General features: G+C 47.4%; 1 protein-coding gene across 1 annotated transcript; it reads right to left on the bottom strand.

Moving 5' to 3' along the window:
• Positions 1-19,131: 19,131 nt before the first annotated feature.
• LOC147663181 (solute carrier family 15 member 4-like) lies at positions 19,132-335,850 on the bottom strand. Its single transcript, XM_086950612.1, has 8 exons — positions 334,094-335,850; positions 250,253-250,548; positions 223,486-223,657; positions 222,255-222,329; positions 172,674-172,848; positions 97,512-97,667; positions 36,049-36,207; positions 19,132-21,311 (listed from the first exon to the last, which is right to left on the bottom strand). The coding sequence occupies exons 1-8, from the start codon at positions 334,688-334,690 to the stop codon at positions 21,163-21,165; spliced, it is 1,779 nt and encodes a 592-aa protein (XP_086806738.1). The 5' UTR covers positions 334,691-335,850; the 3' UTR covers positions 19,132-21,162.
• Between the last annotated feature and the right edge of the window lie 123,509 nt (positions 335,851-459,359).

Raw genomic sequence — 459,359 nt, forward strand, 5'->3', positions numbered from 1 at the left:
CCACATCTTCAACAAAGCCAGCACCACCATCGCACCCCATCTCCGGAAAGCCATCAACGTCTCCTTTGAGACAGCGACCTTCCAGGAGAGCTGGAAGCAAGCAGAGATCAACGCCTTACTCAAGAAACCCAAGGAGGACCCCAAGGACCTCAAGAAATTCCGGTCTATCTCCCTGCTCCCGTTCCCGGCGAAGGTAATTGAGAAGACCGTCAACAAACATCTGACTTGCTACCTCGAGGAGAACAACATCCTGGATTCATCCCAGTGCGGGTTCCGCAGCAACCACAGCACCAAAACTGCCCTCATCGCCGCCACCAATGACATCAGAGCCCTGCTAGACAACCGAGAAACCGCAGCCCTCATCCTCCTGGACCGGTCTGCTGCTTTCGACATGGTCTGCCACCGCACCCTACGCGCATGCCTCCACGACGCTGGGATCCAAGAGAAGGCCCTGGACTGGACAACCTCCTTCCTCTCCGGCAGAACCCAGAGCGTCTGCCTCCCCCCTTTCCGCTCCGAAGCCACCGAGATAATCTACGGCGTACCACAGGGCTCATCCCTCAGCCCTACACTGTTCAACATCTACATGGCACCTCTCACCCACGTCGCCCGACTGCACGACCTCAACATCATCTTCTACGCTGAGGACACCCAGCTGATCCTCTCCCTTACCAAGGATCCCCACGCAGCCAAAACCAACCTCCACAAAGGAATAAAAGCAGTTGCTGAGTGGATGATTAACAGCCGACTGAAGCTAAACTCAGACAAGACGGAAGTCCTCATCATCGGATCCACCCCCTCGGCCTGGGACAACTCCAGGTGGCCGACCGCACTGGGATCAGCTCAAAACCCATGGGCCATGCACGCAACCTAGGATTCATCCTCGACTCCACCCTCTCCTTAACTAAACAGGTCAACACCGTCTCATCATCCTGCTTCAACACCTTTGGCATGCTCCGCAAAATCTACAAGCGGATCCCCACCGAAACGAGAAGAACAGTCACCCAGGCCCTTGTCAGCAGCAGGCTGGACTATGTTAACGCCCTCTACGCAGGAGCCTCGGACAAACTCCTGGAATGACTTCAACGCATCCAGAATGCCTCTGCATGCCTGATCCTCGACATCCCTCGCTGCAGCCACATTACACCTCACCTGAGAGACCTGCACTGGCTCCCCGTCAACAAGAGGATAACCTTCAAGCTCCTTACCCACGCACACAAGGCACTACACAACACCGGACCAGCGTACCTCAACAGACTCAGCTTCTACAACTCTACCCGCCAGATTTGCTCCCCTGACCTCGCCCTCGCCACAGTCCCCCGCATCCGTAGAGCGACCTTTGATAGCAGATCGTTCTCCCACCTCGCCGCCAAGACCTGAAACACCCTCCCCATCCCCCTACGGCAGACCCAAGACCTGCTGACCTTCTGAAGACTTCTCAAGACCTGGCTCTTCGAGCAGTAGCAGCATTGCCCCCCCCCCCCCCCCCTGAGCCTTGAGACCCTCAGGCATAAGTAGTGTGCTTTACAGATTGATTGATTGATTTTATGCACAAATGTGTTTGCACACAAAATAGAATTTAGTGGCTCAGTCATTGCGCATAAGCACAAAATGTTCCAAAATAATTACAAAGAAACATGCTGCCATAGAAAAGGGACTTTACAAGACAAAGCACAATGGCCATAGTACCCAACACAACAATCGCAACAACCTCTAGCTGAAAACAGAGTTTGTAGCTAATGGTAGACAATACATCAGCCTAGCTTGTATCACACAAGCAATTTATACATTTTATGTTTCAAAAATTTGAAATAATTGTTCAGAAAGTTACAGGAATACATCTTATAAGTTTCATGCAATGCTGCTTCATTATATGGTGCATTAGAAAGGTAATATAGAGCAGTCTTTGTGCCTGATGCACAAAACTGGCTTCTTGCAGCACATTAATTCCACTGAACAGCGACAAGCTACTCCCTTTGCAGAGGGAGCCTCTTGCACCACAGAGGGCACTTGTCACAAAAAAGCATGTCTCCCACCCCACTATTAATGAGGCAGGAATGAGATTGTTACTATGTTAAAACTGGCAAATGCTTGGATGGAGGCCTGGGGGACACAGCACAACTATGGCCCAGCATTCCAGTTCACAGAGTGTCTAAATGACAACCTGGAACCCCTAAGGAGACAGGGTTCACCATGCAAGGATGTGGCTTTCTGTGACTGTGAGCTCGGCGACAGCATGCAGTGAGTCTGTGGAACGCTGTCTGCCACCATCTCACAAAGACTTCAGACATCACAAGCAATTTTGACAACTTACACACTGCCAAGTTTGCCTGCAGGTAGTTGCCACTCATGTGATGTCATACTTTGCGCCCAGAAACTAGCCACAAATAATGTATGCATTACATTAAGAATCACAAGGTGGGAGGTAAAGCTAATTATGCTGTCCCAGATGCTGCTTTTCCTGGACAGCAGTCTAAGGTGCACCCAATTGCGCTGACCGCTCCCACAATCACAAAGGCCTGGGATGGAGGCCTGCTTCATATCCATCCCTGCAGTTACAAATCACAAAATGATGCCATCCTCCCTGTAGAATGTCACGAGGGGCCAGTCTCTCACAGATCACACAGACATTTATAAGTCTTGGGCTCAATGCCCCCCTCCCCCTTGAAGGGTTGCCCAGGGGCCTGCATTACGCCTCTGACATGGGGTACCTTTTGCTGGGCCTCTGTCTGCCAGTGATTTAACCTGAACAGTGTTGCATTTCTGTGCATTTCCCGAGTGCTTAAATGTTTCCTATTTCAATGGCACATTGCACGCATTCTGTCAGGCATGCACTGGCATGCCTTAAGGGCTGAGGGGGCCCCCTCCAAAACATAGAACCATGGGGGCCACCCCGCACCGCGGGGGCTGCCGGGGCCTCCGTTACGCCCCTGGTGTGCTCATCACTGAAAGCACTGGTGAGTCGCTGAAGAGGTGTGCGTATCACTGAAAGCACCGGTGAGCCGCTGAAGAGGTGTGTGTATCACTGAAAGCACTGGTGAGCCGCTGAAGAGGTGTGCGTATCACTGAAAGCACTGGCGAGCCACTGAAGAGGTGTGCGTATCACTGAAAGCACCGGTGAGCCGCTGAAGAGGTGTGCGTATCATTGAAAGCACTGGTGAGCCACTGAAGAGGTGTGCGTATCACTGAAAGCACCGGTGATCCGCTGAAGAGGTGTGCGTATCACTGAAAGCAGTGGCGAGCCACTGAAGAGGTGTGCGTATCACTGAAAGCACTGGTGAGCAGCTGAATCAGTGTGCGAAACAACCAAAAGCAAAGGCAACACGCTGAAGAAACTCCTCAAAATTAGGGATCCACCCCAAATAATGGTTTGCTTATCACCGAAGACTTTGCAGAAAGGGTGAGCTGACCTTTGTGGCAAACCTCAGAACCTGTGTGTATCACCGAAGAGGGAAGGAGGCTTCCGGGACACGCATAAAAGGCAGGGTTTGCCAGAGAAGGCTTCTCAGAGATGCAAGGAGCCGTTTGGCCGTCCACCAAGAGATTGTCCCCGATGGAGTCGCTACTCCTAGAAACACGCTGAGGTACAAGCTCATGAAGGTGCGTGTCACCAAATGAAGGGGGACTCCCACAAACCAGTCAGCTAGTCCCCTCAAGTCACACTGGCAGAGCTCAGGTGAAGGCCCTGTGTAGATATCGTAGATGTAGGCAGCATTATTGCCAACAAAAGGCACGGTTTGCTTGTAGAGGACAGCTGAATGTAAGGGGACACCATGAAGAAGTCCAGCCTTAGCTCCCTAGGAAAGAGAACTCCCCGGAGGGAATAGGGTGCGTTGTTCAAGGAGTGAAGGCAGGCAGCAAAATAGTTCAAAGAGTACCTCGGCCTTGTGGGCCACAAGGCAATAGACAAGAACAGCTTGACCGGACGAGGTGGAGGCAAACAGAAGGGAAGATACCAGTCCTGCTCCCTTACGCAGACCAGTCGTCGCCAGTGTTGTAAAGAGGAGACATCATGCAGGTAAGTTCCAGTATTTATTTGATCTCCTCTGTACACCATACAACTCAGCTCCAGCCTCTCACAGCTCTCCAATGCTCTACTTTGAGCTAATCTACACATACTCCAAGTCCCAACATTCAAAGGCACACTCTGGTCTAACAGTAGGGAAATACCAACAGTGGGGAAGGAAGGGGAGGGGAAGGGAGCAAGGGACTCGATGTGTGTGTTAGTTACCTTTTGACTCCCTCCTTCCATTGGTCAACTGCCAGCACTGCTTTAGATGACCTCCATGCATATAACTCCCATATGAACAGATCCTGTGCTTCTTTTTATTCACGGATACCAAAGGGGATGATGGATGGAGCGTTTGAGCCAATCAAACACTCACCCCCAGTCAACTGATCTGGGTTTAATCCATCACCGTTCTTTAGCTCACTCAGCCACCCCAGTTCAGACATGGCCATATGCAAATCAGTCTGACCCTGTGCCTCATAGGAACAGTCCAGCCCGAACTGCCAAGCCTTGTCTTCCCTGGACCGGAAACAAGCATCCTGGGACCGGTTTCGGATTCATAATCCTCATCAGCCAGGCTATCTTGAATCCAGTGGCCAAGTGAGCAAGGGACTCACGTCTGAGCTTACCCTGCCAATTTAGGGCGAACAAAGCGATACAAAAGGGGATGCTGGACGGAGCGTTTGAGCCAATCAAACACTTACCCCCAGTCAACTGATCTGGGTTTAATCCATCACCATTCTTTAGCTCACTCAGCCACCCCAGTTCAGACAAGGCCATGTGCAAATCAGTCTGACCCTGTGCCCTGAGCATACCCAGGCTCAGACGTGAGTCCCTTGCTCACTTGGCCACTGGATTCAAGATAGCCTGGCTGATGAGGATTATGAATCCGAAACCGGTCCCAGGATGCTCATTTCCGGTCCAGGGAAGACATGGCTTGGCAGTTTGTGCTGGACTGTTCCCATGAGGCACAGGGTCAGACTGATTTCTGAACTGGGGTGGCTGAGTGAGCTAACGAATGGTGATGGATTAAACACAGATCAGTTGCCTGGGGGTGAGTATTTGATTTGCTCAAACGCTCCGTCCATCATCCCCTTTTTTATCTTTTTATTCACCAGCATTCCAGGGAGCTGCCAGGGTCTGGAACCTGCAGCTCAAAGGCCGTCTCATCTTTCTGAGGCGAACTGTGTGTTCCTTCTAACTGCTTTCCATGGACTTTCCATGAAATCTGTGTTTTGTTGGTTGTTTCACACTTGGGTCATGCTGATGCACAGAGGTTGTGGGTTATTCTATATGCATGTCATGACTTAGCTCATTCTTCGCTTCATGCATACATTCCCTTTATGTAACACTGTCTGATGAAACAGCCCTGAGGAAGTCGCAGCCACTTGCCATGGGCAACGAAAGAGTTGTTGGCTAAAAAGAGGCTAAAAAAAGAACTATACAAGAACATATGAGAATAAACCTAACAAATACAAAGAAGGACAAGAATTGTTGATATCTGGTACTTATGTAATACCCTTACCTTGCACACACATTTCAACGGGATGGGCAGACGGCAACAATCGTTCTTTGCTCCAGGAACATATTCTATTTTGAAATTATCACCTTGTAAACCATTTTCAGATAAATAGAGTAGCTTTCCCTATACGGTTCGTGGAGAATATGGGGATCCCTTGTTTGTGATCAGTCCTTAAGGCAAAGGCAAACCCCTTGGAACTTACAATTATTAATTGGCCAATATTAGGCTCGTTGATTCAACTCTGCATCCTTCAATTTTATTTTAGGCACAGGCTACAATGCTTTCCTCATTAACAGTTTGAGATCAGGTGTCAGCTAGGCCTTTGTTACTGGCATCGGTAGTTAAAGTCTTGAATCTGTTGTGAAAATGACCTATATCAGGGGCATTAATGATTGCCTCTTTAATTTTATTAAAGGTTCCTTGATATTCCTTTCCCCATTCAAAGGAATTCCCTTTTTAAGTAATACCTGTAAGGGGTGCACATGGTGTACACATTTTTTGATGTACTTGGACATATTTTCTACAAGGCCCAGGAATTACTTTAGTTCCTCTTTACATGTAGGGAATGGCGCCAATTAGGAGTCCTCTAAATTGTATTTGGGTTTAATCCCTTCATAGACGCAATGCCTCAAGTATAGCATTACAATGACTTCACAACGATTTAAAAAATTTCTGTGCTTAGGGTGAAACTTGCATCTTTTACTTTGCAAAATACTTCTTTCAAAGTGTAGCTGTGTTCTGCTTCAGAACTTTCTTAGGTAAAAATGTCATCTTGAATACATGGGCACCTTACCTAAGGTAGTTCAATCTTTTAAGGTATTATACCTCACCAACATTCCAACTAAGAATAGGATTAGTGTTATATCGTCCTGGCTAATAATCAGGCGACATTAAATTATAACACTTACAGGCAAGGTTTCCCTGGAATGTCATCTCATAAATCAAAGTATACAGGGAACAATAATCTGCTAAAACATTAAAGGTTATGGCATCTAAACTTATAACACATGTAGGGTATGAAACTTTTGATACTATGCTAATTGTATTGCAATGAAAAACGCATTTCTTCTACATCCTCCCATTTAAGAATGCGCCCATTGTAGTTTCAAAGTTCTCTATATACTTTGACTAAGTGCCCTTTCTAGTTCCCTTCCTACAGATCTTGGCTCGTGCTGGACATTTAGGGTTGTTTGACAAGTGATCACTATTGCCTCATCTGAAACATTTAATGTTTCACAATTACCTTTTTGCCTAAGCATTTGGGTTACAATAACTTCACATACTCTGTCGGAGTCTGAAGTATTATTTACACTGGTGTGTACTTTCTGATGCTTCGAGTCACTCATTTCTGTAATAGAAAAAAATGGTGCGTCGTAGCGATACTTACAGCTTCTGGTAATACTTGTTCTTGATTTTTAGCATTGTTGGTCATCTTACCAACTGGACCCTTATGGTGAGTCTAATAATGAACCAAATTCACGTGGCGGATAAACCTCTATGTACTGCAATGTAATTCACAACTTTCTCGTTCTCCCCTTGAATCTTGGAGAACAATGTATGTCTTTCTAGTGCAACAATACTCTTTTCACTAAACTGTTCTTTCATGTCTTTCTTTGTCATTTGATAAACATCTGATTGCCCATCACCATGAGTTTAGCCCCACCTACACTAACATCAGTTTCTTGATTAGGCAAATCAAATATTAGCTCCCATGTATTCCAATATCATGCAAAAAATATGTTGTTTTCTTAAGGAAGAAACTCTCTCCCCTTCAATGCGATTAAATAGGATTGAACACGTCACTTCTCTTCCATAGCAGAAACGGTTCCCCAATATCATTATGAAATGATGGGGTTCTGACATGCTAGATGTAGACATAGTGGTAAATATATACAGTTGCAACACCAGAAATAAAGAATGGGCAATATATGGTCTAAAACAGTTACTTTAGATTCAGCACGAACTTTGAGTAAGATAGTGAAATGCCACAGAACAGTCTCAGTAGATCATTGGAAACGTTCTCCAGATGTGGCGGGAACAGAAGGGACACTGTTCGCAGCAGTTCTGCTTCTCCAGAGCTTCCTTACAACGATGTAGGCTGTCTGAGTACAGAACCAAAAACTGCCCAAATTACCGGAACAACGCCAGAAAACATAAGACAAATGCAGCTCAAAAACTTCCTGTGGGCTCACCACAACCTGGAAAAGGGAGGACCAAGAAGACTCTTCTCCTCACTGGATTAAAGACAGTGACAACTTTGCTGCTCTGACCCACTTCATGGAAAACAGGGACAAAAAGTGCCTGCACCAAGCCAGCTCCCAACATTGACTGAAAGAAGACACTGTTGAAAAGCTCCGATCATTGCGAGTTTGAGGAGCTTAATCTATAGCGGGTAATGTTGCGGCAGAGCCGATGGTCCCATCAGCTAATCTGGATGACTGGCACCACTTCCTCAGCAGTGTCACGTTATGTTGATTTCTATAGCGAACTAATCACCGAGAGGGTATCTAGAGGCCTAGGCAAGGTGTGTAGGAGTGTGGTCCCAAGGTGCTAATATGAAGAGACCGGTCTTGGGCTTCTTGTGGAACTTAAGAAGTGAGGAGCAGGCTCTGATGTGTCGTCTTGGGCACTGCTATGTCCTGCTGCTCTCACACTTAGAAGCCAAGGTCCATTCGCCATATATGATCGTCGTAGCAGGACATAGAGGAGATGTGCCTCTCATCAAATGCACGGGAACACGCTGACAAGATCTGTTGTCCTGTGATGGTTTTGTTTATAAAGGATTTCGCAAAAACCACAGTTGATGGACAGAATGCAGAACAATGTCTTACATTCACTCCAGTACAGAGATCTGGGCCTAAATCCATCGTTTCTTTGCACTCCACACCACCCTGGGTTAGACACTGGCCATATGCAAATCAGTCTGACCCTGTGCCTCATGTGAACAGTCCAGCCCGAACTGCCATGCCTACTGTCGAAATTTAGTTTGTAACTGAACATTATCTGCGCCATCTTGCCTCTTCCCCAACCTCGCACGTAAAAGCGCACAGTAGCCATTTTAAGCACCATGGCCTCTCTCTGCCCATTGCCGATCATCAGAGCGTCTCTCTGGCATCGCAAGCATCCCCCCGCGCACTGACCACCCCCGCTCTCTCATGCTCGGGTCATAAAACCTCTCCTCCTGAGCGACTTTGCCTCGGAACCACATCCCGTGTCCGACCAACACCTCCCTCCATCCTTTTCATGATCACACTTCCTTTTGATAACCCCTTCCTCTGTGCCAGATTGTCCGAGCCGATCCCAGGCCATCACCTAGCCCTGCGAATGCAGTTTATTGCCCCCTACTGTAAAAACTCACCCCTCTTCAAAGGAACTACGATTGATCAAAGCCCCCACCCCATGAGATCCGATCAGTCGCACACATTCCAGGAACCAACGGAATGTCCAGCTGCGTGATAGCCATCACCTACTGAGATTGGGGTGGGGACCTCTACTATAGATATGTGTGGGAACGGGCCTGAAGCGGGGATTCCGGGGATGTCTTCCCGTACATCAAAGTATTAACAAGAATGTGTTATGTGCAATAAAACGATAAACCTGTGTATAAGAGGCCAGGCCTCAGAGATGCAGTTAGAGCACCTCGAGACGATACCTTGTTGTCTGATCTGATGTGTTCTGCTCCGACGGAATAAACCCCTGTTTCCTGCCTTCCAGTCTCCAGCGCCTGCCTCTTTGTTTGATAATTATCGAGTGGTATGAGAGGCGACTAACGCCGGGCAATACTTAAAGGTTATCGATTGAAAGTGCCCCTTTTACAATTGGCGTTCCAAGCGTGGGGCCCATCAGCGACACGTGGATCCAGTGGGAGAGGTCCTGACGACAGAGTAAACGACTGCAACGATCGGGAAGAGCTCCTGCCCGATAGACCCTCGTCTGGCAGACGATCATCCGAACTTCACCGGTTCCGAGCAGACCTCTCTCGAGTGATCTACGGTCCTGACTGGGAACCATCAGGAGTGCCGCAGCAATAACGGAGAATAGAGGACAATCGGGCGCTGGAAGCGGAAGACGAGAAACTGTCCATGCGGTCCGGGTAAGGTCGTCTAACACGACGAATTGCGAAACGATTGTTTGATTGTCTAAAAATACTAGTATTGTTCATTGGTTGCTTTTTGAGACATTCTCTGCCAGCAAACGGGGAAGAATAGAAATATTCTCTCTCCCTTTGCAGATAGTGAAAGGTAGGTTACGCGGACCTTTGTCCACCCTTTGTAATCTGTCGTGCCTATTTTTCTCCCCACTGATTGATTGTCCGAACATTGATTGTTTGACTTTAGTTCTTTTTTTGAGATATTCCCTGTTTGCAAATAACGTAGAATAGAAATATTCTGTCTAGTCTTTGCAAGTAGTAAAGGATAGGTAGTGCGGACTTTTGTCCACCCTTTGTAATCTGTCATGCCTATCTTCTCCCCACTGATTGGTAGTTGGTTCAGCCCGGACCGCTTATTAGAGGTGAACCATCCAGCTCCACTGGAAGGCACCCCTAATAAGGACATGTTCACTAAATACGGAATAGTCGCCATAGCCTATAGTATGCTATGGCATAAATATACCAAGAAGGATCAGGAAAGTCAGTGGCCACTGATAGGATCCTTTGATGACAATAAAATAGAGGTACTAGAAACAGCCCTTCATAACAATAAGACAACCTGATAGTATCGGCAAAGAAGCAGTTTAACGGAAAAAGAGAGTTGAAGTAAGAGCAGAGAAAGAGTTACGAAAAGCAGCTCACCTTGCCGCCAAAAAGTTAGAGGAAGAGATAAAGGAGAGAGAGGAAGCTAAACAGAAGCAAGAGTCCGAAACATCGGGCCAGTGTCCCGTTAGAACACCCTCCTACTCTACCCTGAGTTACCTTCAAAACAACGAGCGAACGATGATTTATTACTAGGTCCCCCAATCATCTATATGCCCCCTACATATGCTCCCTCCCAACCTTCAGTACAACACCCGCAAACCCCAAATGCAAGCGAGAATAGTACTAGGACCTCGGTCCTCACGGCCTCCGCGCCGGCCGAGCTCCTTGTACTGAAAACAGCACTAGCAGTAACATTAGGTAACCCTGAGACTAGAAGGAAAGATACCACAAGAATGAACCGGTTGAGCAAAAGTGAACGAGCAGGGATTGATAATATAGTGAGAACACTGGTGGAACGGAAGGAGAGCGAAGAATATGTAACAGATATGTACAATTCATATGCCGATAGCCACAGACGACATTTTGTTGTGCGATTTTGCTACCACACCCTCAATGTCTATGAGGACAAGTACCAAGATAAGGGTCCTGAGAGTCTAGCGGCATTATATAGTAAAGTCGATATTGGAGACGAAGGCGAGTGCGATGTGACGGACCTCTTCACGTGCACGCTTGAAGTCTTCCGCCACCTCATTGAACAAAGGCTAGAAGCTAAGACTACAACTCCTGTAGCGACTGAACCCCGAGCAGAAAAAACTGACACAATCATGCCTATAAAGGAGGCCGCTCCCAACTGGGTTCCCCCACGAGGACAGGGAACACATGATGACATTAATCACCAAGATGCGAAGCGAAGGGTAGTTTATAACTGGGTCTACCAACCATGGGATCGACAAGACATCCTGACTTTCCGAAAATCCTTACCCGATTTACGAAAGAACCCCACTGCCTTTTATACTGAACTAGGTACAGCCTTGGGTTCGACGATTATGACCCTAGCGGACATCGATTTGTTTTTCGGGCTATGTCTGCCAGCTGATGTGTGGAAGCAAATCCGGAAAGTCGACCACCTTGAGCTGTTCGGACATACCTGGGGACAACTCGATGGCATAGATAGGCAGCGAGAGCCCAGACAGAAACCCTTAAAAGCCATTTTAGAACTCCCGGACAAGATCGTCCAAAAGTTGAAAACCCTGATCCCAGAAAAGAAGGTGGACTGGTCGATAGTAACGGCCCGCCGCCAGAAACCCCAGGAAGACGTATCAGAATACTTCTCCCGGTTCAAGACGGTATTTTCCGATTACAGTGGCCAGGACATGACCACTGCAACCGGACATCATCTGTTTGTCCAGAATTATGTCAAAGGTCTGTCGCAGGAAGTCTCACAGAAACTACAGACTAGTGAGAGTAGTTGGGCGGCCTCCAAACCTGCGGCTATCCTTCAGATGGCCCAGTACTAGGAGCATCAAAAGAACGAGAACGATAGGGCGTCTGAGAGAAAGAAAAAGGACCTGAAGGAAAGGGTGATGATCGCACAGTTGCAAGGGGTGACTATAGGAAAGAACCTTACCAAGGTAGTTATCAATCAAATGCTCCTAGAAATCCACCCCCTAGAGACCGTACATCTGCACTCTACGCTGGACGTAAAGACTTAGATGAGAACCAGTGTGCGTTTTGTAAAGGGTTCGGTCATTGGAAGTCCCAGTGTCCGGTCCTGCTAGAAATGAACACAGAAAGGGAAGCAAGAGATGTAGCGGGCGGGCCAAGAAATAGAGGACAGGGACGAGGCTACACGAACGACACCAACAACGACAGGCCAGGCAGACCGAACACATTTGACCGTCCCCGACAGAACCAGTACGAACAGTCTGACTGCGAAAACACCCATAACTTTGCATAGGACCGCCACGGGCAAGGGAGGGATCCAGTTGAGCTCTATGTTGACCAGGAAGGTCCTTACGTCACTGCTAAGGTCCTGGGCACGAAGTCTCCTTTTTTGGTAGACACTGGAGCGACACGTAGTGCGTTATCTAAACGACTGATTCCAAGGGCACCCTTGTCTGGCTCACACGTAACATCAATAGGTTTTGATGGAACGCCCTCCATTAATCCCTTGTCCACACCGATTTCCTTTGACTTAGAGAAGAACACCACTGACACAACATTTCTGCTCTCCTCCAACACCCCCGACGCCATCATGGGACTTGACTTATTGAAACATTTCCGAGCTACTATTAGGTGTTCACCGGATGGAGTTCGAGTCATTCTGTACGACAACCCGAATCTGCTCAGACTTTGTCCCACACGACGCATGTTTTCTATGACTGATGCTGACCTGTCCCTACTCGACACTCTACCTCCGTACCTATGGGCCAAAACTGATTCCGACGTAGGAGGCATGATGATTGACCCTGTACATATAACTGTTCGACAGGACACAGTGCTCCCAAAACTTCCACAGTATCGGATATCACCCGAGGGCGAGAAGGCATTGGTAAAGATTATCCAGTCCCTAGTGGATGCAGGAGTGGTAGAGGAAGTAGTTAGTAATGTTTACAAGAGCCCTATCCTACCTATTGTAAAGAAGCAGGGTGAGGGAGATGAGAAAGCATACCGCTTCATCATTGACCTATGAGAGGTTAACAAAGTAGTTGTACCTCATTACCCCGTAGTTTCAGACATCACCACCATTCTGACCTTGATTTCGTCCACTGCCACCACCTTCACTGTAATTGACCTCAAGAACACATTCTTTTCCATCCCCATCCACCCAGACAGCCGCTACCTCTTCGGCTTCACCTTAAATGCCCGTTCATATAGATTTTGTAGAGCTCCCCAAGGCTACACTGAAAGTCCCAGCATCTATAGCCAGGCCTCAAGAGAGAGCTGGATGCAGTCCAGTTACCGGATGGAGTGGTGTTGATACAGTACGTTGATGATATCCTTTTGGCGGCCGACACCACTCCACTTGCAGTCACAGCCACCATCCAACTTCTACACTTCCTCGCGGAAATTGGCCACAAGGTCTCCAAGAAGAAGTTACAATTCTGCCAACCCCAAGTGACATACCTAGGCCACCTCGTGTCCAAAGACGGGAGGAAGCTTACGCCTGACCGAATTCAGACCATTCTAGAAACCCCTGTCCCTAAGACTCAGAAGCAAGTCCGCTCTCTGGTAGGCCTCACCTCCTTCTGCCGACAATGGTTGCCAAATGTCAGCCTTATTGTAAAACCACTACTTTCCCTGCTGGCTAAAGATGTCCCCTTCCCACTCCCTTGGATCCTCGAATGCCAATATTCCTTCAAAAAATTACGAGATGCCCTTTGCTCAGCACCAGTCCTAGGAACCCCAGATTACTCCAAGCCCTTCTCCCTCTTCACTCACGAAAGGGAGGGGTGCGCTTTGTCTGTTTTGACTCAGTCCATCGGCCCCAAGCAACGCCCTTGTGCCTACTACTCTGCCACTCTTGACCCCGTAGCCAGAGCTTTGCCTGCCTGCCTTCGAGCTGTAGCTGCCGCTGCTGTCTCTATCCGACAAAGTGAGGGAATCGTGCTCTCGAACTCCCTTACCGTGTTAGTGCCCCATGCGGTTGACACCCTTCTGAACCAGACTAAGAAGCAGCATCTGACTAGTGCACGACTGACTGGGTACGAACTGACTCTGCTTGCACCCCACATCACACTGAAAAGATGCACCACTCTGAATCCAGCCACTCTGTTACCCCTACCTGAAAATGACCCCAATGTGTCCCCTATACATGACTGTGTGACCCTCACGGACGAACAGACTAGGAGTAGAGTTGACCTCCGAGACACCGCCTTCCCAGACCCTGACGGAGAGCTATGGGTAGACGGCTCTTGCATCAAACTCCCCGACGGCACCACCTCAGCTGCTTATGCAGTTACCACAGCCAGAACTGTAGTTGAGACAGCCCGCATCACACAGCGATCCGCACAGGCGGCGGAACTGATTGCCCTCACACGAGCGTGTATTCTAGCAGCAGGGACGACTGCAAATATATACACGGACAGCCAGTATGCCTTCGGGGTGGTTCATTATTTTGGGCTCTTATGGAAGGAGAGGGGATTCCTGACCTCACACGGCACACCCTTCCTACATAGAGATCTAGTCTCCGCTCTGACTGAAGCAGTCCTCCTCCCCAAACAGCTTGCTGTAATCAAATGCCAGGCACACAAAAAGGTGACGGACATCATTGGGCATGGGAATGCACTGGCTGACATCACTGCCCGGACCACAGCCGAGAATAGGACGACGACACACATGTACGTGACCAGGTCACAAGCAGAAAAATGGAAGGACGCTAGGGAAACTATTAGGGACATTCAAATGGCCAGCTCACCACACAAATTGACTGAATGGGCACGGGTGGGAATGAAAGACGATGAAGGCTGCTGGCAGACAAAAGACACGAACAAATGGTTGCTACCCAACTCGTACCTGATCCCCATACTGACCATGGCACACTCCCCCGCACACATAGGATCTGCCCCCATGGCCGAACTTGTTTCCAAAGTTTGGCACAATGACAAGATCACAGACTCAGCTAAGCGTCTGGTCCAACAATGTCTGATATGCCTGCAACACAACCCTGGGAAAGGAACTGTCATACCCCGGGAGGGTTTCGGGTCCCCAATCATCCCTTTGAAGTCCTACAGATGGACTACATCCAGTTAGAAAGGTGCCAAGGTCTAAAATATGTACTTGTGGTTGTGTGCGCATTTAGCAAGTGGGTAGAAGCCTATCCAACCCGAGACAATACTGCCATTGCCACTGCGAAAGTACTAATGAAGGAATTCTTCCCTCGCTATGGCCTTTGTCGAATTTTGTGGAGTGACAATGGCCCCCACTTCGTAGCTGAAGTTATCCAACTCATCTTGAAGGGGTTGGGTGTAAAACAAAAGTTTCATGCGGTATTCCACCCCCAATCTGCAGGCTTGGTTGAACGACACAATGCCACACTGAAACTCAAACTAGCGAAGATAGTGGCTACCACAGGACTGAACTGGCCAGACGCTCTCCCTCTGGCATTGCTATCAATGCGTTCCACCCCCACCAAGCACCACTTGACCCCCTACGAGGTCGTCTTCGGCCAACCTATGAGCGTTTGGTCCACACCAAAGCCGACATCCATTCACGACGTCCCGGACGTCCTAATGTCTGACTATCTGTATAATTTGACCAAAACGCTGTCTGTTATCCATCAACAGGTGCTACAGGCCATCCCCGATGCTTCCAGGGGCCCCGGACACGTCATTCAACCAGGGGATTTCGTTTTGATCCGGAACTTCCAGCGTGCAAAGAGTCTGGAACCCCAGTTTACGGGCCCCTGGCAAGTCTTGATCACCACCCGAACAGCTCTTTGAGTGGAGGAGAAGCGGAACTGGCTCCATGCGCACCATTGTAAGACAATATCCTCGGCTCGGACAACAACTGAAGACTTCGCCACCCAAGAAGAGCTCTTGAACAAAGACCGACCATCCTGAGCTGTTATCCTGATACAGAGACACTCGAATTGGCAAAGTTTCCCGATCCCACTGTGCCATCCAGAGAAGGGTATAACCTGCGACGAAAGGAGGGAGCTTCGGCTAAGCAGACCACTGACTAAGTTAAAAATCGCAGAACGGGAGCCTAAAACTACTAAGGCTACCAGGAGAGAGAAGTTTGTGGTTCTGCCCGCTACCGAGTCCCTTGAAGATGATGGAAGCGCCCGATGCGAAGATGATGGAAGTAACCGGACGTCCGAAGATCCACTACAAAGACCCAAAGACGGACAAAATGCACAGCTCAAAGACTATTGCCCTTTTCATCGCCCTTCTCTTTTGCCTTCTCCTCATGGCCACCTTCTGGATTGTAGAAGAAAACGCACCCGCTCATAAGACATTGTTAACCACTGCACAGCCTACCACTATGAAAGAACATTACCTGATCTCACTTTCACCTCAGCTCCAAGAAAGGCGTAAGGAGTTCTGGAATAACTCCTTCGTGCAGTTTCTGCACCAACACAACCTTGCCGAATGCTACGAATTGCTGGATCTGTGGGTTGTTGCCACATGCCACTGGACATTACATCCCTTTCATCCCTTCGCCTTTCTCCGTTCATGGTTCTTGCCTTGCTTGGTTGATCCTCTTGCAAGAAAGCTAAAAAGATAATGCCACTTCCAGCAAAACTGTATCACACTTCTATCATGGGTTCTGGCTGAACAAAACTGGAAGAACTTTTGCTCCCTTTTGCCCTTTGACATCCAACGCCTCTTTTCACATGGCCATCCCTGCCAAAGAATGAGTTGAAATGCAGGTGTTCAACAATCCAGCCAGACCCACCTTCTCCTACCTCCGGAAACGAACAGCCGCCACCCTGACAGTGGCCCTGTCTGTTGTCAACGTCTCGGGTCTTGTGTACATCGAAGGCCTTGGAACGCAGCTGGTGGGTCACAGTTCTTGCCACATCACCAGAACTTTGGACTCAGCTGATCCACCCTCCTTTGTCACCTCCCCGAACATGTACTTCGTCTGCGGTACCAAGGCCTACACCTGGCTTCTAAAAGGCTGGGAGGGTACGTGCTACATCGCTTTCATCCTTCCCCCGACATATGTGGCTCCAGCAAAACACCACCGTCAAAAACGAGCAAGAGACGTTGAGCAAGCCGACTCCACCGGAGCACAGTTCCTGGATGCAGTGAAGGGACTTGTTCCACTTTGGGGTCAGATGGCGAACAGCCGTGCCATCCGACATTTGACCCAGGCAGTTGAAACAACAATGAACATCAAACGCTGGCATCCTCACGAACAATACAGCCGAGCTTCAGGCGGTCCGCCTGGTGGCTCTTCAGAACCGCCTTGTTCTAGATGTGGATCTAGCGGATCGTGGAGGAGCATGCCGCATCATCGGATCCAGCTGCTGCACCTACGTACCGGATAACTCACCCTCAGTCTACAAAGCAATTGAACACCTCCACAGACTTTCCTCCGAGGTTCACCAGGAACAAGAAGGATGGTCGCTTGGGAGCTGGTTCTGGAGTACTGTAAAGGACTGGGGGTGGAGGGTGTTTACATTCATACTAATACCAATCGTGATACTATGTGGATGCTGCCTGGGTATTCAATGCTTGCCACCTATGTGTTCACTTTTCGCAAATTGTATGTGCCCTAAGACTCTGGACTTTGAAGCCGAACGCATGAAAGCCTTGTGTGAGGTAGAGATACGTAATATAATGGGGATAGATCCAAACTGACAAGTTGGCGAGATATGTTAAAAGGGAGGACTATCGAAATTTAGTTTGTAACTGAACATTATCTGCGCCATCTTGCCTCTTCCCCAACCTCGCACGTAAAAGCGCACAGCAGCCATTTTAAGCACCATGGCCTCTCTCTGGCCATTGCCGATCATCAGAGCGTCTCTCTGGCATCGCAAGCATCCCCCCGCGCACTGACCACCACCGCTCTCTCATGCTCGGGTCATAAAACCTCTCCTCCTGCGCACTTTGCCTCGGAACCACATCCCGTGTCCGACCGACACCTCCCTCCATCCTTTTCATGATCACACTTCCTTTTGATAACCCCTTCCTCTGTGCCCGATTGTCCGAGCCGATCCCAGGCCATCACCTAGCCCTGCGGATGCAGTTTATTGACCCCTACTGTAAAAACTCACCCCTCTTCAAAGGAACTACGATTGATCAAAGCCCCCACCCCATGAGATCCGATCAGTCGCACACATTCCAGGAACCAACGGAATGTCCAGCTGCGTGATAGCCATCACCTACTGAGATTGTGGTGGGGACCTCTACTATAGATATGTGTGGGAACGGGCCTGAAGCGGGGATTCCGGGGATGTCTTCCCGTACATCAAAGTAATAACAAGAATGTGTTTTGTGCAATAAAACGATACACCTGTGTATAAGAGGCCAGGCCTCAGAGATGCAGTTAGAGCACCTCGAGACGATACCTTGTTGTCTGATCTGATGTGTTCTGCTCCGACTGAATAAACCCCTGTTTCCTGCCTTCCAGCCTCCAGCGCCTGCCTCTTTGTTTGATAATTATCGAGTGGTATGAGAGGCGACTAACGCCGGGCAGTACTTAAAGGTTATCGATTGAAAGTGCCCCTTTTACACTTCCCTGGACCGGAAACAAGCTTCCGAGGACCGGTTTCTGGCATTCCAGCCGTCTTCAGCCCGGCTTGCTTGAATCCAGTGGTGTGGAGAGCATGGGACTATGGCAATATAAAGGATTTTGCTCGGCAAAAACATCGCCAATGAGGTAGTACCACAAAAAAGCGTGAGAATGTGAGTTACAGGTGCAGGAAAGGCAAGGTATCGCCTCCTCACAACTACATCAGACATGATTTGCTAATTTTCCTTCACAGTTACCGGCCAGTGAAATGGTTCAGGCAGGGAAAAATATCAAGGGTGGAAGCACACAGCTGTACCCTGTGCAGAATCACATCCACGTCGCCAAATCTGAAGACAATCACAGAGAGGCAGATGGAATAAAGGAAGGATTTATTGTCGAAATTGTAGTGCGTCCAATCTCTGCTCAGAAATCCGCAACTGCCACTCACCAACTCTCCTCAGACCAACGCAAACAATCTACACCGCTGTTTGGCACAGAACACACCAAGTGAAAGGAAGGGGGGGACAAGGGAAAGTAATGTGCCCTGTAGATAATACATTACATACGTCTGATTCCCAAAAACGTTTCTCATGATTGATTTGAGTTTGAAAACTCACAAGTAAGAACCCAGTCAAAATAAAGACGCTAGTCGCAGAAAAATCTGTGTGTCTCTAGCCCGAAATTTGAAATAAATCGCAGAAAAGAGCGATTATTACAGTTTGACAATTTTTATTTCAAAATAAGTTTTCTATCCATCAGAAAGCTTGAAAATACTTTTACAGGGATAAGGGTTAAATTCTCCAAGTGAATAAATACAATCTAAGAGATGAAAGTCACGTCTTTCTTCTGAAACTCACAAACCCCAAACTCTTAGTCTACAGCCAAACCAGTAACTGAAGGCACTTTAATTCAGGAACAAATATGCATTTGATACATTAGGATATATTTTTATCCGCTTAATGAAGCAGAAGAAACAAACAGTTAAAAACACAAGACAGCAAAAGTAAGGTCAGTAAAATTGACTTCAGAGACAAATTAGTTTACAATACAACTCTTCATTTTTTTTACATAATTGTACATAATGTGTCACAGTAAGGGGCTACATCTTGCAGACTAACTTAGGAAAAAAAATATCAAAATACCCCAAAACCCTTGATAAGGAAAATGGTGAAGGAGAAGATCCAAGTGTGCTCCAGTATTCTTCCCGCCCTGGACTGAACCAATGGGAAGGCTTACTGACCAATGTTGAACAATCTATTACTGGTCAATGGTCCAACTTGGGCAGAAAGAGCCGGTCCCACCTTCCCTGCCTGTATCTTCGGTCCCACCCCCTGCCTGTATCATCGGTCCCACCCCCTTCTCTGTATCATCGTCCCCTCCCCCCTCTCTGTATCATCAGTCCCACCCCTCTTGCCTGTTTCATAGGTCCCACCTCTCCTGCCTGTATTATCAGTCCCACCCCCCCTGCCTGTAGCATCGGTCCCACCCCCCCTGCCTGTATCATCCTTCCCCTACTGAACGAGATATAAGGAGTGAGAAGAACTTGGCTTGAATGCCTAGTCCTAGGGATTCAAAAAACATGACTTGCGGACTCATTTTGAGTCCCAGAGCACCGGTATAGCTACATCATTTCACCCCACCAGGCGTGACGCACACTACAAAAGGGGTGGACAAACAAGAATCACTGAATACTGGTAACGGTGTCATTGTTTAGGATAAAACCTATATGAACTTAATTGGTGAAAGACCATTATCTCCGGACATAGTAACAGCAAAGATCTACGTCTTCAAAGCATGGCTGATGCAGCATATCCTAACAAGCATTGGTAAGTGAACAGGTATTTCAGCCCTAGATAAGAGCCAAAAATACTGAGTTGATTTGGTGGGAACGATGGAGACCTCAACATTACACGACAATATACAAAAAGCCCTGACGAGAGAATCACAAACTATGGCAACAAAGTAGAACAGTGATCATATTTAAAATGGTGCTTATGAGAACATCGGTGTGGTTCCAGAAGCTGTGGAATCCCCTCTACCGCTTTTCTCAAGCGGTCTCTAGCCTAATTCAACCATTCAACCGCCTGGAGCACACCTCGTAATGGAACTGCAGTCTATACATACCAGTAATAGATGCTTGGGGCAGGAATATGCGCCTCTTGGAAAGCACAAGTTGGGGTAACGGAAGACTGATTCTCACCCAGAATGGGTTCTTTTTCATCACACACAAAAAACACAGAGAGACTATGATTATCTTGAATTCTATAGAATATTAAAATATAGTACATATGTATCAAACCATCGCGTGGTTCTAAAACTATAACCTGTCACATGTTGTTAACTTGTTGAAAAGAAAATTCAGAATGGTGAAGCAATTTCATACCATAAACACAGAGTAAAGGCAGAACACTTCCATGGTACGCCAGGTGGAGGGAACTATAATGCCCAGCGAATGACCTTCAGGAGGAAATAGTGCAAAATTGTCTTGAACCTTTAAACAAGTCGGGCACTTAGCCGGTAACAAATCAGCATAAAGGAAGGTAGCTCGGATAACAGGTGCAGAATGTGCTAAAATCCACAGGTTGAGGTCAAGAAAATATTTGAATATCTTCTGTTGATTCAGGAATCCACAGCCAGACTTTACGTCACTAATGGGCTGGGAGTCCCTATGCGGCTGACGCACTAGTCCGTATTTCATCTGCGCACCATCAATCGTTATTGCATAGATGAGCTCAGGAGCGGTTCTTGGGGTCAGGTCCTTCCATTGGTGGCTTGTCGGCCTGCCCTAGACCTCTGGCGCTCAAACCGCACTGACACTATGAGGAACAGCAGCAACGTCGCACCCTGGATTCCCGCCAGCAGGAAGAAGTATTTGTTCAAAAAGCAGCGGTTGATGTTTCCTGAAGAGAAATCAAAAGAAAGGTATGATATCAAAACCAGGTGTAGATCCAGGTCAACACAGCCCTACAGAGTTATAGTCTTTGCAACTAGGCTATAGAACTGAACCTCTTCACCTGAGACTTACCCTCAGTGTTACGTGAAGGGCCTCACCCACTTATATGCTTTAGACTAGTGGTTCCCAAACTTTTTCGACCCGCGGCTCCCTTCACCCATTGCCCCTGGCTCCCCACTGTTTATTTTTGGAGGGTGCGGGAGATGTAAGCCCAGCCTAGGGAGTACCTGCATTTTTCTCCTTGAAAATAATTGGGATGAAGCTGAAGAAGGTATTATAATCATACACGCAGGGTGTTTCTTATTACTAAGGCAGCTTCTTTAATAAAATATTCCTAGTTACACTTCTTTGCCCATGCCTTTTTAGAGTACCCTCTAAAACTTTTACATCTCACTTACAGTGCTAAATAGCACCCATATGCATGTAGACCCTATTGCCAAAGTGTTCCTGCACTTAAAGAATATTTGCATGCACTTCCATTTCTACCCATGTCATACATTCCAACACACCTGTCTCAGCAGGGTGACTAACGATTTAATAAACCACATACAGCTTTATTTTTGCTGTCTCCTCCCAAAATTCCCTCCAAATCAATGCACGTAAAATAAATTCTACTGATTTTTTATTTTTTAAACGTCCCTCTTTCTTGCTTCCAAATGTTGGTATTAGGCTGTATATGGTGTTCTACTTCCCTGTGCTCAAGGACAGTCCAGGCCTGTCTGGAAATGTATGTGTACTGAAAGAAATGTGCACTGGAAGTACCTTTGATTAAAGCACAAATGTCAATACTTAATAATACTTAGGGAATTTAATAGACAAGACAACTGTACTTTCCTGATCACTTGCATTGGTGTAAAATGCATTTGAAGAAAAACGAAACTATTAACAAGTCTAACAAAATAAATCAGGCATCTTCCGCTTACTTTGGGAGTGTCGGAACGTGGGGATCAAGTGAAATATGGAAGGCATCTCCCTGGACATGCCATCAAATAAGCTTTGTTTACAGCTAAATTTATAGCTTTAGGCATGTCACTTACAAATCATCAACATCATGCATTTAAGTCTAATTAGTTTAACTGAAGCGAACAGACTCTTCAACATTAAATGCATTAAAGTGCTTGGTGCTCGGCTACCGCAGATAGTTTTGACATCTCCCCAGGGAGCCACGGCGCACAGTTTGGGAATGACTGCTTTAGACTCAGCCCTATGTGAAGGGCCTCGCCCAGTTACATATTTTAGAGTCTAGCCTAAATGAAGGGCCTCGCCCAGTTACATACTTTAGAGTCTAGCCTACATGAAGGGCCTCGCCTAGTTACATACTTTAGAGTCTAGCCTACATGAAGGGCCTCGCCTAGTTACATACTTTAGACTCAGCCCCACGTGAAGGGCCTCCCCCAGTTACATATTTTAGACACCTTCTCTATGTGAAGGGCCTCATCCATTTACAAACTTTAGACTCTACCCTACGTGAAGGGCCTCACCCAGTTACATACTTTAAACTCTACCCTACGTGAAGGGCCTCACCCAGTTACATACTTTAGACTCGAGCCAACGTGAAGGGCCTCACCCAGTAACATACTTTAGACTCTAGCCAATGTGAAGGGCCTCACCCAGTTACATACTTTAGACTCTAGCCTACGTGAAGGGCCTCACCCAGTTACATACTTTAGACTCTAGCCTACGTGAAGGGCCTCACCCAGTTACATACTTTAGACTCTAGCCAACGTGAAGGGCCTCACCCAGTTACATACTTTAGACTCTAGCCTACGTGAAGGGCCTCACCCAGTTACATACTTTAGACTCTAGCCTACGTGAAGGGCCTCACCAAGTTACATACATTGGACACTACCCTATGTGAAGGGCCTCACCCAGTTACATACATTGGACACTACCCTATGTGAAGGGCCTCGCCCAGTTACATACATTGGACACTACCCTATGTGAAGAGCCTCACCCAGTTACATACTTTAGACTCGAGCCAACGTGAAGGGCCTCACCCAGTAACATACTTTAGACACCTTCTCTATGTGAAGGGCCTCACCCAGTTACATACATTGGACACTACCCTATGTGAAGGGCCTCACCCAGTTACATACATTCTACACTACCCTATGTGAAGGGCCTCACCCAGTGACATACTTTAGACTCGAGCCAACGTGAAGGGCCTCCCCCAGTTACATACTTTAGACACCTTCTCTATGTGAAGGGCCTCACCCATTTACAAACTTTAGACTCTACCCTACGTGAAGGGCCTCACCCAGTTACATACTTTAAACTCTACCCTACGTGAAGGGCCTCACCCAGTTACATACTTTAGACTCTAGCCTACGTGAAGGGCCTCACCCAGTTACATACATTGGACACTACCCTATGTGAAGGGCCTCACCCAGTTACATACATTGGACCCTACCCTATGTGAAGGGCCTCGCCCAGTTACATACATTGGACACTACCCTATGTGAAGGGCCTCACCCAGTTACATACTTTAGACTCGAGCCAACGTGAAGGGCCTCACCCAGTTACATACATTGGACTCTACCCTACGTGAAGGGCCTCACCCAGTTACATACTTTAGACTCTAGCCAACGTGAAGGGCCTCACCCAGTTACATACTTTAGACTCTAGTCTACGTGAAGGCCCTCACCCAGTTACATACTTTAGACTCTAGCCCTACGTGAAGGGCATCACCCAGTTACATACTTTAGACTCTACCCTATGTGAAGGGCCTCACCCAGTTACATACATTGGACACTACCCTATGTGAAGGGCCTCACCCAGTTACATACATTGGACATTGCCCTACGTGAAGGGCCTCACCCAGTTACATACATTGGACACTACCCTATGTGAAGGGCCTCACCCAGTTACATACATTGGACACTACCCTACGTGAAGGGCCTCACCCAGTGACATACTTTAGACTCTAGCCCTACGTGAAGGGCCTCACCCAGTTACATACTTTAGACTCTAGCCCTACGTGAAGGGCCTCACCCAGTTACATACTTTAGACTCTACCCTACGTGAAGGGCCTCACCCAGTTACATACTTTAGACTCTAGCCCTACGTGAAGGCCCTCACCCAGTTACATACTTTAGACTCTAGCCCTACGTGAAGGGCATCACCCAGTTACATACTTTAGACTCTACCCTACGTGAAGGGCCTCACCCAGTTACATACTTTAGACTCTAGCCCTACGTGAAGGGCCTCACCCAGTTACATACTTTAGACTCTAGCCTACGTAAAGGGCCTCACCCAGTTACATACTTTAAACTCTACCCTATGTGAAGGGCCTCACCCAGTTACATACTTTAGACTCTACCCTACGTGAAGGGCCTCACCTAGTTACATACTTTAGACTCTAGCCCTACGTGAAGGCCCTCACCCAGTTACATACTTTAGACTCTAGCCCTACGTGAAGGGCCTCACCCAGTTACATACTTTAGACTCTAGCCTACGTAAAGGGCCTCACCCAGTTACATACTTTAGACTCTAGCCCTGCGTGAAGGGCCTCACCCAGTTACATACTTTAAACTCTACCCTATGTGAAGGGCCTCACCCAGTTACATACTTTAGACTCTACCCTATGTGAAGGGCCTCACCCAGTTACGTACTTTAGACTCTAGCTCTATGTGAAGGGCCTCGCCCAGTTACATACTTTAGACTCTACCCTACGTGAAGGGCCTCACCTAGTTACATACTTTAGACTCTACCCTACGTGAAGAGCCTCACCCAGTTACATTCTTTAGACTCTATCCTACGTGATTGGCCTCACCCAGTTACATACTTTAGACTCAAGCCCTATGTGAAGGGCCTCACCCAGTTACATACTTTAAACTCTACCCTACGTGAAGGGCCTCACCCAGTTACATATTTTAGACTCTACCCTACGTGAAGAGCCTCACCCAGTTACATTCTTTAGACTCTATCTTACGTGATTGGCCTCACCCAGTTACATACTTTAGACTCAAGCCCTATGTGAAGGGCCTCACCCAGTTACATACTTTAAACTCTACCCTATGTGAAGGGCCTCACCCAGTTACATACTTTAGACACCTTCTCTATGTGAAGGGCCTCACCCAGTTACATACATTGGACACTACCCTATGTGAAGGGCCTCACCCAGTTACGTACTTTAGACTCTAGCTCTATGTGAAGGGCCTCGCCCAGTTACATACTTTAGACTCTACCCTAGGTGAAGGGCCCCACCTAGTTACATACTTTAGACTCTACCCTACGTGAAGAGCCTCACCCAGTTACATTCTTTAGACTCTATCTTACGTGATTGGCCTCACCCAGTTACATACTTTAGACTCAAGCCCTATGTGAAGGGCCTCACCCAGTTACATACTTTAGACTCTAGCCCTACGTGAAGGGCCTCGCCCAGTTACATACTTCAGACTCTAGCCCTACGTGAAGGGCCTCACCCAGTTACATACTTTAGACTCAAGCCCTACGTGAAGAGCCTCACCCAGTTACATTCTTTAGACTCTATCCTACGTGATTGGCCTCACCCAGTTACATACTTTAGACTCAAGCCCTATGTGAAGGGCCTCACCCAGTTACATACTTTAAACTCTAGCCCTATGTGAAGCGCCTCACCCAGTTACATACTTTAGACTGTAGCCGGACATAGCCTTGCCTACTGCACCCATGCAGACAATGGAAGGAGTATGTACTGGTGTGCTCTGTGTAGTAGACAACAGACTGCTAGTTCTATTTAACACCTACCGCTTTAACACCATCAATTAACAATTTACTTCAAGTAAAACAAACCCTATTGGGGATACAGGTTAACGGCATTTGAGAGCAGCCTGCCTTCCATACTCCAAAAGATAACTTAGTGTAAGTCAGACCATCCTTCCCAAGGTTGTTTCAAGTAAGGGCTCCCAAGATGTTCCCAGATTACACATTACGAAAGTGGCCCTGAAGATGGAAGGTTAAGCGTCCATTAGTAAATGTGCTCTAAGTGTCGTTACAATGTCACGAACAATAGCACATGGCCCGCTTCCAGCCGCCATGGCCAGCAGCGCACTTCAGCGTATTATTAGCGGAGGCAGGGAAAGCGATCCATCAGAAGCACTTCTTGCGAGCGGTGCAGACTCCGCGCACGCAGGCTGTGCATGCAGCGGCCTTCATTAGGCAAAGTTAGGGGCAACTGTATTAAATTATATTAAAAGCAATTGAATAGAACTCCTCTTATCCCAGCATTTAAAACAGTGTACATTTGAAATACCATTCACTACATGGATGGGAATTATTTAAAAAGCACTAATTTCCCATTACTGGGTGTCATGATAATTATATGAAAATGTTACTTTTGTCTTGCAGGAACAGCGGAATCATTTCAAGTGCTGCATTAAAATTTAAAGTTCGAACACCTATGTTGAAAAACAACACAGTCAACTTCAGGAGCCTGCATTAAAAAAGGCGGACAGAATCCTCTGAGCGCTCCCTGCCGGCCGAGCACATGCACTGGTTGCATCCGTCTCCGCCAAAGAAATCACAATGCAGCCCTGCTGGTCTCATAACAGAGACACACAGACGGCTGCTTTACATACCCTGAGATGCCATTACGAGACTACGGGCCTTGGTGGACAGGTTACTCCGTCACAACGATGACAGATATTCAGTCAGTTCAAATATAAATCCCATAGGATATAATGGGATTTATTTCTCGTCGGACAGGACATCCGTCACCATAGCGATGAGTAACCCGCCCGCCAAGATCTAAATCAGGGCCTATGTGTTTGAAGCATTGATGTTTGTCAAGTCCGTTACTGCAGCTAAATGGTTCATCCAATAATAAACTTTAAACACTATCATAAGCACCGCCTCTCAAGCAATATACGCCAATCAGTTCGAAATGTCAGGACGTCACAAGTCTGGGCGGAGGAGGACGTAAGGCCACTTCATGAACTCCTCCTATGTTCAGTTTCCTGGTAAGTGACTGGAAAGGTCTTGGTGCCAGTCAAATGTTTCAATTGAGGCGATAGCCGGATTGTGACCACTCTGCATCATGTATCACAATCAGTTTATTTTGTGAGGGAATAGTTATTTCACCAATCCTGCTTGTGAAATGAGTAGCCGTAGGAAAGTGGCCTTGGAGGGACCATTTTGTCAGAGATTCCCCTTAGGGTCCTTGGCTCACCGCTGGTAGCCAAGTCAGAGCAGCAAGGCAAGTCCCTGAGATAACCTCAGGAGGCGCTCCACGCTACACACCACCACAGTTTCAGCAAAAAGGGTGGCTGAAGATTGCCTTCTTTGGTGCAGTCCCCACCAGTCCTGGGGTGATCACCCAATAGGAGTGATGGACCTGGGTGTCCTCGAAGCTAGCTCTGCGGGGTCTTGGGTCTTAGCTTTACTTGTGCCTTCTGTGTTTTGGTGAGGTGGGAGGCGTGGTCTACACCAGGGAAATTTAAATAACTATTTTTCACTGTGTTAGTATGTTCAATGCATTCTAAGCAGGGAATTAGCCCAAAAGCACTAAATGGAAGCACACATCCAAATCCTCATGTTTTCCAAAGAATCTTGAAGTAATCAGAAAGAAGCTGGAACTGTAGATTCTTAAGTTACTTTATTTAAGTTGAGATGTTAAGAAATAAGTAATAATGACAACCCCATCAGGAGCAGCTGTCCTGCTGCTCAGCCCTCACCCAACTGACATTCACAAACCACTCGCATTCCACCCATCCAACATTCCACATCTCATGCATTCAAACTGAGCAGCAGGAAGATACAAGATACAACAAATATCTTGTATGTATGTATGTTAAATATAAAGAGACCAAACTGTACCAGGGAACACCCCCCCCCCCCCCCCCCCGAAGCTATGCCCTACTCCCAAGGGTAGGTGAACACTCTGAGGGCTTCCCTGAATTCTTCTCTTGCTCTGGAGCAAAATATAAGCAGCTGTATATGAAAAAGAGACAGAGCATTCAGACTAAATTAATGGCCCAAATATAAAATACACTTTCACATTTGGCAAGCACTTATTTCTTCAGGAGAACACCCAGAACCGCCTCGTCTAGCTCCAGGAATAATGGCTCTAAAGCAATAGATTAGAGGGGCAGCTCATATCGATGCGAGCGGATCATTCATTACCATTCAGGCTAACCTGATAAAAAGCCTGCAGGGATTCACGCTCAGCGGCTGAAATAATAAGATATTGAAGTATTCACAGAGCGCGCGGCATCTGCTTAGCTTTGATTGGCAGCTGTGGACTATGCAGGACGAGCTCTGCAAATGAATGACGCTCGGAGCAGTGGACAGGCGCTATCCTGGGGCGCTATCCTGGGGCGCTCTCTGCAGTTGGGAGAGTTGTAGGATTAAACCACCACCTCCTAAACAACAAACTCCTAAACCACGAATGCTGAACCACGAATAATTCTAAACCACTACATTTTTTAACTACGACTTCCTGAACCACGAAAATATACAACTTGCTAATTACCAGATGATACCACTCAGTGCTTTCCTGTACTATTTACAAAGCACACCTGTCCAGTCACTCGGCGCAACTACACGTAGACGTGCTTCAGTGAGTCGACTTCGTCAACTGTAAAGAAATGTCTAGCCCTGGCCAATGAACTCCGCTCTCGGAGTTTGCGGAGATTTGTTAACTACGCATTCCATGAAAAACACAAAGTCCGCTCCTCCACGTACGGAGCCGGCTTCTAAACTGCACACACAAATGCTTTGATAATATTTTACATGCTAAAAAGCATATAACCAATTCACAAAAGTGAACTTTGAAATTGAAATATCAGGCAATGAGAGAGGTGATGATTTAGGGGTCCCTCCTAACCTTGACTCGTGAGGGACATCTAGCAACGACTAGCGGAACTGCAGCTTGATGTCATAATTTCAATGCTTTTGCATTTGACTCCGCCTCCTCATCTTCCTCGCCAGCAGTGACCCTCTGCTGGCTGACCAGGGTGGGCAAGGAGAGGCACGACGGAGGTCACAGCGGAACTTGGATGAAGTCTGAAGGGAGGTGGCAGTCACCAAGCGGTTTTCTGTTTTAGATTTCGCTTTTCCCACGACACCTTCCCCAACCATGGGGCTGAGACGTTTATGTCAATGCCATCAAAGCAAAACAAGCGTCTGAAAACCCTGGACAAGAGGCTGCGAGTGTGGACAGGAGGTGCTGGACGCAAAGGGGGTGAAGGGTCACAGAGGGGAGGCGGTGGGCACAGATGGGAGGAGGCGGTTGCAGAAGGGAGGAGGCGGTTCCTGAGGGGAGGAGGTGAGTGCAGAGGAGAGGAGGCAGGCGCAGAGGAAAGGAGCCGAGGGGAGGAGGTGGGCGCAGAGGAGAGGAGAAGAGGCGGCAGGCGCAGAGAGGAGGCGGCAGGCGCAGAGGAGTGGAGGAGGCGGGCCCAGAGGAGAGGAGAGGCGGGCCCAGAGGAGAGGAGGCGGGCCCAGAGGAGAGGAGGAGGCGGGCCCAGAGGAGAGGAGGAGGCGGGCGCAGAGGAGAGGAGGTGGTGGGCGCAGAGGAGAGGACGTGGCGGGCGCAGAGGAGAGGAGGCGGCGGGTCAAGAGAGGAGGCGGTGGGTCCAGAGGGGAGGCGGCGGGTCCAGAGGGGAGGCGGCGGGTCCAGAGGGGAGGCGGCGGGCCCAGAGGGGAGAAGGCGGGCCCAGAGGGGAGCAGAGGGGAGGTGGCGGGCGCAGAGGGGAGGCGGTGGTCGCAGGTGGGAGGGGGCGGGTGCAGATGGGAGGCGATGGGTGCACGGGGGCAGTGGGTGCACAGGGGCAGTGGGCGCACGGGGGAGGTGGTGGGCTCACGGGGGAGGTGGTGGGCTCACGGGGGAGGTGGTGGGCTCACGGGTGAGGCAGTGGGAGCAGAGGGGAGGCGGCGGTCGCAGGTGGGAGGCGGCGGTCGCAGGTGGGAGGCGGCGAGTGCAGGTGGGAGGCGATGGGCTCACGGGGGAGGTGGTGAGTGCACAGGGAAGGTGGCAGGTGAAAAGGGGAGGAGTCAGGCTCAGAGGGGAGGCGGCAGGTGCAGAGGGGAGGCGGCAGGCGCAGAGGGGAGGCGGCAGGCGCAGAGGGGAGGCGGCAGGCGCAGGGGTGGCTGCGGGCGCAGAGGGGAGGCTGCGGGCGCAGAGGGGAGGCGGCGGACGCAGAGGGGAGGAGGCGGGGGCAGAGGGGAGGCGGCGGAGGCGGACGCAGAGGGGAGGAGGTTGACCCAGAGGGGAAGAGGTGGACGCAGAGGGGAGGAGGTGGACGCAGAGGGGAGGCCCTGGGCTGAAAGGGGAAGCGGGGGTGCAGAGGGGAGGCCCTGGGCCTACAGGGGAGGCAGCAGCCACATAGGTGGGAGGTGGTGGGTGCAGATCGGAGATGGTGGGCACATAAGGGAGGTAGCGGGTGCATAGGGGAGGCCCTTGGCGTAGAGGAGAGGCAGTGGGCACAGAGAGAGAGCAGCGGGTGCGCAGGGGAGGCCCTGGGAGCAGAAGAGAGGCCCTACATGCAGGATGAAGGACATGGGTACACAGGGGAGGACCTGGGAGCAGAAGAGATGCCCTACGTGCAGGACGAAGGGTGTGGGTGCACAGGGGAGGCCCTGGGAGCAGGAGAGAGGCCTTACGTGCAGGGCGAAGGGCGTGGGTGCACAGAGGAGGCCCTGGGAGCAGAAGAGAGGACCTACATGCACGAAGGGTGTGGGTGCACAGGGGTAGCTGTGGGTGCACAGAGGATACAGTAGGTTTAGAGGGGAGGCAATGGGTATTATGGGGAGGGTGTGAGTGGCGGCAGCAGGCACACAGGCGAGGGAGCCATAATTTCCTATGGGGGCAGACACACATTATGCGGGTCCTTACCGTAACTAGTTCTCAACAGCTACAAACTTATCTACCAGAGGGTGGATACTCCATGTATCTGAACCAGTCCATGGCAGATTTTAGAAAAAGAAAAAGCATCTCTACTCCTCAGCTGCACAGGCACACTCCATGTTGGGTTTCTCTGGAGCTCCTTCCTCAGCACCAGAATTCCTGACTCCATTTCATTTAACCCGCAGAGCCTGCAGTGAGCAGAGTGTTCAATGTTTGAATGATCACACAACAGGGGCCACTGGCTAGCATTGTAAAGCCACTGACATCAGATGCCTTCTCAGTCTTGGCTCCTGGCCATGGTGCAGGCCCGCACCCTTCGGAGGCTGGCGCACAGCCCACGCCCTCATTACTCCATCCTTTCTCCTCACACCCTCAGAATTGTGCAGTTTCCTCACATCTCAAGGACCTACAATTTCCAAGCACAACTATTTAGAGGAATAGGATCATTTTAATAGCGATTAATGCCCTCATACGTGAGGTCTCTTGACATCCACCTAGCTCTGCCACGTGCCCAGTGATATAAAGTGGTCCACCTGTGCCATCATGTCCACTGGCATGAAGTAGTCCAGTTCAGCCGCCGTGTCCACTGGCATGAAATAGTTCCGTTTGTATGTGTCCACTGATATAAAGCAGTTCAGTTCTGAAACCGTGCCCCCTGGCATTAAGTAGCCCAGCACCGCCTTGTGCCCAGTTATATAAAGTAGTCCAGCTCTGCAGCGTGACTGTTGGACCTGGTCCTTTCTGCAGGGTCACCCCCAAACATTTTGTCTTCGTCTTACCCTTTTTGTTGAATTTGTTAGCTTTAGGACTCCGGGCACTTTGCCACTGCTAACCAATGCTAAAGTGCATGTGCTCTCTGCTTAAAACATGGTAACATTGGCTTATCCACAATTGGAATATTGAATTTATTTACAAGTCCCTAGTAAAGTGCACTACATGGGCCCAGGGTCTGCAAATTAAATGCTACTAGTGGGCCTGCAGCGCTGTTTGTGCCACCCTCCAGAGTAGCTCTTTCAACCTGGCAAAGGCCTGCCACTGTAAAGCCTGTGTGTGCAGTTTTAAACCACCATTTCGGCCTGGCAAGTTAGCCCACTTGCCAGACCCAAACCTTCCTACTAATACCGATAAGTCATCCCTAAAGTAGGCCCTAGACCACCCCAAGGGCAGGGGGCAGTGTATTTAAAAAGTGGGACATGTACTTTTAAGTTTTACATGTCCAGATCGTGAACAACTCTAACATTCGTTTTTCACTATGGCATGGCCTATTTTTCCCATAGGTTAACAATGGGATTAGCTTATTACATCTTCTAAATTTAATTTCCAATTGGGACAAACTGGATAGTTCGGGTCTGGTGTTCCTAGACTCACAACTTAAAAACCAACTTATGGTAAAGTCGGATTTTAAATTGCTAGTCTGAAAATTCCACTTTTAGCAAGTTAGCATTTTCTATCTTTAATTATTCTGTGCCTCTGCCTGTCTCTAAATACACGTCTGGGGTGGGTAACAGCTGGGCTTTGTGCATGCCCGCTAGAAGTCCCACATAAAGGGAACGGAGGTGTGCCTCGTCCTGAAGGAGCACCAGCTCCGAAACATGTCGACGCACACCAGAGGTACTGTCCATAATCACGACAGTTAACTACCTCAACCTGCACTTCTTTTACCAGTACCAGCCCGAGGTTGAATAAAAAATTTTCTCTGACACCTACGAGCCAGGTACTTTTTAACCTTCACCACATCCCACCACTCACATTTTTATAAAATACCCAACCACTTCCACCACACGCACCACACATAGTCTCAACTAAAGGTGCTCCCGCGTAGTCGTAGGTCGCAGCACGCCACATCCCGTTAGAGGGGTGCGAAGGCCCCAATGATGAAGCATGACACCAAGGGGCCTGTTGGTGTGTGAGGGGTATTTTACAAAACACTGAATGTCCCCGCATCTGTGGTCGACATTCCCCTTGTCCACAGTGAGTAGGATTCTTTTTGTTTATGTAACAGTGCCCGTGGAGTAGGAATCCTAACTCTCCACTCTACCTCCCTTCTGTTGTTAATTTTGGCATCCAAATTGTGCCAGCCTCAAATCTGAGGGTACCGGCTTGGTAAACACAAACGTGGAGCACTGTGAGAACCAGTACATTGTTGGTCAAGAATACGGGCCTTCTTCTGCCTCGATCACTCTGAGCATGACCAAAGTGTGTTTGTGGGGTGGGAGGAGGGCACACGGTCATGTGTCCGTTCTGCTTTGGAGCCGTGGATAGGAGCACAGGCTTGGGAGGAGGATCGCATACATGTTGGTGATTTTACTTGAGAAAAGTGCTTCCTGAAAGTATAGTTTGCTGATCGGTTCAAGGTGCATTCTGGTCCACTGCGCGTTGTAATAGAGTAGATGCATCTGTAGGAAAGGGCATGGATACAGAGTGGGCAGCAGGATGGTGAAGCACAAGGGCAATTTAGGATAACTGGCCAGGCGAGCAGAAGTGTGAGGGGTGCCAGGTGAGGGAAGACTGCACACCGGGGGTAGGTAGAGAAAAGGTCTGCACGCGGGAGACGACTTTATATTGGGAGCAGACACAACTGAACAAGAGGGGCTTGTGGAGTTGGCTGTCCTGCAAGGGAGGAGATTACAGGAGAACATGGACATGGAAATCAACTTCTTCACTCACTAGGAAACAATGACTAGTTAGTTGTTCAATGCTGACTGAAGTTCATGAACCTCTATTGAACAGGTCACTGTGTCTCCCCCTCACAGACTGAAGCAGGAAGCCACACCTACTCAGTAAGATCAAGGCCCAATGATGGCCTTCACTGAAGCCAAGCTCCAGACCAATCACCGATGGACTCGACAAACATGGCCAAGCTACCTTTGCTCTTAAAGGGCCAGCAAAGATGGACACTCAGACCAAATAAACCACATGAGCCATTGAAGCTGGTCTAAGAGCCTTCAGTTGATTCTTCACTGAAAATCAAACAAAGCTTTGAATTGTCACAGCTTGTCTAAATAACACGCACGTTTTGAATCTGTGCTTGGGAAGTGGCAAGCATGTTACAAGAATGTTACACAATTGTTAATAAAAAGATTGCTAAAATATAAAAAGATAGGCCAGTGACAGGAGCAAACAATGAGAGGGAAGGGTGAGGCAGAGTGAGAAGGAGCAGCATGAAGCAAGTGGAGCATTAGGTGCAGTTGAAAGCTACTCACAAGAGAACGCGCTGGCCCAAAATAAGACTGTGAGGGGTACAAGTGAAAGGTCTTATGTAAAGGAGGGTGTGCTTAGAACTGTGGGAATGATTGTGGAAAGGGCTGGGCGCCACTTGGGACATATCCTAGTACATCAAAGAAGCGCGCGGAGCTGCAGGTACCATCACCAGCAGCTCCGTTCATCTGCCTTTAGGAGCAGGTGCGACGCTGAAGAACACTCAGGAAGTATTCGACTCTGGAAGAGTTCCTCATCATTAGAATAAAAGAGCATGAAACGTTATGCATCGTATATGAGGAATGAGGCGTTGGTTGATGTAAACTCATGGAGGCCAAAACGTTAGGGGTCCCCAGGGAGTTGGGTCACTGTTGTAAAGAGGGCGACCTTGCATGGTGGGGGTGAAGGACAGAGTCAATGCTGTCACTCATCTACTCAAGAATGCAGAGTGGCTTGAGTGCTTTTGAAGAGTGAGAGCAGCGCTTGTGCACTCAAACCTGGTACCTCCCTCTCTCTGTAGGATCAGTTGAGACTGAAGCCCCCAGTGCAGAAAAGGATCTGAAAACCGGTGGTCTATGGAATACTGCCACATGGAGGGGAGTGAAGGACGTCCACTTACTACAGATTACTTACATTTCAAGAGAGGGAGCAAGTGTGCTGCAATCTACACAATTTAGGGAGCACTGCAACTATTTAATCCAGTAGCCAGCAGCAGAAAGTCTTATAACAGGCTGCTCACAGTAAAAAGTCACAATGACAAGCGCATCACTTTTGGTGAACGGTCTAGAACTCCACGAGCGGAGCAAGGCACAGAATGAGCACAGTGCCTGACACGTGCCCTTTACAGGAAAACATAGGAGTTCGACCACAATAATGAAATGAGTCGGATAGCTCGTGACCAGTGCACAAATAGACTTTAGACCCTACAGACGCCACCAGTGGCTTAAAGATGGTCGCCATGGACGACCACGATGTAACCTGGTCTGTGACCATAAAGCTTGCAAAGATCCTTGCCGGTTCAGATCTTTTTTGAGGGGCATGGGGTAGTTTTATACAGCGCAAGCTTGACCCGAAGGTATCTGGTATCAGAGCGCTGTACATGAGCACCAGTTGTGTTACATAAGGACACATTGCATCGTTGCCAAGACTCGAACCCGGTTCCCCAGATTTGAGGTCGGCCATCCTAGCCATTACGCCACATCCTATCCCACATTACAGATCATTAACGTTGACATTACACTCAACACTTTTGCATGGAAGAGAGGTCAGAAGCATTTGCAAGCCCTGCCCGCTTCCTCTCTGGCATCCAAAGGTAGGCAAGGGTGAGGAGAATGACGTGGTATGATCAGTCGAAGCCTGTATCTAGCCATCATTCACTGGTAAGCTAAATCCAAGGAGAGATGTCCTCCAGACTTCCTTTAGGTAAAGATATCCCCCATAAGAGCAGGCCAAGAGGAACTAGTGGTGGAAAAGATGCATACTGTGGTATACTGAACAATGTTTTAAGTGATATTTGGCTCACAAATAACAGTTTAGAAAGTGAAAGTAAAGTAAATAGAAAGGGAAAGGCAAAATCAATAACATTTTGTGAAAGAAAGGTGAAATGAGTTCTGTTGGGTAGTAATTGAAGCCACGATTCAATCCACTGCTGCTACTCACTCACCAGAGTCCTCATGGCTACTCATCCATCCGATGGCGTTGATGGACACCAGCGCCAGGAGCCCAGAGCCCACGAAGGAGCCGACACCAGAAAAGAAGAAGAAGAGGCCCATGATGGCGCTCTGCATGCACTTGGGAGCTGCTGAATAGGCAAACTCAAGACCTGGAGAAGGAGAAAAGAAAAGAGAAACACAGGTCAGATGGGAATGCACCATCAGGGTCTCTCAACAACACAGGAACATTATGGAATGGATTGCTGTGAGGTGAGTACAGAGCTGAGCTGTAGAACACTGGAAAACCTACCCACAAACCAATCACTCCTGACTCCTGATGTATAAATCATGTTGTAGTGACTAACAATGCAGCCCTTGCGATATATAGCAGGACAGGAACGTATCTCCTCATACACATCCTGGGGCTACTGTGATGCCCGGCGAGACTTTGCAAAATGCACCCTAATGATCCAGTACAAGAAAAGCCAAACCGTAAATGAATAGATTGATGGAGAGCGTCTCTAAACATTAATGATGGAAACAATCTCAATGACATTGAATTACTACCATTAAAATACCTCAAACGTGATTGCGACGATTACTACTAAGATCCTTAAACCATCATCATAAAATGAAATAAAATCAAAAAGAAATGGAACGAACCAAGATAAAAGCTAAGCCTATCCTACATCTTGAACATAAACATAATGCTTATTGTCAATATTAAAACAAAGCCTTAGCTTTACCACAGCTGTGAGTTTAAGGCTAGAGCTCACCTTAATACAAGTATCTCTAGACTAAGACGAATACTATCCTATGCCGCTCCTCCTTACTGACCCTAAAACTAACCACAGCTGTGAGCCTATAGCTCACCTTAAAACGAGTATCTCTAGACTGAGACGAATACTATCCTATGCCGCTGCCTCCTTACTGACCCCAAAACTAACCCCAGCTGTGAGTTTAAGGCTAGAGCTCACCTTAAAACGAGTATCGCTAGACTGAGATGAATACTATCCTAAGCCACTCCTCCTTACTGACCCCAAAACTAACCCCAGCTGTGAGTTTAAGGCTAGAGCTCACTTTAAAACGAGTATCGCTAGACTGATACGAACACTATCCTAAGCCACTCCTCCTTACTGACCCCAAAACTAACCCCAGCTGTGAGTTTAAGGCTAGAGCTCACTTTAAAACGAGTATCGCTAGACCGAGACGAATACTATCCTAAGCCACTCCTCCTTACTGACCCCAAAACTAACCACAGCTGTGAGGCTAGAGCTCACCTTAAAACGAGTATCGCTAGACTGATACGAACACTATCCTAAGCCGCTCCTCCTTACTGACCCTAAAACTAACCACAGCTGTGAGTTGAAGGCTAGAGCTCACCTTAAAACGAGGATCGCTAGACTGAGACGAATTGTATCCTAAGCCGCTCCTCCTTACTGACCCTAAAACTAACCACAGCTGTGAGTTGAAGGCTATAGCTCACCTTAAAACGAGGATCGCTAGACTGAGACGAATTGTATCCTAAGCCGCTCCTCCTTACTGACCCTAAAACTAACCACAGCTGTGAGTTGAAGGCTAGAACTCACCTTAAAACGAGGATCGCTAGACTGAGACGAATTGTATCCTAAGCCACTCCTCCTTACTGACCCCAAAACTAACCCCAGCTGTGAGTTTAAGGCTAGAGCTCACCTTAAAACGGGTATCGCTAGACCGAGACGAATACTATCCTAAGCCACTCCTCCTTACTGACCCCAAAACTAACCCCAGCTGTGAGTTTAAGGCTAGAGCTCACTTTAAAACTTGTATCGCTAGACCGAGACGAATACTATCCTAAGCCACTCCTCCTTACTGACCCCAAAACTAACCACAGCTGTGAGGCTAGAGCTCACTTTAAAACGAGTATCGCTAGACAGACGAATACTATCCTAAGCCACAGCCTCCTTACTAACCCTAAAACTAACCACAGCTGTGAGTTTAAGGATAGAGCTCACCTTAAAACGAGTATCGCTAGACTGAGACGAATTGTATCCTAAGCCGCTCCTCCTTACTGACCCCAAAACTAACCACAGCTGTGAGTTGAAGGCTAGAGCTCACCTTAAAACGAGTATCGCTAGACTGAGACGAATTGTATCCTAAGCCGCTCCTCCTTACTGACCCCAAAACTAACCACAGCTGTGAGTTGAAGGCTAGAGCTCACCTTAAAACGAGGATCGCTAGACTGAGACGAATTGTATCCTAAGCCGCTCCTCCTTACTGACCCTAAAACTAACCACAGCTGTGAGTTGAAGGCTATAGCTCACCTTAAAACGAGGATCGCTAGACTGAGACGAATTGTATCCTAAGCCGCTCCTCCTTACTGACCCTAAAACTAACCACAGCTGTGAGTTGAAGGCTATAGCTCACCTTAAAACGAGGATCGCTAGACAGACGAATTGTATCCTAAGCCGCTCCTCCTTACTGACCCTAAAACTAACCACAGCTGTGAGTTGAAGGCTAGAGCTCACCTTAAAACGAGGATCGCTAGACTGAGACGAATTGTATCCTAAGCCGCTCCTCCTTACTGACCCTAAAACTAACCACAGCTGTGAGTTGAAGGCTATAGCTCACCTTAAAACGAGGATCGCTAGACTGAGACGAATTGTATCCTAAGCCGCTCCTCCTTACTGACCCTAAAACTAACCACAGCTGTGAGTTGAAGGCTAGAGCTCACCTTAAAACGAGGATCGCTAGACTGAGACGAATTGTATCCTAAGCCGCTCCTCCTTACTGACCCTAAAACTAACCCTATTGATAAAGGAAACAGTTTACATGTCAGAAGTTTAATTAAGGTGCATTCAAAGGCACAAAATATACAAAAGGTCAAGAAAATCATGTAGGAAGAGCCATTCTAAATGAACATTTCAAAATGTAAGTATATTAACTGTACGTATTCAGCCACAGGAATCTATTGCACATAAATAAGACTTCCATTAGTTTAGGGCTTATCCTGTATCCCTGCACATCCCTTTCAACAATAACTGCTACAACCCCATTCGACCAGAACGTTGTCTTTGGGTCTGGCCTTGGAGCAGCTTCAGCTGTCTCAGCAGACTATTGAATCTTTTTAAAGTCTATGTATAGAGGAGCTTCTGGTCAGCGGGCTTCCTCCACTGGTCTGCTCAACCCTCAATCAGCTTACGTCACGGGGGAATGAGTATGCCCACTTGACCTATTGGGTGGGTCCCCTCACTTTAGAATACTGCAGAAAGGCCTGTGTACTGTTCACATCCACTGAAAAGCACTTCCTTTCTCTTCATTGACAAAGCTGCAGGAGTGCTTATTTCATATTTTATATTAACTTTAAACAGTGGTTATGTATTTGGCCTGTACACTGGGTACTCCATTAATTGGTGATTTATCAGTTTCTTTAAGTGACATTGTAACGCTGTCGCGGTCTTCAATTTGAATGCTTGGTTATGTGATGATTTGTTCGTCTTCTTCATAATAATAAAATTACTGGCACAAATGAAATAATTTCTTTAAAATATTACTGGTAAAACGGCTCCATCAGTCAATGATGGTTCCTTGCATTTTGTTTATTGCAAGCATGAGACTGCCACTTTTAGGTGGCTGCATGGCTTCTATTTTTATTTTGCTGTATAAGCCAGAAATACAAACTGAAATAACCATCACACAAGTTTCAAAATGCTGTACCCTTTAGCTTTGCTAATGCTTGTTTTAACAGTTTTATCCTGAAGCTTATGAAGAGGCTAACCACAATCGGACCGGCCATTCTGGCCGCTGGGCAAATCCTAGGAGGCGAGAGTTGCTCCCCACCCGTCAGAGGGTAGGAGCAGCCTGCCTTTAAATCATTTAAACTCTGCATGTCCTGAGACGCTGAAACAATTAAAGAAACTCCCAGACTATAGTCTCATGGCTCGCTGCAGGTCTATAACGAAGGTGAGGGCCTTTAATAACGGGTATAGCCTGAAGCAGAAGGGCTTTAAGGCTAGTAGAACATTCCTGCCACTAAGGGTAGAAGGCTCTTGTAATGGGGGAACAATAATACAAACACTGGATTGTTGGAGCAGAAGGCTTATATTAGACCAGTATATCTTATCAGCTTATATCAGACGCTCGAAGCCCGGAGCCTCCCACGGTCTTCAATGGAACACTCAACATTCCAATGTTATAACGCAGCTTCTAAGATTGTTCCATTAATGGTTCTAATCCCATTAGATAAAAAAACATAGTTCACAACGGGATAATGGAACAGGCCAAGAGAAGGCTGCTTCTGGGGGATAGTAGCAGCGTCGGTTTAAATCATTTACACTTTCGGAGTCTATTAAACGTAGAATAATTTAAGGGCAGGATTCAACCATCAGACCTCGTGGTTGATAAGGTTCAGCTCTCTAATGGGAGTTCCCCATTAGGCAAAGGAACTTGGGCAGGACCTTTAGGGGCACACGCCTGATGCACGAAGGAAAATGGGAGAAATATTAAAGGCAAGAGAGAGATCTAGATGAGGAAGGAGGGGAAATTGGTAGAGATAATCAGAACATTTTTAAAGACCGTAACAATGTGCTTAAAAGGGGTAAATCCATTTAAAAGTTAAATTTTTAATATAAAGTAATACCCCCTGCTGAGTGCTATACCGGTAATTAAAGGCCCTGAACACAAATTATAGGGCTGAGACGCAGACGAGGGGCCATAACAAGGGTGAAGGCCTTTAACAACCGGCATAGACTGTGCATCCGCTGATGGTGAAATGTTCTAAATGGAAAAGGGAGAAACAGGAAGACAAACATTGGAATGTTGGACCTCCGGCGTTCTACCGGCTATTATAAGCCCAGAGCTACTCTACGGTCTTCAATGGAGCTCTCAACATTCCAATGTTCTAATATAGCTCTACAGCCCACCATTCTGGTCATTAAAGGCCCACTCTCGGATTGTGATTTAACAAGGGAGCAGGCCTTTAATGGCCGGTGTAGCCCACTACGGCTGGCTATAAACCTATTAGAACATTCTGTCCCATGAGTTACTCATCCGACATACTCTGGCAAAATGGCAGACCATCCACATTTATTGCAGTCCTTTCCCAGGCAAGGACTTTGCTTGAACGAGGCAACATGGAACGAGAACCCACAACAATAGCAGGGATTTCCACTTTTTTTTCTCCAAGCAGAAATAGGTTTATTTGGCAAGGTTTTGGTCCCTTTGACCACTAAAAGATTATCTTCAGTTTTTTAAGTCCGCTCCTTGACAGATAGTTTGCAATCCTGAATGTTGTTCGCAATGTCCACTGCTTCTTCAAGAAAAAGATTTTTTCACTATAGTAACCTCTCTTGAATTTTCTTATTAAAGCACCTGGTAAGTAACTAATCTCTAATAAGTTGGTCAGTAAACACTCCAAATTCACATTTGGCCGCTAACGCACACAAAGAAGCAACATGCATGTCTACTGATTCTGTTGGATGGAGCCCTCTTGAAACAAATGTCTGCCTCCTTACCACCAAATTAGGTGCTGAAACGTCTCTCCAGTCTCTTGACTGCCTCAATGTACCCATCTAGTTCTTACTCTTCATCTTCAGGTACAAAGAGGGGCAAATGGTCAAAAATCTCTTGGCCATGCAGAGTGCTCCAATAGCCATTTCTTTCTTTCAGGGTTGACATTTTAAGCCATCAACAACCCCAAGAAAAGCACTGAACACCCTGAACCACTCCTTCCAAGCCATGGGCGGTTCACCAGGTGATGGTAAGTATGGAGGAGGCAGAAGGATTGCTTGCACGCTGGTATTTAATGTAGTTTTAACAAAAAATTGTGTTGTACCAATAACAGGGTGACTTTTGTAACGAAATTCACCAGTTTAAAACTCTTGTGAAATGAGCAAACTGAGCAATAATGAGAAAATAGCCATCTGCAGGAAATATACGATTTACAGAAATATTAAGGTGCCAAGTACTGCACGTAACCTCCTTCCTTTGGTGTTAGCGCAAACAACTAGGTGCCTGTCCCTCACATCAACACAAAGTCAGGCAAACGAAATGGCCAATTGTAGCCAAAGCATGCGTAGGCATGCATGAGGACTTCACGCACTTCCCTCCAGGAAACCGATGTTGGCCGAATGGCGGTTGAAGAGGCCCAAAGAATGCCAAATACGGTGAGTACCCATAACAATGCGATTCTCTTAGGAGGAGCCAAAACACTGAGGGCAGCACCTTCCACAAGTCAAATGCTTCCAATGGAGGTATGAACGCACTCGAGGCAGCGCGCCTCACTGCTCCTCACACATGCAGCGAGCCTGGATTCACCACGGCTCCCTACGTCCAACCCTCGCCGCCAGTGTGGTAAGCAGCTACAGCGGACATCGTTGGAGTTGTACAAACTCAAGTTTATTCAATACCCGGATACAAAGGAAAACCACCAAGCGTCCTCCAGGCTCCAGGACCATTGCCTTCTCCCCGTCACGCTCCAAACCACCTCCCCATTCTACATGCCACTGCGGAACTCTCAGAAGCACAAGCCCACTTGATGGCATGGACAGAAGAGCATGCCATGGCATGCAATCAAATGAAACTAAGCTAGGCATGTCATCACATGTAATCAAATGAAGCTAAGCTAGGCATACCATCACATATAATCAAATGAAGCTAATCTAGGCATGTCATCACATGTAATCAAATGAAGCTAAGTTAGGCATGTCATCACATGTAATCAAATGAAACTAATCTAGGCATGCTATCACATGTAATCAAATGAAGCTAATCTAGGCATGCTATCACATGTAATCAAATGAAGCTAATCCAGGCATGTCATCACATGTAATCAAATGAAGCAATGCTAGGCACGTCATCACATGTAATCAAATGAAGCTATGCTAGGCATGCCATCACCTGTAATCAAATGAAGATATGCTAGGCATGCCATCACCTGTAATCAAATGAAGCGAAGCTAGGCATGTCATTATCACATGTAATCAAATGAAACTAGGCTAGAACTGGTTCAACTAGGTTATATGCAAAGCCCACATTAGAATACCAGCCGCATCTCTTTCTTCTTACACCGACAGACAACAGGTAAGTTTAAGCCAATAAAATATACAGCAGCACTCATCTAAACTTGTGTTGCCTAACTTCCTGTTTAAGGCAGAAAATGCTGAGCACGTATTTCTTCCATCTGCTCGCGGATGAGAGACCAGTCGCACTTCAATTACATTCATTTTCGCCATCTTCTTCAAGCAGTGGAAAAGCACAGGAGACATGGGCGAGTTGAAAGAATGAAGCCAGCTATCAAGCAACAGTGCTCCTGGGTACTGAGGCAAAGTTTGAAATATTGGAATAGTTAATTGATTCCCTTTCAGTACTGCTTCTTCTTGCACCTATGGCTTGTAGGAGAATAGATTTCAGAAGTGTGCACCATCTGGCCACAATTTCGCCAACATTTCCTTGGGGTGAATATGCAGGCCCCAAGAAAGCGTCAGGCGACCGCCCCTGCAATGTAGACTAGTATGAAGAGGCTGCTTTGGGTTCAGAGCTCTGCCCTTGACGTCACCAAAATCTTCAACCCTGTGAGAGGGGACATTCAACAGCAAGAGACGCACCGCAGTCTGAGGGCGCCCCCGCCACAAGAGATGCAACGCAGTCTGAGAGTGCCCCCGACACAAAGAGAAGCACCGCAGTCTGTGCGCCCCCGACAGAAAGACGCACCGCAATCTGAGAGTGCCCCAGACAGAGACGCACCGCAGTCTGAGCGCCCTTCGAAACACTGCGCAATGGAACCTTCGACAGCAAGAGAAGCACTGCAGTCTGAGAGTGCCCCCGACACAAAGAGAAGCACCACAGTCTGTGCGCCCCCGACAGAAAGACGCACCGCAATCTGAGAGTGCCCCAGAGACGCACCGCAGTCTGAGCGCCCTTCGAAACACTGCGCAATGGAACCTTCGACAGCAAGAGAAGCACCGCAGTCTGAGAGTGCCCCCGACACAAAGAGAAGTACCGCAGTCTGTGCGCCCCCTACAGAAAGACGCACCGCAATCTGAGAGTGCCCCAGACAGAGACGCACCGCAGTCTGAGCGCCCTTCGAAACACTGCGCAATGGAACCTTCGACAGCAAGAGAAGCACCGCAGTCTGAGAGTGCCCCCGACACAAAGAGAAGCACCACAGTCTGTGCGCCCCCGACAGAAAGACGCACCGCAATCTGAGAGTGCCCCAGACAGAGACGCACCGCAGTCTGAGCGCCCTTCGAAACACTGCGCAATGGAACCTTTGACAGCAAAAGAGGCACCGCAGTCTGAGAGTGCCCCCGACACAAAGAGATGCAACGCAGTGTGTGCGCCCCCGACAGAAAGACGCACCGCAATCTTAGAGTGCCCCAGACAGAAAGACGCACCGCAGTCTGAGCGCCCTCCGAAACACTGCGCAATGGGACATTCGACAGCAAGAGAAGCACCCCAGTCAGAGAGTGCCTCCAACACAAAGAGATGCAACACAGTCTGAGAGTGCCCCCGACAGAAAGAGACGCACCGCAGTCTGAGAGTGCCCCAGACACAAAGAGATGCAACGCAGTCTGAGAGTGGCCACAACAGAAAGAGACGCACCGCAGTCTAAGTGCCCCCGACAGAAAGACGCACCGCAGTCTGAGAGTGCCCCAGACAGAAAGAGATGCACCGCAGTCTGAGAGTGCTCCCGACAGAAAGAGATCCAACGCAGTCTGAGAGTGGCCCCACCGGAAAGAGACACACCGCAGTCTGAAAGTGCCCCAGACAGAAAGAGATGCATCGCAGTCTGAGAGGGCCCCTGACAGAAAGAGACCCACCGCAGTCTGAGAGTGCTCCCGACAGAAAGAGATCCAACGCAATCTGAGATTGGCCCTGACAGAAAGAGACGCACCGCAGTACGAGTGCCCCCGACAGAAAGAGACGCACAGCAGTCTGAGCACCCCGGACAGAAAGAGACGCACTGCAGTCTCAGCGCCCCCGACAGAAAGACGCACTGCAGTCTGAGGGAGCCTCAGACAGAAAGACGCACCGCAGTCTGAGCGCACTTCAAAACACTGCGCAATGGAACCTTCGACAGCAAGAGAAGCACCGCAGTCTGAGAGTGCCCCCGGCACAAAAAGATGCAACGCAGTCTGATAGTGCCCCCGACAGAAAGACGCACCGCAGTCTGAGTGCCCCCGACAGAAAGAGACGCACCGCAGTCTGAGTTCTTTCCCAATCGCTGCGTGATGGGACATTCAACAGCAAGTGAAGCACCGTAGTCTGAGCGTGCTCCCGACACAAAAAGATGCAACGCAGTCTTAGAGTGCCCCTGACAGAAAGACGCACCGCAGTCTGAGTGCCCCCGACAGAAAGAGACGCACCGCAGTCTGAGTGCTTTCCCAATCGCTGCGTGATGGGACATTCAACAGCAAGTGAAGCAGCGCAGTCTGAGCGTGCCCCCAACACAAAGAAATGCAACGCAGTCTGAGAGTGCCCCCGACAGAAAGAGACGCACCGCAGTCTGAGAGTGCCCCAGACAGAAAGAGACGCACCACAGTCTGAGAGAGCCCCCAACAGAAATTGACGCACTGCAGTCTGAGTGCCCTCTGAAACACTGTGTGATGGGACATTCGACAGCAAGAGACGCATCGCAGTCTGAGAGTGCCCACCGACAGAAAGACGCACTGCAGTCTGCGTGCTCTCCCAAACTCTGCGTGATGGGACATTCAACAGCAAGAGACGCACCGCAGTCTGAGGGTGCTCAGCCAAACACTGAGCAAGGGGACATTCGACAGCAAATGATGCCCCAAAGTCTGAGAGAGCCCCCAACAGAAAGAGAAGCACCGCATCTAGTAAGCAATCCAAGAAGGTTGTATATAAAAAAAAAATTTATTTAAGAGAGCACAGTCCAAGCAACTGCTCCGGTAGAAATCCTCATAACTTCTGTTGTATGGAACATGGAACATCATGAACCATAGCAACAGATTAAAGAATGGCTTTCATGTTATAAACAGGTATGAAAACTAAGCATTAAAGAAACATGCAGAAACAAAGAATATAACACATCTCACCCCTGTAAAATGAACAAGGCAAGAATAAAAAGGACAACAACAAAGAAATAAGTTACACATAATCCATAAATCTAACAGGGAAGTTGATGACTCTACTGCTAGTCTTAATTCTGGAAGCTACAGTGTTGTTATCTGTAGAATTGTGAGAAAAAGAAGAACCTTCCAAAACAGGTTGAGCATTCGCATTATTATCAGAGTGACCAGAGAAATTGGTTGCAGAGAAATTGGTTCTTAAAGAGTACATCTCCCTTCCATTAGAAGATGGAACACAACTTAAACCATTTTGACATTTTACCACACGTCTCACATTCCACACTTTTCCATCGTTAGACACAATACTATTAAGATGGACCTTGACTACTTTGCGAGCTGGACCATATTTGGAAGAACCTTTAGCAACATATCCAGGCTTACGTATCCTTCCAAGATCGCTTATGACAAAAGTAGGTACTTCAACATTTGGAATCATAATACACTGTCATTTTATCTTGATGTTGTTTGACTCTAAAGGAAGTGCTGTGACACTTGGCAAAAACAGAACCACTCAATTTTTTCTTAATCCACCAAAGACACAACTTAGATGCTGGTTCTTTACCTCTCAAAAGATGGAACGGACTAAACTCAGTAACAGAATGAGGAGTGATCTTATACATCCACAGACTTTCCCTTAAAGCCTCCGTCCACTCACTGCCAAATTTTCTTGCCCCCTCTTTACACTCCTTAACACCTTCAGCGCTGGGCGAATTCCGCTGCGGTGCTGAAGGATCTAAAGAACCAATGGAACTATGACGGAACGGTTCCGTCATAAGCGCAGGCCAACCGACGCTCATGATGGAACCGTTCCGTCATGAGCATGGAAGGGGTTAAGTACACGATTACATCTTTCTACTTGACCATTACCTTGTGGTTCGTACAGGGGAGTGGTAATGTGTTTGACACCACACAAATGTAGAAAATCCTCCATTTCATGGGACTTCAACTGTACTCTGTTATCTGTTATAAGGACCTCAGGACTCCCCTCACGTTCTAACACTTCCCTAAGGAACTCTATAATAATCTGAGATATAGCATGTGGGATAAACCTAACCTCAGGCCATTTTGAATGATAATCAATTAACACCAAGGCGAAACGGGCATCTTATGGCAAACTGTAAAATGGACCAGAAATGTCAAAGGCCAATTTCTGCCAGGGATTTTTCGGCCAAGCAACTGGTATCAAAGGAGCAGGATGAGCTTTCAATATTTTACCACTAGTGATGCATCTAGAACAATCTCTGACAACTCTATCTACCATCTTGTCCATGCTGGGCCACCAGAAACTGAATCCAACTAATCGCTTCATAGATGGCATCCCAAGATGACTCTCATGGGCAAGTTTAAGAATTTCTTCTTGCATAGACACAGGAGGAACACATTTACCACCTTTAAAGATGATATCACTTTCAATCTCTAAATCATTGGACACCTGCTGATATGATCTCATCTCAGAAGGGACAAGACTGACTCTAGGCCAACCCTCAAATATGTACTGTTTCGACAGATTCCAGTTATTATCTCCTACAGTACACCTCTTCCAGGCGTCTTCAGTTATGGCAGAAAATTCCTTGGCCACAAAATCTCCTAAAGATGCAACAACTTCACCTTCATCACTCACAATGGCTTTTTCTTCAGAAGAACAAGGCAACTGGGACAGAAAGTCAGCAGTAACAATACTTCTACCCGGAACATAACTCTACAGAGAAGTTATACTCTTGTAGCTTCGACATGAGCCTGCCAACGCGTGCAGTAGCATTACGACCTCCACAAGGTGATAATATTGATACCAAAGGTTTGTGGTCCGTTCTCAGCAGGAATCGGTTTCCCCACAGAAAGTTTAGAAAATGATCAATTCCCTACACCCCAAAAGTTCTTTCTCAATGACGGAGTACTTTCTTTCCGTTTCATTAAGAGCGTGGGAGGCAAACGCTACACAGCATTCATCTTTACCACTTTTTTGAGATAACACCCCTCCAAGGCCATACTCACTGGCATCAACAGTAACAACGCAGAGTTTGTTTACACAGAAAGGTTTCAAGGTGGGCGCTTGTACAATTTCATCTTTGAATAACTGGAAAGCAGATTGTTGCCTTTCCCCCCAATGGAACTTCATCTTTTGCCTAGTGAGCACTCTAAGAGGTTCCATTTTGGTGGCAAATCCCTTAATAAACTTACTGTAGTATTCACATAGACCGGTAAAAGACAGTAGTTTATCTTTGTTGTCTCGAGGTGGAGCTTTTACTATGGCCTCAACTAATGATTTTTTTGGAACGACCATCTCCAGAGAGAGGGTGACCCAAGTATTCAACTGAACTGTGAAACATCTTTCAATTATTATCCTTTAGAGTCAGGCCATGTGACTAAGCGTTTGCAGACCTCCATTACATGTTCTCTGTGTGACTCATGATTGGGAGAAAACACAAGTATGTCATCCTGAAAACACTTAACGTACCCATCTAGATCTCTGAAAATGTGATGCATAGCTCGCTGAAAAACCGACACCGCAGAGGCTAGCCCAAAAGGCATACTTTAATATTGGAAAAGCCCTTCCAGCGTGAGAAATGATGTGAATTTTTTAGAGGAATCTGGCAACACAATCTGATGATACGCCGAAAAACATTCGCCCCCTCCAACATACACACAACCTCGTTTATCCTAGGTAGGGGATGGAAATCTGCAATTAAATTTGCATTTAAGGCTCCCAAGTCCACACACAACCTCAAGCTTTTGTCAGCCTTGAAAGCTAAAACAATGGGCGAAACCCACTCATGTCATCCTTAATGAGACTTTGTAGGAGAAGTTTGAGATCCCCTCTGACATTAAATGCCACATTTCTTAATTTTTGTCTAACAGGTACAGCACATTCTTTCAACTTTATTTTATGGCAAAAATTATTCAGTTTTCCCAAGTTCTTTGAAAAAAACATTGAGAAATGAGTCAATAATACAGTCAATAACATCACTTGAATCAACAATTCTCTTAATGACATCAACTTCTTGAAGACTATCAGTGATGACCATTACAGGATCACAGTTCCTAGGATTAAGAATAATTCCTAGGCTCCACTGACCCCTCCAACCAAGAAAATTCACACCTTTTATAGCCACATATAATTCCACAAACGCAACACGTCCTTTGAAATTCATATCAACTCCAACTTAACCTTCCAAATCAATGACAGAACCATCAAAAGCCTTAGCAATAATATCAGGTTGTTTTGGATCTTGAAGATCTACAATGCCCTTGAAAGTATCAATTAAATAATCCTTCGTAAATATTGTCCAAGGTGACCCTGAGTCTGCCATGAGATCCAGAGTTACACCCAGACCCTGAACAGAACACTTAGATGGTTTTAAAGAAATGCCAGAATTTTCTTACTCCAACAATCAGTAATGTAAACAATATTACCCCTTTCACACAACGCTTCATCACATTCCTCATTATTCAAAAAGGAAACCCTTCCTTTGTTAGTGTTTCCTGTGGCATATTTCTTGCAAACACTGGCAAAATGCCCACGCCTTCCACACTTCTTACACTCTCTAGGGCCTACTTCGTGGGTGCGGTGAGTGCGCTTGTGGCCCCGGGCGACTCTCAATGTGCTCAGGGGGATTTGATTGCCTTTCGTCTTGCCTATGCAGACTATTGTCACTTAGACTCTCAGCGGGACTCCGGCTGTGTTTGCAATGACTCCTCTGCCATTGACTCGGCGCAGCGCATTCCGGCTGCCCACCCTACCACCCACCCTGGGCCAGCATTACGGAGATCACCTTCAATTATCCCGCTAAATGGGACGCAGGCCCTCCTTTTGGCCGACAGCACTTCCTCCAAGCCTGAAAACAAAATGGCCTGCCTTATGTAACCGAGAGAGCTTCCTCCTAGGGGCACGACTGTAGAAACACCACAAGACGTTATGCAATTTCCGTGAAGGTATTTCTCTCTACCTATTGTCCCAATTTTAGTCATTGGTTGCCATAAGTATATTTATTCCCTGTGGTTTCAATGTTTTGCCTGACCCTAAAATGGCGGCACAGTTAAGTCAATTTGATTTGTCTGCAGTGCTTGACTTTAAAATGGCAGGACATATTTTTTTTACCTTCCTCAGTATATGTTTTTTTGGGGGGGCTTTAAAACAGTGTGGTTTTGTTTGTAGCATTGTCACTTTAATTTAATTGATCCATCTCATTAGCGGACGTCCTGGAACTGACTCAGACCCTCGGACTTTAAACCTTTTTTTGTGTTCTTTTTGGACACTATGGTGGGCCTTCAGCTAGCTCCTTTCAACTAATGTGTGATCTTTTGCGCTCCATCACCTATTCCACTGAGAGCCTGCGGAGTGTCGCTGCATTCTTCCTCTGTCTTACTTTCCTATTTGAGCTGCCTCCTCACAAGGTGCCCTGCTTAAAATGGAGATAAGACACGATCCTAACTGTAAAAACGCCTTCATCGTCAACCACCTAGCCAACCTCACCAAGAAAGCACCCAAAAATTTCAAACATCGATTCCTAAAGGCTAGCCCAGAAACTCTAGTTTCAGACCCCTATTTCTGTAGTAACAAAGTGAACGACCTTGTATTCCATACTAAGAAACGAGCTTGCTGGTGCAAAGAGCTCTACTCTAAGCTGCGAATTTCAGGTTCTAAAAAAACTCCTCATGGTCTCAAGTTGACAACGTCTCCCTAGCCCTTCCTCAAAGCCACCTTCACTATCACCCTCTTCAATAATGGGATCATTCTAATACGAGCCTCCAATGACAACCTTGGTAAGTTAGCCTTGATCTACCCCACCCTTAAGAAACTGGTACACAGCAACTCCACTGACCTCTGTACAACCACCACCTCTCCGTTGGGATTATTAGCTAGTTCCCCTCCTCTCTATCAATCGCGAGTCCCTCTCCCTCTCTGAATCCCTCCACCTCGGGCAACTTCAGAACCTCCTCGCCCTCGGTTGATCGTCATCAACCCTCCAGATCACCCCTTCAGCTATCTGACGATCTTGTGGTCTCACTAGCCCCGGCGATTGTCAGCCCAAGTCTGGTTGACCCTCATGATGGGTTGATTACGCAAACCATTTTATCTCAACGATTAACCATTGAGACCTTTCCCTCCTCCCCTTTAACTTTGCCCCCAACCAGGCCGGTTTCTGGGCAATGGTCCCCTTTGGGTTCTTTTCAAGTCATCCCTCTGATCAATGACCTCCCCATCGGCGATGGTTCATACCTCACTTTCAAATTGTCCGCTAGTACCCTCTGTCCAACTACCTAGCTATGAACCTCCCTCCACCATAGTGGACCCCACAATTCTTCTCCATGGCTCGCGGTCACCTTCAGTCTCTCCTGCACTCTCTTCCACCTTCGACCATTACTCAATCTTGGCAGCATGCTTTGATGATATATCTCTACAACTGTTAAATCTCACAGCTGAATTACATGACCCGAAGGCCCTCCCAAAAGATCTTCTCACCATGCTCAGTTGTAATAATTGGCCCAGAGTCTCTACAGGACTTAGCAAGAACAGTGGGCAGTTTTTAGCCCCTTCCATCTTGAAATCTATTCCCTCTCCAAACTCGTCACCCTGCCCCAGATACCTTAAGCCCTGCCTAGCGGCTACTGATCCTCAAGACCATCTCTCTTCCTGCTCCCCTTGGTCCAATGCTAACTTGGCCCCTCCGAGGGAAATACACTCCATCCTTCCCAACCCAAACAGAGATCCTTCCTGCAATCTGAGATGCAGCATTCCTGATAACCTCACTAGGGTGAATATCACCCAGACTTCTTCCCCTCGAATCAGCTTCGCCTCAAGTGTGTACTATTAAATTGCGGATCAGCCAGTAAACACGCCTCTGATATCTCTGACCTCATCCAACACAACAATTTAGATATTATCCTCCTCACCGAAACCTGGCTAAATCCCACTTCTACTCCTATTTTAGACCTCCTTGTACAGCCCACTCACGATATAGTCAGGCTTGACAGAAATCTGAAATTGGGTGGTGGTCTAGCCTGTATTTATAGGAATACTCTCTCGATCTCTTAGGTGGAGTCCTCTCCCCCCCTCCTCCTGCGAATATCTGTGTCTAAGCATCTCAAATAAGAACCAATCTCTAAACTACACATCTTTTACCACCCACCGGGAGATAATCCCCCTTTCATTGAATCCTAATGGATATCATCTCTAGCAATGTTGACTCAGCATTATCACAAATCTTCCTAGGAAACTTCAACCTGCATTGGTCCAAACACAATGACCCAGCGGTATCCTGCCTCAAATAATTTCTAAATGATCATGATCTATCACAGCACTGTGATCAACCGACACACACAAAAGGGGAAATCCTTGATCTCATCATCTCCAAGGAACAGACCATCTCCTTAAAATCCATAACTCCTTGTGACTGGTCGAACCATCACAGCATCCTTTTCTATATTAACAGGGAGGCGATATTGAGGCAGGCTCAACCGCTTAAATCAAAGATTCTGAAAAGAGATCTCAGATCAAAAAACCATGACAAACTAGCTGCTCATTGTAAATCCGTCCTTTCCTCCCAAGCTGACCTGGTTGAAGTTCAATCTCTCACTGACCATTACAATTCGAGCATCGCCAAGATCATGGACGACTGTTTCATTCAAGCTTAAAAATACCTCATCAAAAATTTCCAAACCGTGGTACAACGAAACGAAAACCTACATTCCGAATGTCGCAATCTTAGAGCAGCTGAACGATCCTGGGGTTCCAATCCTTCCTCGGATCAACTAAAACGTCTGAGAGATGCCAGAGGCCTCTACAACAAACAGATCAAGAAAGCTATGGCTGACTACTTTAGATTACAACTAGATCAAGCAGCAAATCGCCCCATGAAATTCTTTGAACTGGTCAAACAGCAATCTGTTAGCGCGCCAAGCCTCTCTGATTCGAATGGGAGGAATTTGACACTTTCTTCATGGAGAAATCACGACTCATCTCCATTGACCTCGCCTCTAAGGAGGCCCTATTCCCCCCTTCTGTAGCTGCCTTGCCCTCCGACTTCCCTGAAAAGCGTATCCCGGCCGACGTTGACGCTAAGAACAATGCTTCATGGGGCTCCTTCTCCACTTTTAGTGAAAAAGACATTGAAAAAATTCTCCAGACCATCAACCCGTCTTACCACTTTGGGGACCCGCTGCCTCCGGCCATCTTCAAAGAGATCAAGAGCACTCTCATCCCCACCTGGACCAAGATTGTAAACGCCTCCATATCTCAAGGCTTGGTCCCCGACTGCCTAAAAGCAGCCGAGGTTTCACCTATTCTAAAAAAAAACTCAATTCTGACAAATCGGATCTCAATAACTTCTGTTGTACATCCAACAACTCCACCCTAGCGAAGCTTCTCCAAAAATGTGTCCAATCCCAGCTTTGTGCTCACATTGAAAATTACCAACTCTTACACAATCATCAATACGGTTTTCGGAGGGGTCCCAGCACTGAATCGGCCCTCATACACATTTTTGATGACATCTTGAAAATGCTTGACAAAAAGAATCCTGCCTCTTGACCCTCCTTGACCTCTCCTCTGCATTCGATATGGTCAATCAGGACATTCTTCTATTCATCCTACAAAACAGAATGGGTTTCTCGGATCTGGTGCTCCACTGGTTCTCATCCTTCCGTCTCCACAGATCTCAAAGATTCAAGATAAACCACTCTCTCTCCCAGCCCTCCACAGTTCTTATGGGGGTCCCCCAAGGATCCGCCCTTTCTCCTATCTTCTTCAACCTTTCTTGGAACCTCTTACTACCCTACTTAACTCTATGAATATTCTCTTCCACATGTATGCGGACGACACACAACTATCTGAAAATGTCATCCCCGGACAACATCATCTCACCAAATTCTATCCTCACGTCGACCCAAAATTGGTTAACGGAGAACCATCTCCTGCTCAACGCTTCCAAAACTGAATTCCTGCTCATCTCCCCACCAAACCACACCCCCAAGATCGATCTCTGGCTACATCACCTCATGACTCAACTGCACTCAGATCATCATAGATTCAGCCAAATCGCTTGAAATCGCAGTGGACAAGCACCAGAGTATCAGCAACGTTTGTAAGGGAGCAAACCACCTGATGAGGACACTCCGAATGATCAAACCATTCTTGCCACAAAAGGATTTCAAGCAGGTGGTACAAGCTCTTGTCTTACCAAGGTTAGACTATGGCAGTGCAACTCTCTGTGGCCTTCTTAAATACGCCTTGGCTCCACTTAGGGCCTCGCTGAACTCTGCAGCAAGACTGGATACAGGCTCCAAACGAAATGAGCACATATCCACAGTCCTTAAATCTCTCAACTGGCTACCTTTTGACGCACAAATCCAGCTAAAGATTGCAAACCTGACGCACAAAGCCCTTCACTACAATAGCCCCACTTATCTTGCGCAAAAACTTGAATTATCCTGTGGGGTGAGGGCATCTAGAAGCGCCTCTACTCTCCCACTGAAACCTATCATCCTTAGCAAAAAGAGAACTTGTCACCAAGCCTTCTTTGGTGCTGCCCCTAAAATATGAATCTCTCTTCCTCCGGATGTACGCAGACTCGCCACGACAACGGCTTTCAAACTGGAAGCCAAAAGATTCTTAATGAGCAAATTCCTACTATAAGGGGTTGTGGCACTCATAAGGTGGCTGTCTCTTGGTTCCTAGCTCCATGGCACAACTAACAGTCACGGACCATATCGTCTGCTTAATATTGTACCTTTTATGTGTTCCATTGCTTACTGTTTATCATTGTTTTTTCCCCACAATTGCTGTGTTTATTTCCTTGTCCTCTCCCCCAACGTACTGTAAAGCGCTCTGATATCCTTCGGGTTCTTGTTCGCGCTATATACCACTTTATAAATAAATAAATAAAAGAAGGTTGTATATAAAAAAAGAGCTTTATTTAAGAGAGCACAGTACAAGCAACTGCTCCGGTAGAAATCCTCATAACTTCTGTTGTATGGAACATCATGAACCACAGAAACAGATTACAGAATGGCTTTCAAGCATAAACAGGTATGAAAACTAAGCATTAAAGAAACAAAGAATATAACACCGAAGTATGAGAGTGCTCCCGACAGAAAGAGACGTACCGCAGTCAGAGTGCCCCAGACAGAAAGAGAAAACCGCAGTCTGAGTGCTCTCCCAAACGCTGCGCGGTGCGACATTTGACAGCAAGAGAAGCACCGAAGTCTGAGAGTGCCCACGACAGAAAGACGCACTGTATCTGAGAATGCCCCCGACAGAAAGAGACTCGCCGCAGTCTGAGAGTGCCCTCCCCAACACTGAGCGATGGAACATTCAAGAGAAAGAGACGTACCGGAGTCTGAGAGTGCTCCCGACAGAAAGAGACGCACCGCAGTCTGAGAGTGCCCCCGACAGAAAGAGACACACCGCAGTATGAGAGTGGCCTCACAAACAATGACTGATGGGACATTCGACAGAAAGAGACGCAACACGGTCTGAGAGTGCCCTCCCAAATAGTGAGCAATGGGACCTTCAAGCGAAAGAGACGCACTGCGGTCTGAGAGTGCCCTACCAAACACTGAGCGATGGCACATTCGACCTAAAGAGAGAGTGGTCTCCCAAACTCAGAGCGATGGGACATTCAAAAGAACGATGCACGCAGTCTGACGGTGCCCTCACAAATGCTGAGTGATGGGAAATTTGATAGAGAGAGACGCACCTTAGTCTAAGAGTGCTCTACCAAACACTGAGCGATGGGAGATTCGACAGAAAGAGACGCACCGCATTCTGAGAGTGCCCTTCGAAACACTTAGCACTAGGACGTTCAAAAGAAAGAGACACAGCGCAGTCTGACAGTTTCCTCCCAAACATTGAGCGATGGGACATTCAAAAGAAAGACGCACCACAATCAGAGAGAGCCCCCAACATAAAGAGAAGCATTGCAGTATGAGAGCGCCCCCAACAGCAAGAGACGCACCGCAGTCTGTGCACTCCCCGACAGGAAGAGATGCACTGCAGTCTGAGAGTGCCTCCCCCCAAACACTGAGCAATGGGATATTCGACAGCAAGATATGTACCGCAGTCTGAGAGTTCTCTCCCAAATACGGACTGATGGGACATTTGACAGAAAGAGACGCACCGCAGTCTGAGAGTTCCCTTCGAAACACTGAGCGATGCGACATTCAACAGAAAGAGACGCACCACAGTCTGAGAGTGCCCCCCCAAACACTGAGCAATGGGACATTCGACAGAAAGAGACGCGCCGCAGTCTGAGAGTGCCCTCCGAAACACTGAGCAATGGACATTCGACAGAAAGAGACGCGCCGCAGTCTGAGAGTTCCCTCCCAAACCCTGAGCAATGGGACATTAGACAGCAAGAGCTGTACCACAGTTGGAGAGTTCCCTCCCAAACACAGAGTGCCCTCTTAAACACTGAAAGAAGGGACATTCAACAGAAAGAGACACAATGCAGTCTGATGAGAAAAACAGCACGGAGAGAGGGATCCTGCTGGATCTCATACACTCTCAAAGCCCTTTCTGATGGGACATTGGACACCAAGAGATGCACTGCAGTTTGAAAAATCCCTCCCAAACACTGAGCGATGGGACATTCGACAGAAAGAGAAACGCACCGCAGTCTGAGAGTTCCCTCCCAAACACTGAGCGATGGGACATTCGACAGAAAGAGAGACGCACCGCAGTCTGAGAGTTCCTTCCAAACACTGAGCGAAGGGACATTCAACAGAAAGACGCACTGCATTCAGAGTTCCCTCCCAAACACTGAGCGATGAGACATCGACAGAAAGACGCACCGCAGTCAGAGTTCCCTCCCAAACACTGAGCGATGGGACATTCGACAGAAAGAGACGCACCGCAGTCTGAGAGTCCCCTCCCAAACACTGAGCGATGGGACATTCGACAGAAAGTGACGCACCGCAGTCTGAGAGTCCCCTCCCAAACACTGAGCGATGGGACATTCAACAGAAAGACGCACCGCAGTCAGAGTTCCCTCCCAAACACTGAGCGATGGGACATTCGACAGAAAGAGATGCACCGCAGTCAGAGTTCCCTCCCAAACACTGAACGATGGAACATTCGACAGAAAGAGACGCACCGCAGTCAGAGTTCCCTCCCAAACACTGAGCGATGGGACATTCGACAGAAACAGATGCAAAGCAGTCTGAGAGTGCCCCCCTGCCCCCCAACACTGAGAGATGGACATTCAACAGAAAGAGACGCACCGCAGTCTGAGAGTTCCCCTCAAACACTGAGCGATGGGACATTCGACAGAAAGACGCACCGCAGTCTGAGAGATCCCCTCAAACACTGAGCGATGGGACATTCGACAGAAAGACGCACCGCAGCCTGAGAGTTCCCCTCAAACACTGAGCGATGGGACATTCGACAGAAAGACGCGCCGCAGTCTGAGAATGCCCCCCAAACACTGAGCAATGGGACATTTGACAGAAAGAGACGCACCACAGTTTGAGAGTGCCCTCCCAAACACTGAGTGATGGGACATGCAACAGCAAGAGATGTACCACAGTCTTGAGAGTTCCCTCCAAAACACTGAGCGAAGGGACATTTGACAGAAAGAGACGCACTGCAGTCTGAGAGTTCCCTCCCAAACACTGAGCGATGGGATAATCGACAGAAAGAGACGCACTGCAGTGTGAGAGTCCCCTCCCAAACACTGAGCGATGGGACAATCGACAGAAAGAGCTATACCACAGTCTGAGAGTTCCCTTTCAAACACTGAGCGAAGAGACAATCAACAGAAAGAGACGCACCGCAGTGTGAGCAGTTCCCTCCGAAAGACTGAGCGATGGGACATTCGACAGAAAGAGACGCACTGCAGTCTGAGAGAGCCCCCCCAAACACTGAGCGATGGGACATTCGACAGAAAGAGACGCACCGCAGTCTGAGAGTACCCCCAAACACTGAGCGATGCGACATTCAACAGCAAGAGACGCACCGCAGTCTGAGAGTACCCCCCAAACACTGAGCGATGGGACATTCAACAGCAAGAGACGCACCACAGTCTGAGAGTGCCTCCGAAACATTGAGCGATGGGACATTCAACAGAAAGAGACGCGCGGCAGTCTGAGAGTGCCCCCCAAACACTGAGCGATGGGAAATTCAACAGAAAGAGACGCACCACAGTCTGAGAGTTCCTTTTGAAACACTGAGCGAAGCGACATTCAACAGCAAGAGACGCACCGCAGTCTGAGAGTACCCCCCAAACACTGAGCGATGCGACATTCAACAGCAAGAGACGCACCGCAGTCTGAGAGTACCCCCCAAACACTGAGCGATGCGACATTCAACAGCAAGAGACGCACCGCAGTCTAAGAGTACCCCCCAAATACTGAGGGATGCGACATTCAACAGCAAGAGACGCACCGCAGTCTGAGAGTACCCCCCAAACACTGAGCGATGCGTCATTCAACAGCAAGAGATGCACCGCAGTCTGAGAGTACCCCCCAAACACTGAGCGATGCGACATTCAACAGCAAGAGACGCACCGCAGTCTGAGAGTACCCCCCAAACACTGAGCGATGCGACATTCAACAGCAAGAGACGCACCGCAGTCTGAGAGTACCCCCCAAACACTGAGCGATGCGACATTCAACAGCAAGAGATGCACCGCAGTCTGATAGTACCCCCCAAACACTGTGCAATGGGACATTCAGCAGAAAGAGATGCACTGCAGTCTGAGAGTACCCCCCAAACACTGAGCGATGAGACATTCAACAGCAAGAGACACACCGCAGTCTGAGAGTTCCCCCTTAAACACTGAGCGATGGGACATTCAACAGAAAGAGACGCGCCGCAGTCTGAGAGTTCCCCCTCAAACACTGAGCAATGGGACATTCAACAGAAAGAGACGCGCCGCAGTCTGAGAATGCCCCCCAAACACTGAGCGATGGGACATTCAACAGCAAGAGATGCACCGCAGTCTGAGAGTACCCCCCAAACACTGAGCGATGGGACATTTCATAGAAAGAGACGCACCGCAGTCTGATAGTACCCCCCAAACGCTGTGCAATGGGACATTCAACAGAAAGACGCACTGCAGTCTGAGAGTACCCCCCAAACACTGAGCGATGAGACATTCAACAGCAAGAGACACACCACAGTCTGAGAGTTCCCCCTTAAACACTGAGCGATGGGACATTCAACAGAAAGAGACGCGCCGCAGTCTGAGAGTGCCCTCCCAAACACTGAGCGATGGGACATTCGACAAAAAGAGACGCACCGCAGTCTGAGGGCGCTCTCCCAAACACTGAGCAATGGGACATTCGACAGAAAGACGCACCGCAGTCTGAGAGTGCCCCCCGTAAACACTGAGCGATGGGACATTCAACAGCAAGAGACGCACCGCAGTCAGAGAGTGCCCCCCAAACACTGAGCGATGGGACATTCAACAGAAAGAGACGCGCCGCAGTCTGAGAGTTCCCCCTCAAACACTGAGCAATGGGACATTCAACAGAAAGAGACGCACCGCAGTCTGAGAATGCCCCCCAAACACTGAGCGATGGGACATTCAACAGAAAGAAACGCACCGCAGTTCGAGAGTGTCCCCCCAAACACTGAGCGAGGGGACATGCGACAGAAAGAGACGCGCCGCAGTCTGATAGTTCCCCCTTAAACACTGAGCGATGGGACATTCAACAGAAAGAGACGCGCTGCAGTCTGAGAGATCCCCCTCAAACACTGAGCAATGGGACATTCAACAGAAAGAGACGCGCCGCAGTCTGAGAGTACCCCCCAAACACTGAGCGATGCGACATTCAACAGCAAGAGACGCACCGCAGTCTGAGAGTACCCCCCAAACACTGAGCGATGCGACATTCAAAAGCAAGACACACCGCAGTCTGAGAGTACCCCCCAAACACTGAGCGATGCGACATTCAACAGCAAGAGACGCACCGCAGTCTGAGAGTACCCCCCAAACACTGAGCGATGCGACATTCAACAGCAAGAGATGCACCGCAGTCTGAGAATGCCCCCCAAACACTAAGCGATGGGACATTCAACAGAAAGAGACGAGCGGCAGTCTGAGAGTGCCCCCCAAACACTGAGCGATGGGAAATTCAACAGAAAGAGACGCACCACAGTCTGAGAGTTCCTTTTGAAACACTGAGCGAAGCGACATTCAACAGCAAGAGACGCACCGCAGTCTGAGAGTACCCCCCAAACACTGAGCGATGCGACATTCAAAAGCAAGACGCACCGCAGTCTGAGAGTACCCCCCAAACACTGAGCGATGCGACATTCAACAGCAAGAGACGCACCGCAGTCTGAGAGTACCCCCCAAACACTGAGCGATGCGACATTCAACAGCAAGAGATGCACCGCAGTCTGAGAGTACCCCCAAACACTGAGAGATGTGACATTCAACAGCAAGAGATGCACCGCAGTCTGAGAGTACCCCCCAAACACTGAGCGATGGGACATTTCACAGAAAGAGACGCACCGCAGTCTGATAGTACCCCCCAAACACTGTGCAATGGGACATTCAACAGAAAGAGATGCACTGCAGTCTGAGAGTACCCCCCAAACACTGAGCGATGAGACATTCAACAGCAAGAGACACACCGCAGTCTGAGAGTTCCCCCTTAAACACTGAGCGATGGGACATTCAACAGAAAGAGACGCGCCGCAGTCTGAGAGTTCCCCCTCAAACACTGAGCAATGGGACATTCAACAGAAAGACGCGCCGCAGTCTGAGAATGCCCCCCAAACACTGAGCGATGGGACATTCAACAGCAAGAGATGCACCGCAGTCTGAGAGTACCCCCCAAACACTGAGCGATGGGACATTTCATAGAAAGAGACGCACCGCAGTCTGATAGTACCCCCCAAAACTGTGCAATGAGACATTCAACAGAAAGAGACGCACTGCAGTCTGAGAGTACCCCCCAAACACTGAGCGATGGGACATTCAACAGAAAGAGACGCGCCGCAGTCTGAGAGTGCCCTCCCAAACACTGAGCGATGGGACATTCGACAAAAAGAGACGCACCGCAGTCTGAGGGCGCTCTCCCAAACACTGAGCAATGGGACATTCGACAGAAAGACGCACCGCAGTCTGAGAGTGCCCCCCGTAAACACTGAGCGATGGGACATTCAGCAGCAAGAGACGCACCGCAGTCAGAGAGTGCCCCCCAAACACTGAGCGATGGGACATTCAACAGAAAGAGACGCGCCGCAGTTCGAGAGTTCCCCCTCAAACACTGAGCAATGGGACATTCGACAGAAAGAGACGCACCGCAGTCTGAGAATGCCCCCCAAACACTGAGCGATGGGACATTCAACAGAAAGAGATGCACCGCAGTTCGAGAGTGTCCCCCCAAACACTGAGCGAGAGGACATGCGACAGAAAGAGACGCGCCGCAGTCTGAGAGTTCCCCCTTAAACACTGAGCGATGGGACATTCAACAGAAAGAGACGCGCCGCAGTCTGAGAGTTCCCCCTCAAACACTGAGCAATGGGACATTCGACAGAAAGACGCGCCGCAGTCTGAGAGTTCCCCCTCAAACACTGAGCAATGGGACATTCAACAGAAAGAGACGCGCCGCAGTCTGAGAATGCCCCCCAAACACTAAGCGATGGGACATTCAACAGAAAGAGACGCGCCGCAGTCTGAGAGTGCCCTCCCAAACACTGAGCGATGGGACATTCGACAGAAAGAGACGCACCGCAGTCTGAGGGCGCTCTCCCAAACACTGAGCAATGGGACATTCGACAGAAAGAGACGCACCGCAGTCTGAGAGTGCCCCCCGTAAACACTGAGCGATGGGACATTCAACAGCAAGAGACGCACCGCAGTCAGAGAGTGCCCCCCAAACACTGAGCGATGGGACATTCAACAGAAAGAGACGCGCCGCAGTCTGAGAGTGGCCCCCGTAAACACTGAGCGATGGGACATTCAACAGAAAGAGACGCACCGCAGTTCGAGAGTGTCCCCCCAAACACTGAGCGAGGGGACATTCGACAGAAAGAGACGCACCGCAGTCAGAGAGTGCCCCCCAAACACTGAGCGATGGGACATTCAACAGAAAGAGACGCACCACAGTCTGAGAGTTCCCCCTCAAACACTGAGCAATGGGACATTCGACAGAAAGAGACGCACTGCAGTCTGAGAGTTCCCCCTCAAACACTGAGCGATGGGACATTCAACAGCAAGAGACGCACCGCAGTCTGAGAGTTCCCCCTCAAACACTGAGCAATGGGACATTCGACAGAAAGAGACGCGCCACAGTCTGAGAGTTCCCCCTCAAACACTGAGCAATGGGACATTCAACAGAAAGAGACGGGCCGCAGTCTGAGAGTTCCCCCTCAAACACTGAGCAATGGGACATTCAACAGCAAGAGACGCACCGCAGTCTGAGAGTTCAATTCGAAACACTGAGCAAAGGGACATTCGACAGAAAGAGACGCGCCGCAGTCTGAGAGTGCCCTTCGAAACACTGAGCGATGTGACATTCAACAGAAAGAGACGCACGGCAGTCTGAGAGTACCCCCCAAACACTGAGTGATGGGACATTCAACAGCAAGAGACACACCGCAGTCTGAGAGTACCCCCCAAACACTGAGCGATGCGACAATCAACAGCAAGAGGCGCACCGCAGTCTGAGAGTACCCCCCAAACACTGAGCGATGCGACAATCAACAGCAAGAGGCGCACCGCAGTCTGAGAGTACCCCCCAAACACTGAGCAATGCGACATTCAACAGCACGAGACGCACCGCAGTCTGAGAGTTCCCTTCGAAACACTGAGCGACGCGACATTCAACAGAAAGAGACGCACCGCAGTCAGAGAGTGCCCCCCAAACACTGAGCAATGGGACATTCAAAAGCAAGAGACGCACCGCAGTCAGAGAGTGCCCCCCAAACACTGAGCGATGGGACATTCAACAGAAAGAGACGCGCCGCAGTCTGAGAGTTCCCCCTCAAACACTGAGCAATGGGACATTCGACAGAAAGAGACGCACCGCAGTCTGAGAATGCCCCCCAAACACTGAGCGAGGGGACATTCGACAGAAAGAGACGCACCGCAGTCTGAGAGTTTCCCCTCAAACACTGAGCAATGGGACATTCGACAGAAAGAGACGCGCCGCAGTCTGAGAGTTCCCCCTCAAACACTGAGCAATGAGACATTCAACAGAAAGAGACGCGCCGCAGTCTGAGAATGCCCCCCAAACACTGAGCGATGGGACATTCGACAGAAAGAGACGCACCGCAGTCTGAGAGTGCCCCCCAAACACTGAGCGATGGGACATTCAACCGAAAGAGACGCGCCGCAGTCTGAGAGTTCCTCCTCAAACACTGAGCAATGGGACATTCAACAAAAAGAGACGCGCTGCAGTCTGAGAGTGCCCCCCAAACACTGAGCGATGGGACATTCAACAGAAAGACGCACCGCAGTCTGAGAGTGCCCTCCTAAACACTGTGCGATGGGACATTCGACAGAAAGAGACGCGCCGCAGTCTGAGAGTGCCCCCCAAACACTGAGCGATGGGACATTCAACAGAAAGACGTGCCGCAGTCTGAGAGTTCCCCCTCAAACACTGAGCGATGGGACATTTAACAGAAAGAGACGCACCGCATTCCGAGAGTGCCCACCGAAACACTGAGCAATGGACATTCGACAGAAAGAGAAGCGCTGCAGTCTGAGAGTTCCCCCTCAAACACTGTGCGATGGACATTCGACAGAAAGAGACGCGCCGCAGTCTGAGAGTGCCCCCCAAACACTGAGCGATGGGACATTCAACAGAAAGAGACGCGCCGCAGTCTGAGAGTGCCCCCCAAACACTGAGCGATGGGACATTCAACAGAAAGAGACGCACCGCAGTCTGAGAGTACCCCCCAAACTCTGAGCGATGTGACATTCAACAGCAAGAGATGCACCGCAGTCTGAGAGTACCCCCCAAACACTGAGGGATGCGACATTCAACAGCAAGAGACGCACCGCAGTCTGAGAGTGGCCTCCCAAACACTGAGCGATGGGACATTCAACAGCAAGAGACGCACCACAGTCTGAGAGTGGCCTCACAAACACTGAGCGATGGGACATTTGACAGAAAGAGACGCACCGCAGTCTGAGAGTACCCCCCAAACACAGAGCGATGGGATATTTGACAGAAAGAGACGCACCGCAGTCTGAGAGTACCCCCCAAACACTGAGCGATGCGGCATTCAACAGAAAGAGACGCACCGCAGTCTGAGAGTTCACTTCGAAACACTGAGCGATGCGACATTCAACAGCAAGAGACCCACCGCAGTCTGAGAGTACCCACAAACACTGAGCGATGGGACATTCGACAGAAAGAGACGCACCGCAGTCTGGGAGTTCCCCCTCAAACACTGAGCGATGGGACATTCGACAGAAAGAGAAGCGCCACAGTCTGAGATTTCCCCCTCAAACACTGAGCAATGGGACATTCAACAGAAAGAGACGCGCTGCAGTCTGAGAGTGCCCCCCAAACACTGAGCGATGGGACATTCAACAGAAAGACGCACCGCAGTCTGAGAGTGCCCTCCTAAACACTGTGCGATGGGACATTCGACAGAAAGAGACGCGCCGCAGTCTGAGAGTGCCCCCCAAACACTGAGCGATGGGACATTCAACAGAAAGAGACGCACCGCAGTCTGAGAGTGCCCTCCGAAACACTGAGCAATGGACATTCGACAGAAAGAGACGTGCCGCAGTCTGAGAGTTCCCTTAAAACACTGAGCGATGGGACATTCGAAAGAAAGAGACGCACCGCAGTCTGATAGTACCCCCCAAACACTGAGAGATGGAACATTCGACAGAAAGAGATTTACCGCAGTCTGAGAGTGCCCCCCAAACACAGAGCGATGGGGCATTCAACAGCAAGAGACGCACCGCAGTCTGAGAGTGGCCTCCCAAACACTGAGCGATGGGACATTCAACAGCAAGAGACGCACCACAGTCTGAGAGTGGCCTCACAAACACTGAGCGATGGGACATTCAACAGCAAGAGACGCACCGCAGTCTGAGAGTGGCCTCACAAACACTGAGCTATGGGACATTTGACAGAAAGAGACGCACCGCAGTCTGAGAGCGCCCACCGAAACACTGAGCAATGGACATTCGACAGAAAGAGACGTGCCGCAGTCTGAGAGTTCTCTCCAAACACTGAGCGATGGGACATTCGACAGAAAGAGATGCGCCGCAGTCTGAGAGTTCCCCCTCAAACACTGAGCAATGGGACATTCGACAGAAAGAGACGCGCCGCAGTCTGAGAGTTCCCCCTCAAACACTGAGTGATGGGACATTCAACAGAAAGAGACACACCGCAGTCTGAGAGTGCCCCCCAAACACTGAGCGATGCGACATTCAACAGAAAGAGACGCACGGCAGTCTGAAAGTACCCCCCAAACACTGAGCGATGGGACATTCGACAGAAACAGATGCAAAGCAGTCTAAGAGTGCCCCCCCCAAACACTGAGCGATGGTACATTCGACAGAAAGACGCGCAGCAGTCAGAGTGCCCCCCAAACACTGAGCGATGGGACATTCAACAGAAAGAGACGCGCCGCAGTCTGAGAGTACCCCCCAAACACTGAGCGATGCGAAATTCAACAGCAAGAGACGCACCGCAGTCTGAGAGTTCCCCCTCAAACACTGAGCGATGGGACATTCGACAGAAAGAGACGCGCCGCAGTCTGAGAGTTCCCCCTCAAACACTGAGCAATGGGACATTCGACAGAAAGACGCGCAGCAGTCTGAGAGTGCCCCCCAAACACTGAGCGATGGGACATTCAACAGAAAGAGACGCACCGCAGTCTGAGAGTGACCTCCCAAACACTGAGCGATGGGACATTCGACAGAAAGAGACGCGCCGCAGTCTGAGAGTTCCCCCTCAAACACTGAGCGATGGGACATTCGACAGAAAGAGAAGCGCCACAGTCTGAGATTTCCCCCTCAAACACTGAGCGATGCGACATTCAACAGAAAGAGACGCACGGCAGTCTGAAAGTACCCCCCAAACACTGAGCGATGTGACATTCAACAGCAAGAGACGCACCGCAGTCTGAGAGTACCCCCCAAACACTGAGGGATGCGACATTAAACAGCAAGAGACGCACCGCAGTCTGAGAGTGCCCACCGAAACACTGAGCAATCGACATTCGACAGAAAGAGACGCGCCGCAGTCTGAGAGTTCAGTCCAAACACTGAGCGATGGGACATTCGACAGAAAGAGACGCACCGCAGTCTGAGAGTACCCCCCAAACACTGAGCGATGGGACATTCGACAGAAAGAGTCGCGCCGCAGTCTGAGAGTTCCCCCTCAAACACTGAGCGATGGGACATTCGACAGAAAGAGACGCGCCGCAGTCTGAGAGTTCCCCCTAAACACTGAGCAATGGGACATTCGACAGAAAGAGACGCACCGCAGTCTGAGAGTGCCCCCCCAAACACTGAGCGATGGGACATTCGACAGAAAGAGACGCACCGCAGTCTGAGAGTGCCCCCCAAACACTGAGCGATGGGACATTAAACCGAAAGAGATGCACGCAGTCTGAGAGTTCCGTCCAAACACTGAGCAATGGGACATTCGACAGAAAGAGGCGCACCGCAGTCTGAGAGTTCCCCCCAAACACTGAGCGATGGGGCATTCGACAGAAAGAGACGCACCGCAGTCTGAGAGTATCCCCCAAACACTGAGCGATGTGACATTCGACAGAAAGAGGCGCACCGCAGTCTGAGAGTTCCCCCTCAAACACTGAGGGATGGGACATTCGACAGAAAGAGACGCACACCTGGGCCACCGTGACTTTGTAAGGTTCTTCTCTTCGTAATATACCTCGGTGAAATGTCAGTGTCCACCTCACGCTTTACACTCTGTTGACAGCTGGACACCCTTGGAATGACAATACGGCACAAGCGGTCACAAGCGCAGCATGCAAATAAACATGCATTTCTCTTTTCTTGACTGGCTCCCCCTTTGGTAACTATTTTACCTTTGTAACAAAAAGAGGGAACAGGAAGGCGGACAATATTTACCGGGGTCCAATGTACATGTCCTAAAACACGGAGGTCAACAAAAAGGTGTACAGAGTTCCCCACGGAAGGTGGACTTAAATAGCTAAAGCAATCCTCTCTCTCTGTGAGCAAGTAAGAAGGGCATGTGATGATCCCTTGACGGAATTAAGGATGCCTCAAACAATGCAAAGGTTGGACGACTGTTGCCATCCCACCCGATGATCGTATCGTGTCATCATTGGCTTCCTGCTCCCACGGCAGGCTGGCGGTGCAATGCCTGTCGGGTAGCACAGGGTGCTACACTTTTGCGGAGTTCTTTTATTCCTTAGCCAATGGGTGCATGTGTGTGAAGGGCCAAAAACAAAAATAAGGTGTAGTAGTGAGCGTGAGTGAAGTTAAAAAAGGTCAGTAAAGTCCATTTAAGAAACCTTTAATAACATGGCTCACTGCCTTATTAAAATGGGTGAAAATGAGGGGTACTGAGGCGCAACAGTTAGGGATGATATGGCCTCATTCAACCCTCAAATGTGGTGTGGTCGACATGTTTCATGCCACTACGGCAATTCATCAGGACCTAAAAGCTCATCAACTTATTCCGACTCCCCCAAAAAATTGAGAGAATCGAATATACGACCTGGGGTGTGTCGTGAGATCAAATCCTACTTTGATTCCCCCCTAAAAGGAAACAAAGGAGAAATAGGTACAGTCAATACTATGTCTGTGTGGTTTCTAGGTATACATGTAGCTATACCATGCAAGCAGAGTTATGGTTAGGTTTTCATAACCCCTGGGAAGTGATGGTGCTCGTTTAAGAAGAGGATTGCTTAAGGGGTGAGGGGAGGGAAGAAAGGGCAAAATCATGCTGCAAGTATCGCATGCCGTTAAATGTAGAGTATGTCTCATTTTTATACATATATGGCACACGGCACCACGCTAAATTACACGTGTGTGTCATGCAGTAGATCACGCGTGTATGAATTAACACACGATCAAATGTCGGCAGAACCACCACCGAGGGATTACAAAAAATATATATATACTGGAAAGCTCAGAATTCTAAGCGGACATCCGTACTGGGAGATTGGAGTTGGAAATCGTACTAGACACCCCCATTAGCCAAGGGCAGTAAGTGAAGGCGAGCATATAAGCGCATTCTTACCCGCGATCACTGTTTGGGGGCACCCTCGTACTGTCCTCGTGGGGCCAGAGAAGGTGGAAGACACCTGTGGGGAATAGAGATCACTCCCGGTTAGGGTTAAAGTTAAATATCAGATAATGCTGAAGGGTGCGATCGTCGGAGAAGCCGTAGTAACCACGCACGGCAAGCGGCTGCCGACGGACACAGTTCATCGCAGTCGGCAGCCGAAGCCCGTGTAGGTGATCGCCGCTGGGTAGCGCATCTTACCTGAGTGATCTGGCATATGGGCCCGTAGACACCTACCCCACCAACGGCGAAGTGCACGCAGGACAGCCGGTCAATTGGGTATGTGACCGAGCAGGTTAAATCACTGGGTTCCGCTCGCGTCGCGGTGGGCGTGTTCGCGAGGCGTTGCTAGGCAACGCCACGCTACGTGGTGTAGACAGAGACGACTACCACCGTTCACGGGTGTATCTTTTGACGGGCGCCATCTTAGAAAGGGGTTGGAGGACAATATTGCAATGGGAGGGGGTATTGAGTAATACTCAAGTGAGAGATGGACCAGTCAAGGATTATCTGGCTAGCATATTCCACGGCACCGCATAGTTCAAGCCGTGTTCATCAGCACGCAAGCGATGTATCCATCTCTGCTCCATTCTAAAGAGTGCCGGTTGATTAATTGCAGGATGGCATTCAAGAATGGTCCATTGTAAATTTTCTGCCACATGTTCTAGTTCTTTACAATTATCATACAGTCTTGTGTGCGTCTTTTTGCATCTGATGTTGCTATTGTGTTCCATGATGCGTTGTTTCACAGGGCGCATTGTCATCCCTATATAGATCAACTTGCAGGGGCATATTAGTACATAGATACATCTGGAGCTGTTGCAATTTGTGTGCTTGTTTATGGTCCAGGTAAAATCCCTTGGTAGTTCTACAGTTTTACCCTGAATGGTTTGAGGGCAGACGACGCAAGATCCACAACAGTAATGACCCGTCACTGGTGGTAGGTCCCATAAGGTATTAATTGGGCGAGTGCTTGACTTCTTGGGGCGGGTATGGATTAATGAGTCCTTAAGGTTCGCTGTCCTCTTGAAAGCAAACCGCGGGCGAGGTAATTCCATGCCTGCTGTATTTAGGATCCCCCAATGTGAGTTTACAGTTTTCTTTATGAACGGGGAATTCCTAGTGTAAGATGTTACACATGTGATTAGGTCGTCTTTTTCTTTGGTATGAGCCTCCAGTAACAAGTCTCTGTTGTTATTGAGGGCCCGTTTGACTGACGTCTTCAGAAGTCGAGTAGGGTATCCCCGGTCCAGGAGCTTGTGCTGCAGGATGCTGGCTTCTTGTCTGAAGTCTGAGACAGAGCTACAGTTTCTGCGGAGTCTCAGGAACTGTCCGAATGGCAGATTGTCCCTTAGTGATCTCGTGTGATGGCTGTTATACATAAGTAGACTGTTCCTGTCAGTCTCCTTTTTGAACAGGGTTGTGGTGATCGTTGTAGGCTCTAGCCGGATGGTCAGGTCTAAGAAGGGTATAGCTACCTCCGAGATTGTACCCGTGAATTTAAGAAAGGGATCTTGCTGGTTGATCCATGTGCAAAAGGCTTCGCAGCTCGTGCGATCACCTTTGCAGAAAATCAAGATATCATCGATGTATCGACGCCAGAGTGTAAGGTTATCTCGAAAGGGATTCTGTTCTGGAGGGTAGATGTGAGTCTTTTCGAAGGAGGCCATATAGATACAGGCCAGACTGGGTGCAAAAGTCGAACCCATCGAGGTACCCCGAATCTGGTGATAGAGTTGTGCTTCGTATCGAAAGAAGTTTTCAGTCGGCGCTATGTGGGCTAGCTCCATGATGAAGGCTATTGGGGTGGGGGAGGTCCATTCTTCCTGTCGTAGCATAGAGTCCACCGCTTCTAGGGTTGCTTGTTGCGGGATGTTGGTATACAACGCCTCTACGTCTAGGGTCAGGAGTAGATCAACGTCTTCTCTCCCATCAACATCATTGATCAGACGGAGAACGTCTCTGGTGTCTTGTAAATATGATGGAATCTGCTTGACCAAGGGTTGAAAGAAGGCATCGCAAAACTGGGAAAGTGGCTCCAGGAGTGACCCGATACCAGAGACTATAGGTCTCCCTGGGACAGGGGTCGTCCCCTTGTGAATCTTTGGGAGGGTATAGAAATAAGAAGTAACTGGGTCCGTGGTGGTCAGGAACTCAGCTTCCTTCTTACTGATCCACTCGTTGGTTTCTGCTTCAATGATGAGGCTCGTAATGGTTGCAGTAAGCCGTTTTGGAGGATCATCCATGAGGGGTCTATAGTGTTTGGTGTTCGACAATTGTCGTTTACACTCACGGTCGTAGTCTTCAAAGTTTTGTAAAACAGTTGCTCCCCCTTTGTCTGCCTGTTTGATGACAATCGAATTGTCCTTTCCCAGATCACAGGATGCTTGTTTTTCTGCGGATGTTAAATTGTGGAAGGGTTTGACGTTAGGTTTCTTCCATAGGCTCATCAAGACTGCCCGTTCAAAGGTTAGGACTTCTGGTGGGACCATCCCATCAGTTGGTGTAAAGGTGGACGGTTTTCTCAAACCAGTGTCTAGACTGGTGGGCTCCGGTTGGTTGTCGAAGTAAGCTCGGAGTCTTATCTTCCTAAAGAGTTGTTTAATCTCAATCATCTCCTGGAAACTGTCAGGGGTCGGGGTAGGGACAAGCCCCAGGCCCTTTTCCAGGAGACTCTTTTCCGTTGGTGAGAGGATTTTATTGGAGAGGTTGACAATCAGGCTCTTCTCCCCCTGGATGTTGTGCTCCTGGTCTCCATTGTTGTTGACGATGGCGGCTGGTCTTGCCATTGTACTCCTTTCTGCCCGCCTCGCTTTCGCCCTCTTCCTCTGCCCCAACCTCTGCCTTGAAAAGGTGGCGGATTGAGGGGGTAAAATTGCGGGGGGCCTTGTGGGAAGAATGGGTACTGCCATGGTGGTGTCATATGAGACGTCATATGTGGTGGGCCATGGAACACGGGGCCTTGTTGGTAGCCTTGTTGCCACATACGCGGTGGTACTCGTTGATTCCTTGCAGAGTAGCCACCACTGGAATCGCTGCTTGTCGAGCCGCGCCTGGTGTTATTGTCTGAGTCGTCATCAGATGAGTAATTGTTCTTTTTCCCTTTGAAGCCGTCTTTCAGATAAGGGTAGACTTTCTCTTTCTCAAACTTGGCGATGTCTTTTTCAAGTTTGGCTGTTTTTTGTTTAAGTAGATACTCGTGGTGGTCAGACATCTCTTGGTTGATTTCGGCTAACTTAGTGGTGAAAGCCGTCTTGTTACTCTTCGAGATGGCACTCTTCATGGTGGCCTCTAGTGCTGTGATCTTCTCTAACAACGCATCAGATAGGCGCTTTGCTGTCTGAGAGATCAGAAATAACAAATCCTTTGTACACTTCCAGGATACCTGGCACCAATCCACTTTGAATCGATTGTCCTCCAAAAAGAGTCTCGGGATTATGTTGACGAACATAACAGTTCGCCTATCACCACAACCCTGTTCAAAAAGGAGACTGACAGGAACAGTCTACTTATGTATAACAGCCATCACATGAGATCACTAAGGGACAATCTGCCATTCGGACAGTTCCTGAGACTCCGCAGAAACTGTAGCTCTGTCTCAGACTTCAGACAAGAAGCCAGCATCCTGCAGCACAAGCTCCTGGACCGGGGATACCCTACTCGACTTCTGAAGACGTCAGTCAAACGGGCCCTCAATAACAACAGAGACTTGTTACTGGAGGCTCATACCAAAGAAAAAGACGACCTAATCACATGTGTAACATCTTACACTAGGAATTCCCCGTTCATAAAGAAAACTGTAAACTCACATTGGGGGATCCTAAATACAGCAGGCATGGAATTACCTCGCCCGCGGTTTGCTTTCAAGAGGACAGCGAACCTTAAGGACTCATTAATCCATACCCGCCCCAAGAAGTCAAGCACTCGCCCAATTAATACCTTATGGGACCTACCACCGGTGACGGGTCATTACCGTTGTGGATCTTGCGTCGTCTGCCCTCAAACCATTCAGGGTAAAACTGTAGAACTACCAAGGGATTTTACCTGGACCATAAACAAGCACACAAATTGCAACAGCTCCAGATGTATCTATGTACTAATATGCCCCTGCAAGTTGATCTATATAGGGATGACAATGCGCCCTGTGAAACAACGCATCATGGAACACAATAGCAACATCAGATGCAAAAAGACGCACACAAGACTGTATGATCATTGTAAAGAACTAGAACATGTGGCAGAAAATGTACAATGGACCATTCTTGAATGCCATCCTGCAATTAATCAACCGGCACTCTTTAGAATGGAGCAGAGATGGATACATCGCTTGCGTGCTGATGAACACGGCTTGAACGATGCGGTGCCGTGGAATATGCTAGCCAGATAATCCTTGACTGGTCCATCTCTCACTTGAGTATTACTCAATACCCCCTCCCATTGCAATATTGTCCTCCAACCCCTTTCTAAGATGGCGCCCGTCAAAAGATACACCCGTGAACGGTGGTAGTCGTCTCTGTCTACACCACGTAGCGTGGCGTTGCCTAGCAACGCCTCGCGAACACGCCCACCGCGGCGCGAGCGGGACCCAGTGATTTAACCTGCTCGGTCACATACCCAATTGACCGGCTGTCCTGCGAGCACTTCGCCGTTGGTGGGGTAGGTGTCTAGGGGCCCATATGCCAGATCACTCAGGTAAGATGCGCTACCCTGCGGCGATCACCTACACGGGCTTCGGCTGCCGACTGCGATGAACTGTGTCCGTCGGCAGCCGCTTGCCGTGCGTGGTTACTACGGCTTCTCCGACGATCGCACCCTTCAGCATTATTTGATATTTAACTTTAACCCTAACCGGGAGTGATCTCTCTTCCCCACAGGTGTCTTCCACCTTCTCTGGCCCCACGAGGACAGTACGAGGGTGCCCGCAAACAGTGATCGCAGGTAAGAATGCGCTTATATGCTCGCCTTCACTTACTGCCCTTGGCTAATGGGGGTGTCTAGTACGATTTCCAACTCCAATCTCCCAGTACGGATGTCAGCTTAGAATTCTGAGCTTTCCAGTATATATATATATTTTTTGTAATCCCTCGGTGGTGGTTCTGCCGACATTTGATCGTGTGTTAATTCATACACGCGTGATCTACTGCATGACACACACGTGTAATTTAGCGTGCTGCCGTGTGCCATATATGTATAAAAATGAGACATACTCTACATTTAACGGCATGCGATACTTGCAGCATGATTTTGCCCTTTCTTCCCTCCCCTCACCCCTTAAGCAATCCTCTTCTTAAACGAGCACCATCACTTCCCAGGGGTTATGAAAACCTAACCATAACTCTGCTTGCATGGTATAGCTACATGTATACCTAGAAACCACACAGACATAGTATTGACTGTACCTATTTCTCCTTTGTTTCCTTTTAGGGGGGAATCAACGTAGGATTTGATCTCACGACACACCCCAGGTCGTATATTCGATTCTCTCAATTTTTTGGGGGAGTCGGAATAAGTTGATGAGCTTTTAGGTCCTGATGAATTGCCCTAGTGGCATGAAACATGTCGACCACACCACATTTGAGGGTTGAATGAGGCCATATCATCCCTAACTGTTGCGCCTCAGTACCCCTCATTTTCACCCATTTTAATAAGGCAGTGAGCCATGTTATTAAAGGTTTCTTAAATGGACTTTACTGACCTTTTTTAACTTCACTCACGCTCACTACTACACCTTATTTTTGTTTTTGGCCCTCACACACATGCACCCATTGGCTAAGGAATAAAAGAACTCCGCAAAAGTGTAGCACCCTGTGCTACCCGACAGGCATTGCACCGCCAGCCTGCCTTGGGAGCAGGAAGCCAATGATGACACGATACGATCATCGGGTGGGATGGCAACAGTCGTCCAACCTTTGCATTGTGTGAGGCATCCTTAATTCCGTCAAGGGATCATCACATGCCCTTCTTACTTGCTCACAGAGAGAGAGGATTGCTTTAGCTATTTAAGTCCACCTTCTGTGGGGAACTCTGTACACCTTTTTGTTGACCTAACTATTTTACTTCACAAAATAGCCCATTTCCTATTTTAGCGCCCTTACTTAATTGTGGTTCACGCTGATCAAGGCATAGTTGTAAGAAAACTGCAGCAAGACTACCATTCAGTGTCGAAGCACAGTGCCTAGAGTGCCTAGATGAAAGATGTTAGCACTCACCAGGTACTCAGAGTTCATAATGCTTGTGCCCTGGATACGAAGTCACTCAGTGGCCAGCTCCTTCCTATACTCAGTCTGAACAGACCATGCGTGCACCACAGAAGGGAGCATTGGACGGCTTAGGGCAGGGGCCAAACTTCTACCCAGGACCTCTCAGGGACATATTAAGGATTTTTAGGCCCCAAACCAAACAGATTTTGGGAGCCGCAGGTCAGTGAGGGCACAGACTGTGGTGTGCTTTGGAGTTGCAAGCTTTCTGTTAGGGGCAATGAGATCCCGGAATAAGATGTCCCTGCTGTAATTGCATAACAACCATTTTAAATAGGTTTCTGAAATGATATATTCTTTTTTGCATTTTTTAAATACTTCATCATTGAGACATTTCTTAAGCATTTATTTGCTATGGAATTTCATTGGTCGAGTCTTTAAATTACACTAATATTTGGATGACTCTTTATATTGTGTTTTACTCAATTTGACCAATGTGAATAATTGTTGTGTATGTAATATATGCACGATGGGGACTTTTGTAAGAGATATGTATATCACTGTCTATATGTTTTAACTGAATGCTTTTATGGCTTTTGGTAACCGAATAAAGTATTTTGACTGTTCTACTATTAATTGATTTCGAAAAAACGATTGACGTGGTGGACTGGTCATTTGTGTTCCAGGTCCTGAGCAGGACGTGTCTGGATACCCGCTTCTGTGGATATGTCAATCTTCTTTATTGGAACCATCGGACGAGTACAAATTAACGGAGTGGTCTCCAACGCATTTCTAATTCGCAGGGGTATGAGACAGGGTTGGCCCCGCCACCCCTTTCTCTTTGCTCTCATTACAGAGTCGCTGGCAAGACTTCCCTGCTGCGATGCCGCGGTGCAGGGCTGGAGGTGAGACACTGGTCACGAGAACCGCATCCCTTTATATGCGGACGACATCCGCTTATTCCTGTCCGACCCCCCGGCGACAGGCCCAAACTACCTCCGTATCCTTCAGCTCTACGAGATGGTGTCCGGCCTACGGGTCAGTACTGGTTCTGCCCCATTCTTCCTGGGAATGGACCGAATGGCAGACGCCCATTCCTGTGCGGCACTTCAACGTTCGCTACCTGGGAACCCAGGCTGCTCTCCTCCCCGGGATAGAGTGGAGCCTTCATTTCACAGCGCTGGTCCAACGGGTGAAGGCCAACCTGAAAAGGTAGGAGGGAATATATGACGATATCCCACATTCTTTTATCCCGCATACCAGCAGCCAGCAATTTTTACTACTAAAGTACCATTACTCCGCAAGCCATAATTCCTCAAACTTTTACAACGCATATGACTTTATTACGCATGCCATTACAACGCAAATGCATGTGTGGTGAAGTCATATACTTTGTAAAAGTACTTTATAAAAAAAAAAAAATATATATATATATATATATATATATATATATATATATATATATATATATATATATATATATACACACATATATATCTATACTACTATTATAAAGAGAGAACTTGCACCTTTTGGCAAGGTAAACACGGGATCTACAGCGCCAATCTACACACCCAATGCATTGTTGTAATCCTCAGGGTGTGCAGATGGACATAGGCGACAGAAAATTAAAAAAAAACGTAAATTAAAAAATTAACATTTCAAAACAAAGTAGTTCCCTAAAACTAGCGCCGGCCGCGACGTAGTGCTGACCTCGACCTACACGTGATGACGACAGGCGGGGGAGGAGCGGTGACATGCGGCGAGGAGTGCCGTGGAGTCTGGAGTGGGCCGCTCAGGCAAGGCAAAGAGCGTTATATAAATATAATATGCCTGTGATTTGCGCGTCATTTCAAAAACTCTCCCCTGTGTCCTTCAACAAACATTTAACCTTTCCCTCTGAGTGAAAGCCCGGGTTTTGTGTTTGCACAGCAGCGCTCTGGACTCATTGTCACATATGAAGTGCGAGAAGCGTGTTCTGGTTGGATTCCCAGTGAATAGTTGTCTGTGGGCGGGTGGGCGCTGAGCGAGGTGCAGGGATCTTGTGGCCCGGACCCTCTCCGCTTAACTCTGTGCTTCTAGGGCCCTCTGCTGGAATAACGCAAGTGCCAGTATTCCATAGCAGCGGTGCAGAGGTGGTGTAACTAGCAGCAGTGCTGAAGTGTGTTTTATGGCCGTGGTGCTCGTGTAATTTACTGTAGCGAGTTTTCTGTATTTCTATCAGTGGCGCTTTGTGTTTCTGAATTGCAGCAGTGGTTTTTAGTAGACTTTGTCTGTCCTGTGGCAGTTTTACATACTTGGAATAGTCGTGTTTGCACCAGTGATGCTCGCACGTTGTATTTAGTTGCTGCTTTGTTGTTCTGCAGATGATTCTCTGGTGGTGTTCACTGCTACTTTCTGTACTTGACGTCAGCTCTCGAGCATTTCACACGGCACTCCCTGATCCTCTGCTGGAGTGGGTGGCCCGTACTGAGGTGGATTAAACGCAGGTAGGGGCTCTACGGGGTTAGAGTAAGGTGTAGGGGGTCTAAAGAAGGGCTGACGAATGTCAGCATCTGCTCTGTGCAGAAGGTGAGGGGCGCAGGACAGGGTCAGCCTGTTTCATGGTCTCGTGGGCTGATTCCCCGGATATTAGCACAAACATTGCCTGCAATTAACAAAGGTGCATGCACACGCCTATATCGTGCAAGAGGCCCTTACAGTGCGTTTTAAGTACAAAACGAGCCTGCTTTGCAAATGCCGGGCACTTTTTCAGCTATCTGGACTGCTATTAGGGGCACTTTTATTTCTGCCCCAGTACGACCCTGGGGTTGAGGCTACCGATGGGTTCAGCAGGCTACCGAGGATGTACTGTATCTGCCGCCGCCGCTCTTACCTCCGCACAGACACTGCGGAGAGAACAGGGCGCCCAAAATCACACAGCACGGCTCTGCGCTGGGAATATTCGGGGGGAGCAAAACAATGTTTTCTAGAAATAAAACTGAACCAATGACAGGGGGAGACAAGGGAGAGAGGCCCGGAGTCAGGTAGCAAACAGGCACCAACCCAAGGTGATGTGCCAGGATTCAATGTTTCTTGTAGGTCTGCTCATAAGAAAATAAACATATCCACAGTACATTTTGCACTTGACAGTTTTCCCATATCATCTGAACGAAATCAATTCAGCCATGTCTTCGAAACAACCTAAAATCATAAAACCTTAATTTCAAAAACTTGAATTGCACGGGAAGTGTATAAAAAAACATTTCAACTTTTTTTTATTTGCGCTAGGTAACATGTTCTTTAATTTATTAGTGCGTTTTCAGTTTGACTGGAAATGCACCAAATCTTCTATCTATACTACTATTATAAAGAGAGAACTTGCACCTTTTGGCAAGGTAAACACGGGATCCACAGCGCCAATCCACATACCCAATACATTGTTGTAATCCTCAGGGTGTACAGATGGACATAGGCTGCATTAAAAAAAACGTAATTTAAAAAATTAAACTTTAAAAACAAAGTAGTCCCCTAAAAGTAGCGCCGGCTGCGACGTAGCGCTGGCCGCGACCTAGCGATGCCGGCAACGTGCGTGATGACGACAGGCAGGGAGGAGCGGTGACGAGCAGCGAGGAGTGGCGGTGAAGTCCAGAGCGCGGGGAAGAGCGCGGCTCAGGTAAGGCAAAGGCGAGGCGGGCGGGAGGCGGTCTGGGCAATGTTGGGGAGGGCGGGGTAAGGCAAAGGCGAGGCGGGCGGGAGGCGGTCTGGGCAATGTTGGGGCGGGCGGGGGTCGGGCGGGAGTGTACCCAAGCCTGAAATGTTGCCCCCAGCCCCCTTCTGCCCCGGGCAACGCTGCCGCAATCCGGAAATGCTGACCCCAGCCCCCTTCTGCCCCAGGCAACGCTGGGGCGGGCTGCTAGTATATATATATACATATATATTTTTCATTAAAATGAAACATTTCTTTTAGATATATGTATATCTATATTAATATTACATATATATATATATATTCACTGAAAAAACCATAGGTTTCACACCAGTTATAGTTAGGAATTAGCATTTTAAAAAACCTATGAAATTCACTGAAAAAACCATAGGTTTCACACCAGTTATAGTTCGGAATTAGCATTTAAAAAACCTATTAAATTCACTGAAAAAAACATAGGTTTCACACCTGTTATAATTAGCTCGACATTTTATTGACATAAAACCATTGAAATTCCCACGTTATAGTTAGTTGGACTCACTATTTAATTTGCGCGCCTGCAATGCACTGCTGATGATGTCACATATTACATCACGCATGACATGGTCAGTGACATCACTGATGACATCACTGATGACACCATCCAGTGAATGTGTGTCTTTCTGAAAAATAAATTTGTTTTGTATATGTATATGTAAAGGTCGATGGAAGAATAAATGTTTAAATAAGTGTCTAAATGGATGTTTTTAAAAAAAATTGATTGGTTAACTGGCTTATTAACCTCTTCGATGCTAATGACAAGGGTAACTCGTCATGACCTTTCCATTCATTTCAATGGAAAATGAATGTAAAATATTAATGGTGCCTTAGCAGCGAAGGGGTTAAGTGTATCTTAGTGAATACATATATTAGCGAGTAATGTTTAAATATTTAAATATATGTATCAGTGTTTCACTTTGTGTATAAGTGGCTGCATGGGTTGGTGAGTAGCTACACGTGTGTGTATATGGGTTATTAGATTTTTTTTTAGTATCGGTATGAGTGCCTGTATGGTTTGGTGGGGGTGTTACTTAGCACATAGATGCATCAATGACTGACTCACTGTATGTGTTTTGAAGACGGCATATGTGCAGGACTGTATTGGTGGATGACTGTGTATATGTGTGTATATGTGTGTGTTAGTGAGTGAATGACTGTCTCACTAGTGTCTTTATCAGTAACAACATATGTTTTAATCTAGTATATGTGAGTATTGATGTATATAAATGAGTATATGTGAGAGAGAGATTGTAAGAGTTCCTGTTTAAATAAGTATGTGTTTCTATAAGTGATTGTTTAAGAGAGTAAGTATGTGTAAGTTTCCTTAGAAGTAAGGTGGTAGTGTGTGTATAGTTGTATATGCAAATAAATGGATGTTCAATAGTTTATTTGCATGTGTGAGTATGTGTGTGAGTAACTTTTGGATGACTGTCAGTGTGTAACAGGATGTATAGGTGTATCACTACATATGATGAGTGAGTATATGTATGAGTGACTATATGGAACTGTTGGTGAATGAGTGGATGTGTATATAGATGGTGGAATTACTGAATTGGTTGTTGTAACTGGTATGGGTATCTCCATTTTTTTGAAAATGTTAGTTTCTATTTTTGAATATGTGTTTCAAGGGTTACATTACACTGAAAGCAGGTCTGTCAGTCTGTCACAAGGATGGTGTCATCAGTGATGTCATGAGTGATGTCACTGACCATGTCATGAGTGATGTAATATGTGACATCAGCAGTGCATTTTTTTTTCTTTTTTTTTTCTTGTGCCCCACCACCCCCCCGTGTCCTCCAAACCCCCCCCCCCCCTCCCCTGGGAAACCCCTGTACTCACTAACCGGAAGTTTCCGGAAGTAAGTGCCCCTAGCTCTTCCCTGTCCCCCCCTCATGTGCCTCTTACCCGTATACGATAGCTCGCCTTTCAAATATTAATGCATGTTTTTGTAAATGTATGTTTATTTGTGAGTATTTATATATTTTGTGTTTCTTTTTAAAAAATTTTTTTTATTGTTTCCCTTTCTTTTTTTTTTCGATTTCCTTGTCTCTCATTTTATCTTCCCTCATTAGTAGAAAGAGGTATTAATAGGTTGAAGAGTTAGAAGAGTTAGACATAATTTACAAATTTACTTCTTCTCTACTCAGCTCTACTCAGCTCGCCCCCCCTCTCTTTCCTGCTTCCTAAAGACAGTAAAGTTCATCTGCAGCCTGCACTGATCTAATGCTGTACATTTTATTGCCCAACATTATCTTGAGGGATGCGGGGAAACCCATCTGTACGGTAGCACCTATTTTACGAAAGGCATCCATTCTTCGGCCTAGCTCCCACTGTTTATCTAGGGTGAACCTGGACAGATCTGAGCGAATCTGAAAGTTAAAGCCTTTGAATGTTAGTGATTTTTGCTTAAGCGCTAAGTTTAGGATATGCTCCTTCAAGGAGTAAGTATGAAAATTTACGAGAATTTTTCTGGGTTTAGCCAGCTGTGGAATACGCCTGAAAGGGTCTCTGTGGATGCGTTGAATATCTGTTGCTAATTCTTCATTAGGATGCGTGAGATTTAGAGATTCTTTTAGTAAGGTGATTATATAACTCTTGATGTCCGTGCCTTCACTGCCTTCAGGAACATTCAAGATGCGTATATTGCTACGCCTTGCATTGTTTTCTAAAACCTCCATTCTCTCCGATAAGGCCTGGTCTTCCTTTTTTAATCTCAAGATGTCCTCCTGGGTGCCCTCGGCCCTCATTGATATTCTCACCGACAGGCTACCTACTCTTTCATCAAGAGACTCGCAGAAGCTCCTTATTTCCCTCTGATTAGAGGCTGACTCAGCAAAACCTTGCTTTATCTCCGCAGATAGTGCTGCAAACATCTGTTGTAGCGAGGCTACGGAGATAAGTGCTGAGTTAGGACCTAAGGCGCCATTTACTTCTTGACCAGGGGCAAGATTGTCACTCCCAGAGTTAGAGGCAGGTTTAGCGATCAAAAGGGGTTCAGAAAATATCCCAGCTTCGAAGTTGTCTTCTATATTGACTGTATTGTCCGATATGGTTATACTGAGAGGATTACTGCAGCTGTCTTCTGAAACTGAGGGTAACATTGCTTCCTCTACTCTCAGCGCTGAGTCTTCTATGACTGAGTCCGCTAGATCTTTGGACAGAACTCCTCCTCCCTCCAAAATCGTTTTTTCTGCAGGCTGTGATGTGTAAGTGGAGTCCAGAGCTGCCGGTTGAACCTGGTTGTCTAAAGTGTTAACCGGTGCTATCGCTAAAGCCGAGCCTTGACCGTTTGTAGTCATGTTTCCAGACCCTGGATTAAGCTCAGTAGTGAAGCTACCCCTCTGCTGGTGTTCTTTACCAATTTTCAGGACTTGAGGAATTACCTTGAAGTATGAGCGCAGAGACGGGGTGATCTTAGGGATGGAAGTGGAGAGAGGTTTCGCCTTACCGCACTTTCTGCCCCTTTTTGCTTTGGAGAGGTAAGATGAAGTTTCCTGGTCTGAATATGATTTTGCTACGTTTTGAGGGCTCTTTTTAGACTCAGAAAACTCCTTTTCAGCCTCTTCCTCTGTGACTTGCAGCGCGTCTTTAACCCTCCTTTTAAGCGATGTACTAACTCCCTCCAAACCCTTGGCTGCGCTCTTACCTTTTGGTTTCCTAACCGTCTCTGCAGTGTACATGTGTACCAGGGGTAGGTTAGTGATTGCTGGTTCTCGATCGCTTCTGCTGATTTTTACCTCTTTAGCGTAGTTATCGTTACCGCTAGCTGTTTCCTCGTCTTCGCGTATGCCTCCTGTGAGCTGCTGAGAGGGAAAAACGACTGGAAAAGTAGACGGTAGTGTGCTAGCGCCGACCACTACCTTATTGCCGTAGCTAGTACTGCTCAAATGGGAGTCCCTGCGGAGGCTTCGAATCCGCCTGGTTCTACGGAGCTCCAGGGCGGCTTGCTCCCAGCGTAGCAGCTCAGGTGTGGGCTTCCTACGGTAAGGGCGTTCACCGCTGCTGCTGCAGCTGACCGCAGTCTTGCTGTTCGTCTCCCCGGATCCGTGGTGTACGCCCTCCTGGGCTCCGCGGCTCGCGTCTTCCACTAAGCACATCGGGCTACGGTTTTCGGTTAAATGGTCGTGTTCTCTCGGTTCTCGATTCCGCGTCAGGAACTAATCAGTAGGCACATTTAAGTGCGCATAGTATCTTGATCAAGAGTCGCTCATCCTAAGCAAGTTGAACATGATGATTTGGCACTCGAGAGCAGGAGACGGAGCGGAGCACTACAGCGGTCAGCCGACTGCCGCCATGTTTCCCGACTGGCTTGTTTCAATGGTCAGTAAAATGTCCAGCTAACTATAACTGGTGTGAAACCTATGGTTTTTTCAGTGAATTTAATAGGTTTTTTAAATGCTAATTCCGAACTATAACTGGTGTGAAACCTATGGTTTTTTCAGTGAATTCCGTAGGTTTTTTAAATGCTAATTCCTAACTATAACTGGTGTGAAACCTATGTTTTTTTCAGTGAATTTCAAAGGTTTTTTAATAGCAAATTTCTATAGCTATGAAATGTAATATTTTTTAAGATGAATCCTATATTGTATATTTATATAATACTATTTTTGTTAATGTTTTTTTTTTTTTGCCCCGGGGCGCGCACCGATGCGCTTACCGGTAAGCGCAGTTTTGCCGCGCCCTGGTTCGCGTACCGGTGAGCGCCCCGTTAGCGCTATTGCTGCGAACGAAAACATCGTGACGTATCGCGTAGCCGCGTGATGCGTGTTATGACGCACGGCGTAAGCGCACCCGGAAGTGCCGGAGCACATACGATCGCGCTACGTAAGCGCCCCAGGGCGCGCCCTAACGCGCTTACGTTACGCGCCCCCGGGCGCATAGCGTAAGCCCGGGGGCGCTTAGGTAGCGCGATCGTATGTGCTCCGGCACTTCCGGGTGCGCTTACGACGTGCGTCATAACACGCATCACGCGGCTACTCGATACGTCACAATGTTTTCGTTCGCAGCAATAGCGCTAACGGGGCGCTCACCGGTACGCGAACCAGGGCGCGGCAAAACTGCGCTTACCGGTAAGCGCATCGGTGCGCGCCCCGGGGCAAAAAAAAAAAAACATTAACAAAAATAGTATTATATAAATATACAATATAGGATTCATTTTAAAAAATATTAATGAAAATAACACTTTTCATTGGTTCAGAACACTTTTGGTTTCCAAATGATGACAGCCACCACCTTTTTTCCTTATTCTGACTTTGTCCTTTGACTGAGGAAGACCTGTTTGGAGATCTGTGACTAATATTTTGAACTTTAAAATGGCTACAGTAGCAGCAGCTGGAGCATCTGCACCACCACCACCACCACCACAAGGACCACCACAACATCACATTGGTGGTCAAGAAGAAGATGAGGAGGAGGAGGAGGAGAGAAGGCAGACAAGGCATTTCCTGCCTGAAGACAAAGCCCCATATAAACCTAAGGAGCACTTTATATGGGAGTTTTTTGAAATCCCAAGGGGTGCAAAGAAGGTAAACGCTGCAAAGGTGACCTGTCTCATCTGTGGCGCTGTACTATCCAGGGGGAATCCTGCAAAAAAATATTCATTTGGAAATCATACAATGATTCGGCACATGCAATGATTGCACCCCAATAACTATTCTGCAGCAGAGGTGAGAGAACTGTGCAGAAACCTTCCACAATCGTCTGCCAGCACCTCAACAACCAAAGAACCCACTCCATCGGGTCCGGAAGCAAGTCAGATGGTTCCAAATGAACAAACTAAGTTTGGTGGTTTCAAAATCGTATGCATTTATTGTGGCAAAAGCATTACTTATGGTGAGAAGAGTATTACCCTCATCAACATTGCTGGTGATAACCACAAGTGCCCGAAGAAACCCTAATTTTTTTCCTGTTTTTTTTTGCTCCAGTTGAGCCGTTTATAATTCCCTGTATTTTGTTTCTCCCCATAAAAAATACAAAAAAAATATAAAACTTTTCAGAAAAGCCAAACAAAGTAAAAAATGTTCAAAAAAACAATAAAAAAAATATAAAACAACAAAAAAACTACCTCCAATTTATAAAAAAAAACTACATTTTTAAAAAACTCTGTCATTCTTTTTTCTCTACGGTACGCTCCTTATTACGCTCCGCGGTGCGCGTACCGGGCGCTCCCACACGCAAATCGAAAAAAATATATATTTTTTTTTGCCCCGCCGGGCCCTTTTCTGGCCCCCACATCAAACCTAGGGGGTCGGGGGTCTACACTGCCCCCTTCTGGTCATTTCCCCTCTATGTTTTTGCCACCTCTTGTGTCTCGATCCTACAGAGACAAAAGATGGCGGCCGCACCGGACTGTTTGGAATGTTTAGAGACACCCGAGAGCCAATCAGCTTTCTGCACGCGAAAACTCGCGTAGCGCGCTGGTTCGCGCCCCGCTGCGCGTACCGGGGCGCGCTTACAGATATATATATTTTTTTTAACCTAAATTACTCAAAATCCACTGGAGCCCATATCTTGAGACATAGCAAAGGCACATCGGGCTACCAGTCCCTACAATTTTGCCAAGTTTGGTGGAAATCCATTCAGCCGTTCGGGCTAAAAGTGAGGTTGACCGCCCTATGGAAATTAACATGGGGAAAACACGTTTTGGGACCCCCCTTTTTTCTCGGCCCCCGCTTGACGAATCCCCCCCAAACTTTCAGGGAAAGCCTGGAGAGCCGCGAGGCAAATTTGAGGTAATTTTCATGTAGATTCCTCAACCGGTGCGAAAGTTATTCGCAATAGAATGTTGCGATTTTCCTATTGAAAATAATCCTAACTATAACTACCTACTGGCGACCGCCAGTAGGTAATATATATACACACACATATATATATATATATATATATATATATATTTTCATATATCAAAAACACAAGGTGCCTGGTATGGAAGAACCTCTGGACAGGTGAGTATTTTGCCATCAATCTTTAATGCAGGGTACAGCAGTGGTGGAGCCTCGCAACCAAATGAAATATGTCCATGTTTCCGGTTTCCTTTCCTGACGCGTTTCGTGGGCGGACCACTTCTTCAGAGGAATTGGATTCAATAGGCAAGGGTGTGGCGGTTTATGAGCACAGAAGTCCCGCCTCAGTGGGCGTGGCCACAACAGTTGCATGCTGGTAAACGAAGTACAAGACATTCGAAAACTTCAAAGTTCATTCTTGCTCCAGTGAGCTAGCCTGTCCCTGCTCAAAGTGTTCAGTAGTGAGAACCCCAGTGGGTTATGGTGAAAGGTCCCAAACACCGCTGCCTCAAATGTCTGCAGAAAATCGGCACCTGTCCTCATAAGCAGCGGCGTCCTTTGGCGTCGCTGCAGAAATGCCGAGAACGGCACCAGGGTAACTCCCGCGGCTCAGGCGATGCCGCTCAATATCAAAAACACAAGGTGCCTGGTATGGAAGAACCTCTGGACAGGTGAGTATTTTGCCATCAATCTTTAATGCAGGGTACAGCAGTGGTGGAGCCTCGCAACCAAAGGAAATGTGTCCATGTTTCCTGTTTCCTTTCCTGACGCGTTTCGTGGGCGGACCACTTCTTCAGAGGAATTGGATTCAATAGGCAAGGGTGTGGCGGTTTATGAGCACAGAAGTCCCGCCTCAGTGGGCGTGGCCACAACAGTGGCATGCTGGTAAACGAAGTACAAGACATTCGAAAACTTCAAAGTTCATTCTTGCTCCAGTGAGCTAGCCTGTCCCTGCTCAAAGTGTTCAGTAGTGAGAACCCCAGTGGGTTATGGTGAAAGGTCCCAAACACCGCTGCCTCAAATGTCTGCAGAAAATCGGCACCTGTCCTCATAAGCAGCGGCGTCCTTTGGCGTCGCTGCAGAAATGCCGAGAACGGCACCAGGGTAACTCCCGCGGCTCAGGCGATGCCGCTCAATATCAAAAACACAAGGTGCCTGGTATGGAAGAACCTCTGGACAGGTGAGTATTTTGCCATCAATCTTTAATGCAGGGTACAGCAGTGGTGGAGCCTCGCAACCAAAGGAAATGTGTCCATGTTTCCTGTTTCCTTTCCTGACGCGTTTCGTGGGCGGACCACTTCTTCAGAGGAATTGGATTCAATAGGCAAGGGTGTGGCGGTTTATGAGCACAGAAGTCCCGCCTCAGTGGGCGTGGCCACAACAATGGCATGCTGGTAAACGAAGTACAAGACATTCGAAAACTTCAAAGTTCATTCTTGCTCCAGTGAGCTAGCCTGTCCCTGCTCAAAGTGTTCAGTAGTGAGAACCCCAGTGGGTTATGGTGAAAGGTCCCAAACACCGCTGCCTTAAATGTCTGCAGAAAATCGGCACCTGTCCTCATAAGCAGCGGCGTCCTTTGGCGTCGCTGCAGAAATGCCGAGAACGGCACCAGGGCAACTCCCGCGGCTCAGGCGATGCCGCTCAATATCAAAAACACAAGGTGCCTGGTATGGAAGAACCTCTGGACAGGTGAGTATTTTGCCATCAATCTTTAATGCAGGGTACAGCAGTGGTGGAGCCTCGCAACCAAAGGAAATGTGTCCATGTTTCCTGTTTCCTTTCCTGACGCGTTTCGTGGGCGGACCACTTCTTCAGAGGAATTGGATTCAATAGGCAAGGGTGTGGCGGTTTATGAGCACAGAAGTCCCGCCTCAGTGGGCGTGGCCACAACAGTGGCATGCTGGTAAACGAAGTACAAGACATTCGAAAACTTCAAAGTTCATTCTTGCTCCAGTGAGCTAGCCTGTCCCTGCTCAAAGTGTTCAGTAGTGAGAACCCCAGTGGGTTATGGTGAAAGGTCCCAAACACCGCTGCCTTAAATGTCTGCAGAAAATCGGCACCTGTCCTCATAAGCAGCGGCGTCCTTTGGCGTCGCTGAAGAAATGCCGAGAACGGCACCAGGGCAACTCCCGCGGCTCAGGCGATGCCGCTCAATATCAAAAACACAAGGTGCCTGGTATGGAAGAACCTCTGGACAGGTGAGTATTTTGCCATCAATCTTTAATGCAGGGTACAGCAGTGGTGGAGCCTCGCAACCAAAGGAAATGTGTCCATGTTTCCTGTTTCCTTTCCTGACGCGTTTCGTGGGCGGACCACTTCTTCAGAGGAATTGGATTCAATAGGCAAGGGTGTGGCGGTTTATGAGCACAGAAGTCCCGCCTCAGTGGGCGTGGCCACAACAGTGGCATGCTGGTAAACGAAGTACAAGACATTCGAAAACTTCAAAGTTCATTCTTGCTCCAGTGAGCTAGCCTGTCCCTGCTCAAAGTGTTCAGTAGTGAGAACCCCAGTGGGTTATGGTGAAAGGTCCCAAACACCGCTGCCTCAAATTTCTGCAGAAAATCGGCACCTGTCCTCATAAGCAGCGGCGTCCATTGGCGTCGCTGCAGAAATGGCGAGAACGGCACCAGGGTAACTGGGGTTCTCACTACTGTACACTTTGAGCAGGGACAGGCTAGCTCACTGGAGCAAGAATGAACTTTGAAGTTTTCGAATGTCTTGTACTTCGTTTACCAGCATGCCACTGTTGTGGCCACGCCCACTGAGGCGGGACTTCTGTGCTCATAAACCGCCACACCCTTGCCTATTGAATCCAATTCCTCTGAAGAAGTGGTCCGCCCACGAAACGCGTCAGGAAAGGAAACAGGAAACATGGACACATTTCCTTTGGTTGCGAGGCTCCACCACTGCTGTACCCTGCATTAAAGATTGATGGCAAAATACTCACCTGTCCAGAGGTTCTTCCATACCAGGCACCTTGTGTTTTTGATATTGAGCGGCATCGCCTGAGCCGCGGGAGTTACCCTGGTGCCGTTCTCGGCATTTCTGCAGCGACGCCAAAGGACGCCGCTGCTTATGAGGACAGGTGCCGATTTTCTGCAGACATTTGAGGCAGCGGTGTTTGGGACCTTTCACCATAACCCACTGGGGTTCTCACTACTGTACACTTTGAGCAGGGACAGGCTAGCTCACTGGAGCAAGAATGAACTTTGAAGTTTTCGAATGTCTTGTACTTCGTTTACCAGCATGCCACTGTTGTGGCCACGCCCACTGAGGCGGGACTTCTGTGCTCATAAACCGCCACACCCTTGCCTATTGAATCCAATTCCTCTGAAGAAGTGGTCCGCCCACGAAACGCGTCAGGAAAGGAAACAGGAAACATGGACACATTTCCTTTGGTTGCGAGGCTCCGCCACTGCTGTACCCTGCATTAAAGATTGATGGCAAAATACTCACCTGTCCAGAGGTTCTTCCATACCAGGCACCTTGTGTTTTTGATATTTTCATATATATATTTTTTTTTTTTAATTAATAATTACCCTTTACACCCTAAAAACTAATCCCACCCTAGTCCCTTTAAATACCCCAGCACCCTTAAACACTAACCCATCCTGACCATAAAAATATCCCTGTACCCCAAAACCCAAACCTAGCCCTGTTTCCTAGTAATACCCCTGTACCCCAATACCCAAACCTAGCCCTGTTCCTAAAAATACCCCTGTACCCCAAAACCCAAACCTACCCCTGAACCCTAAAATACCCTTGTAACCCAAAACCCAAACCTACCCCTGAACCCTAAAAATACCCCTGTACCCCAAAACCTATCCCTGAACCCTAAAATACCCCTGTACCCCAAAACCCAAACCTATCCCTAAACCTACCCTGAACCCTAAATAAAACCCCTACACCCCAAAACTTAAACGTACACCCTTAACCCTAATATACCCAAGCTCGCTCTACCCAAGCTCGCTCTAGGCAGAGTTGGAGCTGATTTTCAAACTCTGGGGGCTACTTTTAGTTTTGAGTCCGGCTTTCGGCTTCCTTCAAGATGATGTCCTGGGACGTCACAGCAGAGGTATGTATCAGCCAATGCGACTCACCTTAAAACTGCTACAGGGCGATGAAAGGTCTTCCAGGAAGTTCAGCGAACACTTCTGTAAAGTGAACGCTCGCCACACAAATCAACATTTAATTAGAAAATGAAGACAACACTACTTATTTATTCACCCTGCTTTCTAGGCAGTAAGTGATTTCTAATGATGTGAAAACGGTGACACCTTTAAATAAGGCTGGGATGCAAATTGTCTCGATTCATTTTGCAATCCCATTTTAGATGAACTTTAATTATCTCCGTTCTGCGCCTCGTGTTGACACAAACCAGCGCCTTGAAATGAATCTAATCTGAATTCAAAGAGGCGCAGATGTTCGACTGCGGCGTCAAGGCTGTCGGGTGGGGCACGCTGATAGCAGGGTTCCACATGAACACCCCCCAATTTATTAAAGATGGAAGGTAACGAGGAGGGTGGGAGCCTGGGGCACAGTGGATCCAACCGAAGAATCTACAAACTGAACAAGAAGTGAACCTGCCTCTGGGAAAGAGGTTCATCACCCCCCCCTCACCCCACACACACCGCCTGCACGGGGGGTAGAGGAGGGGCATGACGTCAGAGCACAGCAGGAGGCAAGAACCTATGGGGCAAACATCTCTGCTCTGGTGGGGGTTACACTAGTGAAGTGAACTCTGGTGGGGGTTACACCAGTGAAGTGAACTCTGGTGGGGGTTACACCAGTGAAGTGAACTCTGGTGGGGGTTACACCAGTGAAGTGAACTCTGGTGGGGGTTACACTAGTGAAGTGAACTCTGGTGGGGGTTACACTAGTGAAGTGAACTCTGGTGGGGTTACACTAGCGAAGTGAACTCTGGTGGGGTTGCACTAGCGAAGGTAACACTGCTGGGGTTACACTAGTGAAGTGAACTCTGGTGGGGGTTACACTAGTGAATTAAACTCTGGTGGGGGTTACACTAGCAAAGTGAATGCTGGTGGGGGCTACACTAGCGAAGTGAACACTGGAGGGGTTACACTAGCGAAGTGAACACTGCTTGAGTTAGATGACTGCTGTGCGGAGGCATGGGCATTGACACTAGTGAACTGAACACTGCTGGGGTTACACTAGTGAAGTGAACTCTGGTGGGGGTTACACTAGCGAAGTGAACACTGCTTGAGTTAGACGACTGCTGTGCGGAGGCATGGGCATTGACACTAGTGAACTGAACACTGCTGGGATTACACTAGTGAAGTGAACTCTGGTGGGGGTTACACTAGCGAAGTGAACACTGCTTGAGTTAGACGACTGCTGTGCGGAGGCATGGGCATTGACACTAGTGAACTGAACACTGCTGGGGTTACACTAGTGGAGTGAACATTGTGCTTACACTAGTGCGGTGCAGAGACCCTGTGCACGAGTTAGATGACTGCGGTGCACAGGCATGGACACTGACACTAGGGAGGTGGACACTGCTGGGGTTGCACAGGTGAGGTACAGAGACCCTGTGCACGAGTTGGATGACTGTGGTGCAAAGACAAAGACACTGACACTAGTGAGGTGGACACTGCTCGGGTTACACTAATGAGGTACAGAGACCCTGTGCAAGAGTTAGACGACTGTGGTGCAGAGGCATGGACACTGACACTAGTGAACTGAATACTGCTGGGGTTACACTAGTAAGGTGCGGATAACCCTGTGCACAAGTCAAATGACTGCGGTGCAAAGGTGTGGACACTGCCCCCAGTGAAGTGAACACAGTCAGGGTGCTACACTAGTGAGGTGCAGAGACCCTGTGCACGAGTTAGAAGACTGCGGTGCACAGGAATGGAGACGGACACTAGTGAACTGAACACTGCTTGGGTTACACTAGTAAGGTGCAGAGACCCTGTGCACAAGATATACTACTGAGGAGCAGAGGCGTGAACTCTGCCCGCCAGTGAAGTAAACACAGTGAAGGTGTTACACTAGTGAGGTACAGAGACCCAGAGTATGAGTTAGACGACTGCGGTGCAGAGGCGTGAAAACTGACACTAGTGAGTTGGACACTGCTGGGGTTACACTAGTGAGGTACAGAGACCCTGTGCATGAGTTAGACGACTGCGGTGCACAGGAATGGAGACGGACACTAGTGAACTGAACACTGCTTGGGTTACACTAGTAAGGTGCAGAGACCCTGTGCACAAGATATACTACTGAGGAGCAGAGGCGTGAACTCTGCCCGCCAGTGAAGTAAACACAGTGAAGGTGTTACACTAGTGAGGTACAGAGACCCAGAGTATGAGTTAGACGACTGCGGTGCAGAGGCGTGAAAACTGACACTAGTGAGTTGGACACTGCTGGGGTTACACTAGTGAGGTACAGAGACCCTGTGCATGAGTTAGACGACTGCGGTGCAAAGGCGTGGACACTGACACTAGTGAGTTGGACACTGCTGGGGTTACACTAGTGAGGTACAGAGACCCTGTGCATGAGTTAGACGACTGTGGTGCAAAGGCGTGGACACTGACACTAGTGAACTGAATACTGCTGGGGTTACACTAGTAAGGTGCGGATAACCCTGTGCACAAGTCAAATGACTGCGGTGCAAAGGTGTGGACACTGCCCCCAGTGAAGTGAACACAGTCAGGGTGCTACACTAGTGAGGTGCAGAGACCCTGTGCACGAGTTAGAAGACTGCGGTGCACAGGAATGGAGACGGACACTAGTGAACTGAACACTGCTTGGGTTACACTAGTAAGGTGCAGAGACCCTGTGCACAAGATATACTACTGAGGAGCAGAGGCGTGAACTCTGCCCGCCAGTGAAGTAAACACAGTGAAGGTGTTACACTAGTGAGGTACAGAGACCCAGAGTATGAGTTAGACGACTGCGGTCAGAGGCGTGAAAACTGACACTAGTGAGTTGGACACTGCTGGGGTTACACTAGTGAGGTACAGAGACCCTGTGCATGAGTTAGACGACTGCGGTGCAAAGGCGTTGACACTGACACTAGTGAGGTGGACACTGCTGGGGTTACACTAGTGAGGTACAGAGACCCTGTGCAGCAGTTCATCGACTGTGGTGCAAAGGCGTTGACACTGACACTAGTGAGGTGGACACTGCTGGGGTTACACTAGTGAGGTACAGAGACCCTGTGCAGCAGTTCATCGACTGTGGTGCAAAGGCGTGGACACTGACACTAGTGAGGTGGACACTGCTGGGGTTACACTAGTGAGGTACAGAGACCCTGTGCATGAGTTAGACGACTGCGGTGCAAAGGCGTGGACACTGACACTAGTGAGGTGGACACTGCTGGGGTTACACTAGTGAGGTACAGAGACCCTGTGCAGCAGTTCATCGACTGTGGTGCAAAGGCGTGGACACTGACACTAGTGAGGTGGACACTGCTGGGGTTACACTAGTGAGGTACAGAGACCCTGTGCATGAGTTAGACGACTGCGGTGCAAAGGCGTGGACACTGACACTAGTGAAGCAAACAAGATGCCCACATGTCAGACGAGCTCTTCTGAGGGCCGCACTTCTGAGTTCTAGGGAATGACCAGCTGAAGTCTTTCACTTCCGGTAGCCAATGTGGGTGCTGGAAAGATGCTCCACGTCGGCCGTCTTTGAGCAGAGCCAGCACCCTCATTGGGGGGGTTAGGGGGAGGGGCGCAGACACCCTCATTGGGGGGAGGGGGAGGGGCGCCGACACCCCCATGTGCATGGATGGGTGAGCACAACGCTGCACTCCGTAAAACACGCCACCATGCTTCTGCAATGAGCATCACCGCACTGAGCCTGTCACCAGAGCACGGGGTTGGCAAACACAGAGCTGGAAGGGGTCTCAAACGCCCCCTCAGCGAGGACTTATACCCAGGACGTTCCTGCTCCAAGACTTGTCATCGCATTTCATGGAGATGTAAACTCGCCAGTGCCCTGTACCTCCCACCTTCTATTTTAGCACAAGGTTCACGAGCCATGCGTTCATATACTCATACAACATTCACGCATTCATTGAAGAGCAGGGAAATGAACTTTCTACTTTCAGGGCGTCCATCCGGGCGCTTCCACAGCCGGTGCTGCCCACACCCGTCACTCTCCAGGGCTCACCAGATATACATGCTCTACTCCATAAGAAATCACTTATGGGAAGACAATCCAAGGTTCTGTGCCCACGGGCTCCCACCCTGTGTGGGCTCTCATAGCGCCACATGACTGGCCCCTCAAAGAGCCCTGCGGTGGCACTTTCTGCTGCTGTTATTGACCCCAGAGATGGCACAAATGAAGACAGGCTGCAATGGGCAAAGCAGACACCGAAGGCTCTCCAGACCCATATGAATGCCCACCGACGATAGAGACGGGACACCGGACCACAGGTGGCACTGGGCAAAGCAGGGTCCAGAGGCTCTCCACTGGTAACAAATCCAGCCGGTCGATGCCCACTGATGGTAAATGATGAAGACGAACACCGAGTGACACATGGCACTGGGCAAAGCAGGGTCCAGAGGCTCTCCACTGATCGATGCAAACTGATGGTAAATGATGAAGACGGACACCGAGTGACACATGGCACTGGGCAAAGCTGGGTTAGAGGCTCTCCACTGGTAAAGAGCCTGCGTCAGATACGGGAGAGAAGGAGAGTGCACCAGGGCGTTTCCAATCAACAGAGGAGTGCGCCAGGGATGCGTCATCGGCCCGTTTCTTTTTTCAATTTACACCAATGGGGTAGAAGCGCCCCGGACGGATTCTACACTAGACGTCCCAAAAACTAATAACGTTCGCACACCAATCCTCCTGTATGCGGACGATGCAGTGCTAAATACCCCTAAGGGCCTGGCCCTACAAAAGTTATTAAACATTTATTTAACCAATATGCAAAAACTAGGGCTGAAAACTAATGAGTCAAAATCCTTAATTTTAACCCCTGGAAGGAAGAAGGAAGAACAGTAAGGTCCCCAGTTTATATATTTCCGGGAAAAAATTAGCTCACACCGATACCTTTTCTTACCTAGGTGTAATATTCGCTATGCAGTTATCATGGTCCTGTATGCGTGCCACTAGGAGGTTATCATTAGAGATAAGTATCACTGCTCTCCATTCCTTTATTAAAAAACTGGGGGCGAAGCCTATCGATAGGGTAAAAAAGGTTTACGCAGCAAAATCAGTGTCGGTAGCAACTTACTGGGCAGGTATATGGGGTCATACTAATCCATCGCCCCTCCAAGTGATAGAAGACACCTTCGGGAAAAAGCTAATGGGCCTTCCCTTAAGCTGTTCCATCTTTAATACACACACAGAATTGGCGGTCCCATATCTGTCTGATACAATCTCTGTGGCACCAATAATTTTGTGGCACTCCATCTGGAGAAGGGAGTCTATTCAGACTACCCAAAACCTAATTGAAGACTGTTTATCCATGGAAAATGTACATAGAATTCCATGGATTTCATATATCAAATCTACGTTTTCCACTTTAGGTTTGGAGAACCTATTTACTAACCCCATGAATTGCATGAGCTCCTCAAGGCGGAAGATAAAAGCCTGTTTTCTTAAACAAAGAGCAGATGCCAGATTAGAAACAAACTGTACAAAGGTATGCAGAAAACTGGAAAAAGCATGGAGGAAAAATCACTCCGAGGAAGGCTGGAAAGAATATCACATTGCCTTGTCCTCCTATCATAAAAACATCAGACTGGCCTGGAAAAATTGCCTTGCTTCGCAGTTGACAGAAGCAGGCAATTCCTCTAAGGAATAATATAAGATCCTACAAACCTTCGTGAAACCTACTGCCTGTGAAAGCCCAGATGACTTTTCCCAGTCCCTCTGTAATGACATCTCTGTAATGACATCTCCCTATTTTTTGAAAATAAAATAGAGGCTATTTATAATAAAATTACCAAAACCACTAATCTGAAGGACAACAGTGCTACCCCCCCCCCAAAGCCTTTCTATTGGCAATAATGATACATTAACCGACTTTCCTGAGGCCAGCCAGGGAGATATCATCTCCCTAATGAACCACATCAAAACAGGGTCCCCTCTGAACTTCCTTCCGGCCAAAATGGCTGCATCTCTAAGCAGCCTACTCTGCCCTATGGTTCAAACAATTGTGAACCTCTCCCTTAACCCCTTCGATGCTGGTGACAAAGCCAGCTCGTCATGGGCGTTACCTGCGCTGCACGCATGACGAGCTGGCTTTGTCACGTAACGCTCGATTTTCGAATTTTCAGCGCGCAGCGGGAAAACCCACTAGCGCGCATGCGGTTAAGGAGGGTCAGGTACCCAAAGACTGGAAAAGAGCGATAGTAAATCCAATCCGGAAAAACTCGGCCATGCCATGGACAGACTTACCCAACCTCAGCCCCATCTCTCTTCTGCCTTATTTGAGTAAACATAAGAACACCCACCTGTCTAAATACATCGAGGTAACGGAAGGTCTTGACCACACCCAATCTGGGTTTAGACCCAACTACAGCACCGAATCAGCGATCCTCTCAGTGTCAGATAACATCAAGATGGCACAGGACAGAGGGAGCTCTATGATTCTGGTGCTGTTGGACTTGTCCGCTGCCTTCGACACGGTGTCACATGGTATCTTACGGGATGGTCTGCAGAAGGTGGGGATAGGAGGTTCGGCGCTGTCCTGGCTCGAGAGCTTTCTCTCCGGCCGCTCACAAAGCGCCAGTTTAGGTTCCTATCGCTCGACATCGAGGGAGCTCACCAAGGGGGTTCCACAGGGCTCATGTCTAAGCCCAACATTATTTAATGTGTATGTGGCCCCACTTGCTGACATTATGAGAACATATGGATTTACGCCAGTGTCGTACGCTGACGACACTCAGCTCTTGTTTCCATTCCACACCCTCACCCCAGCAACTAAACACTCCTTTGCTGAGGGTATGAGAGCGGTATCCAGCTGGATGGCCTCCAACTACCTACAATGCAATGTGGGCAAGACCGAGGTCATGCTTTTTGGAGAGGCCCCCCCTCCTAATGTCACCAGACTGCTGGCCTTTGGATTTGGGACCTGTTCCCATCCCCAAACAGACAGTAAAGAACTTGGGCATACGGATGGACCAGGGACTCCTACTGAAGGAGCATGTGAACCAGGTGACTGGCTCATGCTTCCGGACAATTGGACTTCTGAAGCGTGTGTTTCCATTCCTGCCAGACATCCATAGAAAAACCCTTGTCCAGGCCCTCCTAGTCAGTAGGCTGGATTATTGTAACGGCCTACTGATATCTGCCAATGAAGACGTGCTAAGCAGATTACAAGTGGCTCAGAACACCGCAGCACAACTGGTCCTAAATGTCCCACCTAGAACACCCTCCCGTCTGCTTCTGGAAAAACTTCACTGGCTGCCTATCCTTCAGCGGACGAGGTTAAAAATTTGCTGTACTATACACAAATGTCTCTACGGCTTAGGGCCACAATATCTGACTGAAAAATTCAAGTTTTACAAACCTGAGCGCTCTTTGCGCTCTAGCAACCAATCCTTGTTAAAAATTCCATCTATCAAAAGAGCAAGACAAGGTGGCCGAGCACTCTCGTACATAGGCCCCACCCAATGGAACAAACTTCCCCTCAATTTGAGACAAAACCCGAATCATTTAACCTTTAGGAAGACATTAAAAACACATCTGTTTCTGACAGCATAACCCTTTCCCGCACCTCTCAAAGCACTGCTCTGGACATATACTGACGAGCCAAGCGCGGAGATACCCCTACGGGGGTCGAGTCTTGTGCTATACAAGCATATAAATAAATAAATACATAAATTGGTAAAACTGTACCTCGAAGGTCTGAAGCCCCAGGAAGGGATAAAGTCATACCGATTTACTGTGTCAAATGTGCGTCATAGATTCTTTCTAATTAGATTCAGACTGAATCTTACACTGTGCATGTTGACACACCCTGCAAGTATCTATTCTATAAACGACTGTCCCTGTACAGTTCCTATGCACAATAAATTACATCTTTTTTTCTTCTGCAAATTTTTAAGGGACCTCGTAAAAGATGTATTCTCCCCCCCCCCCTGATGTGCAAATTTCGTTTCAAACAATGTCGTGTAGCAATGTTCTTTTTACAATCCCTGCCTAACCCCTTGGTTTGCTTATCAGTGGTGTCTTTTTTAAGTCAATCGTGGATCAGGCAGCAGAAGAACACCACTGAATGTATTTTTAAATAGTTCCTAATTATCATTGCTTTTACTTTGTTACTTATACTTCCATACTGATATGTATAGCATTCTCTTTTTGTACTGATTGATGATTTTTAAATAGTATTCATCTGTACTTTTATGATCTTATATTCTAAGTATCGAATAAAGTATTTGACTGACTGGTAAAGCGTCCAACCCCATCGATGCCCACCGAGGATAGAGACTGGGCACCGGGCCACAGATGGCACTGGTCTGGGTTAGCAATGAAACCATACGAAGCACAACACAGCAGGTGAAGTTAAAAGAGCCTTACCTGCTATACTTGCAAACACCTCACTGAAGCCGATCAGGACATACTGGGGAATCTGCCACCAGATGGACAAATTGGCAGCAAAATAAGTCGAATTTCCAATGGTCTGATTCAGATGATCCACTTTGACGATGTCGAGTCTTTTGCTTTCCAGAATTCCTAATTGGTGAGAGAAGGTATCAAGGTGACATATACTGCACACAACTCTGACACAGTGTGATTCTGCTTCGACAGTAGACATATACTGCACACAACTCTGACACAGTATGATTCTGCTTCAACAGTAGACATATACTGCACACAACTCTGACACAGTGTGATTCTGCTTCGACAGTAGACAAATACTGCACACAACTCTGACACAGTATGATTCTGCTTCGACAGTAGACATATACTGCACACAACTCTGACACAGTATGATTCTGCTTCGACAGTAGACATATACTGCACACAACTCTGACACAGTATGATTCTGCTTCGACAGTAGACATATGCTGCACACAACTCTGACAGTATGATTCTGCTTCGACAGTAGACATATACTGCACACAACTGACAGTATGATTCTGCTTCGACAGTAGACATATACTGCACACAACTGATAGTATGATTCTGCTTCAACAGTAGACATATACTGCACACAACTGACAGTATGATTCTGCTTCGACAGTAGACATATACTGCACACAACTGACAGTATGATTCTGCTTCGACAGTAGACATATACTGCACACAACTGACAGTATGATTCTGCTTCGACAGTAGACATATACTGCACACAACTGACAGTATGATTCTGCTTCGACGGTAGACATATACTGCACACAACTGACACAGTATGATTCTGCTTCGACAGTAGACATATACTGCACACAACTGACAGTATGATTCTGCTTTGACAGTAGACATATACTGCACACAACTGACAGTATGATTCTGCTTCGACAGTAGACATATACTGTACACAACTGACAGTATGATTCTGCTTCGACAGTAGACATATACTGCACACAACTGACAGTATGATTCTGCTTTGACAGTAGACATATACTGCACACAACTGACAGTATGATTCTGCTTCGACAGTAGACATATACTGCACACAACTGACAGTATGATTCTGCTTCGACAGTAGACATATACTGTACACAACTGACAGTATGATTCTGCTTCGACAGTAGACATGTACTGCACACAACTGACAGTATGATTCTGCTTCGACAGTAGACATATACTGCACACAACTGACACAGTATGATTCTGCTTCGACGGTAGACATATACTGCACACAACTGACACAGTATGATTCTGCTTAGACAGTATTCCTGAACAGGTACGTAGAATTATTTACAAAGCACAGACTGAATGAAAAGCAAAGGAGCATGGTCCATGCATGGAGGGACAGAAAACAAACCAAGATCATGAGCATTCTGGGTATGCATACAGTGGGATATACGCAGCACAGAGGGATATGTGGCCACTGCAAGGCCTGCAAAGCTAGTGTCATTGTGGAAGAGGTAGAAATCCCTGGAAGAGAGGAACGTAAAAGCATCAAACAATTCCTGACATCTAACACTAATTATGTTATCTATGTGTTAGAATGTCCTTGCAAAAAGAGGTATGTCGGCAGTACCACTTGTATGGTTAAACAAGCATTTGCAATGCAATAGGTCTCGCATTATTTAAGTTTGAGCTATTAGCATTGTAAATGGCAATTGTTTTTTGCTTTCTGCTATAGTTTTTTTTTACATAAAAAGCTACATTTAAAATATGTTTTATTAAAGTTATTTATGCAGTATCTAAATTTTGTTTGCATAAAAGAGTACAATAATATCTTAGTAAAAAAGTCAAATATTTTAATGGTAATTCACCAAATGTTCATTTATGTGTTGGTTTTGAAAATAGCTAAATTAATAGCTTTGTCATTTACAATGCCAATAGTTATAACTTTTGCAAATGTGACACCTATAGCATTTGTAATGCAACATTTGTATTTACGTGACTTAGATGTATTGATATTATAAATAACAATGGCTTTTATTTTTTTTTAATACTTAATAAAAGTGATTGTAATTTATAATGGCAATAGCTTAAACTTTTGTAAATAACTTTTGTGAAGATTATGTTCAGTGTATTTTATTGTAACGAAATCCAAGAACAGAAGTGAAATATTAACATCTTTTTGTGACATTTGTAATAAAGCTTGAAACATTGAGAGAACATATTTGTGCTGTGGTGGTGCTGAGTGATGCTGTGGTGGTGCTGAGTGATGCTGTGGTGATGCTGAGTGATGCTGTGTTGGTGCTGAGTGTTGCTATGGTGGTGCTGTTGTGGTGCTGTGGTGGTGCTGTTGTGGTGCTGAGTGATGCTGTGGTGGTGCTGAGTGGTACTGTGGTGGTGCTGAGTGGTACTGTGGTGGTTCTGAGTGATAATGTGGTGGTGCTGAGTGACTGTACTCACTGTCACTCTGCACTCACTGTCACTCTGCACTCACTGTCACTCTGCACGCACTCTGCACACACTCTGCACTCACTGTCACTCTGCACACACTCTGCACTCACTGTCACTCTGCACTCACTGTCACTCTGCACTCACTCTGCACTCACTGTCACTCTGCACTCACTGTCACTCTGCACTCACTGTCACTCTGCACTCACTGTCACTCTGCACTCACTGTCACTCTGCACTCACTGTCACTCTGCACTCACTGTCACTCTGCACTCACTGTCACTCTGCACTCACTGTCACTCTGCACTCACTGTCACTCTGCACTCACTGTCACTCTGCACTCACTGTCACTCTGCACGCACTCTGCACTCACTGTCACTCTGCACTCACTGTCACTCTGCACTCACTGTCACTCTGCACTCACTGTCACTCTGCACTCACTGTCACTCTGCACTCACACTCACTCTGCACTCACCCTGCACTCACTGTCACTCTGCACGCACTCTGCACTCACTGTCACTCTGCACGCACTCTGCACTCACTGCTTCTGCACGCACTCTGCACTCACTGTCACTCTGCACTCACTGTCACTCTGCACTCACTGTCACTCTGCACTCACCGTCACTCTGCACTCACCGTCACTCTGCACTCACCGTCACTCTGCACTCACCGTCACTCTGCACTCACCGTCACTCTGCACTCACCGTCACTCTGCACTCACCGTCACTCTGCACTCACCGTCACTCTGCACTCACCGTCACTCTGCACTCACCGTCACTCTGCACTCACCGTCACTCTGCACTCACCGTCACTCTGCACTCACCGTCACTCTGCACTCACCGTCACTCTGCACTCACCGTCACTCTGCACTCACCGTCACTCTGCACTCACCGTCACTCTGCACTCACCGTCACTCTGCACTCACTGTCACTCTGCCGTCACTCTGCACTCACCGTCACTCTGCACTCACCGTCACTCTGCACTCACCGTCACTCTGCACTCACCGTCACTCTGCACTCACCGTCACTCTGCACTCACTGTCACTCTGCACTCACTCTGCACTCACTGTCACTCTGCACTCACTGTCACTCTGCACTCACTCTGCACTCACTGTCACTCTGCACTCACTGTCACTCTGCACTCACTGTCACTCTGCACTCACTGTCACTCTGCACTCACTGTCACTCTGCACTCACTGTCACTCTGCACTCACTGTCACTCTGCACTCACTGTCACTCTGCACTCACTCTGCACTCACTGTCACTCTGCACGCACTCTGCACTCACTGTCACTCTGCACGCACTCTGCACTCACTGCTTCTGCACGCACTCTGCACTCACTGTCACTCTGCACTCACTGTCACTCTGCACTCACTGTCACTCTGCACTCACTGTCACTCTGCACTCACTGTCACTCTGCACTCACTGTCACTCTGCACTCACTGTCACTCTGCACTCACTGTCACTCTGCACTCACTGTCACTGCACTCACTGTCACTCTGCACTCACTCTGCACTCACCCTGCACTCACTGTCACTCTGCACTCACTGTCACTCTGCACTCACTGTCACTCTGCACTCACTGTCACTCTGCACTCACTCTGCACTCACTGTCACTCTGCACTCACTGTCACTCTGCACTCACTCTGCACTCACTGTCACTCTGCACTCACTGTCACTCTGCACTCACTGTCACTCTGCACTCACTGTCACTCTGCACTCACTGTCACTCTGCACTCACTGTCACTCTGCACTCACTGTCACTCTGCACTCACTGTCACTCTGCACTCACTCTGCACTCACTGTCACTCTGCACGCACTCTGCACTCACTGTCACTCTGCACTCACTGTCACTCTGCACTCACTGTCACTCTGCACTCACTGTCACTCTGCACTCACTCTGCACTCACTGTCACTCTGCACGCACTCTGCACTCACTGTCACTCTGCACGCACTCTGCACCCACTGCTTCTGCACGCACTCTGCACTCACTGTCACTCTGCACTCACTGTCACTCTGCACTCACTGTCACTCTGCACTCACTGTCACTCTGCACTCACTGTCACTCTGCACTCACTGTCACTCTGCACGCACTGTGCACTCACTGTCACTGCACTCACTGTCACTCAGCACTCACTGTCACTCTGCACTCGCTGTCACTCTGCACTCGCTGTCACTCTGCACTCGCTGTCACTCTGCACTCGCTGTCACTCTGCACTCGCTGTCACTCTGCACTCGCTGTCACTCTGCACTCGCTGTCACTCTGCACTCGCTGTCACTCTGCACGCACTCTGCACTCACTGTCACTCTGCACTCGCTGTCACTCTGCACGCACTCTGCACTCACTGTCACTCTGCACTCACTGTCACTCTGCACTCACTGTCACTCTGCACTCACTGTCACTCTGCACTCACTGTCACTCTGCACTCACTGTCACTGCACTCACTGTCACTCTGCACTCACTCTGCACTCACCCTGCACTCACTGTCACTCTGCACTCACTGTCACTCTGCACTCACTGTCACTCTGCACTCACTGTCACTGCACTCACTGTCACTCTGCACTCACTCTGCACTCACCCTGCACTCACTGTCACTCTGCACTCACTGTCACTCTGCACGCACTCTGCACTCACTGTTTCTGCACGCACTCTGCACTCACTGTCACTCAGCACTCACTGTCACTCTGCACTCACTGTCACTCTGCACTCACTGTCACTCTGCACTCACTGTCACTCTGCACTCACTGTCACTCTGCACTCACTGTCACTGCACTCACTGTCACTCTGCACTCACTCTGCACTCACCCTGCACTCACTGTCACTCTGCACTCACTGTCACTCTGCACTCACTGTCACTCTGCACTCACTGTCACTCTGCACTCACTCTGCACTCACCCTGCACTCACTGTCACTCTGCACTCACTGTCACTCTGCACTCACTGTCACTCTGCACTCACTGTCACTGCACTCACTGTCACTCTGCACTCACTGTCACTCTGCACTCACTCTGCACTCACCCTGCACTCACTGTCACTCTGCACTCACTGTCACTCTGCACTCACTGTCACTCTGCACGCACTCTGCACTCACTGTTTCTGCACGCACTCTGCACTCACTAAACTCTGCACTCACTGTCACTCAGCACTCACTGTCACTCTGCACTCACTGTCACTCTGCACTCACTGTCACTCTGCACTCACTGTCACTCTGCACTCACTTGTATCTGTCTGTCTTTGCTTTATTTTTTTATATCTGTACATGTCTGAATTAGCTCATATGTGCGTGAGTGCTTGTGCGGTCATATATGTAACAGTAATGAATGTAACTGCATGAACGTGTGGGTTTGTGCTTGTGTGTGTGCGCGTATTGGGGTAACTGTGCATGGTGTGGATTGCATGTTAGCATGTAACCAACTGATTTTGGCCTCAGAAGTTCACATGCCCACAATTACAGATTTCACTCACTGGATCAGGCTGAAATCCTGAGCCAACTGAAACGCCCACACAGTAAGCTGTAACACAAAGACAAAAGGCCCACGGGCATTTGAAGTTCCACATGTTTTCAGGAGTCAGCAGCCAATTTAAAACACATTTATGCAAATACGCAAAGAAAACTTCCAATCCTGCATCTGAACTTCAGTAGCACGAACAGGAAGGAGAAGCCAGACAGGACCTGTAGTGTTTAAGAAAGAAAAGTCTGAAAGTAACGGGGGGGAGTGGGTGGGGTGCAAATGAATGCTGAAATAAACAATAGAGGAAAATCAGGAAATGTACTTGCTGCTCCAGAATTGAATGCAGTCATCTGTAAATGAAAAGCAATATTAAACACTATTGCATACTGGATCATCGGCAATGCATTGTGATTGGCTAGAATGTCAATTTATACGTATCTGAGGCTTTCGACACACAACAAATCAAGTGTAACACCTGCCTCGATTTTGAGGAAAGTTACTGTGTATGAAAAACTGACCTTTGCAAAAAAGCTAATCCTGAAATGATACCACTGACTGACTGCACTGGACTCTACGGAAGAACTGACAGTGGTAACATAACGTTTTATAAAACTTAAAACTCTACGGAAGAACTGACAGTGGTAACATAACGTTTTATAAAACTTGAGAATTCACCTCGCAAACACCAAACTGCCCATCCCCCTGCTGAAGCCGCCGGCCTCTCCTTAGAACAAGCATGGCGCGTGCTGCAGTCCGCCGCCGGCCTGTACCAGGAAGTCAGGCAGGCCGGGCGGGACAGCCGGAAACAGGAAGTAGGAGGGCGGGAGCCAACCCCGCCTCCCACGGAAGAGCCGCGATTGTTTTGAGCACCGGAGCAGGCAGGAGCCTACCCTGCGCCCCGGTGCCGAAGAAGGAAGGAAGAGTCCTGCTGCCGGTGAGAGCCGAGGAAGCCGGTGAGTGGGGCTTTGCCTTGTTGGGGGGGGGAGGGGGGGGAGGGGGGGCATGTGTGTGCGCGCTCGCGCCCGTGCGGCGGCGGGCTGTGTATGTGTGTGAGCGTGCATGTGTGTGTGTGTCTGTGTCTTGGAGTCTGTGTGTATGCGTGTGTGTGACGGGGGGGTTGCCTGTCTGGGTGCCTGCGTGTCTGTGTAAGTGTAAATGCGTGTGCGTGTGTGTGGAGCCGGGAGGAGAGGGGCTGGTGTGTGTGGAGGGGTCTCTGTGTATGCGTGTAGGTGACGGGGGTGTATCTGTGTATGCGTGTGTATGTGCGCATGCGTGAGTGCTGTGTATGCGTGTGGCTGTGATGTGCGCATGCGTGAATGTTGGTGCACGTGCACGCAGCTTAATCCAGCCAAGGATAAGCTTGTCACAGTTTCTTGTCCCTCATTCCCCCGTGTCAGACAGCTTTAAGTCTCCAGCCTGGACGCATCCTTCGGATGCGATGTCCAGGCGAGACCTAACCAGCCTGGACGCATCCTTCGGATGCGATGTCCAGGCGAGACCTAAAAACGAATACAAGAACACCTAAGAGCAATCACACATGTGGACAGCAGATATCCGATTGCAAGACATTTCTCCGAGTACCACCAATCCAATAACTCGCTCCTTAAATACTTTGCAGTGGAACAAGTCAATGTAGGGAGAAGAGGTGGAAATCGGGAATTGGCCCTCAGGAAGAAGGAATCCAGGTGGATAATGGAGCTGGAGACTAAATTCCCTGGAGTGCACAATTTAGATGAGGAACTCGCAACCCATTTGCATGAAAATTAATGAAATTGAAAAAAAAAAGACGTCCTGTATATCTAGTTGGTCATTTGTGATTTATGAAGCATGAAATATCGTATTGTACAATATGCATATAGACACCCCATACCCCCTTCCCCCTGACTATATTGTTGTAGTCTGTTTAAGTTCACAAACGTAACAACATTTTAAATGTATGTTTATATGTCTTTTATAGGAGAAAGGAAAGGGAGAAGTCACTTCTGTCACTGTTGATTGTCGATCCTACCGAGACACAAGATGGCGGCCGCTCCAGACTGTTTGGAATGTTTACAGACAACCGAGAGCCAATCAGCTTTCCGCGCGCGAACTCGCATAGCGCGCTGGTTAGCGCCCCGGTGCATGTACCGGGGCGCGCTTATAGAAATATATATTTTTTTTTAACCTAAATTACTCAAAATTCACTGGAGCACATATCTTGAGACATAGCAAAGGCACATCGGGCTACCAGTCCCTACAATTTTGCCAAGTTTGGTGGAAATCCATTCAGCCGTTCGGGCTAAAAGTGAGGTCGACCGCCCTATGGAAATGAACATGGGGAAAACACGTTTTGGGACCCCCCTTTTATCTCGGCCCCCGCTTGACAAATCCCCCCCAAACTTTCTGGGAAGGACCGGGGCGCCGCAAGGCAAATTTGAGGAAATTTTCAGGCAGAATCCTCCACCGGCGCCAAAGTTATCCACAATAGAATGTTGAGATTTTGTATTGAAAATAATCCTAACTATAACTACCTACTGGCGACACTGCCAGTAGGTAATATATATATATATATATATATATATATATATATATATATATATATATATATATATATATATATATATATATATATATATATATATATATACACAGCACAGAGGGATATATACATCACAGAGGGATACATACATCACAGAGGAATATATGTACAGCACAGAGGAATATATGTACAGCACAGAGGGATATGCACAGCACAGAGGGATACGTACAGCACAGAGGGATCTGTACAGCACAGAGGGGTATATACAGCACAGAGGGGTATATACAGCACAGAGGGGTATATACAGCACAGAGGGGTATATACAGCACAGAGGGATACATATACAGCACAGAGGGATATCTAGAGCACAGAGGGACGCGCACATCACAGAGGGATACGCACAGCACAGAGGGATACGCACAGCACAGAGGGATACGAACAGCACAGAGGGATACGTACAGCACAGAGGGATACGTACAGCACAGAGGGATACGTACAGCACAGAGGGATACGTACAGCACAGAGGGATACGTACAGCACAGAGGGATACGTACAGAACAGAGGGATACGCACAGCACAGAGGGATACGCACAGCACAGAGGGATACGCACAGCACAGAGAGATACGCACAGCACAGAGGGATACGTACAGCACAGAGGGATATCTAGAGCACAGATGGATACATACATCACAGAGGAATATATGTACAGCACAGAGGGATACGTACAGCACAGAGGGATATGCACAGCAAAGAGGGATATGCACAGCACAGAGGGATATGCACAGCACAGAGGGATACGCACAGCACAGAGGGATACGCACAGCACAGAGGGATACGCACAGCACAGAGGGATACGCACAGCACAGAGGGATACGCACAGCACAGAGGGATACGCACAGCACAGAGGGATACGCACAGCACAGAGGGATACGCACAGCACAGAGGGATGCGCACAGCACAGAGGGATACGCACAGCACAGAGGGATACGCACAGCACAGAGGGATACGCACAGCACAGAGGGATACGCACAGCACAGAGGGATACGCACAGCACAGAGGGATACGCACAGCACAGAGGGATACGCACAGCACAGAGGGATGCGCACAGCACAGAGGGATACGCACAGCACAGAGGGATACGCACAGCACAGAGGGATACGCACAGCACAGAGGGATACGCACAGCACAGAGGGATACGCACAGCACAGAGGGATACGCACAGCACAGAGGGATACGCACAGCACAGAGGGATACGTACAGCACAGAGGGATACGTACAGCACAGAGGGATATGCACAGCACAGAGGGATATGCACAGCACAGAGGGATACATACAGCACAGAGGGATCTGTACAGCACAGAGGGGTATATACAGCACAGAGGGATACATATACAGCACAGAGGGATATCTAGAGCACAGAGGGACGCGCACAGCACAGAGGGATACGCACAGCACAGAGGGATACGCACAGCACAGAGGGATACGTACAGCACAGAGGGATACGTACAGCACAGAGGGATACGTACAGCACAGAGGGATACGTACAGCACAGAGGGATATGTACAGCACAGAGGGATACGTACAGCACAGAGGGATATGTACAGCACAGAGGGATATGTACAGCACAGAGGGATACGCACAGCACAGAGGGATACGCACAGCACAGAGGGATATCTAGAGCACAGATGGATACATACATCACAGAGGGATATCTAGAGCACAGATGGATACATACATCACAGAGGAATATATGTACAGCACAGAGGGATACGTACAGCACAGAGGGATATGCACAGCAAAGAGGGATATGCACAGCAAAGAGGGATATGCACAGCACATAGGGATATGCACAGCACAGAGGGATATGCACAGCACAGAGGGATATGCACAGCACAGAGGGATATGCACAGCACAGAGGGATATGCACAGCACAGAGGGATACGCACAGCACAGAGGGATACGCACAGCACAGAGGGATACGTACAGCACAGAGGGATACGTACAGCAGAGAGGGATACGTACAGCACAGAGGGATACGTACAGCACAGAGGGATACGTACAGCACAGAGGGATACGTACAGCACAGAGGGATACGTACAGCACAGAGGGGTATATACAGCACAGAGGGATATATACAGCACAGAGGGATATATACAGCACAGAGGGATATATACCGCACATATGGATATATACAGCACAGAGGGATAAGTACAGCACAGAGGGGTATATATACAGCACAGAGGGGTATATATACAGTATAGAGGGGTATATATACAGCACAGAGGGGTATATATACAGCACAGAGGGGTATATATACAGCACAGAAGGGTATATATACAGCACAGAGGGGTGTATATATACAGCACAGAGGGGTATATACAGCACAAAGGGGTATATACAGCACAGAGGGATATATATATATATCCTAATGTTAGACGGAGTGGAACTCTTCTCTAAGGTTAGACAGAGTAAAACTCTTCTCTAAGGTTAGACAGAGTGGAACTCTTCTCTAAGGTTAGACAGAGTGGAACTCTTCTCTAAGGTTAGACAGAGTGGAACTCTTCTCTAAGGTTAGACAGAGTGGAACTCTTCTCTAAGGTTAGACAGAGTGGAACTCTTCTCTAAGGTTAGACAGAGTGGAACTCTTCTCTAAGGTTAGACAGAGTAAAACTCTTCTCTAAGGTTAGACAGAGTAAAACTCTTCTCTAAGGTTAGACAGAGTAAAACTCTTCTCTAAGGTTAGACAGAGTAAAACTCTTCTCTAAGGTTAGACAGAGTAAAACTCTTCTCTAAGGTTAGACAGAGTAAAACTCTTCTCTAAGGTTAGACAGAGTGGAACTCTTCTCTAAGGTTAGACAGAGTGGAACTCTTCTCTAAGGTTAGACAGAGTGGAACTCTTCTCTAAGGTTAGACAGAGTGGAACTCTTCTCTAAGGTTAGACAGAGTGGAACTCTTCTCTAAGGTTAGACAGAGTGGAACTCTTCTCTAAGGTTAGACAGAGTGGTACTCTTCTCTAAGTTAAGACAGAGTGGAACTCTTCTCCAATGTTAGACTGAGTGGAACTCCTCTCTAAGGTTAGACGGAGTGGAACTCTTCTCTAAGGTTAGACGGAGTGGAACTCTTCTCTAAGGTTAGACGGAGTGGAACTCTTCTCTAAGGTTAGACGGAGTGGAACTCCTCTCTAAGGTTAGACGGAGTGGAAATCTTCTCTAAGGTTAGACAGAGTAAAATTCTTCTATAAGGTTAGACGGAGTGAAACTCTTCTCTGTTAGCCAGAGAGGAACTCTTTCCTAATGTTGGCCATAGTGAAGGTCACGTCTGCAAAATCCTCACTGGACATGATGAAAAAGGTGCCTCTCCTCCACATATTGTTGGAGTCGACTTGTGTGTTCCCTCTCAGTGAATTTGCTAGAGACAAGTTCACTCGATCTAGGCTGGTAGTTTGCCAGGCTCTGTGGGGTGCTGACGGGTTTTTATTTTGAGAGGGTGGTAGACAATGTGTTTGAGAAGGAAGGGATGGCAAGCTTGCGCCTTGAGACCCTCACGGGTGAGTAGACGCACCATACACAATTCCTGCTTGATTGATGAGAAGACACTTATCTCAACAAAGTCGTAGGGGATACATTGTTTGATGGAGGCAACTGAGCATATTCTCACGGGCAAGCTAGACTTGTCTTCTTTAATGCCAGGTTTACACACCTCTTCTGCCTCCAAACCCTTGAAAGAAATTAATTAGTGAAAAATAGGAACAGCTGAAATGGTACAGTGGTGGTCTAAACGGAGTCTGTAACCTTGGATATTTGAGAATGCAAGAACTCTCTGCAGTCTGGTCGCGATAAACAGAAGTTGTTCTTTGGGGTATCTGGATGAGCTAGTTCTTCAGAGATGCTGAACACCCACCCTGGAGGCCTCTTTTACCGAGATTTGAAATCTTGACCCCTTTTGGCTTTACACAGGTTTGAGGTAACCACTTGCGAGATCGGGCTTGTCAGAGACTTACGCAAAGTCCACTCCAGGACACGGCGTCAGAGACTTACGCATAGTCCACTTCAGGACACAGAGTCAGAGACTTACGCAAAGTCCACTCCAGGACACGGCGTCGGAGACCTAGGCAACGTCCACTCCAGGACACGGCGTCAGAGACTTACACGAAGTCCACTCAAGGACATGGCGTCAGAGACTTACGCAAAGTCTAATCCAGGACACGGCGTCAGAGACTTACGCAAAGTCCACTCCAGGACACGGTGTCAGAGACTTACACAAAGTCCACTCCTGGACACGGCGTCAGAGACTTACACAAAGTCCACTCTTGGACACGTTGTCAGGGACTTAAGCAAAGTCTACTCCAGGACTCAGCATCAGAGACTTACGCAAAGTCCACTCTAGGACACGGCGTCCGAGACTTACACAAAGTCCACTCCAGGACACGGCGTCGGAGGCTTAGGCAAAGTCCACTCCAGGACACGGCATCGGAGGCTTACGCAAAGTCCACTCCAGGACACAGCATCAGAGACTTACGCAAAGTCCACTCCAGTACACGGCATCAGAGACCTAGGCAACGTTCACTCCAGGACACGGCATCAGAGACTTACACGAAGTCCACTCCAGGACACGGCGTCAGAGACTTACGCAAAGTTCACTCCAGGACACGGCGTCAGAGACTTATGCAAAGTCTACTCCAGGACACGGAGTCATAGACTTACGCAAAGTCCACTCCAGGACACGGCGTCAGAGACCTAGGCAACGTCCACTCCAGGACACGGTGTCAGAGACTTAAGCAAAGTCCACTCCAGGACATGGTGTCGGGGACTTACGCAAAGTCCACTCCAGGACACGGCGTCGGAGGCTTACGCAAAGTCCACTCCAGGACACGGCATAGGAGGCATACGCAAAGTCCACTCCAGGACACGGCATCAGAGACTTACGCAAAGTCCACTCTAGGACACAGCGTCAGAGACCTACGCAAAGTCCACTCTAGGACACAGCGTCAGAGACTTACGCAAAGTCCACTCTAGGACACAGCGTCAGATACTTACACAAAGTCCACTCCAGGACACGGCGTCGGAGACTTACGCCATGTCCACTCTAGGACACGGCGTCCGAGACTTACACAAAGTCCACTCCAGGACACGGCGTCGGAGACTTACGCCATGTCTACTCTAGGACACGGCGTCCGAGACTTACACAAAGTCCACTCCAGGACACGGCGTCGGAGACTTACGCCATGTCCACTCCAGGACACGGCGTCGGAGGCTTACGCAAAGTCCACTCCAGGACACTGTGTCAGAGACTTACACAAAGTCCACTCCAGGACACGGCGTCAGGAACTTATGCAAAGTCCACTCCAGGACAAGGCGTCAGAGACCTAGGCAACGTCCACTCCAGGACACGGCATCAGACACTTACGCAAAGTCTACACCAGGACACTGCGTCAGAGACTTACGCAAAGTCCACTCTAGGACACAGCGTCAGAGACTTACGCAAAGTCCACTCTAGGACACAGCGTCAGAGACCTACGCAAAGTCCACTCCAGGACACGGCGTCAGAGACTTACACAATGTCCACTCCAGGACATGGCATCAGAGACTTACCCAAAGTCCACTCCAGGACACGGCGTCAGAGAATTATGCAAAGTCCACTCCAGGACACTGTGTCAGAGACTTACACAAAGTCTACTCCAGGACACGGCGTCAGAGACTTACACAAAGCCCACTCCAGGACACGGCGTCAGAGAATTACGCAAAGTCCACTCCAGGACACTGTGTCAGAGACTTACGCAAAGTCCACTCCAGGACACGGCGTCAGAGACTTACGCAAAGTCCACTCCAGGACAAGGTGTTAGAGACTTACGCAAAGTCTACTCTTGGACACTTTGTAAGAGACTTAAGCACAGTCCACTCCAGGACACGGCGTCAGAGACTGAAGCAAAGTGCACTCCAGGACACAGCGTCAGAGACTTACGCAAAGTCCACTCTAGGACACAGCGTCAGAGACCTACGCAAAGTCCACTCCAGGACACGGCGTCAGAGACTTACACAATGTCCACTCCAGGACATGGCATCAGAGACTTACCCAAAGTCCACTCCAGGACACGGCGTCAGAGAATTATGCAAAGTCCACTCCAGGACACTGTGTCAGAGACTTACACAAAGTCTACTCCAGGACACGGCGTCAGAGACTTACACAAAGCCCACTCCAGGACACGGCGTCAGAGAATTACGCAAAGTCCACTCCAGGACACTGTGTCAGAGACTTACACAAAGTCCACTCCAGGACACGGCGTCAGAGACTTACGCAAAGTCCACTCCAGGACAAGGTGTTAGAGACTTACGCAAAGTCTACTCTTGGACACTTTGTAAGAGACTTAAGCACAGTCCACTCCAGGACACGGCGTCAGAGACTTAAGCAATGTCCACTCCAGGACACGGCGTCAGACTTATGCGAAGTCCACTCCAGGACACGGCGTCAGAGACTGAAGCAAAGTGCACTCCAGGACACGGCGTCAGAGAATTAAGCAAAGTTCACTCCAGGACACGTGTTGGAGACTTACGCAAAGTCCACTCCAGGACACGGCGTCAGAGACTTACGCAAAGTCCACTCCAGGACACGGCGTCAGAGACTTACGCAAAGTCCACTCCAGGACACTGCGTCAGAGACTTACGGGAAGTCCACTCCAGGACACTACGCAAAGTCCACTCCAGGACACGGCGTCAGAGACTTACGCAAAGTCCACTCCAGGACACGGCGTCCGAGACTTACACGAAGTCCACTCCAGGACACGGTGTCGGAGGCTTACACAAAGTCCACTCCAGGACACGGCGTCAGAGACTTATGCAAAGTCCACTCCAGGACACGGAGTCAGAGACTTACGCAAAGTCCACTCCAGGATACAGCATCGGGGACTTCCGCAAAGTCCACTCCAGGACACGGTGTCGGAGACTTACACAAAGTCCACTCCAGGACACGGTGTCGGAGACTTACACAAAGTCCACTCTTGGACACGGCGTCGGAGACTTACACAAAGTCCACTCTTGGACACGTTGTCAGAGACTTATGCAAAGTCCACTCCAGGACGCGTCTGGATCACTTTACCTTAACTGGCTCTTTACGGAACCCTTTATTCTTGGCTTTGATGCCCAGCATAGGTTGGCTTGTTTTGGCAAGAGGCTAAATTAGCATTACATGTATTTATAAAGCGCATGGTCTCCCAAGTTTGGTGTTTCTTGACACTGATATAACATGTTTATTGCCTCCCAGGTCGCAAAGCATGTCGAGAGCGGTTGATGTGTTACACTTAAGGTTGTCGAGCCGTGTTCTGCGTCTGACCTCAGCAGCATTTTACGATGACATACTAAGGAAGAAGTGATGGCGCAGGTGGCACAGTCCACAGTGAAGGATGTCTTGAGACCCGCGGTGCCCCCTCACAGCCTCACAGGGGTAGCCCTGCTACAATACCAGGTTTCTGTCAAGATAGAGGCTTTTGAGAATCCGCTGCCGGCTCTGAAACGATGCATTTCGGAAGCCACAGAAGCATTAGTGAATGGATTAAGGTAGGCTTTCCTGAAACAATTTTTTTAAATTACAGTAAAGGAAAAACTGCATTAGTGTTTGATTTGACAGGATAAGGTTACGTAGTGCCACGTGGCAATGTTCCAGGGTGGGGTATGGGTAGGACAGAGACCTTCTCTGGCACCCTCTCGTTGCCAAGGAGCAGAGAGGCATGAAATGTTAGGGGAGGAGGCACCGAAGAGAGCTGCTGTGACAATCAAAGAGTGGAGCACCGACCGGCAAAATCATACACAACAAAGTAAACGAATTCACGCCTTCACACTGTTCGAACCTAACGCTGAAGTACATTTAATTTAGCATTACAGGCATCGAACTTTAACCCAAATTGTGTCTCTAAACAAGCTTGCATTTTGCAACCAATAATTTCCTGAGAAACCCTTTTCCAAACCACATACTTTTGTAAAAGGACAAAGCATTTATCGGAATGCTTCAGGCACAGTGAAAATGTCGCAGTTTAACCTCTTGCAACAGCGCGCCCATACACACGGAGGGGGGGCGTCCATTATCTCCGTGGGGTCCTGGCTACAAAGAGGGTGCCTGCTTTGAGGCACATCGGTGACCTTTGGTTTGCACACTGAGGGGCCCTTCTTGCAGGGAGAGGGGATCGGTGCTGTACCTGTGGGGTCAGGAGGGTAAAGAACACCTTGAGGAGGGGCCGATCTTGTTGGCCCTCGAGTGGTGACAACTCCTCCTGCCTGGTTCTTGATGCCTCTGGAGTGATCACAACTCTTCCTGCCTGGTTCTTGATGCCTATGGAGAGGTGTGGTCACAGCTCTTCCTGCCTGGTTCTTGATGCCTATGGAGAGGTGTGGTCACAGCTCTTCCTGCCTGGTTCTTAATGCCCCTGGAGTGGTGTGGTCACAACTCCTCCTGCCTGGTTCTTGATGCCTCTGGAGTGATCCCAACTCTTCCTGCCTGGTTCTTGATGTCTCTGGGGAGGTGTGGTCACAACTCTTCCTGCCTGGTTCTTGATGCCTCTGGAGAGGTCAGAACTCTTCCTGCCTGGTTCTTGCTGCCTCTGGAGAGGTCACAACTCTTCCTGCCTGGTTCTTGATGCCTATGGTGAGGTGTGGTCACAGCTCTCCCTGCCTGGTTCTTGATGCCTCTGGAGTGATCACAACTCTTCCTGCCTGGTTCTTGATGCTTCTGGAGTGGTGTGGTCACAGCTCTTCCTGCCTGGTTCTTGATGCCTCTTAAGTGATCACAACTCTTCCTGCCTGGTTCTTGATGCCTCTGGAGAGGTCACAGCTCTTCTCTTCCTGCCTGGTTCTTAATGCCCCTGGAGTGGTGTGGTCACAGCTCTTCCTGCCTGGTTCTTAATGCCCCTGGAGTGGTGTGGTCACAGCTCTCCCTGCCTGGTTCTTGGTGCCTCTGGAGTGATCACAACTCTCTTCTTGATGCCTCTGGAGTGATCACAACTCTTCCTGCCTGGTTCTTGATGCCTCTGGAGAGGTCACAACTCTCCCTGCCTGGTTCTTGATGCCTATGGAGAGGTGTGGTCACAGCTCTCCCTGCCTGGTTCTTGATGCCTCTGGAGTGATCACAACTCTTCCTGCCTGGTTCTTGATACTTCTGGAGTGGTGTGGTCACAGCTCTTCCTGCCTGGTTCTTGATGCCTCTGGAGAGGCCACAGCTCTTCTCTTCCTGCCTGGTTCTTAATGCCCCTGGAGTGGTGTGGTCACAGCTCTTCCTGCCTGGTTCTTAATGCCCCCGGAGTGGTGTGGTCACAGCTCTTCCTGCCTGGTTCTTAATGCCCCTGGAGTGGTGTGGTCACAGCTCTTACTGCCTGGTTCTTGATGCCTCTGGAGTGATCACAACTCTTCCTGCCTGGTTCTTGATGCCTCTGGAGTGATCACAACTCTTCCTGCCTGGTTCTTGATGCCTCTGGAGAGGTCAGAACTCTTCCTGTCTGGTTCTTGATGCCTCTGGAGAGGTCACAACTCTTCCTGCCTGGTTCTTGATGCCTATGGAGAGGTGTGGTCACAACTCTTCCTGCCTGGTTCTTTATGCCTATGGAGAGGTGTGGTCACAACTCTTCCTGCCTGGTTCTTGATGCCTATGGAGAGGTGTGGTCACAACCCTTCCTGCCTGGTTCTATATGCTTATGGAGTAGCGTAGTCTCAACTTTTCATGCCGGGTTCTTGATTTCTCTGAAGAGGTGTGGTCCCAACTCTTCCTGCCTGGTTCTTGACGCCTCTAGAGAGGTGTGGTCACAACTCTTCCTGCCTGGTTCTTGACGCCTCTAGAGAGGTGTAGTCACAACTCTTCCTGCCTGGTTCTTGACGCCTCTAGAGAGGTGTGGTCACAACTCTTCCTGCGATATCAAAAAGAGAGGTAGGGAGAGTAGTAGGACACTCTTATTCCCCGGTCAATAGTCAATAAACAAAAGAAGAGTGTCAATGAGACAAAGAACCACAGAAATGGAGCTCAAAGAACAACCATACTAGGATGTTTAGGAAAGCCCTCACTCACCACCTAGTGATGACATGCTTCATCATTGGGCTCCACCAAAGAGACCGAGTGTCTCTTTGGTGTGCTGCAACGCCAGGATTACTGCGGAGCTGGTAGGTGGGTAAAGGGCGTGTTGAGTGAAAATGAAAATTAGTGAGTGTTGAGGGTATTTTTTAAAAAATTGTCAGTAGTGTATCTGAAGCAATTTTTATTAGAGATCACTAAAGACAACAAGTATAAGTGAGGATCCAGTCCACTTTTAATTGAATGGTGGGATCCTAGAGAGTAGTAGTCTACTACTCTCTAGGATCCCACCATTCAATTAAAAGTGGACTGGATCCTCACTTATACTTGTTGTCTTTAGTGATCTCTAATAAAAATTGCTTCAGATACACTACTGACAATTTTTTAAAAAATACCCTCAACACTCACTAATTTTCATTTTCACTCAACACGCCCTTTACCCACCTACCAGCTCCGCAGTAATCCTGGCGTTGCAGCACACCAAAGAGACACTCGGTCTCTTTGGTGGAGCCCAATGATGAAGCATGTCATCACTAGGTGGTGAGTGAGGGCTTTCCTAAACATCCTAGTATGGTTGTTCTTTGAGCTCCATTTCTGTGGTTCTTTGTCTCATTCACAACTCTTCCTGCCTGGTTCTTGACGCCTCTAGAGAGGTGTAGTCACAACTCTTCCTGCCTGGCTCTTGACGCCTCTAGAGAGGCGTGGTCACAACTCTTCCTGCCTGGCTCTTGATGTCTCTGGAGAGGTGTGGTCACAGCTCTCCCTGCCTGGTTCTTGACGCCCCTGGAGTGGTGTGGTCACAGCTCTCCCTGCCTGGTTCTTGACGCCTCTAGAGAGGTGTGGTCACAACTCTTCCTGCCTGGGTCTGGATTCCTCTGGAGTGGTGTGGTCACAGCTGTTCCTGCATGGTTTTTGATGCCTTTGAAGAGGTGCAGTCACAACTCTTCAGGCTACGCAAAGCCTGGCCACTTGGTTTGGGATGCTCAGACCTACGCCTGAGGCACAGCCTGGCCACCTTACTTCTAGAACCAAGGGGGTGATAGAGTATGCAAGTTTTAATTTAGATTCCCACACAGACAACTGCTGTACATTCTTACATGGACAGTGAGTGACCACTTAAAGATTGAACATAAGTCAAAATGGGGTATCATGAATTGAATATGCCAGTAATATCTGTCATATTGTCCAAAGTGAAAAAGGAGAAGACAATACGCTCAAATTCTTCAACCCACCTTACAAACGTATCTATGCAAAGATAGCTATAATATTTACAAAAGAAGGAGAAGAAAAAGCTAATCTGAAAAACTTTAAAGAAAATAATGGAAACTTCCTACCAGCGATCAAGGCTAACACAGGAAATAGGACTTGGTTTTGAGTCCTCTTGGCCATCCGTTGCTTTCCCCAAGATAGGACAAATACGAACGAAAGACCACTATTAAAGAAATGGCCCCAAATATCATTTAACATATGAGTTTGATCATTAAGTTTATCGATCAGTCTCTCGTGTACTTCTATCAAGGACATTGAGTCCATCCAGTTCTTAGATGCGAGCTTCATTGTCCGATTCAAAAGTCTGAGAAGACATCATTTTGGCACTGCAACAGCTGAGTCGATCCATTTTTAGGTCTCGCCTGTCGATGCGCATGCGCATCGAGCTTGCGAGACTATGGGGGCTTAAACAGTCTTTAACTAACTTGCAAGGAATCGTGGCGATTCCTTGCAGTGCCCGTGAAATTCAAGCTCAATGCGCATGCGCATTGAGCTTGAAAGCGCGTGCACATGCCCCCAGCCGCCTGCCTTGCATGTATTTTCGGCGCACTCCTCCCACACCCCCGCTCCGCCCCTCCCCTGCCTGCCGTGTCGCATTTCGTCACTTCCCTCAGCCGCACTCCAGGCCCCTGCTGCTTTCACACCCTCTCCGCCCCCTCCCCTGCCCGCCGTGTCGCATTTCTCCTCCCCCCTCCCCTTCTCTGCCTTCCCTCCGTCTTGTCTCTTTTGGCCCCCTCCTCCTCCTACTCTCCTCCCCCCTCCTCCTCCTACTCTCCTCCCCACTCTCTCTCTCCCAGCACAACCTTGCCGTCAGGTTTGGACCCCCAGAGCGTTTACTTTTTAAAGTAAGTCGCAGATTAGAGCGTTACTTGTTTTTAAAGGAATTTGACGACTGGCTGGCCCTGTGTTGGAATGCTGGCAAGGAGAGATGTGCAATTCTTACCACCCATTCTGTTTCTTTGGCTGGTGGGACAATGAATGCTTCAACAAAGAGAAGTGTTTCTTCAATAATTTCATGTCTCTGCTTTCCTCTTCTCGTCTATCATGGAGTTTGCCCTGAAAATCGCCCCTGAGAAAAAAATTTCTGATCTTATCCGCCGTAAGTGTTGCTTTTACTGCCCCGTAATGTCGTGGATGAGAAAATCCTTTTGTTTAATAACGCAAACTCCTTTTTGGGCAATATTGCTTAATCCCGGGCTCAGCTTGCTTAGCAAGGCATCGCTGATCTAGCGGTCGGGGTCTGTCTCTTGAGAGCGCCCCCGCCGCTCCCCTAATGACATTACTTCTAGTAGGGTTTGTTTAAAGAAACCACGGAGCGGGCCCTACCTGCCGCCTACTCCCCTCTGAAAGATTCCACTCCGATGCCAACCTCGCATTGTTTAAACTGCTAATTGTTTCCCGCTCTGAAATTTTCAATACACAGCTGCCGCTCCTGACTGTGGCGCATTAACGCGCGCGATAACACAAGAAGTTAAGTTGCTTAATTGTATTTCGTGATAAGCTACTTACATTTTACTGTAGTATATTCAAGGCTTCAAACGGACGTTAATGACGGAGGGCTGTTCACTTTATCCGTCACGTAAATTGCATCTCACTTCATTTATTACTACAAGCTGCACGCGCAGGCACTGGGGAGGGGGGTGGTGGGGTGGTTCCCTGACAGTCAGCAGGAAGTAGTGGTATTTTATAAAAGCTTTCAATCCTGGCCTGCTCTGGCAAACTACTGCGCCTTCCTCGCTGTGCGCCTGCGACTTGCTACGTCATTGCAGGCTTTACTGCGGGTTTGGGGGTGGGGCAGAAGCCGGCGCGGTTCCAGAGGTGTGTGTGTGTGAGAGGGGTACTGGATAAAAACAGCCACAAATACACCGGATTTGATTGATTTGGGCACACAAATCTCTGCAGAGCCCACAGCTTCATTGCTCTATTTTATGGGTGCATTTCCTGAGGCCTATTAGGAGAGAAAACTTCAGAAATCTTACCTTTCATTGGCCATTGGGTATATACATCTCTCCGGCAACACTGCAATCTGTCCCATGCTTGTTTCAATTTTGATTGACTTTCTTGGTAGGTGCACACAGATTGCAAAGGCACGGTAGTGGAAGAAAATGTAGTCCAAAGTTTGACGGCATTCTTGCACACCACACCCACCACCACCACACCCACCAACACTACATCCACCACCACATCCACTACAACCACCACCCCATCCACCACTACCACCACCACCCCATCCACCACTACCACCACCACCGCATCCACCACCACCGCCGCATCCACCACCACCACATCCACCGCATCCACCACCACATCCACCACCACATCCACCATCACATCCACCATCACATCCACCACCACATCCACCACCACATCCACCACCACATCCACCATGACATCCACCATGACATCCACCGCCACATCCACCACCACATCCACCACCACATCCACCACCACCACCACCACCACCACCACCAACGCATCCACCACCACCACCAACGCATCCACCGCATCCACCACCACATCCACCACTTCCACCACCACCACATCCACCTCCACTGCATCCACCACCACCACATCCACCACCACATCCACCACCACATCCACCACCACATCCACCACCACATCCACCACCGCATCCACCACCGCATCCACCACCGCATCCACCACCGCATCCACCACCGCATCCACCACCACCGCATCCACCACCACCACCACATCCACCACATCCACCATCACATCCGCCACTTCCACCACCACCACATCCACCACCACCACATCCACCACCACCACATCCACCACTGCATCCACCACCACCACATCCACCACCACATCCACCACCACATCCACCACCTCATCCACCACCTCATCCACCACCTCATCCACCACCTCATCCACCACCTCATCCACCACCTCATCCACCACCTCATCCACCACCACCACCACCACATCCACCACCACCATATCCCCCAGATCCACCACCACCACATCTACATGTGTGTGGCTCTGTCTGTGTAGGTGCAAATGCAATGTTCTTGGATTGTCGTCACAATAAAATACACTGAACATAATCTTCACAAAAGTTATTTACAAACGTTTAAGCTATTGCCATTATAAATTACAATAACTTTTATTTAAGTATTAATTATTTACAAAATTAAAAGCCATTGTTATTTGTAATATAAATACATCTAAGTCACGTAAATACAACACACATTGCATTACAAATGCTATAGGTGTCACATTTGCAAAAGTTAAAAGTATTGACATTGTAATTGACAAAGCTATTAATTTTGCTACTTTCAAAACCAACACATAAATAAAAAAAGTGTCATTTACAATACCAATAGCTCAAACTTTCCTAATGCGAGACCTATTGCATTTCCAATGCTTGTTTATGATTATTCATCCCTGCAATCTTGAGCGCGTCTTGTAGCCTTGCAAGCACTGGTGAAGGGATAATGGACACATCACACATTAAAAAAAATGTTTTTGCAATAGTGCCTCAAATGAGACATCAGTAGATTTGTATGTTGGAAGAGTGCCAGTGAATGTGATATTTGTCACCCTCTGCATGTCAGCGCCGCCAGCTTTAAGACAGGACATTTTAGCCCATGAAGCATGTAATTGGTCGAGTACTAGCCCTGTAGGACCTTAAAGAAGGTAAATTTAGAACAGGCTTTGTTAAGACCTTCGTCAAGAGTCTCCGTAAGATCGGACTATTCTTCTTCGGTGCATGTTTTTGGGAATCTCGCTTGCCACCTACGCCTAAGGAAGCGTTCCATATCACCAAACAGACAGAAAGGTGGCATCATATGGCTGGGTCCTGAGCTGGTAGGCGTCTCAATTGCAAATATTTCCTAAACTAGCTTTTGTGCACATTGTGAGAAGTTAGCCTGGCATATGATGTCCACTAGTTCTAGTGGGCACCTTGCACCAGTCTAATCGACCCTTTTGATGGTGGTTGTAAAGTCAACCTTATAGACAAGCTATCCTAGTGGTAGCATGGACCAGCAGTTTTAGGCTAAAACCTCAGAGCATGTAAAGCAAGCTGTTTTACCAATTATAATCCCTTGAATACCAAATGAAAGGACACCACACAAGGTATATATCAAATATATATGTATTTATTACTTACCCAACCCCTCTGAACTCGTTATGAGGTCAGAGATCGAAATACATTACAAGTTACTCATTAAGCATACTATAAGTTGCACAAATACAGTTCTGCCCTAGGGGCCTCACAAACCATATACTAAGCAAGTGGTATAAGAACCACTTCAGGAATAGGGAATAGGCCTAGGGAATCGCTGGACAACCAAAGGTTAGGAAGTAGGAGACCCACGGGAGACGCGTTCAGTGTCTAAACACAATCGCGGGTTACCATTGACTTATAATGGAGAACGTAGAAGTTACAAAGTTACTGAAAAAGGACACTTCCAGACGGACTACGGTTAAACCCCTTTAAGCTAGGACACTTCGAGAGTCAACACCCACGGGAGCACCGAAGTACTCGTGTTAATTCACCCAGGGAAGCCGGGTGCATAGGTGTCTTTTCATGTCGCGTTTCATCTATGTTTTCTATGGAGTTCTGCAAAGAAGTGCTGCAGGCGACCAGAGGAAAAGTGTCCGGGTGGATCAGAGATGAGAAGAACCTGAAAGCAGAGGGGACAGAGTCTGGGTCTCTAGCTAGTGACCAGGAAGGAACTAGGCGAAGTAGAGTTGATTCAGGTGAAGAGGTGAAGCTTGTCTCTGCAGCCACGATGACCAGGAGGCGTCGACGACGACCAGGAGCTGGATTCGAGCTGTCCCACAAAGGATCTAGGTGACTGCGGTGTCGGTATCCCGACTGGACCCAACAAGTCTTGGTAAACGCAACCCACGCAGGAAGTGAAGATTGGCTTCGAGTCAGACCAGCAAGGTCTGGGGAGCTTTTCCTTTGGAGGGAAGCTGGAGCAAGCCTGGAGCAACGAGGAAAGCAGTTTAGTTTCAAAGGTTCGTCTTCAAAGGGCTCACTAGCCAACGGGCTAGCAATCGGGAAGACGCGTCGAGCTGAAATGCAGGAGCAGGCCCCACGCCGCACTCGTAATGTAATGTAATGTATTACTTGTAAAGCGCACTGTTGCCAGCCGGCGTCCTGGCGCTGTATACCGCTGGGGAACCCGTCCTGGCTTTCCCTGTGGGACGGTCCCTACTGGGAGTCCCCAAGGTGGAGCCTGGCATCCCCGGCGTTGATGGGGCTGTTGTGGAGATTAGGCAAGCTAATGCCCAGAGTTGCCGAGTGGGACCCCTGGTTAGAGTAGCGGTACAAAAGGGGGTGGTGATGGACTGAGCATCTGAATCAATCCAACACTCACACCCAGTCAAAAGATCTGGGTTTAATCCATCACCGTTCTTTAGCCCACTCTGCCACCCCAGTTCAGACATGGCTATATGCAAACCAGTCAGACCCTGTGCCTCATGGGAACAGTCCAGCCCGAACTGCCAAGCCATGTCTTCCCTGGACCGGAAACAAGCTTCCGAGGACCGGTTTCTGGCATTCCAGCCGTCTTCAGCCCGGCTTGCTTGAATCCAGTGGCAAAGTGAGCAAGGGACTCACATCTGAGCATACCCTGCCACACTTATGGTGGCCAAAAGCTGTACAAAAGGGGGTGGTGATGGTCGGAGCATCTGAATCAATCAACACTCACACCCAGTCAAAAGATCTGGGTTTAATCCATCACCGTTCTTTAGCCCACTCTGCCACCCCAGTTCAGACATGGCGAAATGCAAATCAGTCTGACCCTGTGCCTCATGGGAACGGTCCAGCCCAAACTGCCAAGCCATGTGTTTCCTGGACCGGAAACAAGTTTCCGAGGACCGGTTTCTAGCATTCCAGCCGTCTTCAGCCCGGCTTGCTTGAATCCAGTGGCAAAGTGAGCAAGGGACTCACATCTGAGCATACCCTGCCACACTTATGGTGGCCAAAAGCTGTACAAAAGGGGGTGGTGATGGACGGAGCATCTGAATCAATCACACACTCACACCCAGTCAAAAGATCTGGGTTTAATCCATCACCGTTCTTTTGCCCTCTCTGCCACCCCGGTTCAGACCACCCCCTTTTGTACCCCCCCCACCCCCCCACCCCCCCCCCCCCGGTTAGAGTAGGCACCGAGGCGAGAATTATCGAGTCCGCTGACCTTGGTCCACGACCCTGCCGCGTCGGGAGTTGAACCCTGGTCCCGGGCCGATTTCTGCTTCCGGGTCTGCTGCCTCTAACCAGTGAGCCACACCACACCCTCCACACTCCACACGTGGAGTGGGGAGGGTTGAGCTTTGGTGCAAATGGTGCTCGGGTCTGGGGCTTCTCAAACCCCAATGCACAACTTTGAGGGTGCCTCGGTAGTTGCACTGTTAGCACAATGCAGGATGTCCAGGGTGTCCGGTCCCACGTCTCTCGTGTCTGCCACGGTCCAGCTTTGCTGTGGATCGGAGTCGGAGAAGTCTGGGAGTCCAGTTCCTGAGTAGCTGAGTCTTCGGGTTCCGGCAGGAGCGTCGACAAAGCAAACCGGCAAGTTACTGGTGGTGCCTGTTTGCACAGGGTGGTCACTCCTTGACCACAAGGGAGATGTCTTCAGTCTTGTAGTCGATATAGAACGTCAAAGGTCCAAGAGTTCATATCAAAGTTTCTTCCAGGATTAATCTAAAGTCTCTAGACTCAGCTCCTATCTTTATACTGATTTTAGGGTCTGGATTACCTGCTAGGTCCCTCCCATGGTTGCACCCCTTTCCCTTTGTCCAGTTTCGCGCCAGAGCGGGGCTGGAGTGCCCCAGCGACTGGTTTGAACGGGGCTATGCATGGAGCACCTTGTGTGCCCCAGGCAGTGTCTGGAAAAGCTGAAAAGCTGAGAACAAAAGTATAACAATGGACCCTTCCTACTAACAGCACCTGACTTCCTTTCTCCCCAACCTAATATATTCCCCTCAAATTGCAATATGGGGTTGTGTGCACACTGTCTAGCACCCACCGTTACTTTGCCTATTCCCTAAGGAATCAAAGGATAGATAAACAACCGCAAAGGTGCACCACAGAAAGAAAAAATATTTCAATTGACATTATTATTGATGATTTGCAGAGAGATGATGTTTTTCTTCAAAGAATCTTTATTTTCAATTGTTAAGCACCGTACAGCCTGTCTGGAAAAGCATCTTTCCATTCAACTCATCCTGCTCCAATACACTACAGGCTGTCTGGGGAGGTGCTAGCACCTCCCTCAACAGGAAACCTATTGTCCAAGCCTTCCTTGCTGGAGTTTCCCCCAGCTGCAGGAGGTCAGACACGTGTCTGTGGCAGCAGCATCCATTTTGTGATGCTGAGGCTTTGTTTAACTTTAACCGGGTAAAGCAGTAACTACATGTTTTCCCCCTCTAGAAGGGTGACATGCTACCCCCACCATCAGAATTGGCGGGGGTGGGTGGGTAGTATTCCAAAGTGTTTGACACCTTAATCGACATGATTTGATAAAGCCAAACCAAAGTTAGCATTAACCGCGAGGATTATAATGCACTTAAGAGTATATGGTATGGCTATATCATAGAACAGCTATAAGGACATGGTTCCAAAAGCTGCAGAAGGGCTCAGCTCATGCTAGGACACCCTCTCACATAAAAGCATGCACTCTGCCTTCAGGATTGTCAAGGCCTGCCATAGGAGTGACTTATAGGTATATATGTGTCTATATATAAGGGTAGATATAGGTACACTATATCTAAGCAAGGGGTGATTACACCACCTTGCCCAAGCTGAGTGAGCAGCCTGTGGTGTCAGTTTGGATGGCCAGCCTTGGATGCACCTATGCCCTGGGTACCTATGGTACACTATACAGGGGCTCACAAAGGTGACTCAATTCCCAATCTGGTATGTACCTAAAGTACATGGTATCAATTTAGAGAGAGAACAGATGGGCTGTGGGTCGGATTAGCAGGCCCACAGCCACACTAAAGTGGAAAATCCGGAGTATCACAGCAAAAAGTGGGGGTGACCATAGGAAGCAGACCCTACTCTCCTACACACATATAGCTCTGTAGAGAGTTCTGTGAAGGATTTAAGAGCACCAGTTGCCATTATGTGCTCAATGGTCTGGATCCAGTTGTCCAGCTTGTCCGGTCATATAATGGCCTACACTCCATTGTTAATGCTGCATTACTCCCGACAGGGGCTCCTGGATGAAGTAAACCCCTCCTCTGCAGGGCTTGTACAGTAGCGTTGGATGCCATAGGCACGGCATCGCTCTTGGTTCACTTTATTTTATACCCCGCAAAATGGGGAACTTATTGATGAGGTCCATCAGGGGCTTCTAAAGTGAAATCTGGATTACTGGTTGCTGGAGCAGAATAGGTCCATAGTTTAAGTTGAAAGGTCATCTCTCTCAGGTTTAGGATTCCGGGAAATGAACGTCCTGCAGAAATGTGGCCAAATGACTCCTTCTCTGAGCTTCTTTTGCTTACAACACTGGAAATATCCTCCTCTGAGGCATTATCTGCAGGACAATGTAGGTTTCAACTGCAGAAAACTTGTTGAAAAACTGCATCAGTTCAGACACCGAGGTCCTCACTTCCCACATGAAGTGCCGGTGGGGGCAGTTCACGCTTCTTGGTGCTAAGTGATGGAAAGACTATCACTGATGCTGCTCTGAGTCATCTCAGCTGAGGCACAGAAGTTCTCTCATCAAGTACAAGATGTATTTCAGGCACCAGGAGATCTTGTGACTTAGACACCATTACTTGGATATTCTAGAAGAGGTGAATTCCTGTCACAATTTACATTTGCCAAACTAATGATTGAATATCAGGCACCTCTTTGACCTAGTAATAAATCCTACCTCAAAATAAAGAGTGAGGGCAGCTTTGTCAGAATTCAAGCCTTGTGGTTTCTAGAAGTTTACCAGAAAGTAAGATTCACCTCATTCTGTGCATGATGGTGTTAGCAGCACTGCATGAACTTCAAGTCACCTCCATATACTCTGGGTGTCGCTGCACGGGTTCGACATCACCCATCATTCTGTTATGTTTGATAAGATATTTAGGGATCCAATGAAAACACCCTTGATTGGTTTAAAAGATGTTACACTTAACGAGTATTGATGACACCACATTTGTCCTCCAGAAGCTTGCATTGTGAAGGACGGCAGTCAAGACTGTCTCGGAGCAGTCAACATCTGAGTACCTTTTTGTATTCCCTCACATGGGTACCTCAATAAATTCCGATTGAAGTAGTGCAATCTTTGAAGAAAACGTGATCCACAAAACGAAGCTGGACTAGAAGGCGGCTTTCACTGAAGCTGAAACAGGCAGTTCATACCTCTCGAGATTGGCGTAGCTGGAGTCTGCTGGTATCCGAACATAGGGGTCACAACATCGCTATCACAGGGGCTACTCGACAATGGTCATCATTCTATCGCTCAAACCACTCTTTCTCCATGGTATGGGACTGAAACCTATCCCTGTCTATATTATCTTGGTGAGATTTCTTCTTTTGGCTACTCCTACCATCTGTAAACCACCTGCACCCAATAGTTTTCCTTTTCCGAACTTGTTTACGCAAATCCAGTCACGAATGCCAGACGGACTACAATTTGCCAAAGTATGAGCTATTCACTCTTGATGCTCCAGTTCTCAAAAATGTAGTTCCTTACTCAAAAGCACTCATCTCTTGGCCCCACTTCCATATGCTCCAGACCTCCACCAATGGTACAAGCCACAACTCAGCTTTCTCTCCATCAGGATGAAACCTCAGAGTTATTCTTAGTCACTCATTGAGTACGGCCTCATTAAACACAGTCGATGCCAGCTCAGCTTAGTGCAAGTGGGAAAGCACACTCCTCTCTCCCATTCCACACTCTCAATCCATTAGACATCTTTGGTACTATCCAGACTGGACTACTGAAACCGCTCACTAAAGGTCCCTCAATCAATACCCCTTCTTTCCATTTGGAAAAGTTATTAATTTCCCTGCTCGAACTTTACTCATCCTTCCTAAACTCAAATCTAACACATCCTTGATGGTTGTCAGCTAAAAAACACAAGGCACTCTACAAACTACAGAATTTATATTTAAAGCACCCAACCCAAATTTTCTTCATTTCTGGACACACTCCATCCTCCTACAAATCATCGAACAGCTAATCTGAATATTCCAGTCTCCTACACCCAATTCCAAAAGAGTATGATCCACACTCAGTGAGTTTAAAGTTGCCATGAAGATACACATCATGCGACCAAAGATCCTGACAACTAATTCAATTATTGAATTTAGTTTGAATAAAAGTCATCTCACAATGTGTGTAAAGTTTCGTAATCTTCTACCTCCTCATCACAGCACCACATCTATAATGCATTCCGGTTTAAGCGGCGCTAAGATGCATGAGTGTTCGTCTTGCTCCTTCCGAGGCTGGGTGGTACCTCAGTCAAGAGCCGACAACTCTTCCTGGCTTGTTCTACATCTCTGCTGTCACAGACAATGCTTTGGAAGACTCTCAGTCTCCGGAGACAGCAGGAAGCATCTGAAGGCCGCCTTCGATCCATATTGAGTTGCTTCCAGAGTGTTAGTGTCTTGATGTGCTACTACAGAAGCTGTGCTTTATTATACACCAAACTACAAGTGGCCCTTCGTGATAGTCATGAGACGTGGCTAAGTTGGGGGCCTTCATTCTCTTTGAGGTGTGTAGTATGGGTTGAGGTGGTCCAGGGGTCAAAGGCAGATGGCAAGGGTTGTAGCGGCCGGCTTGGGACGTGGACGGCTGGTTAAGGAGAATAGACAAGTTAGAAGAGGATCCGCCATTGCTTTGTTGGCCAACTTCCCTCTCTTATACTGTAGACTCTTCGGGCAGCTCATCCAGCATTTCTGTGCATTAAGTAAGGATGAGTTAAGGGAGGTTGTAGAGTCCACGATCACGTGAATGAAGGTTATGCCTCGGAGCATAGATTGTACCGCTGCATGTCCCTCCAGGTGGGCCGTCGCACGGTCCCACCTCACCCCGTTGTTCAGTCTCATGCATGATTTTATGGGACAGTTCACCAGAGAGATGGAAAAGGGACTATGATGCACGTGTCAGTGGAGCTTAAGAGGTGTCATTACCATCTTCACACACATCCTGGATCTTCAGGCTGTTTGGGTGCTGAGGGGGTATTAACTAGTAGGGTGACCCCTAAGGTCCAGAGGTCCTGGGAGATCTCAGAAGAGCTGTGATTGAGGTGCGGCGCTAAAGATACATGGGGGGGGGGGATCAGCAGCTCATAGTTACATGCAGAGATGTTGCTGGTGGGTAGATCTGGAGCCTGGGAAGGAAGCTGCTGCCCACCCTCCCCTGGGATGTCTTTGGTGACTGATAGGATGGATTGATGGGGGAGGGGCACAATACCATTGTGGCATGGCAATCCTCCCACTTGGAAAGCTGATGGGCATGTCTGTCGACCCTAGTTTCGTATGGGTGGGCTTGAGTGTTCTGGCTTCAGGTCTCCTCCTTCCTCTCTGTTGTCGAGACTGCGAGAAGGGTTTGATAATAGGGTCAGAGAGCATCAGACCCCCTTAGTGGTCCTTCGTAAGGTGTCGGGGGGGGGGGGCTTTAAAGGCCCACACAGTCCTTTTCCATGCAAAGAATATATTAAAACACATTATGCAGTTGCATCTAGTAAACTCCATAATGAAAGCAGATTAATTTTCCACTTGGGCAGGTTTAAATACTGCAGCAGAGAATTCCCAATAAAGTGCACGGTGCATACATAGCAGATGTTCATTAGAGCCAATCAGAGAGGCTCTCGCAACAATTTACCGCATACGTGCAATCGTTTAAACTCAGAAGTAACCGGCCATTTACTTACTGACCGTGAGTGCTTGCATTAATCACAGGCAAGTTTAAATGGAAATTTATACAGCTCCTCATACATAATGCATTTTTTACTTCACCTATTAAAGCTTAAGCACCAGTTGTTTCATTTTCCATAGTGACCTGCGTTATTAAATATGTTTATTTTTAAGAAGGCAGGCCTTGAAATCAAGCCAGAATGGATCTGAACTCACTTAAAAGGAGCCAGTCAGAAAACAAATAGGGTTATTGCGTCCATATACAACCAGGGGCGACCCCAGATTTCCTCCTTTGAAAGATGATGAAATGAGTGCACTGCAGGAGAAAAGGTGAAGAGTTTCTGTATGTTTAAAACTTGTATTCAGCTCTAGCATCCCCCTAAAGCCAGAAATTCACAGAGGTTGGCCCTGACTGCCCAAAACACTCTACCTAACCTAGACAACGTGCAGCTTCCAGTGGAAGTAGGGGAGGCAGGAATCAGCAAACATGAAATAGAGGTAGCAAATAAAGAACTTTCATTCCAGTCAAAGGTGGGTATAAAATCAACACAAATATTATAAGAAATAGAAACTAAATGCCAGATAAAACATCAGCAGTAAAAGTGAGAGGCATCATAATAAATACAATAAAAACCCGTTTTAGGGGTAAGTGTGTGAAGCAAATTAGGCCCATTCAAGTTTAAGTTGAAAACATATTCCGAAAGTCTTCAAATGTCTTAAAGGGTCATTTTCTTCGGATTTGGATCAATGGACTGTCAGGGCTTAGGGCTGGACATCCTTACAATGAGTGGGCAGCTGCGCCATCATGTTAGCTTTAACTGTCTCGCTAGACTTCCTTTTCCCAAAAAATACTAGTATCACAGACACACATAAAGGGACTTTTGATCAGTTTGTCCTTCATCCACTGAGCTGCTAAACCTGCTGATCGGATCTTGCATCCGCCCCCCCACAGCATATAGCACAGGGCAGTGGGTCAGCCAACTTCACCCATTGGCTCCCTTTACAGGAAGTGAGGGCATGGGTCAGCACACTTCACCCAATGGCTCCCTTTACAGGAAGTGAGGGCATGGGTCAGCACACTTCACCCATTGGCTCACTTCACAGGAAGTGAGGGCATGGGTCTGCGCACTTCACCCATTGGCTTCCTTTACAGGAAGTGAGGGCATGGGTCAGCACACTTCACCCATTGGCTCCCTTTACAGGAAGTGAGGGCATGGGTCTGCGCACTTCACCCATTGGCTTCCTTTACAGGAAGTGAGGGCATGGGTCAGCACACTTCACCCATTGGCTCACTTCACAGGAAGTGAGGGCATGGGTCAGCACACTTCACCCAATGGCTCCCTTCACAGGAAGTGAGGGCATGGGTCAGCCCACTTTACCCATTGGCTCACTTCACAGGAAGTGACAGCACACCGCCTGCACATATTGTTCCTTTCCCGCCAGAGCTAAACTTGGCGCCAAGGGTGCTTTTTTCACTCTAGTTGTGTTTTGTATGAACTTTAAACAGCGGGTGCTCATGTTGCCAGCATGTCAGGCACCCAGGTAGATAGTGAAGTTGTCCGTGGCAGTAATTTGTGACACTTTTACATGTCTAAGATTCTTCTTTTAGCCACAAATCCGTGAGTATGTAACACAGGGTTATCAGACTTCTCATTACAACGAATAATGAGTGCCTACTCTTCTGGGTAATACCTGTGCTATTTCATTACAGCATGCCAATATCCATTTTGAAGTTGCTCCGGGATATTTTGAAATGCGCTTCATTATGCGAATTTCAGCCCCTATCCTTTGGTGCTTCCAATATATATTTTGCGTCCGGATGAAGACCCTGCTTTATATTTCGAAACTCAGGGGTCGAAACATTGAAAAATAACATATGTGGACTGGGTTTTTGAGAATTTAACAGTGGATATCAACACTCGTCTTATGGGCGTTGAACTTCACACATTCTATTGTCCTGATCAACCACATATATATATTTTTGTAGCAGGGCATTAATTCACACCGACACCAGGGCATTGATTCACACCAACACCAGGGCACTGATTCACACCAACACCAAAGCACTGATTCACACCAACACCAAAGCACTGATTCACACCGACACCAAGGCATTGATTCACACCAACACCAGGGCATTGATTGACACCAACACCAGGGCATTGATTGACACCAACACCAGGGCATTGATTCACACCGACACCAGGGCATTGATTCACACCGACACCAGGGCATTGATTCATACCAACACATGGGCATTGATTTTTACCGACACCAGGGCATTGGTTCATACCGACACCAGGGCATTGATTCACACCGACACCAGGGCATTGATTCACACCGACATCAGGGCATTGATTCACACCGACACCAGGGCATTGATTCACACCGACACCATTTTGAAGTTGCTCTGGGATATTTTGAAATGCGCTTCATTATGCGAATTTCAGCCCCTATCCTTTGGTGCTTCCAATATATATTTTGCGTCCGGATGAAGACCCTGCTTTATATTTCGAAACTCAGGGGTCGAAACATTGAAAAATAACATATGTGGACTGGGTTTTTGAGAATTTAACAGTGGATATCAACACTCGTCTTATGGGCGTTGAACTTCACACATTCTATTGTCCTGATCAACCACATATATATATTTTTGTAGCAGGGCAATAATTCACACCGACACCAGGGCATTGATTCACACCAACACCAGGGCACTGATTCACACCAACACCAAAGCACTGATTCACACCAACACCAAAGCACTGATTCACACCGACACCAGGGCATTGATTCACACCAACACCAGGGCATTGATTCACACCAACACCAGGGCATTGATTCACACCAACACCAGGGCATTGATTCACACCGACACCAGGGCATTGATTCACACCGACACCAGGGCATTGATTCACACCAACACATTGATTCATACCGACACCAGGGCGTTGATTCATACCAACACCAGGGCATTGATTCACACCGACACCAGGGCATTAATTCACACCGACACCAGGGCATTGATTCACACCAACACCAGGGCATTGATTCACACCAACACCAGGGCATTGATTCACACCAACACCAGGGCACTGATTCACACCAACACCAAAGCACTGAATCACACCGACACCAGGGCATTGATTCACACCAACACCAGGGCATTGATTCACACCAACACCAGGGCATTGATTCACACCGACACCAGGGCATTGATTCACACCAACACCAGGGCATTGATTCACACCAACACCAGGGCATTGATTCACACCGAAACCAGGGCATTGATTAACACCAAAACCAGGGCATTGATTCACACCGACACCAGGGCATTGATTCACACCGACACCAGGGCATTGATTCACACCGACACCAGGGCATTGATTCATACCGACACCAGGGCATTGATTCATACCAACACATGGGCATTGATTTTTACCGACACCAGGGCATTGGTTCATACCGACACCAGGGCATTGATTCACACCGACACCAGGGCATTGATTCACACCGACATCAGGGCATTGATTCACACCGACACCAGGGCATTGATTCATACCGACACCAGGGCATTGATTCATACCAACACATGGGCATTGATTTTTACCGACACCAGGGCATTGGTTCAGACCGACACCAGGGCATTGATTCACACCAACACCAGGGCATTGATTCTCTGGACCTTCTGTAGACATTGACTTTGAAACACCAGCCATAGTAACGTGGTGTCACCTGGTCTAGGAAAGGATTAGAATTCCCTTTGGTGTTTTAATCATACACTCCTATCGTGAAATCCTCATACACTCATATTCCAAACATTCCAAAGCCCAACAGGTCTATAGTTGTATTGCCAAAAATACTCAAGTGGTGGAAAAATATATCCTATTTATTGGAAAAAAAGGAGTTTAAAAATTGTCTCATACAAGCATTAAATCATAAGTTAAAACATTGTTCCATGCATAAAAAGCAGTTTCATGACTATAGATTTTTCATTGTGCAATACATGATTATATCAAAATGAAGATATAAAAATAACAAACAGGTTCCAATACAAGTGTGGCCTCAATATTTAACGCAATATAATAAAATATGCTGTAGATCACACAAACATAAAAATTGGAAACCGAGAGGAGTGACGAAAAAAAGAGACCGCATTTATGACAGTACACTTCTTTGTAGTTTGTGAACTAATCCATAGACAAAATCAAAAAACAGGCAAATGATTAGTACAAACTTCCTTAGCAATTATGCCAGCATGTTGAATGGATTTAGTTTATCCAGTGGGTCGATGCGTTTCGGCGGTGTTATATGAATAGTAACCACCATTTTCAAGACAGAATTTCTATGTCCCTCTTTGGAACCCTTGTCAATATAACCAATGAGACTCTTAGTGTTGTCCTAATAAAATGTGGAATCCTTATGGGCAAGTGAATCCTTCGCTGGGCCTTATGGATCTATTTCCACAATGAAAGGGTACAATTATGTTTGTTTGTTTTATGTTGTTGATTAAATTAGGCATATCCACACCATCACCAACTGCAAGTGTGTTCCCAATCACTCGTATATCAGGACAGTCGGTCTCCTACAAGCCCAATTTCACTCAACTCCCGTGCAAATGCCGGAGTCCGTATGCCTTGCTTTGTATTCCGTCACCTGGTCTAGAACAGGCCTTCATGGTGTCAGATTACCCGAAGTAGGACTTTTTGCATTGTGCAATCCTGTATGCAGGAAATGATCTTCAGTGTTTCTGAATATCCATGAAAATCCCCTGATGGATAACGTTACGTTCTAAAAACTGATACCACTTCTTTAGCTAGTAGTGAGTACAATTACAATGCATGAAGATCAAAGAAACAGCTCAGATTGTATGTGCATCCCTTGTTCTTCAGGATTAATGTAAGGTATTTTCTTGCACCTCTTGTCTTCAAAATAAGAAACAATAAAGTTGGTATTGCAACTCTAGTTGGTATTAAAAAAAAAAAAAAAGGGCAATGTCTGGGAGGTGAATGCGTAAATATTGCTCCATGGTATTCATGCTGACTCGCTGGACAGACTGCTTCAAATTTAAAGGCCACCTAGAACACAACGAGCCGTGTCTTTGGCCTCACCTTCCCTCCCTCACACGGGCAGCCTTGGGATGAAGTAGGCAATTACGAAGCAGAATGAAAAGTACCTTATGAGACTAGTTAAGCGTCCAGCACTATAAAATGACAGCCTGCGAATGAGAGCCATCATTTATTTAAAGCCATAATGCTATATCAATATGCTCATAATGGCGAGCTAAATGAAGCAATGGCTTCTGTGAAGCGTCGATTGTACGTGAAGCCACCACTCGCAACACGCGCATCCATCACAGGGAATTACCACTAAAGCGGTCAAAGGGAACATCAAATTCCTGCCAAACGAATGCAAAAATACTATGCTAATAACCACCAAACATTAGGGAAGGAAACATTCACAGTGAAAAGAAAGTCTAACTCAGCACAATTTTAACATGATTGTTTCACTAAGGCGTGCAAAGAATAACAAAACCACAATTCATAAAAACAATACAGCACATAAGCTGCATCATTAAAACCATAACTCTCAAAAACAATACATCAAACAGGTAGTGCAAATGCGTAGAGCTCTATTGGGACTAACGCACACGTATGTTGTGACAACAATCACTCTGGTTACAACCAACGTCCCGCTTCATGCGCTTCCTGTTGTAGGAAGGTTGATATCTGACTATATGGTTACCCCAACTTTTTGCCTAGTGTTTAGCTGGTTTTTGACTTAGTTGGCCTGGGATCCTGTTATTTAGGGCCACAGGCTATCTGCTCTCTCTGTAAAATGGACTCCATGTACTTTAGGTACATACCTAATTGGAATTGGGTCACCTTTGTGAGCCCCTGTATAGGGTACTTTAGTTACCCAGGGCATAGGTGCATCCAAGGCCTACCAGGGGCTGCAGCATGTATTATGCCACCCCTGGCCATCCAAACTGACACCACTGGCTGATCACTCTGGGGAAAGGTGGTGTAATCACTCCTTGCTTAGATATAGAATGCATATATCTACCCTTATATATAGACACATATATACCTATAAGTCACTCCTATGGCAGGCCTTAACAATCCTGGAGGCAGAGTGCCTGGTTTAATGTGAGAGGGTGCTCTAGCATGAGCTGAGCCCTTCTGCAGCTTTCGGAACCATCTCCTTATAGCTGTTCTATGATATAACCATACCATATACTCTTAAGCGCATTATAATCCTCGCGGTTATTGCTAACTTTGGTTTGGCTTTATCTAAACATGTCGTGTTAGGTGTCAAACACTTTGGAATACTACCCCCTCGCCAGTTCTGGCGATGGGGGTAGCATTCCACCATTCTAGAGGGAGAAGACATGTAGTTACTGCTTTACCCGGTTAAAGTTAAACAGAGCCTCAGCATCACAAAATGGATGCTGCTGCCACAGACACAAGTATGACCTCCTGCAGCTGGGGGAAACTCCATCAAGGGAGGCTTGGACAATAGGTTTCCTGTCGAGGGAGGTGCTGGCACCTCCTCAGACAGCCTGTAGTGTATTGGGGCAGGGTGGGTTGAATGGAAAATTGCTTTTCCAGACACTGCCTGGGGCACACAAGATGCTCCATGCATACTTCGGTTCAAACCAGTTGCTAGGGCACTCCCGCCCCACTCTGGCGCGAAACTGGACAAAGGGAAAGGGATGTAACCACCTCCTTCCCAGGTTCCACCCATAGGAGGGAACTAGCAGGTAATCCAGCCCCTTGGATTAGTGTAAAGGTAGGAGCTGTGTCTAGAGACATTGGATTGTCCTGGAACAAAACTCTGAAACAAAACTCTTGGACCTTCGATGTTCTATTCTGACTAGAAGACTAAAGACATCTCCCTTGTGGTCAAGGAGTGATCACCCTGTGCAAACAGGCACCACCAGTAACTTGCCGGTCTGCTTTGTCGAGGCTCCCGCCGGAACCCGAAGACTCAGCGACGCAGGACCTGGACTTCCAAACTTCTCTGACTCCGACCCACACCCACATCCTGCATTATGCTAATTGTGCAGCTTCTGAGGTACCCTCGAAGTTGTGCATTGGGGTTTGAGAAGCCCCAGACCCGAGCACCATTTGCACCGACGCACAGCCCTCCACACTACACAAGTGACGCGTGGGGTCCGTGTTTGCATTTCAGCTCGACGCGTCTTCCCGGTTGCTAGCCCATTGGCTAGTTAGCCCTCCGAAGACTCCATCTTGAATTTACACCGCTGGCCTGGTTGCTCCAGGCTTGCTCCAGCTTCCCTGCAAAGGAGAAGCCCCTCAGACCTTGCTGGTCTGATCTGAAGCCTAACTTCCCTTCCTGCGTGGATTGCATTTGCCAAGGGTCCAATCCGGATTCCGACACCGCAGTCGACAAGATCCTTCGTGGGACAGCTCGAATCCAGCTCCTGGTCGTCGTCGACGCCTCCTGGTCCTCGTGGCTGCAGAGACAAGCTTCACCTCTTCACCTGAATCAACTCTACTTCGCCTGGTTCCTTCCTGGTCACTGGCTAGTGACCCAGACACTGTCCCCTCTGCTTTCAGGTTCTTCACATCTTCGATTCACCCTTGGATCCAACTGGACACTTCTCTCCTGGTCGCCTGCAGCACTTCTTTGCAGCTCTCCTAAGGAAACAGCGACAAAACCAGACTGGAAAAGACACCTATGCACTCGGCTTCCCTGGGTGAGGTAACTCGAGTACTCCGGTGCTCCCGTGGGTGTTGACTCTCGAAGTGTCCTAGTTTAAAAGGGTTTTACCGTAGTCCATCCGGAGTGTCCTAAATCAACTACTTTGTAACTTTTACGTTCCCATTCTAACTCTATGGTAACTTGCAAGTGTGTTTAGACACTGCACACGTATCCCGTGGGCCTCCTACTTCCAATCCCTTGGTTGTTCAGTGTAGCCCCAGCGATTCCCTAGGCTCTAGGCCTATTCATTATTTCTGAAGTGGTCCTTATACCACTTTTAGTATATGGTTCATGAGGCCCCTAGGGCAGAATTGTATTTGTGCAACTTATAGTATGCTTATTAAGTATCTTGTACTGTATCTCGAACTCTGACCTCATAAAGGAGTCAGAGGGGTGGTGTTAGTAATAAATACATAAATATTTGATATATACCTTGTGTGGTGTCCTTTCATCTGGTATTCAAGGGATTATATATGGTAAAACAGCTAGCTTCACATGCTCTCCGAAGTTTTAGCCTAAGACTGCTTTGTCCATGCTATCAACTAGGATAGCTGGTCTATAAGGTTGACTTTACAACCACCATCATAAGGGTCGTTTAGACTGGTGCAAGGTGCCCACTAGAATAGTGGACACTATATGCCAGGCTAACTTCTCACACCTGTGTACCCACAGCACTATTCCAAAAAGAGGTACTTTTCATTCGACTACAAGACAAGCGGGTCCACTACAGATAACTAGAACCATTAACACTGGCTTCCAGCACTAGAGGCATCTTTAGCTGAGCCCATTCCCGTTATAAAAATGAAAGTATTATTTCATTCCTAACTGCAGATTAATCACAAAGCTGAAGCCTGCTGGAAGGGGATGCTTGAAAAGTCTGGTTATGGCACCTGCAATTAAAGCAGTTATTTAAGTCCTCTAGGGCTGTTGTCAAAACCAGCAGGGTGAATTCAACTGTTTGGGCATGCTCCCACACTGCAGTCTCAACAGGTGATGTAACAATAAACTCAGATCATTGCTGGAAACACCAGTGTTGGAAACAACCTCGATTATGCTCCCTGTGGCACCTGAGGTGATGCATCTCAAACAATCGGATACAGAAAAATGGTAAATCCAATCCCGAGACATGCGAGAAACAGGATAGCAGATGAACCCTTAGGTGACAGCAGTCAGTCAACAAATGTTGGTCAGTTTTGTTGTTTCGTTCCAACTCGGGAGATCCTAGTTCTTGCTGATCCTTAGACAGAGACGAGGACAATAATGAGTCCGAAAAGACTTCTGTCCACCTTCTCTTCCCACTTGGAAATGAGAGAAACATTCCCTCCATCTCTGATACATGTGGCTCTCTCATTCAATGATATTACCTTGGTTCAATCATTCTGTGATATTAGTTTTGTTCAGTCCAGGGACAGTGACAATAGTTTGGCTCAATAAATCAGTGATATTAGTGTGGTTCAATCATTCGGAGACTTTAGTTTCATTCAGTGACATTAGTTTTGTTCAATCATGCGGGGATATTGGTGTGGTTCAATCATTCGGAGACGTTAGTTTCATTCAGTGACATTAGTTTTGTTCAATCATTCGGGGATATTGGTGTGGTTCAATCATTATGTGATATTGGTCAGCTTCAATCATTCAGTGATATTAGTGTTCTTTAATCATTTGGTGATGTTAGTTTGGTTCAATCGTTCAGTTAAATTAGCTTAATTTAACCATTTAGTGATATTAGCATAGTTCAATGATTAAGTGATATTAGCTTGGTTAATGATTTGGTGATATTTTTAGTTTCATTCATTCAGTGACATTAGTTTTGTTCAAACATTTAGTGGGTATTCGTTTTCTTCAGTCATCCACTAACATTAGTTTGGTTCAATGATTCGGTGATATTAGTGAGGTTCAATTTTTCGGAAATGTTAGTTTTGTTCAGTCATTTAGTGACATTCGTTTTGTTAAATCATTCGGTGGAATTAGCTTGGTTTCATCATTCAGGGATATTAGGTTCATTCATTCAGTGACTTTCGTTATGTTCAATCATTCGGTGATATTGGTGTGGTTCAATCATTTGGTGATATTAGTTTAATTCATTTGGTGGTATTCGTTTTCTTCAGTCATTCACTGACATTAGTTTGGTTTAATGAATTGGTGATATTAGTGAGGCTCAATCTTTCGGAAATGTTAGTTTGATTCAATCATTCAGTGATATTAGCTTAGTTCAACCATTCGCTGGTATTTGTCTGGTTCAATCATTCAGCAATAACAGGGATTAATTTAAGGGCCATCTAACTGTAATTGCAGGTGATCTTGATTAAGAGTACACCTGGGACGAACTGTAACAGGAATGACTCTATACAGCATACAACTTTTTATAATAGCTGGGCATCAAGGCAAGCAAAAAACAAAAGAATTTTTTTGGGAAAAAATTTCTGATTAAAATAAATAAATAACATGTTGGTGCTAAAGCGGTTTAATAATCAACGTTAAACTCCTCTGCACAGTCTACTTCCTATTGGATGCCACTTCCTGCATCTTACCTTTAAAAACAAGGAACTAAAAGGTTTCTACTCGGTGTATATCTTACTGTGTTTTTAAAATCTATTTTCAGGAGAAAAAAAAGAAAAAACGGAAATTTGATCTTTTGATAGGCGACTTTATATTCTTCAATTGTTTTAAAGAGATATTCTCTTCAATGATATGCAGGATCCTAGAATCACAAATTATATTCCATGATCCCACATATAAGCAAAGATATTCTGTATTGATGTAGAATTATGACAATCGTATGATGGAAAAGCTTTGGTCTCTTGCAAATTGTCATAAATAAAACGTCACATGTTTCAATGTAAAATTGAATTCAATGCACACTAGAGAATATTTTACACCAGTTTCCAAAACAATTGATACACAATAAAATTTGTGCTTAATTTTTCACCACTTTGTCAAGGAAACGTATAATACATGTAAAGTATAATTATTACGTGTGAATATATGGGCATTAGAAACTTAAATGATTGAATCTGTACAAAAAACACACTTAATTGGAACTTGAAATATTACACTTTATGATTTCTAAGTTGCCCCCTTCCCCAGAAAGATTTTCCTCCTCAGCCAGAAGTGTTGCACTTGATTTGTTGCCAATGAATTGTAGGACGTATCCCTCTATGGTCAGGACCATTTACTGGCTTAACCCAACTGGACGATGATATATTGGATAAAGACATTCCCATTAGGTCCCGGCCGTGGGGAGGATGAAATAATTTATTTATTTGGACTTAGAATGCTATAGAGTTAATTTGTCTTATACGAGCATCACATTCAGTAGCCCGGAAGTAAATTGAATATCTCGACTATATCAATCCAGGTCATAAAAATATTGTGTTATCCGGTATAAATAGTTTTTTGGAGTTTACTCCTCGTCTTTGGAAAGGTTGAGTATATCGTAGGAATATAAAAAACAATTCAATGTATGAGACCTCGATTCCGATTCTGCTGGATTTGAGTGCGGCCTTTGACATGGTCTCCCACAGGATCTTGCTTGAGACACTGTGGGAGATTGGAGTCAGGGAGAGTGTCCTGGATTGGTTTGTGTCATTTCTATCCGACCGTTCCTTCCAGGTGCACGCCCCGCCGTACTCGTCCAGCAGGCACCCCCTTGAAAGTGGGGTTCCGCAGGGGTCTGCGCGCAGCCCCACACTGTTTAACGTGTATGTCCGCCCCCTGGCCATGTTGACTCGGGAACGTAAGACCAAATTAATATCGTATGCGGACAACGCTCAACTTATTTTCACCTTTTCTAAAAACACTGTGGCGGACCAAACCAAATCCCAAGAAGATATCCTGGCCGTATCAAACTGGCTGTCTCAGAACTGTCTCCAGTTAAATTCATCTAAAACTGAGGTTCTCCTAATAGGTAGCGATACACAGAAATGGGACAAGCACTGGTGGCCCCCCACATTAGGACCACCTCCCATTCCTTAGGAGGTGGTCAAAAATGTGGGTGTGATGTTGGATAACTCACTTGCTTTAGAGACCGAAGCTAAAAGAGTGGCAGGCACCTGCTATGGTCGCCTAGACTCCCTCAAACCCATTCTTGGCTTCTTTGAGCCTCGCACTCGTCAGATCATAGTCCAGGCTTTAGTCTTATCCCATCTAGACTACTGTAATGCTCTTATGCTTGGCTCCAACCGGACAGTGATAAATAGGCTACAAAGAGCTCAGAGTGCCGCTGCCCGTATTTTGTTTGCGTTACCAAAAAACTGCCACGCATCCCCGATCCTCCGACACCAGCATTGGCTGCCGATCAAACAACGCATTCAATTTAAAACTCTCTGTTTAACCCATAAAATCCTGTACTGCGCTGGCCCCCAAACCTTGCAGGGACTCTGCTCCCTCTATGTCCCCACGTGTGCCCTCCGCTCGGTGAACCTCTCTCTTGCCTGCACAATGAAGATCCGGAGGAGTAGAGCCGGTGGCCGCTCCTTCAGGTATCTGGCCCCGAAGCTCTGGAACTCGATCCCCCTAAGGGCACGGGCCACCACCAACCATATGCTTTTTCGAAAACAAATTAAAACCTGGTTGTTCTCTTCCATTTAACATACCCTCACTGGCTGCGTTGTTCTGCCTTCTGGCATGTCTGCAAGCGCTGGGACGCCCCGTTGCTGGGGTAGCCATGCACTATATAAACTGGATTAACATAACATAACTGATCTCATAACGAATTAATTCATGGGGCTTTTATATGAACAAAGAGTGTTCATTCAAGTGGACAGGTTATGAGATCATGTTAGTTAAGTTATCATGATCGTCCCTGGTGTTCATATTTGTATTTGTGTGCTGGGTGGGATGTAAAATCACAAAAGGAGATTAACTGTGAGAATATAGGCATTGTTTGTGTGGCTGGGTGGCTCTAAATGTATAGCAATAGAATCATGGATATATTTTAACGATCCTAAATGATTCGAAACGTATTAATGCACCTATATGTTCGTTACAGGATATAAAAGAGGTAGTACCTCAAAACAAATATTGGCTGTGTGGCAGCACTGTGGTTGAAGATTATTTTTTAAACTCAAATAAGGAATAAAGGAAACAACACTATGGAAGCATTTGAGTACATCGTGATCTAAAATATCTACTTTCTCAATTACAAAGTAGTATCCTCCCATGGGATAAAATTAATCTGGCCTGCAACAGTAGGGTTGGGTGCTGGAGGAGTGAGGCAACAGGCCTCTTTTCTTGTGGGATTTGTTGATATAAAGGAGAAGAAAGGCAGCCTCTGTGCTAATTTTTGGATTTATTTGGATATTTCATTTGGAACCAACAAAAGCTAAATCAAGAACGTGAAACATTTAAATAAACGTGAATTAACTAATTCACTGTTTATAAAGCAGATGTGGAGAAGATGAACAAAGACGGTTCAAAACGAAGAGGACTGAAAGACTTATTTATTAAATTAGAAAGATTAACAAAGCAAGAATCCTCCAAATAGTGGATTTTTTAACATAAAAAAACAATATTGAGACATAGATTGTATTCAAAGAGGTCTCAGAATTCATTTTTCCTGCGGTAGAGGATTTAGAAGATGAAAGTGCAAATAGATGGGATAAAAAATTGAAAGAGACTTCTAGAGATCATATGTGTATGGTTATAGATCAAGGAGGAGATTATGGTCCTAAAGTGTCCAGAAAACACAGAAAATGATTTTGTTATATTGGAAGAGGTGATGTTTAAGTTACAAGAAGCAACAGAAAAATCCATATGTTTACATGATGAAAAGAACTCTCAGAGTCGAAGTGTTTGTTTGGCTGGCCTTACGCCCTCTCCTGGGCTGCCTCGGTGGTAGCATCTAGGCCCTTTAGGTCTAACACTTTATTCTCCCAGTGACTCGCCAGCAGAAACTTACAAAACGTCTCTGTGTAAGGTAACCCCTCTGCCATAGCCCAGTTGAGTAGTGATCGGTGCCAGGCTATTGTGTGGGGGGCTATTGGGGATTTCCATCTCTTGGCGATCAGAACCAAATCGAGAAATCAGGAGGTTACCCTGATTTTCTTATTCCTGCTACAAAGATGTAATATATATACACCGCCCAGCGAAAGGGAATGTCGCAGCTGATAGTAATATTCATAAGAGAAACACAGGTGGTAAGGAAGGGAATAGACGGGATATTGAACTACAGAGCATTCAACAACCACACAGTAGGCAATTTAAGTAGGCCAGTTTCTCATATTTCAGTGACCAGTAGTCAGATAAGTTCCAGTAATGATAGGACAGAGAATACATTGTTCACTTTTTTAGAAGAATTAAAGTAGATTAGATTGTTAGGACGGGAACACCAATGAAAGGTAAGACAAGTCAGGGTCCTCAAGGACAGCAAGGCAAACAAGAACAGGTAAAAGTGTGGGGGGGAGCAGGAATAGAAGGAGTAAATACAAGAGCCCGAGGGGAGATTTCAAGGAGACAGCATAGTGACAGATCTATCAGCTGGACCTCTAGAGAAGAATGAGTTGGACCTTTTGAAGAAAGAAAGGTTAGCTCTTTTGTAACATGGATGAAGTACAGATCTAAGTTGATTTATTAATATTTACACATTTCACATTTCCTACACTTTGGGCAAGCTTACACTCCTTCCTGAGGCCAGAAACAAAAGCCCTGTTTATGCGTTCAGCCCGGAGAGCCTGATGAAGTTGGGAATAAACTCTCCTACATCTAGCAGAAAGCCAAGATTGATGTTCAGCCACCTTCTGTCTGACTGGTTTCATTAAAAGATCTCTCACCTCTTGGCCTAGATCTTCAAATACCACCCTGGAGGGTGTGGGCTCCTGATTAGATATTAAACCTCGGTCAAGTAATGTAGACAGGCTGCACAAAGGTTAGACATGATCGCTTCCAAGTTTACTCCCCTCCAAACTAGCCTTCAGTTGCTAGCCGTCAATCGTAAAGCCGCCCCAACTCCCCTTACCAAGGGTCGCCTCATCGCTGGGGTGGCCACTACAATACTCAGTGGATGATGATCACTAAACGTCTTAACATTCAATCGCCCCATCAAGAACCCGCGGTACTAGATGTCAAGAAACAAAAATGTAATCAATCACCAACTGGAGTTCACCAGAAACATAGGTGAAATATTATTACAGGATGCACCTGTGATCTCCATAGTATTAGACAAATCAAACTTGGAGACGTAAAGAGACAGATAGTAACCTCTCCAATATTGCCCCTGTAGGGCACACCCCCACATGTCTACTGAAAACTGGCTTACACCATCAATGGCACTGGAGTCCCAGCGAAAGATCAATTTTAGCCCAACATTCCTTGATTGCAACTCACCTATAAATAGATCAAAAGAGTAAAAAAAGCCGGTCTTAAATCTGAATCTGTGTTTAGCACCGCAATACTATACCCCAGAGATATTTTGAGCCATCTGGCAAGCCCTGTCCATGGGTGTCCAACCAGCGAGGGAGTGCCGCCACGATTGAAAAGCAAGAGTAACCCCCACAAAAAACCTCATTGGTCGACCAGGTTTCTAGAAACAAACTACATGAATCAATCCGATATTTGTAAAGCGCAAACTAATCACCTTAAACGTCTCAAGGCGCTGGGTGCCGTCAGGGAGATTAAGTGAGCTAATACCCAGAGTCACATGATGCTGAGCTGAGCTGCAGCCAGTGCGGGGATCTAACTGTGAGCCCCGCACTCCGGAGTCAGCCGCTCTGGCCGCTGCACCACACCCATCCATCATCCTGACATACTGCAGCCAGTTATCATTTGTCAGCTTACTGGCCAAACCAGCAGCATTCCAACTAAGGATTTTCAATGACTTTTGAATACCAAGGGAGTTATCTAGTCCACTCTGGTAAACCGCTGGAACACCACATTGTCATTCATTTCCTACAGGGGAAAGAACCCTCTTACTTCCACCAGGAAATCTGCTCTGTAGCTTAGAGGACTAGAGTCAAGAGCAGAGTTTCACTCATGGCAACCCTCAACCATGTCCCCCAAGTCAATCACAATCCTGTAAATTTGAAAAAAATGAAACAAGATTATATAAGGGTAACTCTGGGTGGGGTGTGTCATACAGTGGTCGAAGTGGGGAAAAAAAAGTAGGGGAACTGTGGGCGGAGAATCAGAGGGTGGGAATAACCTGAGGATTGGATCAGTGGGCGGAGTTAGAGGTGTGGCCAGGGTGCGCAAAACATCCCAATCTTTAGTATTTCTGTGGCATTTCACTGACCAGTTACAGCTTATTATGTTATGTAATTCAACCAATGGATACACATGATTATTTAACGATTAATATGAGCCATTGACATTAGAAACATATTCCACTTTGTGAATTTATTTTAATCACAGAATGTCCCAAAAATGCTTAAAAGTGGAAGCACGAGCCATTTGTTTCCAAGCCATGGAGTTTCTGTCGTCAGCAATATACACAGAGACAATCAATTTTACGTGTGTAAATGACTGTATAGGAAATGTTACATAAGACAAAGGACTACAAGGTGTAGGAGTCACATGATAACCATGCTAGTAGATAGTATAGTTTAATAGTGATTGATATAGAGAAACACAAACTCATAATTTAAAACTTACTACTATGATTGGGGGTTCTCTTTAAAAATCATTATTGATTTGTATCAAAAATAACACTTTTTGTAACATTAGGATAAGCAAAGGCTTAGGGAAAAAACCATAACGCTCTAGTTTATACCTTGAGTTTACATGCAGCTCTTAGATGACAGTTAATAGCTCACTGTTCTAAGTTAGGATTTTAACTTATAAACTGTAAGTAGCAAAAGGATCATACTATCTTACTGACAAAAGCAGTAACCCACTGACCTATTTACAATATGTGCACTTTGTGATGGGCCTGGTACATTTTCTTTGCAGCAGGCACATTAACCCTCTGCGCTATCTTTTTATGAGTCAAAACATCCACTAGACAAATCTCCGATCTCGATCTAGGAAGAAGTTTATTCATCCGAGTTATCATGACATTTTTATTATTGCCGAAAATAGCTGGCGTCCAGGAAGGAGGCAGCAAGTGCTTTTAAAACCATAATATACGACGCCCCCACTCAAAGTCAGCGCCCGTTGCAGTCACACCAGTCGCACCGCCCTAGAGCCAGCTCTTCTCAGGGGTCCTGTGACCTCAGTGACAGAGTCACTGTTGCTCTAGGGTCTGCTACTTCGTAGGCCTGCCCGCAAGACTGAAGGTGAACTTCAGTATGGATTGTGGTGGGCAAGCCTTCAAGGTGAACCCACACTTGCCACTGCTAGGGTCCACCTGCTGGTGCTAACACCAGGGCTTTTCTGGTGCCTTCTAAGGTCTGGCATGGGAATGTGCTCCCTCAGTCGAGTGGTCTGGGGGACTGTTCATGAAGGCTGAACCTGGTTCCCCAGTGCTAACTTTAGCAGCTCTGCCCCCAGTGCTACAACTGCTCTTTCACTGAACACCATACTGCCCCACTGAGAGAAACTCATACTGCCTTCAGCTACAATCCAATTTGACCTGCTATACATAACTGGATGCAACTCAATTCAAATTACACACTAGGCAAGAGCAATATGCTGCCTAAAAGAAAAGGTAACAACATCCTGGAAAAAGCAAACACTCATAAGGAATGAAAGATTTAATAAAGCATGGGAAATGTAAGCAGGAACATGGTGAACTTAACGCTTTTACTCATTATTCAGAAATCAACAAGTATTTTTGCCTGAAAAGACATAACTACAGGGCCCAGAATAGACCCATTTCAATGTCCACTGCTTATATGCTTACAAAACGTAAGCAGTATGTTTTCAAAACACCACATTTGTGAACACAAAGACGCTGTACATTTTTCGTTTTCCAATCCACCCATCAACCAGGTATTGCAGTACCTTCAGGTAGGGCTGGCCCTAGGATTTTTGGGGCCCTGGGCAAAAGGGAATGTGGGAGGCCCCTGAAATCTACATAAGTGACACCTTCTGCTGCTTTGTGCAGACTCCACTTGGGCCACAACTCCTCTTCTCAGCCACCCCAAGCAACTCTTGTACAGCCCATTTCGAACTGAAGGTGTGAGAATTGCTTGGGGGCTGAGTTAAACCTGTGTGGGCTAAAGTGCTAACAATGGGCGCCCTGCCGAGTCTCTGAAATGGCTGCCTGAGAGGTGTACCCTCCCCTAGGCCTTCCCACACCATCCCTTAGAGGCCCCAGGAGGGGGGCCCCCTCCCATGAGCCCGTTTGTGAAGCATTTCTTTCACTCTGATCGGCAGACATACACGAGGACTAGTGGGGTGTTAGCTGCCATTGTGGGGGCCCCATCCTGGCAGGCAGAGTGCCGGGCCCTGGGCAGCTGCCCACACTGCCCATGCCTAGTGCCGCCCCTGCCTCCAGGTAGAAAGTATTGGAGGAAAACTATGCTGTTCAAAGAAAGACAAGAAAACAAAAGTAGCGCTTTACTGGCAAACTCTGTAAAGTGGCGTAATGTGTTGGGGTTTGAAAAAAATTAACTGGCCACTTTAGGAACACTCCATCTTGCTTTATTTAATTATTTTTCAGAGTTTGAACATGTTATTTCCGAGGCTGCACTTTGGAATAGAAAAATGTCAAAACGGCATTTCTAGCAAAAGTGTTTTTCTTTTTTGCATCCATTTCACAGGGGTACAAATGGACGACAGGAAGAGACGGTGAGAACCATTTCTTGATTCATGATTTTCAGAAAAGTGAGGAGTTAAACAGAACAAGAGGGAATAGGAGTAAGAAAGAGGGGGCAGCTGCCAGCGGCAGAGCAGAAGCGGACACCTTCCTTGTCTTGTCTGGGCAGGACGTAAGACACAGAGACCTTTTCCTTCTCTGCTCCCCGCCTGTCCACGAACAGAATATTTCTGACGTCCAGGGACGCATGTTCATAATAAAAAAGTTGGGGAACGCAATCTACAGAATTAAAGAAGTAGGGGAACGCCGTGCCCTGCCGTTCCCGCCCACTTCGACCACTGGAGTCATATACTAAATAAGCTCTTCTACCAGACAGAAGTCCAACAGCGTAAAAACACCTGCAGAAAAGACCCAGAGGAATGACTCTATACCCCCCACCCCCCAACACCTCGGTCCGGAACTCTGGAGTTCTTTTATGCCTGTATGTGGGTAAAAGTACAATGTTGATGTTTTTAAGAGTGTATTATTTTCACTTCTGATGTTTATTTTGTATGCTTTTAGCGTCATTGAATAATGGTTAAATAAAGCTGAAAACTACTTATACTAAGATTTACACAGATTGCAACTACATACAATTTTTGATAAGATACCGGAACAGAGACCACACGTGGACATTAAGGAGGATGCAAGTGAGAGAACCATCAATGATTTGGTAGATATATACCTATATTGATGAGTTTGGATGAAAATATAGATATTGAGGATTTAGCAAAACAGCTGGAAATAGTTGAAGCTACCCCTAGAGAAAGTGGCCTCAAATGAACATCTACGTTTGCTCCGGAAATGCAAAGTGATAATGTGATTGATACCTCTTACGAGCTAGTACTTAAAGACGGATGCATATACTCATGAGAAACCACATTTCAGTTTGCATACAGATGAATTTGCAGCATTGAAACATTTGAAAGATGTTATCTCAATTATCAAACAGGCAGACAAGTGGGGTAATGTAGTTGTAATGAATTATTCTGACTATGACACGCAGGTAAATTGATAACTTAATGATATCAATAACTATCTGCCAATGAATGCCTCTGTTATTAGCGAGTCCAAATAAAGATTACACAAAGTTGATGAAATAGCTGGACATTGGATTACTAAGTGAAGATAAATTCAGATGCTAAAATCATAATTTACTTTCTCCCAATGATTCATAAGTGTGGTTAGGTTTCTCCAGGACGTCCAATGATTTCGGGAACAGGATATCACACAGAGAGAATCACTGAATACATTGACATTCATTTGGCACCAATGGTTACAACCGTCCCTCGTTTATTAGAGATACTAAAGATACTTTGAACCAAATTATGGATACCGTATCAAAAAGACTTATTTAGTTTACAATGGATGTGTATAGTATATATATTAGTAAAGATCATGAAAAAGGCTTGGATGCTGTTAAATCTTTCCTGTTCGTGACATCAGTTAGCTAGCTAGCACATTCTAGAATGCTGTTGGATCTTACTAAGTAGGTCTTGAAGAATATATACCATATATTCCAATATCAAGATAGACTATGCTGACAAAAATATGGTGCAGCGATGGGTTCCAGGTTTGATCCCTTTTACGCCATCCTATTCATGGGTTGGTACGAGAGGGAGTATGACTGGAATAACCATCTCTTTTTTTAATGAAAAGGAGGCTTACTGTGGTAGGTATTGGGGAGAGTATACTGACTATATTCTTATGATTTGGAAACCTAGCAAGTCCGACTACTTGATCAGAACAATTTTAATGCAACGTAAAGTGTGGAATATCATCACAACCAGATAAAGTTTTTGGATGACGAACTTTATGTTGAGAGGAACATCCTACAAACAAGGAGGGTTCTGAAAGCCACCTCTGTTAATACTATGTTACACGCATAGTCTGTGCATGTGCGGAAACAGAAAGACACTATGTAGAGTTCTTAAGAGCGAACAGGAAATGTACTGATGAATTATGAGTATAAGAAAAAAGAGATTGCCATCACTAAAACATGTAAGGAGAGAGGTTATAAGCCTGAGGTTTTCCATAAAACAATGGTTAAAGCCAATTTAAGGAAATGTTCAACTCCCCTAATAAACGAGGATTTCAGCACAAACAGACAGAAGGTGAAATAAGAAGGTTTAAACGGAGTACAGTGCTGATAATAAGTTTCTACCTGTCTTACAAAACATTGGTCAGTTCTCATATAAGATCGACACTTAAGAAAATATTTGTCAGCTAAACTACTGATTAAATGTATTAAATCCTCCAGTTTGAAAACTATTTTGAGCACTAGTGATACCATCAAGTTTAACAACACGGAGAAGCATGAGATTGGGTGGCTTCGTAGTACACAAAAAGGCTGTTACAAATGTCGGCGTGTAACTGTCGCAAATACGTCTTCGACTGATCCTAAGATTTTTCAAATGGACAAGTAAGTCGCAGATAGCAGATTTAATCATTTATTAATTGCAATCTAAGATTTGAGTTTATTTCTTACATTATTTGATCTTGTGGGTTGCAATATGATAGGTGTACACTCAGAAAACTTAAAGAGGTCAGGAAGGCATTTGAGAGCCTTTAAAATGGATAAGAAATATCCTCTTACTGTACATTCACCGGCTACATAAACGTTTTCCTTAGTTGTGAGTGAGATTGGAGAAAGGTAAATGAAAGCTGGAGAATAAAAAGCAAGCTTGGCCCCGCTCAGAGGTCTCCCGTTCCACGTATTGAACCATCAATATGGAAGCTGCAGGGAGTGGGTTCATCGAGAGCTGGTTAAGCGCACTAATGGAACTAAAACAAGCATTTGCAATGCAATGGTCTCGGCATCATTAAAGGTAGAGCTATTGGCATTGCTCATGACATTTTTTTTCTTTAAATCAAAAATAAATGGGCATTGTCATTAACATTGCCAATACACAGCACTCTGCACTCAACAGCACACAATGCTCTGCACACTTGCTCTGCACCCTCACCACTCTGCACCCTCACCACTCTGCACCCTCACCACTCTGCTGCACTCACCACTCTGCTGCACTCACCACTCTGCTGCACTCACCACTCTGCTGCACTCACCACTCTGCTGCACTCACCACTCTGCTGCACTCACCACTCTGCTGCACTCACCACTCTGCTGCACTCACCACTCTGCTGCACTCACCACTCACCACTCTGCACTCACCACTCACCACTCACCACTCACCACTCTGCACTCACCACTCACCACTCTGCACTCACCACTCACCACTCTGCACTCACCACTCACCACTCTGCACCCTCACCACTCTGCACCCTCACCACTCTGCACCCTCACCACTCTGCACCCTCACCACTCTGCACCCTCACCACTCTGCACCCTCACCACTCTGCACCCTCACCACTCTGCACCCTCACCACTCTGCACCCTCACCACTCTGCACCCTCACCACTCTGCACCCTCACCACTCTGCACCCTCACCACTCTGCACCCTCACCACTCTGCACTCACCACTCTGCACTCACCACTCTGCACTCACCACTCTGCACTCACCACTCTGCACTCACCACTCTGCACTCACCACTCTGCACTCACCACTCTGCACTCACCACTCTGCACTCACCACTCTTCTGCACTCACCACTCTTCTGCACTCACCACTCTTCTGCACTCACCACTCTTCTGCACTCACCACTCTTCTGCACTCACCACTCTTCTGCACTCACCACTCTGCACTCACCACTCTGCACTCACCACTCTGCACTCACCACTCTGCACTCACCACTCTGCACTCACCACTCTGCACTCACCACTCTGCACTCACCACTCTGCACTCACCACTCTGCACTCACCACTCTGCACTCTGCACTCACCACTCTGCACTCACCACTCTGCACTCACCACTCTGCACTCACCACTCTGCACTCACCACTCTGCACTCACCACTCTGCACTCACCACTCTGCACTCACCACTCTGCACTCACCACTCTGCACTCACCACTCTGCACTCACCACTCTGCACTCACCACTCTGCACTCACCACTCTGCACTCACCACACTGCACTCACCACTCTGCACTCACCACTCTGCACTCACCACTCTGCACTCACCACTCTGCACTCACCACTCTGCACTCACCACTCTGCACTCACCACTCTGCACTCACCACTCTGCACTCACCACTCTGCACTCTGCACTCACCACTCTGCACTCACCACTCTGCACTCACCACTCTGCACTCACCACTCTGCACTCACCACTTATCCACCGTTCCCCTCGCCCCCCACCCACCCCCTCAATTAACTGCGCATGTTGCATACAAACTGCACAGAGCAGACGTACTTTTTCGTCGGGCCAAATGCTTCCATTGTAGCTAGGAGTTCGACTTCAGCATGATTGCAAAACGCTAAAATAAGTATAAATTGAAGTGTGCAGAGGTCCTGAGGCACTATGGGTGGGGTGTCGAGCACAGCAGGCCCGGGGGCGGATCTAGTCCAAACTTTAAACATAAAAGGCCACTCGCACAACAGGTTGGTTGTATGTGCCTTAAGTGGACAGCGTTAAAATGCAGCCTGCATCCCGCTCTCCTGGGCTTGTGTTGGACACGCCACAAAGGGTCACGGCTATGTGAATATTCGCCATGCCTTTCCCACGCTCAACGCCGTTTTAAATTCACCCCTAAAGTAACTGGCACACGTGGTGCAGAACGTGGGAAAACACCACGGCTATGAGAATATTCGCCATGCCTTTCCCACGCTCAACGCCGTTTTAAATTCACCCCTAAAGTAACTGGCACACGTGGTGCAGAACGTGGGAAAACACAGAAGCCCTTGTTTCACATGGACAAAAGCATTAAATGTGCTGGAGAAATACCTTAACGCATTTTAATGTGACGCAAAATGCTCAAGAGTTTTAAAGAAAAAAAATCCCGATAAGTTTTTAAAGAGAAATTCCCAATAGGCCATACGTTTTCCATGAATTAATATAGTTAGTAAATGTCTAAAATAAATTATTGTGGCTGCAATTTGTTAATTTTTTTTTGGTGTGGGGGCAGATAAGTGAAAGCCCTGCTTAAGCCCAACCTGTTTGCAGTTTTCTTGCGCGGCCGCCCCGGAAGTCAGGCACGGTCGCCTGTGACGGGGGCGGGGCCACGTTCACACCGGAAGAGGAGGCAGGCGGAGTCGTAGCGTCTCGCGGCCCGGGGCTCCTGTGAGCGGTGTAGAGCCCCGGGGCCGCGCCAGCAGGAGGTTGGGCGCCGCGTGCTGAGGTAAGGTAGGTGCACGTGTGTGTTTGCTTGTGTGTGTGTGCTTGTGTGTGTGTGTGTGTATGTGTGCGTGTGTGTGTGTGTGTGTGTATGTATGTGTGCGACGGTGACGGCGGGGGGGGGGCTCGGTGCAGGGGGAGGGGGGGGCCTCGGTGCACTTGTGTGTGTGTGCGCGCGTGTGTGTATGAGTCAGGGGTGGTGTCTCTGTATGTATGTATGTGCGTGCGTGCATGGGCGCGTGTGTGTGTGTATGCGCATGCGTGTGTGGTGCTTGCGCTTCCCAGGAGACAGCGCCTGGCCACAGCGCGCGTTCCAGTTACAAATCGCCTGGAAGGATGCGCGTGGCCAGGACTGTCTCCTGGGACTGCTACTCGCTGACATAAGATCTCGGCGGAGACGCGCTTACGCGCGTCTTTTAGCCGAGACCTAAAAAACCTTTCCATAAGAAGGCACTTTGATTTGCAACATTTGATTAACCTTTTGAAAAGTCAATAGATCATAAACATATCCCGCCCCAAAGCTGTGGCTAGTCTTCTTAAACTGCTATTATGAATTTAACAGACACCAGAAGGAATCACAAATGAGGGGTCTCAAAGACACCCAACAAGAACTTATACCACATTAGCATTTGTGGGATCGAATGTCATGGCAGCTTGTACCCTATATTATATTTTCTGAGCTTTACAAATCTGGTGGGTGATTAGGCCGCTTGAAAATGGTACAATGCCAATTGATAAACATGCTGATGGGGTGCAGGTAAGGGCAGTGCCGCTTTGTGGAGCACAAGAGGGTGCAGTGAGCGGCGGCGTAGAAAGCTGTTGCGCAACAGACAGAAGCACAATTAGCATCCCAACAGGTGAAACACAGTTCAGAGGCATCTGGTGGGGGGTGGGAGGGGGCTTGAGTACAAGGCTAGAATATCACTCGACAAAGTCTGAAGCAAACCACATAGCAAAGACCACAAACCTACCCCGTCCCTGGATGGGAGCCGGATCTCTCAGTGAGAACTCAAATACCTAGTCCCACATTAACCGCGTTGGCCATCTATCCTTGTGACAATACTCTGGTCCTGGGCGGGGCGGGTTACCTCTTCATGGGCCTTGATCCTCATTCAATCTCTTGAACATTATCGGAGGATTCCCCGGACTTCAGGGAGGTACCGCAAGCATTTTATGAATGCTACAGCCGTGAATGAGCTAATGCTAATCCATTCTTGCTTGATATTCTGCTTGAAGAGATCAGAGACTGGTTGAAGAGATCAGAGACTGGTTGATGGCAACTGGCCACTGCACTCTCCCAGGGGAAATGTCGATTTAACTAAAGATGTTTTATTAAATGCCATTACTGAAGTTTGTCTCTCTAAAACTGATTGGCCAGAAATCAACAACTGTAAGCGAAAGAAATCGGAAAGCTAAGCGGATTACTTAGACCGCTATGAAGACATCTTTGATCATCCTTCGGGTATTGCGATTGCTACTGAAACGGCTCAGGAAGCAGTTGGCAACAAAGCAAAAAGTTGTCCGAATTAGTTTCTGTAGCAAATAATTTTGTAGCGGTTCTAAAGTGAAAGCAAGAGTCTGGCTATGCGGGGGGTGAAAGGGCAATGAGAGGCCAATCTCGGGGAGAAGGAGAGTTTGCCCTAACGGGTATCTCTGCAAGTTACAATTATTACTGACAAGACTGACAAATCTACCACTGAATTCTGATGATGAGTGCAAGAAACTGACAGCCTCCTTCAACCAGGCTTCTATCATTTTAGAGCAGCCCAGGGGGACGTGACTGATCTGAGCATATTTAAACCCCCACAAACCAGAAAGGGCCATACATGGGAGTGAACTCAAACCAGAGAGGGCCATACCTGGGAGTGAACTCAAACCAGAAAGGGCCATACATGGGAGTGAACTCAAACCAGAGAGGGCCATACCTGGGAGTGAACTCAAACCAGAAAGGGCCATACATGGGAGTGAACTCAAACCAGAGAGGGCCATACATGGGAGTGAACTCAAACCAGAAAGGGCCATACATGGGAGTGAACTCAAACCAGAAAGGGCCATACATGGGAGTGAACTCAAACCAGAGAGGGCCACACATGGGAGTGAACTCAAACCAGAAAGGGTCATACATGGGAGTGAACTCAAACCAGAGAGGGCCATACCTGGGAGTGAACTCAAACCAGAGAGGGCCATACATGGGAGTGAACTCAAACCAGAGAGGGCCATACCTGGGAGTGAACTCAAACCAGAAAGGGCCATACATGGGAGAGAACTCAAACCAGAAAGGGCCATACATGGGAGTGAACTCAAACCAGAAAGGTCCATACATGGGAGTGAACTCAAACCAGAGAGGGCCATACCTGGGAGTGAACTCAAACCAGAAAGGGCCATACATGGGAGTGAACTCAAACCAGAGAGGGCCATACCTGGGAGTGAACTCAAACCAGAAAGGGCCATACATGGGAGAGAACTCAAACCAGAAAGGGCCATACATGGGAGTGAACTCAAACCAGAAAGGTCCATACATGGGAGTGAACTCAAACCAGAAAGGGCCATACATGGGAGTGAACTCAAACCAGAAAGGTCCATACATGGGAGTGAACTCAAACCAGAATGGGTCATACATGGGAGTGAACTCAAACCAGAGAGGGCCATACCTGGGAGTGAACTCAAACCAGAAAGGGCCATACATGGGAGTGAACTCAAACCAGAGAGGGCCATACCTGGGAGTGAACTCAAACCAGAAAGGGCCATACATGGGAGTGAACTCAAACCTGAAAGGGCCATACATGGGAGTGAACTCAAACCAGAAAGGGCCATACATGGGAGTGAACTCAAACCAGAAAGGGCCATACATGGGAGTGAACTCAAACCAGAAAGGGCCATACATGGGAGTGAACTCAAACCAGAAAGGGCCATACATGGGAGTGAACTCAAACCAGAAAGGTCCATACATGGGAGTGAACTCAAACCAGAGAGGGCCATACCTGGGAGTGAACTCAAACCAGAGAGGGCCATACATGGGAGTGAACTCAAACTAGAGAGGGCCATACCTGGGAGTGAACTCAAACCAGAAAGGGCCATACATGGGAGAGAACTCAAACCAGAAAGGGCCATACATGGGAGTGAACTCAAACCAGAAAGGTCCATACATGGGAGTGAACTCAAACCAGAAAGGGCCATACATGGGAGTGAACTCAAACCAGAGAGGGCCATACCTGGGAGTGAACTCAAACCAGAAAGGGCCATACATGGGAGTGAACTCAAACCAGAGAGGGCCATACCTGGGAGTGAACTCAAACCAGAAAGGGCCATACATGGGAGAGAACTCAAACCAGAAAGGGCCATACATGGGAGTGAACTCAAACCAGAAAGGTCCATACATGGGAGTGAACTCAAACCAGAAAGGGCCATACATGGGAGTGAACTCAAACCAGAAAGGTCCATACATGGGAGTGAACTCAAACCAGAAAGGGTCATACATGGGAGTGAACTCAAACCAGAGAGGGCCATACCTGGGAGTGAACTCAAACCAGAAAGGGCCATACATGGGAGTGAACTCAAACCAGAGAGGGCCATACCTGGGAGTGAACTCAAACCAGAAAGGGCCATACATGGGAGTGAACTCAAACCTGAAAGGGCCATACATGGGAGTGAACTCAAACCAGAAAGGGCCATACATGGGAGTGAACTCAAACCAGAAAGGGCCATACATGGGAGTGAACTCAAACCAGAAAGTGCCATACATGGGAGTGAACTCAAACCAGAAAGGGCCATACATGGGAGTGAACTCAAACCAGAAAGGTCCATACATGGGAGTGAACTCAAACCAGAAAGGGTCATACATGGGAGTGAACTCAAACCAGAAAGGGTCATACATGGGAGTGAACTCAAACCAGAAAGGGCCATACATGGGAGTGAACTCAAACCAGAGAGGGCCATACCTGGGAGTGAACTCAAACCAGAAAGGTCCATACATGGGAGTGAACTCAAACCAGAAAGGGTCATACATGGGAGTGAACTCAAACCAGAAAGGGTCATACATGGGAGTGAACTCAAACCAGAGAGGGCCATACATGGGAGTGAACTCAAACCAGACAGGGCCATACATGGGAGTGAACTCAAACCAGAGAGGGCCATACATGGGAGTGAACTCAAACCAGAGAGGGCCATACATGGGAGTGAACTCAAACCAGAAAGGGTCATACATGGGAGTGAACTCAAACCAGAGAGGGCCATACATGGGAGAGAACTCAAACCAGAAAGGGTCATACATGGGAGTGAACTCAAACCAGAGAGGGCCATACCTGGGAGTGAACTCAAACCAGAAAGGTCCATACATGGGAGTGAACTCAAACCAGAAAGGGTCATACATGGGAGTGAACTCAAACCAGAAAGGGTCATACATGGGAGTGAACTCAAACCAGAGAGGGCCATACATGGGAGTGAACTCAAACCAGACAGGGCCATACATGGGAGTGAACTCAAACCAGAGAGGGCCATACATGGGAGTGAACTCAAACCAGAGAGGGCCATACATGGGAGTGAACTCAAACCAGAAAGGGTCATACATGGGAGTGAACTCAAACCAGAGAGGGCCATACATGGGAGTGAACTCAAACCAGAAAGGGTCATACATGGGAGTGAACTCAAACCAGAGAGGGCCATACATGGGAGTGAACTCAAACCAGAAAGGGCCATACACGGGAGTGAACTCAAACCAGAAAGGGCCATACATGGGAGTGAACTCAAACCAGAAAGGGCCATACATGGGAGTGAACTCAAACCAGAAAGGGCCATACATGGGAGTGAACTCAAACCAGAGAGGGCCATACATGGGAGTGAACTCAAACCAGAGAGGGCCATACATGGGAGTGAACTCAAACCAGAGAGGGCCATACATGGGAGTGAACTCAAACCAGAAAGGGCCATACATGGGAGTGAACTCAAACCAGAAAGGGCCATACATGGGAGTGAACTCAAACCAGAAAGGGCCATACATGGGAGTGAACTCAAACCAGAAAGGGCCATACATGGGAGTGAACTCAAACCAGAGAGGGCCATACATGGGAGTGAACTCAAACCAGAGAGGGCCATACATGGGAGTGAACTCAAACCAGAGAGGGCCATACATGGGAGTGAACTCAAACCAGAGAGGGCCATACATGGGAGTGAACTCAAACCAGAAAGGGCCATACATGGGAGTGAACTCAAACCAGAAAGGGCCATACATGGGAGTGAACTCAAACCAGAGAGGGCCATACATGGGAGTGAACTCAAACCAGAAAGGGCCATACACGGGAGTGAACTCAAACCAGAAAGGGCCATACATGGGAGTGAACTCAAACCAGAAAGGGTCATACATGGGAGTGAACTCAAACCAGAGAGGGCCATACATGGGAGTGAACTCAAACCAGAAAGGTCCATACATGGGAGTGAACTCAAACCAGAAAGGGCCACACATAGGAGTGAACTCAAACCAGAGAGGGCCAGAAAGGGCCATACATGGGAGTGAACTCAAACCAGAAAGGGCCATACATGGGAGTGAACTCAAACCAGAAAGGGCCATACATGGGAGTGAACTCAAACCAGAAAGGGCCATACATGGGAGTGAACTCAAACCAGAAAGGGCCATAGATGGGAGTGAACTCAAACCAGAAAGGGCCATACATGGGAGTGAACTCAAACCAGAAAGGGCCATACATGGGAGTGAACTCAAACCAGAAAGGTCCATACATGGGAGTGAACTCAAACCAGAAAGGGTCACACATAGGAGTGAACTCAAACCAGAAAGGGTCACACATGGGAGTGAACTCAAACCAGAAAGGGTCACACATAGGAGTGAACTCAAACCAGAAAGGGCCATACATGGGAGTGAACTCAAACCAGAAAGGTCCATACATGGGAGTGAACTCAAACCAGAAAGGTCCATACATGGGAGTGAACTCAAACCAGAAAGGGCCACACATGGGAGTGAACTCAAACCAGAGAGGGCCAGAAAGGGCCATACATGGGAGTGAACTCAAACCAGAAAGGGCCATACATGGGAGTGAACTCAAACCAGAAAGGGCCATACATGGGAGTGAACTCAAACCAGAGAGGGCCATACATGGGAGTGAACTCAAACCAGAGAGGGCCATACATGGGAGTGAACTCAAACCAGAAAGGGCCATACATGGGAGTGAACTCAAACCAGAAAGGGCCATACATGGGAGTGAACTCAAACCTGAAAGGGCCAAACATGGGAGTGAACTCAAACCAGAAAGGGCCATACATGGGAGTGAACTCAAACCAGAAAGGGCCATACATGGGAGTGAACTCAAACCAGAAAGGGCCATACATGGGAGTGAACTCAAACCAGAAAGGGCCATACATGGGAGTGAACTCAAACCAGAGAGGGCCATACATGGGAGTGAACTCAAACCAGAGAGGGCCATACATGGGAGTGAACTCAAACCAGAAAGGGCCATACATGGGAGTGAACTCAAACCAGAAAGGGCCATACATGGGAGTGAACTCAAACCTGAAAGGGCCATACATGGGAGTGAACTCAAACCAGAAAGGGCCATACATGGGAGTGAACTCAAACCAGAAAGGGCCATACATGGGAGTGAACTCAAACCAGAAAGGGCCATACATGGGAGTGAACTCAAACCAGAAAGGGTCATACATGGGAGTGAACTCAAACCAGAAAGGGCCATACATGGGAGTGAACTCAAACCAGAAAGGGCCATACATGGGAGTGAACTCAAACCAGAAAGGGCCATACATGGGAGTGAACTCAAACCAGAAAGGGCCATACATGGGAGTGAACTCAAACCAGAAAGGGCCATACATGGGAGTGAACTCAAACCAGAAAGGGCCATACATGGGAGTGAACTCAAACCAGAAAGGGCCATACATGGGAGTGAACTCAAACCAGAAAGGGTCATACATGGGAGTGAACTCAAACCAGAAAGGGCCATACATGGGAGTGAACTCAAACCAGAAAGGGTCATACATGGGAGTGAACTCAAACCAGAGAGGGCCATACATGGGAGTAAACTCAACGGAAGCCCCATCCGTTCATGAATGATACTGGGTCTAGTCGATCCACTCTGAGAAACTCTGCGTTTCCCTCTCTTCCAGGCATTATGCTTGATGCAGCGGGCACTTCTAACACACCTTCTTGTCAATGTCCTGTCGATTTTTCGGGCTCTTTTTACTAAGCTAACAAAATGCTTTCCCTTTCAGTCCCACTGCAGAGGGGCCTTCTGTGGGGGCTGAACTCCAGTGAATACTGCACGAGCGCTGGTGTTTATTTGGAGGCTCCTTCTGAAAATGATTGTGATAGGAATGTGCCTCTAATGTTGAAAATACTGTGAAAGCCCACCTCACACCATGGCACATGCTTGGATCAAAATGTAACAGCTCGCTAGTGACAGGCTGTACTTAAACTGCTGACCCCATCAAGGTTAGGTTTAACCCAATATAAGCATCTTTCCTGCAGGCCACCATACCCACTGTGCCCCCAGGCGGAAGCCGGAACCAGACCGGTTATTGCTCCTCTGCTGAAACGAAAGGGAGTGGTTCCAAGTGTGGGGGCATCTGTAGCGCTCTCATTCTACCTATCACAATGACCGGTATAAACGCTTGTTGTTTTCCATCGGATCCGTGTGTCACGAATGCAATTGTATTGCCAGGCTCTCCTGCTATGCTGAAGCCAGCATCCATTCTGTCGTTTGTTCCATGCACTGGCACTTGGTTTACTGTGGTCTAATTATGGTCTACTTTCTCCTCAGTCCCCACACACCCAAGAGTCACTTCATGTTCTTGTACTTTCAGCGCCCCACATCACGTGGAATCAAATTCCTGCCGATTGCCCAGAGCCATCTTCCATCTTTTCAGAAGCATTTAGTAAAGATGTGGACAGACTGGTCCTCACTGGTGGTTCTGCCCTGGTTCAGCATGCTGATGGTTTCTTCGATTCCCCTGACCAATGCATACAGGATTTCATCAATTTGCTTAATTCAATATCTAATTGAGGGCATAAAGCCTCTACAGAGAAAATGCAATTTTGTTTACCTCATATACAATATTTAGGTCATGACAACACACATTCTTGGGCATTGAGGCTGTCCACGCTTCTAAGGGACACACTCCTTTGGGGCTGGTGGATCCTGCAGGCAGTAGATGCCGGATTATTCTAGCGCTGTGAAGAGAGGCTGGACCGGAGCCGCTGCCCTGGACGCAGGAAGCAGGACAGGCCTTGGGGTCTTTGAAAACAGTCTGTCCTTCTGATCCTGCTCGGAGTTCACCAGATGGCACCACATCTTTTATGCTAGGTTGTCAGGAGAGGGAGGGCTTGGACCTTTGAGTGTTAGTACAAGGTCATGGTGATGAGAAGAACTGGATTCGGTTGGGCTCAATGTTTGCGAGCTGTCGCAGCAGTCACCCCTTGCGGAGGTGCATGTAAACACCGTTCTTGAATTTCCCCTCACTGTGACTGCAGTATTGTCACCCACGACAAACTGAACGTTGTTTAATGTTCAGGTTTTCTAAGCATGCCATCAGGTTGCACTCGGTCTCCCATGTTACCCGCATCGATGTCCTGAGACTCACTGCTTCCCACTTCCCTAAAGGAAGAACCACACACATTCTTATCGCTGCCCCCTTACTAAACTCCACGTTGACCGAACTGTTAAGTCCTTACCTTATTGTAAACTTGAATATTATGTAGTCGGTTCAAGATGCACAAACGATAAGAGGCCATGGGTTGCACGTTATATACTGTTCGCGACTCACAGAAAATAGTTGAAAGCCGATGTCTACTCCACGTATTTTCAGCCCAAACAGCTGAATTAATTGCTCTCCCCTGCGCATGTGCACCCTAGCAGATCAGAAGACTGTCACTATTTTTTACTGATTTGAAGTACGCATTTGGGGCTGCCCATGATGCTTTACTCCTTCTGAAGCAGCAAGGATTTCACGTCCGCAGGGACAGCCATCAAAAAAGGTTCTTACGTTGAGAGGTTGCCCATCAGCTAGACACAAGTCTGCCTAGGATGATGGCAGGGTCATGCTTTTTCTGACAGTACTGCAAACCGTTTCTTTGTCCAGACTCTGATGTCATGTTACATGCACCTCAAACTGCTGAACTCCTCACACTAAACCTACAACATCTCGCTGACAACCAGGAGCAAGTACCAGAAAACAAAAATGTGATCTGGTCAAGTCATAACTGTTAAAAACCTTCAGATAGGTCGTAGCGTGAAAAAAAGCTAAAATAATTTGTTAACCCATATACTACTTACCAAATTTGGCCCTTTTGCGTCATGGTTTAGCTAATATCAGGTGAAACGTCATGATACTTGTTGCCAGCACACACTAGATCACCCTTTCCTTCCCTGACATTTTTCAGGAGCATTGACACACATGCCATTTGCCAGGCCCACAGCATTCGTAAGAGCACCACAACCACACCGGCCTCCTTTGTAGACACTGGTTCACACCAAGATAGATGTTATCCCAAAGCCAAAATGTTGTTCATGCGTGTGCATCCTCGTATTACTTAACATGACTTCTGGCTGGGTGGAAGACTACCTTTACACCGCTGCGGCAAAAAGTCTATTGAGAGACGTTATCCCCAGGTTTAGAATACCGCTCCCGATCGGATGCGACAAAACAGCTTACTGCAGTCCAAGAAGAATGCAAAGCTTTAAGGAGCTGAGAAAATTTCCGCTGTGCAGATCACCCGGTATACGTGGTGCAAGGTGAAAGACCCAATGGGGCTCTGAAAATGAAATCTGCAAAATTTGTGAGGAAACAATGACTCCACCCTCGGTGTTGATGTGAGTCCTGGCCAACTCTACTCAAATTACTAAATGAAGCCCACATGAGTGTCAGGAACAGAGGTATGAGTCCTACCGTCCTGCCTCCACCCCAACACCTTCCCATAGTGCTTCCAAGGTTTACTCAATTGGCCCTTGACTGTTGATGTGATTGTCAGTGCTGCAAACACCCACTAAATCGCAGTCTGAACAGATTCTATTTTCAGGTTGAAGCTGTACTGCCCACCAGCTAACCGAAGTCTGCCAAGAACTAAAACCAGCCAACTGAATGGAGATCAAGATCGACCAGCAGAAGTCATTGCTGCAACCCCAGTGGTGTGGACTATTGCAGGTCCTGAAGATCTGCCAAGACCGCTGTCAAGAGTTGAGGATCATCTGCCAAGACCGCTGTCAAGAGTGGAGGATCATCTGCCAAGACCGCTGTCAAGAGTGGAGGATCATCTGCCAAGACCGCTGTCAAGAGTGGAGGATCATCTGCCAAGACCGCTGTCAAGAGTTAAGGATCATCTGTCAAGACCGCTGTCAAGAGCTGAGGATCATCTGCCAAGACCGCTGTCAAGAGTTGAGGATCATCTGCCAAGACCGCTGTCAAGAGTTGAGGATCATCTGCCAAGACCGCTGTCAAGAGTTGAGGATCATCTGCCAAGACCGCTGTCAAGAGTGGAGGATCATCTGCCAAGACCGCTGTCAGGAGTGGAGGATCATCTGCCAAGACCGCTGTCAAGAGTGGAGGATCATCTTCCAAGACCGCTGTCAAGAGTTGAGGATCATCAGCCAAGACCGCTGTCAAGAGTTGAGGATCATCTGCAAAGACCGCTGTCAAGAGTGGAGGATCATCTGCCAAGACCTCTGTCAAGAGTGGAGGATCATCTGCCAAGACCGCTGTCAAGAGTGGAGGATCATCTGCCAAGTCCGCTGTCAAGAGTAGAGGATCATCTGCCAAGACCGCTGTCAAGAGTAGAGGATCATCTGCCAAGACCGCTGTCAAGAGTTGGGTACTGCCCACCTTGAGCCACACATCAGAATGAAAGTGGACCACAGGGCAGAGGTATTCCAGACCTGCTGATAGAGTTCCTGTTTCTATGAATGCACAGCAGAGGGCCTACAAGGATACAGCACCTCGTCCGGCTGACAGGTACAGCTTGCAACCCTGGCAGAGAGAAACCTCCCAGCTCCTGATCCCATTGGAGGTCTGGCTGGCTGTTTTCATTGCAAGTTTGTTTGGTTAATGTATTAAGCTCCTGCTCCAAGAGTGGCAGTCGGTGGGCCAGAAGATGACCATTGACTGTTTCTTAAACAAGTATTATACTTACAAAGAAAATACGATCATGCAAGTCCTGGACTATTAGACGCAAGGCCTGAACCTTTCTTCATGCCGACTGACCTACGTGTTATTGACTCCTGTGGTGGTGAGACTATGATTCAGATTCATTTTGAATGGGTGAACACTGTGCCTGAATGTGACAACTATACCACCGGCGAAGATCTGACTGTGCCCGTGCCCAATCAAAAGATACGGCTCCTTGATATCCTTTTAAAGTTAATGTTCAATAAACTAGTGTGCAGAGCTGAAAACTGAAGCATCCTCAAGAGGTGCAGTGACTGCAACATCTGTAGACCAAAGTGAACTGCTCTTAACCCTTTCCCCCTCTTAGAGCTGAAATCACTAGGACTATTCATGAGTCTGGAGTATTTTTAACCAAAGAGGAGTCTCTAATCAAATTATAAATGTTCTACATGTATGGCAAAGCGGCCTATGTATGAATACCCAAAGACTGGTTGGGTCCTGCTATCATGCACACCTTGTACCTGCCATCAGGCCTCCTGTCCACATCCTCCTATTATGCATGATGGAAACAAAAGAGAGGTTTCAGAGACTGCCCGATTCTTTGCTTCTCCGATTCCAGGTTACGGGATGGGTCTATCCATCTAACAGACACGCCAAGTTGCTAGGATACTTAAAGAGAGCGCTAATGCAGCCACAAATGCCCTTGGCTGGTAGCTCAGTTTGTAGCTCAGACCAGCACACACCTGGATTTAGCTCTGAGGCTGTGGTGCTATAATTGGAGTTGAGAGCTGTACCTTTATGCTTGATGTTTTAGCAGGGATTCATGAAGCAACAGAGACTTGACGTGAAAGCACCAAAGACCTGCACACTACGGATGATGGATGTGACCTGGGATCTTACGCCATGGTTTCAAACCATTTTTACAGGGTGGAATATGAAAATACTGAAAGTGTCTTGATCATTATTATTGATTTACATTCTTGTCTAAGCCTGTATTGTCTGCATCTCAAATCTAATAAGAGGCAAGAGTCCCTCCCCATCTCACAGTCTACGAGGATAATCAATGGGATTATGATATTGATGAGAACTTTGAGATTGGAACAGTGGGAAGTAGCGAAAAATAGCGAAGAAATATAATGTTTGATACATTTTGGGCTGTCTTATTTGTGCAATAAAAAGCACCAGAGGGAAGGCTTGTAGAACTATTTAAACAAAGAATGATGGGGAGACACTCTGCTTTACATGAACCTGGGATGTCCAAGGAAGGAGGGCGACTGGTTGTCCAAGGCAATCACGTTTTGGAATCCCAAAGAAAGTTTAAGCTAACAAAGGACCTGATTCTGCGAATCCTTCACTCTGTGTAACTACTACTAACAGGTTAACTTTTCATAACAGATGCCACATATTACGCAAAAGGAGTGCCCAACTATTGGAAAGATATCACAGTTAGCTCCCAAGGGGCAGATGTCTTCCCACCAGTGGACAGATTGCCCGGATATTTTTTTTAAATCACCTTTTACTGCAGGTCAAAGCACTAGAGATGTTAACTTTTACAGAAGAAAATTGTAGACCAGACATTGGTCAGTAAAACCAAGAACACAGCCTTCTCCGGGCCCACTTTTGGAACAATGCTCTTGAACAAACATTAAATGCAGAACCTCTTCCACTTGAAGGCATGGGTAGACCTCAAAGCACGATGCTTGGTTTTGTCAGAGTTCATGCATCAGGAGAAAGGTTCAAAAGACCACACGGCGGGTAGTCAGGAGTAGTGATCGAAGGTGGCAACAAAGGATAAAGTGCTCCCTCCTGGACAGCATATTCAACCAGCACAGCGATCCACTCTGTGCTTTCTAGAACAGGTGAAGAATACCTGGAAATTACCACTAGCGTAGTGACATGAAAGCAAAACGGATCATTCGCGTCATCGGTTTGAAGAAAAGGTGAAGATGCAATGGTGCTTCCATTCATGCAACAAAATCATTACGAAGCGGTAGTTGTTCTCCTCCAATCTAGGCACATCCTCCCTCAATCTTTTCTGAGGAAACAGCACTGCCTGATCGAGCCAATTTAGGCGCTGTACCTTTTTTTTAGTAGGAGAGACTTCCATAGCAGCGCTCTAGAATTTTAGAGCATACGTATTGGGTGCAATGCTGAACATCAATTTTCTTGCATGTTCCGATTTCTGGGTGTTTTGTGATTCTTCCTCCAGCCAGGCAGCTTGACTGGTGTATGAGAGGGAGCATCGCTGCTTATTGTCCAAAGGAGGTTTGTTGACTGCAGCTGATGGAGGCTGTCCAGCTCAGCCTCTCCATTCTGCTCTCCACTTCCCCTCACGATGGGACTTCTGTTGCTATGGATGACGATTCTTCCAGTAGGTGGTTGAAGTCTTTCTTCTATTTTTTTACTTGTCAACCTCTGACTTCAACCTGTGGATCTAACATGCATGAGATTCAAATAGGCCCCATGGCACCAGGATTATGAGCAGAGCCAGGAAGTGGAGACACTATGATAGTATCCAAACGCATAAAGATCCTACTATCTACCACTACAGTTCAGCTTGTTTCAAACTGAAAGATTTGTGCTGAGCAGCTCCATAAGATCTTATGGTGCCTTTGGGTAGATGCTCCGAGAATTAATCTAAAGAATCAAAAACTCTGTTATTTTCTTCTACCTTCCAAGAAAACCCCTTCCAGTTATTACAACCAAAAAACAGAAGCTGAGGTACTACAAACAGTCCCTGTACTGCATCCACACAACCGTGTTTCTCGTCAAAGGAACAGAGAAAAGATATTGATGGCTGATCCCACAACAGAGTATGTAGGTGAGGTTTTTATTAGAGTCTTATCTTTGTCAAGAGCTCAGGATGTTTTTCCATACCAAGATTGATGTGCCTTTGCAGAAACTGGAGTCAGAAAATTCTCCACACTAGTTTCAAGCAGAGTCTGAAGCAAAGGTACCAGAAGCAGAGCACCTGTGATGGGCTGCAGAACCTTCACGGCGATGGTCATCTGAGTTTAGAACAACATCGTGTGAATGTTGAGCTTAACAGCAGCTCCGTTCACCATCTTGCTGTAGGTTTTGAATCCTGTATGATTCTAAAGCTGGTCAGATGAGGTATGGGTGGTCAGGGTTCACTAATCCAACTGACCTGCTTGACTCAGTAAATCTTTTGTCTTTGACTAGGTTGCAAAATGCAAGAGCTAAAAACCAGCTTTGTGATTGTGGCATTAACGCTGCATGGTTCTTCCTTCCCTCAAATCGTCTCTGCCCCATAAACAACCTTACCACTACTCATTCAAACCGGTTACTGACATTCAGTGTCCGAGCATAATGGCCCGTAAGTGGCAGCTATGTGGCCTGTGCTGTTCCACAGCAATGCTGAAGCATACCACATGGGAGCGGGAAAGCCCTCGGGTTCTGAGCAGTGAGGCTCCATGAGAACGGACGGTCAATCTACCCAGCGAGAGCCGAAGGGAAGTCCTGATACCAGAGCCAATGGCGCAAGAAACGTCCGCCTTGACAACCAGGCTTTGGACCTTTTCCTTCAAGAACCTTTCAGTGATGACCGTTGCCAAGTAGAATCCCCATATGTCTCAAAGAGATGGGGGTGCTCATCATGGACGTGAACCAGGAGCATTTCCTGGGGACCCCGGTTCAGAATGCCGGCTTTGTCACCCTGCACAGCACACAACGTATCTTGATAAATAGTACAATTTACCAGCATGTGAGAGCCCTGAAGACAAACAGTACATGATCATCTTTGTTTTGGACTTTTTTCCCCCAATCGCAAGGCAAAAATATTAATAAAACAAAGAAAAGAAGTTGGCAAAGAAAGATGCAGAAGAAACAGCCAAGAAGGAAAATTCGAAAGACAATCCTACTATCAGAAAGCAAGCTCAACAACCAAAAACACAAATTCAAACTAAAATAAAGCAACAAAATTGTATATGCAAAAACAGTAAAGTTAAAAGTCCAGATTTCTAGGATCCTTGCTGTACTGAGTTAGAATGAGCTTGTAAACAAGAACTGCGGTGCATTGTGGGTCCAGGGAGCAGTTTGATCGACTGTTAGCTCAATAAATGAATACTTCGACCATAGTCTTTCACCCTCCAGTGTCAGAATCAGCTGAGATGGGAAACAACAAGCATCTGACACAAGGTGACCAAGAGATCACATGGGGGTTGATGAACTTGCACTTGAATTTTAGACATACTAAGATATGTCATTTCACACAAATAGAATGACATTCTTCAATGAGGATTCTGTCTTTCTAAACCCCTACTTATGTTTTTCCTTTTTAAAATAAGGTCATAAAAATGCTCAACACACTCAGGTGGGTCAGCGGTTTCTTTTAAAAAAATAGAAAGATTCTTTAAAAAAAGAATCTTTTTATGAATGGCAAAATGAGAGTGAACGGTTTAGACATTGCTACATGGAGTGCACATGGCAATGCCCTATGTTGACATTGAGGGATTCTGGTTAAAGCATGAGGCCGAGTGGATTGTAAACCTCACCAAAACCACAACAGGTCAATATAGAAACATGTAAGACATTAGTGTTACGTATTTTTGTGTTGAACTTTTTTGATGCAGTAACCAGAAAAAGGTAATGTTTCAAAATTCAAAAACTAAGAAATGCTGAACTAGGCTTTTTGGTTGTCTGGAAAGAGAGGAAATAAAAAATACCGAATTTTAAGAATTTAAGGTTTTAGACAAATCTGTTTGTTTTTGTAAAAGGATTCTTTCGACAGCAGTGACCATCATAGAAAATTCAGGCTTTTTCTTTGCTTTCATCGAGAGGGTTCTGATTAAACAAAATGCACTGATGAAGTCCTGCAGAGTGCTAAACGCATGCACCACTGAGGTGGAGAAAAGGCCATCAAACGGAGACTGCGCTTCCCAGTGGAAGGAATTCGCATTTGACAGGAATTGGCATGTATGTGAAATAACACCTAGAAAGAGTGCTTTAGTCTAGAACATGTATTTTAATGTTCATGTTATGTTTTTTATTTCTTTTTGTTAACAGGTGCATAACATGTATTATACTGAAATATGTTCACTGCAACGCGTCTTATCCAGGTTTACCTTCTTTACTGCAAAGTACAGAGCAACATGAAGAACAATTGTTGAATCACGATTGACGCAAGGACTGCAAATCTTATTCTCAAATTATAAACATGAGATTCCGAACTTGACTCCATCCATCTATCCAACCCACCAAACATCCATCCATCATCCACTCCTCCATCCATCAATCATCCATCCAACGCACTTATCATCCATCCATCATCCATCCCTCCCTCCCCCCAACTCACCTATCTATCCATCCATCCACCCAACCAACTATCATCCATCCATCCACCCAACCACCTATCATCCATCGATCCACCCACCCATCCACCCATCCATTCCTCCATCCATCAATCCCTCCATCCATCCATCCATTCCTCCATCCATTCCTCCATCCACCCAACCCACCTATCATCTATCCATCGATCCACCCACCCACCCATCCATCCACCCATTCACCCACCCACCCACCCACCCACCCATCCATCCATCCACCCACCCACCCACCCACCCACCCATCCATCCATTCCTCCATCCCTCCATCCATCTGACATCCCTCCATCCATCTGACATCCCTCCATCCATTCCTCCATCCATTCCTCCATCCATTCCCCCATCCATTCCCCCATCCATTCCCCCATCCATTCCCCCATCCATTCCCCCATCCACCCAACCCACCTATCATCCATCCATCCATCCATCCCTCCATCCATCCATCCATCCCTCCATCCATCCCTCCCTCCATCCATCCATTCCTCCATCCATTCCTCCATCCACCCCCACCTATCATCTATCTATCCATCCATTCACCCAACCAACTTATCATCCATCCACCCAACCCACTTATTCATCCACCCATCCAAACAATTGCAATACTCAACAGTGCTTCAACTACAAACCACTGCACTATGGGTGCCTGTAGCCTTTAGTGATCTACTAGAACTAGTAAATACTAGGCAGAATGATGTGGGGGTAAGCCAGCATCAATCTAGGTATGCCTCCTGGGTTCTCAGCCATGACAGTGCAGAGTGTATGCTATACAACTCAAAGGTGTAGCTGGAATCAACTTTTGTTTTCGTGTGTAGGTACCACAGGGCCATTGCCATCTACCACAGGGTAAGCTTGGCGTATGGGTTGTATAACGTAAATGATCTGGGATCTACTGACACACACCATAAACAAGGACTTTATGGTACTTTTGAATACGGATTGTAGGAAAGTGACTCTTTAAACATGGTTTGGCCCCACTTTCTGCCTGGTGCCTGATGTGATTTCGAACTGAATTGCACTGGGTCTCTGCTACCCAGTTCTGAGTGCCAGATCTCTTTCCTAAATACGAAACCACGATCGGCAACCCATATAAGACCCTAGTAAATGGTACCCCTGATACCTAGGGCACTGGTACTGAAGAGGGTCCACTAGGGCTGCAGAACAACTTGTGCCAGCCCTAGATACCCCTCGTCAAGACCATGCACACCGCCACTGAAGCCTGTGTGTTTTGGTGCAGAAAAAAACAGAAGAATCGACATGGCACATAGCCCTGTGTACCATGCCAACAGACACTGCATGAGGTATAGGTAGGTCACCCCTACTGCCGCCTTACATCCCTAAGGCAGGGTGCACTATACCCCATGTGTGGACATATCTGCTTGAGCAGATATGACACTGCAATATCTAAGTCCATTCTTGGATATGTTAAGTGCACAGGGAAGCCATAGAGAGTACATGGTCTGGATAATTGTCATTACGAGTGTCCTAGCTCCATGATGGCTTCACTGTACCCTAAGATGTTTGGTACAAAATATCTTGTCAAAATAAATCCTCACTGATGCCAGTATTGGATTTATTCATAAATGCAGACAGGAGACACTTTGGAGGGTCCCCTGAAAACCTACCATACATGTGTGTGGTTTCTGACTAGTCTTAGCCAGACTGCCACCATCAGACATGTCCTGACCTCATGGGGTGAGAGCGCGTGCTCTCAGAGGCCAGGAACAAAGCCTGCTCTGGCAAAGGTGCTTCACAACCTCCACTCCCCCCAGTAGGAATGGCATTCCAGGGAAGTAACCTTCAAAGGTGTTGCTACATTTGAAATGCAAACCAGGCATGGCCAGATAGGGGAGGATGCAAACCGCCCTGTCCTGCTCCATATTAGGTGGGAGGACAAGCGGGAAAAATTAGTTGGATTAGGAGGTGTGCCCACATTCAGCCAGCACCATCCCGAAGATGAGCCAGGTGATGTGAGCACGACTTTTCTAATTCCTCCATCTTGAGATTGCAGGAATTAACCTTTTAGGGCTAGGGTAGTGTGTCTTCCCACAGGAAGTAGTCACTTGTGTAGACACCCTAAAGGTAAGTAGCCCATTCGCTAGTACCCGTCACTCCCTTCAACGCCACAAAATGTAGTATTTAGGTGGCATCCCTGGACCCTGAACTTGGATTTGACTGATACAAAGAAGACGCGGACAAAGAAGAGCTGCTCACCTGAGAACCAAAGAGCAGATACAGAATTTTGGCACAAAACCATGCCTGTTGCTCCCAGGATCCAACCATCATGGTGTGCGGTCTCGTCATACAACTGTGAGGCCTCCAAGAACCCCAGCTCACCTCCAGCCCTTCGCCAATCGCCAGAGAACACCCTTGAGGTAGAAGAACGACTCTCCTGCAGTCCACAGGCACTGAACCTGCAGATTCAATTTACTGACTTGCTGCTCCCCGGCAACTCAAAAGCAGCATACAAGCAAGAAGAGGTTTAGCAGCTCCAGAGGATCAGATCGATCTCCCTACCGAGTGTGAAGACACCAGGACCTACTAGAGCTGTACCACACCAATACCCAGGATACTGGAACCCCTGCACCTACACTGAGACAAACCAGGAAGCAAGCATCTGTCGAGGGACGTTGAGACCACTGAGACCCACTTTGTGAGTGACCGAGTGGCTCATCTGTCCTGGAATCATCCCTGCAACCTGCTTGCTCCTGGCCGTGAAGACATCTTGACACATGCTGCCCAGCTGACCTATCTGCTCTGCACTCAGCCCACATGGCCTGGGTACTGTCAAACAATCTGTGCTCCCGTGGTCCTGAGGCGCTTGCAACCTCCGCCCTCGAATGGGACCCCCCCCGGACTTATATTTAAGTACCCTTGTGCAGTGTGCTTTCTGGTGGCTCCCTTCTTCCTTACGCCTTCTACCAATGACCTCAGCACCTACTTTTTAGCCGAATCTGGGACACTCTTGACAAGCCGCTGTTGGAACAATGGACTTGGCCTTGCTACTTACCCAAATCCAGAAGGTGAACCTCGAGATCCCACTGTACGGTGTTAGAGGCATTTTCTTATTTTCTCGCATAGACTTCTATGATGCATAATTGCGCACAAGAGTGTGTTATTTTGCACACTTTGAAACTGTAGAACGAAGTTCTTGGTCTGATAAATTACATAAAAATCGGTGTTATTTTTATAAATTGGTCTCTGATTTATTCTCGAGTGTGTGTCTCATTAATTGCCTCTGTGAGTACAAGTGCTTAGCACTGCCCTCGGATAAGCCTAACTGCTCGCCTACACTACCACAAATAGATGGTTAGCATTTTTCTACTTTTGCCTGTGTATCAATCGGGATCACTCCGCACAGTGTACTTTGCTTTAGTGCACTATATCGAGAGCCAGCATCCCACACGGATGTATATCAATGAAGATACCTTAATTTAGAACCTCCACTCTATATTCCTTCTGATGAAATAACAAACCAAAGGGGATGCAACAGAACATGCACAAGTGACCTCTTCTCTTACCAGCAGCAAAGGCAGAGCACATCACGAAGAACATCCCGACAGCAATCCTCCTCAGCGAGGACAGCAGCATGCCTTTCTTCTTCAAGTAAGGGTCCACAAGTTTGTCCTTCAGTGGTATGAGCAGGATGATGAGGACCGCATCGAACATGGTCAGCCAGGCAGTCGGCAACTGGAACTGAAGCAGAAACACTGCATCAATGCCATTCTGTAAGCTTGTTTACTTAGGCAGGTTTATTTCACCATGCTAGATCCATGAAGACATCAGAGCACTGAACATGAGATACGACGAGTAATGTATATTATAGCCTTATAGCCCGCCGTAGCGGGCTATACCAGCTATTAAAGGCCTGCTGAATCGTTAAAGGCCCGAGCCCAGACAGCAGGACTTTAATTGCCGGTGTAGCCCTGCTACGAAGGGCTATAGGGCTGTTAGAACATTCTGCCACTAGAGGGCAGAATGTTTTAACAAATTAAACGAAAGGTTCTCGAAGCTCGAGGGGATATAAATCCCCTCGAGCTTCGAGAAGCCTTTGTAGAACATTGGAATGTTGCTCTGCGGGCCTTTACCGGCCCATAGACGCAGGGAGCACTCCATTGTCTGCAATGGAGCTCCCAATATTCCAATGTTCTAATATGTATAACACAATACCCATAGAGTGCCTTTACAGGATAATACAGAATCTTAGTGCAGGAAAAATTCAAGGACATGAGGATCAAGAGGCACGAGCAATCAAGACCAATCTGACAGTCCTGAGCCTGCGACGACGACTGCAAAAGCATATGAAGGACTCAGTGTGAGCTAGAGAAGGAAACATGGGCCTGTGAAAAGTAAGGTTACAGGGAATGTCTCTACAAGCTGTTGGAGGCAAAAGGGTAGGAGAGAAGAAGAAAAGGGAAGTATAGCAGTACCTCCTCTAGCAGTGGTTACCTGTGCCAGCTGCAGCAGTCTGAAAAAGAGTTTTAAGGACAGCCTGGCCTACAGCTGCTTTGCTTGTACGTCTACACAGTAGTGTTTTGTGAAAGTGTGTATAGTAGACCATGTGGCTGCTCTACATATGTCTTCAGGAGAAATGTTTCCTAGGAAAGCCATGGATGCCCCCATTTTGCGCGTAGAGTGTGCTCTTGGGGGGACAGTTAACGTGCGTTTAGCTTTTTGATAACATATTTGAATGCATTTAACTATCCATCTGGCTTTCCTGACTTTGATATGGGATTTCCTTTATGTTGTGCTGGAAAAGCAACAAATAATTGTTTTGTTTTTCTGAATGATTTAGTTCTGTCCACATAATAAAGCAGAGCTCTCTTTACATCTAGTGTGTGTAGAGCTCTTTTAGCTACCGACTGTGGATTTTGGAAGAACACTGGCAGTTCTATTGATTGATTAATATGGAAAGTGGATATGACCTTTGGAATGAACTCAGGGTTTGTTCTAAGTACTACCCTGTTAGCATGTATCTGCATGAAGGGTTCTTGAATCGTTAGTGCTTGTAGTTCGCTAACTCGCCTGAGTAAAGTAATGGCAATCAAGAATGTCACCTTCCATGTTAAGAATTGCAATTCGCATGAATGTAGAGGTTCGAAAGGAGGTCCCATGAGTCTGGTGAGTACTATTTTTAGGTTCCAGACTGGTGAAGGTGGGTGTTTTGGAGGAATCACTCTTTTGAGACCCTCCATAAAAGCCTTGATTGCTGGTACCCGAAACAGTGAAAGGTTTTGTCTGTTTTGGAGATATGCTGCTATAGCAGCAAAGTGTTGTCTTACTGAAGAGTATCCTAGGTTGCATTTTTGAAGATGCAGTAGGTAACATATAATGTTTTGTATGGAAGCGTCTAAAGGGTTGATTTGGTTATTGTTGCAGTAGATAACAAATCTCTTCCATTTAGCTGCATAGCATGCTCTAGTAGTTGGTCTTCTTGCCTCCTTAATGATATTCATGCAGTCTGGAGGCAAGTTAAGGTATCCAAATTCTAAGACTTCAGGAGCCAGATTGCTAGGTTCATCTGATTGGGATCTGGGTGTCTGATTTCTCCATGGTTGTGAGTTAGAAGATGGGGTGCGAGGCGTAGCCTTTGATGAGGAACTACTGAAAGGTCCAGGAACGTTGTGTACCATGGCTGTCTCACTCATGTGGGAGCAACTAGGATCATTGTGAGTGACTGTTGCTGTAGTTTGCGTGCCACCAGCGGAATCAGTGGTGCTGGGGGAAAAGCGTACCCAAATCTGCTTGACCAGTTCATCCATATCGCATTGCCCTGTGACAAAGGATGTGGGAACCTGGCGGCGAAGTATTGGCATTTTGAGTTTTCTTTCGTGGCAAACAGAACTATCTCTGGGTGACCCCACCTTTTGAAGAATGGCTAGAGAACTTTGGGGTGAATTTCCCATTTGTGCAGTTGTTGGCTGTGTCTGCTGAGCAGATCCGCTATTTGCTTGTCTTTTCCTGGGAGGTGTTCTGCCAGGAGAAAGATGTTTTTTGGAATTGCCCACTTCCATATGCTCTGTGCCAAGTGGGACAGCTGTGGAGAGTGTGTTCCTCCTTGTTTCTGGATATAGTACATGGCTTCCGGATCAACACAGTCCTGTTGTACAAGTTTTTCTGGAATGCTTTTAGGGCTAGAAACATTGCTAGCAACTTGTAGCGACAGGATAATTTGCCCTATTTGGATTAGTGATGACTAGTAGTCCACTGCCATCTCAGTATATTGCTATGAGTCACTTTGTAGGGTTTGCCTATTGGCTTTGGCATGATTCTGTGCCTTCTTTGCCTCTTTTCGGGCCTAGAGGCCTAAACTAGAGAGCAGCCATCTTTGTCTTGCCTCTGCTGACTGAGGCGCTTGCAGGGTAAAGGTGATGTTTAGAGTTAAGTTGTTTTTCACTAGTTAGAAACCGGTGAGGACCGGCCCCTTATCGAAGGAATGTGTTTGTCTCTTGGGTCTAGACGCAACATGCAAGTGGCCACTGCAGTTGCGCAGAGAGCCTTGGAGATAGCACAAGAATTCAGTGGGAGGTAGTTTCTGTTGGAAATTTCCATGAGTAGAGAGCACTCTATATTATCGAAGTGCAGAGAGGTAGAGCGGTCAGATGGATCTTGGAATGGTAGAAGTCAGATGGTTTTTGGAGCTGAAGAGAACAGTCAGTTGGTCTTTGGAGTTGGAACTGTCAGCTGGAGCTGCCAGTTTGTCAGAATGTATTGAAGCAGTTGCCAGTCAGATGGAAGAGTTGGAGCTGCCAGTTGGAGCTTTTGGAGCAGTTGAACCAGTGGAGTGAAGTTAGCATGTTGGTGATGGTGCAGGAGAGAGAGAGTCCTGATTCCACCAGAGAGAGAGAAACAGACAGCAGATGTTGGTCCGTTGGTGGTGGTGCCATGTTGATGGAGAGAGTCCTAATTCCACCAGAGAGGGACAGAGAGTTGGACCCTTCTTAATAGGGTGAGGTATTCTTAAAATGTTTTTATTATATCTGTTCACAATTAATCACTTTTCTTTCAGCTATCTATTTGTATGCCATGATTAACCATCTTTACTTTTCAGTTCTTTATATAAATGTATGTGTTGATGATTGAATTCTATCATTGCGCTATATAGAGCATTAGTCATTTAGATCCTTGTCATTGTAATAAAGAGACCCCAGTCAAATTCTGTTTGTTTATTGTCTCTGAGAGAGAGTAAAGGGTTCCTTTTTAACCAGATGCTGATGTATAGAGGGCTGGGAGACACCCCCACTTGCGGGTAACTGTTGATAACTAGGTACACTACTCAGGATCAAGGATGGTTGCAAGACAGAACATATAATTGGCCCTTAGTTTCTGTGGAGGAAGGTCGGGCCCCTTTTTGCTGACAGAGAGATGGGTGATTCCTCTCTGGTGAAGGGAAATCGGCTCCTAAGCAGGAATGCCCAAATTGTTAATAGAGCTACCCCACATAGCATAGACAGTCGTGAGACCATAAAGATATCGTCGGGTGACGTTAAACATAAGATAAAGATAAAATAAAGATAAAGATAAATTCGGGGGACTATAAAGATAAAAGATAGTGTAAAGTGAGGTAACTATAGGATAAGATATGGAATCCATAAGATGTTAGTGGTATCTTTGATTGTACAGGCTTGTAAATAGCTTATTTTCACTTTCTTAGGTGAGTATTCTAGATATCTTGTAAATAGCGGCCTGAGAAGAGTGTTACGTGACGACTGGGTTAGCCACGGTTGGTGAGCTGCCTGTCCAAAAATCCAGTCGTTACACAACTCTAGTTGATTGATATGCAGTCTCTTTTGTTTGATTGTCCAGAGCCCTTGTACTGTGTATTGAAGTAGGTGGGCTCCCCAGCCTGTCAGTGATGCGTCCGCTGTTAGTACTAGTTGTGGAACCGGCTCTTGGAACAGTCGGCCCTTGGAAAAGGTTTTGTGGGTTCCACCACTGCAGAGAGTTGTAAGCGTGACTGAGCTTGGTTCCACTGTCTTGCAAGGCACTCTTCCAGTGGACGCATTTAAAGTCGGGCATGGGGGACAATGAATATGCAAAAGGCCATCATGCCTATGAGTTGAATGAAGACTTGAGCTGGCAAAGAGTGTTTTGGCAGAAATTTGAGAATGAGCACTTGCATGCTGGTTATCCTTGCCGAGTTTGGATATGCCTTTGCCACTGAGGTATATATGGTAGCTCCCATATATTGTTGTGTGTGGGATGGGACACTGCATCAATGCCATTCTGTAAGCTTGTTTACTTAGGCAGGTTTATTTCACCATGCTAGATCCATGAAGACATCAGAGAACTGAACATGAGATACGACGAGTAATGTATATTATAGCCTTATAGCCCGCCGTAGAGGGCTTTACCAGCTATTAAAGGCCTGCTGAATCGTTAAAGGCCCGAGCCCAGACAGCAGGACTTTAATTTCCGGTGTAGCCCTGCTACGAAGGGCTATAGGGCTGTTAGAACATTCTGCCACTAGAGGGCAGAATGTTTTAACAAATTAAACGAAAGGTTCTCGAAGCTCGAGGGGATATAAATCCCCTCGAGCTTCGAGAAGGTGGTATTTTTTTATTTTTTTTTGGTAAACCTTTATTAGCAGTTCTCAGTTACATTCAAAGTCTACCAACCGTCACGGTTGATCAAAGGTACAAAGGTAGTGCAACAAACAATATTGAACAGGATCAATGCGAAAGTACACCTCACAGTATCTATGTGTAACTCAGGAGAGCGTAGCAGAACATGGTCACAGGATTAAGGAAGGTTTTTTTTTTTTTTTTTTTTTTTAAATTAAGAGAAAGCAGGATCTGATGCCGCACAGTTAGACCTTGCCAATGCTAGGGTTACACCAGAAATAGGATATTTGCGGCAGGACCATCGTAGGCAGGGTATTCGTGTCAGGACGCAAAATCAGGATATTCAACAAACATTACATGTCCCCACCCAAACAGTGCCTGTACGCTATGTCATAGAGCATTAAAACAGAAACCCTTATACTGAACTAGGAAAACGCACGGAGAAATACCTCTAATCAGACCAGCAGAAAAGGAGAAGAATAAAGGGAGAAAGGAAAGAAAAACCAAAACATCAACAAGAAAAATAAAGGCCATAGAACTAAAAAAAGTGAACCGAAAAAAAAATACCCCACCCCCATACCCCCACCCTGCACCCCTGCATATGGCTACGGCCTACCCCCCTAGCAGCGTGCCTGTCGGCCAGTATCTAAATCCGAAATATAGGAAGAAAAAGATAAAGAGGAGAGAAAGAGACAATATTCCACACGAAGTAAGAGGAGGAAAAGAAAAAGAAATGAACGAAAACCCCACGAAAGGGGAAGAAGAAACATGGAGGGTCCCCAGTACAGGCCCCCGCCCCCCCCCGCAATAATACCGTAGTGGATGGTGAAATGTCACAGACATAAGCAGATTCAAGATCACAATTACAGCCCAACCCCGCAAGCCACTGAGGCAAGATGGAAACCTCCCCATGCCAGTACAAAGGAACCGAGTATCATTGATGTACATGCACTTCGATGTCCCGAATCAGAAACATATCGCAAACATTATAAGCGGGAGAAGGCAAGTAGAACAACACAGTGGTTGGGCAGACCAGATCAAAAAGGAATAGGAAGCCCTGCAATGTTCCGAGTAACTGCACTGTCAGGAACCATCCGCCGCCATTTTAACCACATGGCTGCTAGGCGTTTTCCCCCCCCTGTGCTGGAAAATGCCATTTTAGTGGCACCATGACAAGCTCAGCTCGTCATCAGCACACGACACCCGTGGGTGATGACGAGCTGAGCTCGTCATCAGCATCGAAAGGGTTAACTGTCTGTAATCCAAAGAACAATATGTAAGAGAACCAGGGCAGCCATTTCGCAGTTTCAAAACTCAACGCCAGGAGAGGCGAGCAAAAGGGAAAATAGTCAAACATAGCCAGTGGATGCTCCGAATAAATGATGTATCCGTGGAATCAGGTGTCGATGAAGCAATCAATTAAAAGCACACCAGGAGTTTTACTTGCGTGAACATTCTTCCACGCCGCCGAGAAAGTCTAAGCAGGGTCCCACCACAAAATCTGTTCAACAAAGGCCGGGCAGGGGCCACATGAACAAAGTCACGCAACAAAGATACCTGCGGCAAAGCGTTGTCCCCATTCCGATGGCACCGGGCCCTCCCCTGCAGCAGTCCATTTCCAATGCCGTTCTTTCAGCGCACGGGGGGCATCCGCTCAACTCCCCTCGATCCACCGTGCGCGCTTCCAACGCCGTCTGTGGACACACCACATTAAAAACACTACTCACAGGGGGGGGCCCCCATCACGAACGCCGCTTAAACAAATGCCAGGGCCGCCCGCCCCGAGTCCGATGAAGAGGGAATGGCGTTGTCAGTACCCCCACGTTAGTATACATTAGTATCTTCGTCCCACTGCGTGGCGGATAAGTACTTTCGGGCCCCCACAGTCAAGAAGGCGCCACAGTGTTACAGCGCCGCAGCCAGCCCCAAGTAACTGAAGTGCGGGGAGTAGGCAGTACATTGCAGGCCAAACAGCGCTCCAGTCGAGTAGCCAGCGGCAGTTGGTGGACGAGCATACCCATCAGGGGGAGAAGGGGGGGGGGGGAAAGACACCAAACCAGCGCTGAAGAGTAGCATGTGTTCTGCCCTCCTGATATACGGGGTAGCGCTGGAGCCAAGTTCTCGGGGGCAGCTGACCTGCTTAGCGGTTGACCGGTACCTTCTGGATCCCTGCAGCCGTTGTTGTTGCACTCGCTGGCGGCGTCGAAGTCACGCTAGGTCCCGGCTGCAAGTCTCGTGCAGGCCAAAATCACGGAGGTCCGTAACTCCGCTTTCGGGGCATGGAATTCGCTCGGGGTCGGACGCATCCACTCAGCGCCCCTTCCGACACACAGGAGCACCGGAGCTGTGCGGGGCGGGCGAGGAAACCAGGCGGCGGGAGAGGAGAGACGGCGGAGCCGGGAGCCCGGGCGACCATCTCGGCCGCCGGTCTGGCTCCGCCCCCTGTAGGTGGGATTTTGGGTAGTTTATTGAAAAACCTAAGCTGTGTAGCAGCTGAAGTGTCTGAGACGTGTCTTTTAGGCACTGTTTGTACGATTTTGCTTGTATTAGCCAATCGTCTAGGTATGGAAACACGTGGATGTGTTGCCTCCTGAGATGTGCAGCTACTGTCGCTAGGCATTTTGTAAACACTCTTGGAGCCGTGGTTACCCCGAAAGGGAGGAACTTGAATTGGTAGTGTTGACCTTCTATTGTGAACCTGAGATATTTTCTGTGAGTTGGATGGATGGGTATGTGAAAATACGCATCCTTGAGGTCCAATGTTGTGAAGTCTCCTTGCTGGAGCAACTGGAGCACTTGCTGTAGTGTGATCATATGGAAGTGCTCCGACAGTATGTATTGATTGAGGGGTCTGAGGTCCAATATTGGTCTGAGGGAACCGTCCTTCTTGGGAATAAGGAAGTATAGTGAGTATACTCCTGTCCCTTGGTGTTGGAAAGGGACTGGCTCTATGGCCCCCTTTTCCAGCATGCATTTCACCTCTTGTTGTAGCAGGGTGATGTGTTCTTTGGACATAGGGCGATGTCTGGGTGGTATGTTGGGTGGAGTAGAAGATAGTTCTAGGCAATAACCATACTGGATAATTTGCCTCACCCACCTGTCTGTGGTAATTGCGCTCCAGACTGGTAGGAATTGTTGGATTCTGCCTCCGACCGGTGTTAAATGGTCTGGAGGTAGTGTGATGAAGTCACTGTTTTGCGGCAGTGGAGGCTCTGGTGTTATTGCCTCCACGTCCTCTTCCCTTATTATTGTTGCCCCTATACCCTCCTCTGTTGGAGTTCTTGTTAAAGGAACCTTGGGTGTTGCTTTGGTATGTGGACGAGGTTTGTGAAGTATTGCCCCGTGTAGCTGCTCTGTATGAGGAGCGTCGTAAGGAACCTCTGTGTTGTTGAAACTGCAATGCCCCCATTGATTTTGCAGTTTCTGTATCTTTTTTCATTTTGTGTAAAATGGTGTCGACTGCAGGGCCAAAAAGGAAGTCTTGATTGATTGGTTGGTTAAGAATGGTGGATTGCACCTCGTTCTTAAAGCCAGAAATACGTAGCCATGCAAGTCTTCGTAGTAAGACGCTAGTGTTAATGGACCTGGCTGCAGTGTCAGCTGTGTCAAGCGCACATTTAATGCAGGCGTTTGTAATAAATTTACCCTCCTGTATGAGGTCATTAGCTTGGGCTTTAAAAGGCTCAGGCAGGTGTTGCATTAAACATTCAAGCTGGTCATAGTGTGCTCTGTCGTAACGAGCTAGTAGAGCTTGTGTATTTGCTATTCTCCATGAATTAGAAGCCTGTGATGCTACCCTTTCACCCGAGGCCTCTAGTATTTTGGACTCTTTATCTTGTCTGTGAGTTGGCCCTTTTGCGGGCATTAGCCACTACTAGTGAGTCTAATGGTAACTGACCTCTGAAATAAGTAGGGTCTGTAGGGGCTGCTCTATATTTCTTTTCAATCCTGGGATTAATTACGCATGCCCTGGCTGTATTTTTAAATATATCTGGCGTGTGTTTTAATACCCCTTTTAACATAGGAAGTGTTCTGACATTCTTTTCTGAAGTAGGGACTGTATCAAATAAAAAGTCTTCGTCTATAGGGTCATTGTGCAGGTCTACGTTGTGGTACTGCGCTGCCCTATCTATTAGCTGGTTGAAGACAATGGTGTTGTCAGTAGGTGACGGCTTTGTTGGGTATGAGGAGATGTCGGGGATGGGATGCGTGTCATATGGATCAGTAGGTTCACCCCATGGTTCATCTTGAGGGTTAGGATCCTCTGGATAGTCATAGTCATGTTGAGGATCTTCCCCTGTGTCACCCTCATTGTCCCCAGAGTGTGTAGGAGAGTAGGGAGCAAAAGGTGTAGTAGGCATAGTAGAATAGAAAGGAATGAAGGGTCTGGAGGGAGAAGTCCCAAAGTCCTTCTTCTTTAGAGGAATGGGGGAATGAGAGTCCGTGTCTAATGGCCTCTTCTTCCTGTGTAGGATTGTGACTTTACCAGTCTCAGGGTTTATATACATTTTTGCCTGATCTTCTGATGGATCTGGATGGAAGAGTTCTTCTTCCACTGTCCGTGGCTGTATCTTTGACTTCTTTGGCGTAGTCTTTTTTGGATCGACTATTGCCTTCGGGTCGATAACCTTTCTTGATTCGACGACTTTCGGCACCTTATTGCTCTTTCTTAGCTCGGCCTCTATATCCAGGTCGACGAGTGATTGCGAATCGACCGGATCTTTAGGTTCGATACGCTTTTTGTGCTCGACAGGTTTTTTAGGTTGACTGAGTTTTGCCGAGTCGATTACTTTTTTCGGATCGACTGGTGTTTTAGGAGCACTTGTTTTTGGTTCGGTGCCTTTCTTTGGTACGATAACCTTCTCTGGCTGGACCACAGGCTTTGGCACGACGCCCTTTGTGTCCACGACTTTTTCCGGTTCGAAGACCTTCGGCACAGCGGCCTTCTTTGGGTCGACGGCCTTTTTCAGTTCGGCGCCCTTCGGGTTGACGGCCTTCTTTGGGTCGACGCCCTTAGGCTGTAAGGCCTTCTTCGGTTCGACGCACCTCGGGTCGACGACCTTTTTAGGTTCTAGAACCTTCTTTGGGATAACGTTACTTGGACGGCTGGGCTACTAAATAATGTTTTGGATCTTGGCTAAGGCCTTTAGTCAATGCCTCGACCGAAGCCTTCGGTAATGGGGTCATCTGTGTCGGGGGCAATGTACTCACGATTTGCCCCGGTGGGATTTCGCCATCGGAGTCCGAGTAGTCCTCGACGGTGACGATCTCTAGATCCGAATCTTGCGCTTCTGGAAGATCTTGTTCATCCTTGAAGATGTTGTCTGGTTCTGGTGCCTGTCGCTGCATCTCTTGCCTAGCGGCCCGTCGAATCTGCATAGTTTTCTTCGAACGGAATTGGGCACAGGCTGGGCAGGTTTCTTCCTTGTGGTCTGGTGATAGGCACTTGTTGCATACTGTGTGTTTGTCAGTATGCGGGAACTTAAAGTGGCATTGTGGGCACCTTTTGAACGGGCTCCTTTCCATCGACAGCAGGCCCACGTGGCGTCGAAAAGGTCCAACGGCCCGCGTCGACGACCGAGTCGAGATGGAAAGCTTGATCGAGTCAAGAAGTACCGAACGAGAACAATACTGTCGAAGTTGAAGGCCTTTTGTCTTCTAGAAAAGTTTTGTTTTGATTCCGAAGTTGGAGTATAGGAATAACATCCAAAACCCAATGGCGGAAAAAAACAATCTAAGGATGGAGAAGATGCCCATGCGCACTGTAGTCCAGGAGAGGAGTCACCTATCTCGTGATACTTCGAAGACTCTTCCAGGACAACAAGGTGCAATCATCCGGACCCAACACTAGGCGGCGATCTATGCACAGATATGAATTCAGCAGCCCACATGCCTCGAACATGGGCTTTCGGCAACTGGCGACATAACCTACAGCATAGAATTGTTGCAGCAGCTGGCCATCAGCGACCGTGTATATCACAAAGAGCATGATATGGGAGCAGCTCTGGGCCACCCGCGAGCACATATATCAGGCAGAGCATGAAATGAGGACAGCAGTGGGTCGCCGGTGACCGTGTAGGTCACATAGAGAATGGAATGGGTGCAGCAGTGGGCCAATAGTGACCGTGTATGTCACACAAATGATGGAATGGGTATAGCAGTGTGCCGTCAGCGACCGTGTATGTCACAGAGTCTGGAATGGGTGCAGCAGTGGGCCGCCAGCGACCGTTTATGTCAGTCAGGACTAGGGCGGCTTGCGGTCTAGGGCCCACCCCATCCTGTAGGCACATATGCCTGTTCCTGTGTGATCAACCCTAATGTGGTAAAAGCCATAGAGTAGCCTCTGGAGGATTGTGGTGGCGTAAATGTTTAAAGAGGCAAACCACACCTTGTTGAATTGTAATCTGTGGTCTCCATTATGTACATATCTTTTTTTGTACATGTTCATGTGTCCTAGTATGTTTGTTTTCTTTACTAACTTTTTCCCACTGAGGATGCGTGAGATTTGGCATCTCACACGAGATGCGTGAGATTTGGCATCTCACGCGAGATGCGTGAGATTTGGCATCTCACGCGAGATGCGTGAGATTTGGCATCTCACGTGAGATGCGTGAGATTTAGCATGGGCGTGCCTACGATGACGTCACTGGCCGCGCCCAGTTCCCCGTGCTCACTATTCGGCGTTCTTGGAGAAGAAGGAGGTTAGTCCAGGAGCTCTGATCTTCACTGGTTTTTGGGGCTCTTAGAAAGCAGTGGTGGTGAGTCCTCTAGCGCCAGCTTGTTCGCAGGAGTCTTTTGCACGATCAGAGACGGAGGCAAATTCTGGAGCAGTCAGATTCCCCAGGTCGACTCTTGCTTTGATGGCTGACATTCCGCTGGGCTTCCTTTATAGTCATTCAGCGCAGACATCGCTTCGTGCGTAGAGTAGGTCGTGCTCTACAGGTAGGACCTGACCAGCTTATACTTTTTGCTTACCTGAGCACCTATCAGTCCAGAGAGGGCTGTGTTTGTTAAAGCATATTTTGGCCTTTGGACCAGAGTTTTTTTTTTTACGTTTTCACATATGTTTTATAGTGCGAATGTTTATATCCAAATAACCTGAGAAAGCAGAAACCAATTTATGAACCACATGTATCTGATGCTAAACGGAGTTGATTTTGTGCATGTTATTCGACAATAGAAATCTTGGTTAGTTTTAGTCTAATGCTACGTTAGCCATTTAGTAAGAAGAATCTGCTGATACTAGAGTTAAGTGTTGGGCAGCATTATTCAGAATAGTGTATAATTCTATTCACTCAAAGTGAAACAAAGCCTCATTAATGTGGTCAATATTGAGCAAGAATGTATAGACACATTCTGAGTGGTGTTATCACGCAAAAGGCAAATTGCTTTATTGTTTGTTATTTGTAGATAACTTTTCCTTTGCAGTTCTCCTTCCCAGCTGTTCCCTTCCTAATTCCCTTTCCCCCCGCTTGATCACTTCAATACCCTGCGTAAGTAATACAGTCAGAGTTGAAGGTATCGAGAGGTGGGCCCTTTTATCATCGCATCCAGACTCCGAGGAAGGCTTCGTCTGACAATGTCACACAAAGAATGGAATGGGTGTAGCAGTGGGTACTCAATGACTGTGTATGTCACAGAGTCTGGAATGGGTGTAGCAGTGGGTAGTCAGTGACCGTGTATGTCACAGAGTCTGGAATGGGTGTAGCAGTGGGTAGTCAGTGACCGTGTATGTCACAGAGTCTGGAATGGGTGTAGCAGTGGGTAGTCAGTGACCGTGTCACAGAGAACGGTATGGGTGCAGCAGTGGGTCGCCAGCGACCGTGTATGTCACAGAGTCTGGAATGTGTGTAGCAGTGGGCCGTCAGCAACCGTGTATGTCAGAGTCTGGAATGTGTGTAGCAGTGGGCAGTCAGCTACTATGTAGTTCATACAGAGGTTGGAATGGGTGCAGCTATGGGCCGTCAACAACTGTGTATGTTACATATCGAATGGAATGGTTGCTTCCGTGGGCCGTCAGCATGCCAGAGGATGTGGCGATTGCTCCCAAGAAGTAAAGAGAAGCAGAAAAGTAGTGGCATAGGTGAAAGAAACCAAAAAGGAGCACAGGGTAAAGAAACAGTGAAAGTGTCCAAGTTAAGATGTGGCTGTTTGGGGGTGGGGCTGGGATAAGTACAAATTTGTCGTATTCATAATCAAGGGATCAGGTAGATAAAAGAGGTGGCGAATGAGAGCAGGCTAAAGTATTAAGTCAGGTCAAATTAACGGTATCCTAGGCTATAGAATGCCGTGAAGTCATCATCACTAGCAGGAGGCCAGTCTGTTTGGTGGCTGAGGGGCACGTGCAAGAACTTCACAGAACTGAAAGTGAAATGGAATGAACAGCATTCATTAGAGCACCAGAAGCAGGCAGGCAGTGGACGCAGATGGAGGGAAATCAGACAATGGACCAAATGAAGGGAAGGAAGTGGTTCATGCCATGGGGAAGTGTACGCGGTGCAGAGATTAGAGGAGGCTGGCTATACTGGATGTCCACCAGAGAGCATTCTCAGAGGAACAGAAGTTGCACCATTTACACCATGTGGTACAGCATAAAGAGGAACAGAAAGCCACAGACTCATCAAGGAGAAGGGAATGCACGATATGAGAAGCACGTGGGGCATCAGGAAGCGGAGTCACAATTGATGAACACCAGGTGAGGGGATGGGAGCAAGAGAGAAGGCCGCATGCAGAGACAGTGGAGGAAACAGGGGCTAGGTCATTGCAAACAAAGACTTGCCATGGTAAACTCGGTCGTCCTCATAATGTGCCACATTTGCTGAGCCCCAAAGCTAAGTTTTGTGGGAGAGTGGGCTATCTCACCCAAGCCATTATCAGTGTTTTTTTCTTTTGTAACAACCTTTGTTCTGTTTGGTTTACGCCATCTTCGAAAAGATGCTCAATAAGAAGTGAAGTCTCTTAAACTAGAGCTGCTTGGCCAGTTTATACTGGGGAAAAAAGGGCTTGAAACAGTCTTGGCTTTCTTTGGGTGATCTTATTTCTAAAATCTGCACACTACTGCATTTGACCCAGAATAATGGCATACTCCAGGAGTCATGTGGACCACAGCCTTTCTACATATAATCTCAAATAAGAATGTATCTAATAGAAAAGCCAATTCCACAAGCTTCCTGAACTGTTAAGAAACAAACAACATGACACAGAAAGCCAGTAGCTGCAATGACACAAAACCACAATCGATCGCCTCATGTGAGCACGGCTGTTCCCCAGAAGACCTGCATTTCAGGACAGTACAGAACGCAGAAAGCCTGGTGGACATTACATACATCTTCAACACTCACAACCTAGGCTGGAGTCCAGCCTGTGTCATACAACTGGAGTGTAATTCATTCCACCTACGAGCTTGAACTTTGACCGTTGATGTCTGTAGTTGTAAATGTAAATTGTAAATTGATACTTGTATAGCGCACTACTCACCCGCAAGGGTCTCAAGGCGCTTGTACGAATACCGCTCTGGAACCCATCCTGGCTTTCCCTGTGAGGCGTCCACTCCTGGGCACCCCCAAGGTGGAGGCCAGGCATCCTTAGCGTTGTGGGGGCCGTTGTGGAGATTAAGCAAGCTATTGCCCAGAGATGCAGAGTGGGACTCCATGAGTGGAATAGGCACCGAGGCGAGAATTATCAGGTCCGTGGAATTTTTTAGCCCAAGACCCGCCGAGGCGGGGAATTGAACCCTGGTCCCAGGCTAGAGCTCTGCATCAGGGTCTGCTGCTCTAATCATTGAGCCACACATCTCCACTAGAGAGTTCAGTGAGATCTGCTCCAACTGGGCGCAGCAATAGTGCTATGTGAGCTCCTCACCTATATGTCCCCTGGTCTTCTAGCACCTTTCTGCAGACTAGTCCTTCACTTCGTAACCAGGACATGGCTCACAGAGCCAACGTACCCAGCATATAGAGTCCTAGGTAAGCCTCAACTGAGTGAGAGGCTTGAGCTCTGATGGTTCCGTCGGAAAGGTGGAGCAGTCGCGCAAGGCGTGCTGAAGTCTAAAGCAGGTAAGGATCTCCTGCAGGGTGCTCTACCATCAAGAACCTACTCTTTCTGCAGAGGTGTCCTAAGCATTCCAGGCTTTCAGTGCCAGCCAGGGCAGCTGCAGCAAACTTTCCAGATGTCAAAGAAAACCAGGAGATCATCCAAGAGAGGTTTAACTGGTGTCTACAATCATACACATCTTACCTTATGCCCAGTTTGAAAGTCGGTATTTGTGGCTTAATCATGACAGTAGCTAAGGCAGCCTTCAAAGTAGCAGACAACCTGTATCTTCTTAGCAGCTAATTAGTGTGGAGTGAAACCAGTTGGAAGTGAAATGGACCTGAGCACCTTGGAAGTACTTCATTAAATCTGGCATAAAGGACTGTTGGACCTAGGGTATCCAAGTCTACATATGGTAGCCTGGCACAGTAGTGGATACAGCTAAACTCAAGGCGTTGGTTAAGTGCTTACAAAACCCACTCACAGTAACTCAGTGAGGAACCACTAAAATAAAAGACACAACACCGATTTTTGGAAAAATACCATTACCTTTTATAAAAATAATTTGACTCTTCTTTTTATGCAAAATGGGTTTACAATTAGTTTAGCAATAATGCACCTGTGTTACATCAACCTCAGTATTTTTCCCACTCTAGGAATGCTAATGCATAGGTACATTTCCTTTGTAAGAAACTGTTATCAATCTCACAAAATTACTTTATCAATCAGACTTCACAGTCAGTAATATTCACTATACAGGTTACACATTTATATTACAGACCTGGCATGTACATTTCATTATAGTTTCAGTGTGCCACTTGCAGTGATATTAGCCTGCTTCAGTAGTAATTCTCAATAAGACATAACATCACTACTCTGCATTCAATTCTGTAAATACCCTGGGATACCAAGCTAGACCTCAGCATTCATTAACCTTGGTTTCTGTAGTGTGCTCTTATTCCTCCTCTCCACAGCTAAGAGTCTTAACTAGAGTTAAGCTGTCCCCAGTTCTCAGAAATTTCCCAGGGGCCCCTCTTCCCTACTCCTTACTTTAGCGTGGGGACGATGTTGTCCCAGTCCCCACGCGTCACCGCTGCCTTAAGGCTCCTTCCGGCTTCACTGCCTCTCTCTCCCTTCCTCCCGCCGAGCCGGCGCTTTGCTTGGGGCTGGGGCGGTGGATCGATGGTGATCACAATTCCCCCCCCCTCCCTGCTCGTGTCCGCTCCTTTCCGTGACACTCGAGCGGGGAAGGGCAAAAACGAAGCAACACACCTTGACCTTCTTTCTTTTCCTCACCACGAAGGATTGGCGCCCTCTGCACGGCGGTCCACAGACGATCCTGAGACGCTCCCTCGGCGTCTCTCCTCAGGCGATACACTTCCCCACCGGGCATGCGCGGAAGCGCTCGCTCTTCTCCCGCCTCCTCTAGCGGCCGCTCACAGGAAGGACGCTGCTCACCTCGCAGTCGCTGCTCTTCTGGGCCTGCCCGAACCTAGGCCCCTCCTGCCTCCAGTAGTGGTCGCGCTGGGGACATGCGCGGAAGCGCTTTCTTTCTGCCACTAACGCGACCGGTGCCCCCGGGGTCCCATAGACGATCGGAGCAGCGCCGCTGCTCTTCCCCAGTCACTTCCCTCACCGGCTTCACAGGAAGGAGGTTCTCAAGCAGCGCCCTCGCTCATTAGGACATTTAAGGCTCCACAGACCCACGACTTCACCAGGGCACGACAAGGAACTCCAGCCACGTCACGGGGCTCACAGTTGTTCTTCCACGCTGGTAGGTGCAGCGCTGGGCATGGGAAGTTAGGGGTATCCTCAGTAAGAGTGTCCTGTCAGCTTCCACTGGGGTCAGACTTAGAAGGGTCTCCCTTCACACGCAGGTTGCTTTTCTTCTCAGCAGTTGATGTATGGGGAGGGATTGGTCAGAGGCTGAAGGGGGAACGTCTCTCTGAAGTGACTGTCTGCCTCCAAGACAAACTAGCTGCTCTCAGTGCGTCCACCTCCTCTCACCACTGCCTCACTCCTCCACTCTTGGGTCAGCACAAAATGGCTGCTGGTCACTGGCCTTATATAGGGTGGCCTGAGACCTGCAGAAGTCTCTGGTTGTTTCTAGAAAGTTCCCTATGTTAGCCTATGGGCCTGTCCTCCAGTAGTGTCCGTTATGGCAGTTGGTGGACATCATTTTAGGTTTCTGGATGTCCCTAGATTTTCAAGGGGCCTGACTAGGCCTCACAGGTTATGAGGGAAAAATGGCGTCATAGCCAAGGAACACCTAGCCCCCTGACAGCACTAAAAAATCCTGATGGACATATATGTAAAAATAAAAATAAAAATAGAAACTCTGGGAGGCTAAGGGGGACAAAAACAAATAATAATGGTTAGAGCATCCCCAGAAGCAGACAGGTCTAACACGCGTCCCCCCCAGCTGAAAGTGGGGAGAACTACCCAACCCCTTGGGAGTCCTCTTCACTAAGGCGGAAATACCTGGATAGACCGTCTGCGTTGGCATGGTCCGTCCCAGGTCGGTGTTCCACCCTAAAGTCCATTCCCTGTAGGGAGATGGACCACCTTAGCAACTTGGGATTCTCCCCCTTCATTTGCATCAGCCAACGAAGGGGGCGGTGGTCAGTCTGAACTAGGAAGTGCGAGCCAAACAAGTATGGCCGCAGCTTCTTCAGAGCCCAAACCACCGCAAAGGCTTCTCTCTCAATTGTACTCCACCTCCTTTCCCTGGGGAGTAGTCTCCTAGACAGGAAGACCACCGGTTGATCCAAGCCCTCATCATTTAGCTGCGATAACACTGCCCCAATGCCATGTTCTGACGCATCTGTTTGGACAATGAATTCTCTAGCAAAATCAGGGGCCTTGAGAATGGGAGCGGAACACAATGCTTGTTTCAAGGTCATGAAGGCTCGCTGGCAAGCCTCCGTCCAGACTACCCGTCGGGGTTGTTTCTTGGAAGTAAGTTCAGTGAGGGGTGCCACAATAGTGCCATACCCCTTCACGAAGCGACGGTAGTATCCAGTGAGGCCCAGGAAGGCTCGGACCTCAGTTTGAGTCTTGGGGGGCTCCCAGGCGATGATAGCCTCAATCTTTGCCTGGAGGGGCTGCACCGTCCCTCTGCCCACCAAGTGACCTAGGTACACCACCGACCCCTGTCCGATCTGACACTTGCTGGCCTTGATTGTTAAGCCAGCCTGTTGCAGGGCATGAAGAACAGCTTGCAGGTGCTGCAAATGGTCCTCCCAGCTGCTACTGAAGACAGCAATGTCGTCCAGGTAAGCAGCAGAAAAAGCTTCCATTCCAGAAAGGACCCTGTTCACCAGCCGCTGAAAAGTGGCAGGGGCATTCTTGAGCCCAAAGGGCATCACACGAAATTGGTAGTGTCCCTGAGGTGTAGAGAAGGCTGACCTTTCCTTCGCCTCCTCGGTAAGGGAAATCTGCCAGTACCCTGAAGTTAGGTCAAAGGTACTTAAGTATTGAGCAGCTCCCAGCCGGTCAATAAGCTCATCCGCCCGTGGGATGGGATGTGCGTCAGTTTTGGTTACGGAATTCAAGCCTCGGTAGTCCACACAGAATCTCAATTCAGGTGTGGTGCCTGGTGGGGCAGCTTTTGGTACCAAAACCACCGGGCTAGACCAAGGGCTACCAGAAGGTTCAATCACTCCTAGCTCCAGCATCTTGGCGACTTCACTTTTGATGCTGGCCTTCACCTTGTCCGACAGCCGGTAGATTTTAGACTTCACAGGTGGGCTGTCTCCTGTGTCCACGTCGTGGGTACACAGGTGGGTCCTACCTGGGACAAGGGAGAACAGAGAAGAAAATTGCTCCAGGATCTGGCGGCAATCACTCTGCTGTTCAGGAGTCAGGGATGGCGAGAGAATCACTCCCTCCACCGACCCATCCTTTTCTTGGGACGAGAGAAGATCAGGGAGAGGTTCACTTTCTTCTTCCTCTGCTCCATCGGTTACCATCATTAAGACAACCTCGGGCCTCTCATGATGTGGCTTGAGGCGATTGGCATGCAGCACCCTGTGGGGCTGCCTCGGGGTCTTAAGATCCACCAAATAGGTGGACTTCCCCTTTTTCTCCAAAACCTCAAAGGGGCCTGTCCAACGGTCCTGGAGGGCATTTAGCTCTCCAGATTCCATTACCCACACTTTCTGTCCAGGCTCCAGTTCCACTGGGTGAGCGTTGTGGTCATACCACTCTTTCATAACTGCTTGGCTGGCCTCCAAGTTGTCTGAAGCTTGCTTCCACAACTTAGCCATTTGGCTCCGGAAGGCCAGCATGTAGCTCACCACGTCCTGGGGAAGCTTCCTGGGAGTCCGTTCCCATCCGTCTTTCACCAGGCTGAGAGGTCCCCGTACAGGGTGCCCGTACAAAAGTTCTAAGGGGCTGAAGCCCACTACCTTCTGTGGCACTTCCCTGTAGGAAAACAAGAGACAGGGTAGGAGGACGTCCCATTTCCTCCGCAGGCTCTCAGGTAGACTCCGTATCATACCTTTCAAGGTTTTGTTAAACCTTTCCACAAGACCATTGGTTTGTGGGTGATAAGGAGTGGTAAACCGATAGGTAACGCCGCACTCCTTCCACATAGCCCGCATGTATGCTGAAAGGAAGTTAGTCCCCCTGTCGGACACAACCTCCTTGGGGAAACCCACTCGGGTGAAGATCCCCATCAGGGCCCTTGCCACTGCAGGTGCAGTGATGGTCCTCAGAGGTATTGCCTCTGGGTACCGTGTGGCATGATCCACCAAAACCAGTATGAACCGGTGACCAGCTGAAGTTGGTGGATCCAACAGCCCTACAATGTCGATGCCCACCCTCTCAAAGGGGGTGCTAACGACAGGTAGTGGTTCCAGGGGAGCTTTTAGCTTCACCCCTGTTTTCCCACTGGCTTGGCAAGACACACACGTCCGACAATATGTATCAGACGCCACTTTCATTCGAGGCCAGTAGAAGTGGGGGACAAGCCGGGCAAAGGTCTTGTCCTGTCCTAGGTGTCCTGCCAATGGTATCTCATGAGCCAGTTCCAGAAGAAAGGCTCTAAAGCATTGAGGGACCACCAAGGCCCTGGATGAACCATGGCCAGGTGCCTTGGGCTCACTGTAGAGGAGTCCATCCTCCCAGTAAATCCGGTAGCTCCCTACAATGTTTCCTGCTGCCTGGGCTTTGGCCTGTTGCCGCAGCCCCTCGAGAGTAGGACACTCTTCCTGAGCTTTGCAGAACTCTTCCCTGGAAGGACCTCCCTCCACATGCCATTCGGTAGGGATGGGTAGGTTTTCCAGGGAAGCAACATTCTCCCCTGTGGACTCCAGATCCACCTCCGCAGGTGGCCCGTCTGTCTCACGAGGTGGAGATGTCGAGGCAGGGTCCTCCGGCCTCCTGTCCTTCTCCTCTCTGGCAGCCGGCTGGGCCATTGTTCCAGGCTCCAGCGTAAGTGAACTCCCCCTTCGGGCAGTCGCGGATCTTGTGCTGACACAAGTCCAGTCAGGGGGTCCCAGCATCTCAGAGTGAGTCTGGTACTCCACCCTCCTCCAAGCATTGTGCTCCATATCATTCCCTAACAGGCAGTCAACAGGCACGGCAGGGCTTACGGCAACTCGAAGTGGACCTGCAACCCCTCCCCACTCAAAGGGAACCTCAGCCACAGGGTAGTGGCCCAATCTGCCGTCAGCCATTACGGCGGGATGGAGTACATCTGGGATGACCTGCTCTGGAGACACCAGCTGACTCCTTACCATAGTGATGCTGGCTCCTGTATCTCTCAGAGCCTCCCCTCTACGGCCATTGATGGTGACCCACTGCTCATACTTAGTAGTATTAGAGGGCAGTTGGGTCTTTGGAACCATCTCCTTATCTCCCAGGGACACTAAAGTGACACCCGCCCGCTCCCCTCCGTTACCCAAAGGCATCTCCTCCCCGAGCACTACACTAGTTATTCCCGGGGCTTTTCCTCCAGTGGGAGGGGGTGGTCTTTTTGGGCATCTCACATCTCCCTTATAGTGTCCCACACCACCACACTCAAAACAATGAACAACCCTTGGCTGCTGGCTTTGGCCAGGGGTAGGGTTGCGAGGGGGGTTACTCTTAGGGATGAATCCTCTGCCCCTTCCTTGCGAAGTATTTTGTGGCCCTTTTGAGAACTCCCTCTTATTTTCCCCTCCCTCTTTCTTCTGGGGGGCGCCCTGTCCATGCTTCTGGGAATCCCCTCCAGTCCCCTTAGTCGACACCCGGGTACTAACCCAGATGTCCGCCTCCTCAGCAATCTTCCTGGGGCTGGTCAGCTTGCTATCCACCAGATGCTGTCGTAGTTCGGGAAGACATTTCTCGAGTAGGTGTTCCTTGAGTATGATGTCATATAGTCCCTCATAGTCCCCTACCTCGCTGCCTCTCACCCAACCCTCCAGGGCCTTCCTGGAGTAATCCAAAAAGTCTACCCAGTTCTGCGTGCCTAGTTTGTGGCTGCCCCGGAACTTTTGCCTATACTTCTCAGGGGTCAACCCAAACTTTCTTAGCAGCGCTGACTTCATAGCCGGGTAGTAGGTCTGTTCACTTTGATCTAGGGCCAACAAAGTATCCCTGCCAGTGGGGGGCATGTATTTATATAACCCACCCCCCCAGTGGGCTTCCAAGATCCCATGGGCCCTCAGTGAGACCTCGTAGGCGGCTAGCCATTTGGCAATGTCATCACTGGGTACATAGCATGCCATAATATCTTTTGGTAGGTAAGGTCTGGGTTCCCTGATGTTGGTTTGGGTATCGCTGCCACCATTCTCTGATTTGGGGGTTCTTAGGTTTAGGGCTTGTAAATCCATCTCTTTGATGGTCCGCTCATGCGCCAACCTCTTGTCCTCCCTTTCCATGTCCATCCTGGCTAGTTCTATTCTCATCCTCCTCTCCTCCCTCCTATCCTCTAACTCGGCGTCGGTCAAACCCCTCTCCGAGACACTACTGCCCACTCTGGAAGGTGTCCTAGGGCCTGTTAAAAGGTTCCCCCCTCCCGCCTGGTACAGAGTTGCGGTCTCCAGGACAGTGTCCCTGTCACTCCCCTCAGGATCTACTTCCTCCCCGGAATGAGCCTCCACCCATGCCCGGATACTGGTCAGCAGCTCAACTTTCCTGGCGCCTTTCTTAAAAAACACCCCCTGCTGCTGACACCATTCCTTCAATTGGGTCACGGTATAATTTTCCAGCTCTTCCACATTTATCTCCATTTCTATTTAGAGTATACACTTTACACAGGAGAAATCCACAAAGTGACCTGGGGTCAACCTCCACCCACCACCAGTAGTTAATTTAGAAAAAGCAAAATTTAGATTAGGAGGGCCGCAGGGAGAAAACTCCAGGTGAGGTCCCGTGGTAGGCACTGCGTTACTACTAAGTGAGTGTAAGCACAAATCCGTAATCCCACCGCTGAAACACCAATTATGTTGGACCTAGGGTATCCAAGTCTACATATGGTAGCCTGGCACAGTAGTGGATACAGCTAAACTCAAGGCGTTGGTTAAGTGCTTACAAAACCCACTCACAGTAACTCAGTGAGGAACCACTAAAATAAAAGACAACACCGATTTTTGGAAAAATACCATTACCTTTTATAAAAATAATTTGACTCTTCTTTTTATGCAAAATGGGTTTACAATTAGTTTAGCAATAATGCACCTGTGTTACATCAACCTCAGTATTTTTCCCACTCTAGGAATGCTAATTCATAGGTACATTTCCTTTGTAAGAAACTGTTATTAATCTCACAAAATTACTTTATCAATCAGACTTCACAGTCAGTAATATTCACTATACAGGTTACACATTTATATTACAGACCTGGCATGTACATTTCATTATAGTTTCAGTGTGCCACTTGCAGTGATATTAGCCTGCTTCAGTAGTAATTCTCAATAAGACATAACATCACTACTCTGCATTCAATTCTGTAAATACCCTGGGATACCAAGCTAGACCTCAGCATTCATTAACCTTGGTTTCTGTAGTGTGCTCTTATTCCTCCTCTCCACAGCTAAGAGTCTTAACTAGAGTTAAGCTGTCCCCAGTTCTCAGAAATTTCCCAGGGGCCCCTCTTCCCTACTCCTTACTTTAGCGTGGGGACGATGTTGTCCCAGTCCCCACGCGTCACCGCTGCCTTAAGGCTCCTTCCGGCTTCACTGCCTCTCTCTCCCTTCCTCCCGCCGAGCCGGCGCTTTGCTTGGGGCTGGGGCGGTGGATCGATGGTGATCACAATTCCCCCCCCCTCCCTGCTCGTGTCCGCTCCTTTCCGTGACACTCGAGCGGGGAAGGGCAAAAACGAAGCAACACACCTTGACCTTCTTTCTTTTCCTCACCACGAAGGATTGGCGCCCTCTGCACGGCGGTCCACAGACGATCCTGAGACGCTCCCTCGGCGTCTCTCCTCAGGCGATACACTTCCCCACCGGGCATGCGCGGAAGCGCTCGCTCTTCTCCCGCCTCCTCTAGCGGCCGCTCACAGGAAGGACGCTGCTCACCTCGCAGTCGCTGCTCTTCTGGGCCTGCCCGAACCTAGGCCCCTCCTGCCTCCAGTAGTGGTCGCGCTGGGGACATGCGCGGAAGCGCTTTCTTTCTGCCACTAACGCGACCGGTGCCCCCGGGGTCCCACAGACGATCGGAGCAGCGCCGCTGCTCTTCCCCAGTCACTTCCCTCACCGGCTTCACAGGAAGGAGGTTCTCAAGCAGCGCCCTCGCTCATTAGGACATTTAAGGCTCCACAGACCCACGACTTCACCAGGGCACGACAAGGAACTCCAGCCACGTCACGGGGCTCACAGTTGTTCTTCCACGCTGGTAGGTGCAGCGCTGGGCATGGGAAGTTAGGGGTATCCTCAGTAAGAGTGTCCTGTCAGCTTCCACTGGGGGTCAGACTTAGAAGGGTCTCCCTTCACACGCAGGTTGCTTTTCTTCTCAGCAGTTGATGTATGGGGAGGGATTGGTCAGAGGCTGAAGGGGGAACGTCTCTCTGAAGTGACTGTCTGCCTCCAAGACAAACTAGCTGCTCTCAGTGCGTCCACCTCCTCTCACCACTGCCTCACTCCTCCACTCTTGGGTCAGCACAAAATGGCTGCTGGTCACTGGCCTTATATAGGGTGGCCTGAGACCTGCAGAAGTCTCTGGTTGTTTCTAGAAAGTTCCCTATGTTAGCCTATGGGCCTGTCCTCCAGTAGTGTCCGTTATGGCAGTTGGTGGACACCATTTTAGGTTTCTGGATGTCCCTAGATTTTCAAGGGGCCTGACTAGGCCTCACAGGTTATGAGGGAAAAATGGCGTCATAGCCAAGGAACACCTAGCCCCCTGACAGCACTGAAAAATCCTGATGGACATATATGTAAAAATAAAAATAGAAACTCTGGGAGGCTAAGGGGGACAAAAACAAATAATAATGGTTAGAGCATCCCCAGAAGCAGACAGGTCTAACAAGGACCATTCCCTATCAAACTACAGAGTCAAAGTGCCTCACCTTACCTGGAGTTCCTTCCAACCCATATTAACCTGTTCATCACACAACGTAATTTGGAAAGAAAGCTCCCGCTCCGTGGTCAGTGAATGTTAATGCGATGAAACCAGGATCTGAAAAGGATCACTATTTCGAGAGGAATACTCAACCCACCAGAGACAATGGAAGCATTTATACACTATGGGGCCAAGGTTATCTGTAATCGTTGCCTCCCAATATTGAAGTTTGTGATCCCAAGATCTATTCATAAGCCACATGACTGATCTACGTCCATCCTCAATGGGTAAGCGGACACATTTCAGATTTCTCTGAGTTAACGTTAAAACCAGAAAATGCCCAATGAAAACAGTCTTTAATAATGGGCTGCAAATTAAGACCAGGACATCTAAGAAATAAAAGAATGTGGTCTCCATACAATGACACTTATTAGGATGGGGTAAGTAACTGGAGTTTCTCTTATGTGAACCCCCTGAGCCTTGGGGGAGGAGGGCACGCGAGTCTCTGCCTATCCCTCCCCAGTGTGGCAATGTACGAAGAGAGTAAGGCACATGGACGGAGTTAGGACTCAGTGTGTGGTGAGAGCCTGAACACGGAGCCCAGTGGGAATCAACTTTGGATGGCCCCGGGTCTAGCAATGATTCAGAAAGGGGGTGGTGATGAACAGAGTGTCTGAATTAAGCAGACCACTCTTACCCAGTCCAAAGATCAGGGCTTGATCCATCACCGTTTTTTAGCTCACTGCACCATCCCAGCTCAGAACTTGGCTATATGCAAATTAGTCTGACCCTGGCCCAGTGCATCATGGGAACAGGGCAGACCAAACTACCAAGCCAATTCTTATACTGGGAAGGAAACAAGTTACCGGGGACCGGTTTCTGGCATTTTAGCCGTCTTCGGCCCGGCTTGCTTGAATCCTGATGGTGCAATCAGCTAGGGACTCACATCTGAGTATACCCTTCCACGCTTATGGTGGACAAAAATGATTCAGGAAAGGGGGTGGTGATGAACAGAGAGTCTGAATTAAGCAGACCACTCTTACCCAGTCCAAAGATCAGGGCTTGATCCATCACCGTTTTTTAGCTCACTGCACCATCCCAGCTCAGAACTTGGCTATATGCAAATTAGTCTGACCCTGGCCCAGTGCATCATGGGAACAGGGCAGACCAAACTACCAAGCCAATTCTTATACTGGGAAGGAAACAAGCTACCGGGGACCGGTTTCTGGCATTTCAGCCGTCTTCGGCCCGGCTTGCTTGAATCCTGATGGTGCAATGAGCTAGGGACTCACATCTGAGTATACCCTTTCACGCTTATGGTGGACAAAAATGATTCAGAAAAGGGGGTGGTGATGAACAGAGAGTCTGAATTAAGCAGACCACTCTTACCCAGTCCAAAGATCAGGGCTTGATCCATCACCGTTTTTTAGCTCACTGCACCATCCCAGCTCAGAACTTGGCTATATGCAAATTAGTCTGACCCTGGCCCAGTGCATCATGGGAACAGGGCAGACCAAACTACCAAGCCAATTCTTATACTGGGAAGGAAACAAGTTACCGGGGACCGGTTTCTGGCATTTCAGCCGTCTTCGGCCCGGCTTGCTTGAATCCTGATGGTGCAATGAGCTAGGGACTCACATCTGAGTATACCCTTCCACGCTTATGGTGGACAAAAATGATTCAGGAAAGGGGGGTGGTGATGAACTGAGTGTCTGAATTAAGCAGATCACTCTTACCCAGTCCAAAGATCAGGGCTTGATCCATCACCGTTTTTTAGCTCACTGCACCATCCCAGCTCAGAACTTGGCTATATGCAAATTAGTCTGACCCTGGCCCAGTGCATCATGGGAACAGGGCAGACCAAACTACCAAGCCAATTCTTATACTGGGAAGGAAACAAGCTACCGGGGACCGGTTTCTGGCATTTCAGCTGTCTTCGGCCCGGCTTGCTTGAATCCTGATGGTGCAATGAGCTAGGGACTCACATCTGAGTATACCCTTCCACGCTTATGGTGGACAAAAATGATTCAGAAAAGGGGGTGGTGATGAACAGAGTGTCTGAATTAAGCAGACCACTCTTACCCAGTCCAAAGATCAGGGCTTGATCCATCACCGTTTTTCTGCTCACTGCACCATCCCAGCTCAGAACTTGGCTATATGCAAATTAGTCTGATCCTGGCCCAGTGCATCATGGGAACAGGGCAGACCAAACTACCAAGCCAATTATTATACTGGGAAGGAAACAAGCTACCGGGGACCGGTTTCTGGCATTTCAGCCGTCTTCGGCCCGGCTTGCTTGGACTGGGTAAGAGTGGTCTGCTTAATTCAGACACTCTGTTCATCACCACCCCCTTTTCTGAATCGTCTTTGGCCACTATAGGTGTGGCAGGGTATACTCAGACATGAGTCCCTTGCTCACTGCACCATCAGGATTCAAGCAAGCCGGGCCGACGACGGCTGAAATGCCAGAAACCGGTCCCCGGAAGCTTGTCTCCTTTCTGGTGAAGAATTGGCTTGGTAGTTTGGTCTGCCCTGTTCCCATGATGCACTGGGCCAGGGACAGACTAATTTGCATATAGCCAGGTTCTGAGCTGGGATGGTGCAGTGAGCTAAATAACGGTGATGGATCAAGCCCTGATCTTTGGACTGGGTAAGAGTGGTCTGCTTAATTCAGACACTGTTCATCACCACCCCCTTTTCTGAATCGTCTTTTGCCACTATAGGTGTGGCAGGGTATACTCAGACATGAGTCCCTTGCTCACTGCACCATCAGGATTCAAGCAAGCCGGGCCGACGACGGCTGAAATGCCAGAAACCGGTCCCCGGAAGCTTGTCTCCTTTCTGGTGAAGAATTGGCTTGGTAGTTTGGTCTGCCCTGTTCCCATGATGCACTGGGCCAGGGACAGACTAATTTGCATATAGCCAGGTTCTGAGCTGGGATGGTGCAGTGAGCTAAATAACGGTGATGGATCAAGCCCTGATCTTTGGACTGGGTAAGAGTGGTTTGCTTAATTCAGACACTCTGTTCATCACCACCCCCTTTTCTGAATCGTCTTTGGCCACTATAGGTGTGGCAGGGTATACTCAGACACGAGTCCCTTGCTCACTGCACCATCAGGATTCAAGCAAGCCGGGCCGACGACAGCTGAAATGCCAGAAACCGGTCCCCGGAAGCTTGTCTCCTTTCTGGTGAAGAATTGGCTTGGTAGTTTGGTCTGCCCTGTTCCCATGATGCACTGGGCCAGGGACAGACTAATTTGCATATAGCCAGGTTCTGAGCTGGGATGGTGCAGTGAGCTAAATAACGGTGATGGATCAAGCCCTGATCTTTGGACTGGGTAAGAGTGGTCTGCTTAATTCAGACACTCTGTTCATCACCACCCCCTTTTCCCGGGTCTAGCAAGGCACAAGATGGAGAGTGGATAAAGATTCCCACGACGACGGAAATGTATTGGCTGCATTCCTGGGTGGTTGGGTGGACATCCAGGCATTCAAGTGAAGGATGGAGAGCAATCAGACCATTATAAATTCAACTAGGACCTTATTAAAAGAAAGAGCTAGTAGCGAGTCCTTCCAGAGCGCTGCCATTTTGTGGATTCCAGGAATGAAATGTGGGACAATATCTGTTGAGGAAGCTGGCGAAGTGTCTGGGCAGGGCCTGCCCTTTTATCTATTCTGGATTACTGCTTCAGGAGAACCCCTGGGTGAAGGAATCTTACACTTCAATGTGCCCTTGTATTGCATACGCCTGCTTGCAGCTAGTTTCATTGCTACAACTGTGAGAAGCAACACCTTATACCAAGGTTGTGTCCGAGCACCAGAAAGAAAATTACAGTAAAAGACAGCCAATTCAAAACCAGTTTTGAGGAACAAGTTACTTACCTTTGGTAAGGCACTTTCAGGTAGAGACTCTTTATCCACAGATTTCATGTCTTTTAAGTATTCCATGGAAACTTTCTGCAGTACCTCTGTGTGCAGGAAGGTGGTGCCTTGTAGCACGCACTGACGGTTTCACCCCGGAAATGATGTGGGGGCCTATATAGGTGTCATTCCCACACACTGACGTCCGTTGCTTTTAAAACTGTCCATGGCCTCAGACACAGAGCCCCAGAAAACCAGTTTCCAGACACGTGCAGATTTCTAGACTTGGAAAACTATTAACAGATAGAGTCCAACACAGAACATGGATAATGAGAGGGTTGGTGAGGAACCCACAACTAGATAGAGTCTCTACCAGAAAGAGCGTTAATGAAGTTAAGTAACTTGTTCTTCTGATAAAGAATTCAAGCTGCAGACTCCTTCAATTAAATAGACACCACAGCAACACCTATTACGAGGTGGGTATGTGGATAGACTCACACCAGAAAGGCCTACAGGACTAAGCAGGTAAATGGAACTCTCAGCGAACCCTACTGTCCAGGCAATAATGCTTTGTGAACGTACAGAAGGACATCCACATAGCCATCTAGCAAATGTCTAGAACAGGGACTCCGCATGCCAATGCAGTAGTAGAAGCTTTGGCCCTGGTAGTATGAGCACACAGTCCTTTCAGAGCCCGATTCTTTGTCAGTGCGTAGAAGATCTTAATGCAGAGCACGATCAAGTGGGAGATGGCTCTCTTCTGGACTGCCTTGGCTCTTTTTTTGCTCCAGGAAACCAACAAAGTGCTGATAGTCCACCCGGTAGACCTTAGCAGGATCTGTGTAGAAACTTTGCACTCTCTTGGGGTACATGCAATGAAGTCTCTCCTCTTCATCTTCCTCGGCAGAGTGATGCTTTGACCAATGCGGAACGGTGCCACAACTTTTGACAGGAAGGATGTTCATGTCCACAGAACCTCTTTGTTTGGGAAGAAGGGAGTGCACAGCGGATTGACACAAAAGACTCGGAAGTTTACTCACAAGCTGTGCGTAGGTGATGGCAACGAGGAGCATAGTCTTGATACTAACGAGACGTAAAGTAACTCGAAAGGAGTGTATATCAGATACGTCAGGGCCCATTGGGGCATGACAAAAACGATAAGACGGAAATGTGTTCCAGCCCTTTCAAAAATCAAATCACAACCAGTGACAAACAAAAGGGCTGATCTGGCAAACACAAAACTCTGAAAGGGCGGAATGATAATCGTTAACTGTGCACAAAGCAAATCCTTGCCAGGCAAGACTCAGAACAAATAAAGTCAGATTGCTCAGCCTGGAGGGGGTCAATCCAAGGTGTACCACAGCAAGCCACAAATCTGCCCCAACAAGAAATGCGTTACTTACCTGTAACTGCAGTTATCCAGTATTGGTATCTTTCATAGATTCACATCCCTGAATCATTCCCCGTCGTCGGGATGGGAGTCCCCGGTACATAACAAAAGTAATGTCTCACTAGACATATGAAGAGATAGGCCAACGGCCTCACATTAGAAACATATCCAGGTCCTTTTGTAATGAGGACCAAACTCTAGAGAACAACCAATCAGCTAGGGATCGGTGGTTCCAAGGAGAGAAGATGGGTTTCCGTGAACCCATGCTGGCGTGGCCACGCTGGAGTGCAGAGTTCTGCCTTCAACTTCCTGAGGACGCTGGGAATCAGGGGAATCGGTGGAAAAGCGTATGCAAAGACGTTGAACCATGAGATCGAAAATGCATTCCCTAGAGATCCCAGTTGGGGATGCCAGCTTGCGAAGTTTTGGCATTTGGCGTTATGCTGGGTAGCAAATAGGGCCAAGAAAGGGGTGCCCCAATGGGAGAATATGCGGTCGAGAGTCCGCTGGTTCAACTCCCATTCGCAACATGTTGTTTGTTGCCTGCTTAGTGAATCGGCCAGTACATTGTCTGTCCCTGGAACGTATTCCGCTCGAAGGGAAATGTTGTGATGAAGTAAGCAGTTCCAGCTATATGACACTCCCAGCTTGTTCAGGTAGTGCATTGTCGTAGTATTGTCCGTCCGGACACGCACTAGAAAACCTTTGATCCTGGGAAGGAACGCCAGGAGAGCCAGATAAACAGCTCACCTTCTGCTGATTCGGAGTTCTTGGAGGAAAGCTCCCCAACCCTCCAGGGAGGCATCCGTTGTGATGATCGGTGGAGAAGCTTAGAGCAAGAAGGGCAGGCCTTGAGAAAGATTCCGTGGACGAGTACACCACTGTAGAGCAGTGACCATCTAATGGGGGGTCACCTGAACGACATTGTCGAAGGATCCTTGGGCTTGAATCCACTGAGTGGGAAGTGCTTCCTGGAGAGGACACATGTGGGGGCGACAGTAGGAAACCAGCAGAATACAGGATAACATCATCCTGAGAAGAGATTTGAACAGGCGTACTGAGAGAAACTTCCTGGATCTTATGCGATTTGCCAAATGAAGAAGCTTGCTCGGTCGCTCTTGTGACGGGAAAGCCTTCTTCTGGTTTGTGTCGAGAGTAGCACCAAGAAAGGTTATTCGCTGAGAAGGTTGGAGGACAGACTTGTCCAGATTGAGAGTGAGTCCCAGGCAACTGAAAAGCTGTAGACAGGCGTCGAAAGACCTGTTCACGCAGTCTAGAGAAGGTGCCTTGACGAGCCAGTCGTGGAGATAGGGAAAAACTTGATGATGTTGTTACCTGAGGTATGCAGCCACTGGAGAAAGGCATTTCCTAAAAATGCGTGGAGCTGACTTGAGTCCGAAGGGCAGGACTCGGAATTGGTAATGTCTGCCTGCCACGGCGAACCTCAGAAACGTTTTGTGATTCCTGTGGATAGGTATATGGAAATAGGCATCTTGAAGATCCAAAGACACCATGTAGTTGTTTGTGTTGAGAAGCTGCAGCACTTCTTGGATGGTGACCATGCGAAACGACTGCTTCTTCAAGAACTTGTTGAGACTTCTCAAGTCTAGGATTGGGCTCTACTACTTCTCCTTTTTTGCGCACCAGGAAAAAACAGGAGTAAAAACCCCCGTTGATGAAGAGGAACCCTTTCTATAGCTCCCTCCTGGAGCATGAGTTAAAGTTCCAGGAGTAAAAGGCGTAGATTTTTGTGAAGCATAGGTTGAGGAGGGGTCTGGGGAGGAATCTGAATGAACTCCAGAGAATGTCCAAATTGTACCAGTTGAAGAACCCAACGGTCCATTGTTATTTGTGTCCAATTGTGTAAGAAATGGGAAATCCTTCCTCCTATCTAGTCAGAGGGCGAGCCCAAGGCTAACAGGGCTGTCACACAGGGGTCCGGAAGGAATCCCTGGGACTCTGGGACATCTCTCACAGGCTGTCCACAGCACACACGGATCATCTCACATGAGGAACGGAGGGAGCCTCGTGAATGAACGGAGGGAGCCTCGCGAATGAACGGAGGGAGCCTCGCGAATGAACGGAGGGAGCCTCGCGAATGAACGGAGGGAGCCTCGTGAATGAACGGAGGGAGCCTCGTGAATGAACACAGGGAGCCTCGTGAATGAACAGAAGGAGCCTCGTGAATGAACAGAAGGAGCCTCGTGAATAAACAGAGGGAGCCTCGTGAATGAACGGAGGGAGCCTCGTGAATGAACGGAGGGAGCCTCGTGAATGAACGGAGGGAGCCTCCTGAATGAACAGAAGGAGCCTCCTGAATGAACAGAAGGAGCCTCCTGAATGAACAGAAGGAGCCTCCTGAATGAACAGAAGGAGCCTCCTGAATGAACAGAGAGAGCCTCGTGAATGAACACAGGGAGACTCGTGAATGAACAGAGGGAGCCTCGTGAATGAACAGAGGGAGCCTCGTGAATGAACAGAGGGAGCCTCGTGAATGAACGGAGGGAGCCTCGTGAATGAACGGAGGGAGCCTCGTGAATGAACGGAGGGAGCCTCGTGAATGAACGGAGGGAGCCTCGTGAATGAACGGAGGGAGCCTCGTGAATGAACGGAGGGAGCCTCGTGAATGAACGGAGGGAGCCTCGTGAATGAACGGAGGGGGCCTCGTGAATGAACGGAGGGGGCCTCGTGAATGAACGGAGGGGGCCTCGTGAATGAACGGAGGGGGCCTCGTGAATGAACGGAGGGGGCCTCGTGAATGAACGGAGGGGGCCTCGTGAATGAATGGAGGGGGCCTCGTGAATGAACGGAGCCTCGTGAATGAACGGAGCCTCGTGAATGGAGGGAGCCTCGTGAATGGAGGGAGCCTCGTGAATGGAGGGAGCCTCGTGAATGAACGGAGGGAGCCTCGTGAATGAATGGAGGGAGCCTCCTGAATGAACAGAAGGAGCCTCCTGAATGAACAGAAGGAGCCTCCTGAATGAACAGAAGGAGCCTCCTGAATGAACAGAAGGAGCCTCCTGAATGAACAGAGAGAGCCTCGTGAATGAACACAGGGAGACTCGTGAATGAACAGAGGGAGCCTCGTGAATGAACAGAGGGAGCCTCGTGAATGAACAGAGGGAGCCTCGTGAATGAACAGAGGGAGCCTCGTGAATGAACGGAGGGAGCCTCGTGAATGAACGGAGGGAGCCTCGTGAATGAACGGAGGGAGCCTCGTGAATGAACGGAGGGAGCCTCGTGAATGAACGGAGGGAGCCTCGTGAATGAACGGAGGGAGCCTCGTGAATGAACGGAGGGAGCCTCGTGAATGAACGGAGGGGGCCTCGTGAATGAACGGAGGGGGCCTCGTGAATGAACGGAGGGGGCCTCGTGAATGAACGGAGGGGGCCTCGTGAATGAACGGAGGGGGCCTCGTGAATGAACGGAGGGGGCCTCGTGAATGAATGGAGGGGGCCTCGTGAATGAACGGAGCCTCGTGAATGAACGGAGCCTCGTGAATGGAGGGAGCCTCGTGAATGGAGGGAGCCTCGTGAATGGAGGGAGCCTCGTGAATGAACGGAGGGAGCCTCGTGAATGAACGGAGGGAGCCTCGTGAATGAACACAGGGAGCCTCGTGAATGAACACAGGGAGCCTCGTGAATGAACACAGGGAGCCTCGTGAATGAACAGAGGGAGCCTCGTGAATGAACAGAGGGAGCCTCGTGAATGAACAGAGGGAGCCTCCTGAATGAACAGAGGGAGCCTCCTGAATGCAGGGAGCCTCGTGAATGGAGGGAGCCTCGTGAATGGAGGGAGCCTCGTGAATGGAGGGAGCCTCGTGAATGGAGGGAGCCTCGTGAATGGAGGGAGCCTCGTGAATGGAGGGAGCCTCGTGAATGGAGGGAGCCTCGTGAATGGAGGGAGCCTCGTGAATGGAGGGAGCCTCGTGAATGGAGGGAGCCTCGTGAATGGAGGGAGCCTCGTGAATAGCCTCGTGAATGAACAGAGGGAGTCTCGTGAATGGAGGGAGCTTCGTGAATGGAGGGAGCCTCGTGAATGGATGGAGCCTCGTGAATGGATGGAGCCTCGTGAATAAACAGAGGGAGCCTCGTGAATGAACGGAGGGAGCCTCGTGAATGAACGGAGGGAGCCTCCTGAATGAACAGAAGGAGCCTCCTGAATGAACAGAAGGAGCCTCCTGAATGAACAGAAGGAGCCTCCTGAATGAACAGAGAGAGCCTCGTGAATGAACACAGGGAGACTCGTGAATGAACAGAGGGAGCCTCGTGAATGAACAGAGGGAGCCTCGTGAATGAACGGAGGGAGCCTCGTGAATGAACGGAGGGAGCCTCGTGAATGAACGGAGGGAGCCTCGTGAATGAACGGAGGGAGCCTCGTGAATGAACGGAGGGAGCCTCGTGAATGAACGGAGGGAGCCTCGTGAATGAACGGAGGGAGCCTCGTGAATGAACGGAGGGAGCCTCGTGAATGAACGGAGGGAGCCTCGTGAATGAACGGAGGGAGCCTCGTGAATGAACGGAGGGAGCCTCGTGAATGAACGGAGGGGGCCTCGTGAATGAACGGAGGGGGCCTCGTGAATGAACGGAGGGGGCCTCGTGAATGAACGGAGGGGGCCTCGTGAATGAACGGAGGGGGCCTCGTGAATGAACGGAGGGGGCCTCGTGAATGAACGGAGGGGGCCTCGTGAATGAACGGAGGGGGCCTCGTGAATGAACGGAGGGGGCCTCGTGAATGAACGGAGGGGGCCTCGTGAATGAATGGAGGGGGCCTCGTGAATGAATGGAGGGGGCCTCGTGAATGAATGGAGGGGGCCTCGTGAATGAATGGAGGGGGCCTCGTAAATGAATGGAGGGGGCCTCGTAAATGAATGGAGGGGGCCTCGTGAATGAACGGAGCCTCGTGAATGAACGGAGCCTCGTGAATGAACGGAGGGGGGCTCATGAATGGAGGGGGCCTCGTGAATGAATGGAGGGGGCCTCGTGAATGAATGGAGGGGGCCTCGTGAATGAATGGAGGGGGCCTCGTGAATGAACGGAGCCTCGTGAATGGAGGGAGCCTCGTGAATGGAGGGAGCCTCGTGAATGGAGGGAGCCTCGTGAATGGAGGGAGCCTCGTGAATGGAGGGAGCCTCGTGAATGGAGGGAGCCTCGTGAATGGAGGGAGCCTCGTGAATGGAGGGAGCCTCGTGAATGGAGGGAGCCTCGTGAATGGAGGGAGCCTCGTGAATGGAGGGAGCCTCGTGAATAGCCTCGTGAATGAACAGAGGGAGTCTCGTGAATGGAGGGAGCTTCGTGAATGGAGGGAGCCTCGTGAATGGATGGAGCCTCGTGAATGGATGGAGCCTCGTGAATAGATGGAGCCTCGTGAATAGATGGAGCCTCGTGAATGGAGGTGGCCTCGTGAATGGAGGTGGCCTCGTGAATGGTGGCACGCGTCCCAAAGCTTAAACCATGGAAGGGACCCTTTAGTGTTATAAGTGGATCTGGTCTCAACAAAGCGGCTGCCTTCTCAGGAGTAAAAAAAAAAAAGGAGAGGAGCAGTAGTTATAAAATCTAAAAAGGCCCATACTGAGGTCAGGCTGCGGCAGGTCAAGGCCTGAGTGCAGGAGTCTGAAAGGCCTCGCATTCAACTGCTGCACAAACACCAACTTCAGCAGTGGACCCAAGTCAAGCAAACACGTGGAAACTGGGCGCTTCAGGCTGAGGGTGGTTACAAAACAAGAACCGACATACAAAGGGCAAAAGGCTGCTCTTCAGGAGACGGTGAGTTTCCTTAACCAGAGACAGCTGTGGACAGCCCTGTGTGGACAAACACATGGGGTAGATAACAAAGAAGATCCTTGCAGGTAGGACTGAGGTAGGACTGAGGCTCCAGAGACAGGAGTATCAGTGGAGGGAGAGGACCCAACCCAACCGTCTCCTCGATCTGATCCTGATCGTTGGTTAAGAAGCAGATGAAGGAGACAGAATGACATCCCACGGAGGTCCTTCTGTGAAAGAAGACGGCTGTGGAACAACATTGAAACTCTACTCTAGGGGGCAGATGAGCGCGAGCAAAGGAATACGCAGAGTCGGAAGACGCAGAGTCGCAAGACGCAGAGTCGCAAGACGCAGAGTCGGAAGACGCAGAGTCGGAAGACGCAGAGTCGGAAGACGCAGAGTAGGAAGACGCAGAGTAGGAAGACGCAGAGTAGGAAGACGCAGAGTAGGAAGACGCAGAGTAGGAAGACGCAGAGTAGGAAGACGCAGAGTAGGAAGACGCAGAGTAGGAAGACGCAGAGTAGGAAGAAGCAGAGTAGGAAGACGCAGAGTAGGAAGACGCAGAGTAGGAAGACGCAGAGTAGGAAGACGCAGAGTAGGAAGACGCAGAGTAGGAAGACGCAGCCAGAGTAGGAAGACGCAGCCAGCCTAGGAAGACGCAGCCAGCCTAGGAAGAGGCATGATTCAATTAAGAACAGGGTTTTTAGAGTGAGGGAAATACTGGGCGCACTGCTCACAGTTAAAGCGCAGAAGGTATCGGTGCTGGTGTATTAACAGTAGGTGCAAACCGGTGAGGGGAGAAGCCCTATAACCCTTCCAAGAGCATGTGATGAGAAACACACACTACACAAAGGTAAACAAAAAACCTGTTGCACACTAAATTATGAAAGTATAGAAGATGGGTGTCTCAATGGACACTTAAAAGTTCAAGTTTCTGCCGTTGGAAAAAAGACCACCAGTAGTTCGGCTCCTCTTTTATTGTGTTTGAATGGCCAGCCGACACGTGTTTCGTCGCAAAGGAATACAATAATTCCTCGACTCCTCAGGGCTGGGGAGGATACAAGATAAAACAGATGGAGTGCATGGTAGCATCACAATGTACATAACGATGGTTTTGGTGACCTCATTTTGTGCAAGTGCTAGGTAAGAGTGAATATTGTGACATTGAGCAAACAAAATGTAGTGGATGAATACAACACCGTACCCTCATTCCAGTGTTGATGTGGAGAGGTAGAGACACAAGCAGGATTGTGGTTCGATGGTGTATACGTATGTGACATGGTATAACATTGGTTCACAATGGTGAAAACATCGTGTTTTAGTGACGCAAAAGGGGAAAAGGGGAAAGTTTAAGTGCAAACGTGTATAGTTGAAGAATCCTTATTTTAAAGGGGCGTAGAAGTCAAGATTTCAAGGAATACGAAGGAAAATTTTATGAATGACTATTGTTCATTCTAACCAGTATCCTTAAGTATACCAGAGGGTGTGCGTCCTACCTGAAGTTAATGGGTGGTAAACCGCAGGTCTGTAGAGTTACCAAAAAAGAAAGAAAAGAAGGGGAAGGAGGTAAAACAAGGGGGTCCGGAATGAAAAAGTGAAAGTTTGAGACCCGATTAAAAATCGTGTCCGACATTTAGTGTTTATGCATGGTTGATTAAGTACTATGAGGGACCTCACCACTGTGCCGGTGATAATTCCGACCCGGCCCGCTCGAGACCAGGTTAAATGGGTCCAAATCGTCGTCGATATTGATCCAGTGTTGTTCCTGCTCAATGGGAACAGGGAGATGCTAGAAGAAGGAAATTCAGGGGACTGTGACTGGTTGAGGACTTCATGTTTAGAGTACCAAATCACCCAGAATTCCAAAAAGGTTTGTTAGCCTCTCACCTTCAAAACCAGGTATTGGTGCGGTGAGGTTTCTTCTTCAATGAATTATTTTGAATGGTATAGGCGTCCACTTCACAAATCATGGGGAGTGTGGAGGTTCCCCAACATTAGATGCCCTGGATGAGTAGGTAAGTTGGCCAAGAAAGGGAATAGAAAGAAAAGGGGAAAGAAAAGACAAGAGCGTAAAATTAGATGCTCTTGCTGGTCATAATAATGCATTTATGTTATTAGATCGTTCAATCGATCGTGACACTTATAACTCTCTACTTGGTGTGGATTGCGGAACGATTCTGCTATACGAAACATTCTATTTCAATCTAAGTTATAGCCAAATGTATATTGTTGCATCGAATCATCTCTTACCCGTAATACGGGGAAAGCCGGCAGGACGAGTATTCCTGTAGAGTGGTTCCGGGTGCGGACACATGTTCATTGACCCGGAAATGGCTAAATAGCCTGACAAAAGGTCCCGGATTGATATGACTAGAACGTCAATCATGCCGGTATTGTGTATGGGTTCCCTAACCATTATGACGGTGTCGTCGTAAAGGTATAGACAGCAAGGAAAGTATAAAAGCAGAAGAAAGGGAACCTGTCAAGGGGAAGTGAAAAGTTTCATGCACGAACAGTTGGTTCATGTGTTGTGCGTGGTGCACATACCATGCAGAGAGCAAAAACGGTCATGCATCAGATCTGGAATATTAAAACCATGTTGATTACCATATCAATTCGATTAGCAAATTGTGCATCAAATTACATTTTCCATTTGAATGGTAATTCTTACAGAAGTTTGTGTCTTCTGATGCTAATTAGTATAAATTCAGCAGAACATTTCTTAGTAATGGCATCTTAATAGCAAAGTTTTCGGTCGCATTGTGTGGATGCTCATCCATTATACAAGTATTATAGTTATTAAATTGACATTATCTCGTAAAGGTCATTCTTTAGAAACCACTCTAGGTGGTTGTGTAAACATTTCCTCACGTATGTCTCATTGAGGGTACATTTTAGAGTAGGGGAGAAAATTGGTTACAGTTTCAAAATTCGCTTGTTGACTAAAGAGTTGTTAATTCACAAACACATAGGATGACAAATGTAGTTGCATATGTAACCTGAACAAAGATATATGTGTACAGTTGCATGGTTTATACTACTGAGGGAGATGACGGGAAACTTATTGTATTAGTCCCCTAAGAAGTATTGCATCTCCTGGTCAAAATGTAATCCATGTTCCACCGTGCGAAGGCGGAGAATCCACATTGCTTCCAGGCGTCTTAGTTTCAATTCTCTATTCCCGCCCTGTATCCCCGGTGGTACAGTATCAATCCCAAAAAAGGAAATTAGTTTGTCCATACTTTGATCATAACATGCAGCTGCATGCAATGCTACTGGATACTTGGGGTCCTGTTTGTGGATGGCTCCTATGTGCTCGGCTATTCTTTCCTTGAGAGGGCGGATGGTGCTGCCCACATAGAATTACTTACATACACATTCAATAATATACACTGCAAAGCGTGTTGTGCAATTGATATCAGTCCTGATAGCATATCTTTCTCCTTTAGTGTCATGGAATTTGAATGTTTTATGTTTAGCCCACCGGCACATGGAACAAAACCCACATTTAAAGAAACCTGTGTTGCGTGCCGTTAGCCAGGTATTGGTCACAGTGCCTCGGGGAATAGTGGGACTGAGTCTGTTTTTTAGGGTCCTGCCCCTTCTGAAAGTGATCTGTGGATATTCTCCTATATATTCTTGAATACTTTTGTCTGCTCTAAGAATGTTCCAGTGTTTAGCGAAACTCCTACGGATTGATTGGTGTTGACTATTGAAGTCGGTGATCATTCGAATCGCTGTGGAATTGATCTTTGTGTCTCTTTGTTTGTTCTTGAGTGTGTCAACTCTTGATTTTCTTAACCCGGTCGGTTGCTCTGTTTAGTAGATCTTCTCGGTAGCCTCTTTTTTTGAAACGTACCTGCATTTCCCTCAGATTTTCATTAAAGTCTTTGTCATCACTGCAGTTCCTACGGGCTCTTAAAAATTCACCAAATGGAATGGTGCTAATCTGGTGGGGTGGATGTGCACTGCTAGTGTGTAGGATCGCATTACAGGCAGTACTTTTTCTGAAGAGTCTGCTGTGTAGTTTGTTGTTAGATACATAGATTTCCAAGTCTAGGAATTCTACTCTGTCTAAGCTGGATTCAATGGTGAAACTCATATCCCAGGTGTTATGGTTCAAATGTTCATGAAAATCCATCAAGTGTTCCTGTGTACCAGACCAAATTAAGAGACAATCTTCTATGTATCTTCCCCAAAATACTATAGAGTCAACAAATGTCGCACCTTTTGTGCCCCAAATTAGGTCCTTTTCCAGTGCACCCATAAACAAATTGGCAAAAGAAGGGGAAAATTTAGAACCCATGGCGACACCTTTTGTTTGCCTGTACCATGAGTTATTAAACATGAAGACATTGTTCTTCAAAATGAGTTCCATCATGGAAACCAGCATGTTAGTATGTTGCCGCATAGTAGCTGGTCGGTTCTGTAAAGTCTTTGTTACTACTTCCAATCCTAGATCTGGTTTGATGCTAGTATACAGTGCTACCACATCCATGGTTACTAGAATGTTGCCTGATTGCAACTGTAGATCAGAAAGTATACTCAATATGTGTTTCGTGTCTTGTATACATGATGGTAAATTACGTACCAGGGGCCCTAAGAATAGATCTACGTACTCTGCCAGTCTCTCTGTGGGTCCGCCTATGCCCGATATGATGGGCCTTCCAGGAGGGAAAGGGAGGTGTTTGTGTACCTTGGGCAAGGTGTAGAGCCAATGGCAAGGTGGTTTGAATACTTTCAGATAGAGATATTCATCTTGATTAATTAGGCCATCTTCTTTCCATGTTACCAGGAATCTGTTAATGGTAGAAGTGAGAGATGCTATGGGGTTGTGGTCAAGGCATTCATAGCATGTGGTGTCGTGTAGTTGACCTAAAATTTCATCTTGGTAATCCTTCTTGTTCAGGATTACCACATTACCCCCCTTATCTGCTTCTCTTATGATGATATCATGATCTTTGATAAGGGTGTTTAGTGCGGCCCGTTCCCCTGTTGTTAAATTGTCTTTGTACCTGAAGGTTCGTAGGTCTCTTTTGTTGTCTAGTTTTTCTATGTCCTCCAGTACTCGTTTATGGAAATTGTCAATAGAGTTACCCCCCGTAAGGTGGGGATCCATTTGGATTTAGACTTTAGCCCACTTACGATACTGAAGTCCGACTCAATATTGAGTTCCTCTAGGAACCTTTCCATATTGTATGGAGTTTGTTCCTGATCAGTTAAAGAGAGTAAGAGTTGTGTAGTTTGAATGTCATTGATAGTTAAGACACCAGGTTCAAACTGAGTTGGGATATTAGAAGATGTTTTATTAGACATATTGCGATTAGAAAAATGCTTTTTGAGTTTTAAACTGCGTACAAACTTAAACGAATCAATGTTTAGTCTACAGATGTCAGTGTTGGCGAAAGGGTTGAAATTCAGACCTTTGCTTAGAAGGGAGATTATATTGGGGGTCAAAGTTTTGGATGATAGGTTGATGACCTGTACCTCCCCCTCTTGTGTGTATGTTACTTCTGGTTGTTCCCTGATCTGAGTTTCCTCTTGTAATCTTCTGCGTTCCCCCTCCTGCCCCTGCGGATTTTTGATCTTGGATACGATTGCCCCTCCTGATTCGTTTTATTTCGCATAAAAAAGGTGTAGTCTCTCTATCTGTTCTATTGGCATCGTCCTCACTGACACTGACTGTGCTTAGTGATATATTGCACGAAGAAATCGAGCTGGCTTCGGACTCATTAGGCTTGCCTTTTCTTTTCCGTGAGGGTTTGTGTATCATGTAATCGTATTTCTTGGCGTATGTAAATATCCTGCCCTCAGTGTAGTCGGCCTCATCTCTCTTTAACTGTCTGGCTTCACGATTTTTTATCTCGTTCTGATGTGTAAGTATAATTTCGTCCAATATCGTGTAATTTTTGACAGTGGATTCAGGAAGATTTAAGTATTTTATCTCCTGTTCTAGAATGGCAATTTCGGCTTGAAATTTGTTGACCTTACGGTCAGAACTCTCAATGAGAATGTCCATGAGGATGTTAGAATTGTTGGTTAGCGCTTCTTCCCACTTGCCTAGGAGATCTGTGTCTAGATCATCGTAAGTGGGGAAGATTTGTGCCCTTAGGCCTCTGGGTATACGTCTTAATCTTGCATATTGTTTCAAAGTGGTGCCGTCCCACCACTTTGAGTTTTCCTGTTTTTTGAGTTTCTCTAGCCTTATGAATTTGTCCCCAAGACCTTCTTTCTTGGTGACACTAGGGGTTCCACTACTTGTTGCTCTATGTGTGGACATACCCTTTACAAGGTTGTCAAAGAGTTCTTCTGCAGCTTTATCTCTATTCATACTTAAAGGAAAGGGATGGGAGTGCCTATCCCTGTTGTTGTGCACTGCGCGGCGGCTGCCCCCCTCTTCTAACTGTATGATTCAATTGCGAACAGGGTTTTTAGAGTGAGGGAAATACTGGGCGCACTGCTCACGGTTAAAGCGCAGAAGGTATCGGTGCTGGTGTATTAACAGTAGGTGCAAACCGGTGAAAGGAGAAGCCCTATAACCCCTCCAAGAGCGTGTGATGAGAAACACACACTACACAAAGGTAAAGAAAAAACCTGTTGCACACTAAATTATGAAAGTATAGAAGATGGGTGTCTCAATGGACACTTAAAAGTTCAAGTTTCCGCCGTTGGAATAAAGACCACCAGTAGTTCGGCTCCTCTTTTCTTTTGTTTGAATGGCCAGCCGACACGTGTTTCGTCGCAAAGGAATACAATAATTCCGCGACTCCTCAGGGCTGGGGAGGATACAAGATAAAACAGATGGAGTGCATGGTAGCATCACAATGTACATAACGATTGCTTTGGTGACCTCATTTTGTGCAAGTGCTAGGTAAGAGTGAATATTGTGACATTGAGCAAACAAAATGTAGTGGATGAACACAACACCGTACCCTCATTCCAGTGTTGATGTGGAGAGGTAGAGACACCAGCAGGATTGTGGTTCGATGGTGTATACGTATGTGACATGGTATAACATTGGTTCACAATGGTGAAAACGTCGTGTTTTAGTGACGCAAAAGGGGAAAAGGTGAAAGTTTAAGTGCAAACGTGTATAGTTGAAGAATCCTTATTTTAAAGGGGCGTAGAAGTCAAGATTTCAAGGAATACGAAGGAAAATTTTATGAATGACTATTGTTCATTCTAATCAGTATCCTTAAGTATACCAGAGGGTGTGCGTCCTACCTGAAGTTAATGGGTGGTAAACCGCAGGTCTGTAGAGTTACCAAAAAAGAAAGAAAAGAAGGGGAAGGAGGTAAAACAAGGGGGCACGGAAGGAAAAAGTGAAAGTTTGAGACACGTGTTTATGCATCGTTGATTAAGTACTATGAGGGACCTCACCGCTGTGCCGGTGATCATTCCGACCCGGCCCCGCTCGAGACCAGGTTAAATGGGTCCAAATCGTCGTCGATATTGATCCAGTGTTGTTCCTGCTCAATGGGAACAGGGAGATGCTAGAAGAAGGGGATCAAAAGTCGAAATTCAGGGGACTGTGACTGGTTGAGGACTTCATGTTTAGAGTACCAAATCACCCAGAATTCCAAAAAGGTTTGTTAGCATCTCACCTTCAAAACCAGGTATTGGTGCGGTGAGGTTTTGTCTTCAATGAATTATTTTGAATGGTATGGGCGTCTACTTGACAAATCATGGGGAGTGTGAAGGTTCCCCAACATTAGATGCCCTGGATGAGTAGGTAAGTTGGCCAAGTAAGGGAATAGAAAGAAAAGGGGAAAGAAAAGACAAGAGCGTAAAATTAGATGCTCTTGCTGGATATAATAATGCATTTATGTTATTAGATCGTTCAATCGATCGTGACACTTATAACTCTCTACTTGGTGTGGATTGCGGAACGATTCTGCTATAGGAAAAACTCTATTTAAATCTAAGTTATAGACAAATGTATATTGTTGCATCGAATCATCTCTTAAGAAGTAGATGAAGGACATAGAGTGACATCCCACGGAGGTCCTTCTGTGAAAGAAGACGGCTGAGGGACAACATTGAAACTCTACTCTAGGTGGCAGATGAGCGCGAGCAAAGGAATACGCAGAGTCGGAAGACGCAGAGTCGCAAGACGCAGAGTCGCAAGACGCAGAGTCGCAAGACGCAGAGTCGCAAGACGCAGAGTCGCAAGACGCAGAGTCGCAAGACGCAGAGTCGCAAGACGCAGAGTCGCAAGACGCAGGGTCGCAAGACGCAGAGTCGCAAGACGCAGGGTCGCAAGACGCAGAGTCGCAGCCTAGGAAGACGCAGAGTCGCAGCCTAGGAAGACGCAGAGTAGCGAGACTCACGCAGAGTAGCGAGACTCACGCAGAGTAGCGAGACTCACGCAGAGTAGCGAGACTCACGCAGAGTAGCGAGACTCACGCAGAGTAGCGAGACTCACGCAGAGTAAAGAGACTCACGCAGAGTAAAGAGACTCACGCAGAGTAAAGAGACTCACGCAGAGTAAAGAGACTCACGCAGAGTAAAGAGACTCACGCAGAGTAAAGAGACTCACGCAGAGTAAAGAGACTCACGCAGAGTAAAGAGACTCACGCAGAGTAAAGAGACTCACGCAGAGTAAAGAGACTCACGCAGAGTAAAGAGACTCACGCAGAGTAAAGAGACTCACGCGGGGTAGAAAGACTCACGCAGAGTAAAGAGACTCACGCGGGGTAGAAAGACTCACGCGGGGTAGAAAGACTCACGCGGGGTAGAAAGACTCACGCGGGGTAGAAAGACTCACGCGGGGTAGAAAGACTCACGCGGGGTAGAAAGACTCACGCGGGGTAGAAAGACTCACGCGGGGTAGAAAGACTCACGCGGGGTAGAAAGACTCACGCGGGGTAGAAAGACTCACGCGGGGTAGAAAGACTCACGCGGGGTAGAAAGACTCACGCGGGGTAGAAAGACTCACGCGGGGTAGAAAGACTCACGCGGGGTAGAGAGACTCACGCGGGGTAGAGAGACTCACGCGGGGTAGAGAGACTCACGCGGGGTAGCGAGACTCACGCGGGGTAGCGAGACTCACGCGGGGTAGCGAGACTCACGCGGGGTAGCGAGACTCACGCGGGGTAGCGAGACTCACGCGGGGTAGCGAGACTCACGCGGGGTAGCGAGACTCACGCGGGGTAGCGAGACTCACGCGGGGTAGCGAGACTCACGCGGGGTAGCGAGACTCACGCGGGGTAGCGAGACTCACGCGGGGTAGCGAGACTCACGCGGGGTAGGAAGATTCAGAGCAGCAGGCCACAGCGAGCTGCTACTTCTAGGTGTAGCACCAGAAACAGTGAAGAACAAACTGTACCAACAAGAAGCTTCTTGCTCTGAAATAGGAGTTAACCGGCTCCAATCAACAAAGGTAAACGTCTAATCAGAGACCCTTTTCAAGGTTATAGAGAAGCAGCATGAGGACAGGCGGTAATCCCTGAAGGAAAGGGTGAAGGAGTGCTTTCCATTTACCCAATTTTCTTTTTGCTTCGCTGCTTGCCATCTCAACGATGCTCCATTGAATTGTCCATATATCTATTGGATCCCATCCAGTGGTTTGACGCCACAGGAACTCCCAGCACATTCTAATGGCGAACATTTGTACCTTAGAAGGCAGGAGGTCCCATGTGTAGGTTCTTTAAAATCGACTCAGCAAGACCCTAATACTTTCAATACAGTTATTCCTTTCTCTATGGTCCATCTGGGGAAGTAGGGCTCCACATATGCATATACATTTGTATTTGTTTTTTTTCCCTTGGTAGAAATAAAACAATAAAAAAAACTTCTAAAATTCAAAAACTCATCGAAAAGTGAACTTAGTTCCAACCCTACAAAGATGTTGGTGCGAAGAGACCTGGTCTCAAAGCAAGAGTTTAGTTACCGGCAGCCATCTGGGATCCGATGGTCCGGGAGCTGGGTCCTAGACACAGATCAAGAGGGACAAACTCCTTCTCCAACTGGTATCAGTCACTAATCTTGGTGGGATGGGCTTTCCACCCAGAGTGCCCAAGAGAACCAATATTAGGGGCTTGCATCGCAGAAAAAAACTCATCACAGCTGAGATTTTCAGCTGACAGGAACGCCAATAAGGCCACCTAGACGGAGGGGTCTCCAGTGTAACTGGTAACATTAGAATATATGGTTAAATTACTGGACCTTCAAACCACACAATACCTCCAGAAGAGTATGTTGGAGATGTACATCTCAAACTGCTCTAGAATCATGGCAACCGGCCTCAGGTAAGGAGCACACCAAAAGACCGAGGAGGAAACAGGTAAAAACGGGTTTCCTCTTATCTGAAAACAGGGCGATAAGCCACATAAGACAGTGGGCAGTACAGGATCCCCACCAGGCGCTGCTCTTCGATTGATCAAGCACATCCTCGACTCTCAGGTAAAGCACATCCCTAGAGGTTGGTAACGGGCAGCAAAACGCAGACTCTGAATGCAAGACCCCTACTCCTCTTACAAACAGATCCAGACTGTCAGGGTCAGCAGGGCCCTTTCGTTTCTCCCAAGACAGTTCCGCTTTAACCAACCCAACGAGGAAAGCTGGCAGGTCTTCTAAGATAGTGACGCCCTGATCACACGTTTCTCTGGGCTGGTGCTGCCGAACTTCTTCTGAAATCCAGACAAATGTAAGGAGCAGAGCCTGGAGTTCAGGGACCACTGACAGAAAGCAAGAACCAATCACACAGCAGATTCTAAACCCAGGAACCTGCCCAACCAGAGCAGGGCTCATCTTCCAGAAAGGATAAAGGAGGGGTGCAGACAGGCACTACCTAGTTAAAGGACATGTTTCCAGAGGAGACAAGGACAACTATGCAGTGTCCAGACAGATCTAGGTACAGGGCAGAGGGAAGGCAACGGATGGCCTCATAATGTATCTCAGACTATTTAAGGACCAGGAGTCCCAGCTCAGATGAGCCAAATCCCGTCAAATCTGCAGCCAAGGCACTAAAAGGAGTCTTTTCTACCAAAGCACTGCCAAAGAGTCTATTCCATTGTTAGTTCTCCAGCAGGGATGAGGCCGATCATGGACAGAATGACACAAAGGGGTTACTGACCATGATTAGGGAAATTAGACGTCGAATGTTATAGCCGCAAACGGAATATGAAGGAGGACCTCTATCGCTTGCTGCCCTCATCATCCCCACAGTCCATGAGCATCTAGATATGCTACACAAATAGAACCCATCCCCCACCCGCTTTGGATCTCAACTCACCATGTATGCACCTTAGAAAGTGAAGGGACCAATTTATTGGGAAGCTGGAGGGGTTTTAAAGCCGTCAAGACCTCTCGTGTGGTTCACTTGCAAAGACATATGCCCTTCACTATACCCTCTGTGGCGACCAGCAGTCAGCATGCACACCGCCTGCTGAGGAGCCTGCAGCCACCCCGCTACTGTGGGAGGGAGCACACCTAGTGCACCCAAAGTCTAGATTCTGGCGCCCTAACAGTAAACTAACACACAACACTCAGGACCTTCGCTGTACCAGCATATGCCAACTCACCCTGGGGGAAAACCTGAGTGGGCCAGAAAGAAAATAAGAGAGTTGTATGAAAGAGCAGCCTGCACAGTGCACGGCCACCCTTTCTTCTTTCTGAGGTTTTCTTTGCAATAGGATGTTCACTGAGTAACCAGCATGATAACAGAGGGTATTATCTTCATGCTTGACCTACCTGACAGATGCCAAGTAGGAGGGGACTCTAGCTGCCGTCTAAAGATGCCTCTAAGAGGGGACTCTAGCTGCCGTCTAAAGATGCCTCTAGGAGGGGACTCTAGCTACCCTCTAAAGATGCCAAGTGGGAGGGGACTCTAGCTACCCTCTAAAGATGCCTCTAGGAGGGGACTCTAGCTGCCGTCTAAACATGCCTCTAGGAGGGGACTCTAGCTACCCTCTAAAGATGCCAAGTGGGAGGGGACTCTAGCTACCCTCTAAAGATGCCTCTAGGAGAGGACTCTAGCTGCCCTCTAAAGATGCCAAGTAGGAGGGGTCTCTAGCTACCCTCTAAAGATGCCAAGTGGGAGGGGACTCTAGCTACCCTCTAAAGATGCCTCTAGGAGGGGATTTTAGCTGCCGTCTAAAGGTGCCAAGTAGGAGGGGTCTCTAGCTGCCGTCTAAAGATGCCTCTAGGAGGGGACTCTAGCTGCCGTCTAAAGATGCCTCTAGGAGGGGTCTCTAGCTGCCGTCTAAAGATGGCAAGTGGGAGGGGACTCTAGCTACCCTCTAGAGATGCCTCTAGGAGGGGACTCTAGCTACCCTCTAAAGATGGCAAGTGGGAGGGGACTCTAGCTACCCTCTAGAGATGCCTCTAGGAGGGGACTCTAGCTGCCGTCTAAAGATGCCAAGTGGGAGGGGACTCTAGCTGCCCTCTAAAGATGCCTCTAGGAGGGGACTCTAGCTGCCGTCGAAAGATGCCAAGTAGGAGGGGACTCTAGCTGCCCTCTAAAGATGCCTCTAGGAGGGGTCTCTAGCTGCCGTCTAAAGATGCCTCTAGGAGGGGACACTAGCTACCTCTAAAGATGCCTCTAGGAGGGGACTCGAGCTACCTCTAAAGATGCCTCTAGGAGGGGACTCTAGCTGCCGTCTAAAGATGCCTCTAGGAGGGGACTCTAGCTACCCTCTAAAGGTGCCTCTAGGAGGGGACTCTAGCTGCAGTCTAAAGATGCCTCTAGGAGGGGACTCTAGCTGCCGTCTAAAGATGCCTCTAGGAGGTGACTCTAGCTGCCGTCTAAAGATGCCTCTAGGAGGGGACTCTAGCTGCCGTCTAAAGATGCCTCTAGGAGGGGACTCTAGCTGCCCTCTAGAGATGCCTCTAGGAGGGGACTCTAGCTGCCCTCTAGAGATGCCTCTAGGAGGGGACTCTAGCTGCCCTCTAGAGATGCCTCTAGGAGGGGACTCTAGCTGCCCTCTAGAGATGCCTCTAGGAGGGGACTCTAGCTGCCGTCTAAAGATGCCTCTAGGAGGGGACTCTAGCTACCCTCTAAAGATGCCAAGTGGGAGGGGACTCTAGCTGCCGTCTAAAGATGCCTCTAAGAGGGGACTCTAGCTGCCCTCTAAAGATGTCTCTAGGAAGGGACTCTAGCTGCCGTCTAAAGATGCCTCTAGGAGGGGACTCTAGCTGCCGTCTAAAGATACCAAGTGGGAGGGGACTCTAGCTGCGTCTAAAGATACCAAGTAGGAGGGGTCTCTAGCTGCCGTCTAAAGATGCCAAGTGGGAGGGGACTCTAGCTGCCGTCTAAAGATGCCTCTAGGAGGGGACTCTAGCTACCCTTTAAAGATGCCTCTAAGAAGGGACTCTAGCTGCCGTCTAAAGATGCCTCTAGGAGGGGACTCTAGCTGCCGTCTAAAGATGCCTCTAGGAAGGGACTCTAGCTACCCTCTAAAGATGCCAAGTAGGAGGGGTCTCTAGCTGCCGTCTAAAGATGCCTCTAGGAGGGGACTCTAGCTGCAGTCTAAAGATGCCAAGTGGGAGGGGACTCTAGCTGCCGTCTAAAGATGCCTCTAGGAGGGGACTCTAGCTGCCGTCTAAAGATGCCTCTAGGAGGGGACTCTAGCTGCCGTCTAAAGATGCCTCTAGGAGGTGCCTCTAGCTGTTGTCTAAAGATGCCTCTAGGAGGGGACTCTAGCTGCCGTCTAAAGATGCCAAGTAGGAGGGGACTCTAGCTACCCTCTAAAGATGCCAAGTGGGAGGGGACTCTAGCTGCCATCTAAAGATGCCAAGTGGGAGGGGACTCTAGCTGCCCTCTAAAGATGCCAACTAGGAGGGGATTCTAGCTGCCAACTCCAGCTGCCATCTAAAGATGCCAACAAGGAGGGGACTCTAGCTGCCCTCTCCATCCTAGGAAACGTGATTTTACCCACCAGACACCAATGAGTTTTAGAAAGCCAACAATAAGGAAAGAGGAATAACAGAGAACTGAATCATGTTTGCTGTTAGAGGACACTGGGCACTGTCAAACCACATGCAATAAAGTACAAGAGAAATGCTTACCGTGTTCGGGTTTTTCTTGTCGGCCAACCCTGGGATCTTCAGATGAAGGCTCTGGAGCACATACGTCGTCTGCATCTAGAGAGGTTGGAAACAGATTATGTCGGCCATACCAACAATATTATTATCCGGTTTTGTGCTGTTTGAGCTTTGTGAAGTTTTTTTGCTGCACTGTCCTTCAAACAGGGTCATTCAGGCGACTTCTTAACATCTCATCGCTCACCAGAGCATCTTTTAATCCACAGCCAAGTGGAAGGGACCAAAAAGTGGTTTGAATCGTCAACATCTCCTTAGAGACTCTCCTGACCCAGCTTGTTGCTCAATACCAGTTAAAAGGGGTCGATTTGATGGGAGCAGCTTTATTTACTGCCCTCCAACTAGGTTCTGTGTCTTTGATGTGGGTTGAGCGTTTAGATAACCAGCCTATTAATGTGTTTAAATCCTATAGTTTTAATAAATGGTCATAAAAGGGGCCTTTACACTCTGTCTGATCGCCGAGAGTTCCAGTCCTCAGATCACCCCTGGCAGAGAAGCACCCCTGCCTGAATTGACAACGTCAGTGCAAGAAACTACCGCTGCATATTAAGTCCAAGTGTGACTAGGAGACCATTGTGCCTGGGGATGAATTGGTCGCAACGCATGCCAAAGCGGAGAGGCACATTGTAAAACATTCTCATTTTTACACCAGCACATTTAAATGTTAATTTTATGAGGGTCGGGACATGAAAAGCTTTTAATGTTTACGATTCTGGTCAGGAAATCACAGCTACCCAAGGAACCCTTGAAAAGAAAGGATGAACGCAGTGCAAGAAGGGACAACAAGCACAGATACAGGGCTCCTCTTTAGAGAACGCAGTCTGTTCCCTCAGACGCTCTCTTTCGGGGTCCTACCTGAGGTGCATCAGTGCCCAGGGGGGTCTTCAGAGGGGGTGCTAGGGAGCCGACTCACCTTCAGGGACAACCACAGCAGAACTGGAGGTGGTCCCCTGCAGGCTCATGAGTGAAGCACTCGCGTCCACCATCAGCGGGACATCTGAAGCACCTCAGATGCTCTCTTTCGGGGTCCTACTTGAGGTGCATCACTGCCCATGGGGGTCTTCAGAGGGGGCGCTAGGGAACCGACTCACCTCCAGGGACAACCACAGCAGAACTGGTGGTGGTCCCCTGCAGGCTCATCAGTGAAGCACTCGCGCCCACCATCAGCGGGGACGTCTGCAGCACCTCAGATGCTCACCTGGAAATAGACCGTCCAGTAGGGTATGAGTGCCAAGAAGACGGGGATGATCTTGCACAGAGACTTCACGTCTTCCACTTGGTCTTCTTGGAAGGGACCACCATGGGTTGACTTGGCCATGTCCAGCATGCTTGGCTTGGCGGTCTGCCGACTGCTTCCGCTGCTCTCGCTGCTGCAGAAAGAGTATTCAAAGTCAGTTCAAGACTGCGGACAGACTGCACTGAGACAGGTGTATGGCAGGTACTGTAGAGCGCACAGGTACAGCTTCGCCACCATGAAGCACGGCGGAAACTTGTACAACAACACGAATAACCAGATTTGGCAACATCTGCCAGGATTCTCTGCAGGCATCTCTCCAGTGAAGAGAAAAGCACATCTGTGGACTGGAAGCATTCCAGTCCCAACTAATGCACAAAATATCAGCACATCTAAGGTACATGGGAACGTTATCTGTTTCCTTAGAAGATTAATACTTAAACATAGATTTGGAGGTAGGAAGGTGAGGTAGCACCCCCATCACAGAATGACGAGCAGCTCTTGCCAATGACAGACAGGGGTTCAGTGTTGAATCCTCATAAATGGAATATAAACTAATTATGCAAAATACCATATTGCTAACAAAGATATAGGTAACCAATCACTAAAGATTTCCTGAGTTCTATGGAAAATCTATTGATGCTCCAAACTGGGGACATTCACCTCCCCCAACACTGGGAACCAATGTCCCCCTTATGGAATACGTTGGTAAGAGAACCAAGAGCTCCCACTCTTGCATCTGGACAATGGCGATGCTCTGCTCTATGGATTCCCAGACTGCACACTGCCCCGACTATCACACATGCCTCTGCACGCCTCATCAATAGTCTGAAGAAAGAGGACCACGTCATCCTCACAATGATGGAACTCCACAGGCTCCCACTGTCAGTCACTCCCTCTTTAGAATCAACGGCATCCTCCACAAAGTCACCACAAGGAGCATCCCAGCCTACCTGGTTCACCAAGTCACCACAAGGAGCATCACAGCCTACCTGGCTCACAAAGCCACCACAGGGAGCATCACAGCCTACCTGGTTCACAAAGTCACCGCAAGGAGCATCACAGCCTACCTGGCTCACAAAGCCACCACAGGGAGCATCACAGCCTACCTGGCTCACAGCCACCGCAAGGAGCATCACAGCCTACCTGGCTCACAAAGCCACCACAAGGAGCATCGCAGCCTACCTGGCTCACAAAGTCACCACAAGGAGCATCTCAGCCTACCTGGCTCACAAAGCCACCACAAGCAGCATCAGAGCCTACCTGGCTCACAAAGTCACCACAAGGAGCATCGCAGCCTACCTGGCTCACAAAGCCACCACAAGGAGCATCGCAGCCTACCTGGCTCACAAAGCCACCACAAGGAGCATCGCAGCCTACCTGGCTCACAAAGCCACCACAAGGAGCACCGCAGCCTACCTGGCTCACAAAGCCACCACAAGGAGCACCGCAGCCTACCTGGCTACAAAGTCACCGCAAGCAGCATCACAGCCTACCTGGCTCACAAAGTCACCACAAGGAGCATCTCAGCCTACCTGGCTCACAAAGTCACCACAAGGAGCATCTCAGCCTACCTGGCTCACAAAGTCACCACAAGGAGCATCGCAGCCTACCTGGCTCACTAAGTCACCACACGGAGCATTGCAGCCTACCTGGCTCACAAAGCCACCACAAGGAGCACCGCAGCCTACCTGGCTCACAAAGTCACCACAAGGAGCATCTCAGCCTACCTGGCTCACCAAGTAACCACAAGGAGCATCAGAGCCTACCTGGCTCACAAAGCCAACACAAGGAGCATCACAGCCTACCTGGCTCACAAAGTCACCACAAGGAGCATCGCAGCCTACCTGGCTCACAAAGTCACCACAAGGAGCATCACAGCCTACATGGCTCACAAAGCCACCATAAGGAGCATCCCAGCCTACCTGGCTCACAAAGTCACCACAGGGAGCATCCCAGCCTACATGGCTCACAAAGCCACCACAGGGAGCATCACAGCCTACCTGGCTCACAAAGTCACCACAGGGAGCATCACAGCCTACCTGACTCACAAAGTCACCACAGGGAGAATCACAGCCTACCTGGCTCACAAAGCCACCACAAGGAGCAACCCAGCCTGCCTGGCTCACAAAGCAACCACAGGGAGCATCGCAGCCTACCTGGCTCACCAAGCCACCACAAGGAGCATCACAGCCTACATGGCTCACAAAGCCACCGCAAGCAGCACCACAGCCTACCTGGCTCACAAAGCCACCACAAGCAGCATCACAGCCTACCTGGCTCACAAACTCATCATCAGCAGCTCTTGGCACGCCAACAACCAACATACCATTCGAATGGAGAGAAGCACAAAAAGAAAAGAAAAAAAAACATTAGACTTTCTCCCTCTATATAGCCAGGGTCTGGAACAACATCAGAACCACCCAACCCCTGCTTCAATTCAAGCAAGAGTTGAAGACGCACCCCTTTAAAGAACACTACATTCCAATGCACAAACCATCCACAAACCTGCTACCTCTCCAGTCGCGTGTGGACTTTATGCGTGCCTAGTACCCTGTACAGCACTCCGCTGCCTTCTGGATATGGCTGCACTATTAACAAACCAAATACACAGACACAGCAACTCATGAGTCTGTTCCACCTCTACGACTAAGCACCCCGCTGGCTCCAGAGATTCCCTTAAAGGAGAGGACACCTATGTCCTCGCCATCAGATCTATTCTGTACAAAGTTCCATCGTCCTCAAATGAGGGTCCACCAAGGGGAAGCCTTGGAGCACTTCCTGTTTCCTGCACAAAGCTGCAGGTATCTTCTGGAAGTGATGGCATTGGATGACGACCTGCTACCAGGTGAGCCCCATAGAGGGGATCACAAAGGGAAGAGAGGTGCTGCCAAAAACTACTCGTGAGGACCGCTACGCTGGATGAAGCTCCACCACATACGCAGTCTTTCGCGAGGTCTAGGAGGCGGGATTCAGGAAGAAGGCTTTAACATGATAAAGTTATTGGCTTTGCCAATGGTGATTAGAGCAGCACACATTGATTTGTAGGTCGTTGCAAGTCACTAACAGAATAACCACAACACAGCACTCTACATCGTAAGCACAACAACACATACACTAATAATACATATTTTAATTTGAATGGCAAATACAATTAAATTGCAAGCCACAACAATGCATTTAAGCGCCTAGTAATATATACATTATGCATTGTATAGAATTGTGTATAAAAGTACATAACAAAGAAAGTCAAACAAATAAAATGAAATCGTTTCTTTCCATTTTTCCCGCATGATGAAATAATAATACAGTTTACGGGTATAAGCTGAAATATACAACAAAAAAAACTGCATAGTAAATATAATTACTTAAAATAGATTTGTCAAAACTCTTCTTAATCAATGATTTACCCTTTTATATTTAATTGTGTAGTAATGCTATATTAAAAAACACACTTTACATACCCTAAGATCCATCAGTAAAATGAATCATATAGTCAATCCCTGAACATCTGTAACTCCTGCAACCAAGCCCTAACAACCTTAAACACCCTAAACTCTGTTCCCTAAAACCACAGAAGGCATTGTAATGACTACACTCTGTGACGAGCCTCACTGTAGCTGTAAGTGTGTTGTTGCGCTTCGGTTGTGAGGCCAAGAGCTGTAGTGGTGCCATTCTAAGGGTGCCTCGCTGGGGAGATGAGAGCTTGGTCATCCACATACCAACAACTACCCAAGCAGCAGTGAATATGACCCACTCTGGGAGACACAGGTACAAACTGTGGCTGTAATCTAGGTGTAACGTCCTATACAATAGGACAGCGGAGGTGGGATAGTTGTAATAGAAAGAAGCGGCTCTTGCAGGCAGCGGAAAGCTGAGGTGGCACTGGAGATGCATTATCGATGCCGAAAGCCAAGCTCTGAGCTGGGTGGGTGCCCCAGCCCATGAAGTCACAGCTTAGGGCGAAACCTTGGCGACCACAGCTTCATGAAACAATATACGATCCACCTGGGAGGAGAAGGCCGGGGAAACTTCTCGCACTGTATTAAAGTTTCCTGATGGTATTCAGGGCTGGGCTGGCTGTACCGGGCAGTGGGCATTTCCCCGGGGAGGCTGAAAGGGCGGGCCGGTTTTGTTAGTGGGGGCTGGTTTTGCAGCAGTGTTGCAATATCGTCTCCCTGTAATAAAAGCAGCAAGCACGCGTTTCCAGCCTCCCATGGCCAGACAGTGCTTCCCCAGGGGCTGGAACCCGAAAACTGCCAGGGCTGCTTTGGGTTCCCAGTCCAACCCTGTTCTGGTTTAGAAGTTTACCCACTTCAACAGCCCAGGACTCATACACAAACAGCAACACCTGCCCTTTCTTTACTAGATCGGACAGCACAACGCTACCCACAAGGAAAAAGGTCCCCCTTTAAACACCACTCAAAGACATTCCGCCCTTGCACGAGGTGAAGTAGAAAGACATTCCGCCCTTGCACGAGGTGTGATAGAAAGACATTCCGCCCTTGCACGAGGTGTGGTAGAAAGACATTCCGCCCTTGCACGAGGTGTGGTAGAAAGACATTCCGCCCTTGCAAGAGGTATAGTGAAAGACATTCCGCCCTTGCACGAGGTGTGGTAGAAAGACATTCCGCCCTTGCACGAGGTGTGATAGAAAGACATTCCACCCTGGCACGAGGTATAGTAGAAAGACATTCCGCCCTTGCACGAGGTGTGGTAGAAAGACATTCCACCCTTGCACGAGGTGTGATAGAAAGACATTCCGCCCTTGCACGAGGTGTGGTAGAAAGACATTCCGCCCTTGCACGAGGTGTGATAGAAAGACATTCCACCCTGGCACGAGGTATAGTAGAAAGACATTCCACCCTTGCACGAGGTGTAGTGAAAGACATTCCACCCTTGCACGAGGTGTAGTGAAAGACATTCCGCCCATGCACGGTTGGATCTGCTTTTTGAGTGACTGACGCCCAATAGGGGGTTATGTTCTGACAATCAATAGAAAGCTTTCCATCATTCCCCGCCTGTCTCCTAACGACCTGCAAGTGTGCTGCGCTTTGGTGATCTGTAGCAGGATAACGACCAGCAGAAACCAAGTTGGACTAACGGCTAGGTCGGTCGTTCCCGAATCTGGGGAACTGGGTTCGAGTCTCGGCAATAACGCTGAGCATCCTGTGATTCTGGGCAAATCATTTAATCTCCCCGTGCCCAACAAAAATGAATGTGTCCTCATTTAATGTAACTGGTGCTATGTAAAGCGCTCTGATACCCGATTCGGGTCAAGTTTGCGCTATATAAAACTCTTTAAAAAAAAAAAATATATATATATATATATATATATATATAAAAACTAGCATTGGCTTCAGGTTTGACACTTAAAAGTGCACAGGAAAGAAGGGTGAAGCTGCATACAAGTGCAAGCGTACATAAGTGCCACTAAAGGGCAAAGTTATGGAACATTATATTTTTATCTCAGTATGAAAAGAAACGTGCTAAGAGAAGTGGAAAAAACAGAACGGGGGAAATGCATGCACTCTACTGAGGTGCTTTCAGAAAACAAATAAAAAGTTCCCGAAAAGCAGACACTTGAGGAGGGATAAAAGGAGGCAACCGGGGAGATAGCAAACACGCTCTGCTCCCACTGGAGGGACAAAGTCTAGATAGAAGGGCTAAATAAAACAAATAAAAGCATTGCATAGCAAGCAAGAAAACAACATAACACAAAGAGGGGAAGGAAAGCAATGGGCGGAGTTAGCCCAAGGTCAGATAGGGACATGGCCCAATTTGTATTTCCCAATCAGAGAGCAGCGCCGTGTGACAGGCTTCGACAACGTCACCCAGCACATCTTGTAAACTATCCAAACACAGTTTAAAGATGTTCTTCCACATTGTATTGTATTGTAATTGCATTTATATAGCGCTTACTACGAGGCGTCAAAGTGCTTTTTCGGCAAGTAGCACGCTACTCCGGGACCCATAGAGGATTAGTGTTGAATTAGTATAGTGAAACATGCAAGTACATTTTAAGTGGTGGATAGGTTCATCAGTTATTTGGATTTGGAATGATAGCAGAAGGATAGAGGAGGACAAAGGTTTGTATTTATATAGCGCTTGTTACCCCTGATGGGGTGTTGACGCACGCTATTCAGGAAGCCCATAAAAGATTAGTGGTGAATTAATATGGTGAAATATGAAAGTAATTTCAGTGATAGATATTAGTCAGTTACTTGGAGTGAGAAGGATAGCGGAGGGATAAAAGGCGAAGAAAGGTTTGCATTCATATAGCACTTGTTACCCCTGATGGGTGTCGAAGCACTTTTCTGGCGAGTAGCACACCACCCCAGAACCCATAAAGGATTAGTGTTGAAAATTAGCATAGTGAAGTATGAAGTAATTTGAGTGGTGGATAGGTTAGTCAGTTATGTGGGTGGAGAAGGGTAGGTGGTAGGATAGAAGAGGTTTGTATTTATATAGTGCTTGCTACCCCTGATGGGGTTTTGAAGCGCAAGCAGAATGCTACTCTGGAACCCATCAGGATTACTGTTGAATTAGTATGGTAAAACATGAAAGTAATATTCCACATGCAACATTTCTATGGAACGGGCGTCCTTTTTAGCGCCACTGCACCCTGATGTGTGGAAAACCCACAAGTAATTTATAAAAAGTAAAACAAAAGGGAATGGGTTTTAACATTTGCGCTAAATATCCTAAATGAGTGTTCAGTTGTAAGTGGGAAACATTATAAACTGAGCCTTTGGGTACTGTGACGTCAGTGCCTGTTGTTGGGTCAGCATGAATTAAGTAAGTTAGTGGCACCGCTGTGTTTCCTAGTACTTGCCCCCTGCTCCGTCACACAGTTAGGGGCCCCCTGCTCAGCCACACAGTTAGGGGCCCCCTGCTCAGCCACACAGTTAGGGGCCCCCTGCTCGGTCACACAGTTAGGGTCCCGCTGCTCGGTCACACAGTTAGGGGCCCCCTGCTCGGCCACACAGTTATGGGCCCCATGCTCAGCCACACAGTTATGGGCCCCCTGCTCAGCCACACAGTTATGGGCCCCCTGCTCGGCCACACAGTTATGGGCCCCCTGCTCGGCCACACAGTTAGGGGCCCCCTGCTCGGTCACACAGTTAGGGGCGCCCTGCTCAGTCACACAGTTAGGAGCCCCCAGCTCAGTCACACAGTTAGGGGGCCCTGCTCGGTCACAAGGTTAGCGGCCCCTTCTCGGTCACACGGTTAGGGTCCCCCTTCCTGGTCACACGGTTAGGGGCCGCCTGCTCAGTCACACGGTTAGGGGCCCCCTGCTCAGTCACACGGTTAGGGGCCCCCTGCTCAGTCACACGGTTAGGGGCCCCCTGCTCAGTCACACGGTTAGGGGCCCCCTGCTCAGTCACACGGTTAGGGGCCCCCTGCTCAGTCACACGGTTAGGGGCCCCCTGCTCAGTCACACTGTTAGGGGCCCCCTGCTCAGTCACACGGTTAGGGGCACCCTGCACGGTCACACGGTTATCAACGTCCCCCGTCACTGAACTTCAACGTCCCCCGTCACTGAACTTCAGCGTCCCCCGTCACTGAACTTCAACGTCCCCCGTCACTGAACTTCAACGTCCCCCGTCACTGAACTTCAACGTCCCCCGTCACTGAACTTCAACGTCCCCAGTTACTGAACTTCAACGTCCCCAGTTACTGAACTTCAACGTCCCCAGTTACTGAACTTCAACGTCCTCAGTTACTGAACTTCAACGTCCCCAGTTACTGAACTTCAACGTCCCCTGTTATTGAACATCAACGTCCCCTGTTATTGAACTTCAACGTCCCCGGTTATTGTGTAGTGTAGTTCCTATATCCCGGATAGGCTCTGCACATTGGAATAACATGCACTATAGTTTTGACATAGGACTGAGGTCAGGATGACTCTATCGAGTATATTAAACTTAATTGTGTGTGTGCCAGCTAACTCAGAGGTCACTATAAACTTCGAGAATACAAGAAGGGATTAGTTTCCGACAACCGCATAAACATGACAACTTTGTTTCCCCCAGAATCGGAACAATATCCTTAGAGCCGTGGAAGCAATAAATAACTATTTCACTTAGTCAATCGTGCATGCTTCCTTTCTACAGAGTTGCACTGAAATAGAGAAACGGGTGTTTCAATAAAAAGGGTTTATTGAACAGTCCTATTTCTCATGCAAGGAATATGAGCTGCTACAATCGTCAGACAGAATGCGAAGTATAATACGTACAGCGTTAGCAGAAATAGTACTGCAATAGCATGATGTGTAGCTATGACATATCTAAAAATACATACATAAATAACACAGGCTAAAATGTGACTACTCATCTGATGCTTCGAGCTAGTTCTACCCCAGTGTACCTAACCTAAGTGGAGAACGAGGTAAGAAGTAGGTGCTGTTTTCTAAAGTATAGCTAGCTATAGTTTAGTTTAGCCAAGAGTTGCCAAGAGTCCCTCTAGGTTCAAGTCTGCTCCATACCTTAAAATGTGCCAGGTTGGAATCTCTTTTCTGGGATTCGATCCCTAACACCCCGCAAGGGGAGTCAGAACACTGGAGCTGGATTCTCTGGTAGGATGATCACAGCGTCTGGTCAGTGCGTCAGGCTGGGACTTTACTTCCTTCCGAACTTGCAGAGGCGAGTCATGCATCTGCTCTGTGCCATGATTTGCTATGGCAAGTGAAGGTATATTTATAGCTTGAAGGTGTTTAGGAATGCCAGTATTGACGTAAAAGTCGGGGAGAAGTACATCATGAATGAACCCCTAAGAAATAGATGTTCATGCATAATAAAGGAGTTTCTTGGAGAAATCAATATTCAAGCAAGGGGAAGTCCTAACAGCTTAAGAGACTAGTTTTCCAAGAGCTCGTTATGAGGTTGATGGGCGGATGTAGGTGACCATGCCTGTATTTGGCTAGCATGGATAATGCCTAAATAAGGGCTGGATTTCTATGCCTAAATAAGGGAAATGTGGACTGTGCCAATATAAGGGCCTAAATCAGGAAAACCTATATACAGTATCTAAAATGACACACAACAATTGAACTTAAACGTCCCCTGTTATGAACTTCAACATCCCCGTTATTGAACTTAAACGTCCCCTGTTATTGAACTTCAACGTCCCCTGTTATTGAACTTCAACGTCCCCTGTTATTGAACTTCAACGTCCCCCGTTATTAAACTTCAACGTCCCCAGTTATTGAACTTCAACGTCCCCACTTACTGAACTTAAACGTCCCCCGTTATTGAACTTCTAACGTCCCCAGTTACTGAACTTCAACTTCTCCAGTCACCAAGTATGGCCAGACACTTACACACTGAATGCATTTTAAGAAACCTAGGAAGAGGTCACTCTTGCCATAATCTTAGATGCTTGTCCCACCCATAATGCTCAAAGCTGTAGCACACTGAATAAACCTCTTGTTTTCCACAAATTCACAAAAAAAGCTGATAACTATTCCCAACAACAAATCCCACACCATCAAACATCCCCAGGAAAGCAAACACCACATATCTGGGCAACCTGCCACTGTAGGATTATTTACAGTCACACAACACTTCTGACCCCACACAGCACTGCTTTAAAGACACTTTAGGCACCTGAGGAGGTATTAAAGTCCTTTAAGTGTGTCTGAAGTGCAGCTTACACTAGCAGCAGAGTTGGGGTTGCTGCTTTCCATTCATTGGGGTTTCATGGTGTACAGTGTGCACATATTTGGGTACATAGGAGTGTAAGATGAGGCAGCAACAGAGTCTTAAGAAACAAAAGCGCTAGAGGAGAACACTCATTGAGGCAGATGCCCCCCGCGCATAGCCTGTAGTCAGAGCGCCTAGAAGCACTGCCTTCCAGTTACAACAAGTGTCTGAAGAGCCTAGGAGTCAGGAGTTTTCCCAAGAGGTAGACTGGGATGTCCAGGCGGCTGGAGGTCACCTCGCCTTTGGCCTTACAAACCCTGGACCTGTATCTTGCTTGAAGTACAGTGGTGGGGGGGGGGGCTTTGAAGAGATTTACTTTTCCCAGAAGGCTTTGTTGATAGTACCAAGAGCTCTGGATCTGATTCTGGTGTAAGTTGTGACCCAGAGTAGAGCTGTCGGGGGTGATATGTTCCAACCTAGTGGAGAAGCGTGGCTCAATGGTTAGAGCGGCAGACCCTGATGCAGAGGTCTGGTCCGGGACCAGGGTTCAATTCCCGCCTCGGCGGCTCTTGGACTCAATCTCCCCGGACCTGATAATTCTCGCTGCGGTGCCTAGTCTAATCATGGGTCCCACTCTGTGATTCTGGGCAATAGCTTGCTTAATCTCCACTACGGCCCCAGCAGCGCTTGGATGCCTGGCTTCATCTTGGGAGTGCCCAGGAGTGGACATCTCACAGGAAAAGCCAGAAAGGGTTCCACAGCGGTATGAATACAGCGCTACGAGACCTCTGGGTAGAAGGCGCTATATAAATACAAACACATTCACATTCAACCTACAGAGGTCAAGACCCGCTCCGCTGCCCGGTTCTTGCAGCCCCTCTGACCTGGTGTCAGTCTTTAGGGGAGACATATGTAGCTGACGTTACAACAAGGGGGGCTCTCTGCTATGGTGCACCCATCATTACAGAGCAGACGCAGGGTAAGACTACGTTTAAAGTGATGGCTGCAGTTTTTAGGGGTCGCCCCAGAGAGTAGGCTTTGGGGTGTGAGGTGTAGACAGGCTAGCAGAGGCGGCTGGAGGGATCTTTACACAGCTGCATGCGTCACATCCTGTAGTCTAATGAAATAAGGTATATTGAAAAGTGAGACCATAAAACGTGGAGTTTCTCCTGGTATGTAGGACCCGGACTCAGATAGGCCACAGAGGAGTCATTTGGGCAGGCTGGCTGTAATGTAATGTGGCGATCACGGAGGTTACTGACGCTTTCAAATTACTGTTTCATATATTTTTATTAAATAATAAAACATTTTTTATTAATGTTGAATGTAAGCACGATTATCTGGATTTTCTCTGGGAATAAAAGGCCACCTTGAATGAGCTGTGGTAACCCCAGCTCCCGGTTTCTGTGGCCTGCCTGCCCAGCTCTGACCCGCTGTCAGCCTGTAATCCTTGTTCACACCGCCTGATGTTTGCTTCTGGCGATCCGAGACTCTGCAGCTTGTATTTATTCACTAGTCTCAAGGAGACACTGTGTCTACACAGAGATGTGTTAACATTCAGCAGGTCTGAGGGAGGAGGCGCCCCCTCGCTAACAGCAGTATGTGTGTCTGTGCACGTCTCTCTGTACCAGATCCGCGTGCATGCTGGTGAGACCTTGTGTGCATGCACGTCTCTCTGTGCCAGATCCGCGTGCATGCTGGTGAGACCTTGTGTGCATGCACGTCTCTCTGTGCCAGATCCGCGTGCATGCTGGTGACACCTTGTGTGCATGCACGTCTCTCTGTGCCAGATCCGAGTGCATGCTTGTGATACCTTGTGTGCATGCACGTCTCTCTGTGCCAGATCCGAGTGCATGCTTGTGATACCTTGTGTGCATGCACGTCTCTGTGACAGATCCGAGTGCATACTTGTGACAGCTTGTGTCTGTGCACGTCTCTCTGTGCCAGATCCGCGTGCATGCTTGTGATACCTTGTGTGCATGCACGTCTCTCTGTGACAGATCCGAGTGCATGCTAGTGATAGCTTGTGTCTGTGCACGTCTCTCAGTACCAGATCCGCGCGCATGCTGGTGACACCTTGTGTGCATGCACGTCTCTCTGTGACAGATAAGAGTGCATGCTTGTGACAGCTTGTGTCTGTGCACGTCTCTGTGCCAGATCCGCGTGCATGCTTGTGATACCTTGTGTCTGTGCACTTCTCTCTGTACCAGATCCGCGTGCATGCGTGACACCTTGTGTCTGTGTACGTCTCTCTGTGATAGATCAGAGTGCATGCTTGTGACAGCTTGTGTCTGTGCACGTCTCTCTGTGCCAGATCCGCGTGCATGCTTGTGATACCTTGTGTCTGTGCACGTCTTTCTGTACCAGATCCGGGTGCATGCATGTGACACCTTGTGTCTGTGCACGTCTCTCTGTACCAGATCTGCGTGCATGCGTGTGACACCTCGTGTCTGTGCATGTCTCTCAGTACCAGATCTTCGTGTATGCGTTTGACACCTTGTGTCTGTGCACGTCTCTCTGTACCAGATCTGCATGCATGCATGTGACACATTGTGTCTGTGCGAGTCTCTCTGTACCAGATCTGCGTGCATGCGTGTGATACCTTGTGTCTGTGTACGTCTCTCTGTACCAGATCTGCGTGCATGCGTGTGACACCTTGTGTATGTGCACGTCTCTCTGTACCAGATCCGCGTGCATGCTTGTGACACCTTGTGTGTGTGTGTGTGCACATCTCTTTGTACCGGATCCGCGTGCATGCTTGTGACACCTTGTGTGGATGCACACCTCTCTGTGCCAGATCTGAGTGCATGCTTGTGACAGCTTGTGTCTGTGCACGTCTCTCTGTACGAGATCCGCGTACATGCTTGTGACACCTTGTGTCTGTGCACGTCTCTCTGGGACAGATCCGAGTGCATGCTTGTGACAGCTTGTGTCTGTGCACGTCTCTCTGTACTAGATCCGGGTGCATGCGTGGGACATCTTGTGTCTGTGCATGTCTCTCTGTACCAGATCTGCGTGCATGCGTGTGACACCTTGTGTCTGTGCACGTCTCTCTGTACCAGATCTGCATGCGTGCGTGTGACACATTGTGTCTGTACGAGTCTCTCTGTACCAGATCTGCGTGCATGCGTGTGACACCTTGTGCCTGTGTACGTCTCTCTCTACGAGATCCGCGTACATGCTTGTGACAGCTTGTGTCTGTGCACGTCTCTCTGTGCCAGATCCGCGTGCATGCTTGTGATACCTTGTGTCTGTGCACGTCTCTCTGTACCAGATCCGGGTGAATGCGTGTGACACCTTGTGTCTGTGCACGTCTCTCTGTACTAGATCCGGGTGCATGCGTGGGACATCTTGTGTCTGTGCATGTCTCTCTGTACCAGATCCGGGTGAATGCGTGTGACACCTTGTGTCTGTGCACGTCTCTCTGTACTAGATCCGGGTGCATGCGTGGGACATCTTGTGTCTGTGCATGTCTCTCTGTACCAGATCTGCGTGCATGCGTGTGACACCTTGTGTCTGTGCACGTCTCTCTGTACCAGATCTGCATGCGTGCATGTGACACATTGTGTCTGTACGAGTCTCTCTGTACCAGATCTGCGTGCATGCGTGTGACACCTTGTGCCTGTGTACGTCTCTCTGTACCAGATCTGCGTGCATGCGTGTGACACCTTGTGTCTGTGCACGTCTATCTGTACCAGATCCGCGTGCATGCTTGTGACACCTTGTGTGTGTGTGTGTGTGCACGTCTCTCTGTATCGGATCCGTGTGCATGATTGTGACAGTGTGTGTCTGTGCACGTCTCTCTGTGCCAGATCCGCATGCATGCTTGTGACACCTTGTGTGGATGCACGCCTCTCTGTGCCAGATCCGAGTGCATGCTTGTGACAGCTAGTGTCTGTGCACATCTCTCAGTACTGGATCCGCGTGCATGATTGTGACAGTCTGTGTCTGTGCACGTCTCTCTGTACCAGATCCGCGTACATGCTTGTGACACATTGTGTCTGTGCACGTCTCTCTGTGCCAGATCCGCGTGCATGATTGTCACAGCTTGTGTCTGTGCACGTCTCTCTGTGCCAGATCCGCGTGCATGCTTGTGATACCTTGTGTCTGTGCATGTCTCCCTGTACCAGATCCGCGTGCATATGTGTGACACCTTTTGTCTGTGCACGTCTCTCTGTGACAGATCCGAGTGCATGCTTGTGACAGCTTGTGTCTGTGCACGTCTCTCTGTCCCAGATCCACGTGCATGCTTGCTACAGAGTGTGTCTGTGCTCGTCTCGCAGTACCAGATCCCCGTGCATACCTATGACAGATTGTGTGCATGCACGTCTCTCTGTACCAGATCTGCGTGCATGCTGGTGACACCTTGTGTCTATGCACCTGTCTCTGTACCCGATCTGCGTGCATGCTGGTGACACCTTGTGTCTGTGCACGTCTCTCTGTACCAGATCTGCATGCATGCATGCATGTGACACATTGTGTCTGTGCGAGTCTCTCTGTACCAGATCTGTGTGCATGCGTGGGACACCTTGTGTCTGTGCACGTCTCTCTGTACCAGAACCTCGTGCATGCTTGTGACACCGTGTGTGTGTGTGCGCACGTCTCTCTGTACCGGATCCGCGTGCATGATTGTGACAGTGTGTGTCTGTGCACGTCTCTCTGTGCCAGATCCGCATGCATGCTTGTGACACCTTGTGTGAATGCACGCCTCTCTGTGCCAGATCCGAGTGCATGCTTGTGACAGCTTGTGTCTGTGCACGTCTCTCTGTACTGGATCCGCCTGCATGATTGTGACAGTCTGTGTCTGTGCACGTTTCTCTGTACCAGATCAAAGCCTATAGACAGGACAGAACAGGCAAAAGAGGAGGTGGGATAGCTATAATTGCCCGGGACACTCTCAAAATTCGCATCACGGCAATACCTACCACGGCATGTGAGGCGCTCCAGTTTGATATTTACCTGTCTCCTTCTTATAAGTTTAGAGGCATACTATTATACAGACGACCTGAAACTCGGTCGGGATTTCGCACAGAAATTGCCACTATCTTAGAATCCCTTGCAACCGAGAAGTCTATAACACTGCTAGGAGACTTTAATTTCCATCTGGACTGCAATAGAGATAAAGACACCATGACCCTACAGTCAGAAGTGGAGGTCTTCGGCCTATCACAGCGGGAGACGGGACCTACCCACAATGCAGGGCATACTTTAGACGGAATATTTACTAATCTAGACAATCTGCTAATTACTGGCGTCCTCCCAATGACTTGGACTGACCATTATTTGGTACTAGGCACTATAAAAATTAGCGAAGCATCCATTATTAAAACACCCCGTCCCAGACAGGAACCTTTTAAGGTATGGAAAGATATCAACATTCCTAACCTTAAGGTATCACTAGACAACTCTAAGCCTACCTTATCTACTGATCCAGAAATAGCTACAAAGCAATACCAAGCTTGGCTGGACCAAGCTACTAACAAATTAGTACCAGTTAAACGAATGTCCAGGAATAGAAGTTCTCCTTCAGCACCCTGGTATACAGAGGAACTCAGAAAACAAACAGCTATGTAGAAATAAAGAAAGATACTGGAGGAAAAACTATGACGATGAAAGCAAATATAAGTAGAAGGAGCTTCTAACTCAGTACAAATTCTTGATCATGGAGGCCAAAAAAAAGTACTACAGCGAGCAAATTCAAAGTGCAAAAAATTCTAGTAAAAAGCTTTATGACATAACCAAACAGCTTGCAGGAGGTGCTCCTGACTTGAATCCCCCTTTTTCACAACGTTTCTGTGACTCATTAGCATCCTTCTTTTTCACTAAAGTGAATGATATCTTCTCAGCATTTACCTCCTCTGATAATCAAAGCACCGATGATATAATAACGCCACATAATGACAATATCTTTCCACAGTTTGTGGAAATTTCAGAAAACCAAACCCAGGATATCATCAAATCCATTAAGTCCGGCTCAGCATTGGATCCTTGCCCCTTGAAAACTCTCCGCCCATTAATGGACACCTTGGTCCCAGTTATAACCCAAATTTGCAATTCAATGTTCCGCACAGGAATCTTCCCTACCCCTTTAAAAAAAACTTTACTGAAGCCACTCCTGAAAAAATCCGGCCTAGATAAAACGGAGTTAAAAAACTACAGGCCTATATCCAACCTCCCGTTTCTAGCCAAAGTAGCAGAAAAAGCCATGAATACTCAACTTGCGGAATTTATCGAGCAACACCATCTGCTCGATGAAACCCAATTTAGATTCCGCAAGTTTCATGGAACAGAAACGGCGCTTATCAAAGCGGCGGATGACATCCGATTAATCCGAGATCAAGGAGGCTCAGCACTGTTGGTGCTTCTAGACCTATCAGCCGCCTTTGACACGGTCGACCACAAGATCTTGGTCGACCGTGTTGAAAAGATGGGCGTACCTGGCCTAGCTAAGAATCTACTGGCATCTTTTCTGACGGATAGATCCCAGGCAGTCACCCTAGGACAATTCGAGTTAGCAGAGTTGTCCTTGCCATGTGGGGTACCTCAAGGTTCATCCCTTAGTCCGACACTATTTAACATCTATGTGTCGGACCTCGCTAAAACCATCAAAGCGCATGGGATGAACCTTACCTCATATGCGGACGACACCCAGCTGATTCTGACCGTCAGAAATGATGGGGAAACAGTAGCGGAGAGTTTTAAAGCAGGTATGCTGGCCATCGGACAGTGGATGTCAGCAAACTGTTTCAAACTGAACTCCGAAAAAACCGAGGTGGTTACTTTTGGTCATCTTAGCCCTAACTGGTCCTCTGTATGGTGGCCTTCATCCTTTGGAGCCTTGCCTAAACCAACCACGAAGGTGAGAAACTTAGGCGTAATTTTTGACGATAACTTGAACTTTATGGCTCATGCCAACCAGACGGCCTCCACGGCGTTTTACAAACTACGCCTGGTAAAAAAGATCCTTCCATTTCTCCCCAAAAGTGTAGGCAAGACATTAGTTAGCGCCCTTGTCCTGTCTGCATTAGATTACTGCAATGGCTTGTTTGCCAATGCCCAAATCAGGGTCATAAAGAAAATGCAGACAGTACAGAACGCAGCGGCCAGACTTCTCTCGGATATCCCCAAATTTAAACCTATAACTGATACCTTGAGAAGCTTTCATTGGCTCCCTATCAGGAATAGAATTAAATTCAAGACATTGTGTATTGTTTATAAATCATTACACGAACAAGCCCCTCAATTCCTGAGAGACCACCTTACTCCATATATTCCTCCTCGGCCACTCCGTTCAGCCAAGCTGAACGATCTGGTAGTACCCCGGACTAAATTAGTCAACTGGGGAGACAGACGTTTCCTGGTTGCCGCCCCGAAATTGTGGAACACACTTCCTCAATCCATTAGATCCAGCCCAAATCTCCTGTCATTTAGAAAGAAGCTGAAAACATGGTTGTTTAACCTCTAAGAGCCAGAAGCCAAGCATAGGAGAGTTCACAATAGTACAGCGCCGAGACGCCTGCGGGCATTTGTTCGCGCTCTATGAAATATTAAAAATAAATAAATCCGCGTACATGCTTGTGACACATTGTGTCTGTGCACGTCTCTCTGTACCAGATCCGCATGCATGATTGTGACAGTGTCTGTGCACGTTTCTCTGTAATGGATCCGCGTGCATGATTGTGACTGTGTGTCTGTGTACGTCTCTCTGTGCCAGATCCGCGTGCATGCTTGTGATACCTTGTGTCTGTGCACGTCTCTCTGTACCAGATCTGCGTGCATGCGAGGGACACCTTGTGTCTGTGCATGTCTCTCTGTCCCAGATCCGCGTGCATGCGTGTGACACCTTGTCTCTGTGCACGTCTCTCTGTACCAGATCTGTGTGCATGGTTGTGACACCTATCTGTGCACATCTCTCTGTACCAGATCTGTGTGCATGATTGGAACACCTTGTGAGTGTGCTAGTCTCTCTGTACCAGATCCGCGTGCATGCTTGTGACACCTTGTGTCTGTGCACATCTCTCTGTACCGGATCAGCGTGCATGATTGTGACAGTTTGTGTCTGTGCACGTCTCTCTGTACTGGATCCGTGTGCATGATTGTGATAGTCTGTGTACGTCTCTCTGTACCAGATCCACGTGCCTGCTTGTGTCTGTAAACCTCTCTCTGTCCCAGAACCACGTGCACGCTTGTGACAGCATGTGTTTGTGCACATCTCTCTGTCCCAGATCCACGTGCATGCTTGCTACAGAGTGTGTCTGTGCTCGTCTCGCAGTACCAGATCCCCGTGCATACCTATGACAGATTGTGTGCATGCACGTCTCTCTGTACCCGATCTGCGTGCATGCTGGTGACACCTTGTGTCTGTGCACGTGTCTCTGTACCCGATCTGCGTACATGCTGGTGACACCTTGTGTCTGTGCACGTGTCTCTTTACCCGATCTGCGTGCATGCTGGTGACACCTTGTGTCTGTGCACGTGTCTCTGTACCCGATCTGCATGCATGCTGGTGACACCTTGTGTCTGTGCATGTCTCTCTGTACCAGATCAGTGTGCATGCTTGTGACAATGTGTGTGCGCGTGCGTGCCCCTCTGTCGTCCAGATCTCTATGCATGCTTGTGTGTTTGCTTTCAAGGAATATGTGAGTGGGTGCATCTGCGCACATCTCTCCATGCGTGCCTATACGTTTGTGGGTGGGTGTGTGTATGTATGTCTCGGTGTAAGGGGGCATGCATATGTGTCTCTGTGTATGAAAAGCCAGCTTACGTCAACACCTGCAAGGTGTGAGGTCACCAGATGCATAATGACCATGCCTGCAAGGGGCATCCACGGGCCCGTGCCTGCAAGACGCAGTCATGGCAAAGTGCCTGCAAGGCACAGGCACGGTCACGAGCCTGCACAGCGCGGTCAGGGCCACGAGCCTGCACGGCGCGGTCAGGGCCACGAGCCTGCACGGCGCAGTCAGGGCCACGAGCCTGCACGGCGCAGTCAGGGCCACGAGCCTGCACGGCGCAGTCAGGGCCACGAGCCTGCACGGCGCAGTCAGGGCCACGAGCCTGCACGGCGCAGTCAGGGCCACGAGCCTGCAAGGCGCAGTCAGGGCCACGAGCCTGCAAGGCGCAGTCAGGGCCACGAGCCTGCAAGGCGCAGTCAGGGCCACGAGCCTGCAAGGCGCAGTCAGGGCCACGAGCCTGCAAGGCGCAGTCAGGGCCACGAGCCTGCAAGGCGCGGTCAGGGCCACGAGCCTGCAAGGCGCGGTCAGGGCCACGAGCCTGCACGGCGCGGTCAGGGCCACGAGCCTGCACGGCGCGGTCAGGGCCACGAGCCTGCACGGCGCAGTCAGGGCCACGAGCCTGCACGGCGCAGTCAGGGCCACGAGCCTGCACGGCGCAGTCAGGGCCACGAGCCTGCACGGCGCAGTCAGGGCCACGAGCCTGCACGGCGCAGTCAGGGCCACGAGCCTGCAAGGCGCAGTCAGGGCCACGAGCCTGCAAGGCGCAGTCAGGGCCACGAGCCTGCAAGGCGCAGTCAGGGCCACGAGCCTGCACGGCGCAGTCAGGGCCACGAGCCTGCACGGCGCAGTCAGGGCCACGAGCCTGCACGGCGCAGTCAGGGCCACGAGCCTGCACGGCGCAGTCAGGGCCACGAGCCTGCACGGCGCAGTCAGGGCCACGAGCCTGCACGGCGCAGTCAGGGCCACGAGCCTGCACGGCGCAGTCATGGCCACGAGCCTGCACGGCGCAGTCAGGGCCACGAGCCTGCAAGGCGCAGTCAGGGCCACGAGCCTGCAAGGCGCAGTCAGGGCCACGAGCCTGCAAGGCGCAGCCAGGGCCACGAGCCTGCAAGGCGCAGCCAGGGCCACGAGCCTGCAAGGCGCAGCCAGGGCCACTAGCCTGCAAGGCGCAGCCAGGGCCACTAGCCTGCAAGGCGCAGCCAGGGCCACTAGCCTGCAAGGCGTAGCCAGGGCCACTAGCCTGCAAGGCGTAGCCAGGGCCACAAGCCTGCAAGGTGCAATGGCAGCCACGAACCTGCAAGGTGCAGTCACGACCACAGACACGGCCACGTGCATGCAAGGCGCAGTCACGGCCACGTGCCTGCAAGGCGCAGTCAGGGCCACGAGCCTGCACGGCGCAGTCAGGGCCACGAGCCTGCACGGCGCAGTCAGGGCCACGAGCCTGCACGGCGCAGTCAGGGCCACGAGCCTGCACGGCGCAGTCAGGGCCACGAGCCTGCACGGCGCAGTCAGGGCCACGAGCCTGCACGGCGCAGTCAGGGCCACGAGCCTGCACGGCGCAGTCAGGGCCACGAGCCTGCACGGCGCAGTCAGGGCCACGAGCCTGCACGGCGCAGTCAGGGCCACGAGCCTGCACGGCGCAGTCAGGGCCACGAGCCTGCAAGGCGCAGTCAGGGCCACGAGCCCTCAAGGCGCAGTCAGGGCCACGAGCCTGCAAGGCGCAGCCAGGGCCACGAGCCTGCAAGGCACAGCCAGGGCCACGAGCCTGCAAGGCGCAGTCAGGGCCACGAGCCTGCAAGGCGCAGTCAGGGCCACGAGCCTGCAAGGCGCAGCCAGGGCCACAAGCCTGCAAGGCGCAGCCAGGGCCAGAAGCCTGCAAGGTGCAATGGCAGCCACGAACCTGCAAGGTGCAGTCACGACCACAGACACAGCCACGTGCCTGCAAGGCGCAGTCACGGTCATGTGCCTGCAATGCGCAGTCACGGCCACAAACCTGTAAGGCACAATGACAGTCACGAGCCTGCAAGATGCAGTCATGGCAACCTGCCTGCAAGGCGCAGTCATGGCCATGTGCCTGCAAGGTGCAATGACAGCCACAAGCCTGCAAGGTGCAATCATGGCCACATGCCTGGTCAGGAAAACCTGCCTGCAAGGCGCAATCACGGCCACGTCCTTGCAAGGCACAGTCAAAGCCAAGACCCTGAAAGGTGCAGTCAAAGCCAAGACCCTGAAAGGTGCAGTCTCGACCACGAGCCTGCAAGGCGCAATGACGGCCACGAGCCTGCAAGGCGCAATGACGGCCACGAGGCTGCAAGGCGCAATGACGGCCACGAGCCTGCAAGGCGCAATGACGGCCACGAGCCTGCAAGGCGCAATGACGGCCACGAGCCTGCAAGGCGCAATGACGGCCACGAGCCTGCAAGGCACAAAGACGGACACGCCCAAGGGCAGTACCAGCAAATTGAAGCAAACACTTAAATCGCCAAGAAGTGAGGTGTAAACCACGATGATGATGTCCAACGTTTCCAAAAGAAAGGTACTGCTGTGGTTGGACCTGGAGGCGGTTTATGCCTGGTTCAACGTCACAATATGTGAATGTGCTTACATGGCCTCCAGAGCTGGCAGCTGGAGTCTACCTGTCCTGGAGACGGGTTGGCGGCTGATGGTCTTGATCTGAATTTCTCATTAAATGAATCTTGCTGGACTTGTGCCTTGTCGGTCAGCGACAAGGTCGCCCTGGGGAGAGAGGTGCCTGCCACAAACTTCCCTAAGAACTTGCATGCACAATGCAGATTTTATATATTCCAAAGAGGAGGGAGTGAGAAATGATATAGGGTTTTCTTATCTTCACACACATCTGAATGTTGAAAACAACTGGAGAGAAGCCAAACACATCTCTCTTTACCTGCCCGAGTGGGACACCCTATGGTGCTGCAAGGCCAGTGGCAAGCTTTATCATAGGGTCCTCGTCCAGATACCCAAGGATGTGTCTGGACGGGCTCAACCGTGATAACAGAGGGAGCTCTGCTGGTTATGGGTGGGATCCTAGATTTAAAATAGCATAAGGTGTCCTGAGAGCTACTTTTATTTTTATAGGGTACCCTGATGAGGTTAAGAACAGCCAGGGTTACACCAAAAGAAAGGAGCATCCTCTTAATCCCTGGGTCAGCATTCTTCAGCCATCGCACCAACGCCTCACCGGGGGTGTTGGCTTTTACCAGGACCTCGTAAGGATCCCCTATGCATCTTCAATACTTTCTGTGTGCGTTCAGTTTGTGAAACTCTTATTCACCATATTCACACATGCCATACATACCAACCCCTTTGGACTCTGTTAGTAATCCTCTTGTAGGATCCTATTGATAGCGCCATGAAGGTAAGCAGGCAGGCGGGCCTTGTACATCTTAGAACGCATTTTATCTTCTACATTCAGCCTACATGCATGATACCATCACCACAGCCATCTTGGATTGGGGAGTGCATAAGAAATCTGACAGATTTGACTGATTGTCATCAGGAATTCAATTGTTGAGAGAAGCAGTGGAGTATGCACACCAATAACCATTTGTAAGAGATTTACTCATTCTTACGCCAGGGCAGAGGTTAATTTACCTACTAGGTACTTTTATTAATAAATATTTTGGTCAAAGAGCCACAACAGAGGAGTACAATTTAGGACAGTGTCTGCTTATGTACAAGCCATGGAGGCAGGAGTACCTTTCCTTACAAACAGTTCATTAAAAGACCCTGGTTCTTCTCAGATCAAAGTGGATACAGAGCATCAAAGACATTTGTGTAAACAATGGGAGAAGTTGTTTGATTCATATCTTGTTGCCACAGATGGGGAGACATTTTTACCAGCCAGAACTCAGAGTGAGCAGCTTGATAATTAAGGGGAAGAATAAAAAACATACATGAGAGTAGGGATGAACTTTCCTTAGGTGATGTGGAAGGTCAACCAAAAGATGTATTTGAAAAGTCAGTTCTAATGCTAGAAAAGCATTTCATTACTCAAATTACGATTCTACGTATGATTTTGGTGCATTCACAAGCTCCCGAATTAGGGGACAACTTATGAGAAGTACCAAAAAACTCTTGGCTAAGAATCCAGAATTGATGGACAATGTTGAAATAGTTCACGGGATGGAATTTATCACCACTTGGATACACGACATTCGTGAGAATCAAAGCAAAGATTTGAAGGAAGCAATGGAGGGAACGAGTGAGCGGGTGAGTGAGTGAGTGAGTGAGTGGGTGGATGAGTGGGTGAGTAGGTTGGTGGGTGGGTGAGTGAGAGTACGCACTGTGTCAGCAGGTGACAAAGTGGAAGGCAGTGTGAAGAATGTGAGTGGTGAGGGTAAGAGATCTCCCTAGACCAAGCAAGGCAAGGGGGACGAAAAGTTCTAGATGAGGTAGCAGAAGTAATCTTCCCAACAATCTTGGGTGTTCTGACAAGAATGCCACCTGTTAGGAATGTGGAAAAATGGGCTATTTATGCCTGGATACGTAGGGGGGACAGGATTCAAAGTGCTGAGTGTGGTGCAGATGCTATAAAAAGAGATTTTATGTTTAAGAGATGATGGAGGTGTTGACTAGGCGGTGCTGAGCATTCCGGAGTGTGAGCTGACATTAGAGGCAAGAAAATGATGGAGTTGGGAGACTCAGGTTTGCCTAACTTACACCATGGTAGGTGACCAGAAATGGAAGAAGCACTTTGATATGGATGGTAAGGGGTTGCTGCCTGATAACATTATCCCAGTGGGGTACGGTGTGTCAAAACTGAATGTGCTTGGCTACACAATCATGAAGATTCAGGTCTATGTTGGTAGGCGCCACCACGGTAACACCACGGTGCCCCAGACACAGATTATTTGGCATCCAGTGCCAGTAATAGTAATGATATTTGCTAGGAATCTCCTGCTGCTTTTGAACGAGAGCTGGGAATGCTGTAGTAAACTGAGCATAAGATTGCGCTAAAAAATACTGTGCCATGTGTCCACAAGGTCAGGAAGGTTCCTAACACGATGCTCAGGCGGATCAAGGATGAGCTACTAAGGTTGTTGAAGCTAGGTGTCATAAAGGAGACTGAGTCCTCCGAATGGCTTTCCCCAGTCGTGTTGGTACCCAGGAGGGAGGGATATACGAATGCATATAGATGGGTTGGTAGCTTATGTTCTTGATCCGAACTTGCCATTACATTCATTGAGGTTCACTTGTGCCTCGTAGGCATCTTCCTTGGTGCTAACTTAACGGGTACTTAAAAGGAGAGGTAAGGAGGCACTTTGATCTGGGCATCTTCACCGCTAAACAGTAGGATTCAGATGCACCTCAACATGAGTTTTCGAGCACAATGAAAGCCTATTTTTCATAAATGTGGGCAAGTGCCAGAGATATGTTTGTTATGTTATGCATATTTGTACAGCGCGTTGATCACCTGTCAGGGTTTCCAGCTGCTTTGCAGGATGTTTAAGGAACTGTCTCCTTGGAGAGGCTGTTCAAAGAGCCATGTCTTCAGCTTCCTGCAGAATTCCAGAAGTGATGAGGCTTGGATGTGGTGTGGGAAGTCTCTCAAAGTCAAGGGGGGGGGGGGGGGGGGGGGGCAGAGGTTGTCATAAGTGTAACGGCTGTTGAGGTACACTAGGTCGGTGCTGTGCAGTGCTTTGCATGCAAGTGTGAGAAGTTTGAACAGGGTGGGTTTGTGTACACATTTAAGGTACTATACAACTCAAGCCCCACCCACCTAGGCAGTTGCAATTCCCTCGGCCAACCACCCAGGCATATCCGCTCCGCAGGACTTCAACTCGCACACATCCTGTGCATACACAGAGCCAGCTTAGTAGGGCAAGCATTCTCGAACATTGCTCCCAAAGCGCGGAACAACCCCCCACACCACGCCAGAGCCTCCTCTTCCTCTCTTCTAGAATTCCGCAAGAAGTTGAAGACCTGAGTTTTCAATTAACCAACCTACCACTGGCAGGGTTAGGCACACATACCTGCTCAGCGCCAGGATATGCTCATGGGTGATAGCACGCTTTACAAATATACATAACATATCAATCCCTGTCCTCTGATGTTCAGTGAGGCTTCATTTACCGAAGCTGTTCAGACATTCAGAGCACTGATAAGGTTCTTCTTTGATGTGAATTCTCTTATGTTAAGTGAGAACAGACTTCAGACTCTAGATTCTGAAGCATTCAGAGCTCTGACATTATTCTCTCCAGTGTGTGTTGGTTCGTGTTGAGTGAAATGGGGTTTTCAGACTAAAGCGTGTCTGGGATTCAGGGCACCGATAGAGTTTTCTCCAGTGTAGGTTCTCTCATGTTGATGGAGCCTGGCATTTATAATATTCAAAGCACTGATAAGGTGTTTTCCTCAGTGAGGCCTCTCTTTGTGAGACTGATCTTCTGACTGAAGCTTTTGTGACAGCCCGAACACTGAAAAGGCTTTTTTTCCAGTGCGAGATACACATACTTCAACTCATGCATATTAGTGGTTGTACTATTGCAATTTGGCCAATTTGTCTAAAAGCAGAATATTGTTGCAGCTTCCCACTGTGATAGCGCAAGAATATAAAAACCAGACATGCAGTTATCTACAACAATGAAAACAAGTCACTACTAGTAAACAGCTACCTTAGGCTTGCAACAACCACTGTAATCTGGTTCACAACATTGCACTCTTTTCTTCCCACTAACAACCAAGCCTTTCCAGACTGGGGCACTGGCCTCTTTATGGTGGGCTAAGCTACTCCCTTTTATATTGTTCTCCTACAACTTTCCATTTACAATACAAGCCAAACAAGCATTTCTTCACCTACAACACCATGAAAGCGTAACTCAAAACTTACGCCAACCATTTTACTGCCGACATAATGGTTCCCCACCTACCTTCAATCACAAATACCTTCACCACTGGAATCTCATACTAATGGCTCCACGCTCCTCACAGGCTCGAAATACCCGAAGAAATAAATATGAAGTATTGACTACTGAAGAAACCCTCTACTTCTTCAGGCAAACCTGAAAATGTATCGTTGCCATTTCTCCTTCTACACTGACACTTACCTTCTTTCCTACTGTATGCATCGCCCCTCTTCATCGATTTTCCTCATTTTCTGACTCCCGGGCCCATCCTTGACTCACAACTCATCCACCCATCACAAACTCTACAAATACCTGAAGAAGTCCTGTCTGACTGAACATGATAAAAAGACCCGAAACATCATCCCAATAACTGCTTCATAGCACTTCTGAACAGAAAATACTGAGACCATCACCCTATGCCTGCTATTGGTAGGTGGCTTATATGGAGCCATTGCCTGACAACGTAACAAAGAATAGAACCCTTCAGGCTCTACTCCAGTAAATCTCCCAAAAACAACTGAGGCAGTGTGTTCGAGGCCATCCTCAGCTCTCGGCGCATGCAATACACGGATGGAGATTCAACATTCTGACCAGATCTACAGTGGATCTTAAACTGCTTTGTTTTGCTTAGTGGAGAAGTGTGGCTCAATGCTTAGAGCGGCAGACCTTGATGCAGAACGCTGGCCAGGGACCAGGGTTCGATTCCCGCCTCGGCGGGTTTCGGGCTTAAATTCCTCTGACCGGATATTCTCGCCTCAGTGCCGATTCTAAGCATGGGTCCCACGCTGCAACTCTGGGCAATAGCTTGCTTAGTCTCCACAAAGGCCCCCTGATACACAAGGGATGCCTGGTTTCACCATGGGATGCCCAGGAGTGGACACCCCACAAGGAAAAGCCAGGATGGGTTCCCTTGTGGTAGGAGTACAAGCGCCGGGATGCCTCCGGGTCACTGTTCGCGCTATACAAATACGCCACATTTACATTTACATTCCCATGAATGAGGATTTGGAATTTATTGTTTTTACCAACATAACAACATGAGTAGACATTGCTGGCCACTGTTGTGATGGAAGGCTGTGATGAACAGAGAAGCGCAGATGACTAGAACATTCTATACGGCGGTAGAGAGTCAGAGCGGGTTCAAACATCAGGGAGAAGATACACAAGTCCATTAAACAACCCTAGTGTTTACGACAGAAGGAGACCACTCTTTACCTGCTTACAATGCTAGGCAGAAATGAAATTAGTCTGTACTTCTGTCAACAGAAAATATCTGGACAGCTTCCTCCTCTCACCTCTCCTTCAACTTCGCTAGGACCCAGCCCAGCTTTCTTGGACTAGGAATCATATATTTTTGCCTCTCCACAGAATACTGAGAAAAGAAAAGGAGAAACACGTGCCTCTCCACAGAATACTGAGAAAAGAAAAGGAGAAACATGCCTACAGAGACCATTAATCAATGTACATGCAAGAGACATGAGAGTGTACATACCTGCTGGCTTCGTGGCGAAGAGAACTTTTCCGGGAGCAACAGGAGTATCCCAGAATCCTAAACATAACCGTGAAGACGCTACCATCGGGGCGCTTTGTGATGAAGAACATCTTCCCACATAAGAAGACCAGGAGAGAAACTCCAACGCACACAGTGGGGATGATGTAGCCAATCAGGAAGCTGACATTCTGTTGAACGTATCCGATCCCACCCAGAGAAAGGATGGCGCCAACATTGATGCTCCAATAGAACCAATTAAAAAATGTGCGCGTGGCTTCCGAACCCCGATCTTTTACCTAGAGACAGAGGTACAAGAAGGCATTTGTGGCTTAGGAAATGTATAAGCATAAATCAGTACTCTATACAGGCGCCAAGAAGACGCAGCATTAGAGCACACAAAAATTCAAACATTTGATGCCTTCATTAACTGTAGTCATAAAAGTAACTTCTTTGAGGCCATTACAATTCCAATAGAAATGCATAGATATTTTACTATAAAACAACATAAAAGTCTCTTACTGCAGGTGTATAGCACAGCTAACTAACGGATGTCCGAGCTAAGATCCTTGCTGGATTTGTGGAGGTTGATAATACCACACAGCACCTATATGATACATTTTTGCTGCGAATAGATGATGAGCCCTGATGAAGTCAGTGATATTAATGCATCGATCTGACGAAACACGTGTTGGCTTCGGATTTAAGGGACTACTGATGAAACGAGGACCATAAGAATAAAGCGGTCTGGAACACAAGAAGAATTGAATGGACTCAATATTGTTGTACTTGACAATTATTATAGTGGTTGTGCTCAGGACTATTATTGAATTACATGCAGTATCTGTCACCGGTAATTCCAACTCCCCTGAATGATCAGACGTTTCCATGATTTCTGCTCCTAAACCAGAGACTCAAGGAACTCCAGAGGGGAGGAGGGTTACCGGATCACTGCACGTCCTGTCACTTCCAATCCACGGGGAGGGCAGCAGGACGATCGAAGCAGATATTACAAGGCGCTGGCGGGTGTCTGTCCTCCAGCAGATGGTACATTAACTTCCCACTGATGCTGCAAATGTACAAATCAGCGAGGCTGGGAGAGCACGGGGCTGCAGCCCTGCAGGACGGGTAAATTACCAGCACAGATGAGTCTGAATTGGCCTGACCTGCCGGGCGTCCGCTGATTGCCGCATAATGTCCCATTAGGAAGGAGCTCAGACTTCACTTCACATTATGTCCAGGAGACACCCTGGACCACCGCCTGACTCCAGAGGCTGCCGGCAGAGGGGTCCCTGCAGACCGGACATGTCATTACCTGCTCAGCAGCAGGCCTGGGGGCTAGTGAGAGGGGCTCTCAGCAGCACTGGACATAGCACTGCCCCCTGACCCCTTCTCTCCGGCATCCACCAACAATGACCCTTCAGTCCATCCCTGTTCTCAGATAGGGGGGGGGCGGAACCATGGCATCATGTATGAGAAATCCGAAGTCCGGCCCCAGAGGGATTGAAATCTTCCAGCTACAGAGTCCTGAGGCGTAACACTGGATTGAGACAGTGACAGCATCAAACTATGGGTCAGCTCTACCATCACCCTTTGTTTAATCAGCCTTTGGTCTATGAAATTAAACCTAGTCTTTTTTTTTTAATAAATCTGTTTTATTGAGAGAATCAACAGAAAACAATACAAAAAACACAAATGCAATAAGGAGCAGTTGTCAAGATGATCAAAGTCGCCCAGTTATGAAAACACAGTGAAATGCAATCAGTGCAATAGGTCGAGGACACCATCAAATAAATCATGGGCACACAAATTTGTTAAAATCTTACAGCGTCTCATTGTCAACATCAAGTGGGAGAGTGTCACTAAAGGGGGGTACAAAGGAAACCTCTGCTCATGTTCCAGGGGCCCCATATTTTAGTCCACTTGCCTGGGCATCCCCAGCTTTCATAAACCCCCCTTTCCCCCTGCATACACCAGTCCATGTCAGCCGCCCAGTCAGCAGATTTAGGCACAACTCCTCCCTTCCATGTTCTGGCGATGTTACTTTGCCACCATACAGCCCAACGAGAAGCATACTTGCTCAGTTTGTGACAGATCAGTGGCTTCCCAAATGTTCAATAGACAAAGTCAACATCGTCAAGCAGATCAAACCCTCATGCGAAGCCACTGACATCACACCCTCCCAAGATCTCTGCAACAAGCTCAGCACCTACTTCCACCAGAAGATCATGACCCTTTACGACAACTTCAGCGAGCCAACTATTGCCTTCACCCCTCCAACCACCACCACCAACTCCCCAACCATCACCACCTGGAACCCCGCATCCTTCGAACTTATCACCACCACCATGAAGAAAACTCACTCAGGAGCCTCTACTGACCCGTGCCCCCCGCATATCTTCCACAGAGCCTCCACGGCCATCGCCCCCAAACTACCCGCACCATCAACTCCTCCCTGGCCTCCGGCGCCTGCCCCATGGACTGGAACTGCGCAGAAGTGAAGCCCCTCCTCAAAAAAAACATTGGCTGACCCAACTGACCTCAAGAACTACCGACCCATCTCCCTCCTCCCCTTTGCTGCCAAAGTCACAGAAAGGCTTGTGAACGCCCAACTGACCACCTTCATGAAAGATCACTGCATCCTCAACCCCTCCCAATCCGGTTTCCGCAGCAACCAGAGCATAGACAGCCCTGCTCGCCGCCACCGATGACATCCGCATGCTGCTCGACCAGGGCCACACCGCAGCCCTCATCCTCCTGGACCTCTCCAAAGCCTTTGACACCGTCTCACACCGCACACTATCCACCAGGCTCCACAAAGTGGGAATTCAGGGAGACGCCCTCAACTGGATCCGATCCTTAGTCTCCGGCAGAACACAGAGGGTCATGCTCCCCCCTTTCCTCTCCAAACCCACCAACATCATCTGCGGAGTTCCCCAGGGATCTTCTCTGAGCCCAACTCTATTCAACATCTACATGGCCCCCATCGCCGCCATCGTCAGGTAGCATGGGCTCAACATCATATCCTACGCCAACGACACCCAGCTCATCCTCTCCCTCACCAAGAACCTGGAAGACACTAAACTCAGCTTCCAGGAAGGAATGAGAAACGTGGCCACCTGGATGAAGGCAGCTACTTCAAACAATTTCGAAAAGTCGGAGGTTCTCATCTTCGGACCCTGCCCCTCTGCCTGGAGCAACTCCTGGTGGCCTCCCGCCCTCGGTGGCCTCCCGCCCTCGGGGCCCACCCACCCCGACAGACCATGCTCTGAACCTCAGCATAATCCTAGACTCCTCCCACTCCATGAACCACCAAATCAACGCTATCTCCTACGCCAGTTTCAACTGCCTCCGGATCCTACGAAAAACTTTCAAGTAGATCCCCCCAGACTGCAGAAGGACTGTCACCCATGCACTCATCACCAGCAGGCCCTCTACGCCGGAATCAACAAATCCCTACTACACAAGCTCCAAACCATCCAAAATGCGGCTGCCAGGCTCATCCTAGGGATACCGCACCACGAACATATGACTCCACATCTGCGAGAACTCCACTGGCTCCCCGTCGATAAGAGGGTCACCTACAAACTACTCACACACGCCTACAAATCCCTCAACAACATCGGACCCAAATACCTGAACAACCGAATGAGTTTCCACACACCCAAGAGGAACCTCCGCTCAGCCGACCTTGCCCTGGCAGAGGTCCCCCGCATCCTCAGAAGCAGAGCTGGAGGGAGAGCTTTCTCCTACACCGCAGCCACAGCATGGAACACTCTCACAGTAGAACTAAGATGCTCTCCAACACTGAACACCTTTAGACGGGCTCTCAAGACCTGGCTTTTCAACTAACCAGAGCAGGCCCGCTTTTCCTCCCCCAGCGCCTTGAGACCCACACGGGAGAGTAGCACGCTTTACCAACCCCTGATTGATTGAGGGGAGGCCTTAATAGATTTGTGACATAGTCGGGACATGGTGGAGACAATCCTACTCCAATACCGTTGAAGGACGGGATATTCCCACCACTGGTGCAGAAAGGTACCAATGGAACCACAGCCTTGGGGGCATAGCTGGGAGTCAAGGAGCCCCATTTTAACAAGCACCAAACTAGTAAAATAGGCCCTGTGAAGTATTTTAAGCTGTATTAGCTAGAAACGGGAATGGTTAGCCACTTCCTGGGGCGAGGCCAGAGCCTTCTTCCAATCCTCATCAGGTATGTCTCCTACGTCATCACACCATTTTGCACGTATTTTGTAGTGAGTTTCCGGCAACTTATTAAGTATTTTACGATAGGTCAGTGAGATGGCTTTGTCCGGGAGATACTCATCCAGGAGACTGTCCTCCAAAGGTGAAGAGTTAGGTGGATCAGAACCCTAGGGAATTGCCTTATGTAACGCACTTCGTGCCTGAAGATATCTGAACGTTTCACCCTCGTGCAGTTGGTACTGTGTTTGTAACTCATCAAACTGAACTACCCCGCCCTTTGCCCACAGGTATCCCAACATTGGAGAGACCAATCCGATCCCACTTGTCAAACCCCGGTTGCCTAGAGAGCATAGCTAACTGGCAGGACTCTGTCAGTGGAGTAACCTTCCAGCCTGATGCAGCAGTTGCCGTATGCCAGATCGAAACTGTGGTAGAAGTTGGAGTATATTTGAGTGTATATCTAGTCCCTCCATACAATGCCCTCAAGTAATTGTCCGCCACCATATTGTGCCTATCCATTCTACATGCTGGGTCTGTGGGGGGGTCGATGCATCCAGTGATTGAGGACCACTAACTAAGGCTCAGTAATATGATCGAATGGCCGGCAAAGCGATACCTCCGTCGTACCAGCTTCGGAGTCAACTGCCTGGAAGTATTGAGGCGGGACAGGATATGGCGAGGAAAAAGGGAAGCGCCATCATTTTGTAAAGGGCAGCTCTACTCAAGAGATTACAGAGCAGTGTTTTCCAATGCTGCACGTCAGCCCGGAGACGGTGTAAAGGAGGCAAGAGGTTTCTCTGGTGGAAAACACCCTTGTGACATATATGATGAGATGTCACCATCCTTGGCTATTTTGGCGTTGCAACTCATGGGAAAAAGCGGGGGTTCCCCACTTAAGACATAATCAATGATTTATTAAACCTAGTCTTAACATGATGAGTCAGATCAAAGCCCAGTGCATACGCTGAAGAGTAGGAAAAACACATAGAAATGGACTTATGAATATAGCAAAATCTGCATTTACTAAAACCCCGTCTTCTGATTCTCCTTTTATTGACTGCACTACTAACACCCACTCTATAATTCAATATTTAACAAACTCGATTCAATTAACCCTTCACAAAGACATTTTTCTCACTCCAACGCAACTAAAATACACCAAAAATACACCGGTAGAACAAGTAACAGTAATGGCAGCATTTGTATTAAAAACACACAAAGCCTTCTCAAACGTGGATGTTTACTGCATAACCCCTGAGGGCACCACAGGGGCACAAAGCACAGGTACCCCTTCCATACCTTCCTACCGAGAAACACAAGCCATCTGCACAGAAGGGGGTCAAGCCTGGTATGTGATGCGGCCACACTGAGCCATTCAGCCGATTTCACTGACTGGTCCTGGGCAAGAAGAATACCAAGAAACTGCACTTCCACCTGCACCAAAATGACACACTTGTCCAAATTCAACAACAAATGTGGCCTTCATACTTATCAGCAGGACTGAATGGAATAAACAAGCACTGACAAACTCAAGAGACGTGTTATTTATATAGTCCTGGCTCACCTCACACACAAAACCGGTGCAATACTGTAAGGCGCGCAGACAGAGAAGACACCCAAGTACAGGCACACAAACATGCGGTACAGTACAGGCAGCATCAGTGCATGGTTTATCCCCCACCACACCAGAGAACCAGTACAGGAAGCAACAGTTCAGGCCTCTTTCTCACTCACAGCACAGGCAGCAGCAGAACACTTCTCACTCACACAGCACAGGCAGCAGCAGGACAAGCCTCACTCACAGCACAGGCAGCAGCAGGAGAAGCCTCCCTCACTCACAGTACAAGCAGCAGCAGGAGAAGCCTCCCTCGCTTTTAGTACAAGCAGCAGCAGGAGAAGCCTCCCTCGCTTTTAGTACAAGCAGCAGCAGGAGAAGCCTCCCTTCTCACAGTACAGGCAGCAGCAGGACAGGCCTCACTCACACAGTACAGGCAGCAGCAGGACAGGCCTCCCTCACACAGTACAGGCAGCAGCAGGACAGGCCTCCCTCACTCACAGCACGGTCAGCAGTAGAAGAAGCCTACTCAAACAATAAAGGCAGTAGGAGGAAGAGGACAGGCCTCCGTCACACAGCACAGGCAGCAGCAGGAGAATCCTCCCTTCTCACAGTACAAGAAGCAGCAGGAGGAGCCTCCCTCACACAGTATAGGCAGCAAAACATACCTCCCTCATTCACAGTACACACAGCAACAGGACAAGCCTCCCTCACACAATACAGGCAGTAATAGCAGGACAACCACCATCAATCAATCAAGCATTTGTAGAGCGCACTACTCACCCGTGAGGGTCTCAAGGCGCTAAGGGGTGGGGGGTGGGAGGCAGCTACTGGTCGAACAGCCAGGTCTTGAGACTTCGCCTGAAGGTCAGCAGGTCCTGGGTCTGACGCAGATGGGAGGGGAGGGTGTTCCATGTCTTTGCAGCGAGGTGGGAGAATGATCTGCCGCCAATGGTCGTTCGGTGGATGTTTTGGGACGGTGGCGAGGGCGAGGTTGGCGGAGCGAAGCTGGCTGTTTGGGGTGTAGCAGGACAGTCGTTCGTTGAGGTATGCTGGTCCTGCGTTGTGGAGTGCTCTGAGAGCATGGGTGAGGAGTTTGAAGGTGATCCTCTTATTTACTGGGAGCCAATGCAGATCTCTAAGGTGGGTGGTGATGTGGCTGTGGCGAGGGAGTCCGAGGATGAAGCGTGCAGAGGCGTTCTGCATGCGTTGGGAGTCTCTTCTGGAGTGTAGTCGTGGATCCTGCGTAGAGGTCGTTGCCGTAGTCCAGTCTGCGGCTGACAAGTGCTTGGATGACTGTTCTCCTGGTTTCAGTGGGGATCCATCTGTAGATTTTGCAGAGCATTCGGAGGGTGTTTGAAGCAGGAGGAGGAGACATTGTTGACTTGCTGGGTCATAAATAGCATTGAGCCCAGAATGAACCCCAGATTGCGTGCATGGTTAGTGGGCGTTGGGGCAGCTTCCATGACTTTTGCCGGGAGATGGGTCGGAGGTTCCTGAGGTCCTTTGGGTCCGCCTTGGGTTTCTTGAGGAGGGCGTTGATCTCGGCGTGTTTTCAGCTCTCTTGGAAGGTGGTGGTCTCGTAGGGGCTGTTGATTATCTTTCGGAGTTGGGGTGCAATGATGGAGCTTGCCTTGTTGAAGATGTGGTGGGGCAGGGGTCGGAGAGTGAGCCGGAGTGGATGGTGTTCATGATTTTGATGGTGTCTTCGTCGTTGACGTTGTTCCTGGAGAGCACGAGGATGGGGAGTTTTTGGGTGTTGAGTCGGGGGTGTTGTTGTCTGTCGTCGGCACATGGGGGTTGAAGCTGTTGTGGATGTCTGCGATTTTGCAGTGGAAGAAGGTGGCTAGGGAGTTGCAGAGTTCTTGAGACAGTGGCGTGTCATTGGAGCTGGAGTTGGGGGTGGTGAGTTCTTTCATGATGTTGAAGAGCTCTTTGCTGTTGTGTGCGTTGTTGTCAATGCGTTCATTGAAGTAGTTTCTTTTGGCGGATCGGATGAGTTGGTGGTGTTTGCGTCTGGCGTTCGTTAGGGCTGCATGGTTGTCGGATGTCTGGTCCTTACACCATTGCTTCTTGAGTCTTCTGCAGGTGTGCTTGGAGTTCTGGGGGTCGGTGTTGAACCAGATGTCTCTCGAGTCGGTGTAACTGTTGGAGGGTTTCTTGATCGGGGCGAGGGTGTTGGCGCCGTCGTATATCCATTGTCTGAAGTTGTGGGCTGCTGAGTCAGTCTCAGAGGGTTCGGTGGAGGGTCACGGGCGAGAGTGGTGATGAGCTGGTCTTCGGGGATTTTTTTCCAGTACGGTGTTGAATGCGTTGCGGTTGGTTGTGTGCGGTGTGTTTCTCGAAAGTGAAGTGGATGCAGTGGTGGTCGGTCCAGTGGAGTTCGGTGGTGTGGCTGTAGGTGACGTGGTCACTGGCTGAGAAGATGAGGTTGAGCGTGTGTCCAGCGGAGTGGGTGGTTGTCGTGACAAGTTGTTTTAGTCCGAGGTTGGCGAAGTTGTCAATCAGTGTTGGGGAGCTGTTGTCGTTCTCGAGGTGGAAATTCAGGTTTCCGAGGAGGATGTAGTCAGTGGAGGCGATGGTGTGCGTGCTGATGAGGTCGACAATGGATTCGCTGAATTGTGGTCGAGGTCCTGGGGGTCTGTAGACAAGGGTTCCTCTGAGGGTGGTGGTGTTGTAGACGTGGATCTGGAAGTGTAGGTGTTCGGCAATGCTGAGGACGTCTTCGGTGCTTGTTGAGATTCTGATGGCTTTCCTGTGGATGATGGGGATTCCTCCTCCTGGTTTGTTGTTGTTCTGGTCCCTTTGTGTGATCTTGTAGCCGTCCGGGATGGCTATGGCTATGTCCGGTGCAGAGGAGGTGTTCATCTCCGTCAAGAAGACAACGTCCGGGGCGTGGGAGTCGAGCAGGTCCCAGAGTTCGACGGCATGCTTGTGGACTGAGCGGGTGTTGAGCAGTATGCCGCTGAGATGGGTGTGGCCTGTAATGTTGGGATGGGTGGGACGAGCTGGAGTACGCTGGCTGGTGTAGCTGAAGTTTTGGCAGTTGAAGGGCCGTGGGTGAGCTTCAGGGTGGCCTGGAAGCAGGTGGAATTTCGGCCGGCGTTGAATGCATGGAGGGTGTTGGCGCCGTAGCTGCGTCGGGTCCTGTGGAAGCCGTGGGGGCCAGGGGGTCTGGCGCTGGGCACGGTCAAGGCGCAGACGGGCTTACCTTAGGCGTGCCAGTGGCGCACCCACTGCACACGTCCGCTGCGTGCCCGCGTAGTGGTCGGCATTACAAGGGGAGGGACGAGCAGCTGGGAGGCGTGAGCGGCCCCGGAAGGGGAGGGGTCCGAGGAAAGTGGCAAAAACAGAGGGAAAACTGAGGGGGGAGGAACAAACAACAGTGAAGGGGAACAGAAGAAAAGGGCAAGGACACAATAAACTATGTCAGGCACAAAATAAATACAGTACAATGAAGGAAACCATAGCGGTCAAAATACCGAGGATGATCCTCAGGTGGAGAAAAAGAGGAACAGGGTGGCTCAAACCCTGCAACAGGGGCTGGATGGACCAGAGGCGGCACAGAGCACCGCTGAGCTGCCGGGGAGAATGATGTCTTCTGACCAAGGTCAGTACAGACAGCAGCAGACAAACCACCCTCACTCACAGTACCTACAGCAGCAAGTGGACAGGTCTCCCTCATACAATACCGGCAGTAGCAGCAGGACACACCTCCCTCACATAGCACAAGGAACAAGAGAAGCCTCCCTCCCTCACACAGTACAGGCAGCAGGAGTAGAAGCCTCCATAACTCGGAGTACAGGCAGCAGCAAGAGAAACCTCCCTCACTCACAGTACAAGCAGCAGAAGGAGAAGCTCCCCTCACTCACAGTACACGCAGCAGCAGGAGAAGCCTCCCTCACTCACAGTACAGGCAGCAGCAGGAGAAGCCTCCCTCACACAGTACAAGCAGCAGAAGGAGAAGCTTCACTCACCCATAGTACAAGCAGCGCAGGAAAAGCCTCCCTCCCTCACACAGTACAGGCAGCAGCAGGATAAGCATCCCTCACTCACAGCTCAGGCAGCAGCAGGAGAAGCCTCCCTCACTCATAGTACAAGCAGGAGAAGTCTCCCTCACACAGTACAGGCAGCAGGAGGAGAAGTCTCCCTCACTCACAGTACAAACAGTTATTCCTGCAGCATAACCTCTTCGCCCAATTGAACAGATTTTGCACCGACATAACGCCATTGGCGCACACTGCCACTGCCCTTAATGGACAAAACAGTCTAATATAAAATGATGACCTTACCGCGCCTCCTGTATGTTCTGCAACACACCCCCTACCCAGTCCCAACAACCTTCTTCAAACAGATAGCCCAGGAACGCCACACTCTGCTGTGGCAAGGGCTCGCACCCCGAATTGCCCTAAATAAACTACAAAGAGGGGTTTAAAAAGGCGGCCTGGCAGTCCCAGATATTAGACTCTATAACTGGGCCTCAAAATTGATAAATGACTGGGTTTACACAGATAGGGAGGAACCAGCCTATAGAATGGACAGAGAAGCAATGCCAAACAGGAATTCTGAGCCTCTCTTATAAGCTCGTAGGGCACATCAGGACTGGCCCACAGATACTGCAACGGTGGTCAAATGTTGGAAAGAGACAGATATTTGGGTTGGCATGATCGGCTGACAAGTAGGACGCTACTATGGAATAGGGACCAACTGAGGGAGGTGACTGAACTAGAGGGCTTCTCGAGATGGCGGACTATAGGTATTGAACACCAGGGAGACGTGTAGAGGGACGGGGCTCCCCTACCTTTTGACGATATAAAACAAGTATATGACCTGGCACTCTCCCAGCGTTTCCCCTACAAGCAACTCATGCATACCCTAAAAATATACATACAACAAGGTTCGACCCTCTTAGGCCATTCCCCTCTAGAAGACAGACTATTGAATTGAATTTGTCCTTTATTTCAATAAAAGCATCCAATAAAAAAGCCATGTTACAAGAGTCCAATTTTGCAAATATTGCATACATAACCAAATCATGAAAGGGCACTATTTCATAGCAGCAAGGTTAAAAGTGTGTCTAACTCTACATAATAAAAACAGCGTAAAAATTCATTTGTAGAAAACCATATACAGTTACATGAATAACAATAAAAAAAAGAATAAAAAAAATGCAAGCAAGGCAGTCCATACTTTTAAGCCCATCGGAGGTGTCTAGCCCTCCTTGCTTGCCCCCTAGTAGTACGAAATTAGGCCAGTTGTCAAATGACGTGTAGGGTGGTGCAAAGCGCAAGTGCATAAAATCATGTTTAAGCAGTAGGTCAAGCTTAAATCTAAGACTGGGGTACTGACTCTGCAGCTCCTACAGTGTAATGTTGGTCCCCCCCCAACCACCCCCTCAGGGTCGTTTGTCTGACTATCCAGGCACAATCATGAAACTTGGCCACACCACACGCAAAACGAGTTCTTGCGTTAGATTTTAAAATACGCAAAGCCACCCGGTGGTACAGTGTGCCCAGATGCTCGCAGATTGGTTTAAGCCATTTTAGCATTGATTCTTTGTATGCTGGGCAAGCAAACGAAGTGAGCGACACACTCCAGCGGGGCTCTGCAGCATTGACAGTCCTCTGTTGTGTGATAGAGTGGGTGCCATTTTGCAATCAATGCAAGGACAGGAAGCGTGCCAAACCTAAAATGAGTGTACAGCATCCTATCTCTGGGTACCTGAATTGTGTCCAGGTAAGGCTCGAGACCTCTGCTCAATTTATAGAGATAAAATTCCTCCATTAATCTGCCCACATTTTATTTGCTTGTTTCCTGGCTGTCCACCCACTCCCAATATACTCGTTTGAGTTCCAATTTACTGGGTGGGACTTGCCTATCCCAATGCTCTCCAAGCTACCCAAAGCTAACAGTGTTTTCCTGATACTAGTTGTCCAGGTAGTTCTATGACTGACGTCTAGACTCATAACTGCGGTTAGTGCTTCGGCTACTTGGAAAGTTCAGGGGGGTCAGACTTAAGCAGGCCCAAAAAAGCAGTGAGCGCAACTTGGCAATATTTCTAATCAGCCTCCTGCCCATGTCTGACATCAAGGGTGATAGTGGGACAGTACGGGGAAGCATTACCAAACCCCTCAGGAACTTATGCGCAGATCTGCTAATGTCATCAATGTTATCGAACCCCCACAGCGCAGCACCATAAAGGGCTGTGCTGACTACTTTGGTGCCATAAATCGCTAGAGCCGGGGCAACCGGTCTGCTTTGTGACCTGCGATGTTCTTTCGCTAGTGCTCCAGCCGCACGTTTGTGGCTCAGCAGCATCTTGGCTAGGTGGGGCTCCAATGACCTTCTGTCAAAGTCAAATTCCCAGATAATCAAAAGCGGTGACTCTCTCCAGGTAAGTGTTACCAAACAAATAATGGACGGAATGCTGACAATGCAAATATTCTCCCCCAGTCAAAAGATCTGGGCTAAATCCATCGTTTTTTTGCCCACTACACCACCCACGTTTGGATCCAGCCATATGCAAATCAGTCTTGACCATGTGCTCCATGGGAACAGTCCAGACCAAACTGCCAGGCCAGGTCCTCCCTGAACCGGAAACAAGCATCCTGGGACCGGTTTCAGGGTATGTCACACTTCTTCAGCCAGGATAGCTTGAATCCAGTGGCACAGTGAGCAAGGGACCCACGTCTGGGCATACCCATCCCACTTAGGGCGCAAAGTGTTACAGCAAACAAATGATGGACAGAATGCTGACATTGCAAACATTCTCCTCCACTCAAAAGATCTGGGTTAAATCCATCGTTCTTTTGCCCACTGTGCCATCCCAGTTTGGACCCAGCCATATGCAAATCAGTCTTGACCCTGTGTCCCATGGGAACAGTCCAGACTGAACTGCCAGACCAGGTCCTCCCTGGACCGGAAACAAGCATCCTGGGACCGGTTTCGGAGTTTCATCCCTCTTCAGCCAGGATAGCTTGATTCCAGTGGCACAGTGAGCCCAGGGCTCATGTCTGGGCATACCTGGCGCACTTAGGGCGAGAAAACAAAAGACACACAATTGATGGAATGGAATGCAGAACAAATCAAAACATTCACCCCTAGTCAAGAGATACAAGGGCAAATGAGAAGGGCAGAGAGTTCTCCGACACACAATGCCACTCGCCAAATAGTGAAAGAAGGCAAACCAGATACGACTCTTACCCCATGCAATGTAAAATTATAAAAAAAAGTGCTTTGAACAATTTCACTGTGAGTGCTATTAGTCAATCCCTCTATGATATAACATAATTTTTTAACTCTAACTAGTGGTGTACAGGTAATCACTTTCAGTCTAGTAAGGTCTAATGAAATGGTTTAATAAAAAGATATCGATCGCAAAACAACCTGGTTTTGCAAGGGAGGCACCTGTGTTTTTGCTCCTGGGCTCGGTGGCCATCTAGGGAAACCTATCTAATCCAGACATTTATGAAAACTAGACAGCCAGGGGAGTCCAGGGAGGTATGGCTTGCAAGGATCCCCCAATGTTTTCAAACCCAGAATCCCCTGCAAACCTAAAATTTACCTAAAAAAAAATCAACATTTTCACAAATTTCTGTTTGCAAAAGTTGCGGGAAAAACCGGACTGACACAAATTTCCTACCACCCTCCAGGTCTTCCGATAAAAATGGCATCTCACTTGGGTGGATGGGCCAAATACCCTTAGCAATAAAGGGACCACAACCAATTGTGTAGACTTCAAAATTACCCATCAAAAAACGACTTGGTTTTGTAAGGGAGGCACCTATCTAACCCAGACATTTCTTAAAACTAGACGCCCGGGGGAATCCAGAAAGGTAAGGCTTGCGTGGATCCCCAAATGTTTTCCTACCCAGAATCCCCAGCAAACCTCAAATTTAGTTTAAAAATACACATTTTCCTTGAATTTCTGTGTGGGATCACCACGCCGACACAAATGTCCTACTAACCAGCATTGCCCTTGGTTTCGCGATAAAAATAACAATAGTGCTTAGAGCCTACTGCTATCCCGTCAAGCCCTATGTTTTTGGCCCTTACAAGTCGCAGGCTCTTGGCCCACCCACACTAGTGAGGTATAATTTTACTTTAAATTTAACAAAACATCTATCTATAAGCTGTAGCAATGTAATAACAATTCATCCTTCAAGAACTACTGATTTTAACAAATGCTTCCCACATAAGTAGATCAGGCCTATTGGCTTTGTCAGAATGTTTCATAATAAACAGATCAAACCTATGCAATCTAGAAAGACGTTCCCAAATTAACCGATGAAGCCTTTAACCTTTAACATTGGCTCTACATTTTACCCAACAACAGCCAATTCAAGTCCATATAAACTGGCAGCCATCATGTTTACAGTTAACAAAAATACAAAGATAAAGAAAAATACAACTTGCAAGACAACACACTACCCATCCCTACAGGGCCAAACAAGAATCATCACACACATTGTGCCCCCCCCCCCCCTTAGGGTGTGTCAGAGTGGGTGGCCAAAGGCAAAGCCCTTTACCACCACTGTATTCAATCAGATTACACGTGTAGAAACCCCGCCTCTTCTGTGCAGTCATCCAGGTTTTTCATTTTTGGCAGGACCCTATGGTCGTGCTGGTTTCAGACCTCTGTGCACTTTAGCCCAGCTTACCAGCAGTAGGGCCCTGTGCTACCCTCTAAACACAGTATAACTGGCCTATTTCTAAGTGGCACATTTACTTACCTAGAAGTGCCTAGTATGAGGTACAAACTGTTCTCAGGGCCTTAAATTAAATGTGTGCCTGAATTAAGTGCTTTCAGGGCCCCTGTCCCTGGGTCCTTTTAAAGGGCGTGTGGGGTGCGCGGGGCTCTGGGCTGATCACAGCCCTGCTCTGCCCCTTTAAATATTTGTAAGAGCATAAGCTGCTGCCGGTGCAGGCGCATGATCCCGAATCAGAGGCCAGAGAGAGGTTTGCAGTCATGGGACACCGAGATGTCGAAACACTTGAATAAACAGACCACGGTATTGTGCGCACAGTGCTGGATAACCTGCTGTACCCTCGCAAGACGGACAGACAGACAGACATAAATGATCTGAGTCCTCCGTTTTGTCTTTCCAAAGCATGCTTTCTGTCTACCAAAACGTCAGGCCGCCCTGCCCTCGCTGCTGCTTCGTTTGTGCACCAGGAAACTCACTGGCAGACTGGCTAAGTCTGTTGTTGTGGGAGCCGCGCCTGCCAAGTGACAATCACAGCTTGCCTAACAAGAAATGTTTGTTGGAAACAGGCTGCAAGTGTGCAGCGTGCACGCAGGCCACAGAGAAGGGCTCTTTTCAAACAGCTCGAGGCCTCCATTGTTAGAAACTTTAAAAACCACAGAACGAAGCTCAGAGCACGAGAGGGACCTGCTGGACCTACTGCTGACCGCAGCGGTGACAATGGTCTTAATTAGCTGGAAGGACACAGGTAAGACCTCCTACAAGGGCTGGTTCAACTGGATAACGCACCTGAGAGGTGCGGACAACATTGCACTACAGAACTCACCCTGGAAACCAGCAATCACTAGACACACACCTCGACTACGAAAACCCATGAAACCATTCCGTCCCCGGCGACCCCCCCCCCCCCCCCCCCCCCTCCACCATTAAGTGCGGTAAGAAGAATATAAAGGAGCAATCACTGGAGCCCTTTCGAGCGGATGGAGCAACGTGTCTCGCTAACTCGCAAGCAAATGACGTGGCGGCTGATCACGGGCCTACACACCTCACAATCACAGAACCTGCCTGGTGCCCTTCTTTCACTCCTTTCTCTTCTGCTTTCTTCTTTCATCTTTTTCTTTTCACGTTCTCGCTAAACCACATCAGGTGGGGTTAGCTAAGCATATGTTTCTTTCTACCCCTGCTGTTAGTCCTGAAGGCTCCTCACCTCGCAGCATAGCGGCCGGCTTGGCTCCGCCAGAAACTTTGCTGAAACCGACCGGCCGGGCTTGGCTCCGCCGGCCGGACTACATCCCCCAGCATCCCTAGGGGGTCAGCGACGACGCCAGGAAGCAGCGCGCCAGGCGGCGCATAAATCACCGGCAGATCCCTCGTCCCGCGAGGACGCGCGCCGGACGAAGCCCGGACTAAGGGCGGACAGTCTAAGACAGTCCGAGACAGGCAGAGACTGGACTGGGCCAGTTACTATGCCCGTAACTCTAAGGTGAGACCTTCTCATTGCTCGAGGCCGACCCAGGACCTTATTTGGCTCAGACTTTGTATGCATTGTGGCTAAGTTGCTTTGAGGGTCTGAGGTACACGTTCCCATCGTACCTTTACTGTGTTTCAGGGAGGGTACTGTATTTTGGTATATTATGCCTAGTAAAAAGATGTCTCCGGCAAAAAATACCATAGACAATTATCTAGTACAGGTAGTTGCAAAAATTAATAGTGAGAGGAGATCCTCACTTGGGTTGGGTGTATCTCCTAAATCACCTACATCTATTTCTTTGGCACCTCTCCCTGCTCAATACTCTGACCCAGTTAATAGTAATTGTCCTGCTGTAATATCTGATTTTGATGAAAATGCTATTTTGGACCAGACAAACTGTGCACTGGAAGTTAGTGTTAGTGAAAATGAGGCTGAACTACATCCACATGAGGAAAAAGCCCCTACCCCAGTGCCTGCGCCGCGCACTACTAGAGGAGTAAGAAAGGGCCAGCCAAAGCGTGGAGGGCTTCGCTCAAGTCGAAAGAAGCCCGCCTCTCCACCTAGAAATACTGTGGTGGAGGAAGAAGGGTCAATTGACAAAGTCTGCATGTCTCTAACCAACGAGCAATTTAAGAAGTTGTTGGCCCTGATAGATACCAAGATTAAGGGAATTGTAAAGCCGTTGGTAGGTAGGATAGATAAGCTCACTAACGAGGTTAACCGATTAGGGGGCCTTCTGAGTAAAACTTTGGAGGAAATAGAAAAATTGCCTGTAGAAGTTGTTAACAGGGTTGAGTTAAAGAATGGAACATCTAGATCTGAGGGTGGTGGAGGAGCATTCCCCTTGTCTAATCATCCAGTGGCTACACAGGTAGTTGTAATGGATGGCGAGCAAGGGGTATTTGTTCCTCCAGTTGTACTTACAGCCCCAGAACACAAATTTTCCCCTGATGATAATGTTGTAATAGTAGGCGATTTCAATCTGACTTTTGAGCCTCTGGGCAGAGGACAATAATATCCTATCACCCTACCAAGCAGGATTTCGAAGGGCAACAAGCACGGTGGACCAAGTATTCCGCTTCCAACTGCTTCAATGGAAGACTGTGGTGCTGGGTGGAGGCAGCCTATATGCGGCATTTGTCGATTTGAGGGCTGCCTTCGACCTGGTGCCACGGGCAAAATTGTGGCAAGTTCTACAGAGTCTGGGGGTCCCTGAGGAATTATTGACCTTGGTAATGCGATTACACAAGTTTACCTTTGCTAAAATACAGTGGGGTGGCCATGATATGGTCACAGATGAATTCCCAGTAGAAAGAGGGGTTCGACAAGGGTGTTCAATAGCCCCAACCTTGTTCACTTTACATAAATGGTGTTGTCCCCCGCATGGTAACAGCTCCAGTAGATGCTCCATCTCTTTCAGGGCTAAAAATCCCTATACTAATGTTTGCGGACGATACGCTTATTCTGTCTAAAACCCCTAGTTGTTTGCAGCGTGCTTTGTCCATTTTTGAGAATTTCTGTGGGGAACATGGGTTGGAGGTGAACGCCACAAAAACTAAACTCATGACTTTTAAACCACACTGTAGCTTTAGGTCTAAAATTGTTATGAGTGGGCAACCTCTCGAGGTGGTAAACTCCTTCACATATCTGGGAATTCTCATTACAGACAATAATAGGTGGAGCCAGCATATAAATATTGCTCCCCTGCGACATAAGCAATTATCGGGTGCCATCAATTCGGAACATAGGAAGTCTTTGACCAAACCTGTTAAGCCAGCTTTGCTGGTTTATGAAGCAAAGGCTATAGGGTCTGCACTTTATGGTGCGGAGATGTGGGGCTTTGAAAGTTTGAACTCTCTACAAGGGTCAGAGAACAAATTTTTAAGGCTACTCACGGGCACCCCAAAAAGTACTCCACTCCTGCCTTTAAGATATGAACTTGGTAGGAAACAAATCAAGGACCTAGCCAAACTACGACCAATTTTATATTGGCGAAGACTCTGGACCACTCACGAGCTTGCGCATTATGCCGAAGGTTTTATTGATGTCATAAAGGCGGACTGTTTTCATAAAATTAGTTGGCTCAATTCACTGAAGGCAATATTGTTTGAGCTTGGGTTAAGTCCTATATGGCTTGATCCAGCAGGTGCGTCATTCCCCACCAAGTCTGCCCTAAAAAATATATTTTGGGAACATGTTGCCAGCAAGAGTTTGTGTAATTCCAGTAATGGGTCCATGTCTGCGGGTTTCCTTGAGGTAAAACTGTACCCGGCTCTGGAGTCGTACTGGGATATCATCTCAAAGCCGGGTGAGAGGAAGCTCCTATTCCAATTGAGAGCTGGAGCCCTCCCCATAAGATCATTGACAGCCAAATGGGGCTCAGGGGGGTGTGGCACTTGCCCAGCCTGTGGAATGGGGAAGGAAACTCTTGGTCATTTTATGTTCTCTTGTAAAGCATATTGTGCCCCAAGGCGCGCCTGGTTAGCCCCTATGTGTAGGAACCTTGGTACCACTTGTAGTTCTGTTGCCCTGCGCATTATATGTTCAAGCCCACTTACATGGATATTAATAGCCACATCTAAATATATTGGCATGGGCGATCAGACAGAGACTGCTAGTTAATTAACTATTTTCTGTCTGTAAAACCTGTCTTTATGAACTTATTTTTTAGATTAATAATGAACTTGGTAGCTATACAGAGACTGCTAGTTAATTGTCTATTCTCTGTATGTAAAACTTGTTCCCATGAAATTGACACCATCGCTTTTTAAACTATAAATGTTTTTATAATAATGTATTAATCAAATTTCTTTTTAATCTTTGTAATTACTTAGCAAATACTGTGAGATTTCTTTCTTAATTGATTGTATTTTATGGATCCAATAGTGCTTTGTGAATGTGTTTTGACTGTAAATTTAATCCTATTTTAATATTGTCAATATTTTGTGTTTGTTATGCTTTTATGAGTAATAACTCGAATAAAGCACTTTTGAATTGAAAATTGAATTGATATGTTTCGAACACTGTTGTACAAACTTCGAGAGGCTAACCTTGTACAGAGATGCTGATGTATTGTTTATAAAATCAATAAAATACTTAGAAATCAAAAAACCTAACACTGAATAAAAACAATAAACCCTGACTGTCTGCAGAGGATCACATGCATGGTGCAAGTGTGGTTCTTTCTGCCTGACTCCTGATTAGGGCTCCCAGAAGAGAGCCTTTGGTTCCGCCCACACGTTGGTAGCCAGGACTTCATGTTCTCATTGAGCCTTCAGAAGGCCGGTGCTTTGATCATTCTGTTTATCCAGCTGTCTGAGCTTGAACTTGAGGCCCCTCACATGACTTTGTAATGCTATTCATGTCTTAGATACAGAGATCATTTACATACTCATTTTTTTCTGGCATCAGCACAGAAGGGAAGAGGGCACTCAACTGCCCCGTGACATCACGTGGTGATCACCGTAAGAGAGGTTTCAGAGTCCTCTGAGAGGGGCCTAGACTCCACACAGCTGAAACCAGCAGCACTGAGCAGGTTGTGGTGTCGAGCCAATGATCATGGCTATCGGCTTGATCTGTTTATTATGAAATCTCATGACAAAACCAGTAGGCCTGACATATTTATTGTGCAAAGCATGTGGTAAAGTCGACTGGTATTTAAGCGTGGATTGTTACATTACTCTATATTGAAGCCTACAGATGAGTATTTTGTTTCAAGGAATCTTACAGATTACCGTAGTAGAACATTGAAACGCAGTTTTTCAGGAAGTTTCTGTTACAAGGTATGGACACCTTCGAATCTCTTAGTAAATGGCGGTAGTCTGTCCTGTCCTTGAATGTTGTTCATCCCCCGGGTCTTTCTGTTCAATTTTTCAGATAGACTCATCTCAACGTTTAGCAAGCAAATACTCGCGTCTGCAGTGAGTAATGTTAGCACCTTCTTTATCTTGGCGCTATCGACATGCTGTTTTTAACGTTGCACGTTAGTTTCTCCTTTTCATGGAGGCTGAACGATCGCGTTATCTATGAACACTTTCGTCGGTTAGTAACGGAGTAACGATGTCGTCGCGGTGTTGATATTTTCCTCTAGAAGGTGCGTTCGAACACATATGCTTTCAATCACTTTGACTCAGCTTCACACCTCTCAGGTACAATTTAACTTACATATCACAACCAGTTTGGAACACACAAATGAATACAGGGCACCTCAATGTATAAGCTGGCATGCGTTTTGTTCACTGCAAATCGACCATGTATGTACATTAAAACACTTTTTTCTGTTTTCAAAACAGATTTGCCTGAAGAATGAACTTTTATCCTGAAATGCATTGGGTACACTTTCTGAATGTGGTTTTGAAAAATTCAGTGATCATTATGAATTGCATTCTTTGTATACAGTGTCTGTAAAATTGAATCGGATCTTTGTTTATTGTAAAAAAAAAGTGCACATACAAAAAATATGTGAACCACTGGTTGAAATAAATGTGATTTATCTGCAATAATCATCAAATGAAAAATTGTCAAAATGGTTTAACATATTGATTGATAGCGGTACATGCCTTGTCCCAGTTGCCTGGATGGGACTTGGCCTTTTTCTCTTAAACCCTGGGTATAGACCTTTCGCTCTGAGAGAATCCTTTTCCGGCCATCTTAGGAGAGAGAGTATTTTGCCCAGCCAACTCAAACTTTGTATACCCTTTCTAATCGTATGACTGTGACTGGTGGTGGCGTGTAATTCCTATAAAGCCTATATAGGATCTGAGCGTTGAAACAACATACACTGTAGAATTGGTATCACACTGATTCCAGAAACCCCCACAGGGTATGTTGGCCTGTGTACCAGCTAGCTCACAGTGCCACTAGAAACTCCTATTACCAGGGAGAGAATAGTTCTTGGCAACTATCGAACATGACAACCCTGCTCCCTCAGGACCGTGGAAACAGTGTACTGCTTTTCGCTCAGTCACTCGTGCTCACTTAGTCTCCGAGAGATCCACAGAATAAACGGTGGGGACGTTTTTCAATAAGCATATATTGAACAGTAGTTATTCTAGTGTAAAATAAGTGCGCTGAAACAACCATTAGACAGTAACAGATATAAATGATTAGACACACTAACTGAGTAAAAGGATGGTAGATTGCTACCATTTTACTATAACCATAAGTACAGGCAAGTATATAAAATACATGACAATAATATGCGTACTCCTACAATGCTACCCTAACTAGATGTACCGAAGTGTACCTAGCATGTTTGTAGGTGTTCAGCCAAGAATCCCTCTAGGATAAAGTCAATCACATTACCTGAAGTGAGAGACTGTGGGACCCCATCTTGGTCTCGAGTTGGACACCCCGCAAGGGATGTTAGACCACTGAGAGCTGGAGTGTCTGCATGCAGGAACCTCAGCGTCTCTGGTCAGTGTGTTGGCAGGGAAATCCTGATCTCCTCTGTTTGTCTCAGCAAGATAAGATGTTTACATACCCAAAGATCTCCCCGGGGGGTCTACCTTGCTTTGCCACTGGTCGGACTTAGGATGAGGTCGGGAATGAACATTATACATAGATATTATACAGGAGATGGTAGTCCTGCTGAGTTTCAGAGAATCCTCATGCATAATGTGTGAGGCTTTTACCAAGTAAAATTTCACGTTCTGTGTGCATTGTCGTATCTAGGTAAAAGGTCAGCCCCCAAGAGCCGTTATGTGTATAATGTAGGGGAGAGTGTAGGTGAACAGTTTCGATGTTACCTGAGCCTATATTGGGGTAACTACATGGAATATTACCGTGACTTCCTTGTGAAAAAGCTTATGCGCAAAACCGTAGGCCTTCGTTGGTTACGGTAACAAGCTATATGCATGTTTGGTGTACTGGGAACTGATGCCATACATCTGGTCTGCTTATTATGAAACAAGACAAAGGCAGTTAGTTGGCTGAGATTATTCATTGCGAAAAGTATATGTTAAAGCCAATAAGCCTTTAACGGGTGTTTTTTTTCACTTTGTGATACAGGTTATAGACCAGTATTTTGTTAAATGTTGTAAGAAATTGGATTATTAATTGGGGTAGGTAGATACACACCTCAAGGAATAATCATAACCCTCGTCAGAGAGAACTTTTAAAGTCACTAAATTAACCTCAGCCGAACCCCCTGAAAGGTGTGGCACAGAGCAGACAACCTTAACATAGGGCAATGTGTAAAGTAGTTATGCAGCACCAAAATGGGGAAATACAAAACAATAAAAATCCCAAACCAAGTTAGAAAAGAAAGAGTAAAATGTAATAAACAAAATGGGAAATAAACTAATAAGGTGCCCAGAGATATTTTTAAAGCTTTAAGTAGGATTAGCACCAAGAAGCATAAAGTATCAAAAGATAATCAATGGTCGCAGTAAACCGGGAACTAGCCGCATTTGGCCGCTGACAGCAATGGAGTGTGGGTCACATATAAGAACCGGGGTCGTCCTGGCCTAATAGTTTATCCTGTGACTTTACTCCTTTAAGTCCCAATCCATCACAAGAGTACACTTCTAAAGCCCCACCAGAATCTCGCTGGAGACACTTAGAGACTCACAGGGTGCCAGGCATAGTCCAAACAGATGTGTCCAGTTCAGGTCCACGCTCCACTGGTCAGCTGGGCAGTTGCAGGAAAAGGCCTTATGTCCCTGCAGCTTTAACAGGAGGCCAGTTATATTACCCTTCAAGTCCACTTCTTTGTCCTGGGTACAAGAGATAGCGGGTCCAATCTAACCCTGGGTGTAGTTCGCGTAGAAGCGCTATGCGTAGCTACGTGAAGTGCACTTCGCACTACACGTAGCTATGCGAACTGCATAGTGCAATGTGCAAAATGCTGTTCGCATTGATTGCACAGTGCCGGATGCTTGTCCCCACTGTGCAATCAGTGCAAACCGCATCTTGCACAGTGCAAGCGGCCGTTTTCTGCCGCTCGAGTAGATTTCAACTTATGCAGCAGCTTTCTCAAGGCGGACTGGTAATTTCTCATCGCGAGCGGTCGTGAGCATATGCGACCACTCGCAATGAGAAACCTGACCTACCCGCGTTGAGAATCTTGCCGGGATGTTCATTTTCCACGCTTGCCATCGGCAACTTGATGTTGCTGATCACGAACGAGGAAAAAGTCTCACCGGGATGTCATTTTGCTCGCTCGCAGTCACCAACTTGACGTTGAGGACCGCAAGCAAAAAATTACCGCTACGCGTGTTTGCACTGTGCTACGTGCCATTCGCGTAGTGCGAAGTAGCGCAAACTTCCTAAACTACGCGAGCATAGCGTAGCACTTCGCCCAGGGTTAGTCCAATCCTTTAGAGCTTCATAGGTCAAAGAATGAGGTTCAGTCCACTTCTGATCTTCCTCAAGTCCAGAAGTATTAGGAAGTGGGTGCTTGGAGATCCTTATCTATGTCTGGCAGTAGTGAGTGTGAGTGACTCAAGAGCAGGCCCTAACCAATGATTAGCCGTTCTTGGGGTCAACCCTACCCACTTTGGGCATTCTCAAGATGGCAGATGTTTTCTATCAGAAACCCTGAAACAGAAGTCTGGAAGAACAAGAAGGGTTTTCCAGCATCCAGACAGTGATAACACCAGACCTGTTTTGGCATTCTGTTTTCCATCCTTTCAACTGCACCCCAGTGTTCTATTTAAAACCCAGCAACTGAAGTTCTGTGGGACAAAGCAGGTCCTTCAGCAACCAGAGAGTGGCTACTCAATAATCGGTTTGGGGCATCATGGATCCCATCTTTTCAAGTACACCCCCAATGGTATATTTAAAATCGAGCAGACCTGTAAAGCAGTACTTGACTTTCAAACAGGATTAGATACTAATGACAAGAAGGATGCTCAAAGCCACACCCTTCATATTCAGTTGTGTTCAGAGGAGTCATCTGTGCCCATTCAGGCCAGCCTATTGTTTGATCCTGGGGGACACTTCACGTCTATTTTACACCTATTTAATTGCTTATTACAAAATGACAGAAATGGGAGCGCAAATTCAAATTTATCCTCCAGGTACTTCAGACGAGAAAAAGTAACGTTCTAAAAGTTAATTTTCCTGAATAGAGCTTAAAAATCTGACTTCACCCTTGAATTGGATTTGTAATAACTAATAAAAATAGTTGTTTAATTATTTTTCTAGCTAGTCCCATTCCTGAGATACAGTATTATAATTGTTAATCTGTACCTTGGTTTACTACATGGGTTGGTGCTGGAGACCAGGGTTCGAGCCTCGGGTCGAGTCCACATCCTGTGATTCTGGGCAAATAACAATCTCCCCTTGCCTGAATGTGTAATGTAAATATAGCGCTCATGTAAAGACCTCGAATACCTTTAGGTCGAGTTTGCGCTATATAAATATGCAACAACAACAAAAAAATTAGATAGGCCATCCACAGTTATTTGCCTATACTAATCCACCATTAATCCATTTTGCGTTCCAGAGTAACATTCTACTCACCGAAATGTACCTAAACACCTTGTCAGGGGGTAGTAAAAGCTATATAAATACAATTCCAATAATAGCTTTTGGATACTAGTCATTGTAAGGATTTGTGAAATTTAAATTTCTACCTGTCCTACTTTTAAATTCCATGCACTCTGCCTTTTTGTTGACGATGCCTACATAGGGATGACTTACTCATTTTTAAAAGGAAGGATTACGCTTGTCAAAAGGATCTATTTTGACATGCAGAATTGCAGTTTTTACACGGATACTGTCAGCCTACACTAGTAAGCCGGAAGCCATGTTTTACACGGCCGCTGTCGTGGACGGTACAATAGGTGCTGCAGTCCATTATTCTATTTTCCTGCAAATATTTACAGTGGGAGAGCACAACTGTGAGTGGCCCAGACACCAAAGCAGTTCCGCAACCCCCTTTAGAAGAACCCGGAGCCAGTGCCCCCGAAAGCACTTGGTTAGCCATACTTGGGCGTGCACGCATGAATGGTTCATCGAGCCAGGGGTTAGAGTGCCAGCGCAGTGTGGTATGGGCTCTATCAACAGGCCCCAGATCCCAAGGTTGGTGAATGTCATGAACCGGGAACAGTGAAAAGGAGAACTGTAATCTGGCTGAACTTGGCAACCTAGATTCACAATAAAAACAACAGAACTTTCTGGTACTGAAGAAGTCTGCGGGCGCTTTGAGTGGCTGGTTTCACTGCACTTGGACGAGCAGTAGAACGGAGGAGCTTGCCGGATCTCAGTGAGGAGAAAGTCCAGATTCTAGGAGAGGCTTGGAATATGGTCCTCTCCTTCCTGCATTTTCGTACCTCGAGCTAGATAAAGTGAGCCATCGACGATTCCCGCCGCTGCCTCCCTGCGGCCCCGCCCACCTCCAGCCCATTGGCCGCCCCGCTCCTGCCTCCCAGCTGACCCGCCCTCCCGGCTACTGATTTAAGGGAAGCGCTGCTGGCGTTGCTGGAGTGACCACTGTGCCTTCTACGAGGCCGGGTCACCCCTCCTGCTGCCAAGCGCCTTCCTTCCTGTCTGCCTGCTTGAGCGACCCAGCCGCTGCTGAGCCGCCCGTCGCCATCGCCGATTCCCGCCCCTGCCTCCCTGCGGCCCCGCCCACCTCCAGCCCATTGGCCGCCCCGCTCCCGCCTCCCAGCTGACCCGCCCTCCCGGCTACTGATTTAAGGGAAGCGCTGCTGGCGTTTCTGGAGTGACCACTGTGCCTTCTACGAGGCCGGGTCACCCCTCCTGCTGCCAAGCGCCTTCCTTCCTGTCTGCCTGCCTGAGCGACCCAGCCGCCGCTGAGCCGCCCGTCGCCATCGCCGATTCCCGCCGCTGCCTCCCTGCGGCCCCGCCCACCTCCAGCCCATTGGCCGCCCGCTCCCGCCTCCTAGCTGACCCGCCCTCCCGGCTACTGATTTATGACGCCCCCAGAGTGACAGCGCAGCGGACGCGCGCAGCGGGAGCGCCGAAGGTGCGCCAAAGGTAAGCCCGTCTGCGCCTGGACCGCGCCCAGTGCCAGGACCCCTGCCCCCGCAGACCCCAGCCCACCCGCCGGACGTACGACGCCGCCACCCTCAACGCACTCAACGCCAGCCGAGTCCCGGGCTGCTACCGAGCCACCCCGAGACGCACCCACGGACCCTTCTGCTGCAACTCCTGCAAGTTCACCTGCATCCGGACCTGCACCACTCCAGCAGTGCCCAAGACCTCGACGAGCAACAGCAGCAGCCACCTGAGATGCATCCTGCTCAACACCTGCTCCGTCCACAGGTACCCCATCGAGATCTGGAACCTGCTCGACACCACAGCCCCAGACGTCGCCTTCTTCACGGAAACCTGGATGAACGCCTCCTCCGCGCCTGACATCGCCATCGCCATCCCAGACGCTACAAGATCATCCGAAGGGACCGCATCAACCACACCGGAGGAGGCATCGCCATCGTCCACAGGAACACCATCCGCATCACGACCAACACCGATGACACCCTCGCAACCGCCGAGCACCTGCACTTCCAAGTCCACATCAACCCCAAGACCACCCTCAGAGGCACCCTCATCTACAGACCCCCTGGACAACGCACACAATTCAGCGAAGACATTGCCGACTTCATCAGCCCACACGCCCTCTGCTCCGCTGACTACATCCTCCTAGGGGACCTCAACTTCCACCTGGAGAACAACAACGACAGCAACACCACCACCCTGCTGGACAACCTCGCCAACCTGGGACTCAAGCAACTGGTGACTACCCCCACCCACTACGCCGGACACACACTGGACCCCGTCTTCTCATCCAGCAAGGACATCGCCTTCAGCCACGCCACCGGACTCCACTGGACGGACCACAGCTGCGTCCACTTCAGCTTCGCAAGGACCACGATTCACCACCACCAGCAACAGGCCGCACGCAGGAACAGGAACAAGATCACAGCCGACCAGCTCGCGTCCTCCCTGAGCATGAACCCTCCCACCAGCACAACGAACCCTAGCCAGGCGGCCACCAACCTCACGAAGTGGATCAGCGACTGCGCAGACAAGCTCGCCCCCCTGAGGACCCCGCCCAGCAGACCCGGCAGCAAGAACTCAAGAGCTCCAAGAAGAACTGCTGAGCCCTTGAGAGAACCTGGCGCAGAGACCCAACACCGGACAACATGACTGCCCTCAAGCTCGCCACCCGGAAACACCACCAACTCATCCGCGCCACCAAGAAACCTGCATTCAAGGAACGACTGGACAACAACGCACACAACAGCAAGGAACTCTTCAACATCGTCAAAGAGCTCTCCAACCCCAACGCCGGAAACAACGACATCACCCCTTCGCAAGACCTCTGCAACTCCCTCGCCTCCTACTTCCACAACAAGATCGCGGACATACACAACAGCTTCAGCACTCAACCGACGAACACCACGACGGAACCACCGCCCCCCACCACCACCCTCCGCGCCTGGACTCCGATCAGCACCGAAGACACCATCCGCACGATGAACTCCATCCACTCCGGATCTCCGACCGACCCCTGCCCTCACCATGTCTTCAACAAGGCCGACGCTATCATCGCACCCCACCTGCGGGACATCATCAACACCTCCTTCGACACCGCTACCTTCCCGGAGAGCTGGAAGCACGCCGAACTCAGCGCTCTACTCAAGAAGCCATCGGCTGACCCAACCGACCTCAAGAACTACCGCCCCATCTCGCTGCTCCCGTTTCCTGCAAAAGTCATCGAGAAGACCGTCAACAAGCAGCTGGCCGCCTTCTTCGAGACGAACGGATCCCTCGACCCCTCGCAGTCTGGCTTCCGGGCCAACCACAGCACCGAGACCGCCCTGATCGCAGTCACCGATGACATCGGAGCGCTGCTCGACAACGGAGAAACAGCGGCCCTCATCCTCCTCGACCTCTCCGCGGCCTTCGACACTGTCTGCCACCGTACCCTAGTACAACGCTTCAGCAACGTCGGAGTCCAGGAGAAGGCACTGGAGTGGATCATCTCCTTCCTCGCCGGAAGAACACAGAGAGTCCGCCTCCCCCGTTCAGATCTGAAGCCACAGAAGTCATCTGTGGCGTCCCTCAAGGCTCCTCGCTCAGTCCAACCCTCTTCAATATCTACATGAGCCCCCTCGCAGACATCGCATGCCAGCACAACCTCAACATCATCTCCTACGCCGACGACACCCAGCTGATCCTCTCCCTTACCAACGACCCCACCACCGCCAGAGCCAACCTTCACGAAGGGATGAAAGAGGTAGCCGAATGGATGAAGAACAACCGCCTGAAACTGAACTCAGATAAGACGGAAGTCCTCATCCTGGGATCCTCACCCGCCGCTTGGGACGACTCCTGGTGGCCCCCCGCCCTAGGCAGCGCACCCAAACCAACAGACCACGCACGCAACCTGGGCTTCATCCTGGACTCCTCCCTCTCCATGACCAGACAAGTCAACGCCGTCTCCTCGTCGTGCTTCAACATCCTGCGCGTGCTACGTAAGATCTTCCGGTGGATCCCCACCGAGACCAGGAAGACGGTCACCCAGGCCCTCATCACCAGCCGTCTGGACTACGGCAACACCCTCTACGCCGGAACCACCGCTAAACTCCAGAAGAGACTCCAGCGGATCCAGAACGCCTCAGCACGACTCATCCTAGACATCCCCCGTCGCAGCCACATCTCCGGACACCTGAGAGATCTGCATTGGCTCCCGGTCAACAAGAGAATCACCTTCAGTCTCCTCACCCACGCACACAAAGCTCTACACAGCCAAGGCCCAGGATACCTCAACAGCCGCCTCAACTTCTACGCTCCCAAACGCCAGCTTCGTTCGACCAGCCACGCCCTCGCCGCCGTCCCCCGCATCCGTAGAGCCACCACAGGGGGGCGGTCCTTCTCCTACCTCGCCGCCAAGACATGAACTCCCTCCCCACCCACCTCTGCCTGACCCAGGACCACCTCGCCTTCAGGAAGCAACTCAAGACCTGGTTGTTCGAGCAGTAGCAGATTCCCCCCCCCAGCGCCTTGAGACCCTCTGGGTAAGTAGTGCGCTATATAAATACGATGATTGATTGATTGATTGATACAGATATTTACTGTTTTTATGTGAATCAAATTTCCATATACCCTTGGTCATTTGTAAACATTTTCATTGTCCTACCTCTCTGCACAGTAACCTCTGAGAAGAGGGGAAGGCGTGGTTTAAAAGTGGCTCCATCTTCCTTTCACTATCCATTGTCATAGTGCAATGGCCTTGAAGCCCCTGAACATCAATGCTAAATGCTTCTGCACTGACTGCAGAAACAAAAGGTTTTTTTGGACACCCTCCAGTGTGTACAAAAGTTAATTCTACTCTTGTTAATTTCAAATTCATGGAGATCCTTCAAGGTGAGTGGCAAAAAGAGTTCATTTGTTAATCACACTGGCACCGCGCGAAACATCTGGAGAAAATGTAGTGGAAGTGCTGAAGGATTGGTTCTGATTTAGTATGTCGAGTTTTGTGCCAACAAACTGAGAAAAAACAAATAATAGCAATGGGTCAGAGACAACTAAAGCTATCTAAGAAACTGTGTATGTGTGTTGGGATACAATCTATGAATCCAAAGTATTCAAGGTGAAAATTGTGTTCCCATCAGATACCCAACCTGTACCGCCCTACATCATTTGGGATCCTTCACCAGAAGGAAGTGGAAACATGTCCACTGTGGATTAGGTAGATTGTGGCCTAATCGTGTAGAAGGATGCAGGGATATGTTGATAGAAATGTGGTATCAGGGGGTAATGAAAAAATGAAAAAATAGCAGTGCAAATAATGAAAGTGCTATGTGCAGCAAATACATGAATGAATTAATATTGGGTTGTAGGAGTGGAAAATAAATTTTACTAGGATCCTACCCACACCCAAGGTTAAAAAACAGTGCAAAGTAGTGTAACAAATAACTACTAAGATCTAATCGAGGTCGACATGTTTCTGCAGGATAATAGGGTCAAAAGATCCCTGACTGCTTCTTCAGGACCTTAACACAAGTTGCTACTGCTGATGAGTGTAATATAGTGATTGAAAATCATATCACCTGAGAACACCGGTCGAGATGATCAGGATAGTCATGGAATCATCATGGACGGACATACACACAAAAAGACAGAAAAATACACAGTTAATGACGATAGCTAGTGAGAAGAGACAATTATCTCATGAGAAATTATATAATTGCCAGATAGTTTTTGGTCAATGGTTGCCTAGTAATCAACCTGAGTTTGAAAAGAATCAACTTTGACACGACAAAGGATAACAATATACTCACTCACCCACTTTCTGGGGACTAAACTCTCCACCTCACCCGGCTACAGCTCAGGTACAAATGGAGCACCGCTCTATTGAGAAGAAAACACTATAGAAAGAGGAAGAGCCAACAGGAGTTTAGGCTAGACACACCCTGTCCCTGATACGCATAGATCACGCGTTTCTAGAGTTACATATGTCGACCATCATGGGCGCCTGTTTACAATGACCATGCGTGTAGGGAAAATGGCTCATATCAGAAGTATTGGCAATAGATATCATATCGTTGCCGATACATTCTGATCAGTTGAACTATATGCGCTGGAAAACTGTAGTGAGAGAGGTTTAACGCAATGACTCATGCAAGAAGCAAAACACAAACTGCTTGTATATCGAGCGTCCAAGTAGAGTGGAAGCTTATGGTCGAGAGTATTTTGGAATACGCAACGATACAAACAGACTTTACCACCACCAAGTGAAAGAGCGCTACGTAATTGTGTGAGCCCACTCAGTTAGTCCTGTGCTGTCTCGAAAGTGCATACCTGTCCGTCGGTACTCCTGACATCCGTCTAGGCTGTCATGTGGGAGGTAACTACACGGACAGGAAGCGGATATTTAAACTTTCTTTCGCGGGTTACGAGAAAAGTCACATGACTACGTGTTGTTACGCGCTCTAATTCCCCGGGGCTGCTGGAGATCGTAGTTTTAACCATGTGGTTGTTACCGACACATGGATGGAAATAAAAGAAACACTAAGGACGTTTGCCCGCCGTGAGTCATTTATTTTTCATCCTTATTGTTTAAGTCGGTATTTGTAAACTGGTACAAGCTAATTAACAAGGTGTTATTTGATTTGTTAATGCCGCCAGTAGAACGGAAAACAGTAGTCATACTCTACAGATAGATGTAACTATGATGTACAGCATATGAACGCCCAACTAGCGGGATACCTACAGTGACATCCACGGAATGTCTTCATTGAGACCCGTTTTATCAGTTTGTAATTTAAACACCCACCTTTGTTCTCTTCTATGTAGGAAGGTGCTAATGTCAGAGATGTGTTTGGGTATCATTGGTTGTTCTAACACTGTCCAGTGTAAGTCTGTAGGAGCATGGTGGGCTGCTAAGAAATGCTTTGTTAATCTCGTAGCCTGCTTATTGCAACGTATTGAGCTCTTGTGCTCTGATATCCTCGTTTTTATTTTTCTGGTGGTCATGCCCACGTACTTTTTTTCACATGGGCAACTGATTAAATAGATTAGGTTCGAACTGTTACAATTCGTAAACCTACGTTGTTCCCATGGTCGTTCTGTACCGATATTAATCTGGGTAGATTTACAAGTTTGAGGGCATGCTGCACACTGTCCACATGGATGATGTCCGGTAACTGCGGGCATCTCCCAAAGGGTGCCTGTAGTTCTTGGAATTGTCATTTTCGGTCTTGTATGGACCAATTTGTCCTTTAGATTTTGTCCCCTTTTAAAGGCAAAAAGGGGGACAGGCAATTTGTCACTCCCCGTGTTGAGGATACCCCAGTGTTTTTTGATGATTTTAGAGATGTGGTTTGACAGTGTACCGAATGTTGTGACGCATGTCATACGTTCAGTTTTCTCTTTGGGGGGCATTATTTCTAATAGGCTGGCTCTGTTATTCGCCGCTCGTTTTTTAGACTGATGTATTAGTTTTTTTGGATAGTCTTTGTCCAATAAATCTTGTGTCAGGCTCTTCGCATGTCTTTCAAAAGAACATTTGTACGTACAGTTTCTCTGTATGCGCAAAAATTGCCCATAGGGCAAATTATCCCGTAGGGACTTAGGATGGCAGCTATGATAGTTGAGCAAGGAATTGCGGGCCATTGGTTTTTGATAAAGTTCTGAAATGAGGCCGTTGGGTGTGCCTTTAATCAATAGGTCTAAAAAGGCCAATTGACAGGAGTGATACTCAATAGTAAATTTCAGATAGCGATTCCTCTGATTGAGCCACTCGTGGAACTCCTTGAGTTGGATCTCATCTCCCCGCCACACCACGAAAATATCATCGATGTAGCGTTTCTAGGCTCGCAGACACCCAAGGTGGAGGTTGGTGTCTGCGAGCACGTGCTCCTGTTCGAATTGGTGCACGTACAGATTAGCGAGACTAGGGGCAAAAACGCTGCCCATACTAGTCCCGCTAATCTGTAAATATAGGGAGTCTTCGAAGGCAAAAAAGTTTTCTGTCATGGCCAAGGTCGCCAATGTCATAATGAATCTGACCGGAGTTATGGAATTCAAATCCCTTCTGAGTAATAACTCCTCTATCACTTGTAATGCCTCTGTTTGAGGTATAGATGTGTATAAACTTTCGACATCGAATGACACCAATAGGTCAGTGTTCATGTTGTATTCAATGTCAGGTAACAATCTTAAGACGTCTTTCGTGTCCTTCAAAAAGGTCGGCATTTCTTGTACCATCGGTTGAAGGAACACATCGACAAAAGTCGACAGCGGTTCCAGAAGTGAACCTATCCCAGATATTATGGGACGACCCGGTGGAGGGCGTTGGGCCTTATGTATTTTTGGTAGCTGGTAAAAGTAGGGAATGACAGGATTGGATACTCGGAGGTATTGTCCCTCTTTGGGCGTAAGCCATCCTTCCGCAAGGGCTTCTTCCACGATGTGACCTATGATGTTTGTAAGTCTAGCTGTCGGATCTTCTTTAAGTTTTTTATACGATCGTGTATCATTGAGTTGTCGCAAGCACTCATTGCGGTAGGTTTCTACGTCAAGGATGACCACCCCTCCCCCCTTGTCTGCTGATTTTATTACGATGAGGGGATTCTCGGTCAATTCTTTGATAGCATTCTGTTCACTTCTGGATAGGTTAGAAAACGTCCTCTGCCTGGATTCAAAAAGCTCCCGTATGTCATGGTTAACAGCCTCTTCAAAGGTAAGAACCTTTGGGGGCTGACCTAACGTGGTGGGATTGAAAGTTGAAGGTTTCTTCAACCCTGTGTTAACATTGAAGCTGGTTTGTGTCATCTCCGTTGTCTTATTTGCAAACAAAAAATGGAGTCTGATCTTTCTGTAGAGTTTGCTTATTTCAATTTGTGTTTGGAAAGGATCTGTATGGTTCGTTGTGACGAAGCCGAGACCTTTATTCAGTACTAGTTCTTGAGTCTCTGTTAGCTCTTGTGAGCTCAAGTTGATAACTAGACTGGTCCCGCGGCGGTTGCTGTTTGGTCTTGTGGGATCTTCTTCCCACTCCTCAGATCCATGGTCTGGGGTGGTACGTTCCAGCGGACCTGTCCTTGTCTGGGAGTTCTCTGACGGCCCCTGCTTCTCCTGCCCCCGCCTAAAAAAGACTGTTGGCTGTAGTCCCCATAGAATTGAGGCGGACCATAGGGATTCATCATCAGTGGGAAAGGGGGTTGTTGTCCCCACGGTGAGGGCTGCCACCAAGGTGGAAATTGCGGTTGGGGGAAGGCCTGATTATACCCTCTCCACCCTCTCCTATTGCCACCTCTTCCCCGCTGTTTGAATGGTGACTGGCTGGTGTTAGATCCATCCGAATCGCTGGAGGCACCATCGGAGCTGGAGCTCCCATAGTTGGATCCTCCTTTATGTGCATCCTTTTGGTTTGTAGGGCGGAAATTGTCACTAGTGTATGGATAGACCTTATCCATCGCAAATTTCGCCAGATCTTTTTTAAATTTCTCTAATTTAGTAAATAGTATAGAGTCTCTGAACTCTTTACTAGATTTATTTCCATCCTCTTGGTGTTTTGTAAACAATTTACTAGATGAAATGGTTGTTTTAATCTGGCCCTCTAAGACTTGAATCTCCACCATTATTTTGTCTGCTGTTTTTTTTGCCGTTCTTATAATCAGACACAGCCAGTCACGCGTGCACTTCCACGCTATGAGCGACCAATCATGTAGGAACTCCTTATCGTCCAAGAATAGACGGGGGACATTTCCCACAATGAGGCCGCTAGGGGCACAGTTGCTTCTTAAGTAGTCTGCCATTACTATTCCATGCACACTCACTCTACCTTGGTTCTTTTTGAGAATGAGCACTTTTGCCCAGCCATCCTCAGATGTAGTAGAGGTGGTTGGTGCTGTGTTAAACATTTCAAGCATGCTGGGATTCTCTGCGAATAGTGTCTGGATTTCATTTTCATCAAATGCAAGGCCTAAATTTGTGGCATGGTAGTAGTTTAGTGTGTCTAGTTTTATACTCCAAAAAGCTCCTCTACCCGATCAAGGTTCCTCCCTCTCAACACAATTGAGTCGTAGAAACTGATTATCACCCGCAGTCTACTGACTGCACTGGAACACTAATACAATGAAGAAGGTGTACACGGGAAATATTTATTGACCTGGCATTGCTACGGTCCCTACAAACTGAGAAAAAACAAATAATAGCAATGGGTCAGAGACAACTAAAGCTATCTAAGAAACTGTGTATGTGTGTTGGGATACAATCTATGAATCCAAAGTATTCAAGGTGAAAAATTGTGTTCCCATCAGATACCCAAGCTGTACCGCGACCCTGGCCATGGCAGAAAACTTTTTTGCCTTCGAAGACTCCCTATATTTACAGATTAGCGGGACTAGTATGGGCAGCGTTTTTGCCCCTAGTCTCGCTAATCTGTACGTGCACCAATTCGAACAGGAGCACGTGCTCGCAGACACCAACCTCCACCTTGGGTGTCTGCGAGCCTGGAAACGCTACATCAATGATATTTTCGTGGTGTGGCGGGGAGATGAGATCCAACTCAAGGAGTTCCACGAGTGGCTCAATCAGAGGAATCGCTATCTGAAATTTACTATTGAGTATCACTCCTGTCAATTGGCCTTTTTAGACCTATTGATTAAAGGCACACCCAACGGCCTCATTTCAGAACTTTATCAAAAACCAATGGCCCGCAATTCCTTGCTCAACTATCATAGCTGCCATCCTAAGTCCCTACGGGATAATTTGCCCTATGGGCAATTTTTGCGCATACAGAGAAACTGTACGTACAAATGTTCTTTTGAAACACATGCGAAGAGCCTGACACAAGATTTATTGGACAAAGACTATCCAAAAAAACTAATACATCAGTCCAAAAAACGAGCGGCGAATAACAACAGAGCCAGCCTATTAGAAATAATGCACCCCAAAGAGAAAACTGAACGTATGACATGCGTCACAACATTCGGTACACTGTCAAACCACATCTCTAAAATCATCAAAAAACACTGGGGTATCCTCAACACTGGGAGTGACAAATTGCCTGTCCCCCTCTTTGCCTTTAAAAGGGGACAAAATCTAAAGGACAAATTGGTCCATACAAGACCGAAAATGACAATTCCAAGAACTACAGGCACCCTTTGGGAGATGCCCGCAGTTACCGGACATCATCCATGTGGACAGTGTGTGCAGCATGCCCTCAAACTTGTAAATCTACCCAGATTAATATCGGTACAGAACGACCATGGGAACAACGTAGGTTTACGAATTGTAACAGTTCGAACCTAATCTATTTAATCAGTTGCCCATGTGAAAAAAAGTACGTGGGCATGACCACCAGAAAAATAAAAACGAGGATATCAGAGCACAAGAGCTCAATACGTTGCAATAAGCAGGCTACAAGATTAACAAAGCATTTCTTAGCAGCCCACCATGCTCCTACAGACTTACACTGGACAGTGTTAGAACAACCAATGATACCCAAACACATCTCTGACATTAGCACCTTCCTACATAGAAGAGAACAAAGGTGGGTGTTTAAATTACAAACTGATAAAACGGGTCTCAATGAAGACATTCCGTGGATGTCACTGTAGGTATCCCGCTAGTTGGGCGTTCATATGCTGTACATCATAGTTACATCTATCTGTAGAGTATGACTACTGTTTTCCGTTCTACTGGCGGCATTAACAAATCAAATAACACCTTGTTAATTAGCTTGTACCAGTTTACAAATACCGACTTAAACAATAAGGATGAAAAATAAATGACTCACGGCGGGCAAACGTCCTTAGTGTTTCTTTTATTTCCATCCATGTGTCGGTAACAACCACATGGTTAAAACTACGATCCCCAGCAGCCCCGGGGAATTAGAGCGCGTAACAACACGTAGTCATGTGACTTTTCTCGTAACCCGCGAAAGAAAGTTTAAATATCCGCTTCCTGTCCGTGTAGTTACCTCCCACATGACAGCCTGGACGGATGTCAGGAGTACCGACGGACAGGTATGCACTTTCGAGACAGCACGGGACTAACTGAGTGGGCTCACACAATTACGTAGCGCTCTTGCACTTGGTGGTGGTAAAGTCTGTTTGTATCGTTGCGTATTCCAAAATACTCTTGACCATAAGCTTCCACTCTACTTGGACGCTCGATATACAAGCAGTTTGTGTTTTGCTTCTTGCATGAGTCATTGTGTTAAACCTCTCTCACTACAGTTTTCCAGCGCATATAGTTCAACTGATCAGAATGTATCGGCAACGATATGATATCTATTGCCAATACTTCTGATACGAGCCATATTCCCTACACGCATGGTCATTGTAAACAGGCGCCCATGATGGTCGACATATGTAACTCTAGAAACGCGTGATCTATGCGTTTCAGGGACAGGGTGTGTCTAGCCTAAACTCCTGTTGGCTCTTCCTCTTTCTATAGTGTTTTCTTCTCAATAGAGCGGTGCTCCATTTGTACCTGAGCTGTAGCCGGGTGAGGTGGAGAGTTTAATCCCCAGAAAGTGGGTGAGTGAGTATATTGTTATCCTTTGTCGTGTCAAAGTTGATTCTTTTCTAACTCAGGTTGATTACTAGGCAACCATTGACCAAAAACTATCTGGCAATTATATAATTTCTCATGAGATAATTGTCTCTTCTCACTAGCTATCGTCATTAACTGTGTATTTTTCTGTCTTTTTGTGTGTATGTCCGTCCATGATGATTCCATGACTATCCTGATCATCTCGACCGGTGTTCTCAGGTGATATGATTTTCAATCACTATATTACACTCATCAGCAGTAGCAACTTGTGTTAAGGTCCTGAAGAAGCAGTCAGGGATCTTTTGACCCTATTATCCTGCAGAAACATGTCGACCTCGATTAGATCTAAGTAGTTATTTGTTACACTACTTTGCACTGTTTTTTAACCTTGGGTGTGGGTAGGATCCTAGTAAAATTTATTTTCCACTCCTACAACCCAATATTAATTCATTCACTTATTTGCTGCACATAGCACTTTCATTATTTGCACTGCTATTTTTTCATTACCCCCTGATACCACATTTCTATCAACATATCCCTGCATCCTTCTACACGATTAGGCCACAATCTACCTAATCCACAGTGGACATGTTTCCACTTCCTTCGGGTGAAGGTTCCCAAATGATGTAGGGCGGTACAGGTTGGGTATCTGATGGGAACACAATTTTTCACCTTGAATACTTTGGATTCATAGATTGTATCCCAACACACATACACAGTTTCTTAGATAGCTTTAGTTGTCTCTGACCCATTGCTGTTATTTGTTTTTTCTCAGTTTGTAGGGACCGTAGCAATGCCAGGTCAATAAATATTTCCTGTGTACACCCTCTTCATTGTATTAGAGTTTTGTGCCAAACCATCAAAGGAAAAGGGGGCAGTTAAGGAAGCGGGATTCAGATTACACTTTTATTTTGTTTATAAGTTTAGGGGTCTCATGAATCTAAATCAAATGTGACAGGCAGTTAGGGAGCAAGTTGCTGTGGGGATGTTCAGACACACCTAGGTGCCCTGCAGCCCCCAACTGCCTTGGAGGTCTGCAGCAGGAGTTACTAAAAATCAAACTAGTTAATAATAACAAGAATAACGTTCGATGCCGTTCATTTCACATAGTTAATGTCTTCAAGTGCTGTAACTTAGAGGTGTTTACTATCTCCTATTTAATGGTTTCAAGCATGGGAGACCAAGCTAGCCTTGGCAGAATTCAGATTCATGACCTTCATGTCCCTGACAAAGTCTGCTATGAACTCTCAACCCAATGAGCCACCTTGCTAACTTTATGCTCCGTTTTATGAATGGCAAATCCTTTGCCATGAGCACTTCAAACAGTGCAGAAATGGTGCCCCAAACCTTCAGGGCCGCACAGCGAATTCCTGTTTTAAGCATGTCTAGTGGTTCCAGAAACATCAGGCTTGGAGTTTTTCTTGGGAAGGCTTTTATGTCTCTAACCAGTCTACCAGGACCCCGGACTCAGTGAGACACAGAACAAATGCCTCAGTTGTGACCCGCCTTTACCTGTGGACAGCCAAGAAAGTAAACTGAAACCTAGCAGTGTCAAGTGATTGGTCACCGCGCTGTCTCCCAGTAGCCAGCCTTACCTGGCAACCGCAAGGCAAGGCACGCCCTGAGCCACCCGTCGACTTTAAATGGAAACACCTGCTTCACAGTTGCATCCCCCCCACACCCATCAATCTACTTGGATTGCCAGGGATGCGTGGAAACACCTCCTTCACAGTTGCATCCCCCCTCACCCATCAATCTACTTGGATTATCAGGGATGCACGTCTGCAAACCTGAACCGTAAAAGATCGACCTGCCCAGTTGCCCTGAGCTAAAACGTAAACAGCCTCTTGTGATAGACAAGACTAGCACCTTTTGCTGCCGGGTACACCCATCCTGCTCTTCTTGAATCATCCCAAAACTTAACACGGCCCCAACACTGGAAACGTGAACCCTTTAGGAAGTAACCTGGAAACAATGCAATATATGATGGCTAGAAAGCCCTGCTTTAATTAAGCTCCAGGTCTCACAAACACCCCTGGCTAGACTGAGGTTTTATATCCTATCTGGCATCTCCCTCCAAAGGACCACGTCTAAAATGGGATTACACAGGCACAGCTACAGCCGAAGAGTCAAAAAACAGAGGTAGCCTTGCGTAACTTTTGCAAGCATCGCGACCCAGGACCCAGTACAGTGAGGAGAAGAGATCTTCAACCACAGATATCGCTGAGTACTCACGGCTCTAACTCCTCTCAATCTTCGGAGAAGGCCCAACCTGTTAATAGAGAACCCACACTATGGAGGAACAGGCCGGTGCCAAGTGGCAGACTCCATCAAGTTAAAACACTAAGGACTTAGGCCAAGCTTATAGTTTACTTATGCAGACTCCACAGCTGAAGAGGTCCATGGAGACAAACCTATATGAAGAGTTTAATCAGGTGCAGATCACTGCCTGGAATATCATCTGCTGAAGAGTTACACCAGCCGTGCACATGGAGGCCCCGTGCACAGGATTCAGTAGGGGGTCCTGCGCTAAAGTGGAGCCACACACTATAGAGTGCTTTTTCAACATGAACGAATAATCATATTTAGTAAATCACAGGGCCCTTCAAAAGAGCCCCTATTTATAAGTCAGTGAAGTTAGGCAGTCGATGACTCAACGAAAACCACAATGTCTCAGCCACATCCCGTGACCAGGCAGCCCACATTACTAACAAGTCAGGCTTGCACAATTGCTCACACTTTCACAAGTCTTTCAAACAACAACCGAATCACTGCAGATTGCGAGATGCAGAGTACAATATCTTACAGGCACTCAAGCTGTATGTGACTAAAAAGGCACAGAATAGTCACGGCTTCAGGTCTTCGAAGATAGACAATATCCTTAAAAAGGAGATAGACAACTGAACAACTAAAGGAATTAAAATCATTTTGAAGTGTGCCTGACATGTGTGAGCCAAGGTATTGTTTGCATACATTTCTACACTTAGTAACTTTCGTTGAGGGCCACAACTGCTATACACAGATCCTGGCCAGTTTAATGACACAGATTCCTCACATATCACAAACAGTAGGATCTCCACTGACTCTGTTAATGCAGGCACCATTTTCACACTTGCTTCCTTTAGGCTGAAGAGGTGGTGCAGGTAAAGACAAATCCCCTATGCTGTGTATCTCAGGTGGGCTCCTGGTCAACAGCAAAACCCCCAAGCCATGCGATATACTCTAGTCTAAGAGCGGATCTAGGGAAGGGGTACAGCCCGCTTCAAACACAAGACCCAAATAAACGCAGCTTCCAACACGTCCAATGCTTGAGAGCCGAAGTGAGCACCAAAAACACAACCTTGCTCCATGCAGCATTATCTACCATTGCCCTGGACAAAATAACTCTTCAAGTACACTCTTCCAAAGCTTATCTAACACCAAACACATCCTACTAGGGTTACTTCAATAGCTGTTTGGGGGGAGACAGCCAACACACCAGCTAATCTCAAACAATTCAAGACCCACCCCTCGCAACAAAGGCTCCACCCCAGACTGAATCTATGCTGATGAAGGCCAGTTTACTCTGACAAAAGCCCTTAGAGGTCGAATAGCCAGACCCTCAACAGACACAATATGAAGTGTCCATCCAAGCATGCTCTCATGACATGTAGAAAACAAAAATCCACAAACTCCGAATCCCTGGCCAGAATATATTAACCTGAGCTCTTTCGGCTGAAGGAAATGTAAATGATCTAATTATTTATAACAACACTGCTTCAGCAGCAGTAAGAAATTGCACTGATGGTTCCTAAAAGAGAGAAATGTAAAGCAATCCGCGCCACGGTTGAAAACAGCAGGGACATTAGAAAGGGAAAGAAACTAAGACTGCTGATCCTCAACTTTAACAATCTCAAATTTGGAAACACAAAATGCAATAAAAAAACATACTGGAGACCAAACGTTTATCATTCCAACAAGAACTAGATGAAGTGAAAAACCAGCCCAAACAAAGTTAATCTAGTAACAAAATTACTAATCCAAACTAATTTACCCATCCAAATGCCCTGAAAACCAAATGCAACCAGTTTCTTCCAGGACAAGGCATAAATCAGAACCACTACAAAATAAAGTTCAATAATCCAAACCCCGATATAAAAAGGGAAATTTCAGACCATTGGGCACTCCTGTGAACTCTTTTTTGTAACTCCCTAGTAAAACCCATAAAAAATGTGTGCCGTTATTATGATGAAAACCCCAATCCTGCTTCAAGAATAAAAAATTTGGAAACCCACTTAACTCCTTTCTGTTTAAACCTCATAAATTGTACACTGGAATAAAGACTGTTCCAGGAGTGCTTTAAAAAGGCATGTTCCCAGTCCCTTCTAAAAGTCAATTAGCAGACACGAAGAGTTTAACAACTTCAGGCCAACAACTGGACTACCATTCTTGAGCACAACACTGGACAGTTTAGTCAAAAGAACACAATAAGAATAGCAATTTATAATCAGGGCCACTGGAATTGTGGATTTGTGCGGATGTGGCAATTTTCGCATAATTATAGATTAGCCACATTTGCCACACAATCCATCATTTGCTTCATAATCTGCAGATTTTAACACATTAAACTGTTTCTACCTCAAACAGTTCAAACGTTACTAAAAACGCAGTAAGACATGTTGCCACACAGTGGAAGGCCGTTTGAAAAGGTTGCCTATGGCTATATGTGGGTGTTAAAATGAGGTGCAATCAATATTCAGACCGTGTTAACAAGCATCATTTGCCTTTTCCCGACACATAATTTACTCAACTCTGTATCTTAACTGGGGCCCCCTCTGCTGCATAATTCCAGTGGCGCTGCTTAAAATACCTGAACCAGTTAGACTGTAGAGAATGGTGCAGCATGGAGACATCAGCGCTATCGGTTGAGGGATAATGATAACAGATACATGAGGAGACCGCTTCCAAAGCAGCGCCTGACAGCTCATCACAAGAGGCGAATCAACAATCTCCAGTAAAGGATGGGGGTGGGCGGTAGACTTGTGTAATGGTTAAGATGTCCCCTGGAAACAGATCATCAATGGTTAAGATGAGAAACATCTCCTCATTTGCCTTGATGTACCACAAGGCCCTGTACCAGCCACTGCAGTATTTATCATTTAAGTCGAAACAATCAATGATACAACAAGCATTAGAAATGCAATAGGTCTCGCAGCATTAGAGTTAGTGCATTTAGAATTGTTTATGGTTTTTTTTGTAAATCTTTAGCATTTTTGTTCCCTGTAGCCAATGCTAAAGAAAAAAGCCATAAACAATTCTAAAAGCTCTAACTCAAATGCTCTGAGACCTATTGCACTGTGTGAGGGTGAGGAGTTGAGGGTGAGTGAGGGTGAGGGTGTGTGAGGGTGAATGAGGGTGAGTGAGGGTGAGTGAGGGGTTGAGGGTGAGTGAGGGGTTGAGGCTGAGTGAGGGTGAGTGAGTGTGAGTGAGGGTGAAGGGGAGTGAGGCTGAGTGAGGCTGAGTGTGAGTTAGGGTGAGGGTTTGCGGGTGGGTGAGGGTGAGGCTTTGAGGGTGAGTGAGGATGAGTGAGGGTGAGTGAGGTGTTGAGGGTGAGTGAGGGTGAGTGAGGGTGAGTGAGGGTGAGTGAGGGTGAGTGAGTGAGGATGAGTGAGGGTGAGTGAGGTGTTGAGGGTGAGTGAGGGTGAGTGAGGGTGAGTGAGGGTGAGTGAGGGTGAGTAAGAGTGACGGTGAGTGAGGGGTTGAGGGTGAGGGGTTGAGGGTGAGTGAGGGTGAGGGGTGGAGGGTGACGGATTGCGGGTGAGGGGTTGAGGGTGAGGTGTTGAGGGTGAGGGGTTGAGGATGAGGGGTTGAGGGTGAGTGAGGTTGAGGGTGGTTGAGTGAGGATGAGTGAGAGTGAGGGTGAGTGAGGTGTTGAGGGTGAGGTGTTGAGGGTGAGTGAGTGAGGGTGAGGTGTTGAGGTTGAGTGAGGGTGAGTGAGTGTGACGTGTTGAGGGTGAGTGAGGATGAGTGAGAGTGAGGGTGAGTGAGGTGTTGAGGGTGAGGCGTTGAGGGTGAGGCGTTGAGGGTGATTGAGGGTGAGGGTGAGGGTGAGTGAGGGTGAGTGAGGGGTTGAGGGTGAGTGAGGGAGGGTGAGTGAGGGTGAGTGAGGGTGAGTGAGAGTGAGTGAGGGTGAGTGAGGGTGAGTGAGAGTGAGGGTGAGTGAGGGGTTGAGGGCGAGGGGTTGAGGGTGAGTGAGTGAGGTTGAGGGTGAGGGATTGAGGGTGAGGTGTTGAGGGTGAGGTGTTGAGGGTGAGGTGTTGAGGGTGAGGTGTTGAGGGTGAGGTGTTGAGGGTGAGGTGTTGAGGGTGAGTGAGGTTGAGGGTGGTTGAGTGAGGATGAGTGAGAGTGAGGGTGAGTGAGGTGTTGAGGGTGAGGTGTTGAGGGTGAGTGAGTGAGGGTGAGGTGTTGAGGGTGAGTGAGGGTGAGGTGTTGAGGGTGAGTGAGGGTGAGTGAGTGTGAGGTGTTGAGGGTGAGTGAGGATGAGTGAGAGTGAGGGTGAGTGAGGGGTTGAGGGTGAGGCGTTGAGGGTGAGGCGTTGAGGGTGAGGGTGAGTGAGGGTGAGTGAGGGTGAGGTGTTGAGGGTGAGTGAGGATGAGTGAGAGTGAGGGTGAGTGAGGGGTTGAGGGTGAGTGAGGGGTTGAGGGTGAGTGAGGGTGAGGGTGAGTGAGGGGTTGAGGGTGAGGGTGAGTGAGGGTGAGTGAGGGTGAGTGAGGGTGAGGGATTGAGGGTGAGGGGTTGAGGGTGAGGGGTGATCAGCGCAATTACAGCAATGGCGCAAAAAGTCAGAGGAGGCGCAAGGAACCGTGGAGGGGCATCGGTATCGGCCAATACATCTGTAGGCGTAGTGCTGGAGGGTGGCGCTACGGCTCTGGGGAACAGTGGCGACACGGAAAATGCTGCGCACTCTCATAGCGAAGATACTAGTGCTTGTAAAGGCACCAAAGCTATGGATAATAGCGGTAACAGCGGCAACATCGATAGTAATCCTGCCGCGATAATGCAAGGCACAGCTGGCATACAGAATACAGGCGAGACCTAAAAAGGGGTGCAAGGTCTGTTATATAGTTGAACTCATAATATAGAGCGCGTGTGGAACAGACATGAAGTCCATAGTAGTCGCTAAAAAATCGGAATAGGTGCTCAGTGAACTGTTGCGCAATCCAGGTTAAAAAAAATCTCGGAAAAGTGTAGTGAAAGACTCGCCGTGAAACAGTTGGCTTATCTATTGGTAATACGTGTGGGTGTGGCCCACGTGCTCAAAGATTGTTAGTCCTATACATCATTGCTTGAGTCATGCTGGTACGTGCTCCCCATATAAATAAACGCGAGTTGTTATGCAATAATCATGATCTTACCGCGTACCGGTCAGTGTAGTGATAAATGTTGTTAGTGCTATGCCTCATTGCTTGAGTCATATTGGTTCGTACTCCCCATATAAATAAACGCGAGTTGTTGTGCAATAATCGTGATCTTACCGCGTATCGGTCGGTGTAGCGATAATGACTTCGGCGTTTGGTCTTGGTGTCGGCATGCGCGTTTGATCGTGAAGATCTGGTGACTGCACCATATGCGCTTACGAAGTGACTAGACCCGAAAAGGGACTAACAGCGGTGGCGGCCATCTTGGGGCAGTGTCGAACAAAGGAATAAAGGATGCGACGGCCATTTTGTAGTGGTTAAGAATGTTGAAGATGTCAGCATATTACGCGGAATGGGTTGAAAAATAAAGTACGAAAAAACTGAGGAAGGATAAGAAGCGTAGTGAAAAAGGTGTTTGCAGTTTAGTGAGTGAATGGAATGATGCATTAAATAAAAAATCGTGGCGTACGCATCTTATACAACGTGTCTATCAGGACTAAACTGGGTAAACATGCTGGGTGAACGGTAAGCAGTTACATATGCATAGTCGCATTAATAAAACGTACAGTGTTCTGCAGTTCATAACATAGAGCAAACTAATATCATACAGTTGAAGAGAGGGGAGGGGGGAGGAGAAATGCGACACGGCGGGAAGGGGAGGGGGCGGAACGGGGGCGGAGAGGGGAGAGAGAGAGTAGGCAAGGGTAAACAAACACGGACGTGCACGCGCCCGTGACTTTTAAGGTCAATGCGCATGCGCATAAGCTTAATGCGCATGCGCATTGACCTTAAAAGTCACGGGCACTGCAAGGAATCGCCACGATTCCTTGCAGTTAGATAAAGAGTGGATGAGCCCCTATAGTCTCGCTTGCTCGATGCGCATGCGCATCGACAGGCGAGACCTAATGAAATACATCAACATGCTGTTAACTTAACGCAATAACCGCAGCGGTTTTTCTGCCGCGGTGCGGGCGTTCTAAAGAGTGGGTGGGGCTCCGTCAGCCGACGGCAGCACCAACGAGGTAGTGCTCCCGCCGGCCAACGGGAGCACGGAAGGGGTTAAAGGCCCTGAAATAACTCGGACCTGGGTATTTAAACACGTTCTAAAGCTCAATCTCAGTAAAACTGAATTTTTCACATCCCAACAAATTGACACCTGCCCTCGAACGGTTACTAAATTCAAACCCTTTAGGAACTAGACCAATAATAGTAGATAAAGCCATTTCTTTTAGTTTTATACTCAGACTCTTGTTAACTGATCAAGTTAACAAGATTAAACAATACTCCGTAGCAATTCACAAACTGAAATATCTGAACTGCAAGTTGGATCTAGTAAGGATAGTCCATTCTTGATCTCCAGACAGGACTATAGTATAGTCTTACTCGGCGGCTGCGTAAATCAAGATTACTGCCCCTAAACTCCACCACGAGGGTAATCATAAACACAAAAAGAACTGAGCACATCCCTCCAGTCCTTAGGTTTCTGAGATGCCTCCTAGCGGAAATACGCTGCTTTTAATGTTATGTTATGTTAATGACATTTCCACGAGGCCTAACGAGGAGGAAATAAGGCAGGGGTTAAACAAAGTAAAGGCAGGTTTTCAAGGCCTTCCTAAAGGCCAGGAGGTTTGTCATGCATCTAAGATGAAAAGGGAGACTATTCCATGCCTTGCCTGTGCCCACCACAAAACGTTTGCCACCCCAAGTGGCTTTTTTTTTACGAAGGGCACTTTTTGGTGCATACCAATGGAATTGCTGTTTTAGGTAGTCGGGCCCAGTTCCTTGAAGGGCTTTGTAAACCATGCATAGAGATTTGAACTGAACACGCTTGTTAACAGGCATATTTTGGTATGCCGGTAATCAGTCTGGCAGCTGCATTCTGCAAAAGTTGGAGTTTGTTCTGAAGCCCTTCTGGAATATTAATATAAAGGCTATTTCAGTAATCCAGCCTGAACATAGTAAAAGCAGTGATAACTGTTTGTTGCCTGTCTTTAGGCAGGAAAAGGACAATATGTATAACCTACAAGGCTGCACACCAACAAACACCAAGCAATTTAGCACAAAAATGCATTTTGTAGAACAGAGAAACTCCAGAAACAAATGAACAGTGGTGCTTGAAACCCTAAAATTCAAAAAGGGAAAACATCTTCACCAATCCTTCTCTGGAAAGCAACCAAGATGTGGAATAACATTTCCCCGTCCTGAGAAAGTTCTCTACAAACAGCGTTCAAGAGGAACGAAAGAGCTCCTAGTTGAACACAAAACTACACATTTGCCATCTATCACACCTTGGACATGCCTGGTTCTCAAATGTAGTTCTAGAACATCCCACAACACTTTCCATAGTCACCCCTCGTTTCTAGATTAGACCTTAATGTCTAGCATTGACCAGGTACCGCTGTAAACTTAAGAATTTTTGTTTGCTGCTCTAATGCAGCCTGTTCTCTGGGACAAGTGTACGTGTGGGTAAAATGGCATTTCAAAATATACAGTCTTTATGCATGTATGCTTAACACTAGTTTCTCTTCATTGCATCACTCCAATGCAAAGTTCTCTTAGGTGACGTGATGTGGTCTGCACTACACAAAAACCTTAATTAAATCAATGAACGCTACAGGCAGAAGCGCCATGGTGTGAAACTTCCACCCTCCATACACACGTCACTTTCGATTTACTCTCATGTGGATGTGTATTAATAGTCTGGCTCTAAAGACAGCTGTACCTCAAAACCTTTGTCTAGGCGAACATGCAAGAAAAATGTCTGAGTTAGTTTTACACCCTGCTAACAACGTCCTGCTCTACATACAAACCTAAAAATAAATTAACTAAATACTTATGAAGGAGCACTTTTCTACTCACGCAGATGACACTCAGCTCTACCTCAAACTTCAATCCCCTGAAGACATCAAACTTCTGAATGCCACACTAAGAAACACCCAAGCATGGCTGGCCGACAATCACCTTAAACTAAATGCTCTGAAAACTGAGTTCCTTCTGATCTCACCTCCTGCGAAAAAGGCCATCACCCAAACCTGGCTCAATCATCTAACCGCACTAAATGTCCACCCCACCATCGTGGACTCGGCGAAATCCCTTGGCATCACACTTGACTCCAATCTCGACATGCAGCAGCATATTAGCAAAGCAACCAAGGGTGCCAACTTCCAAATCAACACGCTGAGAAAACTCAAACCCTTCCTACCACCCAAGGACTTCCGAACTGTTGTACAAGCCCTAGTCATTCCTCGCATAGACTACGGAATTGTGGCTCTCAGCGGGCTCCCCCTAACAACAACGGCGCCCCTACGAGCCTCCTTGAACGCGGCCGCAAGGCTCATCACTGGTTCAAGAAAACACTCGCACATATCCCCTGACCTAAAAGCCCTGAACTGGCTGCCGTTTGAAGCCAGAGTACAGCTGAAAATTGCCTGTATGACACATTCGGCCGTACACCACAAGGCACCCAACTACCTCACTCACAAACTGACTATATCAGGAGGCTCAAGATCCAACAGAAGCACAAAGAATCTCCTCCTGAAACCTCGCAGATTCCGAAAGGAAAAAACATACAAACGCTCCTTCTCAGGAATGGCACCAGGATCTGGAATGCACTCCCGCCAGAAACTAGGCTTATCCCCTCCTCTGTACTTTTCAAGAAAGAGGTAAAAGCCATCCTTATGGCTAAGTTCACCTGAACCCTACTGCTACTGGATCAATGACAGTACAGGGCTCCTAGTCTACCGGCTACCTGATTGCTTATCTATATTAGACTCTTATACGACTGCTACTGGACTAAAATCATAGCACGGATGCCTTAATATTTGTTTCCGGAGTGTTTACTAGGGATGTACACTGTGACCTGAGTGCCCTACTAACTTGCAATCCATTCACTACTGCCTATTATTCCGTTCTCAACAGTGTGTTTACTCACCCTCTGGGGTGCTATAATCTTACTCGAATCGACATTGCACGGCTTCAATATTATTGTTATATATATATTGTTATTAGTGTGCATACTCCTGTGCAAGTACTACCCTACTTTGCAACTCACTCCCTACCGTATATTACACTGTTTTCAAAAGTTTGTTTTCCTACCTACTGTTTCTGTAAAGCGCTCTGATATCTGCAAAGATCTTGTTCGCGCTATATAAAACTCTAAAAATAAATAAAATAAATAAATAAGCTCTGACTTTCAACATATCAAACTGGAACTCGTATCCCAGGAACAGGCAGTGAAGTGATATTTAGAGCATCGAAACTAAAGTCATACAACTTTTCCTGCAAGTTCTAGAAGTTGGGATTTTGTTTTCATCTTTGAACGACTAGGACAAAAGGAAGAGGCTCCCTGACCAAGATGCGACAACGACAGGCAAGAAAGCAAGATTTGATGTGCTCAGAGATGTTTGTGCCAGAAAGCTGGAGTGAGACCTCCAGAAGAAGGTACAGGACTTTCTGGAGCCCTACCTGGCTGCAGCTCCGGACAGATTCCAGCCTCCAGAATAATAAAACACAAGAGTGGGACAGGGCATCACATAGAGCTCAATAACACAACACTTTGGCAGCCACAAGTACAGCATCTGTCATGGTGGGAGTTGTTGAAGTAGGGCTTGAAGCTTCAGCAAAGCCAAGGAACCAGCGAACCAGGCCTCATGAAGTCAACTCCCTTCTTTCCCCGTTGCTGGATTTTGATGTTCAAGAAAAAGAACGAGGCACAATGTAAAATTCAGCCTGGCGTACGTCTGGCCTTCACCAACCTAGCTCCATCACAAGCCAGCTACTGGTGGCACCTATAATCCGGTCTATCGCTTTCCAAACATCAAATTCACTACTTCGTCTCCTGTGGTGTTTTTTTCTGAACTTTTGGCTCGTGGTCTCTAAATTAACTTTTTGTCGTTGGATGGATTTTCAATCTTTACATTTTATGCTACCTACGTTGGATGGAATTTTAACATATTTATGTCTTAACTTTAGTGGTCATTGGGAGTTGCTGCTCAGGTACGACACACGATAGCCGCGAAGGAAGGGATTGATGCTGGTGACACGCTACCAAGGATGACCTCAGGAATCCCCACTGAAACCTGCCTTTCCTTCTGCCATTATCCAGTGTTGGAGCTCGTCCACAGCTCCTGTGAAGATTGAGGAGTCTGGCACACAGGCAACAGTGCCAGGACCCTCTGAGCTAGAGAGGGCTTGACCAGGAGCTACTGGATTAGTTCACTACAGGCTTAAAACGAGAACGGTTCTTCAGTTTTAGAAATACTCAGAGCTGCTTCCTTGTCTGTTCCCATACGGTTATATTACTCTAGAGTCTAAACTGAAACACACGTACAGTCCTCCTTGGTGTTAAAATGTGGAGCAGTGTGTCTGCACCTTTCAACAAAGCATTCACTTGAATAACATGCAGTAAAGGGTGAAACAAGAGGCAGGTTTATAAATTCCTTTCACAGGTGTGGTTGACTTTACTCAATCATAACAAACTGCTTGACCTTTAGAAACAGCAACTAAAACATTCCAAGCCACCTAGCCAAAAGAAAGCATCACTTCAGGTGATGTGATTGAGCAGCAAAGAATTCCTGCACACCTGTCTGAAAACTAAAAAAAAAACGAATTCCAACTCTCAACCATTCGTGGTCAGGTTATGCACCTTTAAAATGTGGAGATTGTATTCACCAGACGAAAGTCAGACTCCTACGGTATGATATTAATACAATGGTTAAGATGTTATTTAAGTACCAATCAAACCAGGTCTTATCAGGATATAGTTCACCAAGCATTAATTACCTGCCTATAAAAGCGTGCCACAGATGGTGTACAGTAGATTTGTATAGCGCTTGCTGTCCACAATGTGTTAAAGCACATTCCCGATGGGTCGCACGCTAATGTTAGTTATTTATTTTGCAATATTAATAGAGATGATATACTGGTTGGTTGCATGCACTTCTAACCTAGAGAAAAGATAATTGTTTTATTAAGGCAGAGGCTTTGGTATCAATTTGCATTCCCAACTGAGCCACTATAAAGGAATGGAGAGAAATGCATTTTATTAGACTTTGCACTCTTTTTTAGAGATTCCAATTCTGTAAATGCTTAGTCATGCATGTACAGACTGGGTCAGTGAGTCTGGTCAGAAGAGCTCAGAAGGATTTCGTTTTGTGGACCAAGCGGTATCGTAAAGAAGGAGCCATGATGGACGGACATGGATTTAGGTAGCAGGGATTTTCCCAAACTGCAAGCGGTGAGGGCCCAACACGTGTGCGCAATGGTGAATAATTCAGATTGATTTCCAAAACCTTAGTCACTGAATGGTCACGCTCAACTCTGAAGTCCCACCGCCACTCGGACCCAGTCATCATAACATCATCAACACTTTAAAAGGAGCGACAATATTTTTACTGTAGTGCTCAAATAATTATTGCATTCCATGGGAACCAAGTCCATAGGCAAGTTGACTTTGAAGAAATGTTCTGTTTTTATTCCACAAACATCCTATTCAAAGACGCCAAATCCATGAACTCATATCATACATCAGCCTACGCGTTTCATCCACAATTGGACGTCATCAGGGCTCAAAATTAATTCTCTCTCAGTTCTCTCCCTTTTGCCCTTCTGCAATTCGTCACTTCCTCCCATTAATGGGGACATATATTTTCTAGTTAACGGAGCGTTTCCAACTCCTGCGTCGCTGGCCCGATAATTCCAGCTGTCACTGATTTTTTTGCTGAACTTGATTTTTTGCTAGCAAAAGAACTCCGTGCACTTTATCTCTGAAAACCTGTAGTAAGAAGCTAGTACTACTCTTCTCAACATGAATAAATTGGTATACCACTAAGTAGCCTTTTAACTTGCCTATAAGTCCCAGTTATATGGTGCCACGGTGTACCCAGGCATGTAAGGTAAATGTCACAAGTGAACGGCAGCCCCCATTGTGTCATCCACTACAGAGACAAAGTAAACATGACTGCAAATTCGACTCTGTCAAAATAACACTTTATGAGAGGGCTAAACATTCCTTTTATATATTTATAAGTCACCCTTAAGGAGGTCTTTCTGCCGGTAAAGGTAGGGTGCATGGCATTTAAAAGTAGGACAATAAAAATGTAATTATGAACATGTCCTTACAATGAAAAGGCCCTCAAAACTATTCTCATTGAAGCTGGTTTGACTGTTCCATAGGAGAACACTGGAATGCAATATTATATACTAATCCTGAATCTCTGGAATATGACTTGCTAGAAAAATAATTAAACAACTAAATTTAAAATCTAATTCAATAGCAAAGTTATATTTGTTACAAATATAAAGGAAGATTAACTTTTAAAAAGTTATCTTTGCCCTGCCTGAAGTTTCTGGTATTTAAATCTGTATTTTGTTCTCCCACTTTGGGTAGCCAGTAATTAGCATTTAAATAGGCATGAACGAGGCTGACCTGAATGGGCAGAGATGACCCCTCTGAACCTGACAGAATATGCAAAGGGTTACTTTGAGGATACGTTTTGGCATTAAGGTGTTAAGTCCTACTTGAATAACACGTCCTGCTTGACATATTTGCTAGGGCCTTTCATATGACACTTGAAATGCATTTCAAAAAGGCCTCTAATTTCACTTGCAAATGTTCAGTGACACTTGGGCAGGGCTCTTCAGTTCTGTTCCCAGCCAGTCAGACCCCAAACGCAGTGAGCCTCTTTTGACATTACATTGTCATAGCTTGTGTGATAGATCTTCTAGATTTACATATAATGTATGAGGCACTCTTCAAGGAAGGTAAACGGAATGACAAAACAATTTGGGTGTATCCACTGTCTGGTTGCTGAAAGCTCAGCTTTCTTATACCAGACTTTTGCGTTTGAGACTTTTGTGGGTACAAGGAATGCATCAAACTGGATTTTGGTGTTAGATGTGGACAGACACTAGGATCACCATAGTACACTCCCAACACACACCTCCAGCTCTTAAAGCCAATGTTTAGTGCAGCTGAAGACTTAAACCATTGTGAAAATGCGCAAAGTGGGTAAAGTTACCCCTGCAAACCTTTACTCCCTTGGTTAGGGAGCCCACAGGGTCATTCCCATCCACCACCTCATGCCAGGCATAAATGCGGCACCTCCAGGCACCAACATCAGAACACTCCTGGACCAAACGAAGATCAGAAGAGGACTAAACCAGAGAAGAACCCTGGAGGACTGGACCTTCTCTCTTTCTATTGTACCCAGGACAAAGAAGTGGACTCCAATGGCCACAAGGCTGACCTCCTGTGAAAGCTCCAGGGACACAATAAGCTAAAATAGAAGCCTTTTTTTTCAACAGCCCAGCTGACCAGTAGCAACTGGTCATCTGGGCTGGACTGGACTTTCCTGTTGACAGCTGCTTGCCACCCTGTGAGTCTGAAAGTGCCTACCATTAGGTCCTGGGGGACTTTAGAAGTGTACTCCTATGGTGGATTGGGACAGAGGACTAAAATCAGAAGGTAAAATATTTGAACACGAGGCACCTGGTTAGTATATCTGACCAGTGCTACATCACGGTCAGCTTCAAATTGCACTTAGGTCCTGTTCTACCTCGACCACTGAACATCATTGGCACTTTGTGCTTCTTGGTGCTATTTCTACTTCAAACTTTTAAAATTCACATCTTTGGTTCCTCTGATTAGAGTTTTGTTGTTTTGTTTATTAATTTTTACTCTATTTTTATAATTGGTTTTGGGATTTTTATTTGTTGCATTTTTCCTTTATTACCATTTAAGTACTGCAAAAATACTTTACACATTACCTTCAAGTTAATAAAAATGAGATACTACGGTGTCTCCGTCTAGGGAGGAAGCTGCCTTCCCTTCTTGCTGAAGGGGTTGAGATACCCATTACATTCCAGCTAAAAAGACTTGGAAGACCAGTTTTAAAAAGGGGAACCCTTTTTAAGATGATAACACAGTTAAAACAGTTTTATTCCTTGTTGCTAACCCGGTTGATTCCATTTCCTCTCCTTACGGGGGACAGTGACTTTGGAAATTCTAATACTCCTGAAATGGGCTGAAGTGGTGGTAGGTTTAGGTTCCTCTTACTTTAATCCAAGGGTCATTATTCATGTCAGGTTGGGGCTCCTTCTACCTCCATCTGAGATAAGAAAACCAAGGGACAAAACTAATGGGAATAAGTTCCGAGCGGAAAGTCCAACACCCATTATACCACATAAGTTAGGTGTGACACACCTGAAGTTGATCTTATAAGGTCTGCCTTTTTGTCCTCCAAAAAGGGCAAGAACCCTAAGAAGGGCATTGATAAGGTACTTCAAGATTGCATGGATAAACATCTGGACATTTTGGGGCCGTTAACTCAGATTATGGAAATCACTGAGGATTCAGTAGTCACCGGAGATAAAGTGGATTTGGCAGTCCATAGATGATGGATCCAGCTGGTGGTGTGCATGCTGGGAAATTTGAATACAGCAACAGAGGCTGAGCAAAGGAAGTATGCACACTTGGCTGATAAAAAAACTGGGTCCATACACCAAAGCTCATTCATTTGTCAACCCTTTTATCAAAGAAATGTTTACTGATGGCCAAACTGTCACAACTCTTAGGAAAAATAGTAGGAAGGTGCTTTCCACTCGTGTTTTTGGGAAGCCCTGTCTAAGCAGGGCTCTCTCTACCGCCTACCTACAACATAGCTCTTACCGCACAACATTCTGTGCAAATGAGGTGCGCACAATGATGGATTCAGCGACATTGAAGGATTTACTCCCTTAGTCCCCCACAGAGAAGGGGGTCTTTAAAGAGATAGATCCCAATGTGACAGAGGATACACTAGCCTAAATAACAGTAAGCCAATTATGCTTACATCTTTTTTCCCCAAGAAAGTTGTGTGGCAGACTCGCCCTCTTTTTTCACAACTAGACATTCAATACAACAGATCAATGGGTATCACAAATCATTCCAGGCTATAAAATGTGGTAATATAAGATCTTACCTTCTTACCCTGCTTTGCCACCAGCTATGCAAATTTGTTAACATGCTTCTGGGAGGAGGAAGTGGCAGAGGCCATTATCAAAGACCATTTTTAATTACGGATTTGTTACATCAATAACCATTTCTTAATCTGTGATGGTGCCTATAAGGAGCCATTGAATTTTATAAATTTACTCCTAAATAATGACCTGAATCTTAAATTCGCTTACCAAATGCAGGAACCTGAACCGGATTTCAGGCTGACACTGCCATGTTGGCTACTAGTCTCTTTAGAAGAGACACTGCAGGGAACGGCAACCTCCATGTACACAACCAGAACCTCGAGAAAACTAAAAGGGAGCGTCCTCTATGGGAATTCATAGGAGCTAATAAACTTTTGCAATGAGAGCTTGAACCTAGAGGATAAAATCAGTATAAGGAACAAGTTTATCCAGAAAGGTTACTCATTTCCAAAAAAGCTCAAATAAAATATCTTTGAATTCCTATTTGCGAGTGCCGGTTACGTCCTTACTTGGAACGTTGATGTGAAATATATATGAAAATAAACTAAAATATTTGTATTTATAATATTAATGTAAATTAACTATATACACTTATTTTAAATTTAGACCCATTTTTTTAAAAATGCTAGAGCACTATTAACCTGATTTTTCATCAAACTATTTATTGGATTTAAAAACATTAAAAAATATATCTTTTTCTGAGGTTAAAATTAAAACAAGATCCCATCAAAATTTAAGAGTCATACAGTTTATTTATTATTGAAAGTGATGTACAGAAATAATAAAAAGTAATTACATTATATTTTATTGAAAACATGTTTAAAATTTAAAAAAATGTTTCCCAAACATTTAATAATTAAATAACTTTTAGCTATTTAACATTAAATTATATGTATGTGTTTAACTACTTTAAATAATGCATTCTTTCCTATTTGTTTTATTTTAAGTCTGTATCTCCATTATTTTCTAAGAGAAGATATTGCAGTACCAGTGGATGGACATGCGTGGAGCTAGACTTTAACTCTTCGATGCATCGAACATCAAAGTGGGCATGTGCGGAGGATGGGCGGGGGCCGTCCGAACCGCGCACGTGTCCGTTTTTTCAGCACCGAGGCAGAATGTCCACCTCTGCGAAGAGGTTATTTCCGTTCTGAGGTGCAGTAATTTATTACTGTTTTGGTTCCTTTTTTGGCTGCAGTAACTTTGGAAGTGAAGTTTGTGAATAGCAATGGGTGTACTCTTTTATGGGTGGGGTGCAGTGCCCTTCCTAAATCCCTCCTTCTGCTTCCCTACACCCCTCCCATTTAGCAGTAATTATGCCCCTTTTTCCAGCTGCTCCTCAGTCCCTCTCACATTTGCTACTAAACAGTAGCTTACATGTGTGAGAAGTTAGCCTGGCATATGGTGTCACTAGTTCTAGTGGCAACCTTGCACCAGTCCAAATTGACCCTTATTGATGGTGGTTGTAAAGTCAACCTTATAGACCAGCTATCCTAGTGGTAGCAATGGACCACCAGTCTTAGACTAAACTCCAAAGAGCATGTGAAGCTGTTTGTTTTACCAATTATAATCCCTTGAATACCAAATGAAAGGACACCACACAAGGTATATATCAAATATATATGTATTTATTCTAAACACAACCCCTCTGCACTCTTTAAGAGGTCAGAGGCCAAAGTACATCACAAGTTACTTAATTAGCATACGATAAGTTGCACAATATACAGTAAGGCCGTAGGGGCCTCACAAACCATATACTAAAATAGTGGTATAAGAACCACAACAGAAATAGTGAGTAGGCCTAGAGAATCGCTGGGGCTACACTAGACAACCAAAGGTTAGGAAGTAGGATACCCACGGGAGACGTGTGCAATGTCTAAACAAAACTCCTTGGTATCCTCGGACATGTGAGGCCAGTGAAAGTGAGGGACAAGCCTGTCCCATGTCTTGTTCTGGCCAAGATGTCCTGCAAGGGGAATATCATGGGCTAATGTAAGAAGGAAGCCCCTGAATGCCAAAGGTAAGAATAATAATAATCCACATTTGTAAAGCGCACAATCACCCGTAAGGGTCTCTAGGCGCTGTGGGCCGTCGGGAAGATTAAGCAAGCTATTGCCCAGAGTCACATGGTGCTGGGCTAATCTGCCGCCGGTGCCGGGGATCGAACCGTGATCCCCAGATTCCGGAGTCAGTCGCCCTGGCCGCGGCGACACACCTCTATGACCAACCTCCTGGAAGCACCAGGCTTGGGGTCTCTAACCTCTGAATACAGGAGCCCTTCCTCCCAATGCACTCTATGGGTTCCATTAGCATTCCCAGCAGCCTCAGCAGCAGCTTGCTGTCTGAGGGGCTCAAGAGAAGGGCAGTCCAACTGCGCCTGCCTCAGATCTGCCGTTGAAGGTCCTCCTGTCCCAAGAAACTCAACCTGATGAGGCTCAAGCTCTTCTAGGACAGTTCCTTCTTGGGTCTCACAATCAGCTTCCTTGGAAGGCTGATCCTCATTCTGAGGCAAGGGGGAAGGCACTGCCTTAACCCTACTGCTTCTCCTCATGGTAGGCAACTGGTCCATAATTTCAGAATCCAGGGCCTGTTGAGTGTTGCGATTTCTGACCTGTGGCCTGGTCACAGCAAGGACATGTGCTGATATACCTAACATCTCTGCATGAGTCCTATACTCCACTTCAGACCAGACGGAAGTTTCTAGGTCATTACCAAGCAAACATTCTACAGGGAGGTCTGAACTAACAGCAACCCTTTTGAGGCCAGTTACCCCTCCCCAGGAGAAATTCACCATTGCCATACTATGGGTGGCAGTGACATTGCTGCTTGCATTGGTCACTAGGTAATTCTCACCTAGTATGATCTGTCCAGGGTCCACAAAGCTGGGTGTCACCATTGTGACACTAGCACAGGTGTCCCTGTAGGCCTGAGCCACCCTGTCATTAATTAAAGGAGTCCGTCTGTACTTACCCAGGTTACTGGGGCTCACAGTAGAGGACATAGCCATGTCCATATCACAGACAAGATCAGCCTGAGTTGGAATTCTGACTAGGCCAGAATCCATCTCAGTTCACAGGGTTAACCCTACTACACCCTTCTGTTGAAAACCACCACTATTAGCTGTACTAGGGGGAACAGTTGCCTTAGGGGCAATGGTGGCTAGAGCGGTCTCCTTTTTGGTTCAATCACAGAGTCAGTGAGTGTTAACCTTACAAAAGTTGCACCATGGTTTCTTTGGACCTTCTTTCTTTTTGGATTTCCTGGAACCCTCCTCAGAAGAAGCTTTTTGGGGACCTGGCGAAGACTTCAGGTCTTTTGCTTTCTCCCCACCCTTTTGGTCTTGCTTCTTCTGATCACCACATTGGTTCTGTACCTTCTGCTTCACCCTGGTTCTGACCCATTTGTCTGCCTTCTTACCCAATTCTTGGGAGAGGTCAAATAAGAGTCAATCAGGTGTTGATGCAATAACTGGTTCTGATAATTATTAAGAATCTGTTCTCTCATAATAAGGTTATACAATCCTGTATAGTCACTTACTTTACTGCCCAGTAACCAGCCTTCCAGAGCATTAGAAGCACAATCTACAAAGTCAGTCCAGTCCTGAGTCTGTGTCTTCTGGGTGTCTCTGAACAGCAACCTATACTGTTCAGTGGTTAAGCCAAACCAATCTATCAGAGCACTTTTCAGGACAGTGTAGTTGTTAGCTCCTCATCACCAACTGTGAGGAGCTTGTCTCTGCCTTTATCTGAAAGGAGAGCCATAAGATTGCTGCCCACTGACTCTGGGGTACCTGCTGTACCTTGCAGGCCCTTCTCCAAAGCAGTTGTCCACTTGTGGATGCCATCCCCACTCTTGTAGGGAGGGACAATCGTATTTAGGTTTTTATAGTCATGAGACCTTTCCCTATCTCTAGGAATTATGCTGCCACCAGTGGACTCTAGTCCACACAATTTACTCTCACTCTCAAGAGCCAGGGTCTCTTTTGCAAGGGCAACTTCTTGCCTCTTGATTCTAAGCTTAGATTCCCTCATCCTAGCCTTATGCTCTCTTCTCTCAGGGGAAGTCATTCTCCCTAGAGTTGAGGCATGGGGCCCTAATGAGACATCAGAGTTGGCAGAATCACTGGAGAGTGGTCTCCTTCTTCTGTGTTCAGTGTTAGGCCTACTTGGGGGTCTGGTTTGGATCCTTCCATTCTCAGTCCCATGTAGTCCTAGGTTAATCTGGTTCAGTACCCTGACTTCTACCTGGTTAGCATCCACATCATCATCATCATCAGCATCCCCTTGATTTTCATCAATGGGATCATCTGTTGAGGGATGGCCCCCCTTTATACTACCATGGTTATCTGGGTTGGATGCTTTCTCAGCATCATACTCCACTAAGATGTCTACCAGGTGGTTAAAGGTTGGACTCTGTCCTTGTCTTAATCTTCTGACTGAACACAGACTTCTCAACTCATGAAAAGTGAATGTGTCATATTTAGAAGGGATCCTAGGAGGGTCCACTTCTTGCAGAGGCACACTAGGCCCTGCATCCAAGGACATTTTCTAGTGAGGCGTGGTGTGTGCACCTACCTACACTAAATGCTATCTACTAGAACCTCTCTAGAGTTGTAGTCAGGGTGTGCTAAGCCCTTTCCTCTACAACTGCTAAGTTCAGTAGAACTTAAAGTATTATAAGACCTGATTTAAATATACCTATAGGTACCTTGACACCCCAACAGCAAGCGCTTATCCCATCCGCTGCACACCAATGTGAGAAGTTAGCCTGGCATATGGTGTCACTAGTTCTAGTGGCACCTTGCACCAGTCCAAATCGACCCTTATTGATAGTGGTTGTAAAGTCAACCTTATAGACAAGCTATCCTAGTGGTAGCATGGACCAGCAGTCTTAGGCTAAAACTTCAGAGAGCATGTGAAGCCAGTTGTTTTACCAATTATAATCCCTTGAATACCAAATTAAAGGACACCACACAAGGTATATATCAAATATATATGTATTTATTTCTAACACAACCCCTCTGAACTCTTTATGAGGTCAGAGGCCAAAGTACATCACAAATTACTTAATTAGCATACGATAAGTTGCACAATATACACTAAGGCCCTAGGGGCCTCATAAACCATATACTAAAATAGTGGCATAAGAAACACGACAGAAACAGTGAGTAGGCCTAGGGCCTAGAAAATCGCTGGGCTACACTAGACAACCAAAGGTTAGGAAGTAGGAGACCCACAGGAGACTCGTGCAGTGTCTAAACACAGTCGCCAATATGGTTCAGGCCACAGACTTTATTCAGCCCTATCTGACGCTACAGATCAGTACCTATGAGAGGATGTTGCTGACAAGATTCAGGCTAGATATTTTCTTCAGGCTAGTAGCCTTCTACGATGGAAATAGGTGGGACCTACCTTTCCCTGTTTGTCCTTGCGATGCAAAATCAAAACAAACTAATCTACATACAATACTGTTTTGCAAATTCCTCACATCGCAAAACATGGCTGCTACCATTGTTAAGGCAGAGGGGACTGAGACAATGTCGCCCTGCAATGCTCCGTCTCCAATTGCTAGAAACTAAATCTGTGTGTTATCATGTCCTGAACTTTTTAAAATGTGTCATGACACATAGGAAAAATCTGTAAAAATGTATTTTGGATGTGGCTTTTGATAACGCAATGAAATAATACCCCACATTATTTTATATGTATTAGCTTGACTTCGCCCGAATTTTAGCATGTAATATGTTTATTTTTTATATATTTTTTATTTTATAAGATATGAAACTGTATTTTCAAAATGTTACTTTTATGGTTTGCCAATGTGTAAAACCGAATAAAGGAATTTATTTAACTATTTAACAGTCGCGAGTTACTATTGACTTATAATGGGAACGTAAAAGTTACAAAGTTACAGTTTTAGGGCACTTCCGGATGGACTACGACAAAACCCCTTTAGACTAGGACACTTCGAGAGTTAAGACCCACAGGAGCACCGGAGTACTCGTGTTACCTCACCCAGGAAAGCCGGGTGCATAGGTGCCTTTTGGTGTCTGGTTTCGTCAATGTTTTTTATGGAGATCTGCAAAGAAGTGCTGCAGGCGACCAGAGGAAAAGTGTCCGGGTGGATCGAGGAACTGAAGAACCTGAAAGCAGAGGGGACAGAGTCTGGGTCACTAGCCAGTGACCAGGAAGGAACCAGGTGATGTGGAGATGATTTTAGGTGAAGAGGTGAAGCTTGTCTCTGCAGCCACGAGGACCAGGAGGGGTCGACGACGACCAGGAGCTGGATTCGAGCTGTCTCACGAAGGATCTAGTTGACTGCGACGTCTGTATCAGGATTGGACCCAACAAGCCTTGGCAAACGCAACCCACGCAACGCAACCCACGCAGGAAGTGAAGATTGGCTTCGGTGCAGACCAGCAAGGTCTGGGTAGCTTCTCCTTTGCAGGGAAACTGGAGCAAGCCTGGAGCAACCAGGAAAGCAGTTTGGTTTCAAAAGTAGGTCTTCAGAGGGTCAACTAGCCAACGGGCTAGCAACCGGGAAGACGGGTCAAGCAGAAATGCAAGAGCAGGCCCCACGCGGCACTCGTGGAGTGTGGAGGGCTGAGCTTCGGTGCAAATGGTTCTCGAGTCTGGGGCTTCTCGTACCCCAATGCACAACTTCGAGATACCTCAGGAGTCGATGCAGTTAACAAAATGCAGGCTGTCCAGGGTGTCTGGTCCCACGTCTCTCGTGTCCGCCACGGGTCTCCGCTTTGCTGTGGATGTGGATCGAAGTCAGAGAAGTCTGGAAGTCCAGTTCCTGTCTCGCTGAGTCTTCGGGTTCCGGCTGGAGCGTCGACAAAGCAGACCGGCAAGTTACTGGTGGTGCCTGTTTGCACAGGGTGGTCCCTCCTTGACCACAAGGGAGATGTCTTCAGTCTTCTAGTCGAAATAGAACGTCGAAGGTCCAAGAGTTCTGTATCAAAGGTTCGTTCCAGGATAATGTAAAGTCCTGGGGACACAACTCAAATACTTATACTAAGAAAAGGGGCTGGATTACCTGCTAGGTCCCTCCTATGGGTGGACCTGGGAAGGGGGTGGTGTCAAGTTTTGTGCCAGAGCGGGGCTGGAGTGCCCCAGCAACTGGTTTGAACCGGGCTATGCATGGAGCACCCTGTGTGCCCCAGGCAGTGTCTCAAACAGCATCTGTTGCTGCAGCCCTCCCTGTCCCAATACACAAAACCTCACTGGACAGGAAACCTATTGTCCAGGCTGCCCTAGCTGGAGTCTCCCTCAGCAACAGGAGGTCAGACTCGTGTCTGTGGCGGCAGCAGCATCCATTTTGTGATGCTGAGGCTCTGTTTAACTTTAACCGGGTAAAGCAGTAACTACATGTCTTCTACCTCTAGAAGGGTGGAATGCTACCCCCCCCCCCCCGGCCAGGACTGGCGGGGGAGGGGTAGTATTCCAAAGTGTTTGATACCTTACACAACATGTTTTGATAAAGCCAAACCAAAGTTAGCAATAAACACGAGGATTATAATGCACTTAAGAGTATATGGTATGGCTATATCATAGAACAGCTATAAGGAGATGGTTCCGAAAGCGGCAGAGGGGCTCAGCTCATGCAAGGGCACCCTCTCACACAAAACCAAGCACTCAGCCTCCAGGATTGTTAAGGCCTGCCATAGGAGTGACTTATAGGTTACTATGTGTCCATAAATAAGGTAGATATAGATATACTATATGATTACGCAACCTTACCCAAGCTGAGTGATCAGCCTGTGGTGTCAGTTTAGATGGCCAGCCAGGGGTGGCAAAAGATATGCTGCAGCCCCTGGTAGGCCTTGGATGCACCTATGCCTGGGTTCCTATGGTACACTATACAGGGGCTCACAAAGGTGACTCAATTCCCAATTAGGTATGTACCTAAAGTGCACGGTATCAATTTAGAGAGAGAACAGCTGGGCAGTGGGTCTGATTAGCAGGCCCACAGCCACACTAAAGTCGAAAAACCAGAGTATCACAGCAAAAAGTGGGGGTGACCATAGGAAGCAGACCCTACTCTCCTACAACATATGGGAGGATCTCCCCACACAAAATATAGGTGAAATGGAGAGTTGCACGTTTGGGTTTGTGAAAAGCATTTTGTAGTAATTTAGTATTAACTATTGTAGTACTAGAAATATAGTTTGTGAATAGGCTCCTTAGTTTCTTATTTGTATGATAAGTGTTATGCTCAACAAATAACTGTAGGAAATCGCATGCCATTGTTTACTGTGATTGTAAATTTAAACAAACTCAGCACTTCAAATGCATGTCAAGTCTGTCATAAATCATTAATAGAAAGCATAGTATATAAAGACATACATTTTTATAGCTGAGCAGAATGCAAGAAGACCCGCTGTAAGGATAAAACCAATTCTGTATTGATAATTTGTCTGTTCTTGTAATAGTTTGGAGCCTGAACAATTTATGAACAATTTATCTTTGTATTGTAGTCAACGTGCTTTTTTCTATTCGAACAAGAGGAACAAGGAAAAGGAGGCCTGAGAGGACCATACAAGGGAGACTATTGGAAAAAGAAATTCACTATCATTGGGTGTTTAAACAAACAAAAAGGAACAAGCATTGGAAATGCAATAGGTCTCGCAGTAGTAAAGTTTGAGCTATAGGTATTATTTATTTTTTTGTTTTTTATTTATGTGTTGTTTTTTCTAAATAGCTAAATTAATAGCTTTCTTCTTTACAAAGCCAATAGTTATAATTTTTGTAAATGTGACACCTCTAGCATTTGTAAAGCAACATGTTTTGTATTAACCGGACTTATATGTGACTTATATGTATTGATATAAAAAAAATCAATGGCTTTAAAAAACAATTAATAATTAATACGTAAATAAAATGGATTTTTTTTTATATTGCCAATAGCTTAAAGTTTATTAAATATATTTAGTGAAGATGCTGTGGTTGCGCTGAGTGAGGGTGAGTGAGGGTGAGAGTGAGTGAGGGTGAGGGTGAGTGAGGGTGAGAGTGAGTGAGGGTGAGGGTGAGTGAGGGTGAGAGTGAGTGAGGGTGAGTGAGGGTGAGGGGTTGAGGGTGAGTGAGTGAGGGTGAGGGGTTGAGGGTGAGTGAGTGAGGGTGAGGGTGAGTGAGGGTGAGTGAGGGTGAGTGAGGGTGAGTGAGGGTGAGTGAGGGTGAGTGAGGGTGAGTGAGGGTGAGTGAGGGTGAGTGAGGGTGAGTGAGGGTGAGTGAGGGTGAGTGAGGGTGAGTGAGGGTGAGTGAGGGTGAGTGAGGGTGAGGGGTTGAGGGGTTGAGGGTGAGTGAGGGTGAGGGATTGAGGGTGAGGGGTTGAGGGTGAGTGAGGGTGAGTGAGGGTGAGTGAGGGTGAGGGGTTGAGGGTGAGGGTGAGTGAGGATGAGGTGTTGAGGGTGAGTGAGGGTGAGGGGTTGAGGGTGAGGGGTTGAGGGTGAGGGGTTGAGGGTGAGTGAGGGTGAGTGAGGGTGAGTGAGGGTGAGTGAGGGTGAGTGAGGGTGAGTGAGGGTGAGTGAGGGTGAGTGAGGGTGAGTGAGGGTGAGTGAGGGTGAGTGAGGGTGAGTGAGGGTGAGTGAGGGTGAGTGAGGGTGAGTGAGGGTGAGTGAGGGTGAGTGAGGGTGAGTGAGGGTGAGGGGTTGAGGGTGAGGGAGGGTGAGGGTGAGTGAGGGTGAGGGTGGGTGAGGGGTTGAGGGTGAGTGAGGGTGAGGGATTGAGGGTGAGGGGTTGAGGGTGAGTGAGGGTGAGGGTGAGTGAGGGTGAGTGAGGGTGAGGGGTTGAGGGTGAGTGAGGGTGAGGGGTTGAGGGTGAGTGAGGGTGAGGGGTTGAGGGTGAGTGAGGGTGAGGGTGAGTGAGGATGAGGTGTTGAGGGTGAGTGAGGGTGAGGGGTTGAGGGTGAGTGAGGGTGAGGGGTTGAGGGTGAGGGGTTGAGGGTGAGTGAGGGTGAGTGAGGGTGAGGGGTTGAGGGTGAGTGAGGGTGAGTGAGGGTGAGGGTGAGGGTGAGTGAGGGTGAGGGTGAGTGAGGGTGAGTGAGGGTGAGGGTGAGTGAGGGTGAGTGAGGGTGAGGGTGAGTGAGGGTGAGGGGTTGAGGGTGAGTGAGGGTGAGGGGTTGAGGGTGTCTAAGGTCTCATCTGCATAACAACGATCTGATCAATAGTGTTTAAAGATGGCTCCTATTGGTTTAATCAAGGGCAGCTGTACAGCTCTATCGGGTCAGAGTTTCCAGGGAGTTGTTGTGTGCGTTTGTGACTGAATTCAGTGTACGCTGGGCCCTTACTGTTTGTCTCCTTACAAGTGACTGAATAGTCAGGTATTGCACATTCACAATGTCCGTGGTTTATGTTCGGAGCTGTGTCTTAATGGCTGCTGTTGTAAGAGGTCATTTGTGGTGCTCTGTTCAGGCCCACGCCATTATTTATTTCTGCCCTTTCGTAATACCCTGAATATACATACCCCTGGCATTGTCTGTCATATTATTGCTTCCGAACATTATTCAGTTTATCACTGGAATACCCGAGTAAAGGAATGCAGCACTCTTCCTATGTTCTTTCTTTGTGGACACCGATGTAAAATTAACCTCTTTAGAAATCAGGATTTGCATCCCCAAAATATATTTGAGAATCACATCTCGGCACATTTATCCTAAAAGCAGAACTAATGAAATGAGTACCACTGGTGTCGGTGAGAACACGTGATATGCCACAGCTGCTCAGTGTGCGGTCAGTACGCTACTTAAATGGTCATTGGTATATTAATGGACCCAAAAAAATCAGTGTGCGGGTAATATAATTAAGGGTGTGCACGTGCGTGTTTGAGGTGGTTTCGTGCAATTGTTGCAGAATGGATTCTGAACCAAATCACTTTGTAGTCTCAAACTTTGACATTTACATAGCGCCCAGCTGTCAGAAGCGCTGCCTAAAGCTGCAACTGCAGCGCTTTAGGAAGGCATTCAGATTACATTTTGTACCAACAGGATGTCAGCATTTTACTTTGCGAGAGCACGCTAGAGAACAGAAACAGCAACAACATTGGCGGTTCAAAGGCTAGACTCCTTAATCCGAAATATGTTCCACTGGCTATGGGTTCCAGCAACAGAAAGGCAGCGCCATTTCTCGCGCCAGTAGTGGCACGCAGCCGCTGGGGTGACCGCAGCTCACACAAAGTAGGGGCTGGCATTCCTGGGATGCCAAAGATCTGAGGTGGGGGAGGGAGAGGTGAAAGGCTTCACAGATTTGTTCAACAAGGAAGTAATAAACAATGCGCGACGTCGGGAACTGCGGGCGAGCTCTTTTTGTGTGCATATAAAGTGTCAAATAAAGCGACTGCCAAGGTAGCTGTAGCCAAGGCGTGGAACGGCCGCCATTGTCCCGGGCTGATTGGAATGGAAAGTGAAATGTTTCAGGAAAGCATGTCGTGCCTGCATAGAAGAAGCTCATTAAAGACAAGACGGAGGGAAGAGAGGGGAGGGGGGAGGAGAAATGCGACACGGCGGGAAGGGGAGGGGGCGGAGCGGGTAAAATAAACAAACAAGACGGAGGGAAGAGAGGGGAGGGGGGAGGAGAAATGCGACACGGCGGGAAGGGGAGGGGGCGGAGCGGGTAAAACAAGACGGACGTGCACGCGCTTTTAAGCTCAATGCGCATGCGCATTGAGCTTAAAAGTCACGGGCACTGCAAGGAATCGCCACGATTCCTTGCAGTGGATAAAGAGTGGATAAGCCCCCATAGTCTCGCTTGCTCGATGCGCATGCGCATCGACAGGCGAGACCTAAAAACGAGTTCTTTAAAAGTGAGCAGAGGAAGCATAGAAGCCAGCCAATCAAAGAGATGGTAAACAGGCACAGCTCCGTGGGAGGGACAAACAACAAAAGCCAATGAGCAGAAAGCTAACAAATATGAGTAACAGTAAAGCCAACCAATGGTAAGCTATGGTTGCGTTCCCAGCACCTGTATGTTCTTGGTAAGCCCACAATATGTATTGTCCAACCAAACAACAAATGCTGTCTGGTAGGCTAGACTTAACAAGCTCTGGCAAAGTCAATAGGTATCGCCTATACAAGAGCTACTGGTTATGCCAATGTCTTTAGGCTGTGTAACGTTGTTTATAAATAAAGACAAAACCTTCTTTTACGATTATTTAGAGTGAAGATAGCAGTGCGGTGTTTTGGTTTGTTATCAGTGATGTTAAATTGTTCTAAGTGGTATTGTTTGTAGCTCACATTATGACTGCAATAAAAAGTGCTTCATTGACTTTACCAGGTATTTGTTTTGGCTTCAAAGGGAACATAAAGAACATATGTTGCTGGCTGTAAAACTGTCCCCGGGGCTTTGGCTGTTGGGATTACGGGCAGAGCTGTGCACTTTTGCACCGTGGAAGTAAGTTTGAGTCTTGGCGTCGGTTGACCATCCTTTGATTCTGGGCACATCCGTTATTCTGTCCGTGCATAAAAACATGAATGTGATTTTACGATAAAACAAATCGAACGGCTCTTAAAGTGATGTAAATCAATCTCAACAGTGTACACGGGGGAGCAGCACAAGCCTCGTGGTATGTGGGGGTCTGAGGTTTTATGCATGAGAGGGTCCCAGTGCCATGTCAAAGGTGGCCTGTGTGCCCGCCAGTTTGGTGGCTTGATGCTGTACTGGGGGTTAGGTGGAGCAATTAACATGCCAGAATGGGCAGGGATTGTCTTACCTTTACCACATTGTGCCCGCAGTGCAAACATATACATTTCAAGTAAATGGTGTTGCACGGCGAGTTAAACACAATCACACGTTAAGGTAAAGGAGTAACTCCATTTAGTTAAGTTTGGCATTGCACCATGAGGACAATTCTTGCGTGGTAAATAAAGAGGCAGTGTAAGGTTGAGTCGGATACTTTAAACACACGCAAGGCGGGCACCTACTGCTAAAACTAAGCATCGCACGGGGAGGCTCGGCGCAGTTGGGTAAGTGTGGTTGTGTGGCCAGCTGAACAGAGTGGCATGGAGCTCCAAAGAAGGTGCTCTGCCATCTTAAAGGAAACACCTCGCTGTAAAGACACACGCTGCATGGCATCCCCCAAAGACAGAGACCCTGTGTTGTTGAGAAGTGTTGACACACCAATACCGTGAAGCCAGTTTATCACATTTCATGGTAAAGAGACTTCACCAGTGATGCTTGTAGTGTGAGGATGATATCACACTCGCCTTACTTTACTCGCCTTCCTTTTCCTCCTCTTGCCGTCTCTGCACTCGTGTCATATGGTTTAGCCCTTTGAGCCATCCAATAGGAGGACTCAGAAGAGCTCCCGGATGAGGGAAGCTTCCATTTCTAGTGTGTGCTGTCCATCTTCTAACGGGACTCACAGCTGGCCTGCTGTTGCCTCTGGTGCATCCGTGACATAGAAGGAAGAAAGAACAGCCCGAGGGTCACTTGGTCCCCCTGTCGTGTTGTGACCCCGAGCTTTCCTGTCTTGGCCTGTGCCTGAATTACAAGGGGGCCCAGACTTCTGGACTCAAGCAACCCATTTACTTTATCACATCGTAAGTAAAAAAACAGCCACCGACTTTAAAGCATTGGTAAATGCATTAGGTTTCGCCTATGTTTTTAATAATAAACTGTTTTTTGATGTAAGTTGTAGCTTGCTGTATTGTATTGTATTGTATATTGGATTTATATAGCGCTTATCACCCAGGGGTCTCTAAGCGCTTGCCTTGGGAACCCGTCCTGGTTTTTCCCTGTGAGATAGCCCCTACAGGGCATCCCCAAGGTGAAAGCCAGGCATCCCGCCGCGGGGGGCTGTTGTGGAGATTAAGCAAGCTTAATGCCCAGAGTTGCAGAGTGGGAACCCATGATTAGGTCAGGCACCGAAGCGAGAATTATCGAGTCCGTGGACATTTGAGCTCAAGACCCTGCCGCGTCGGGAATTGAACCCTGGTCCCAGGTCTGACCTCTGCTTCAGGGTCTGCCTGCTCTAACCAGTGAGCCACACTTCTCCAGTAGTTGTACAGTGTAAGTTACAGAAAGTCTTAAAATGTTATGACGTTAATGTACAAAAAGGCAATATATTGTGTTACTAGTAGTATAGTGCGGATAAGTAATAGCAAAATTCTGAAAAATTAAATGAAAGAGGGAAATAATATAATTAATTGATGTCCTAGCAACATTATCTGTTTAGGGGAGTAATGACAACATTTGAGTAACGGTGGCACGGCACCTGCTGCACCATTCAATTCATAGCCCTACTGCCTGTAAGATAACCGCACTTGTTACTGCCGGTTTAGAAGTAAAATATTGTACTATTTGGTGTTTAGGAGGGTTCTTAGCACTTTGGGCTCTGGTGACACAGCACCTGCTGCACCACTGAAATCATGATGCTAGTGCCTGCAAGCAACTACGCTTGTGACTGCTTTAGTGGTGAAATATAGCAATATTTGGTGCTTAGAGGAGTTCTGAGAACTTTTGACCCCAGTACGATTGTAATCATGGCCCTAGTGCCTGCTACATAACGGCATTTGTGACTGCCTGTTTAGTAGTAAAGTTTAGCAATAATTGGTATTTAGTGGGGTGCCTGGAGCTTTTGGTCCCGGTGCCACTGCACCTGCTACTCTACTGAAATCATGGCCTCTAGCACTTGCTAGACAACTAACTGCACTTGTGACTGCCTGTATAGTTTTTAAATATAGCAATATTAGGTGTTTAGAGGAGCTATAGCAAATTTTAGCCCCGGTTCCACTGCACCTTTTCCACCATTTAAATCAAGCCCCTTCCAACTGCAAGGTAACTAATTGTGACTGCCTGTATAGTAGTAGAATGTACCAATATTAGGTGTTTAGAGGAGTTCTGACAATGTTTAGACCCAGTGCCACTGCACCTACTGCACCATTCAAATCATGACCCTGTTGTCTGCATGGTAACTGCACTTGTGGCTGCCTGTTTAGTAGCAAAATATAGCATAGCTCTTGTATATTACCTTTATTTTTAGAGTGAAATGTTTATTATAACATTTAGAATTTGATCATAATGACTAAATGGATTAAGTTGAAAACAATCAATCCAATAATGCCTACAAAGTGCAAAGAAAGGTACCGAGGTATGAATAGGAAATGCTACAAACGCTCCACGGCATCTGCTTAGCACAACTAGGTAATAAAAAGCAAGCATTCCAGCAAACTATTAGAAGCTGTCTGCCTTTCCCGTGGAAAGAGATCATATCTTGACAGTGAATGGGGCTTAAACAGTGTGAAGAGCTTTAGTAGAAGTATCATAAATGCATGCAGTCAGGGTAAGTTAACAAGAAAAAAAGTTCCTCCCAAAAGCGAATGAACACAGTAATTCAGTCATGGGAACTGATAAGAGCCGACTTTTAAGATATATTAAATACAAGAGATTTCATGCAGTGCAGGCGAAAATGTAAAATGAGCCAAAACTCCCCCCACCCCCTTTCAGAGCCCTCTGTTTCAAGAAAAATGTTGAAGCAGATCCAGAAATGTCCACTTTTACAGCAGAAGCCATGAGGAAACCTTGGGAAATTAGTCTAATTTAAAACAGTGTGTGCTATATGTAGTGACCTGCTGGACACGGTCTAATGTTCCAGCATATGCGCCCTATGTAACCGGCCACTCCCCGAGGGCTGGCCTGTACACTCACCCCACACCCATCCATCACAGGTGCCACCGGTCAGTTGACCCTGCTAATAAAAGGGGCTGGGCGCACGTGCATTAAGGGCCTCATTACGATGTTGGTCGGAAAGCCTTTTTCGGGATAGTTTCCAACTAACTCTGGTTCGGGGAGTCCGACCAACCGATTACTATGTTTCCAAACACCGTTGGGTCGGACTCTCATTGACTTCAAAGGGAGCCTGTGTTCCAACCGACAACACAGTCTTCCACTGAATAACAGGGTGGTTGCGGAAAACCTTGCGCCCTTGTGCATGGTTGGAAAGAGGAGTCCTATAGGGGAACTCCACGGACCCCAACCGGAGGCCTCTGGGTGAAGGGGGCTTTCCAACAGCTGTTTCATGTCAAACAGACCGATTTGGCACGGCTGTCGGAATCTGACATCGTAGTTGGTTGTTCGGAAACGCAGCCCGTTTAGCTGTACGATTCGGCTTCAACAAACTCGTACTCTCCGATTACCGGTCAGAACCAATTCGGAATGACCGACTGGTTACCTTGTATAGTAATCGGTCGGATATGTATCCAAGTCAGTCGGAAATATGTGTTCCGATACAGTTTTGGACAAACCGAATGCCATTCGGAGCCTTTTCCGACTGCTTCGTAATCGGCCCCCAAGTGTCTGTGTGGTCATTAATGCTGCATGAGGGCCTGGGGCCCTAAACATTACACTATACTATGTCTTTAAAACAGCAACGTACGATCGCAATTTAAATATTAAAATGTCAAACTCCATAGTCAAATAAACTGTTGTGTGATGTGTGGTCATTGATCCATGTGGCAAAATTAAAACATGAATGATCAATGTCATAATTATTGTATATTTTACCGCCAGTGCAGAGATTCAAACTGGTGCTCAGATGCAAGTATGACCACCAGACTATTAATTAAAAGTAACCCAAGACAGAGAGGCCATATTAAAAGGATACAGACATGCAATGTCACACGAAAACTAAGCCTTGGCAACGAAAATGTTAATCCACCGAGAGAAGCACTTCCCTGAAGTTCTGCTAGAGCAACAAGCCATGGCAACACCAAGCGCTCTGGGCAGCAGCGCCTCGGGCCTAGCAATCAATCTGCAATTTAACAGTAGCATCAAGGGCATGATCTGAAGGAGCATAATAAACATGCACAGCAGTCTGCTGTCGAATCTTTAACAAGGTAAACCTCCTAACACGCTACTTAACATGTAAGGTAAGTTCCGTGGTTGTACTACAGACTGATGGCACCCATTAAACATGTCATCATGTATTAATGGTTTAGTCATGGAAATGGCAAATAAGGAACGGCGGTTTCATTTAATGTGCAGTATGCATTAACCGCACAGGCCATATTTTCATATTTTTATAACCACTCTGTGGTTGAGGCAACAGAAGTGCCCCCAGGTTTTAACTGAAGATATGGCGGCCACTGGGACCCCCGAGCATTGCCCCCTTAGAGCGCCTCTTAATTCAGTGCAGCGTGCCAGGATTCGGCTCTTTATTAATAGTTGTTGCTCCATGTCGATAGATGTATGTGTACGGTGCATGCACATTAACACTCTTCTGCACAGGGGGCTTCTTCTGCGAGGTGTTAAGAACCCAACTGTGTGCCCGCGTGGGGGCCTCTTCCTTTCAGTCACAAGCTACTCAAGGGTCTCTTTCCTCATCCAACATTAATTGGAACACACTGAATATCAGAGCCCAGTTTCTTCTTTTAACCTTTGAACATGCAGCACTAGACACAATTATTGGGCTTTTGCTTGTTGTATAGAAGGCAGCCTAGCCTGAACCCGGCCGGCGTGTGGAGAAGTGTGGCTCAATGGTTAGAGCTATATTTACAACAAGGGGTGGTGAGGGACAGAGTCTCTGAATTAAGCAGAAAGCTCTCACCCAGTCAAGAGATCAGGGCTAGATCCAACACCGTTTTTTAGCTCACTGCACCATCCCAGTTTCAGAACCTGGCTGTATGCAAATTAGTCTGTTCCTGTCCAGTGCATGATGGGAACAGGGCAAACCAAACTACAAAAGCCAATTCTTACACTGGGAAGGAAACAAGCTCCCGGGGACCGGTTTCTGGCATTACAGCCGTCTTCGGCCCGGTTTGCTTGAATCCTGATGGTGCAATGAGCAAGGGTCTCACATCTGAGAATACCCTTCCACGCTTGGGGTGGACAAAAATATTTACAACAAGGGGTGGTGAGGGACAGAGTCTCTGAATTAAGCAGAAAGCTCTCACCCAGTCAAGAGATAAATAACGGTGATGGATCAAGCCCTGATCTTTGGACTGGGTAAGAGTGGTCTGCTCAATTCAGACACTCTGTTCATCACCACCCCCTTTTGTAAATCAATGGTTAGAGCGGCAGACCCTGATGCAGAGGTCTAGCCCGGGACCAGGGTTCAATTCCCCGCCTCGGCGGGTCTTGGGCTCAAAAATTCCACGGACCACATCATTCTCGCCTCGGTGCCTATTCCAATCATGGAGTCCCACTCTGCAACTCTGGGCAATAGCTTGCTTCATCTCCACAACGGCCCCCACAACGCTAAGGATGCCTGGCTTCCACCTTGGGGGTGCCCAGGAGTGGACGCCTCACAGGGAAAGCCAGGATGGGTTCCACAGCGGTATTCGTACGAGCGCCTTGAGACCCTTGCGGGTGAGTAGTGCGCTATACAAGTATCAATTTACATTTATCACTCAGGGCCTTCGAGGCGCTAGAAAGGCACGGACCTCTTCTACATAAAGTTGTTTGAAGCACTAATTACAAAGCAGACCAGAAGCAGCGCTTTTCCTGGGCACAGGTTACATATAACATGTTTTTATTTTAGGCACGGGATTAATACGTGATTTACCCAAAATAACAGGATTCGAAGACTCAAAGATAAAGAAAAAAGTAGCCCCAGAAGAAAAGCAGTGGATGGACACAAGTACGTGGGCCATGCTCCAGGAGGAGGTTACGCAGACAAAAAAAGTACCAGCCCGCCAGCCCCACGCACAGAATGACACACAGAAAGTGAGAAGCTTTGCAATATGGGTGGAGACTGATGACGGAGAGCGTAGTTTTTAAACAAGCTCAGGTGTTTAGGTGGACCCTACAGCTGGGCGCTGGGATGGGGCCACGCTGATAGCTACCATGTCAAGGTGGACCCTACCGCTGAGATGGGGCCATGCTGATAGCTACCATGTCAAGGTAGACCCTACAGCTGGGATGGAACCACACCGATAGCTACCATGTCAAGGTGGACCCTACGGCTGGGATGGGGCCACGCTGAAAGCTACCATGTCAAGGTGGACCCTACCGCTGGGATGTGGCCACGCTGATAGCTACCATGTCAAGGTGGACCCTACCGCTGGGATGGGGCCACGCTGAAAGCTACCATGTCAAGGTGGACCTACTGCTGGGGATGGGGCCAGGCTGATAGCTACCATGTCAAAGTGGACCCTACCACTGGGATGGGCCCACACGGATAGCTACCATGTCTAAGTGGACCCTACGGCTGGGATGGGGCCACGCTGATAGCTACCATGTCTATGTGGACCCTACCGCTGGGATGTGGCCACGCTGATAGCTACCATGTCAAGGTGGACCCTACCGCTGGGATGGGGACACGCTGAAAGCTACCATGTCAAGGTGGACCTACTGCTGGGGATGGGGCCAGGCTCATAGCTACCATGTCAAAGTAGACCCTACCACTAGGATGGGGCCACGCTGATAGCTACCATGTCTAAGTGGACCGTACCGCTGAGATGGGGCCACGCTGATAGCTACCATGTCAAGGTGGGCTCTACCGCTGGGATGGGGCAATGCTGATAGCTACCATGTCAAGGTGGACCCTACAGCTGGGATGGGGCCACGCGGATAGCTACCATTTCTAGGTGGACCCTACCGCTGGGATGGGGCCACGCTGATTGCTACCATGTCAAGGTGGACCCTACCGCTGGGATGGGGCCACGCTGAAAGCTACTATGTCAAAGTGGACCCTACCGCTGGGATGGGGCCACGCTGATAGCTACCATGTCAAGGTGGAACCCTACCGTTGGGATAGTGCCATGCTGATAGCTACCATGTCTAGGTGGACCCTACTGCTGGGATGGGGCCACGCTGATAGCTACCATGTCAAGGTGGACCCTACCGCGGGGATGGGGCCACGCTGATAACTACCATGTCTAGGCGGTCCCTATCGCTGGGATGGGGCCCACGCTGATAGCTACCATATCTAGGTGGACCCTACTGCTGGGGATGGGGCCAGGCTGATAGCTACCATGTCTAAGTGGACCCTACCGCTGGGATGGGGCCACAATGATAGCTACCATGCCTAGGTGGACCCTACTGCTGGGATGGGGGCATGCTGATAGCTGCCATGTCTAATGTATGGCTGGTACTGAATTTTTATTTTTTTTCAAACATAATAGCAGAGTGACATATCTTTTGGTCCTAATGCCCTTGAACTTTATTGAGTCTTTTTTGTCAGAAACATGTTGACCACATAAGATAGGGTAGCCCTATTACTCTCTGCCCACTCATAAGTTTTAACTTTATCCAAAGGGGGCACCAGAATAAAGGGCAATTTTTGCCCACCACAACATAGTTTTTTTTACACTCTACAATATGTTTGCACTCTGCCCCTCACTTTGGTACATCATCATTGCGCATCTTGAAACAAAACACCTCCGCTCTTCCCCTTTGGTCATTGGGGAGTCGCTGCCCACGCTGGGTACCTTGCGGTCCTAGTACGAGGAGGGAGCCCAATGATAAAGCATGTCACCTTTAGGTGAGTGAGGGTTCCCATCCTAACAGTGAGTTGCTCTCTTTCTCTGCCTGTCCTCTAGGTTAGTTTATTCTTTACACTCAGACCACCAAGAAGTAAAATTGTGTGCAAGAACAAAAATAGTGTCGCCGGCAAGCGCAGACCATATAGAAGCAGGCAAATGAGAGGGATTAAGCTGCCAGCCAGTGGTATGCAAGGGGCGGACTGTAAGCTCATTGTATGTAAACAAAATATCTGGCAGAGACTGCCCATCCATTATCAATCGGCCACTTGGCAGTCAATTCAATTCTTTGATTTGAGACACATCTGGTCGCTAAGATTAAGATTGGGAGCACTTCTGTAAGTGTTTATACAATAAAAATGGAATCAATACAATATCAACCAAAGTAACCGAGACTGTAATTAATATGTGTTGAACTGACACAATTGGGCACTTCCTTGCGACACAGGTGATGATGGGTACTATCCCGGTATAAGGCTTACAACAACGCAGGGGCGACTGCTATGCGACAGGCCTGACACGCACGCTATGTACTAGCCTGAGGCTACTTGTTTATAGGCTGCATGGCTGGCAACACAGTGAGCACCCTGAAGATCCACCGGGACGACACTCCTCGCAATCTGCGATTGGCTCCACATTCGCACCAATGGTAATCATGTTTTTTATTCACATTTTTGTTTTAATTCTAACTATGAGCCTTTTTTTCTATATTATCTGTTTTTACCAAGATTTTTTGTATGGCTTATAAGCGGAGCAATGCATGTATTTAAATTAGGATCATGTTGTTCTAGTTCTCTGCATACACTGGCTCCTCCCTCTGTAGCATCAGCAGACCTTTCCACAACAGTTGGACTTGTCGTTGCTATCAGTCATCGAGATCAGTAAGGTCACTCTACGGCCTTCCCACGAACACTTAAGTACATAGTTTCAGGTTACCACCGTTGAATAGACCAATACCTTCGGACCTTCACTTAACTGAAGCAGAACTCTTTGAGGACCACGTGACAACACCCTGCTGCTTCCTGGTGATGAGTCTTGGTCTCTATTTACTGCCAACACTTGAGAAACTCCATTTAAGTAACAGGATAACCAGGGCTCAACAAAAGAGCAGGGAATGATGAACAGGCAGGATGTTCCCCCAGTTTGATTTGAAATCACAACTGGTGGTGGAGTACCATGGGATGTGCTTAGTAAAGCATAGAGTATTATTGAAGGAACCACAAAAGCACGTGAAAATATCATACAGGGTAGTGAGGGTAGTGCAACATGCATGAGGCATGAAGCCACAGGCAGAGAGCTTTCAGGAGGACACAACATTTCTAGTCGACCTGCAATATCCTTGTGCATGAACAGTCTTTGCATACAATATGTGGGTCTGGCTAGGACCAGTGCGTGTGATCTCTATGAGGGGACAGGATCCAGGTCTAGGGGTGCACAGCACGAAGGGATAATCAGTGCTGTCTGCTCTCTGGCCAGAAGCCAATGGCTCCTTTAATCGTAAGCCCGCCTCCCCTCCAACCCCACATGGACAGAGCACAACAGCTCACAGCACTGCAACTCTTGTCCCAATGGCCTTTATGCTGACTTGCGGCGCTATGTGTCCCACTGGTTCCCAAATCCATCCTTGTCACGTCTCTCTCTGGATGTGGCACGGCTGTGAACTAGCTGGTCCAAGCCTCCAACACTTACAGGAGGGGTCAAAGTCTGGGCGCCATCCTTAGTGGCCCTGTCGGTCTTTCCCTGCTGGTCAGACTTACCCAATCAATACTGAGAGACGCAGTGAGCAGAGCAGGGGTGAGGAGCCCTTCTGCTTTCAGAAAAGACATCTTCAAAGCTGCAATCGCTGCTGGGTCTCCTTCCTCCAATGGGTGAGTTTGTGAAGGAGTGGGTCCCTCAGTCTCAGCAGAAGGCAGCTGCCAGGACAGAGGCAGAAGAACTAATGCCACCACTTGTCTATAACAACGTATTAAAAGCAGCTACTGGAAATGTTCTCATAACAGGTACATCCTGATAATGTCGGAAAAAACACATAATAAGGAAACAAAAAAATGACCTTTGTAGGCTTACACCGTGGGCCCACATTGTGTATATAATTCAACTTCACTGCATTGCAAACGTCAGTTCATAATTCCCAAGGGATTTTCATTGTACAAGTATATAAGGTCTAAAATGAAGCAAGTACTTTTTTCTAAATGCACTGTTGTCTTCTTTTCTGCTGCCAGATAATATAGTCATCAATTGTTCATTATTATCGCCTGCGTAATTATCATGAATGCAAATGTTCACGAATAATTGTAACGCACTCAGTCCCTGGTATAGGTCTTGTTTACGCTATATAAAATACGAACAAACTGCGATAAACTAAATCCAAACACAGATAAAGTTTGGTCTGATTTACTCTTCGAAAGGTCACCAAGCTTAAACATATAGCTTAAACTGATCCCCAAATACCTTAGAACAAGTTCAAAACATACTGCAGAACCTCACTTACAAGTAGAAGCCAAGGAACTGGGGCTGTTCATTTGGCTGGAGATACTCAACTCACGATTGGATCCCAAGAGAGACAGATAAAGAAGGAAAATATTGATTCCGTCTCGATTCAAAGCTGGCGGACACAACCGAGGTTAAAATGAAAAGAAGTTGCCAATCAGTGGCAAAACAAACTGAGTTTAAGTTCCATATAGCAAGTACTTTACAGCCAGATTCGAAATTGGCATTGAAGGTGTAAACACAGGTCTCTGAGATGAATGCTGGACAAGTGTATTGTGCTTCTTGCGCACAAATGGCCTGAGATGTCATGAGTTGCATCTAAAGTAATTTCTTTTCCTGAAACACAACATGTCATTGGCAGATATTTGTTGCATTCAGATCCAGGATGTTTCTATAGGCTTTGAGTGTTGTCACAAATATACAATTTTCTTTTTCAGTAGAATGTAGCGGATTACTTTGAAGTATTAGTCTTTCTAAATTTCCAGGTAGGCGCTGCTAAAATGGTTTGAAACTCCCAACTTGCCTATTTACAAATTAAATTATGAACTTGTTTAATTTAAAATGTTACAAATCTTATTCTATGCTGTCGAATTGAAAGGAATTTTATAACCTAATTCGTAATTTAGGGGAGGATAATTATAACACTATCCAAAATTGGCAAAAACAAGAAGCAATCAGAATTTTTAATGTGACGTAACCAGAGTTTTTTAACACAGCTTTAAAAGACACGATGGCTGGTGGGGGAATTCCATAGCCTTAGCAAGACCACCGCCAAGGGACTGAGTGGCAACCAGTCACCTACATGTGCTGTGATTTCCAAAGTTAAGAATATCGTTCACCCTGAAAAACACTTCGAGCAAAATGAGAATTTTGAATGTGGAAGATTTTGACCCAGCTTCTTGACTGAAGCACAGGTTACAATTTCATATTTTTTGTTGAATAATATCATTTCTGTCACATTTTCCTTAAAAGGGATCTTTCTGTACAGAAAAAGATGTATCCGCTTGTCACAAACCATCAATGCAGAAAAGGGGGTGGTGATGAACAGAGTGTCTGAATTAAGCAGACCACTCTTACCCAGTCCAAAGATCAGGGCTTGATCCATCACCGTTATTTATCTCACTGCTCCATCCCAGCTCAGAACCTGGCTATATGCAAATCAGTCTGTCCCTGGCCCAGTGCATCATGGGAACAGGGCAGACTAAACTACCAAGCCAATTCTTCACCAGAAAGGAGACAAGCTACCGGGGACCGGTTTCTGGCATTTCAGCCTTCTTCAGCCCGGCTTGCTTGAATCCTGATGGAGCAGTGAGAAAGGGACTCATGTCTGAGTATACCCTGCCACACCTATGGTGGCCAAAAACAATTCAGAAAAGGGGGTGGTGATGAACAGAGTGTCTGAATTAAGCAGACCACTCTTACCCAGTCCAAAGATCAGGGCTTGATCCATCACCGTTATTTATCTCACTGCCCCATCCCAGCTCAGAACCTGGCTATATGCAAATCAGTCTGTCCCTGGCCCAGTGCATCATGGGAACAGGGCAGACTAAACTACCAAGCCAATTCTTCACCAGAAAGGAGACAAGCTACCGGGGACCGGTTTCTGGCATTTCAGCCTTCTTCGGCCCGGCTTGCTTGAATCCTGATGGAGCAGTGAGAAAGGGACTCATGTCTGAGTATACCCTGCCACACCTATAGTGACCAAAAACAATTCAGAAAAGGGGGTGGTGATGAACAGAGTGTCTGAATTAAGCAGACCACTCTTACCCAGTCCAAAGATCAGGGCTTGATCCATCACCGTTATTTATCTCACTGCCCCATCCCAGCTCAGAACCTGGCTATATGCAAATCAGTCTGTCCCTGGCCCAGTGCATCATGGGAACAGGGCAGACTAAACTACCAAGCCAATTCTTCACCAGAAAGGAGACAAGCTACCGGGGACCGGTTTCTGGCATTTCAGCCTTCTTCGGCCCGGCTTGCTTGAATCCTGATGGAGCAGTGAGAAAGGGACTCATGTCTGAGTATACCCTGCCACACCTATAGTGGCCAAAAACAATTCAGAAAAGGGGGTGGTGATGAACAGAGTGTCTGAATTAAGCAGACCACTCTTACCCAGTCCAAAGATCAGGGCTTGATCCATCACCGTTATTTATCTCACTGCCCCATCCCAGCTCAGAACCTGGCTATATGCAAATCAGTCTGTCCCTGGCCCAGTGCATCATGGGAACAGGGCAGACTAAACTACCAAGACAATTCTTCACCAGAAAGGAGACAAGCTACCGGGGACCGGTTTCTGGCATTTCAGCCTTCTTCGGCCCGGCTTGCTTGAATCCTGATGGTGCAGTGAGAAAGGGACTCATGTCTGAGTATACCCTGCCACACCTATAGTGGCCAAAAACGATTCAGAAAAGGGGGTGGTGATGAACAGAGTGTCTGAATTAAGCAGACCACTCTTACCCAGTCCAAAGATCAAGGCTTGATCCATCACCGTTATTTATATCACTACACCATCCCAGTTCAGAACCTGGCTATATGCAAATCAGTCTGTCCCTGGCCCAGTGCATCATGGGAACAGGGCAGACTAAACTAGCAAGCCAATTCTTCACCAGAAAGGAGACAAGCTACCGGGGACCGGTTTCTGGCATTTCAGCCGTCGTCGGCCCGGCTTGCTTGAATCCTGATGGTGCAGTGAGAAAGGGACTCGTGTCCCCCTAAAGGGGGTCAGAATATTCCGACTTTAGATGTAGATAGCAGAGCTGTCTCTGAAGTCCCAGTGACCTCACAAGAGATTTCTGTAGACAGAAGAGAGCGTTACACACAAAGCATAGCAGTCTCGGTTTTCAAACAGCAGCACTGTCTCGCACTGATAGGCACCGACTTTAACTATCAGATCTGTACTCCGGTAACACAGAACCTACACTGCCTGGCTTCGGTGTGAGCGTGTGAGCTAGCGGGGCTCCCGTGCTCGTAGAGAGCCCCTCCTGCTGCCGAGACTGACCCGCTGCCGAGGGAGAGAGGGACACACGGAAAGAGCCTGGTGAGTGGGGGGGGAGGAGATGTGTGCGTGTGTGTGTGCGCGTGTATCTGTGTGTGTGTGTGTGCGTGTGCACGCGCGTGTGTCTGTGTGTGTGTGTGTGCGTGCGCGCGTCCTGATCCATTGAGACTGTGAACAGCATGTCGGAATCGGAGTGCGTGTTCACGTGCGCGGCCTGATCCAATTCCGGCATGCTGCGCGTGCCCATCTCCTGTCTCCTTGAAAGCATAGCCGGTGACTATAGGTCTCGCGGCGAGACAGCGCTTCGCGCTGTAATCGCCAGGGCGACACCTAAAGGAGTGGGTCCAATACACACCATTGTTTTAAGCCAGTCGAGGTTGAAATTTCCTTCGTTCACGTTGAGCCGTCTCCCATCTGGACTTCGGAGTACATGAGTTACTTAAAACATACAAACATAAAAACTTTAAATTCACATAAGAATGTTAGTAAGTACAAAAGTCTACTATGGATACTAGTGGTTAGAGTTACATGTCTACAAGTTGCAAATTCACAGGTAAGTTCTAAAATCGCATACGAATGGTAGTAAGTACAAACGTCTACTACAGATACTAGTGGTCAGAGTTACATATATATAAGGTGCAGATTAGCTTGAGATTGCTCATTGCACCATCAGGATTCAAGCAAACCGGGCCGAAGACGGCTGTAATGCCAGAAACCGGTCCCCGGGAGCTTGTTTCCTTCCCAGTGTAAGAATTGGCTTTTGTAGTTTGGTTTGCCCTGTTCCCATCATGCACTGGGACAGGAACAGACTAATTTGCATACAGCCAGGTTCTGAAACTGGGATGGTGCAGTGAGCTAAAAAACGGTGTTGGATCTAGCCCTGATCTCTTGACTGGGTGAGAGCTTTCTGCTTAATTCAGAGACTCTGTCCCTCACCACCCCTTGTTGTAAATATTTTTGTCCACCCTAAGCGTGGAAGGGTATTCTCAGATGTGAGACCCTTGCTCATTGCACCATCAGGATTCAAGCAAACCGGGCCGAAGACGGCTGTAATGCCAGAAACCGGTCCCCGGGAGCTTGTTTCCTTCCCAGTGTAAGAATTGGCTTTTGTAGTTTGGTTTGCCCTGTTCCCATCATGCACTGGGACAGGAACAGACTAATTTGCATACAGCCAGGTTCTGAAACTGGGATGGTGCAGTGAGCTAAAAAACGGTGTTGGATCTAGCCCTGATCTCTTGACTGGGTGAGAGCTTTCTGCTTAATTCAGAGACTCTGTCCCTCACCACCCCTTGTTGTAAATATTTTTGTCCACCCTAAGCGTGGAAGGGTATTCTCAGATGTGAGACCCTTGCTCATTGCACCATCAGGATTCAAGCAAACCGGGCCGAAGACGGCTGTAATGCCAGAAACCGGTCCCCGGGAGCTTGTTTCCTTCCCAGTGTAAGAATTGGCTTTTGTAGTTTGGTTTGCCCTGTTCCCATCATGCACTGGGAAAGGAACAGACTAATTTGCATACAGCCAGGTTCTGAAACTGGGATGGTGCAGTGACCTAAAAAACGGTGTTGGATCTAGCCCTGATCTCTTGACTGGGTGAGAGCTTTCTGCTTAATTCAGAGACTCTGTCCCTCACCACCCCTTGTTGTAAATATACAAACCATCAATGGACTTTGCCTGTTCTCGCTCAAACCATGGGCAGATAATATGAGGATTCACATCTTAATAGAGAAGCATAAAAACTATATTTAAACAGTCACAAGGAAACCTCTGAATAACACCAGTTTAAATCAAGCACTACTACGTCGGGAACGTGTCAGCCTAAACAGCATTTTAAAATGTTCAAAAGAGAGATGGATATAGTTGCCCCATTTCCAAAGTTATAAAAGACACACAGTGATGCTATCTGTACCCGACCCTCCTCGCCTTTGCCCAAGATATTCACTGATCAAGCAACTTCCTTCCAAAATCAAGTGGACAGAGCAGAACAAAGGAATCAAACATTGAGGGGAAAACACATTTAGCTTGAAAGATTCCTAGTAAAATATGTATGCCTGCCAGCTTTTATACCAAAGTTAAAAGTGTTAAAAGTGTCTGCAGCGACTGCCACAGGCCAGTTTTACTTCTGCTTTCTTAACACCGAGACAAATGGTTACCCCCCCCCCCACACACACACACACACAAGTAAATGTAGTTTCAGATTATGGATGTGAAACTTATAAAGGCTTGGTAGTCATTCTGGTCAGACCAGACCGAGAAAGACTGCAACGCCATGGTGACCCATGTGATTAAAGAAATAAGCATTTTTGTGATTTTAAGCACAAAGGGTCGAATGAAAGTTTAGTGGCACAGGTTAGCTAAGAGCTGGAATCCCCCACCTTCAATGGATTTATTGAATTCACGACTTTCTAAAGTCACTAACAATGTTAATAACGAGGGGTACAAAAATGTGAAGTCAGAAAAAGGGCCAAAGAACTGGAAGACCCATTAGCAAGGCTAAAATATACAAACCTGGCTATTACTTTGATTTTAAAGCACGGATCACAGAGGCCTTCCAACTAAGAGTGTGAAGACTCCAGTCTGGGTCTTGCCCACAGAGAAAGTGCAAGGTGCTAGAGTCTAACAGTATGAATATGGCAAAAAAACATTTAAAGCAGAGAGATGGTTCATGGTCACGCACAGGGCTGTCCCTTATATCGATGATCACTCCACGCTCCTCTGTTGCGACGTTAGAACTCTCCGTGTTTAATAGGAGTCTTGAAAAGTACTAGAACTTGTAGCCTTGTAGCTACTACAAGATGCAGATAGGAAGAGAAGTCTAACTTGGCATAGGTAGAAGAGGTCAGGTTCGACCAAACCTAAGGTCCTCTTTGGTACTGCTATGACACCGCAATAGGGAGAAGGGACCAAAGACGAAGTAGATTAAGAAGAAAAAGCTGCTTACAGGTAAAAGACAGGATCTAATTAAAATCTAACAATGGATACCGTGTTGAAACATGGGTCCAATCTACGTAGGAGCAGGATTCCATACAGACAATGCATCTCAGATCAGCACACGGAGTCTCTGTTAGCAAGAGTTCACTTGACAAAGACATTGGAAAGAGAACCCAAGGCGTACATGCACCTATGCTAAGAAGCACCTCAGCCTATGCCTGAGTGAACAGCCAGCTTACCTTGAAAACGTTACAACACACACAGGACTGAGGCTAGACCTCTGGCTCGTTTCACACCATTCACATACTGAGAAAGATCACAAGACGCGGCCAAATAAAGTGACTGAGTTGGACTCCAAACACTGGCCCGTTACAGTTATTTGTCCTCCGCCATAACTTGCCTACCATACAAGGCATCGATAAAAGTCTCATTTAAAGCAATTGTCAAACCTATATTTGAAAACGTTTTCCTTTTTCATACTAACCAATACCAAGTACTTTACATCACACTGCAGCTAAAATTCTGAATTTTGAACAATGTATCTGCAATAAGATGCCCTGAAGTGGTATCAGGAAACCTGTTTGGCCCTTCAGGAGCATATCTCAAACAATCAATGAAAGAAAGACTTGAACACACATAGTAAAATTGCAGCTACATGAAACCTTTCAGCTCAAATGGTGTCATGAACAGCGACTGGGTCTAAGCAGATGCACATAGGAAAGAGTACAGTTTCTTACCTGGTCAGCACCAAAAGCCGTAATATTGGCCTTTACGACACCCACTCCAAGCCCCACAATAGCCAGTCCAAAAAAGGCAGTGATGGCACAGTAGCCACCCCCAACCTCCTCGCAGTTTACATAGTTTGAAGAACCATTAGGAGTGGAACAGTTCTCTATGGTGTTCAGGGGCACATCCCCACAGAAGATCAGGCGGGTCTGGGGGGAGGCCATGAGTGGAAAGGCTAGCATGCCAACCAGATAGAATACCATGCTGAACAAAATTGTCCAAAAACGGCTGAAGTGGGCATCAGCAATCCAGCCTCCAAGAGGTGCCATCAAGTAGGTTAGGCCCATGAAGAGCAGCAGCGCTTGGCTAGCTTTGGTCCCCTCCCATGAGTTTGGAGACATGTTCAGAAAGAGCACCAGATTGGCAGTCAAGCCATAGAAAGCAGTACGTTCTAGAAGAACAGCTAACAGCACAGCGGCACAGGCCATGCGGCGCCCCGAAAAGCCAAGGCCAGGTCCTGAGGATGATGAGGGCCCTCTCCAAGAGGAGCCCGAGCGCCCACTTTTACTTCCCAGGAGTGGGGTCTGCTCGTCCGAAGAATTGTCCATGGCTGCAGGTAGAGAGTGGTGCAAGTGGAAGTAAAATGTGTCACCTAAAAGGACAAACAGGTATAAAAGAGAAGGGAGGAGAACCCAAGGGGAAAGGAAGAGGTGGTCACAGGTGGGGCGTAGCAGAGAGGGTAATGTGGGGGTCAGGGCGTAAGAAACTGTCAATGTCAAATCTAATCTTCAAAGGGAAGGATTGGTACGTTTTTGCTTGGAAAATTGGAGACAGAAATCTGAGGGCTGTGGGGGGCACAGCTGGGCGATTTCTTAGGATGAGATGGCCACAAAATCAGGTGTTCAGCGAGGGGAGGAATATGGAGGGGAGGAATATGGAGCAGAGGTGAGGGGTCTGTGCAGGTATAATAAGAACAAAGGTTTGGAAGGAGAAACAGGAAGGACTGAGGGGTCAAAGGTCAAGAAAAGTGATAAGGGAGTGGTGCTTGAAGAGAAAAGGCTTAAGGAAGAATTCCAAGGAACGGGAATCACTGGAAGGGGGTGGGGGATGGGGGCTAAGAGGTCTTTGAGGAAGAGAGGCCCAAAGGAGCGAGTCTGTGGAAGGGGAATCACAGTGAGGAGGCGCACGAGGTCCTGTTAAAGGACCCCAGGGACAGGGGCTAGGAAAGAGTCTGTGAGGAGGACAGCCCTAGGGAGGCTCTGGGGTATTAAAGGGGGTGGGGGGGGGGGGGGTCTGAGTGCCACAGGGAGGGCCCACAAGAGGGGTTGTTGAATAGCTGGGGGTCCTGCAAGGCTGACAGCCCCTAGGGAGGCTCTGGGGAGGGGGTCACAAGGAGGATTTTGAAAGGGGCTGAAGGGTCAGAGGTGGGGACTGTAGGGAGGAGCAACTCAAGGGGGGGTTGCTGGGGCAGGAGTGTCACTGGGAGGGGTCACAACAGGGGCTGTTGAGTAGCTGGGGGTCCTGGTTAAGTATCTGAGGGGACATGGAGGGGGGGCATGGAGGGGGGGTCCTGTATGGATGTCAGCCCCGACGGGGGTCCTGTATGGATGTCAGCCCCGACGGGGGTCTTGGGCAGGAGTGTCTCCGGGAGGGGTCACTCGACGGGCTCTGAAGGGCGCTTAGAGGCTGGGAGGCGCTCTGTGTGGGTCCAGGTGAAGCTGCAGCCGCGTCTCTGTCTGTGGGTCACTCGTCCTGCTCCGGCCGCCGGCGCAGCGCTCCTTCCTGACCCTCTCGCAGGGCAGAGCCGGCTGGGAGCGCGGGGGCGGGGCAAGCGGGAGAGCGCGCGGCCGCCGCCGCCATTTTAGAGCGGAGCCCGGCGCGAGCACGGGCCAGGGGGGGGACCGGCAGGAAACCGGCAGATGAGAGCCAAGACGTACCCGACGTTGAAATAGTGGACTCTGCCTCAGGTGTGGCATAAAGAGTCGATAAAAACTCATAACGGCGAAAAGTATTTCCGCACTGTGAACATCTGAATTCTGTTCTCTATCGCTCCTGTCTGCAACAAGAAATAAAGACCTTCCTTACTAGTTGGCGATTCTCACCGAGCTTTCGCAGTAAGTCACTGTATTTACTCCACTTAAGCATGGCGCCCGTCTCGCTGTCCGCAAGGCCTCCTCGGCATCATAGCCCGTCCTCTAGTTCTAGCGCCTCTGTCAATCACGCTTCGACCTCGGTGACTGGCCCCGGAGAGCCCGCCTACTCTTTCACTAGAGAATAGACGAGGGCGTGGTTGAGGGCGGACACTGGGCGGGCCGCTTCGAACAGCTGATTCGCTGCTTTGGCCGTCCATTCCCTGAGAGCCTCCAATCAGATGTTATCACAACAACTGCACGTGGTGCGACGCGCGCAGTTTACGAACTGTAGGAGCCCGGTAGAGCGCGCCCTGGGCGGAGTGCATGGCAGCGCCTTGCATTCATGGGCGTGGCACGTTAGCTGGTGGCATGCCAGCTCCTGCATCCATGCTCGTCGCATGTCAGCTGGTTCCATGCCAGCTGGTTCCATGCCAGCTCCTTCCATACATGCTCCTGACATGCCAGCTCCTTTCATGCATGCTCGTGGCATAACAGCTGTTTGCATGCATGTTCGTGGCATGTCAGCTCCTTGCATGCATGCTCGTGGCATGTCAGCTGGTTGCATGCCAGCTCCTTCCATGCATGCTCCTGACATGCCAGCTCCTTCCATGCATGCTCCTGACATGCCAGCTCCTTCCATGCATGTCGTGGCATAACAGCTGTTTGCATGCATGCTCGTGGCATGTCAGCTCCTTCCATGCATGCTCGTGGCATAACAGCTGTTTGCATGCATGTTTGTGGCATGTCAGCTCCTTGCATGCATGCTCGTGGCATGTCAGCTGGTTGCATGCCAGCTCCTTCCATGCATGCTCCTGACATGCCAGCTCCTTCCATGCATGCTCCTGACATGCCAGCTCCTTCCATGCATGTCGTGGCATAACAGCCGTTTGCATGCATGCTCGTGGCATGTCAGCTCCTTGCATGCATGCTCTTGGCATGTCAGCTGATTGCATGCCAGCTCCTTGCATGCATGTTCGTGGCATGCCAGCTCCTTGCATGCATGCTCGTGGCATGACAGCTGTTTGCATGCATGCTCGTGTGACAGCTGTTTGCATGCATGCTTGTGACATGTCAGATCCTTGCATGCATGCTCGTGGCATGAAAGCTGTTTGCATGCATGTTCGTGGCATGACAGCTCCTTGCATGCATGCTTGTGACATGTCAGCTGGTTGCATGCATGCTCGTGGCATGTCGGCTGGTTGCATGCATGCTCGTGGCATGTCAGCTGGTGGCATATCAGCTCGCCCTTGCTGGGCGAGCTGCAACCCTAACCCTGCAGGCAAAAAAAGCAGAAACAGAGGTATGAAGCTGGCACGAGTGCCTTATCCGCATGCACTACCTTTTTCATTCCAAAGAGTTAACTTCGTGGGTAGTCCTTTAAATGGAAACAGAAGTGCAGGGACTCGCTTGTGGCATGTCAGCTGATTGCATGCCAGCTCCTTACATGCATACTCGTGGCATGACAGCTGTTTGCATGCATGCTCGTGGCATGTCAGATCCTTGCATGCATGCTCGTGGCATGGCAGCTGGTTCCATGCCAGCTCCTTGCATGCATGTTCGTGGCATGCCAGCTCCTTGCATGCATGCTTGTGGCATGTCAGCTGATTGCATGCCAGCTCCTTGCATGCATGTTCGTAGCATGCCAGCTCCTTGCATGCATGCTCGTGGCATGACAGCTGTTTGCATGCATGCTCGTGGCATGACAGCTGTTTGCATGCATGCTCGTGGCATGCCAGCTGGTTCCATGCCAGCTCCTTGCATGCATGTTCGTGGCATGCCAGCTCCCTGCATGCATGCTCGTGGCATGACAGCTGTTTGCATGCATGCTCGTGGCATGACAGCTGTTTGCATGCATGCTCGTGGCATGTCAGACCCTTGCATGTATGCTCGTGGCATGTCAGACCCTTGCATGTATGCTCGTGGCATGCCAGCTCCTTGCATGCATGCTCCTGACATGCCAGCTCCTTGCACAGATGCTCGTGGCATGACAGCTGTTTGCATGCATGCTCGTGGCTTGACAGCTGTTTGCATGCATGTTCGTGGCATGCCAGCTTCTTGCACGCAGGCTTGTGGCATGTCAGCTGGTTGCATGCCAGCTCCTTCCATGCATGCTCCTGATATGTCAGCTCCTTCCATGCATGCTTGTGGCATAACAGCTGTTTGCATGCATGCTCGTGGCTTTTCAGCTCCTTGCATGCATGCTCGTGGCATGTCAGCTGATTGCGTGCCAGCGCCTAGCATGCATGCTCGTGGCATGTCAGCTGATTGCATGCCAGCTCCTTGCATGCATGCTCGTGGCATGACAGCTGTTTGCATGCATGCTCGTGGCATGACAGCTGTTTGCATGCATGTTCGTGGCATGACAGCTCCTTGCATGCATGCTTGTGACATGTCAGCTGGTTGCATGCATGCTTGTGGCATGTCAGATCCTTGCATGCATGTTCGTGGCATGCCAGCTTCTTGCACGCAGGCTCGTGGCATGTCAGATGGTTGCATGCCAGCTCCTTCCATGCATGCTTGTGGCATAACAGCTGTTTGCATGCATGCTCGTGGCATATCAGCTCCTTGCATGCATGCTCGTGGCATGTCAGCTGATTGCGTGCCAGCGCCTAGCATGCATGCTCGTGGCATGTCAGCTGATTGCATGCCAGCTCCTTGCATGCATGCTCGTGGCATGACAGCTGTTTGCATGCATGCTCGTGGCATGACAGCTGTTTGCATGCATGCTTGTGACATGTCAGATCCTTGCATGCATGCTCGTGGCATGACAGCTGTTTGCATGCATGTTCGTGGCATGACAGCTCCTTGCATGCATGCTTGTGACATGTCAGCTGGTTGCATGCATGCTTGTGGCATGTCGGCTGGTTGCATGCATGCTCGTGGCATGTCAGCTGGTGGCATATCAGCTCCCCCTTGCTGGGCAAGCTGCAACCGTAACCCTGCAGGCAAAAGAAGCAGAAACAGAGGTATGAAGCTGGTACGAGCGCCTTATCCCCATGCACTACCTTTTTCATTCCAAAGAGTTAACCTCGTGGGTAGTCCTTTAAATGGAAACAGAAGTGCAGGGACTCACTCTCCACAGTGCCTGTGTGCTCATGAAAAGTGCAGGGACTCACTCTCCACAGTGCCTGTGTGCCAGTGGTCAAAGTGGGGGGGGGGGAAAGTAGGGGTACTGTGGGCGGAGATCAGGGGGCGGGAATACCCTGAGACTTGGGTCAGTGGGCAGAGTTAGAGGTGTGGCCAGAAAGAGCAAATCATTCTAATTGTTTGTGTTTGTTTGGCATTTCACTGCCTAGTTGCAACTTATTATGTTATTTAATTCAATCAATGGATACACATGTATTTAAGGTTTAATGAGTTATTGACTGTAGGAGCTTGGCCCGAGCAGGTAGGCACCCGAAAGCTTAGGTGTAAAGTGACCACACAGCACACACATCCACTGAGCCAGTGAGCGCACATAATGACTGAGACCACACCAGTAAGTTTGATTCAAATCAAGTAGCTTTTATCTAGATCAAGATCAAGTTCCGTAAATCATTTAGAGCAAATCAATAGTCACAGTAGCAATAACTTATTTCATTAGAAGAATAAACTCTGCATTACTCAGCAATAAACATTTCATGGAGTAGCTAAAGTTACTTAGGGAACACTGCATTAGGCAGGAGTATAAGACATTTCATCAAAGATCAGGCAACATCTCATTAGGTAAAAGTAAAACATTGCGTCAGGCAGGAATAAACATTTCATTTACCCTGGGTAGTATTAGCGCTCTCAAACAGGATTTCCTTAGTCAAAAATCCCCAGCTCATCAGGTATAAACATTTTATCAGTATAAACATTTCATCAGGCCAGAGCAAACTTGTTTTCGATCAGGGCCTAGCAGTAGCCTGTAATGTACTATTTCCCCCCAAGCCAGGGGCTAACCTGTATGGCCCGCAGTCACTAGAGGGCTAATTGGGGCCAACGGGGCCCAGTCACAAGTTCTCCCGAGGGGAGGGACGGTTTCGGGGCCTCCTTCCCCCCCCCCGGAACTTTACCTGAAATCTTCGGGCCTTCCCAGGGCCCCTTGCGGAGGTTGGGCTGCAGGGGAGGGCTCCGACCCTCCGTTAGGTCCTACTCGGCCCAGCGATGCGGTGGAGCCGGTTGCGGGGCACAGGCAGTCCAGTCAGGGCCCCCCGCCGGTGGAGGGGTCGGCCCGAGGGTGTAACAGATCGGAGGGGCTCTCAGACTCTTCCGGAGCACTCCGACGGTGATGTTGCCGGTTCCCGGGCCTCCTGTGATGTCCGCGGCCCGGGGACCAATTGGAAGGCTGGAAAGGAAGGGCCTGGCCACAGCGGCCAATAGGGGCGCAGATAATGGGGGTGCGCCTGCCAGGACCAATGGCTGCGTGGCGTTTGACGGGGGTGGAGTCCGTGAAGCCGCCCCCGTCACATGATGGTGGATGATGGCTTCAGGCCTCGTCGGGCCTAGTGCGGCCTAGCACGGACTGCGGCTGGCAATTGCGGAAAGGCCCTCCAGGGATCCGGGCCCACGGCGGTGACAGCAGTGCGGTGGCAGCCGCGAGCGCCCTACGGGGCTGCGGCGGTAAGGCACGATCAGCGCACTGCTCGGGGGCATCCAGGGACCACAGCGCTTCTCTCTCTCTCAGCGCTTCACCGTGGGGGCACACGCACACGGGGTTCAGCAGCGCTTCGGGCCCGTCCATGTTGGAGGCTCCAGCGTGAAGGGGCAGACATTGCGTGGGAGCCAGGGGCTCAGCGATCTCGAGGGGCCTAGCGCCGGGGGATTCCCGGCGCTTGGGTCAGTCAGCAGGTCACGAATTGCAGCGCTTCTCAGGGGGCACAGCAGGAGAGCGCTTGAGGGGCACGGTAGGCAGTTCAGGCAGTCTAAACAGGGCAATCCACACAACAGTGGCAAGACAGCGCAGGGGGGCACATGTGCAGACAGAGGGGGCCGAGATGGCACAGCCTGTACCTGGTTGATCCCCAGTAGTCCTGTGGGCAGTTAGGTTTCTTCTTGGCGCTTGGTGGTTCTGGCGCCCTTTTGTGGAAGCAGATTCTTGGTTTCTTGAGAAGGGGGGGGGTTGAGTTGAAGGCTGCTGACAGGATTCCTCAGCAGGTCACTGCAGGTGGTCCCTGGGTTCCCCTCCCGCCGGGCCAGATCAGTGGGCTAGTTCAGTGTTCCTCACACAGCTAGGTGGGCAGCGCCTAAACCCTGTCACACCCAGTGGTATAGGTTCCTGACAGGCCCTATAGCCTACGTCTCCTGCGTAGGGTCCCCCAGGTCAGTGATGCCCCAACTGACTAAAAACTTTCCCTCCTTTCTTTATATATGCCCAGGTCAGGTAACCACCCTCTAAGGCGGCAAAACAGACTCCGCCCCTATTCTAGAAGGTTCCAGGAGATTCCCTAGTCTAGCTATGGGCAGGCAAGGCAGGCTGGTATGGCAACAATGTTTAAGGGTTCCAGCCAGCTCCTGGCAACTAGAGTGTGACTAAAAAGACCATGCTGCAGTAGCAGAGGCCAGTGGCAGCCATGTTGGGGGGAAAAGAGCACCTGCACCTTAGCATTGATTAGCAATGGGAAGGGTTGGTGCACACGTCCGGGCCCCGGGCCCCTCTGAGGCTCTACTGCGCTCCGTTGTTTCCGGCAGCATCTAATGAGAGCACAATGAACTCTGGACGCCTCGGGGTGAGCCCAGAAGAAGGAGGAGTCTGTCAATCAGATCTTTGGGTGGGAGGGAGGGGAAGCAGCGCCTGCAGCCTCTGCTTCCAATCTCCCTCCGGTCTTTGGTGTAAAGCAGCACCCCCTCCTCCCATCCGAGTAGGTGCTGTGGGCAGAGTGCAGTGCATGAGCTTGTAACCTCGCCCATGGTCTGGAGGAATCCTTGCACCTCTGTGAAGGCCTGGATCCGTCGCTGCCTCGCTCCCCCTGACTGAAGCTGTCACAGAGCTGGGCCTGTCCGTGCGCAACTGTAGGTCCCTAACTCCAGCATCCCTCTGCAACCCCTTAAGGTGAGAGATGCTAGATGTTGCAACAGTTGCACCGACATTTAAGGGCAGTGACCTGGTGGTGGAGCCATGGAGGATTGGAGGGGGGAGGGAGGCGGATACAGCAAAGACGTGTGGATTCAAGTTCCCGAGTTTCATGCCTAACAAAAGAGACAGTGTTCGTAAGGTGCATGTGGACAATTCGAGCTAACTGTAGAAAATAACGTTTCCATGGAGGGAATGATAAGATGAAAAATTAGGGCAGTCCACACAACATATGAACACAATGTCGAGTCGTCCGCAATAAATAAGACTAGGCGGCGAGCCTATTGTGCATGATAATTGTTGACCCGTATGATTTGCTATCCCTGCTTCTAATCGGTTGATTCTTTCACTGCCCCGCCCTCCCTCAAGAATCTGTCCTTTTCCACCCGTATCTCTCAAGTCTCACTTTCTCTGATAACATATGTACTGTGACAGGCTCTTTTATGGCCTCACTATCTTGTAGTGTGCTTCTCTTATCGTTTTCTCTATCAACCTTCGCTTTCTTCCCCCACTCTATCTGGCACTCCCAGCATCCATTTGTGTTTATTTCTCTGTCTCATACCCTCTACAGTTTTCTGTTCATGTTCACGCTTTTGCTCGCCCCCCCCCCCCCTCCCTATTATCGCTCTATCTCCCTCTATCACTCCATCATGCTCTTCCGATCTGTCGGTTTATATCAGTTTCTTTTTTTCTAACACAGTGTAGCATCCAACATTTCCCATCAGTGGGTAAGTCGCCAGGCCAAAAGGGGTATCTACCTGGTTAGAGTGATGTCTCTTTGGAGAGGTGTAATTTGGTATTTCCCTATGAAAAGGAAGAGTTTGGATTCAATTGTCAGCTTTAATGTATAGTGTATAGAGACAAACATGGTCAGGCATTGTGATTTATCCATAGTAGTGCAAGCAGGTGCAGTGGAGCAGGCGTAAAATGTAGGATGTGTAGAGATTGTGCAAGTGTATAGAGGCCTTTTCGAGGAGAGCCTATTAGTGCCATTCCATTCCAGGTGTTTTTGTGGCAGTTTCAAGATCTCTTTAAAGCTTCTCATTGCTCAAGTGTCATTTCTAATATTTCTTTCCATACACTTTGTTGCTTTATTTTGCTCTTGAAAAATGTCACTCGTAGTCGTTGAATGTCACTCATAATTACACAGAAGTATGAAAATGTCCCACATGGCGATCTGAAACCTTGGCAGCTATGAAGGCTATTCCTCTCGGCCGCTGGCTACGCCGGTGCTGGGCCGAGGACCATTTGCTTCAGGGTAGGAGTTTGTTGGGGCCTCACACACCCTGTTAGGGTGGCCTAGTCGTGAAGGGCACTTCGTTAATGCCCTTCTATTTCTAGTACTTTGCAGCAGCTAAGTTAAGACTCTCTCATTGCTCAGATGGGTGTTATTTCTGCTATTTGTGTTTTCCTCGTCTTCATTCCCTGATTTTACTTGTGAAAAAGTGTTACTCATATTTGTGGAAATGTCACTCATAATTCCACTGAAGTTATGAAAATGTCACACATAGTAATCTGAAAACTTGGCAGCTATGGTGACCTGTAACCAGTGCCATTGTCAGTCACGTGCGTTGCGCAGCGCAATTAAAAGTGTGGATGACATGTGAGGTATCCCGTCCAAGGACTCAGCCAGAGACTACTGTACAGAGGGACTGTCGCCGGTGCAGCCACCGGGCATCATTTAATTATTACCAGTACTAGCCCCTGCTTGGCTAGCCTTGCCCTGTTTTCAACTGCCTGCTCGCGCCTGCCTCGGAAGCTGCAGGCCAGGCCTCAGGTGGGTGAGTCTGTCTGAGGCAGGAGTGGTCCCTGAGCGTAACACAGGCCCCCGCTTTGCGGGGGAGTGGTGGCGCGCTCCAGGGAACCCCCTCACTCAGCGGAGCCAGGCCTCTTCATTAACCCATTGGCTGCTTCGAACGTTCTGCGCCAGTGCAGAACGTTCGAAGAAACGGGTGGGGCCGCGTCGGCTAATGGATGTGCGCAGCACTACAGAGGTAGTACTTGCGATGACCGTTGGCCGACAGCAGCAGCCAATGGGTTAATTAAATAATGCGTGGCGCGCGGATGTCTACAGATTAGCATGAAGGTGAAAATTGGGTTTGAAGTCAAATACAAATGCTAGTGTGAAGGTGAGGATTCGATTATGATCGGGGTCAGTTTACATATTGGAGTCAGAGATAGAATTAGGGTCAAGGTTCAGACAGGGTTGGAAAAGCATAAAAAGAAAATCTGAACCAAATGATTCAAACTACTGCTCAAACCAACACGCAAAGACATTTTCGAACTATCTACAATCAAACCTTTTAATTTGAACGAGATGCTGTTCAAACTACCGCCTTCTACTAGTCACAGAATCATAAATGCACCAGAAGCTCTAGATCTTTTAAGTCTTTTTGTTGATGCAACTCAAATGAACTAACATCGTATATACACTATCAAGAGCTGTTACGCAAATAACACGTATACACACAGGCAGTAAGCGCAATGTAAACAATAAACGGCAATAACCCAAAAGGCACTAAAAGGTGCTTTTTTTCTAGTTTTATAAAGCGCGAACTCGACCTGAAGGTATCAGAGCGCTTTCCATAAGCACCGGTTGCGTCACAGACGGACACATACATTTTTTGTTAGGCACATGGAAATGAATTGATTTACCCAGATCAGGATGTTGAGCGTCCCTGCCGAGACTCGAACCCGGTCCCCCAGTTCCCAGGTCAACCGCTCTCTTTGATAACAACGCACATACCTGAAAAGAATGATCACCAACCCTGCATTCACTCTAGCACGAAGGCTCTATACCAACAATGCATGGACACTGTGCCAACAATGCAGACAAGCACGAAAACCCATCTAGCAATGCAACACAAGCACTTAGAATCTATTTAATAAGGATGCTTATGCCCATGGACACTAGAATAGTAAACCTATATAGGAAAACACTAAGAACATCCATGCAAACACTATATACGAAAAGCTGCCCCTAAATAGATACTAAATGCTCTGTCCGCCAGTAATGTGCATGCCAAAATGTAGACTTTTGCTTATAGCGCTATAGGTAGCGTGGAATGGATATTATCCTTTTGCAGTATATCTGTTCGAATGCAAAGGTCTATTCCTTCATACCCTCATGGTACATACAGAGGCCAGCTATCCCTAAACACCCCCTTCAAGAGACAGTAGGGCTTTACACACTGCACATAATCACACTCTAGAGACTCCTTCACTGCACAAAAACAATCACCAGGAGGAGGGAGGGTCATAATTGAAAACACCATGGGCTCTCACTTATTGCACACAAATAAATATATGGCATACTGCAAGGAGGGAGCAACGGGATAGATGTCCAGGATTAGTTTTGAGCAGTTAAAGTTTGAAAATAATGTGGCAAAATTCAGATGAATGAATGATTTTGGGATATTGTGTTTTTAGCCAGTCAATGGCCATAAATTGAATTTGTTAATGACAAAAGTTTGCAACAACCTCAAATATTTTATGTGCTTGGGAATAGTACTTGTAATATTGTAAAGTACTTTAGGTAATGCATACAAATGCCTGTGTGTATAACTCACACACTGGTATGTCAACAGATAACTATTACGCCATTGCTGTAACTCAGCACAACTTTGCTTCTTGCAATATGTTTTCCAGCCTATATTTAACTGGCAAATAAAAGTGACTTGTGCATTTTACTTAATCTAATACACTAGGGGTCCAGTTAGTAATTTCACTATGGCTGTCATCCGAAAAATGTTATACTATTTCAAACCCTAAAATCCCTTTGTGCCAGCATTCCAGCCCCGCCCTACATCCCCTCTGACTAACAATCTACTCCTGTGTTTCTGGGCCTCTTCTCTCAGCCCTGCATACAAGGTGCTCATGAATAACACTGTGAGGCAATATCCTTAGAGAGGGGTGTAGGTGGTAGGCTGACATGGAGCAAGGAAATAGATAAAGAGAAATTAGGGGAATGTGATCGTGGGCGGTCGGCGGACTGGAAAAGCAGGCGAGGAGGCCGGATATAGTGGGCTATAGTGTTTTTATTTTTCTCTGAACAGTAGGATACAGGGAGAGAAAGTCCAATATATAACACCCAACACGGGAGATGCGTCTTCTTCCTTGCTCCTCCTGATATTTTGAGGGTCCAATGGGCGTCCGGGTCTTGGGTGTAGCCGTCTCGGTATGGTCGGAAGGCACCTCGGAGGGCAATAAGAGAGAGAGGAGCCGTTAGTCACACTGGGACTAGAGGTCCGATACCGTCACCGTTACCCGGTAGTGAGAGGAGTAGAAATGAGAGTGAGGAAGGTACGGGATGGAGTCAGGGAAGGTAAAGCATAAGAAGTGCACAGGATGGTGGGGGAACAGGGTTGTGCTATTTGTACAGTGTCAAGTGCTATTTTACACAAGGTGTCCAAGAGCTACTGGTGACGTGCCTAGGATAGCGGGAGTATTTATACAAGGGGGGGTTGTACTGTTTACACAGAGCACCTAGCGTGCTTTAAAGGTAGCTGGTACTCACGCGCTCCGCCGTAACTTTCCTCTGAGTTACGGCCGCTCTTCAGCCACCTCCGTGGGACTCCACCAGTCTTCGGACCACTCCTCGATGTCTCCGCTCCCATCTTCTCCTTCTGTCACCGCTCCAGCCGAAATCTCCTGCCACGATCCTTCGACGCCTTCTACCTCTCCTCTTCCGTCTTTTCTGTATCCGGCCGTCGGCAGGGAGGCGGGACTTCCGGGGTCACGGGGAAGTCCTTCCGGTCCTTCGTTGCTCCTGATTGGGTCCTGTAACAGAGAGAGGGGCGGGGTTTCTGTCGTCATGGACGCTGTGGTGGTTGATTCCGCTCGTGTGCCTGGATACGGGGAGTTGCGGAGGGGTGATAGACGTGGCGCGGTGAGTAGGGGTCTCGTGACCCGTGGGCCGAGATCACATTCCCTTCCCCTAGCTGTCTTTCTTGTACCCGGTGGAGATACAGGGTAGCGAGAGAGATAGTCGGCGTTACCCTGGTCCATGCCTTTCCGATGTACGGTTGTGAAGTGATAGGGTTGGAGTGACAGAAACCAGCGGAGGACTCGATCGTTGTGGCCCTTGTTCCGAGCCATCCACTCTAAGGGAGCGTGGTCTGTATAGATTGTAAATTGTCTTCCCTCCAAATAGTATCGGAGGCTCTCCACAGCCCACTTGATGGCCAGGGCTTCCTTTTCTACCACGGCATAGTTCTTTTCTCGCGGGAATAACTTCCTGCTGAGGTAGAGTATGGGTTTCTCATACCCATGAGGGTCTTTTTGAGACAGCACCGCCCCCAGTCCCTGTTCTGAGGCGTCTGTCTGGAGTATGATGGGTTGGGAGTAATCAGGACTCACCAATACGGGACTAGATGTCAGAGCGCGTTTCAAATCGGAAAAAGCCTGCCACAACAACGGAGTGGGATTCTTAAGGATGGTTTCAGTTTTTGCAGATTTTTTTAAGAGGTCCGTGAGTGGGGCTGCCCTTTGGGAGAAGTTTGGTACGAACCGTCTATAATAACCCAAGAGGCCCAGAAAAGCACGAAGATCTCTTTTGGTCTGAGGAAAGGGAAGGGAGTGGATGGCTTCGGTTTTGCTTTTCTGGGGCCGTATCAGACCTTCACCCAGGAGGTATCCTAGATACTTTACTGTTTGTGCCGCTAGGGTGGTTTTGGCAGGGTTTATGGTGAACCCATAGGACCCCAGGGAAGTGATGACCTGGTGGAGGTGTTCCAGGTGTTGTGTCCAGTTATCGCTATAGATGACGATATCATCCAGATAAGCACCTGCATACAGAGTGTGGGGTCTTAGGATGCGATTCATGGCCCGCTGGAATGTGGCCGGGGCGCCATGAAGACCAAAAGGGAGAACCAGAAATTGGTACAATCCTTCAGGGGTGGAGAATGCCGTCTTCTTTCTATCTTCCTCTCTGAGGGGTATCTGCCAATACCCCTTACAGAGGTCTAGCGTGGAGATATACTTGGCCTTCCCTATGCGTTCGACCATTTCGTCGACACGTGGCAACGGATAGGTGTCGAAGGAGGATATCTTGTTGACTTCGCGGAAGTCAATACAGAACCTGACAGACCCGTCAGGTTTGGGTACAAGGACGATCGGGGAGTTCCAATCGCTCACCGACGGTTCTATTATACCCATCTTCAACATCTGTTCTGTTTCTCTCCGTATAACCGCCCTGCGGGCTTCGGGGACCCGATAAGGTCTTTGTCGGACCACCTTCCCAGGGACCGTCTATATGGCGTGTTCTGTGATGGTGGTATGACCAGGTGAGGATGAGAATACTTGTCGTAATGGGTATAGGACAGTTTCAAGGTCATGGCGCTGTTGTGGGGTTAAATCAGGATCTATACAGGGGGTAAAGGAGAGGGGAACAGGGGCCAAGGAGCCGGACAGGACCGGACGAGGGCCTTCCCATTTCTTCAGATGGTTAACGTGATAAATTTGTGTTACACCACGTGTGGGATCTAGGTCTAATTCATAAGTGACAGGGGTCACCTGACGAAGGATGGTATAAGGGCCCTGCCACTGTCCTAGGAGCTTTTGGTCGGAGGATGGCAACATCAGCAGTACCAAATCACCTACGGAGAAGGCTCGTGGTTTCGTGCCTTTATCGTATTGTCCCTTCTGTTTGTTTTGTGCATTCTCTAGATTCTGTCGAACTATGTCTCGTATGACAGATAGGTGGGTTTTTAGGTTGTTCATGTATTCGGGGAGGGGGCGAGTACGGTCTGGTTCAGCTTCCGAGGCTTCTTGGGCCATGTCTAACAGGGTACGAGGGGGTCATCCATATAACAGCTCGTAGGGTGAATAACCAGTGCTGCTCTGGGTTGTACAACGGATGGCGAACAGGGCAAGGGGTAGCATATCCTCCCACCGTTTGGCTTCCAACCCCAGCAGCTTTTTAAGGGTCTGTTTTAGTGTGGCGTTATATCTCTCGACTAGCCCATCGGTTTGTGGATGGTATGCCGAGGTTCTGATCTGTTTAATCCCTAGGTGGGAGCGTACCTGTTTCATCAGAGCAGAGACAAAGGGAGTACCCTGATCAGTCAATATTTCGCGGGGAAACCCCACCCTAGTGAATACAGAGATGAGGGCTTTGGCGATATTCTGGGTGGTGGGCTGGCGCAAAGGTATGGCTTCCGGGAAGCGTGTGGCATAGTCCACTATAACCAGGGCGTAACGACAACCACTGCGTGAGGGTAACAGGGGCCCTATAATGTCCATCCCCACTCTGCTGAACGGGACGTCAATGATGGGAAGGGGTTGTAGGGGTGCCCTAGGGGGTCGATATCTGCTATGTTTCTGACATACCGGACATTCTCTACAATACTTCTTGATGTGTTGGTATATCCCAGGCCAGTAGAACTTGTCTAGAATCGTTTGGCTGGTCTTTTCATCGCCTAAATGACCCCCCAGGAGGTGGCTATGGGCCAGGAACAGAACTTTCTCTCGAAAGGGACCAGGGACCAGAAGCTGGGGTTTTTGTTGGGTCCCTCCCTTGTGGTACAATAGCCCATTTCTCTTGAAGAAGTAGGGACCTACGGTAAGGGGATCCTCTTGGTCCAACGCCCTTTCCCACGCCTCCTGTAGAACAGGATCCTCCTGCTGTGCAGCCCTGAATTCTCGGTCAGTCTGCCAAGGGTGTTCATCCGGGATCACGGGAAACACCCCTGTGTGTTCTCTCTTTTCCTTCTTCTTTTGTGTTTTTGTTTTATGTGGTTTGCGCGCCAACACAGGGGAGGACAACCCCTGTGGAAAGGGTGCTTCTTCCCACCAGTGAGTCAGGGACTCAGTGGTGTCCTGTAGTAGTCCTGGTAATCCGGGGTAGTCGCTTCCCAATATAGCCTGCTCAGGGAGCGCGGGTATGAGTCCAACGGTGAGGGTGGTTCCGGGATCCTTGGGATGTTGGACCTGTACCTGGGTGGTTGGGTATCTCTTCGTATCACCATGAACACATTGAATGGCGGCCATGTTGGATGAAGGGCTAACAGGGTGATTCAAGTCCTGAGGTCTGAGGACACTCTGTCGACACCCGGTGTCTGTCAGGGCCATGAGGGTTTGTCATTCAAAGTTCACCGGACAACGGAACGGAGGTGGTGTTACCCTGGGTACGGAACATACATAGTTCCGGGCTAGGCCTACCTCCATCGGCTCGTCTTTGTGAGGACACACCCTGGCTATGTGACCAAAACCCCCACAACTATAACATTGAGGTCCGGGATTGACAGGTCGTTGCAAAACAGGGGGGGGGGGAACAGAAGGGTCGGCTCCGGTCTTCTCGGTACAGGTGGACGGTGAGGCCGGAGGCCTGTGGGGGTGTGAGGTTTATGGGTGTGTTCCTCTTTGCTTCGCTGACCCTCCTGGGCGCGGCTATAGGCGCTTGCGATTTCCACTGCAGTGTCTAGGGTAAGACGGGCATGTTGGCGTACCCATCTTTGAGTGCCTGGATGCAAAGACGTCAGGATTGTTCCAAATACATTTTCTCGAGGATTTCCTCCTTGGTAGAGGTATCGGGTTTCAGCCACCTATTGGTTAGGTCTTTGACCCGAAAGGAAAGGGCTCTGGGAGTTTCTTGGGGCCCTTCCTTTGCTTGACATAACCGTACTCGGTAGGTTTCATCATCGATGCCCAGCCTTTCAAGAATACACTTTTTAATATCAGCATACGGATTGTTGCCCTGTATGTTGGCCTGTTGATATGCGGCCTTTAGGTCGCCAGTCAGTAAGGGGCCCAGATAATGACCCCAACGGTCAGCAGGCCAGGCGGCGGCCTGCGCTAGCCGCTCAAAGTTGGTAAAAAAGAAGTCCGGGTCTTCTCCCGGCACATATTTCTGGAGAACCACCGAAGGCAGGGAGGTCATGGGCCTCTGATGACCCAGGACATCGGTCAATTTCCCCATAGCCTGCTTGTGGGTATCTCCCTGTCCTTTCAATACATCGTGGAGTTGGCCACGGTCGTCCTCAGAGGTCTTTAGGAACCGCTCCATTAACTTCCCCAGTTGCTCTTGGGATTCCGCCATCCTATTCATCAGGGCCTCCATACCTCCAGGTGATCCCACTTCTGACACCAGATGTGATCGTGGGCGGTCGGCGGACTGGAAAAGCAGGCAAGGAGGCCGGATATAGTGGGCTATAGTGTTTTTATTTTTCTCTGAACAGTAGGATACGGGGAGAGAAAGTCCAATATATAACACCCAACACGGGAGATGCGTCTTCTTCCTTGCTCCTCCTGATGTTGTGAGGGTCCAATGGGCGTCCGGGTCTTGGGTGTAGCCGTCTCGGTATGGTCGGAAGGCACCTCGGAGGGCAATAAGAGAGAGAGGAGCCGTTAGTCACACTGGGACTAGAGGTCCGATACCGTCACTGTTACCCGGTAGTGAGAGGAGTAGAAATGAGAGTGAGGAAGGTATGGGATGGAGTCAGGGAAGGTAAAGCATAAGAAGTGCACAGGATGGTGGGGAACAGGGTTGTGCTATTTGTACAGTGTCAAGTGCTATTTTACACAAGGTGTCCAAGAGCTACTGGTGACGTGCCTAGGATAGCGGGAGTATTTATACAAGGGGGGGGGGGGGGTCTTACTGTTTACACAGAGCACCTAGCGTGCTTTAAAGGTAGCTGGTACTCACGCGCTCCGCCGTAACTCTCCTCCGAGTTACGGCCGCTCTTCAGCCACCTCCGTGGGACTCCACCAGTCTTCGGACCACTCCTCGATGTCTCCGCTCCCGTCTTCTCCTTCTGTCACCGCTCCAGCCGGAATCTCCTGCCACGATCCTTTGACGCCTTCTACCTCTCCTCTTCCGTCATTTCTGTGTCCGGCCGTCGGCAGGGAGGCGGGACTTCCGGGGTCACGGAGAAGTCCTTCCGGTCCTTCGTTGCTCCTGATTGGGTTCTGTAACAGAGAGAGGGGCGGGGTTCCTGTCGTCATGGACACTGTGGTGGTTGATTCCGCTCGTGTGCCTGGATACGGGGAGTTGCGGAGGGGTGATAGACGTGGCGGGGTGAGTAGGGGTCTCGTGACCCGTGGGCCGAGATCACAGGGAAACACCTTGATAAAGGGACAAATAGAAAAAGCGAGCGTAAGAAAAATTAAGGATGTGAAATAGCAGATGGGTATACAAAGGAAAGACAGAAAGAAAGACTGGAAGGAAAGAAACATCAAAGGAAATAAGGGAGAAAAGACAGGATGGACGGGTGAAAGGAATGATGAAAGAATTAATGAATCGAGTAGTGGAAGAATTCATAGAGGGAATGTTGAAATGATGGCTGGGAGAGTGAAAGATTAATAGGTTAAAAGGTGAATGAATTGAAGGGTGAAGAATTGATAGATTGGGAAGAGTGAAGGATGAATAGTTTAAATAATGTGAAGATTGATCCATCCATATCATGATTTGTAGATGCATGAAAGAAAGGCTATAAGTATGTATATATGAAATGACTACAGTCTTCCGATCGCATCCACCTGTCAGGGTTGGTGCACAGCAGTGGGAGCATGTCCCACTATAAAAATGCAAACAGCCCTACGTCGCGGTCACACACAGAGGAAAACTCGTATTCTGAGATATATTTGCCATAGTAGTTTATTCAAAAGTTTATTTAAAAAACTGACATGTTACTACCGGAATGATCTTTGTTGTGTTATTTCTGATATCTGTGTTAATCGTCTTTATTGCTTAATTTTACTCGCAAGAAAGTGTCACTCATAGTCGTTGAAATGTCACTCATAATTACACTGAAATTATGAAAATGTCACACATAGCAATCTAAAACCTTGTCAGCTGTGCCCCCAGCAGCCCCCGTTTTCCAGCCTCCAGGAGCCCCATCAGCGCTGTAGCTCATACATGCAGCACTACACTCTCTCGCCGGCGTTGGTTGCACCAGTGAGTTGCCTCATAACAGTCCTACCTGTTAAATGGTGTGTGCTGCATGCTGTGGATGTAGGTGACCTGAGCTTCCAGGCCCAGAAACAAGGGTTATTGAAGGCAACTGCCTCGAGGCCAGAGACCATTTGCATATTTACATACCTTTGTAAACTGGTTACAGAGGCTTAGGTTTTTTGTGGATCCAGTACCTCCTGGGCCCCCACTCTGCCTATTCCTTGCATTTGAAATGTACATTTACTGCTGTATTGTGAGAATGCATTTCATGAGAAGGAATATAAAGTAAGGTTGCCAAAAGAAAAATGCCCGCAATGTGTTTAAAGAGCCTGGAAAGACCTCGTCTTGGCACTAAATAGGGTTATAAATAAAAAAGTATGTATTCATTTGCAATGTAACTTTTCTGTCTTTCTTTGTTCTGTTTAATTATCAGTTATGGATCTCATCATTGAGGCAGCCCTAGAACACAATGAAAGTGCTTTCAATTTATATTTTCTGTCCGAAGTATGCACAGAAAAGTGCTGATTATAAGGCTTTAGGTGACTGCTTATTTTTGTCAGTGGGGCAAGGTGGTAGGTGGTGGGCCGGGCCGCTGGAGGGGGGCCCCCCTCATTGTGCTTTGCAGGGGGGCCCCCTCAAGTTTCGTTACGCCACTGATCACAAGCCATTTGTCTCTGAGCTATGGAGTTTCTGTCATCAGCACGTCTCCCTTTTTCCACAAGAGCAGTTCAAACATGAATGACAAACAATTATTCTACACGTTTATACAAAGCAATATGCATATATAGGTATATATCTATAGTAAAAATAAATGCTTTTGTACAAAGGGATATGCTGTATATTTCTGTTTGCTTATGGTGGTTATGTGAGGAAGAGTCAATTCTTGGGTAGGTTTCTAAAGCTAAGGTGGCTGTCCACGGATCTTATCTTCCACTTGACAAAACTCCCTCCCTCTCTAGGAAGAACATTAATCACCAGAGTTATGAGTACATTTTTATTGTTGCAGAAAATTGCTGGAGGCCAGGAAGGAGGCAGCATGTGAATTTAGAAAAATAATATACTTGCGAACATGACGCCCCCACGTGAGTCAGTACCTCCAGGAATGGTGCACTTCTCCACCCATGGAAAACAATGTTGTTCAACGAAAGATGAGAAAACAAAAGAAGCGCTTCACTTTCAAACTCAGTAAAGTGCTGCTAATGTGTTTGGGTGAATAAAATCAATCTGGCCATTTTGACTCCACTCTAATATTTATTGTATTGTAATTGCATTTATTTAGCATGTACTACCCCTGACGAGGCGTCAAAGCACTTTTTAGGTGAGTAGCAAGCTACTCCGGAACACATAAAGGATTAGTGGTGAATTAGTATAGTGAAACATGAAAGTAATTTGAGTAGTGGATATATTAGTCCATTTTTTGGATTAAGATGGATAGTGTAAGGATAGAAAAGGGAGAAAGGTTTGCATGTATATAGCGCTTGCTACCCCTGATGGGATGTTGAAGCACTTTTTCGGCGAGTAGCATGCTACTCCGGAACCAATAAAGGATTAGTGGTGAATTATTATAGTGAAAAATGAAATTCATTTGAGTGGTGGATAGGTTAGTCTGTTATTTGGATTGAAAAGGATAGTGGAGGGATGGAAGAGGAAAGGATTTAGAAATCTTTTTTGTTTTGGAGATTGGAATGAGTAAAAGGGAGGTGTAGTGGGAGGAATCAGAGGAAAAGGTTTAGAAAGGCTTGTTTTGGGGGATCGGAACAGTAAAAGAGGTATAAGATGATGCAAGGAGGCGTAATGCTGCCGAATCCCCTCCACTACTGACTGCCACACTCATCTGGAGTAGAAAGCGCTAAATAAATGCAACTACAATTACAATTCTGAAAAGGACCTGACAGGCCCATTCCTCAGCACTGTCCCCTGTGTGGCAATCTAATTAATCCCCTAGATAGAGTGCATAATGTGAGAGCAGGCAGGGACGCAGCCATGCCTGATGGTCATGCAAGCCTTCTCTGATGTCAGTATCTATGCCGCTAGGAACAACAGCGTGTATGTGTGGGTTCCAACTATAGCAGGACTGCGCTATGGAATAAAAGGCTCTGTGGCCTGGCCCCTGGCATAGGCTGACCAGGCGTCCCGGATTTACTGGGACAGTCTCGGTTTTTCAACAGCTGTCCCCGTAGACTTCGGCACATTTGGCTCATGTCCCGGTTTTTAGAGTGGGTCAACTGTAAACAGTGAGAATCACTTTTTTAGGGGTTCCAGAGCAGGGTTAGTTAGCATCTTTTATAAGTCAGTAATTTAATGAACAGAAATAATGCTGGTTTTAAAAATTATGTTATATATGTCTTCTCAGTCCTTCTTCTGTGCTGCTGAGGGCTGTCATTCTATGCCACTTCGCTATTGTAGAATTGTGGACCTTCCTCTATTTTTGCGAAATCTCCCACTTGTGGGGTCCTAAGATGTGGTAACCCTACTCTGGCAGCATCTTACACCCCCCAGAAGACAATAGCCCCTCTTCGACTGGAAGTGCAAGCAGCGGTGGGGGCAGTGCAGGACTAAAAGGCACAACAGCTGCTCAGCACCGTCCAGCATGTGTGTGCCTCAAAGATTTAGCATGCTTCCTAGCAGGGTATGCTAACCCTTTGAGGCCTGCAGCAGTACGGAGCAGTCTGAAGGTATGTTTATATGTGCAGCCTGTGTTCGTGCACGTCATGTCCTCTCAATGTACACACCTCCTCCCTCATCCCCATAACAAGGTGTTACTTACAGATCGGTAGAGTTTTCCTTTGTTGTTCATAGCCAGGAACAGACTGCTCTTGATGCTCCGTACACTGACCACGCTCCTTTCCGCAGGAGAGATTTCTAGCCCACTATATCGTTTTTTTATTATTGTATAGGTTATTTCGTTATTTTCAACATTTTGAACCTTTATATTCTCTCCTTCCCAAGGCTGCACTTTGGAATAGAAAAATGGCCCCAAAAGACGACATTTCCGGAGTGATTTTTTTTTGGGGGGGGGGATCCATTTCACGGAGAAATAACTAAAGGAAAGAAGATGAAAGAGGGAGTAATAACTGTTGTTTGAAGTCAAATCAAATCAAATCAAAATTAACTTTATTCGGATTTCAATATGAAAGCCACAAAAGTACAAATTTATACAGTAAAAAACACTGATTAAAAAAAGACGTTTAAAAGTTCATGATATGTGTTAAAAATTTAGATCTCTAAATACTGTACAATACATTTACTAGAGACTATGTAAAGACGAATTTTCAGAATGCTCATAAGTTCGTACGGTGTTTAAAGTACACTCTGAGGTAGTGAGCCACGGATCTTGAGACTAGAGGATTATCCAAGAACTGTAATGCCAGGAATGCTGGGCGACATCGTCTGACCTTCATTGCTTTTAAGATTGGTAATATCCATCTCTTTCGGAATGGAGTGTAAAAGGTACAGAAGAAGAGAACATGGATTGTGGACTGGGATGAGTTAGAGTCACAGGGGCACGCTGTTGTAATATGTGTCCAGTTGTTTTGGGTGGGGAATGAGACCATGATGTGGAAAAGATTGAACCTGAAACGGGTTAGCAGTAACTTTTCAAAATGTGTCAGGTCTTCCTGTAGATATGGTTGTATGGATGGAACAGTTTGTATCATGAGGCTATGTTGTACTGACGATTTACCTATTTCTGTCATCAGTCTTAGTTGGTTTAAGTGAGACAGACATATCTTTTTTAGTTCCTTTTTTGCTATGTCTGTGACTGACTGTGGGTCATTGAAAAACCTCAGAAGGCCAATATCTGTGAGGAAGGTTTTTACGTAGTGAAGCCACTTAATCTTTTCCATGTGCTCTAGGTTCATGCAGTCCTCGATAATTGCTCTTGTGAGTGTGCATTCTTCCGTTGCCCATATTCTGCGCCATAGCATTATGGGTTGGATCTTGATGAGATCTGAGATATATTCAAGTCCAAGTTCTAGATGGCATCCAAAGGTGGTCGTACTCTTAGGGACTGCTAGTAAAAATTTGAGGAAGGTGTTTTCGATTTTTTGAATTTGTTCCGCGGTTGCCGTTCCCCAGACTCCTGCTCCAAAGATGGCCGTGGTAATGCATTTTGCATTATAGATCTTTAACATCTCTGCCAGGGGTTTTTTCCCTAGGCGGAGAGAGAAGGCTTTTAGAGCGGCGACTGTTCATATGAGCGATAGCTTGCGGGAGTTAATTGCATCTTTCCATTTAAACTCCTCGTCGATGGTGATTCCAAGATATGGGTAGGTTTTTGTTGTTTCGAGTGGTAAGTTGTCTACTAAGATTGTTTTCGTCCTTTTCCCTTTACTGCCGACATGCATCACAAAAGTTTTCTTTATATTAACTTTCAGATTGAGATTGGTCATGAAGGTACAGTAATTGTTTACAGCTTTTTGTAACTGCATTGGAGTTCGGGCAAGAATCACCGCATCGTCGGCGTAGAGCAATGCTGGGATTGGTCGTCGTCCAGCTGTTGGAAAGTCTTTTGTACCCTGCAGCATTGCTGCCTCTAGTCCGTTAGTGTACAGCGTGAATAAGAAGGTTTGAAGTCAATAAGTGAGGAGGAGCAAGACCGTAAGAGAGGGAGGCAGAGCAGAGGCGCAACTAGAGTCAGATTTCGGGAGGGGGTAAGACAAAATTTCGGGGGCGGGGGGGGGTTGAATCTTTAGGCAGTCGGCAGAGTCGAGCTGCAGGGGATCTTAGAAGGGGTGAAACAACAACAAAGCCCCAATAACATGCACAAGGTCTTTTAAAGACCTGTGAAGTGCTCGGGTGCGGCTGTAAGCGGACCCGGGAAGTGTCTATTCTCGGGCTGCCACACACCTTTGAGGCCAATGGGTGTTGCGCGCCTGAGGCAGAGTAAGAAAGTGTGTGGAGGGCAGCTGCTGGAGGGGGGGGGGGAGCTGCCAGAAGCAGAGCAGGAGACGTGGACACTGTCCTTGTCTTCTCTGGGAAGGAAGGAAGAAACAGAGTCCTTTTCCTTCTCTGCCTGTCCCGCCTCCCCGAACGGCCACAAACTCCAAGCCTTATCTATAGATCTTGGCTATTTCTGGCGAACTGGGATGCACGTTTAAACTAAAAAAGTAGGGGAACGGAATCTGTTAAATGAGAGAAGTAGGGGCATGCAGTGCCCTGCTGTTCCCGCCCACTTCTTTCACTGCTGTGGCTCATGAGAAGTGCAGGTACTCACTCTCCACAGTGCCTGTGTGCTCACAAGAAGGTCCGGTACTCACTCTCCACAGTGCCTGTGGGCTCATGAGAAGTGCCGATACTCACTCTTCGCAGTGCCCGTGTGCTCACGAGAAGGTCCGTACTCACTCTCCACAGTGCCTGTGTGCTCATGAGAAGTGCTGATGCTCACTCTTCGCAGTGCCTGTGTGCTCACAAGAAGGTCTGGTACTCACTCTCCACAGTGCCTGTGGGCTCATGAGAAGTGCAGGTACTCACTCTCCACAGAACCTGTGTGATCATGAGAAGTGCTGGTGCTCGCTAGACACGGTACCTGTGTGCTCATGAGAAGTGCTGGTGCTCGCTAGACACGGTACCTGTGTGCTTATGAGAAGTGTTGTACTCCCTATTCGCAGTACCTGTGTGCTCATGAGAAGTGCAGGCGCTCACTCTTCATGGAACCTGTGTGCGCATGAGAAGGTTTTGTACTCACTTTTCACACTGTCTGTGTGCTCATGAGAAGTGCCGGTCCTCACTAGCCACACTACCTGTGTGCTAATGAAAAGTGCAGGTACTCACTCTCCACACTACCTGTGTGCTAATGAAAAGTGCAGGTACTCACTCTCCACAGTGCCGGTGTGCTCATGAGAAGTGCAGAGACTCACTCTGCACAGTGCCTGTGTGCTCATGAGAAATGCAGTCACTCACTCTCCATGGAACCTGTGTGCTCATGAGAATGTCCGGTACTCACTATACACAGTGCCTGTGTGCTCATGAGTAGTGTAGGTACTCACTCTCCACAGTGCCTGTGTGCTCATGACAAGTGCTGGTACTCACTCTCCACAGTGCCTGTGTGCTGATGAGAAGTGCAGGTACTCACTCTGCACAGTACCTGTGTGCTCATTGGAAGTGCCAGTACTCACTCTCCACAGTCCCTGTTTGCTCAGAGAAGATCAGGTACTCACTCTCCACAGGGCCTGTGTGCCCATGAGAAGTGCGGGTACTCACTCTCCACAGTGCCTGTGTGATTATGAGAAGCGCAGGTACTAACTCTCCACAGTGCCTCTGTGCTCATGAGAAGTGCAGGTACGCACTCTCCACAGAACCTGTGTGCTCATGACAAGTGCCGGTACTCACTCTCCACCAGTGCTTAATTTGTGCAGGAGCTTCCAGGTGCTAAGCAACTGCACTTTTTTAACAGGGCCTGGGCTATTGATTTTTTCTCCCCAGTGAGATGAGCCCAATATTTATTAAAAAGAATGTACCTACCTGTCCTGTGTCGTCCTCCTTCCTGCAGGATGGCCCTCCCAGGTCCAGGTATGATGACTGCATCACGTTAGTGATGTCAGTAGTGCACGCCTACCTTTCAAGGAACATTTTCTTTTGCATTGGTTCATTATTACAGTTGAGGGCGGGCTGATGGGTGAGCTGCAGGCAAGGCAGACTGGGTCCTGGAAAGTTCCGGTCTCAGCAATAACCTTAATACGAAATCGTTGAAGTAATAAAAAAGTGCGTAGCTACTTTCTGTTAACAACTCACATGCACTGAAATGAAAACGCAGCAGAAGCAGGCCAGAAAATATTCCTTTTGATTTGTCATTTGCATTGCATGCTGATGCTCTTGGCCTGGGCCCCACCAAAACACATTATTTGCCAGCGATCTAATGGAGCCAGTGCCAAGGAGACTGCAGGTCACAGGTAAGAGAGTAGTAGATAGTACTACAACAAGTTGCTATTAATTAATCTGGAACAGATTTACTATTGTGTGTCCTCTTCACCAATTTCTTTGCAGCAAATACATGTATACGTTAACTGTCAACTCTGCTTTTTCAAGCTCAGCACCTGGTGACTCAACTTCCCCTTTCCTCTGCCACACCTGACCTCTCAATTTATGGGTTACCAGAGTAAATTGCCAGTGACAGTGATTTTCCACGTATGTAAACCGGCATGTTTTTCTTTTTACTGAATCTGCAAATGAAAAAGGGCAGGTTACAGCACTTGTCTGCAGCTGCAGTACAAGTTTTAGGCAGAACCCAGTGACACACGTGTGGACAGAAGTTCCTGCAGGTTATCTATGTTCATGTTTCTAGCGCAAATTGGTCCACTGTAGGGCCCCTGGCTCTGGCATCTACATTCTTGTAGTAACCTTAGATATAAATCATGCAGTTGAATGATTATCAGACAGGCCTTGTGTGTGAACACTCACAGATATTTTAAATTTGCGCATTCATCTCAAAGGCCTGGACTGTGCCATGTTTCATGTGGCAGTTTCCATCTGCACTGCTTCCCCGCCAACACAAGGCAACATGAAATGAATACTACACTCTTCAGGAAAGCTGCTTGGAGAACCTCCAGGCTCCATGGCTCATGGTGACTGATGGAGTTAAAATGATATTGACTTTTTCCAAAAACAAGGGGTAGTTTCACATTGAAAAATTGTTCTTTTGAGCTTGAAACTAATTAAAACAGCAGAATGTAAACAATGCACGCTATATTATTTGTGTTTTGGCCCAATTAAAAAATACAATTTTCACTCTCGCGCACACATTTTACGCACACACTTTGTGCCCCTTTCACGTAATTTATACTAGAGCACCCACAGTTATCTTTTGGCTGCCTGGCCACTTCATCGTTCGGCAAAGGGATGAATTAGCACTGTTTCTGTTTGAAGTAATTTGTAGCTGCTTAACTTGGAAATTTCTCAGGAGGCTGGAAGGAAGAGGGTTGGTTTGCTGTTACCTTGAACATTCATCACCACTTTTTCTCACAGTTTACCCGATTTGAAGCTTGGAATGGTTAGAGGAGAATGGAATGTTCTGTTTATGTCCATATGGAGTAATGCCAAACAAAACCAAACATTGCGTGGCGATAAACAACTTAGAGGACCGTATTAAGCAGGAAATTAAATATGAACAGCAATTGCAGAAAGAGCTCAACTGCAACTTTTGTCTATGAAGTGTTGGTGTGGCTGACCTAAAAATCATAGATTGTATAAATATTATATATAATATCACAATTACGGTTGCGAGCCTGCGTTCCTGCAAGTGCATTGCATTGATTGGTGCTTCTGGTTCGGACGGTCAGGTCCGGTAGCAGCTAGGGAGAAGGGGTGGGGTAGTCAGGTGTGAATAAGTGACATTCCAGAAAAAGCATCATCTGAAAGGAACAGCAGGGCTTTAATTTCAGAGTTTACCCGGGTCCGCTCGCTGCAGCACTGGACTCCAGACAGGAGCTCTGTCCGTCGCATGGCTCTCTACCCACTGTCGAGCACCTGCAGGGGTTCTGCAAGTCAGATCCAGTCAGTCTGTGTATACAGGACCTAAGGGGACCTTGATGTGCTTCCTGTGGGCTAGGGATGTGGAGATGAGATGTTATGTTATGTTATGTTATGTTACGACTATTTATTGTGCGCACAGATACTCCAGCCAAGGAGCGTCCTGGCGCAGAGACAAGGTAGCACGTAACACAACAACAGGCTAAGAACAGAAACTAAGAAGCAGCTAAAACAAGAAAGTTTTTATCGCCCTCCGAAAGGTCAGAAGGTCCTCCAGCAAGCGGATTTCAACAGGCAAGGAGTTCCATGCTGACGCAGCCATTACCTTAAACGAGCGGCCCCCCATACGGCTAAGCCTGAATCTGGGAACCACCGCAAGGGCCAGACCCTGAGAGCGGAGGCTACGGGCAGGGACATAGAAAGACAGACAACTCGACAGGATTTCCGGGCCTGTACCTCTCAAGATTTTAAAAGCAAGGCACAAAACCTTGAAGAGGATACGCTTCCTAACCGGAAGCCAGTGTAGGGAGCGAAGGACACCTGTTACTGAGCAGAATCTGGGCAAACCAACAATCGCCCTCGCCGCAGCATTCTGAACCCGTTGTAAGCGGGTTAGTTCAGCCTGGGTGTGTGGTGCTCAGTCTTCCACCTCTCTGGGTGGATGTGTGGTGTTTTCAGACTTACATCCCTGTGGGTGACAGGCACCTCCTCAGGATCTTGCTGTGCCACAGCTTGGCCCATCAGTGCTTCGATGACATGGTGCTAGTGACTGACCCTCAGCCACAGGTGCACAGTACAGGGTATAGATTGTCCTGTAGTGCATCCTTATGGCGATGCACATGGCTCATTTCCTGACCTTTCAACCTGTAGATTTTGGTCTAACCCTTGTTATGGCACGTTCAGCAATACTAATTCTGGGTGTGGGTGGATGGAGCCAATAGAGGAAGTGGGTGGAGTCAGTGGAGTGAGTGGGTGGAGCCAGGGGTGTGTGGGTGTGGCCTCGTTAAACAATTTGAGCACCTCCATTTAATATTTTACAAATTAAGCACTGCTCTCCATAGTGCCTGTGTGCTCATGACAAGTGTCGGTACTCACTCTCCACAGTGCCTGTGTGCTCATGAGAAGTGCAGGTACTCACTTTCCATGGTACCTGTGTGCTCATGGGAAGTGCCAGTACTCACTCTCCACAGTGCCTGTGTCCTCAGAGAAGATCAGGTACTTACTCTCCACACAGTGCCTGTGTGTTCATGAGAAGTGCGGGTACTCACTCTCCACAGTGCCTGTGTGCTCATGACAAGTATTTAGGAGTTTTGTATAGCGCTAGCTGGACCCAGGGGTATCAGAACGCTTCACAGCATATACAATATTGTGTAAATAGATGGTACAGGAGATTGGTAGAACATGGGGGTTTGAGCAGGGAAGGGAACAGGCACATGAGCCAAGGGTACTCACTCTCCACAGGGCCTGTGTGCTCATGAGAAGTGTGGGTACTCACTCTCTACAGTGCCTGTGTGCTTATGAGAAGTGTAGGTACTAACTCTCCCCAGTGCCTGTTTGCTCATGAGAACTGCATGTACTTACTCTCTACAGTGCCTGTGTGCTCATGAGAAGTGCAGGTATTAACTTTCCACAGTGCCTGTGTGCTCATGAGAAATGAAGTACTCACTCTCCACCGTGCCTGTGTGCTTATGAGAAGTGCAGGTACTAACTCTCCACAGTGCCTGTGTGCCCATGAAAAGTGTGGGTACTAACTCTCCACAGTGCCTGTGGGCTCATGAGAAGTGCAGGTACTGACTCTCCATGGTACCTGTGTGCTCATGGGAAGTGCAGGTACTAATTTTCTGCAGTGCCTGTGTGCTCATGAGAAGTGCAGTACTCACTCTCCACAGTGCCTGTGTGCTCATGATGTAGTGCAGTTCCTATATTCCCAATAGGCTCTGCGCATTGGAATAACATAAACGATAGTTTAGATGTAGGACTTAGGTCGACTGGGTCTCTATTGAATATGTTAGACTTTATTGTTAGTGCCAGCTAGCTCGTAGGTCACTAGAAACTTTCTTGAATACACAAGAAGGGATTAGTCTCTGACAACCATATAACATGACAACTTTGTTCCCCAAGAATAAGAAAAATATCTTCAGAGTCGCGGAAACAATAGATGGCTATTTCACTCAGTCAATCGTGCATGCTTCGTTTCACCAGAATGCAGAGAAATAGAGAGACTGGCGTTTTCAATAAAAGGGTTTTTATTGAGCAGTCTTCTTTCTCATGCAAGAGAAGTGAATTGCTACAATCGTAATACTTGTCATAAAGTAAAGTGCGTACAGTAAAAGGAGTATTATTAAATAATACTGTAAAAGCCTTTATATGGTTTCTAAGCCATAAGATACATAAAATGGATAAAATACATACAATGATAAATAATGACTAAAAGTTCTCAACTGGTGCATCTAAAATACGCCTACCCCGGTGTACCTAACCTAAGCCTAGTACAAGGGAAGAAGTAAGTGAGGTGTAGCTGGAGTTAAATAGTTTCTGCCAAGAATCTATCCAAGAATTCTCTAAGGGTCTAATCAGCTCCGTACCTTGGTTATAGAATGAAGGAGGTCTTGTATCTCTCTCTCTGGACTCAATCTCCCATTAACCCGCAAGGGTAGTATGGAAACACTGGAGCTGGATTTCTCGGCAGGAGAAAAGACAGCGTCTCTCTCAGTGCGTCAGTTGGAGGGTCGACTTCCTTCGGCACTCGCTCCAGCAGGGCATCGGGCAAGTAGTTTAGTCGATCCGCTCCAAAACCACTGTGTGTTTGCTAGGGCAGATGTGGGCATATTTATACCTGGAAGGTGCCGAGTATGACATAAGGGTGGACATAATAACGTCACTAAGAACTCGCAGTTCTTTACACGCTCCAGGAGTTCTGGAACAAATCAATACTGAAGCAGGGGGAAGTCCCGTACTGCTGAAGGCTGGTTGTCTTCAAGAACTCGTTGTACTCTAGGAGCTTAAGTAGCCATGCGTATTTGGACTGCATTGGCTATGTCTAAATATGGTTATGATTCTTATGCCTATATAAGGATATGATAAGTTATACCTATATAAGGGCATGAATCGGGAAAATTACACTAGAGCCCTAGATACGTTTACAACACCCACTCCACGTAGAATGTCCTTCTTTACTAAATACTAAGCAGTTGTAACATTTCTAAGCATGTGTTTACAATCCCACCCCAAAAATATGTAAAATGCATTTGAAATGGTTTGTACACGAAAGATGAGTATTGTACTGTACGTTTCTAAGAAGTGGTATCATTCAAACAATGCATATAGTTTTACATTTGAAATGCTTGCTGAATGATTCACGAAATTACATTTATGAAATGGCTCTTAATACAGAAGAGAAGGTCGAGACCATTTCATCACAGGTTCATATAATACTGTACATGTGCTAGAGGCTAAGTTTAAATATTGTCTCTAGGTTTCAAAAATAGAAATCTTGTTCTCTAAGAACAGTTCTACATTAAACAGATTACTCTCTGCCCAAAAAAAGTAAATATTTTGGTAATGAGAAAAAAAAAATTGTTGTAGTAAAAAATTGTTCCAAATTTTAGAAGTTCTGTTTATCAAAATTGAAGGCCGAAATCAAATTTCAGGGAACGCTGTGTTTATGTTTCTCAAGAGTTATTCTCGTTGTTAGGAGAAAACATTAACTCAGGTAGGCTGGTAAAGAATTTGTCTACCACAGTAGGTGAAAGTTGGGCCATTTCCGAAAAAGTGGAAATAGTGCATATGTGAGATGCATTACCGTCAGCGTTATCTGGATCAGCAATGTTCACAGAAGGTTGTACCTGTGTGCCGCTTTCATCTCGTACCTCACCGCCATCTAGTCGTAATGTGAGGTCTCAATGAATGCCGTCATCAGAATTGGTAGCCGCTGGGGACAACACGTTGCATGAGCCGTTACCGAACCAAGCAAAGTATCGACATCCATAGGTACTGCTGATGGAAGTAAGAGACAGATGTCTAACACGCATTCTTCTCCGCAGAGCAGGCATCGTAGAACAGGTAAGATGCAATCTTGCCAGATTGGTCTGAATGATAGAAACCATGTGGTATTCAGATCTCTTAGACGAGCCATGCCGAGGACCTGTGTTATCCTATTTCGGTACCGCAGTGCCTGGATCGCTTGTTCCATGGTAACCTGGGTATCGCTGGTGACTGGATTTGCCATATCGGAGCAGAAGGAAAAAATAAATTCCTGCTACGAGTGCCAAAATGAGAGGCAGGCCACCGAACACAGAGTGCACGAAATTCGGGAAAATGCTCAGGACTGCTTCAAAGGGTGCTAACAGTCCCGAAAAAATTGTCTTAAATACATGTGCGATGCCACTGGTATCTGACATGTTTAAAATTTGACCTGACATTTCTACGAAATGTACGGGGCAGTTTGTTGATAATAATGTATGTATCTCTGCTGAGGTCCTTGCAACTTGCAGATCATACTTTTCTCTAGACGAGGTCAAAGGCACAGTTTTATGTAACAGAATGGCTTTCATTCTGCTTAATGTATCAATTCGAATAGAAGAGATATTCAATGAAGGCCAAATCGTTGCCTCCTTGTCTGGCTTGCTGTTTGGATACAATACTTGCATACAACAAGTGACCCTGGATGTAACACTGACGAGATAGGCCGTTCCTGGCAACATGCCACAACAGCTGTGGTCACTTAATATAACGTAGCTGCCGTTCGAAAGCTGCCTGAAAACAGGTTCTATTTGTGTGGCTGGGGTGCCGTGCAAGTGGCAAGAAAGGACATTAGATGAACCCTCACAGGCTCCATGTAAATTAATTTCTTGACACAGAAGTGTACCACTTTAGCGAGTTTTCACAATTTTTCCCACTAAGAAATACTTCTTTGTTACGCCCACTCCAACATCTATGTATGTAAGGTAATTTCCAGGTCGACTTAATGTATCCTTTACCCAACCTTTCATACAGGCCCACTGGTATATGCTGTAAGCAATATTGAAACTGGAATGTCGGTATTGGTATTGTTATGGTACCATGTATTATCCATTCAATGACAGGTTTCTTGGAAACTGTCAATGGTAATCTTTCTAGTTTTTTAATGCTCAGCACCGTATAGTCTGCTCCTTTTTGTGCCAAAGAGATTTGTTTATCTGTAAGGTTAAAGATAGAAAATAAGGACGTTGTGTTGATTAGACACCAAGGCACGTAGCTTGAACCCAGATTTTGTAACTTCCAGCCTAACTGTACAATAGAACGTAATTGGGACTGGCCATGTTGTAACATTAGCATATCCTGTTCTATTCTATCAATAGCAGATGATACAATGCTGTCCAAAGAACAAATTCTGGAGGACAGAGTCGTTAACCCATTGTCCACTACAGACAGTGTTTTTTCCAAATTAATATGATCAATTTCTCGTATTTTTTCAGCAGTTTCAATTTGCGTTATTTTCCAAGCTTCGTTGTAAGCAGCATATATACCGGCGTATATGAAACGTTTTTGACGCTGTTTGCGAGGTCCCAATAAGAAATCCCGCAAGTCAGCACCTTCTTTAACCCTTTCGATGCTGATGACGAGCTCAGCTCGTCATCACCCACGGGTGTCGTGTGCTGATGACGAGCTGAGCTCGTCATGGTGCCACTAAAATGGCAATTTCCAGCACAGGACGGGAAAACTGCCAGCAGCCATGTGGTTAAGTAAGATCAAGTGTTGCTTAATTTCAGGTCGTGTGGATTTCTGTAGCCCTTCGAGGCATAGTATTCCTACACTGTATGTTGTTATTATCCCTGGATGTTGTCTCTGGGAATATCTTGGGTCTGACCTGTTCTGTTTGAACCCCTGTGTTTTGTCCAGGAATCTATCTTGACAGTTATTAGTGTCTGTAGGCCAGATCAACCATTTTTTCCAATCAGGATTAGTTCTGTTTTGGTGTAAAATATGGGTCACGTCTAACCCCTCATCTGTAGTGTTATCTCTGTCGGGCTTAGGCTTTGGTATAGACGGGTTGTTTAAATATTTTATCTTGACTAGGCCAAGACAGGTTGTTTGTTGAATGGTGTCATTCAGGAACATTATTTGTTCTGGGATCATGCAGGCTCTGAATAATGATTCCAATCACTGTACTTGCCAATCTTTTGAACCCCAGATTGTTTTTGTTTCAATGTTATCTTTCCAGAATTCAAAACCAAATGTGGACAATTGTTCATAAAATTTTGCAGAATAAATCAGTTTTGTATTGGTCAACATATTTTTCATTCCTGTCTTATTCACATTTTTTAAATAAAACGTTTCTGGATCAGTGATATTGAACCGTGAGAAGTATGGAAATTTCTCATAAAATGTTTTTGAGATGCCTTTTGGCGGTGTTGGACAATGTTCCCATTGATTATAAGTAAAAACATTTCTAGGTTTTGCAGATTTATGCAAATAGTGGTGCCCATAATGATTACAGCAATACATTTCTTCATAATCAGATGAACCTTCTAAATAATCATGATCTGTAAATTTTGCTGACATTTCTAAATCAGACATCATATTAGTAATAGTCTCAAAGTCCCAATCATCAGAGAAAGTGCTCGGTGAGACAAAGTCACTTAAAGAATCCTTGAACTGATGTGGATATTTCAAGAGTTCAACCGGGTCATAGATGTTGTAATCAGTAGCGTCCCATGCTACACCACCAGGTATAGGAATGGCTGTGATGTTTACTGATGACAGTTCTCTTTTTTCAACATGAGATAACTTGTGAGGTTTTAGGACCACGTTGATTTTCTGACTTGCTGTGTCCATTGTACTGTATTTTCCATCAATCATTCTTCCCAAGCTTAAAACCAAAATCAGCCAGAGCAGGAGAAAAAGTACACCTAACACAATCCACAATTCAATCCATGGTGAAATCAGATATGTTTCTTCAAGTTGATGAAAGAGTTCTGTAATTTTTTCTTTGAAAGTTTTGTTTGCTGGCTTTTCTTCATGTTCACTAGGATCTTCAGAAAAGTCATCGAAATTGATGAAATAGCCAGAGGCAGTTCTGTCAATTGTTTGAATCGCATCAGGATTGTTATTAATCTTTGTAGTTGCTTCTTCCTTTGTCATATTAGTATAGTCAGAGGCTACATCATTGTAGACAGGTGTTTCTTGACGAACTGTTGCAATTTGGGTTTCAAGAGGCACAAGTTCCATTGCTTTGTTGCATAGTCCTTCTTTATTCACTGCAGGTTTATCAAATGTGATTAGTCTTTCAGTTTGAACCTCTTGAATTGTAGCAAGGTTTGGTCTTCTGCTACATCTTGGGAGTCCACTGGGCCTACTACTTATTATTGGCCACATGGTTGTGGTTTTACCAGGTCGATTGATACAACTCTATTCTCCTTTTTATCAGCAAGGGGCGGTAGTACTACTGATCTTGTTCCTTGAATTGCTAAGAGAGGTACTGCTTCTCTGTAAGAAGGCCCAAATTCCTTCTTCACCGCGATCTTTTCTCTGACCAGATCCCCAATCTTTGGAATCCAGACAGGTCTTGCTGGGACAGGTGGTTTTTCTTCAGTGGCCGTTGGCTTTAGTTTTTTGTTACTCAGACTTCTTCTTGTTTCATTTAAGTCCTGTAAAACAGCCAAACGATCTTTGATATTAAAGGTTTTTTGTTCCAACACTGAAGTCTGACTATCGAGGTCTTCGATTATCATTCTAGTACCAAACAAAAGTTCATACAGAGTAATTCCACCCAGTGAATTTCTTGGCAGATCATTAAGACTACGTTGGGCACTTATTAGATGTTTGACCCACCCATCACCCGAACCTAATACCCTCGGTGTTATAGATTGCTTTATGTCACAGTTTTTTCTTTCCACTACCGCATTACCCCCAGGATGGAAGGGACTAGAGTACCGCAATGCAACACCCAAGCCTGCCATGGCCTCCTTGTAAGCTCGAGAGCTAAACGCAGGACCCTGGTCAGAATGTAGCGCGCCGATTGCGTATGTGCCGATAAAGACGAGCGCTGGGGTCACATCCAAATGAATCTTGTTTAAGTAGTTGTGGGGCCGCATCCCTCCGTAGGGACGCCTATGTGTAGACAGTCTAATGCTATCTAACAGAGGTGTCTGGGCTGGACTGACTGTGCTATTGTCAGTTACCTGGTCCGGTTCATAACTGCGATCTCGGTTGCAGTTCTTGCAATTAATTGCAAAGTTGTAAATTTGCACGCTCATTCCCGGCCACCAGTACTTCATTTGTAATTCTATTAGAGATTTCAAGATTCCTTGATGTGTCAGACCCTCTCCCATATGTGCTTCTTGAACCAAGTAAGCCCTCCGTTTCCTGTTTGGAATTACTCTGTCCCCCACTCCAGGGATTTGAGCAAAAGGAACAGAGTTTGCATCAATTATGTAATTATTTCCGAGTGGATAATTTAGAGGTAACGCCGCATAATTGCCTTTCATTGAGGCTTTTACTGCAAAAGCGTTTCACCGTCTATTCTTTTTTTAGAAAGCTTAATTGTAGCTACGGAAGCCGTGTGGACAGCTGCCTTTTCGGCTTTATCAGCCAATGAATTCCCTGCAACGTGAACGCCATCACGTTGATGACTCAGTGTATGTATCACGTGAGTCTTTCGTAGTTCTTTCTGTAAAAGTACTACTTGTTCTCAAAGCTTTTTGTGCTTTATTGTGCCACCTTTCGCATCTTTGAAATCGTTCTGAACCCAGTTCTGCAAATATTCATTGTAAGACTTGACGCAGTAATACGAATCGCACACTATTAGTGTAGGGAATTCACGATCGGTATTCTCAAACGCCATCTTGAAAGCCTGTAGTTCAGCTCGCTGAGCTGTACAGTTTCTGAGTGATTGAGTTTTAGTGACCACTGGTCTGAATTTACCTATGCGGCAGCAACCTTTTACAATCGCACATGCCGCATTGTATACTTCTTTTTCCAAAATCCAATGTTGCGCAGATCCGTCTGTGTAAATTACGCAGGCGTACTGTTCGAGAGGCAGAATTTCGGTCGGCAGAGGAAATTCGTGTTCATATTCTAGATATTCTAGTTTTTTCATATTGAGATCAAAAGCGTGTTCAAAGTCTGTTGCAGCAAGAGAATTAACCCATTGTATCCATCTTGGATGTAAAGCTTTAGCATTTGGAATGCTCGCTCTTGTCACTGCCTCTAGGGCAGGTATAGGTGTAACGACTGATATGCGTTTTCTCTGTGCCAGGGCTCTTTCTTTTGCTATAGCAGGTTGAACAGCTGTCAGAATTTTCTCAGTTGAAGTGAATTTTATTTCAGCTTGTGTGTACAAGTGTGATTTGTAAGCTATTGGTATCGTTTCACCTTCGTTATAGGTCAGGTACGTGAATCCGCATCTTCCTGGGATGACTCGGATTACAAGGTTGCGTATGTTTACGCGTGTTTGTAGCTTTGTTTTTGCTAACATGTCTGTTTGTACTGAACGTAAAATTTCTGTGTGTGTTTGAGTCCAATTAGTTGGTTTGAAATCAGGTTTTACTAATTTGTAGAGAGGTTTAACCCTCTCTGCGTAATTCAGAACATAAGTTCTTCCAAAATTCAGGAAACCTAGAATTGATTGTAAGTTTTTCAGCGTTTTTGGAGCTTAGAGCAGCGCACATATCTCAAAGAAATTGGCTGCTAGGCTTTTCCCTTCACTTGATAATTCATGTCCTAGAAATAGGACAGTGTGGTGGGCAATTCGTGATTTTTTAAAGTTGAATTTGTACCCTTCAGATGAGAACCCAAGTATAATGGTGTTCACTCTTTTCAAGTGCCTGTCCAAATCATCGTCTGTTAGATAGATGTCATCGACATAAGATAATGCCTCATCATCATACATTTGTAGTAATTCTGTTACTCTGGCTGAAAATAATCCTGGGCTATTCTTGAATCCCTGGGGGAGATGGCAAAATTGCCTCTGGGCCCCCATACTTGAGAAAGCGGTTAAATACCTGCTTTCTGGTGAAATGTTTTGACAGGAAAAACCATTTGAAATATCTAATGTCGTTTTATATTTTTTACGCACAATGTTATTCATCAGTGCTGCACTGTGTGAATTTTGTACTGCAAATGTTTTGCAACAAGAGTTTAAGTGTCTGTAGTTCAATACTAGACGATATCAATTGTTCTGGTTTGGAGACAGGAAACAAAGGATTGTTCATTTGTGAGGTGCATGTATCAATCACCCCCTGGTACTCAAGTTGATCTAAGATCTCCCAGACTTGTTTTTTTGCTTCTTGCTTAATAGGATACTGCCTTTGTGCAGTAGGCTGATTATTTAACTGGATCTTGTGGTGAGGAGAATCCTCATCCCATCCTACATGATTTTTATATAATGCAGGGGCTTTGGCCACTGCTCATTTTCTTGCATATGTGTATTTGTTATGAATCAGAATGTGATTTGAGAAGTCGGGCATAATCATTTCTTCGCCATGTGGGCACTCCCTTACAAATTCTTGTGGCCAGTCTTTCTCAGCTAGAAGGATATCATAGCCTTTAGATAGATTCTCCCAAAAGAGAGTTCTTATTTTCATAGTTATGTCCCCTTCTATACGCAATGTTATTTCATATAATTTGTGGGGTACACTAACTCTGGTGTCTGCAGTTTCCACCTGAATGTATTCATTTGTGTACACTTTCTCCAGAAGATTCATCAGGATCTTGCGAGCTATGGTCACTTCTGCTGCGCTGTCTAGCATTGTTTGGGCCCACTCTCCGTTCTTAAGTTGTGTCCTCAGGATCCTCGGCATGTTTTATCTTTATGCTTGCTACCTTCATTTTGGGAAATTGAGATTTTTTACTTTGGTGAGCAGGTTCCTTGTCTTTGGACTTGACGTGCTCTTCTTTATGTTCTGACTGTCCTCTTCTTTCCGATTTCTGTGAGAAAGTCTGAAAATATCGAGAGGGACGTGTATCAATATCTTGATATCTGTCAGTTTTTTTCAAATTATCCCTATTTTTGAGGTTATATCTTTTCTCAGAGGGCTCCCGTTGTGGAGACCTACCCCCCCCCCCCGTTCTGGAGATCTATCTCTCCGTTGGGTAGACCTTCCTCTGGACTGAAATTTTTTTTCTCTGGGAGTGGTCTGTTTATTACCCTCCCACTTCTTTTTTGGAGTAGTTAAACTATTTTTAATTAAAGTTTTTTCAGGATTTTCTGTTAGTTGGGGTTTTAGTGGTTTCCCACCCAAACTATCTCTACCTAATTCTTCATAGGATTTTTCAATAATTCTGGCAAGTTCAAAAGGTTGCTCTGCTATATCTGTTTCTTTTAATTTCTGGCAGATCGCCACTGATGCTGGTTCTCCTTTTATGTTGGCTAGTAGTATAGCCGAGACTTGCTTAAAGTCTTTCAGTAAATTGATACCGAGATTTAAAGCAGGCTCTGGACCGTATACATTTTGAATCTGTCTTAGTACGTCTGGTATAACCGCCATAGACGGAACACCATGTGTTTTTGTGTAGATTGAAGCAAAAACTGTTCCCGAAGTGTCACTGTCCTCCACATGTGGTGCAATCTCCATTGGTAAACAGATTGTCAGAATTCTGTGTTTTTCATGAGGTGTACTATCAGGGAATACTGCGTCTATTTGAGTAATCTTTTGAGATAACCAGAACGGAATTTGTTCCCGTTTTGCGGGTCATTTACCATTGACTGATTGTATAGTCTGTGGTGTAATTATATTTGTGTTCCACTTGTGAGGGGTGTGCTGTGGAATTTTTATTGCTGGTTGGACTGTTAAAGTCTGTATGACATATTGAAACAATTGTCTATGTATTTTAATTAATTGCTTTAGTTGAACTAAAAGTTCTCCATCTGTCATTTCTTCAATGTCAGGATGTGGTGTATAGCTAGCTAGAACCGGCCATGTGGCTCCTGGTCTACCTAGTGGACCGAGGCTGGTAATGTGATTTTGATGTTTTAGGGCGCCATTAAACCAGAGCTGATGCTCCTGGTAAGTTAGTGGAATTTCAATGTCCTCGAAAGGAACGTATTCCGCTGGGTGTTCCTCTGCTTTGTAGTAGTGGAACTCGTGTGTTACAGCATTTGCTACTGGAAAATGTATCCATGAATAGAATACCTCTGTCTGCCGATATTCATGTGCCTCAACCACAAATATGACTGTACCACCTCTCGATGATACACCACTATTTATTAGTTTGAAAGTTACACTCTTTCTTACATTTATCGGGATGATTATTGCATCCGGGTTGTTTTGCTGAAGACTTGTGTCTTCTGCTAATAGTTGAGTTGCTATTCTAGCTCTTTCCCTTTCGTCGTCACTCTCTGTCATTTTGTTGACAGAAAGTCTGCAGAGCAAGTTTCAAGGAAACAAAGATTAGGTGCACAATATTTAGGAACACTGTATCCTTCAACATTGACTAAACCAAAAACTAATACATAGGATTCTCGTCTTACTAAGTTCTGGCGGATACTAACCTTTTACCCACTCCAGACGTCCGTTGGACTTTTTACGGAAAAAGGGGTCTGTGTGAAAAGCACGACTGAGCTACTCTAGTATCTAGCGTTAAATTATCGCCTTACCAAACGTTGGTCGCCATGTAGTGTAGTTCCAAAATTCCCAATAGGATCTGCGCATTGGAATAACATAAACGATAGTTTAGATGTAGGATTTAGGTCGACTAGGTCTCTATTGAATATGTTTGACTTAATTGTGAGTGCCAGCTAGCTCAGAGGTCACTTGAAACTTTCTCGAATACACAAGAAGGGATTAGTCTCTGACAACCATATAACATGACAACTTTGTTCCCCAAGAATAAGAAATATATCTTCAGAGTCGCGGAAACAATAGATGGCTATTTCACTCAGTCAATCGTGCATGCTTTGTTTCACCAGAATTGCAGAGAAATAGAGAGACAGGCGTTTTCAATAAAAGGGTTATTTATTGAGCAGTCTTCTTTCTCATGCAAGAGAAGTGAATTGCTACAATCGTAATACTTGCCATAAAGTAAAGTACGTACAGTAAAAGGAGTATTATGAAATAATACTGTCAAAGCATTTATATGGTTTCTAAGCCATAAGATACTTAAAAAGGGTAAAATACATACAATGATAAATAATTACTAAAAGTACTCAACTGGTGCATCTAAAATACGCCTACCCCGGTGTACCTAACCTAAGCCTAGTACAAGGGAAGAAGTAAGTGAGGTATAGCTGGAGTTAAATAGTTTCTGCCAAGAATCTATCCAAGAATTCTCTAAGGGTCTAATCAGCTCCGAACCTTGGTTATAGAATGAAGGAGATCTTGTATCTCTCTCTCAGGACTCGATCTCCCAGTAACCCACAAAGGTAGTAGGGAAACACTGGAGCTGGATTTCTCGGCAGGAGAAAAGACAGCGTCTCTCTCAGTGCGTCAGCTGGAGGGCCGGCTTCCTTTGGCACTCGCTACAGCAGGGCATCGGGCAAGTAGTTTAGTCGATCTGCTCCAAAACCACTGTGTGTTTGCTAGGGCAGATGTGGGCTATTTATACCTGGAAGGTGCCGAGTTTGACGTAAGGGTGGACATAATAACGTCACTAAGAACTCGCAGTTCTGTACACGCTCCAGGAGTTCTGGGACAAATCAATACTGAATCAGTATACCATTCTTTTGCCACGGCAATGTTGCCATCCTCTTGGAAAGGTTCTATTCTATTCCCCATCCATAAAATGGGGGTCCACACGAACCCGGCCAATTATAGGCTTATAGCTCTCCTCGACACAGAAGCAAAGATATACGCCCGCCTTCTTCTCAGGGATCTGGAGGATTGGGTGGACAAGAACGGCATTCTTCCGCCCACACAGACCGGCTTTAGGGCCCATAGCTCCACTCTTGACAACATCTTAGCCCTTTCCTACCTCGCGAAGAAGGCCAATACGAGGAACAAACCGCCCCTGTTCTGCTGTTTCATAGACTACTCCACAGCCTTTGACCGAGTGAACAGGGGCCGGCTCTGGGCAAAACTTGTCTCGTGGGGGCTACCACAGGCTCTGCTAAAAGCTATAAAAGCGCTCTATGAGGGCACCTGGGTCAAGGTGAAGCTAAGCCCTACAATAACAACCGAAAGAATTGAAACCAACTCGGGCCTCAAGCAGGGATGCGTCTTGGCCTCCATGCTTTTCAACTTGTATACTGCGGACATGGGGACAGCTCTGAAAGATGCCAACTTAGCACCTCCAAAACTGGGGAGGCTCGTCTTGGGAACACTCCAGTATGCAGACGACACGGTGATCATGGACCACACTAGGGTGGGGCTCCAAAGAGCCTTAAGCAGTTTGGCCTTATACAATAAGTCAAATGACTTACGGATCAACGTGAGCAAGACCAAAATCGTCATTTTTGGCAAATACCCCCTCAAAAAAGAAGCTTCATGGTCTCTGGGGGAGCACCGTATCGTCACTGCCCCATCCTACAACTATCTGGGCACCTGGGTCTCTGAGAGTGCCTCTGCAGTCAAACATCTGAAGGAGCTTAAACCTAAAATTAACAAAACCATTCTGTCGCTAAGACGCTTATGCCACCGCTTGGACAGTCCCTCAGCAGAACCAATGTTGACAGTGCTCCGGGCAAAACTGATCCCTGCCATTGCATATGGGCATATAGCCTACCCTGGTGCATTTGACAAAGTGGTAAACGCGGCCCAAGCGAAAGCCTATAAGATGGTGCTACAGGCCCCTAGATACGCAAGGAACACTAGATTAAGGCTAGAAATAGGCCTTAAGCGACCTGAGCTGGTATTACTGGGGGACCTTTTAAAACTCTATATTAGAGTATTGAAAGCACCAGAACATTCGCTAAAGCACTCCCTAAAATCAATCTTTGATGAGGTGGGCTCCCCCTGGTACTCAAAGGTAGGACAAGCTATTGCAGCATTGAAAATCGAAAGAAGGAGTTTGCCCCTGCATGAAATTCCTTTCTCAGCCTGGGCCCAAGCAGTTAAGCGCCAAGTCCGGATCATCTCCTTTGGACTTGACCTTGCATCTCTTCGGCAAAATCCACTAACTCAGGCCCTGGACAAATCATATATTCCAGGTAAACCCCAACCTTACCTGCAAGATCCAGTATCCACTTGCGCGAGAAAGAAAATGTTGTACTTTCGACTTTTGGCCCTCAGGATCATGGACTTCAACCCCAAATGGGCCCGTACGGAGGGCACCTTGGCCTGTCGTCTATGCAACTACCGCAGAGAATCCTGGCTACACTTGCTGTGCTGCTGCACAAAGCTGGCCAATGATCGCCATCGCTTGCTGCTTCCGATTTTACGGAATACGGACTATAGAACTTGCAGAGAGGCTTCGGACTGGTGCCTCTCAGTCTCCACGACCTGTTTGGTAGCCAGAGTTGCGAAATTTATACACCAGGTAAAAATGGCACTCGACTCCCACTTAACGGCATTGTCTGCAAAGTAACTGGAAGCCTTCCGCCCCAGTTATCCAACCTGGGCTGGTTTAAAGACCCACGAAGAATCCATCTTTCGTCAACAGCCCTTGGTACATGAATTGACTCTACCGAACTTTCATGTGCCTCCCCTTATCAGTTGGTAAACACTGGTACAACCTATACATCACTCCTTTTAAAAGAACTCTGCTTGGACAGCTAATCAGGACTAATATGTTATATTTAACCTAAAGTGACTTTCACTTTTATGTGTGGATGGGACTTGTGAGGGGGTGAGTCGGGACGTTCATAAAGCTTCTTTTTTTTTTTTTTTTATCTTTTACTGTAAAGATTTTAAGTAATCATGCAGTTTATTAATAAAATTGTCAAATTACTGAAGCAGGGGGAAGTCCCGTATTGCTGAAGGCTTGTTTTCTTCAACAACTCATTGTACTCTAGGAGCTTAGTGGAAGTAGCCATGCCGTATTTGGACTGCATTGGCTGTGTCTAAATATGGTTATGATTCTTATGCCTATCTAAGGCTATGATAAGTTATACCTATATAAGGGCATGAATAGGGAAAATTACACTAGAGCCCTAGATGCGTTTACAACATTGAGAATTGCAGGTACTAACTCTCCACAGTGCCTGTGTGCTCATGAGAAGTGCAGGTATTACCTCTCCACAGTGCCTCTGTGCTCATGAGAAGTGCAGGTACTTACGCTCTAAAGTGCCTATGTGCTCATGAAAAGTGCAGGTACTAACTCTCCACAGTGCCTGTGTGCTCATGAGAAGTGCAGGTAAATACGCTCTACAGTGCCTGTGTGCTCATGACAAGTGCTGGTACTCACTCTCCACAGTGCCGGTGTGCTCATTAGAAGTGCGAGTACTCACTCTCCACAGTGCCTGTGTGCTCATGAGAAGTGTGGGTACTCACTCTCCACAGTGCCTGTGTGCTCATGAGAAGTGCAGGTACTGACTCTCCACAGTGCCTGTGTGCTCATGAGAAGTGCAGGTACTTACGCTCTACAGTGCTTGTGTGCTCACGACAAGTCCCGGTACTCTCTCTCCACAGTGCCTGTGTGCTCATGAGAAGTGAGGGTACTCACTCTCCACAGTGTCTGTGTGCTTATGAGAAGTGCAGGTACTAACTCTCCACAGTGCCTGTGTGCTCATGAGAAGTGCAGGTACTTATGCTCTTCAGTGCCTGTGTGCTCATGAGAAGTGCAAGTACTCACTCTCCAAGGTGCCCGTGTGCTCATGGGAAGTGCCGGTACTCACTCTCCACAGAACCTGTGTGCTCATGACAAGTGCGGGTACTCACTCACCACAGTGCCTGTGTGCTTATGAGAAGTGCAGGTACTAACTCTCCTCATTGCCTGTGTGCTCATGAGAAGTACGGGTACTCACTCTCCACAGTGCCTGTGTGCTTATGAGAAGTGCAGGTACTAACTCTCCTCATTGCCTGTGTGCTCATGAGAAGTACGGGTACTCACTCTCCACAGTGCCTGTGTGCTTATGAGAAGTGCAGGTACTAACTGTCCTCAGTGTCTGTGTGCTCATGAGAAGCATAGGTACTCACTCTCCACAGTGCCTGTGTGCTTATGAGAAGTGCAAGTACTCACTCTCCACAGTGCCTGTGTGCTCATTAGAAGTGCAGTACTCACTCTCCATAGCGCCTCTGTGCACATGAGATGTACAGTACTCACTATCCACACTACCTGTGTGCTCATGAGAAGAGCAGACACTCGTTATCCACAGAACCTGTGTGGTCATGAGATGTGCCAGTACTCACTCTCCACAGTGCCTGTGGGCTCATGAGAAGTGCAGGTACTCACTCTCCACAGTGCCTATGTGCTCAAGAGAAGTGCAGGTTCTCACTCTCCAAGGTGCCTGTGTGTTCATGATAAGTGCAGGTACTCACTCTCCAAGGTGCCTGTGTGCTCATGGGAAGTGCCGATACTCACTCTCCACAGAACCTGTGTGCTCATGAGAAGTGCTGGTACTCCCTCTTCACAGTGCCTGTGTGCTCATGAGAAGTGCAGGTACTCACTCTCCAAGGTGCCTGTGTGCTCATGAGAAGTGCAGGTAGTGGTACTCACTCTCCAAGGTGCCTGTGTGCTCATGGGAAGTGCCGGTACTCACTCTCCACAGAACCTGTCTGCTCATGAGAAGTGTCGGTACTCCCTCTCCACAGTGCCTGTGTGCTCATGAGTAGTGCTGGTACTCTCCCATTAAATGTTTTGCAGCAGTGCTGAGAAGTGCAGGTACCCTGCCTTTCAAATGTAATGAGTGCAGATACTCAGTACCGGACAGTATCTGCAAATTTAAAGGACTGCTTGTGGAAACATTTAGACAAGACTTGCAGGGTTGGCCCAAAGTACTCCAGGCATAGAGCCAGAACCAGATGGCCAGAGAGAGCCTCACTTGCGCCGAGGCTGGAATCTTTCATTCATTCCAGGTTTGCTTGTTTAATAGGAACAGAGGTGGGAGCACACCGCTTCACCTCCCAGCAAGGTTCGCCCCTGACATTGTGGTAAATGCAGTTTCGGTTACTTGCTTGCTTCAAGAGTCTTCAAGTGTTTCGCCACAGTTGGCGCAGGTAGTGCTGATCTCTAGACACGTGTTTCTGGTTCTTTAACCATCATCAGTAGAGATTACAGTATTTGAAATTTGGGGTTTGCTGAGTAGGCTGCCAACATCTTTCTCAGGTCAGGTACCTCTCACAGGCATGCGGGTGCTTCATCCACGAGCTCGTCAGCTCAATGACTCACGGGAGTACTATTAAGCAGGAACAGGGGTGGGAGCACTCCGCTTCACCTCCCTGTAAGGTTAGCCACTGGCATTGTGGTAAATGCAGTTTTGGTGTGCTACCACCCCTGTTTCTAGCTTGTATAATATTCAACCAATCCAAAGCTGCAACACTGTGCCTGGAGTGGTAAAAGGCTTTTGTGATTTTTCAGCTCAGTGTGAATGGCATTGTGCTAATCCTGTGCTTAAAGACTTTACTGTAAAACTGGCAGAATGTTTTGTCACTCCTAGATTGGCATGGATGGCACAGTGTTAATCCTATGCTTAAAAAGTCTGCCAGAAAGTGATCAGATTCAGAATACCGGTAGTGTTGTAGGGTGTTCCATATAAAAGACACGCTCTCCAACTAAACTTGGAAGCTACCCAGAGCTCCCTGCGTCTTTTTTTGCTTAACTTATGCAGCACTCAGCAATAAAAGGTATTGTCTTTGCACACGTAAATCTTCTTGCAACCAGGTTAAATGTCGAAGCTGGTGGTATGACTTTGAGACAGAAATTTCAAGCTTCCCAGCATTCTAAGCATGAGTAAATTATTAAGTACAAGCTTTTTCTTGGCATTTTGAGAGCTGTAGTCTTGAAGTTATAATGGGTTAAAAAATACAGGACTACAAAGAACTACATGCAACAAACAAAAGATTGGACTGAATGACCTACGTGTAGTGAGTAGGAGGACATGCACATCAGATACTTTGGTTTGCGGTAAGACCACAGGCGGATCCCCTTGATGTAACACTGGGAACATTACATTCCTCCCACAGTATCAGAGGTTTAATGAACAATCCCATCTACACATTCAAATATTAGTTTGCAACCCACCGCTCACTTCAAAATCTCAATAATGAGTAGAAGACACAGGATGAGGCTCTCAAATTGTAGCGAGGGTGGTGTCCCTTGAAGGGATCACTTGGGGCGGTAACTGTCTCTCAGGGCTAATTGGCACAAAATGATCTTCACTTCTAGGGTCTGTAACCTGATTAGCCATTCCATCACCTCTCAAGTTGGCCAGACACACCTGTCCACCACAACTTGGCACCACAGGCAGGCATGTCTTGAGGAGGATCCTTCTTAGCCGGCATTTCAGGCATCGGGATGACAATCTCCACGTCACGTTGGGCAGTTATTATGGTCCGGCCAATAAATGACCTTCAAAGGGCTCAGTTCAAAGGGCAGTTGAGACTTGCTGCCTGGGTATTGATCTCATACTAGTACCTTATTGCCAATGCTCAGGTCTTTACACTTCGCCCACCTCTCTTGGCTAACAGCCGGGGGCATTTTGCTTTTCAAAACATCGCAGTACTTGCCCATCATCAGTGGAGCCAGGGGTCCAGCTAAGATTATGAAGGATGGCATCAAAGACCACTCATCCATGCACACCTGGCTGGAGGCTCAGCCAGTGGTCAAGTGTGGAGTTTTTCTATATTCATGAAGCAATGAATATAGCCTCCATTCTAATGGCTGTGGTCGCTTGTGCAACGCAGATCTTCTTCATTGTTCGCATGAACCGTTCCACTTCTCCCCTCTGCTGGCGCCACCTAGAAGTTACTTTTTGAAGCCCGAAGTTCCATGATCTGAGCCACTTCGCCGGTCATTGAAATGGAGGCCAACTGTCTCTTCTTAATTCCTGTAACCGTCCATTGGTGGCCATTACCTTTGTCAATTTCAGTTGGACTTCACTCGCCTAGGTAGTAAATAGTATTTTGACGTTAGGATACATTGAATGCTCATTACCACTAGCAGCATATGTCATCCATCTGGAAGACTGCTCAAATCTGTGCCTGGTGTGTAGATTACTGACTGATGAGGAGTGCTCCAGACTGTTGACTCAAAGAATGCCACCTATATTTTCCCTCAATCTTGAGACTCTTCAGGTACAGGAACAGTGAGGAGGCCCCCATCCCAGCATTAGCGAGAAGATCATGCTTTGTTAATTTGTATTTTTATTTCCCCAACCCTTACCACTTCTACTTGTATTAAAATGCAATCTCGAGCTAATCTGCACCCTATATATATGTAACTCTGACCACTAGTATCTGTAGTAGACGTTTGTACTTACTACCATTCGTATGCGATTTTAGAGATTACCTGTATGTATCTTTCCTCAAGTGAATTTGCAATTTGTAGACATGTAACTCTAACCACTAGTATCCATAGTAGACTTTTGTACTTACTAACATTCTTATGTGAATTTAGAGTTTTTATGTTTGTATGTTTTAAGTAACTCATGTACTCCGAAATCCAGATGGGAGACGGCTCAACGTTAACGAAGGAAATTCCAACCTCGACTGGCTTAAAACAATGGTGTGTATTGGACCCACTCCTTTAGGTCTCGCCCTGGTGATTACAGCGCGAAGCGCTGTCTCGCCGCGAGACCTATAGTCACCGGCTATGCTTTCAAGGAGACAGGAGATGGGCACGCGCAGCATGCCGGAATTGGATCAGGCCGCGCACGTGAACACGCGCTCCGATTCTGACATGCTGTTCACAGTTTCAATGGATCAGGACGCGCGCACGCACACACACACACAGCCGCGCGCACACGCACACACACACACACACAAACAGACACACACAGACACACGCGCCCACACACAGACACACGCGCGCACACACAGATACTCGCGCACACACAAACACACGCGCACACATCTCCTCCCTCCCCACTCACCGGGCTCTTTCCACGTGTCCCTCTCTCCCTCGGCAGCGGGTCAGTCTCGGCAGCAGGAGGGGCTCTCTACGAGCACAGGAGCCCCGCTAGCTCACACGCTCACACCAAAGCCAGGCAGTGTAGGTTCTGTGTTACCTGAGTACAGATCTGATAGTTAAAGTCGGTGCCTATCAGTGCGAGACAGTGCTGCTGTTTGAAAACGGAGACTGCTATGCTTTGTGTATAACGCTCTCTTCTGTCTACAGAAATCTCTTGTGAGGTCACTGGGACTTCAGAGACAGCTCTGCTATCTACAGCTAAAGTCGGAATATTCTGACCACCTTTAGGTGCAGCAGCTCTGAGAAGCCTGAGCCTGCTGTCTAAAGACAAAAGTGTGCATGTTGGGAGGCCGCTTCACAGGGGTGCGCATTAGGCGGCCTGCTAGTGAACTCCAGGTATGACACGGCCCTAGTAGAATACCCTGCGTAGGGGCGGCGGCTAAGGTTTGTTTTCGCCACTGGGAAGAACAGTGTAAATTATTTCATCATTGTGATTGCACAATGGTGGTCATTTATGATGTACTGTTGACTTTTGCAGCTATACCAGTAGTAGGCTACTACACGCATGAAACAGGTGTGCTGCTGGTTAATTGTCCATGCAGCATGAAGATTAATTGCACAGTACCTCTTTCTGATACTTTTGCCCCTAAAAATATTCATTGGAGATCTTCGACTATCTGCTAGCCCTGGGAAGCACGCAAAGGAGGAAACGCTTCAACATCTAAAGTACACCATTGGCACAACACGTCACCCTTTAGCGCGCCTCTTTTTCAAGAATGCGTATCTAGGAGCTCGAGCTGCCCTACGCGGGAGGCGTAAGCGAACTCTGTGCATTGAGAATTGTCCAAGGTAGCCTTGCACTTGCAGCGGTTTCCTGAGCTGCCGGTGCGTTATACTTTTATAGTGCACAAATAAAGCATGCCAGCCCTCCGTTTGACTGTTGTTGCTGTCTCCAGGGGTCCTGCCAACTGCATTTAATTTGTGACAGAAAGAGTGCCGGTGTCGAGGCGCCTCCCAGGAGCCAGGGGCGTGCGCGCCGATACCAAGGCTTCGTGAATCCACTGCCGGACACTCCCTGCTCCTTTTTGTCACTCGTGCAAGTTTCTGTTTCCTTCCTTTGTGGCGGTTTTCCTATTTTTCATTCCTCGTCTTTCCAAACTGTGCGCTTTTTCCTTCTCTAGCACGTGGTCAATTATCTGATGCGGTGAAACAAGTGTCGGTCACAAAAAATATGTGCTGTGCCGGTTATCACTGGCTCAAATTAAGCACTGCCTGTCGACAGCACTCAATGTTTATTAAGTAAGTACGCTTAGGTCCCCTGCCATTTCTCGTTTATTGTTATTGTGCTGGTACACATTACCAGCCTAGGGTTTGAAATTGGAAATTTAAACATACATTGTGTGATCTTGAAAACTGCTAGCAACAGCGGCAAATAAAGTATGGGACTCTCAGGGTTTGAGTTGGAAGTGACTGGTTAAAACTGCAGTCTTAGGTACAGAGATCCATTTTTAGAGGCCCGCTCTACCATCCAAAGTTTGGACTCTTAACACCCGCAAACACCTCCCAATAACTTTGCTAAACATAACAGCTTGCGAAGGGGAGAGGATGTGGCCTAACAGCTAGAGCGGGTCGACCTCAAACCTGGGGAATTGAGTTCGGGTCTCGGCAGACACACCCAACATTCTGTCATTCTGGGCAAATCACGGAATCTCCCCCTGCCGACCAAACATGAATGTGTCTATGTGAAACGTAACTAGTGCTCATGCAAATCGCTCAAGTTTGGAACGGAGTAAACAGCTTCAAGACCCTGCGTCGGCTCCACATTGTGTGATTCTGGGCAAACCGCTTATTCTGCCGGAGCCAACACATATGCATTTGACCTCGTGTGAATACTTTGGTGCTCATGTAAAGTGCTCAGAAGCCCTTGGACCGAGTTCTCGCTATATAGAACAGAAAATAATAAATGTAAGGCATAGTCACTGTCTGTTAGATTGACCTTGTCTGTTTATAAACCTGGCCGTACACTGGCTGGTAAACGGTGGCTGCAGGAATGCACCAAGTATCATGACGGTACCAGACCAGAAAGGGAATCTGCAGGCAGCACTCTCGCAAACACACATCCACAAAATGGTGCCTTACTTGCCTTTTAAACAAGCATTTGCAATGCAACTATGTCTCACATTTACATGAGTTTTAGCTATTGGCATTCTAAATACCAATGCCTTTTATTTATGTATTAAAAACGAAAACAAAAATAAAAGGCATTGTCATTTGCAATGTGAACAGCTCAAACTCGCATAAATGCGAGACCTATTGCATTACAAATGCTTGTTAACATTTTTTTAGCAGACCTAACGGCCGCACTGAACGAAGTAAATGCATATCCTCCCAAAGTAGCTAATACTCAGATATCAAATCTACTATACGCAGACAATGTTGTTTTACTTAGTCAAACAAAAGTGGGTCGGCAATGTCTGATAAACAGGATATCATTATACTCAAAAGAAAATGGATTGATTATAAATGAAACAAAGACAAAAATCATGGAGGGTAACAACAATTCAAGGTCAAAATACAAGCATAAATGGTTCTTTGACAATAAGCAATTAGAACAAGTAGAATCCTATAAATACTTGGGGGTATTATTTGGCAATAAATGATCTTTTCTCCCACATGAGACTGATATGCAAAGGAAAGCAAATACCTTGATAGATGCATTCAAAATCTTGCAGCAAACACTAGGAGAGCTGAGTTACAGACCGTTTTTAAAAGTAATATCGGCAAAACTATTGCCAACTTTAACATATGGTAGCGAGGCCCTGTGTGGGAAAGACTCTGAGATTATCGATAATGCAGTGACAACAACTTTTAAAACCCTCTTTCATCTTCCTCACAATGCCTCTCTGCTGCAGGTAAGATTGGAATTTGGATTAACTAACCAATTATTCGCACAAAAAAGCCAATTTTTAAAAGTATGGATCAGAATAAAAAATTATAACATAAATCAGATGTCCCAACTATTATGGCAGGAAATAAATACTAATAGTAAATCATACGCCTGGAAATATTTACATGCTGCACTTGATGAATACTCAGCAACTCCTATTTGGAACACGTCAATAACTACAGAATCATAAAAAAAATCTATTAATAAGATAACGAAACATCTAACGTTGCTCATGGATAAAGACTCTTTTGTAAAAAGGAAACATGCCTGGCCACTAATGAATAGTTTCACAAAGGTGACAGAACAACCATACCTGGAAACCCCCTATGGTCACTGAAGAACAAGCAAATTTTCATAAAAGCTCGTTTTGGTGCATTTCCCGGCTTATGTCATCTTTTGCCATGGCTTGTTTATGCAAAATGGGAGAGGAAAACATTATCCACTTGCTGTGTGTTGCCCAGAACTGAAAACTGAAAGAAAAACTATTCTTGAGGGGCATTTTAACGCACAAGGATTTGGGCTTGCAGGCAAGCTTTGATAAAGTGCTTACATTCTGACGATATAACATTGAACTCAACTTTTGTAAAGTTTTTAATAAGTACTGGATCAAAATTAGACCAGCAGAACCAAATTGATATGTACTGTATGATGTATATTAATATGTATGTAGTATTATGAAATTGATATTATCAAATTAAATCGATTTTTATTCATGTTTTTACCACTTATTTGTTTTTACTTCTGGAACGCTTGCCGTTACGTTGTAAGATTTTAATTAATGAAACAAAAAAGAATTAAATGAACTGTCATAGGGGTAGGGATTTGAAAACATTAGACAACACGATTACAACAGTGTACAGGATTATTGTAGGTTTGCCAAAATGCACCTCGCCCACACAGATCAGGCTAGAATTTGGCCTACAGAAACAGACCCTGGCAAGACAAGGGGCATATATCATTGAATGAATACTTCAGAGGAGCCCATTAAATTGAGGTTCAAATCCCCAGTAAGAATGATGTCTGTTTTTGCCTCTTCGCTTATACATGTCTACAAGAACTCGCGCAGTTTCTTTGCCGCCTTGGTTTTCCTTTTTGGGTGGAGATAAACATTTATAAATATGCTATTAGTACTCCTTCCTCCTGATGTTATTGATGTGGGTAGTAGGTTTATTGCCAGGGTTGCTGTAGATGTTGGACTGACTGACTGTGCAGGATATAGATGTACTTGTATTTGAGATCGAAGTTGCGAGGCCTCCTTGGAGATGACCAAATTTTGCCCCCCCTGAGTGCTGGGGTAAAAAAGCGCAAATAGCCTTGAAGAGGGTCTGTCAACCAGGTTTCCTGTTCATTGCATTTTGTAGTAGAAGCTTGATGGCATTTAGCATGGAGTTTGGCTGTTTTTAGTTCCGTCGTATGCCTTTTGGACTACCGTCTACTGCCGCTGTGTTGCAGAGGCTTATGCCAGAACTATTTAGTGATATGCCTGAAGTTGTCTTTTCTAGGATGAATTCTTGGTTATGGGCGATGATAAAGCAATACATAATGACAGACTGAGGAAGCTCATGAGTGTACTACAGGAAAAAGGATTAACTGCAGAAATCTCAAAATGTAAATTTGCTGAGAAAAACTGTGGCATATTTAATTCATGAAATTAGCTCAAAAGGGATTCAACCTAAAGAGAAGTTGGTGACAGCCATTGTGGATTCACTTTCTCCTAAGTGTAAAGATGATCTTAGGTCATTTTTATGCAAGTTTTATGCAAAACTTGTGAGTACATTTTCTGAAAAAACTCATGCTACAAGTACTCTATTAAAAAGCACTGTACAATTTGTTTGGAGGGATGAGTGTCAACAATCGTTTGTGGAAATCAAAAACGCCATTAGCAAAGCACCAAACCTTCAAGGGTTTGATCCTACGGTGAGAATTGTTGTCACCACGGATGCAAGTGGTAAAGGTTTAGGCAATGTGCTAACCCGAATTGGTTTGGGTGGAAAAGAGGGTGTAGTAGTGTTTGCGTCCTGCTCACTTACTCCCACAGAAGAAAGGTCATGGAACGAGAAACATTGGCATGCGTCTGGGCATTGGAGCATTTCAGGAAGCTTTTACGAGGAAAGAAAGTTACACTATGCAGTGACCACAAACCTTTGACTACGCCATTGACAACGGATGGACTTTTGAGGGCCACTGCTAGAATAGCTCGGATGTCAATGCTCCTGCAGGGGTACAGGTAGGACATTCTGTATGTTCCAGGTGCAAGGAATTTCACTGCTGATCTTTTTAGCAGAAGGTCGTTACCTTTAACTCTTTCCTGATGCAGTGGAGTGGGTAGGTGAGCCGGACGGCTCTGAGCGGGAGCAGCAACACTATGTTGAGTGTCCATATACTCCGCTGCAGTCTGATGAAGCAGCACTTGAATCCTTAAGAGGTTGGCTATTTTTCTCCGGGGCAAAGTACTACCGACAGAAGAAGTGGTATGTAGAACCACACCACACTCTGTAGATAGTTTTCATTTAGTCACTTGGTCCTGAGGAATCGCCAACTGATCTATTAGAGACATTTTATAGGCGAGAAACATGTTGACCACTAAGGGGTAGAGCGTAATTTTTGTCAGATTAAAACAAAATAGTCGCCCTCCTTCTTCTTTTTAATCAGGTTGTGACCTCTCCAGAATAAAGATAATTATAGAGGATTCCCTTACCTGTTTTAACCCACACACAACATCTACATCTTACCAGGCCCCTCACACCTACGGCAACTATACGGCAAGGAACAAAAGATCTCCGATAAAGAGCCCCTTTATGGGTGCCCGTCGTGCAATGCAGCGCCGGCTCGACGAGGAGCAGACCCATATGATGAAGCATGACACCTAGCTTGCTGGGTGTGTAAGGGTCCTAGTTCCGAAAGGAGGTATTCCCCACCTCCCCACCACTCTGAGTACTCACCAGGTGGCCAACTTGCCACCCAGGAACACCGTGCCTCTTTTGTATTCCTGTTACCTTTAACAGAAACTGGAATTAATTTTATGCAGCTAATATCTCATAAGTCAATGCACTTCAAAAGAGCCTCGATTGCAAAGATTAGTTAGAAGCTGAGAGTAGGAATAAGGTTTTGAGTGAAATTAAGGGAAAAATAGTAAATGGATGTAGTGTTTTAGATAAAAAATGTGAATGATGAAAACAGAGGATTCTGTGAAGTTAGCGACAAACTTTGTTTTGAGGAACAGTTTGTGTTATGAGGGAAAAAATAATTCCTCCCAAAGACATAAGAGAAAATATAATCAATCTTTGTCATGAAGATCATTCAGGAATTTCTCGAACAGAAAGACGATTGCAAGAGCTGTATTGGTGGCCGAAAGTAGATTTGGAAGTCGAACGATTTGTCAGGTTGTGCTAAATGTGAAATCGCTAAAAAATCACAAAAAACGTTTAATCCCCCATTAGGTTCTTTGGGGCGCCCTAGATTGCCCTGAGGGGAGCTTGCTTTGGACATCATGGGACCTATTGATTGGCAGGATGGTAGGTGTAAATACATTTTAGCTATAGTGGACATGTTCTCATGTTGGTTAGAAGTGGAACTGTGGATAAAGTGAACACCACAACGGTGCTAACATTTTTGGACAAAGTGTTTTGGAGAGAGGGTTTTCCTGCAGTTAAACTGTCTGACAATGGGATACAGTTCAAGTCCACTGAGATGAAGGAATCTTTGAAAGCATCTGGAGTAGAGTAAACATTTAGGGCCAGATGTAGGTGGCCCATTACCGGTCGGTAACGGCCGAAATTAACGAATTGGCTTTTCTTATGTAGGGGGCCGAAATTAAGGATTCGGTAATTTACTGAATCAGTAATTTAAGGAATCGGTAAATTACCGATTTCTTAAATACCGATTCGGTAAATTACCGAATTCCTAATGTAGGGAGCACTTAAATGAGTGCTTATCCCATGTTAGGATTCGTTATTTACCACCAACTACAAGTTGGTGGTAAGTAACGGAAAAAAAACAAAAAGCAATTTAATGCAAATTGCTTCAGTGCCATGTTGCAGACATACATGTTCTCAGGGCATGTATGTCTGCAACATGTGCACCCATAAACAATTGAGGGGTGCAATAGGGTGTCAAAGTGACACCCTGCCACCCTTCAATCTTTTCCCCCTTTTACCGAATCGGTATTTACTGATTCAGTAGATGACATTCATTCCTATGGGCCTTCAGGCCCATAAGAATTAAGGCAATTACCCAATCGGTAAACACCGATTCGGTAAATACTGAATCTTAACGATTCAGTGATTTTTACCGAATTTTTAGCTACATAGCATTTACCGATTCGTAAATACCGAATCTATAAAATTCGGTATTTACGAATCTGTAAATACAATTTACCTACATCTAGCTCTTAGTGCTCTACATCATCCAAGTGGAAATGGTATTTTAGAAAGGGTGAATAGAAGTATCAATGGTATTTTGCACCTATCTGATAAAAACAACATTTCATGGGAAGATGAAATAAAGAAAAATGGTGTGGGCATATAGGGCTACCTTCCATGGTTCAATTGGGGAGAATCCATTTTCGTTGATGAGTGTTAGAGTACCTTACTCCAAACAATCCTGGTTGGATGCGGAAAAGTGAAATGTTAGCATGTAATATCCAGAAGGTAAATAAATGTATCATGGAGACCCAGAGCAGAAACGAGTTATACTATGCTTGTAAACATGGTAAAAAACAAGTAAACTTAAGTGCTGGTTAATGGGTGAGTGTGAAGTATGCCAGGAAAGTAGCAAAAGATGAAAGCAACTTCAGTGAACCAAAGAGAGTGGTATAAGTAATGAACAACACTGTTGAAAAATGGCATTTGAGTCGCCATGCCCTGGCAAGAAATTTATAATATTCCACATTTGTAAAGCGCACAATCACCCGTAAGGGTCTCTAGGCGCCGTTGGGAAGATTAAGCAAGCTATTGCCCAGAGTCACATGGTGCTGGGCTAATCTGCCGCCGGTGCCGGGGATCGAACCGTGATCCCCAGATTCCGGAGTCTGTCGCCCTGGCCGTGGCGCCACACCATTTGGCTGGTGATGATAAAGCAGAGAAAACAAAAGTTAGTAACTGTTGGTGGTTAGGCCACAAAAATCTTATTTCAGAGAGTCTGGTCCCAGGAAAGTGTGCTGTTGAATGCAGTGAAGGTGGTGCAACTGGCTTTAAGGATATGTACCTAGCAATTAAACAAGTACCTTTGGACACTGTTCAAAATTCTGCTGTGAAAGAGATTATTACTTCAAAAGGCAGATTGGAGAGGTAGAGAAGTGTGGTGCAGCTGCCAGGGCAGCTGACCAGAGTACAGGGCTCACAGTTCGATCCCCGGCTCCGGCGGCAGCTCAGCTCAGCACCATGTGACTCTGGGCAATAGCTCACTAAGGGGTCGATTAGGATGGCACCCCGAGGTGGAGGGACCGTCCACAGGGGAAGCGGCGTTCCCTCCATTGGGATTAGGATGTGACCGCCACCCTGGTGGTCACATCCTGAATATTTAACATTGCAGTGGGTGCTGCTTTAAGCAGCACCCGCCGCAAGGTTAAATATACATGCTTTGCATTTGCATGCACAAAGCGGCAGGAACCGCGTGGTGCATGCCGCTTTGTACATGCAAATGCAGGGGGGTACCATAGGTACCCCCCATGTGCACCCCCAACACCCCGACACTCTAGGGACCCGCAAGGGCCCCCCAGAAACTAATGTCCACATGCTTTTCCACTGCGGAAATTCTGCCGCGGAAAAGCATGTTTACAAACCCATCGTAATTTGGCTGTCGGTGTCTTGCAGACACTGCCACCACATTGTGGCCAACACCCGCGGATCAGCGGCAGACGGACCTGCCGTCCACTGCTGATCCCACCACCATTATAATCTGGCGGTGGGTGTTTTGAAGGTCCGCAGCGGTGAATCCGCATCCTCCGGGCCGGCGGTGGCTTCCACCGGCTTGGAGGATGCGGATTCACCACAATCATAATCGACCCCTTAATTTCCATGGCGGCCCCCAGTGCCTTGAGACCCGTAAGGTGAATTTGAATTTGAGTAATTAAGAAACCCCAAAAAATGGATATGTTTATTTGTGAGTAGTTTGCTTTATGTAGTTTATTTAGAGTGTTTTACTTTAATGAAACATTCTGTTACTGTGCATTCTCATTTCTTGGATTCTATGTTTATATTAAGTGGTGTTAGAATGTTGCCGGCATTCTTCGCCCGCTGGGACTCTGAGGGAAGATTTATCTTTGATGTGGAATAAAGAAGATACTTTATCCGACCTTCGTGGGTGGTGTTATTCTGTGAATATCTCTACATAGACCCTCTGGGAAGGCTCCCTTTGACAATAAAGTCATAATGTTTTTCAATTGTTTGAAGTTTTCATAAAGGCCGATACTCATCTGCCAGTTTTAACCTCATCAAAGTTATATCCAAATCATATGTGTTAAAGTAGAAACTCATTCAGCAATGCGGATCAGAGGATAACGACTAAAGAAGGAAGCACTATAATACAGAGTGTATAAAAAACAAACACAAAAACAAACTGTGCAACCTTACTTATTTAGATTCTCATCTTGTTAGACCTGTCAGCCCTAGGGTGGTCTTACCCCGTTTTTTTCCCTTTTCGCCTCATTTTTGCCACCGTCTTTTTGTTGGACCTCTGGGCGCCTTACCACTGCCAAACAGTGCTGAGGTGCAGGTGCTCTCTCCTAATAACATGGCTGCCACAGGCCCCTGCTGCTGCGGAGTGGCCATTGTACACACACGCACCAGTAGTTAGGAGCAGGCTGGGACATACTGCTACTGTATCTTTGCCGTCCCGCCTTTTTGTTCCATAGACAGACATGTAGAAGCTCCTGGAACCTTCCAGCCCAGGAAGGAGATATGCTTTGCCGCCTTTCAGGAGGGTCACCTGACCAAGGGGTATACGAGGAAAGGAGGGAAACCTGACTAGTCAGTTGGGACACCACTGGACCTGGGGGAACCTCTGCCAGAGTATAGGCGGTTGGGCCTGGGGGAGAACCTACACTACTGAGGCTGACTGAGCTTAGGCCCTGCTGTACCCAAGATAGCTGAGGGACTCCGCCAGCGTGCTGACCTTGACCAGTGAGGGGGAAACCCAGGAGACCAACTCCAGTGTGCTGCGGGGAACCAGCCTGCCTCTTGTGCCTGCCAACTCAGCCCTCCACCTTTCCCCCAAGTAACTGCAACTAGAGTCCTGCTGTCAACTAGTGCTGTAAACCCGAGAACTGCCAATCTCTCCAAGCGCTGAGGACCCCGTGAGCGCTGCCGCTACTGGGGGATCACCAGGTAAAGCGCTGTGCCATCCAAACGCTACATTGATAGAACTGTGCCCCCCTGCGAGCTGTGACTTCCAAGCGCTATACTGAAGGAACTGTGCCCCTTAAGCGCTATGGGAATGTAATCTGCTACCTGCTGCCAACCCTGATCTCCCCCACCCTGAACCTGCCCGTGTGATCACCGAAGCGCTGGGTCTGTAGAACGCTGCAAGCCCCAGATCACCGCTGCAGCCCAGGTACCTGCAATCCAGCTCTGTGTGCCCCAGGCAGTCCCAGGAAGAGATCGTGCAGTCCCTTGAACCGCCGTGGCCCCCGAGACGAGGGGAGGGCCACTGTGGGTGTCACCAGAAGAAGAGCGTGTAGACCCTTGCACTGACGCGGCCCCCGAAGCCTGGGGAAGGCCGCCACGGTATTGACTAAGGCCGTGCTGGGCCTAGGCCTCGCGTTCACCCTTTGCCACACGACCGGAGCACCGGCTGCGTAATCGGCCGCACCCCCTCCAAGTCGCGCACCCAATGGCGGCTGCTACCGCGCCCCCGAGAGCTGCGCTCTCATTGGATACTGGGCCAGGAAAGAACCGGAAGGCCCAGAGCCCCACCAGACCTCAGCGCGGGGGCTCCGAGGAGAGCGGGAGCCCCCTACCTCCCCCTGGCCGAGTCTGACATAGCGTGGAGGCCTGGAGGGATAGCGTGGGAGCAGCCAGTGCCCCAAGCACACGAAGCCTCCAGGTAAACCCCCCCCCCGGGGAGGGCGGAAACGCCAGTGGTAATAGCCGGGCTGCCGAGGAGCCTAAACAAATCAGAGTGGCAGTCCTTTGACCGCCCCTCACTTGTAGAGAGACCTAGAACGAGCAGCAAAGGCCTGTTTAACCCCCTGCTGGCCAGAACTGACGTGGGTTGCTGCCTGCTAGGGGCGCAGCCCTGAACATCAATGAGGCCTCTCCCTTTTACCACAGAGGAAGCCACAGGGGATTCTGGGGCCTGAAAGAAGCTGTAAGACACCCCCAGGCCTATAAAGCGTTGCATCTCATGAATGTGTCCCTGATACAGCATATGTGCTTAGGAAATGTACCCTGAAGTTACCTTTGCATAGGGACTGTTCTGTTTAGAGTGTCCCTGCATGGGGAATGTTGTGCATGTTACTATATGACCCCCCATGCCTATGAAGTGTTACTTGAATGATCCACATGCATAGGAAATGTTTTGAAGTTGCATTCATACCTACAAAGTGTTGCATTTGAGGACCATGCCTGTAAGAAATGTTGCCTATGATGTCCCTAAATATCGGAAATGTTATCTTTAGTGAATTGATGCCTAAGAGATGTTGCATACGTTAGCCTAGTACCTAAGAAGTGTTACCTGCCTGAACTAAAAGTAGATAAAGAATCTTGTTTCATCCACCAGCCTGGTGTGGTGTCTCTTCATTGCGTGTGTACTCTTGAGTCAGAGTGAGTGTGTGCTGCACCACTGCTCTACACATTGCCTTCGGGTGCCTTCCTGCCTCGCGCCAAGCTACAGTGTCGGAATTGGTGACCCCAGTTCTAACACATCTCCATTTTCAGTTGTTTCCAACATCTAGAGTCATATCCTAGTGATCACTGGCAGGTGGCTGCAGCCGTCAATATCGACCCTGCTCCATGCTCCTGCATCGCTCCTTGACAAAGCCCGGGCCTGGTGGCTTATTGGACTAATGCATCCACTACAGGGGCCTGTGTTCGACCTCATAGTCACAGGATCAATTCCTGGCAGGTCCCTCAGCCTTTCTGAGATCCATAAAATGAGTACCATTGAGTAGGGTAACAATGAACATCTGCTATTCAGCACCAAGATGCTCCTGCTTTACAAATACACGTTTTGTTATAAACTGAATCTGGGGAAGGGGACAGGAAGGAGTGGTCACCATTCCCCTTAGAGAAGGAGTATCACAAAGGGGTGTAGTAGGAATAGTTGACGTCTCACCCAGGTCATTCCCTCTTCCATCCTCATCATCAAAATCTGCTAGGATCGCATCCCACACCTGAGGTAGCTCAAGTTTGCTCAGTCGCTTACGTGTAGAAATAAGGGTAGGGCTGATGGCCTGTTTCAAGATTGCCCGGCGTTAACCGCCTCTATACCACTCTAGTTACCAAACAAAGAGGCAGGCGCTGGAGACTGGAAGGCAGGGAACAGAAGTTTTTATTCCGACGGATCAGAACACATCAGATCAGACAACAAGGTATCGTCTCGAGGTGCTCTAACAGCCTCTCTGAGGTCTGGCCTCTTATACCCTGGTTTATGACGTGTGAACATTCTTTATTGCATAAAAAACTCTGTGAACTCACAAAAAGACATCCCCGTAATCCTCGTGCCAGACCCTCCCCCACATGTATCCACAATAGAGGTCCTCACCCTGCTGATAATAAGAGGGGGCCATCACGCAGCTGAGTGTTCCGCCGATTCTTAGGATGTGTGCGCCTGATCGTAACCCAGGGGGTGGGGAGGCCGGGATCAATAGTGGGCCCTTTGAAGAGGAGCGACTCCATACAATAGGGGGCAGTAAACTGTATCTCCCGGCTAGGCGATGGCCTCGGACCTGTGTGGACAATCGGATTCGGGGGAAGGGGTCATCAAAGGAGAGGTATTCATGCCGCGTGGACAATCAAGCGCGGAGGGAGAGTTTACCAACAGAGGGGTATTCATAAAAGGAAAGGAGGTGTTTGGTCAGGCGCGAGCGTGACTCCCAAGGACAGAGTCATGCAGAAGAAGAAGGTTTATGACTTGCCCATGTGAGGGAGGGGGGGGGGGAAGCCAGGGTGCGCGGAGGATGCTCGCAGGGTCAGGGGAGCACGCTGGCGATCAATCGTGGACAGGGAGACCATGATACCTAAAATGGCTGTCGTGCGTGTTGTACGTGGGTGACAAGCTGGCGTAGATGATGTTCAGCTCGTGTATTAAAATTCCACAGTCCTCCCTTTTAACATGTCTCGCCAACTTGTCAGTTCGGATTTATCCCCATAAGGCCACGCATTTCTACTTCATAGAGGGGACTCATGCGCTCATTTCTGAAGTCCAAAGTCTTTGGGCACATACAGTTAATAACGAGTGCACACAAGGATGGCAGGCATTGGATACTTAAGCAACACACACATAGTACCACAATCGGTATCAATAAAAAGGTAAACAACCTCCAACCCCAGTCCTTCAAGGTGTCCCAGAACCAGCTCCCAAGCGACCATCCTTCTTGTTCTTGGTGAACCTCCGAGGAAAGTCTGTGGAGGTGTTCAATTGCTTTGTAGACTGAGGGCGAGTAATCTGGCACGTAGGTGCAACAGCTAGATCCAATGATGCGGCATGCTCCTCCTCGATCGGCTAGAACCACATCTAGAACAAGGCGGTTTTGAAGGGCCACAAGGCGGACTGCCTGAAGCTCAGCCGTGTTGTTAGCGAGGATGCCAGCCGTGATGTTGATCGTTGTTTCTACTGCCTGGGTCAGGTGTCGGATAGCGCGACTGTTCGCCATTGGGCCCCACAGAGGAACAAGTCCCTTTGCTGCATCCAGGAACTGTGCTCCAGTGGAGTCGGCTTGTCCAATGTCATTTGCGCGCCTCTGCCGGTGATGGTTAGCAGGGGCTACATATGTGGGAGGGAGAACGAAGGCGATGTAGCAGGTACCCTTCCAACCTTTCGGGAGCCAGGTGTACTTTGGTGCCACAAACAAAGTACATATTTGGAGAAGCAACAAAGGAAGGGGGATCAACTGAGTCCAATGTTCTGGTGATGCGGCAAGAACTGTGACCCACCAGCTGCGTTCCCCGGCCTTTGAGGCACACAAGACCTGTGACATTGATAACGGACAGGGCCACAGTCAGAGTGGCGGCAGTCTGTTTCTGCAGATGAGAGAAGGCGGGTCTAGCTGGATTGTGGAGCACTTGCACTTCAACACGTTCTTTGGCTGGGATGTTCATAAGGAAGGCGGCACCCGAGGGCGCAGGACACAGGGGAGCAGAGGTCCTCCCGGTTTTGTTCAGCCAGAACCCATAGTAGAAGTGTGATACTGTCTGGCCGGAAGAGGCGTTGTCCTTGTGGCTCTCTTGCATGAGGATCAACCAGGCGAGGCAGGAGCCGTGAACTGAGAAAGGAGAAGGGATGAAGGGGATGGAGTGTCCAGTGGCATGCGGGAGCAACCCGCAGATCCAGCAGTTCGTGGCATTTGCAGCAAGGTTGTGTTGGTGCAACAGTTGCACGAAGGAATTGTTCCAGAATTCCCTGCGCCTTTCTCGGAGCTGAGGCGACAGGGAGATCAGGTGATGCTCTTTCATGGGGGTCGGTTGTGCAGTGGGCAGCAATGCCTGATGAGCGGGTGTGCTTTCCTCCAGAATCCAGAAGGAGGTCATGAGGAGGAGGCAGAAGAGGAAGACAATGAAGAGGGCGATTGTCTTAGATTTGTGCAAATTGTCAGTCTTTGGGTTTCTATAGTGGGTATTTCCGGTTGCTTCCATCATCTTCTTATCTGGCGCTTCCATCATCTTCTTATCTGGCGCTTCCATCATCTTCAAGGTGCTCGGTAGCGGGCAGAACCACAGACTTCGTTTAGCTTCTCTCCGGGTAACCCTTAGTTGTGCTTAGGTCACCGTTCTGAGATTTAACTTAGTCCGTGGCCTACTTAGCCGAAGCTCCCTCCTTTCGACGCAGGAAATACCCTTCTCTGGATGGCACAGTGGGATCAGGGAATTTTGCAAGTTCAAGTGCCTCGGTATCGGGATAACAGTTCAATGCTGGCCGGTCTTTGTTCAGGAGCTCTTCTTGGGTGTTGACATTTTCTGCCGTGGCCAGGGTCGGGGAGACCTTCCTGCAGTGGTGCGCGTGCAGCCAGTGCCTCTTCCCCTCCACTCGAAGCGCCGTCCGGGTGGTAATCAGTACTTGCCAGGGGCCCGTCCACCGGGGTTCCAGACTCTTGGCCCGTTGAAAGTTCCGGACCAAGACGTAGTCCCCCGGTTGGATGTCGTGGCCTGGGCCCCTGGAAGCATCGGGGATGGCCTGCTGCACCTGTTGATGAATGACAGACAACGTTTTAGTTAACTTGCCCAAATAATCAGACAGTAGGACGTCCGGGACGTCATGAATGGAGGTCGGTTTGGGGGCAGTCCAGAGGTTCATCGGTCACCCGAATACAACCTCGTAGGGGGTCAAATGGTGTTTGGTGGGAGTGGAGCGCATCGACAGCAATGCCAGTGGGAGGGCATCTGGCCACTTAAGTCCAGTGGTGGCCACTATTTTTGACAGTTACAGCTTCAACGTGGCATTATGTCGCTCCACCAAACCGGCGGATTGGGGGTGGAAGACTGCATGAAATCTCTGCTTCACCCCCAACCCTTCCAAGATTAGTTGGATAACCTCAGCTATGAAATGGGGGCCATTGTCGCTCCATAAAATTCGACAAAGGCCATAGCGAGGGAAAAACTCTTTCAGTAGTACTTTGGCAGTAGTCATGGCAGTGTTGTCACGGGTTGGATAGGCCTCTACCCATTTGCTGAAGGCACATACAATGACTAGTACATACTTCAAGCCTTGGCATCTCTCTAGCTGGATGTAATCCATCTGGAGGACCTCAAAGGGGTGATCGGGGATCCCAAACCCTCCCCGGGGCACCACAGTTCCTTTCCCGGGGTTGTGTTGCAAACAGATAAGGCACTGCTGGACCAGGTGTTTGGCTGAGTCGGGGATTTTGTCGTTGTACCAGACTTTGGAAATTAGTTCGATCATGGGTGCAGATCCTATGTGTGCGGGGGAATGTGCCATAGTCAGTATCGGGATCAGGTATGAGTCGGGCAGCAGCCATCTGTTTGCATCTTTTGTCCGCCAGCAGCCCTCATCGTCCTTCAAACCCACCCATGCCCACTCGGTCAGTTCGTGAGGGGTGCTGGCCGACTGGATGTCTTTAATCATTTCCCTAGCGTCAGTCCATTTCTCTGCTTGTGACCTGGTCACATACATGCGTGTCACCGTCTTATTCTCAGCTGTGGTTCGTGCAGTGATGTCGGCCATTGCGTTCCCTTGTCTGACTAAGTCTGTCACTTTCTTGTGTGCCTGGCATTTGATCACCGCTAATCGTTTGGGGAGGAGAACTGCTTCAATCAAAGCAGAGACCAGATCTCCGTGAAGGATGGGTGTGCCGTGGGACGTCAGGAATCCCCTTTCCCTCCACAGGAGCCCAAAATGGTGAACCACCCCGAAGGCATACTGGCTGTCTGTGTATATGTTCGCGGTGGTTCCTGTTGCTATGATGCATGCTCGTGTGAGGGCTATCAGCTCTGCCGCCTGTGCAGATCGTTGTGTGATGCGGGCTGTCTCAACTACTGTTCGGGCTGTCGTTACCGCATAGGCAGCTGAAGTGGTGCCATCTGGGAGTTTGATGCATGAGCCGTCTACCCATAGTTCTCCATCAGGGTCTGTAAAAGCAGTGTCTCGGAGGTCAATTCTACTCCTAGTCTGTTCGTCCGTAAGGGTCACACAGTCGTGTATGGGAGGCACGTCGGGGTCATTTTCAGGCAGGGGCAACAGTGTGGCAGGATTCAAAGTCGCGCATCTCTTTAGTGTGATGTGGGGTGCAAGTAGCGTCAATTCGTACCCTGTCAGTCGTGCGCTAGTCAGGTGTTGAGTTTTGGTTTGGTTCAAAAGGGTGTCGACCGCATGGGGTACTAACACGGTGAGGGAGTTTGAAAGTACGATTCCCTCGCTCTGATGGATAGAGACAGCAGCGGCAGCTACTGCTCGAAGGCAGGCAGGCAAAGCTCTGGCTACAGGGTCAAGAGTGGCAGAGAAGTAGGCACAAGGGCGCTGCTTAGGACCGATAGACTGTGTTAGGACAGACAATGCACACCCCTCCCTTTCGTGGGTGAAGAGGGAAAAGGGCTTGGAGTAATCCGGTGTTCCCAGGACGGGGGCCGAGCAAAGGGCATCCCGTAACTCCTTAAAGGATGCTTGACACTCTGGGGTCCAAGGAAGCGGGAAGGGGGCATCTTTGGCCAGCAAGGCAAGTAGAGGTTTTACAATGAGGCTGAAATTTGGTAACCATTGTCTGCAAAAAGAGGTAAGGCCAACCAAAGAGCGGACTTGCTTTTGTGTTTTTGGGATGGGGGTGTCTAGGATGGTTTGGATTCGATCTGGCGTAAGTTTCCTCCCTTCTTTGGACAGGAGATGGCCTAGGTATGTCACTTGTGGCTGGCAGAACTGTAATTTCTTTTTGGAGACTTTGTGGCCATTTTCTGCGAGAAAGTGTAGAAGTTGGACAGTGGCTGTGATTGCAAGTGGGGTGGTGTCAGCCGCCAAAAGGATATCATCGACATATTGGATCAACACCACTCCATCTGGTAGCTGGACGGCATCCAGCTGTCTTTTGAGGGCCTGGCTGTAAATGCTAGGACTTTCAGTGTACCCCTGGGGAGCTCTACAAAATCGGTACAAGCGGGATTTTAGGGTGAAGCCGAAGAGATAACGGCTGTCTGGATGGATGGGGATAGAGAAAAACGCATTTTTGAGATCAATAACAGTGAAGGTGGTGGCAGTGGACGGGATGAGGGTCAGAATGGTGGTGATGTCTGAGACTACGGGGTATTGGGGTACAACCACTTTGTTAATCTCTCGCAGGTCGATGATGAAGCGGTACGCTTTCTCATCTCCCTCGCCTTGCTTCTTAACAATGGGTAGGATAGGGCTGTTGCAGACATTGCTAACCACTTCTTCGACCACTCCTGCATCTACCAGAGACTGAATGATCGCTACCAGTGCCTTCTCGCCCTCGGGCGATATCCGATACTGTGGGAGTTTCGGGAGCATGGCGTCCTGTCTTACAGTTATATGAATGGGGTCAATCATCATTCGTCCCACATCAGAGTCATTTTTGGCCCATAGGTACGGGGGCAGGGCGTCGAGCAAGGACAGATCACAGTCAGTCAGGGAGTACATGTGTCGCGTTGTAAAGATTTAGGCGCACTCTGGTTATCGTACAGGAAGACTCGGACTCCATCTGGGGAACACCTGATAGTAGCTCGAAAATGTTTCAGCAAATCAATGCCCATAATGGCGTCAGGGGAGTTGGAGGAGAGCAAGAATGTTGTGGCAGTGGTGTTGTTATCTAGGTCAAAGGAGATAGGTACGGACAGGGGGTTAGTGGAGGGCGTCCCATCGAAACCTATCGATGTAACGTGTGAGCCAGACAAGGGTGCCCTTGGAATCAGTCGTTTCGATAACACACTACGTGTCGCCCCAGTGTCTACCAAAAATGGAGACTCTGTACCCAGGACCTTAGCAGTGACATAAGGACCTTGCTGGTCAACACAGAGCTCGACTGGATCCCTCCCTTGCCCCTGGCAGTCCTATGCAAAATCGGGGGCATTCTCACCATCGGATAGTTGATACTGGTTCTGTCGGGGACGGTCAAATGTGTTCGATCTCCCTGGTCTGTCATTGTTGGTGTCGTTTGTGTACCCTCGTCCTTGTCCCCTATTTCTCGGCCCACCCACTACGTCCTTGGGGTCCCTATTTCTGTTCATCTCTAACAGAACCGGAAACTGGGATTTCCAATGACCGAATCCTTTGCAGAAGGCACACTGGTCCCCGCTAATGTCTCTACGTCCAATGTGGGTTGTCGGGGTGTGGTCTTTGGGAGGTGGATCTCTAGGGGTGGTCGATTGGTAGTTCCCCCTGTGGGGTTCCCGTCCGACCGCTATACCTTGTATCTGAGCTATCATCACCCTCTCTTTCAAATCTTTCTTCTTTTTCTCGGATGCCCTATCACTCTCATTCTTCTGGTGCTCGTAATACTGAGCCATCTGAAGGATAGCTGCGGGTTTGGAGGCCCCCCAACTACTCTCACTCGTCTGCAGCTTTTGGGAGACCTCTTGCGATAGACCCTTTACATAATTTTGCACAAACAGGTGTTGTCCGGTTGCGGTGGTCATGTCTTGGCCACTGTAGTCGGAGAACACTGTCTCGAATCGGGAGAAGTATTCCGATACATCTTCCTGGGGTTTCTGACGACAGGCCGTGACTACCGACCAATCTACCTTTTTCTCTGGGATCAGTGTCTTTAACTTCTGAACTAATTTGTCTGGGAGTTCTAATATGTCCTTTACTGGTTTCCTTCCGGGCTCTCGCAGTCTATCTAGCTCACTGAGTTGCTTCCAGGTATGTCCGAACAGATCCGTGTGGTCAGCCTTCCGGATTTGCTTCCACACGTCAGCTGGCAGGCATAACCCGAAAAACAAGTCATTATCGTCGAACCCAAGGCTGTGCCTAATTCGGTATAAAATGCTGTCGGGTTCTTTCTTAAAACGGGCAGAGTTTGTCTAAAGGTTAAGATATCTTGTCGGTCCCATGGTTGGTAAACCCAATTGTACACAACCCTCCCCTTTGCATCTGCATGGTTAATATAGTCGTTTGTTCCCTGACCACGTGGCGGAACCCAGTAAGGGGCCACCTCTCTGATGGGCATCATAGTGTTGGCTACTTCTACTGAGGACTCGGTTGTTTCAGGGACTGTAACCTTGACTTCTGGTTTCTGTTCCGTGAGGTGGCGGAAGACCTCGAGCATTTGCATGAAGAGGTCCGTCGAATCACGTTCAGTCCCATCTCCAACATCAATCTTTCTATATAGCGCTGTCAGTTTAGCGGGGCCCTTACTCTGGTACCTATCCTCATATGCGTTCAGGGTGTGGTAGCTGAATCGTAAAATGAAATGCCGTCTGTGACTGTCGGCATGCGAATTATACATGTTCATTGTGTATTCTTCGCTCTCCTTCCGTTCTACTAATGTCTTTGCTATTTTGTCAATCCCATCCCGCTCATCTTTACTCAACCTATTTGGTCTGGCTGGTGGTTGCTTGCTAGCTTCGGGGTCATCTGGCGGTGTTGCTAATGTGGCTGGTGCGGAGGCCGTGAGGGCTGGTGCACTAGCGCTAAGGTCGCTCTCGTTCACACTCAGGGCTTGCAGGTGTCGTTGGCAGGGGGCATATGGAGGGGGCATGTAGATGATTGGGGGACCTAGCAGTAACTCATCGTTCGCCCGTTGTTTGGAGGGCAATTCAGGGTAGAACGTAGAGGGGGTCCTAACAGGACATTGACCTGTCAACCCTGATTCTTGTTTTTGTGTAGCTTCCTTTCTTTCTTTTATTTCTTCTTCTAGTTGCTTAGCGGCTAGGTGGGCTGCCTTTCGTAATTCTTTCCCTATTTTTGCTTCTTCTCTTTTTCTTTGTTGTTCCGTTTCTTTGCGCCACATGCCGATACTATCGAGCATAGTGGGCGTAGTCTTATTTTTCTGGAGCGCTATTTCTAATGTTTTTATTTTATGATCATCAAAGGAACCTATCAGTGGCCACTGATTTTTGGGGTTCTTCTTCGTATATTTATGCCATAACTTAGTATAGGCTATAGCGACTAGTCCATGCTTAGTGAACATGTCCTTATTAGGGGTGCCCTACAGTGGAGCTGGATGGTTCACCTCTAATAAGCGGTCCGGGCTAAACAGGCTACCAATCAGTGGGGAGAAGATAGGCATGACGGGTTACAACGGGGACAAAGGTCTGCACTACCTATCTTATCACGGCGTGCAAAGACTAGACAGAATATTTCTATTCTCCGTTGTTTGCAGGCGGTGAATACCTCAAAAGAACCAATACCGAACACTTAATGTACGGTCAATAAAACAATCAGTGGGGAGAATAAGTAGGTACGACGGGTTAAAAGTTTACGTTATCTACTTTTTCTCTACCTGCAAAGAGAGACCTTGTTCTTCCCTGTTTGCAGACAGAGAATCTCCAGACAACAATCCGCGAACAACAGTTCGGGAAAACAGTGGGGGAGGAAGATAGGCACGACGGATTACAACGGGGACAAAAGTCTGCGTTACCTATCCTTCACTGCTTGCAAAGGGAGAGCCTGTTGTTTCTCCGTTTGCAGACGGTGAATCTCCAGAAGAACCAACAAAAGAGTAATACTAGTATTATCCAAATCAAACAATCATTTCGTAATTTTGTCGCTTTTACACGACCTTACCGGGACCGCATGGACAGTTTCCTGTCTTCCGAATCCAGCGCCCGATCGTCCTCTATTCTTCGTGATGTTCGTGGCACTCCTGATGGTTCCCAGTCAGGACCGTAGATCACTCGAGAGAGGTCTGTTCAGAACTAGTGAAGTTCGGATGATCGGCTGTCAGACGAGGGTCTATCGGACAGGAGCTCTCCCGATCGTTGCAGTCGTTCACTCTGTCGTAGGGACCTCTCCCACTGGATCCACGTGTCGCTGATGGGCCCCACGCTTTGGGACGCCAATTGTAGAAATAAGGGTAGGGCTGATGGCCTGTTTCAAGATTGCCCGGCGTTAACCGCCTCTATACCACTCTAGTTACCAAACAAAGAGGCAGGCGCTGGAGACTGGAAGGCAGAGAACAGAAGTTTTTATTCCGACGGATCAGAACACATCAGATCAGACAACAAGGTATCGTCTCGAGGTGCTCTAACAGCCTCTCTGAGGTCTGGCCTCTTATACCCTGGTTTATGACGTGTGAACATTCTTTATTGCATAAAAAACTCTGTGAACTCACAAAAAGACATCCCCGTAATCCTCGTGCCAGACCCTCCCCCACATGTATCCACAATAGAGGTCCTCACCCTGCTGATAATAAGAGGGGGCCATCACGCAGCTGAGTGTTCCGCCGATTCTTAGGATGTGTGCGCCTGATCGTAACCCAGGGGGTGGGGAGGCCGGGATCAATAGTGGGCCCTTTGAAGAGGAGCGACTCCATACAATAGGGGGCAGTAAACTGTATCTCCCGGCTAGGCGATGGCCTCGGACCTGTGTGGACAATCGGATTCGGGGGAAGGGGTCAACAAAGGAGAGGTATTCATGCCGCGTGGACAATCAAGCGCGGAGGGAGAGTTTACCAACAGAGGGGTATTCATAAAAGGAAAGGAGGTGTTTGGTCAGGCGCGAGCGTAACTCCCAAGGACAGAGTCATGCAGAAGAAGAAGGTTTATGACTTGCCCATGTGAGGGAGGGGGGGGGGGGGGGGAAAGCCAGGGTGCGCGGAGGATGCTCGCAGGGTCAGGGGAGCACGCTGGCGATCAATCGTGGACAGGGAGACCATGATACCTAAAATGGCTGTCGTGCGTGTTGTACGTGGGTGACAAGCTGGCGCAGATGATGTTCAGCTCGTGTATTAAAATTCCACAACGTGCTTCCATATGGAGGATGTGCTTTCATACTCCACCCACTTTCGTGCTTTCTGCTTCCATGTCGCGTTAGATGGTGATCGTCTGCTCTTCCACCGCATCGCTATTTGTCTCTTGGCTAAGACCAAAGCCAAGTCTATAAACCTGCTCTCTTGCCTGTAGCATGAGGGTACAGACCTAGAACGCGAGTGTCCACCGTGCACTCTAAACGTCTATCTGTGGCCTCATTAACCCCTCCCATGCTTGTGACGGAACCGCTCCGTCACAAGCCACGGGTGAGCTGTGCTTGTGACGGAACGGTTCCGTCACGGCCCGCTCGCCGCGCCTGCGCGGCGCTGATTTCACGCCTGCGCTGACGCTTTGATGGGCGGGCGGGTTCGTGACGGAACCGTTCCGTCAAAAGCACAGCTCGCCCGCGAGCCGTGACGGAGCAGTTCCGTCACTAGTATGGAGCCGCCGCGCGGGTGCCCCACCCCCTTAGCGATGCGGCGGAATAGCCGCCGCAGCGAAGGGGTTAAGTGATCATGTACCCTGCCGCTGATAGCCCCAAAGGTCTTGGCAGTCCCAGACCATGGTGTAGCACTGTGCTCCCTCTAGCTGGTATCCTGAGCATGGGCTCTTTGTGGTTGGATAATACTTATTGATTCGATCTGCAGTAATATAAGGCTTATGTGTGGAGTTAAAGTGCATTGATTTGAAGCAAGCACTGCAAGAGATTTCTGGGACAGTACAACGCTTTCTGACCTATGTCTCATTCTGTATTTCTTCATCCAGGTCCTCTTCCTAACTAGTTTCAAGATCTCTCAGGGGCTTCTCTTTGCTGTTTTCTGTAATAACTCATTCTATATCTGGGACACTGTTTCATGCTTATGTCCATGTGTAAGAGAGGGTCACAGCCCTGGGTACATGTGGTACCAATATAGTAGGGTCTCATAGGTACAGTAAATGTGGCCATTGGAAGGGCGAAGGCAAAACGTTTGGGGATGACCCTGCAGAGAGCGGCCAAGCCCAACATGTGGGGAAGCAGTCTATTGGCCAGAGCTTTACTAAGCAGCTTATAGTCGGTGTTAAGAATTGAGAGCGGCCGATAGGAGGAAACCTATGACGGATCTCGTCCCTCCTTAGGAATGGTCACTACTATTGCTTCGGACAGTGATTGAGGTAGCTCCCACTGTCACCTTGCCTCGTTGTACTTTTCTGCCAGTGTTGGAGTCAGTATGTCAGCATACAGAGCATCAAATTTACACGGAAGGCCATCAGATCTTTTCCACCAAGCCATTGATACAATACCTCTCTGAGCTCAGGTATTCTTACCTCTTCCCCAAGGCGGAAGACACAACTGGGACAACTCTCAGAACGGCCTCCACTGTCATCCAGTTGTCTATAGTGCATCTTTGAAGAGTTATTGATTTCAGATTGGGACGTGTACCTGGACTTACTGTCTATTGGACACCTCTTTTCTCAGGGTTAATTATCTATGCAAACAAGCGTCACACGTTATGTCTTTCAATAAGAAGTATAATTCCATCATTTTTAGTATCGAAGCATCTCAATCTTTCACAGGCTTGCGCTGATTTCTCCTTCTTTTCTAATAATCAAGCATCCTCTTTCTCTATCATCCCACCCTCTCGTCCTGTTGATTTACCTCCCCATTGGGTGTGCGGCTTGTACCCACTCTATTCTTGATGTGATCCCTCTGATGGTTACCTTAAGCGCTTCCCATTTCACCAATAGAGATGGCTTTCAGCCTCTGCTCTCAGTCCAATGATTCTGAATAACCTCCTGCATCTCTTGCCGAAAAACTGGGTCATCGAGAACGTCTTTCTGAAATGTCCATGTCCGAATCGGTGGTCGCCTTCTCTAGCTCAGTAACATCAGTGGTAGTGGGTTATGATCTGAAAAGGTCCTGCAAAGATACTGCATAGCCTGGGCCTGCGCGTACACAGTCCGGGTACAAATAAACCTATCCAGCCGGGCATCGGAGATCATATACTGGCAAGTAGTGGGAATAATCTTGGCCAATGGGTAATGCGAGTGCCAAGAGTCCACTTGAGAACGGTGGGACTCCACATGGCCATATCTCTGTAATCTTCACTGTTGGGGCAGTGGGAACCGGGGGGTAGGAGCAATCCAACCCCACGTCTGCAGCACAGTTAGAATCTCCCCCTGTAGGGCATGGACACTCCATCTGCCCTGATCTTGATTAGGCGAGTGAACATTTAAGAGGGCTGGATCCTTATCATCCAATCAGCTTCTCACAAACACATACCTCAGTCACACTCATTGTTGCCCACTCAGGCTGCAGCCACATATGTGGAACACATGTTACGGGATGAAATAGTCCTGATCATGCCAGAACTCACAACACAGCTAGGCCAGCTCTAGGGGGGGGGGGGCTTATGTTGTAGTGTAGTTCCTAGTTTCCCACTAGGCCCTGCGCATTGGAATAACATAAACAGTAGTATCGACGTGGAACTGCTTATATTCCAGGCCTCCACTGACTATGCTAAACTTAATTGGGTTGTGTTACCAACTAGCTCAGAGGTCACTGGAAACTTTCTTCTCTGCATAGGAAGTGATCAGCTTCCTTGGCACAGACAAGAAGGGATTCAGCTTTCCAACAACCGTGCAACATGACAACTTTGCTCCTCAGATCAAGAGTCGATCTCTAGGGTCGTGTGAAACAATAGACACAGATTTCACTCAGTCAGTCTAGTGCAGTTTACTTTCACAGTATGTAGAGAATAGAGAGACGGGCGTGTATCAATAAAGGGTTAACATTTATTGAACAGTCTTTCTTCTCATACAAGAGAAATGTATTGCCACAATTGCAATAACTGTTATTATAAAAAGTACGTACAGTAAGATAAGAATAGCGAAATAGAACTGTAAAAGCATTGATATGGTTTCTTAGCCATACAATGGTTTAAAAGTAATAAAACATATATACAGTCATATATACATTAGGCTAACATACTCAACTGGTGCTTCTAACTACGCCTACCCCAGTGTGCCTGACCTAAGCCTAACACGTGAGAAGGGGGAGTAAGTAAGTAGCTTAAGTTAAGTTGGTTTTGCCAAGGTTTGTTTCAAGAATTCTCGTCTAAGGGTTTAGTCAACACCATACCTCTGAATAGAATGATGGAGGATTGGTATCTCCTTCAGGGGTCTCTCTCGATATCCCAGTCACCTGCGAGGGTAAACCGGAAGCGCCGGGACTGGATTTCTCTGCACGAGAAAGGCAGCGGCTTCTCTCAGCGCGTCGAGGAAGGAGGGGTGACAGCGTCCGCGGGCAGCTGGGCTGGATGTCTTCGCAGAGGACGGCTGCACGGCTCCTCAAGCGTACTGCACCATAGGTCGCGCTGTAGCGGCGATAATGGTAATCAGTAGCTTCACCACCACAGGATAGCAGGCTGCAGCGACAGGCAACGCTCAACAGCAGTTAGCTTCGCTCTCACAGCTCACAGCTTCGTATTGCTTAAGGCAACGTTGGTAATATTTATACCTGACAGGTGCCGGGTTTGACGCAAGTTTGCTGGACATAAGACGTCAATTAAAGATGTCACTAGGAAGTGGCAGCTATCAGTTGCTCATTAGAGTTCCATTACTAATCAAAACATAGCAAGCGGGGATTTCCAGGTTTGCTAAGTTTTTATCTTGTTGAAGAACTCGGAGTGTTATCTAGGAATATCAGATAGTGACTGCTGCTCTGTCATTGCACTAATTGGTCGCAAAGGAAGTAGCAGAGAGTCATGCTGGAATGTGGCTCTGTGGCTCTGCTCGTGTGAGGCCAGAGATGACTTTACAGAAAATCGCACTTGAACGGTTATGCCAATATAGGGAATAAATGGATTTATAGCCGAATAGGGGCATAAGGTCACAGTATCGATCAGGAACCTAGATAAGCACATGACACCCACTCCACGAATTCATGTCCATCAAAATTACTAAAACTAAGCAATTTTAGATGTATGTGTAACATTGTGTAACATAGCCCACCCCAAAATACATAAATGCATTCGAAATAGGCGTACTTGTAATACATGGAATTTAGGTACTGTACGTTTTTTAAAGCATAGTAATCATTCAAAAGGTATTGCATATGAAGTCAATGAACGATTATGCAAAAGAATTACACATGAAGTACCTCTGACAGAAGAAATGCGAGATAAATCATCACATAAAAATGCATTGTAATAATATGTGTGCTAGAGGCTGGTGTTATGTTATTATGTCTCTAGATGTGTTTTTTAGAAATAGAAGTGTGAAGCTTCTGTTCTCTAAGAATAGTTTTTACGTTAAGCAAAGAATTGTTCGTGCCAAAAAGAGAGGGTCAATATTTTTAAAAAATTGTCCAATTCAAAGAAAAATCAGTTTACCAAAGCTCCTGGCAGTTTTATGTTGATCAAAACTGAAGGCCGAATACAGAGTTCATGGGAACGCTGTGTGTCGGAAAGCTTCTCAAAAGTTATTGTTTCTCTGTGGGTGAGAACATCGTATCAGACAGGCTCGCAAAGAATTGGTCTACAAAATCAGGTGATAGTTCAACCAAATTAGATAGCGCTGTAACTTGGCAGGTGTGAGAATGATTGCTGTCATCGAAGGCAGGATCAGCAATGCTCACAGAACGTTGTACCTGGATGATGTTGCTTTTGTCACTCGCTCCACTGTTACCACTTGGCTGTAGTACAGGAGTCTCCACGAATGCCGTCATCAGGATTGGTAGCCGCTGGGGACAACACAATGCGTGAGCCGTTATTGGACTGAGCAAAGTATCGACGTCCATTGGTACTGCTGATGGAAGTGAAAGACAGATGTCCAACACGCATTCATCGCCGCAAAGCATACACCGTAGCACAGGTAAAATGCAATTTTGCCATATCGGTCTGAATGAAAGGAACCAGGTCATGTTTAGATCTCTCAGCCTGGCCAATCCGAGGACGTTAGTTATCCTGTCCCTGTAGCGCATTGCTAGGATTGTCTCTTCCATTCCCATGGGAGCTATGTCTGAGCCGAGGCTTGCCATAACGTAGCAGAAGGGTCAAAAATAGAATCCCTGCGATGAGTCCAAAAAATAGTGGAATACCACCAAAGATGGAGTGCACAAAATTAGGAAAGATTTCCAAAATTGCCTGGAAGGGTGTTAGCAGTCCCGTAAAGACTGTCTTAAATATGCCTGGGATGCTTGTAGCACTAGACATGTTAAGGAGTTCGTCGAGCATTTGTACGAAATGCACGGGGCAATTTGTTGATAAAAGGTCATGGACCTCAGTAGCCGTCCTTGCGACTAGAAGATCATACGTCTCTTTAGATGACGTTATAGGCACTGTTGTCTGTAAAAGCACAGATTTCATTTTGCTTAATGTATCAATTCGTATAGAATAGAGATTCAGACGAGGCCAGAGGGGAGTCACTGTGTCTGGAGGCCCGCTCGGGAACAATGCTTGCATACAACATTTGACCATGGACGTTACTTCTACTAGATAACTTAGTCCGGGCGCGAGGCCACAGCACCTGTGATCCGTTCTTAGAATGTAACTCCCGTTTGCGAGTTGCATAAAGAAGGGCTCTATCTGAGTTGCAGGTGTGACTAGCTGGTGGCATGAGAGGTTGTTTGAATTTCCATCACATGCTCCGTGTAAATTAATACCCTGACACAAAAGTATACCGCTTAGTGAGTGTTTACAGTTGTCACCACTAAGAAATACATTTTTGTCGCTGTCACTATAGCAAGAATGAGTGTATGGTAATTTCCATTCGGATTTAACATATCCCTTACCCAATTGTTCATACTGGCCAGCAGGTATGTATTCAAGGCATTTTTTAAAGCGGAAAGTTGTTATCGGAATTGTGATAATTCCGTGTATTATCCATTCAATGACAGGGCTCTCTGACATTGTCAATGGTAATCTCTCGAGTTTCTCGATGCTCAAGATTGTATAGTCTGCTCCTTTCTGTGCCAAACTGATCTGTTTATCAGTAAGGTTAAAAATGGAAAATAATGACGTTGTGTTTATCAGACGCCAAGGCACATAGCCTGAACGAAGATTTTGCAGCGTCCAGCCTAATTCTATAATAGAGCGTAATTGAGACTGGCCATGTTGTAACATTAGCAAATCTCTGTCTATCACATCAAAGGCAGAGGATACAATATTGTCCAAAGAATATATTCTGGAAGACAGAGTCATTAACCCATTGTCTACCACAGAAAGTGATTTTTCCAAATTAATACGATCAATTTCTCGTATCTTTTCAGCAGTTTCAATTTGCTTTACTTTCCAAGCCTCGTTGTAAGCAGCATAGATGCTGGTCGCTATGAAACGCTTTTGACGCTGTTTGCGTGGTCCAAGAATGAAATCGCGCAAATCAGCACCATCTTTTAACAAAGACAAGTGTTGCTTAATTTCAGCCAGTGTGGATGAAGTTAGCCATTCTAGGCAGAGTTTACCTACACTGTATGTGGTTATAATTCCTGGATGTTGTCTCTGGGAATATCTAGGGTCTAATCTGGTCATTTTTAAACCCTGTGTTTTGTTCAGGAATCTATCTTGACAGCTATTTGTGTCTGTAGGCCAGATTAACCACTTTTTCCAATCCGGATGTGTTCTGTTGAAATGTAAAATGTGTGACACGTCTAACTCATTATCTGCAGTTGTATTCTCAGCTATTGGCTTTGGTATAGACGGTGTTTTCATTTCTTTGTTCTTAGCTAGGCCAAGACAAGATGTTTGGTGTACAGTGTCATTTAAAAATAACATTTGTTCTGGTATCATGCAGGTTCTAAACAGTGCTTCTATGCCTTGCACCTGCCAATCTTTTGTACCCCAAATTGATTTCGTTTCAATATTATTTTTCCAATAATCAAAACCAAATGTCATCATTTTGTCATAAAATGCTTCTGAATATATCAATTTAGAATTTGTCAGCATTGTTTTCATGCCTGTTTTATCTAACAGTTTATAATAAAACGTTTCTGCATCACTGGTGTTAAACCCTGAAAAATATTTGAATTTCTCAAAAAATGCTTTAGAACTGCTTTTAGGTGGTGTAGAACAATGTTCCCATTGATTATACATAAAAACATTTCTAGGCTGTGCAGATTTATGCAAGTAATGATCCCCATAGTGGGTATAACAGAATAACTGCTCATAACTAGATGAACCTTGTAAATAATCATGATCTGTGAATCTAGCTGACATTACTAAATCAGACATCATGTCATTAATACTGTTAAAGTCCCAATCATCAGAGAATGTACTCGGTGTCACAAAGTCACTTAAGGAAACCTTTAGTTGATGAGGATACTTCAGGATTTCGACCGGACCATAGATCTCATAGTCTGTTTTCTCCCATACTACCCCACCAGGTATTGGAATTGCTGTGACATTTACTGTTGACAGTTCTCTTTTCTTCACGTGGGATGATCTGTGTGGTTTCAGGACTAGGTTGATGTTCTGACTTGCTGTGTCCATTCAATTGTAATAAACTTTCCTAAAATTAAAACTAAAATTAGGCAGAGTAGGAGTATGAATACCCCTGAGATAATCCAATGCTCAATCAACGGTGAATCCAGATATAGTTCTTTGATTTGTTGAAGGAGTCCTGTTGTATTTTCTTTAGAATACTTTTTTGTTTCTGGCATCACTTCGGGGTCGTTTAAATCTTCAGAGAAGTTGTCGAAGTTGATGAAATAACCAGAGGCAGTTCTGTCAATTGATGGGATTGTTTTTTCAATCTGTCTCTCGGTAGCACTTTCTGATGCCACATTATTGTAGACTGGTGTTGTTTCTTGACGAACTGTTTCAATCTGTGTTTCAAGAGGCACGAGTTCCATGGCATTATTGCATAGTCCTTCATTGTGCACTGCAGGCTGATCGAATGTGATTAGTCTTTCAGTTTGAACCTCTTGGATTGTTGCAAGTTTGGGTATTCTGTTGTTTCTTGGGAGTCCACTGGGCCTACTGTTGATTATAGGCCACATGCTTGTGGTTTTACCAGGTCGATGGACACGACTCTGTTCTCCTTTTTACCAGCAAGGGGCGGTAGCACAACTGATCTTGTTCCGGTGACTGCTAAGACAGGTACTGCTTTTCTGTAAGAAGGCCCAAATTCCTTCTTAACCGCGATCTTTTCTCTGACTAGATCCCCAATCTTTGGAATCCAGACAGGCCTTGCTGGGGCTGTTGCGGGTGGTGCCTCGTCAGTGGTATTTGGCTGTTGCTTTAACTTTATGTTGCTTAATGATTTTCTTGTTTCATTCAGTTCCTGTAAAACAGCCAAACGGTCTTTTACTTCAAACTGCTTTGTTTCTTCTTGTACCACTGACATCTGACTATCGAGGTCCTGAACGTTCATTCTAATTCCGAACAATAGTTCGTATGGGCTGAAACCTTTTAGAGAATTTCTTGGCATGTTGTTAAGACTAGTCTGGACACTTATTAAATGTTTGACCCACCCAGCGCCTGAACCTAATACCTTCGCTGTTATAGATTGCTTTATATCCCGGCTTTTTCTTTCTACCACACTTGTGCGACAGACAAGAATACCGCAACCCAATTCCCATGCTAGCCATGGCCCCCCCATAAGCTCGAGAGCTGAAAGCAGGACCCTGGTCAGAATGGAACGTGGTAATTGCGCATATGCCGATATGGACTCGCAAATCTTTTATAACCGTTCTAGCGTCAGCCGAGCGCTGGAGGCCTCATGTTTTAAGTGCTTTTCGTCTTAATGGTGTACACTGGGACGCGCTTCTCTTCTTTGATTGCGCAGATAGACCGCCTTATGCTGTCTAGAAGGGATCCTGAAACTACACTGGCCTGTTCATTACTGCGATCTCTATTGCAGTCTTCACAATTTTGAGCAAAACATTGAATATCTATACTCATTCCTGGCCACCAGTACTCTGATTGCAATTCTTTCAGAGAGGCTTTGATTGTTTGGTGTCTCAGACCCAACCCCATGTGTGCTTCCAGTAGGAGGAAGCCCCTCCTGCTCCTGTTTGGAATTACTCTATCCCCCACTCCAGGGATTCGAGCAAAAGGAACGGAGTTTGCATCGATTATGTATGCATAATTGAGTGGATAGTTTACGGGTAGTGCTGCACAGTCGCCTTTTACGGTCGTTTTTACTGCCAGCATGGTTTCCCCGTCTATGTACTTATCTGTACGCTTTTTTGTGGCTACGGAAGCCGGGTTAGTTGCTTCCGCGGTGGCTGTATTAGCCAATGAATTCCCTGCAACGTGAACGCCATCACGCTGAAGACTCTGTGCGTGAATCACGTGAGTCTTTTGTAGTTCTTTGTATAAAAGAGCTACCTCGTTCCAGAGCAATTTATGCTTTATTGTGGCACCTGTGTCATCTTTGTAGTCGTTTTCGATCCAACTCTGCAGTTTATTGTTGTAAGAGTTGACGCAAAAATGAGAATCGCACACTATAAGTGTCGGGAATTCACGTTCTGCATTTTCGAGCGCCATCTTTAAAGATCTGATTTCAGTTCTTTGAACCGAACAGTTTCTTACAGATTCAGTTTTTGTTACTTTCGGTCTGAATTTACCGCACAGCCAACGACCTTTAATGATCGCACATGCTGCATTGTAGGATTTACTCTCTACATTAAAATGCTGTACAAAGCTATCTGTATAGATTATACAGGCGTATTGTGGGAGAGGCAGAATTTCGATTGGCAGAGGATATTCTTCTTCATATTCTAAATCATTCAGTTCTGTGTATTGCGGGGCGAAATAGTATTTCACGTCTTCCGCTCCAAGAGAATCTATGCACTGTATCCATTTCGGGTCCAGTGACACTGTAGGCAGGTTTACTGGGCTGAATAGCGCCTCGAAGGCGGATTCCGCTGTAAGGATATTAATCCGTTTGCCGTGTGCTAGTTCTCGTTCATTTGCTAATGCGATTTGCACTGCGTTCACAGTTTTTTCTGTGCGACTGAATGTTTTTTCTGCTTGTGTGTACAAGTGAGATTTAATTGAAATTGGTACCTTTTCTCCCTCATTAGAGGTTAGGTACGTGAATCCGCATCTTCCTGGGATGACTCGGATTACAAGATCGATCGTGTTGTCACGTGTATCTAATTTTGTTTTTGCTAACATGTCTGTTTGCAGTGATCTCAAAATTTCTGTGTGTTTTTGAGTCCAATTGATTTGTTTTAAATCAGGTTTAATTAGTTCGTAGAGAGGTTTAACCCTTTCTGCGTAATTTAGAATGTAAGTTCTTCCGAAATTCAGAAAACCTAGTATTGATTGTAAATTCTTCAGCGTTTTTGGAGCTTGGAGTACAGCGCACTTCTCTAAGAAGTTGTCCGCTAGGCTTTTTCCTTCACTTGATAATTCGTACCCTAAAAATAGTACTGTCAGATGGGCAATTCGGGACTTTTTAAAGTTGAATTTGTAACCCTCTGCTGCGAACCCAAGTATAATGGTGTTCACTCTTTTTAAGTGAGTATCCAAGTCGTCGTCTGTGAGATAAATATCATCTACGTAAGACAATGCTTCATCATCATAGATTTGTAGTAACTCTGTTACCCTAGCTGAGAATAGTCCTGGGCTGTTCTTGAACCCCTGTGGGAGTCGACAGAATTTTTTCTGTGACCCAAATGCGGAGAAAGCGGTCAAGTATCTGCTTTCTGGTGCAATGTTTTGACAAAAGAAACCATTAGAAATGTCTAATGTCGTTTTGTATTTTTTCCTAACTATGTTATTCATTAGGGCTGCACTATGCGAGTTTTGTACTGCAAAAGTTTTGCAACATGTATTAAGGTGTCTGTAGTCCAAAACTAGACGATATGAATTGTCTGGCTTGGAGACAGGAAACAAAGGATTGTTCATTTGAGAGGTGCATGTTTCAATCACCCCCTGGTACTCAAGTTGATCTAAGATCTCCCTGACCTGTTTTTTAGCTTCTTGCTTTATGGGATACTGCCGTTGGGCAGTTGGTTCACTTTTTAGTTGGATTTTGTGAGGTGTAGAATCCTCATCCCATCCTACATGATTTTTATACAATGCAGGTGCCTGGGCTACTGCCCATTTCCTTGCATATGTGTATTTTTTATGAATCGGAATGTGATTCGAGAAGGCAGGCATAATCACTTCTTCGCCACGAGGGCACTCCCTGACAAACTCCGGGGGCCAATCTTTTTCAGCTAACAGAATATCATAGCCTTTTGAGAGCTTATCCCAAAATAGACCCTTAATTTTCCTAGTCTTATCACCCTCTATACGCAATGTTATTTCGTATATTTTATGGGGCTCGCTAAGTCTGGCGTCGGCAGTTTCAACCTGAATGTATTCATTCGTGTCCACTGTCTCCAGATGACTCATCAAGATCTTGCGCGCTATACTGATCTCTGCTGCACTGTCCAACATTGTCAATGCCCACTCCCCGTTTTTCAACTGTGTCCTCAGTATTCTCGGCATGGTTGATTACTCTAATACTGGCTACCTTCTTTTTCTGAAATTGAGATTTCTTATTTTGAGCAGGTTCCTTGTCTTTGGACTTGGTGTGCTCTCCTGGGTCTGACCGTCCTCTTCTTTCCGAATTCTGTGGAAGAGATCGAGAGGGACGTGTATCAATACTTTGATATCTATCAGGTTTTTTTATATTATCCCTATTTCTAAGGTTATATCTTTTCTCAGAGGGCTCCCGTTGGGGAGACTGGCGTTCTCGAGTCGGAGTTCTCTCCCTCCGTCGAGGAGACCTTCCTCTGGACTGGAAAACTTTTTCCTTGGGAGTGGATTGTTTATTTCCATCCCAGCTCTTTTTAGGAGTGTTTAAATTATTTTTAATAAATAATTTTTCTGGATTTTCGAGCAGTTGGGGCTTAACTGGTTTCCCACCCAAGCTGTCTCTACCTAATTCTTCATAGCATTTTTCTATGATTTTTGCAAGCTCAACAGGATCTTTTATATCTGTTTCCCTCAACTTCTGGCGAATCGCCACAGATGCTGCTTCTCCCTTTACATTGGCTAATAATATAGCCGTGACCTGCTTGAAGTCTTTCAGTAATTTCATACCTAGATTTAAAGCTGGTTCTGGACCGAATTCATTTTGAATCTGTTTTAGCACGTCTGGTATTACCGCCATAGACGGAACACCGTGTGTTTTTGTGTAAATGGAAGCAAAGACTGTACCCCAAGTGTCACAGTCCTCCACGTGTGGTGCGATTCCCATAGGAAGGCAGATGGTCAAGATTCTGTGTTTCTCAATAGGGGTAGTATCAGGAAATACTGCCTCTATTTGAGTGATTTTCTGGGCTAACCAGAAAGGAATTTGTTCCCGTTTTACGGGTGTTTTACCAAGACATGACTGTATGTTCTGTGGTGTAATTTTATTTGTGTTCCCCTGATGAGGGGTCAGCTGTGGTGTATTAACAGCTGGCTGGACTGTTGCAGTCCGTATTACATATTGGACTAATTGCCTATGTATTTTTATTAATGTGTTTAGCTGTGCTAACAGCTCTTCTCTAGACATTCTTATAATGTCAGGATGTGGTGTGTAGCTGGCTAGAACCGGCCACGTGGCTCCTGGTCTACCTAGTGGACCGAGCCTGGTTATGTGATCATTGTGTTTTAGGGCGCCATTAAACCAGAGCAGGTGCTCTTGAAATTTAAGTGGAATTTCAACCTCCTCGAAAGGAGCGTACTCTTCCGGAGGTTCCTCTATTTTGTAATAGTGAAACTCTTGTGTTATAGCGTTTACCGCTGGAAAGTTTATCCATGAATAGAATACCTCTGTCTGCCGATACTCGTGAGCCTCTATCACGAAAATTACTGTACCACCTTGAGGTGGCAGTCCGTTTTCTATAAGTTTTAAAGTTATAGATCTTCTTAACTGGACCGGGATGATAATAGCACCCGGGTCTGTGTATTCGGGACCTCGCTGAGTCGCATCTACTGCGGCCCCAGTGGTGCCGTTGTTTTCTACTGACATTGTATAAATGCAGTTTTTGCAGAGTAGGTCTCCAAGGAGACAAAGATTAGATGCACAATATTTTGGAACACTGTATCCTTCAACGTTGAATAAACCAGAGCTTTACATAGGAATCTCTTCCTACTAAGGTCGGGCGGATTTTAACCTTTCACCCACTCCAGACGTCTATTGGAGTATTTAAGGGAGAAAGGGGTGTGAAATATGCACGACTGAGTTACTCTACAAGTCTTGCGTTAGTTTATCGCCTTACCAAACGTTTGGGCGCCATGTAGTGTAGTTCCTAGTTTCCCACTAGGCCCTGCGCATTGGAATAACATAAACAGTAGTATCGACGTGGAACTGCTTATATTCCAGGCCTCCACTGACTATGCTAAACTTAATTGGGTTGTGTTACCAACTAGCTCAGAGGTCACTGGAAACTTTCTTCTCTGCATAGGAAGTGATCAGCTTCCTTGGCACAGACAAGAAGGGATTCAGCTTTCCAACAACCGTGCAACATGACAACTTTGCTCCTCAGATCAAGAGTCGATCTCTAGGGTCGTGTGAAACAATAGACACAGATTTCACTCAGTCAGTCTAGTGCAGTTTACTTTCACAGTATGTAGAGAATAGAGAGACGGGCGTGTATCAATAAAGGGTTAACATTTATTGAACAGTCTTTCTTCTCATACAAGAGAAATGTATTGCCACAATTGCAATAACTGTTATTATAAAAAGTACGTACAGTAAGATAAGAATAGCGAAATAGAACTGTAAAAGCATTGATATGGTTTCTTAGCCATACAATGGTTTAAAAGTAATAAAACATATATACAGTCATATATACATTAGGCTAACATACTCAACTGGTGCTTCTAACTACGCCTACCCCAGTGTGCCTGACCTAAGCCTAACACGTGAGAAGGGGGAGTAAGTAAGTAGCTTAAGTTAAGTTGGTTTTGCCAAGGTTTGTTTCAAGAATTCTCGTCTAAGGGTTTAGTCAACACCATACCTCTGAATAGAATGATGGAGGATTGGTATCTCCTTCAGGGGTCTCTCTCGATATCCCAGTCACCTGCGAGGGTAAACCGGAAGCGCCGGGACTGGATTTCTCTGCACGAGAAAGGCAGCGGCTTCTCTCAGCGCGTCGAGGAAGGAGGGGTGACAGCGTCCGCGGGCAGCTGGGCTGGATGTCTTCGCAGAGGACGGCTGCACGGCTCCTCAAGCGTACTGCACCATAGGTCGCGCTGTAGCGGCGATAATGGTAATCAGTAGCTTCACCACCACAGGATAGCAGGCTGCAGCGACAGGCAACGCTCAACAGCAGTTAGCTTCGCTCTCACAGCTCACAGCTTCGTATTGCTTAAGGCAACGTTGGTAATATTTATACCTGACAGGTGCCGGGTTTGACGCAAGTTTGCTGGACATAAGACGTCAATTAAAGATGTCACTAGGAAGTGGCAGCTATCAGTTGCTCATTAGAGTTCCATTACTAATCAAAACATAGCAAGCGGGGATTTCCAGGTTTGCTAAGTTTTTATCTTGTTGAAGAACTCGGAGTGTTATCTAGGAATATCAGATAGTGACTGCTGCTCTGTCATTGCACTAATTGGTCGCAAAGGAAGTAGCAGAGAGTCATGCTGGAATGTGGCTCTGTGGCTCTGCTCGTGTGAGGCCAGAGATGACTTTACAGAAAATCGCACTTGAACGGTTATGCCAATATAGGGAATAAATGGATTTATAGCCGAATAGGGGCATAAGGTCACAGTATCGATCAGGAACCTAGATAAGCACATGACAATGTGAACACCCTGGGATGATGTGCACTCATCACATGCAAACCAGAGTGCATGAATGTGTCCCTTGGCCATGTCCTGACAGCGGTCTGCGCTGTTCCAGCTCTATGGCAGATTCAAGCCATGAGGCTCCACCGTGACTGTGCATGAGATCCAGGCGGCTCAGGCATGATGCTTGAGACTCGGGGTCTGTGATCCTACAAAGTAAGCAAGTAACATGCCAATGGGGCTACAGAGGACAGCAGTCAGAGTGGAGAAGGACAGTGAAAGGGAAGAAGAGGAACGGAAACGCGGATAATCACAAAAAGCAATAGTCTAAAGGGAGGTGGATCATGGTAGGGGAGCTCCAGCTTTGTATGTATGTTATGTATGTATGCATGCATGCATGCATGCATGTATGTATGCATGGCTGTGGCAGTTCTATAGCAGGGACTGAGCCAAAAGCCAATGAGCGTTAGGGGCGGTAGCTCGGCTCTGGGAGTAGAAGTGAACAGTTAATTCATTGTGGTGTGGTAATGTTGTTGGAAAAGTAAAAAATGAACATGGTGTAAAAAACATGGAACATGAACATATAGCGCAACATCAAGGCCAAGCAAAACCCCCTCAGCTGTCCGTGCTTAGAAACCAGTTTAGGCCCAAGTCCTGTCCTGACACGAACAAGGTGGAAAGTTCACTTGAGGATGTAGTGGAATGGGAAACCTAAAAGGGTTTTCAGTTAAAGACAAACTCATGCTGAGTAGACTTGAAAGCATTTATGACATCAACACGCAGGTCCACCGGCACGCACCTCGTGCCCCCAATCAGATTGCGACCTGATTAGACAATAGATTTATAGAGCCACATTTGCCCAGAGCACACAACTTCTTGATTAAACAATGGGTGGAGGGAAGTAACCATTTTCTGCGGCCACGAAGGTCTTAGTCACACAATGCTGCCAGCACACTTCAGGTAAACTGCAAATACCATGAAACACGCAATCATTCACAGGCAGAATAATCCTCGGTCGTTAACCTCTGTTCAGGGCCGGCTTTAGTGCTGGTGGCGCCCTGTGCAACAATGTCTGTTGGCGCCCCCCCCCCCCCGCCCCATGACCACCTCTGCCACGGATTCCCTCACTCCCGCCCTTTAACAGGGCCTCTCAAGTCTCCATACCCAGCCTCAGATTCATTTAGCTTTATAGCGCCACTCACACCAGAGTAAGGTGTCAGAGCACATTACACCACACGCATTGCACACAGATAATCATATGTGTGTAAACCAATGTATAGGCCATTTTACAGCAGACAGGACTACAAGGTGTAGTGTAGGAGCGACATGTCATCGATACTGGTAGGTAGTGTAGTTTTAGTCCTTATTCTGGAAAAACACAAATTCAGAATTTACACCGTAACATCATTGTTCGGGGTTCTCTTTCATTATGAGAATTGTTTTCTACCAAAATGAACCCTTTTCACAAGATTAGGATGATGAAAGACTAGGCAAAAAAACCTATAGCTCTAAAGTATACCTTGCAGTTTGCAGCAGCTCTAGGATGACAGTTAATAGCTCAATGTTCTATATTAGGATTTTGACTTATAAACACCAAGAAGCAAAAGGAGCCCTCTTATAGAAGCAGTAACCTACTGACCTATTTACTTTGTTATCTGTATGGTACGCGTTCTTAGCAGCAGGATTTTAACCCATTGCACTACCTTTGGATGAGTCAAAATTTCCACTAGACAAACCTCTGGTCTCTTTCCAGGAAGTGGATTAATCACAGGAGTTATCTTGATATTTTAATTGATGTGTGAAAATTGCTGGAGGCCAGAAACACAGCAGCAGGTGCTTTTAAAATAATAATATACATTTTGAAAAATGACACCCCTACCCCAAGTCAATGCTTGGTGCGGTCAGACTTGATAGCACCGCCCTAGAGCCAGCCCTGCCTCTGTTGGAAGCATAATAAAGAAAGTGTAATGGTTTATGAGGTGATACAAAAGGGGAAGATGGACGGAGCGTTTGAGCAAATCAAACACTCACCCCCAGTCAACTGATCTGGGTTTAATCCATCACCATTCTTTAGCTCACTTAGCCACCCCAGTTCATACATGGCCATATGCAAATCAGTCTGACCCAGTGCCTCATGGGAACAGTCCAGCCCGAACTGCCAAGCCATGTCTTCCCTGGACCACAAACAAGCATCCTGGGACCGGTTTCGGATTCATAATCCTCATCAGCCAGGTTATCTTGAATCCAGTGGCCAAGTGAGCAAGGGACTCACGTCTGAGCATACCCTGCCAACTTATGGCGAACAAAGCGGTACAAAAGGGGGTGGTGATAGACGGAGCATCTGAACCAATCAAACACTCACACCTAGTCAACAGATCTGGGTTTAATCCATCACCATTTTTTAGCTCACTCAGCCATCCCAGTTCAGACCTGGCCATATGCAAATCAGTCTGACCCTGTGCCTCATGGGAACAGTCCAGCCTGAACTGCCAAGCCATGTCTTCCCTGGACCAGAAACAAGCATCCTGGGACCGGTTTCGGATTCATAATCCTCATCAGCCAGGCTATCTTGAATCCAGTGGCCAAGTGAGCAAGGGACTCATGTCTGAGCATACCCCGCCAACTTAGGGCGAACAAAGCGATACAAAAGAGGATGACGGACGGAGCGTTTGAGCAAATCAAACACTCACCCCAGTCAACTGATCTGGGTTTAAACCATCACCATTATTTAGCTCACTCAGCCACCCCAGTTCAGACATGGCCATATGCAAATCAGTCTGACCCTGTGCCTCATGGGAACAGTCCAGCCCGACCTGCCAAGCCATGTCTTCCCTGGACCGGAAACAAGCATCCTGGGACTGGTTTCGGATTCATAATCCTCATCAGCCAGGCTATCTTGAATCCAGTGGCCAAGTGAGCAAGGGACTCACGTCTGAGCATACCCTGCCAACTTAGGGCGAACAAAGCGATACAAAAGGGGATGATGGATGGAGCATTTGAGCAAATCAAACACTCACCCCCAGTCAACTGATCTGGGTTTAATCCATCACCATTCTTTAGCTCACTCAGCCACCCTAGTTCAGACCTGGCCATATGCAAATCAGTCCGACCCTGTGCCTCATGGGAACAGTCCAGCCTGAACTGCCAAGCCATGTCTTCCCTGGACCGGAAACAAGCATCCTGGGACCAGTTTCGGATTCATAATCCTCATCAGCCAGGCTATCTTGAATCCAGTGGCCAAGTGAGCAAGGGACTCACGTCTGAGCATACCCTGCCAACATTTGTATGGATTATGAGGTCACATGAGTTGGAGTGTTTTGCCTTCTTAAATCTGTAACTCGCAAGTCAACTATTATTTACTATGTGTAATAAAGCATTGTGTTAGTGTGCATACAAAGGCATTTGTTAAAAACCAAAGACACAGCATGAGCAGGGCTAATGTGTAGGCCGTGTTGTATGCTGAAGCTTTTTCTCCCTGTTGTGACTGTTATTAAATGCTGTCTTACCATTGCCAAGTAGAGTCAGTGTGTTTATTCCGATATTGGGAGTTTGTATTACCCCGCAACAGTTGGCGAGCCAGCATAGGAGATCCCTTTGTGCCCCCATCTGACTGCTGGCAGAGGAACACCGCCTACCCCCGCTGCAGAGATCTGTGTGCATTTTATTTTGATAAGGTAAGCAGAAACCGTGTTCAGCTAAAGTTCTACCTGTGCACGGGGATAGGGAGGATCCGGGGACTGCTGTCTTTTTTTAAGGTGAGGCCAGAGCGGATCACAAACTTTGTTTATGTTTTAACACGTTTTTATTGACAATGCTGGGAGCAGATGTTAATATGTTGTAAATACAAGGTAGAAGCCATAAAACACATAAGGATACTGTTGAAAAGTGGGTATCTTCAGAATAAAGATGACTTGAATCATGTAGATTATGAATTAGATTTATTCTTAAGAGAAAAGCAAGATACAACAACTCTACTTAACTTGTATATAGCACCCTGTATTGTTCTTAGTGGTATTAATTCTTGTGCAAATTATCATTGTCCCATCTGTTTTTATATACATATGTCTAAAGTATCTTTTCGTTTTTAGGAATATCGTGTGCATAATATTATATTGCTGGAGTGTCTTTTTATACATTGTGTATGATTGTATTCTTGTCTTTTATGAATTTTTAATTCGAAATAAAGACATATCGAATCGAATCGAAAAGAAACGAGAAACCTACAAAACTGTATACTAAGCAATACATATACTAAGTAGTATACCCTTGAAGATTTTCTCAACGCAGGCACATTTTTATCAATAAGAACTTTAGATGAACAATTTGGAACATTTTTGTCATTCAAAACTTTTGATGAATCGTTAGAAACCACTTTTCCTTTATATACAGCAACACGGCTCAGATTCCATATTCTGTGGTCAGAGGTTTTCACAGCATTATTGAAAACTTTGATGACTTTATACGGTTTAGAAAATTTAGAACCAGTAACACAAAAACCAGGTTTCTTAATCATGACAAAGTCACCAAGATTTACTTTGGTAGCTTTCACAGCATGTCTTGAATCATAGTAATTTTTACTCTTTAAACACTTCAAATTCTCCTTCTCTTTCCATGAGTTAGAATCTAATGCTTCATTTTTCAGAGAAAGAAACTTATTAAACCAGGGAGGATCAAGGAAAGTGTCAGCTTGACTTCCACGAAACAAAAGAAAAGGAGCCTTGCCAGTGATTGAGTGAGGTGTAAAATGATATATACAAACTCTTTTAGAAACCTCCTCTTTCCAATTAATCCCATTTTGTTTTGCTAAAGATACAGTCTCTTTCAACACACGATTAAATCTCGCCACAGTTCCGTTTGATTCAGGATGATATAATGCACATTTTTTATGAACAATTCCACAATTCTTTAGGAAATTTTCCATTTCATTTGAAACAAGCTGTACACCATTGTCAGTGAGTAAGGTCTGAGGTATCCCTTCCCTTGAAATGAGTGTCTTGAGAAAATCTATCACAGTATTGGTATTTACATTTTTTGTGAACAAAATCCCAGGCCACCTAGAATACAGATCCATCGTTACAATTATATAGGTATCAGAACCGTCACCATGAATTGGTCCCAAAATGTCTAGTGCAATATCCTTCTAAGGACCACTAGGTTGAGATCTCTTTGCCATAGGAGTTGTTCTTATTTTAAAACTCTTGCTCTTCTCACTTAAAGAACACTGAATACACTTCCTAACCAACCTTACAATTTGCACATCAGGACCAGGCCACCAGTAGCTGAAACAAATCCTTTCCTTAGTCTTCAAAATTCCCAGATGGACCTCATGGGCTAAATCTAATAACTCCTGTCTTAAAGACAAGGGAGGAACCAACTTAAGTCCCCTTAAAAGTAACCCATCACAGCAAGAGAGTTGATCTCTAACACACCAAAAATCCTTTAAATCTGTATCAGAACAATCTTTGTATTCCCACCCAGTGTGAATGCGTTTGAAGAGATTTTGAATAACTGTATCTTCCCTACATGCACTCAAAGTCAAAGAAAGACCCCTGGACTGCACATTCTTTTCTTCATACTCCTACATTCCATACATACCAGAATCTTAAAGGGAAAAAACGTTATATGTATATATAACACCAACACTAAGATATGACGTTTCCACTCTTTTATTTTTTATATTTAAAAAAGAAGAAATATATTTTTTACAATTTTTTCTCCTCACCAATTAAAAATTCAGAAAACTTTCTGAAAAGCATTTAAAAACATACACATTGTACCACATTTGATTATTCACAATATTTCATAAAACATACAGTATTTAAAAACAGTTTTTGCATGAAAATACAACCTCTTTATCACTAAATTACCAAACATTTTACAATACACAATGAATCACATTAAAAAACCCTTTTCTATGTAGGTTCAGAAGTTCCTAATACGTACTCTATTGACCCAATAGCCTCATATTATTTTCAAACAGAAATTACAGTATCCAAACTTTTAGTATACCTGCTATTTCTATGGGCTTTAATTGGATTACTATTTTTCAAAGCGTCAACGAGTTTCGGTGTTATATCACTGGTACAGTAACACCTTCTTCAGGACAGCATAGTTTGTGGGGTCATCATTTTAAACTCTAAGTATCCTTTCTTTGTTCGAAGCAAAGGAGGCAATTTTATCACAACCCGGGTGATGGATTCTGCTCCTGTGGGGTTTTGTTTGGGGTATTCACTTTCTATGAATCAAATTACCCTTTAAAAAAGAAGAAATCTGTAGTTCAGGTTGATATTCCTGTCCCACTTCTCTTTCAGTCCGGTTACTTTTATTGTTAACCTCTGAGTGAAGTACACAGGTGAAACAAAGCGTTCTGTTCCGTTAGTCCTTGTTTCCTTTGTGCTCTTCTTTTTATCAGCTACTGTGATCTTTTGTGTTCAACAAATCTTTCACAAGGAGGTATAGCATAATCAGCCAGTATTTCCTGTTTTGTTGTCCAGCTTCTCTTGAACCGGATATGCTCTGGATTCTTGTGGGTTCATGCTTCTACCTCGTTTTCTTGTTCTCGTTCTCTTCCCTACATGCATCCAACTATCTTTTATGTGAAACAACTTTGTAATCAATTTCACAAACAAAATCATGTGAATCATTAAAACCTGTGTCTGATGAAAGACCAGAGCTATCAAAAGGAACCAATCTAGAAAGCGTATCCCCACAAAATTATCAGAGCCATGAACATGTTTTACTGTAAAATCATAACCTTGTAAACCAATGATCCATTTAGAGATCCTAGGAGAAATAACATTAATCCCTTTATTAACTAAGACCTCACACAGAAGTTTGTGATCTGTTCTGATGCAAAATGAAGTCCCACAGAGAAATTTCTTTAGTTTCTTAACAGCCCAATAAACAGAAAGGGCTTCCCTCTCAATGTTGGATTCAGCTCCCTTTAAACTTCTTGAGATGAACATAATTGTATTCTCAGGAGCTGTACCACCTTGGTACAAAACTGCTCCGAGACCCTTTTCACTTGCATCCGTAGAGACAATTGAACTTTTTGTGGGATCAAAGTTTCTCAAATTAGGTGCATTTTTCAACTTTCTTTTAATCTCAATAAACTCCTTTTCACCCAAATCATCCCATAAGAATTTGTTACCTTTCTTCAATAAACTTCTCATGTGAAAAGTTGTCTCTGCAAAATTTGAATGAATGTATTATAATACTCAGCCATAACCAAGAAACGCATGAGTTCTTGCTTTGAGATGGGAGTATTCAAGTTTGCTATAGTGTCTACCAAATCAAATTTTGGAACCACACCTTCAGCTGTTATTGTGTGACACAAATAATCAATTCTGTCTAAACCAAATGTATACTTCTCACATTTGATGGTGAGATTGTGAGAGGTAAGTCTCTCTAAGACTCGTCTAACCCTGTTACTATGTTCAACTTCATCACACCCATACACTACAATGTCATCTTGAGACACCTTCAACCTTCGCCAAAACCTTCTCCATAACCCTTTGGAAAACGAAGGCTGCAGAGACCAACCCAAATGGGAGCCTAACAAATCTAAAAATACCAAAAGGTGTCACGAATGCCGTCAAATCTTTGGAAGACTCATCTAATAAAATCTGATGATATGCGGAGGTCAAGTCGATTGTGCTGAAAAGTCTTGCACCCCGCACCATGCTCACTATCTCAGAAATGTTTGGAAGGGGATACTTGTCAACCAAAACACATTTATTAAGCTGTCTAAGGTCAATACAAAGCCTCAGGCACCCATCTGCCTTTTTTGCTGCTACAACCGGAGCTAGCAAAGAAGTCCCTTCAACCTCCTCAATAATTCCCTGGGATTTTAATTTGTTAAGTTCCTTCAACATTTCATCCCTGAGAGTAAAAGGAATGTTACATACTTTGCTAGAAACTGGAATCGACCCAGGAATTAACTTTATCTTGTGGCAATATCCCTTGAGACATCCCAACTTCTTACCAAAGACTTGGGGAAATTCTTTCATGAACTGTGTTTGTAACAATGTTGAGTTATCAGTGACCAAAGACTTGTTTACTGATTTCACAGAATCCCGTAAAACAATTTGAGAACTTATAGATTCCTTTAAAATGATGGGAGGACTGCTATTAGAATCTAGCATGACACCGAGATCCCTCTGATGCCATCAACTAATAATGCTGTCACCCTTCTTTGAGACATAAATTTTACCTGAGGCATAGAGTCTACCATATTCAATCAAACCCACAAAGTAACCACTCAACTCTATGGGATCACCACCATATGCAGTAGGTCTAATGTCAGGTTTCAAAAGTTTTATCTTTGAGCATAAATGATCATTAAATAACTTATTTGAAACAATAGTAATTTTGACACCAGAGTCAAAGAGAACTTTGGTCTTGTGATCTTCTACAAGAATAAAATCCAGGCGTCCATCACCACCTACTTGGACAACAATCGTCCACACTCAAAATCGTATTGAATATTCTCCTCATCATGAGAAATTTCACTTACATTTTGTTTTGAAGCCTTAATTTTACATGCACTCACAAAATGACCTTTCTTTTTGCAAAAAGAGCATGTGACATTTAACGCCTGACAGTTCTTATCATTAGCCCAATGTCCAGACTTGTTGCACTTGAAACATCTATTCTCTCTTTCACATTTAACATTAGATTTATTAAACACTTTTTTTTAGAAAAATTCTTAACTTGAGGCTCTTTAGATTTGGATGACACATTTGTACTAATTAAAGACACATCTTTACTTGTATTCTTATTTAAATCTTTTTTGATTTCCTTTACACATTCCTTTACACATTCAAGAGAATGTTCAATCCTTTTGGCTATTACCAGAACCTCATCCAAAGTAGGTTCATTCTTAAGCCACAATTCATCACGTATCTTTTCTGAAACACACCCAAGCATGAATTGGTCACAAATCCTTTCCTCAATTAGCATATCAAACTTACATGTAGAAGCAAGTCTTCTAAGATCAGTCACATAGTTTTCAATGCTCTCTCCTTCTTACTGCATACGCCTACCAAAATGATAACGTTCTAAAATCGTGCTAACTTTAGGTAAATAGTGAGCATCAAGCTTGTAGATACATGGTTCAAATTTGTTTAAGTTCGTAGCAATACTATCCGGGACATCAGCAAGATGATCAAAGACATCCTGTCCTTCCGATCCCAAGCAATGCATGAGTAACGCTGTCTTTCATTCAACACTAAGCGAAGTTCCACAAACACGTGAATAACGATCAAAAACATTCTTCCACTTGGACCACTTTATTGGAGGATCTCCAGGTGATTGAAGAAAGAAAGGAGCAGCTGTTACGTTTTGCATTTTCAATAAAATAAAAAGAAATAAAATAAATGAATAAATAATTAAGTAAATTATGTAAGAAGGGAGACTTCTTAATGTGTGTACACCACAGCCGACGTATCCCTTAACATGTGCACTTCACAGAGGCATAAACCTTTTTTAAAAAAATGTGCACAAAAAGAGTACATGTATATCAGTGTAACAAAAAAATGTAATGCGCCTTGTCATCAAATGTGTGCATTATAAACAACAATGTGTGTGCATCACAGCTGATGGAATACATTTTCTTTGTGATGTGTGTGTGCACATTATAGACAAAGTGTACCTTATGACAAATCTATTTCCAAAGTAATGTGTGCGCATCACAGAAGATGAGCGAGCACCCAAGAAGGTGTGTGTGTATCACAGAAGAAACATGTTCTCTAAAATTGTATGTGTGCGCATCACAGAAAAAGTGCGTGCACTCAAAATGTGTGTGCACATCACAGATGATACGTGTTCATTTCAAATGCATCACAGAAGAAGGGTGTGCACTCAAAATGTGTGTGCGCATCACAGGAGATATGCGCGTAGTGATTAACTTGAGATCTACCGTAAATATGTGTGTGCATCACAGAAGATGCTCACATCATAACAATCATGGCAGAGATATAAGTCTGAATTTTTAAGGACGATAAGAGGACTTTAGAATACTGTATCTTCAAATACGTGGTTGAGTAATGAAGGGCTTCACTTGTCACACCAATTTAAATGCCAAATGCCCATCCTCGTCGCCAGTGTTGAAAAGTGGGTATCTTCAGAATAAAGATGACTTGAATCATGTAGATTATGAATTTGATTTATTCTTAAGAGAAAAGCAAGATATATCAACTCATCCAGCCAACTGTCACAAGCTCTCCTCTGATCTGTCTCCCTAGAACCCAGCTCGATTCTACATCCTCAGTTCTATTCCAGAACAAAGTATAACACAGGCAGAGCTTGGCTTAGATAGGAAAAATATATAAATAAGAACATTACAACAGATTCCTCGTGCAATTGTTTGGGATTGTGTACATGTGCTGCACAATAGGTTAAGGTGCCTAAATGAGCAGTTGACCAGTGGTTCCCAATAATGAGTTGCACGTGGTCAGTTTGGGTAATTTGAAATTGGAAGGTGCCAATATATGTTCCATTTGACACTGAGGGACAGCTGAAAGGCTGGTGTCGCTAAACATTACCTCCAGTTAAAATCTGATCACTCCAATGTCCAGAAAGTCACTCCATGGTCTCTATGATGCTTGGTTTGAAAGGAATCTGCGGTGGGGCATGGAGCGATGTGGCCAGGGGTTGCCAGTTGCATTTACTGAAAAGTAGAATAGAGATGTGATTGTCGCTTTAGATGAGAAATCTTTATATTTTTTGTGTGGCTGACGGTGACCTCATGGGCGTTTAAATTAAATGAAATGTGGCCACAGTGTGATGTAGTATAATATCGTCTAATATACATATAGTTGTTTTAAATATATATTGCATAAACAAAAAGTTTAAATTGTAATGTGCCCAGTATAAATTGCTGAAACGAAATTTAAAAGTTGAATATAAATTACAAAATGTTAGAAAAGTAGACACTTTTTCCTGTTTTAAGATTCGTACAAATCTGTTTAAAACTAAGTAATATTTGAGGTGGTAAGGAAAGAGGATAAAGTAATAAAATACTAAATATGCCTAATCATGGAGACCTAAGAAAAGGAAGTGGGGGGGTCAAAGGGGAAATTTAACGACCACGGTAGCTCAAAACCCCTTAATCAACATGAGAAACAAACAAGAGTTACCTGGTCCAATTATTTGTCTACGTGTTGTGTCGTGCCCAAGAAAGCCGTCAAACCAACATGTCACCACAATGATAATACTGGGTTTGAAAAAATTCCCATCAGCCCACCATTATTGGTGGAGTTTCGTCATGTGGGATGCAAGCCATAAACCTGAATATCTCCCAACTCACCTGGTAATGATGCGGAGATAGGTTTTGGAAGGTACTTTTCTGAACCACAGTACATCAAGGTAGGACCGATGGAGTGCAGTGCTCGTGAGAGAGAGAACGAAAATAAGTGTGAGTAAAATTGGCTCCTGTGACAAAAAATATGTTTATTAAGTATTGTCTAGGGTCAAGAGTAAAAACAACGCCTATAGTTTTAAAGAATAGCTATATCATGGCGTAGTACATGGGGGTCAACATGTTTCAGCTTGTGCGGACAGTTTGTCCAAGCTTTCTTCAGGACCGAATGGTGTTATGCATCTGCACTATGTGAAAAAAGATTAAATTGACATATTGGATTGATCCTACCAGAACTTTTGAGCCCAAAATGTTCCGTCGGTACCTCTATGTCAAGCGTCCGAGCAGGACCACTCCTGCTCGGACGCTTGACATAGAGGTACCGACGGACAGAGCGGGCCTCCTTCTTCCCGAGTGGGTGCCGGGCGAGGTGAGGCTTTCTCCCACAGAATGCTGGGAGAATCACGGCTAGTTGGATGAACACCAGGGAACATTTTGGGCTCAAAAGTTCTGGTAGGATCAGGTGTGGTTCAGAAAAGTACCTTCCAAAACCTATCTCCGCATCATTACCAGGTGCGTTGGGAGATATTCAGGTTTATGGCTTGCATCCCACATGACGAAACTCCACCAATATTGGTGGGCTGATGGGAATTTTTTCAAACCCAGTATTATCATTGTGGTGACATGTTGGTTTGACGGCTTTCTTGGGCACGACACAACACGTAGATAAATAATTGGACCAGGTAACTCTTGTTTGTTTCTAATCATGGAGACCACCTTAAAGCATATGCAAAAGGTATTCCCCTGTGACAAGAAGAAATGACAAAAGTATGCCGTCGAGTGGTTTAAAGCCACTCAAACGCACACATCAAGGGCCAAAAGAAAGCACGTTTATTAACCGTATAATTGAGCATGTTGTCACTTACCTCTGAAGTAAATATGCAGGAGCCAAATTAGGGAAAAGGGAAACCACTGCAGCATTATGGAGAATATTTTATGAAAACTCAAAGTACTCCTCACAAAGAGATGACCCTAGTACGCCATCTGTTCCCCCCAACCCTATATGACCCTCTGAGGGATGTATGTCGTTAGCATGCATGCTTTTACAACGCATGCCTTTACCACGCAACTTTTACAACGCAAGTCATTACAACGACTTGCGGTGGGGGGCGCTGGATAGTGAATAGTTTAATTTACTATTCCAACACCAGTCCCCGTGGATAGTAGGGAAGGTGTTGGATAGTAAATTAAACTATTCCGTATCCTAGAGCGCCCCCCAGCGCAAGTCGTTGTAACGACTTGCGTTGTAAAAGTTGCGCGGTAAAGTTAGTTTGTTGTAAAAGTTGCGTTGTAAACGCTGTTCACCCCTCTGAGCCCTGCACCCAGGGTGGCTAGCATCTACCCACTAATGCAGCTGCAAGAAGACACAGTGGGGTTTGAGTACACTGACATTGGAACCCCTCCACACTCCCCATCATCCACCCCATAGGTTACTCCATGAATACCAAAGCAAAGTACTCCTAGGCAGCAAACAAGGATACGGGACCCCAAATTTTCAGGTCAATTAGAGGTGCAGTTCAGACTGCATCTAGATCCAGCCTCTCCCCAGCAGGATAAGTGCGAAGAACAGAGTTCAGAAGATAGTGAGGACCAGTCACATATATCCTCAGTAACATTACAGTTGCTACAGAAAAGGGATACCACAGGAAGGGTCATTAGAAAAGGAGTGCCCATCCCACAGCAGAGGGACACATGGAATGCAGGATGGAGGGACCATGTGCATAGGATTGCAGGCATGACATGACAGCCAACATCTAAAGCAAAGAAACCAGGGCATAGAAGTTCTGAAGATAGTTCACCCCCTTGGCAGAAGGAGAAGGGGGCGCAGTAGTCTCATCAGAGAGTGTGCAGGACTGGCTATCAGTGAGGGTTGGAGAGAGACAGGTGAAATGAGGATAAAAGGGTATGACGAGGACTTTATATGACAAACTCAGAGAAATGTTGGGAAGGTAACAGACAGAATAGTATCCACACACCAGCGTGCGGAGAGCATGGATGAACTGCTTCAAACCCCAGAAGCAAGTCACCCCAGCAATGATATCCAAGAGAGGCCACTCATTGACCAGGACTAAACCGAATGACGCAAGGGAAAGAGGGCAGGACGGGCTCCCTATAACTAGGAGGCCCGAGTGACAGAGCTTGAGCAGGTACAACTCCAAAGCAACCATGGCCAGCAAGACCCCAGAACGGACACTTTACAACAGAGCAGCACCACAAACGAGTGTGCAATCAAATTTGCACAGCGCAGGCCTCTCTCCCAGTGGGATCGCCGCTGAGGGGTAAAATAGCTGGTACAGTGTTGTACCATATGTAGAAAATCTAGCAGACTGGACTGAGCGAGTAGCCCCAGAAATGAGCCCATGGCCATAAGAAGGGCCTCTAGACCCATGTGACATGCCAAAGGCAGAAGATTGCATTCTGAATGATGAGGGTGATCAGATTGAGACTACCCTTTCAGGATAAAAAATGACTGCGTTTATGGCAGATATACGCCAGACAGCGCCATCCGCGGTGTGCCACCACCCCTTTGCATCAGATGCCGGGATACGTAAGGGACTTGAGGCACCACAATATGTTACTTGGGCACAAATGAACAAGGAAAATCAGTTGCCAGGGCATTTGAAAAACAAACTGCAGGTATCACCCTGGCCATAGGGATGTACAGCCTGCTTAGTTTGCTCCTAGGGGATGAAACAGACACAGTGTTTCAAAAGGCTGGATTTAGGACTGTGAATCTCATGGATACCAGATGTGGTGGGTCTTCATTTAATTTGGTCAGATATGTAGTGCGGGACCAGCTGAGGAAAATGTACCCACAGGTCAGACAGTGGATCCCTCATGACTCAGTCTATACAACCAAACAAGGCTCCAGCACAATATATCAATATGACGAAAGAAAAGTGGACCCAGGTAGTGGATCCGGGCTGGGAAGTGACAGGAAGTAATACTGTTCTGTTTTATAATGTAGTCAAGAAAGGGTGGCCTCCTCACGTGCAGGACAGCTTAGATAACATAGTGGCACCGGAAGCCAAGCCCTGCAAAAGCGATAAAACAAAAAGAATAAACTAGAAGTACCAGAGAAAGCGCCTGCCATGTTGGTGCAGCAGAAACTAGCGAAGAGGGATCGATCGAAGGTGCTGTAGTGGCAGTGGCCAATCAGATGGCAGCAATGTCTGAGGGAAAAGTTCCAGGGCCCGCCCAACGGCAGTACCCTCAGCAGCAGCACAAGGTAAGGGCACAGGAATGTAGTAGAAGAGGATGGGTAAGAGTAGAACGAGGTATGATGGGTCCACTAAGAAGGGATCAGGCATGGAAATATTGTCAGAGGTTTGGGCATTTTATTAAAGACTGCAACATGAAGAGATGGTATGAGCAGAATGGAAGAATGGGAATTTATAGTCAACCAGGTAATATGACAGTAGAGCCACAGCAAAATCCACAGGTAATATATGGGCCCCAGACTCCCTGGCAAAACGCGCAGCCACCAGCAGTATACCAAGAGCAGCAGGGACTGCCTCAGTACAACTACCAAGCACCCCTTAGGGGATTCCACTCCAAAGTGGACAATAAGGTGTAGTTGTGAGGTGAGAAAATGCTTTCCAGGTGAATCCTGTGGGAGGATACACACAATGATGGTACCCGCAGAGTATTTCTATGTGTCCAGTCTTGTTAGTCACGCACAGGCCAGATGAGGAACCCACTGTGATGGTAGCTATCAATGACAAGAGGTATGCATTCCTCATAGATATAGGAGCAACTAAATTGTGTATTAGAGAGGGAGGTCTTTGGATTTCCAACAGTAGTGATGCTCACTGATTAGAGGCGGCAGACCCAGAAGCAGAGGACAGCCAGGGACCAGGGTTCAATTCCCGACGCGGCAGGGTGTTTGGGCCAATGTCAGCCGGCTCGATAAATCTCGCCTCGGTGCCTCTCTAACCATGGGTTCCACTCAGCAACTCTGGGCAGTAGCTTGCTTAATCTCCACAAACTGCCCCATCAACGCCGGGGATGCCTGGCTTCACCTTGGGCGTGCCCAATAGGGACCATCTCACAGGGAAAGCCAGGACGGGTTTCCCAGCATTATACAGCGCCAGGAAACCTACGGGTAGCAGTGCGCTTTACAAGCTCAAATACATTTACATCAAGGACACACAGATTCCCGGAGGAAGTTGTAAGGGCTCCTTTTAGCAGACCAGTGGAGAGGGAAGTAGAGGGCCGACACATTGATTGCTGTTTATTGTTCTGCCCAGCTGCCCCAGCTAACTCGATAGGGAGAGATTTGATGGTCAAATTAAATATGACCATTAATTTTTAACAAGATGGGACCATGATTTGCTCCACCCTGGGGCCCCACTTTCCGGAATCATGGCACTAACTGTAGATTCCTCCGCCAGAGACTAAATCAGAGCATGACCCAATGATTTGGAGGCGTTCACTACAGCAGTACATACTATCATAGCAGAAACAACCAGAGTTATTGGGAAAGGATGTTCAATTGCCCAAAGAATTCCTTTTTCAACAACAAGAGCAACGCGCTGAAATATTGAATGCCGAGTTGATATTGCAGATAGAAGCCATTGGAAATAACACCAAATTATGCCGCTCTGATAGCGAGAAGTTCATAATAATGTTTTGTGGGCATGTGTCATCTACCTAGAGCGAGGAAAGTTGACGACATAGATACAGGATGGCCAACTGTTTGATGATGACCCCAAGAAAACAGTTATGTTTTCTCAAGAGGACATACCATTGAGGACAGGTTTAAAAGTCAGAACACCCATACTGAGCAGAGTGTTTGATTCAGTAAAGGAAAAATATCTGTCTCAAGTACCAGACACCTTGAGGACTAAGCGCCCCCGCGATTTTGGTCTCATCAACACTGCTGCTCCATTCCGGATTACATTGAAGGAAGGGGCCCTCTTACTCAGAGTAAAGCAATATCCCCTGTCCAAGGAAGCAGATGAGGATTTCGCCCCTACCATACATGTTTAGCTAGAGCAAGGAGTGATTTTCCTTGGAGTGTCTTCTTGAAACATCCCAATTTACCTGGCCACGAAAGCTAAGGGTAATACGTGGCGTATGGTTCAAGACCTGCGCCCCCTGAACAACATAGTAGTACCAGAATTTTCAATTGTCCCTGACCCCTCCATCGTCTTGATGACTTTTTCCCAGAATGCCAAGTATTTGTGAGTTATTGATTTAAGGAATGCCTGCTTTAGCATTCCTTTTCATCCAGACAGCCACTATCTGATAGCATTCTCATATTGCAGGACTCAGTATTTGTACTCTCGTTTACCCCAAGGGGTTTGTGAGTCTCCCGAAGCGATAAAGAATGACCTGTCAAACTTCCAAAGTGACAGCACTCTGTTGCAATATGTTAATGATATATCGATTTGTAATCCCACTCAGCAACAGTGCAGAAGAGACACGATATCTCCTCTAACCACTCTTGCACAGAGAGGAATGAAAGTAGAGAGGGAGAAAATTCAGTATTGCCAGGAAGAAGAACAATACTTAAAACAATTGCTACCATCATCTGGTTGGCGACAAAACACCTGGAAGGGCAGCGTCCATCCGACAAATGACAGAACCCAAAACTGCCAAAGGAATGCAGAAGATTCTGGGTCTCTGCAATTATGCGAGACAATCCGTAAAAAACAAATGTTTCAATCTTGGGAACTCCTGATTACACCAAGGAGTTTTCTTTGTTCTGGCATTGCAATGGTTGGGTGATGACAGCTGTCCTTACACACAAGTATCCTCCAGAGCACAAACCCATTGCTTACTTCAGTGGGGTTCCAGACTCAGTAATGGAAGGACACTACTCCTGTGAGCAGGTTCTTGCCCCTGCAGCCTTTGGAGTACAAAAGAGCACCCTATAGTTATGGGGGAACCCATGACTCTCTATGCAGAACATGCGGTATTTGCCATAATGTAGAAGGCAAAGGCCCCTCTGACTACTCAGAGAGTGTCTGGGTACGAGATGATACTGTCACTTTCCTCTTTGAAGATTGTGAAGTGTCACACAGTAAATCCTGCATCATTCTTTGCCCATCCAGTATTAGACTCTAAGGAGGATGCACACGACTGTGAAACATATAATCCCAGCAAATGCAGTCAAGCCCCATAGGCTCCTACACCAGGTAGCGTTGTCTATTTTGTTGACGGGTCTTCTACGATTGGCCATGAGTCGGGAATTAGACACACAGGTGGAGCAGTAGTCAAGGCTCAACAACACGGTTCCTCTGATGCACTGCAGGTCGTAGAACAATTGATATTATTGCCCACACATTATTCCGCCCAAGCAGCAGAACTAACAGCACTAAAAGCTGCCCTTAAGTTAAAAGCAGGAGAAGTCCTTACCATATATTGAAATTCAGCGTATGTAACAACAACTGTACACTCCATTATCTTGAGATGGAACAGGAGAGGGTTTCTTGAATCATATGGTAGCCCCGTGATGCATAGAAACCTCTTAGAGGCTCTAATAGAGGCACGCGCATTACCACAGGCAGTGGCAGTTGTGAAATGTGCAGCACACACAAACGGACGGGATTTTGTGTCCCGCGGTAATGCACTAGCAGATCAGGCTGCTAAAGATACAGCTAGGCACACTACCCCAAGGGTGCCATCAGACCCACAGTCTGCCCCTGTTCTGGTGGCTCAGACTGCCTCGCCAGCGGAGTCTGGATCCAAGAAAGCTGCAGACAAAGACACGCTTCATCACACTGAGACAGCGAGGTTACACCCGAGAGAACTACAGCAAGCTGCTCCTTTGCACAAAAAGCAGTTATGGGAGCAAAAGGATGCATCCAGTCAGGGGATGACCTAGTGTACAGACAACTAATTACAGGAAAACCCGTGATGCCACTGGCTTAGCCTGCACTTGCTCTGAATCAGATTCATGTGCCAGCCCATACTGTCAGGGATTATTTGGCAACACAAATCCAACAAGTGTCTTTTGTTCGAATTTGCACGACATGATTTTATTTATTTATTTATTTATGACACTTATAGAGCGCACTGATACCAAACAGTGTCCTGGCGCTGTAGTAATAGCTCCCCTAGCCATAAAACCTGTTATTAATTGGTAAACAGCCACGTTTTTAGCTTTTTCCGAAAGGCCAACAGATCCGTGACCTGTCTCAATGCAATTGGTAAAGCATTCCACGCAGTGGCTGCCCCAGAACAAAACTTCTGCCCCCCCCGAGTGCTTTCCTGCTACGTGGGTTCCTGATCAGCCCTTGACTGGCCGACCTAAGCTGTCTGTTCGGTCTGTACCACTGGAAGTGCTGTTGTAGGAACGAAGGACCACGTCCATGAATAGCCTTAAAGACAATGCACAAGGACTTGAAGGTTATCCGTTTCCGCACTGGGAGCCAGTGCAGCTTCACCAGTTCCCGGGAAACGGAAGCAAACTTAGGGATGCCCGAGACCAAACGGTCTTACATGATCACCATGTATCTACACAACTGTATCATCTGCCAGCAGTTTTCCCCCAATCCCACCCTAAAAGTGATAAGCTCCACCATTCCGCGACCACAGGGTTGCTTCAAAGCCCTTCATCTGGACTTTGTGGATATGATTGATAGGTGCAGTAATTATAGGAACCTCATTGTGGTGGTCTGCCCATTTTCCAGATGGATTGAGGCAGGAGCCTGAATCCACTGTGATGTCAGCAGCCACATTCCAGATGTGTGCAGTGATTCCATGATGGGGAATACCAGAAGGAATAAGATCTAACAATGACCCTAATTTTTCTAATACACTATTTGAGCACATTACAACACTGTTAGGGATATAGCACAAATAGTCCTCTGTGTACCAACCCCAAAGTAATGGGATTATTAAGCACCTGAATGGTCTGCTGAAGAGCAAGCTCAACAAATTATGTGCTATCTTTAACCAAAAATTGTTATACTGTCTGCCAACAACACTGTTTTTCCTGAGAAATACGCCAAGTTCAGACCATCACTTCACCGCGGCCGCAATTCCGCCGTGGTGCGGCGGTTTAATTGAGTGAGCGGGGCCGCGTCGGCCAACGGATGTGTGCAGCACTACGGAGGTAGTGCTCGCGATGGCCGTTGGCCGACGGGTGCAGCGAAAGGGTTAACAACCCACAAATAGTGACAGGAAGGTCTATCAATGTCCAAGTCCATTCCATGAGGAGCAGAATACAGGGAGAAAGCTCGTCACAAGCACTGGGTGATGAAATGTTTATGTTATTGTGTTAATTGATGATGTGTGCAAGGTTTATCTCCAAAAAGGTAACCAAGGAAAAAGAAAAGTGCACCCACGTCGTGGTTGACCTCCCACCTGAACAAGTAGGAGATCAAGTGTTTGTATGCATTAAATGCAAAAAGGGAGGAGAAACGTTTTGAGGGCCCCTACACAGTCACAAGGGTTACACCAATCGCCCTCAAGGTGAACAGGAGGAAGCCCTGGATACATCACAGACATCTGTGTCTCAACTCACCTTCTCGCCAAAAACAATGAACAATGCAAATAGAGCAAGAGGGGGGGCAAATATTGTTGTCATGCACCCACCTTCAACTATGCTTTTGAACTATTTTTTAAAAGGACAACACAAAAGATATATATTTTTGTGTTCCTTTTTTGTCTCTTCTATCCTTTTTTAGGTCTCGCCTGGCGATCGCAGCCTATGCGCTGTTCTCGCCATGCGAATGCCTTTTGCGATCGATTCTCTGAAAGCTTTCCAGGCACACGTAGGGATGGACAAAGATGGCTGCTCTCGCCATTCATCCAAACCTAACAACATACGCACGTACGTACTGACAGTGGACAGTCCGACGCCATCTTGTGCCAAGCTTTCCATTGTCATGGCAACTAAGCTAAGCCTTCGCGTATGCAGCTTGCCGGACTTCGCTGTGCGTGGAACTTAGGGCGCATTCTCTTTGTGATTTTTTATTTGTTTGTTTTTGTGCATATACTGCTTACTCTGGTGAGTGCAAGCTCCAATGTCGGCTCGTGCTGGGAGTTGGACTTTTGGGCTTGTGCTGGGAGCTGGAATGTTGGGCTTTTGATGACGGCTGGGGTTCGTCACAGCCCCGCCCTGTTCTTTTGTTTACCGCACAGCGGTAAAATCGCGGCTGCAGCGAAAGGGTTAAAGACAGCTAATGAGTTGTGTATTAAGAATGGGTGATTCGTATGTGAAGAATGGTTTACGCCCCCTTTGAGCTCTAACAAACTTAAATCTCATGTGAAGGACATTTACATCTGATACTGACTGAAGAAAGATTGAAGGAATATTGTTGGACTAACAACATGTGCCATGGGGAGGAGGATGGCTGGCAGTCTAAAGAGAGTGAAAAATATTGCATGTAGGGGGCGGCAAGGTGGAAGCGTGGGAGGTAAAAGGTTGAGACTTCATTAGACCACTCATGTACTTGAGAGAGAGGTAAATAATGTGGTGTTGTAAAGGTGTTTACCACATGTAATGTCAGTGAGGCCATATATGAGGTGTGTGGTCTCTGTGCTATGGGTATGACCCGGCTCAGAAATGTTGAAAATGTCCTAGCTTGGCTTGGGGGCTGTGGTCAGGTTCCACACGGACCGTCCTGTGGTCTTAGTTGGAGGACTTGACCACAGGACTTGAGGATCAAGGACCCCAGCTTGGGGTGTAGCTGCATAATCAACAAACTTCAGGCTAGCCGTGCTGCATGTGAAATGACTACAAATATATATTTTATAACAAGGAGTATGCAGTCTTTGTCTCTCTTCCTTTCTGCTGTGCAGTTCTTCTGTTTCTCCCCTCGCTTTCGCCTCTTTAGTGTGTTCCCAGACATTTCTGTTTTTTTTAAATTAGATCCTTTCAGTTCAAGTCTCTGTCCTGTGCGGGTGGAACCGAATTAATCACCAGCTTTGATTACCACCCGCCAGCTCTATCACCGTTCCAAGTGAGTCTTTTGGGACCAGGCACCACAACATGTTTAAAAGTAACTTTGATAACACAAATGTCCTGGTGGTGTGGGGAATTCCTCCACTGGGAGGCAGGGGCGGCTGGTGACATTTGAAAGTGGTGAGGCGTAAACTAATTTGCATATTGCACCGCAGCGAGCGAGCCCGAACCACCTTGCATCCATCCATACATCATTCATGCATCCACCCATCCATCCACCCACCCACCCACCCATCCTGCATCCATACATCATTCATTCATGCATCCACCCATCCATCGATCATGCATCCACCCATCATGCATGCATCCATGCATCCATCCATACATCATTCATGCATCCACCCATCCTGCATCCATACATCATTCATTCATGCATCCACCCATCCATCCATCATGCATCCACCCATCATGCATGCATCCATGCATCCATCCATACATCATTCATGCATCCACCCATCCATCCACCCACTCATCCTGCATCCATACATCACTCATTCATGCATCCACCCATCATGCATGCATCCATGCATCCATCCATACATCATTCATGCATTCACCCATCCATCCACCCACCCATCCTGCATCCATACATCATTCATTCATGCATCCACCCATCCAACCACCCATCTAACCTGCATCCATCATTCATGCATCCATCCACCCATCATGCATGCATCCATCCATGCACACATCCACCCACTCATCCACACAGTGACAGCATTAATGGCCGACAGCAAAGTTAAGGCATCAATTAGATCTCAAATAATCCCTGCGTCCTGTTGTCCCAACACCTCCACATGTCAATTCTTACCCACCAAGGGTTCAATCTAGCTTTGGAACTGTTTTATTTCAATAGCTATTCCCATAGTTTTAGTAAAATGAGCATCAACAAAATTACCAGAAGCCCCAGATTCAATCATTGGCTGAATCTTAATATTTGCCCTTTCTGCAAACTAACTCTATAAACAAAAACAAATGCTGCTGTGCTTTTTGCACTATTTGGGTCAAGAAGATCCGGGACACTACCTAAAGAGAACTTGAAAGTGTGGCCTCAATCATTAATAGGTCTTCTCTTTTTCCACGTACTGACTTTCACTTGTATAACTTTTAATTTGGATTTCAGGTTTAATGGACAGTCTTTTAAAAAGTGGATGATTTTACTACAATACATGTAAAGTTTTGTTTTTCATCTTTTTGCCCTATCGTCTTTATCAACAGCACCCCGTGTACATTGGCTCTGGAAATGAAGGAGTCTTAACAAACAGAGGCCGCAGTACGAGGGAGGAAGAGAGCTCTGCCCCCCCCCAGACAGGGAGTTATGTATTATGTATTATGTATTATGTGTTATGTATTGACCAGCCAATCCTGGCGCTGTATGCAGCGCCAGGATTGGATGGGGGGGCACCATGAGTGCTCGCCCAGTCGCCCTGTGCAACCCCGGGGGCTGCGGGCCGCCCCCGGTCCTCTCTCTAAGGGCAAACTCACAGGGAAACAATCTGCGCATGCGCGGGCATGTTTGTGCCCAAAGCCCACTTGCGCAGCTGCAGCAGGCCCCTTCTCCCCATCCCCCCCCCGCACTCTGGAAAAGTCGGGTGTCTTCTGGATTCCCAGCCGGCAGGTAGCGCAATTTTTTAAAATATTTGTATTTGGTTTTTAGTGAGGACGCGGTGGGTCCATGGGGCTTAGTGGGGCTACGCCCCAATGGACGCACCGCGCCTGCTGGGAGGGATGCCTCGCCGATGGCGGTCTTCCCTGGGAGACGTCCTTGCCTAAAAACTATTTCTCCATAAATGACCAGTTTATGGTGGTATTAGCATCCTGCTACTACCAGCTAAAACCCTTTATGAAGAAGCTTGCATTTTATTCCACCCTCTCTGAACATCACCCCTTCTTTCAACTCCTAGCTGGCATCTCCAGAAATGTACCCCGGGAGCTCGGGCTAGCTGGGGAAGCTTAACCAACTTCCGGAAGCCTGGGGCTTTCTGAAATGCCCCCCACACCTCCACCGTTGTTCCCTTTGTATCCTCCCTATGCAATAACCCCGAGAAGGTGTTGTATGCCTCGGGCACTATGACTTACTGATGCAACATTTAACAACATGGAGCTCTATTTCTTTGGTATTATTCACACCTGACTGCTGTTAACAGACCTTTGATCAGGTGCATGATTTCAAATGCCCATTTTTGCCCTTTGAATCTTCGAGACACAATTCTGGCATACCTACACCTCATCAGCAATCTACCAGCCATCTGCTAGTCTTTGAAAACCCATTTCTTTTTTCCTCCAACAAGTTTTACTAAAAAGGTAATTATATAGCTTGATCATACAATAGGGTAAATAAAGCCCTTCAAGATAAATACATAACATATTAGATCATAATAATCAAGCAATACAACCGAAAGACATGTAAGAGATACGTCATCCAGTGTGCAAGACAACACCTTGAATAAGAGGGCAAGTATTACAAAGAAAAAAGAAAAGGAAAAAACCAGACAAAATGTAACTAAATAAGACAGGTCTGTTCCATAGGTGACACCCAGCCAACCAGGATAGAAGTGAAGTCAGCACATCCAGAATGGTTGGCGTTACTACACGGCTATGCACAGGCAGGGCCAAGTCAATCCAATGTATAGGTGGGTAAGGATGCCAAAGGGGGGGAGAGGAGCAGGTAGTAAGGTAGTAGCGTCAAGCGGCATCCAGGAGCAAGACATATAAAGTTATAATGGAGGCCTGGAGTCATTTTTATGAGCGTCTTTGAAGGAAAGACAACCCCTCCCAAGTACCTGCTATGGAGTATTTTATGGGTGTAGGAAAGTAGGATCTGCTTCTTATGGTTACCCCCACTTTTCGCTTGATGTGATGCTGTTTTTGACGAGTCTGACTGGCATCCTGCTAATCAGGACCCCAGTCTCTCTGCTTTCTCCCTAAATTGTTGTATTTACTTCTTAGGTACATCCAAGATTGGATACTAGGGTACCCTTGTCAGTCCCTAGTATATGGTACCCATGCACTCAGGGCAAAGGTACCCCAGAGGTCTCACATGGGCTGCAGCATGTATTATGCCACCCATGAGACACCATTCAAAATGGAACTACAGGCCTACCATTGCAGCCTGTGTAAGTTGGTGCATGTACCTCTTACTAAAGATATATGTTTACTATATCTAAGAGTCACTGCCCTTAAAGCCTATAAGTCAGCCATATAGCAGGCCTTAACAATCTGAAGGCAGGGAGTTTGGTTCTAAGTGAGAGGGTGCCTTTGCATTAGCAGGACACCTCTACAGTCTACCGACTCCATTCTCCCGGGTTGTCAGTGAAGCACCCATATACTATATAGAGGGGCACCGGGTAATCGTGCAATAAATATCTCAAAAACCGCTGCAACTAATCCTATCATGTTTGGTATCAAACATGTTGGAATCATACCCCCACACCATGGTGAGGGAGGTATGATTCCAAGTGCTGGAAGAGCCCTCCGTTAGGCTCTCAGTGTTCCTGGTACCAGCTTTCTAGTACCGGACAGCACAAAATGGTTGCTGCCGACTAGAGACACATTTCTGCCCTCCTGATGGTGAGCCATGCTCGAGCAGGGGAAGGTAGAACAATAGGCATCCTGTCACAGGGAGGTGTAACCACCTCCCACACGGGATTTAGTGTATTAGGGCCGGGTGGGTGCGCTTTCCAGCGTTTGAAAGTTAGCATGAGGGGCACATTTGATGCCCCTGTGCATAGTCCAGTTCAAACCAGTCCTGGGTGCCGTTGGCTTCCACTCACACACGAAACTGCACAAAAGACATGGGAGTAAACTCCCCCTGTCCAGACCCTCCCGTGGGAGGGTCCCCTGAATCATCCCCACCCTTTCCTTAGGGTACTTAAGGGCTTACCTGGGTGTAGGTCCCTAGATTTGTCATGTGATGAGATTCAGAACTGATACCACTGCACTTCTACCGTCTGGGCACTCTGGACTTCGCTGGACTTTGTTTGGGCCTGACTTTGTCTCCCTTCCAGTCTGCTGCATCGTCAGTGCCTGTGCATCATACAGGAACCTTTCCAAGGCCAGTGAAGCATCAAAGACAACTGAAGTAATCTCACTTGGAGTGAAGGAGTCACTCCCCTGCATTCACAGGCACTGCAACTAAGTTGCCATGGTCTACAGATCCTGAGCTCCTCTGGACTCTGTGGGCTCTGCATCACAGGTGGTGGTTTTCCACAGCTCTAGAAGCCTGCTCTACCCTCTCACCAAGTTTGAAGCCAGTAGTCCTCGTAGGGGGTTACAATAACCAAACGCCTGATACAGCATCCACTTTGCAGTTGCAAAGGCTTGTTGTCGTCTTTGCAAGAAGATCTTCGGGCTCCAACTAGCCCCAACCTCAAGCACCTCCAGTGACCAGAATCTTCATCCACACCGCATTGTGTGCATCGTGGCCTGCATCTTTTGGTGATCTGCTTGAGGTCCTTCCGCGACTGTGGGTCCACATGATGGTCACACTTGTTTCTTATGGGATCCCCTGATTGCTTGGGGCCTGCCCTGACTTCCCTGCTTGTGGTGAGTCTCCCGGACCTTGCTGGTCCTAACGTTGCACCTGCGTCAGTTGCATTTGCCCAGGCTTGTTGGTACTCCCGCTGGATCCCGACCCCATAGCACTCGACATCCTTCGTGGGACAGCTCATATCCGAGTTCTGGTCATCCTCAGCATCGCCTGGTCCTCCCAGCTGCAGATTCAAGGTCACCATCATCTTTCCTGAAGCACCCGACATCGGAGGGCATTTTTCTTCCAGGGCTCCAGGTCACTGCCGAGTGACATAGACTCTGTCCCCTCTGCTTTCAGGTACTCCTCTTCAAGAATCCATGTTTATATTCCTCCGGACATCTTTTCCTCTTACAGCAGTGGCACTTTTCTGAAGTCCTCCATTGGATTCGACTGCGGTTTCCGACGCCACTTCACATTTATTCGCCACGCTTCCCTGGGATGGGCAACTAGGGTACCATTGTATCCATAGGTGGGATGGCTCTCCAACCTTATGTCTTCCGCAGGGTTTCTTCAGGGTCCACTGGAAGGGGTCCCAAATCTTTAAAAATCCAACCTGCAACTTTTACATAAACTTGTATTGAGCACGCAGTCGTGTTCACACACTGCACACACTCTCCGTGGGGTCTCTATCTACTTACCAGTGGGTGGTTCTGTGGGTCCCCAGCAATTCTATGTCCTTTTGACATGGTCCTTACTCGAGTCGTGGTTCTTATACCACTTTATTACTATATGGTTTTGTCGCCCCCTGGGGCCACTGTGTATTAGTGCTATTTACTGTGATTTCTCTGCTAAGATATTGCGTGCTTTGTGTCTGTCTCCATGTGGGAGATACTGTAACGTACTAGATAGTGTTATATAATAAATACATATTTTTATAAATACTTTGTGTGGTTCTTTTACATTTAATCTATACCATTAGATTGCATTCTAGTAAAACAAGCTGCTTTACACTCCTTCGAGACTAAGCCTGAAGGCTGCTCTCCATAGCTACCACTTGGATAGCTTTCTACAGTTGTCTGAGACCTCCTAAATCACCATAAGGTTTGTCTGGACTGCTGCAAGGTGCCCAGTTACATTAGTGGACATCATATACCAGGCCAGCTTCTCACAACAGGGTATTGGTTAAGACCTCCAACTTCCTCCTTGCACAACACACCTGCTTCTGCCTCGACCCATTTTATGACCGTCATATGCAAGAGCGAGAGCCCATGCAAGGGGGAAGCCTCCCAGTTCATTAGAAGTAGAGTGTTTGTCCAACAACAGTGTCCAACACTGTTGTTGGACAAAAAAACCCTTGTTTCTTCTACGAGCTTGGGACGTGGGTAAATACCCAGCAGGGACCCTTCCAGACTGTCCACCCCTTGCAAATGACCACGGATGCCAGTATGGTGTGGATTTCCTTCCACTAGTTGGAAACAGAGGAACAAACATTTAGCACATGATTGAAGTCTACATTGGGAATAATAATAATAATAATAATCCACATTTGTAAAGCGTGAACACTCACCCGTAAGGGTCTCTAGGCGCTGGGGGCCGTCGGGAAGATTAAGCAAGCTATTGCCCAGAGTCACATGGTGCTAGGCTAATCTGCCGCCAGTGCCAGGGATTGAACCATGATCCCCAGATTCCGGAGTCAGCCGCCCTAGCCGCGGCGCCACACCTCTTCCCCTGGGGCAACTCGAGCTAGCAGCAGGTTATATCTTATGCGATTGCATGCGCGTTTCATAAAGACGGTGTAGTGTGTAAACCTGGATGTATTGGAACGTGAAATTTCTTGGGATGGACAGACTAGTGATCGTTCCCATTCCTTCTGAGGACAGGCGCGACCGACCTCAGCCTCCCACCTTTCTCACAGTCGAACTACTGGGTTAAACACCAATGCTTGAATGAACCATTGAATCTATGAAACTAGTGTTCAACCAGTACCTATGATATAGAGCATCTGCACAAGGAGGTGGGCATAAGATTTTTAACTAGTGGTTCCTCAAATCTATTCAACTGCAGCAAGTAAGCATTTGTGGGCCAGAATGTTTTTGCAGTAAGACTGTTCTGATCTACTAGGTTCTCAAAGGGAGTCAATGCACCATCTTGAAAAGGTAACCTAGCATTAAATCACAGATCTCTCCAACACCTCTGGCACTCTTGAGGAAACCCCACTTCTAAAACAATGTATAGGCGTGGCCAAGATGGCGGGGTGAGCGCACGCTTCTTCCCGCAGCTCCTCCGACCCGACTAGGCCCGAGCCCTTTTTCGTCAGCTTCTCTCCCCCCGCTGAAACTCAGCGGATGAGAGACGGACAGCAGAGACCTTGGGGCACGTATTGATACTACTTTGGCCCCGATCGCTCCGGTGGAAGCACCTTAAAAGACTGTTTCAGGACGGCGGAGCGCCTAGGAGGCGGAGCTGATCGGGGCGCTGTCCGGACATCCCGGCTGGGGCCTGGTGCTGATGTCTGGCGATCTGATGTGGAGACCGCCCCGTTGCTCGACGGGGATCGCCTGCGGGATATCGGCTGTGTGACTTCCCTGCACGGGGACCCTGCCGTGTGAGCGAGGTGGTGCTTGGACTAGTGGTGGTGGCCTCCCAAGGGGTGCGAGCCCCGGCCCCGTGGCCGGTTGACGACGACGCTTGGGATCGGAGCCAGATCTACTGTTTCTCCTTCCTTGCCCGATGGCCCTGGTTGGAACTTTCCCCCGTGGGCCTGGCTTCTGGAGTGTCCCCGGTGACATCGCCGGGCTTGGACGATCTTCCCGGCCCCGCCCAACCGCCATCTTGTCTTCACAGCGAAGGTGAGGCGGCCCTCCTTCAATGTCGCTTGGAGTCGCCTACTGCACCCCCGCTTTTGCACGCCTCTCCCTTCCTGCGGGACACTCCGGCCGGAGTTCCCCCGACGAGGGCCCCTGTTGAACTCTTGGCTGGGCGCTGATCGGCTCTTTGTGACTGGACTGGCCCGCCATTTTGGCGTCTGTGGCGCAGGTTCCCTATCTGGCCGGGAGTTCCTTCTTGAGGGACTCTGTTGACCGCTGGAAACTCCTCGAAGTGGCCGGAGCCCGTGTCCCTGCTTCAGTTGGTCGCGACAAGGTACGAGACACGAATGGCTGGAAGAGGATCGAGGAAAGGGGACCGTACCCTGCCGGACATGCTTAGCAGGGCCCAGCAACAACGGGACAGGGCGCAACCGTCTCCGGGCTCTTCCCGGGACACGGGCGGGGGTGAGCCCCCCGTCACGAGATCCTTCATGGAGGACCTGTTCAGCTCGCTTAAAGCGGACTTCCAGACGCTGAAGCAAGAGGTGGCCAGCGAGGTCCGCGAGGTCCGCAGGGAAGTGGAAGGCCTTGGTGAGCGGGTAGAGACGGTGGAGACAGCGGCCCAACGTCAGGACGACGAGATTGTCCACCTGCAACAAGACGTTCTCCGTCTCAGGGAGCAGTGTGTTGAACTCCAGGCCCACACCGAAGACCTGGAGAACAGGTCGAGGCGGAATAATATCCGGGTACGGGGTGTACCATCTTCAGATGAGGGGACAGACCTGGTGGGCTACTTGCAAGACCTGTTCCGGGACATTCTAGGAGAGGCCGCGGACTTTCCGATCCGCATTGATAGGGCCCACAGGGTCGGCCGACAGCGACAGTCGGCGGCACCTCCGCCAGACATCTTGGCCTACCTTCCTGACTTTCCGATGAAGGAGCGCATCATGTCCGAGGCCCGCAGGAAACAGCCGCTGATGTTTAGAGAGCGACCTGTGGCGCTGTATCAGGACCTGTCTGCCATCACATTGCAGAAACGCAGGTCCTTCAAGATTGCGACCGATTTCCTGCGTGAGCACGAGACGCCGTACTCCTGGGGGCATCCCTTTCGTTTGATATTTCGTTGGAACGGGGTGCTGCACCAGCTGCGCTCCTTGCAGGACATTTGCGGAGTCTTGGGGCTTACGGCTACGGAAGAGGATGGAGCGACGCAGTCTTGGAGGCGCTCAGATAGAGGAGGACGACGGAGGTTGGCGAGACGGAGATCGGCGGCGAGCGCTGGGCGGCCTGACTCGCCCACCATCAGAGCGGACATGGCCAGTGCCCTGAGAGAAGCGGCCAGGGATTCAGCTGACTCGAACGGTGTAGCCTTGACGGCCTAAATTCACTCCAGGGGGAGATGGACATAGCTTCTTCGATGCCAGGTTCGGGGGTTGGAGGGAGGGTCGGGGGGGGGCGGGAGAAGTGAGTGGCCGGACGTCCACTTTTGGTACTTTCTGCAGACCTGTCCGTTTTGGGGCATGACTGAGACAATGGGTTGTTTGAGTTGGTATTTGGCTAGTTGCCATTGGTTCGTTTGGGGTGGGGTTGGGTGTTGTTCTGGGGTTGGGAAAGAACCGTCCGATGTTTCCTGTGTACACACTTGGCCTACTTCTGCCTGTCCTGCGCTGCTGCCCTGCGCCCCTTCCCCTCCGGTTGCCTGCCCGCGACGTAGCGTCTCCGGCCTCTGGGAGATATGTCGTCCCTGAAGGTGGTGACCCTTAATGTTAAGGGCCTGAATAACCCCGTTAAGCGTAGGGCGATTTTGTCTCTGCTAGAGGGGACGCAAGCTGATATATGCCTCCTGCAAGAAACCCATTTGCTGTCCAGCGACTGCCATAGAATGCGCTCTGCCAGGTTTCCCACCCAGTTTTTCTCCTCTGCTGCGTCCAAAACTGCGGGGGTGGCTATTCTGTTAGCGAGCTCCTTTAAGGGGGAGGTGTTGTATAAATTTGCTGAACAAAAAGGGAGGCTTTTGGCATACCGCCTCCGCCTGGGGGGCATATCGTTCACTATTGGCTCCTTATATAGCCCGAATGACCATCAGGAACGCTTTTTAGATTCAGTGCTGGTGGATGTAACTGCTTCCCCCGATCGTCATGTCATACTAGGGGGTGACTTGAATATTGTCTTTGATTCTGCAGCAGACAGGTCGGCGCAGCGGTTCCCACAGACTGGGGAACTTTCCCAGTCCGGGAAGGCCCGTATCGCCGACATGGATTTGCATGACCTTTGGCGCACCCTCCACCCTACAGATAGGGATTACTCCTATTATTCGCATGCGCACCGGACCTACGCACGGTTGGACTACTTTCTGGTTAGTGGACCGATGCGTGCCGCTGCTACGGCGGCGGACATTGGGGTCCTGACACTGGCTGATCATGCGCCGGTCGTGGGTGAGTTTGCGTGGCCGGCGTCCTCCCCCTCTCGAGGGGTGTGGCGCCTTAGGGACACCCTTCTGCACAAGAAGACAGTGGTAAAACACATTGAGGAGGCGATACGGGACTACCAGGCACACAATAGTAACTCGGACACCTCGTTGGCGACACAGTGGGCGGCGCTGAAGGCAGTCCTCAGGGGGGAATTTATCTCTATCTCCTCGGCAGAAAACAGGGAGCGGCAACGGAAGAGGGAGGAGCTGACTTCCCAAGTCAGGGAGCTCGAACAGGTCCACCGCCGTACGCGTGCTCCAAGGGTTTGGAGGCAGTTGAAGGCTGCCAGGAAGTTACTGTCGGCGCTGGACATGGACAGGGCGGAATACGCAGCGTTACGTTTAAAGCATGCATTCTACACAGGGGGGGATAGGTGTGGCAAACTCTTGGCGCATAGGCTCCGAGTCGCGCAACAGCGAAACTTAGTGAAGGAGCTCTTGGGTGCGGACGGGGTGGCCGTCTCGGGTGACGCGGAGGTGGCGGAAGCCTTCTGTGGTTTCTATGAGGCGCTGTACACCGGGGAGCCCTCCTCGCCGCGGGAAACCGTGGACTATCTGGAATCTGTGGCCCTTCCGGCGCTAGACTCCGCTCAGGCGGAATATCTTGAGCGCGATATCCACGTTGAGGAGGTGATTTCCGCGATTGCCAGACTTAAGCACGGGCAAGCCCCGGGCCCGGACGGTTACACGTCCCTGTTTTACAAAACCTTTTGCCCGGTTGTGGCCCCTATCCTCGCTCGGCTGTTTAACTCCTTCTCCGAATCGGGAGCCATCCCACCGGATCTCCTGAGAGCGACGGTCTCGGTGATTCCGAAACCTGGGAAGGATCGGGCCTTATGCGGCTCATATAGGCCCATCTCGCTCCTGAATGTCAACCTCAAGTTGTACACGGGGATTCTGGCGTCCAGGCTGGCCCTGCACCTCCCGGGCCTGGTTGAGGCCGACCAGGCTGGTTTTGTGCCCCGCAGACAAACTGTCGACAATACCAAGCGAGTGACGCACATTCTGGAGAAGGCTTCGCGGATCCCGGGCGAGCGGATGCTGCTGGCGGTGGATGCCGAGAAGGCCTTCGACAGGGTTCACTGGCCTTATCTCGAGCAGGTGCTCAAAAAATTTGGCATCGGTGATAAATTCTGCTCGATGGTTTTCAACTGCTACAGGCACCCTTCCGCAGTGGTGAGGGTCAACGGGTGCAGCTCCCGTAGTTTTGCAATCGAGCGCGGCACGAGGCAGGGGTGCCCCCTTTCCCCACTCCTCTTTGCTCTTTACATGGAGCCGTTTGCCCAGAGGATCCGCCAAAACCCGGACGCAATCGGGATCAAGATGGGGCAGTATGTTCACGCGGTTAGCCTCTATACGGATGATGTCCTGCTGACTCTGGATGACCCCAGGAGATCCCTTCCCGCCTGCATCCATGAGTTGGATGCTTTTTCACGTGTGGCCGGTTTCAAAATGAACATGGGCAAGTCGGTGGCTTTGGACGTGTCTCTGGCTGCGGACACTAGACGGGACCTCCAGCGGCTCTTCCCCATGCAGTGGTCATCGTCCCTGGTGCCATACTTGGGGATTCTGCTGGCGCCGACGTTGCCAGCGATGGTAACGGCTAATTACACCTCTCTCAGTAAGAAGATCAAGGAGGAACTTGGCCGCTGGAGCAAGGGCCTGTTGTCTTGGCTTGGCAGGATTGCGGCGGTCAAGATGACGGTTCTGCCCCAGATCCTATATCTTTTCCGAGCCATGCCGCTCCAGCCTCTGGTGGGTTGGATCAGGCAGATGCAAGCTGACATCGCACGCTTTGTCTGGCAGGGCGGCAAGCCACGGATGAAGAGAGTTCTCTCCACGCTTGCTCCGGAGGCGGGGGGTCTTGGTATTCCGGACCTCCGGGAATACTTTCAGGCGGTGCAGTTGCGATACCTTGTGGAGTTGAGCAGGTGGGAATCCGATAAGCACTGGCTCTTTCAGGACCAGGCGGTGGCGGGGCGCACCCTCCAGGAAGTTCCATTCTTGCGTCGAGCCCACTGCCCTCCCAACCTTTATGCTTCTTTTGTCATGAGGGTATGGGACACGGTTTGCGAGACTCGGGACCTCACCACGTTCCCCTCGCCGTTTACGCCCATTGTGGATAATCCTGATTTTTCCCCAGGGATGGAGCCGGGCGCGTTCTCCCATTGGCGGTTGGCGGGCTGCCGTGCGCTCTTTCAGATTTATGGGCCGGAGGGGGTGGTCCCCTTTCAGCAGCTTCAACAGGAGTTCCGCCTGACAGAGTCTGATAGACTGCGATATATGCAGGTCCGGCACTGGGCGCTTCAACCCCAGGTGCGGGACACCGCTGATCGTCAGATAACACCATATGAGCGGTGGCTGGTGACCCGCGCCTCGGATGCTAAACTGATCACTGATCTTTACAGGTTCTTACAGCCTCCTCCGTTTCACTATTATAATCCGGGCAGGGAACGATGGCACAGGGAATTGGGTAGGACACTTAGCCACAAGGAGTGGGACCAGATTGCACACCGGGCGAGACATTCAGCGTATCACACCGGCCTCACTGACACATTCACCAAGGTGTCCACGTACTGGTATTACAACCCTGAGAGACTGCACGAGATGAATAGGCATATTGAGAAGGAGTGCTGGAGAGGGTGTGGTCAGGTGGGGACCCTTACGCACATTCTTTGGGATTGCCCCTTGTTGGCCGCATATTGGAAGGAGGTTCTTGATGAGGTGGATACGCACTTTGAAATTGAGTTACCGCGCTTTCCGGCGTATGTATTACTGGGCCTTCCTAATGGCCTGATGTACCCGCTGAAGTCCCGTAGGGGCAGGCAAATCGCGATTGCGCTGGGCTCGGCGGTTCAGAACATCCTCATCCACTGGCGCACTGCCACGGTCCCCTCCATCACTGGCTGGTTGCACAGGCTTTGGCATGTGCTAGGTATGGAAAAATTGTCACTCACGGTGGCAGGGGAGATAGACCAATTTGACGAGCTGTGGCAACCCTTTCGGGCACTATTAACTACTGAATTTAGGGAACTCACCTGTCCGAGGTACCTCAGGCTCCTAAGGTTGACGCCACCGGTGATTCCAGCTGACTAGGGGGGTAGAGGGGCTGGGTTCCTGGAGGAGTGGGGTGCGGTGGGGAGCAGGTAGTGTTTCTAGCGGTACATTGGACGGGGGTGGTGGGGGGAGTTGGGGTGTTTGGGGGAGGGTTCTAGGGGATGGCGGGTTGGGTTTCTTTGTGTTACTGCTTACTATTTTCAATGCTCAGACTGATGGTGTTGACTATGCTCGGAATGGAGGTATTGCTTATATTGAGCCTTTTTCACTTGCTGTTGCTTCCTTTTTCACAGCGGCCTAGTCCACCGTCGCATTCGTGATATCAGCTCATTTTCTTTGCTATGATGTATGTAACTCTAATCTCCTGTTCCCTCTCCCTATGTTTTTGTCTTAATAAAATGCTTTAAACCTAAAACAATGTATAATTGTAAGTGGTGTGGAGGGGTCATAGTTGCAAGGACTGAAGACCCATCTTTTCTGAAATATTTCAATTCTAACTCACTTTTTTATATATGTGGTGACTACTAGTCTCAAAGAATTAATGATTTTCAGCCTAGGAGCTATAAGACATTCCTGGTACAAGATAAGTCACTGAAGGCTAAAAGTCCTTTTGGTGCCCTGGCTACGCTGGTAAAAACATGTATTTCTACTGACCTCTTTGAAAAGTTGTCCCTGTCCTTGGATTCATTTAGAAGTGAAACAACTCTGGCTGACCAAAAGGTTCGCACTTAAGCTTCAATGTAGGAAAGTAGAAGGCTTTGCACGTCACATCCGGAGCTAGCCACATGGAAACTCCACTGTCAGGACAGATACCAAATTGTCTACCAAATGGATGGTGCACCAAAATAAGAAGTCCGCAGCAGGTATAGTAATTAGAACAAGTTCCTTTATTATTATAAATCTTTAAAAGGCCTCAGCCAACGCGTTTCGTTCCCGTAGGAACTTCGTCCGGGCTATATTAAATGGCAGTCACCCATGGAGTAACCAAGGAAACGCAGATGACAATGATCATCCACCGTGTGGACAGATAAACCTCTAAATCATCTGACTATTAGAAGAGAAGTGTTCAGTCAAGGAGCAAAAATCACAATTGCATCTAATATAGATCAGAGTGGTAACAGTCCAAATAGGCAAAGAGAAGTAATATTCTGTATTATAACGTAGAAACTCGGCATGGACTGCAACCATATAAAACATGAATGGTATAGGACAATAAGACCGGGGGTGAGCACTGCAATTAAGCAAAAATCAAAAATCTGGGTTGGATGAAGCATATATAACTCCTGATCACCACATCAGTAAGGTACTCCCAGTCTTGAAGGTAATTACTAGATTCTGCGTGGCCGCGTCAGGACAAGTCTACCCTCCCAAAGTTACCAAATTGGCCTCCTAGACTTGAACGGGGTCACCTGCCTAGCTTCCTTACCTGCCTAAAAGCTGTAAGCCTCTATTGGCTTCAATGCACACACTTGCCACACACATCTAAATACACCTTACGTAGACACTATACAATTACAATAAACACATTTGTGGCCTAAAATCATGGGTCTAATGCCTGAATCAGGTCTGTTGGCATGCATATTTCTAAAGTGGGATACGCCTTGTGCTGGTGACCCTTTTTGGAAGTGCTCTGCAGTAGAGATGGGTGAGCCACTGAAAGCTCAAGCCAGGCTCGAGCCTGAAGCCTGGCTTTGGCTCAAAGCGGGGTCCTGGTAGAACTTCGAGCCCATACCAAGCTGCGCTTTCATGTGGCTTCTGCCTCTCTCCCTCTCTCTACCCAGGATGTGGCGTTAGAGTCAGAGCTGCCGACTGTGGAACTAGAGGAACCAGTGTTGATTCTCAGTGTCGGTTCAACATTCTGTGCTTCTGGGCAAATCACTTAATCTCCTTCTTTCTATTAACAACCCCTCACATAAAGTGCTACAATACCTTTGGGTTGAGTTGCACGATATTTTAGGAACTGCAAAAAATGCACTGAAAGGTAAAAACAAAGCCTTAACGTGAGGAAAGACATTTACTGGTTGATTTGTTCAAAGAAAAAAACAGAAAACCTGGATAAATCGTGGCTTCCCCGCATAAACTGTTTGATCTTAGGCAAATATGTTATTCCACAATAACTCTTTTTTCTTCATTATCGCGTATGTAAGCACTTTCAAATTTGAGTTCACACTACACAGAACTGCAAGCCACCAAATGCAACTGGCAGTCACCAAATGCAACTGCAGACACCTAGAAAGAAAGTGACGCCTCAGCAAACAATCAGAAGACCGCATCACCTTCAGGACAGCATTGAACCAGTACCACCGCCTCCTGAAAGAAACCATGACCAGCGCCCTGAAAGACCGCATTGAAGCCAGCACGAACCAGTGCAAGGAACTCTTTGCCACCATAAAGGAGTTCTCCAAACCATCAGCCACCGAGAACAACATCACTCCCTCCCAAGAACTGTGCAAAGCCCTTGCTGATTTCTTCTAAGACAAGATATTGGCCATCTACCAATACTTCAAATGACAACCTTCTGCCGCCGACAGTATCAACCGGTTCACACCCATGAACACCAACTCCGAACACCAGCTCACCCACTGGGACCTCCTCACCACGCAAGACACTATAGTCTCCGTGCACTCGGGAGCACCCACTGACCCCTGCCCCCACCACATCTACAACTGGGAAATCAAGATAATCTGCCACGGACTCAGGAAAGTCCTGAACACCTCTAACAATGTAGTCTCCTTCCCTGAGGACTGCAAATACGCTGGAATGAAGCCCCTCTTGAAGAAGCCATCCGTCGACCCAGCTGAATCTAAGAATTACCAGCCCATCTTTCTGCTCTCCTACCCTGCAAAGGTCCCCGAGAAAGAAAATTAACTAGCAACTCACTCAACACATAGAACAGCACAACCTCCTGGGCCCCTCCAAATTCAGATTTCGAGCCAACTACAGCACAGCAACAGCCCTAATTGCAGCTACCGATGACATCAGGGCACTCCAGGACCATGGAGAAACAGCAGCCCTCCTCCTCCTGGACTTTTCAGCTGCATTAAACACTATTTCCCATCACATCCTGATCAACAGACTTCACCACATCAGGTTCCGAGAAGACGCCCTCAAATGGATTGCCTCCCACCTCACGGGTAGAACCCAGAGGATCCGTCTCACACCGTTAAGCTCAGAGCCCAAAGAAGTCATCTGCAGAGACCCCCAAGGATTGTCTCTCAGCCACACACTCTTCAGCAGCTGCATGACCCCCCTGGCTGACACCGGCAGGTTGCACGGACTGAACATTATCTGCCGAAGACACCCAGCTCATCCTCTCACTATCCGAGGACTCGTACACCATTACAGCCAATTCCACAGATGCATGAGGGATATCGTTGACTGGATGAAAGTCCACTGTCTCAAATTCAACACAGACAAGGCAGAAGTGCTCATCTTTAGAAACCACACCTCGCAATGGAATGATGAATGTTGGTCCACGGAACAAGCCCCAACCCCCGCCCCAACAGTCCATGCCAGTATCCTCACCATCATCCTTGACAGCAAGCTTTTGATGAGGAAACTAGTCAACACAGTCTCTTTCGCCCGCTTTTACATCCTCCGATTGCTCCGCACGATCTTCAGATGGTTCCTAGTCAACACCAGAAAGCTCGTCATGCAGGCCCTCGTATCCAGCAGACTGGATTACGGAAACACTCTTAACACAGGAATCCCTGCACGCCTCCTGAAGAGACTCCAGACCATAAAAAACTAAGCAGCAAGAAGTATCCTAGACCTCCCCAGAGGGACTCAGATCTCACCCCACCCAAGAAACTTAACTGGCTCCCGATCCAGAAGAGATGCCAGTTCAAAATGTTGACCCACATCTACAAGGCCCTACACAACGAAGGATCCACATACATCAACAATAGCCTGACCTTCTTACCAACCAGACACTTCTGATCTGCTTCCCTCGCCCTCGCAGACACCCCTCGGAAACGCCGAACCAAGAGCAGAGGACACTCTCTCTCGCACCTGGCAGCCAAGGCTTAGAACAACCTTCCCCTACACCTCAGAACCCAACCTTCACTCAAGCTTTTCAGGAAGAATGTCAAAACTTGGATGTTCGACTGAACATCCCACCACACAGCAGCCAACTTCCTCAGCACTTTGATCCCCCTCACAGGTGATTTGCATACATGCCAATAGGCTAGGGTGACCAGATCTTGAGAACCAAAAACCGAGACATTTTAGGAAAATAGAAGAAGGACTACCATTTTTCATTAAAAGAATGGTGCAGAATGACAGTTATCATCAACATAAGAACAAAGAAAAGGCATTAAGAAAATAAATTAAATGCAACTTCTACAACCAACATCATGCATATTAATTAAACTGCCTACTTATAACAGCTGCTCAGTAGCATAGTTTTAAAACACCCATAAAATGTGCCTCTCGATGTTTTCAGTCGCCCCTCTAAAAATTGGGACATGATCCTGAATTACGAAAATCTGCCCGGGACAGCCGGTGAAACACCGGGACTGTCCGGGCAAATCCAGGATGTTTGGTCATCCTACAATAGACCTGATTCAGCAGATTTTTCAAGCCAAAAAATTGCTTATTTCGGCCTGAAATTGCATTTTCTACAATAGCAGTCAATGGGGATTTTTTATACTCCCGATTTTTTATTTTAAATCTCCCACGTCCCTATCCTAAAAAGTTGGCATGTATGGAGTTGCCGCCCATTATATATGTATGATACATGATTGACTACCAGTCGTAGAAAACTACCACTTTTAATAAGCACTCCTCAGTACCATGCTAAAATGTGCCCTATGAATGTCAAAGCTTCAACGTTTTCAAGGAATACTCTTTTTTATCTTAAAGAGAATATCATATGTTATGTGATGTTATGCGAGAGACTCTCGCCGCAGCAGCTGGCCTAATTACCACCAGCTTCACTTCGGTGGAGACCCCCACCGAGGGAATCCTCCCAGCGCCTGCCTGACTCTAAGATGGCGGCCGGCGGCGACTTCTGGATGGCGATCGCCGCTTCCACTGGCTCGCCCCAACTTCTCCCCGGCCTCCTGCTAATCCTGTGGCCCTCTCTTGGACTTTTGGCCTGCCTCCCGACCTGCTGCCAGTCTGGGGCCACTGCCAGTATGCCCTGTGGCCCTGCAACTCGGGCCGGATCTCCAGACCACTCACCCCCCCCCCCAAACATGGCACCAGTGTTCTGAATGTGCCGCTGCTCCCGGAGTCCACACTGCTTGCGGGTGATTCCACACACAACCCACCGGCAGCCGTGCAGCGCCCCATGGCCAACGTGTGACCGTACCAACAGCATCAACATGGGCCTCACCACCTGGCGCACTCCATCCCCCACCGAGACGGCTGACTGCAAGCTCTCCAAGATGGTGACGCGCCTGCGGCTGGCCTCCAGCTTCATCTCCCACATTCACTCCTGGACTTCCTGACTTTTTGTTTTGTCCTGACCATCACTTTGCTGCTGTTTTTGGACAGTTTCGCTGGACTCTAGCC

The sequence above is a fragment of the Lissotriton vulgaris genome, unplaced genomic scaffold (assembly GCF_964263255.1).
Source record: "Lissotriton vulgaris unplaced genomic scaffold, aLisVul1.2 SCAFFOLD_976, whole genome shotgun sequence".
NCBI lineage: Eukaryota > Metazoa > Chordata > Amphibia > Caudata > Salamandridae > Lissotriton > Lissotriton vulgaris.

Coding starts and splice junctions, on each gene's coding strand:
- LOC147663181 (XM_086950612.1), bottom strand. CDS start 334,690: ATGGACAATTCTTCGGACGAGCAGACCCCACTCCTGGGAAGTAAAAGT. Junction 223,658..250,252: donor CTTCGCCACGAAGCCAGCAG/GTATGTACACTC, acceptor CTCTTTCTGCAG/CAGCGAGAGCAGCGGAAGCA. Junction 97,668..172,673: donor GTGCTCTGCCTTTGCTGCTG/GTAAGAGAAGAG, acceptor CTCACCAATTAG/GAATTCTGGAAAGCAAAAGA.